This window comes from Streptopelia decaocto (genome assembly GCF_964273445.1).
Source record: "Streptopelia decaocto genome assembly, chromosome: 5".
NCBI classification, from domain to species: Eukaryota; Metazoa; Chordata; class Aves; order Columbiformes; family Columbidae; genus Streptopelia; species Streptopelia decaocto.
In genome coordinates, this window is record NC_138659.1 from 7,272,253 (window position 1) to 7,766,614 (window position 494,362).

General features: G+C 47.4%; 12 protein-coding genes across 28 annotated transcripts; 8 read left to right on the top strand and 4 right to left on the bottom strand.

Moving 5' to 3' along the window:
- Positions 1–13,975: 13,975 nt before the first annotated feature.
- FAM163A (family with sequence similarity 163 member A) lies at positions 13,976–16,771 on the top strand (the record flags this gene model as incomplete). Its single annotated transcript, XM_082053371.1, has 4 exons — positions 13,976–14,074; positions 14,607–14,629; positions 15,113–15,227; positions 16,379–16,771. The coding sequence occupies exons 3-4, from the start codon at positions 15,135–15,137 to the stop codon at positions 16,769–16,771; spliced, it is 486 nt and encodes a 161-aa protein (XP_081909497.1). The 5' UTR covers positions 13,976–14,074; positions 14,607–14,629; positions 15,113–15,134.
- A 2,491-nt stretch (positions 16,772–19,262) lies between these two features.
- LOC309439849 (ADAMTS-like protein 2) lies at positions 19,263–40,860 on the bottom strand. 2 transcript variants are annotated; one of them, XM_082052979.1, is made up of 18 exons: positions 40,605–40,860; positions 34,118–34,255; positions 31,831–31,906; positions 31,235–31,337; positions 29,095–29,240; positions 28,254–28,377; positions 26,969–27,049; positions 26,362–26,537; positions 25,659–26,082; positions 24,628–25,048; positions 23,695–23,801; positions 23,383–23,509; positions 22,598–22,811; positions 21,826–21,981; positions 21,401–21,571; positions 20,728–20,904; positions 19,919–20,063; positions 19,263–19,797 (listed from the first exon to the last, which is right to left on the bottom strand). In XM_082052979.1, exons 1-18 carry the CDS (start codon positions 40,769–40,771, stop codon positions 19,679–19,681), a joined length of 3,072 nt encoding a protein of 1,023 aa, XP_081909105.1. In that variant the 5' UTR covers positions 40,772–40,860; the 3' UTR covers positions 19,263–19,678. The 2 variants fall into 2 exon arrangements, with proteins under 2 accessions (XP_081909105.1, XP_081909106.1); XM_082052980.1 differs by lacking the exons at positions 19,263–19,797; positions 19,919–20,063; positions 20,728–20,904 and having other exon boundaries at positions 21,407–21,564.
- A 5,729-nt stretch (positions 40,861–46,589) lies between these two features.
- Positions 46,590–54,798, bottom strand: TOR1AIP2 (torsin 1A interacting protein 2). Of its 4 annotated transcripts, none has more exons than XM_082053768.1 (6): positions 54,659–54,798; positions 53,517–53,784; positions 51,494–51,796; positions 51,031–51,351; positions 50,457–50,621; positions 46,590–49,646 (listed from the first exon to the last, which is right to left on the bottom strand). In XM_082053768.1, the coding sequence occupies exons 2-6, from the start codon at positions 53,548–53,550 to the stop codon at positions 48,880–48,882; spliced, it is 1,590 nt and encodes a 529-aa protein (XP_081909894.1). In that variant the 5' UTR covers positions 53,551–53,784; positions 54,659–54,798; the 3' UTR covers positions 46,590–48,879. The 4 variants fall into 4 exon arrangements, with proteins under 4 accessions (XP_081909894.1, XP_081909895.1, XP_081909896.1 ...); XM_082053769.1 differs by having other exon boundaries at positions 53,517–53,714; positions 54,659–54,784; XM_082053770.1 differs by having other exon boundaries at positions 50,523–50,621; positions 53,517–53,787; positions 54,659–54,784.
- Positions 54,799–57,824: 3,026 nt separating this feature from the next.
- Positions 57,825–69,965, top strand: LOC309439850 (uncharacterized protein). The gene is made up of 6 exons (XM_082052981.1): positions 57,825–58,528; positions 58,829–58,897; positions 62,930–63,049; positions 64,295–64,351; positions 66,880–66,939; positions 68,023–69,965. The coding sequence occupies exons 1-6, from the start codon at positions 58,156–58,158 to the stop codon at positions 68,823–68,825; spliced, it is 1,482 nt and encodes a 493-aa protein (XP_081909107.1). The 5' UTR covers positions 57,825–58,155; the 3' UTR covers positions 68,826–69,965.
- Positions 69,966–75,435: 5,470 nt separating this feature from the next.
- Positions 75,436–149,967, top strand: CEP350 (centrosomal protein 350). Of its 12 annotated transcripts, none has more exons than XM_082054079.1 (39): positions 75,436–75,620; positions 85,643–85,728; positions 87,362–87,405; positions 88,267–88,381; positions 89,093–89,225; positions 89,789–90,405; positions 90,906–91,016; positions 94,603–94,716; positions 97,748–97,891; positions 98,691–99,346; positions 100,020–100,141; positions 101,602–102,665; positions 103,980–104,133; positions 105,303–105,466; positions 106,426–106,615; positions 107,742–107,962; positions 108,081–108,244; positions 108,931–109,089; positions 109,289–109,402; positions 111,596–111,732; positions 112,106–112,225; positions 113,968–114,134; positions 114,665–114,861; positions 115,403–115,587; positions 116,498–116,585; positions 117,502–117,648; positions 118,334–118,491; positions 121,937–122,059; positions 125,713–125,912; positions 127,222–127,433; positions 128,671–128,815; positions 131,956–132,116; positions 132,566–132,705; positions 133,463–133,545; positions 134,249–136,308; positions 137,301–137,702; positions 137,790–137,936; positions 139,084–139,206; positions 145,941–149,967. In XM_082054079.1, exons 2-39 carry the CDS (start codon positions 85,656–85,658, stop codon positions 146,103–146,105), a joined length of 9,519 nt encoding a protein of 3,172 aa, XP_081910205.1. In that variant the 5' UTR covers positions 75,436–75,620; positions 85,643–85,655; the 3' UTR covers positions 146,106–149,967. The 12 variants fall into 12 exon arrangements, with proteins under 12 accessions (XP_081910205.1, XP_081910210.1, XP_081910212.1 ...); XM_082054084.1 differs by having other exon boundaries at positions 114,686–114,861; XM_082054086.1 differs by having other exon boundaries at positions 108,931–109,041.
- A 6,564-nt stretch (positions 149,968–156,531) lies between these two features.
- Positions 156,532–167,394, top strand: QSOX1 (quiescin sulfhydryl oxidase 1; the record flags this gene model as incomplete). The annotated part of the gene is made up of 12 exons (XM_082053138.1): positions 156,532–156,793; positions 159,287–159,387; positions 160,634–160,682; positions 160,861–160,963; positions 161,765–161,855; positions 162,016–162,161; positions 162,398–162,532; positions 162,717–162,846; positions 164,651–164,773; positions 164,885–165,029; positions 165,252–165,431; positions 166,121–167,394. The coding sequence occupies 12 exons, from the start codon at positions 156,532–156,534 to the stop codon at positions 166,837–166,839; spliced, it is 2,184 nt and encodes a 727-aa protein (XP_081909264.1). The 3' UTR covers positions 166,840–167,394.
- Positions 167,395–173,336: 5,942 nt separating this feature from the next.
- On the top strand, positions 173,337–184,506 carry LHX4 (LIM homeobox 4; the record flags this gene model as incomplete). Its single annotated transcript, XM_082053042.1, has 6 exons — positions 173,337–173,427; positions 180,020–180,191; positions 183,120–183,322; positions 183,529–183,683; positions 183,857–184,028; positions 184,109–184,506. The coding sequence occupies exons 1-6, from the start codon at positions 173,352–173,354 to the stop codon at positions 184,504–184,506; spliced, it is 1,176 nt and encodes a 391-aa protein (XP_081909168.1). The 5' UTR covers positions 173,337–173,351.
- A 3,291-nt stretch (positions 184,507–187,797) lies between these two features.
- Positions 187,798–271,455, bottom strand: ACBD6 (acyl-CoA binding domain containing 6). Of its 2 annotated transcripts, XR_014184237.1 has the most exons (9): positions 271,192–271,455; positions 264,951–265,015; positions 264,352–264,448; positions 246,676–246,758; positions 236,962–237,067; positions 230,545–230,634; positions 192,308–192,338; positions 187,941–188,395; positions 187,798–187,894 (listed from the first exon to the last, which is right to left on the bottom strand). XR_014184237.1 is itself a non-coding variant. In XM_082054527.1 (8 exons), the coding sequence occupies exons 1-8, from the start codon at positions 271,390–271,392 to the stop codon at positions 188,241–188,243; spliced, it is 828 nt and encodes a 275-aa protein (XP_081910653.1). In that variant the 5' UTR covers positions 271,393–271,455; the 3' UTR covers positions 187,798–188,240. The 2 variants fall into 2 exon arrangements, 1 of the variants encoding a protein (XP_081910653.1); XM_082054527.1 differs by having other exon boundaries at positions 187,798–188,395.
- Positions 271,456–283,699: 12,244 nt separating this feature from the next.
- Positions 283,700–392,353, top strand: XPR1 (xenotropic and polytropic retrovirus receptor 1). Its single transcript, XM_082054710.1, has 15 exons — positions 283,700–284,008; positions 291,102–291,153; positions 351,693–351,794; positions 358,115–358,338; positions 362,387–362,536; positions 362,956–363,039; positions 363,545–363,626; positions 366,827–367,014; positions 367,245–367,424; positions 371,224–371,389; positions 372,634–372,825; positions 384,380–384,546; positions 385,045–385,184; positions 385,991–386,212; positions 387,621–392,353. The coding sequence occupies exons 1-15, from the start codon at positions 283,940–283,942 to the stop codon at positions 387,679–387,681; spliced, it is 2,079 nt and encodes a 692-aa protein (XP_081910836.1). The 5' UTR covers positions 283,700–283,939; the 3' UTR covers positions 387,682–392,353.
- A 2,029-nt stretch (positions 392,354–394,382) lies between these two features.
- On the top strand, positions 394,383–404,077 carry KIAA1614. The gene is made up of 10 exons (XM_082053044.1): positions 394,383–394,403; positions 395,158–395,769; positions 396,380–396,443; positions 397,552–397,704; positions 399,450–400,699; positions 400,777–400,912; positions 401,617–401,824; positions 402,328–402,440; positions 402,554–402,738; positions 403,089–404,077. Exons 2-10 carry the CDS (start codon positions 395,163–395,165, stop codon positions 403,280–403,282), a joined length of 2,910 nt encoding a protein of 969 aa, XP_081909170.1. The 5' UTR covers positions 394,383–394,403; positions 395,158–395,162; the 3' UTR covers positions 403,283–404,077.
- Positions 404,078–405,251: 1,174 nt separating this feature from the next.
- STX6 (syntaxin 6) lies at positions 405,252–417,184 on the bottom strand. The gene is made up of 8 exons (XM_082053045.1): positions 417,094–417,184; positions 414,815–414,984; positions 414,124–414,218; positions 412,424–412,486; positions 410,379–410,501; positions 409,035–409,141; positions 407,381–407,475; positions 405,252–406,155 (listed from the first exon to the last, which is right to left on the bottom strand). Exons 1-8 carry the CDS (start codon positions 417,126–417,128, stop codon positions 406,079–406,081), a joined length of 765 nt encoding a protein of 254 aa, XP_081909171.1. The 5' UTR covers positions 417,129–417,184; the 3' UTR covers positions 405,252–406,078.
- Positions 417,185–426,402: 9,218 nt separating this feature from the next.
- IER5 (immediate early response 5) lies at positions 426,403–428,226 on the top strand. Its single transcript, XM_082054519.1, has one exon. The coding sequence runs from the start codon at positions 426,805–426,807 to the stop codon at positions 427,546–427,548; it is 744 nt and encodes a 247-aa protein (XP_081910645.1). The 5' UTR covers positions 426,403–426,804; the 3' UTR covers positions 427,549–428,226.
- Positions 428,227–494,362: the final 66,136 nt, after the last annotated feature.

A 494,362-nucleotide genomic window follows, 5' to 3' on the forward strand; every position in this document is an offset into this window, starting at 1 on the left:
CCCCAGGGACTGCAGGTATTTCCCTTCTGTAACTTCAAGTGCTGTGTCTGGGTACCCCCAGGCTCTCCTGCTGCCTCCCAGGGTGGGGGTACTGGGCCAGCTGAAGGAGAGGACTCAAGGTGACAAAAGGCTGATGCTTGGGGAGTGCCATGGGTTAATACTACGCTGCTGCCTGGAAAGCTGGAAACCCCCACCTGGGGAGGGGGAACATTCATTCTGTCTCTGGATGTAAAATACACAAGGGCTGAGCTTTAATGACATTTATCTTTGTTTGGGAAGGAGACAGCGTAACTCTCTCTAACCACATTACCCTGGGCTCCTTTTTTCCTCTCCTCCAGGCAGAGACGGATGCCACCCCGGCGGGTGACCCTGCATGTCCCCGTGTGTTTCCTGGGCAGCCCTGGCCTTCGTCACCCAGGCTCAAGCTCCCAGGTGATCACATGTGATGGAGAGGGATCTTTTTTGGAAACGGAACCTCCCTTGTCCAGCTCCCAGAGAAAAACAACCACCCACCCCATTAAATGGGTGTGCAGGTGCTGTGGCAGGTCTCTCTTCCAGCCCACCAGGACCGGAGGGTCCCTGCACTCCCATAAGCACACTGGATTTGGGGATTGGATGACCACAGAGACCTCCTGGTGCTGGCAGGAGATGTGACACTGATGAACGGGTGTGTGCGATCCCTGCGTTGCAGGATGGGTGCATCACTTGGATAACGGGGAGAGGTTGGGGCTGCTGGGGCAGCTCCCGCTGAATGTTTCTTGTGCCATTGGTTGGGTTTGTTTTCCAGTGCTTGTGCAGGCAAAAACGAACCCAACGAGGTGTATAATGACTAATCCACATCTGTCAGTGGGAAAGTGCTGCGGAGGGGAAAGCTGTGCGTTAACTCTGCGCTCCCCAGGGAGGAGCACGACTGCGGGGGTTGTGAGGAAGGGCTGGGAGGGAAGAAGGTGCTATGAGGGCATCACAGCATCATGCCGAGATGCTGTAACCAGCTCTGTGTACGCTCCTACCCCCCCACCAGAAACACAGGAGGGCTGAAGGTTGCTCTGTCTGCCTCCCGAGGTCCTTTCCATGCGCTAATGCCATCGTTTACAGCCCAGCATCCCTGTTGTCTGGAGAGCACAGGGCAGGGAGACAGCTCCAAACCTGCGAGGAGCAGGCTGGATGCTGGCAGGGATGTCATTTTGCACTGTCAGGCTTTTTTCTGATTGATACAGCTGCCCCAGGCTCACTAAAAATGAAAATAAAAGCAAGATACGGCACTGAACAAAATAAATTCTCGTGCCAACCTCTGCGGGTTCAGCTCCTGAGCATCCTCCAACATCAGCGTTTTGGGCCAGTGGAAACGCTTGCTCGAACAGGAAGGAAATTATCGATGTGCTGAAGTGCAGGGGTTTAAGGTGTAAGAACACAAGGGCACTGGCAAGCACCGGGCAGCGTGGTCGTGTGTGCACGCAGATGTGGATGTCTTGCAGGGTTTGCGTAAGCAGATGTTGCTGGAGAAGGACCTAAGCAAGGATTCGCTGTGTTATTTAGCTGAACGTTCCTTCTAACAAATAAGGGAATGTAGTATCAGCGTGCAGTAAGGAGGTCTGTGGGCTTAGATTTTTTTTTACAATAGAGGAAAACCAGAAGGTGAATAAAAGTATTTTATAGTTTTGGTTTAAAACTAGTCAGTAAAATTCTTTTCCATGCTGGGGAGAAGGAATCTCATAAAACTCACACAAGCTTGCTGAGCTGAGTTTAGCTGCAATACTTAGAAGCTTTAAAGTCAATTGTACACATGGGTACCGTGATGTCTGAGGGCTGCAGAGGGGGAAATTTGGCAGGTTCATGATCCCTGTGTTCCCAGGGTGCATGTGCAGGCTGAGCTGTGTGCGATACCCTGGAGGTGGTGGGTACCGAGATGCTGGTGAGGCAGGGATGCCGTGCAGGTGCTTCGTGTTTCCTTTCCCACCACCAAAGAAACTGAGATAAGAACTTGAGAAGTACTCTGAATCAAACTGCTGCTCGTTTTACCAGCAGTGCTAACCCCAAGCACTCCAAACACACCAGCTGGGCTTCCCAAACCATGTGTTTTATTTAAAACCACATCGATTGAAAAGAACTGTTTTGGGTTTAATTTTCTTCCCTGCTGTGGAGCATCTGGCGCTCTCACTTCCAAGCTTTTCCCAGCCACCACTGAGGTGGGAATCTCAGTTTTCCTGTTCTGTTGGGTCATCCCTGTGCTGCTTTAAAAAATAATGAACTGATGATAGGGAACAAGGCTTGGGGGAAAAAAAATGAGATAGGCAGTGAAGTCATGCATGCTGATACTCATGTTGTTTCAAGTTTGCTTTGTCGTGATCTTCTGCAGCACTTGTCTGCTTTGTGCAGAAGCCACGGGGGTGATGGACGAGCATGATCTGTATCTGGGCAATCTCAGCTCGGCGTTGGCTAACTGACTCCTTCACCCCAAAGAGACTCTTTTCCACGTCCATCCACAGGGACGGTGAAATGTAAGTTCCTGAATTAGCTGTGATAATGCCTTCCGTAGCCCTGGCAGCACTTTCCGAGAAGTGGCTCTCCCTGCACCCTGAGCTGTCACCACCTCCTCGCTGCCCAGAGCAGCCCAGGAAATGACTTTCTTACTTCTGCTGACCTTCTCCTCCTCTATGCTCACCTGGATGTCCCTAATTCACATCCCTCCAGCAGCTCTGAAGCCCAGCTAAGTGAACATACCCCTCTACTACCCTCTGTGGAAGTACTCTGCGGTGCCCGTTTTTCTCACTTGATGCTTCTCCATGTTTACCACTGGTCTAATGCACCGTGGTTGGTAATGGCGATTTCTTTATTGGGGGGGAATAGGGAAGCTTCCCTCTCAGCCCAGGCTGTATGCAGGTGTACTTGTGTGCTGCACAGCCCTTCGCCGGCAGACGCTCAGATCCTGCGGCACGGAGAGTAAGTGCTGTGACAGGATCCACTTATCTCGCCTTTGCATTTCATAATTCATCCTGCCCTTTTGCTAAAGGCGCAAAGCCATTTGCATCCAAACGAGCGTACCCAGAGCTCAGCTCTGCTGCTGGATCCTGGGGAGGAACCACCATGTTGGGCTCCTGGCACTGGTAGCAAGAAGCAGCGAGGGCCAGACTGGGACAACGGGGAGAGCAGTCGGTGGCCGATGCGATACCCTGACTCATGGCAAGGGTGATGAAGGAGAAGGTGAGTCGTGCTTTCTGCCCAACTTTAGAGCTTGCTCTACAGGGAGGAAAAGTATTGGCAGTGTCCCTTACTTAAAATGGGGAAACTGAGGCACAGGAGGATTTGACAGGCTCGCTGTAGCATAGGTCTTCCATTAATTCCACCAAGCTGCGTTGCCTTGTAGTGGCTCTCATGCCCTACAGGGACTGAAATCAGAGAGAAACAGGCAAACACATGTTCTCACATGGCAATCCTCACCCTCGCAGCAGCCAGCTCACAGCGCAAGGCATGAGATTTGATTATCTGTATCGCAGCTTGCAGAGGTGAGCAGCTCTCCATTTCCAAAGGCAGTGCCAGCTGCAAGCTGTACTTTCTCCAGTTTAAACTCTTGGTTTGGAGCTTCAAAGCTTCCCAACAGCTGGAAGCACTTATAGGGGGCAACACCTTTCTGTGTGCACATGTGTTTGTGGCTCCCCAGTGCTGGCATGTGCTTGGGGCACTGCAGCAATGGGCCAAGCTCTGGCAGAGCAGGAAACACTGTAGTGCAGCTGACCTCACACTGGGAAAATGATGTATCCTGAAGGTTGTCTCTGTTTTACTGAGAGTCATGGGGTGAGGGGTAATCTTGTTTGAAAAATAGGGGGTAGGCCCGACACCCTCCCCCTGCCCCAGCTCATCCTTCTCCCAGCAGTGTGATGGGTTTTTCTCCCAGCTGTTTGCAGCACCACGTCCCTGCCCATGCTGTCATTATCTGGGATGTGCCAGGATGGATCAAGCTGGAGCCGGAGCCTCCAGGCCCTTGGCATTGTGCTGGTGATGGTGGCATCACCGGGGACACTAATGGGGCCGGGGTGCTCAGGGGTGCATTTGGGGTGCTCAGGGGTGCTGTGAGACCCGGGCTTGAGGATGCTGCAAGTTTGATAGTGCCTGGGGTGCTGCAGGGCTCAGGCTTGGGGGTGCCCTGGGGGTACCCGGGAGTTTGGGGGTGTTCAGGGGATGCTGCCCGTGTGTGCCCGCCCGGGAGAGGTGTAGGCGGGGGGGGGCTGACTGGGTGCACCCCTCTTGTTTCGGGGGCGGTGCAGGGGGCGGTGCTGGGGGCGAACTCCTCCCCCGCTCGCCTCCACCCCCACCGGCCGGACCCGCCTCGGCTCTCCCGCTCCTCCGCTCCGGTGATTATTCTTTTTTCGTTTTATTTCTTATTATTATCGCTGTTGTTATTATTACTATTATTACTGTGATCCTCTTCCTCCTCCCCTTCCTCCCGCCACCCCGCCAGCCGCCGCGGTGCTGCCGGACCCGGCTCCGCTGCTGCCTGCGCCGCTGCCCGCTCCTGCCCGGCCCGGGCGCACAGGTACGGCTCGGGCATCCCCCTCTCAACACCCCTTTCCCCGGGCACCGGGGCTTTGCAGACGGGTCGGGGCAAGGGGAAGGCTCTCGCTTGATAGTGGGGCTGTGGTGGGAAGAGGAGCCCGGGCGGTGGGGGTGCTGCGTACAGGGCGGGCTGGGGTGTCCGGGTGGGATGCTCCCCGCATCCCGGGGCTGCGCTGAGCCCCAGCGCCACAGCCTCGTCCAGGTGAAGCTCCAGGGTTGTGGTTCCCTGCAAGGTCCTGACTTATTTTCTCAGGGTTACGTGGTCCGACTTTGTGTTGAGCTGGGTTTTTTAAGTAGCCGTTAACTCTTCTGGCTGCTCAGGTGGGTAGGACTGAGTTTACCCGTCTCTAAACCCTACTTCTTCGCAGCTGGGTGAAGTTTTGAAAGTCCCAAGCCTGGGGCTGAGCCTCTTGCTCCCTCGGTGGGAGCCCAAAGCCTTGCTGTTCAGCAAGGACACGATGGCCCGACAAATCCCCAGCCTCACTACCAAACCCCTCGGTGGAAATGGTGACTGCCTTCCCTGAAGTGGAGGAAATCAAATCCTTTTGTTTATTCCAAAGGATCTCTGTTTTATCTCTCACCGTGCTGCGGTAATTAAAGGAGACCTGCGCTCAAGTTATTTGCTTGGCTTTTGTTTTCTCCTAAGGTTATCCTGGAGGATTTTATTCCCTGCAAAAGGGCATGTGGAAACATTTAGTGTTTTCAGCTAGATTTTGTTTGTGTGCTATTGATTGTCTCTCCGGCAGAGAGATTTTCTAAGGTGTGGTGGAATATTCCACCCCGATGGAGGCTTGTATTACTGGGGCTATTTTTTTCCCTCCCCCAGCCTTGCCCCTCGCTTGTCTGAGTCGTTGTTTTGGGGCACTGGGTGTAGTGGGGCTGCTGGTTGGCATTCAGTGTTGTCCCCATGGAATCTGATGGGCTCTACCCTGGTCTTTGCCAGGGAAGGGGACAAAAGGTTTTTTCTAGGAAGGGTTTTTTCACCTGTTGAAAAGCCAAGAGGGAAAGGTGGCAATAGGCTGCTGTTCCTGACCTTGTGGTGAACATCGAATCGGTGAGTCCAATTCCATTCTGGCACTGTCTCTACTGGGATGTGCGGTCTTCTCCTGCCTCCTTCCAAAGCGCTGGATTTTAGCCTAACCACAGGCCTTAGGACAGAGCCCTGCTTAGGCAAGGCTGCCCAGCCCCACTCCTCTCCAGCCCAAAAGACCCCAAACAGAGTGGAAATCAGGTGCAGAGGATTTTCCACTCAGCAAACCCTCCTCTCCGGAGGGACACCGAACACCCTCCAGCCATTTTGCATGGGAACGTTTTGGGTGCGTGGACCAATGGTGACCCAGGCAGCCGCCTGTCTGCTGGGAAGTGTTAGGATGGGGTTTTCGGAGGAGCTCCGCTCCTGGCTGGGGCAGGACCTTAGCCATGGGCACAATGGGAACACAAGAGCTGCTTCCCTTTCTGGGGCCTGCTTTTTGTGGTCATGCCTCAAACCCAGTAGCCCGCAGGGCAAGCAGAAATAAGGTCAGGCTATGGCATCCCCATTGTTCCCAGCCCCATCTGCCTCCATCCCTGCCGTCCCCCATCCCTCCCGGCATCTCTGCCTGCCCGACCTTCCCCATTGCTGCTTTCCCACCAGGATGAAATATTTATTGAGGCTCCGTTACCCTTGTTTTCTTGAAAGCACATTTCACACTTCATTTGCAGGAGACATTAAGAGACTTCATGGTGGGTTTTTCTTCTCGCTGGGCGCGTGTGATGATGTGTGTGACCATGCCGGCCAGCCCTGCTGCTCCCTGACCGGGCAGTGCGGGCTGGGTGAGGTGGAGCGTCTTGAGCAATGGATGAGTTTGTATCCTCACAGTGTGCTAAATCAACTAGAAAAAAAAAATAAAAATAGCTGGTCTGAAACCCAGCAAAGGGGTTTGCTCTGCAGAGCTGACCTGTCTGTGCTGGGTTGCATTGTGCCTCCTCATCCCGGCTGGAATGCAGTGAGTAAGAGGAGTGTGAGTGGTCCTGTAAAGCAACCGTGGGTGCAGTTTTCCCACAGCTTTGTGGAAAAGTCACTCTTGGACCTGAGCTTGGGGTGACTCCACTTGAATTTACCCTAAACAGCAGACTTGGGATTGGGCGCTGTGCCCCTGTGTTGGCCCAGAACAACGAGCAGCTCCATCTTTCCCTGGGTCTGCGCAGCCCATGGGCTGTGGTCCAGGATCAGTCCCAGAGGGATGAATTCTTGTTGGTGTAAAAAGTGAAGCTGTGTTTGGGGACCGCTGCATGTCCCATGGGGTTCCCGTCCCTGAGCGGGCTGTCCTCCCATGGCACAGTGTCAAGATCTTTGTGCGTACTGTGGGCATCTGAACTGTGGAGTGGGAAGGGGAGCGTGCGGCTCTGCCGCGCCTGCGTGGGACAGCTTTCTGGAGGGAGAAAGCTGCAAGTTGACGAAGATTGATCCACCCTGGCTGTGTGGGTGGGAAGGGCAGGATGGGCTTCCCAGTGTGTGTCCCAGTGACGGGGATCCCTGGGGGTCAGGGTGGCTGTAAGCTCCCATCCCTGTGGGTGACGTGGCTGTCACTGGGTCTGTGTCCTGCCAGGAAGGGCAGAACCAGCAGGGGCACCCAAAAAAGCAGAGGAGGCAGAGTGCAGAGTTCCTTGTGTGTAGTATCAGTGACAAGGAGGTACCCGGACTGCAGGCAGTGCAGTTTTGGCTGGTTCCCCTCCAAACTGGCTGTTTTTTAGTGTGACTGTTCAGTTGTCCCCAACCCAGGGTGCTCTTGAGATGAGAGAAGCTGCTTGTCCCTGTGCCGTGTCCAGCTCCCTGCCAGGGTAATCTGCGGTGGTTCCTGCACAAACCCCACCCTACCGAGCTCCCCATTCTTGCTACAAGGTCCTTAAAAGCACAGGGGAGTTAAAAGCATGTGTGGCCACCCCCAAAATAGCTCCCGGCCTGAGGGTCTGGAGATGGGCATCCAAGCTGCAGGGCAGCTCGGGGATGAGCAGCCAGCGGCAGCCGTCGCATTGGGCAGACAGAGGTGAATGAAGAGAAGAACACAGGCTTTCCCGGGCTGTTTTTTTGGCTCCTGACCATGATGCCGCACTGCTCCAGAGCCAGCACCTGTCCCTGCTGTCTGGTCCCGCCGAAAAGAGACAGTCTGTCTGTCTGCCTTGCGCTTTCGGGGAGGCTTTGAGAGCCCTCCTGACTGTAGTACTGCCGCACGTGGGAGGCTCCTCTCTCTGTATTGCTGCCTGAATGCAATTAGGCTTTAATGAGTCATTAAAATAAATCTCTGTTTCTACTCCAAGCGAACATGTCGGGGGGATGCTGACAGTCGGAGCAGCAGGTCTTGCATCATGTGGAGAAAGAGGCTGCGCTTCCCCATGCCCTCCTCCCTGGGACTGGACCACAGCGCTGTCCATCTCCCTTTTCCATGAAAAAAAGAACCTTTTTCCAAGATCTCTACGTTTGCAGATGCTACAGGAGTGGGATTAAATTATAACCGGTCCTCACGTTAAGTTCTTTGAGAGGAGCGGTGGTCTGAGGATTATCTGCTCCCTGATGCTGAAGAGCGCTTGCATGGCTAGAAGTGGGCAGAGATGTAAGTTGAACTGGTTTTTGGCCCCTGGTTTGTTAAAGATGCTGATGGCTGTGTCCTTTTCAACCTGTATCTGGTCTGGTGGGCAGCTGGGGGAGACCTCAGCTCTGCAGCTGGAGGGAGATGGATGTCAAGCAAGCACCAAAATACAAAAGGGAAAGTGTGGTGCATCAGTGACAGACATCCATCCAGTTTTCCTAGCTGTAAATGGGATTTGAAGAGCTCATAAGCTGACAGGGATGCTGGTGGCCCTTCTCCTCCTGGTCAGACGCAAGGCTCATCTTCTCTTACTCCACCCAACTGCTAAACAGCTCAGTTACCCATAATGGTGTCTTTGCTGATTTAATCCCCCCACAGTGGCTGTCTTTCTGGCACACTTGCAGGCGGCAGGGAGGGCAGATGCTGGCAGGGCATGGAGGGACGTCCCCTGGGGAGCAACATCCCTCAAATGTGCAGTCGCTATCTCAGCCACTGGCTCCTATAGTGTTATCCAGGCTGTGGGAGGGTACGAATTAAAACCAGGGTTTGAGCAGGATAATTTATTTTATGTTTTATGTTAGCAAAACAAATAAATTGTGTGACGTCGAGGCATGGCAGATCCGCCCCAGCGTGACTCGGACAGCGTTGCCTGAGCGTGCTGTGCCGGGGGGGCTGAAGCCGATGGGATTACAGAGGCTCCAGCCTTGGCCAGAGCTTTTCCCCTGGGCTTTCCTTTCAGGAGCAGAGCTTGTGCAAAACCTTTCCGTGTAGTAGCAAGTCGTGTTTCTTATGTCAGGCTGAGAAGAACAGAGACAGGACAGCGAGGACAGATCTGGGTGGAAATTAAGCAGAAGATTTTCACAAGAGTGAGTGAAACCAGGTAGAAAGGGTGAGACAGCATCCATGTCCAGGGTAAGAAGGGAGACAACAAGGTGATGCCTGGAGGAGATGATGTCTGGGTCCTGTTTCAAACAAAGCTTGTGAGAAAATGGCTTAATGAAAAAAAATCTTTAGTGAGGAACTTGCTGTTGTGCTCAGTTGGCTCTTGTTGGGGATGCTCTGCAGGGACACTCCAGACTGTGTTGCACAATGCCTCTGCTGGGACTGATCGTCCCCTTCCCATTCATGCCTGGGATGAAGAAGCATGTGGTGTCCCTGCGTTCCCTGGTGGGATTAGCCCTGCTGGAGAGCAGAGCATGCACCTTCCTGGGGCAGAGCAGCGAGAAAATCAAACTGGGGAGAAGATTGTAGCTCCACAGGGTGTGTTTGCAGCCCCTGGGGAATGAGAGACCCAGCCAAGGTCTCCATCCCCTTGCCCTGATGGGAAGAACCTCCTGGTGTGAAAATAAATGGGTGCTGAGGAGGTGAAGGTTTCATCTAGGAGCAAGGAGGGTCTGCAGAAATGCTCTCGTGGGACTGGGAATGAGCAGCAGAGCATCCTTGAAGGGAGGGTGGTCCTGTCATGCTGCTGGGGAGGGTCTGCAGGATCTGCAGGATCCTGATCCATCATCTGGATCTTCCTCCTCCCTGAGGCCTTGGTGTGGAACAGCTGGAGGCTGAGAGCTTTTAAAGAGAACCCAGCTGCCCCAGTTTGCTTTGCTGGTGCTTTCTCAGCTTTTCCTGGGCAATGCTGGCTGATGAGGGGAAATACCTGTGTTGTGTTGGTGCTCTACCACAGGGTTAAATCAGCCATGGGATACCTACATTGGTGCAATGAGTTTGTGCAAACACTAAGGGTGATGTTGGGGTGGAAACAAATAGCCTCTCCTGCTCCTTTCTGTGCTCATGAGGATCCATTTCTTGTGCTGTATGCTGGAAATACCCGGGTACTGCTGCGGCAGGGGATTTCGGGGCTCCAGTTATTCCACGCAGGCAGGCGAGACAGGATCTGAATAGTTGCTTAAGGAAATAAAGGGCAGATGAGATGCCCAGGTAACAAGATACGGGTTTAATCCGCGCCTGAGGCGTCCCAGCCTGCAAAGCCGCCCTTCCTTCAAAAATCTGTGAAGTGCTGGGAGGTCTCCCTGGGACAGGGCTGTGGATGTGCCGGCCGGTCCCAGGACGTGCTGAGGCTTCGTGCACCTGGTGCAGTCACGGCCAGAGATCGGAGGGAGATGTTCAGTCCTGCATGGCTGGAAAGGTGGTTGTCGCCGCTGGGGAAGGTCTCTTGGGCTCCCACAGGGTAGGATGAGGCCCAGCATGGAATGGAGCAAACCTGGGTTGGCAAAAAGGTGTTTTTTGGCAGAGTTTGGTGGTGAGGAAAGCGGATCTGCTGGGCTCGGTGTTTCAGGAGCACGGTGTTAGCAGCAGGAGCGCAGCCCTTTGCACCCACCCAGGAGCCAGGGTCTGGCTGGCCACTTCCACCCTTGAAGTGGTCTGATTTTTTGTTAATTGCAATTAATATCTTGCTTTTTCCACAAGGCTTTTGCAAGAAAAGAGCAGGTTCCAAAACCCTGTCGGTATTCCTTCTTTCCCATCCCTTACCTTGGAAGGAGGTGGTGGGGAGCCCTTGGGAACTGGTGCAGGTACTGGGGTACCCTTGAGCCATGGTGGAGGAAAACCAAGGGCAGGCTTGTGGCAGGGCACAGGATTTTTTGGTTTTGATGACTGACTGCAAATCTCTGGAGCCTCAGCTGGGGGACAGTGTCACCTCTGTGACCCGGGTGTCCTTGCGGTGGCCGGGAGCAAGGAGCACGGTGGTGGCTGAGGTTTCCCTGGCAAAACTGCTGGGACGAACCCCGTGCGGCTCGAGGCACCAAAAGAGCCAAGCACGAAAAAGGCACGAAAAAGCCTCGTGTAGGGAACGGGAAAAAGCCTTTTTGGTGTTCTCTGCAGCAGGCTGCAAACAAAGTTTTCCCAACTGCTGCTGTGATTTCTGTCCACAGGCTGGTCCAAACTTGAATATAACCTGGGCAGAACCAGCCACGGAGCCCAGTGCTGCTCCTGGGGGGTGTTATTGCTGCAGGAGGGAGCAGGGCACTTTTTTATACCTTAAAGATGCTTTTTCCTCAGTGTATTTAGTAACAGAATATCAAAAGTCAGAAGGGGCTGGCCCCTCCTGAAATGATGGGGCTTAAGCACACTCATGCGCAAAGGCAAAGGAAAACAGCAGTTTTTGACTCCTCCAAAAATCAGTGTTTGCAGTGCCTGGGGCAGGCAGCAGGTTTGGCTCTCTGGGGCTCATGTGGATCCCTTAATTAAGAGTTTAAAGCCTCTGAAGTGACCCAGTGGTTTGGGACCTGGGCAAGAAGCACAGTGGGGAGCGCTGGGGGCTGTTGGCTCGTGCAGCCCCCCGCATCCTCTTGCATCCCACGTTGCCATCGCTCTTTGGGTGAAATTTCATTTGGGTTTGGCTTATTTTGGGGGCAGATCTCCTTGTTTCTGTTCCCCCATGGCTTGGCTTGTCCCCTTATGTGTTGCAGCACAGAATATCTGATATGTAATAAATTTGCAGGGTCTCAGCCCTCCCTGTGCATCCATTCTGCCCCATGGCTGGGGGGACAGTCCTACTCACGTCCTCCCCCTCTTGCTACGGTTTGCAATTGTGGGTTAATCCAGCCAAATTCCACCGGGCTGAGGTGCAGGGCAGGACGATGCAGGGCAGGACGCAGCCACCCTGTTGTTTGCTGCCATAATCTGTTTTGAAAAGGCAGCCCCTGATGCTGGTTTTTTCCAATTAGGCCCTGGGAGATGATTCTGGTAAAACAGCGGCCGGGGCTAATTTCCCAGGCAGACATTTCATTGAATTAGCCCATGAGCTGCAGAGCAAAACGGGGAAAGCAGAGCCCGGGCTGGGGCAGGACTTGCTGGCGAGGTTTGGCATGATGCTCCCAGCAAAGAGCCTAAAACCCACTACTGTGTCTTGTGTTAGTGTTGGACCCTTGCTGGATGGGGGGTGAGCTTGGGGCTGGTGGGGCAGGAGAGGAAGGACGGGAATTTCTCAGCTGGGCTTAGAGTGCTGGCGGCTGGCAAAAACCTCCCATCGACCTGCAAACCCTGCAAATCTGCTGTGGACGTCATTGAAGGAGAATAAATATAGAAGCCTGCGATGCCGCTCGTTTCCCAGAGTCACTTTTCAGGCCGTAACTTTGTGCTGCGAGGCGACATCAATTAAAGAAAATGTATCTCTGCAGCAAGCGGTTTTGCGCGCCAGCCCGGAGGAGTTCGATACGGCCGGGGGACCCTCCCACCACCCGCTCCCGTCCCCATCGGGGACAGCGTGACACCTCTGCCTAGCATCTCAAATCGCTTGCCTGAAAGCCAGAGGGGGCCAGGGAGGGTAATGCAGCCCCGCTCAGGTAAATCGTGATTTCATTCAGCAATGGTTTCTGTGCCAGACGGTCCCCACAGCTGCCCGTGGGTTGTAGCCCCCTCTCCTGAGCTGCCCAGGAGTAGTGAGCCCCAAGGCATTTGCTCAGTGTGGGATATTTAAATATTTAAACAACTTGCAACCCCCTTTCTCTGAAAGCATCACCTCCGAAGAGATGAGGAAAGGCAGCGCATCTCTTCTGGTTCGTTTTAATTTTTGCCTTTTTTTTTTTTTTTAACATTCTCTATTTTCAAAAGCAGGAGTCTGGCTCCTGAGCGTGGCTGGTGAAACATTGATCCCAGCGTCCCCAGAAATGGGGATACTGGAGATGGGGCACGTGGAAGCCCAGCCATCCTCAAGGCAGTGCCAATTGGACTTGGACGTGACCAAAGGGTCCCCAGGGCTGGTCCCTCCCTGCCTGGGGTCATTCTCCAAGGCTGCCTGCTCGCTCCAAACCTCAGGCTAATTGGATGCTGCTCTCTGAGCTCTAAATCAAATCACAGCTCCCATGAAATGAAGTTTTCTGGATGCGAACAGCTGCCTGCATCATCCATCACTGCCTGGCTCATGGTGCATCTTTCTCGGGGGGCATCAAAGGTCGACGTTTGCTTTTTCCAGCCACCCACCGGCAGCTTTTCCCTGTTAAGGATGGCACCTGGGGAGGTGATAACTCCATCGAAGGCTCCCACGTGTGTCTCCCCTACCATCCCTGGTGCCCCTCGCTCTTAGCAATGTTTCAGGGTGCAGTTTGGGAATAAGGTGCAGGAGCTGGATGTGTTGGTCTCTATTATTAGCTCTGCGTCGGGTCCCATGATGGATGGAGATATTAGCTAGGTTATGGACCTATTGATTTCTCAGTTGTTTTTTTTTTTTTTTTCCTTTGTTTCATGTGTGAGAGCGGCTTGGGGAGGAAATCCAATGCATGCCCACCTTTTGGCTTCGTACAGGAACTTTCCAAGAGCTGAAAATCAATTTGTGGCAGGCAGGATCCTGCAAATCACTGCAGCAGAGTGAGGAGGGCAGGGGGTTTGAGGGGGGCTGGAAGGGCTCCCTACGGTGCTCACCAGCATGTGGGGCAGTGAGAGGCCAGGGCAGCGTTGGGCAGGTCTTGTCTGGAAGCTGCCACCTCCCTCCGTCAATTAGGGCCACGTGGCGAGGGGTAATTAGATCTCCTTGGCTGCAACCAGCTGGCACTTGGGCCCTATCAATTAGCCTTGCGCTGGACGAGGCGCAGAGGGATGCGGCAGCCGGTAATGAAATGTGGTTGTGCCAGATATTGCCAGAGGGTGGGGGCGATGGGTGCACCCACTTCTTGGGTGCAAGTCTCTTGCTTTTGCTGAAATGGCAGGTTTCAGGTGTGGGATCCTGGCGGTTTGGGTTTATCTACCTGTGTAGAGCACACCTTTTCTGCCAGTCTCCCGTAAAAAAGCAGTTTATTTAGCCCTGATGTGGGGACACAGGAGGTATCAGCAAGGATGGGGACACTGGGAAGCCCCCTTGGGCAGAGGGGGCAGAGCTGATGGTGGGTTTTCTCCTTGTCCTCCTTCCCAGGGCTTCCAGTCCCTCCCCATGGCCATGCAGCGCTGCTTGTCCTGGCCGCCCACCCTGGGGCCAGCGTGACCGCAACATCCTTATTGTCCTTTTCCAGGTAGGTGCCCATGAGATGGTGAGGGGACACTGGGATGTGGCCCGGGGACACTGGGACCTGCCAGCCCCGGAGGGGATGGAGGGGAGAGCCCCTTTCCCAGCAGCACATAAAGCATTGTCTACTTGTGAGACGATGCATCCGCCTCCTCCATAATTAATTTTAAAGAGGAAAAGGCCAAGTGCTGACTAAGCCAGGCCTTTGCCCTGCGAAGCTGCCTGATTCACAGGCTGCTGATGGCACAACCTTGTCCTGCGGAGTATTTATCCAGGCTTGGGAAATACCTCTTTTCCCAATTCCAAATTAAAGAAAATAATAAGATTAATAATAATATCATCATCATCATCTGCATGACCCAAAATGCTTTTTGCACCACAGAGGCTCCTGGATGAGCTGAGCCCCATCCCTGTGGGATGCAGAACATGAAGCAGGGCTTCCCACAGGTCCCAAATTAAGGCAAATTCTCAGGAAGTGGGGAAACATGTGGGAGGGGTGCTGACGGGCCATGGCTAACCTCTCCTTCTGCTCCTTCCAGGTCCAACGCCTCCGTCACTGAACGTGAGTAGCCCCCAGGTCCTGTGGCCAGTGCCAAGCCCATGTTAGACCTATTGGTGGGCAGCTGGGCTGTGTTTTTTGGGCTCAGACTACCAGATTTGCAGAGTTCAAAGGCTCCCCTTGGACTTTTCCTGGTGGAAACCCAAGTTTGCTTCTGTGTTTTGAAGCAGAAGCTGTATTTTCTGCCAGGAGGGTGGAAATGGGCCCTTTTGGCTCAGTGAGGGGAGAGGATCTGCGGGTGGACCAGAGGGTGTTTCCCAAAGACCCCGAGCCAGAGGCAGCGAGGGAACGTGATGCTGCATTTCAGGTGTCCTCTCGCTAGGAGAAGGACAGGGATATTGGGTGATAGTTTTCCAGTTGGGGAGGGAGGAACGGGAATGCGATATTTTGGGACGCAGGCATCATGTCTGTGATGTGATGACAAAGCCGTGGTAGGTGACTTTCATGTCCCGGGGTGACGCGCATCCCTGTGGCTTTGCCTTTCAGAGTTTGATGGAGAATTGGTCGGATGACAGCGGGAACTGTTGTTATCACTGGGGGAATCCTAGCGACAGTGATCCTACTGTGCATCATTGCCGTGCTCTGCTACTGTAGGCTACAGGTGAGCACCGGGGCCGTCCCCTATCTTGTCATGGACCTTGGCAGGATCGATGCTTCTCGGGCCAAACTGCTGCAGGAAGGGTTTCAGAGGGGGTTTCTTACCCGTGACAGACAGGGAGTCAAACCTCTTTATCCCCCCACTTGCTGCAGAGTTATGTCCTTTCCTCCTCCTGGCGCAGGGGGACTCCCCTAAGGCTTTTTTGAGGCTCTGCAGTACTTGTGAATTTCGATGTAGGCTTGGCTGGGTTTGCAATACCAGATGGAGACTGTTACATTTATTTTTTTCCCCCTGTAAATTAAACGAGGAGGCTTTCAACAACAGCTAGCTACAGCCTCCTGCTCTTTAAAAGTTAATGTGAAGTCTGGGCCATGCAGCAGTGCACATGTGATGAAAAGCACAGCCGTTACTTAGAGAAGTTTCCAACTGGCGCAGTAAAATACCTTCTTCCCCTTGCAAACCTTGCTGGGAGGGGAGATGACAAGTTCCCCAGCAGCTGCCTTCTGCATCATGCTCAGGTCTGGGTTTTGTCTGGCTTCTGCTGCTTTGCAGGACCCAGGTACTGATGGAGCGGAGCAGCCAGAGGCTGAAGGAGGGTCTGTCTGGCAGGGGGATGAGGGGAGCAGGGACACACTGAGGTGCTGGAGCAAGTTGAGAGAAGGGAACAGAGCTGTTAAAAGGTCTGGAGCACAAGTGTGATGGGAGCGGCAGAGGGACCTGGGGGGTTCAGCCTGGAGAACAGGAGCTGAGGGGAGACCTTCTGATCTCTGAACTGCCTGGAAGGAGCCTGGAACATGGAGGGGGTTGGTCTCTCCTCCCAAGTACCAAGTGATAGGATGAGAAGAAATGGCCTCAAGTTGTGCCAGGGGAGGTTTAGATTGGGTATTAGGAAAAATTGTTTCCCGGAAAGGGTTGTTGGGCATTGGAACAGGCTGCCAGCGTGGTGGTGGAGTTGCCGTCCCTGAAGGGGTTGAACAGACACATAGGTGAGGTTCTCAGGGACATGGGTTAGTGCTAGGGTTGGGTTCACGGTTGGACTTGAAGATCTTGAGGGTCTCTTCCAACCAAGATGATTCAGTGATGTGGCAGTGCTTGCTGTGAAGCAGAATCTGCTGCTCCGCTTCCCCTAATCCAACCCCTTTGCTTCCACACAGTACTACTGCTGCAAGAAAGATGACTCTGATGAGGAAGAGGAGGAGGAGGAGGAGGAAGAGGAAGAGCCTGACCTTCCCACGCACTCGCACCTCGGCCCATGCAATGCCTGCAACTCCCGGGTGGTGGATGGCCAGGGCAGCCCCCGCAGTGAGCTCAACCACCACGGGGCCCACACCTACTGCCCGACCTGCTCCCCTTACGCCTCCCCCTTTTACATCCGAACTGCCGACATGGTGCGCAATGGCGGGGAGAGGGTCACCTACACCCCCGCGTGCTACAAGGAGATGGGGCCACCCCTCAACATGGCCACCCTGCAAGGCTACCCGGTGAGCCGGCACGGCCTCCTCCGCGAGGGCTTCCCCAACCCGCGGGCTGTCAGCACGGAGGTGTAGCCACCATGGCCACTCACACGGGGTGTCCGCCAGCCAGCGCCTGCTCCAAGGAAGGGGCTTTTCACTTGTCTTTGGCGGGGGGAGACCTGCAGAGAGGACCCCCTAAGCCCACCCTAAGACCAGCATGGTCCTCCTGCCGGACCGCCCGGCATGGGCGAGAAGACAAGAGAGATCTCCAAGGGCAATGACATCAAACCGGCCACCTCTGAACCCATCATAAGTGTCATTATTATTCTACTCTATCTCCTGACGGGACTTGTCTAACGAGGGCTATGTACAGTACAACCTAATTTAATTACTCCTGACTCCCCGAGCCCAGAGCGAGGTCTTGGGTGTCCCCATGCAGCCACCTGAGAAGATGCCTGTCCCACCACCTCTGGCGTGACCAGTTGCCACCGCTGAGCGGGGAATGGTAGCGCTTCTCAGCGATGGGAAAGCCACGGAGGGAAGATCGGGATCATCCTTCTCCCCTCGCACTGCGTTAGTTGCTGCTAGCAGTTAGCTTTTGTGTTCGAGTGTAAGATAAGACACTGGCTCCCACCCGCTTCAGTCTTTGCACGCGCTGGAGAAGTTTGAGACGTGAATTTGGATCACGGGCGAGGGGAGGAGAAGTTGCTCGTGAAACTGCTCACCCACGCAAATGGGCACAGGCTGATGGTTCTGCGGCCAGAGCCCCCACCTCTCCTACTCTTCACAAGCTTTCTAAGGAGCTATTTTAACTTCAACCCATTAAAAAATGGCAGGATTTTACTTATGGGAAGAATTACATCCCTAAATAACTGCAGTTTTGGTCACCTTTGGTGTTGGAAGCTTGATGCAGCCCACCCTGACAGCTCCGCACAGCCAGAGGAAGGCTGGCTTTGGGGTGGCTTTTGCTTTCAACGGCAGCACCAGAGGCCACCAGGTCACATCTCCTCCTTCACAGGGCCCACAACCTCCCACAAGAGTGATGTTTGGGTGGTCAACATTCCCCTTTTTTTAGCTTTCAGAAGAAGAGGGTGCAAGGCCCGAACCTGGGTTCACCAGTTCTGTGGCTGGTGACGACAGCCAGTGACTCTGCCTTTCTGCAAAATGAATGTGGGAAAGTTCTTCCTTCCTCCATAAATCAAATTAAGTGAAAAATTACTACAAGGACATCTTCGTCATTCGCAGGCACTTCCATAGCAACCGGTGCAGGACCGCTGGGCTGAGCGCTTCCCATCCGTGGCAGGGAGGAGGGACCCGGACGGTGACGATGCCCACAGCCATGTGTTGGAGGCGATGGCGGGAAACGCTTGCCGTGCCTTTGCAATATAGGGTGCGACTGCTCAGAAATGTGAGTGGTGGGTTTATTTGTTTTTATTTTTACCGCCACAATTTAGAAATCATCCTGCTGCCCGCAGAAGGATTTGGACTTCACCTCCCCCGTTCATGCACAGAAAAAGTAGGTCTTGGCATAGAGGCGCATGCTACATGAGCCCAGAGTGTCTACATTATCAGGCAAAAGGCTAATTTACACTTTGGACCTGCTCCTGCCTTGGCACCTCTGCTCAAACTGCGCAAAGAAAAGGAGCCGGACAAATGCTAAACGTGGTGATGGTCCTTGTAAGCAAACACCTTGCCCCAGCCTGCATTTTACACAGCCTTTTGAGCAAATGTTATGCACCATCTCCCCCACCCATATTGCCATTATCGGAGACTCAGACTAGCTGCAGCTCTTTCGGAGAGTCTCCTTCTGTTCTCCAAATAGCGATAGCAGGTTTTAAACGTCCTCTCATGTTAAAGGCAGGCAGGAGAGAAGACAAATTAGCAGCAGCAAAGCTCTCTGGATCCCACTGGCTGAATGCTCCTACTGCTTCCTATCTAGCCAGTACTCCTCCCTGAAAATTTAAGTCTGTAACTTGAAAAAAATCTTGGCTAACTCAGTAAATCCCATCCTTTCTGGTGAAAGGAAGGCATCCACTTTGTCATCTTCATCCTATAGCAAATTAAGCGTGACCTGTTGCCAACTAACGAGGTGCCAAGGCTGGCGAGGCAGTTCCTGAGTAGCTGAATGGCCAAGACGAGGGTTGGCCTCAGAGCCAACACAGTGCCTTGTCTGGCACAGCTACAGTGAAACGGGTCTGCAAAGGCTGGAAACATGGGAGATGCAGCTGTGGGTCGGAAGGTCTTGGGGATGGTGGAGGAAGAGGACAGGGTAGGGGCAGGGATCCCAGATTTGTTCTACTTCAGATTCCTTCTGTTACTATTCTCTGCCTTTGCTCAGCTATGGGTCCAAATTCAATGTCAGAAATAAATGAGGACTTTGAAATACAAAACAGGAGTGGTTTCTCTTCTTTGGCAGGCAACATAAAATGAGGTTTATCTGGTGCTGCCTGGAAGCTGTACTGGTGCAAGGATTTTTCCTTCCCACCCTTCCTGCTCCTGCTTTTGTTCCTCTTGTGTCCCTCCCTCCCTTGCCTCTGGCCTAGGTACCTGCCTCCCAAAAACACAGGTTTAAAGTTTAGCTCTTTATTATGACACAGAATTTTTCAGTGTGTTTTGGAAATTGCCCTTGTAGTAGAAAAATCTGTAGGGCAGACCAGAAAGACGGCTGCTTGTCGTCTGTGTCCTGCTGCGGGCTGGCCTCTGCGCCCCACCACCTCCAACTGGAGCTCTGCAGAGATGATGACAGCAGGGACAGGCTTTCCCAACTCGCTTCTCAGTAGCTTTCTAGGAACTGATTGATGGCTTTTCTCGTGTAAAAATCCTCTTGGTGGAGAGGGAACGGTGATGACTAAGTCCTAGGTATCCTTCCTCACTGAGTAGACTGGTCTACAGGGACTGGCTCCGCAGCCAAGCCAAGTGGAGTGGCTTCAAGTGGTATAAAGTCTGGTTCAAGGAGGCTCTTGCCCCTGAACTTGGATGGAAAGTTGGGCCTGACAGCAGTCAGGGTGACCTGAGGCGACAGGACCGGCAGCAAGCCTTCCTGTAGTACCAGTGAGAGCACAGCTTCACCTTCAGCACCAGCACGCAGTTGGCCGTCGCTTTGTCTTCACAGTCTTCTTCTGGAGAGCAGAAGCAACCACAGCAGGGGTTAAAAAAAGGAGATGTGCTTCCCCAGCAGAGAAATGGAGAGAGCAAAGGGCTCCCCACAGCTCCTCACCCTCCCTGCCCTCCCAGACTTACCCGGTGCCTCTGTGGGGCACGGCTGGAGCTGGCACGTCTGCCTGGCCTCAGGTTTGGAAGTGGGGTCGCAGCCCTGAGCCAGCACGTCCCCCTGGTAACACTTCACCTCCCGCAGGCGCACACCAGCTCCACATGTCTTGCTGCACTGTTGGGATGGAGAGAGAGGGAAGGGATCATGAGAGGCTTTCATTTTATTATTTTATTTTTCTATAGTTCCTAAGTTCTTTCTACCAGTGACATCTCCTGGTCCCTACTTCGGAGACTGTTCTTGAGGAGGTTTGGCACAAATCCCACACTGATCTCAAAATTATGTTTCCCTTTTGTTGCTGAAGGCGAGCGTCCCTGAGCCCAGGTTGGGCCAGAGCAAGGAAGGAGTTCGTGTTCATCTCATTAATGCAACTGGCAATTGTTTTTGCTTTGAGTGTTGATGCTGGGACAGAAGGTGGAGAAAATGGCTGCAGCAAGCCTGGCCCAGCTTGCCCTGTCCTCCCATTCCCAGTTAAAGCAAGCAGGGGAGGACAGAACATTGACCTCTGGCAGAGGAGACACAGCTGTACCCTGTACACCTGCATTGTGGTGCATGCTCTTGCTCAAGGCAATAATCCATCTGCTCTAAGGTTTTCTCCAGCTTAGTGTGCTGGTCTCTCCACCTGGTGCCTGGTCTGCAGAAGAGCAGAGCTCATGGTCCCACTCAGACCTAACAGAGCTCTCAGCAGAACGGGCTGCTAGAAACCTTCAGTGCAGGTCATGCTTCACCAACCAGGGTGACGAGGCCTTGTCTCCCCCTTCCCCACCGTCCCGAACCCTACCTGAGACCAGGAGGTGGTGAACCACGTTGAACATGGCCTCCTGAAACAAGCAGCTTGTTCCTCGGGTTTCTGAGAGGCTTCACAGCGCTTCTCGGGGTACTCCCTGTACACGCCGTTCTCCAAGCCCGCGCACAAGACGACGCGGGTCTTCATCCCTCGCCCACAGCTGGCATCACACTGGGGAAGAGAACAGAACAGCCAGGTAACAAATGATGCTTGTCAGCTGTGGCTCACTTTTACCTCTGGCTATTATTTATCAGAAATGAAGCTGGTTTTGTTGCAGCTTTCTCTCTAGTGCTGGGACCAAAATCTTGGGGAGATGCATGCACATTCTGGACAAAGAGCTCTGCTGGGATCTCTGCAGCTGCCAGCTGGGAGCCAGAGGTGGGAGAGGACGTTTTCCTTAGGACATTGCTGCCCTCCAACGGAGGTCCCTGGGAAGGCAGCAAATGCTGCAAACTTTGGGGTGGCCTTTAGGGTATTGGGGGACAGAAGCTAGCATATTTACTGCTCCTTCCCTCTCTCTGGAAGGCCCTAGGATGAGGGTACGGCTCCACGGTTAGAGGTCACATCATACAGCCTTGCTCTGCCAAGGGAACCGGGCTCCCACCAGCTCCTGTGGGACATGGGGTGGGAAGGAGTGCTGAGGGCACGGGGCTGGGCTTGGTTTTACCTGGTCCCACTCCTGCTCCACCCAGTGCGCAGGGCAGTTCTTGTCTCCACATGGGTGGACAGCCAGGGGCTTGGTGGCCGGGTCACACTGCGAGTCGGAAATCACTTTGCCCTCCTGGTTGCGACACGTGATGAAGCGGCTCATGCGTCCCTCACCACACGAACCTGAGCACTTGGAGGAATAAAGGCCATTTAGACACATCAGAGAGCAGGAAGGTGGAGGGGTTGGGGTTGGTGGTGCTGCGACATCTGAGCCCAGAGCCTTGCTCTGCCACTGGGACTGTGACAGGGGATTTTTAGCAGAACGTTTGGTCAGAGGCTTCCCTTCCCCAGGTGTCGTGAGCTTCCCAGATCCCTGAACGGAGCTCACCTCACAGCTCATCAAAACTTACAGCACAGAGAAGCAAAAATACAGACTATTCTCACCGGGCCCCAGGCGGAGGCAGTCCAGCGGCGGTCGCAGGGTGGGCCCATGCATGTCTTCTCACTGCTGGGCTTCTGGGCCTCGTCGCAGAGGGGTGTCTCCACCGAGCAGCGCACCTCCCGCTTCATCGTCCCCTCCATGCCGCACCGCGCCGAGCACTGCAAGGGCCAGACAGAGTCAGTCCTGGCACTCAGAAGCAGAGAACAAGAGGAATGAGCAAAGGGAGGCACCTCTGCCGCCCCCCTTTCTCATCCAGCTGCACTTGGGAAGAGGGGAAGGGCCCCAGCAGGGACAGAAAAAGGTGGGTCTGCCTCTTATCTCTGCTGCTTAATTAATTTTGGTCCTAGAGCACCCATGCTACAAGATGCCAAGGTCTGGGCTGCTGTTCAAAGTCACTGGGCAGCTTCACTGTCCCAGTCCTAAGCAGGCTGTGGGAAGTCAATCAAAGGAATTTTGATTGGGTTTTATCTCCTCTGTGTCTCCACGTTGTTTTCTCATCTGTCCTTAGTTAAATCCTTGTGAAGGCAGAGACAAAGCTGACAGGGCTTTCGTTTGGTCAATGTCCTGCTTGAGAAGTGACCTTAGGAAAAACACGTTTTGCGATGGCCTTTGTTGTCTGGGCAGTGCGAGAACAGGGGAGCTGTGGGTGAAGGCAGACCTTGACTCCCCAGGATGGAGTCAGCCAGGGGCTTCCTCAGCACCCAACATTTCCCAGCCACCTTCCCCCAGCCCTGGCTGCTTACCTCTGGGAGCAAAGCTCCCCAGACTGCCTACCTCAGACCACTCGGAGAGCTCCCACTGGGGCCCACAGGCCTTGTTCTTGCAGGCTTTCCTCTCCATGGGCCTGGCTAGCCCCGCCGATTCGCAGAGGTCATCATAAACGGAGCTGTCAAAGCCTGGAGCCAGCATCTTCCAGCATCGGACAGTGCGGTACTGATAGCCCTCACCACAGGTCCTGGAGCACTCGCTCCACCGGCTGGTCTCCCACCTCCACGAGCAGTCCCCAGGAGAGAAAGGACAAAGGAGAACCCAGGTAAGGGGGGACAAGGGCTGGCTGGGAAGTGTCTGCATGCTGGGGACTCCCCCACCCAGCGGGTGCTGCTATGAATCTGCTTATCACGTATATGTCTGTGTTAAGGGGATGCTGGTCTTGAAATGGCCTCAAGTTGTGCCACAAAAGGTTAAGACTGGACATTAGGAAACATTTCTTCTCAGAAATGGCTGTTGGGCATTGGTACAGGCTGCCCATGGCAGTGGTGGAGACACTGTCCCTGGAGGGATTTGAAAGACATACAGATGAGGTTCTTAGGGACATGGTTTAGTGCCAGAGTTCAGTTATGGTTAGACCTGATGATCTTAAGGGTCTCTTCCAACCAAAGTGATTCTATGAAATCCAACTTTGTCCTTAGCAGGCAATTTAGACAGCAAATTCCTTCCCTCTTTTGGCTTAGCTGTTTAAGCATATCCTCCAGCCCAGATATGGCTGTATACTTTGAGCAGAAAATGGTCCTTACCAAGATATGTTGTCCCCATTGACAGCTGATGTCACTTCTACTCACCTAGGTTGGCAATCTCTCCCTGTGCAAAATTCATGAGTAGGTTCTGGTCTGGTTAGGGCATCACAGTACGTTTCATCCACTTCCACTCCATCATACCGGACACACATGGCATAGGAGGTGCTGATACCTGCTGGGCAATCAAGACCCTCTCTTGATCTGGCTCCACTAGATCCAAAAGACTCCTCCCACCATGATTAAATTACTGGAGTGCTCACTAGAACTGAAACTCTACCTGCCATTTTAGAGAATACCAGTGTTCTTTCCATCAACAGCAAAGAAGGTCCTCACATGGTCACCTGAAGCCAAACTTACCTGACGTGCATGTGGAGCTGCAGGGCGCATAAGCTGAGACTTTCCACCGATACATGTCAGCCAAGCTGATGTCGTCATGGCCCACGGGGCTCACATCAAAGTCATTGCTGTGGAAAAAGGAGGCAGCGTGAGCTAAAAATGAAAAATTGCTGCAAACATAAAATCTAGTGAATTTCCTTTTCAGTGTCTTTGAAGATGGGAAGAAACTCAGTGCTTCTGCTCTCCATCTCCCTCACCTTGGGCAAGATGGACCACTGATGAATAGAGATTGTAAAGCTTTGATCCACCTCCTGAATTCAACTAGGAAGGCTGTGAATAGCCATGGATCAACATCCTTCTGAGAGAAGGCATCATTCATAGTGAGTCTTGTCTATATAACGGTTTTTCAACCACACAGGTGCCCTCAGCCTCATACATCACCTTAAGTGGTATGACATCAAGTTGGAAAGGAGAGCTCAAGCAAGGTCCCTCTTAGTATCATATAAAGTGGTGGGGAGAGTTCACATGTGGCTTGCCAGAAATGTTTCAAAGTTGGCCCTCAGTCTCCTGCCAAATGTTTATTGAAGTTACAGAAGCTTCTGTGCCCAGAGGAATAGGACAGAAGGGGCATGATGTGGCAGTAAACGTGTGTGGCATGCTATAGACTCTTTGCCTTCTTTACAATCATATCAGTGTTGGCCTCGCAGGTCCTTCAACACCCCTTTAAATGTATCCCTTAGAGGCAGGAGGACCTGAAATACATTTAGGGACCTCCGCCTCAGGCCAGTTGTGACAATAGGTCTTTGGAGGACACACTATTGGTTAAGTAGCTGCCATGGACAGGCACTGGTGAATGGGGACATCAAGGACAGCAGTGAGACTACCAGCAGACTGGTCTGGCCCTCCCTCCCCAGCTAACCACGCTCCTGTTTTGCCCAGGAAACCAAGTGCCACCTTTCAGTGCCAGGGGCTCGCAGGGGCTCTGCCTGGCTGATGTTCGCGGTTGGGCTGGCACCTAGCAGAGGGCTCTCCGCAGACACCATCATGCTGTAGTTGGCTGCTTCCCCCTGACTCCCAGCAAATGCCTCCTCCACCTTCAAGTCCTCCAGTGAGTTCTTACGGGCCGGCGCTTTGTAGAGACCCTGTGGCCACCGGGCAGCTGTCTCGGTCCACAGTCCCGCTGCGGTGGAGTTCCTCAGCCTGGCTGCCAAGTGCTGCAGCTCCCTACAGAAGGCAGTGTTGTGTGGGTCTCGGTGACACAGTCGCCTGAAGAGACGAAGCCTGGAGGACGCTATGCGGCTGTTCTCCGAGAGCTCAGATCCCCTCATGCTGTAGGGTACAGCCGTGCTGATGGAAATCCGATTGAACCTGAGAGCTGGAGGAAAAACACAGGGATGTTTTAACTACATTGGATAGCTCATACTTCAGCATGTAGTACCTAACAAGGTGGAAAAACACTGAGTTTTCAGCCTCAAAGTCATGAATTGCCACCAGGGTGCACCAACAGGCTCTAATTGCCCTGACCAACCACACACACTCTGCCCGTGACTCAGGAGCCCTATTTAAGCTCTAGGCCTGGGCTTTCAGTCCTTGCCTGAGCAATGCTGCAGGTGTACTTTGCCCCTGAATTGTTGCTTGGCTTTCCCCTATTGACCTCAGACTAGACTTGTCACCCTGCTGTCACCTGACCATCAATGACTGGTTGCTAGGACCTGTTGCTGTCACTGCCCTGCTTGCCAAGCTCAGGTCCCATGGGACTGCCCGAGAGGACTCTGCCTGATCCGTACCATGGCTGCCCTCTCCCAGCTCCCTGTCCCTCACAGAGCTACTGGCACTTGATGCTCTGGGAGTCTCCATCCCACTACTAATCGTCATTCTCTCCTGCCTGCCCTGAGGTGAAGCCACCTTAGAATTCAAGAAGACCAGTGTGGGATGCCTGCTTTCAGCAAATAAAATGGGACAGAAGGAAAAGCAAAGCAACCAACCCAACTCTGTTTCTCTGCCAACTGCTGCTGCTTCCTCCTCCTCTTCCTCTCCTGCTGTGTTTGTATGGTAGACTTGTCTTATCTGGAAGTCATACTTCTTCTCTTCACTTTGCTCCCAGCCCCAGTCCCGAGTCTGACTGGTGGAGTTGATCTGGAAGAGGTGTGGGTGACCAAAGCCTAAATCTTCCTGCCCTTCTCTTAGAGGAAGCTGTTCGCTTGTGTCATCTGGGGACAGGAAGAGCCATGTGGCATTGTGGTCCTGGGCAGCTCTGGAGTCGGCTGGAATGGGATGGCTCTGGCTGGTCTCTGGTAGGTGACGATAGAGAGGTCTGTCTACAGGAGGGGCTGCAGTTCGGAGAGGTGGTGTCCGTGGTACAGTGTAGTCATAAGTTATGTGTGGCATTTTCCCATTAAAGTTATAGTACTGGAAGAAACAGGTCAAGAGAACAAAACCCTTATCTTAAGGACATGTATTTCCCAGAGACCTCTTTTAGCCACATCCATTTTGTAATGGATATTAAAAGAAGACAGCAACCTCATAAATCCAAGAGGAACCCCCCCAACAAGACAATTTCTGGCTTCCTCAGCCACCTACACACTCAGGTTTGGCTTGGGAACCAGATTAATATTCCCTTTGTCTGAGGGAGGCTCACAATTTTGGGACAGGCAAGACAGAAAAGCCTAAAATGAGCTCCTCTCATACCATGGCATTCAGAGACTGGTTGGTGGGCCCGTGAGCTATGATATACTCCAGCCCATCTGAGTTCAGGCTTGGGGGCCGCCGGTACTTGAAGACTGTGCCAGCTACCCTGAAGTTTTGGGGGTTGTCAATGGCGGAGTTGCCGTTGAAGAAGAAATGTCCGGATTCATCTGCGAGCGCTTCAAAGAGAGAGAGAAAAGGGACAAATGTGATACTCTGTGCAGAACGTGAGGGGTGCACTGGCACTGAGGAGAGCAAACAGCTCACGACTGAGAAAAGCCCAACAGAAAAAGAACTGCCGGGTCTCCAGTGTTCATCTTCCCCATCAGGACAGATCAGAGGTATTCACTGCCTGCTGCTTTCATTGTCCTCTCCAACAAGAGCACAAATGTCTTCACAACAGGGACTGCCCATAGTGAGCTTGGTTTCCAAATGTCCCTCCTGCTGCTGGTAGCCTTGGTTTGTGGAGAGATGAAGTGTCCCTGTGCTACCCTGGAGGAAAAGCTCACAGACAGCTCTCACAGCACAGGTGGGAGTGCACAGAGCCCTCCTCCCAGGCAGCTAAACCACAACCTCCATGTCTGCCCAGTTTTTCTGCTTTTCTGCTTACCTAGGATGTTTTCTGTTTTCCTGCGCTCGATGATGAGGATGTCCGTGGCACCGGCGGGGATGTTCGTGATGAACACGTAACCTGAGGAACGGGAATAGAACAGAGTGAGGAGACCCCGAGGACAGAATAAAACGTTCTAGGTAGGAAAAGCAGCCCGTGGGGTGTGTATATAGGAGGGTGGACACTAAGGACATAAATGCACGTTGTGCCAACCTGTAAACTCTAATCCCAGCTCCCCTCTGAAGTCCCACTACAGATCACCATTGCGGGTCTCTGAGCACTGCTGGCTTTGGAGTCAGGAAAAAACTGCACAATGGTCTGGCTTGAGGTGTGTGAATGAACATGCTCCCAGGCTCTTTCTGGCAAGAGCACAGAAAAAGCTTATTGTGACCAGGGCTGATGCTGAACATGTCCCCTCAGCTCCTGACTCAATAGAATTTGTCTCAGGAGTAGCATAAAAATTGACCTTTGAAGAGAGAGAACATAAGAAGGCTCTTAAATTATGTGATCTGGCAGCTTGTCTTTCCTGCTAGAAACACAGATCTTATCAGCCATGTAAGATTTTGTAAGGACTGGAATGGGAGGCCAAAACTGTATCTGTACTGCCAGAGAGGTTAGCACCATTAACCCTGCTCTGGAGAGGGGCCCGAGTGTTCTTCTAGCCTGGTGTCTGTACAGAACGAGGCAGACTAGTGAAACAATGTGAAATGATGTTCCAAAGCATCCTCAAACCACAGTTAATTAAATACTAATGAGCATACCACAGTCTATTCCTTCTGTGGGTGGAGGAATAGGCCATGAGGTGCCAAGGGATGAATCTCAGCCCAGTTTCAGAGGGACTGTCCTTCGGCTGTGCCAGCCACAGGAGTGGGGGAAGCAGGAGATTATGTGTAGGCGGAAACAAACGCTGTGACCCCCATCATAGGAGCTTAAGTTTCAAACGAATATGTAGAACAAATAAAAGAAGATTCATTGATCTCTTCACATTATCTGAGGTGGGCAAGACGCCAAAATCAATAGGAACAAATAGATCCCCAGCTGCTTCCTATTGTAAAGAGGTGAAGGGAAACCTTACCAGCCTAATATACAGCACATCAAACCAATCTGCTGTGATGATTAAGTGAAAAGGACAAAATACAGGCATTTAAGCAAGGGTGGCACTATTCAGTTCTTTCCACCAAGCAGCTGGGAAACTCCTACCCACGTTCAAGCCAGTCACCCTTCATGTCAGCTGGTGGTTAAGAAGTAGCAGGTCAAGTCTCCGGACCGTGGTAGCAGGGAGTACCTATCTGTGAGATTGCCTTTCGGAAGCTGCCCGAGACACGGTGGCAAGTGCTGCCGTCCCCTCCACACACCCTGCATCTGTCCATCGTCCGGGGTGAGTACAGGCTCCCATCGCACCCAACTGGCTGCAAAGAATAAAACAAGAGAGGGTTTGCTGGGGCCAGCTTGTCTCCACAGGGCAGGGTCTTCTCAAGGAAATGCTACCATGCTCTTTTGCTGAGGTTCTGAGTTCTCGGGGGGATGTAGGGTAGCATGGAGTGGAGTAATGAATGAATCCAACAGCAGCAGAAATTCACTTGTGACCATCTACATTGTGCCTCTGAACGTGAGGTGGGGGCTTGTGCGTGTAGGTGAATGGATTAAGGCCTGGGTAAGCTATTTTGGTTCCTTTTGTCTATTTAGGTCAGTCCTCCTTTCTCACTGACACAGCGACATACAACATCACCCTCCAGGACAAGCTGCAGCAAAGGCAGGCCTGCCTGAGGTTGTAAGGTATCTCTCTGTAACGTTATATACAACCACCCTTCATTCTTGCTCTATGAGAAAAAAAATCAAATGGAAGATTTTTCTTTCATAAATTGGATTACTATGTAAACAAACTTGCAATTCTAGTCTCTGTGCTGGGAGGAAAGTGCTGTCGCTCACTGGGAATACGTGGATGTATATAATTCTCTTTATGTGAGTCTCTTTGCTCTCCTCTTGCCCACAGGCATTCAAGACTGAATGTAATCACTCCACACCAGGCCTCAGTTACAATTCCCTGCTGGGACCCCTGGCCCTGCGATGACACAGCCACACACTTACACTCCCAGTTTCTGTTCTCGTTCCCCCCAGAGCCTCACCTCACACTTCCCATTGATGCAGACCCCTTGATAGGTCCTGTCCTTGCAGGAGGTACCATCCTGTGCTCGGGCCATCAGCTGCCTCTCTCCGCTCCGGGTGGTGCATTGGAGGTCACACGGCTTGTTGGAGATACTGGTGTAGTCATCTGAAGGGACAGAGGCAGAAAGTCACCAGGGAGACCGAGGTGCTCAGAGGTGGACAGCAAGGAAGGGAACATTCCTCTTATCCATACTGATGGTTTCACACAGTATCACAGTATCACAGTATGTTTGGGATTGGAAGGGACCTCAAAAGATCATCTAGTCCAATCCCCCTGCTGGAGCAGGAACACCTAGGTGAGGTCGCACAGGAACATGTCCAGGCGGGTTTTGAATGTCTCCAGAGAAGGAGACTCCACAACTTCCCTGGGCAGCCTGTTCCAGTGCTCTGTCACCCTCACTGAGAAGAAGTTTCTTCTCAAATTTAAGTGGAACCTCTTGTGTTCCAGCTTGATCCCATTACCCCTTGTCCTATCATTGTTTGCCACTGAGAAGAGTCTGGCTCCATCCTCATGGCACTCACCCTTTATATATTTATAAACATTAATAAGGTCCCCCCTTAGTCTCCTCTTCTCCAAACTAAAGAGACCCAGCTCCCTCAGCCTTTCTTCATAAGGGAGGTGCTCCACTCCCTTAATCATCTTCGTTGCCCTACGCTGGACCCTCTCCAGCAGTTCCCTGTCCTTCTTGAACTGAGGGGCCCAGAACTGGACACAATATTCCAGATGTGGTCTCACCAGGGCAGAGTAGAGGGGAAGGAGGACCTCTCTCGATCTACTAACCACCCCCCTTCTAATACACCCCAGGATGCCATTGGCCTTCCTGGCCACAAGGGCACAGTGCTGGCTCATGGTCATCCTGTTGTCCACCAGGACCCCCAGGTCCCTTTCCCCTACACTGCTCTCTAATATGTAATCTCCCAACCTATACTGGAACCTGGGGTTGTTCCTGCCCAGATGCAGGACTCTACACTTGTCCTTGTTAAATTTCATCAGGTTATTCCCTGCCCAGCTCTCCAGCCTGTCCAGGTCCCGCTGGATGGCAGCACAGCCCTCCGGCGTGTCAGCCACTCCTCCTAGCTTGGTGTCATCAGCAAACTTGCTGATAGTACACTCAATTCCCTCGTCCAAGTCGTTAATGAATATATTGAATAATATTGGCCCCAGCACTGACCCTTGGGGCACTCCACTAGATACTGGCCTCCAACTAGACTCCGCACCATTGACTACCACTCTCTGGCTTCTCTCCCTAAGCCAGTTTGCAACCCATATCACCTTGGATGTTCTTATTGCTTGAGACAAGACCCCAAGGCTACAGATTTTATAGTAGTAAAGGGGTCATGGTACGAAGCTGCAGCTGGGGACCATGGCTAGCAGAAATGCTTCTTGCTGGCAAAACCCCTGCCATACCCTCTCCCCTTTGCAGTGCAATCCCATCTGCCAGAATGGGAATCTGTATCAGCTAGCAAGACTTGTAAGAGGGTTTCTGACTGTGTGTGGCCGTTGCTAGCTATGCTCCTTCTAGCCGAGCAACCGAAGGTAGAGGTGTGGATGTTCTAGGTCCCCTTGGCAGCTAACAGAGAAACATGTGTGCCCAGAAAGAGGGATAATATCTGAGGTGAGCTCAATCTGGGTGTCAATGGCCAAGGGGCAACTCATGTGACACAATCTGTCTTGCCTGGGCAGGAAATGGGTGGGCATCCTGCTGAGAACCCACCACCAAGCCAGCAGGAAGCATGCTGGGTGACAGCAGCAGTCAAAATAGTAGAAGGCACAAAGAGCATCAACACCCGCTCTGCCAAGATGACTGCTGGTTAGCCAAGACAACTCAGAGAAGCCTGTGTCCTGTCTGCCCACTACGGCTTGCTGATGTAGGAGCCAAACCAGGAGCCATGTGGTGAGAGGAGGCCTGGCTGGGTGGAGCGGTTCTCTGAAGAGACAGGGAATGATTTCTCCAAAGCAGGGAGCACAGGGAAGCACTGCCAGAGCAGCCAGGAGCATCCATCCCTTGTCCCCTGAGACCTTTCCCTTCTCCCATGTCTGAGAAGATACTGTGGGTGTTTTCTCACCCTGATCCTTTGTGTAAAGCTGTGAAAACCCACCTGGATAAAGAGGCATCCAGTGGTAGTAGCGCTTCCCAAAGGCTTTGGCATTGAAACTGGAGCACTGCTGCTGTTTGAAGCTTGCTGTGTTGGCTGGGCAGGGCTAGGGAGGGAATAAACGTGATCAAAAGCCTCCTATGTCACAGCCACAGTTGTGACAGCTGCTTGTCCCTGCTGCATCCTTGGAGGATGAAAACGCCCTGTCCACCCTGGAAGGAATCAGTGATGGACTCTGAGGTGCTGTAATACAGTCAGAAAAGCCAAGGGCCCCTCAGACAGCTGTATTTAACAGTCCTGCAAAAATTACTTCCAGCGAAGGGCAAAGCACACAGGAAAATCTTTGTCCCTCCTCCCACCCCATAATCAATATGGTTTTATATCCCTTTCCCCTACCTCTGAGTCCCAGAGGGTAGAGGTCACCTTCCACATCTTCAAAGTCACAGTCAGCCACTCCAAGAGTGGATCATACCCCTTGTCTGCACTCCCTTGGGGACCAGTCGCACCCTGAGTGCTTGGTGCTCTTGCAGCTCCAAACACGATCCCCTGAGTCCCACATTCCCCAGTAAGGACCAGTGAGTACTGGAAGTGGTTCTCACCTGCTGCTGGCACAGTTGGTAGTGCTTGGCTTGGCCAACACACATGGTGCTGTTCATTCCTTGGGGCATCTGAAGCCTGCAAAGCAGAAAGAAAATGAGCTGGAGATCTGTGAAGTACTGAGGTATTGGGGATGACAGAGAAGTCAGGCCTGACTTAATGGGGAGAAGCAAGGCAGGCATTTTATCAGAGCAAAGCTTTCTGGATCTAGACTAGCCAAAAATCTTCTCCAAAACACATTTTTCAGTGTTTTTAGGTGGACTGTGAATTTAGATTACTCTTGGGGTATTTTTAGGTGGACTGTGATTTTAACCTACTCTTGTTTTGGGGTAGGTTGAGCAGATGGGGAACAACTGCAGTATCACCAACACTGTGTCCCTTCACCTCTGAGCTCCAAAATGTGACAAAAGAGCAGTAGATCCTGATGATCCATCACTCTCATGGAAGCACCTGTGATTTGCAATGACCAGGGGAGCTAATTTCAGGATTTGCTGAGCAGCAGGCAGAGAGATGGAACCTCTCATGGGGACCAGCCACTTTAAAATATCAGCGGGAAAGGTTCAGTGCAGATGATGGACCAAAACCATGGGAATTTCTCAACACTTGATGCTTTAGCTCTGGCCAGCAGGAATTATCCAGGGGATACTAGAGTCCTTGACTGATGCAGAGGTGAAAAAATTCTTGAAAGCTGTATCTTGAAGATGTATGGAGAATGGCTGACACCACAGATCAGGGCAACGTGGTCTGCGTAAACATGAGCAGACAATGCATTACAGTATTGGGAACTTAGGATGCGTCATGTAATTTAGAACCCTGCAGGCATATTTGAGCTGGACTGGCTAGAGGTACTGCAGTTATTCCTCCAGAGCAATGCTTTACACAATGTAGGCAAAGCCTAAATTTGCACCAAAAGACTTGAAAACTGCCATTCCTTTCAGCTGAAGCAGAGCCTGCCTGCAGACTGGGGCAGAAATTGGTTTGTGAGCATAACTGGCTCACACTGAAGCCACTCTCCTTGAAGCTGCAGAAATCTTTTGGCTGGGTTTTATGTTGGGTTTTTTATTTTTTAAATTCAGACTTGAACCCAAGGAGTAAAACACCACAGCAAAACCTCCCCCTCCCCAGATATGGAGTCAAAGATAGAGCAGATGCCAAATGGAGAGGAAAAAAAATCTCTTTTCTGGCAGCAGGCAAAGGGCAGAAGGGCGGTGTGGGACAGCCCCAGGCTGCCTCCCACAATGGCCACAGCGTGCTGGGGGGCAAGAGCATCAGCACAGACACCAGCAAGCCCAGATAGCAGGGAGGTCACATCCAGATGGAAGGTACCACAGCACATCTGGTCCCTCACTTTGCCAACCAGCCCACAGAAGCCAAGTTTTTTGCTGCAGGAAGGAAAGCAGGTTGGGGGCCCAGGTTTGAGGTTCCTCCGGTCAAGAGTGCATTCATGTGGAAGGGGAAAGGGCTGAGCGTGGGGCAGGCAGCCCCCACGGGCTCACTGTGCTGCAGGATGCCAGCTCACATTAACATCCCGGGAGCCTGGAGGAGGTCAGTGAGGTGAACAAGGAGGAGGAGGGCTTGGTGGCAACGTGACCCAACGGGGACAGCGGGAATTCAGGCATCTGAAGTTCCCCAGCTCTTCCCACTCCCAAAAACCCTGTCCAACTGATAGCGGGACTGTAGCAGCTTTGTAGGGGACAAACGTAGCCGTAGGGGACAAATGGAGATGCTGTCAGGTGACAGCCAGATAAATGACAGAGTGGAAAAAAACTTGCAAGCTCGGCAGGGAATGAAGAGGGGAAATTGCTGAGACGCAGCTGAGCTGGCTGCTGCCAGGAGTAAATCAAGTCCCCAGAAGGTGTCTGGGAACATGCACCCACATCCTCAGTGCAGGAACCGGCTGCAAATCAGGGTGAGGTTGGTCAGAGCAGCCACAGAAAGTGAGGGTTTGCAAAAGAGAGGGGAAGAGGAATGGAGATAGCCTTCTCCAGCCCACAGCCCTGTCTTCTTCAAGTGTCCCACAGACCCCAAGAGAGGACCAAGGGGTTGGTTCCCATCGGACAAGCCAGGCTGAGTGGGTGACATGTTCAGGGGGCCTGTCACCTGCCCCACTGCAGCATGTTTCTCCCTCGTCAGCCCTCCCACCCCATGGGCACCAGCCGCCTTCCTTTTGGAGAGGCTGCAGAAGAGAGCACACTGACCCTGCAAACCCAAAACGCAGGTTGGGGGGCACCCTGTTTCCCTTCTGCCACTGGAGACCTGGCCAAAGGCGCGGGCTGGGACAGGACTCACCTCTGCCGCAAGCAGTGCCTCTCCCGGGACATCACGCCTCCCCCGCAGGACCGGGAGCAGGTAGACCAGGAGCTCCACTCTCCCCACCACTTGGTGACTTCTTCATCCCAGGGGCCAGCTCCATCTTCTGCCTCACTACTGTCCTGACAGAAACAGAGGATGGTTAGCTGGAGAACCTGGCTCCTCACCAGGAGGCCTGTGAGGCCACGCCAGGCTCACACATCTCAAAATTCAACTTTCCTTCCAAGATGGAGTTATGCCCCTGGAATTTTGTGACATGATGTGGAAAAGGGCTGTTGGGCTGGACATGTGTGACAGTAACACCAGCATCGCTCCCAGGCCAGGTCAGACAGAGCAGAAGAAAATCTGGGGTGCTTGGCCATGCGGAGTCCTGCCCGCAGAGGATAACGCATCTGTTGCTCACTGGAGCTGCATTTCAACAAGTAAACTCATCTTTTTTTAAAGAAGTAAGCTCAGATCTAAGTTCTTCACACTCCAACTCTCACAAAAGTAATTTTCAAGAGTGCTTCAGAACCAGAGCCTCCTGCAGTTGCTGTTGTCCCCTCACCCCATCCACCCCACTATGCTCAGAGGTGGATCATTCTCACTCCCAACATCCCTCGCTGGGGCTGAGCCTTTAAATTGGGCAAACCTGTGCTCTCCTGGTCCCAACATGTTCATTGTAGCAGGCTGCTGCTGGCTGTGCCTCCACAATTCCTAGCAGGTAAGGCATTCTATGTTTTAGCTGGGTTTTTTACCTTACAATATTTTCCTATTTAGCGTCTGATGGCCTAAAAGCTCCCAGGGACTTTGGCAAACTAGCTTGTGCAGGAACTAATTTGCTGTTTACTGAAATACATCTGTGAGCAGTGTTAAATGCAGCAAGGAGTTTAAGACAGGACAATGACTGGAAGCTGAAAATGCTGACAGTGTTTCAGTATTAGTAGAAGAAAATGAATAATTTGTGTGCGTGTGAAGCATGCTGTATTAAAATAAGAGCTTGTGGAAGTTGTATCAGTGCTGCTATTGGCAAAACCTGGTTTATGGCAGTAGGTGATAGTCCTGTTGTGAAGAACCAGTCTGCAAAATATAATTGAGGGATGTGAAAGAAAACTCAGCAGTGTTTGCTCATCACTAAATGTGCTCTGTTTGTTACTTTGGTTGACACGTCTCTTGGCTTTATGCTCTTTCATGGTGTAATAAAGCCAAAGTGTTCTTTATCTTGTAGTGTAATTCCTGCCTGAGAATTTGTTGTTTCTATAGCGTCTGCCAACAGAATGTCCTCCGGGCAGAGGAGATGCAGCTGGTTTGAGGCAAATGGTTTTAAGTTGTAACTTAGACTGGTTGAAATGTGCGTACTGCCTCTTCTCTTCCTGGTGATGATACCACAGTCAGATCATGTTGAAAATAACATCCTCTGCTGCAAAAAAGCACCATGTTACCCGATGCTCTGCTCTCTCGTGATTATAACGGTTGATTGTGAAAACAATACAACGCTTTTTGCTGTACTTGGATGTTCTGGCTGGAGTTGACTTGCCTGGCAGGGACCAAATGCTGTGGCCAGCAGTTGCGTTGCACAAGAGAAAAATGAAATTTAAGTGAAATAGACATGTTTTCAAACATACCTTTTTCCCTTGTTCCAAATGATCATCTCGACCTATTTCCCATGAGAATTTTTGTCTGACTGTGTCAACTACATAGATTCCACACTCACAAAGAAAAAAGACCACAAAGGTCTCTTATTGTAAGGTATTTTCAGCTAAACTCTTTCCCTGACCCCTTCTTTGCTTCTCTGTGATAAGCATCTCAAGGTCTGTGGAGGAAGAGCTCTTCACAGCTGTCGGGAAGGAGAGTGCCAATGATTTATCTGGTGTCTGTGTGGAGTGCTCAGTGCAATACAGATTCTCCTATAGCTGGGGTAATAATCCAAGCTGGTGTCTTACCACTTCTCTGAGTAGTTACATGAGGCGTGTGGACTGCCTGGGAGGAAGGCATGCGGACCAAAAGCTGCAATGTTTACAAAGCTTTTCCCCAGGTGGCAATAAAAATCTGTGCAGCTGTAAACTGCAAGATAGTCCTGCTCCTGAGATCTTAAAATCCAAAGAGGTGAGACAGGGCAGAAGGGAAATGGCAGAATGGAAGTGAAATAGCCTGTTCTACTGACCTGCCCCTGGATATGAAATCTGCTTTGTGTATTTGGAGCAGTGAAAAGCTGAAGGCCCCTTTTCAGGGTTAATGCGCTTGGGTGTTGTGCCTGGATACAATGGGGCTTGGCAAGAGGTGGCAGAGCTGAGGTTTGGGGAAGATCAGCACCTCCGCCTTTGTGTGCCTCTCTCTTCCAGTTAGGATACAATATGTTCCTCTCTGCGCTATGACTTTCAGGAATGACAGGAGCCCAAATGAAGATTTATTGAAGGATGCTAGTCAAAGAGACCTTTTTTTTTATTTTTTGTTAATCAAATGTGTTCCCCTATAACCATAAGCCCTGTTCCTGCCTCCTCTCTGCACTGGAGGAATCAACCACTTTTTAAGCAGACAGATTTGGCTCTCGGGTTTTCCGTGACCAAGCTCCCTTGCTGGTCCTTGCCGAGGAGTGTTTATTTACTTGCGTAAGCGAGGACAATGCTGAGCTGTCCCTTTGGCCAGCAAGACTTATGGTGTGACTGCATCCCAGTCCCAGGCCTGGTGACGTGGAGGGGGAACTTCAGGTACTTAGAGCTGTGGCAGCTGGTTCTAATCTGTGCGAATTTATTATAATGTCAGAAATAAATCTGCATTACGCATGACACACAAATGGTTCTTGTTTTTAATTAGAGATACTTGCATTTTCCAACTTTCCAGATAATAAATTAAGGAGTGTGGGACATACTCCAGATTAGATTAGATCCTAGCTTTAGTTTCCCAAACACATCGACAAATCCCAGCAGTTACCTTCCAGCTGAGTGAATGCCCTGAAATCAAAGGGGTTTTACAACAACGCTTTTGCACTCTCCTGGTTACGGGAGCTGCTGCAGCCGCTCTATCTCGCGCTTTGCTGCAGAACTGCGGAAACAGAGCAGGCTAGAAACACCAGAGCAGAAGACAGGCACAGGTCCAGTCTCTATAAGGCTGACTTTGCCTGGGCTTGGGTGAGGGCTTTGCCTAAAGGAGGTAAGAGGGTCTGTTATAATTCCTTAGGTGATGAGAAATAACAGTCCTAGAATTGACATCTGCAGAAACAGACAGACCATATTCCAGTTCGGGCAGGTGCTCTCCACAAGAATTTCCCCAGAGGTGCTTGTGGCTTGGCACGTGGTGACTGTACAGCTGCAGTTCTTCCTCCCTGAGGCTAACAGAGTTATTCTGCACCTACGCTGGAGGCCACACGACCGAGGAGGTGAGGGCTGCCCTCCTCCCCCCTTGTTTGGGGAGACCAGAGCTTTGAACCCCAACCTGTAGGGAGTATTTCCAGGATTAAAAATATCTGCCTCCAGATTTGCCAGTATCAAAGACAGAAGCACCAGCCTCTAAGACAGCTTTTTCTGTCTAACCAAAGGCTCGGCAGCTGCTTCCCCTCTCCCAAACAAAGGCTGCCACAAATGAAATGCAAAGACGGGTGGGCCTGGGCTGACATCCTATCGGATTTCCAGGCGGTCTTTCTGAAGAGCCAAAGGGATAAAATAAATTCTCCGCTGGCTCAGCTCTGAGCTGCGCCGGGTTTCCCAGAAACCTGGGAATAACTGCAATTACCGTGTCGGTGGCCCAGCCTCCCGTGTTGCCTATTGTTGTGCCTAATCTTGAGATTCATTAGAGCCTGGGTTCTGGAAAAAAGAAGAAAAGCTGTCTGGGAAGAGAGAGACCACAAGCATGTCTGTCTGGTTCCCTTCACAGAGGAGCTGGGTGGGGGAGGCTCTCAGTCGCAGCCTTAAGGGCTGGCCCATCACCCAAGGGCACAGGAGCTGCCATAAACTGCCCTGCTAAACCCCGTCAGAGCTTACAACACTACTAGAAACAACAGCTGAAAACAAAATAAATTCTTCACAGACCTTTTCTGAGGCCATTAACTGCTTGTCCTCTACCAAAAACTGCCCGGATCCCTTTACTTAAAGGCTTCTCTCTGCAGCAAACCACAGTAATTGCTGAAATGTTAAGTAGCTTCAGATGCCTCAATGCCCGGAATGGATGTCAGATTATTATCTGGAAATGAATGACCATGTTCAGCCCCCCTGGTTTGGGTTCCCCATGTCATGCTCTGGGTAAAGCTGTGGTGACAGACTCTTGCCACAGCCCTGAAAAAAACAATAGCATTTGCAATTGCACCCTGATGTTTTACAGAAGAATTGGGTTTTGTGTAAAGCTATTTCTCATCCTGTCATTGTTTTATCCTATTTGGGTAGACTAGATAGTTTGTATGAGAGACTCAATGTTGGATGTAGACATAAAACCAAATTTTCCTTAGAAAAGCTGAAACAAGATATTTGAGGAGGAGTTTCCCATGAGGGGAAGGTACCCTGAGGTAAAATGAGCCATGCAGAATATTTTCTATGGGATCAGGAAGAACAGATATCTGGGGAAAAATGGTAAGCTTGCTAAAGATGTGATACCATAGCAGATAAGTAACAGAAATCCAGACATATAATGAGGAGCAGATGAGCAGCAAATTAAAAAGCCAGTGAACAGAAGCCAGTGGAGAACTATCAAGTACTGTTCACAGTCCTGCCATGACAGAAAGTTCAAAGGTACATGCTGCACATCATTACAAAACATTTGATCCAAGTCAGTTACGCCATTCCATTCAAGCGGGTAACACGCTTATTCTGGGGCAAACCGGTAGAAAGGGTGGAAATGTGTGAAGGGAAAGAAGGGAGCAACGCACGGTGTGCATGAGAGGTATCTCAGCAGGTTTTTCAGAGGTGTTGAATGCAGTTAGCTCCACGTAGGAAGGAGTTGCTTACCCTACCTATGTACTGAGGCTTTCTGTGATGCTTTCTGTATAATGTTGCGTGCAGAAAACTGGGCAGCAAGAGGAATTGCAGGGTAATCGCCTAACGCAGATTTTGTGCGCAGCCTTGCACCAGAGATACCTATCAACGCTATCAACTACATCTGCCAGGCCAGCTCACACCATGCCGTCCTTGCTCACTCTGTGGGATCTCCTGCAGTATGGGAGTCCTCAGGGCAGGCCGAGCACAAGTACGGGTGTGTGTTTGTCCTGGGGTGGGCTGAGCAGCCCTCTCCCAGCCTCGGATGCCCTCATCTTCTGTGCTGCACAAACACAGCTGCTGGGGGCAGGGAGAACCGTGAGCAGCCAAGGCTTGTGTACACACGTTATGGAGGAGTCCATCCAGGTCAGTCCTAAGTGAAGGATTTATGTTTGGCTTGACCTGGCTTGCTCTGCCTGAAGCTTTTCTCTGGCTTAGCCCTGCAGTTAAGGGGTAAACAGAAAAAACAGCGGATGCGAGTGAAGGTAAAAGTGCAGTGGAAACGAGCCACTTGATCTTTAAAATGAATACAACGCCAGAACAGGAGATGCTGCTGCTCCTCAAACCTGGGTTATCTGCAGTAAAGCTGCGGTGTCTGGTCTTCTCTGCATGTAAGATAGCTCACCATGCCATGGAGTTGGGGTGTGGGGGTGAGAAACACAACCCCAAAACCCTCTTCCTTTAGCAGAGCAGGATCCCTTTAGCAGCAGAGAAATGCAGCCGGGTTCCCCTTGGGGAAACGCAAGCCGCAATGCACACGGTGACCCGCGACGGCAGAGGTGCAGCCGGCGCCCTGTGGAGCTGGGGTTTCTGCCTCCCGCTGTAATGGGGGCGATTCTCCCAGGTCCAGAGGGGTTCTGGCGCTGCCGTGAAACAAGTGTCATGAGGACCAGGATGAGATGATCCTTTGTGGAGGAGAGCAGAGATGAGGGCAGCGTGGGGCTGCCACGCACCTCATCGTTAGCACAGAAAGCAGCTGCCTAAAGCTGGCGGGAGACAGAGGGAAGCGGAAAAAACTTTCCAGCCCTGAAGTGGAGTCAACCCTCTCCTAGGGATGAATGTGGGGGGCACCCTCGGGCGAACCCCCAACCAGGGAAAGGCCCTGCTCCCCTATGGTCCTTCTGGTGACGCTGGGAAGCCACCTCGGGCATCCTCACCCCCCCGCATCGGCCTTTTGTTAGTGCCAGGCGGCTGGGGTGCGGGCAAAGCGCCCGGTCCTCGGGGTGAACTTGGGGGAGACAAGACCAAACCCCACTCTCAAGCAGCTCAACACTGAGGGCGGGCGGCGGGGGGGACACCCCCAAGTGCAGGCTGTGCCCTGCAGGGACCAGAAACCTCCGGGGAAGGGCGAGGGGCCGCCGCTCCCCGGAGGCGACCGCCCGCTCCCCGGGGCGGCCCGGGCCACCCTGCCCCGCTCAGGCCCGGAGCGCCCCTCCTGGCCCCGGCCCCGCCGCGGCTCCCCGACGGGAGGGAGGGAAGGAAGGAGGGGAGGCTCCGCCGCCGCCGACCCACCCGCCGCCGCTTACCTTAGCGCCGAGGGGGGCGGCGGCGGCGCTGAGGAGGAGGAGGAGCAGGCGGAGGGGAGCGGCGGCCATGCCGCGCTGCTGCTGCTGCTGCAGCCGCGGAGGAGGCGGCGGGGCGGCCCACCAGCGGCGGTCGCAGGAGCAGCCGCCGCCGGAGCGCGGCCCGGCATGGCTGAGGGAGTTAATGACTTTACAACCTGCCGGGTGGCGGGCGGCGACCCGCGGCGCGGCCGCTCGGCGGGGGTTGGGGGGTAGGGGGGCCGGGCGGTTCCGCAGGCTCCGCCGCCCCGGGGCTCGGCCCCGCGTCCCGCCTGCGAGCTATGGGGCAGGCACTGGGGAGCCGGGCAGCCTGAGCCTGCCCCTCGCACCGCCCTGCCCGCCGCCGGTCCCAGGGCCCGGCCCTTCGGCAATGGCGCTCGCCGCTTTTTGGAGCTTGTTCGCAGCGTCCCGGGACCGACGATCGGTCCCTGCGGAGCCACCCGCGGGCTCGGACACCTGGGCTGCCAAGCCGAGCCCTCCGTTCCTTTCCTCCTGCGCAAAACCCCGTTTGTTACCCGATTCATCTTTCAGGGCAAGTTCTGTTTTCTGGCGCATCCCTTTTGGTGGCCCCGGAGGGCAGCGCTCCGTTCTGGGCAGGGTGGGAGGGAAACATCCCCCGCCATGGAGAGCTGCCCTTGCTGGGGGGCAGATTAAACGTTCCCACGTGGTGAGCCAGCCTGATGAGCTGGTCCCTACTAAGAGAATACATAGTTGTCCGGAGGGCCCAGCTCTCAGCCATGGCTTGTTAAGTCACATACCAAAGCCCAGCCTAAGTCTCACGTGAAAGTTATTCACCGCCTCAGTTGGTGCATCTTGTCTTCATGCAGGAGCTGCAAAAAAGCACACTGCCAAATCAGACCTCTTGAGGCTACTCAGTGTCCCTAGAAGGGTCTAAAAGACACGTAGATGAGGTTCTTAGGGACATGGTTTAGTGCCAGTGTTGGGTTAATGTTTGGACTCAGTGATATTGAGGGTCTCTTCCAAACAAAATGATTCTACTTTTCTACCTACATCTGTCTGCTTGAGGCATTACTCAGAGGGTGCAGTGGCACCTCAGAAGCCCCCATAAGCTGTCTGAGACCTTCCATGCTAAAGAAATCTGCTGATGCCTGTCTTTGGGTACAGCTTTTAGGCTGGCACACTGAGATAGTCAACTTCATCACTTAAAAGGGATGAATTTACTTGCTGATACCATCCCCTGCTCCCATCTGGATCCCACCCCTGCTGTGCTTGCGATCAGAAGGCAGCTCTTGGCAAGATGCTGCGAATCTCTGTGGTGCTCTCACACCTCGCCCCCCCCGGGAGCCAGGCTGCTGTGAGCTGTGGACAGAGGCTGTGCAAAAACAGCTTCAGATGTCCCCAGCCTGGGGTGGGCATCTGGGGAGCAGCAGTTTCTGCCTGCCAGATGTGCTGTCATTAGTGTGGGAAGGTGATCAGAGTCCTCCACGCTTCTCCCCCGCCAAGGGTTTCAGCCTCAAGGTGGAGGGAGGGGAGAGGAACGGTGGAAGGCTGTCAGCAGGGGGGAGCGACTGGGGATTCCTGATCAAAGCCGTTTGCTAGCAAGGAGGGGACAAGGGGAGGACGGGGTGATCTGCTTCTGACCCACCCAGAGAAAGCAAGGCTGAGGAGGGCGGAAAAATAATGTGGCTGCTCTGTGAGCTGCCTTCTACGAAGGTGGGGCGGGAAAGCTTCAGAGGTAACTCTTGGCTTTCCTGCCCTGCCACAGCCCTGTGTAATGTTCCTCTGGAGCCAGCTCTTGCCCTGCAGATCAGGGTGAGCGAAGCTGTGGAGAGGCACAGAGGAGAGGGAGAAGCTGTGCCTAAGAATAAAACTGGGGCTGGCTCCAGCTGAGCAAGGGAGTCAGTAGCAGGGCGTCTCACACAAGTTTTAATGCATCTCATTGTCTTCAGCCCCTCTCAAATCCAGGGCCTGAGCAGCAGCTCTAGGAGGCAGGAGCAGCTGCTGAGTGCAGAGGTTTGGGGAGAGGCATCTGCGTATGAGGCGCTAAGGGAGCGTGACAGGGTAAATCCAGGTGGGCCGCAAAGGCTTTTTCCCTCCAGGGCCCCTCTGTGCCCCCTCATTCCTGACCTTTATTGTTAGTCCTCCTCTCATCCCACAAGCACAGCTCCTGAGCCTCTTCTGCTCTCAGGCGTGATGCACATGTGGTGTGGAAGGCAACAAGACAATGTTAAAATGCTGCTTGCCATTCTACATCCTAATTTTAAGCAGTGCGGTTGTTTTCTTGCCGTTTGGAGGAGATTTTGACTCCTCCTCTCAGTTGATATGGGAGCAAGGGTATGAGAGATAAAGGTTCCCTTGTAGTCTTGAGACCCCTCCGGGAAGCCATTGCATGGAAAGGTTTGATAGTGCTACTGAACCAATTAATGCATTTAAAACCTTGCTAATAAAACCATCAACAGCCACCATAAAGAGCATCTAGTCTTGCAATTGTTTGTAATTCTCAATTTGTACTTTTTTTTTTCCTACTGTCACTAAACCATAAAGTTGCCACTTTCTAACTGGGCCAACTGGCTTTGCCGTGGTCTGTATTCCCTGTGTGAGCAGGCTGAGCTCTGCGGGTGCAGCAGCCCTTTGTGGTTTTGCATTCAGCCCTGCCATTACAAGGAGCTTTTCCCCAGTTGCTTCCCAGTTTCACGTGCCCTGTTAACAGGAAGTAAGTCTGTAATACCAACAAGGAATGTTTAAAAGATTCTCAAAGGTTGAGGATCTCTTCTCTACTAGTATCCAAGCACCAGAGCCATGTGGTTTCATCCTGATAGTCTTTCCATAATCAGAATAGAGCTGGAGCCAGCTAGTGTGTTTCATTGCAGGTACCAGCCACGTTTGGATGCTTGCACTGCTCACGGGGACTGATTCTCACTCACCCCCTGCCCTCTGGGTGTTGCCTAGGATTTCAGCCTCTTGTTTCATTGAATTAGGATTCAATCAGCCAACTGTTTCTCTGAAACGCTTCCACAGTCTGGAGAGCAATCAAAGGGCATTGTCTTTGGAGAGGAGGACTGATGTTTGTGGCTGCTATGGCAGCAGGTCCTGCAGGACTGGAGTTAGACCATCCTCTAACATGACCTGAAGGGATTTGTTCTGCTCACAGCTCCCTTGCAGATGTTACAGATGGCAGCCGTCTTCCTGTGGGGAAAGTCCCGGGATCATAATTATAGAGGTTAAGAGTTTAGAAAAATGTATGTGAGAGAGTGGCCTGGAGTGTGAAGGTCCTTGGACACCTCTTTATTTCTGTGTGTGTTTTTCTCCCGTCAACCAAGCTGCTGGAGGGAACCTGTCATTGATAGCAGTCTTGCAGGATATTGCACCAGGTTTTCAGTCAATCCATCTGGCTGAACAGTCCCCATAACTCAGTTGGCTTTACCTGGTGCTTGCCCCATCACAGATGCCCCTTCCTGCCCCTGGGAGCAGAAACAACAACTGGACTCTCCCTGTGAGGAGGAACCTGTGTGGTCCAAGGCTCCCCCCCTGCAGAAACAAGCTCTGACCAGAGAAACGGCTGGTCCTTCTTTCTGCTGCTCTGAGCAGCTCTAAGAGTTCAGCTCTGTGAATGCAGAGAAAAGTGTCTTCATTCAACTCAAGCTGTACCTGTGGCAAGAGGCCAGGTCTGATCCTCTGTGGAGATCACCATGACCTGAAGCTGCTTCCTGAGATGTCAGAGTGGTCCCTGGGCTGCTGGGGCAGAGGATGGAGCAGACCTCAAAGGATGCATAGTATGAGGAGGCTGTTTCCATTCCTTGTGTTGAACCATGCTGCTGCCTCTGCTCAGGCTCTGACAGCATCCTCAGCTCTTGAGTGCCCTTACGAGGGATCTACATAGCCCCCTTGGCCTGAGCATAACTGCACAGTCCAGCCAAAGCAGGGAGAGGCCAGCAGAAGGTCTGCTTATGGTTTTGTCTCCTCCCTGTGCCGGGAGCATGCTTGCAAGCTGTGTTCTTTGAGCCTTTTCCTTGCAGGCTCTTGGATCTGCATCCCACAGGCTGAGGCCAAGCTCCTTTGTGCAGCTCATTGTGTGGCTGCTTCCCCTGGAGAGACAAAGAAGGGAAATAAAAAGTCTTAAGCTCCTGATATCTGCAAATCTCTCTCACAATGGAGGTTTTGCAGGCCTAAAAGTGACCCCCAAGGGACCAGCCCTGTGGCAGGGAAGTCTGCCCGTGCATGGAGCTCCCAGAGGTTAAAGCTCAGCAGGAGAGATGCAGCTCAGCTGGGTTCGTATCCCTCTCTCTGCATCCTGCCTTCTTCCAGCTTTATTCTGTGCTGGTGCAAAGGGGTAAAAAGAGATGTGGCACGATGTGCCTGCTGCAGGGACAGGGATGCTGCAGGGCAGTGTGCTGAGCCTGTCCAGGACCAGTTGGGCCACTCGCCTTTAAATGCTGGGGATGATGAGTTTATGTCACCTCATAAGACAGTGGCACGCTCACGTGTATAATCAGCACTCATTTTGCGGCTGAGCAGTCCAGGCTGGCCGTGCAGAACTGGTTTTCCACCTCGGTTGAGCTTGCTGTGTAATTTTCAAAGTAGTTTTTAGGGTTGTTGAATGCCCTGTGGCAGCACATCCTTCCCTGCAGAACTACTGCTGCAGAGAGCAGGACTGAAAAACAAAAGGGAAAGACGGTTGAGGAGGGCAAGTAGAACAAGAAGTTTTTTTTAGTAGATGATAAGTTGAAAAATAATTTAGTGTTGGCATTAACATAACAGCAGGCAACTGATAAGCTCCAGCCAAACTCGTGTCCTTGCTGTGCTTGGGCAATGTGTGTATGTGCAGGAGGAGATGCTCCTGCATGAACTGATGCACGGGGAAGAGTAGAAGGATGTCAGGGAGGAAAACATGCGAGGAAAGTGCTGCTCAGCCACTGCAGGGACTCGCGGGAGGCTCTCGCCTGGTGTTATACATATTAAAGATCCTTCCTTTGAACAGGCTGCAGATTTAGCCCTAAAATTTACAGAGAGGTGCAGTCGCTGCTGAGCAGCCTCTGGACTTACCCGCTCTGTTTCACTGCCTCTCTTCAACAGCAGGAACCGTTCCCACTCCTGGTTCAAACTGGTTTTTGGAGCAGGTATGAGAATCATGATGTTATTTACCAACACACATCACAGTGGGCACATCACCTAGGGGAAAACCACCGCTTCATCCTCCTGCCTGGAGATGCTCTTGGAGCTCATTCAGCTGCTGCCTTTGGACTTGCTTTCAAATTCATGTGCAAGAACTAAAAAAGCAGCCTGGCTTTGGCATCCAAGCAATCACTGCACCTGTTGACACTGGATTTTCATCTGAATCTTTGGGTTAGGACCAAATCTTGTCCTCTCACACCAGAAAATAGGAGATGAGTGATGTTTACTTCTGAAAATTGATCACATGAATGTGGATTTGAAAATAGATGCCAATGTTATGAGTGTTTAAGTTGCCAGAGCCTGGACAGGGACTGAAGAAAATCCAGAATAACATGTAAATCTTCTTTTTTAATCAACTCTCTCTCTGTTTAGGCCACAAACTTAAAAATTCATGTGTGCTGAGGTGGTGTGACATTGGGTGGAACTGGTCTGATCAAGGGTGTTGAAATGAGAAACATTTGCTCTCTGCATTTCCAAAATATTTCAGTTGTCTGTGGATTTCAGTTTAATTGTTATCATTAAGTATTAGGCAAACCTCAGTATGTTTCAGTCTGGCTTGAATTCAGCAGCTGTTTGTAAGTTTTAGTTTCATGCTTAGTTGAAAAAGCTGTGAATGTTGTCCCAAACAACTGAGAAGAAGTTTGTTTGGTATTTTTCCAGCAAAAGCAAATATTCACCTTGTTTGCACAACTACAGCCCTGACATAAATAAAACTTTGTCCGGTAGGATGAACTCTGTTGCTTAGTGAACTGAAAATAGCTAGAGGAAAAAACAGAATATTGTAGGACTCCAGTATCACTTCAAAGACTTTGCTGGTTTCTTTCACAATCTCATTATTTATTTTTAAATAGAAGTCTTGTTTCAGAAGCTAGCAGAAATTCTGTCTTTATAAGGTCATAGAATTATCTGTGTATTGGAAGAGCTGGGGTGGGTGACACTTACAGTGATGTGCCCAAGCAGCATGAAGTCGCCTGTGCAAACCTTGGCTATGTGTTACAAACACAGTACATAAACCAGAGAGCAATATAATGTTAAAATACAGATTTCCTTCAAGATATTGACATAACATGATTAATGCTTTGCCGGTTCTGACATCAACGCCCGTACTGAACCGTGAAGAGAAGAAACAGTGTTTTCTGTTACCAAGGTAGTGTATAGCAATAAAAAGGAGGGAGAGGAGGAAGCAACTCGTGTCTCATACAAAACCATGCCCTGGGTTGCCCTGCTGATACTGGGCTCCAGCAGGTAACTCTCACACCTAGCCCAGCATCCATCATGGTTAAAATCCCTGTAGTCTTGTCTTCATGTCCCCAACCAACCAAAAAGTCTGTTCTTTGGTTCTAGCTTGAACAAATACCCCCCTCCTCTTCCTTTGTGTTGTCCTCTCCTCCAAGTTGATGGCTACGAATCTCCTGAGACAGGTCAAGGCACGTGGCAGGAGGAGACAAGCTGTGGTTTTGGGGTGCATGGCTGCGCCTCAGCAGAGCCATCGGTGGGGCAAATCGACAAGGCACCATTGGCAGGAGATCTGGCCGACACCGGGGTCCCACTGGCATAAGGAGCACTTGGGTGTGATGCTTGCAAAAACATCACAGTGTTCTTGATTTGCATCTTGTTCAGACACAAAGCCCAGCTCTGCAAGGCCCCAGTCTGTGCTGCTCACATGGAAATAAGCTGTGCTCTCATACAGATGCTCCTTCTCAGGCACGTTAGGCACAAGGGTTGACACCTGGGGCTGATTTGGGGGTTATTTATTATAAATGCTGTAACCATCACCTGTCCCCCAGGTGTTCCCTGAGTTGGCTGGTCTACCCCAGAACTTCTGCAGAGACACAGTGTGCAGGGGCCCCACAGTGTTGCCAGGATTCAAATTCATCTTCCTGGGATGTGGAAGAGGAGGCACGGTAGGAAACCAACCTGCTTCATTGGGGATTTTTAGTGTTAACGCTAGAGATTGTCTTTCCCAGCTAATCCCAGCTCTGCTCCTAGTTTTTTTTATAGCAGATGCCTGGCAGGGAAGCAAATGTGCTTTTGGAGGGCAAGGACCTGGTGTGCCGCTCCACATGGTTTGAAATAAATATCAACATCTACATTCATCAAAAAAAGCCAGCTCCCTGCCCTACGCATGGATCAGAGATCCAGGTGAAGAGCAATCTGCTGTGTGAGACCAAATCTACAGCTTCAGACATAAGAGATGATCATAGCCTTTTGGTGGCAAAGGGATCAGGAGTGGACTGTTTTTTTAAGAGGTAGCATTAAGTTAAACTGTATTACTCATTCTTTTATGTGTGCAATCCCTTGAGGCTTCACACTGTCAGAGTGCCAGTGAAGTGGTTTCTGTTTCACTGCTATCTAGTTTTGGAGCTTGTTCTCTGGCATATGGGATGCCCTGGTGGGATCCCCCCTTTTGGATTTAAGTGCTGACAAGCTGAAATAACTTGTGATTCATGTTTAGGGGATTTCTGAATTGCAGGTTTGAACATCCTATTACATATTTAGGATCTGGGTTTTGCTGGGTGTCAGTCAGTCTGTGCAAGCAGGACTCTACCAGGACTGACTGCTCAAACCGTGGACTAGCAAACTGGTTTTCTTTCTGAAGTGTGCCTTCAAAATGTTGGGCTTTGGGGAATTTGACCTTTCTGTGTTCCAGCAGTTCTCTGCAAAGAGAGAGAAACCTTCTAGTTACACATTGAAACTGATGTACATGATGCTAGCAAACTGAGGGGCAGCAAGAAATGTAAGAGCTACTGAACTGAGCTGTCTTTCTGGTGTAATAGTTGTGTATGCTATTTGTGTGTTTCCTGATAGAAACACTACCTGCAAAGTCCTGTTTTCCCTCCTGCCTCCCCACACAGTGATGCTCTCCTGTGCAATTAGCAGACTAAAATATCCACTCCCATCTGCCAGCAGGAAGCGTGTGATTTATCACCTCCAGAATCAGCTGGCCAAATGGCCTGGATCACCGTGTACCTGTCAAACTCTTCCCAGGAAGGTTTGGTAAAACAAATTAAAGAGAAATATTAATAACACTGGTTGTGCCTTCACCTGCACTGCAGTAAGCCAGGACTCTTTCCAACCCTTCCTGTGGTCCTGTCAGCCTTTGTCCCTAGGGTTTGGTGTGGATGTGGCAGCCCTCCTCCTCGATGGTCTGCACTGGGTGAATGGGTAGGACCAGGTGGGAGATGCGGCTCCACAGCCCACTCAGCTTGTCAGAATCCATGTGGTCGTAGGAGCTGGGGGTCCTGGTGTTGGTGAACTTGGCCCAGAGGAAGTCGCGGACCTTCTCTTCCACCTGCGGGAGGCTGATGTGGGTCTCCAGGGTCTCCTCCTCCAGCAGCACGGTCAGCAGCAGAGCTACATCCTTGAAAGCAGCACTTTCGTGGTCACAGTATTTGTAGAAGATGAGGGTGGCCCCCGCCGGCAGCAATTCGAAGCGGTGTATCACCGCAGCACGGCCCCCCGCCTCGAAAGCTGAGCTCAGCTCTGAGTCCACCTCCAGTTTGGCGTGGTCACTCTGGAGCCTGGATTTATCTGTGCCATCAATCTGGACGGTGCTGCCATGCAGGGCGGCCGAGTAAGTGTTGGCCACGTGGGTGCTAAGGCATTGCAAAGTCCGCTTGCCCTTGTGGGCAGCTGTGAAGATGATGATGGCTGGCTGCGTGTGGTGGGATGTGTTGAGGTGCTTCTGCAGGAACTTGCGCCCCCGGAGCCACAGCTGGGGACTCTGCCCTGGAAACCTGTCCTGCAGCTGGTTGAACTGGGACAGGAAGGCTTCCACCGCGGGGTTCCTGGGGGCTGGCTGGGACTCGGCGGACGGGCTGATGAAGCAGACTATGCAGTAGCCAAGAAACATGAGGCTGATGACAACAAGCCCTGTTCAACAGAGGAGAGACCCGAGAAGGGGAACAGAAGTCAGTCCCAAATGACCTGCAGTGGTATGCTAGAAAGTAGCTACAAGGGCTCTTTTTCCCCTCTCAGACCTTCAAATCCCAGCATTAGGAAAGTGGTTAAGGTTGGGATGTTCTCTGGGGCCCCAGGAATGGAGAAGAGGCTTTTTTGCCCAATGTTGTGGGACCTATGCTCCTATACACCAGCTGGAGGGGCTACAGCTCCAGAGATGGAGACAAGGCTATAACTGTGTTGTCACAGTGCAGAATTTCCGGAGGAGATTGCAGCTGGCCACAAGCTTTCTTCTCTTTCCCTTTCCTCTGTTCTCTTCAATGTTTGTGGCCATTTGGAGCAGCTACCTCCACACAGGGAGGTGTCTGACCCAGCCGTTGTGTTCACTGCCCAGCTGTGCTGGGTGAACAAAGGCTACCATGCTCCTGCCCAGAAAAGGAGGATGGCGAGGTCCACAAGCAACTTGCATCCCTCTCCAAAAGCAAAGCAGGGTCTCTTTCTACCGGGAGAAACATGTGGTGCAGATCAGCTTGGGACAACCTGACACACAGGGAGACTGGGATGGGGGACATCAGCAGAGGAGCCCCAACCTCCCAGGGCATGCCAGGGAGTTCCTGTCACACTGAACACGCTGTGCCTGCTTTTGAGGCTGGGCAGCTGGAGGGAAAGCTGCTACTACAGGCTGAAACTCAGCTTATTTTTAGGAGGATGTTTTTTTGCCCTTAAACCCTCAGAAAGACTGTGAAAGGTTCTGAGAGAGAAGAATTAAATGTGCTTCATTACTTGTTCCCAGAGGATCAGTGCCTTCTGGTCGATGAGTACCAGGCAGGGGAAGCTTCTTTTCCTCACCTGTCCAGAACAGGGGCTTTTTGGCCTTCTCCTGGTCTGTGTTCTGGGTGGTGACGTTCTGCAAGCAGGACTGAGCCTCTGGCTTTGGGGCTGTGTACCCTACAGTAAGAGAAAGAAATGTGTCACTCCCTTTTCAGGGAACAGGGAAATGGGGCTGTAATAAGAAAAGCAACAGAGCTGCCAGGAGCTCCCAGCTGAGCAAAAGAGTTAGAAGTGAATATGGCTTTGGGTTAATACTGTTTTGAGTCTGGGCGCTCTCTGCTGTTTGGGCAGGGGAAGGAGAAAGGTGATGCAGAGTGTGGTGTGGTTTCATGCTTCTCAAAGCAGGGCAACAGCCAAAGGAGAGAGAAAGAGGGAAGCCAGTTAATTCCTTCTGCCTTCTCTCCTAGTCAGGTCCAGAACGGTGACAACAGGCACTAGAGACCTCACCAGACCATGTTTCTAATGGCTATGGAGACTGTAGGGATGTGCACGGTGGAGGAGCAGCGTTGTGCAGCCACCAGCTCACCTCTGGTCCCATATCTGTTCCTTAAGGTGCCTCGAGATCCACTCTCCTGTGTTTCTTGCTCTGTGTGCTCTTCTGGCTCCTGAGCCAGGAGAGGGTCACTGCTGCTCTGCTCTGCCATGAGGTCCTTGGTGGCATCTTCTGTGGCAGTTACATCTGAATGTGTCACTTTACTGTCAGAGCTCAGTGACTCGCTTCTTGATGAAGCATCTTCCTCTGCTGTGTAGGAGCTTTCACGTTGCCTGCTTGTGTCCTGGTCCTCCCATGTTTCCTGGTGGACAGGATTATCTCCTTCACTGTCCATTTTATCATGGGCCAGCCTGGCTGTGGGGAACAAAATTTGCAGACCTACACTTAGTCTCAGCACAACAACCAGCAACCCTTCCTCCTGCTCTGCCTCCTCTAGGCAGAGGCCAAGTTATCATCATTTTGGAAATGCTGTACACAGGGATGGGGAGAGACTCACCTTCATCCAAGCCATCTTCTTCCTGGGATCTTTCCGAGATGCCATCTCTTGTCTTCCCAGATTCTGCCAGTGATACTTTGGTTTCCTGGTTAACCTGCTCCTCTACTGTGGGGCTGGTTAAATCTGACGGTGTTGTCTCTCCCCCATCAGCAGTTGGTGATTTACTCACCAAGGAGTCCTCCTCTGGTTTGCAGGAGGTCTCAGGACACCTGCTTGTCACTTGATGCTCAGGTGTTTGTTGGGGTGTCTCTTGGTGCTCAGGATGTGCTTCTGTGCTCTCCACCTTATCTTGGGCTGGCCTGGCTGTTGGGATTGGAGTTCATGAGCTCAGCTGGCCATTCAGGACTTAAGAACACCCAGTGGTTTCCCCCCAACCTGTAAAACTCCCAGTATTTGCATTTCAGAAACATGTGTCCCCAGTGAGATGGGGGAGAGAATAGGGTGACTGAAAGTGAGAAAATTCATGGGTCGAGATCAAGACAGCTGAATATTTGGAGGAAAGAGGGGGAGATCACAAGCGATGCCAAGGCCATCGCTCACCACCTCCCACAAGCAGACTGCTGCCAGGCCAGTCTCTGAGTGATGGCCACCTTGGAAGCCAAACCCCTCTCCCTTTCTTGCTGTACCCCAGGTTTTGTTGCTAAGCTTGATGTTTTACTGTATGGAATCTCCCTTTGCCCACCTTGGGTCCCTACCCAATCTTCTTAGCTTCTTGGCAGGGGGAGAGGCGGGAAGAAGAGAAAGCCTCGATGCTGTGCCAACACTGCTCAGCAATAGCCAAAACACTGCTGTGTTATCAACAGTTTTTTGGGGTTTGTTTTTGTTTTTCTTTTAACCCACAAATCATAACAGCACCGTACAGGCTGCTATGAGGAAAGTTAACTCTGTGCCAGCGGATGTCCCACGCTGTCCCATGTGGGGTGGGCAGGCAAATTCTTCATTAAGTGGCAGGATATGTTACCGCATCCTTCACAGACAGTGAGTTTTCCTAGGCTGGTAAATTAAGGTGATGATTTGAAGCATTTCTAAGGCTGTTGTTCAGTACTGGCCAGAATAGTTATGCCAATGCATTTCAGGCATCTGTCTGAATGTAAAGGTTAGCTCTGCTTGTGCTCCTTCTCTGCTCCTGGGCTGGAGCTGCTCTCCCAAAGAGCTATGGCAACATGTAATTAAAAACAAACACTGGAGCATAATTCAATAGAGAAATTCTGAGGTTGAGCATAAGCGTTTGCAACATGTTCTGAATCTTACAAGACCAAACAGTGTTGTTTCAGGCGCTATTTGTGAACACTTGCTTATGAATAATCAAGCACTACAGTTAGAGGAAGCAATATGCTAACATTAGAATAAAGACTGATAAAAATGGCAGGAAACTCCCTGCTAATTTGAAAACAGAGAAGAAGCTGTTCTTATCACGTGCCAGAGCATGCTTGTCCTTTGGAGCACGATTTTTACATTCCTTGTTGATGATTATTATGGGAATGCTTCTGAGTGCCTAGGAGAGATCTGAGCTGGTTACAGCAGCGCGGTATCACTGAAATACTCACTGTAGCAGTCATAACAAGGCACCTGGAGAATTTAAGTACCTGGTAGAAATCAAACTATGAGGAACCTGGAGGTATCCTGCTATTCAGGCTGGGCACAAACAGTACTCCTTGCCCTACCTCCTCCAGAGGTTTTCTATCCATAGGTGGTGGGAAACTGGGCTATTATTTAAGCATCTGTAGACAGAAAGCACTGGGAATGCGAGGAACAAAGCTCTCCCAGTCTGGGGCTCCATCTTTAGCTTGTGCTGCCATCCTGGACACAGAGTGTAAACCTTGCTACAGGTGGGACTCCAAAACTGAAAGTAACTTGTTAATCTTTCACCCCTCAAAAAAAGGTAGCAACTTGCTTTTCTTGGCCTGTAGAAGAGGGAATTTTAAAATTATTATTATTTTTCTTTTGCTTAGGTTTCCCATGTCACTGTTGAAATCTCTTGCAAAGGGTTTTTCTTAGTAGATAAAGTGTAGGATTCTCTTACCTTCAGACAGATCCACACCTGGATTCTTTTCCATCCTCTTTCTCCCCTGAAGCTCTGGCTTCTGCACGGTTTTGTTTCACTTTCTGATTCGGTCATAAGGAGATGCACCTCCCTGCTGCTGCTCAAGCGGCTGACCAATCCCCCTCACAGACGCCATTCCGTCTTGGCCTCGCAAATTGTGATTAAATGCCCATAAACCTGATAAGCAGAAACATAGGAGGAGTGATTCATGGCAGAGAAGGAGGCTCCTCCTTCCTTGCTTACCAAGCTGCTGTGAAAATGGAAGGATGTCACCGATAATCGTGAACTTTCAGCCCAAGGGCTATTAGATATTTTGCTTCCCCAAACCACAGGTGTCTCAGGACAAGCTGATGGGGGGGTGAGGCACTGGTTTCTCATCCAGATGACCTTGGCCGTGGTCCCAGATGTCCGGACAGGAGTCTGGGGCTCAGCGGGCTGCCCCCCATGCTTTGGGGCACCCAGTATCTCACAGGTCGACACAGAGCGATGAGCCTGCTCCACCTTACCGTCCTGTCTCTGGCATGTCAGAGCAGGTGATGGAAGGTGAAGCCGCGGGCAGAAGCGTCACCCAGCCCCGCTATAGCAGTGTCACCACCACTCCACCTTACGCTCATCTGAGGACACCCAGCAGAGTCCTGGCCAGGTGGTGTGAACCTGCAGCCGCAGCCTGACTCCCCCAGACCCCCAGAGCGATAATTTCCCCCTCATCCCCCCATAAAGCATTTTGGGACCAGATGGAGCCACGCTCACTGGTGTGACCTGAGGAAGCTGATGGTTTTCTCAAGCTCAACGCCTGCTCCTGGAAAACTGGCAGCACAGAAAACTCCCGAGAAACTTTCCCTGCTGGAGATCGGTTTGTGCAGTTTTCCGTACAAAAACCTCAAGCCCGGTCTTCTCAGCAGCTCTTTGAACATCAAGGGGGCACCTTTTCCCCCTTGCACTGTCTCTACAGCTGAGCTTTTTGCTAAATACAAGATTTGGAGTTGTTTGGGGTATAATTGCTGCTCACTGCCGCCCGGCTCTCGTCCCTCCCCTCCCTGTGCCGTTCCCGCTGGTGACGCTCGGGCAGGAGAAGGAAGTCAGAGGAACAAAAGTGGCTTTTTGTGGAGTCGGATGCTTACCCAGACTTGAAGGTTTGGAGCCGGTCGAGGTGGCGAAGCGAAGCAAGAGGAGGGCAGTGCTGACCCCTCCGCTTGCGCTTCCCAGAGGCCCTTTGGCCGGTGTCAGGACGGCCCGTGGCCCCAACGAGCACCAAAATCCTGCGCTGTCAACGTGACAGTGAACTCTGCCCTTCCACGGGCTCCGGCAGGCTGCTGGGAGGTGTAGTTTTCCTTCCCTCCTTCTCGCCAAAGGCGGACGGCTGCTCCCCGGTAAACAACAGCCATTCTCGAGGGCGCTCAGGAAATGATAACTTCTTTTTTGGCTGTATTTCTGAAACTCTGTGGTCAATGCAGGCTTTGCTTCAGGCAGACAGGGTGACTGGCTTCTTTCTGTGTTAAGTAACGCAGTGGTGGATTTAAACAACTAAATGGCAGTGAGGAGGGAACTATTTTGAGAGTTGATTTTTATGCAGATCAGAAGTGCCACAAGAAAAACAACCCACACATGTAGCTGGCAAACTCCAGACTCTGGAAATGTCTGGGAGCTGCAGGCTGGAAAATGGGGTGTGTTTAGCACCAGCCTGGAGGGCAAAGGATGAGGATTCCCCCCCCACCCCGCAGTGGTCCAGAGACTGCAATGGGGGGTGTGTAGCTGTTCCTGGCCTCATTTGGGCAATGCTTTTCTAAAAAATGATGCTATGCCTTGCCGCACCCATGAAGGGGACAGATGTGGTTGAATCCCCTGCTGCTGCAGACATGTTTAATGGGAAGCAGCAGCGTGGAGCAGGGCATGCCAGGGGAAACACGTCAGTAGTGCAGAGACTGCAACCCCCCTCAAAGTCAGCTTGCAGCCTTCTCACAAACATACCGGAGGAGCCCGGCGGCAAACAGCTGAGATGAAGCACAGGGACAGGCAACTGGAACTGTGCTTGGAGGGAATAGAGACTAAACGGCTGGGACTCCTCGATTGGAGAGCAGAAGGCTGAAGTGGGGATTGGACTGGTGGGCAGCTATTGTTGACCAGATCCCTCAATACCAGGGCTTGAGACACTTGTAAAACAAGTAAGAGGTTGGGTTCAAGTGGGATGCTAAAGCTGGGAGGTGCAGTGTGTGGCTCCCTGGGCAGGACGGGCCTCTGTCTCTCCCCCGGCCTCCATGAGCTGTCCCCTGCCCTACGGCCATCTGTGTGTCCATCCCTTGGCCGTATTGTAACCGCTCAGTTACTAGACACATGTGTACGTTGGTGAGTATCATGTGCGAAAGATTTACTGCTGCTGGTCATAACAGGAAGGTGAGGAGGTGTGAGGGGTGTGCAGGTGCAGTGCAGGGAGCGACAGCAGGATCCCAGCTGCTCTCCAGCAGCACAGAGAGCCAGCGGGTTCCTCCATGACCCACAGAGCCACCCAGCTGGTGACCAGGAGGGGACAAGGTCCACCTCCCTCCCTGGCTGATTCAGCACATTCTTTCATCCTGGCCAAGCTCCCACTGGGTGCAGCGGAGGCTGTAAAACCGGGGGAACGGCAAAGCAGGAAGGAAAAGGCAGAGCAGCTGATCTATGGAGAAGAAGATGCCTCTGAGGACCCTGCTCGTGGCCAAGAGAACGTGCGACCTGGTCTGCTTCTAGACATAAGGGACAGCTGAGGTGGCCAACGTGAGCAGCAGCTGAGGGTATCAAGGGCTTCCTGAAAATTATAGTATTTTACGTCCTTCTGTCCCTACAACCAGGCACGCAGTCACTTCAGCATGGGAGGCAATGGGGAGTGTCTGCAGAACCACGGATGTTGTGAAACTGGCGGTGGAACCCCAGCTCGGCAAACATGTGACAAAATCAGGGGGTAGCTTCAGTCTGTGCTGGCTGAGAACACCCAACAGCAGCCAGACAGGAGAATTAACTCCTCGGTCTATGACATGAAGTCACCCACCATCACAAAACTGTCACAAAAAAGCCTGTTAGCATTGTCTAATGTTGCTTTTCTGCTGTCAGCATTCACAAAGTCATGGGATATGAGCTGGGATGTATTAATAGAATTGTAACTTAACAAATCAGGTCTTTTTTTAACTCGTGTTTGAGGGAGGGGTTTATTTAAATAGGCATCACATTTTCTCTCAATCTGCAGAGGGATCAGGAGTGAGCAGGTGAATTACAAAGGACATGCTATGTTAATATTTACATAAAGTAACCATTTAGTAGCTTTCTTTGGAAACTTGTGAATAAAGTGATACTGCTTGTAGCTGGGGTCAGCAAACATGAGCCAGTCACCAGCAGGTCTCTTTCACTTGAACTGCACAAACAAACAGTTCAGCTGTACTTTGCAACGCCCTTATTACATCCTCTTTTATTTTTGCTTTAGAAATGTTGCTCAATGTCTGTGTTCTGCTTTTACATCTGAAAAGAATGGCAGGATTTACTCTGTTCCTGGTACAGGAGTTATGTGTAAGTTATCTCACAAATACACACTTGCTTCTGGATGAAACTGGAACATTTATGGTGTGCTAGTAGGGCAGTACAATGTTTATTTTGAAAAATATGTACAGACAAGAGAGTTGCAGAAGGGAGGACTGAATGGCACCTTCCTCGCCCACCCTTCTTGTTTGAGTCCAGGGACAGTACACACCTACCTTGTTTACAACCCCACAAAACAAATAACATCACAAACATGAGCATGCGTGTTTGGGAGTGTTGTAGGGTAAGATAATGTTCTTCAGGTTTATTACAGGTGTCAGCACCACCTTCCTGAATCCTATATTTTTTTTGTATGTAGAAATCTTCAAGGGCACCTGCTTGCTCACCCACTTGTCTCCAAACTGGTCCTGAACTGTTCACTCCCCTGGTGAGCACCTGTGCAGTGGTTACAGAGCATGTTACAGAGGTGGTGGATGCACCCTGGAGGCATCCCAGGCCAGGCTGGACGGGGCTCTGAGCAACCTGAGCTGGTGAAGATGTCCCTGCTCATGGCAGGAGGGACACTGGCTGAGCTTTGAACGTCCCTTCCAACCCAAACTATTCCACGCCTGTCGCCTGTCAGAACAGGGGGACGCCAGACACACACACAGTGTAAGTTTCACCCCGCCCGGGCCCCAGCCCATCCCGCTGTGTCACGGAGGCCGCGCCCGGGACCTCCCCGAGGGGCGCCCGGGACCTCCCCGAGGGGCGCCCGCGCCCCGGCGGCCCCGTCCGCGCTTCGGCCCCTCAGCTGGGGGCAGCGCAACCGGCCGCTCCGGCCGGCGCTCCCGCCCTGCCCCGGGCCCAGGCCCGCCCGGAGCGCTCGGCCTCCCGTCAGGGGCCGCCCCCGCGGGGCCCCGCCGGGCTGGGGGAGGCCCCAGGGGTGGCTCGGCGCGCCGGGCGCTCCCGCATTTTTGTCACTGGAGGGCAGCCCCGGCGCAGCTGGGCCGCGGGACGGCCGCGCTCCGCCGTTCCCCGGCCTTTTCCCGGCGGGAGGCGGCTCGGCGGCGGCGGCGCCTGCGAGCGGGCGGCCCCGCTCCCTCAGCGACGGCGCCCGGGGAGCGGCGGCCGGGCCATGGCGAGCCGCCCGCTGTGCTACGTGACGCCGCGGCGGCCCATCCGCGCGCAGGCGGCGGGCGAAGACGCGGCGGAAGCGGCGGGCGATGACGCGGCGGAAGCGGCGGGCGCTGGGTCCGCCCCGCGGCTCGGGCGGCGGGAAGTGAGGTTCGCGGAGACGCCCCCGCCGCGGGAACGCGGCAGCTTCGGCCCCGCGCAGAGCGGAGCGGCAGCGGACGGGATGGTGGGGGGGAGCGACGGGCAGGCTCCGCCGGGCGGCACCGAGCTGAAGTGCAGGCGGAAGAGCCCCCGGTTGGCGGCGGCGGCGGCGCAGGCGGAGGAGACGGAGGCCGAGGCGGAGGCCGACCCCGGGCCCGGAGAGGCGCTGGAGGGTGAGCGGCGCGGGCGGGCGCGCACAGCGCCGCGCGGTGGATCCCGTGGTTGAGGGCGCGGTGGAGCGGCGCGAAGTGCGGCGGGCGGACGGGCTCGGTCGCTCCTTCCCCGCGGGGCGGGAGGCGGGGGCGGCCTGGGGGGCGCTGAGATGGGGCTGGAGGGCGGGTGCCCTCCCGCACAGCCCCGCTGGAAACACGGGGTGTGAAAAGGGTGTTCGGTGCTCCCGGATGGCTGTCGGTACGTGTGCTTGAGGGGAGCTGGCCGGTCTCACCGCAACATCCCCCGGTTTCTCATTTTAGGTGACGAGCATCACTTCGGGAATCCAGACTCCTTGACTCGACCCCCTATCAAAGCGCACAGATCGCCAGGTAGGTTTTGTCTTGGAGAGAGGTTACTGTGCACGCTGCTTGCAAAGGTGCTGAAATGTGCAAAACCTGAGGAAATGGAGTTTATTTGGGTTTAGCTCTTTTTTCAGGTTTTACCATGGTTCTGATGTGCAGGTGAGGAAATCCTGCCAGGGTTTCTATTCCATATGTGAGAGACAGGGAGTGTGTCGCTGCCCTCCAAAAGGATTGGTGCATATAGAGCACACTGAATCCCTTAGTGACTGTTTTACTTCGTGCATCAATTGGAATAGTATTTTGTTAGGGCATTAAAGTGGGGAATAACAGATTTTACTAACACTGCTTGGTTTTTAAAGGGCTGAATTTAAATCAAGTATTTTGAGCTACAAAAATAGATCACTGTAAGACTCTCTACAGAGAGCAGCATTGCTTGCGATAGAGTGCATGATTGGGGCTCGCTTGTCCTTTCTCTGAAGCACCAGGGATGTCATGAGGCTTTAGCCTGTCATTCCACCAGAAAACTGCTAGCAAATTGTCTCTATTTCCTTCCCTTTTAGTCCGTTGGTCTATTTTGAGTTGGACTGTATACATTATCGGTATGTGGCAATCTTGGATGAGCTGGACTAGCCTAAGACTATTCTCCGTTCCCATCCGCTCTTGCGAGAGGGCTGTCACCAAGTTCTCATTACAGCTACAGTGCATGGCCCTAATTATGTGGCACTGCTCATAAAGAAGGCTGCCAATATTGTGCTTCAGAAGCAGAATTTCCAAGAGGTGTGGGGAAAACAATAAGATCTGGAAGGAGGAATAGAGAGGTCATGAATATTTCCTTGGGAAAGTACAAAGGTCTACCCGTGAGAAAAGCTGTGGGAAGGTGTTACTCCCAAATGATGGCTAACAGGGTACTAACATACTTAGAATTTTAAATGTGGTTAGGCTGCTTTAGGAGGCAGAGCTGAGCGGTTTTTTTGTTACTGCAGAAGTCTCTAAAAATGAGGTTGGGGGAAGAGATGTCCTCCTGCCACCTCCCTGAGCTCTTAACAGTGGTATTTGATTATAGTCACAACCGGCATAAAAATATGATGTTAAGAGACCCTAGTGCTTTATACAGGAGTGGAGTATTTTCCCCCCTCGCAGACCTCCTACCTGTAGCTATGTTGGATTTTTTTTTCTGCAGAGTTTAGGGCAGACCAGGGCTAACACTGTGTCTGTGAGGCAGCGGGACAAGCAGAGCAGTTTTTTACAAGGACATAATTGTCCTGCTTCCCTGAGCAAAATGGAAGCAAAACCACAACTTGAGAAACTGGTTTCTGGCTTCTGCTTAGAGGTTTTAAATATAGATTAGGGAACTGGCTTCTAGAGCTAAAAAGCCTTTACGAGCCTACAAACCCTGCCTCAAATCAAACATCTTCTAGATGAACGAACTAAAGCAGTCTCTGTTGAAGTTGTTTTAAAATATGCAAGTACAGTGTACAACTGTACAAGTTAAAGGCAGGTACAAGGTAGTTTTGGCACTCGAGTTTGCGCTGTGTGTAGTTGCTGTGGAACGTTGCAGCAAACATGTCGCAGCCTCATCTCTGTCGTTAAAAAAGATTGAACCCAGAGGGATAGATAGGTACCAGACAAAAGAAAATGTTCTGCTATGTAAAAGCAGGGAGTGGCTTTATATTCTGGTTTATAACTCTGTAGCTTATGAACTCGCAGGTTTCCAGTCTCTTTGATTAAACTGCCATATGACATGGGGACAGGAAGATCACTCTCTCTTGCCAGGTGACTGTGCCGCAGGTGGCAGATTTGAGGTGAATTGGGAAATCCTTACTAGCTGCCTGGGAGGTAGGAATGATCCTTTGGATAAGAGGCTTAAGACCTTGAAAGGGAAGGACAGGCATGTCTGGGCTGGACTTAGATACTAAAAGGAGAGTTTACCTTATTCTGCCAGGGGTACCACACGTGGTGTCTGCTTGCACTAATGCTCTTCTTGTTGGCAATACCCGCTGTTACAGAAGGCGCCGATTCACATGTGAGAAATGAAGTGGTGTGTTTTTACATCTTTCCCTTTTACAACAACTTTTAAGAATACTTTGAGAGACATAGAGTACTGATTGATGCAAAGAAGGAGAGAGGAATTAAAAAGTATGGACTGCATGAGTCCATAGATTGATAGTCTATAGACTGCATGAGTCTCTAGATTCATAGATGTTTCTGATCTTGTGATTCCGAGCCACCGCTGCTAGTGAGGTTTTCCTTGCAAAACCTCGGTACATAGTGAGATGTTGTGGATATGTTGTTTGCCATTCCTGAAGATCTAGTACTGTGGTGAGCATCTTCAGTCTTAGCTTGGTGGGAAGTCAGTCATTTAACAGCTTTTTAAGATGGTTTTGAAAATACAGTATCCTGCCCATTATGTGCAAATACTTCACTGTTGTATCTGTGACTTAATATTTTAGTTTTAAAAATACAGTTTTCTCTCTTTTGTGTTTTGGGTTGTGTTGGTTTGTTTCCTCCTTTGTATGCTTCACATAGACTGGCATGCTAAAGCTACCAGAACATATTAGAAAAAGGCTGTTTCCTTTTCTTGAAGTAAAGTTAAATAAACACTAGGTGGCAAGCTGTGTGTTGCCCTCACACATATACTAAAAGAACTATAGAAACGCACTAAACCCTGGGAGAACCCAGTGCTGTTAAAATAATAAAAGGACCCAGTGTGAATGTTACAGAGAAAAAGTTTTACTAATTGTGTTCTTCCCTTTGCTGTTTCCTCTGCTTGTCCCCTTCAGCTTGATCGCTGTGCCGTGGTCTGTGTTCCACAGCTGTACTACTGCTTTAATTTCATACCTGAACCTTTTTATTTCCCCTCCTTGAATCCAGGCAACCATGTGGTTGCACTTTATCCTTTCAAGCCTCTTCTCCTGATGTTCTGCTTGTGATTGGCTTTCCAGCCCTGACCTTTGCTCTGTGACTCCTGTCATCTTGCAGGGCTTTATCCTTTCTAGTTAGTTACACTAATGGAGTTGGCTTTGGGCATCTGAATGGCTGTGTAATTAGGGAAACAATCTACAGGTGTTGGTTTAGATTCTTCTTGACTACCTGAGGGCATTAAGTGAGGAGCATGGGTGCCCTTGGTTGCCTCTGTGGTTAATGAGCCAAAAAGACCCAACTAATGGATGGTTTGGGTTACATAAAGAGGGGACTTATGTTCTATATTTGCTTCTCTCTCTTTTCCTTTCTGCCTAACGCTGTGGAAGACGGCAAAATTATTGTTTGTAAGTTTGGCCCAAAGCTGTGGGAAAAATTCTCTTGTGTATTTACTAGTTTACATTGAATCCCTTTAGTGTAAGGCATATCTTGGCTTTTAGCATTTGGTGTCTTGATATCTGCTTTTTTTTCAAGTCTTTTTAAGCCAAGGACTCCTAAAAATTGGGGGGAAAAAAAAGCATGTGGTGGTGTGGACAGATTTGCAGTGAACTCAAATTTACCATAAGCTTTTCAAATCTTAGTTGCTTTTGGTTACATTTTAAGGAAGTAACTTGCGAGATCACAACTTGAAAGTCACTGTTTTAGGTCACAGTATCACAGTATCACAGTATGTTTGGGATTGGAAGGGACCTCAAAAGATCATCTAGTCCAATCCCCCTGCTGGAGCAGGAACACCTAGGTGAGGTCGCACAGGAACATGTCCAGGCGGGTTTTGAATGTCTCCAGGGAAGGAGACTCCACCACTTCCCTGGGCAGCCTGTTCCAGTGTCTGTCACCCTCACTGAGAAGAAGTTTCTTCTCAAATTTAAGTGGAACCTCTTGTGTTCCAGCTTGATCCCATTACCCCTTGTCCTATCATTGTTTGCCACCGAGAAGAGCCTGGCTTCATCCCCATGACACTCACCCTTTCTATATTTATAAACATTAATAAGGTCCCCCCTTAGTCTCCTCTTCTCCAAACTAAAGGTCATGTATGTTCTGAAACTGTCTTGGATCCTTCAGGTTTGTGATGTTATGGGAACAGCTGATACTTCACTTTTAACAACTTTTGGGGTTTTTTCCTTCTTTGGCTCCTGACAGGCAGTTCTTCAATTTCCTTTCTTCAAGAGAACCCAATAAAGGAAAAAGCAAAGGCTTATGACAGTAACGAACCCGAGGAACCAGCAAGGCATCAACCAAACCTTTATACGCCATTAAAAGGTAACAACACTAATTTTATCAGTACCTTTTCCATGATGTAGCAAATGATTGTTTAAATGTGCTAAAATGACTTTTTTTCAGTTCTGTTACAAAAGGGGGAGTCCTTGAGTTGACATCTGAATGGATGAATAAGTTTAAGGAAAGAATTACTAATTTTTCAGTGTGTGCTCCTGCACTTGAGTCAGATTAAACCTGATTGTAGTCATCTGCTTGGACGTAAAACCATAAAGTTCAAAAAGCACAGTTTTAAATTTTGATAAATACATAGCTGTTTTTTGAAAAGCAAAACAAAAAGATGAGTAATATACCTGCTTCAGAAACTGATTATAAGATGGATCTTTAATTGCTTCAGGCAAATCAAACCTATTCTTTTTCTAAAAAGCTGAGTTACTTTTGACTTTAGCAGGGGGAAGCTGGCTATACCAAGTGACTTTAAAGTGAGGGAGCATTTTTTCCGTTCACTGCTGAGATTGTTCTCTACGTGGGTTCCAGAAGGGAAATAGGGTGAGGAGGAAAATAGGGGATACTTTTTAGCCCAGCGGAAGGTAGTTACGTTACTACAGGTGGTTTGAATACATCCAAATAGATACACTATATGAGGGAGGTTTTTAGGAGAGCTGGTAACTAGTCAGAGAGTGAGGCAGGGGCTTGCATTCATTTGGTTAGTAACAATTCTAATCACAGTGTTAATGGGAGAGCACTGACAGCAGTTGTGAGCACAGACCAAGAAAACAGGGGCACAAAGGAGGTAGCTGGGATGTGCACAAGAAGACACCTGTGTCAGCTGGCTGTTCCCCACCAGCACAGGCAGGATTCTGCTCAGGCAGCCAAGAACATGCCCATGTGTGCTGGAGTCCCCTCAGTCCAATAGCTGTATTGTTATGGTGGTAGCTTTACACTGGTTGTTTTTATTTTTCCTTCCTGCTGAATAGTTTTGGTTTCACAAATGAAGAGTCTGGTACCATCCCTTACCAATCAATTAATGCTGCTGATTCCCCACCCTTTCCATTTTATCATTGTGTTGTTACTTTTTAAAAGAAAAAACAGGAAGGATAATTTTGTGTCACATCGGGGGGCTGAGAGGCTGTGGTATGGCCCAGGCGTGGCTTGGCACTACAGCACATACTCCTTCCCTAAAAACCTTTGAAGATTTCGTAGGAAGAGCTAAAAGCATGTATGGCTTGTCTGTCTTATTCTGACCTCTGATGTGATAACTAAGTTCGTTCATTTGTGCTTCGGTTTCAGAAAGAAAGGCTGACTTCCTTGAGAAGAATCAAGAGCATCACTCAACTACATTACAGAGTAGGTTGAACAATAGATACCTAGTCCTTCCCTGGAATTAAGTAAAAAGTACAGCATTCTTTTGCTTTGCTTATGATTTTTTTTTTCTGCTGTGGGACACTTTGTCTGGGAAAGTGGAAAGGGACCCCGGAGGGACATCCAAATGGCAGCTGGAGAAGGCAGCACGTTCCATTCTATGAGGTTATTCAACTTGCTGACCACAGAAAATTACCCACTTTTAAAAAGTTTTGTCTGGGTTAGGAAATAGAATTGACTCATGGGACAATCAATAAGTGCAGAGCATGTACTGGTGGTGTTGTGTTGGTGAGCTGAGGAACGGAACAAAACCTTCACCTTTTGGTAGTAGTGAATGTTAGATTAGTGTGTACACATCACCTTCCCTTCTAGCTTTTCCCTGGGTAATGGTGGTCTGCAATGACTGAATTAGTTGTCTTATATTCCTGGAGAGAAGCAGAATTTTCTTTGCTGGAAAACTCCAGTCTGTTAATCTACTGACCAATTTCTTGTGTTTCAGATTTTCATCATTGGTTGCTTTTGTGGATTTGTTTTTATTTTTTTCTAGGAAGAGTACTTGAAAGGAGAGGGGGGGAAAAGTTCTTAATTCTTAGCAGCTTTCTGTTCTTAATGTCTTGGTGCTTGTTTCTATTCTGAACACATACAAATTAGCAAAGTCTTGTAAGTCAGAATTTGGTCTGGAGAACATGGGGTGTTGTTGGAGGTTTGGTGGCACCACAGTGCCTTCCAGAAGAGAAGCTCGTCTTGTGGTAGTTGCACATCTGCAAAATGTTTTTGAAAAATGAATTGATGCAGGGAATTCTGGTTTGTCTTGTATTTCTTCTTTCCAGTGCCAGAGGTAATAGGTGCTGCAGGAGTGACCAGTTGTGTGTTGGGCAAAGAACTTTGGAAAATCACTTGAAACTCTGAAAGCTTGAAGGTGTCTGTGGAAGTTATGCCTTTTGAATTAGGAAAGACAAATCATTTGCTTGGCCTTCATGCAAATTGTGTTGCAAATAAGACAAGATTCATAGGTAGGATAGGATCTGGTTTCAGACTGTGTGTTTTGTTGTATTTTTCCTTTAGGGTGTGAATCACAGCTGTCTCATAAGTATGAAACCTAAGCTCTGCAAACAGGGCTACATTGTAAAATATGATAGAATTTAGGTGATTTTGGTCTGTTGACTATTAGAAGACTTACATAAGCTTAGGCAGTTAGAAGCTCTGTGTCTGTGCCCTATGGAGGCGGGGGCTTGAAATTACAGAATGGAGTAGTCCATTAAGCCAGTTAAGCTCTGGCTTAAACCAGAGCTGCTTTTAGCACCTTCTGTGATTACATTCATACAGAAACAAGGTTATAGAATTTATTTTAGTGTTCTTGAAATAACTACTGCAGGGTGTGCTTGTTCAATTTGTTCTCAATAGCGGCATTGACAGTATCCTGATTTGGTTATGTATTATTAAAGTCCCTTCAGCTTTGAACCAGTTGCTGTAGTTCACAAGGAGCCAGAAATTCTTGTGTCTTTTTAATTAACTGACTAAATACAGAAAATATGCTGACCAGTAATTGCACTGTATATATTCACACTGGTCTCTTGGGAAAGTTGTTCATAATGCTCTTTTATGGATAATGTATCTTGTAATTGCTGTCTGAGTCCATTTAAATAAATAGACCAAAAGTATATTTTGAAGTAGAAAGCTTGCATTTTGCTTTAAAAGCACAATTCATCTCAAGAAACTGACTGGTGATGAAGCAAGCTTCTGACCCAAGTTAGATGGAGAGGGGACATGAAACTATGGCTTTAACATATTGCTTTGCTTTTGATACTTATATCTTGCATTGTGTTATTTTTCTAATATGTGTGTTAATTTAGCCTCCATTTTTCTATCCCTTAAATTCATGAGCAAAATCAGGAAACTTAATTGGGACACGGGATCCTTCTGCACAAAATAACGGGTTGTTAGATCTCTGCCGTTTTGTCATCTTGTACTTGAAATGCCTCCATTTCTATTTGCGTAACTTTTCAAGAGTTAAAAATCTTTGCGGATGATTTGTGATAGGTTGGGGACCTGTGATTTTTATGCAAGATTGTCAAGATGGCTGAAGAACTGACATTTGGCAAAAAGTGTAGATGGAAAGTTGATCTGAAAGCCGAATGGGACTTTTCAGGCTAATGTGTCATTTTCCTTGTTCAAGATGGTCTTTGCCTGAGCACAGGAAGGCGAATGATGCAGAAAAGAACAGAAAGCCCCAAACTTGGTAGAGCCCTACCCAGGATGAGGTCACTGCATCCCCTTTCTTCCTGCTTAGCAAGACTGTGTTCACTTCAAGAAGGTGTTACGCAAGGGTGCTTTGTTAACCTTCCTGTAAGCCTCGTAGAATTTTGTATGTCAAAGCAAAACTAAGAACAGCTTTTCAATGAAAATACTGCAGTTTCGTGATTTTAAACTCCCTGGTAAATTCCTTGCTGGAAGATTGGTTATAATTGTTGTCTTAGTGTTTTACTCATGTTCCTTTCTTAATCTCTTAACAGGCAGAAGGAAATTTCGAGACCAGCCCAGCACGGTGAAGAAGTCACAGCCTTTGGCCAAAAGTAAGACTTCTGCTTTCACTTCTGTTTCATGCTTGTGGTACATTTAACCATTTTCATGGCTGTCCAAGTATTAGATTTCCTGGTAGCTGGTGTTAAACTGAGGGTCCTTGTCAGAACAGCTGACTTGCTTGCTAGGGCATGTGTTTTCAGCACTAAGGAAGGAAGAGTATTGTATAATAGGTAACATTTCCATCTGAATTTAAGGTCTTCCATCTTTTATGTTTACAAAGATTTGTTGCAAGATTAAAATTGAGGCAGGCCTAGCGGTGTTCTTATTTAACAGTTTTTGTGTTGCTGTCCTGATAAAAGGGTATAAAAAGGTAGCATGAGGTATATAGTTCTCTCCTGTTTCCAGGGAGGTTCGTATATTTTTGCCACTGATTTTACTGGGAACAGAATTGAGCCTTATGCTTGCAATTGGTCAAATAAGTGCTAATTTGACAGTTCAAATACAAAACCAAATCAGAGTATCTGATACTCTATATGCTTCCTGTGCAGTGTTTGCTGTGTGTACTTTTTGGGAAGCTGACTGATCCAAAGACCACAAATGTTTTCTGATAATGTTTGAGATGCAGCTATAATGCTGCAGAAACTATTTTTACCGTTATGGGGATAAGGAGGAGAAATAACACCACAGAAACCGTCCTGGTGATGCCAGGTTTTGTATAGGGCTTTTTCTGCAGAGCCTAAACGTAGGAATAAGCTTAACCTTTTCTAGAACCATTTTAAGCTCTTAGTTTGGATTTGATTCAATAGAGTGGAGTATTGCTAAACTTTCAGAAGAATGTCCAAATTCTTAGTCAATCTGGAAATGCCTAAAAAGTCCCTTTTTAATGCTGTCACTTCACTAAATTGCTGAAGAAGTTAAAAGTTTGTGTTTTGTGTATTGGTTCTTTGTGTGTGTGTGTGTGTAATCTTTTTGTTTAACTAGAACATTTTCTTTATGCTCTCCAACTATGTACCAGTAGCTTGAGATTGGGATGAGTTCATTGAATTCTACTGTTTCCTCTTATTTTCTTCTCACTTGTTGACTTCTGATTCCTTTTAAAACATTTTCTTCTTGTTTACTCCTCCTTTCTACAGATGATGGTGAATCACAGAGTGGATTTCACAAGAGCTGGACTTTGTTACTGGTTCTGTTGATTAGTGTCCCGTTGCTTTATGTCCTGTGGAGTGGAATACCAAGTCTTCTGGATGTAACTTTGTCAAGTAGAGATACTCAAATTCTACAGGCATTTCGGGCCCAGATGAAGAAACTAAAAAATACTTACCAAAGTCAGGACCCTAACCTGTGGAGAAGAACCCACGTGTTCCTTGAGAAACACCTTAATTCTTCCCATCTGCATTTGGAGCCAGCCATCTTACTGTTCACTGCTGGCCAAGAAGCTGAGAAAGCACTGAGGTGCCTAAGTTATGAGATTGCTGATGCTTTTGCCTTTTCCCAGAATGCTACTACAATCAAAATCAATGGGGCAGACAAAGCCATATTAGACAGTGACATTGTCAAGCTGGAGGTAGATAATGAGCTCAGCTCTGGGTTCAGAGAAGGCAAGAAGGTAGCAGTGGTGCATCGGTTCGAGTTACTGCCCGCAGGCTCCACCTTAATCTTTTACAAGTACTGTGACCATGAAAATGCAGCATTTAAGGATGTGGCTCTGCTGTTGACAGTTCTCCTGGATGAGCAGTCGCTGAGAAAGAGCCTCACCTTGCAAGAAGTTGAGGAGAAAGTCCGAGATTTCCTCTGGGAGAAGTTCACCAGTTCAGATGTTCCTAGTTCTTACAATAGTATGGACACAGATAAGCTGAGTGGACTGTGGAGCCGTATTTCTCATCTTGTGTTGCCTGTTTGGCCTGAAAAAGGCCTCCCTGTGGAGGGATGCAGATAAAAATAATTGGAGAGGACTGGGGAAAGGAACAAGACAGCAAATGTATGTAGTGATGGCTGAACAGGGGAGATGTCCTGTGGCAGCTGAGCTCAGGCAGCAAGCAGTCCTTTCTGTGCAAAAAAAATCTACCAGCTGGCAGGGTTGTTTCTGCTAAAGTAACCAGGACTTCTCTAAATCAGCTGCAGAATGTAAGCAAGGAACTTGCTAGTTGTTGGTAAGTTGTGTTCAGTGACTTATTCAGGCTTGTCATCCTGGAGCTGGAAGTAAGTGCAGAACCACTCATCTGCTCCTAGAGCTGCCTTGGTGCATTATTGGCTTTTCTATGAGGATCCTTTTCTGGTGGTGCATAAAGCTGGTATTGCGTTTGACAAGGTAACAGAGTGCAAAACCATCACCTACATCTGTCACAATTACTTACTTTTCTTCTAACATGAGAAAGAACATAAACTGCAAATGATGGTAAGGTGATGTGTGAGTCTTAAGCACAAACTTTTTCTTGACCTGTCTGATCACAACATAGGTGTCAGCTCTCTCTGACTTCTAGAAATAGCAAAATTGCTCAAAAGATTTGTAATTTGCAGAGAACCTTTCAGCAGTTGTTTCTTCCTTAAATGAGCCTGCCCCAAACAGTTTTGCAGAGTGGCAAAAGCTGAGGTTTCATACATTGCTTGATTGCTTGACGTTGGTAGTACTGATGTCAGGTAAGTAATCCCTCAGCGCCTCTTTGCCTCGCTGCTTCCAGGAACTCTCCGCTCTTTGTCAAAGTTCTGCAAGTCTTAAAATTTTGGGGGAAATGATAAAATGTCAGCAGTGTGTGTGTACTAAAGACCTCTTACATCTCCTTTCCAAACAAAAGTTTAGGAAGATGTAGGTTCTTTCTCATTTTAATAAGATAACTATTTTTGCATCAAGAGAATTTATTTATTTGTGGAACTTGCTATCCTAGAAAAATAACCTTTCCTTGCGTATCTGCGTATAACCTGCTGCTTGCTGTATATTCTAGTGAAGAACAGGTTTACAATGCATGCTTTTAAAATACTTTTTTTTTTTTTAGCATGCGTCATGCCAAGAATCCCTCGCATCAGACTAAACCTGTACCTGTTTCTATTTTGTGTAAAAAATAAAGAAAATTGAAGCACTTCCATGTCATTGCTGTTAGTGTATGCTCTTGAACTACTGGTCCGTGTGCATTTGGTTTTATTGAATACAAAGGAACGTGTGAAGACTGCTCTCAAATTAATAGGATGTTTTCTTGTAACAGCTGAGAGATTAGCGGCTCTTGGACCCATCCTTTATTCACAAGCGTCTTGAGCTGTCCTGTTGCAAAAAGTCCTTCTTAACCAGGAAAACCTTTTCAGGTGCTGGACCTTTTTTGCTTCTTTGTGCAAGCAAAGGTTTGGGGTGTTGCATGGAATAGACCAAAATAACCCTAAGTATATAAAAGAACACAGTTGGAGGGACACAGAGCTGTGGTCTCTTAAATCAGAGGTGGATTTGTTTTAACCACTGAGAGCCAGCAATGGATAGTGCTTTTACTGTTTATATTGCTTTCCATTAAAATAAAAGACATAGAAGTGCTGCTGTTCTGGATGTTTAAGAATAGCTCAGGAAGGAAAAGATGGCATTTACATTTTAGACATTTCACTGGACAAATTTTTTTCTTTACAAAAACAACTGTGATTTATTTCTGAGTGTGTCCTGATAGCATATCTGTTTGTATATTACGTAAACTATTTTAGTAATCATTAAATTTGTTTGTTTTATAAGCTGTTTTATTATTTGCTGATTGAATTTTAAGGGGTTAGATTTTTTTTTTATACATATGATTGCTTCTTTTACCTTTGACCAAATAAAGACACTTAAAATACAACCTTTTGCAAAATCAAGAACTTTGAAGAAACTTGAGGTACATGATAGATAATGGGATCTAGATGCATGTATTTGATAATATCAGGGTTTTTCTCTAATGGGGCACAATTCAGGAAATTGTAATAGCTGTGAATTGTCTTTTACTCGGTGTTCTTGTACTGTTCCTCAGCTGGAACTAATTATAAGATACGGTTCACTTGTTTCATTAGTCCGATACAAGAGTCAGCAGCTGACCAAAGGGATGACTTCATTCTTGTTCCACTCCTAGATGCATGTTCCTGTACCTTTGCTGTTGCAAACTGGTGCACCACGAACTGACTGGAGGGACAATCTTACCAAAATATAGCTTAGGAAAAAAAGTATATACTTAGGAGAACTGGTAGCCACAAAAAAAAAAAAGAGACTAATTTATGACATGAAGGCAAGCTCTTCTAAAACTGCTTCCCCCAAGATTATGGGGTATTAAAGAGCTATGTTCCCCTGTTTCAAAACAAAATAGGAAGGTGCCCGAACATAAAGACTTAATGTTCTACTTAATTTTCTGGCAGACAAAAGAGGATGACTTGAGGGTTTTTTGTTAAACTGTAGGGAAAAATAGGTGTATTTTCATATCCATGGTGTGCTGCTTAGTCTGGAAAAATAAATCAAAAGCAAGATGCTGTACACACAAAGTAGCTCCTTCTGGAGGAGTGGGAAGGCTCAGGATTAAAAGGCCGTTCTGCTCTTGAAGTTGTAGGTCCTTTTTGTAGCTGTTTGTGGCTTGGTCCTTAAAAGGCTCTCATTAAATATTCACAGGTAATTAATGCAGATCTCATTAAGTAACTCCTCCTCAGCCAGAGGTGAAGAGTAATGTCTGTCTGTGTTGCTCACAGGCAGCTGATTACTATCCTCCTTGTATAATTACTTCATTGCCGGCAGCAAGCATAGCCATTTGATGTTTCTTCCAAATTGTAAAATACTTTGGCTTCTTCTAGGGAAATCTCCCTTCTGAGGTTGACCTGTCCCTAACTGTCAGCAGCTCAGCAAATTAAATAGTCTGTGACAGCAAAAATGTGCTTATATAGAGCAAGCACACCAGGTCTGGCCTTGAGACTGAAGAGGGGACATTTCTTGTTCTGTGGGCTTACAATAAAAAAGCTTTGTGCAGAACAGCATCTCTGGGGAGCAGAACAAGCTCCAAACCAACGCACAGCCAAAACTTCCAGCGCTCTGCAAGTTGGACTGGAAAACAGAGTTAAACCGCTCTTTGGGCTGCGAGCAGACACCTGCAGCTGGAGAGAGTCCCTGTGCAGGCAACCAGCCCAGGGTGGAGTGTGGCCCCTCTTCTGCTGCTCCTGCTGTCACCTGTGAGCACCTAGAGGGTGACAATACCCGTATTGCCCTCAGCCCTGTGTGCTGGATAAGGGACCTAAAACAACGCGCAGCCCCAGCTGTTGTTACCTTGTCTCTCACACCCTGCTCTGTGTCATGTTACGCTGAGCGGTGGAGTTTTGAGCGTGCTAAGCGTGTTTGTTAAAAGGACTAATTTCCACTCCTCCCCCATTTTTCACTCCAACAAAAGCATTTGCTCATTTTCCACAAAGTAAAAACAAAAAAAATGGTTTTCATACACTTTATAATTGATTCAGCTCAAATTGAGTGCAAAAGGCAAGGTGAGCTCCATGTTAAGGTAGGCATAAAAGTATTTTGTGTACAGCATGCAGCTATGTGCACCTTGTGCAGTGCAATCCCAGGCATGCTGTATTTAAGAAAAAAAAATTTTTGGAGGCGTGTAATGATATGCGAACAACTTGCCAGATTGTGTGCAAAGATCCGGTACCACAGCTGGAAAATTATGAGAACAAATCAGAAGTGATCCCTTCTATTTCGTAAGCCCAAATCATGTGGCCAACAATTTTTCATGCATTGTTTCTGCTGTAAAACAAACTGCAAAATTGTAGGAGCGCGGAAAAGGTGGCAGAGGGGTTGTTCCTGTAGTTCTCAGAGCTGTCCTGTGTCCTGTTTTATTGTCAGCTCCTGACAGTTGGATTTATAACTGAATGCCTGGACAACCTCATTCCATGTCCAACAGGTGGACGCACCCTTCCCCAAATTCCTCTGGGCTCTTGGGAGACACATCGGTCAAGGAAAGGAGGGAGGGAGTCTGGGGGAGCTCGAGCTGATCTTTCGGCTGCAATAGCCAGCTGCCCCTGTCTAATTTTAGAAGGGGTGTGCAAGAGTAGTACGGAGTGGAAAACTTCCCAAACCTCTCTCTTAAAGCTGCAATAACCAAGTTAGCGTAAGATGAGATTGTGGCTCTTTGCTTTTAACTGATGATCTGCCTCCATCCACCCCTTTCAGTGCTGGGAACGTGCTTGCTGCACTTCTCTCTGTTGCTCTGCGGTTCAGTGAGCAGTTCATCAAACTGGAGTGTGTTCAGTTCCTTCTCTCAGCTGTGGCTGTCTGCAGGTAAACGGTTTATTTATTTCTAGTCTTAGAGTATTTCATGACATGATTGCATTTTCCTTAAGAATGTCTTTCTCTTTTTGTGTGTTTGCCTGTCAGAGCTTTGCACTCTTTCGTAGGAAATATTTGAAAAAGTAATCTAAAGTTTTACAATTAGGTTCCACTGCAGATACAGAGAATAAATATAAGCTATATAGAAGCAGAAACAGTATTTGCCCTTTAATTTTATTTGACTGACTGAAATGATTTTCATGTTTGAGAAAATCCTAATATGATGCCTTGTTTGCCTGAAGATGAAAAGGAGGAGCATGAAACTAGATTAACTGCTTCCAACCAGAAAAGAGAAACTATGTTTAAAAGCATAATTAAAGAGGTAGTGTATTACAAAAGTGCTGAATAATTTAAATAGCCTGCCAATCCAGCAATATTAAGCAGTGGATTTAAGAAAACAGTAGGTGATGACAGGGAATGTAATAATTTAATTTGCCCTAGTCTGCAATCAGGGCTCCCATACACTGTAGTAATACTGTTTTCATTGACTGAATTTGTCATTATTGTTATTATTACTTACAGTCTTCCTCCTGCACTTGGGAGGAGCAGGTTTGCTCTTTGAGGGCTCAGGAGGGAATTAGGCACTATTTACCACTTTTTCTCACTGGAGCTGTGCTCGTCTTTTGGTGTTCATGTATTTTTTTCCCCTCATCTGGCAAAACAAAACCATTTTCAAAGGTTTAACCACTGACATCTCAAGCTCCTCTCTGGTTTCAAAGCAGGTATGCTTACACTGGAAAATACACTCTGTAATTAGTTTGTGTATGTAAAAGAGACAAATTAAGGTTAAATGGGTATCCTGTAATTGTGATATGATTAAGTTCTGCATTGCTTAAGCTTTGCAGCTGTAATGGTCTCAGTGTTTAGGGTGTTTCCGTATGGTGTTCCTGTACAAGAATATCTATGTACAAAACGCTGACCATTCACAGGAGGAGAGGATATGTAAAAATAGTTTAATCCTTTTTAGTTAAGAAAAAAGAAGGGGAAACATAAAAGCTCCAATAGTTTTAGTGATTTTTAGTGGTTGGGGTAGATAACTCTCCGCCCCCACGCTCCCCCAAGAAATCTGGCATCTGTAGTCAAACAATCATACTAATGACTGAAAACCAGACTCTGATGAAATTGTAGACAAGCCCTGAAGGAGACATTCCCAAAATAACCATAGAAAGAATTTCTTTTTTCCTATTCTAATGACTTTCCTTCTGCAGTGGAAATAATTTTGTTATAGTTGGATAACATCTTAAACCTATTTTTGAAACATGGGTGGTTTTAATGCATCTTTGGGGTGGAATCTATGCAATAGGAGACAGTATACTAATGAACTCTTCTGGGTTTATAATGACTGCTAAAAGTGAAATTAAGCTGGTGGCACTCAGTCATCTCTATGAAGTTTTGCAAATGTCTATTTAAATTTGGCAACTGGGAGGCTGTAATCAGAGCTGCTTTCATTTTGAAAAAAAAAAAAAAAATCTTTTTTCTAAAGATGACTTAGCTATGAATACAAATGACTGAAAAATGGTGCCCTAGTTTCGGCTGGAGCCGGTTCAGGAATGCCAGCATCAGCGTTGGCACTGCAGCTTAATTAACATTGCCAAGGTCTGTTCTTGCATCAAAACCAAGCGCTCTGCTGCAGTCCTTTTTTATTTTTACACCATTTGCATGTGGACTGAACCGGCAAGTCAAGCCTGCACCACCGTGGGGAGAGAAGAAAAACGAACCAAACACAACTTTGATGGAAATACTGGAAAACGACGTTTAGTTTTGAGTGATGGTCTGGGGTGCAGAGGGACCCGAGGGCTAGAACCTCCCCGGCCCGGGGGCTGACAGGAGGCCCGGCCGCCCGAGCCCCGAGCCCGGGAGCTGCCGGCGGCCGCCTCGCCCGGGGCCTGCGTGGGCTCCCCGGGCACCATGAAAGCTGCGCTGGGCCGGCGCCGCCCTCAGCCCTTCCCGCCGCCCGGGGTGCACCTGCAGCGCGGCGCCGGCCTCCGCTCCTCACCTCAGCCCGGCCTGGAGTGCAGCCTCTGCTCCTGCAAGGTAGGGCGGGCTGACCCGCTCGGCTGCGGCCCGGTGAGGCGGTGGGGCAGGGAGGGGCGGGGAGGCCGCGCCGCACCCAACATGGCCGCCGGCGGGGTGAGGCGCGGGCAACGGCGGGATGCCGCCATGTTGGGAAGGTCGGCGGCGTCCCGCTTCTCGCGAGACTTGGCCCCTCGCTCCCGCCCTGCCCCGCGCCGCCGCTGTCGCGGCCGCCGCCGCTCCGTGTCAGTCGTTGGCCGGTAATGGCGGCGGGCTGGCGCCGCTGAGGGCACTGCGCGGGCAGCGGAGCCGAGCTCGGGGCGCCGCCGGCTCCCGCCGCCTTTCTCTCCGCTCCTGCGGGATGTGCCGGAACCCGCCTCTGGGGCGGCGGGTGTCGATCGCCGCTGCCGCGACCAGGTGAGGAGGCGCCGGGAGCGGCCCGTGCCGCCGCCCCAGGCCGCGCTCGGCTCGGCGCCGCTAGCGGCTGCCGTCCCGCCGGGGGCCGCACGAAGTGGGGCCGGGGCGGGGGCCGCGTTCGGCCGTTGCCGGGGACTCGGCGGTCGCGGGTTCCGTTGTCCGGGCAGTGCTGCCGGCTGTCACTCGACTCGGCCTCTGCTGCCGCCGCCGGACTCCGACCTCCTCTGCTTTACGTGTGCTTTACCCGTTAAGTCTCCGTCTCTTTCTTCTTCTAGTTTTAATTTGTTTTCTGCTCCTTATTGTATCGGGAGTAGCGGAAGAAGGGAGAGGGCAGGGGAGCTCTGGTTCCACTGTTGCTTATCGCCTTGTATGGGAAAACAGCCGAAACCGGGTGTTTTCCGTGAGGCTGCGGTGTCCGCGGCCCGTGCTGCCGGCTCAGCCTGCGACGGGGCTTTGTAAAGGTACGTGGTGCCGGTGTCGGTGCCGTTCTGGCCCGGGCTGGGGGAGCTGCACCGGGGTTGCCGGGTGTCTCACTGCTGAAAGCGCTTCTTACATCCCCGGGTAACATCAGCCCCGAGCGTTTTCTGCCTTCATTGGTGCCATTCATTGACATAAAGGTTTTTATAGCAGTGTGACTGTGGCTGTTTTTTTCTGTGGATGCAGTTGTATGTGATATAATGCCTGCTGTTGATGTAGGTTTTCTGGAATAGTTTCTCGTTCTGTCTTTGGGTATAAGCTGTATCTCAGCAACCAAGTGTCTCCTGGCACATCGTATGCATACGTGCATGTAGAGGTCTATATGGCAAACAGCTTAAATGTGCGGATGAGCGCTCCAGTATCTTCTGCTTTAAAATTTACAGCTTGATCCATCAGTTCTATGTTTTGGTTACCTTAAACTAATTCACAGGGATCCAGAGTGTGCAGGCTTGAAAACTCATTCAAGAGTCTACTAAGACCGAAAGCATGGGATAAATGTGTGTGGAGCTGCAGACGCTCAGACGCTTGTTGTGTCACATGTGAGCTCAAAATGTTCTGTCAGACTGTGGGTACGGACAGGCTGTGAACTGCTCACTCTTCCGTATAGTTCTGGTTGCTACAACAGTTTCATTAGGTAATGCTTTAGGTAATTAAATGCGACTGAGGGTGTGACCACACAAACACTGTAAACTGTTGAAGGCTTCGGTTTCTGTGAGTGACGCTACCTTGAACAAAGGTATGCTGCGTCCACTAAATACAGCAACTTAATTTATGTAGTAATGACACATTTCTACAAGGGGCCAGGGTACTGTGGAAATGATATTGCTGATTGGTGTAGATCTTCTGGTAGGCTCCCTCGGCTAGGTGTGGTGATAACCGGACGAACATGATTTTAAAACTACAAAACATTTTGTTGGCATGGATTTTTTGTTTTACTAGGCTTTGGTGCATGGCTGAAGTTTGCCACTGTAACACTGGGAAGACTTTACAGATCTTACAGTCCCAATCTGGATGGTGTCTTTCATGTTTTGAAATAACTTGATCAGCAATTTGTGCCACCATAGTAAAAGCATCCATTAAATGGATAAGAGTCCAATCTTGGAACTGCCAGTTCTTCTACTCTAAAGGTTTTGTTGCCTCAGGTATGATGAACTTTCTGCATCTCCCTGTATCCCTTTACCAGCAGATGTTTTCTGCTGAGAAAGTCTGTTGTATCAAACACAACTGTGGATAAAAGTCATTAATGTGATTAGTCTCATTTACTTTAGTGTGCCCAGATGGGGCTGTAGTCTTATTAACATCTTTAAAGTTAGATATGTGCTTGAAATTAAGAGCATTGGTGCACACAGCAATAAATCTATTTTATGTTGCTGTATCTCTGGCAGTTGGGCGAAGCTGCACAGTGTAAGATGAGCAAGCATGATGCTCTGCTGCTGCTTCTCTTTCCCCGCTTTGACCAGTCTGGCACTAACCGTGCGGCGACCTAATTCAGTTTGATAAACTGGTAGAAAAGTAACTCCTCCCCCCAAAAAACAATAAAAAGTGAATAATTTTCTGCTGGGTTAGGGGGTTGAACTGGTTTGTGACACAGTCAGATGAGCACTGCATCTATCACAGAGGAGTGGCAAGATTGCTAGGGAAGGCAGGGAGGAATATGTACATTCCTTCATCGCTGCTGAGTTGCTGAATCAGTTGAACTCTACCTTAGGAATTTGCATTGGGATTGTGACTTTTTTATCAGTACGGCAGCACTGTTTGAACTGTGCTACTGATGTACTTAAACTAATATAAGTCATGCTATTCAAACCAATATAAGCTGTGTTAATACGAGAATAGGTATAGTGGTATAATAATGATAACAGAACGGTTTTGATAGTTGAGTGCAGAGAGAAAACTTTCCCAGTACAGTTAATGTATTAGGCATGTGGCTGGATCAGAATGTCTGAGTGTAAAATTTATCCATAGAGGTAAGTGCTTGGAAGATAAATGTGTATAATTGTGCTAATAATATAATAGACTTTAATGGACTACTCGATTGAGAATGAAATTACTTGTATGCCTAAGTCTGAAACCTTTGTCAATATACTAGAATAAGAATAGAGCAAATAAATTAACTAATCAATTATACTGGGTCAATTGAAACTTACCCAATGCTAACAGAAATTCTGGCTGTGTTTTATCTTCGTAAGAACATTCCTCACTGAGGGCAGAATTTCACACTGAGTCAGATCCACGGCAAAAGATTGTAAAATTCTAGAAAACAGTTGGTGTTTTTCTCTGACGTTTTCCAGGCATATTAATGTGATGTGTTATGTTTGCTTGTCCTGGGGTGTTGGGGTGGGTTTTTTTGACACTTCGTGTTGAGACATTTTTCAGACAATACTTTTGAATGCAGTATCAGAGCAAAGACATCAAACTTGATAAAGGGGCATTCAGAACATTTTCCCTTAAGTTTTCCTGTACTTTTTTCTGCTTTGGAGGCAAATAGTGATCAGTCTGTAGTTGACACAACTACAGTTGAAGTTGCTGCTCTGCTCTGGTGTCCTTGGTATTGCTGAGCAGTTGCAAGCTTCTGTCTTAGACTCTCAAAATGAGCAGATCTGGTTCTTGGACTTGACCAAGAGGATTGTCTGTAAGTTCTAAGAAGACCCTCACAGCTGAGTGTTCCTTGTGAGATGAAAGGTAGCGGATGCTGGCCTTTCAAAGACTTGTTGAAGGATTTGAGTGTATTCTGCTGGATGGATTTATTATGGGCTGCAAGAATTGAAATCTTTTAATGTACAATTTCTAGTAACTGGAGATGGAGCAGTTGAATTTTTGTTATGAAGGCCAAGGAAACAAATGCAGGAGTATCGTATTTGTTCTTGAAACTAGGGTGTGTCACTTATTTTCTTCTCTGTCATAAATGCAAAGAACTCAAAGAAAATACAGAACTTATGAATGAATGGATAGGCAAACCCTCGCGTGCATCTCCTTAACAAATGGCTGCATTCTCTGAGCCTTTGTACTCTGATTTCTTCGCAAACAATGAATCAAGTTACGCTAGCTGTCACAACATTCATTTCAATAGATTTCCTCAGAGTACCTCCTAGCTTGTGGTGCAGCAGAGTAAGACATTCAATGCGTTTTACTGTCAGTAAAACTGCTAATTAATTTTTTAGTGCCAGGTGGGTTTTTTTCCATCACTTTTGATTAAGCAGGAACACTTTTACAAGTTGCCATGTCTTCTGATAGCAGAAATGCATTGTAAATGTCCATCCCCAGCGTATAGTTGGAGTGAAATCAGATTCAGTAATGTTTCATTTATAGAAAAATCTTCACTGTAGTTTGGATGCAAATTTAGTAGCTGACCAATGCCAGTGGTTTAATCTTAGAGCTCATGAAACATGTTTGTATTTTTCTACTATGTTTCCTGATGTTTGATGGACGTCTGACTGTTGATGTCATTTATCTTCCTGATTAACAGTTAGAAGTAGTGACATGTGCTTTGAAATTCTTTACTGCTTTTCTGCAAGTGTGTGGTGTATCTTCATGGCTCATTCTTTTTTTACTACCTTAATATCCCTAAAAGCTTTTTTATGTTTTTCTAGCTTAAAGTAGATCAAGTTTTATTGGTATATTTGTTTTACTTTAGAAGCTTTTTTGGTTTTAATTATTATTTTCCAAAGTCATAATGATTGGAATGTGAGTTCCTCTGGTATATTTACTGTTTACACTACAAGAAAAATACTGATGGTCTAAAATTTTACTAATTCAGAGCAGCCAACATTCACAAGCTCCTTGAGCATAGTTTGTGTTTGTTACTTCCAGCTTTTTCTTGCATAAGCTTTATGTAATTGTGTCCATCATCATTACATACAGCTTCGGTCTTGGGGTGCAGCACAATCTGGATCAGTAAAATATTTCCAAGTCAAATAGTATTAGCAGCCAGTCAGATTAAATACCAACAAAACTACCTACAAAGGCACTCTGAATAATTTGAACCCATTGACTCTTTGCCTCAGCACCACTTGAAAATAATGAGAAGAAAAATACTCAGCTTTGTAGCAGAAACTATTTTGGTGGAGCAAAACGGATATTACGGACTCGAGATGTTATGGTAGAGAAATGTTAAGATGAGGTTTGAGTGTGTGGAGCATTAAGCAGTTGGAATTGTACTTGGATTTTTAATATTAACTTCCTTTCAGAACCTTTGCTACTGAAATATGTTTAACTGGAAGGTTTATTATATAAGTGAGCATTGAAAGAAGGTGGGAGGAGGACCCATCTGATTCTGCAGAGTTGGCTATGGATTCTGGAGATGTGGCACTTTTTTGACAAATATGTCATGCATTTGTTTGTTGTGCTGGAACTTGTCCTCAGTCCTGAGGAAGGTCAGTAAATCACGTGCATATAATATCTAATTGCTTTGAGAGACAAAGATTTTCAGACTGTGTTGAGGCCAGGAAAAAAAAAAGTGTTACGCTTGTATAAAAAAAAAATAGAAAAAGCCCATAAATGTAACCAAAAAAATGTCTTAGAACAATGTATTATGGATATTTTTAGCTCTCATTTAAATGGGATAATGCAGTATGGTAAACACTCAGATACCAGAAAAATGACTAGGTAAAGGTATTTGTATTCCAGACTCAAGCATATTATAATAAATTGTATTCTGTGGTATTTGAGGAGATGTGGAAAGTGTTTCTGACAACTTTAAATAGAAATTCCATCACTTTCAGTGGGCTGGCTCAGAAAAATAGTTTGCTTGACAAGGTCTGATTGTGTCTGTCCACCTGTGTGTGTCTGTTAGCGCCAGGAATGCAGAACTGTCGCTGCGCAGACAGGAGCTCCAGAGGGTTTTCAGGCTTCAGAAGCTGACTTTCAATCATTTATACTTGGAAATTTAAAATGTTATTGTAAACAAGAAAAAACATCCCTAAAACCTTTTATTTGTGCCTGTTTCCTCCATGGAGAAGTTGTCTGTTGCTACGGGGCTGGGGCAGATCCAGCTGTTCCCCAGTTTTTCCATCCCTTCTCATTCTGCTTGCATGGACATTGTAGCTTATGGTACGACATAGCTGAAACTAATAAAGCAGAAAGAACACAAAAATTTACTTTCAGACTTTACCAGTTTCCCAGTCCACTTTGTTTTACCACATAATCTCCTTGACTCTCTTGCCTGAATAAGGGATAAAGAAAAGATGGCATTTTTTATTCGCACTGCTGCCTTATTGTAGCTTAAACTGTGTGAAGTGCTTGCCTTGTGTGCCGTATACCCAGTTTGTAGCAAAACCTGCCACTTTGGGGATTAAATATTTAAGAATAACCCATAGAAGTCAATATTAGTAATTAGTTTCTTTCCCTACTCTTAGGAAAACTTCATCTTTTGTGGTGTCCCTTTCATTTGGTATCCCTTGTGTTTTTGTAAGAAACCAAGTCTTGAGGAATACTGTTCCCTATGCTGACTGGGATTTTTTTGTGTAACCACTAAGTGTTAGTGAAAATAACAGTCGGCGATCTCTTGCTCACGTTCTCTGCCTTCTCTGAATCTCAGTAATTCCGTTTCCTCCCTTGTTTCAGTACCATGATTTCTGAGTTTCCTCTTGCCTTCTCTTATCAAGGGTGTGCTGCTAAGAAAAATCCATACTGAGGGTGCTTGAAAAACTTAACAATTGGACCAGTATACCTGTTTCTTTTTTCTGTTCCCTGCTCTCTTGCTGATTTTTTTAAAAGCTCTTTCTATTTCTCTTTCCTTCCTGTTTTTCTCCATTCTCTTCCTTTTCATATCCTGCTTCTCTCACCACTTTTCGTTCTGTTTTCACAGCCCTGTTTTTCAACTCTTGACATTTTTGTGTACCTTTGCTAAGCATATTCTACTCTCATATCTCCCATTCCTTTTGAAATGCTGTCCTCTTACTATGTTGACTTGTTATTTCGTTATCTGTTGTACCTTGCAATGTCATCCTTGGTATGTTTGGTAGTGAATGTAGTGCTGGTTTCTCAGCTTACGTTTTTATTTGGCAGTGTTTTTGTTTCTATTTCCTCATTTCTGGCTTCTTCTCTTGCGCTTTCTGATCTGTCAGTTCTCTTCAGTGTCTTCCCATAGGAACAGTGTTTGTGGAAGAGAACTGTGTGTGTCCCAGTTTCTTCCACGAGTTTGGAGTATATCCTTTTCTTGCTAGATTCCATGTAGGTCCTCATCTGCAGCAGTTTTGCTGTGCCTTCTCTTGTGTATGTTTTTTTTTATCTCAGACAAATGAATAAAGAATGAGATGGGCACTTGATGTGGGATAGAAATGTGAGAACACAATGGTGTTTGTGTTTTAACTATTCACCCAAGATGAGGCTTGGCACACCAGCCTTGAATGAACCTATGTAGTATGGCTGTGTCCAGCAGTGAACAGTCAAACAACCAGGAGATCAGTTCTGCTGATTCTGCATCTTCCACCAACAGACTTCTAAGATCCACATAGCCTTACCCAACTTGCAGATAACCTTTTGCCATCACTGCTGTCTCCTCAGAAGTTCTTTGACATTTCATCTGTTGAGCTGCTTTATGTCCCCCTGCTTCCTTTAAGCTGTTTACTAAATAGTAGTGGATCATTCAGTTTAACAGAAAAAATCTTTTTGAAGCAGTCATTTCAGAATGTAATTCCTACAATGTGTTTCTTCTTAAAGTTGTTCATGGGACATTGAGACAACTTCTGTTGTATTTTAAAAATAACATAAACTTCCTTTGCATAATTTTTTAGTTTAGTACTATTCTCTGATCAATATTAATTTCCGTGTATTTTAGTGTATAACCAATCCATTACATGGAAATCCTTTAAATAGACAAGGCAGCTGTGTCTGGATTTATTTCTTTTTTCTCCTCACCCAATAGCTGTACTCTTGATAGCATTGAAGTGTCTTCTCTGTCTGGTTTAACATCTTGCAGAGACAGAATATTGAATTGTAAAAGTACTTGTTTTTTGTAGAGTGCTGCTTATTCATCTGAGCTGTACCAGCAGAAAGAAGTTATTCTGTTAATTTGTAGAATTCAACAGCTGGTGGCAATCACCATGATTTGTAGGCAGGTTTTGAAAAGCTGCTAAATTTCACCCACCCTTCCAAAGGAGAGGGACATCTGAAAAACAGACCCTTACAGTTACGAATGTTACATTGCAACTGAAAACTGCTGCACTGATGCCTTCCTGAAACTGTAGACAGCTCCAGAGTTGTCCCTTGTTACGGTTCTCTTATTTTTTCCCCAAACAGCGGCAACCTGAGTTAAGCAAAACTGCTGGGTGGATCTCAGCTGGCAGTGCTGAAGCCAGCGAGAGTTTATTGGATACTTGGGGTTGGCACTGTGGGTATTTGTTAGGAGAAATACAGCAGGATGCTTTGTGATTGCTTCCTGGCTTCTGTTCAGCTCGGATAAAAGACTGACGGCTTTTACTTGAGCATCAGGATGAAATGTATAACAAGCGATTTCAAACTTTAAAAATAAATCTGGTACTTTTTGTAGCGAGTTAAGGAGTATATTACAATACTACTTTCACAGGGACATCATAAAGTAAACTATGTACATTTTTGTGTATACAATAACAGGAACAATTCTAGTCCCTAAGTTCTTCTATCTATACTAGTAATTCTAACAAAAAGAGTAAATCCCAAGCAACTACACAAGGAGGGATACTTAATCCCTTAAGCAATGCTTGCTTGTCCAGAAGTTCTCTTATGCTGAATTTACATATTCGGTAAGTTTTGTTATGTTTATGTTTGGACAAGAAACCTAATAATGTTATGGTATGTTATCTCAAGCAGCTCTCAAAATTGGTTCTTTGTGGAAAATTCCCCCATTTCTATTATTATTTGTTTTCTGCTTTGCTAGCACGACAGTTCCATGCTCCCGTGATGGAAAAGATCAATTAGATGATTTCCAGGGCAGGGCAGTGTTATGATTTACAGCATGAATGATGTGAGGCACAAAGCTGCGGTTCTGCATGAATGAGCTGTGCAGTACCTGTCCTAGAAACAGAATTTTCTATCTTCACTTGCCTTTCTGTCCATAAATTAGATGATTAGAAACACACCACACCCCACTTTTTCTAGAATTTTTGCATTGCCACAGACTTCACTAATGTGTGTGTGTGTTTCTGTACCTACATATGGTTGGAATTGATCTTAAGGGTATTTTCCAGCCTCAATGATTCTATGATATATAGGCTTGCATACATTTTCCACGCTCATTCAAACATTTATTTGTATTCTTTAAAGAAAGGAAGAACTAAATGTCTTTTGAAGGCCTGTGTTCTTATTGATAGTCTTTCTTGAGGCATAAGAAGAGTTTTGTGGGATAACTTACTGCCATAAATACAAGTTCTGTGATTGAATGTGAGGACCCAACTTCACTCATCCCTGTGAATATCCTTAAAAGCATATATGATAAAATTCCATGTCATAAAACATACAGGCAATGATCTGTTCCAAGAATTAGTACAAACTGTTAATTTTGTGGGCTGTTCAATTACTTTTTATTGGAAGAGTGGACATTATATTTGAATGCCCTTTTATGTGACACATTATGTAGGGAAGTAAAAACAGAATAAATCTTCAGAAAATAAGGAAAAATATATCTGGGAGTGCATGAGAGAAGGGAAAGGAAAATGTACTGTTTTAGAGGTTCAGATCTTCCTTTGTGAGTTCTGTGGTCACCTCAGTTTTTCTTTCCATAACAGAACACAACTCACCGGAGTTGCCTGTATGAGCTCCTCTTAGATCTCTTAAACTTAGGTGTTTTCCTTATGTATTACTTCTTTAAAAGCTTGGTACAATTTTACCTATGTCAGCCCATCTTTTGCAATGAAAGTAATGAGACATATCTGACTTTTCTTTTAAAATTTTTCTTTCCTGATTGAGTAGTTGTTCGGGGTTTTGTTTGTTTGTTGTGGGTTTTTTTGTTGCTTGTTTTTCCTTATTAAAAACTCTTTGGGTGATCATAGCTACCTGGTTTGTTACTCAGAGCTTTTAGATTCACTGTGAGTCTTGCCTTTGAAGCTGACAGAAAAACAAGTCTTGTCTTTTTTCCTGGCTGTAGATTCCTTCCACACAGTTCTGTTCTGCCTTTTCTTTTAACAGAGATAAGTGACACTCGTCTGTCGCTGGCAGAACTGGGTATTTTCGCCAGACTTTTATAGATTCAAGCTGTGTGGTGCTGCCTCTGTTACCCCTTCTTGTACAGCATTGCAGTGTGGTCATCTTCAGACTTGCTGGGATATTTATTACTGTGATTTAAATTGCGTGACCTCTGCTTTTCCTCTTACCAAATTCACTCTTCTTTGTAACAGGAACAAAGCAAAGTTCTCTTTATCCGCAGAATTATGCAATTTCTGAAAAACTGCAGGCTGTAAACGTATTTGTGATTTGGTGCTGATTTTCTGATCTCATTCATGATGTGAGTTTGAAATCATCCTAACGAGGTGAATGTTCATCATAGCGATCAAGGGGATGTTCTCTTTAGCATAAGATACATTTGTTTGTATTTTATTCCTCTTTGATTCTTACATGACTGTTTTTTGTAGATAAATCAACACGATGTGGAGCAAGAAGTCAAATGAGGTGCTTCTACAAAATCCGAGGCATAACCAAAGCAAGGATTCTACTAGAGGTATGGATTTTCTCTGTTTTATTGCATTGTTTTGGAAGATATTTTATCACGAGTTTGAAACTAGGGAGTTTTTATAGAAGGCGTTCTTCTGCTTCAATGTAGACCTAAGGTGGTGTGTTCCAGCTTCCTTTTTGCGGAGACAGCAATTTCATACTCTGATCTGCAGAGTATTTGCTGATCTGCATTAGGAATTGCCAGCCTAGGATATGGTTGCCAAGACGGCACAGAGGCAGATTTTTGTTTTTGAATGCTGAAGAGGAGGAGCAGTGCAGGAGCAGAAATTGGGAGATGGAGGCTCTTGAATGACATGAAGAAGATCCTGAGAGACAGTTGCTCCCGACTCTTACTCAGTTCCAAAGTGGAGAGGAGCTAATGACACTTGAAGAGCAGAATTACATCGCCAATAAGATGACTTGCAGCACTTTTTTCTCCCCAAGTTGAAGAAATCCTCTTAGCTTTTTGCTCTCATGATTACTCTATAATTTAGGAAAGGAGGGGGCAATAAGGAAAAAAATATACAGTGAATCCCTGAGAGGAAGAAAGCTCTAGTTTGTAGAGCAGCCAAGTTGCATGTTAAGTCTGTGTTTCAAAATCAGTGTTATGATCCCACTATGACAAAACTGACTCCAGAAGTTATTTTAAAGGTAGGGACAGTTTATTATTTTATTTGCAAGAGGGCATTATTGCTGATTGTTTCTTGTGATATGTTCAGTTTCTTTTAAAATTACGTACCTCGTGAAACTGTGTTGTTCTGTAGATGTGGAGCACCATCTCTTGAAGCCAAAATAAACTTGTTTCTGTTACTTCCTTAACCCTCTTCCTTTGTGTTGTTGCATCGTGCCTGTCATGAAATTGGCAGCTTTTTTACTGTAAGGAAAATATTTGGTTTTTTAAACTCTCTAATACTACCACTCTCCCTGGTTCTGACATATATTGTGGTTTTGGATGTTGTGTTGTATAAACCATTCGATTAGCAGAATACCATTAGAAACCAGAAGAGGGGAACTAAGGAAGTAAATATTTTTGGAGGAAAATACTACTGCATACTACTGAATTGGATTGCACAGAGCTTGTGATATCTGCTTAGGTTAAAAAGCTGAAGTTGACTGGCGTCTCCTGCTTGTTCTTTGCAAATGCTGCTTCTATTTTATTTGTAGGGTATGCAGTTCAAAAATATTAGTATTCAAAGTGCGTGTGTTCAAAGCTTGTTTTTTGAGTAGAGTCTTTCAGTGACCGTGTACTAGTGCTTAGTTTACTGAAGAGGAAAGGGAAGGAAAAGTAAAAGTAAACTGTAGTGTAATGGAAAAATATAAGATATTTGTGTCGGGATAGATAACCAGCTTTATTTTATCTTCTAAACGTCTTCTATGTTGTGGTAGATTTGATTTCAAGTGTAATAATGCATTCAGCATAACTTAGTGAACTCATTAAATTTTACATTAAGTATTTTATTGCTCTGTTAAAATGAGTCTTGACTGATAACAGCTTCTCATATAGGACATTTACAGGCTGGAACTGAGTCATTAAAATGACTTGATTAGTGAGCCCACGAAAATTGTTTTGAAACAATGTTTTATTTCATTGTTTTCCATGTACTAATGAGAAATTTATTTCTTTGTTTCTGCCCTGTCAGATCTAACTGCAGCATGGGCTACTTTTTCTCAGACTAAGGCTGCTGTAAGTACTGTTTTTTCTTTTTTCCTTACTCCTTTTCAAATCCGTTATTGGCCACAAGAGCTTTAACCAAAGTAAGCAGTTGGAATACATACATGTGGAACATTGTTTTATCATGGAAAATGTTTTCCACACATGGTAGAAGAAATTTTTGCCACAGCAAGCTTAGTTTTGAGTGTATAATTCTTGACTGTAATATTACCTTTCTATTTAAGAAAGTGGTGACTTCTCCTTCTTCTGAAAACGTGAATAGGTAGCTCTTCCCTGCTTACCCAAGCCTGTTAGAAACTGGAACAACACCAGAGTATTTCATGATTTTCCATCTTTGAGCATTGGAATTGCTGTGTTTCAGTGCAAACTTAACTTAGGTGCTTAAGATGTCACACTAGCTTCTAAAACCTGGCTTCAAGCGAAACCAAACAGCTTGGGTTTTTGGGGAATTCAGCTCTTTGCTACAGCCTTGTCCCTCTTTCTTTGAATAGCTGAGCATCAGTGTGGGATTTTACATGTGTAATCTTGTATCGTGCTCCATTGTGAAAAGAGTATCATAGAACTTATTCCTAGTGGAATTAATATTTAGTTCAGGCCAAGCATTAAGGCTCTGGATGACACAACAGCCTACTTATAGAAACAAAACTATGAAACGAAACCTAATTTAGATAATATTTTTAAACAAATCTTGATAATTTCATGTAGTTTCTGGCCCTAAGGCTCTACAGTTTGCAGCATGAGCCTTGTGAGGTTGCTTTTACCTGCATTTTTATCCTTTGTGAAGACGAGGAAAAACTTACCACATTAAGAGAAAAAACATGAAGATTAAAAAATGAAATGAATATTCTAATTTGCATTGTCTTCAAATTCTAGCTACGTCACATAGAAAACAAATTGGAAGTAGCTCCCACCAGCACAGCTGTATTCGATTCTGTGATGGATGCCAAGAAGCCCTCTGCTAGTGCTGGCAGAAAAATAAGCAGAAAAGGTATGTTATTGAGGACACAGTGTGTAAGGCAGGATAAAGCCACTGCATTCCGGGAAACCTTGATTTCTCCTCCTTGCCCCCTGGTTGTCTCCTGCCGATGATCTTTATTCTTGAAACTCTAATTGCCCAGGAGAAACCAATGTTTCCTTCCCTTAGCTTAGGAAATAAAGTGTGCTATCAGTCACCTGGCTAGAGGGAGTGACAGGACTTGCCCAATGCTGTGAGTGAGCAGTGCTCATCCCATTCTGATGCCGTTTTTGTGGGGGCTGGACTAGCCGTTCATATTTTGTAATGTTTGTCAACTCTTATACCCTGACAGAATGCTAAATCTGATGATGCTTTATTTCATTTAAGGAGAGCATTTTCTTATAAGAAATGAGCCCTCATCTTAAATGCTGTTCAGAGCATTCTGGTAGTTTGTCACTGGAGAAGAACAAACAGATCGACCTCTAGTGGCAGTACAGTCAACTTTGCATATAATTAATGTTTAAGCATTATTATCTCTCTTTAAGTATGATCATTGTTTCAAGCACTTACCATCTTGCTCTTAGTTGTTGAAATTGACTTGTTGAAAAAGAGAGGGAGTACTTTAAATGCTATTTGGAGTGCTGTTCGAACCCAAGAAAAAAACTGTTCTTAGTTGTTCAGCTCCTCGAGCTTTCTCTTTCTGGAGAGGTAGGTACATAAAGGATTCTTTGGTTTCTGCTTTAGCTTCCCGGTCCTCCAGCCAAAATAAATCAAGCAAGGAGAAGTCCTCACGCAGCCCCCTTCGCGCCACCACTCTTGAAAGCAATGTGAAAAAAAGCAGTCATGTGGAATTTCGTGAACCATTGGCCTCACACAGGTTAGTGCTGCGACAGTTTACTATTAAAGAAAAATATGCCAAGATCAGAATTAAGCTAATAGTGATAGCTTGCCTTTTTAATGCTCAAATACAGGGCAGGGGGCTTTGGTGCAATTTATTTGTTTTCTCAGCTAATGACTCTGTTCTCCAGGAACTGTGCATGTGGGCATTGCTTTGTTTTAGAGAACATTTATTAATGAAGCTTCTCATCTAAGTTTTAGACTTGTTTTTTATTTAAAGCTTTTTTTTTTTTTTTTTAATTGAAGGGTCACATTTACAGTTTGCTGTTTTTTCTACAAGTGCAAATTTCAGCTCCTCAACTTTATCATAGTCCTGTTCAGCTAGAGAGTGCAGAAAATCAAATTTTTAACAGAAACCTCATTCAGTTTTGTCAGACTTGCACTGTTAAATGTATGGTGATTAAACTTTTAAAGAACTTGCCTTTAAAGTGGACGCAAGGTATAGGAAGTAATTTTAGTCAATGAATATGCTGATTGCTGGGTTGGAAGGTCCTACGATTGTATTTCTGATGGTGACTTTTTTTTTTCCTTCTGTTACATCAGGGATACATATAGTTCTCTGTCTTACCACAGTTCTAGGCAACTTGAGGCCAAGCAGTTGCTCTCCAGTTTGGACTTAAGCGAAGCAGAAGGGAAGGCTGAAATAACAGGCCGTGTGATACATGACCGAGACGAGCAGGATCTGCACAGCAGAGACTTCGAAAGCCCATGTTCGTCTGCTGCAGGCGAAACTGTTGTTAGGTACTTGAATGACCGACCAGCAATTGATGCCTTGCAGAATAATGAGGCATTTCTTAAGGTTGCAACATCTGCAAGACTAGAAGAGGAAAAAACTAGTGGGTCAAGAGGAGATGAGAGTAGCACTAAAACTCTTCAGAGTAACCCATCCCAGGACAGTGAACCAAAAGTGTCTTTCCCTTCTGCCACGAGTATTTCTAACGCTCATAGACTGGAAATCTTGAAACAGCGGCAGCATAACGCGAAGCTGGAGAAGCTGAAGGAGCGGATTCGGAAGCAATGGGAGCATTCGGAAGAACTGGGTGGCAGAGGGCAGCATTTGGGGTATGCCGAGCAACCTATTGTGGTCACAAACGTGGAGAATGCCATGACTCCCAAAGTCAGGAAAGTGGCAGCAGCACCTGCTGCACCATCATACAAAGGTACGGAGGTGCAGAATCCCTCCCTGTTGGTTCTGTGTGGTGAAGGAAATGAGTTCCATTCATTGAGCAACACGTCAAAGCGTGGCCATGACTCTCCTAGTTCTGTTTCGGTAGTACAGGGGTAGATAGCATGGCTTGATCACAGATATGAACAAGGAAGAAAATAAATTCTTGCCAATTTACAGAGCTGTGGATTCTTTTAAAATTCTTCCTGTCTCTTCTTGCAAATAACTGTAAAAAAGAAACTCACCGTATTGGTGTTTGGGTTTGTTTGATATTTTCTTATGGTCCCAGAGGTTAGTAAGATTGATTGAGAAAGCATTTTACATTTTTAATAATCTTCATCCAGTCTGCTGTTTTTCAACTATGAGCAAATGGCAGACTGATATATTGCTTTCTTCTAATTTAGCATTAGAAATTCAAGTAGTTCCTTTCTTACTTGAAAAGCTTTATTTACATTTAATGCAGTTACTTTAAACCCTGACGTTGTTTATTTCCAGGTTTCAATCCTGCTGAAACAAAAATTCGCGCTCCAGATGGAAAGATCTGGCATGAGGAAGAATTCCACGTTAGACAGGAGCTGTATAGAGATCTAGCATTCCCCTTAACAGGTGAGACACAAACTGAATGGATTAAGCCACACAACCTTTTCTGAGAAGCAGAGAAATTTATTTTGTACAAGTCTACAAAGTCATGGAAACAAAAAAGTTGAAGCAATGAGTGTTAAGTAAATTGGACTTTTCCCCATGGGAGGAGTAGCTTATTGAACACTGAAAAGGGGGGAAAAAAATCCTGCTCCCCATCCTCTCATTAAAATACTTGTAATAGAAAATCAGTACTGAAAAGAATCAAATGATGGCTTTTCTTCAGAACAGGAATTAAAAAGTCCTTATTAAAACTATTTTTGTTTAGTTTTGTAGGTTTTTTTATACACATTTGCATGTATTAAACTTCGTGTTTCAAAGGACAAAACTAAGCCACTTTTTGGGTTTGATGAAACCTATATTATCTCATGGGAACTTTTTCCCACCCCCATCTCCCCCCCCGTCTTTAACACCATTATAGTGATTTGTGCACTGTATGTTGAAGCCTGAATTCTGCTTCCTTCAATGTGGTGTTAACAAATCGTCAGTCCTGAAGCTGCTTTGGGAGTTGTTAGTGGTTTAGTTGGAACATGTAAATGGGTGAATGAGGGATGGGGGCATCTGTTGTGGAAAATCTCTGGGAATGCCTATTTGAAATGCACTAGGTAGCCTGCAGTACAAGGGGTGGGCCACAGGTTTGTACACCAGGACATAAAAGGCCTTCCCTGGGTTCCCTGAGGAGCAGGAGAACAGGTACACCAGAAGAAGGCATAAGAAACCTTTTAGATAATCTCAATTTTATTTCCACTACAACACTTTTACTTTCATTATCATAAGCTTGGGTAAGATACAAGAGAGAAGACTATGTAACTTTACAGTGATAAATGAACAGAACGCTGCCTTTGGGGTTTATTCCACATAAGGTTGTAGGAAAGAATGCTGAATGGTAAAACTTAGAAAACTGCTACTCATTGCTCTTTGCTTAGTTGTCTTTTGAAAAACATTAAATATTGTTGCAAAATGTCAGCACAGGAAAAAAGATCTATTTTAGGTGATGGACTCACTTAGCAACATAGTATTCTCATGCTTAAAAATATGAGTAAAGATGATAAAAAAAGCTACATGTTCGCTTGGCAGTTACTCTGCTAAAAGACCAAAGATCTAATACATGCTTTATGTTTTCACATTCACTGCTCCAAGACCCAATCTTTATTAATCTTTCGCCCTGGAAAACTGCAGTAATGTTAGCAGCTCTTTTTCCTGCGTGATCTGGGTTAGAATGCCCACATGTGCTTTTTTGATTTGCTAGGCTGGTGACAGTGCAGCGCTGTAAGGTTGAATTGCTTTTGACTGACTGAGCTACGGGAGGGGAAAGAGATCAAATGAGTAAAAAGGAAGGGAATGGAGAATAAAATCCCCTGAGAGCCCTTGCTGTTGCAGCTTAAGGATTTGCTTATTACATATTAAAAATAACTTTTCTCATTGGTCAAAAAATATTTAAGACTCGAGAAAAGGGGATGTGATCATAAACCTGTAGGTGTCTTCATATGTTGATAGTATAGTGGCTGGTATGGACATTTTTAGATTCTTGTACAGCTTGACATGGCACTGAGGAATTTTTCTGGAATCACTCAAAAAAAGAGTTCAGAAAGGACAGCAACTTCTTTCCAATAACATTGTTTTGCAAATACTGTATTCAGCATCAGTCCATGCATTTAATGGCAAATTCCTGAAGACTTTTAATCTACACTGGCTGTCTTTTTAAAGTTTTGACAAGCATATTATGAATGATTCATTAGGTCTTTATAGAAATCCAAGTTTTTGAAAAGTTGTTAAAGAGGTCCAGTTAAAAAGGTGTTTGGATCATGTGTTCAGTGGACTTTTCTGTCTACAAGAAGGAGCTGTGTGTGTGTGTTCAACCATACACCTGTCCCAATGCCCTGCGTAGAGCAGCTGTCATGGAACGTGTCTTCTTTCTGACCCGAAAAGATTATATTGAATAGCCGATTCCAAGTAATCAAGTGCTGCTGCTGCACGTAATACATACTGTAAATGTATTTTTAGGTTGTCAGACTATCTATCCATGTGTTAATTCTGTATTAAAGCTACAGCATGTAGAGTTTTGGGTGTGTAGAGTCAGTTGTATCAAAACCATTCCACACTCTCTAGTGCTAAAATAAGCTGTAAGATCTCTAATATCTACAAAAGCATTGTTCTTTACTGCAACGAGGTTTTTACATGTAAGTGTAGACCATACTGAATGTCTTTATCTTCATTTAGCAATTAGGTTGGAAGATATTGTATAGACCCAAAGCTTCTGGTAATTCTGTCTTAAAGATGTTCAGGATTGGCCTTACTAGAACAAAATTGCTGTAATATGACTGGAGTGGGAAGCAGCCTGCAGTGTGCTGGTGTCAGGAAGGAATGAATTGATTCTGTCTTCTCTGTTCTTGCTGTCAGCCTCAAAGACAACTGGAAAATTTATAAGGAAAGGATATTAAAGGGAGAAAGACTCTTAAAACTCCATTGCCACATCCTTTAATATGACCTGTTGTTCTGTCTCTGATACTTCTTGTGGGCACCCATCAGAGAGTGGATTCAGCTGAAGCTGGGGGCTGTAAAATTTAGTATTGGCATCTAGAGAAAGCTTCAGATCTATTTGTGGAGGGGGTTGCATCCTGGTTGTTTTAAGTTGTCTGATCACATTCTTTATAGAAGAAGAACAAGACAACAGTGGTAATAGTGGCCTTGGAGTTACCTACCTACAGTTCACTTTACGATTAAGAAAAGAGCATCCTCAAGGCATGTAAACTCAAGTGCTTTAACAAACCTCTGAAAACATCAGTGTAGACTACTGGGGCTGAATATACAGCTTGCCTGTCCTCCTTGAGCGATGTTTGTCTCTGTTTGTACCTCAGGCAGCTGGGAAGCCCCTCACCGGGGTGGCGATTCCTGAGTTTCCTTTTGTTCTTTGCCCTAATGTGAAAACGTGGTAAAATATGACTTTATCTTTAGTAAGTGTGCCTGGCATCTCTAAAGCCTAAATCCGATTGTCTTGTAAATGAGGGATTAAGTGACACAGAGTAGTTCTGAATGACTGGGTGAATTCTGTGACAAATTTTGCAGAAAGTAGAGCACACGGTATCCCGTTGTTCATGCTCCAGCATGGAGGCAGTGAGTGAATGTGCTGTCATGCGTTAATGTGGGAGCAGCAGTCTGCGTGTTTCAGGAGTGAAGGAACTACATGTTCTTGTGGAACGTCAATACCGTAAAATGTAATACCTGTAGTAGAAGAGAACCAACAATTGTTCCTGTCAAACTGTCAACGTTTCTTTTAAAAATTGAAAATGAACTTTCTAAAGATCTCTTATGGCATTGCTGTGGCTTCGCTGGGTTCCAGTGCATAGGCAAACAGCACTTAATTCAAAATTTCAATGCTCTGAGGATTTTTAAATGCTGGACTGAGAGTAATTGATCTCAGTGTATAATCTGGGAGAGTCAGTGAGTTTTCTTGTGTTTCTCTGTGTTTTCGTTTCTCAAGGTAAATGTTGAAGCTTGTTATTCTATGTTCTTTTCTGTGGGATATCACTTAACAGCTTTTGTTTGTTTTTAGAGGATTCAGCAGTGAAAGGAAAACCTAGTGAGAGAAACAAAGAGAAAAAAGCAACCAGACCAGTGCGGAAAGTGCAAAAACTGACACAGTTGTCAAGTCCAGAGGCCAAACAAGGTGATTACCTCTACTGTAGAGGGAAGACTGTCGCGTGCCCTTCAGAGATGAGTTTTGTCTCAAGAAATGAAGAAAAATTACAGCATATTGCTTTCCAAGTCTTTTCAGATGTGCAACAATGCTGCTATAGTGTGTTTGTAGACTGTATGCTGCATTAGGGCCGTGTATGTTTTTGCCAGTGGTTGGTTAGCTGTGGGTGCTTTATTTGGTTTATTTTAATTTTCTGCCTTTCCATTTGCTGTGTGCACCTTATGGAAAGCGCTGAGGAGGCCAGCGCAAACAAAAAGCAGCAATAGCTGTAGCTCTGTTCTGGATCCAGCTTCTCTTCTGCTTGTGTTGAAGCTGGTTAGTGCCTGCCCTCCAGCTCAGTGAATTAACTCTGAGAGGAGGAATGAAGATGGATGGCATTAAAATCGGTGCCAGCAGGGCCTGCCGAGTCGCCCTCCTGTGAGAAGGGGCTGCAGCGACAGCCGTTCTCTGGTGCGGTTTCTCAGTGGGGAGGCAGGGAACAGGATGTCCCTCTGGCTTCTCTGTGGCTCTTGGTCTTCTACATCCTGTGTCAAGTTGCTGCTGTCCTGCACCTTCAGTTCCGGCTTGACCCATTCCTGGCTTTTTCAGTTAGTGAAAGAATGTAAAAGCACGTTCCCTGGCAAGACTTAGAAATCTTGATACTTATAAAGGAAGGTTTCTTTCTTTTACCAATTAAGATCGTTTTGAATTTTCACTCTTGTTTGACATTTCCACTGTATATTGAATAAAATTAAAAATATGCCAAGAAGATGAACAGGTTACTGTAGAGCCTTATAGTAGAAAACAAAATTAACTGCACATGGAATCCTATCAGTGCTTCTTAGTTTTCCAGTAATGTTAATCTTTGATATTCTGTGTAGCAAAAGAATTAGGAAAACTTCCACATCTGCTTCCTAGTTGTTTTCATTTTCATACAAAGGAAGTTGTGACTGCATTCACACTACAGAGCAATTATTTTCTTTAAATACATGCAAGATTAGGCCTCTCTTGCACCCTTCAAGGTTTTATATTTGTCTCTCCGTACAGTGACCCGTAATCAGTAAACACTTTGAAGGAAAAAAGCTGCTTTAGAAATTATTACAAAAGGTTTTTTAGAGAGTCTGCACTTCTGCATGCTGTAAATCAGGAAGCTGCACGTGAATATTTTGTGGTAATGAATGCTAATACTTAAAAGTAAGCGATACGTATGGATTTGCTCCTTCCTGTGCTGGTGTATTTACACTTAAGGAACTGCACTAAACGACCTTACATATTTGTGACAGTTCCAAGCGAGGGAGGAGCACAGAGATTGCTGCAAGTTTTAATAGCAATGCTTGTTCTCCATAATGGATTAAACGTGAGTGGAATGATGGCCTGAAATCTTGTGAAGAGCCAGATCGAAGTGGCATGTCCACGATGGCCCGTCCTCCTCCACTCACAGCAATAAGAAACTGCTTAACAGAGCCAAGGCTATAAATAGCCACAGCTCATGTTCTGCTCCGTTAGCGGGTTTTAGTTCCAACAGCTGACTTGAAATGGAAGATGAGATGTTACGCTCCTTTTAAAACGCAGACAAAAGTCAGGGAGAACAGTGAGCTCCGCAAGAGAGCCCCTTTGACTGATAGTTCTTTTTAGAAGAGGCTTGTAGTGACATGTTTCAAGTGACATTTATAAAATACTTGGATAATTTACAAAGCAAGCAAGGACTACTGTTTGTAAATGAATGAGTAGTGGGCTACAGACTTCTGACTGAACAGGTTTCTTCCTTCTGGTTTAAAATCACAAAAAGAAAATACAGAGGGTTGGGAACAGAGGATTGGCATTGCCAAAACACTGTCAGTTTGCTGCCCTGGATTTCACATGCAGTTGCTTTGGTACCAGGTTTTCCGAGTCCTGCAGGGCCCGGGGTGCCTTCCCTTTTTGTCCTTGTTATGTTCCTGCTGCAGTGTCTGGGTTTGTTTAGGCAGCGCTGTCAGAGGTTGAACCTGAGGTTGAATGGGTGGAAATCAACTGCTAGTTAGATATTGAAGTCAGGTGCTTTTGTAGCAATAAAGTACTGCTAAATAGTCTGATTTAGGTTATTAATACTTTTATATGCTGCTTTTCTCCAAAGCTCTTAAAGGTCATTATTAAAAAAAAAGAAATTAATAATATTGGAAGTTAGTGGGATGAAAAGTGAGTTGAATAAACCTGGCACTTAATCTAACCAATATTGGGTGAAGATGCCACTGTAGCCGGTTTTTGTCATTTGTTTATACGTAGGATGATAGAACAATACTAACATTTTTATTTGGTTTCTGTCACATGCAAGGTAATCTGTTCTTGGATTAAGTATCAGCTAATAGGGCTATATCATAATTATTTTCAGTCATGGTACAGAAATCCTAGCTGGAGGACAGTGAGTTAGTATTGTGATAGAATAACTGCTGCTTGGTATTTTTTAACCTCTCAGAAGACACCCGACTTGACATTGAATTATCTGTAAAAATCTCACAAATTTTTAGGTGTTGTTTTGGTTTTTTTTTCCCTAGAATACCAGGTAATGTTCTTCTAATATGAAGATGAATATTTTTTTGTCTCCCACCTTTATTTTTGTTCTTATTATAACAACATTTTAGATACTTTTATAGGTTTTTCTTATTTTCCTTATTTAAGTGGACATGAACAGCTTCTTCTCAGACCTCTACAAATATTTCCCCTCTCCTCCAGTAGCGTTTGCTTATACGTTTTAGGCCTCTATAATCCTTTTTTCTTTTTTTTAATAATTTTTCTAAGGCTTTAATATGTTACAGTATGTTTTGGGTTTTACGTTGTGTTATGTGTAGGCATGAAACACTGGTAGTTGTGCAAGTCAGCTGTTGAGTGTCTTCATGGTACATCGGCTGTTTTGTGTAAGTGCAGCCGTACCACTTACACAGAACTAAATGGTGTAGAAATTATTAACCCTTGCAATAAATACTGGTTTTTTATATGTTGGAAAATGCACCTAGTGCTTGATTTCTGTTTATTACTTATTGTACAGGTGGGAACTATGTAATAAGCACATCCTCCTGGCGAGAGGGACAAAAGCTAGCAAAAAAGATCCTGGGTCCAGGTCCCAGAATAGAACAGGACAGAAGAGCTGTGTCTAGTGACAGAACAGGACGAGAGCGAGCCGCCAAGTCTGGTAAGTTTTAGTTTTATCACTGGACTTTTAAAATTGTATTCAATTTACTATACAACGCTGCATGTGTGCATGTCAGCAGTTTCTTCTTAAAATAACTCATATTTTCAACCTGGGATTCAAGGGGGAAGAATTTTGCTCATGGCCATGGTTGGGATGCACAACCTTTCTTCCTTGGGTGGATTATGAACATTTCTTGGTGTCACGGGAAGTCTGCCCTGCGCATGTGACTTGATGGGTAGCACATGCTGCAGAGGTTCTCAGGAGCTCTGGAAAAGATGGGAAATAGGTTGCAATGAAAGAAATTAATAACCTGCAGTCTGTCTTTGCCTCTTGAAGCTAGTGGGGAGAGGAATGAATGGCTGGCAGTGGTCCACAGGCCAGATTAATTTTCCAGATGTGTGGCATATAATACATGAGCTATGGTTGGGCAACCCTGTTTTGCAGGAATTGTGGTTCTTCCAGATAGTATATAATGTCATCCATGTGCATCATATATCTTCATTGATTTGTCCACCAGCCCTTTTCAGAGCTTATTGAAAATCTCAGACAGGACAAGTAAGTGAAGCTGCTGTGCTTCTTATGCCTATGAGGTGGTGAGGCTGGTAAGAGTATAAAGGGTGCGAGCTCAGTCTAAGCAAAGGCTGCTATGTTCTGACTGTGACACTGAATGAAGCAAAAATACGTTTACAGTGAGATTTACACTCTTCCTTCATCCTTACTTTCGCAGCTGTTTCAGTGGTAGCACGTAATTTCCCAGTTTGATTTTTACCTGAAATGTTTGACAAGTCTTATTCTTTAGCAGGCTGTATCGGAAGGACAGGTTCAGATTCTAGACTGGATGTTACCCATAAGACCTCTTCAAGAAGTTTTGAAAGGTCAAGAAGTAAAGTACGGTCTGAGAATAATCTGAAGAGACTGGAAGCTGCTCTTCCAAGTGGTAACCAAGAAGATCATGCCTCTGTAAATAAGGACTTCCTGCCCGTGGAGATCCGTGGAATTCTCGATGACTTGCAGTTGGATTCCATGAGTACAAAGCAAGAGAAAGACGTGGAAAAGCAGAATCAGAAATCTGTTTTACCTGCTCAAAATGCCAGGAGCCACAGCCCAACCAAAAGGAAACCAGACAAGATAGCTGCCAGTGAGGAGCCTCAGGTGATCTCTAAGAAACGTCACTACGATACAGATGAGGTTCGTCAGTACATCATCAGGCAGCAAGAGAAGCGGAAGAAGCAGCAGAATGAAGAGAAGAAAGCGCAAAAGGAGGCAACAGAACAGAAGAACAAAAGGCTTCAAGAGCTCTACAGAAAGCAGAAGGAGGTTTTTACTAAAGTGAAGAATGTGCCTCCTCCTGAGCCTTCAGCAGCCAAAAGGTTACAGGAAACCTACTCTAAATTATTGCTGGAACGTACGTTTTTAGAAGAGCCACCTCAGCTGCCCAGTGTGCAGGAATCACAGGTATAGCTGATTCACTAACTTAACGTGTTGCAGTTGTTTGCAGGAATAGGAGGTCGTATGTTTAGGAAGGTCATGAGTTGTCCTGGTCTCGTCATCAGTTAAGAAAAAGGATACAAACAAAACTGCATAGCTTTTGCTTAAACATAGAGGGTTTGATCTGGAGCTTCCTTGCTAGAGGAGCTGCTTTTTAGCACAGCAAGGCCTACTAGAAAGATGAACGGAAATCATCTTTCTATTATAAATAGAAGAATAATTCTGAATATTAGCTAACAGCAGCTATAAAGGCTTTTCTTAAGAAATCTTTAAACATCAGTCAAAACGGGAATCTAAGAGCTTTGTCTGAAGTTGCTTTCAGTCAGTGGACAAACTTCATCTTCAGTGAGTTAAATGCGTTTTCTAATAAAAAATTGAATATGAAAGAAATCAAGATATGTTAAGAGACTAATATAAATTTGTTGTGTTCGTCCAACCTAATTTAGTGTGTGAGCAAAGCTTTGCTACCAGTTCATTCTGCTGAGGCAAAACCATAAATGTCTTGTGGCTTTAAGTCTGTGCAGTAGGAAAGATGTGATACACACTGAGAAATGTAAGCCTTTTCAATTTTAACGAGACAAGGCCTCTAAACTCCTGCAGACTTTTGAAAATGCATTTTTCTGGTTGTCTTCACTTCTAGCCCAGACCTGGTTATCAACCATCTGGGGAATCCGACAAGGAAAACAAGGCTCAAGAGCGTCCTCCTAGTGCGTCTTCAAGCAGTGACATGTCGCTGTCGGAACCGCAGCAGCCACTACTGAGGTGAGCCATTGTGGGTCTTTTGAGAGAGAGAAGAAAACCCCGGTTTTCATCTCTGAGAGCTGAAAATAGATTAGGCTCTTAAGTTCATGTTCTAGGAAGGGTAATTCTCTTTATGGCATTTTTAATGTTTCCTCACAGTGAAGAGGAAGCTGATGCAGGAAAAGCATATGAAAATTTTGGCTATGGGTATGTAGTGAGTCTGTAGATAAATAAAGTCAGTGGTGGTTGCTGTTAATCTTTTACTGACATCAAGGGGTTGTGCGTTTCATATTGGGAGACTCTTCGCCATTGCCATTGAGCAACAGAAGCTGATCGTGTGAATGCATCTGTTGATTTTTTTTGTATTTGATTTGTTCAGTGTTTCTATTTAATCTATTGTCTTGGATTCAGGCCTTTAATTACTGTCTCAAAAGTAGCAAAATCACTTCTGTTTGGAACTAGCCTATCCATGTTTCCTTTCATGCTGCTTTGCCCATTTTTAATTATTCAGTGTGTTATCAAAGCTTTTCTTACTGTAAGAAGAGGTGCCTAATCAAACGCTCAGATATAAGCATCATGAAGTTTCTTGCATATCCTTAATATCCCTGTTGTGCTAGTGTGTCTTCATTTTTAATTACATAAATAATATCTACTTCTTAAATACATACTTGTACCTTGACTTGGTCAAATCCACGCTGACTTCGTAAATTCAATGAGACCTGTTTCCTTTCTGGAAAAGTTCAGGGAAGCACTAGGCATGTTATGTAGTACTGTGTGTAGAATGGGCTGCCAAGCCATATGGTAGTAAATATTTCAAGTGTAATATTGTAAGGAAAAAATCTAAGTGCTAATGGTAGGAGAGATGAGTTTTAAAGGGCTGCATAAGTTATTTGAAGAACCTCACAGTAAGTGGAGAAGCAGTTTTTTTGTGAGGGACTCTCCAGGTTTCCTGGTATTCAGAATATGCACAAGTGATATTAGTCTCTACAGAGCTCCTGTCATGCAAACGGGAGCTATCTGGAAATAAAAAAGATTTCTTACAGAACTTTAAACATGCTTGTATTTCCAGTGCTCCTTTTCTCTAAGTGTTCTTTGTGCTTACCCTGAGTGATGGCTCCAGGGAAACATGGGCTGGGTTCAACTGGAGAGGGAAGGCTGGGGCTAAGAAATTTCAAGGAAAAAGAAAGATGTTTCCTCCCTTGTGAAGTCAGGAAACTTTTGGGAAAGGCTTGCTGCTGCTCCCAGCTTGTTACAGCTCTAAAACACTCAGTACACCATAAACAGCATTTCACATTTGGAAGGTGCTGTGTTGTTTTTTTTTTAAATAACATCCTGTAACTCTTTGCTATCCCATTCCCTGCCCCTCCGACTCCAGCAAAAAGTATTTTTTCCTGAAAAATACATCTGTGGCGACCACACTCTCATGTAAAATATCAGTACTTGTATGAATCGTCAACTTAAATGTTGAGTTTTCATTTCAGGAGCGATTTGATGGAGCCTCCATGGGTACAACCAGACAGGTTGAGCCCAAGAGTCCAGCTCTCTCACCCACAAGCTCTCATGGGCCCAAGTGGAGGCCCCTGCTCCCAACACTGGAGTCTGGAGCAGATGGACCTTTTGTCAAAGGAGTGTGACGCAATGTTGGCAGGCAGGAGGAGCCACGCTGCACCCATGGGATCGCTGACCTTGATGCCTCAGCCGTACCTGAATTCAGCCACTGCACAGCAAAATCTCTTAGTGAAACCTACTGCTAACCAATATAAGAGTAAACTGGATCGGATTGAAGCTCTGAAAGCTACAGCTGCTTCCCTTTCTAGCAGGATTGAAAGCGAAGCCAAAAAGTTGGCTGGGGCTGGAATCAATTATGGTACCAAATGGAACTCAGACCATGAATTTATGCAGGAAAAACAGGATGATGGACGGTGGGCAAAGGCTGTGAGTCCTCCTGTGAGAGAAGAAAATGAAGATGCTTTTTCAACCAGAATTCAGAAAATGTTGGGTACCTGTGTGTCTCATGCAGCCTTTGATGACAACCTTCCTGGGATAGGCAACCTTAGTGAATTTAAAAAGCTTCCTGAGACCATCAGGCCTCACACTGCTGCGGTCAGCCTTGGAATGAGGTCCCCTGCGGCTAACAAGCATGAGGGGATACTGGGACATTTATCTAAGAGACAGACTGACTCCCCAGGGCGTGAAAACCAGGCTTACGCTCCGAACAAAGCTGTGATTCCTCAAGAATCCAGCATCGACTCCATCAGCGAAGGGCCTCTCCTGAGTGACGGGAGCTTCTCTGAAGAGGAGGGAGGGCAGCACAAACAGCTGCCACTGAAGATGCTGGAGACATTAAAAGAGAAGGATTTCTGCAGTCGGGAGAGAAATGCTTTTGAGCCCATAAAAGAGTTTCAGAAAGAAGCTGAGAAGTATTTGCCACTCTTCCCTCAGACAAGTGACGCACACAGCAAGGGGCCATGGGAGGAACTGGCGAAGGGAAGTCCCCACAGTGTCATCAACATCTTTGCAAAAAGTTATCAGCTTCATGGAAAAGGTAAAAATGGAAAAATTCTCAAAGCTCTTGTGAGTTACTATTTTTCCAGTCTAACTACTCCTTATACTTTATACATCACAGATAAAGAAGGTGCTTTTAGGTGTCTCAAAGGTGAATCTGTGTAAACTTTCTCACTTTACTTTTGGATGATGAATTATTCTCAACTCCCCTTCTTCTGCTTTCTTGTGTAAGAGAAGAAAAAAAAAAAAGACAAACCCACTGCACTTCTGTGCTGGAAGAAGATCATTTTTATATTTGATGGCTCTGTATTTCTAGATAAGTAACTAATTCATATGCTGGGTTACATGTATTAAGGACCCCCATAGTTATGGAATTGTGAATGTTAAGTTTACATTTATTGTATCCAAAATTGCATACGAAACCTAAATTGCCCAGAATGCGTTTGGAAATGGTTCTCTACGCCATGGAGAATGGACCCTTTGGAGTGGAATGTGCATCTTCCTACTATATATGCACTCCAGATCATCTGTAATAACACATCGTTCTTGTTTCAGCAAAGGCAGAAAAGTGAAATACAAGCTTTATGCAGCACTTCATGGCATAAACAGGAGTGCTTGCGTGTATCTTGAGTGCTTGCTACACAAGAATAATATACCCTTACTATTAATGTATTATTAGAAACATGTAACTTCAGTAGATGAATGATCTGGACTTTCCTTTTGCATCTCTACTCATATGAGTTATTTAATAATGTCTCAAAGTAGTGTGACAATTAGAACTCCAATAACAATATTGGATTTTAAGAAAGTGAGGTTCTTGGTATTTCAGTAGGGAAAGTCTCTTGCTTAAACAAGCCCGTTTCAAGTGCTAGTGTCCCATGCAGAGTGCTTCATTTAATTTTCTTCTGTACAAATTTATTCTTCATTTTATAAGTACTCTTTCTCTTGTCTTGAGTTCCTCGTTTTGAGGAGGGATGTTTTCTGACAAGTTTATTTTTGTCTTGTGGTTTTTCTTGGTTCTTTTTTCCTTCATTCTATTTCCCTTAAAGATGGCTGCATTTAAATTTTCTGCAGATGGCTCTACTCTCAAGCACTCTGCTCTTCAAGAATGCTTTAGCTGGAGTGTATTAATGAAGTATTCAATAATTTACAAAAAGAGGCATATGTGCTTATTATGTTGTGTTAAAACTGCCGTGGGATGGCTATACTGCTGTTCTCCTGACATTTTTGTGTTTGAAAGGGTGTCTTTGTAACTCCTGGCTTGGAATGTTTTAATTCCTGCAGCATTATTACCTGTTTGATACACAGTTGCACTTACCATTTTTGTCTTTTCCCTTCTTTGTCCACTTTTTAGTGTTTGATGAAAGGCTGAATGGAGGTTCTGGCCTCCTGCGCCCTTTGCTCCCTGCCACGAGCCCCGCGGAGAGCATGGTTTCTTATGAAGATGACTTTACCTCATCGCAGGGAAGTGGCACTTTAACAGACAAAAAGATTTCACGTGACCTCAGGTAACTATTTGTTAGACTTCTTGTAAAAATCAAAATGTAGAATTCATCAGAAAACAGTTAACCAGTGTACTATGGAACAAATTTTGAGTTATCTTTTCTGTTATGCTGTATTGTTATGCTAGTCCACGTGATGAGGTGTTTCCTTAGGGCCTCGCAGTTAAGGTAGCAACCGGCATGGTTAAGACATGAAGATTAAAGTGTTCCTCTTCCCTGTCTAATCTTTGTTCTTCCCTAGTTTGACAGGTGGCTTTAGGCAAGGTTCTTACCCTTTGTAGTCAGTTCCCCAACTTATGTGGCTGCTATAACACTCAGTTGGTTAGTCTTTATAATTTAGAGAAAATAAAATATATTTTAAAGTGTTAAAATTCCTTCAGTCCTTAAACATTTTGTAAAAAGCCTATAATTGCTTTCAGTGATGCTTAGTAAAGGATACATAAATTGTCTGTAAGAATTTTAAAAACCTTTTGATCAGTCTAAAATTTGAAGACTATAAATCATAGGTGCTCCATGTTACTACTGAATTTATGTGGCATCCTGAATTTCCTAGGACCCTTTTTTGTAATGAGATAGATTTACATCTTTTGGCCACCTTGGGGAAGGCTGCAAGTACAGTGTTTATACTGGTGGTACTTTACCTTGGAAGAACAGAAGGTAAAAGGCACTTTGCACACTGAAAATGTTGGCTGCAAAAATGCTTTTCTGCTGATTAAACTTCTTGATAGGTCTTCTGTTAGTATTATTTAGTATATAATGCATTACCCCCTTATTTACAAATACTTTATTAAAAATCACTCATATTTTTGTCAGTTTATTGATTAAACCTGTATGCCCAGAGCTTATCTGAAATCCAGTTGTATTTGGAGTGATTCTTATGTTGTTCAAGTCTGTAGTCAAATAGCTCTTAACAGTTAGATTGGGAAGGTTGTTACCCATCTTTTACTGTTTCATATTATCAGAAGTATGTTTCAGTATGTTCAATATCATGTCCAACTTCCTAGTGGTTTAGCTGTCGTAGTTTTTAATCTCAAAATCAATGCTTTTCAATAGGGGCTAATTAGCGCTATTTTAGCCATCTGTCCCTAATTTAAAGTGCGGTGGATTTTGTGTGCACAGTGTACTGTGGGAGCTGGAAGTCCTTAGTCGATCGCTGTCCTTGTGTTCCATTTTAGCGTTGCTGGCAGCAGTAATTCAAGCATTCAGGAAGAAGTTCCTAGTAGGAAGTCTCCCCATGAATCTCGTTCTGTGGAACTTGCTTCTCAGCATTCATCTGGACCACGTTCTGCAGCATCTTCTCGCTCATCTGCTTCCTCTAAAAAGAGAGGGAAAAAGCAACGTAAGTGCAGTACTTGACTGCAAGGTATTTATTTTTTTTTTAAACAAGGTTTTAGGGTTTTCTGTCATGAAAACATCACACTTTCTACATATCTGGAAACTGTAATCTAATACTGATAGGATGACTTATTTATTACTCTGGGGATTCCTTCTTAAATTCTTTTTTACTCTGATTATTCTCTGACCTTAAAATACAGTCATCTAAAATTAAATAAGGAAGAGGTTGTTAATAACATTGAAAATTTTTCCCCTCCTAAATCAATCTTCTAACAAAATAGTTAATTTTAATATCCTGGGGGAGCTATCCTCAGATTCTGTACTGAGGAAGTTCCAAGAGGCTGCTGAGAAATTGGAGTTGTGACCACATTTATGAAGGTGACAACAAGTTTGCCCGTATGCTTCATCACTGGATCACAGACAATTTTCATACATGCACAGATTAATAAATATATGTCTTCTACGGTAACTTGTACATTACAAAAACATGAAGAAACTTGAGATTTGGTGAACTCTTACTATATAAGCAATGGATAACATCAGAAAACTCTAGGTTTAAAGCCAATAAAAGAATGAGAAAAGTAAGATTCGGCATTCCAGATTATCTTTCTTCATATTTTTCAAAAGTCTCTTACTTACCCCAAGAAAGCTAGACCTTATTCTGATTATCAGTATTTGAAAAGTCAAATGCTTATTTTCTTTATTTAAACCAATAGTATGCTGAAATGAAAGCCGAGTGACAGTTTTGTTGACAGTAGATACAATATACAGAAGAGAACTTAATCTCCTGTAGGAAGCCGCCAAATTTACATTTCTTACTTGTTGGATGTATAGACTTCTAACTCAAAGGCATCTTTAATTGGTGAAAAAAAGTTGTCAATTATTTGTTTTGGGGTTCTTGATGGTAAAATATTCATATGTAGAATACCAAACATAAACCTTGGCAATCTTACTGCTTCTTAGGGTTGGACTCCTACAATGGAAGTTCTCACCACTTTCCTGTGGAAGAAGATAAAATGCTCTCTGAATTAGAGCGAGGATCCCAACAGGCAAAGAAATCCTTGCGGAACAACAGAATTTCTAATAAAGATCATGAGCAGAGCCCAGATACAGACAGCACACTGGAAAACTTGTCTGGACATTCCCTCATGAGGTAACATGAACCTGTTAAGAGACTACGCAAATATAACTAAGCTTGGTAGTGTTATGGTATAAAAATGACTATATCTTTGGGTATACAAAAGGAAAGTTACAGAAATTATCAAATGTTAATATGGTGGGCATACAGAAAATATTTTTCCCTGTATTTTAAATAGGAAAGCCTAATGTAGATTGCTGTAGAAATGTGCAGTTATCTTGTGCTTTTCAGTTGCATCCGCAGACATTTCTCGCTAGACTTGTGTGCAGCTAATACTCATAAGCCTGGCCAGCTCTGTGAGCTGATGCTTTTTCAGAGATGAACTGTACCTCAGAGAAGGGTGTAGAGGAAGAGAATAATTATTTTTCCTATTGAATCCTCTGCATGTCTACCTATGAATGCAGTTTGTTTTCTTCCAATTGTGCAACGAAGATAGCTATGAAATACACTCAGCTTAGGTTTCACTGTACTTTTTTCTAGAAGGCAACAATTGATACGAACAGTCTGTGACGCGTTCTGTGTGGGTATAGAACGGCTCTGAGGGTACTGACTTATTTAACTCTATTCCAGCCAAAAGCAGGACAGTGACTTTCACTGATACCCAGTGTTGGGTCTGAAAGGCCCTAAGATGTGCCAAGTAAAGCAGAACATTTTCCTGAGGGATTTAAACAGCCACTGTTTATTCTCTTTTGGCTTACTGAAATGGGAATAGTAAATTTAAGAAGTGGCTGCATCATTTTCTGTATGTTTGGAAGGTGATGTCTTCAACCATCTCTTAAGAAGAAATGTTTCTGTAGTATTTTACTAACTGTTTAAATCAAGTTTTGACCTTCAAGCATTTTATTTGTATTTTGATGAATAAGGTCAAGAATCAGGGCAGTGGCTTACCACATTCAGTTGCATCCATGTGCTGATAGTAACCTGTTTACTTTTTGAAAATACTGTTTGTTGTATTCTGATATAGGTACAAAACCCATCTCATGAGGCCATTTCCTAAAGGCAGACTGGATGTGTGCAGACCATAGAAGACTGTGCCTTTTGCGTGGTGTATATCAATGGAAGAACTAAGTTTTTGCTTTATTGTCTTATCAAATGCCTTAGGAGGATATTGACTCCTTTTTTTTTTTCATTTCACTGTCAGTTTCTCAGATAAGGGAAGATCCCAGAAGACGCCAACTTCTTCCCCATCTCCCGGCTCCCAAAAAATCGTGCAGTTTGATTCTATAGGCAACACAGCAGAAAGAGTCAAGTCGCCCGCTGGCTTTTCTGGAAGTGCAGCATCAGGGCTGAAGCCTCACGTACCCCTCACTGACTTGAGTCTGGGAACTAGTAGGTCTGTAGCAGGAGCAGCCTCGGCGGGCGGTGAGTTCTTTTGTTAAAACCGTACTAATTGCAGAGCAGTTATACTTTTTTTTTCTTTATTTTTTTGGTGTGAGGCACTAAAGCATATGGAAGTTGACCAGTAAGTCTTATCCTGCAGGTTGTATGCGCTTCTCGCCTGCGGGGCTTCAGCATCGTTTATCAGCGGAGCTGAACTACCTTAGTGCTATTGAGGAGTCTGTGCGACAGCTTACAGATATAGAACGACTACGAGGCATTTCGCTTGCCCAGCAGGAGAGCGTTTCTTTGGCTCAGATTCTAAAGGTAATGGAAAAATATGTCGGTCTTAACCTTCCTTTTTTTTTTAAAAAATTTTTGAATTTTACAGGAAAATTAAACAAATTAGGTGAGTTATGCTTTTGTTAGCAATGCAGAGAAATTGTAATGGATGTGATGGAGCATCCCCAACAGGGTCCATTTTTTAGGATTTATGTCTGTTATCTTTCTTACTGTAAGTTGACACCAAGGAACTGTTGACTCTAGAATATATGTTGTTAATATACCATTAGCTGGAATCACTGCTTTGCTTGTGTACTTCAGTAAAATAGAAACTTAATTATTTACTGGGTTTGACGTTGGCTCCCAGTGCCATGAAGTGTAGTTGTGCAGGCTGGATCATTTGTGTAATTCCATGAAAAGGATATTTTTGGTTGATATTTCCTTATGTTAACAAGATTGCTTGTTCTAGTTTGTTGAATTAATTGGTCTCCTAAATCCTCTTTCTTTGTGCACTGTGGTGGAAGAGTATGGGGAATGTGCATTGTCTGCTGTCTACCTACTTAAAAAGGGAGAGAGGGTCAGTCGGTAGACTGAAAATTTTACTGTAGCAGAAGAGGCACCACCACTAGAGTAGATCTAGATCTTTCAAAGGTAGTTGCAGCCACTGGCTAAGGAAAAAACAGCCCTTACATTTAACTTGCCTGATTCAAACTTGTTTTCCTAATCTGTAGGCACAGCAGCAGCGCCATGAGCGGGACTTAGCTCTTCTGAAAATCAAGGCTGAACAAGAAGCTTTAGAAAGTCAGAGACAACTGGAAGAGGCAAGGCAGAAGGCAGCTCAGGTAATGCTGCCCTTCAAAAAATGTGGAGTGTGTAAGAGGCAACATGCTGTAAGTAAATCCGTGCCTATGAGTATTCTTAATTTGAGGCTGTGAACTTATGGAAATGGTGAAGGGGTTTAATATAGCTAAAAAAAAAAAGCTCTTAGGGGCCTATGTCAAACTTTTTTCTGACCAGATTTTGAGAAATAAAACTGTACCTATAACCAGAAAATTGTGAAGAGCTGAACTGGCTGTGTTTTCTGCGTAGGTCCATGCAGAATCACGGCAGCATCTGGTCCAGTCGCAGCAGGAGGCTGCACAGGAGACCCTGTGCAAGGCTGCGGCCAAGCAGGCAGAAACTGCAGCTCACCAGCTCCGTGAGGTGAGGTCCCAAGTGAAAGGAAAAGCTATTCTTATTTCAGTGTTATTTTGAATTTTGTTTTTGCCTCTAGGTTATTCTCAGTTCAGTGTCATTCTCAGTGTAACTTCTTCACCTTCATAACATGACAAATGATAGGACTTTAAAGGAGCTTTTCTGACATTGTTACTTAAAAGTCAGTTGGCAGCCTTAAATCCCTGTTGAGTGTTCTTACGATCTTCCAGTTAACATACTGTTGAGAAGTTTTTGTTCTTCTAGGATAGATTGATAATAGTGAACACAACATCTTTAATTCCATAGATCTACACTCCATCAGGGATTAATCCTGTATCTGTTTCATATGCAAACTAAATTAGAAAAACAGTTTTGCGTACTTTTGAAGGTAGGAGATCAACAAATAAATATTTTTTTTTAAAAAAAGGAGAGGGGAGTATCCTCAGCAGAGCTTTTAACTTGGTGCATAATTTGAAGTTTTCTTTTTCTGAGTGTTTTTTCATTCTTGTGGCATACAGAGCTTTTATCAGTGTTATATTTCTTGTTCCCAACATGTCGCAGCTGTTTCACACGTAAAACATGGTAACCAAGAAATGCTATTGTGTCTTCATAGTTTAGGAATCAGAGCGACTGTGGATTAGGGTTATGGGATGGAGTGCAGAAGGCTGATAACTGTGAACATAACTGTTTCTTTACAGCTTATGCACATGTTGGTGCTCAACAAGGCTGTTTTTATGATGGGTAATGGGATTGTAGAATAATACCAATGTGCTTTTTCTGGACTTTGCTAAATATGTGAAATTTAAATCATTTTTGAACAGACAAGAATAGCTTAATTTAAAGGAGCAGAAAAGCTCAGGCATCTCAGATACGTGCAGTGGTTGTTGATAAGTAGTGACATCTTGGATAAAGACAACGAAACATCTGTAGTTTATGGAGCCAAAGTGGGTGGAATCCGATTAAGAAACAAAGTAGAAGAAACAAAAACAGCTTTTGTTTGGCATGGGGTTTTAATGTTTGAAGTCTGAGAGTAAGAGGTGCTATTGGAGAGGCTGGGGATGGCGTGGTCAGTGGTGGTGGGCTACCAGCACAGCTTTTATATCTGTGGTCACAAGTGACTCCTGATATTCACTTGGACAACATTTATTTTAACTGGAATGCAGCAATGGAAATGCTGGTCATCAGTGTACTGGGAATATTTTTGGATGTACGCTGTAATTATGTATAAAGGAATGGAGTTAGTTTTCTGTGTTGCTTTCAATTAGAAGTTTATCCTATGTAGAAGAGATAACATAGCTTGATGCTATGCAAGCTTGCTTAGAGGTGGCTGTCACACCAATGAAGTATAAAATAGGGGATGATGTATACAGACAATCCAATTTTAAGAAGTCATTCACTTGTTTTTATAAAAGTTTATGCATTACAGTTAATGTGTATGTTCGTTGAAGAATTAATGGAGAAACTCAGTATGTGTATTGGAAGTTATTGAAATACAGCGTATTCCTACCTTCAAAACCAACCAGAGTTCCGTGCTCTGCAAGAAGCAGACCTTTGAGCAAGAAGAAAAACATTACATTCTAAAGCTTCTAAAAACCAGTGTTCTCTGCTATGATTTCTGAAGTTTGATTTCTGGTCAGGTACACAGTGACTGCCACACATTAAAAAGGATAATTTATAGCTATGTGTTGATTTAATACTGCCGAATTCAGACTTGGCTGTTTGCATGACATTGGAGCTTAAACCTCTTGCTTCCTCTAGAATGGAAAGAATAATCCTTGCTCTTTGGGCAATATGCACTTTCAAATGAAAAATAAAACATAGTTCCTGGAGTGTTGAGGGTTTGTTTGTTTTTTTTTTTTCAATTAAGTGTAATGGTAAGTCTGGAATGTTTTATTCCATGGGGATCATTCTGCTGATCAGAGTTTGGTCAAATTGGTCAGAACGATATGTTAAGTAGTATCTTGCATGTCTGTAAGTTTCACATCAATAATTCCACTCTGTATAAATTAAAGAGTGTGTGTTTATGCACCTCCTACAACCAAAATTGATATGTATGTGATAGATAACAAACCATCTCAAAACCATGTCTCACGCATTTGTTCAATAAATCAGTAGATTGCCTGCAGGAATGACCGTTTTCTCATTCCAAAACATTTTGATACTGATAAGCACATTGTATTCCTTTGTTTTTGGTGTACTCAGATGACGGAGTTGGCACGAACCCCGATCTCGGATACTGTCAGCGCTCCAGCCGCTCCCGTCACCACCTTGTTTGACCACCAGCGGCAGCATCACTCAGAATTCATGAAACAACTGAGAGCCCGAACTGACACAAACAGGTTTTGTCTAACGTTTCACATCTTGGGAAGGGGGGTGTAAGATTTGTTAGGTTTTGCTTCACCCGTTCTTGAAGAAAATTTTAAGATGTCATGATGAGGGAACATTTAAGAAGAAGAATTTAGATTCCATCTTTATGCCCTTAATAGTGTACACCAAAGATTATATTAACTGGTTCTGTGAAGCTCTATACAAAAGAGTCGAAAAAGATGCTCTAAATGTTTTGTGGGATGATTTACTAGTCTGAGCTTTAAGTGATCTTTTCAGAAATCTTAATTGTTACTACTTCTTTCAAACTGATGAGAGCTTGTGAAAACTGTGCTACTCTTTGGTTTAAGACAATGCAGATTCACCCAAAACGCTTTCCTTTCTCAGGAAATGTGAGTCTGGTTCCATACCACAAGGTAAAGAGGAGACAAGTGATTCAAAACAGACATACTCACCCATGTTTGATAGTTATTCAGAGTCCTCAAGATCAAAGGTTCATGATCAGAGGTGAGAAGAGTTTAGATTACACAGGAGTTTTTTTGCTATCAATAAGAACTAAAGTACAAAGGAATATCAACATATTTCCTTCAATTTATTTTTTGTAAAGAGGGAAAGTCAGTATTAAATTATCAATAGGTAAACCTGTCTTATATCCCAGAGCTTGAAGGTTTACATGCCTACCAGAATTTGCTTTGTCTTTATTTAAAAATCCTACTACACTGTGGTCTGCAGTGTAAAAGTATGTTGTGTGTTAATATCTTCAGTTTTGAATGTGCCGTATTTTTTAACTGGATGCTTTCCTCTTTCTTAACTTCACAATAATTGACTTCCACATCTGCTTTCTCATTCAGTTGAATTAGCAAGAGTCTAGCAAGCAGGTGGAGGGAAATGGTTGTTCCCCTCTGTTTAGCTCTTGTGAGACTATATCTGGAATACAGTGTCCAGTTTTGGGCTCCTCAGTGAGAAGAAGGAATTAACATCCTGACACAATTCTAGTGGTGAACCACCAAGATGGATAAGAGGCTGGAATACGTGATGTAAAAGAGTGGCTGAAGGAACTGAGCTGACTCAGCCTAGAAAGGAGAAGGCAAAGGGGGCAGGGTTCTAGTTGTGGTATCTTAAAGGTGGGTTGTTTGGGAACATGAGGCCTGACTCTTCTTGGAGGTGCACACTGAGATGACAAAGGGCAATGGTGACACATTGCAGAAAGGGGAAAATCATTGGGGAAAAAAAAATGCTCCTTGCGAGTTGTCAAGCACTGGAGTGGGGCTGTAGGGAGGCTGAGGGATCCTCTGTCCTTGCAGGCATTCAGAACTTGGATGTGGCCTTGTCTTTGGATGAAATACTTCAGAAATTCTTGTGCTGAGATTATACAGATTTCTGTGCTGTGGCCTACTTGAGTCCTTCTGTTGTGTCACCTTTGTAACCTAAAACTCGCTTTAAGTCTCTGTTTATCTGAGTCTTTTTCCCTGTCCTAAATGTTTACATTTTTTGCCCTCTTATTTTGCTCTGTGTCTGTTTGAAATGGACTAGAACGTAGGTTGGAGCGCATGTTCTGAAAACCTGTACAACTGCTTGCTCTGCGACGTGCATTACTCTCTATTCTGTTCTCTGTGTATCTGGCCATTGCGTTAGGTTGGTTTTTGTTTGGCTGTTTTTTTTTTTCACTGTTGCTTTGTACTGACTTGAGGTTTTACATGGAGTGGCTGGAGTGTTGCTTGCTGGAGGCTTAGATTTGGTTCATTTCTGGTGTTACTTTTTAGTATCTAGCCTATGTTTAATACTGGATTTTAGTTTTTTGTTTCCTATTCACTAACCTGATCTAGTTAGGTCCCATGAAGTTTTTCACAGCCTTTCTCTGATTTTGACCGACTAGAATGATTTTGTCCTCTGTAGTTCTTCTTCTAATTTAAGACAGTATCGTTATCCCGCTCATGTGTTTAAAAACTGTGAGGAGAGATGTTTGCAATGGTTTATCATCAGTACTCATTGCCAAGTAGAATGTGTGCACACCTACAAATCACTTGCATTCTAAGGCAGAATAAAAATAACAAGTTCTGCCGCTAGTCAGGAACTCAATGAGGCTTGAAATTTTAAAGTAGCCAAGCTGCATTTTAAAAACAAAACTAAATCCTCTTCATGTCGATTATTGCTGGGAGCTTAGTCATGGTATGTACAGCAGTAACGTAAAATAAATATTTTGAAATGTGTAAACTAATTTTTTAAAAAATTATCTCTTGATAACACAGTAGTACCAGCAGCCGCCAGGAGAGTCCTTCAGTTCCATCTTCTAAGGAGAACGAGAAAAAGCTTTCCCGGCGTGAAAAGATAACCAGCAGTATTGAAGAGCAGGCTCCTACTGCTGCAGATGATTCCTTGCCGAGCGATAGTATTTTATCACTGCCAGATGAAAAAGGTTAGCTGTACTGTTTGTGTGTGATGAATCTGAAGGTGGTAAAGAGGGAGGAAGGTGCTGTTGCAGTATTAGTGTCTGAAATAAATGAGGGAATATGTGTGAAGAAAGCTGAGCCCCAGGCAAATTTGTGGCTTCTTCAAAGGTAATGAACGATGGCACAGTGAGATGGGAACCTTTGACACTCTGCCCATCAGAGCGATGGAGTCTGTGGGCCACTCTACTTTTTGCTGTGCTAGCTGGAGCCAGATGTTCACTTGCTGAATATGCACGCTGAACACGAAACATTTCAGCAGCCCCAGAAGTGTGTTTGTAGTTGTGTGCAAAGTCTGTTAGGTCTTTTGAAGCTAGATAACAGTATTTCATTATGTCCTCCAATTCAACGTCACTCTTTTTTAAACACCTATTGTCTGCATTAGAGTAGTTATCTCCTTGTCTATCCTGACCCCCAACTTTCCTGAGATGAGACAGAATAAAACTGCATTCCTGATACATACTTGACTGTAAACACACTTCCCTGGTTTCTCCCTCAGATTCTGCTTCTGTTGCAACAGAGTATTCCCTGAAATTCGATGAGTCCATGACAGAAGATGAGATTGAGGAAAAATCTTTTCGGTCTTTGCTGCCCTCTGAGAGCCATCGCAGAAATAATTTGGAGAAGAAACGGGTTAATCGTGATGATTCTGATGAGGAAGTCTCCCCAGAAAAAACAGCTCTGTCATCTATCAAGGTAGGTGAAACAGCCACAGTTAAGATAAATTAACTGAACCAAAGCTGATGAGCTTACAGTGAACCATTCTTAGTCGGTTTTGCAAACTTGAGAGTTCTTTTTCCCCCTGTGGTTCTTTGAGTGTCTCAAAACATAGAGTTGTATGAGTCGTACTGTATGTCACTTGAGCAAGTGTGATGACTTGACTTATGGAACAGTCCGTCCAGATCTCTACCTATTCTCTGGTGGCTTTGGAGAAGAGGAGTGATTTTTTGACGCAGGTTACAAAATCCCAGTGGAATAAGTCTTCCTACTATGCCTACACAGAGCTAGAAAATACAAGAGGATGCTTCATCTCTCTGGTCCTAGAGGGGATGTCCCAAAACTGTCACACAGCCTAGGGCAGAAAAAGCTGGTCTGCACAAAGCTCAGAGAAAAAACAGCTCCCCTTCTTACATCTGTTTTTATGTGTATCTGTGTATACACAGGGACACTTCATAATTGAAAAAAGCCTTGGGATTTCCATATTATCAAATCATGCCCAATTTGTCTTGCCTTCCAGGAGCTAAGCATGCCATTCTCAGGGGGGCAAGATAGTTTCTCTAAATTTACCATGGAGATGGTAAGACAGTATATGAAAGAGGAGGAAATGCGAGCAGCTCATCAGTCCTCGCTGCTTCGGCTCCGGGAGAAGGCTCTGAAAGAGAAAACAAAGGCTGAATTAGCGTGGCTGGAACACCAGAAAAAGTAAGCTCTAAAAAGCTCTGAATATATACTGTTGCTGATTGACCATTTTCTTGTATTTCTACCTGAGATTTTTTTGGAAGATTTTGCGTCTATCCTACCCTTCCCTTATTTTCAGTGGTTGAACTCATCTTCTGATATCAGTAATCCATACAAATGTTATTGTCACTTGGAAAGAACAGAACCCTGTTTGTAGGTGTGCTTTGATGTTTGCATTGAATGCAGTTTGATAGAGGAGAATTTCATTGAAACAGTAGAGCATCAAATGTTTGTCAGTCAGAGGAGGTAGTTCCCAACCCTTACTCTTAATTCCAAAATGCGTAAAACTGTCAGACAATGAAAACTTTATTTGCTTCATATCTATGTAAGGTCATTTTAGTTGACTCAAGCCAAATTTTGTGAATCTGGATACATGCCCTTAGTGATTTGTTTCTAACCTAACATATATTTTCTCTTGGAATGCCACTTGAAGTATTTAGTGACACTACTGAACAGAGGTGGCCAGACTTGATCAATGATACTTGTCCATGGTCACTCTCTGTGTGAGAGTACCGCTGTTCACCAGGCTTTTTTTCTCGGCTGCTTTTCATTTTGGGTTTGACAAGGGACTGTGAGGTAATGACCCAAGTGTCTCTTCTTTAGTGTTTCTCAAATGGTGAGCACGCGACCTCTGCAGAACTTCTGCTCATTCATGTGAAATCTTGTATTACTGCACTGGTCTTTTAACTGTGCGTGCCTTTGCATAAACACTGCAGAATATTCCACTATGGAGCATGCCAATGATTAAGTACAGGCATATATTCTTCTGCAGGTTAGGAAAAGCAAACTTTGAAAAAATGTTCTTGAAATTGTAGAGAGGCTTCTTGTTTTGCAGTTCTTTCTTACTTAATCCTTTCTTCCACTCTATTTGCAGGCACTTGCGAGACAAGGGAGAGGATGATAAGATGCCTCCTATTCGAAAGAGGCAGCGTGGTCTGCTGCTGAGATTACAGCAGGAAAAGGTAACTGGTGCCCTCTAGGAAAATTCTGTTGGAAACTAAGTGTTTCAGACACTGTAAAAATCCCCATACTAGACTTTTGGATAGGAAGCTAGCAGTATTTCTTACCAAGAAGTTTTATTTGCATTTCAGTAGTATTTAACAGATTGTTTAAAAGAGTCCTTCTGTATCAGTGATCTCACTGGTTGAGATGTAGATGCATTAATTGATCGTCTGTTCTTTGCTGCTGAAGTCCAAGCTAGTGACTTCATCATGCAATTTAGGTCATTTTAAACCCGTACTATGAACAATGTGGCAGCTTTAAAGTGTGTTCTTGAGAGCTGTCTGTCACAGTTCTTATGTCTTATCTTTTATACTACTACTCTACTCTGCCCTGGTGAGACCACATCTGGAATATTGTGTCCAGTTCTGGGCCCCTCAGTTCAAGAAGGACAGGGAACTGCTGGAGAGAGTCCAGCGTAGGGCAACGAAGATGATTAAGGGAGTGGAGCACCTCCCTTATGAAGAAAGGCTGAGGGAGCTGGGTCTCTTTAGTTTGGAGAAGAGGAGACTAAGGGGGGACCTTATTAATGTTTATAAATATATAAAGGGTGAGTGCCATGAGGATGGAGCCAGACTCTTCTCAGTGGCAAACAATGATAAGACAAGGGGTAATGGGATCAAGCTGGAACACAAGAGGTTCCACTTAAATTTGAGAAGAAACTTCTTCTCAGTGAGGGTGACAGAGCACTGGAACAGGCTGCCCAGGGAGGTTGTGGAGTCTCCTTCTCTGGAGACGTTCAAAACCCGCCTGGACATGTTCCTGTGCGACCTCACCTAGGTGTTCCTGCTCCAGCAGGGGGATTGGACTAGATGATCTTTTGAGGTCCCTTCCAATCCCAAACATACTGTGATACTGTGATACTGTGATACCCAAAAGGCAGAAATTAAACGTCTTCAAGAGGCTAACAAGGCTGCTCGGAAGGAGAGACAGCTGATCCTTAAACAGCAGGTGGAAATCGAGCGAATCCGTCAGACTACTATGAAACTACAGGAAAAACTGAAGTCTGCAGGAGAAAACAAGCTGGTAAGTGTTCAGTTCAGAAGCTGGAGTGCAGCTGGGATTTGACTTCAGTGCTTATAGGAATGGAAAGCCACTAGATTGGGTCTATTACTTGAAGGTTTTGTTTGCCTCAGTCTTATCCTCTTTATCTCAGCAATTTTATGTTTACTTTCTTTAAAGCATTGTTTAAGGAAATGCATTTGGAGAAGTTACAAATAGATCTCTCAGCCTCTGACTTTAGTATTTTGTGATCTGATAAATAATCAAACATAAGCACTAAACCCAAACTTGCTGCCTTGTGTTTTAGTGACATTACACTAAATTTCTTGCATCTGCTTTACAAGATAGCAAGATGGAGTTTTGATAATTGTCTGCCTCCTTACAAAATTCTGAGGAGACACAAGTTTAATAATAGTGTAGAAAGGATTGGGTTTGTGTTTGGGTAACTGAATTCTAATGTGTTTTTTTGTTCTAGGTACAGTTAGGGGAGAATTAAATTATGGGAAAAAAAAGGTGTACTAAAAAAACTTTGTGTCAAAAATGAAATTGGAAAATGAAATTAAATCTGCAGGTAGACAGACTTATCTGTAGTAGTATTTGTTTTATTCTGGGGAGGAGTAAGCTAAATTAACACAATTTTTTAAAACACGGTAGAGTAACTTTTTGTACTTTCAATGTTGATTTTTTTTTTTTAAACACTTTGTTGCAGGAACTTCACAGTGAAGATGACATCAAGCAGAGCAATGGCTCTAGCCCGCTTCCAACTGATGCAGAAACACGCAGCCCTTCCCCAATCTCAATCTCCAGCAGTGAGACTAGTAGCATTATGCAGAAACTTAAAAAAATGCGCAGCAGAATGGATGAAAAGTAACTAATTTTCTTTTTTGTTACACAAAAATTTACTATTTTAGTAGAACGAATAGGTTTAGCCAGTATCTGCACTAACAATGGTTGTCAGAAAAATTAGAGGTGCTGATATCACATGCACTTGGATCTGAGTTGCCTGAAAAGTAGCTGAGTAGAAGCATTAATGGAACTATATTAATCTTCGAATATAATATTTTAAAGGCTACAGTTCTTGCACAAATACTGAGATTCAAACAATGTTAGCTGCCAGATGGTGCAGCCAAGGTTTTATTGTAGGAGATTGGGTTTTACGTTTCTTGTACTTGATAGAGTCAGTAAAGGCACATCAATTTAAGATATCTTGATGTTTGTACATACAAGGAATATGAATGGGCTCCAGCTTGATGGTACATCTTGTCAGAGCTCCTCGTGCAATGAGAGACCTGAAGGCAAATGGTCCAAGTGGTGCCTGTATTTTGTAGGGAAAAAATACAGGGAGTGAGACTCTGGAATTACAGTACAATTTTTCCTCTTACATTGAAGCAGAAGTTATAAATTACAGTAGTCTAGGCAAAACCTGGTAGCTGAGTTTGAATTCTGGCTCACAGAAAGTCATTGAGCTTTTGGGGCATGTAATTTCTACCTTGTTATCCAGCTGCTGAATTTCAATTCTAATTGCATTAAAATCAGCTAGGATGAATTCTGAAGTATATTCTTAATTAATGGAGGTGGTGTGTGTGTGACTGAGCAGACAGGTAGTTATTGTAAGAAGACCTTTCTTTTTCTCCGGTGTGGTCCACAGGTTGGAAAAATGTGGAAAGCCATTGTTAGTCTTCAGAGGAAATGAAGTATACATGCAGTTCCTGGCTCTGAAAACTGAGCCTGAATCTGTTGATTTCCCCTGTTAAATTCTTTTGAATCAAAAATCATTTCTGTATCTTTTCAGTATAGGAATTACTTTGTCTGTACTAAATATCCCAAATGCTTTACAAGCATGTGCTTGTTAGTTTGAAGCCTTAAATTCTTATTTGAGACTGATCCATTACAAGCCTGGCCTCTGCCAGTCATTGCAAGGGGTAGTCTTTGCCTAAACATTTTTTTTTAAATTAAAACCAAAGTAGGTTGCTATAGTTTAGTCTATATGGGTGATCTTGGTAATATTTTTTCTCTTGAGACTCCTAACACAGCTGGATAAAACATCAAAAATCAAGCACTGCCATTTATAAGGACAAGCTGGCCGGGACTCCTTAGCACCCAGTTTTCTTGCAATCATTTGGGAAGCGCATTTCCCACACTCGCATGTATTTGTATGTGATGAAGATAAAAGACGGTAGGAGTAAGTGAGGATTTGGTGTAAGTAGGAAAAAAACAAAACCATGTTCTAGTTACGTGGTCTTTATGTTCTAGCCTGAATTGATTGCTATTTTATTCAGACTCTTCTGGTAGGATCCAGTAAACTGAAAAGCCAAAATCACAAATTATTTCTGAAGTGTCATATTACCAAAACTACACTCTTGGCATTCCAAGTCACATGAAAACCACCCCATTGTTACAAACAGCAAACTCTTTCTCGAAGCATGTTTTGAGGTTGGAAGTTAAAGCTTACGAATTTTGAGATTTTAGTAATACTAAAAGAAATGATAAGTACACTTTTATATTCAAGACTTCCTATGCTTTTTTACCAAGTAGTGTTTTTGGTTTTGAAATCCTATTTTTTCAAAATGCCTTCATTTTTAAGCAACACTTATGATTACAGAAAGAATTACACCTTAATAATGAATTGTTCTTAGTATTACAAGGGACAGTAGCGATAGTGTGTTCTACGCTTAAAGATATATTAATTGTCAGTCCAAAAAATGGCTCAACTGGAGAATATTTTTCAAAAGATGGAGAGCAGGATTTGAGCTGAAACAATTGCTTTTAGGAGAAATGAGTGGAAATTGTGCAAAATAATGCATGTGGCTGTGTATTTTTGTTTTTATGGATTTGTCTTGGATTGCTATATTATGTTCAAAGGAAGGAGGATTTTGTGTAAACAGAAATGATTCTCTAGAACTCGATCTCCCTAGCTGTACAGCTTTTACACACCTTTTGCAGACATATTGATAGTGGTACCATTGCTTAATGATTGAAAAACAGTGCTGACTTGGTGTCTGGGTTTTTTTAATGTCCTTATCTGTAAAACACATAAGAATATTATTAACATAATAGAGTAAGATGTTTGGTTAGGAGTGAAATGATAGGAAGCTTCTGTCAGAAGGGAATCAATCAGGTTGTGAAATGGCAAAAGGAAAGAAGCTGAATGATAAGTACAAAAGGAACGAGAGGAAGGAGCTGGGAAAGCTGTGCTGGATTTGCTGTACTCCAGAGCAAGGTGGAAATCCTTTGGCTTCCTGACTTACGAGGCAGCTTTAATATTTCTCTTCTGCTAAAAGGAGAATAAAAGAGTACTTCTGTTTTATATTTAATTGATGAGTCTGCGTAGGCTGCATGTGAACAGGAGCATGCTCTGTCAAAGAGAATTAACCACTTTCCCCTTGCTTTCCTTGCATATGCAACTTTAATGATAATCTGTGCAATAGAAAAACTGATTAAATGCTCTCTTTCTTTTGCTTTTCCTTAGTGTACTTCTTAGCTTGCATTGTAGTTGATAGAGCTATAGGGAGCATGGTATTTCTCTATAAATATGATAATTCCTTAGGAATTAGCTTAAAATGGTAATTCATTAGGAAATACCATTTTAAGCACACAGCTCTAAGTTTATCTAGACTTTTTTAACAATAGGCATTATCTTTCTGCAGTTAATACTTCAAATGAAAGAGACAATATGTGAGTATTCTGAGACCAAGTCTGCACTTTATTGCAAAAAAACCCACCCAAACCAAAGTAGCAGCTAGAACTTGAATTACAGGTATATCTCAGACTTCTCCTGGAATTGCTGATGTTTTAAAAATACATTATTCAATCTCATTTTTATTGCCCTTTCACTGGTGCTTACCTTTGGAGAAGTACTTTTACTGAGGGTTCTCCAGGTGAATGAAAATGTGTTCAAAGTTTCAGACTAGGGGAGTTGTACATATTGCAAACCCAGCATGCTATGTAATGCTAATAATATACTGTATTGATGGTTAGAATAACAGGAGTTGCAAAAAGATCGGGTTGAGAATTGTTAACTGGTGCATGTGGAAGTCTGCATCAAAGTAGTAAAACGCCTTTCAAAATTTAAAGAAAAATATAGCAGTGTGAAAGCAGCTTGCCTTTAATTAACAGAAATTGGAATGTTATAATTCTAATGCATAATTCTTCTGCATAACAGTGTATAGTTTTTCTGCTTCATATGTTGGGTAATAACTATACAATGTTAAATGCAAATAATTTTAAAGTTCTTTGCTAGATGCTATCCTTTTCTCATTCTTTCTGCCTTTTTTGCTCTCTTAGTTTTAAACTCTTCCTCCTTATTTTGTAGACACTGCTCTCCTGTTCACTACTTCTTCTCTGTCTTTACGTCTCACCACTGGGCTTCTCTCAGTGTCTGTTTTCCCAACCTCCACCCCAAATTCCAGCTGTATATCTACAACCAATTGGTCAGGTAACTGTATCTTTCTCAAGTGATGGACTCTTTGATAGACCATGCTCTGTTCAATCCTAGAAAGTCAAGAGGTTCTTCATCAGTGAACTTTTTTGACAGTTTCCTCACCATTTCCGGATCTTTGTTAATGACATAGTGGGATGGGGTGCATCCTCAGCAAGTTTGCGGATGACACCAAGCTGAGAGGTGCAGTTGGTTTGCTAGAGGGAAGGGAGGCCATACAGAGGGACCTGGACAGGCTGGAGGAGTTGGGCCAGTGTGAACCTCTTGAAGGTCAACAAGGCCAAGTGCAAGATCCTGCACCTGGGTCAGGGCAACTCCAGGTATCCATATAGACTGAGAGATGAATGGATTGAGAGCAGCCCTGCAGAGAAGGACTTCACGATGCCGTTGGACCAAAAATCATACATGGGCTGGCAATGTCGCAGCATGGGAAGCCAACTGTACCCTGGGCTGCATCAAAAGAAGCGTGGCCAGCAGACTGAGGAAGATGATTCTGCCCCTCTGCTCTGGTGAGACCCCACCTGCAGTGCTGCATCCAGCTCTGGGGTCCCCAGTACAAGAAGGACATGGACCTGTTGGAGTGGGTCCAGAGGAGGACCACAAACATTATCAGAGGGCTGGAACAGCTCTGCTGTGAAGGAAAGCTGAAAGAGTGAGGCTGTTCTGCCTGGAGAAGATAACAGGGAGGCCTTATAGCAGCTTTTTGATATATAAAGTGGGCTTATAAGAAAAATGGAAAGAGACATTTTACCAGGGCCTGTACTAATAGGATGGGGGTAACAGTTTTAGACTAAGAGAGGGTAGATCTAGATTAAATATAAGGAGGAAATTGTTTACAATGGGGGTGGTGAGGCACTAGAACACTAGGCCTAGAGAAGCTGTAGATGCCCCATCCCTGGAAGTGTTTGAGGCCAGGCTGGATGGGGTTTTGAGCAGCCTGGTCTAGTGGAAGGTGTCCCTGCCCATGGCAGGGGGGTTGGACTACATGATCTTTAAGGTCCCTTCCAACCCAAACCATTCTGTGATTCTAATCTCTTATTCCCACTGTGTGCTGAGTGGCAGACAGCCGGTTCACTTTGTTCCCGCTGTCTGGTCACTACTTCAGAATAGCTGCTGAAACTGTCTTATTTTGGGCTTAAAATCAGTATACCTTGATGTACAAGTACAGGTTAGAGCACCAGGTTAACGCTCCCGTGTTAATATTTAGAATGGATGGATAAAATGCATGGTGTTAGCACCAGAGAAATAGCTGAAATTTGAAATCACTCTAGTGGAATCTGAGTGCTGCTGTTTCCTCTTTCCCATATTTCCAGCTTCATAGATGCTAGATGTGGTTTTGCATTTTTATTTTCTGTGAAGTTGCCCCTGCTTTTGAGGATAAATCTGTACCCTTGGTGTTGCAACTGGAACCCTTTAGACTGTAGTAAAAATGAAGGCAGCATGTGTGCTACTTTGCGGCTCTGACCTTTTAAACCCCAGGGTTATAAAAGGGTCTGCATCTTTAGCCATGCTGCTTTAATCCTCCTCTCCCTAGAGGCAGAATATTGGAACCCTCTTCCTCTTTCATCACTTCTTTTGAGTTATCTTTCTTATTAAGTAGTCTTGGTACAGCGATTAGTTTCATGGTCACTTACTTAATTCTCCTCCTGTTTGTGGTCTTCTGGGTTAATTCATTTGACGTCTGCTTTTGAGGAGTCCTGCTTTTTTGAATTATTTAGTACAGTCTTTCTCCTGCATTTTGCCTCCCTCAAGATCCAGTAAACTGTGAAGATCCAGACATTCCGATGAAATCAAACAGCAGGTGAAGGAAGAAGAAAAAGTCGCCTTTTGCATTGAGATCATTGTAATAATGACCTCCATAACGAGTTCCAAATACATGATCTGCCAGACTAATGGGAACTGATGCATATCTGAACGTAAGAGTTGATAAACCTCATAGTGCCGGCCAAAGACACGACCTAAGTGTGACTGTCCATGTCTTGTTTGTAATGCAATTACTATTGATAGTCCAGTTTCCTAATGACATTCATCTGTCACTTTTGCCCAAGAGTAGATGATATTTGATGTTTGTCTATAGGAAGTGATAAAGTAATGCACAAAATCATGGAATCTATCAGCTTGAAGGTGGCAGATGTTCCAGAGACTCTGAGGTCCTTCTGTTTTTCACCTGCTTTTGTTTTGACCATAGGGAAGAAGTTTGTGGGCATGTCTTACGGGCTTCTGAAACTTTTATCTTCACACCATAACTTGTCCACCTTATCTGAATCTGTCTTAGAGAAGGACTTATCTGAATCTTAACCTTTCTGATCAACTGCCAGCTCACTTTTCCAGGGAACAGAATGAACACTAAGTGAGCAAACAAGAAATGCACCTCAGCAGGCGAGACCTGCAGATTAGCCAGCTGGTCATTCCAGTCTCTGTAAATAAGTTTGTGAAACCTGAGAGATTAAAACGCACAAATGAAATCATTGTCTGCTTTGCAGCTTAAAAAAATGGATGTTAAGTGTTCGGAATGGCTTGAAAATTACAGATTACAAAGGCATTTGCAAAGCAAAATATCACAAGTCTTTGAAGAGTGCCTTTCTAGGCACCACACCTTCCGTACCAATGATGAACTCTTGCTGGAAAATGATGTATTTTCTGCAGAGTGATTCTGTGACATCTTAAAAATTTCAGTGTAGGAGATGAATGGATTGATGTACACTCTTCTCTAGACTTGACATGTCAGAGGAAGTGTGTGCAACTGATGCTGAACTGGCTTCCATTTACTGTAGTAAGGGTTAAATGCTTGGGTCTTAGTTACTTCAATATTTAGAAATAAGACCAGAGATACTGTGTTCAAGAGCTGGCAAAGAGAACTAGTATATGCAGACAGATCTATTCATACCTATGAAGTTCTGTAAGATTTTCCCCATTTCTGAGGTTTTGTGGATCACCTAAGAAATCTTTGTCAGAAAGAAAATATCTGCTAAGTTTCAGAATGAGCTTTACTTTTATACTTTCTTAAGCAGCAACCAGATGTGTTAGTATCTGGGAGAAAACAGTCCTGCATCTTTATTTTCTTGATGCTGTCAGCTCACAATTAACAGTCCAAGTGTGCCAATCCGTAGAGATGATACTTAAAGGAAGAAGGATAAAAGCTCCAGTAATTCGGGAGAGTTATCAATAAAGAATCACCTTCTCTTATAATTATGTATTAGGAAGGAACTGTGGGGCAACTGGAGCTACAATTTTTCTGTCATTTGGATTAGCAAAAAGAAACGTTCATTTTTCAGTCACTGCTTTCTTGAGGGTTCCAGTTTAATACCACAGGTACTTTTAATGTCCTGAAATTGGGAACTTATCCTGTTTGTTTTAGTGAATAGTTAGTAGCACTTGAATTACTTTGAAGATCTTTAACATGTAAGCAGGGTTTTTACAGTATGTTATAGACTTTACTCACTGCAAAGAAAAAAACTCGTGTCTACTTGCAATTTTTTTTTTCAGCAGCACATCAGAATAGTCTAGGAGATAGTACTTAGTGTGGATATTATCCCAGAAAACAATGTGAACATCTAAAATCCTGGGAATTGTGGCAATAGAACACCTGGGTATCGGGACCTTTTGGTGTGGTTGGCTGTTTTCCCATTGTCTTCTGCTCTGTCCGTCAGGTTCCTAACTAAGCGAGAGCAGAAGCTGATGCAGCGTCGACAACATGCTGAAGAGTTGTTGGAGTGGAAGCGCCGCCTGGATGCAGAGGAAGCAGAAGTGCGGCGGATAGAAAAGCAGGCTCTGGCTGCCTGGGACAAAGAGCTGCTCAAAACCAAAATAGCCAAGAAGGACGTTGGGGATCAGAGAACAGAGCCCAAAGGTAATAGGACGTGGGGGGAAGTCTTTCAAAACAGAAATATGGCATGATCTTTGCTGATCATCCTCCAGACTTACTCCATGAAAACCATTTAGTCTGTTAAACCCACTGTAGTGCTGTCTGAGTGTCTATGCTGTTGGCCTTACCACTGTTTGTTAAGGTGGCTCTTAGCAGGGACCATTTTCCCCTTGACTGTTTTCAAAAAATTGGAAGCATTTTTTTCTTCCCTCTGTTATTAATGCAGTATAACTGTTTGAAATCTGCAACTGTGCTTGTGGGCCAGGATGTAATTAGTATATGAGATGCTATTGGGAAGAAAAATAAGTTCACAGATTTTGGGAGCGACAGCTTTGCTATGCTGTCTTAGGTTGACCATACTTTCAGCGTGAAGCACAGAGAACTGGATTGCAGTGGAAGAAAATAATGAAACTTCAGGGATTGTTCTAGAAATAATCAGTTTTCCTTTTTTTCCCCACTTAGCTGTAAGCAGGCAAGAATGTCCTTTGAACGTGCAAAGGGAATTCAGAATTACGCACTATTATGCTTGTTACTGAAAACAGTCATGTGGACTTTACGCATTGTAGGACATTCTAAAGATGATATGTGTATGAGTCAGTAAGTTCTAATGAACAAAATTCAGCATGAATGCTGAACTCTCATCTACAGATCAGAAAATATACTTGTTTTCTATAGATTGTATCCACCAGTAAGCATTGGAGTGTGGCTTTGCTTCAGGAGTGCCTCTCCCCAGCCTTTGCTCAAATGTTGAGCAGTTCTCCATGGCTGCTTCAGTAGTGCTGTGACTCCTGCGGAATTTAGTAAACAGGAATACTGAAAAGCCAACTTATTATTTTACTTGTTGCCAGTGGAGAGACTCATGATGAAATCATAACATTAAAATGTTTTCTGCAGCTACTGTAAAGGAAGCAATCAATTCTAAATTTGAGATGGGGCTTGCAGATTATATGCTCCTCCGTGACTTCTTCAGACTAATGGTGACTCTTGCTGGGGTATGGTCAACTGGAAGGACAGGTTTCCCTAATAATCTTTTCTGGAGCGTGTTGTCTGGAAAATGTTAGAATATACTGAAAACCTCTTTATTTTAGACATTCAACAATCACTAAAAATGTTTGACAGTATTAAATCACAATTCTCTGGTAAATGTACTAGGTGAGTGCAACAGCACTTATCAATTTGACATGTATTTGTAGCAGTTGCTACTTTATGTGCAGGCAGCAGTATTTCTGAAGGCATAGAAGTCAGTGCAAGTTCTTAGGCACCTTGTTTTTTTTCTCTCATTATTCGATCTCAGAAACAGCTAGTGAAGGAGAGTCTCCAGTGCCTTCTTGCTCTCATCTGAACAGTGAAAGCTCTATCCAAGAAGATCTTGGCAGTCTGCCTGCTGAGTCGGTACCATCAGAGACTATGGGCCATGAACGGCCAGAAAGCCCAGATCAGAGTACAATTAATGAAGAAATGGTTTATTCTGAAGACTTCAAGTCCTCTACCCCCCCCGGCAAACTTGTGAGTGAGATTTTTATTCTGTATATATTCTTATGCTTGTGAAAGGCTACCAGACAAGTAGTAAATATAGCCACCCCAGCTGTCCAAGCAGAGATTATAAACTGTTCTCTGTGTTTGCAACACCATTTTACATTACTGTGAATAAACGTTGCGATCAGATATGTTCATTGAAGTCTTGAGGAAATATTCCTTCAGTACAGAGTTTAGGTATTTTTGAACTTGTGGGTAATCTTGCAAAATGTTTTGCGTATTCACGTAGGTATGCAGTATGAAGTGGTGGAACACTGACCCAGTTTACCAGTGTGAATTAGCTGTAGGCTGGCTCGTTACTTGTATAAATTCTTTGAGGCCATGGAAACTATGCTCTGTTTTTCCGCGTTGCTTTACTTGCAAGTAATGTATCCCAAAGTATAGCTATAGGATGAAGAAGCAGAGCTGTAACGTCATGCACAATCCTTTTGGTTTCAGATATGTCTGCTTCCAAGCTAATTCTGCTTATTGTTCTGTTCCAACTGTTATTTCTACTTGGTAATTTTTATGAGTTTCATCCTGATAACTTTGCCCTGTGCTCAGTGAGACAGAAAACACAGTGTCTGTGGGGTGAAAGAGCTGCTCATCTAGGCTTGTTACAAATACTTTATTGGAAAGTTTGCTGAGAAGGTAGTGAGGTAAAATGTCTAATACATGCTAGAGGTTGTGTTCATGGTCTATGAAATGTTGCAACAGTAAGAGCATTTTGGAAGAATATTTGCTTTTAAAAATCTTTTGCAAGGCTACAGAGAAATAGTGCTCTGTTGTTTTACTGGTTTAGAATTACACCTTGCACCCCTGACATGAAATGCTTGTTTTGGTGTCCCAGATATATTTAGTATGTGTTGGTATAGCTGTGTTTGTTACCAAATAGGATTACATAAACTGTATTGAACACCTATGAGTCAGAACCATGTCAGTTCACTTAGGTGAATACTCTTGGTTACATAGTGTAGTCTAAGCAGGTTTGCCGAAATCAAAACTCGAAGTAAACAGTCAGTTATTACTGCTCTTGGTATTTTTCTTTTATCGTCTGGCAGACTAAGATGAAATTCTTCTTAAAATAGCTGGACAGGGACCACTGCTTATGAGGAGTTCTCTAGTTGTGCTCTTCTTTCCATGTTACCAGTTCCTGATGACAATGATCTCCTACTTTCAAACTGAGCTTTACAAGGAATTACTTATTTGACCTTTTCTTCTCCCAAAGTCTCCTCCCAAAAGCAGCATATCTGTATCAAAGCAAGATTCCAGCAAAGGCAGCCACCGAACTGGAGGACAGCTTCGTTCACCTGTGAAGTCTCATCAGATATCTTACAACTGGTCTGATGAATCTTTATCTGTGACACAGTCAGGTAAGTGTAATATCTGCTTGGGTTTAAATTGCTTTTCTCAAAGCTTTTGCTTTTAACAAGTAAATTCAAAATGCAGACATAGATGTGAGGAGGCAGACAGAAATTCCTGGAAATTGCCAAGGATTTTGTGGGAGTATTTTCCCATGATGTAGTTTCAGACTTTCTTAAGCTGAAGTGTTCAATGTAAGAAGGTCTGTATATTCTCTGTATTATCTCTTCTTTTAGAAAGAAACAGCTTCCTGCAAACAGCTATGCAGAAGATAAGAGCCAATAGTTACGGTGGTCCTAGCATTTAGAAATACTAAGGTTAGCTGTGCTTTTAAGAGGTGGCACTGCTCCACCCACCCCTCCTGTTGTAAGAAAGCGGAATATGGTTCAGCAGCACACAAACATGATCATCCTTCTGAACACATCCTGGCTCTGGGAGCAGGACAGCTCTGGTATCAGGGCAGGACGAGCGAGCCCGTTGGACCTGCGCTGGCGTGTGCAGAATAAACAGATGATTCAGGACATAAGTTCTTATTTTTGGAGGAGGGTTGGAACTGTGTGCAGTAGAATAGGGGCTAAGATTGCATTTTGAGTGATAAAACACAAGATCTACTATATGGACTTTTTATAATTTTGTATTCAATATCCAAGCTGGCCACCAGTAAATGCTGAATGAGAGAATATGAAAAGTGAACGGGTACTGAGGGTTCCTTTCCCTGCTTTGCTCTTGCAGCCTGTTAGTCATGTGGATTGCAGGGCTTCCTGAGCCACCATGCAGTGGGTCACCAGCATCAGCTCTGTTAAGCTGTGAAGTCTGTTTTGTCTGTCTCTAAAATGTCTCGTATTCCACAGTGCCGTTGTTATAGCATTGTAAAATATCTGTTAGCATTTTCCTGCTTGTTTGTGTGTGTGTTTTGTTTGTTTGTTCTTAATACCCTAAACGATTAATGAGTCTTTAGTGGAAAAAGAACTTGGTGGTTCTATTGTATGTACGGGTTGTTGGTGGTGATAGATGGATAATTTGCTGGCACGTGTACATATTTAGTCTTCATGGCACTTGACACAGAGAGCTTAATAATCTGTTACATTGGGGTTTTTTTGGTTAATATGTAAGCAAGTCCAATAGAAACACAGTAATTTTGAGGCAGCTGTTCTCCTGCTGGGTAGAGAAATGAATATGTAACACCTGCATATTTGCACTGAGTAATTTGTATTTGGATTCTGTCTAGAGAGAAGTTTGCAACACAGTGAAGCATTCAGCAACTTGATAAAGTTATTTTCAAGTTCTGACTGAGCAACCACATAAGAAAGCCATTATGAAAAGTAGATCAGGCAACAGTGGTCATGAAAATAAATTTTATAAGAGGTGGGAGGCCAGTCAGGATGGTGCTGGTTTCACAATAAATCATTCCATTGTCAAGAGACAGATCTTCCAAGCTGCTGAGTAGTAACGAAGTCATCGCTATGTCATACGTAGACAAGATCATCAAAGATGAAAGCATGTGCGGATCTTTCCCTTATGAGTTGATCAAGAAAAGCCATAATTACGTAGTGGTCACTTACTATTTGGGAGGAGTCATTAATTATAGTGGCATCATAAAGTACTGATTAGCAAGTGAGATTCCATTCTTTTAGTGCTGTCGTCGTTGTCCTTTTTTTTATTTTGATTCTCTAAATGGTTAACAGCAGTTGTTAATGGAAGAAGAATACAGTACCTTGATTGTATTTACTGGCTGTTGCTGATGATGAAATCTTTCATTAATGGTGGTTTGTCGTCTTGAGAAATGCGATTGATTAGCAAAATGTGCAACTGTTCCTACTAGCTGGCCAAATAATACTAGGGACTTACTCTCGAGAATGTTCACTAAAGCAATTGGTGTTTATGAGCATCCAAGCCTTTTGGTCGAGAAAGCGTTATAGGGAATATTAAGCATTAGAAAATCAAACTGGCCAAGATCCTTCTTGTAGGAGCTGCAGCTCCTGCTGTAGAAGAGGGAGGGGAACATCAACCCCAGGGCGAAGCTCCAGTAAGACTATGTCAGTTAAATATTTTGAAGAGTTTTTGATACTTAATTGTAGTAGCACCAATCTGGGACAAGGATCTTGTTTTGCACTATGTTGGCATACATTTAAAACAAGAAACAAGTGGACATACTTGGGCGGGCAGAAAAGAATAAGTAATGAGAAACTGAGGTAGACTCGATATGAAGTCTGAGAGACACAGAGATTATTACAGTGTCCCAAGGGAAAAGAGGGCAAAATATCCTCAGAAGGACTGAAGACCGGGTTGCAGGGAGTTCTGGGGATGCATAGAGAGAAATTGAGGAGATCTTATTAAAATTACTAAGGATAATGATTAAGAAAAAAAATGTTCAGGTGGAAAACAGTTACAGTCAATAATGGCATTATAGGAGGATTTGTAAAATTGAACCTGGAACAAAGATATACCAAGTATCTTTGTATAAGCTATTATGGAGTAGCCCAGCACATGTCTAAGCTCAACAGTACCCCCATTCACCCTGAATAAATTGACATCCTGAGGCCTGACAACTGTGAAGGTCTCTGCATTGTTCAAAGTGACTTTCCTCCCAGCTGTTGACCAGTCAGTTCTCTATTCCATAGATCGATTTAGTCAAGGTGGCAGGAAATCTAAATGGGCCAGAAACCTAAACTTTTTTTTGGAGTCCAAATCCAAGTGAAATTCTCATCAATGAAATGTACCCTGTAACATGAAACCATGTATTATGATTGTAAACAAATATTTCATATATATTGTTGGTATGCATCTTTGAGTTGTCATATTTTTAAACATGTCAAAACCAATTAATTTCTGCAACAGCTAACATGATAAGCAGTTAATGAGGTAGCAGCATAAACATGGTGTTTGATGTGAACAAGTTTGGTAACGAGTTATGTATCAGAGCCTCTCTTCTAAATTAAATAAGATGCAACACTTTTTCATATGTTATATAGTAGTGTTATGAATCTGAAATCCCACTTTAAGAGTCTTGTTATGTTAAGATTAACATGTTGGATTAAATAGATATTTTGCTTGAACCATGTTTTGTATTTACTAAATGACTGTTCAGTGCTTTACATAGAACTGTTTTGTGAGGCGCAAGCTTACAGAGACTAAAACTAAACTTTTTCAGAAACCACATCTGATCAAAGTGACATTGAAGGACGGATCAGGGCCCTGAAGGATGAACTACGGAAAAGGAAGTCTGTGGTTTACCAACTGAAAAAGGAACAGAAGAAGAGACAAAAGGAGAGACTGAAGGCCCAGGAAGCCAGTTTGATCAAACAGCTGGAGGTTAGGAACACAGTGCAGTAAAATATTGCTAGCCTTGGATAAATCATTATAGTATGGATGTTGTTGGCAGAATATTGTATCAACAGCTGTGAAAGACACGTTATTGTGATAGAAGTGTGACTGTGCTCTGGCTATTTAACTGTTTTCAATAATGAACAGAGCTTTGAGGCAAAAATTCCATTGCCTTTTAAAATTTATATCTTTAATGGGTTACTAGCAGCATTCAGGGGGCTTATGTATGTATACACATTAGTATCTTAGCTTGGATTAAAGAGTGATGCTCATGTCACTTGTTTTAGAAAGTAAAGTATTAAAATTTCTGGCATTCACAGCTGTAGACCCTTAGGAAGTTAAATAGATTGCTTTGCAGAGAAACCAAGTGTATTCTTTATTCATGTAATAGGTTTTGTCATGGTTTAGTAGACTAACAGCCTGTTTCCCATGTGCAGTCGTATGATGAGTTTATCAAGAAGACGGAAGAAGAACTGAGCCAAGATCTGGAGACATCACCAACAGCCAAACCTCAGATTAAAACTCCATCCTCAGCTGCTGCTGAAAAACCGAAGATCAAGGCACCACCGCTCCATAGGTAACTGGGATTTCTTTTTGGGATTATTCGGAAACTGGTGAAACTGCTGTTTTGGCAGAGTGCAAGGAAAGCTGGTGACTGCTCTTTAAAGCACTGGACAGGGGCAGTATTCTGTTGACCTATTTGCTGGTCTCATCAGACCCAAAATAGATAAGATGTACTGTCCCTGTAATCATATGCATCTCCCTTTTGTCTTGTCCAGCCATGTAGGTCCTATTTTCTAATTCTTTCTGAACAATAATTTTCAACTGTGCAAGAATTGAGGCAAACGGTTGTGTGGATTACAGACCTGAAAGAATTTTTTCCCCTTTTGCTCACTCATGCCTGCCACAATGTGTGAGGCAAACTGTTCCTCTCTGCAATTTAAATCTGGTTTACATCTTAGGTTTTAGAAGGCAGAGAGTTCAACTTCTGCACTTCCTAGTGTATTTTTAAGTGTTTCATTGTCTCCAGCAGATGGTGCAATTTTAGTGTATTCAAGGAAAAAAAAAGTTTTTCATTTATTTTTTTGGCTCCAAAAAAGGCTAAAGTTAGATTAGTCTTGAAAAAAAAAGAAATTCCAGGCCTCACCAAATCCTCTGTCCCCATTCCTGTTTTCTAAGGTCACAGTATGTTGACAAAGCAAACTGTTGATGTTACCATCAGTGTAGTATTATAATTATAGATGCTTGTATTTCCATTTTTATCTGTTTTAAAAGAAAAAAAACCCACACTCTAGTGTAACCATGATTCATGCAATTTGATTTTTCAAATTTAGGCCTGAGACAGCTAAAAACTGGAAATCACTGTCTGAGTCAGAGCGATCCAGAGCATCTTTGGAATCTATTTCAGAGCATGCAGGTATGTAACTGGAATAATCTGTAGTAGATGTGAAGATCTTGAACACTGACTGTCCTAAACTTCTTTAATCTTTTCATTCTTGATACAAGAAGAAAGAGCAAGATTAAGAGAGCATGCAGACTTCATAAAACCATAACCATCAAGCTATATTTTTTTTTAATTTAATAGGCTTCTGCTTTTGCTGTTTCCTATGTATTCAGTATTTAGTTTTATTCTTGCTGAGGTTTGTGTGAAGCCATAATTAGGTGACAACCTTTTTCCTTTCTTTTGTTCTCTATTCCTTTATCACTTGAGGAAAGTAAGAAAACCAAAAATAATGAAGAATTTAAGAACAGGGGATTTTTTTGAGATATTTCTTGATGTTTTGCTGTTGATCATTATCTAATCATTATCTGCCATTCTAATCTTGGTTTTATTTGCGGCTTGCAAACAAAAGCACTGAGCCCTTACGTTGGGCTCAGCATGTATGGCATTATGAAATATCGGTACAAGGAAAAGATTCGGAAAGAAAGTGTTGGAATCCTGGAACGGAAAGAACCTTGTTCCTGTTCACAGGACAGCTAGAAACATGTTTCCAAGGCACCAGTTTGTGTCTTCTTCTAGCATAGAAACCTTGACATTAATTTTGTTGCCTATTCTGCAGTTTTCAATAAAACAAGGCAGGCTGTGATCTGCTGTAATTCACTTCTTATTTTCCTTCAAGATGCTGTGTCATCAGGAGCTGAGAGATCTGCGTCTGTGCACAGCAAGAAGGTGGCTGTGACGGATGTTCATGCAGAAGAACCTTCTAGAGCATCTCCCTCGGTTTTAATGTCACCAAGAAGTTCCAGAGTAGGATCTGGTGATTTCATAGATAATGTACCCTCATCACCTCTTCTCAAAGATGTGAAAGACATCAGCAGGATATCCCATGAGTCAACAAACAATGTGGTAAAAGCATCCAATGATGAGGATACCCTCAGTCATGAATCTGAGATAGAGGAATCCATAAAGTCAGAGGAGTATGAGGCTGAAGGTTCTCATGTTAAGCCTTTGGAGAGTTCTGATGTCTTGTTGACATTAGATAAAGAACAGGAGAGCTCACTGGATATCCTTCCAAAGAAAGCCCTTCCTTCTGAAAATGAACACTCTCATAAGGAACTCTTTGGTTTGGCTTCAGAAAGTCTTCACAGTACAGATGAAATCTTAGAGCAGAAACTGACAGATAAAGATGCTGTAACTGGCCCAAGTGTAGACGAGTCTTCTCACAAACTGAGCAGATCAGCAGAGGAAAAAGGTTATCTGCTTTCAGAAAAACTCCTTAGTCAAAAGGAGCCATCATACCTTGAAGACTTTGAAGGATCCTCTTCCAGGAAACAAGCATCAGTTGAAGAAACGCTTCCTGAGGAATGTTACGAAGACGACTTTGAACCTTCTCCTGGTGAGGATGCTCAGTCAGTGGTAGAGCAGTCAGAGAACACGCAGGCCAGCAGAAGTGGATCCCCCAGCCTCAGCAGCGATTGCGACATCAGTGAATGCCTCAGTGACAGGTCCCTCTCTCTCTCTGGCAGCTTGCAGTCAGAGGAGTTATTAGAACTTAAATCCCCAACAGAACTTATAAAAAATACTGAACGCAGGGATGTGGAGCAAGAACAGGCTCCTACCGAGTCGCTATTGTGGGCCTCTGTCTCGATCGCAGAAGAAACGGATAGTTTGCCAAATTTCAACATTGGTGATAGAGTACTTGTGAGTAAAGTCCAACCTGGAACACTGAGATTCAAAGGTCTGACTAGGTTTGCCAAAGGGTTTTGGGCTGGCGTGGAGTTGGATGAACCTGAAGGGAACAATAATGGAACTTACGATGGTACTAAATATTTTGATTGCAAAGAAAAGCATGGTATTTTTGCTCCTCCTCAAAAAATCTCTCACATTACAGAAAGTATTGATAGCTATTTAGACACAAACAAAGATGAAGACTCATTCTTCAGTGATAGACTGGAGAAGCAACATAAAGCTGAGCAGCAAGACAGAATTTCCAAACCTGGCAAAGAGGATGAAAGCCAGAGCAGAGGTGCAACAGAGGACTATTTCCAGCGTAAAGCTCCTGCAGATACAGCTGTTTCAGAAGACTCAGCTGAGGAAAGGTTTGAAGAGTCATCTTGTAAAGCAAAGAGCATAAAGGAGATTTCTGTAGCTACTGAGTCACTTGCCCAAGAACAGTCAGTGGTGGATTATCTGAAGCGTGCTGTAAAAGAGGAGGACAGTCTTGCTCCTCTCACTTCTAGTGTCGTGGATGAGATTTCTGCTGTTCAGTTGGATGACATCTCAGATTTCCTTTCTGAAAAACTGGAGAGGCAGAAGACACTGGGGGAGGAATGTGCTGAGAAGTTAGATGATCTCTCTCCTGGAGTTGTGGAGAAGCCTGCAACTCCACTTCTGGATTTACTGACAAAAGAAAAGAACCAGTTAGAAGCCCAGCTTAGACTACCACTTAGAGAGGAAGAAAAGTCAAAAGACCAACTGGAAAAGGTCAGTTTGCTGACAGACAGTCTACTTAGAGATTTTTTGAAAGACACAGTCAATCAGTTACAGCAAATAAAGAAGGAAAGGAATGAGAAAATCCAGCTCAGCAACCAGGAGCTCTGTGATGTGAAGGAGGAGTCCGGAACCTCATCCCAGCAGGTAGAAAAGGAGATTCCCGACGGACTGAATAACTTTTTCCTAAGTTCTGATTTGGAAGATGAAAGAGAAGAACTTTCCTCTCCAGACATGTGTCCCAGACCAGTGAGTAACAGACATTTTGCACTGATTTTTTTAAGAATTGATTGTTCCTTTAACTGATGGGTTGAATCTGAGGAATGCGGTGTGGCACTAGTTTGTTTTCTCCCAAATTCTCTTTGATGATGTGGAGATTTCCTGTATGTATCTATCTTTCATGTGTGTTCTTGTGTATCCAAGTTCATGGTTCATTTTGGTAGCCCTACAGGTTGGAAAACGTGTTTTGGCACATGAAAGTAAAAAATACTTAATTTAGGTTGCATTATACTTACACGTTCAATTTGTATTTAAAAGTTACCCTCAGTTTTTATTCTAAAAATGGCAAAATATGATAGACTGTAAACTTACCTTTGTCTGTTCTTGATGTTAAGTAATCATCCTCAAACATAATTAGTTGCTGTGGAGGTCATTAAGGTGTTAGAGTGAACTAAACCCACTGAACTGTGAGTGGTGGCAGTTCATGCTTCCTCAGAACAACCATTAATGATACAGTTAGAGGACTTGGCCTTTCTGCTGAGGATCCCAGTAAACCTGTCTGCTTTGCCATTGAGCTCAATATATTATCCTCACAGAAAGTTTCGGCCCATTTTGCCAGTGTGAGCAATGCTCAGTCACTAAAACAGCCATCACCTACTAAAAGCTTTTAGGCTATTGCTTTAGGTCTGAGACTGCTGGTAAGTGAAAAGTTGGTGTGTCACATTATCAGTTTTTAAACCACTCAGCCCTTCGTAAACAGTTAAACATTAGGACGGACAGTGCGCAGGACACAGAGTCTTTTAAGCTCTATAGGAACCCTCTGAAAGCATTCATCAGGAGTGGTAGAAACCCCAGGTACTTCAGTCAAACCATTTCTAATGTTACTGTGGACTATTTATTATTTTTCTGAGTATTTGTGCATATATTGCCAATTACATCAGTTGAGTGTTTAAAAATGTGAGCTGAGTTAAACAACAGTGTGACACCGCTTTTATGTTTACTCTGTGGCTCCTTATTCACAGGAGAGCCCAGTGTTTGGTGCCAGCGGTCAGGAAGAGCTTGCCAAGAGACTAGCAGAGCTGGAGCTCAATCGGGAGTTCCTGAGTGTGCTGGGAGATGATCAAGACTGGTTTGATGAGGACTATGGCCTGAGTTCCAGCAAGGTCCAGCAGAAGCAAGCGGAGGAACCAGCTGTGCTGCCCAAGGTAGAACCGCAGAAAGTGCCAGCAAAGCCATGCGAGGAGCCTCTGGCCGTCCCTCACACCGCGGTGGAGGTGGAAAGCATGGTGCATGCAGCAGCTGAGCAGCTCTGGAAACTGAGACAGCTGGGGCATGATCTTCAAAGTTTCAGCCATCACACAGATCTTAGCAGTAACCTCAAAGAGCAGGACACAGACACAATAAACAAGCAGATTTATGAAAAGGTACAGTCTTCAGGCAATTTGTTCTTGTGCTTTGAATATTTACCATGAGCAACAGCAGCCTTAACTTTTACTTCTTTCTTTGTTAAGGTGGTATTTGATTTAACAAGAGAGATCTTCGGGGCAATCTTTGCTGAGGATCCTAATCTAAATCAGCCGGTTTGGATGAAACCGTGTAGGATCACGTCTGCTTACTTTCGCCGAGTAAAAGATCCAAATAATCTGAATGAAGTCAAGGTAGGAAGAAATCTTTGCCATGCAGGAAATGTGAGGTGAAAAGTATTGTACTGGCACTTGCCTAAGTGTTAAAAGATCTTAACAGGTGTATCCATCAAGAGATGAGTTGGGAAATCAGACAAATGTGAAAGGGAGTTTGTCAAAGTGGTCTTTTTTTACTCAACAGATTTTTCTCCCTGTCCTTTTGGCTGGTACTGGTTGCTTTTAAATGTTAGTCTTCCATGCAGAACTGCCAGGGTGACCTTGGTCTTATAAAATTGGGATGCTAACAGACTGCTGCTTTAGCAGATTTCAGTGGAACTGTGTGTGGGTATGTTGACGTGGATCCAACAGTAGGGTTGGGCCAAATGGCATAAGCTGGATTTTTTTTACTCGGACACACCTGTGCCAGACTCACCAAGGACAGTGGGAGTTGCCTGGAGAGACCTAAAATTTGACTGGTGAGGGTGTTGTTGAATTTGGCAAGCCAGAGGGAAGTATTCTGTTAGTTGGTGGTAGTGCTCAAGAAAGGTCAGAATCCCAAAAAGCTAGAGCCTGACTGGACCCAGGTTAAATTTGCAGGACATTTGGAAGAAAAATGGTCTCCCTGAAAGCGTTCAACGAAAGAACCTTCCATACAGCTCATCAGGACACAAATGAAGACTTCCACATGTACTGTTTCTTCTGAAATTGGGGGATTTTGACTGTATTTTGATTAACCTGCTAAAGATACGCCATGTTAACTGTCTGGAAAAGACAGAAAGAGTATCTAGATCGCTCTGTTAATTGAGAAGACTTTGAAAAGCATGTGATGGTGAAGAGCAGGGGCACAGGACACCAAACTCCCACCCTGCTTTTTGTTCATATTCTCCCATAGAATGAATTGTCATAATCTCCTGTTTGCTGTACTGTTTGACTGAAAGTTTCTGTTCTCAAGACTTTTACAGCAGTGGGTGTCATTTTTTCCCCCATTTCTGTATTTAATAATTGTTCTGCTGGTCTAATGCCACCTCTGAGATGTCCACTGTAACTTTCTTGCATATCTCATGTGTCTCTTAGCTAAACAGAAAGCTGTTATGCATTCTATAATGTGACTTTCAGGGTAGGTACTTTGTGCATACATTGCATTTCTTAGCTGAAATGTGATTTCACCTTTGCTGTTCCGTAGAGCTTCATTGCAGCTGAAGTACTGAAGTTGTTCAGCCTCAGGAAGGAGCCTAATCACAAAACAGACTGGCAGAAGATGATAAAATTTGGGCGGAAGAAACGAGACCGAGTGGATCATATACTGGTCAGTGGATGAAAATAAGCAATCATGTCAGATACTGTCCACTAGACTGAAGCGTGACATATTATTGTGTGTTTTTTCACTATTCTATCATGCTGTTTAAAGAGTACAAAGTGTGCATGAGGTCTTGATAGAACGTGTTTAACTTTAGAGAGCACCCTCTTGACATCTCGACAAAAACGAAAGTCCAATGCCAGCAAAGTAAGGTGACTTGAGTGAATTTTCTATTTGTGCCTGCTGATTTGACTGGAGGATAAATTTGGAGGATAAATTTGCCCACTCCCAAAAGTTTAAAGCATAAATTTACAGAAGGAAATACTAAAATACTTGACTGAGAGTAAACTTTTTATTTGGGAAGGGAATACATTTTTCTTGTCGCATTAATTTAAAATGTTTTTATTTTGAAGTAGCGTATTTTAACTGGAGACGGTGATACTGAGAACTTAATAGACCAGGTTGCTAACTAGATTCAACTGAAAGGTTTCAAAAGTCATTGGGTTAGAACAGCAAAGACTTTGAAGAGACGCTGTGGGACATGATAATCCCCAGTACAAGGTAACCAGACGGTAACACAGCTCCATGTTTCCTCGAGTTCGTGTCATGAACTAGTGAATGCAGCTGCCACTGGGGCAGGGACAGTTCAGTGCCAAAACTGTGTAAAATAGAGCATGTCTGGCTGTGTACTAGTTTTTGAAAGTTACTTGTATTGCAGGATGATTAACATCATTATTGGCTATAATGATAGTGAAGGTTCTGCTTGGGAATATGAGTTGTCATTAACGCTGTGCTTCACTTAATTATACCTGAAATTGATTCCACACACGTGCACCTTATAAGTACCTTCGAGTCATGGGTCGTGTGGTCTTTTAATTGCCTATTGGTGGAAGGTTTCCAATACAGGCTTTTTCCCAGGGGTTTCATTTTAATTGTATGTAAACAGAATATCTGTGTATAGGACCTGCATATCCTAGGACACTTCATTCTGGGATTTGGAGGCTGTTAAAGCATGCACAAAAAAGTCTTATGTTTAGATCCCTGAGAGAACTAGTAGTACAATTAGTGTGCTTGTGTACCAATTTCCTAATTTATTTGAACCATACCTGGAAAGAGATTCATGACTGGAAAAATTGTTCCAGTTGAAGGTATCCACAGTGCTTCAGGTGGAATAAGTTTGAAGTTCAGACGATCTGGTCTGTGATTTACATGCAAACCTAAACATCAAAGATTAATGGAGCTGTGACAAGTTTGGCTTAACAAATAATGTGTGTAATTTTATTTCGTTCTCACAAGAATACAATAGTAAAATTTTAGCTGAAAACTGGGAATAACAGTGAAGATTACAGCATGCCATGCTTTAGGAACAAGGAGGCCTCAGTGGCATTCTAACAAATTTATACTGTGATGTGAGACACTATCAGAGAAGTTTCTAACTGAAAACCTAAGGAGATAGTCTTCAATTTCTCTTTGTTTTACTAAAATCTCTATAAAACATGGAAGTATCTGGATAGCTTTCTCTGTCTCCTAGTCAGCCTCCAACCTGTGCTTAAGGTCATGAGCTCTGTGATAACACAAATCCAAGGTCCTAAGTGGATATACAGGTCTGTGCAGGATCTGCTGCCTGTCTGCTAGTGACTCATGGTGTAGCCCTAAAATGAGAGGGTAGTTTGGGAGTTTTACAGATTTTGTTTAAAGACTATTCAAGTAGTACAATGCAGCAAGTTCCTGAGAGAGAAATCAAGACTTTTTTGGTTCTTTAGAAATCACAGTTGAAAACTCTTTGTTCAAGTTTTTGTGAAGATTTAGCCAATATGCACCTCTTACAACGTGCAGGGGATGTCACGTAAGTACATATATGAGCTGATTGTTTCTCCACATTTCTTTTCCTGCTTATAAAGACAAATACTGTTAAAATAAAACGTGGTTTTTTAAAGCAGCGGTAAACATTATTAGGCTTCTATTATTTGCATTTAAACATTGAGCACAGGTCCTTCCCAGTTTCTTCATTTCCCCTTCAAGTAAAACCAACCTTGAAATTAGATTTCTTTTGAGGCAAGTATTTATTTTTAGTGACTTTGAGAGGAGTGAACACATCTGACCCAGAAGCCAGGTATGACCAGGGTAGGGGGTTCAATACAGAGGAAGGGGAGTCTGTTGTATACCTTCTCCAGTATAGTAATGATTTTCAAATAGTGGCATCGCCTGCCTGGACAGTCGAGCAGCTCTAAATCCAGGAGCCATGGCTGTTTGCTGAATTTCTTTCTGTTTATTCTGAAGGAACAGGGCAAGTGTCATGCTGTTGTGCTCAGCTTTATCTCTCCCTGGTTACCCCTGGATGTGTCTTTCTGGGTTTATCATACTAAACCCACTTCCTGGCAGTCCTTGTCTCCACCAAAGCTGATGCTCTCGGGGATGCTGAGTCCTGTGGTGACTGCAATCAGCCAGCACACCTGCTGGAAAATAAGGGGAGAAGAGGATGGATTAGACCTTCATGTCCTTGCTCTGCCTTGATCTTTGCTACTTTCACCAGTCACTGCGTCTTTAGTTGATTTTCACTCTCGTCTGCTTGTTTCCAGCATTGACAGAAACATAATTAGCCATGTTTTTTTGCCAGTGATAAAAACTCCGCCTTCCTCTCCTCTTTTTTTGCAGCGTTGTTAACTTGGATCAGTCACCTCTCTCCTCAGACAGCATTTATAATGGGATTTCTTCTGAGAGTTCTCTGGTCTGCTGGGTAGTTGCTCCAGTTGTTTTTCAGCAAATCTTGGCTTTCAGTAAACAGGCACAGCTTTTCATTTATGAAGAGCTACTTTGTTTAAAATCAAGTTAAAGGAACGTGCAGGTGTTTGCTTCCTTCTCATGCCCCTTCGTGTTTCCACCTTTATCGCATGTATGCTGTCTGTGCTTTAGGGGAGATTCTCAAAAGTACACGTAGGCTGACATGCTGCATTTCATTACATCAGGGCTGCCTGCACCTTTCAAAACCTCTGTGAAGTACAGCAAGAACCCTCATATCTCCTTATTTAAGTTCAGGTGCTAACAACAGATTGTTTCCACTACCTTAGCTCTTAATCCAAAACTCGCTGTGCTGATCTGTTTGCACAAACTCTACCACTGCTTTGCCCTGCCACCCCCCCTTCTCTTTTATCTGGAGCTTTAGAAGAAAAAGCTCACACAATGCTGCCAAACCTCAGTGTTTAGCTTTCACACCCGAGAAGCTCACCAACAGAGCGCTGAAATTCAGGACTTGATCTTCTGACCTGTTGACTTAAGGACTAGAATGTTTCTTTCCATGCAGTCTGAGCTCTGCGACAAAGCAAAGCTGGCTTGATTGAGAAGCCTGAGATCTAACCCAAGGGGAATGCGGCAGTAAGAGAAGAATCAAAGCCTGCTCGTATGCACAGTTGTGCGTTTTAAGATTTTCAGGCACTCTGAGCGTGCAGGCTGGTGAGAATGCACCTGCTTGCCTTTCTCCTGCTGGCGTTATTCCAAGGAGTAGTGTATTCCTGGGGGTTTTCTTGTACTTTTCAGTCTCCAAGTGATCTATTTACTTCTTAAATGTAGTTTATTTTGCAAGCATTCGTAGTTCTGAATGGGAACCTTCAGAAATGAAACTTACTAATTCACTTTCTAAAGTTTCCTTCAGATGATATTCTTTGAAGTGTTGTTTTTTGGGTATTGTGGTATTTATCAGGCAGCCAGTGGAATCATGCTACCTCGTTACCTCCTGATTTTTCTTTTGTGCACATGCCCACTTCTTTCTCAGTGTTTAAAAAGAAGTCAAAGCACACAAAACCCATACTATGCAGCCTTCTGCATTGCATCACTATTTCTCTTTTCCTGTAGGATGGAATTCAGTTTCATTAAAACTGGTGTTTTCCTGACTTTTCCCACGTGCAGTTTCTCTCTGGTAACAAATATGTGAAGTTTGACTTTTGTCATGAGTACAAGGACTTAACCACTGTGCACGTACTGAAAACAGTGCAAAGCCCACTTCCGCGAAAGCCACAAGAGTTGTTTAATATAAGCCAAATATCAGCAAACTGTCTCCATTGCTTAGAAGCAGTTTGTAGTAATACAGCAGATGGATCACACGTTTCCCAGACAAAGCAGTCGCAACTGCCTTGGCTCAGCCGTCTGCAGTGCAGGCTGCAAAGCAGCACAGCAGTTTCCACACGTGTTCTGAATACACTATAAACAGAACTTGCCTGCAGCTGCAAATTGTGTATTCTCATAGTTTTGCAGAAGTATGCTGGAGGAAGTCCTCCTGATGCCAAAGGAAATTGTGTGCTCTGCGTCTGAGAAAGAGGGGAATGGTAGAGGCAAGAGAAGATTAATCACTGATACTTTTTTCCTTCTTGATTGTTTTGCTGCTGTTTAACATCCAGCCTTTCTCTACCTGGATCAAGTTACCTTGTCCTCTCCTGTTTACTTGTGTTTCTTTATCCCACGAATCTCTTTTTTTCCCCTCCTGGAGCACAGTAAAGGAACTGTCACAGCACGTTGTCACAGGTGAGACGGAATAAAGAGCAGCTTGGTGTGGATCTGGATGTTGGGGTTTGTTTAAGGGCCAGTGAAATCGGAGCTTTTAACCTGCTTGATTATTTCACTCCCTTGTTTCCCCCCAGCTCCAGTGTTAGGTTCACTGGGTCCTGACTTCCCCTCCCAGCAGGGCGGTCACTGCTGGCCTGGGGGGCCGGACAGAAGATCGTATCAGTCGCTATTGTGCAACGGCTCCTGGTTACCAGTGTTTTCCCCATTTTCAGGATCTTTCCTCCAGCCAGGATCTCCACCTTCTCTCTTTGGGACCCCTATTTTCTTTTCCAGACCACTTCTGCTTTTTGGCACCACCTCTTTTTTCTGTGATCCCTTTCTCTTGCTTTTCCTCATCTAAATACTCTGTGACACAGGCACACAATACGTGATCAACCTCCAAACTTGTGCTTCTACCTTCTGCCTCTTCACTGATGGGAGGACTGGTAATATTTGGGACACGCTGCTGTTGTTTAGTCCAGGGTTTATCAAAACTTACAACCAGCACACACAGGTTGCAGGCAGCAAGCTTCCTCTTGAGAGAGTTCAGAACTCTGTTTCAGACATTCACCCCCATGTAAACTTACAATTTATCTGACATTTTAAGTTGCTTTTCAACAATAGCACTCATTCAAAGCTCGACTGCCCATATTGTCGCTCCTTCCTTATTAGTAAGAAGCATAATGAAGCCATTACACCTCGTCTTGGACAGCACTGTGGGAAATGAGGGCTGTGCCAAAGCAGAGTGCTTGCTGTGATGGTGCAGAGATTCGTAAGCACGTAGCACGACTCCTCCAAGGCTGTTTGCCGGGTGAGATCTCTGCCTCTCTCCCCAGGCTCTCCTCAGAGCGGGAGAAAAGAGCTGTCAGACTGAAACCCCGCGTATAACTGAAGCTTTATGAATGGCTACGAACCCTGCGGCTGTGCCGGTTCCCTGGGGTTCCCCTGGCAGCCTGTTCTTGGGCTTCACGCCGTGTTTGGGTTATTGAATCATCATTATGCCACAGCAGCTGTCACCCTCAGAGGAGTTTCTGGGTGGTTTAGCTTCAGGCGAAAGAGGGAGGGAGGGTGTTGGGGCTGAAGCTCTTGTACTCTCTATAGATAACAACACCATTACCTATAGATAGTGGATTAGTGGATTTTCAGTATGTTTTAACCTTGGTTTGGCAGAATCTAGGTGCCTGGCCTGCTTGTCTGTGTGGACAGTGTTTGTATTTGAGTATTGAGTATGTATTTGAGTTCAGAGTGTAGGATCAGAGGAGCTTTCTGCTGAAGCTGAGCAGAGAAATAGCTTTCTGCAGGTTTTCTTTGTTATTTTAAATATAAGGGATGTTTGCACCCACTCTTTCCTTTCTCAAAAGTTTGAGCTTTGTTAGGATGTATCTGTAATACTAAAATGGTTACTTAGACACATTTTTAATAACTTTAATTAGGGATGTCCAGTTTGGAGAGACTGTCTATAAAACTTGATTTGCTGAATGACATTATATATTTCCATCTGTTACTAAAACACATTTTTGCCAGTGACCAGTAAAACAGGATTTTACTTGTCAACGCTTTAGGAATAGAAGGAAATAAATGCTCTTTGAGTTACTCTTCTAGATGTAGTGGTACAAAATTCCATTTGTAATAATGCCGTCAAATCCAACAAAGTATGGAGAGTATTTGTGCAAATGAGTTGTAAGACAACACATGCCAGCATTTTGTCTTCCTATGCAGAAGAATTGGAGAAGTTAGTTATTTGCTTTAGATTTTCTAATGGTTATTCAAATAAATGGGACTGCAGTAAAGTTTTTTTCTTTTTTCTCCTTCCCCTGCCTTTGCATGATTTCTTACCAGTTTAATCTGCGTGGAATCAGCTGCTTGCAAATACACAGTTAGGGACTTCTATTAGAGCTTCTGCTGTTGGGCAAGAATACCCCATTAACTGAGTTCTTTCAAGTGAAAAACTTGAGCAGGAATGTGAAATCTTTTTAAATGGATACAACAGTGAAAGGTAGAAAACGTTCATACGGTGAAACAGCCTGGTTCAAACAGATCTGTGTTCATTTTGCTATTCCAAGCGCTTCCTGTAATCTCCCGCAAAGACAGATACGTTGTTGGCAGTCGCACGCTGGTTTGGACTTTTTCTGGAACTTTGCAGGGGATATTATCCTAGAGCAACTGAATTGTAACGTTTCTTTTGCCTTTTCCTTTCAACCTCCCAGGTGCAGGAACTTCATGAGGAAGAAGCACAGTGGGTGAACTACGATGAGGATGAACTGTGTGTGAAGATGCAGCTGGCAGACGGGATCTTCGAGGCCTTAATCAGAGACACAATCGACGTGCTGAACCAGATAACTGAGAAACAGCGGAGGTTGCTGCTTGTCTGACAGCGCTGAAAATAAACTTAGAGCTTCATAACCGCTGCGTCACGGGCCTTTCTGACTCCTGACGCACTCTTCACCCTGCGAGCGCTGCTGCTGGACTTCCACGCGTGGGGTTTAAAGGCAGTTCAGACGTCATTAAAGGAATCTGGATTTGCGTCCGCTGCCCCTAGAGACCTCACACCGGATTTATTGTTTGGAACGAGCTGATCCTTCACTCGAGGCCATGTTGTGGAGAACCCAAGACTGTTCGTGTGCCAACACAGTTATGCCACATAACTGTCAGCGGCTGTCTGCGGCCCTGGCCTGGGGCTTTGACACGTTCGGCTCGTGCTCTGAGAGGGTGGGATTTAGTTGGGATATTGGCTGTTTTGCCGGAAAGACTGTCAGCCATCAGTACTCAACTTGTCTTTAGAAATGTGAGTGATTTGGAGAAGAAACGGTTTGGTCAGGTTTTAGTCATAAATGGAGACTTAGCGTACTGAACAGTGTTATAATCTTAACACCTCTTCTCTGGCAACCCTAACAATGTGCATCAAGTTTCTTCTGCTCCAGAGCCCATTTAATTGTCTTCTCCGTGAAGCTGGTTTTTATCTTTCTTCTGTGATGTGGTACCACGTATGGTGCCATCCAGTCCAGGGAAATTAGATTACGTTGCTTCCTGCATTCAAGTAAGGAATTACTGCTGCTTTTCCTATGTAACTTGCTTCAAGTCCTGAGGTGGAGCAACATAAAGGCCGCCTAATGTCAAGCGTGACAAATGAGCCCGTGGACAACTTTCCTCCTACCGTGTAGCACTTCTTCTCCTCCTGGAGCACCACTTGCTCCCAGATAATGGATACTCAGGATTTTCTCAGGCATGAGACATGCAGGAGTGGAAAGCATCTCCTCACAAAAATTTGGCCTTCGATCCCTCAGCTTCCTCCCTTACTGTCACCTAATGAATCAGAGAAGCTGTTACTTGAACAATTAAGGGAACAGAGTGTATTCACCAAAGAAAGTGGTGTCCAGTGCTTGACTTGTCTGCATGTTTTGCGCTTGTGGGTTTTTTTATTTATTGTCAGATAATTTATTAAGTGGGTTATAGGAGAGTGTCCTGTGCAGTTGGCTGCACTGTCTTGTATTTTAAGACAGCTAAACTTGAAAAAGCATCTCTTCTGGAAGCTTCCAGAGCCCCATATTCTTCGCACAAAACCTCCAGCTTCTTGGGGCAGATACAGGGGGATAAAGATTGGAAGAACCAAACCTCAGTGACCGGGGGTGGGAAGCAAAGGCAGGACTAGGAGTGGAGCTTCACCATGCCTGGTTTGGAGACAATGGGAGAGCTGAGGGGACTGAGCTGAAAAATTATGTGAAACTTCCCTGCTCCGTCTGTTCCCTTCCTTTCCCAGAACTTCTAGGCCATGAGCAGCTCTTACATGGTTGATTCGGTGCCGTGTTCAACCACAGTGTCCTTCTTCTGAGTGTTCATCCGTAACCTGTCCCTCCCATCCTTGTGTTGGTCTTGGAGGAACACAGACAACCTGGGGTCTAATGTTGATGCCTTAATAGTGAATGTCCCTGTTTGCTAACCCTGGGACAAGACCCAGAGAAGACTCAGATTCTCCAGACACGCTGGGCTGCAGAAAGGCACTTGGAAGCCCTCAGAGGTGCACCAAAGATGCTGCAGCCCACAACAGGCAGGGCAGGGAGATCTCTACCATTTTGTTCATCTGCTTGGTTCTTGAGCTTCCTGCTCTGCATACTGCTGCTACTGCAACATTTTATTTTCCACCTTTTTGATTTCTTTTTGAAAGCTATCATTGGAATATTTGCATTTTGCACGACACACAGCTGGTAGTTCTTCAGGGACAGCACTGGGAAATGCTGGATTTGTTAGAGGTCCATGGAGTTTCTCAGATGTGGTATTGCCAGTGCCTCACTAGCGAGTTAATGGTGAGCCATATTCATGGGAGCTTAATGAGTGGAAGAACAAGAAGGAGGTCATGGTTTATAGGAACACCTCCAACGGGCACTCGTGTGTCTGTCCTGCAGTAGTGGCCCGTCTGGCTGGCTGGAAGTCAAATGGTCTTGGTGGAGCATTGTTCAGCTTTTTTTTCCGAAGTGATTCATTTGTCCATGTAAAACGTGATGCTGAACGAAGAAGCTCTTGAATGCTTAAGACAGAAGCAAACTGAAGCTGCTGCATTTAACCAGCATGGTGTCACCGATTGGGTCACCACCTCAGATTCCCTTTCCTGGGTGTATCTCCTTCAATAGCTAGGATTATTTTTATAGGTAGCAATTACGGAAATAAGGCAGAAACCTGCAGTGTAGGTTTGTGGCTGGAGTATCAGAGAAACCAAGTTCGTTTCCATTCTGTAGATAATGTGAGCAGTGTTGGGGAGATTGCCCCGCGTCCCCAAGGCTTTTTGGCTGTTCTGTGGGGCTGGCGTGGCTTCTCTGGTCTGTCCGCCAGCGGGGGAAGGTTGTACAGTTGTCCAGCCAAGGCACTGAGGATCATCGGAGGTCATATGCCTGTTAGTACCCTCACGAGAAGCTGTAACTGTTTTGACAGCTGTTTGGGCAGAATGAAGCTTTGTCCGAGTAGTGGCTTTATTCCTTTGCCAACATCCCTGTTTATTTTTGGTAGCAATCCTTACTAGGAGCAACCCTAAAAAGACTTGAACATACATGAATTATCTTCTCAATACCTCAAGTGTGTTGAGTTGCTTTGCGATGTGTGTCTACTCAAAACCTCGAGTGTGTTGAGTACTTGTGGACTGATGATGATCTGTCTGTGGCTGGTAACAAGGAGGTGTGGGGAAGCCTGGAGCCTCACAGACAGAGGCTGAATCCTCTATTTCTATCTCCCCAGCCTTCCCATTACAAGAACAAGATGATATTTCTGGGTCCTGGTTATCGTGGTGCAGCCAGGTGAGAAGATTCAGGGCTGAGACATTTTTCTGAGAGCCGTGAGCTGTTTGGGGCAGCGGCTGTTGTCATGGGGAGAAGCGCTTCCCTCTTTGGAAGGATCTCAGTGCTGGGTGGCAAAGCCCAGGCTGGTGAGGACAGGGAGGATCACAGCAGGATGGTCCCTGAGCCGAGCTGGGGAATTATCAGTGCTTCTGCCTTGTTGCTCACAAGGTGGAATGAGAGATTGAAAAATCCCGTCTTGTTCACTTTCCTTTCTTGAAAAAGTGGCCTTAGCTTTTTGCAATACTTGAATAAGTGTGTACCTGCAGAAGATCTTCAGTAGCACAGTGACAGAGACCTTTTAAGTGACTATTCTGTGAGGAACTGCGTGCGGTTCCGACTTTCGTATCCCTTTGCTACCTTAAGAATATTAGAAAAATAAAATACTTTTCAGCAGAGCAACAGTTGAATCTTATAAGGTATTTAGTGCATCTGAAGTGTTTACAAATCAACTAAAATGGAGATAAGCAAACTATTGAACTTATTTGTAATTTAAACATTAAATGCAAAAATGTATACAGATGAAAGAGGAATACTGTAATTAACTTGCATTTACTAGTTTTTTTCCTTGACTTTGCAGAGCCTTTTGATACACATTTGCAAAGCCGCCTTTTGGGAGGCTCCGTCTCCTTGCGTACTGTGTTGTGGAGATGCTGAAAAGAATCCCGTTTACTGTGTATGTGTAAATAACCTGGTAACTTGGGGTTTGGGGCCAGTTTCAGCTGACGTTCACATCCAGAGCAGCTTTGCACAGTAGGCAGACCCAAGGATGTGGAGGTTTGGGGGTTTTTTTTGTAATTAAGAACTGTAAAATAACCAGGGTGGTCCCTGTGTAAACCAGTGTAAATATCTTTGGTAACTAAAATGTACTTTAAGAGGACAAAATCTGTAAATAAACTGATTTATAAATTAATCTTGTTTCCTGGTTTGTTATAAAATGGACTTTTATAATTACCCAAATGGTTGCTAATTCTGAAGGTGTCCTGGAGATTTGTCCCTTGTATGTTCCCCTTTCTGTCTGATGCTGTACTTGGGATGCCAATCACAGCCCACAAAATCCCATTAGAGTTGCCTTAATTATAATAATAAGGTTATTAGAATTTCCTTATTGTTAAAGCCGAGTATTGATAAAAGCAAAAACAGAAAACAGCATTGTGTAATCACTGCGGGAGTGCACTGCATGATCGGTGGGAGAATAATTACTCCTTGCACACGTTTATTTTAAATAGGTTTTAAGAAGTCAGGGTTTGAAACATTTTGGGGAGTAAAAAAGCTATTTTTGCGCTAAACAACAGTATTGCGATTAAGTTATTCAGATTCTTTGGATCCTTCAATAGGCTTGTGAATTGTTACAGCTGCTGTGACTGATCTCTTCTTTGCCAAGGGAGCAAATGTTGCTCCCTGGAAACTTAATGTGTTGGTGGAGCTTTCCTAAATCTTTTCTGTTTGCTTTCCAGATAAAAAAATAAATAAAACAATTCCCTATTTAAGGCGTGAAAGGCCCTGGAGCCCTGCAAGAGGACGGCCGAACGCTCGCGGTGCCAAACCACAGGCGTGCGGGCACGTGGCGAACGAGTGGCAGCGTGAAACGTGTGAGACCAGGACCTGGCGTGTCGGCGCTGTGGCTCCTGCACCTCTGCTGCGCTTTGCTGCCGGTTTGTGCCGCGCAGCCCTGCACAAAAGGTTTCGCTTTCTGTTTGTTACGGACATCTACAAACCCCAGCGTTGGTCTTTCCAGCTCGGAGGATGCTGTGTGGCAGTCTGCTCTGTGAGAGGCATATAGATCAAATAGGGTGATTTGTGTGAACAAAACGGGCGGTACTCCGTGCTGAGCATTTTTTGCTCTTTTCCTTAGTGGAGGTGCCTCATCCTGGAGGACTTTGCTGCACTTGGACTGTCATTGTGGAAGCAGCTTTGCTGCGGGGCCAGCATGCGGTAGGAATAGTCCTCAGCGTGCCGGGAACCCCGTCTGCAGCCTTCGCACAGGCAGAGAAGCTCGTTGGGGGTTGAGCCGGCCAAAGCACGGCGGTGGGTCCTTTGATGTCCAAAGGGCTGAGACAAAGCGGTGCCGCAGCCTCTCTGCTCTCATTACCGAGCAGCAGGAGAGCATCCGTGCTGCAGCTTTCCTCACCCTGCAGCGATTTTTTGCTCTGCGAGTCATATGTTTTTGGACAGCGGTCGACTTGCAGCTGTCAGCATCCGTCCCTGGATGTGGCTTAGAGTGCATTTCACATTAAAAAAAATAGAAAAGAAGAAAGTCTATGCTTCTCTGGCTGAAGAACTGCCTTCCCTTTCAGAACGGCTGGAGAGATGGGAACGCTGCCACAGCACTCTGGCAAGTGACACAGCAAATTGCTGCATTGCTACTGCTGTCCTTGCCCTGGATGCCCGGTAATCAGCTTGATGAAGGCTCTAATTTCCTCATTTGCAAGCCTACATTGCTTCACTTTGGCACTGACTTTCTAAGTCGGTGTTTGTGCAACTCTTCCCAGAACCCTGGGAGTGCAGTTGCCTTCCACAGCCCGTTTCACCCACGGAGCTGGTGACACGCTCGGGTTGGGCAATGACAGGCAGCTGCCTTCCCCACGCCACGCTGGATTGAGCTGGGTCTGTTTTGGTGCCTCCTTTCCCGGGTGCCACCCGCTCCCAGATGCCTCCCCGGGGAGGTGGTGCCCGCTCCAGCCATCTCATGTCCTAAAATGCCTGGCAGAGCGCTGGAACGCTTCAAATGTCGACTCTGCTCTGGCCGTCGCTGCGCCCTGCCCGGCACAAGGGCTTCTGAGATGTCCGGGCTCTTGTTAACACAGCGCTGAGAAGAAAAGGAGCCAGTGGGGAGCTGCTGGATGCTGGCAGCTTGCTGCAGAGCACGGAAAGGAGAGGATGGGGGCTGCCCGGTCCCTGGCAGCCAGCCCGCAGCACGGGCTGTTGGCGGGCAGGAATGCAGGGGAGATGTGATGGAGTTTGAAAGCAGAGGGTGCCCTCCGGGATGCGGGTCCTGTGGGGGAGAGAAAAGCACCCTGCAAGGTCTGGAAAGTGGAGCAAACAAAACCCAGAGCCCCAGCCCTGGGCCTTCCTGCCGCCTCTTAATTAAAATCCTGCAGGAATTTGGGGAAAAGGAGGAGAATAGGGTGAGGGCTGAGCAGGAGCAGGGCATAGTGGGGGACATTTGGGGTGAGGATGCCACCCTTCGCTTGCCTAGTGTGCTGTGTGAGGGTGGCCTGGAGCGGGTCTGGTTGGTTCCTGCAAAAGTGTTTCTCTTGGCCCCGGTTTCCCAGCCCTTTGCCCCAGCCGTGCAGGACCTGCCATGTCCCTTGCACTGCATTCGCTCCATGATGCTGGTTTCAGGTGGCTTCCTCTTGCAGGCTGACCTGTCACCACCCTGTGAAATCCAGGGTAATTCGAAATGGACTTTTGTCCCTGAGTTTGCTGGAGGTGGAGTTAATGCTGGTTCTGAGGATTCTCCCAGAGACTTTATTTTCTTTTATTCCAGCACAATAAAGGAGGCTGCAGGGGATCCTATCCCTGGTGTTGCTTGGCTTGAGGAGCTCAGCAAGGAGCCTGGTCCAGCATCCTGTGGAGGTGATGGAGCCAGTGCTGCTCAGCAAACCTGAGGCCGGGAGGTAAGACCTTGCTTATATTTCAGGACTCCTGCTGCAGCAAGAGAGGAGTGCTCCGTTGTCATCCGTGTGGTATTCTCAGTCTCATGCGCTGCAATTAAACCAGCTGTCAAATTATGATGTGGCAGATCTGGGCAGCGTGGCCTCCTCCGATCTGCTCCTGGAAGCTAGGCAGATGAGCTGGAGTGGAAAACATCTGCTCGGTGCATCCTGGGTCATGGTGATGATTTATGACTTTACGTAAATCTTCAATTTGCAGGTAAGACGTTTCCTACCCAAACATACCAAAGACGGCACCAGTTCCTCCCAGCCCCCACCAAGGTCCCTCCGAAAAGAGCAAGGGGAGCGTCATTGCCGTCCTTTCGAGCAGGGATGAATCAGCAGAGGGTGTATAGCAGAAAGGGGCTGGTACTGCTGGAGTCTCTCTGCAGGCACCAACTACATGAATGCATTCATCACATCCTGAGAACGCACCCCAGATTTTTGTTTTTCTTTTTCATCTACTGTTATTACAGGCTGATTGGGCTTGAAAGGTAGAAATCAGCCATCTCTGATCGAGCTTGTCTCACGTTGTCGACAATTCCCGGCTACCAGTGGGGGCTACAAGGGGCTTTGCTGGTCCCCAGAGGTGCGAGCCCGGCAGAGCGCATGTGGGAAGCAGTCAGGATTCACGTCTGCTCCTTGCGTTATTTCCCATCTCAGCAAAGCTGTGGAACTGGCACGTTTATCACACAGGTGTTGCCAAAGGTCTTGTCTGAAACCGCATCTCAGCATAGGTGTGACTGGTGCCACTGGTGGAAAAGTGCCAGCTGGGTTGGAGTGTCCCAGGTGACTTCAGCTGTCTGGAAGGTGACAGATGGCACAATTTTCACTCACTCTTTGAGGCTGTTTGGAGACGCTAATCATGGAAATGGGGCTTTTCGTGTTTATTTAGAGAAGGACCATGCTTTAAGCAGTGCTGTGCTCCAGATCGAGGAGGCCTTCACTGAGTTCATCAGTCCATCTCGCGAAGGCTGGTGAGAGACAGGAGAACTACGGCGCATCCTCTGTGGCTGGTACTGCCGAGGTGCTGGCAGGGGAGCTGGATGGGAACCTCTCTGCACGGCCTCCGGAATGCCAGGGCCGGGTGACGGGGTTGCCGTGATTGTGCCATGAGTCTTGCGTTGGTTGCGTGTTTTTCTTGGAGTCAGTTCCTGAAATCACACAATTAGGTAGGAATGTGTTATTTAATTTTCAAAGAAGAAAGTCTGTTTCAGGATCTCCCTGTCCCTGGACCTTCACAACTGAAGAGAAGTGAGAAGGTTGGCTTACTCAGCTATTTTGAGCGGTTGGTGTTTTGCAGCCAGAATCATGCTTTTAAAAATGGACAATAGAAACCTTTCCCCAATTTCTGAAGCATGTTCCGTAGTCCTTTCCAGCACTTCAAGGGCCAAATGCATGAAAATCCAACTGTTCTTTCCTCGTTTCCTCTCTAACCCAGCACAGAGATGACCAGAGTAGCTCTTTGCATCTGTGAAAATAATCCATTTTAGGTGTACGAAACAAGTTCTGCAGGGCTCAAATCGTTTTGCTGAGATCTTAGTGGCCTTTGAGTTGCTCAGCGTGTTGTTGATGTTGCTCACACCTCATTGACTTCAAGGAGATTCCCGCTGGCTGCTAGTCTGGGAAAGGAGGTTTGAAAGCTGGTGAGCTTAATGAACTAAAGCCACCGCTCAGCTGCCGCACGGGGACTTGTGCAGCGCAGGAACCTCTGTGGTGGTCCTTAGCACATGGGCTTGCTACGGGGGATTGAAACACATCTCTTCCCAAAGTGAAGGATGCTGAACTGGGAGATGAGGGCTTTCTGAAAAACAACGAGGTTTCTAAATGTGCCATGAGAGCTTAAAGCTGGGCTTAAGGGCTGGCTGGGGGCTTGGCAGCCGGGGTCACCCACCATCCATTCCCTGGGCTTTGCTGCCCACAGGCTCCACTAGCAGTGAGGGGATGGAAAGCCAGAGAGGTCGAAAGGCAGGCAGTGCTAGCAGAGCATTTCCAAAACCTCCCCAGACTTCTACCACTTCCTGATATTTTTTTTTAATTCACCTTAGTTATTCTCAAATCCATCTTAAAAAGAGGTTGTTTCAAAATCGCTGTTTCATCTTTGGTTTTCCATCCCCTGTCTTGGGGCGCTCTGCAATGAAAATCCCAGCTCGAGGCAGAAGAAAAGCCTCACCTCTTGCTTTGCTGCAGGGTTAGAAGGGAAAAAGGCTGTTTGGGCAAGTCCGTGCCTGGAAGCCCCACAGCCTGTCACTGGAGGAGGCTGTTCTGGGTCAGCAGTGGGGACGGGACGTGCCAGCCCGGCAGCAGGGTCCCCAGCTGGTCCCGGGCAGCCGGAAGCAGGAGCATCCCCACCCCAGCCTTGGGCTGATGAGCAATGGTGTGGCTCACCTCAAAAGGAGCCGGAGCCTGGGGCTGTGAGCTCTTGCCCGTCTGCCTTCGGGTTAGATGCTACTTTTGCACCTAAAAAAAGATTCAAGGAATTCAGGCTCCCTGGGAGGGAGGGGTGAGTTGGACTGGGAGGATGCGGGAAATCACGCTGGTGCTGGGCACCTCTCCTTTGCTGTGATAACCTAATCAAGCTGATGAGCCCTTAGAACAAGGACTTTAGCCCCGGGGTAAAATAACAGTGATGGCATCCCTAGGCACAGGGATTTTTGTCTTTTGGATGAAGACGAGTGGTGGCAATACCAAGGGAGCACCTTTCAGCGCAGCCCTGCACAGGCTGGGCTGCACCTCTCCCAGCAAGGTGCGATAATCCCTTAAGCATTTAATTACAGCTGCCAGGGCTGGAGCAAACCATCTTCTGACTTTATTTGCATCAGCCTGGACCCTTGGAGGATAGAGGCAGCAATCCCCCCAGGGTCACATCTGCTGGGCTCTGTCCCCCAAGAGCTGGGCCATCTCGGGCAGCCCCATAGCTCCCCCAGAGCTGTGCCCGATGTGGAGGCCCCTGCGTTCCTCTGCCATGGTTAAGGGTTGGCTCTGGTAGGCTTGTTTTTCTAGCATGGCAAGTCCGCCTAAACTACCTAGGTGGGGCCCAGCACGGCTAATGGCCTTCCTGGGGACAGAGCCAACAACCAGCCCTCAACAGCTATGGGCACCCCCAGTGCTGGGGCCCCCTGGCCTCAGGGGATGGGGAGGGAGCAAAGGGCTGGATTTCGGGGCTGTGGCCACCCCGGCAGCTCTTGGTTCTACCCCGGGGCGCTGGGCAACGGGCACCTTCCGGCCCCGAGGCGGGTGTGTGCGTGAGCGATGGCACGGCCGGGCTGCCGGGGAGGCTGCGGCCGAATGCAGGGCTGTCTGGGATGGAGGGGTGCTTGTTTTGGGGTGGAGGAGCTGGATTTGGGGGCTTCATTGGGTATCCTTGTTGCACATCCTGGGTAGGGTTGGGGCGAGGGGCTCCAGGGTGTCCATCCTGTGGGGTGTCCCGGCAGCCGCTGCCTGGTGACGCTGGTGTCAAACCTGTGCGTTGCCCTCAAGCTGGTGTCTCCCCTTGGGGATGCCCGTAATGAGGGCACTGCGAGTTTTGGCTCTGAATCAGCCGCCTTTGCCTTTCCTGGCTTGATCAGAATCTGATCCCTCGCGGGAGCACAGCGCTGGGCGGGCGCTGCCTGATGCCGGGCAGGGGCTGGGGGGGCAGGATTTGGGGCACCCCCCATGATGTGGGGGTGTCGGGTGTGGAGGGGCGTCCCGCTGCACGCTCGACGGGGGGCGCTGCGGCGCGGGCCGGCTCGGCCCCGCCCCTCACCCCGCCCCCTGCTGGGCGGGGCCTGCGTGCGGCCCTAAAGGCGGCGGGCGGCGGCGGGCGGCCTGGGCGGGCGATGTGGCGGCGGCGGCGGGCGCGGGGCGGCGGGGGCGGGCGGTGGTGGCCGGTGTCGCTGCTGGTGCTCGTGGCGTCGCTGCCGGCGGCGCGGCCCGGCGGGCTGTACTCGCCTGCGGACCCTTTGGAGCTGCTGGGGAGCGGGGCGGAGGGGCAGCTGCTGGGCTCCTCCAGCGCTTGGGCTGTCGAGTTCTTCGCCTCCTGGTGCGGGCACTGCGTCCACTTCGCGCCCACATGGCGAGCGCTGGCCCACGACATCCGCGGTGAGTTCCTTGCCGGCTGGCCCTCTTTTCCCCTTTCCCCGTGTCTCCGCTTCCCTACCTCTCTGCGCTCCCCAACAGCGCCCCCAAACCCCCCCGTGCCCTTGTTTTTCCACCCTTGTATCCTGTCTCTGTCTTCTCCCATCAGCACCCCCTAAATCTGCTGTGTCTCTGCCTCTCTGTCCCCATCAGCACCCTTAAATTCCCTATGCATCGCTGTCTGTCCTCCTGTCAGCATCCAGAACTCCTCCTTGTGCCCCAACCCCCACCCCGATCCGTGCTCCTAAGTCCCTCCTGCGTCCTTGTCCCATCCTCCTCCTCTCCATCAGCACTCCAAAATCCTCCCTGCATCCCTGGCCCTGCATCCTTAGTCCCATCAGCACCCCTGCATCCCCTGTGCACCCTGCTCATCACCACCCCTCAACCCCCCTGCCTTACCCTCCATCAGCACCCCGAAATCCCCCTGCATCCATGCACAAGTCTCCCTGGAGCATCATCTCTTTGGAAAGGCCTAGGCCCCCTATGATACCCAGGGTTACCCCCCATAATGGCCAGGCCTGGCTTAAGAGCATCCCTGGAGCCCCTTTGGCTGGGAGAAGCTCAGGCTGAGCCGGCCCCAGTCATGGGGGTCCTACTGCCCCCCCAGGCCCCCCTTAGCCCCACTTCTCTCCAGTGCCTGCAGGGAGAGGCTGGCAGCGCACTGGGGATGGATGCTGATCCCAGCTGGTTTATTCCTGGCTTTGACCTTGATGCCTGGCCTGGCTGGTGCCCAGCCCTGCTCGGGGACACACACACCCCACCGCTGGACCCCTCACCCTGCTGGGGCTCCTCCTGCCTCCCCTGGCATCCCGGGACACGCATGGCTTCCCCCTGTTATTGCAGTAATTGATGTAGTGTGGTCAGTGGTGGGTGAGTCAGGGTGCTGGCCGGGGCAGGCGTCCCGTCCCTCCAAGGGGATGCCGTTCCTCCCTGGGGATGCCGTCAGCGCTCCCCAACGTGGCAGGATGTGAGGAATGGGGCGCGCACCTGGGCCCTGCGGCGTAACACTGGCTCGCCTGGTCCCTTTCCAAAATCGGGTTCCCCCAGGGCTCTCTGCTCCAGAGGCTGGACCACAGATGGGATGCCCGTGGAGGCAGGGTGGGGGAGCCACTGCTGTGCCTCTCGGCATCCTCGCTGCCGTTCCCACGGGTGGATTTTCACAGGAGTGGGCTGGGCAGGGAGGATGCTGGAGTGACCCACAGGCACCACGTGCCGATGAGTCCTGGAGCGCGCCCGCCTCCTGGCAGCAGGGCTGGGCACCGGCCCTCCTGTGCCGCTGCTGCTGGGGCAGTGGGAAACGGCTCATCTGCCTCGTCACCTGTGACACAGGACAGTGCCAGCAGTCCCAAGGCTCCTGCCCAGGGCAGCACGAGCTCCATCCTGTGCCAGTGCCACGTGCCTCCCCGTCTTGCTCAAAGGGGAGGCTGAGAGTTCTCCGCTTTGTGTTCTTATTAAGGAGCCATTTCAGAACTTTTCTCTCTATTTTGCTGTTGGCTTTCAGAGTCCGCTGCTTGAAATGCCTCACAGAATCACAGAATGTCAGGGATTAGAAAGGACCTCGAAAGGTCATCTAGTCCAATCCCCCCGCTGGAGCAGGAACACCCAGATGAGGTTGCACAGGATGGTGCCCAGGCGGGTTTGAATGTCCCCAGAGTAGGAGACTCCACAACCTCCCTGTTCCAGTGCTCCGTCCCCTTTTCTTCATCTCTGTTTTACCGCAGGGACCTGCTGGTCCTCCCCGGGGAGGCAGCAGGGGAACGGATGCTTGGCACCTGGACGAGCTCCGCCATGGTGCCGCAGCCACTGGTTATCAACCATGCCCTCAGCCTGCGGTGAGGCGAGCTGGAGCTGTGTTCCCTGCTGTCCACAGCCGTGGTTAGCCGTCCCTCCCCTGCTCCTGGCACCTCTTCACGCCGGGGCAGCGGCTCGGCAGGCAGAACCAGCCGGGCAGGCAGCCGCGGGCAGAGCTGCCTGCGCCCGGGTGCCGGCGAGGGCAGGGCGTGCAGAGCCCGTCCCGCCTCGCACGGCTTTCCCCACGCACGGAAAGTAGGGTGCCAAACACAGACCACGGCTTTGGCTATTTGGGGCTGGGAAACCATCAGTTGGTCTCCTGCGAAGGGTGAGGTTTTTTGGGGCTGGGAGGAGCCAGTGCAGCGGGAGGTCCCCACTGTGGTTTTGGGGAGCCAGGACGGTTTTTGGGGCTGCAGAGGGGCTGAGCTGTGCTGACTGCAGGTTTAGATTGGATATCAGGAAAAGTTTCTTCAGGGAAAGGGTTGTCAGGCATTGGAACAGGCTGCCCAGGGCAGTGGTGGAGTCACCATCCCTGGAGGGGTTGAACAGACACATAGGTGAGGTTCTCAGGGACATGGGTTAGTGCCAGTGTTGGGTTAACGGTTGGACTCGATGACCTTGAGGGTCCCTTGCAACCAAAATGATTCTGTGATTCTGTCCCCGCAGAGTGGCGGCCTGCGGTGATGCTGGCAGCCCTTGACTGTGCCGACGAGGCCAACCAGCAAGTGTGCTCCAATTTTGGGATAACCGGCTTCCCCACGCTAAAGGTAAAGGCTATGCATGCCAGTGCCCCATTTTCACCATGCTGTGCCTTTTGGCCTGTCCCTCTCTTGCACAATTTGATCAACAGCGCTGTTGCACTAAACTATTCCCTTTGAGGCTTTGCAGGCTGGAGCTGTTCCACCCTTCCCCAAAACATCAGTGTGGCCGGGCTGCAGCCAGTGCAACTGCTGTGCCATGTAGCAACAAGGAGGGGGAAAAACAAAATGTGGCTTCGTTGTGAAATGTAGAGGCCAGATCTTTCCTAGGACAGGGGAGACCTGAACTAGAAGCTCCTGGGAAAGGCTGCTGCAGGGCAGCGGGCGACTGCCCGCACAGGTTTTGGAGGAGGGCGCAGGGATGCTGTGGGAGGTTGCCCAGGGCTCTCCTGGGAGCCTCCTGCGGTGGCTGGCGAGGCGCCATCCCTCCTGCTGGGCCCGTGCCCGGCCCCTTAGCTGTGTCAATACTGCCGTTTCGCAGCGTTTCCTACTGCAAACAAAGCCTCACTCCAACATAAGCAATAGAGCTGAAATGCTCCAGGTGTGAAAGCTGGGATCACCTTGAGAGAGACCGGGGAGGATAACATGCCCTCAGTCCTGGCTTACAGGCTTAGCCCAGGGTTGGGTCAGATTTAGGGGTTTGCCAGGAAGGTTGGCTTGTGTCCCAGCCCTGCACCGGGGTCTCTCTGAGCACCCACTGCCCGTGGGACATCGACCAAAACATCATCTAGGGCAGGGAGGCTTGTGCTCATGTGGTGGTGCCAAGAAGTCACTCGCTTCACATCCCCTGTCCCAGCCAAACACCTTGTGCAAACAGCCCGCGTCCCCAGCCCAGCCTGGAAAGCAAACACCTGCCTGACGCAACCCGGCTGCACCATGGGCACTGCAACCAGCGCGCGAGGCCAGGAATGGGGAAAAAAAACCTTTTCATACTTTGTGAGAGCAGAGAGACAGCGGTTTGCAGGAGTGGGGAGTTCCCAGCTGCCTCTCTGGGAGCCCTGGAAACACCTGTCCTGCTGCCTGCTGGTGCTCAGCCCTTGGCTGGACATCCCCTCACTCCAGGGACACCCCGTGAGATGGGTCCGTAGCCAGGAGCTCCCCCTGCAGTAGGTCAGCGTGCTGTAATGTCATGGGGAAACTGAGGCAGAGCCAGTCTAGGGGAGCCTCTGCCTGCAGGGCCATGCTGCGTGCCTGTCCCATCCAAATGCTCTCATTCCAGCTTCTTCCCCACAAGTGAATTTTTTTTCCCTTTCAGTTCTTCAAAGCTTTTAGCAAGAAGACAGCGGATGGCATAAGGATTACCAGTGAGTATCGGAGCCACAGGGGCTTTTTACCCTGGATGTGAATGTCCCTGCTGCCCACACCCCCCACATGTGGGACCTTGGAGGGCCCAGGGCAGGCAGCTCAGAGCAGCTCCCCTTGGCTCAGCCCATGGCACCGGTGTCCCCAGGGCTGACCCGTTGTCATCCTGTCCCCCCGCAGATCCCAGTGCCACCGTTGAGGACCTGCGCCACGCCATCATCACCAACCTGGAGCAGAGCCGGGAGGCCTGGCCGCCTGCCTGTCCTCCGCTGGAGCCGGCCAGGTGGGAGTGGCGTGGTGGGGGGTGGTGTGATGGGGGGGCAGCTGTGGCAGCCCCCATCCCACAGAGAGCAAGTTTCTGGGGAAAATCTGAGCCAGAAAGGAGCACAGAGCAGCTGCCGCATCACCCATCTCCCAGGAGATGCAGATCAGCTGCTAAGGCTGGAGCCATTTATGTGGCCTGGTTGAGATGGGCCATGTTGTTACATCTCCTAATGAACCTGCTCATCAGCCTTAATTAGAGTGAGTGGTGCCAGGGACGTGGCACTGCCATGCTGTGCTGAGTGAGGCCGCTGCCTTTAGCAGCTTTTTCCTGCCCTGAGAAAGGGTTTTCTTGATTCGGTACCAACTTGTTGGGGTCTGAGTTGTCTTTTCCGGACACGGGTGATTACTGCCCTGTCCCGAGGGGGAACATTTGGCTTTCCCAAAGTGGTGGTCAAGCTGTACACATACTTCAGGTCTCCAGCGCCTTCATGTCCTAGCCAAGAATCCAATGGTCCCGGTTCAAGTCCATTACTGTTTGTACCCCTGGGCAAGTATGCAGCTCCCTCTGGCCCTGCCCTGCCCAGGCTTTGTTTTCTGCCTCCTTGGCTGACCCCGGTGGGTTTTCTCAGAAGCCTGTGAAGTGGAGCAGAAAATCGGGCTGGAAACTTCAGCGGGGAGGAGTTGCCCACCCAACGGGGCTGAACCCGCCCCGGCATTTCCTGCCGAATCCCTGGGGATGAGGGCTGAGCAACTTTCAGGTGGGAAGGCAGAGCATCAGCCAATTCTGAGGCACCCGCTGCCATCCCCTTCTCTCTTGCAGCGCGGAGGAGGTTCACAGCTTCTTCCAGAGGAACAAGGACAAGTACCTGGCGCTGATCTTTGAGAAGAGCAATTCCTTTGTGGGCAGAGAGGTGGGTACAGCTGCATTTATCCCCTGTTTATCTTGGAGCCCCATGTCCCTGGTGCCAGATAACTCCTGGGCACCTTTGGCAGGGGAGTCCTGCTGCATCCCAGTGGGGCTGGGGGTTCTGCCACCCCCCACCCACTGACCCTGGACCACTGTGCTTGCAGGTGGCACTGGACATGCTGCAGTACGAGAATGTGGCAGTGAGGAGGGTGCTGAGCAGCGAGGAGGAGCTCGTGAAGAAGTTCGGCGTAACCACCTTCCCCTCTGGCTACCTGCTCTTCCGCAACGGCTCCTTCTCCCGCCTGCCCGTGTGAGTGGGGGACACAGTGGGATGAAATTTGTTACACTGAGGATGGTGAGAGCCTGGCCCAGGTTGCCCAGAGAGGTGGTGGATGCCCCATCCCTGGAGACATCCCAGGCCAGGCTGGACGGGGCTCTGAGCAACCTGAGCTGGTGAAGATGTCCCTGCTCATGGCAGGGGTGGCACTGGGGGAGCTTCGAAGGTCCCTTCAACCCAAACCGTTCTGTGATTCTCCTTCTGTGCAGGCACGTGGAGGCACGTTCCTTCTACACCTACTACCTGCGCACGCTCTTGGGAGTCACCCGCGGCTCCTACAAGCTGAACACAACCATCATCGCTTCCAACGAGACCGACATGTTCCAACCAAAGCACGCTGACCGGTTAGACCTCTCCTTCCATCATTCTGGGGCTGCGGGGGGCCGGGGCTGGTGCAGGGAGGGGCTGCCGTGGCTATGGGGAAGACTGGCTGGGATCGTGCCTTTTCACCTGGGAAAAACCCCAAATGGTGGCTGGGGGTGCCGACTGAGGGGCTGATGGAGCATCGTGTTGTGCTGCCCTCCCCAGCTCCAAGGTGTACATGGCTGACCTGGAGTCCACACTGCACTACTCGCTGCGGGTGGAGGCTGCCCGCCCTGCCAAGCTATCAGGAGCCCAGCTGGCCGCCTTCAAGTGCTACGTGGCCCTCCTGGTGAAGGTGAGGAGCTTTCGGTGTCAGGAGAGGAACCTCCTGCACCTCCTCTGTTGCTATTCATAAGGTGGAATGCAAACGCAGGGCGAAGACTGTGTCCCAGCGCTCACAGGTAGCAGAGCGTGGCGGTCTCCGATGCGAGCCCTGTGTCCGGGGGCTCAGCGTAGGGTTGTCCCTGTCCCCACGCAGCTCCAAATCCAGCCCAGGGTCCTGACAGGAGCTGGTGGCTGAAAGCAGTTGCCGGAGAGTTTCAGACCGTGTCTGGGATGCAAGCAGGGGTGGGCAGAGCAGCTCAGTGCTGGCAGGAGGTGTCGTGTCAAGGCAGTAGGTCTTTTCAAAAGAGATGCTGTCGCCCGCTGGGGTGGCAGAGACGATCAGAGGGGTTTGTAGCTCTGATCGCCTGACGCGGATGCTCAGCTTGGGGACTTGATCTCCTTTGATAGCTCGGCAAAGGGAGTCCCACTCTGAGTCAGGCTCTGGAAGAGCCTAATTTAAGGTCTCCTTTTTTTCTCCTCTGTTGGGCTTGGTGAAACTGAAGTGTGTAGGAGCTTTGTGCCAGCAGAAGCAGAGCAGTTTAATTTCCTGGTGCAATGGAGCGTGGTGTATGGCTGAGGTTTCCAGCACTGGGGTTGCAGGAGCCCTGTCCCAGCCTGGGCTCCTTGGCAAACATTCACCCAGCCATGGCCACTTTCTTTGCTCCCGCCCATGTTAATTGGAGCGTGGGTTGGACTAGATGATCTCCAGAGGTCCCTTCCAACCTCAACCATTCTGTGATTCTGTAAGTCATCCATTGCACCAGCTCCCTGACCAAGAGTGTGAGCTTGCCAGGGTGATGGGGAACACCAGCGGTTTTATTTGATCAGATTTTAATTCTCCCTGTGAACCTTCCCCTCGCTGGCCAAGCACCAAATTTGGCAAAGAGGCAAAGCTGTGTCCCCGCTGCAGGCAGGAGGCACAAGCGGGTGCCGATGCTTCCCCAAAGATGCCGATGCTTCCCCAAAGATGCCGAGCCAGTGCTGCTGTTGCTGTGCTCATCCACGGGATGGAGCAATGTCCCCAGGATTGTCCCCGGGATTGCTGCCAGCCCAGCAGGGCTCGGGCTGGGGGAGCTCAGCCTTAACTGTTGCCTTCCCAAGAGGTATTTAAGGCAAGGAAATGGGGAGAAAAATCCTAATGTGGCAAGAAGTGGTACCTGGAAAGAAGGATATTGTGTGGCAAAGCCTCCTGCTGAAGGAGGGCTGTGTTTTACAGCAGAAACTTAAGGTTGCAGATGAATCCCCCTGTGAATTTGGGACTTTTGGTGTGATTCCCCACAGCCTGGGGAGAACAGCTCAGGCTTAATAAAACACTCCTTCCTTTTGCTTTGCCATTGCTTTTCCTCTGTACTGCTGTTCTCATCCTCCTCATGGGTTGTTGGTTAGTCCCTCTGTCTGTCTGTCTGTCCGGTGGCAGGTACGGGTGGGCTTCCCCCTCTTCCCGGAGGGCCTGTGCTTTTAAAGTGCTGCTGCTAATCGGCTTTGCGCTGACTTATGGTCAGTGTGGCTTTTTGCCTCCCTCAGACAAGGGATGAGGTTCGGAGCCTGAACATGCACATGGGGGCCTCGCGGTGATGGGGGGGACACACTGTGATCCCCAGCCTCTCCATGCTGGGCACTGAAACCTTGGTGGGACCGTGCTGCCCTCCAGTACCCGCTGCCATCGAGGATACTGGTTCTGCCCAGTGCCCGTCCTGGCGAGCTGGGAGTGCCGATGGGCTGCCCTGCTGCTCGGGGGGGGTCTGGGTTTCCTCACCCCTCTCCCCTCTCTGCAGTACTTCCCCGGGCGCCCCTACGTGCAGACCTACCTGCAGACCCTGGATGGATGGCTGAGGAACTGGACAGAGCCCGAGCTGCCCCGCAATGCCTTGAAGGAGGCCGTGAAGAATAACAGAGACGTAAGGCACCCGCGGGGACTCCTGCTCTCCAATCCTCACCCCTGCCCTTTTCCCCCTACCCCATGTTATCCAGCAGTTTCATCATACCATGTCCGTGTGTCTATCCTCCAGGCCTCCCACCCTGCCGTGCTCCCCACCAATGTGACCTGGGTAGGCTGCCAGGGCAGTGAACCCCAGTTTCGTGGTTACCCCTGCGGGCTCTGGACTCTCTTCCACCTCCTGACTGTCCAGGCTGCCCAGAGTGGCCCCGACAAAGGTATCGGTGTCCCTGGGGGGGCTTGGGGCTCGGGGAGGGGCTGTCTGAACAGATCGTGGCATGGGCAGAGCTGCTGTGTGCAAGCAAAGGCTTGTCTCTGGAGAGGGTGAGAGATGCAGAGTCGGGATGTGAGGCTGTCACCTTGGCTGTGGGACCATGGTGGTGGCACTGCAGGGTCCAGACTCACCCTTCTGTCTCCCCCAATCCTCTGCCTTCCCCCAGAGCTGCCACTGGAGGTGCTGAACACCTTGCGCTGCTACGTCCGGCACTTCTTCGGCTGCCGGGACTGTGCCCAGCACTTCGAGGCCATGGCAGCCAAGTCCATGGACCAGGTGGCAGGGCGGGAGGAGTCCGTCCTCTGGCTCTGGTCCCACCACAACGAGGTCAACGCTCGGCTGGCAGGTGAGGTGGCTGCAGGGAGTGGAGCAGGGGTGGCTTCCTGAGGGAAAAGGGGAGGTGAGGTGGAGGAGAATCCCTGCTCCTGGGTGGAGCTGGCAAATGGCTGCATTAGGGTGTGGCAGTGGGGACATCCCTTGGTCATCGTCGCCCCCAACCCCCGTCACAGGGAGCAGCAGCTGGTCACGCAGCATCAAACCACCTCAGAGATGCAGCTGGGTCTTGTGTGCTCCCTGCGGGGGGCTTCCCAAAGCCGCCGTGTGCCCTCAGGGGACCCTTCCTCCCAGACAGCCCCTCCAAATCATGGAATCATTTTGCTTGGAAGAGACCCTCAAGGTCATCAAGTCCAGCCATTAACCCAGCCCTGCACTAACCCGTGTCCCTAAGAACCTCATCTATGTGTCTGTTAAACACCTTCAGGGATGGTGACTCCACCACTGCCCTGGGCAGCCTGTTCCAATTCCCAACCGCCCTTTCCACAAAGAAATTTTTCCTAATATCCAATCCAAACTTCCCCTCGTGCAACTTGAGGCCATTTCCTCTCACTTTATCACTTGCTACTTGGGAGAAGAGACCAGAAATGTCCCTGTCACCATCCCCAGCTGCTGTGATGCTCCGGGGTGCTTACACTGGTACAGCAGGAGGGCTGTGTCCCCTATTCCCTTTAATGCCCTCACTGACTCTGGTCCCTGCAGGAGGTGACACGGAGGATCCCAACTTCCCCAAGCTGCAGTGGCCACCACCGGACCTGTGTTCCCAGTGCCACAAGGAGGAACGGGGGGTACATGTGTGGGACGAGCCAGCCGTGCTCACCTTCCTCAAGGGGCACTTCTCCCCGGCCAACATCCACCTGGACTACGTTGAGGCTGACCCTGTCCCCGGGGAGGGGATAGACACCAGGCTGGGCACCGAGGGCCCACGAGAGGAGCGAGAGAAGGAAGAGGAGGAAAAGGAGACGGAGAGCGAAATGAGGGCTCCAGCGCGACCGGGCTCCCCCGAGCCGCGCCGCCCCAGCATCGTGCGGCTGAACCCCAAGCTGCGGGAGGTGGGCGAGGACATCGTGGACCTGGACTCCTTCAGCGAGCAGCACTTCAAGAGCCAAGCGCTACGAGCGGCAGCTGGCCGGCGCCGCCGGATCAGCAAACGGGACACCATCGCCCTGCCCCGGGATGCCAGGGTGGGCCGGGAGCGCCGGCGGGCCAGTGTCCTGGTCCAGGAGGATGAGGAGGAGGTCGGGGATGGCATGCGGAGGAGCCCCTGGTTGAAGGTGCTGGGCTTGGGCTTCTCCCGCTTGGACATCAGCCTCTGTGTCGCCCTCTACTTCCTCTCCTCCATGTGCCTCCTGGGCATGTACACCTTCTTCCGTCTGCGCACCCGCGCCCGGAAAGGCCGCCCCGGCTTCCCTGTGGCCTGAGAGCAGTTGTGGGGTGCTGGGGGCTGCCCCCCGGGATGGGTGGGCTGCTGAGCCGGGACACCCCCGGGGCAATGTTTTGTCCCCCGGGGGGGAGAGGTTGGGTGCATCCCCTGGGAGCTGCCCTGCTCGCCTCACCCAGGGTGGGGGGCAGAGGGCTCTTTTTTGGGGGGAAGGGGGGTGCTGGAGCATCCTTCTCTTGGGGCACAACACCATGCTTTCGGGAGCTAGGATGCTGGCAGGGGTTCGGATCTCAGCACCCAGCTGCCCTCGGGACCTCCCAGCACTGGGCTGCTCTCAAACTGGGAAGCCCAGTCCCATGCTGGGGAGCAGCCCTTTGGGGTCAAACCACTACTGGGGCCAGGAGGGTGGGGGTTTAGCCCCCACAAAAACCAGGCACTACTGAGCAGGGGGTGGCAGTCATGGGTTCAGCTGCATTTTGTGTGTCCCCCTCTTCAAGACGTGGACTGGCCCCTCCCCACCTTTCCTTGCCCCCTCCCCACTCTGTTGCTTGCTCTCTGCTTGTCTTAGTGGAATAAATTATTTTTGCTGATGCCAGCCCCGCTGTGTCGGCTGCTCCCTGCCATCCCCCCACCCCTGGCTGTCCCCACTCCAGCCTTCTCCATCACCCTGGGAAGAGCACTGTTTTGGTTTAAATCCTTGAAATATTTTTAACTGTTATTATTGTACATTTTCTCCTGCTTTTTTGCTTCTGGATGCACCCACGGGCGGGATGTCTCTGTGGTGGTGGTGGCTCTTGGTTTGTCCTCAAGTGGGGTGATGGGGAGGGAGCCTGGGGAAGCTGCTGGAAAATAGTTGGCAGGAGCCGTGGAGCTGCCCTTTTCTGCTGCTGTGCCTGTGGTCCAGAGCAGCGAGACACGTGTGAGCATCCCTGCATTCTCTGGGACTGGGACCTCCATCAGGCACAGGCCCCCTGTGCCTGTCCCCGATTTTCTCTGCCCTTTTATCCTTGTTAGGAATCATTAAGGAAAATGGTTGTTTTCCGGGGCTGGGGCCATCTGCTCTCCCAGCGCTGCCTAAATCCCTCTGTAACAAATTCATTGGGATTATGCTGACCCTCCCCTAATCCCGGCCCTTCCCCCCATGCGGGGGATTTAAAAGGATTAGAACCCGGCCGATAATAAACTTTATTAAGGGGGAGGGGGGGGGTGTCAATCCGATTTGGAGCCTTTTTCTTGATATCTTCACTTTGCCCAGGTGGGAGGCAGGATGGAGAAGGAGGGTGGGCGGCTCCACTGCTGCCAGGGCACTGGCAGCTCTGGATGCTCCAGCCCTTCTTCCATCATCCACACTTGAAATAAATTTTCTTCCTCTGTTTTTCTTCCTCCTTTGGTGTCTGTGCATGCTCACACCTTCATGGGATGTGGGGTTGGCACCCCTGCCCTGCCACCACTGGCCCACTTGCCCTTGGCCATGTCCCTTAGCTGGGTTTTGGTGGTCTCATCCCAGCACAGAGCCAGGGGCTGTGTCCCCCCAGCCCAGTGCCAGTCCTGCCCACCACCGGGTGATGGATGGGGAAGGTCTCATCGCTGCAGCCCTGCTGCCTCCTTCTCCTTGATTTCCCCAGGGGGTTTATCCCCAACATCAATAACTCCCATGTGCACCCCCTCCCCACCAGCTGCTCCACTGCCTGAGACCAAGGTCTTGTGGTGAGGGGCTGCCTGCGTGTACCCCTGGCCCCAAAATAGTGCCAGGGGGGCTGGTGAAGCCAGGGACAGGCTGGTGGATGTGTAGGTGGGTGCTTTAGGGGGTGCAGGGAATTAGGGCTGGGGAGGGTGGGGGCTGGGGAGGGGGGAGCTGCTGGCAGGGGGTTCGCAGGCAGCCGTGGGCAGGGCTGCCCAGATTAGCATCCCCACCAGCCCCACCGGGGAGATTTACAGGGCTGGGGAGCTAAAGCTGCCGTGCACGCAGGAAAAAAGAGAGTCCAGTAAATAGACTTTCCGTAATCCTGTTTGGTGCAGTCCCAATCCTCCTGGCCCTGGCTCTGGTGGGCTGTGGCACTAGGGTGTCCCCCCCAGCAGCTGGGGGACCCCACGCAGGGCTCAAATGGGCCATCGCAGGCAGCCGTGCAGGCAGGAGGCTGCTGCAGGGCTCAGGGCTGCCCAGGGTGGGGGAGTCCCCACACTGTCCCCCACCAGAATGGTGACTTTGGTCCAGGCCCCTACCTGAGCACATGAGAAGCATCACCTTGTGCCATGGCCATGCTCACAGGTGGGATAGGCTGTCTTTGTAGGGGGAACCCACTCCAAACCCTCCAAGATGCTCTCCCCAATGGGGGTTACCCCCTCCCAGTGCTGTCACAAGCTGGGGCATCCCCAGGGCTAATTACCCAAATGGCCTGAGGCTGGTGTGAGACAGCCGCTATTCCCTAATACAATTTGCCCTCAACTGCAATTTAATTTTCCGCGAGGCCGGTGGCCGGCCCCTAACACACACACAGCCACCTTCCCACCCCTTTGGTGCTCACTCCCTCCTGCCTCGCCCCTCTTCCCTTTCCCTCCTCGGTGCAGGCAAGAACCTTTCTCCACCAGCATCTGCCCCCCGCACACGCTCCAGTCAAAAAATCACTGGGGGTTCGCTCAATGTCGGTTAATTTTCAATTACAATTAGCAACACCCAGTTTGGCAGCACCTGCAAGAGAAAAGGCTTTCTCCAGCTGCTGGTGAGTACCCGTCTCTCTCTGTGTTTGTCACCGCTCCAGACCACCCCTGGCAATAGGGGTGTATGGGATGGGGTCACGGGTAATTATTGGAATAATTAAGAATCGGGGAGCGGTGGGTGCTGCTGGTGGGTTGTGCACATGGGGGCCTGCAGTGCTGCTAAGAGGGGAGGTGACCCCATCCTGAAGGGTGGCTCTGGGCAGCTTCGCCCCCGAAGGATGTTCCCCTTTGGGTTGAGGGGGCTGGTCACATGAGGGGACTCTGTGAACTGGGCTGAGACCCCGCAAACTCACTGCACAGGTGTTTGGAAGCCTTGCTGTCTGCTGAGTTCTCTGGTACCTTCAAGCCCACTCAGGTTTTGCTGATGGGTGACATGGCTGTGGTCATGCCCCGCTCCCCAGGCATGGGCCAGGGGTGGGTTTTTCTTGCAAAACCCCAATTCTGCCTTGAAACACCCCTGTTGCACCTGGGAACGGTGCACTGACGTCCCCATGGGTGACAGGCTGCCTTCAGCATGGGACATCGTCCTGGGTGTCCCCAGTTACCACCTGCCCAGGGCTGGGACACACAAAGGGAGGCTCGGTCTGGGGTTTGGTGAAGGTTCTGGGATTTGCCTGCTTTATTATTATTACTATTATTATTATTAATCATAATTCATCGCCACTTGTCTGCGCGTTTTGCGTCATCACGTCATGCTGCTGGTGTCTTCACCTGGCCGCAGGGCCAGGAGGAGTTCAGGTGATGCAGAGGAGGGAGTGGGGCATCTGTGCAGGTCCCGAGCCCCCCAAAAACTGCCCTGGAAATGCAACCCTCTGAAAATTGTGACAGTCACCTTTCTGCAGGCGCAACACCACTCATCCTTAGCCGTGTTTTAGCTTTGGGAGGAGGAGGATGTCTGGGGTGGGAATTTCACACCCATCACGTATAAAGCCCTGTCTCCTTGGGTACCACGAGGACCTGGCAGCATCTTGGGTGGCACAAAGCGGGTTTTCTGGGCCAGCAGCTCATGCCCATCCCCACCACTGTCTCCTCCCAACGTTCGGGCATAACAGGGTGTGCTGGGGAAAGCAAACCCAAAAGAGACCAAAAAAACCCACTGACACGATGAACAGATGGACAGCAGGAAGACTGAGCGGGGGACAAAGCCACACTGCAAGGCACAGAAGGGATGAAGGCTCAGCTGGGAAGATGTGGTGAGCTGAGAGCAAGCAGAAAGGAAGATGCTGGTGGGTTTTTTTTAATGGACACTTGTGGTGGCAGTCCCCCAGCAGCACAGTGCTCCCCTGAGGTGAAGGCTCGGTGCTGTGTGACTCCCTTTGCCCGCTGGCCGCTGCCGTGAGTGATGCGGAGCGGGGCAGAAGGGGCTGGATCAATCTGGCAAAGCAGAAAAATGAATGAAAATTGAATTCCCCAAGAAGAAGGGGGTGGGGGGAGCTGTTAGGATGGCTGAGAGATAAATCAGAGCGTGCTGGAGCAGCGGGGGGTTGGAACTGAGATGACTCCCAGCAGAGGTGCAATAATTAGGTAAATAGGTTAGAAATGCAAAGTGGTGGGACAGGGAGGCTATTGGATGCTGTCTGTCTGCCTGTCCACGTGTCCGGCTAAACTTCTTCTGTAAAACTGCCTTAGGGACCTGCCTCTCTGTGTCCCTGGGCTGGGAGCTCTGGTGCTGTGGGCCGTTCGGGGACCCCTCAGGGGGACAGTGGCCCCTGTCCCAAGGGGCTGAGGAGCGCAGGTGGCTGGGGCTGGTGGGGGTCTGGTTGGGCTTAATGCACTTAAGAGTCAGTGCTTGATTTAGGGGAGAAGGGGAGGAGATGGGAGTGGTTGGGATTTACCTCCCTCGCGGTGGGGAGCTGATTTTGGGGCTCACTCCTGCAATGAGTGCACACAGGTCTCTGCCTGGTGGTGTGAGATGAGCTGGCTGGGGTTTTGCTGATAAAATGAAGCTTTTGGGGTTAAAAACCAGCAGGTCATTGAAAAGCTAACATTTTTTTCCTAAGGAACGATCAGGTTTAATACATTTCTTAGGTTTTATGACTTTTATTTTTACTTTTTTTTTTTTTTTTCCAATTTGCTGATGTGTCCCACCTGCACATTTCCTGAGGGGATAGTTCATTATTTTTTCAGGTAGGAAAAACCTCTTCCTAGTTTGTATTTCAGCTTGGAAATGAAAGCATGGAAAGGGCACATGTGAGCTGAGGGTGGCTGTGCTCTGGGCTGAGCATCCTTCCCTTCCCTCTCAGCACTGCCACATGTCCCACCTCAGAGGTTTCACCCCACTTGGGCAGGCTCCGCGCTCTAAGTGCCCTCTAGCCGGGCAGAGTGGGACTTCACAGCACATTGGTGCCATTTGGCATCATTGTCCCCTAGCCGGTGATGTGGTGAGCATGGGGAAGCATGAGGCTCAAGACACCTACTCCAGATGCATTTCGGTGAGCTTCCTCACTCAGCCCCTTGCCCCTCGGGTACCATTGGGTACTGCTGCCTCCCAACTCATCAGTTTTGCTCTGGTGCTTTAGGCTGGATTGTCACAGGGTTTGCCCTTGCCCTTGGAAGCCACAGTCATATCAAGCCCTTTGCCCTGTCCCTTTGGCATGATCATGGGTTAGTGCCAGGGTTGGGTTAATGGTTGGACTCAATGATCTTGAGGGTCTTTTCCAATCAAAATGATTCTATGATTCTATGATTCTACCATCCTTGTGCCATAGCAGCCAGTGGGCTGTCAGGTGGGTTTGCTGCAGCGCTGAGGAGTTGGGTTGGCGCTTTCCATGCACAGGTGTGTCCCTGTGGGAGGTGCTATTGGGACTGGCCCTGGGCCATGAGTGTGTTCCAGTGCCCTGCCAAATCAGAGCTGGCCATACCCAGTGCTGGTGTTGCCCATGGGAGTTACAAACCACTGGGAAATAGGATCTTAAAATCATAGAATCATTTTGCTTGGAAGAGATTGTCAAGATCATTGAGTCCAACCATTAGCCTGGCGCTAACCCATGTTCCCAAGAACATCATCTCCCTGTCTGTTCCACCCCTCCAGGGATGGTGACTCCACCACTGCCCTGGGCAGCCTGTTCCAATGCCCGACAGCCCTTTTGGGAAGAAATTGTTCCCAATATCCAATCTAAACCTCCCTGGCGCAACTTGATGCCATTTCCTCTTGTCCTATCACATGTTACTTGCGAGAAAAGACCAACACCCTCCATGCTCCAATCTCATTTAATGTAGTTGTAAAGAGCAAGGTCTCCCCTCTAACTCATTGTGGCATTAAGGAGGTGGTGATGTGCTGGTGCCCACTGCAGCCGGGGAAGGTGCCCGCCTGGCTGAGCGCCTGTCCTCAGCGGCAGGAAGGACAGGGCTGGGGCTGTGTGCTACCCCCCCTTTCCACCTATGGCACCCTCCCTGGCACCCAGCAGCGCCTCTGGTCGTGACAGCACTATGTCGCGACAGCGACAGCCGCCCGAGGCCGGGCCTGGCCCCGGTGCGCTCCGCGGGGCGCCCCCAGCCCCGCCCCTTCCCCTCAGGCCCCGCCCCCGCCCCGCAGGCCCCGCCTTGCCTCCCGTCAGGCCCCGCCCCTGCCGGCGCGGAGCGGGCAGCGATTGGCCCCGGGCGGCCCGGCCCGCCCCCGCCCCCCTGCGGGCGGTGACGTCAGGCGCGCTCCCCTCCGGGTGAATGAATGGGAGGCGGGCGGCGCTGGCGGGTACAGCTGCGGCGCCGCGCCCGGGCCGGCACCGGCACCGCCCGCGGGACCCGGCGCTGCCTCCCGCCGTGGGGCTCCGCCGGCCCGGGCCGCGTCTCTCCCTCCCCTCTTCTCTCCCCTCCGCCGCCCTCCGGGCCAATAAAATGATGCAAAGCTCCGCGCTCGCTGCCGAAGGGGCTGTCAAGGGGCTTCCCGAGATCCTCGGTGTGCCGGTGCAACGTAAGGACGCTTTTCTCTTCTCCCTCCTTCGCTCCTTGCCGCAAAGGCGGCCCCGGGCCGGCGGGGCAGGGCGGGCAGGGGCTGGAGGGGCAGCGCCCTGCGGGATGGGCAGGTGCCTCCCGCTCCCGCCCGGGCGTGTTTTTTTTACTCTTCTTTATTTTTTTCACCTGTGTGTAGCAGCGTTAATAATGTGTAAATTAAATTAGGAGGGTGAGGAAGGGAGAGCGGTGCCCCGGGCCGTGCGGGCAGCGGGAGCCGTGCTGGCCCGGTCCCGACGGGCAGGTTTCGTGACCGCGGCTCTGGTTGTGCGTGTGGAGGCGCGTGTGCAAGTGTACGTGTGTGTGGTTTCCCGGCCCGCAGCGCACGATCCCCCGCTTATATCGTTTATCGCGACAGGAAGAGCCTCACGGGCGAACGGCGGGGTGGGAAGGGACCCCACGGGCGTGCGTGCATGTTAGCGGGACGGCGAGCGCGGTTTGGCTTGGAACGATGCCGCCGTGTTTGCGTCTATCCCAAAATCACCTGCGTATGTGCACATATATGCTCTATAGCTACAGGTAGCATGTTCGTATGAAAGCACATATTCGCGCCTGCTGTGAGGGTGAATGTCAGCGTATCTGGGGGTACATGCGCCCACGCAGGTATGGATGTGTATGGACCCCACGGGTGTAGGTACCCAAGCGTGTCTCAGCGGGACGCGTACGCCGGCAGCCGGCTGTGAGCCATAAGGGCCGGCAGCCTCCCCATTTCTATAGGGTTTAGCCCTACACGGGGGAAGCCCCTCTGCACGCACACCGCTATGGATGAGCGGAGCCGGTGCGGGGGCGGCCGTGCCCCCCTGCGCCCCCGGCCCATCCCCGGAGCTGCTCGGGCGGGCGGCGGGGACGCTCGGCAAGTGGTGCGGGCTGGAGCTACGCGGGCATTATCATCATCATCATTATTAATTATACTTCTCAGTTTGCAAACGGTTACCGAGAACCGGGGCGTTCTTGCAGGCCGGGAGTGGGGGGAAGCCCGCCGGGAGGAGCCGGGCGATGTTCTGCCCCAACCCGAGGCACCCGGAAAGTTGAGGGGAGGGAGCCCCGGTGGAGGCGGGGAGACGAGACGGGCCCGAGCCCCGAGAGAGCCCAGCGGGGGATGGGCAGCTGTGCCGCGGGGCCCGGCCGCATTTCGTGAGACAAGCAGGGGTGGTGGCGGGTGCGCACCCCGACCGCTGCCCGTTCAGGGCCAGGCTTTATTCCCCGTTCGCCGCTGCTCCCCGGAGCCTCCCGCGCCGTTCCGTGCCTTTCACCGCCCCCCGGCCACCCCGGGCGGCTGGAATTCGTTTTCCGAGGGGAGTGAAGCCGGTGCCCCTGCCCGCAGTTCCCGGTGACCAGTCCCCATCCTGCTTTGGGGGGACTGTCCCCGTTATCCCCCGTTTCGGTCCTGTCGCAGGAACCCGGGGGAGGTGCAGACGGGTACGTTTAACCATATTTCACGGTAGCAGAGGGGAAGAATAATCCCTTTGGATTGGAGCGTGCAGGGGTGGGGAGGGTCTGTCCCACCGCCAAATTCCGACCATCCCCCTGCGACCGAATAACGCCACCGGTTCCCAGCGGCAGGGTCACTTTTATGGCCCCGAAGGCCCACTGGTTTGAGGAGAAATTCGGTGTCCGGGAGCAGCAATCGCCGCAGCAAAGCTCCCTGGTTTGGCTCTTCTGGATGCTACCAAACTCTCCCACCCGTGACACTGCCATTTCGGTACTAACTGACGCGTATCAGGAATTATCAGGAAATAAATAATAATACAACGAGCTATTATTATTATTGTTAATATTTATTTAAGCGCAAAAATTAGCGGCTGGAGCAAAATACATGCAGATGGGCTGCTATAAAAGTTTCCGTGGCTCTGCCGTTTCCCGGCCGCTCCGCTGCCGGTTCCCGGCCATCGTGTTTCGTGGTGTGACAGATTTGGGGCCTGATCCTGCACCGGTCACTCGTGTGAACGGCTTCCCGGGGCGAAAGGGGCTGCCCCTGCACAGGGAACACCTTCCCAAGGGGAATTCGGCCCCGCTGCCTTCACCAGGGTCACCCACCCCAGCAGCACCTCGATATTTCATCATGCCTGTGATGAAAATATTTGATATTTTCATTTCTAATCCCTATTAAATCGCAGATTTTTCTTTCTGTTTAACCGCCGCACAGCCTCCTTATTTTAGCTTATTTCTCTTATTTAGGGGCTGTGTCTTACTGCATCTACACCAGCAAGATTTTGGGGAGCCGAGCCTCGGGGAATCTCCCCCTGACAGCTCCAGCTTTGCAGACGGGATTTTTACAACTGTGATTCCGAATATTATTTATGAATATTATTTTGCAAATCTCACCAAAGTAAAAACTTCTGCCAAAGCCTGTGGGAATCGTGCCCGAGTGCCGCCAGCCCCTGGCCAAGGGGCTGCGGGGGGGTTGATTAATCGCCACTGGGAAAGTCGTTTGCGCGCTGCAGAGAAATGAATTGGAGGATTTTTTTTTTCATGTGAAGGAATGAGATTTCCTCTCCGCAGAAAGTCTTTTTAAACAGACCCCGACCTGGTGCTTTCTTTGGGGAGGGTGTTGGGTGCAGGCTCCGGTACCGGGGGACCGGACCGCCTTTGTGCTCTGGCTCTCCACCGCATTGCTGAGACACCCATTCTGCAGCACCGTCCCCTCCACGCGTGACGTTTCCTTCCCTCTAAAAGCAAATAAAGCCCCCCAAGAAGCGGGTGGTTTGCCACCTGGGTGCCTGGCGTGGTGTGGGGTCGGGCTGCGGGGTGCATATGGGGGTGTGCATCCTCCCCAAACCCTGCCGCGGCATCGCCTCCACCGTCGCATTTGAAGATTTTTGGGGTCCGAGGGATTTCTGAGGCCACACGCCGGTTTGTTTCGTTTCCATCGTTATTATTATTATTATTTTCTTTTCCGTCGGGGCAAGGGAGCGGGATGGAAAGATGGACCCGCGGCTAATAAATCACGGTCACGGCGAGGGGACAGACCTCAGCCCATCTTGTCAGGCCAGCACTCGGGTGTCCCGCCGCGGAGGGGTGTCCGGGAGGGGGGGATTGCAGAGCTGGCTACGGGTTTGAATAGGATACGGCCAAATCCTGTCCGGGCGGGAGGCAGGATGCGCACTGGCTGTGGGCTCCCCATCCCTGGCACATCACCCCGTGCGTGGGGGGGGTGACCCCCAGCCTTTCCCCCGCCTCGAGAAACGGTTTTTATTGAGGCTGCTGCATCCCTGGAGCGGTCCCATGTCCCCGAGGTGGAGAGGAGGGGGCTGTGGGGCTGCGTGCCCCCCCGCTCTGTCTGCGGGAGCATCCAGCCACACACAGAGCCAGCCCGGAGATGCTGGTGGGCAACGACAGCAAGGGAGCACATCAATGTCATTAACATTATACCCGTTATATCAAATAATTTAGTTAAAACAAGTGAAACAAATACGAGGCTTTCCTCAGGCAGCGCAGACCCGACCCTGGCGCAGCCGCCGCCGTGTCAAAGCACAAAGCAAAATGCAGGGGTTGTAGTTAAGATATTATTCTCTCTGCGTGCATCAGGCAAACCAGTGTGTTGACCTGGACAACTTCTGGTACCCCCACAGGTCCCACTTTTTAAATTTTTATTTTATTATTATTGTTATTATTATTATGCACAGGGAAGAGGAGACAAGTTGATAGGACTTCTGCACATCTGCATGTGCACACGCAGACCTGTGTGCATTTGCTTGTTGCTGTAAATTTACAGACAGATCAAAAGAAAAAAGAAATAGGTCTCTTTTTAAAAAATAAATCGCTTGAAATTTGGAGGATGACATTGTAGCATCTGCTGCAGTTGTTTGTTTATTTGTTGAAATTAAGCTGTGTTGCTGCCTTTAAGGAGAAAGCTGTGTTTGTTAGCTTGTGAGTACACATATATACATGTATGTATATATATATATATGTATACACGTTTATATAAATAATCACTTATATAAAAACCTGTTTCTTAAACGAGCATACATGTTTCTGAAATAAATGGCGATGATTTACTTGGCAATACCAGCAAACGCACCTCCTCTTCGGGCTGGAGCTGTCGTTTGTGCCAAAGGTTTTCACGTTGCTCTGAAACGGGTTTAACAAATGAAATGTGGAAAAGGTGGTTGGTGCCGACCAGAGGAGCAAATCATCCAGGTGTTTCCAGGGCAGGAAGGAGGAGGGGGACCTATGGAAGCTGTAGATACTTTAATATATATATATATATATTTTTATATATATATATATAATATATATATATTTTTTAATTGTATTTTTGTATTTTTTTTTCTGGTGTTGTTAATGCAACAGAGGCTTAAATGCCAGCAATAAATACAGGCTGAAGGACACTGGGATTGTAACTATCCAACCTCATGACTGATAAAATAAACCACCTTCAGTTGGGATATGTATCAGTACCTCAAAGTATTTAAAAATAATGTTGTTTAAGGCTGTACAATTTCCTACTGTGCTCTCTTCCTCCTCCCATCTCTTCTCTTTTTCCGCCTTTCCTCTTTCCCATTCTTTCCTCCTCTTATCTCTCCTTTTTTCCTTTTTTCTGTTTTTTTTCCTTTTTTTCAGTTTTTTTCCTTTTTTCCGTTTTTTTCCTTTTTTCCTTTTTTTTTTAATTTCCTCCTTTTTTCCTTTTCCACATTTTCCTTTCCTCCTTTTTTCCTTTTTCCCTTTTTTCTTTTTTCATTTATTTTTTCATTTTTTAACCTTTTTTCTTTTCCCCTCCTTTTTCATTCCCCCCCTTTCCCCCACATTATCTTTTTTCTTCTTTATACTTTTTTCTTTCTTCCATTTCCCCTTCTTCCCTTTCCCTTCTTCCCTTCCCCCCTTTTTCTTCCCCCCTTTTTCTTCCCCCCTTTTTCTTCCCCCCCTTTTTCTTCCCCCCCTTTTTCTTCCCCCCCCTTTTTCTTCCCCCCTTTTTCTTCCCCCCCTTTTTCTTCCCCCCCTTTTTCTTCCCCCCCTTTTTCTTCCCCCCCTTTTTCTTTCCCCCCTTTTTCTTTCCCCCCTTTTTCTTCCCCCCTTTTTCTTCCTCCCTTTTTCTTCCCCCCCTTTTTCATTTTCCCCCCTTTTTAATTTTCCCTTTTTTCTTCCCCCCCTTTTTCTTTTTCCCCCTTTTTTCTCCTTTCCCCCCCCTTTTCCCATTTTTATTCTCTTCCCACTTTTTCCTTTATTTCCTTCTTTTTTTATTTTTTCGCCTTCCCCTTTTTATTCCCCCCCCCCCCCTTTTTTTTTCCTTCTTTCCCTTTTTTCCTTCCTGTTTCCCTCCTTTGTTTTTCCCCGCTCCCGGCAGGCTGCAGGAGCTCCCTCTCCCCCTGCATTGCCGAGCCCCGCCATGCTCGGACAGGGTGGCTCCGGCCCCAGGTGCGGGGGGGATGCGGGGACTGGTTCCGGGCAGGGTGGCTCCGGCTCCAAGTGCAGGGGGGATGCGGGGACTTGTTCCTCTGGCTGGTGCCACCGCCGGTAGGTGAAGGAGCCACCTCTGCTGGGGACAGCGCGTCCCCTCTCAGCCTCCCCAGCACTTGGAGCGGCAAAAAGGAAATAATCTGAGGCACCCCCCCTCGATATTTACTGTCAGCGCTCTCTGGCATCCTTTATGCATAAACATCACTCCTGCTCTTACGCTCCAGCTATGGGCATGTGTTGTTTTTTTTTTTTTTCTTCCCCCCAAAATCAATCTTCTTTCATGCGTGCGTGTCAGCATTATGTGCCTGGCTTTTACCTGGCAATCTTCTCCTGCAGACTTTTACAGCACCTCCCGTTTATTCTGAACTGTGGGCAGATAGAGAGAGAGATAAATATCCAGCTCTCCAGATCTATAGAAGCTGTCTGTCTATAGGCAGACATTGCACAGGAGGCTGGGTGGCTGGCTGTACATCTTCCCTTAGGAAAATGCTCCTACTCCCTGCACCCTCCCGTAGCATGGGTGCTGCGGGAGGGACTGCATGGGGCTGGACTCTCCACCGCAGCTGCGCTCCAGCCTGGCCTTACTTATGCACACATTTTCCAGCTATTTCCAGTGGGATGGGTCTGTAACACCCCAGTTGGATGGGAAAAAATGGGTGGAAATGTGCTGTTCCCATCATCATGTGAAAAACAGGGTCCTGGGGACCAAATGGGTTTTGGACCATGGAGGGATGCAAAGTGGCTCGTGGTCCTCAGGATGCAGTGGCAGTGGAGGAGAAGAGACATTTGCCCATCTTGAAAAATCCTCTGCAGGTGGCGTGGAGGTGGTTGGTGTCCTGAACCCCTGGGTCACAGCTGGGACCCTGTGGGTCCCCCTGGCAGCCTGGCCCTTGGGGGACAGGGTGGCCGCAGGGAGCAACGAGCCGTATTCCTGCTTGGGGACTGCAGGATGCCATCCTGGAGGGAGGAGGGAGCGCAGCCTGAAAAATGGGTTGCAGAAGGGAAGAGCATCACCTGTGTGTGCCCATGCATGGCAGAGCCATGGGCTTTGCTACCCAGAGGATTTTGGCGAAGGTTGGCAAAGGAAGATGTGCCGGGAGGGGGCTGCGGTGGCTGACGCTGCTTTTTCTCTCCATCTCTCTCCCTGCCCTGCCCAGAGATCCCCCAGTGCGCCGGCTGCAACCAGCACATCCTGGACAAGTTCATCCTCAAGGTCCTGGACCGGCACTGGCACAGCTCCTGCCTCAAGTGCGCCGACTGCCAGATGCAGCTGGCCGACCGCTGCTTCTCCCGGGCCGGCAGCGTCTACTGCAAGGAGGACTTCTTCAAGTGAGTACTTCTTGGGGGCACAGCCCCCCGAATGCAGCGTCTCTCCGTGTGTGAGGCAAACACACAGCCTGTTTTTAGACGTTATTTCTCCAAAATCTTTATTTTCCTTTATTGTCACAACAAAAAATATGTTGCTACTCTACTGTTGCCGCAAGTTGGATGCTGCTTCTTGGGATTTAACCTTCTTAAAGATCCAAATCCCCGCCATGCTCCTGTCCCTCTTCCGTGCTGGTTTCAGCCCCCCATGGGATGTCGAGCTGCTGTGGTTCGGCGGCGGCCCCGGCTCTGTTCAGAGCTAGAGGGCAGGAGAAAACCGCGCAAGGCAGCGGCATTGCTGCCTGCTCCTGCCCGAGCCCCTCGCTCGCCTCACCGGGGTTTGCTGATGCCATTTTTCTCCCTTCTGCTTTTTATCCTTTTACATTTTTAGTGGTTCGGTTTGGTTTGGTTCGGTTTGGTTTGGTTTTTTTCCTTCCAGTAGTGTGAAAACTTCATTTGATTTGTTGGCAGCTGCCTCTGAGCTGTGCGATGCTGCAGCCTCAGCCTTTCCCTGCTCCCCCAGGACAGGACAACCTGTTTCCCATTAAAAATGGACTTTTCATCAGGGATGCTCTGGCTGCTGGCGATACTCGGGAGCTTTCCCAAGGGATGGCAAGAGGGTGTTGCACCGGGGCTGGGCACAGCTCTGCGGGGAGGAGGATCCTGGCCATCATCTCCTGCGCATCCCTGGTGCTCCAGCTCTTCCTATCACCGGCTAAACCAACCCATGGTGCTTACACCCCATGCTAATCCCTGGCCAGGACTTTCCCTGCCTGCCCATCCCCAGGCTCTCAGGCCTCCTATGTGTCACCCCCACAAGCCACCAGGGCCAAAGATATATCTTGAATTTCTCCTTCCCAGCTGGCGAGCGTGTGACGGTTAAAGCAGCCGCTCCAGCCTGGGTAATAACACTTTTGCTTCTGATATTTTCCAGCCTATTAATCTCCAAGTCATTTAAATAGTCGCCCAAAAGGTGTGGGTAATCAATGTTAATTAGAGCCGAGAGATCAGTGACTTTCTTAGATGAGGTCCTGCCTGGATTATTTGGTGCCAATCAATAGCATCTCGGCACTTGCCTCACCTTTATTTCAACTGCTCATTGATTTTGGGGTAGGTAACCTGTGGAGGACACGAGGATTTCAGGCCAACCTCAGCAGCAGGTTTGCAACACAGGAGCTACTTACAAAAACACCAGATTTTTCTGGTTTTTACCTTTTTTTTTCCTCCTCCAAATTGCAGTGCTTGGTCCCCCGCTGTGGGCAGCTCTGCCCTTGGTCTGGCCATCCCCAGGTTGTGTGGAAACACCCTAGGATGCTGGAGCATGGCTTAAAATGGCTTTAATAGGGTTATGTGGGGGTGATGGATGGGCAGAGGGAGGGTGGGAGCTGCACAGTGTGCACTGGCTCAGTCTTGGGCACAGAAAAGCATCGTCTGTCTGTCTGTCCTATCCCTTCCTTCATCCCTTCATCCCTCACTCCATCTCTTCATCCCTCCCGCCCTCTCTCCACCACCTCCCACCCTCCCTCTCAGCTGACTCTGGGAGAGTCCAGCAGATGTCCAGGGACTCTCCCTTTAGGATACAAGCCCAGAAAATGAGACAAAATAGGTTTTTCCCTCCTCACCTTTCTGCTTCTAACACCCCTTTGGGCAGCTGTTGAAATAGCACCAGTGCCACTCATGTTTGGTGCCCACCACCCATCTCTGGGTGACACTTGCATGACTCGGGGACAGTCTCAGGGGCCCAGCTTTGGTGGCTGTGCCCCAGCTTCATGGGCAGTGTGAGGACACGGGCAGCTGTGGGTCTCACAGGGTGATTTTTGCATGGTTGGGGGATGTTCAGCCCTTGGAGGGGCAGTGAGAGGTGCCTGGGGTGGCTGTACCCTCTGGGGAACCCCAAATGTCACCGCCTGCCCCTGCAGCCTTGGGACTGGGCGCTGAAGGGCTTGTGTTTTCCCCAGAGGGGTCTGTTTAAGGTGAAGGGGACAGATTTGTTTTGCTCGCTGCTGCTGCAACGCCAGGATGGCTCCATGGGGTCCTTGCACACTCTTTGCACAATTCTTGCACCATTCTTACATGGCCCTTGCATGTTTCTTCCACACTTCTTGCATGTTCTTTGCACAACTGCTTGCACGTTCCTTCCGTGGTTTTCGTTCTATTCTTGCATGCTGCTTCCACACTTCTTGCACCATTCTTGCACGTTCCTTGCATACTGCTTCCGCGCTTCTTGTATGCACATTCCAAACTTCTTGCCCCGTTCTTACATGGTCCTTGAATGCTTTTTCCACCTTCATTGCATGCTTCTTGTCCCATTCTTGCATGCTTCTTGCATGTTGCTTCCACACTTCTAGCATCTGCTTGCACACTTTTTGCATTCATCTTCCACACTCCTTGCACCATTCTTCCATGGTACTTACATGCTGCTTCCACACTTCTCACATGCTGGTTGCACACCTCTTGCTCGCTCCTCGCAGCCGTGCTGGTGGGCTTGCTTAGGCTCACGCCTACCCCAAGCCAGCACACCCGATGCACCCGTTGGGCTGTCATTACACTGTAAGAGCCCCATCATTCTGCATTAATCTGGGATTCATCATGCTAGTGGGGCGGCGTAATTAATTTATTTGGTATTAACGTGGATGAAATATGTACTGTCCTTGTGGGGGAAAATCAGGCAGCCTATAAGCATTAGTTAAAAGAACCATTAAAATCAAACCTTCCTCAGCTCCATTAGGCCGGTCTTTCACACTGAAGAAGATAAACCCCTGCCGTGTGAAGTGTCATGCATAATTAGGTTGATTGCTGGTTTAAACTCTGCCCTGTCTTCCTGGTTCCCACCCCATCTCTGGTGAAGCCCACCTCGCCAGGGGGCTCAGGGTCGCCCTCTTCTCCTTACAGACGTTTTGGGACCAAATGCACGGCGTGCCAGCAGGGCATCCCCCCCACCCAGGTGGTCCGCAAAGCCCAGGACTTTGTGTACCACCTCCACTGCTTCGCCTGCATCATCTGCAGCCGGCAGCTGGCCACCGGCGACGAGTTCTACCTGATGGAGGACGGGCGGCTGGTCTGCAAGGAGGACTATGAGACTGCCAAGCAGAACGGTAGGCACCCCGAAAGGACTATGAGGTGGGACATCACACCGAGGAGTGGCTGTGGGTCATGTCACTGCATTGTAGCTGTGGGAAGGGGTTGCTGTGGGGTCTGAGGCAGCTGTTATTTGGGAGCTTTTCCCCAGTGGTGTGGGCTGGTGGTTTGGGGTTGCTCACGCTGCTGCAGTTGGGGCTGGTACCAGTTTCTTTGCCTGCAGATGACTCCGAGGCGGGCGCTAAGCGGCCCCGGACCACCATCACGGCCAAGCAGCTGGAGACACTGAAGAACGCCTACAAAAACTCCCCCAAGCCTGCCCGACACGTGCGGGAGCAGCTCTCCTCTGAGACGGGGCTCGACATGAGGGTGGTGCAGGTGAGGCCGTGGGGATGCCCTTTCCCACGCAGGGGTCCCACTGGGGTGCCGGGGTGGCATGGATGCCTGGGAGATGGGTTGCAGGGGTGCTGGGTTGCATGGATGCATGGGAGCCAGGTTGCAAGGGTGCCAGTGTGCTGTGATGCCATCGATGTCCCCATTTCCCGTCCCAGGTGTGGTTCCAGAACCGCCGTGCCAAGGAGAAGCGGCTGAAGAAGGACGCAGGGCGGCACCGCTGGGGACAGTTTTACAAGAGTGTCAAGCGGAGCCGGGGGGGTGGCAAGCTGGAGAAGGAGAGCTCGGCCGAGGACTGCGGAGTCAGCGACAGCGAGCTCAGCTTCCGCGGTGAGCGGGGTGCTGCCGTGGGGTGGGGGGGCTCTGGGGGTCCCCCTGTGCTGACCCCCCCTCTCTGCTCTCCCCAGCAGAAGACCAGATCCTCTCCGAGCTCGGCCACACCAACAGGGTTTATGGCACCGTGGGGGACGTGGCGGGCGGACAGTTGCTGAACGGCAGCTTCTCCATGGAGGGGACGGGACAGTCGTACCAGGACTTGCGGGACGGGAGTCCCTATGGCCTCCCCCAGTCGCCATCCTCTATCTCCTCCCTGCCGGCCCACCCCCCCTTACTCAACGGGCTGGACTACGCCATGGACGGCAACCTGGGGCTGGTGGCCCACGGGGCGCAGGGGGTGAGTCAGACGCTGCGGGCCATGGCCGGGGGGGGCCCCACCTCCGACATCTCCACGGGGAGCAGCGTCGGGTACCCAGACTTTCCCACCAGCCCGGCCTCTTGGCTGGACGACATGGATCACCCCCCTTTCTAAGCGCCGCTCACCCCCCACCCCGGTCCCCTCTCGCTGCCCCCCCCAGCCCACAAGCCATCTCGCTGGCGATTGACATTTCCAGGATTTCCCATGGGAACCAGCCCCGGAGGGCTGGAGGGGGGGAATGGCATCGGCGGTGGTGGGGGCGGCTGTGCCCGGGCTGGGGGGCACAGATGCTTTTGGGTGTAAGCACAAGACAGGTGTTGGCACATGGGCCACATGGCGAAGATGCCGGCACAGGGCTGGGGCTTGGCGGGGTGCGCGATGGAGCAATGGTGCGAGCCGGCAGGAGGGAGGACAATCAGGGGTGGCAGAGATCATCCCGGTGCCCGCAACAGCCCCGCGCCCCTCCCGCTGCTATTTTCAAGAATTATTTTTCGGTATGGACTTGATACGCGATGTGACGTTGCCCGGACCCTTGGTGGAAAGAAAATTCTATATTGTAGAACGGTTTATTTTAGTGAGGCCTGGACCATCGCCCCACTGCCCGGGGGTGATGCTGTTCTGCGTGCGGGCGGCTCTGGGGCTGTGATTGATCCCCAGGAGTGCTTACAGTGCATCACTGCGGGTTTGACCTTGGTTACGTGGTGGGGAGGAATTAAAAGAGAAGAAAAAATAGAAGCCCGCAGCCTGAGCTGCCCAAGGGCCAAGCAGGGCTGACACAGGGAGAGGAACTGGGGAAGGGTCAGGGGAAGGTGGGGAATGTTTGCTCTGAGGATATTGCAAAAAATTCCCCCCAAGAAGAGGGGGAAAAGGGCATTTCATCAGCTGCAGAAGCACCCACATGGTGGGAACTGGAGGGGACAGGGTGGATGAGACCCCAGGCAGCTGCTTGCTCACCCCCCCACCCTCACCACGTGTTTGACCCGATGATAAAATCCAGCTCTGCGTTCTCTGTCTGGGGTGCCCAACTCCACCCCAGCCCTGTGGGCACTCCCTGGCCGTGGGGTCCCCACCATCACCCCCCAGCTCTGGGGTGGTGCTGATGGTCCCAGGCTGCCCTTTGTGGGGGCTGGTGGCAGATCCAGTTACCTGGCTGCAACCAGAGGCTGCAGGTGGGGGGGTGCTCCAAAATCAAAGGAGAGAAAAAAACCCCAAAACGTTGCCACACAAGAAAGCACATCACTGGTATGTCCCTGTCCCTCCTGTCCCCCCTGCGTGGGTGTGTTGGTGCTGCAGGAGCTGCACCCATGTGCCTCCCCCCCTCCCCAGCGTTGGGTGCTGCTGTGTGCCAAGCCCCCAGCCTCACCGGGCACGGCTGGCGGGGAGGGGGCCGGGGGAGCCGTGCCCACTGCTCTCCATTGACAAGGCCAAATGTGTCCCCCCTTGCTCCCTTTGCTGTGTAAATTTTGTACAGTTCCAGAAAGTGAGTCTTGTTTCCGGGGGGGGGGAGGGAAAAAATAAGAAAAGGAAAAATAAAACCCAACAAAAAATAATAATTAAAAAAAAAATCAAAGATTAAAACCTTATTTATTGCCAAGTCTTTGGGGAGAAAGGACCTCCCCCAGTCCTCCCAAACTCGGGCCTGGGGTGTTGCTTTTGTACCCTGCCCTCCTGCGCGTTGGCATGAGATGTGTACGGTCACCCCCTCGCCTGGAGGGAAAGCGACGTCAAATAAAACTCGGGATGCTCTTTAGCAGCTGCTGGTTTTGGGATTTATTGGTTTTCTCCTTCCACCGTCGGCATCCCCTGCTCCGGCACTGTTGCATCTTTGGGCTCGGGATCCAGGACGAGTGACACGGGTCACAGTGCCCTGGCTTTTTGCGGGGCCGAAGAGGTGGGTGGGTTTGGGGGGAGCATCTCCATCCCTGCCACACGGCACCCCAAGGTGCTCACAACTTTTCTGCCAGCACGCAGGGATGGCGGGGGAACCGTGGGGACCCCCCCGCCGTCCAAAATCCGTACTGTGGGCACAGGTGAGAAGCAAAAAACATGCCTGGGGGTGTCCAGACCCCTCCATGGGCACCGGTGTGTTGGCTTTTCTCTATTTTAATTATTTTAACATTTAATGCTTCTCAATTAAAGTGATTTCCTGGAGTAGATGCCAAGCTTAGGCCGAATGCACATTAACCACTTTCTGTATCGGTAGTTAAAGGCACCGAGGGATTTAAACAGCAATCCGCAAGGCTGCTGGGGAAAGGTTTGGCTGAATAAAGCAGATTATAAACAATAATGTATGTCTTTCTCATTTTTTTCCCCCCCCTCTCCCCACTTTTTTTTTTTTGGAAACGCTCCAACCTCGCAAACAGCCCTAAAGTGCTATAAACATCTCCAGGGCTGAGCGCTCAGCCCCCAAATGTGCTCGCTGAAAGCACAGGCATCGCTGCTACTGCTTTTCCTCCTGCTTTAAGAGAGAGTTGTTGTTTTATTACCCAACGTGTCCATCAAGGCAGGCAGTGCCTGTGCGTTATGGCGCTGCACAAGGGTGGCCTCGCCTGTCCCCAACCTCCGTGTCACCGCGTCCCAGGGGGCTGTTGTATCGCTTCCGTCGAGCCGCCACTGCCCCGCGGGGACCGTAAATGTTGAAACCCGGCGTGTGCTGCGCGGCGTGAATGTTTAGCAGCAGTTGGCTTCATGCATCGCTGCATCCGAGCGCCTTTCACCAGCCCCTTGTCACACCCCGGCAGCAGAATCATCCCCCAGCAAAGAGGCTGCAAACAAACGCACATGATGTATTTTATTTCTTGCCACCCGTGCTCCAGCCTCCTTGTTTGGGAGGCTCAGCGGGAAAAGGCTTCAGGGTCAGTTTTCCTACTGACTTCCAAAAAAGCCCTGCATGTTGTGGGTATTTTTAATTATTTTTTTATTATTTTTTTCCCAAAACATGGAGCCCACCACAGCAGCTGCCCAGCCCGACAACCCCCTCCAATATTAACGCAAAATAAATTGACATGGTCAGTATAAGGGCAGGCACACCCCATTAACTTGCCCAAGCCCTTTCATCCCCCCGACCCAGCCTGCCCCTTGCCGTGTGTGTTTGCCGTGCCATCGGGCGCTTTGGCCGCTGGCAGCGTCCGAACAGGTGACAGGCCCTGCAACTGCTGATGGAGGTGAGGGTTTTAATGCCGTTTAATTCAGCAAAGTGTTTTTGTGACGTGGTAAAAGTCCTCTCAAATTCGAGAGGTTGGTTAGCCATTGTCTTACGTATATTAGGTGAGAACTAGAGGGATGGACAGGTCGAGAGCTTGAGCAGAGCTTTCCAGGGGCTCCACCAGTGCTCAGCTGCCTCCCATCCTTATTGCTGACAAGGAATCAAACCACTCCCTGCAAGAAAACCACACAGAGGCTCCATCCCAATGCTGTGCTTTTATTTTTAATATTTTGCTTGGACCCAGGGAAGAATAAAAAAAATAAACCAAAACTCAACCTGAAGGCGAGGGGTGAGCATCTCAGCTGGCCCAGCAGCCCTCTCCTCCCCATGGAGCAGTCAGCACAGGCTGCTCTGGAGAGACATCCAATGCAGTACTTGCATTTAATACATTAAAAATAATACTTGGGGCCTCCTCCAGGCTCTCTCTCCTCCCTCCCTCCCCCCCTAAAATACTGATAAATGTCAGAGCATGCAACACCCTGATCCCATCCTGCCCTGGATACGTGCTTGGCCAGCCAGCCCTCGTGCTGGAGACCCTGTGCTCTAAAATCTCGCCTTCCAGCCCCACGGCGTTTCGGAGGGCAGCGGGGAAAAGAAGGGTGGGTTATTGCGGACTGTCCCTGTCCTCCGTGTGGCCGCGGGGTTAGGTCCCGCCAGCGGTGTGCTGCTGCAGAGCTGAAGTGATGGCTTTACAGTCTGTCACCTCCTCCGGCAGGCAGCCCTCCTGGTCCCGGAGCGTGGGGTTGGCTCCCGACTTCAGCAGCAGCTCCACAATATCCAAAAACTCGCAGGCGGCAGCTGAGGGGAGAAAGGGAAGGGTTAGTCTGGGGATCCTGACCCGAGGTGGCGGTGACGGGCGTTTCTGGAGCTGCTGCTGTGGCTGGTGACATCCCATGCGTGTGCCAGCAGCAGGAAGCGCTGTCTCAGCACCTGGCCAGGCAGAGAAGATAATTTTTTGGGGCAGTGCTCGGTACTCAATAAATTATTTGCCTTTGGATTTAACAGTGCAAAGGAAAAAGACAGAGTGAAAGCAATGAAAAGACAGAAGTCTGGGGGGGGTGGTTACTGGTGCAACCAGAGCCCCAGGGGTTTGCAGCGCATCACCTGGGATGATGCACAGGGTGCAGTTTGGCTGATGCTCTTTCATGTCCAGGACTGGAGACAGAGCTGAGAAGCCTGGGAAAGCCTTCCCTGTCTGCTTTTGTACCCAGAATTTAGAATGTATTTATAATTTATAACACATTTATAACGGCCTGCCCCTCACCTGCCTCCTGAACCTCCCCGGGCAGCACATCCCAGCCAGCGCTGCCTCACTCCCCACTTCCATCCATCATCGCTCCTTGTGGAAAATTCCGATGTTTTTTAGCTCCTATCTGGACTTTCCCTGAACACCAGCTCCAGGGCACAGCCCTGTGCCCACAGAGAGCCATCACCATTATTTCTAACCCATATCTCCATGAGCAACTCTATTTTTCAACCCTGATTTACTCTGTCAAGAGACAACGAAGTTTGAGCTGAGCTCTGCCCTGGCCCAAGGCTCTAACAGCCCCGGCAGCTTTTGGTTCCAACCTTGCCTAAGGATGTTAAAAAGGAAGAATCAGAAAAACCATGAAAGCTTAACATTGAAGAGCCAGGCTTGGCTGATACCAGCAGCAATCCTAGTCCCTGGATCTTCCCTTAAGCCCATGCAATGCAGATCCTGGTGAAGCCAAAAACTGCCTCAGGCCCAAACTGCCTTAAGAGATGGCAAAGCCGGCAGCTTCCTCTCGCATTGGTGGTGATTGGTTTTAATGATATTTTAGGTGCTTTTACAACATCACTGACTAACTCTTCTTTGCTGTTAAATGTAGTAATTACAGTGTCTTTTGCATTACTCTGCAGTTTTCTACTGACCCAAAGGGACAAGCAGAAATGTTTAATTAAAAAAATTTGACGTGTGATTGGAGCTTATCCTGAAAAAGATTTAAAAAAGGAGGAAAAAAAGGGGAGAGGGTTGATGAGGAAGCAGGTGGGGGTGAGGCTGAGCTGAAGGGCTGGGGCATGTCCTGGGGGGACAGTGCAGCACCCTTTTAGAATGCTGAATTCCAGGGGTACCAAGGATGCTGTGGCGCAGCTCCTGGGGATGGGGAGATGGTACCTGCACAGGGAAAGGCGGTTGTGTCATCCAGTGCCACCGGCAGGAACAGCCCATGTCCCCGAGCGGGCCGGGGACGTCCCCCGGGATGAGCAGAGCTGCTGGATTTATCGCACCCTGGGACCCTCGATTTGTCAATGGCCGGAACGGCAGCCCTGACACTGGCACGAGTGAAGATGAATTTCCATTCAGCGCAGTTCGCCTTCCGACTCCATTAATCCTCAGGGTTCAGATGATGAATTCCTTTCTTTTTTTTTATTATTTATTTTCCCTCCAGCATCCCCTCCCACTGCCCTGCCACAGCACAGAAAGAGCCGAACAGATGGTGCTTTGCAGGGAAGCCGGAGTGCCCATGAGGATACAGAACCTGCCCACCCCGCGGCCACGTGGCCACCAGCGCTCCGAGAAGCCTTGATTTCCTCTGGGAGAGGCGGCGGCAATGATTTTAGTATTCCCAGCGGGTGGGTGGATGGATGGATGGATGGAGATGAAGACGAACGGGCCGTTTAGCAGGGAGACTGTGCTTGTACCAATCGACACAGCACCGACCGCGGCCTCCGGGTCTGGTGGTGGTTCCAGCGATGAGCCGGTGCCTTCGGACTGTGCTGCCGGCTGGGCCCCGCTTAACCTCCGATTAAACCCCAGGTCGGGGCCGATCGGAAGGAGGAAGGATTTACAACCCGCCGCAGGATGCGGTTTGACACGGGCTGTAATCAGGAGAGCTGTCACTGCAAGGACAGCTGTCAGGCCACGCCGGCTCATAAAAAGGGATGGAGACACCCTAAAAGCAGTGGCTTGTCTGGCTGGCCTTGCTCCTGGGATTTAACCCTTCCCTGAACGGCCTCTAAGAAAATGAAAAACCTTGTAGTGGCACTGCCAGAGACAGTTTTCATTCTGCTCTTGTGCCTCTCTGTTGCAATTAGCAGTTTGATTACGAAGCGCTTACCGAGAAGGCACCAGAACATTTTCAGTGAGTTCCAGTTTCAAGCCAACAGCCACTTGACTCAAAACCATTCACTCATTTAACAGGCAGTTTTCAAGATTGGGGTGATTTATGACCAGATCAGCTAAATGAGGGAGTCTGGACATCCTGGGCAATTAGATGGTCAGCCAGGGACAGTGGGCACCCGTGGACACACTGGACCCGTGTGCCAGCAACCCGGGGGGCTTCCCCAAAGGTGACATTTGGGGACAGGAGCTGGGATAATACTCAAGAAGAAGAAAAAATTCTAACACTTAAAATATTCAGGAAAAAAAAAATCCCTGGTAAACTCTCACTATTGAAACATCTGAGCTGAGTGGATCAGAGAAACCATTTCTGAAATGTTGTTAATTAGAACAGTTATATTTGTTTGCTTGTGTTAATGAACCAGCATCAACCTCCTGCACAGAATTTATGGTCAGGTGGTGCATCCCGCTCTGCTTTCATATATTTAACTTGCTTGAAGCAGGATAACTTACACACACTATTCTTTTGCACAACCTGCTATAATCCACCGTGCACCCCTTGGTAGATGGCTATCAGTGTCAGAGCAGGGGAGAGCCCAAAATGTGGAATGGGCTGGGAAAGAGGCAACGTGGCACTAAGTGCTCTTCATTCTGCAGAGGCTGCTGCACTAAGCAACGGATTTGCTGCTTCAGAGTGATAAGAATGTGAAAAATAAAGTATCCTACAGGAAAGATGACATGAGGAGAAATGATACATTATTATAATTACAGTCTCGGTTCAGCGGCCCTGGAATCTGGTAGTTTAGATCCAGATCCAACTGCGGTGCCTTGGAGTGATGGTCTGCAAAGCAATTTTGCCATCCTGCTAATGTCCTTGCGGAGCGCTCAGAGAGAAAAGACACAAACGCTTCAGAATGACAAGGATTCCCTTAATTACACAGTGACAGGCATCAAGAGAGAGTAAAAAATAATAACTGAGTATGTCTTAATTTTGGAAAAAATTATGATACAGATTAAATCGATACTTTTTTTCTATTCTCCACACATCAGCACCGCATGTGTCACTTTACTCTCCACTTTTCTCATTTGGAGACAGAACAATCTTTCAATTAAAAAGATGGCTATAAAATCATGTATCTCATCAGCATGTAATTGTAGGAGGGAAACAAACTGTAACTTCACTCTGCTGGTTTTGGTGGTGGAGAAGCTGCTGCTCTCTCAGCTGTGCCCAAGCGGGTTTGTCACCAGGACGTGCGGAGGTGAAGGACACGTTTGTCCCCCTCCCTCACCTCTATAACCTGTTAAAGCCAGCACGACTGCGCCCTGGAATCACACAGGCGCAAAGGAAAAACTCTGCAGAAAGTGCATCATTAATCGGGGGAAAAGGAAGGCTCTGAGGTGAAATTTGCAGAGGAGAAGGAAGGGAGGACAGCAGTGTTCTTTGCCACTTCTCTTATCATTCTTACTCCTACCATGCAGGGATTTGCTGGTGAAGTAGCCGCCAGTTAATCAAATCCAGCTTCCCTGCTCACATTTCTGCTGAAATTTGCTTTTCGTATGTAACTATTTAGTCCAGCAGCGCAGCCATCCTTGTTAAGAGGGAACAACCACGCTGAAAGGCAGCTTACCGTAATGGAGTGCAGTCTGGCCTTCCCCGTCCTGAAAAAGAGAGAGAGACTTGATTTTGGAGGTATCGGTAATGTCGTGGGGATACAAGTAAATCCCGCTTTTAAATAAATATGCTGAATCACAGCAATATTTTATTTGACTAGATAAACAGCCCAGGACACGCAGCTACCGGGCAGCCAGGCTTTGAATCATCACACACCATCCATCCATATTGATGGATAATCAATACTTATCCACGCACAAGAGAGCGTGGATCACTTCATGACAGGAGGATAATTCAGTTCATAGCGTTATCTCTTCTAGCCCATAAAAATGAAGGATTCCAATCCCACGGCCTTACTTTGGGACCCTCACTAATCCTGAGGCTTTAGAGCAAGATGCTTCTGTGCAAGCACAGCCTTGTCCAGATACTCCAGAGAAGGGTAAAGCACTGGGACAGAGGCACAACTCAGTGCCAAGGAAAACGCAGGGGAAAAAAAGCCGCTTTTCTTCCAGCTGAATAAATTTTAGGTCCTTGCTCTTCAGGTGGACACAAAGCCCAAGTAATTTCTGTGGGGCTGCTGGCATCCCTGCAGAACGAGGGCGAGGAAAGCGCTGGGGAACGAGAGCTGGTTGCTGAACTCATCCGTGCGAAACACCTGCAGCGCAAGGGCAAAGCAAACTGCATGATTTGAAGACGTTGGCACGCAGCTCCCTCTTCAAGCCGACACGTACGCGAAAGCATCAGCTGCAGTGGTTGGGAAGCACGTCCCAAGCGCGGACAAACCCAGGGATCGTGCCGCAGGAACAGGTGAAATAACAGAAGGACAGAATTACCACCCCCTTTGCTTTCACTGCCCCACCAGGATTAGCCTCTAATTCAGTTCTTTGCCTCTTTAATTTATTTGCATCTGTTTATGGAGACTTAAGTTTTTAATTACCATCATCTCTGGGATTAAGGTGCAAATTCTACAGCCTGTCGTGGATTCCGGAGCAGGCGAAAGGGAAAAGAAGAACAAGAAAACAGGTAGAAATCCCACACGTAGCTGTCTGGAGAATTCTGTTTTCCCAGCTTGTTATTCTGTTTGATACTAAAACTGTTCCTAGGAAGGACTTGTGTTTTAGGGTGGAAGATTCTTTGCTCTGAGACACTGCATCAGCACAACAACCACAGCCTCAACAGGGACAAAAGAGAAAAGCCGGATGTAACAGGCATTTGCTGCCTGAACATCCATCTCACCTCTTTGCTGGGGAAAATGTGTGGGTTGAGGTTTTTCCTTCCACGTGCCACTATGCCCCATTCATGGCACTCATGCCAACGTTTGGAGCTGCTTCTTTTTAGCATCCTATTTCTGCCCAGGTTGCGGGGAGCATAATGCAAACGGGTGTCACTAGAAGATACCGCAAAGCAAAGAACCGAAGGAATCAAGGACGGCATCCATTGGTTATTCCACACTAATAAGGTAACTGATGTGAGCCAGAGCCCCTAAGCCCGTGCCAGCTCGGAGGAGTGACGGGGCCGGCACTGACTTCAGCAAAACAGGGAGCAGGGCTGGGGAAGAGGAGGCGCCAGTGCTGTAAATGAGTTATTGCAAAAGACTTCAAATATCGCTTTGTGCTGGCGGATGCAAAGCCAGCTCCCCTCCACAACACCGCCTTCAAAATTGTAGCTGGCAAAACCTGCAGGTGAATGGGATCTGAGATGAGCAGCAGAAATAGCTTTCTATGGGAACGCTTTGCTGCAAAACTCCTTATAAAATAGAAGGGGCTGCTCCAGGAATACCACAGCCATTTGTTCCTGTTCCACAGGCCCGCAGAAAGCACCGTGGCTTCAGCAGCCACCTTTGGGCTAACGAGGCTTTTTATTTCTCTTAGATGTACTTACTGGCATTTATTGGGCCAAGAAGGGCACGCAAGTCCCGGCATACAAAATGTGTCTCTTTAATCCCAGTGCGGTTTTTAAGAAGAACTATTAATCCAATGGTATGCAAACATTGTTTACGCTTTAGTTACACTGGATTTCTTTTTCCCCTCTGAGCCAGACGGCTGGCCAAGTGCTATTTGTTCTACCTCTCAGATGCTAGGCTATTTGCTTGTATTTTTCTCTGTGACAAATTTTAATCCAGGTAAATGGAAAAAGCTCTAGTGTGGTCACTCACTAAGGGCCTTGAAATGCCCTTGGGAGGCTGCTGATCTCAATCCTTCTTTGATTTGGCTTTTTGGAGCACCACCGTGGCTAATCGGCACAGCGCTTGGCTCCAGGTATGGCAGTGCTGAGCCGTCAGCGCTAAACGGTCACACCTGGAAACGAATCAAAAAATAGGCCGTGACAGTGAGGATTACAGATCCCACTGCAGAAGTTACGTGAGACGAATATCACCTACCAGGTGCTGGAAATGTTTGTTTTTACAACACGCAGAAGTGGTCTTAAGATGAATTGTAGCTGGCACTGATGGAAGGGATATTTCCTGACTGAAAGTGGTGTTTTCTGGAGCATCCTAAGTAAGGCGTGGTGTGTCTTGCTCCCAGGACGTGCCTCTGCTGGGCTCAATGACCTCAAACGGCAAGGGGACAGGGACAGAGCGCCACAGCCTCTGTCCTCACCCCGCTGCACCCTCCCAGGGCACCGGCCAATGGCACCGGCATCACCGGCACCAGATTTCCCCGTCGCAGCCACGAGCACATCCCTGCGGCAGAAGGAAGGCAGAGATGCCGGCGGTGATCAGACGGACCGTGTCGCTCATCAGGCTTGCAAGCACAGCCAGCTAATTATTCTCCGTCAAAACCCACCGAGATACTTGTTGGAGGGAGATGTTTGTCAGGACGGTTTAATTCTTCTCTCTCCAATTTAGCTTTCAGATTACAGAAATGCAAATCGAACAGAGCTGCAAGTACAAGACGTCGCAGAGTCTATCGATACACACCAAAACCAATAGTTCGATAAATCAGTACCCTAAAAACCTCAATACTGTAACCAGTTATTTCTAAACTGCCCATGGAAAGTTAGGTAATCATGGTGCATTATAACTTCTGTGCTTAGGCATGTTAAAAGAAATTAGAGACTTTTCCCCCCGTCCCAATATGAGCTTCTGTAGCATGACAGGAGCACAAAGAGAAGGTGCTGAGTAGGGGAGCTGATGACAGGGAGTGCAGAAGAAGAGACTGGCAGCTCCAGGGCCATCCTTGAGCTCTGCTCTATGCCAGGATGGAGGCTGGAATAATGTCAATGCAACAGGTTAAAAAGGAGAAAATCAGAGCTCTGATTCAGGGAACTTCAACACAAAAGGGGGAAAAGGCCAGGCTCAAAGCAGTAATACACAGTGTTTCTCTACAGCTTTGCTTTTGGCTTGAAAGCCACTGGCAGGTCCCTGTCCCAGAGCCCTTTTAGCAACACCCTGTCTATAAAAAGGAGCTCATGGAAATGGCAGAACCCCTGCAGACAAACAGAAGATGACCACAAAGGAAGGAAAGACCATTACACACTTGGATGTAGGAGCGCTTAGTCCCACACAAGCAAGTTACCGACCAACAACAGATCGAGTCCAAGCTTTCCTCCTGCCTCCTCATGCCACATGCCACCCCTGGTGCCTTTTACAGCCTCCTGGCACATCTGGCAACACAAGGATGACAGCACGGCCTTCAAGGGAGACAAGTCCAGAGACTTTAAAAATAAAGCCAAATGCCCACGTCTACAAAATGCTACAAAATCACCAGTATCTCCTACATCCACGGTCTGCGGCAGATGTCACTCAATGAAAATCCAACTACCAGTGGGTAACTTATTGGATAACAGGATTTTGTTCTGCTCCTGAGAAATTTAAGCAAGAGAAATGAGAGAAGATGGACTGAGCGCAGATGGACCAACTGTCTTATCCGTTAAGTGGTACTATGGCTACTGCACGTCAATTTTGTCTTATAAGTGATAGGATTATATCGGTGTTGCCATCCCGTGTTCATTTCTTGGGAATTTCTGTACCCTGCTTAACCTAACACAAGGTTTCTGGGCTGAGGGGCTTGGCTGAGATGCTGCACATGCTATAAGACACGATTCCCACTGCCCCGCCATGGCAAGCACACCTTGACGTGCCAGCGATTGACCGTGCTGGTTTCACAGGACAGTTTTTAAAACAATGTTATATAAAGACTGATCTCCCAGACCTCACCCATTTGCCCTCCAAGCTGCGTGCGGAAACCTCTGCAAGTGGGATGGTGGCCCTATGGGAGACACTGTCTCTTGTTCCATTTCACGTGTTTTATTTAGCACAAGTACAGAAAGAGGAATTTGAAAAAAAACCTGTTGGTTATCTTGGTGAACTGTGGTTCACTTAGACCATGTACTGGTGATGAAGCCGGGGCCGGACAGCCCTCCACACCAGCTGCCCCACTTCTCCTCCTGCGCTGGTCCACAGAGACCTTCAATCACATCTTCATGCACAGACACCATGAGCACAAAGAGCACAGCAGAAAACAGACGCACCAACCTCTCCCTTTTGAGCGACAGCACATGCACTGCTTATTTTAAGGTATTATTACTCCTGCATCACCTCTTCTTTCTGTTCCTTCGTGGTGCCTTCGAAGGTGTTCCCATTGACAGACTCCAAATGTTGGCAGGGATTGCAGGAGATAAGAGCGATGAGGTGATAAGAGTGTTTAACAGCGCTGGGTCCTGGGCAGCGTGGATAGGCCGGAGGGAAGATAAATATTTACACTACATCTTTAGAAGGTGAGTGAATAAAAAGGGCTAGAATAATACAGCTTCTGAACAAGCACCGGTGCTTAGGAGCTGTGAATATAAATCTCTGCAGCCTCACGACACACACTCACTCAAGCCAGGGAGATGAAAAATAGCAAGAAAATACTTCCCTCCACTTTTAAAAAGGGTTTTACTTCTCATTTATTTCCACTTTAGACTTCAACTTCGCAACAATTTACTTTAACCTCATCATCTTCTTTTTCTCTCGCTGAAATTTTATCCCCAAGATGACTGAGGGTGAGACTATAGCTAAGAGCATAGCAAAATTTATATGCTAATACCCACCAACATGTAAAACCAGGCAACGCAGGCTAATAAAACCAGTCTGAACTCCACCAGACAATTCAGTGGATGGCCCCTACACAGCTTTTATTTCCATTTACATGCTGCTTTTGCACACAGCAGCCTGGGTTTGGACATGTACATTAATACATATAAAATGAATGCTTGTCCTGTCGAAGCAGACAGACAAGTGGATTGCTGTGTGTGCAAATGCTGGCAGAGAAAAGCAATGTTTTAGTTTAAAACTTGACCCTGTTCTTTTAAAATCCCTGCCTTAGACCAGTGTCCACCCACATACAGATAGACTTTTGATTTTAGGTGCCTCCTGAGTCTTAATGCCAGCGACAGTGCAAAAAAGAAACACCACCATCTAACAGTCTTGTGCCATAACATCCAGAGTCCCAAATAGCTCCGACGCCAGAAAAATAAAGCAGATCTTTATGTTTTCTCACAATTTTTCAGCTTTTGGTTTTGCTAAAGCAAAATATACTTTGTGACCTGCTGTTTTAGACTGGGTGACCCACATTAGGATAATTATTTAGCTGGTGTTTGTAAAATGCTTGTAAGGGTATGGTTGCTAAGGCTGAGCGCAGGCTGCTGAGAGATATCACTGTGTCCACCCTCGTTGCCAGCTCGAAGGCAGCTCAGATGCTCCTCAAGGACCAACACCGTGGGACAAAGGATGCAGAGCAGCCTCCAGCATCAGCAAAACCAAAATCCATGCACTGGTCACAAAGAGCTGTTATTTGGGGATTGCAAATAGGTTGACAAGTGCATGACTTGACTATCCTGTAACTTTGGTTCCTCAACGGACTCTTCCACCTCCATTCCACGTGGATAGGCTTGTCAGGGTCCCCTCTCTTACTGAGCTGTCCCTCTCCAAGAGCTCTCTCCTCTGCCCCCTTCCTCCCATCCAGATCTTCTCCTGCACTGTGCTGGACAGATATCTGTAAGGATGGAAGGTGCTAGATAGATCTTTATCATCACCTCTTGGGCCTTTCTCCAAAGCCTACCGCCAGGCTATCATTTGGCCTATCTTCTAAGTGCCTCACAGATAAATTAGATCTGCATAGAGAAGCAATTATTACATTTCTAATGGCATGAACCCTTACAGCACAATCTGCTACTGAAAGGCCAAGGAAATTGCATTAGCTTTTGTTTGATTCAAAGTTATGATCAAGGGAAGAGGGACGCTGAAGCCCTTCAAAGCCAAGCCTCTGTGCTGGGGATCATTCTGCCTGGGATCATTCATATTCATATTCATATTCCTGGTTCATTTAGGTGCACTAATTTGGAGAAGCCCTCCACTTGCAAAGCCGCTGTTAAAACCAGATCTAAGAAAGCTCGGAGAGAATATGATGCCCAGGAACTGCATCTGCTAATGCACCCAAACGCCACCGGCCAGAGGAGTTCAGCGTGCCGGGGCTACGCTAATCCCTCATCGCCCCAGTTTCTAACTGGTGGTGCACCTAAATTTCCAAGTGCAATTTCAATGGGATTTATCGCGTCTACTATGATCAGCATGTAGTGCTGCTGGCACAGATACAGGCTCTCAGCATCCCACCGCAGACACAGCCGGCTTTAATTGCAGGACAAACTGATTTCTGAATCCATGCAGCGGCTCATGCAGCAACCTTGAAACTCTCAGGGCTGTTTTCTTACTGTGCATTTTCACCCCAATTTACAGCCAGCACTCTGAGCATGGCTGTGTATTTGTATATGTATTTAAAGGTTGCTCCAAAGAATATGTGCTACTGCCTGTTACTTCCAGCATCAGGCATCATTCTGGTCATCAAACAAGCTTGTCGGTGCAATATAAAAGCTGCTGGGAAGCTCCGGGAAGCTTCCTCAGCCTCAAAAATGTGTTTGGGAAGAGCCAGTGCCTAGAGCTGTAACAAGTGTCACAGCGCTGCAGCTGAGCCAGCCTCCAACAAAACTGTGCAGGGCAATATTCCGAAGGGCAAGATGTTAAAATCTCTCTTCTCAGGGTGCTTCCCTGCCCCCTCCTCCCCATGCAAAAGTTAGTAGCTCTCGTGCTGCTTTATCACTTTAGCATGGCTGAGGCAGATACCTGGTTATTTAAGGGGCAGGATAAATGGGCTGAGACAGCTTTCCCATCCCCAATTCACTAGGGAACGCTTGGAAATTCCACCTGACACTGGGACCGCGCTGTGCTCTTAAACAATCTCCCGTCTGATCCGATTGTTCCCCAGTGGGGAGGCAGGCTGCAGCTCGCTCAAGAGTCATTGATTGGATTAACAGCCTAATTCCCAACAGATGAATAGAATACTGATGTCTTGTCAGCCCACATCATAGAAGGAAAACACAATCTGCTTCTACAGCCCTGAAATTTAACCCTTTGCTTTCCCCCTTCTCTAGGGCACGGGGTTGAACGCAAGTCCGGCACTTTCAGCTCGAGATCCTGCCCATTTGAATGAGAAAAGACATATTAACCTTTGGGATGGTTTGCCTAATCATCTATGTGCCGTGGGATCATAGGTTATTTTCCGTGAGGTTGGTTTTGTAAGAAGCCCTCTTTTCATCCTTCCTAGACAGAAGAGATTTATACCAGGGATCTCAGGGGTTTTTTTCTTCTCTATTTTACCACCTGCCGTTAAAGGAAACACTGTATGCTTCACGGCAAGAGGCTGAAAATTCATTAGCTTAACGGTATTTATTCTGAAATACGGAGTTATTGAACGTTTTCCCAGTCTATCATTTGATCTGCCTGCAGAGGAGCATCCAGTCGCGTTGCCGGAGAGAAGCCGGGCTCATCGTCTGCTCCCTGAGAGCTCCTGCTCTCCACCTCCTAATGGAGACACTAATGTCTTCTTACCTCATAGAAAGACCGTGATAAGAAATTAATTGCTACTGGTCAAATGTTCACTGCTACAAATGCAGGACTGTGTGCATATTAAAGAGATGCTCCAAGAACAAAATCTATTTATGGACTCCTTGGCACTGCCTGCATTTATTTCCTTGCTCAAGAGACAAGAATAAATAAAAATCATCTGATTTAAAGAAATGTATTCAAAATGACTTTTTTCTCAGATCATTGGGCTTCATAATGCTGTGGGTTTTGTTTCTTTGTAACAGCCACCTTTTATGCTTGCACTTACAAAACAGGCAGATATACATTTAAATATTGTTATTTTTCAGCAGCAGTCCTAGAATACAGAGAAATAGAGCTCCAGCACTCATGCCAGAACTTCAATCCATATTGAGAGGTGGCCTCCGGAGTAATTCTGATCCAACTCTTACCAACTCTTGAGCTGCTTTTCCCACCTCTGCAAAGTCTGCATCACCTGAGATTCACCAGGTTGCTCTGGGAAACAGAAATACGATATTTCCAGTTTCATTTGGATTTTACAGCTCGCATGCAGAGTGGAAAAATTCCCTCCATCACTCCTTAATTCTAAAAAAACTAATTAGCCCAGCACTAACCAACAAATAGGAGAGAAAGCAATAAAGGATCGAGGTGCATATCCTTTAAAAAAAAAAAAACAACAGTACCTGCTAGCTACGACAGTTTGCCAAAATTCATCATTTCACAGCATTAATATACATATTAAAAACTTACTAGGAGAGAGAATGAAAGAAACAGGCCTTCCCTCTCCTGGGTGCCAACACATGAACCCTACAGAGCTGCCTTAATCAAAACAATTAGTGAGAGATGCTGCATTGACTCAAACAATTCAATTAATGCAGTGTTAGCGCTAGTATTTTAAAGTAATTTGAATTATTAGCTCCTTTTACAATTTGAAACCATAATGTTCCAGAATGGTGATAAATAAATAAGTCAAATGACCCCTCTCCAGTCCTGCCCCTGCCCTGTAATATGGCTGCACTGTGTATTCACAAATCCAGGTTAAGGATGGGGACTGGGGCAGTTGTGCCCTGGAACTAGCAGACTGCAGGTTTTATAAATACATACAGAAATAATTAAAATCTAAGGGGTTTAGAAGGGTTAATCTCCTTTAAATAATCTCTGCCACAAAGCCTGTAAAGTCACTGCTGGCACCGGGCCCGCGCGGGACCGGCTGTCGGATATCAGGCCAGCACGTGTGGACGGGAGCAGAGGGATTAAGGGGATGCGGTGCCCGAGCAGACACGCTGCTCCCCCGCATCTGGCTCTGCAGGTCGCTGCCCCGGGGCTGGAAATGATGTGAGCAGGATGGGGGATCCAGTGCTGACCAGCAAGACAACTGGCCACTTGCTCCACCTGATTAAAGGGAGGGAAGGAAGCTCGATTAAGCTGCTAAATTTAGCGGGGTGGACAGAAGACAGTGGGAGCCGAGGGCACTGCTGCCACCTGAGCCCCTTCTGACTTCAAGGCAAACGCTGGATTATATTTATTTAAAGAGATTCAGGACTTTGGAAATAACCTCTTGCCCTATGCAGGCTTGAACCCATAGCCAAAGGGATGCTGCACTTTTAATTGTCGACTATAATGGACTCAAAGCTGCCACTCTCCATTTCCCCTTTGTATAAAGTGTCATTTTAAAGGCAACAACCATCACAGAGAACGAAATGCAAAAGAAAAGCAAAGAAACCACCCCTGTGTGGGCTAAAGCAGTTGCCCTGCCTGAGCCCATGAGTTTGATTTCATAGGATCATAGAATCCCAGGTCAGAAGGGTCCTCAAGGATCATCTGGTCCAACTTTTCTTGGCAAAAGAATGTTCTAGACAAGATGGCCCAGCAATTTTGCTGATTTGGGCAAAGGCAGAGTCAGGAGCTGTCATCGGCCTCGGGACCTTATCTTTTTAAGTCAGCGAGGATGAAGATTCTGGAAAAACCCAACACCAGGGACCTCGCTCAGACATCTCAGAGCATCTTAGGACCGTGCGGTGCCCTGCAGGCAGCCCTTCCTTCCCAAGCATGCCTGCTTCTTAAGCACGATGACTCCTCTCTGTGGCTAATCTGGAATTAGAGAGGACATTCGCAGGCTCACAGCCGTCTGCCGGAGGGGGAAGGCACTGGAGCCTGGATCCTGCCCCAAAATGGACCATCGCCAGGGAAAAGCTGACCGCACGTGTTAAGAAGCTCCCGCCTCATCACCTCGAAGGGTTGCTGTTTTATTTTGACATCCAACAGCCTTTTAGCAGCCTCTGTGAATTATATTAGTAGCTGATTTACTATTTTTTATACGGCATGAAGTTGCTCTTTCATTTGATCATCCACCACCAAGTACAACCACACGTCAGACTCTGAAAACTCACCCCTCAGCCTGCGATCGTTGGGACTGTTTCCTGATGGAAGAAAGGAGAAATAAATAGAGAGGGAAAAGGTTTATTGGTACTGCTTATTCACAGACTGCCAGGTTTCCAAACAGCTATTAATAAAGTGCCAATGCTAAAGAAAAAAAGGAAAAATGTCTGGAGAAAACTACCTCAGGACATGAAACTATATCAGTAACTGGGATTTCTTGATGGAGCCACAGTGCTATTAAAATAAAGCTGAACTAAGTACTTGCAGTTTGGTCTGTCATTACTTATTTAGTGAGACGCAAAATTGATCTTCGCTTTAAAGGGCTCTTTCAAAGTCTAGAGGCAGCATTTGCTCCCTCCTTGTGCTGTATAATAGAAGTGTTCCTAATGAAATTCAGCAGGAGCGGGAGGCAACCAGGGAAAACCGCAGCCAACTTTATAACAGACAGATTTATGTTCAGGGATGTCCTGCTTTTTGAATGAGTTATTCTGCACGGGGGCAGGAATAACAGGTTCGCCATTCACGGGTCGGACCAGCGCGGCAGAAGGTCAAGTTCCCCGGCGGTGTTGAGTCTGAGCCCAAGGCTGGGGCTGTATCACATCTGGGGCTGAGCTCAGCGGGTCCGTCCCATTTCCCACTAGAGAAGCCCGGGGAGCCCGCTGGGACATCTGTCCCCAGCACCCAGAACTGGGACCAGCCCATTTCGCACTGGGGAGGAGCAGATGGCAGGTACTGGTGCTGGCTGGAGCTGAACCAGTGACCTCGAGGTGAAAGGCTCCGTATCTCCCATTATCAATCCCCAGGGCCCCCTTCGAAGTAAGTGTTGATACATTAATCTTTCTGACTGATGGAAACAAACTGCAAATATAACGTTCCACGGGGGAATCTTTATTTATCTTGAGCCAAAGCTACGCTTAAAAACATAAAGTTAAGGGCACGCTCAGGTTTTGGTCTTTCATCAGAAATGTTACTAGTTAATGCCATCCTTTTTCTCTAAGTACCAAATTTAAAGAGCACGTCATCATGCATTAGTCTCTGAGTGCGGCCCCAGTGTGGATTGCTGCAGTAAATAATAAACTGGTGTTTGTGTTTCCTCCTGTGCATGTTGTCCTCCTAAACAGTTTAATAACAAAGGAGTATATTTAGGAGTGCTGCTGGAGTGCCTCGATGAAGCAGGTTGTGTAGGATAAATACCTCCACATCAGGACACTTTTCAAAGCCATCAGGCAGAGGGGTCAGTCTGTTGTGGGTTTTTTTAAAACTGCACAAGCTAATGCTTTAAGAGTGCCTTGATGGAATCAGGGAAATTGGATTGTCCCCCCATTTGCTGGCCTAAAACAAGCCTTTTTTTATTTATCCCATTAGAGGAACACAAGAGAAACCTTTTAAATGTCACTAAAATTTTCCCTGCATTGCAAAACCCAGTCAAAAGGGGTTTAATTTTCCCCGAGACCTCTTAAGTAATGCAGTATGTCAAGGTTTAATACATTGCATGTAGGGGATTGTCTATATTCTGCGCTGTTTCACCAGGGTGACTCTGTAGGGTCGGTCCCGTTTGCTGGATTCAGTCCCTGCCAGCCCTGAGCTGCCCAACTGGCCCACACCGCTCTAAATCAGTTCTAGTGGAACAAATAAGCAAGATAACGAGATGAGATGCGCCTTCCCCTGGATCAGTTTGGGATTCCCAAAAATTCAGCAGTGCTGGTTACTCTCCAGTAATTTTGCTCTGTGAGTTGGGGCTCTCTTTTTGTAAGCGGCTGTAATTTATAGGCTTTATTTACTTATTTATAGGAGGACAAGAGAGACTTGGCAAGAGGCACTTATGCACAAAAGGCTCCAAATCCCCCTGGAGTATTTAATATGACAAAGATAAGCTGTGTACCAGAGGCAGAGCCCAGGATTGAAAGCTGGCAGCACACAAAGCACTAAAGCACACTGGCTACACAGACTTCTTAAAGGCTGGGCTGGTGCCCACTCAACCCTCGCTGTCCCGATGGCCGGGGACATTAATGCCAAAACAGTTTCTCCTCATCCCTCCAAACCCATCCCATTCGTGAGCTGGAAACTAGGGGTGATTTGCTCTCCCAGAATAATCCTGACTAGTAACGTCTGCTACTAAAAATAGACCATCATTTTGCTCCTACAGGATAAGGGAGCTCTCTATCCATGCTGTCCCTGTTTCTTTTTGCGAATCAGATCACAGCAGGAGAGAACCTGGGTGCTAAGTCATTTTGGACTGACCGTATAATCCCTTCCCAGCACCGGTTTTGCAGGGAGAGGAGGAATTGGAGAGCAATAAGCATTCAAAGTGGGGTATGTGAGTTCTCAGCATCTTGTCCCTTAATTCACACACACCCCGAGAGCTGGGGAGAGTGAGGAAGAGGAGGCAAATCTCAACTAGCCACAATACAACACAGCGCCGAGACTAAAACACTGCCTCCTGATCTTCCCTGTCGGTCTGCATAATCTGTTTTATCAAATGTCAAAATTCAGCAAGAAAATTGGAAAAAGGGAGGGAAAAAAAAATATAAATCAGACTGGTTGGTTATTGGACCAAGGGCTGTGTTAAAAGGATCAGGAGGTGGTGGGCCGAGTGGTGGGGGAGGGAATGGGATAAAGTAGCGGGTCTAATCAAATCAGTTTAAAAAGCTGCAGCCTCTCCGAGTTAACCTTGCCAATCAGAGAGGCAGCGGGAGCATGTCTGCGCACATTAAAGCGGGAGCGTGTCCTTGAACCCGCGGCGTTCTCCATCCTCCCCCCGGCAGCCCAGGCGGGCTGTGTACCCAACACCCTCGGCAGGCAGCGGGAGAAAAGCCCAGGATTAGGCACCCTCCTTAGCCTTGCTCAAGTGGAAGTCAAGACGGCCGAGGCAGCTCGGATGCTTCCCTGCGATTAGAGATGAGCTCGTGGGATTAGGCCGGCAAGTGCTGGAGAAATGTTAAAAAACAAACAAGCGAAAAAAAGGAAACAAAAGGAGAAACCCTCCCATTGACAAATGCTGTTGAATTGGGTCTGGCAGCTGTGTGATGCATCACTAACCTTTGCTAATGACTAAGGGCACTGAAGTCACTTTAAAATAAATATTCACTAGGAATTACACGGGTAATCTACAGGGATTATCCTGCTGCCTTAACAGGTCCATAAACTAAAAGTTAAATGGTCTACACAAGTGTTTGCATTAATTTTGACCTGAATCAACCCTTCTGCTAAAAGCCGTGGAAAGCCAGATTCAATTTTGGAAACCACGTGTCTGCTTTGAGTTAGTGTTCTTACAAATTCCCCCAGATCCCCTGTTTTCTGAAGGAAAAACAGGACTGAGCCCTTGGAAGCCAGGAGCCCGCCAGCAGCCAGGGAAGGGTTTTAGCAGGAATGCACGTTCAGAACATGGAGCAGCAGGCACAAATCCCATCTGCTTCATAATCCAGTCCTTGTGGCAAAAGTATCCATGTTCGGAGCCTCAACTCCAGCACTTCTTCCCTACAGAGGCGGGGAAAGCACAGTGTGGGGAATAGGAGCTCTACCACAAACAGTGGCCAAACACCAACCATTCTGTGCCTCAGTTTCCCCACCTGTAAAATGGGGAATGTGCCTTCCAGATGGGGCACTCGTCCCCGTGCCTCAGACTCCAGGAGGGGAATTAAGCTGAAGCGGGTCTGCGTGTCTGTCCCAGGCTCAACAGCTGGTACTCAGGCAGGTCAGGAGAGCAGGAATTAAGGCATATGCTTCAACAACAGGCACCGAATTACGAGATGAGAGCAGCTCCTGGTGACAACTTCATTTTCTGTACATGAAAAAGTAGTGTAAAACCACATGGGTGCCTTAACGCCACCATATACAACGTGTGAATTGCGTCTTAATTCCAAAAATCACACCAGACATGAATGGGGAATAAGTATGATGCGGGGGTAATGAAAAGTACATCAATGCTTCCTGCCAGCCGGTACTTCAGACCCAGCCTTGGAAAAAGGACTTGGGGGTTATCCTCATTTCCACCAGCATGTTTGGGTCCCCTCAGTCCAACAGAAAAGTTGCATCTCCAGCCTGTGATCTGACACACTGGGCATACGCCTTGCAAACCTGATTAATAGTTTTTAACCTGGACTCCTTAGCCTGTATTCCCGAGTTGTCCGGCAGGCACATCTCTGAAGACGGCTATTTGTCTAAGGCACGCTGAATTCGCTTTTAAGGACACAACAGCACCAAGAGAATTAAAGAGATGTAAAGTCTTTTTAGATTCCACCACTCCTGCACGATCACCAGCAATAAGGTTGAGGCCTCTGGCAGCAAAGTAGGAAAGTGAGGGACACGATCAGGCTGCTTGAAGCACAAAAATACATGATAGAGATGGATCCGAACAAACCCAGGCCCTGGAGCCCTTCAGGGTCCACTCTGCGGCTTGGGGAAAAAGAAGAATCAGGCACAATGTGAAGCTGGCAGAGAAAATGCAATCCAGAGGAAGATCAATATTTAAAAAGCTTGTTTTCACTGGGAAGAAAAACACTTGCAACCTTTATGTTTTTTAAAGACTTCTTCATGATGGTCAGAATTTCCTGCCCGCCTCCCCCTTTTTCTTTGAGATTAGAAAAAGCCAGGGAAGTCTAACCTGGTAAAACCTAATTTCACAGATCTTCCAAAGCCTTGGAAGTGCTGCCTGTCGCCCACTGAGGGCAGTGTGGGAGGAGAGCTCTAACCAGAGCACTATAAACTCAAATGCCAGGCAAACATTAACAGCGAGTAAAGCTACAATTTTACACACTCTCAAATGAAAAATCATTCCATTAAAAGAGATACCTTCCCTCTGAAATACATATTTTTATGAAGTCCTAAATATATGCCAGAAGAAAATTATCAGATAAAAACTAGGACTTCTGCCTTTAAAGAAGATGATTTTTCGCTCTTCCCTTTTAAACAAACAGTTTCAAAGTTTTCTTCAGACACTACAAAAGAATGACAAAGGGGAACAGATCAACCTCCTCCTCACTGACTTCCATCTGCTAACAGTGACCTACAACAATCTCTTGCAGCTGGAAAAGCCTTGAACACACCTGAGAACACCACTTCAGCCTTAACTAACGCAGCTCTATACTGAAATACTAATTGCTGTAAAAAAGACACAGTTGCTACCTTCCCTCCTTATCCCAGCTGACAAGGGTTGGGATAAATCCAAGTGCTTTTAAAGAGAAGCCACAGAGCCTGGTAGGGCAAACCCTTATCCCCAGGAGTAGGACAAGTCAAGCCCTCTGGAAAGCGACATGAAACCTGCTAGTGGTATTAAACATGGATATTCAAATATCAGCTGCTTCCAGAAAACCATCAATCCATCCAGGATAACTCACCCTACTGCACCTCCTGGCCATGCCACAAAGCCTCCCAGCACCTAATGCAGGATGGAAATGATGGCTCAAGGGCTTCAGTTTGTGCTGAACCCAGCAGCCCTGCACACCTATATGGATCTACCAAGAGCAAGTGAAGTTTATGCAAGTAAAGCTTTTCTGCAGGCTGCATTCATGGCTGATGCCTAATGAAGACTGAATCTGGATGAGAAAATGCACTGATTATGGTATTTCTGTGGGCTAATACAGGGAACAAGGTAAGGAAAAGCTGTGTAGTATTTGGGGTCAAAGTGCTGGTGTTTGTTGAGGTGTTGTTTTTTGTTTTATTTTTACCCAGTTATGGGAGATGCTTCCTAAGGGTGAAGATAGACTTTGACCATCCTTTCCCCTTCAGGAAACCTTTTCTGCTGTGAGTGGGACTTCTATTTGCTATTCTATTGCTTGTTCTGCAAAACTTACCCCACATCTCTGTGACCCTGGGAAGGGAGAAGTTCCCAGGTCCCTGTGATATTGTGCAGTTGTAGCTGCCATCAGAGCAACTGTGCAACAGCATAAAATTCAAAGATAGACAGCTTCGCTTGGTGGCTTTTCACACCTTGAGTGCTCAGGAGACAATACCCTTCTTGGAGAAGAGGCACAGTACTATAGAGCGACGGTACATATTAATTTCTAAAAGAGGATTTTAATCATGCCACGTCCTCTGCAGTCGCACAGAATTTAATCTCATTGCTGACAGTGGGTGATGGGGGAGCATGTTAAGTGGAAAAGTTGTATTCAAGACCTTCTAGCAGATGTGTGCTACCGGTGGTCCCTAGGGAGGAAGAACATGACCCAAACTGGTCTCTCTCATTGCTGCCCACCCCGTCCCAGGGTCCCAACGTACCTCAGCCACTCGCACAGCAGAAACACCGGCGTGTTCCCAAAGTTCTGCACAAGGTTCAAGTACGTGTATTAATACAGTTAGCATTTATCACGGCTTACTTTACAAATATTGATTTATTAATCCAGGCAAGACCCAGGGATATATGCACATAGTATTCCCATGTTACTGAGACAGACACACACGAAAAAAGCTAGTGTCTGACTTACTCAAAGTCAAATGAGGAACAGAGCCAGGATTAGTTTCGGGATCCTGAGCTCCCAGCGCTATAGCCCTCAGGACTATCAGGACATGCTGTCCTTTTCCACACTAGGTCTTCCCTCTTCTCATAAGATCTGTCTTCACCTTAGCCTATGTTTAGTCTTGCTTGCATTTATTAATCTGGGAAGAAAAAACAATGAAGAGCCCAAAGGTGAAAAACACTGAACTATGAGCTGAAGGGACCCGCTGCAGCTGCGCTGGCACGTTCCTTTGGGCTGGTCACCTTCAGTCGTCTTCATTTTTACCAAGGACTGGTTGCAGGCAGATTTACCAGTTTTAGTCAATTAAATAATTAAGTATTAAAGAGAAAAATCTCAAAGGAATTAATATCATTTGTTTTAACAGGACCTTAAAGCTCATATGAAAAGTTGTGCTTGGAATAATGAATAAATACTTTTTTTAGATGCTCCTATGGAATAAAAGCAATCACTTCTCAGGAGGGATAAAATTATTCTTATTTTTTTTCTTCCCTGTTAAAATAAAGACGACTCCCCTGATATATCTGAAGTCTGGGAAACATAAATGATGGCCCAAAAGAATACAATTCCATAGAATAACTACAGTTGAAAAGAGAAACGATGCATGCTTTCAAGCAGCACACATGTGATGCTTTCTCTCTAAAGAAACACTACTGAGCAGTAAGTAACTAAATTCTTGTAACCTTTCTTTTGAGGTATTAGACCAGCTTTGGACTACTAGTGGATAAAAATGAAGTATGACACAACAGATTTACTAGCTTTAAAATCCTGAGGAACTGTAAATAACAACCATACGCTTTTGTATACGACAGCCATGTCTGCAGCACAGGAGCACTGCAAAAAGTTAAAGTACCTGAGTGGTAACCACACACTGTCTGAAGGAATAGCTTTTAAAAGACATGAAATTCCAAAAATACTGCAGAACCCCACAAGAAAATCATGGCAATGTATTACGCGTAATTCTTTATAATTCCTGTCACTGAACATGCTGTATGTTCTTTCCAGTCTCGGTTTGCTCGGACCATGGGAGTTGTGCTGCTTGGGCTGCCAGAGTCAAGCCCAAAGTCTCAGCGTAGATGACAGACAAGATGATAAAAGGGGATAAAACTTCATCAAACATCAAATGCTTAACAGCAGAACTGAAGCCTATATTTGGTCCTCATCTTCCTCCAGCTGCTCCTTTACTTTGCTGCTAAAATCCTTGATTTTGTTAACAAAACCTGGGCAGGAAAGTTGACTACCTGAATGTGTCAGACATCATCTCCTTTGCGTAGTGTGTTATTCATAAAAACAATATTTATTTGTATTTATTGTATTTTATACAATATTTGTCCCCTTCCAAACCTAAACCCATCATATTTGAGATTTTAATTTATTTTTTTAAGAAGTCTTTGATAATTTGCTTGTAAGAATTTCATTTTAAAAAAATTAATTTCCATTCAGATGGACTGAGACACAAGTGAGAACAGAATGATTAGTAGTCCAGCAGAGATGTTTCATTTGCTGATTCAAATGTGAAAATTCAGAATGAATAAAGTAGGTTAAAGTCCATAATTAAGTAAACATGGACAGGCATTGTGTATCTGATTAGCAAGAAGAACTAAATTTACTATAAAGGGTAGATTTAGCTGCAAATGAACATATTGTAATGGCCACTAACAAATGAAAATCAACCATTCCTTAGAAAAATAACCAAGAACTAGATTTAAATTGATTATTAAATCAATTAAATCAATCCAACCTGTTGGAGTCTCTCCCATTAGTCGCTGTTAGATGCAGAGCTGCTGCCTGTACGCTATGCCCACAAAACGATGCGGTGCCAAAGGTTAGTGACAGCAACAGCACCTGCACAGAACATCCACCCAAAACTACGCCAGACGCTGCCGAGTCCTAATGCGCGCACAGACCTCTCCCAAACTGAGTGCATCCATTAATACGCGGAGCCCGTTAATGTGTCCTATTTTCCTGTATTAACCAACCAAATATTTAAAAATAAAAAGTGGGTCCCTGTAACAGCCTGACCCATTTTGAGAGTGCAGTGAAGCCAAACTGACTTTTATTTCTTAGAGAAAAGAAAAATAAAATTTTAAAAAAACTGCTTAAATATAAAGCAGCCGGTTGCAGCATTGTGGGATTAGTTGGATGAATCCTGCAGCGGATATAATCAGCTTAATGGCAACAAAGATCACTGCAGGGTTAGTGCAGCTGTGACACTCGGAAGCATTTCACCGAAGGGGAAGGTTTGCATGAGGCTGGAATGGTCCCTTTTATTTCCAGCCTTTTTCTCCTCTCTCTGTGCAGTCGACTTCCCCATCAGCTCCATTAGCATGAAAGAATTAAGCAGGGAAATGGGTAGGGTGGAGCAACTTACGTCTGGGGGTCAGTGTACTCACACAGCGTCATATAATTCAATTAAATGGACAAATAAAGTGGTGCTAGTTGTTTTCCAAACTCAGGTTAATTTTAAGTTAATTCCCGTGCTGCTGGGGGCTAAAGGGCTGTCTGAGGCTGCCTGGTACACAGCGCCTGTTACAGAAAGGGATGCTGTAGGAGTCCTCCTCCTCTTACTCTTAGGAGTATCTTAAGAGTATCCTTACTCTGAGGGTATTCTTAGTATCCTCACCTTCCCAGAAAAGAGAGAGACTGAAAGTAAAGGCTTGATTTCCGTAATTACAGCTCTATTCGCATTGCTTTGTATTATACCTTTTCTCACTGTCAAATTGAAAAATACTGAAATACAGTAGAACATAACAGATGTAAAGAGATTTTTAGCCTGCCCTGTAAGAAATTAAGAAACACTGTTTTCTAGGCTTCTTAAATTAAGACTTTCATCAGTAAATCCAGTGATCTACCTCCCACATATAGTACTAACACACACAAAAATAAGCAAGTAAACCCTAACCTATTTACCACTATTCTGTTTCTGGGTTTTGCTTCCTCCAGGAATAAAGCCCCAGAGATACAGGTGAACGTACTAATGACTGAAAACAGCTGAGGACAAATACCAAAGACCCACAAATCTGCTACCTGGAGGAAACTGGTGGATAAATATGGCAAAAGTACAAACACCTTGGAAAGGAGCCATTTGCTGTAGAGCTTTGCTAAGGTCTCCTGCTCTCCGAGCTGGTAAAACTCAAGCCTGCGTAGTTGCGCTTTGGAAGAAGAGCTTTGAATGAGAATTATTTTCTATTTGCAGAATAACGATTTTTTTTTAGTACCACAATGTTTTGAAGCCTTTAAAATAAATCAGTACTTGAAGATGCACGGTACTTTCTGTAAATAATGCAAGTGTGCCTCCATTTCCTTGGCTAAAACTTCCTCTGATTTCTCCAAAACATTGGTTCAACACCCCACTGTCACTCTCCCCATCAGAAATACTTGCACTTCAGCAGTTCTGCTTGGATATAATTTGTAAAGTGCTAGGCAAATAAGCAGACTCTGAAATGGGAAACGTTATTGACAGACTACCTGGCACTGAGCTTTCAAGCCCACGCGGAACGTCGGGAGGCCAGATTTGCACATGTCAAGTCCATCACCTCAGGAGGCTTTCAAAGTTTTGCTTTTTGCGACTCTACAAAATGCTTCTCTGGAGCCATTATATGAATTAGTTGGGAAGGGGCGGGGGGGAAAGAGGAGTAGCTAAGAACAGCAATACACCCCTATGAGGACATTTAGAAGCATCTGGCTCAGAGATATTAAGAAAGGAAAGAAAAATTAATCATGCCAGCTGGGAAAAAAAACACAACCAAACCTGGCATCAGCACAGCCACCTTGTCATAAGGGAGATATCAATAATGTGAACCTCCAGGGAACACGCAGACATCTGAAAGATCCACTTGTTGGCTATCACAGAGCAGGCAGGTTTAACTGATGCCTCTTTGAAACCTTCTGAATCTTACACTAAAACACCTCTTAGGATTTTTTTTTTCAGCAAAATGAAACCCTCAGCGCTAAAGATGAGGCATTTACTGCATTTCTCTCCTTTTCCTCGGTGGTATCCAGGGAGGGCAACGCACCTTGCTGATTATAATCTGCAATTGTCCGCAGCAGAATGAATCAATGCCCAGTAATTGGGTGCAAAAATATCCAATGCTGAAGCTGTGGATACTGGATAATTAGGATGTTAGGAAAAGGAAAACAAAAGGATTCATTCCTGGGGATACCTGGGCACTTCACTGCAACAGACTTTGACAGCAGGAGGTCTCATCAGGCGTTTTCCATGTAATGTTCCGTAGACCTGTAGCTCAGCTGCCCAGTAGTCAGGAGGGACACGCAAGAGAGAAACGAGGTGAAAACCGGCTGAGTATTTTGAAAAGAGAAGCAGCAAAAAGGATCTTGCCAAAATGAAAAATAACAATGGGAAAACACACTCCTGGCCAAGACACCGCAGCAATAGGGGTCCAGCCTGATGCTGCACCTCCTCAGGGTAGGACGTAAAGTCGGTGGCCGCAACAATAACCAGAACTGATATTTTCAAGACAATTTATTTAGCCAACGAAACACGGCAAAACGCTCCTTTTTTTCTACCTTATTACTTCTCCAGAGCCACAACAATGTTTCCTTCCTAACTCACTGAAGGCAAACACAATAAAGGAACCACTAATATGCTCGTATTTAGGAAATGAGGAGTGTTGCTAAAAGCACGCCAAGGCACCCCCAGCATAACCTTACACGGATTTTCTGATCTCTTGGACCATCTGTGATTAGCTACAACTTCACAGGACACCCAGCTGACTTACTGAAGTGTACCCAGATACAAATTAAGCATCTCAAAGACAAAATGATTGAAAAGCACTGAGCTGGATGTTTATATGTTACCCAACGATGCAGGAGGTGCCGCTATAGGAGCTAAGCAGTATCCACATCAAACCAGATGGGTTGTGGTTGGCAAATCTGGACAGACAATTCCCCACTTAGGGAATATTGCTCAGATATTCTCAGTTTAGAAACAGTTTGTAAACTCCTACCTTTAGGAGGAAGATGACATCTTGGAGACCAGCGTTGTACCAGGTGGCACAAGGGTGAAAGCATCATGCATCCAGAAATGCAGTGCTACTATCTGCCTAAATCAGAAGCAATTTTGCAGCTGGATGACTGTGTTTTTAAACCCTATCCCAAGAGGAAACATTTTCTGTAGTGGGTACAGCTGTGATACATTCCTATGCAAATGAAGCCATTTTCTCTTTTTCTCTATGAAAAGTCTCCAATTTCTTCCCCATCGCTGAACTTATCTCCCAATAAACTTGATAAAAAGCAACACTTGCAGTTGTTTTTTTTTCAACCGATCCCAGAAAGGGACACATTCATCCCTAAGATAAATGTCAGTAAAAGTCCCACTGATTTCAGCAGGGAATTCACGTGTTTATCCTTCATCAGGAGTCCTCAGTAATGCCACCTTCCCATCCTTTAAATCCTCAGTAACACAGCTTCTGCCACGACCCTGTGTCACCGCTGTCTGGCATTGCTTGGGGACGCAATGAGCCAAGAATACAATTTTTCTGCTGATCTCTGTTTTGTTCTCTTCCATTTGCTCAACCTTTCCATTTGCACTACCCGCTGCAGCTGATGCCAAAACGATCTCTCTGGGATGGGGGCAGTCCTCCTTCTTGCTCGGTGCCTCGACTGGCATTTCTACTAGTTAAAACAGACAAAATGAGGTAGAAGAGCTGAGGGCACAATTAAACCTGCCACTGTCTATGTGCCAGCAGACAGCTCTGCCTGGCTGGGTCTGCAGAAAGGCACTGCGGTCACATTCACTGCTCACATACATCTGAGAAAAGAACTGGGCAAAACAGTGAAAACATGCATTTTTAGTCAGTTTTTTAAAAGCTTGAAGAGATTTTCTTTTGTGCTTAAGTTGGCCCTTCCTTTCCCTCAGGCAAAACAAAACATAACACTTTCTCTATGATTTTGTAGTTATTCTTAGGTAAATTCAGAAAGCTATTTCATATTATAATTCATATGTAGACAAGAGGAACATTTGAGCTGATATGCAAAACAAAACCACCTATGCCTTAACACAGATCTATATGAATACATTATATCATCTTTGATTTTAGACTCGATATACATTTATAAACTGTCTTTACGTTGCGGTTCATCCCAAGCGACCAGGCTCTTGTGGCTTAGCAAGTTGTTTTTCACCAGCTGATGCGTGCAAACTGACCACATCCGCGCTTAAGTTTTCCATCTGAGAAGTAAAATTAATGACTTAAAGTCACCATAGTGTTTCTGCTGCTGTGAAACATCCAGATCGAAACTGCCTTCATGGTTTAAATTAACCTCTTTTACTTTGCAATTAGGACTGGAGGTAAGGGTGTACATGATCGCTTCCCGTCATTCAAAAAACAGCACTCGGTTATTAAGCTATGAAAAATTGATCATTTGTAATTGCTGAGCCATAACTTTACATATCTCTTCTGAGTTTGGCCGCTGGAATTTAAAGTGCAATGCTCAATTTCACACCACTTCAGAAGCCAAACTGCCGTGTAATCGGCGAGCACTGCTTGAAAATATCCTGACAACAGCATCAGGAACGGAGCATCACAGAGGCAGCTTTAGCAGACCTGGCTTATGACTCAGATTTCACCTGCACTGTCTGCATGTGACTAAAACTCCAGCATAAGAAAAAATAAAAGGAAAAAAAAGAAAAAAGAGTAAATTGAAATTTCCTGCAGACAGGTAAGCCTGCCTCTGGCTGAGTCCAAGCACATCTGAATGGTCGCACCCAAAGAGTTGTGGTCAACGGCTCAATGTCCAAGTGGTGACCAGTGACAAGTGGCCTTCCTCAGGGAGCAGTACTGGGACCAGCAACATGGACAGTGGGACTGATGCGCCCTTAGCAAGTTTGCTGACAACACCAAGCTGTGTGGTGCGGTCAGGTGGGTGGGAGGAGATGGCAACCAGAGCAACCTTGACAGGTCTGTGCAAACCTCATGAAGTTCAACAAGGTCAAATGCAAGGTCCTGCACATGGGTCAGGGCAATCCTGAGCACAAATACCACGTGAGCAGAGAATGGATTGAGAGCAGCCTTGAAGAAGAAAGACTTGGGGGTGTTGGTGGATGAGAAGCTCAACACAAGCCAGCAATATGCGCTGGCAGCCCAGAAAGCCAACCACGTCCTAGGCTGCAGCAAAAGTGTGACCAGCAGGTCAAGGGAGGTGATTCTACCATTCTACTCTACTCTGGTGAGACCCCACCTGGAGTCCTGTGTCCAACTCTGGAGCCCTCAGCACAGGACAGACATGGACCTGTTGGAGAGGGGCCAGAGGAGCCACAGAAATGATCTGAGGCTGGAACAGCTCTGCTGGGAGGACGGGCTGAGAGAGTTGGGGTGTTCAGCTGGAGAAGAGAAGGCTCTGGGAAGGTATCACTGCCCATGGCATGGGGGTTGGAACTATAAGAGATAATCTTTAAGGTCCCTTCCAACCAAACCATTCTGTGATTGTATGAACAGTCCTGGATAAGAATAACCTTTAATGCTATTCCCATTCTTCTCCCCTGCCTCACAAAAATACTGCTGGTTGTACAGTAAAGGAAGGAAATATCACAGAAAAAAAAAAATCAATTAAAAGAAATTTGCAAACCATTATGTTCGAGTATCTCATTTAGAGGAGCCATTTTTTATCTGTAGGGCAACTAATTGCAGTACTATCGCAGCAGTAACATCATGCATCAGAGAAGGTGACAACGTTTTTAGGGGTATTTATTGTAAGCACACTAAATTCAAGACTGTACCCCACAAATTCATTTTAAAGGGTGACAGAAGTCAGCTGGCTAGAGCTGTTATTGCTAATAGCTAGAAAAGACCCACTTAATCACTTTGCATTTTTATTTGTAGAAGATAAAGAAACATTTCTTTCCCTAATAGTTTCATGCTTGTTTCATCTCATTTTATCTGGACTGCAAGATCTGTTTAATTTCATTTGATCAGTTTTCTAAGGGTCTTAGAACTACCATATTTTTATAATCTTGTTATATCCATGAGATAAAAAACGATTATTTGCCCCACCATTTCCCAAATGGGAAACCAAGACACAAAGAAATCAAGTGACTTGTTCAAGGTCACGCCAGGATTCTGTAGCAAAACTGGAGAATTAGAAACCTGAACTAGACTCTGAAAAGAGCCACAAAGGGAATTTCCTCACTGAGTCAACAGAGATTCTACAGACCTAGACATCTACTGCTATGTTATTTTATAATATATATAACGGTTGATAACCCAGTTCTGAATGGACAGATGGTGTTATTTTTGTCAGCTGAAAAAAAGAATGAATTCTCTCTAATAAGTAAAACTAGCCTACCGCCACCACCTGAAGTTCAGCAAAAGCACTTGAAAGTATATCTGGAATTTTCAAATAGCAGGTCTACATCACATGTGTGCCTCTATGAAGAGCAAAAAAAATGGTTCCATTCATATTTTAATTTCTTTCTCCTAAACCTTAGCAGAGCCATAACGCAACTTAAAGGGAAATATTCATTTCAAAGCTCAGTGCATTCAAGACACGTGTTGCCCACGACATTTTGCTGTTAAGTGGCGAATTCTTCAGCGCTGTGGTACATCTGCATTTTTCTGTTAGCTTTTGTATGAACTCAAAATAAGTTACTCAGACCCCCTCTCCTCCCGATTATGGGGAAAACAACAGCCACCAATGCAATTTTATTTGCAACTGTAAGTATTTAACAGCCTCAAGAACTCTGTTTTGCTCCTGACCAGGCAGGAACACAGAGACAATGCAACAGAAACCCAGAGAGTGAAGCCACCAGCTTAAGAGGAGGAGGTTGAGGTTGTGCCATGAATGAGCCAAGTAGCATGTAGTATAATAACAACTAGTATGTAGCAACAGTGGGATATAGTAATAGCAATTAATATACGTATTGAACAGCTGCCTTGTTCTGTCCACATGAAGCAAATGTCCTGCAGTGGAAAACAACATGTGTCTTCCAGAGACAGTTTCAAAAGGGTGTGAGGATTCAGCAACCATTTATATACACAGAAATAGCAACAGTTAAAACCCAAAAGCTGACCAGAGAAGGCATCTGATCTAGAGCTCTTTAAGCCTGAACAGCAGAGCTGGAGAAATCTTCTGGGCATTTCTAGCAAGTTGGACATTAACAGATGCTTTAGACTTATGCAGTGTTAATGGGAGGAGCAGGTATGTCAAACTAAGTCACTGGCTGCGTCCAAGCTGCGGTTTCCATCTCTCTTCCAAGCTGTGTTGAAGTACATTGGCAGAACAACATCCATCAGGGACAGATCGAATGCTGACCACAGCAGTATTTGTCCTCTGCAAAGAGGATACGAGCAGAACAGTCAAATCTGCATAAACATCACATTAATAACAGACAGGGTGAAGATTGCATTTTGATATTGCACTCCAGTTGAAGGACCTACTTATTTAAGAGTTCAGAGAAGCTTCTTCAGCTGCTGGTGTTGACCAATATTTCAATACCACTCCTAGGGTAGGGCTGTGTGTACGGTACAAAGCCGCAGCTCTCGGGATGGGACCTCACACTCCTTCCCCAGACTTAGGGGATCAGTGCTGGAGTCAAACCCAAAGTCAGGCCGTGCTTGGGAAGCCAGTCATCATAGCACATACAAACCCCTACAAATACACATTTTTGGAGGTCAGAGCAGAGACACTGACTGATTTTCTGAAGAACAAGCAAGACCACATCTGCCTCTGCTCGTTTCTCCAGCACTACAAATCTACCTTAATGATTATTTACACTTTCCTCTTCCAACCTTCCTCTCTCCTCTTATGTAAACAAACTAAAAATACAGACTTGGCATTAAGCCCATCTACTGCTCAGCTTCCCCTGCTCCTAAAGGTCTTTCTCTGGACAAGCTGTGATTTAGCTCCAAGTTCCTGTAAGCCTGAGCAACTTCTTCCACCCTCCATCAGCACTAATGTGACACATGCCCTTGTGCTACCACTGAGACCTGCACCTTGAGAAACCAAATCCAAATTTCAGCATGACTCAGTGGACTTCTTCATGGGTATCCTTCTCCTCTGGCTCCCAGGAGCCTTTTCTGGGTTCTTCAGGGCTTTGGAGGGACCACTCGCAAAAGTCACCCTACACTGTACGTGCCATGGGACTTTGCCCCCAACAAGACCAAGACCTCTGGCCAGTGTCAGATAATCCGTCACTATAAGCTACTTGTATCCAAGCCAGATATTTATTGCTATTGATCTGCCTGGTCCCAGCGAAAGACTTTTGTTCTCCCAACCCGGGACTTTGACCTCAATTAAGTTATGAATTTCAATCCGATAGACTGCTCCACTTACCCTGCTGCTCTCCCTGACTGGATTAATTAGAATTAGCTAGGCTGGGAGTCACCCCGAGCGCCTCATGGATCATGTTATTTTAATAATAAATAAAGAGACGGCAGCAGCATACAAGGAAGGATTTTGAAAGATTGTGCATCCAAGAGCATCATTCAGAACCTGCCAATACTAATTTCTCAGAGTTTGATTACCTCATTTACTTCTTTTTATTTCTATTCATTAATTGAGTTTTATCCCTCATTACTTCAGCTCCCCTAATGTGCCCTTCCTATAAAGGAACCAGACATACACTTTGCTGTTGCAAAGTTTTATTACTGCAGCTCATCAAAAGTACAGTTAGCAGGAATGGAATAGTCATTAAGCATTTAATAATCTAATAGTGCTGAGAAAATATATGTATATAATAGGGGAGGGGCAAAGGGAAGGAGAGGGACAAGACAACCCTGTGTACTGCCACAAAGCGTGCACAGAGAGATCTTTATACAGGTAGTTAATTGGCTTCTTCAAGAAAGTAACATCTAACACTGGAGAAAATGCATATTCCCATCAGGATATTTTCTGACATCACAGTAAGGCCTTTGGTACAATCCTAAAACGGGCTGAATACCAAAGAAATTTGATTGGCAATGGGAAGTTTCTGAACTAGTGAATCGGGGCCTGATTGCTACATTATCCTCATTACTTCTCTTTCCCTAGAAAAGCAATTACGTACTTGAAGATGTCGGGTTGCCCAGCACTATACTGAAGTGGATTGTCTCGGTCAGCCATGTCACAGACATACTATGGAGTTATTGACCCATAAACGAACATTTATTTGTCACGCTCATTTTAATGTTTAATTGGCTGGAACTGGAGAAAGGGATTTAGATGATGTAAGTTTATCAATTCTTGCACCTCTGGCATCCAGCTCGCAGACAGCCAAGTCCTAACCTGAGAACAAACACGGCAGACAACTTCAACGCACATTCCACCTTCATCTAAGTTCAGGCCTTCATTTTACAAGGAACTCTTCTCAGGATAAGGTGATTTATTCCAGCCAAGCTAAGCCTTGTCGTGAGAGGATAGAAGACCCATTTCAACATGGGATGTCTAAGGCGGGACAGCCAACTGGTCTGTTAGATAAACTAGGAGGTTACTCCAGGATTGGATTTACTTGTTTGGTTGCTAAAGGGAGCAACTGGGGGGTCTCTGAGGCAGAGGGAGGATGGCACCAGCATTTGTTTTCTTATGCAGGCACCATCGAGACCTCTGCTGTCCCTCACACCAGCAGGCATGCTCATTCACACAGATTTCCAAGAGGCTTTTGATACATCCCTCACCAAAGGCTGTTCAATGATACTGTCACAGAGTCTTCGCACTGATTAATAACTGATTACAAAAATAAAGATTGAAGAGGAATAAATGCCCAGTTTGCACAGCTGCTGGGGATCACTGGTGTCTCTGAGGGATCTCTGCAAGGGCTTGGGTTGTTCAAGCCACACAAGTGAACAGGGGAAGCAGGCTGAGAGTGAAGCATCCAATTCGAGCCAAAAGCTGACTCAAATGCTACAAAAGGATCTTAAAAGCAAAAGGGTGAAAAAGCTGCGTTCAGCGTGAACAGACACCGAGTAATGCACATGCGGAGAAACCATCTTTGGTCTAAATCCACAGCAACGGGCTCCGAACTACCTACTACCTCTGTGGAAACAGATCAGGAGTCACAGTAGACAGTTCTATCATAACATTAGCTCAGTATTAAATAGTAGTTAATCAAAGCCAAACAACAATGCATTTGAAGCAAAAAAACGCCAGAGGAAATAAGAAAACATCAATATATTGCTTCATTAAACCTCATATCGCACTTACAGGTGGGGCACTGAGAAGCGCTGCTCCCCTCAGCTGAACTGAAATAATGGAGAACTAGAATTGATTCAAAGGGTGACAAGGAGGAGCAAAGTTACTGAGCAGCTTCCAAGTGGGGTACGATTAAATAGATTAAACTTCTCAGTTTGAAAAAGAAGTGATCAAGGGGAATCAAGGAGGCCAATAAAGTCAAAAGCAGGACAGAGAAGGTAACTTGGGGAACAATTACTGTTTCTCATTACACAAGAATGATGGGATCTTGCATGAAATGATCATGGCAAGTGCAAAGCAAATGCACAGTTAAACTACAGAACTCCCACTGGCATAACAGGTTGGGAATCCAAAGGGGGATGAGAGAAATTTATCAAAGAAAACACCAGGAGCATAAAGATAATACCAATGGTTCAGGAAGCCTCCAAACCACAGACTCCAGGAAAATATATGGAACTATCTCTGCATGCTTACCCTACTCTGTCTCCTAAGCATTCACTCGTTCCTGCTGCTGGCGACACGATACTGAGCTAGAAAGACTCCTGCACTGACAGCTCTTCACATGGATGCAGAAATGAGATGTACAAGCTGAGAGATGGAAACCTTCTAAATTAACTTTCCCATTTTGATTGCTGTTTTGCCACTTAAAATCCATGGAGCTGAAAACCAGCTATGATCAGCAAAAATCTTATTTAAAATCTAAACAAAATAAGCATAGTTATTTCCCCAGCACCTGAAGTGCTAGAACAATCTCACTTGGGAAAACTAACAAAAGTCCTTTGCGCTAAGGACTGCAAATTCAAGATGTCCCAATGATGCAGTCAGAACTGCCTTGTTGTTAGTTTTTGTTATGTAGGTTTGTTTTGCTTTGCTTTTTAAAGCAAACTGGAAGAGACAACTGCCGACAACAGATGAATACAAAATTTCATTTGGAAAGTAAAACCAGACTTTCTCATATTGAAAAGTCCTCAGGGAGGAGGCGAGTGGCACAATTTAACTCCTTCAAAACAGGGAAAGCTTTTTCAGGTGGCTGAACGAAAGAGAAAAAAGCAAGATGTTCTAGGAACCACCTCTCCTGAGCAAAGAGGAGCTGACTGCTTGGCCAAGGTTGCCGCTCTGGCAGGGAGAGGTGACACCAAGGCGATAGGAAATGAAGCAAGGCCGGAGGACCATTCCTGCTGTGATTAGAGACCATTCCTATGGTGACATTCACCTGAAAAACCAGCTTGGCTGCCAGTAGTATCCTGTTGCGCAGTTAACCAAACACCTTAATGAGGGGCTAAAGCATTTCCAACAATGACTTCACAAATTACAGGTGTCCTAACACATGCTCATTTCAAAGATGACCCTGGGACCAAGACACAAAGGGGCACGGGACCATCCCATGTCCTTGCAGGGAGGCATTCTACGTAACGTCGTTTTCTGCATCTGCAGAGACAAAGACATTTTGGGAGTACGATACCTGTTTCTCCTCTGCACCAGGACACACGACAGCACCCTTGTGTCACCTGCACTGACCTCAAAGCCAAACGCTGCTGGGCTCTGCCTACTGTGCAGCTTTCGTACCACAAAAACAGATGTGCTGGTGGTCAGGCCTGGAAACAGGCACAGGGCTTCCTGATGCGGAGGGTGGTCAGGCTCCCCGAGCTAAAGCTACGTGTGTAGTGCCAGATCGCATTCCTCCTGCACCAGCACAGGCCACCAAAGTGCCTTCCTTTGAGTGCCCTCAAAACACAGCGATGCCCAGAAGCCAGGCAATCCCACAGCAACCCACTAAAACGTGCTGCTGTCCTTCATCCCTGCCTTTAAACACGGCATTTTGGTTACCCTGAAAACAGCTTTAGATTCTAAGGGTAAAGCAGAGACCACTGCTAGTTTTTTCAGGACCAGCTCTTGGATTTTACTTTTCAAACACCAGTTTTGCACGTAGAGGTTGAAAAGGACTGTGTGGACCCTGAAACCACTGCTGGAAAAGCACAGAAGCCTGTGGGCTGGCGATGCTGCTTTGCCCGAGCAAGGGTGCCAGCTGCTTTGCTGCGCCAGCGATGGAGCAATGATTCATATGTCTACAGGGAGCAGAAGAAACAGGCTGTACATGTCAAGATGGAAGATGGGAGGAAACAATGCAAAAAAGCCCAGTCTGCACAAGCAGAAGGAAACACCCATCCATACAAGCTACAGTTTGTGTTGGTGAGGCTGGAAGTGTCTTCAGAAGCTGAAGAGTAAACCAGGGATAAATCTCTGCATCTCCCCAGCATCCACTCAGAGCTGCAAATATTTTGCAAATGTTTCTGCTGAAAGGGACTTTTCTCCCAGTAGGTAAAATCAGCATCTGCTGAGTGGTGACCATTTAACATTCAACCTGCTGCCAATCTACATTCCACAGAGAGACCTGCAGGAGAGACATGGAGCTGTGCCACCTCTAATAACTGTGTGACTGGCACCATGTCAATGCTTTAATGTAGAAAGCTACCCTCTGTCACTAAGCAGATCTCTCTTTTCTTTTGGCTAATGGCTTTCACACCCGTTGGCAACAATGTCAAGACTCTGAAGGGGTTTGAGCCTGCAGAGTCTTCTGAGATCTGCTTGGCAAAGCTGGCTACAGAAATATCGAGACAGGGATTGGGGGGGTATAAGGAAAGAAGGAAACTATTCCACTTAATAATTCTGCTCTCATTTCTTTGTTTTCCAACCTTGTTTAGTGTTTTCACCCCTTTACCGCTGTATTTTCCTGCTGCAGCAATGGTCAGTTCAGCAGCACCTGCAATGCCCTTTGCTGTGAGCATAACTACATCAAACCCTCTGCAGCAATCATCAGGATAGGGCCCCTCCTGGCTGTATGAGCCAGGCTTTCGGTACATTTAGGGGAAAATTTATACTGGGGACATTAACTGCAATGGCACAAGGCTCAGACATTCTCCTTTTTAATCTCGGACAGGTTTAGAGAAGGGTTGTAACAGCAGAGTGCTCTGGCCGCTGGCATCCTACCTACACGTGTCTGCACCCATCCGCCTGCAGCAAAGCTGTGCGGACGCATGGGGAAGGGGAAAGCTGTGTAGATACATCCTGTGGCCTTTGGTCCTCGGTTGGAACAATCAAGATGTCCACATTGATCTCAACACCCCCCTACAGACACAGAAAAACGAGGGTATGAGCTATATTCAGCGCAGGAGGCAGGGAAGGGATGTGTGTTTGCTGAGAGCAGCTTCATTTTTTAACGTCTATGCAATGCCTCCAACACAAGTCCCATGCAGAGACTGAGGCAGTTTGTATTCTTGCTGTGAAACCCAAATTAACAAGACTGAAAAGAAAAAAAACAGGCTGTGAGAAGCAGGCAAGCAGGCCTGACTTTCCCTTGCTTCTTTTATCCTATACAAACACAATCTTTTTAGAGTCAGGCAGGAAAACAGAAAAAAACCCCACACAAATAAAACAAAACCAACAGACCAGCAATCTTAGTAATCTTCCAACATATCCATAATTTCTACTTTCATTTATAGCTAATGGTAGAAATTAGTCTTTGCATAGTTGATAAAAATCAACCTGTCTCTGCTGGGTTAGTACCATGATCTGTAGCCCCGCAACTACTTCTAGTACAATTGATTTTCCTTTTTGGCAACCAATAGGCCAGTCAATAATAATGTTGTTTGAGGAGGATTGAGTCATGAGGGAGATGAGCCCTCTCTGCCATTTATTATGTTTGTATTGTCTCCATTTGAAAAGATTTTCTCTTTTTTTTCCTTCCAATGAGTGGAGATATTATATTCCAAGGGGATGGCTACTCCAGAAGCCCACTGACTCACAAGTGTGTTCGAGTGCAAAGAGAGCAGAGGGATGGAGATGTCACCTAGACGTATGTGGCAGTGGACCGGGAAGAAAACACGAGCCGGAGAGGTGAGCGCTATTCTGCTACACAGGATATATTTTAGAAAAAACCAAACAAACCCCAAACCAACCAGACAAGAACCCCAACCATGCCACCTCATGTGAATTAGTACAAGATACAGATACAACATCAGCACCAAAGAGCAACCAGCTCTCTTTGCAGACAGCACAGACACGAGACGCTTGGCACAGAACTTACTGGTGTCTACGCATGAATAAAATAAAATCCACATATACTAGCCACGGATTTCCTAACCTAATGATTTTCAGCTTTGGTTTTCAAGTTTCCTTCTCAAACCCCTGAAGGTCCATGGGTGACCAGTGAGAACTTGCTAACAAGCGGTTTAATGTCTCAGTACAGTGATCTGCACCTTTACTAGGAAAGTGAAAGATCAGTAAATAAGAACTGACGGCCAGTTATAGCTTTTTTCATCCTTGTAGTCATAATCATAGTACAATTCTAGCATACACAAATGAATACCATAACACTGACAAACTGATTAATAGAACTGCACAATGATTTAGTTTAAAAATCATAAAATATTTAGATACATTTTTAATTCAGCTGCTCTACCACACAGATATGTAGACAGCCCTAAATTACCCTGTGTGTCAAGAGATACAGTTCCACCAACTAAAAATGCTTATTTTAAGAATTGTTTGCATGGCTACATAGGCTTGTAAAGCTTTTTCACAGTACATTGACCTGTGGCGACCACTCCAGGGTAGTTTCCCACACACACCCAAGGGCACACCCTGGACGCACATATTATTATTATTATAAAGAGTAGCCACAAATGGAATAAAGTGCAGCCACAGCAAGTCCAGGAGGAGAGTGTACTGTCTGTTGCCATCACAAAGGAGAGATACTATTTGTCCTCTCTCTCATTGGACAACTGCTACACCACAGTGCCTTTCATCTTTTTTAAAACAGCCCTAGCAATTTGTACACCTGCAATGCTCCCTGCACAGGAAGAGCAATTACAAGGGGCCTTTGCACCAGAGCACAGAATCCTCCTTTTCAAGCTGCTTTACTTGCCTTTCTCTTGCAGGAAGATGTGACCAGACTTAGACCCAGCCTCAAGAGTGCTCTTCCACCTAATAGCAGCACGAAAGCATTAACCTGTGCCTAAACTTCCTCCTAAATACCGCGGAGGAGCTCCTCTGAGAGCTGGTTGAGCAGCACCTCACATCCAGGAGTGGAGCAGAGTTCTGCTGTCTCCACGGCACCAGATACAGCTGAGGACAAACAAAATCTGTGATCAGTCCAGCTCGCTGCTCCTGGCCTGGTGGACATCGAGGATGCCACAGCCCAGCCACAGGGGAGGATGAAGCTGGGGGGCAATTCTGCACGGCTGGTGTTCAGTGCCTCCTCTGGCCCCAGGAAATCCTCCTTTACAAGGAAAAAAATCTCCCCATAGGGGAACAAGCTTGTCTTTGTTGCCCATCCTCTGCAAGGAAAACTTAATTCATGTCTTCATATATTTTAAAGCTAGAAATGGATATTATAATCGTGTTGCTGAGCTCCGTCAGAACTGTTACATTATGAATATACTCCCCTTCATCACTCAATTAAAAACGTGCATTTTAGGCAAACAGCTCCAGTGGAAAGAGGCTGTTTTCAGACTAAGCCCCAAGCTCCAGGTATTTCCAGCAGAGGTCCAAATTACCATACCACCACCCACTTCGAAATGGCCTGTGGCTCTGAAGATTTAGGTAATTCAATTACACAAATGCCTCTTTTCAACAAAGCAGAGAAGCCTGTTGCCTTTCTGTGTCCCCTTGCCCATGGCAATCCCTTAGAGCCTCTTTTCACACGTGCTATTAGAGCTAATTATGAATCATCAGAGAACTCAGTGGCTGCAGCTTTTCAGTGACATTAGTGAACCACCTTTTTTGAAACTGCAGTACCACTGTTGGAAACAAAAAGCGCTGGACCACTGCAGTGCAGGAGTGTGTGGTTATTTCCAGAATTAAAGCGGTTTGGAGCACGCTACAGCAATGAGCAGAGCCAGGCGATGTCTCCTGCTGCTCCCAAGCTGTTTAACAACAAAGAGCAATAGCTCGACATCTGCAGAGCCTCTCCATCCAGAGACTGCAAGTGCTTCAAGAATAGATAGTACAAACACAAGTAAAATAAGGCAGCAAAAAGTGACTAAGGCAAATCTACAGGCACAGTAAACTGGTATGACTTGCTCTGGAGAGCATCACCATCACCATCTGCTTAGGGCAGCTAAATCCTGTCGCACACTCCAAGAGAGCCAAGATGGAAGAGAGCATAAATCTGTCATGCTGTTTGACTAACTTTTTAGAAGCATGCTAAACCACAGGCAATTAAAAAAGAAAAAAGGTCTATAACATTCCTCTCCTTCACTACCTGCTCATAACCCGATTTAGTCTTTATCTCTTATGCTGCCTGCTGCAGGTGCTGCTGCAAAACTGAAGGAGACAGAAACACCTGGAGACTTGAGTGGCATGGAGCCTGCGATGGGACAGAAATAACAGCGGCATCAACTGAAGTCACTAGAGATTCTCTTACACTTAACCCACTGCTCTTTGTAGCCTACACATTAAGTGCTGGGGCCTCAGGGGTCAGTACTGGGGCCGGTATTATTCAGTATATTCATCAATGATCTGGATGAGGGAATAGAGTGTACTATCAGCAAGTTTGCTGATGACACCAAGCTGGGAGGAGTGGCTGACATGCCAGAGGCTGTGCTGCCGTCCAGAGACCTGGACAGGCTGGAGAGTTGGGCGGGGAAAAATTTAATGAAATATAACAAGGGCAAGTGTAGAGTCTTGCATCTGGGCAGGAACAGCCCCAGGTTCCAGTATCAGTTGGGCAATGACCTATTAGAGAACAGCGCAGGGGAAAGGGACCTCGGGGTCCTGGTGGACAGCAGGATGAGCATGAGCCAGCACTGGGCCCTTGTGGCCAGGAAGCCAATGGTACCTGGGGTGTATTAGAAGGGGGGTGGTTAGGAGGTCAGAGAGGTTCTCCTTCCCCTCTACTCTGCCCTGGGGAGACCACACCTGGAATATTGTGTCCAGTTCTGGGCCCCTCAGTTCCAGAAGGACAGGGAACTGCTGGAGAGAGTCCAGCGCAGGGCAACAAAGCTGCTGAAGGGAGTGGAGCATCTCCCGTGTGAGGAAAGACTGAGGGAGCTGGGGCTCTTTAGCTTGGAGGAGAGGAGCCTAAGGGGTGACCTCATTAATGTTTACAGATATATAAAGGGTGAGTGTCAGGAGGATGGAGCCAGGCTCTTCTCAGTGACAACCAATGATAGGACAAGGGGCAATGGGTTCAAACTGGAAGACAAGAGGTTCCACTTAAATTTGAGAAGAAACTTCTCAGTGAGGGTGACAGACACTGGACCAGGCTGCCCAGGGAGGTTGTGGAGTCTCCTACTCTGCAGACATTCCAACCCGCCTGGACACCTTCCTGTGTAACCTCATCTGGGTGTTCCTGCTCCATGGGGGGATTGCACTGGATGAGCTTTTGAGGTCCCTTCCAATCCCTGACATTCTGTGATTCTGTGATTTTGTAACGTATAACAGCAGGTGTGCGGTGTTCATAGCCTGTTACAGAGTTTTTCCCCCCTCTCCCTTTTTCTTCTGGTTGCTCTTAAAATTCCTCCTGCTCTTGCTGTGGATGTGAATTCTTAGAGGGTAAAGGTAAAAAAAAAAAAAAGTAGTAAACATTAGGTCACAAAGTCTTGAAGTGTTATTGCAATTTATATATGGCTGAGAATAAAAATGTGTCTGCCTTCCCTGGGAACACACCTACGAGCAAACAGAGACCTTTATAAAAAATTCTCCTTTATTACCTTGGTGGGGAAAAAATAATTAAAAAAAATATCAAAGATTGATTTTCTTTTTATAGCTATTATTAACCTTTTGTTACTGGCCAAAAATAATCTGGTTCGAAAATGTGCAATACATCAAAAAGAAAAAAAAAAAAGAGAAGAACAATTTAACAGAAAATTAATGTTTGGGAAGATGACTGTCCCTTCAGCCTTTTCTTCTAAGAGTGAGACTTTACCTCCAAAGAAATGAGACAAGCAAGGAAGTGACTTTTCAGACTGCTCCCTGATTTCAAGGCAAAGCTGTTCCCATGTGTATCCGACACGTCACTCACCAGTTCTGACTGAAAGGCAACAGCCTCGTCTGACAGTGGGGCTGGAGAGCCCCCCTACTTGTAGTGGCCTCACCGCCCTCTTCTACATAAGGAAAAACTCCTACAAAACTCATTACAACCAAAATCCCTGAGGTCTATCATGAAGATACATGTCTCACCATCTACCGCATAGCCACACTTCCTAACACCCATCCCACCTGCGATTCTTCCCTGGGAAGTGCAAGAAATACTTTTTTTTTTTAATTCTTACAACTATTTTGTGTGTGTAAAAACCAACACAGCTATTTGTAGCCTGTGAACACTCTGGGTCTACTGAGAAGCCTGCAGGTTGCAACTGCGCTGAAGGTCCATCTCTCGCAAATCCCTGAAGCATCTATCACGAGGATTCTTAAGATCTCACAGGTGAGAGCGAGTAAATTTGTCAGCAGAAGTGGATCTATGTCCAAACGGAGCAGGAGAACAAAGCCAATAAGTGCCATGCTTGGTCAATCATAATTCAACAGAAATACGTTAGACAATTATTTCCGAACACGACTGCATTTATGCGTGTCAGCCCTTACTTACAACAAGCTGACAAAAGCGGGAGAGTTGACTCATGAGCACAGGCAGACTCGAGCTGGCTGGAATGAAACACTTGCAAAGCGGTTGCAGAACCAGCACTGCTCACAGCCTGGTCTATTAAGGCACTCCAACACTGCTGCTGGTTAAGCTCAGACACCCCAAAACTGCTGCTCGTTAAGATCTCAGATGTGCAGGCTGCAAACTGTGGTGGCTAAAAAGCCCCTTTATGTTGCGTTAAATCAAATTATGCTAAAAATAGCGACTCCCATTGAGTAAGGTGTGTATGTAGGGATGGAAATGATACAAACCATTCAATTTTACCCTCAAGTCAGCACCAAAATTGTGCCAGAGCTGTCATGTGCCTACCACGCCGTGACCTGAAGCATCACGTACCCCTGCAGGGTGCTCTGTCAAAACCAGACATTTATCAGATGCTCTTCTGATAGGCAAAGCAGGATTCTCTTTCCATTAGTCCACACAGCTCTGCTGAGAGCGTAGCGTTACAAATAGCACATTGGAGAATGCACTTTGTGTAGGAAGCTACCAAGCACTGCGTACATGCAAAATCCCTCGCCATCGGTACCAGGAGTCACATTGGAAGCAACAGCCAGGTAATCAAAAAACAACTGCGGGGAGAAGTTTCAGCAGGAACTGAAAAAGGCCCCTCACAACTATGTATTTCATGCAACCAAATTCTGTTGTTTTTCCCAGGTTACCTTTTTGGATGTTCTTCTCTATGGTAAACGCTCTGAACGAACTTGCCGGGTGCTCTTGGAAGAATCCAGTTTTGTGCAACACGTTTGATCAGGAGGGTATGTAACACACCAAATTCAGCTTTGGTATTCCTTTCTTACCTGGCTGTTAACGTCGGCGGCGTGCTGTAGCAGTACTGAAACCAGCTCCTTGTGTCCTCTGTCGCAGGCCCAGTGGAGCAGAGCCCGACCCTGCAACAAGCAGGAGAAAATTAACAAAGCCAGCCAGAAAAACAGCACAGTCACAGTCTTGCTATGAAGTATGGAATACTGCTAACAAAACTAACATGGATGTATTTAAAAAAAAGTACTGATATTAGTGTGTAACATACTATTACACCTGATTTGCACTTGCAGAATAGCGCTAGAAATGTTAAAAGTGGCACATAGTTCATTTTTTCATTAATTTAGCATCAAAACCATAAGCCAGTAAAAATTTAGAGGGGGAAAAAGCAGCAAGGCGCAAAAAGCAGGAGCCATAACATGATTTGTTTTCCTATATAGGCTTGAGATTTTTGATACTTCTGACCGTTCTGGGAGCAAGACTTAACAGAGTAAGATTTTCAATGCTGCCCAAGTCACCTGGACACCAAGTCCCCAAAAGCTCATTCCTGTGGCAGGTCCAAAACACTCAACCCACGGGCTCTGCCTCTGCTGCTACAGATTAAAACTGGGCAGGTCCAAGACATTTTCTATGATCTATAGAAGATTTTATATATCAGCAACTCCAAAGATCTACAATATATAGAAGATTTTATATATCAGCAACTATAAAGAGAAAGGTAGCTTAAAGTAGTTTGAGATGGGAGGTTTTCTTCTTTGTTTCTTATGTATTCTTAGTAAATTAGACTTAGTGTCAGTCTCTCCTGATTTAGGACAGCGTGTGGCATGCTTGAGGGGGGGATTCCTTGGAAATCCCCCTGCAGATAACCAAGAAATCATCCTCCAAGCTGCGACACTGTCAGACCAACCTGTGTTTTCCAATCTGCTACGCAACACAGTCGCAGACCTTTGCGGATGAAATCAGTTGAATTAGCCCACGCCTGATTATAAATCTCTCCGCAGAGCAGTGGGGAACAAGGTGAGCAACTCATTTATCTGCTAATGGGAACCGTGAGCCAAATTTCCTGACCATGGTGCCAGAACAGCAGGAGAGGCAGAAGACACCTGTGACTGTGGCTCTCGCTGCTTCTGCTGGACGCTCTTGGGCAGGACAGCAGAGGTAGAACATGATTTTGAGTAAGGAAACGTGATCTCGGACACAAAGCATTAAGCTTTTTAACATGCTTTTTGACCCAGCAAGTAATTAATTTTTGTAACACATAATTTTAACGTTACACTAATTAACCTTGAATTAGAATGAATTTTCTGACAATGACTTTCTATGGAAGCACTGATGACATCCATGGGCCATTTCATGATTAATGTTCTTGCACTCAACACCACTATCGAAGTCTAAAAGGGGGAAAGAGCACAATTTGAAACCATTGGTAAACATGAAAAGATCTTTAATTTGCGTTTAGCATCCTTAACTCAACTCTGGACTGGTAATTACTTAAGACTTAGGATTTCAGCTGGACAAATACCAACTTTTTTGTTGGTGCCACAGATGTTTATTTCAAAAGAAATAAACACTACCTGCAATATGCACAATAGCAATAAATCAACAGAAGATTTCAATTTATTTATATATGTGTAGAGGTATAATATTGTAGTTACATAAGTGTAACTATTGTGCAATTACACCACAAAGTAAAGGCATTTCTATCCTTTCTATGAAAATTCATGTTACAGATTAGTGGCTCTAATACATTGGTTTGCATTTGTCTCTGGACAAGCAGAATCTCATTTTATTGGTGCTGAGCTTGGCTAAGACCAGTAAAGGAAAAAACAACAGTTTGGGCAAATTCTGCCAGCTTGGGGTGCTGCAGCACCCTGCAGCCGGTCCCTTCCCATGACACTGGAAGGCAGGTTTGCTGCAAACGTTGCCTTTCGAACAAGACAAGGAGCTGAAGCCTGGTCATCTAGAGTCATTAAAAATCTCCTTGTGCTATTTGCAGGAGTATGGATTTCAAGTCTTGGGCCAATTCCACTTTGGGTAATTACACTCTGCTTACCTATATATTTTCTCTGCAACTCTAAATGGATACAATATTTTCCAATTAGTGCCTTAAATGGCTCTGCATTGTAATTGCGTGCTATTTAAAAGCTGACACGTCCCACCCAAGAAAACTGAATCCTTGCAGCACCCTTTGCCCTAAGCAAAGAGTGTGAGGGACTTTGGAGACCTCCTGTGCAAGAGCCCACTGCTTGATGTCAAAATAAAAGCACCTGCAGAAGTATCTTAACCTACGTACTGTATAACAAAAAAGCATTACTAAGAAACTTCTATTTAAAACAAAATAATATTCACTACTGTTTGCATGGTATCAGGCAAATTAAAATGCTGAGGAGTTCTGGCTAATGTACGTAGGCATCTATACAGCTACAGAGTCCACTTGTTTCCCGTGTCTTCCTTAAAACAAACCTTAGCAATAAGACAAACTTACACTGAATGTACAATCCAAATCTTTGTTTAGCAAAGATATCACCTACGCATATTGAAAAGTTCTTTAGTCTGCACAGCTGCTGCTTTATATCAGCATATAAGGTGGATTCATGTGTTTAAATAACATGGCAGAAATCTTACGAGCCACAGATTGAGCTTTCCCCAAACGCTTCACACATGACTATTTCATTAAGCAGTGAGAGACCCAAAGCAACACGAATGATTTCCTAGAGGAAAGCACCATGGTACTGAGGTCTTGACTAAATAAAACCAAACATCAAGGTGCTGCCTCCATGCAATTCAAGCACACAACAGTTGTTGCAGAAGTTACTTGAGAGGATGCATTTTCCCCTGCCTTTGAAGTATTTAATAAAAAAGCAGCATAAAAATAGCCTCAGTGCTCTAACCCTGCCTCTTAAATCTTCCGTGCTCTGCTTGGGTAACCGCTGCCAGCTTGGCCAGCTCCTGCAGCAGTTGCTCAAGCCAACAGCACATCAATTTTGCTCAGCTCCAAGTCACAGGGTGTTCACAAACAAAGCACAGGACAGGGATTTGTCTCAGATACACTGAGTCTCAGCAGACAAACGGATGGGAATGATTTTCACATCAATTAGCCAGTGCAGAGAAAGAGGAGAACAAAGCCAAAGTGAATGGATGGGCTGCAATATCAAGCTCTACTTCTAGGTACGGTGTTTGCAGCTGGCACGGCGTTTGCAGCTGGCACGGCTGTACACCAGTGAGAGCCACGCTAACTCGTGGCGAGTGTTTTATTACCAGTAATTAAGAAGAGATACATACAGAGCTGCTGCATCCCTCCCAGTGATAACAGACATAGTGAATCAAGCAGCAGTTAACAATTTGTACAGGTAGACTTCAGACCTGATTTGGAAGTCAATTCTAAAACTGAAACATTTGGGTCATTTTTCTGATGGGAATAAGCCTGCACATCCATAAGCATGAGATCTTTCTTGATTCCCACCCCCCCGCCCTTTCGTTGGCAAGCTGGCACCAATTTGGCACTTGCTGTCTCAAAAGCAGGAGGATTGGTGACTAAGCGAGCATCATTTCAGATGCCTTTCATTAAAGTTTTGGCACAGGCTTAAATACTGCACACAGGTAACATTTGTTTACTGGGATTTCTCCAACAACTTAAAAAAAAACCCCAAACAAACCCAAACCTCTATCTATATCCTCCACAGCCCTTGTCACAAATGACAAAAGCAACTAATCTATGCCTTTGAACAGTTTGTGGTTTGTTAAAAGTTGAAAAAATATTATTCTCAAAAAAGGCTGCAAGCAATTCATGCAACCAGAATGTGCCCATGGCGACTTCACAGCCACAGACCATTTCTTATTTCATTAGTCCTGCTGACATACATAAGAGAAACGGGTTTAGTCTGTGCTGCTTCTAAGTGAATGCAAGCGACTCTGTTGAACTCCGGGCAATTTAGATACAGTAAATGGAAGCCTGTACATGATTACTGTCATTAGATTCTTTGTTTAATTCTAAATTGAAGTTCATTATATCCAAACTGTTAGCAGGTACACTGGCTTGCATGCTGTACATGAAGATCTTTATTTTTTTAAATCTAGAGGAGGAGACCACTTATGCTTCAAAAGTTGCCAAGTACATCTATCTAAAACCAGGGACTTCTATTGCCCTTTCTGAAATCCTTTTGCTTTGAGTAATTTGGCTTGTCCCCATTTTACATTTTTATTCCTGATTTCTTTTCTCCTTTCGCTAACTCATTTCAGGTTTGCACAAAATGGGGGGATACAATTAGATACAGTACTAATGCATCACATGGAAATAAAATCTAAACACCTTACAACCTCAGTCAAGTCTTTATTGTAGAAGGCTGAGCAGTTTAACACAAGACTATTTGGTGCTTCAGGAGATTTTGTTCCATAACAAGTTAACTCTTTGTATATATCCCTGCTGTCATGTTAAATTTATGTGCATTTAAATCAAAGGATTGACAGTGTGAGTTATATTCAGAGGGCTAAGGAAGGCATCTTTTGGATATGGTAGGATGTATTTCTACAGTAACACTAAAATAGTTAATAAAAATGACAAGATTATGCCTGCATACACTTCACTCTACCAAAGACTCGGTCTGGGTTATCTCTGGTTCTAAAACTTCAATCAACCTGCATGATATTGGAAAATAAGCTACACTCCAGACTATGAAGAACACATTTGGATATCGAACAACATTACTAATGGTTTCAGCTCCTCAACACGAAATAAGTATTTTTCAGATTTTTCTGAAATTATATATTTTTTTTCCTTGGTCCAATTGGAGTCAAGCCTACGGAAGCCAAAAAAAAAGGGTTCTTCCCTGTTTGAGCATTTGCTGGGATAATATAAAATAAACAAACAAACACCGAGACTGTGAGAATTTAATCTATGGTGGAATTTTGCAGCAGTGGGATCCTTCCACGAGCACAGGCAGGCAGGGTTTTCACATCCTAACCGTGCTGAAGCAATTCCATACTCCGCAACAGTCACATGTTAATACCTATTAGTTCTGACACGGGTCTTCTCTTACATCAGAGGCTCGTGGATAATTCTCAAAGAGGATGGCACCTGGCTCTAAGTATTTATATTGTTAAAGCACAAAAATATTTCAACCTGTCTTTCACCATTTCTTTAAAAAAAACATTTATTTGGCTGAAAACAAGCACAGTTGTTGCTTGAACACAAAGGAAGGTACGAGCTTCTGAACGCCACTAACTATGAAAGAGCAGCTTGCCAGTGGAAACGAAGCAAGGTTAACATGATGTTACTACACACTTATTGCAAGCATGTGATCCCCAAAATGAGATTTTATTAACAAAAGGACTCCAGCTGTGTTCTAGGGGACTGCCCTGGACATTTACTTCTGCAACCTGTGACCAGCAGCAGGAGGGATGGAGCTCAGCAATGGCACTGTTGCAGCAACTGTGTGGCACACGACAAGTTTCAGTTCATTGAATTTATGATGTGAAATTCCAGTCCTGATCGTGAACACCTTCCCCTCCTCTCCTCTGAAAATTAATTCACATGAATTCCTGATTAATAATAAAAGGCTCTGCCATCAGCATTCAGAGCCCCAGCCGGGGCTGTCATGGCTCAGAGGGCAGAAATCTGCTTAGAGCTACTGGAGAACCCAACTGAATTTGTGGCGTCTCAGTCTATGAATGTGTAAGCACTTCATCTGTTCACCAAAAACACAATGTGCTGGAAATCAGCGGGCAGAAGTAGCTGTACATCCAACAGGTCACAGCAGGGCTAGGGGGCAGCACACAGGCATTGAAACTATGGCCATAAAGCTGGGACTGCAACGGTTCTTGATGGATGGACAGGAAATTGTCTGCTCCAAAAGTTTACTTTTATCAAGAAAATGATCAGGCCAATCCACAATTTTAGACACTTATCTTTTTTCTGGAGGTTTCTGGCAATGCCTGTGTTATCTCCCCATGGGGAAATGCCATTTTGAGTCTGATGAGCAGAGACAGAGTGGACAATGTCACTGTTTTTGTGAAGCTAGAAAGCCGGTGTCGCTCATTTGCCTGCCACCTGGGAATGATGAAAAGTTGATGGCACAGCAGAAATCCTACTTCACCAGAGTTAATTGGTCAAAAAAGCCATTTCCCTCACTTCCTACTTCTATCTGACCACATTTCATGCACAAGGTAAGGAAAGGGGGGTATTTAGAAGATCTTATTCTGCAAGTGGTCGCTGGCATTGCTGAAAATAACATAGAAAGTAAGTTTCCAATATACTACAGCATCACAGTCAGTACATCTACACTACTAGGAATTCAGTGGAAAGCCATTTTCAAATAGATTTTCCCTGTCTCAATGACCAAATGTTTGTCCAGCTGTTCTAGCACCTTGTCATAAAAATCCTAACCAGTGAATTTTGAGAAGTTGTTGCCCTGAATTAATACACAAAGCAGTTAAAAGATTGATGGTCTTCTCCATACCTCCTCATCTGTGACATTCACATCCACTTTTTTTGATCGAATGGCTTTGGTTACATAGTCAATGTTGTTTTCTCTGCAGTAATCAAAAATGTTCTTGTCCTCTTCCCTATTCAAGAAACAAAAACAGAAGAAGTACCACGTTATTGAACAACACAAAGTATATGCACACCATATACTCTAACTTTGCTACAGACATTTCAGTAGTATCACTGGACTGAAACAGACATTTGGTATTGCACGTGCAGAATAACATGTTTTATTTTTCCAAGGTACGAGACAGAAGATCCCACCTCCTAGAAAACAAAGGGTTTTTTAAACTATATTATGCCAGGGCAAAAGTCAGCTTATTCCCATGAACTGGCACAGGAAGCTTGTACAGTTCTCCAGCAAAATCCAAGTTCAAATCCTGGTATTTGCAATCCCACAGAAGATAAAGGCTAAAGCTGCTCTTCTCCCTACTATACAAACTCCTAACAGCCACGCGGGGTCAGAGCGAAGGCCCTTTCAATGCCATCCATCTCCCACAGAGGCCACTAATGGTGGCTTGCAGGAAAAACCAGAAGAAATAGGACACACACAAATCAATCTGTCCCCAGTTAGATCCTCCCAGCTGTAGAAACTCGGTGGCTTCAGGATTTGTGCAGGTAGAGGCTGCATCCCAATGAGCACATTTATCAGTGTTTTCCAGGTCCTTTTTCCACACTGTTCTGCTCGTCAACACATTCATACTCTCGGCCTCTCTAAAGGACAAACTCTACAGCTCAGTGTTCTGTGTGTGAAGGGCTGAACAGTGGGCAAGTACATTCTTTGGTGGCTTTAAAATAGGTGCCTGACATTACAGGGCACTCTTTGGTAGGTAATTGCTGAGGGATTTGTGAAAGGGAGGTTGTTTTGCTCTCAGCCTTTTGGACATGAGAGAAGAGTCTCTGCAACGCAATGGGGCAGTTTGAAGAGAATTGATCCCCCAGTGCTAAAGGGCAACAGTTGTCCTCCCATTCATCTGCACTGCTCTTGAACCTCACAGGCTGAAGAACATCAGAGCAAGAAAAAGTAGAATATAAACATTTATATTCCTGAGCAATGGGCTACAAAGAAAAAAAAAAAATATATGCTTTTTGACCTGCAGTCCCAACAAAGATGAAGATACCAATGCCACCAAGACCATGTCCCCTGCTCCTGTCAGGACAGGCAGATGACACAACATCAACTTAGTCTTTTATTGTGACATACTCGGCTTACTACATGACACTGTTCTTCAGATCTCAAGCACCTGTTTTTTCTTCCTCAGTGCCAGCAAAAGGTGGGAAGAAAGTGTTGATACTCAGCTTTCTCTGAAGTCTTTCCTCTGACCTTGCTTTATCGGTGGCAGCGTCTCACACATCATCCCTGCTCTTTGTTCACAAGCAGTCCCTTTTTGCACACCTGAGTTGTACCTCTCTAGTGAAGAGCCAGGTGCCACACAAGATTTCACACTCCACGTATAGGCCTAGGGACATGACACAAGTCTTGGAGTTTCTTAAGCAGCCTCCTGCAAACTCATTTATTGGAGATTTTGACTGTACACTACATACAAGTTCCTGGAAAACAGATCGCTGCATACCTTGGAGGCAATTACATTGAATTCTAGGGGAAAAAAAAAAATCTCATGGTAGGATTAGACAAGGAAAAAGCTTATATGGTGTGAGATGGAGCTTGACAGACTCGTGATGGAGGTTATAGGACATGCCTGCCCCTACTAACAAGGCTGATCTGATAACACTGGGCAGCCCCTCCAGTCCTGCCTTGTTAGTCCAGCCACTCAAACATCCTTGGCTGCCAAAACCAGCCTTTTGGGTCAAGCTGCTACTCAGACAGTAATCACCAGTCTTCCTACCACAGCCTCCTGACAAGCCTCCTACAGTCCTTTCCCGAGGATATTACTGTCTGTAAGGGGGAAATGACCTGACACAGCTATTCGGATATGATTTAGCTTTTCTGGAATAACCACCTCTGCAAATGGTCTATACATTCCCCTTTCCAAAAAAACACTTTTCTTCCAGAAGTCTCCACAATGGAATTAATCCAGAATAGCAATTTCCCCACCTGAACATAAGGTTTTGGGAAATTTCATCCCTCTACTCTGCATTTATTTTTCAATAAGGTGTTCCTCTGCCCCTCATGCCCCCTTTAAAAAAAATTAGCATATATTATCTCCAACTTTTCTATAAATATTAACAAGAAGAAACAAGCCTTTTCCTAAATAGTTTCAAGGGAAAAGTCCATACTGTCATAATGAAACATTTTACCTGCAAACAAAATAGCCACATGAAGCTCTAGACATTTAAACCATTCTGATCCAGTCATGTGCCAAAATCAGGAAGGGAAATTAAGAGAAGAGCTCAGAGGAGTTAAAACCAGATTTCTAGAGGGACCAATACAAAGCAAAAAGCTCCACTTGAATGGTCTGAATGGAATAAAGACAAGTTACTGTTATTTGCTGACTTTGCATTCAAAACCACACATGACAAATAAGAAACATAGCTTAAAAACCTTGCAAGATAGATGGTTTTTCCCCCCTTTATTTCATGTGTGTATGTGTACATGCTGAATAACTCCTCCACTGTAGTAGCTACAAGAACAAGGATGCAGTGTTTTCATCAGACCAGTTCCTAGCAGGAATTTGCACTCCACATAAAACCCTTAAGAGTCAACAACAAGGCCCAGAACTTGGTAGAAACAGTCTGAAACTAGATAGAAGTACATCGGAAGCACAAAAGTGACACTGCAAATACATCACTTAGATGTTATAGGGGTGGGGAGCCCATAGCATTTCTATCAGTATTTTTAGATAAAAGTGTCAAACAAACAAACCTCAATTTAAGTAAAAACACAGCATTCAAGACATTTTCAGATGGGAAAGACTGAAATTCAGTCTAAGGGAGATGTGTAAAAATGTTTAAAACCTGTAGCTAACAGGAAGACACTGATGTAATTCTGCATTTCACACAATCTGACATTGAGCTAAAAAGGAGTCTCCAAGTCAGTGACAACTTGACTGTCAGGAAAGGCAGGGAACGTGTTTATATCTATTTCCTGAGGAAGGCCAGAATCTTATCTTCTCCCTCGCTGACATGTGTTCAACGCCCAAAGCTGTTCTCTTCTGCTATCCCCATCCCCAGTAAGAGATGCTAACCCTGATTCAGCCTCCAGCTGCAGCATCCCTGTTGCCTGCAGGTAATCCATGGGCAGCTTTTTCCACCCTCAGATAAAAGGCTGTTGAAGGAGTTAAACCGAGCCACCCTGCCCAGGCTTGGAAGGCTCCACAAGCCTTCAGAAGTCTGAAACACGTGTTGACGCAACAGTTTTAAACAGCTCACGGGAGAGATCCGCTGCCAGTTAATCAGGCTTCACTTCCTTCTTACCTGGAGCGCTGCAAATCTCCTTGCTTTCCAAATTGCCATGAAAAAGAGGCACAGAAGATATCTGAAATTCAAATATTCTACCTTGGCACATAGAGCATCCTCCAGATTTGCCCTGTCCCCTTTTCCCTACCTTGCAGGTTACCTCCAGCACAAAGCTCTACCCATAGGGCTGCCAGTGGCTGCTGCTTTGGGTGTCCTCTCCCCTTTTTCCCAGGGCTGATCCAAGCAACATCCCTGCGGCCCCAGGTGCCACAAACAGGTGGCTTTGCCCTCCTGCTTGGCACAGTGCTGCCGAGCAAGGGGGAGCGCAGTGGAGCGAAGCCAGAGGCGTGCGGGGAGCCCGGAGACACTCGCAACACTTACCGCTTATGTCAAGGCCCTCGGCCCCCAAGGGACCCATTTTCACATAATCTATAATTATCTCTTCGCTTTAATCGCCTCGTCACTTCTGAGGCTCTCCTGGGCACAGGAAGAGGAAAAGCTCATTAACTGAACCTTTTCTCCTCTCTCCAGCCACCCATAGCTTTTAATTGCTTGGTGTTGTTATTATCTATCAGTGCAACTGGGATCATTTTCATAAGAAAGGGTGGTGGGAGGGAGGGAGGCAGGAGCGGGTCCCTGAGGTATGCACCACAGACAAACCTTTGCTTTCTCAATTATTTATGCCAGCTGAGGTTTTACAAGCTGAATAAATCCATAACTCAAGTTTATTTTGAGCCGGCAGGCTGTCCCGGGGGAAGTGTTGCCCACTTGCCGGCACACTCGCGTGCCGTCCTCTGAGAGCAGCCGGGACATAGCGAGACATGTGTCATCCAATTCCCCACCCTCTGCCGCACGCACTTTGGTAGATTAGCGGTAGCACCCGAGTGGAGTCGGCCGTGCAAATCCCAAATAGGAGCTGCCACTGAAGGATGGGCTCTCCCAAAGGGAAGGCAGGCCCGAGCCAAGCCGCCCCTTTGCACAACAAAGCAAAGCCCCAAGGGTCACCACTCTGGGGACAATAAAAAGGGGGAAAGCAATAAACTTGGCAATCATCCTGAAGTCAGGGACTTGTTGGCTAAAGATCATCAGAAGAGCATCCATTTCTAAATAACGCTGACCTGCAAAAAACCCAAACACCAGCTGCCCAGACCTGCAGGTGTTTTGTTTGCGATGTGCCTCAGCTGAGCACGCTGCAGCACAACCGGGAAAACTCTTCCACAGGGACTGCACAGCATTTGTGCGAGCAGACGACGCCTGTGGCACAGCCACCCAAATGCACGCACGATGCCAGCACGAGCACCCAATTCCCAACGTGACCAGGATGCTGGCTCCTGCATCTCTGCAGCATCTCTCATCTCCAGTGTTCCCGAAAACAGGCTGGAGAGAACAAAACCGCAACTACGCTCCGGAGCGCCAGGCTCATCTCAAAAGCCATCACCACTCCAAAGCGGCATCCTTGCAATGGATACTGGAAGCAGCTCTTTAAAATTCAGCAGCCTTTGTGCCTGACCACACGCAGTGACCTCTGGTATTTTCTGCCAAAACAGTTCATTTGTCTCGCACAACAACTAATCAATTCTCGAGGCCATCCATCACGGGGGCTCGTGCGAGCTGGCCCAGCAGCAGGGCCAGATGGCGGCTGCGTTAGCGGGATTAATACAATTCTGATAGATTACGCAGCATCAGGAGGGCTCCCGAATACAAGGGGTGCCCTCTCCACACCCCCATCCTCAATGGAGCCCCACTCGTGACTGGGGTTGCTCCCAAGAGTTACAGGAAGAGGTGGAAATTTCTACCAGAAAAGGGCTTCTTCAGCATCCCTGGGATGGCAGAAGCGTGAAGTTCAGCTCACGGAGGCTGCTGTGCCGACCGGTGGATGTGGTTCCTGTCCCAGCACGCAGCCCATGGCAGAGCGCGGGAGGGCTCCTCCCGTGGAAGTGGGAAGGGACACAAACATTTAGCAACGTTATTAATAATATTTCACATTCTCCATCTGCCAAGTCAATGCTTTTGTTTGCTGGAAGCACTTATAAAATGCCTCCCCCGCACTTCTGCTTTTAAAAAATTATTAAAAAATAACTTTAAAGTTGAATTTCCAATGCTATGGTATTTTTGGCATCTCCCTCAGTTTGTGTCTTAGATTAGATTTATATTGGTGACACATCAGTCAACCTCATCTCACTGCTCATTTCCCAGGGTTTGTGAAACTGTAATTATAGCTATTTGATCATGAAAGAGCTCAACTACTGCTGCTTTTGTTCTGGTAATAAGACAAGAAAAGAGACATAAAGCTTTATATAGCAGTAAAACACCCCACCACTATACCCAGCCTGCAATCACAGATGATTTCCAAATCCTTCCTTCCAGGGGAACCTCCAACTCCCATCACCAGTCACCAGCATACATTATTTTTCTGTAACGCCTGAAGAAAGGTAAGTGATTTGCAGACAAACACACAGGCAGAGCACTATGTTAATACATTCTGCAACTGCTCCCCATTAGTCACTGAGGGTACTTGAGCTCTTTATTGCCAGGGTTTATTAATGACTCCTAATTGACGACCAGTGCCCAGCACCCCAAAGTAAATAACTGCTACGCCTCATTAGCTCAAGAGACCTTCTCCTGATTTGAGGATTGATCTACGAACACACAAATTGCACTGATTTAACTGAATCTCTTTCTAAATTGATTTAATTAGGTCGGTATAACCTGTTTCTATGGATGTTCTTGAATTTATTTGGAAACAGTGCAGGGTACTTCTGTGAGCCAGACTGACCATTTTTCTATCTAGTTCTCAAAGCAGAAACATTTGAGATAATTAGTGATAAGGCAAAAATCAGCCCTGGCACCATCCCAGTTCCTCCTACTTCTGATCCATCTGACTTTAGGGCAGGGTATGGTAACTCCACTTAGTCCAACATTTACAGATTTGCACCCTAAAACCCAAGCATTTCATTCCACAAAAAGAATGTAAGCACTATTTATGCATAATTTTAGACAGTTTGAAAGCAATGGTTTTGCTGCTTTGTTTGGTATTTTGCTGCTGATGGTAAACTGGTGGTTTACTCTATTTAAAACAAGATCTCTTATCCTCCTGTTACATAGCAGTAGCTTGGAGGAGGTTAATAATTTGATAAACTGTTCAAAAGCTTCAAGAATAAAATTAGTAAATCTGCATAGGTGAACCCTCAAAGGCCTGCACTTGCATTCCTGTCTATCTCCTGGCGCAAGGTGAGGCTGTGCCGATGTTGGGCTTCAGATAAATTAGACAGCCCTTTCCTGCCTTCGCATCAGTGAAATCCTAAAGGGCACCTGGTAGGCTGGGTTTGGCAGAGTAATGCCTGCCAAGAAATCACTTTCAGCCGTCTGGCAGAACCCAGGGCTGATGAGACTTTGAGTTTTGGATTTCAGTACACAAAATAAGAAAAACAAAACAAAAACAAATCACCTTTTTCTGGGCTTCCTTAATGTGATCCTATAACTAGGAAATGTTTATCCTATCAACAGCCCTAAGAAGCAGAGACTGAAGTGGTTTAATTTGTACACCAATTTTTGCAAACTTGTTGTAAAGCTTCAGTAGGGCCATAACAAGTCAAAATAGTTTGCATCAAACTTTCTTTTCTGGGATCTTAGGTTCTGAGGTAGCTTGCATTTGAGAAAATAAGGCAAGATTGGCAAGGAGGACTGTAAACATGCTCAAGTGACTTGCAGCTGGGGTGCAGAAAAGCACATATATTGTACTAATTGTTGTTTAGCCCTGTGTGTTGGACTAGCAGAACATCTGTGTTTAGGTAACACAGGCCTATGAGAGGCTTACAGGCATCCTACCGAACATGCTTGAGATTCCGGCCCTGCTGCGGGAAGGATCAACACACAGTGGTAAACTACACCTGTGTGAATCCTTGAAATCCAGGGAAAACAGGAGGTTTGGTGATCCCGCGGCATGGACCGAGCTCCGTGGTGCCTGTGTCCCTCTGCCTGGGTGCTGCTTCAGGGATCCCCCAGTTGGCGAGGTCAGTAAAATAAATGTACTCTCTGCATTTCATTCGTGGTTTTGTGGTTGTTCCTGCGTCCTGCCTCTGCTGGCTCACACAATACACATATGCACTGAACTTGCCCATAACTACCAATGTGTTTATGCTGGCTCAAGCTATTAAATTTTCTTTCCCTTAAAACATTTTCACTTTGTTTCGCTACAGAAAATGCTTTAAGACTACATTCTATTGACAAACGTGCTTAAGTATTGCTGAATGCTAACCTTATGTTCTTTTAAGTAACCATGCACAGCCTCAGAACAGTCACCCTTCCCAGGCGAGTGGTCTGACTATCAAACCAATTCACTCCGTGCTTGAGATAAACTTGGATGCCAAATGGAAAGTCTAGAGCCATCCTCCTTTGGCTCATCTCCTTGCAGATTTGGTACCAGGGCAATTTTGCTTTTTAGGGCCGTGCTTTCACTATTATAATTAACACCATTAGAGATGTGCCTGTACTTGCACACGTTTATTCCCTGTTCCAGTAAGAGAATGAACGGCAGACAAAAGCCATAATAGATGGGCAACTACACAGAGAAAGCTGAAGCTGTACAGTCTGCACACAGGTGAGATTACAATGACACTTGCTCACTGAAGATACTGATGCCTGTGAGTCAAGCTGTGCTAAAGGATCACATGAGTTTCCATCCTGCCAGCAGTCAGGAGACTTCATTTAACTCACTTTCAACAGAATCGTCCAATTCCAGCTGTGTCAGAGACTATGTCTTCCCAAGGCCTCATTTTGTGAGGACTAAAGCTACACTACACTAAATAGACAGCACATATGTACCTCATGGTGTATTTGGAGCTGTACTTCAAGTCCTGTTCTCCTGAAAACAAAACCAAAATATGACAAGAAGATGTGGACTAGTCAAGCCAACCAGAGCAAACTCTGTTCTCCTGTACGTTGTGCTGTGTTTCATACCCAAGGAGGGGCAGAGGCAGGATTTGGGATGGCCAGGGCTCTGAAAGCACCGTAGGACTAAGCACAGCTTGTTCTCAGCACCCAGCACTGGGCAGCACTGACATGTTCCACTCCTAAAAGAAGAGCTCAAACAGGATTTAAAGCACAAAGTCAAACTGTGAGAGCAATGATGTTGCCTGAGACTGGCACTGACAGAGCAGGGAAGAAAAAGGAACTTGTGGCAAGCAGAAATGCTGTTCCTCAGTGTGTTAAACCAAGGTCCCTGAGCACCTCTGGTCAAGGTCCAGAGGCAAGTGACAAATGTGAAGGCCACCCCAGCCAACCCTTCCACCTCGCTATAAAGCAGATTGCAATGCCAAGGGACATGCCCGCGCTACTGCCGAGCACAAAATTGCCACTCTTTGCTTACACGGAGCGGCCACATTAATTTCTACCTTGCAAAGGGTTCGGAGCCACCTCCTCAAGACTTATTTTTTCATTAGTTTGCAACAAGAAATCAAAGAAATGCTGTGTTAGAGTTTTAACACTTTGGGAAGTTCTCAGCAAGCTTGGGAGGCTGTATGTAGAGAAATCAGTGTTTATCTTCTAATTTCCTGGGACTAAAATGATGCAAGACATTCAATAAAACAAATACGATCACACACACATAACTGGGTGACTGCACCATGACAGCAAACATCGCTCAAATTTAGCCTTTCCTGACTGTTCATTTTAACTAAAAATACGGTGCTGTACTCTGAAAGATTCTCCAGGTAATCATTTAGGTATTGGAGTTAATGTTATACACATGATTAGTAGTCCAGAACAGCAAAAAAACCAACCAAACAAAAAAACCCAGCTTTCCTTATTCAGTAGCTAACGTCAATTACTACTTGCACCTTGACAGTTTCTAAATAGCAGCCATTCTAGTTCAGAAAATGTGTTTCTGCTATGCTGGCTGCAGATGCTCGAAAAAATTAATTTGATATAAGGTACAAACTCTCCCTGAAGGCAAACATTGTCCAACATTAAAACCTTCACTGAACGATCCTTACGAATGTATTGGGAAAGAAATAACTATTTGAAAAAGGTAGTGTCTGAATAGCTTTCTATTAAAAATATCCAATATTACCTTTTTGAGCCATATAACTGAAAAATGGGAAGCCTTGCCCTTCCCCCACATCTTGTGCTAGGGAAAGGTTACTACCTGGCAATGATACAGGCAGTTATTGATTTAAATGATTATGGACCTGAAAAGTTCTTTCCTGTCATTTATTATCCTGTTGTAGTTGCCACCACACTTGTGCAATATTAAAAAAAAAAAAAAAGAAAGCTTAAAGAAAGGGCATTAGAAAAATACTGGTTTTAACTGAAATCCTGCACAGATAATCACCTGATTGTTTCTTCTTGATATAATGAGCTGACAACTGGGCCTCCAAAGGCAGTTTTGCTTTCCTTTCCCATCTTCTCTGTTGTCTGAAAGAATAAAAGAAATATTGGTTCAGCATCCTGGCTCCCATCCTGTTCCAGTCGTCTCCCACCCCTTCCCCTGCCCCAGGGACAGCATCAGCCCCCTGGAAGCCCCAAATTCACAGCAGAGGGTATCCCACGACCCTACTCGCTCCAGAACAGCTGGATGGATCCCTCAGCAGACGGGATCAACATTCCTCTGAGGGTGGCCCAGGAGGCCACCCAAAAAGCCAGCTTGGCAACCTCACTGTCCCGCTCACAAGCCCAAGCGCGCTGCCTCTGCTCGCTCCCAGTTGTGGCCCCTTAGGACCCAAAAGCCGAGCCTCTGTGAGGCAGCATAATGTTCTGTTACTAGATTGCAAAGCTTGCCTTTATAAATCTATTTAATATAGATTTAAAATGAAATTTTATAATGGGCAGCATTTCCAAATGATTTACTCCCAGGAACTCCAGGATTCTGAATGATTCCCACCATAATAGAAATGAACAATTAGAATAATGATTGATCGATACGGAGCTTCAAGCCTACCTTTAAAAAAAATTTAAAAAGGAATAATCCTGCAGCTTGGGATCTTCAATTGGCTGATTTTACACGGATGCCAGAGCTCCAGAAGTGGCTGAGTGCTGCTGCCTGCCAGCCTGGCCCTACCAGGGGTGCAGGGCACCAGAAACCCCAACCCTTCCAAGGGCATCTACTATTCTCAGTCTTCAGGTGAGCAGTCAAAACTGCTCTGCAATTCACAGCAGTAATTCTTTGTAAAACCAACCCATTAATTGCAATATGTTGCTGTTGATTGATAGTTCTGTGGCAAAAGATCGTCACACCCAGGGTGAATAAAATCAGAAGCAAAGGGAAAGCCATCCCAACCTCTTGCAGTCTCTCAGTAGCTGCAATATGTTGCTTATTACACCAAAAAGTTACTGCCTTTGTCAGAATTCTACATAGAAAGATGTTGATTTTTTTGTTAATAAAACATGATTACATTTGTTTTTCTTCCTGCTCCTTGAGCTGCTTTTGTTTTAAAACAATCTACAGTTTCCTCATAATACGTTTAATTTAACATTCTGCACAGTTTGAACCAATGAGTTCCACCTTTCAGCTCTCCTGTTTCAGCCCAAAGCTGTAATATTTAGGTTTGTAGATATCACAGACATACTTCTTTAAGAGAAAAAATGGAAATTGGCTTTGAAAACTATTCTGTGGCAAGTAGGCTTTCTTTAATTTAGAGCAAAAGATGACACAAAGTTCTCTTTTCCTGAAGGGAAAGGGCTTTGGAGTCTTTACAGTGCAATGCCCCTCTTAAAACAATTGTTTAGCAGAGAACCTTACTGTCCATCAATTATTTCCACACCAGTTACAAAGAAAATTAATTTCAAATCATCTGCTAGCACATGCAAGATTTATTTCTACCACATGAAGCTATACTCACAACTTGCCTCTCTCTTTGATATTGAGGACAGTGGTCAGAAATTACAAAAAGTTTTAATCTATATTCTTTCATCTCTTCCCACTACAGTTTTTGGTTATTGCTTTTTTTCAAAGTCAGAAACAACACTAGAGAAAATACATTTCATCTTTCTAGAGGCAGAAATCGTAAGAAAGGTTTCTTGGATTAAGTTCACCTTCTTTGTACAACCAATGCATTTCTACCAAAGATTAATCACATTGATTGAGTACACATAAGGTCATCGGGAAACGCAGCGATAAAGGCTTTCCCAAAAAATGCTCAGGCAAAAACTTCTCTGGCTCTTAATCCATATACGAGTTCTTTGTCCAAGTAGCTTTTCTTTCACCTCTTTCACATAGAAACAGGTAACTCTATATTCAACTTATGAATGTTGCACCAAGTTTATTTCACCCCAGCCCTCAATATGTAGAATGAGTTTATGAAAAATGTGCAGGGAAAGTCTCTGCTCTCCTAGAATTTAATGTGCACCTCTGCTCTGCAAAGCCATGACAGACAGCACTGGGCTCCCACTGCTCATCACCCCGGGGCTTCCCAAGGGGAATCTGCCCAGGCTATGAGGAACGCTTGCTGCTCCCCAAAACATTAACTCTGCCCCAACACAGACACAAATTAGTTTCTTACCAGCCGCCTTTGATAACTTGCCTATGCCATGAGCTCATCCGCCTGCTCCCAATACCTCTATGGCCCAGTGTGCCAGGGACCCACAATATCTGAGCATAACGGGCTAAACTGAGTAATGAAAGAGACAGGACAAAGCAGTTGCTCCTTCCCAACCAGGTCACAGCTACTGCTCTATCAGAATCCAGCTTTTATTTGTCACTCGTACCAAAGAGATCAGTAACGTGCAGACACACTTTTCCTTCTTAAGTCTCAAGACGTTTCTACAGCAGAAAAGGGCTGGAAAGATAAAGGAAATGGTACATATTTACAGATAATGACCAGTGAGTTTAAAGTCACATTAGCCTGCAAACCACAATGAAATTAAAAACTACATTGTGAATTTTCTCTCTCCTCCTCTTAAAAAAAAAAGAAAAAGCACTAATAATTAACTATGTGGATCTCAATTAAGCCAGCTCAATTTCTTTCACTGCTGGCAGTGCTGCCTAAGAGCACTGCAGATATACATGTAACTAATGATAGTTAGGAAACAACATGATCCCAGGCTCCCATAATTTGCAACCTGAATCCGAGAGAGATGACAGCAGTGCTATCCACAATCAAGACCACGTAAGAGAGATGCTGTAGAAAAGACAAAGTTACTGAGGGGTTCACCCTCAAACTGCCAGCTAAAAACTGGGGGGATAAAGGAGAATTTGTGACAGCATGGGAAGAAAACTTTGAGGATTGTACTCGAGGGCCAAAGCACAGGCAGTGGCGTGTAAGAGATATGTGAAGAGATTATAGAGAAATGTAAGAGATGCCTTAAGAGGCGCTGGAAATTGCTGTGTTTTCCCCTAATTCTTGCCCATTGATTCTCCGTTGCTCGTGTACAATTAAAGCCGATATCAAAGTCACTATTACTCTTGACAGTTAACTTTAGCAGGTGGATCTGGTTGACCAAAGCCAGCATCAATCACGGGCAAATTTGTGCTTCAGTATGCAGCATCCGTACTCATTAAGAGACATTTTCAACTCCCCTGACTCCCAATCTGCCCATGGACTGGCGCAGGGAACTCCACTAAGCCCAGAATGATCCTTCTCAAATGTCACCAGGAATGCCAGGAGAAAAGCCACACTCCTCCCGGAACAGACAGCAGAGCATCCTCATCCCTGCCTCAGCACACTGTATTTGTCAATAAAAGAGCAGCTTGATTCAAGGTACAATCGCATTTCGACTGGCTGTCACTGACAATGCTGCTCCAGACGGCCCCAAAGCCTGACAACCACTTTCTGAACAAAATGGAAATACAGGGACTAATATTTGCTAACATCATTAATTCATTTTTTTTCTCCACTCCCCCTTCTTCCTTTATCCACGATGTCAAGATATATACCTTTAAATTGTTGTCAGCCATAAAACAGACGTCGTGTCCCAGTTCAGAGGTTAACATATAATGACAGACACATTAAAAAACCCTGTCCAGTGCCACACTGACAATTTCAGCTCCATCTTCTCTTCAATGAGACAGTAGCTCAAACTCACTTATAAGCTTTAACAACATTAAAGTCTAATCATGATTGAAAAATAAAGGAGAAAGAGAAGATAGTTTTATCAGAGTAAGCATTATGGAAACTGAAAACAATTAGAGACAAACATTTTCTTTGTGAGGGTTTTGAGTTCACCTTCTATTTTGGTCTTAAAAGCCTCCCATGATCACAGCATGATCCATTTCTGTTCCCTAAGAGGAAGATTGGTAGTTTTCTGTCAGGGCTTGGTTTGGTGGGCCAACCTCTTGCTGTATCCCTGAAGATGGGACAGAGATTAATTATTTTTCATCTCTGAGCCCAAGATTCATTCCAGTCCACACAAAACAGGCTACCGCAGATTTAACACAATGGCCCTTCCCAGGGCCCTTGAGATGACTCACTTCAAACTCAGGTGCCAGAACTTATAGAGATGCAAGTGAACTTACTATTGGTGATGAGCTGGGACTGAACTGGACCAAACAATACCCAGCTATTTTATATGTAAGGTGAGGGATGCACAACTCACAGAAGGAAAGGTACAGGGAAGTCCTGCAAGATGCCGCAGAACAGGAAGAAGAGCACAAGTTTCAGCTAAAGCTTTTTTTACAAAAAATAGCATAACTTGGAGTTAACAGAATAGCTAGACCCTAAGCATAGGTTAAATGTAGAGCATCCCAATTTTATCCAGAGCGAAATGAGAACTCTGCCTGGCCAGCTCTGCATGTCTAAACACCCAGCAGCAATAGCTGTTTGGCAAGGTGTTGCCCAGCACTTCTGTCACGCCCCCAGTTTCCTCATATCTCACCCTGGCTTTTCCCCACACCCAAAACCTTAGTTTCATATGCATAGATATCCAAGAAAAAGAGAAACCTGCGAGCAAAAAGGTTCATCTCCTCAAAATATTACACTTATCTTTGAAGTTACACTAACTAATGCCTTAAAAACAGTCAAGACTTAAGTTCTTTATCATCACACACCTTGGAAACAGAAAAGTGAGACGACTTAAATGAGAGCTATGCATCAGGATCTCACATCCGAGCCACCGCACTGCACAGAAGTTCTCTCACCTGCTCAGAGGCTATTAATTGTTTTATTTTTCCTTTCCTGGCCCACGTCCCAACTCCCCAAACTACACCTGGGAGGTGATCAGCAGCTCCAGTCTCGGCTGCCGTGGCAGGAGACATCCTGTAACCCCATCAGGCTCACGTCAAGGCACAAGTAAATCCCTGAAGTGTGCTGATTGAATTGTAATTAAGCTGGTATAGTCTCAGGTGACAAATTTTATGGAAGACACTTCAGAGTTAAGCCAACATTAGATCTCAAGGCCTGCTCAGCTGGCCACCACATCCCTGTAATGCTCTGGATTAACATTTCTGGACACAATTTGAGGAGTGAGGATTATTACAGAGGCAACAAGAAAACAAAGTCTCCTAAAGTTTCAGGCACTCGCCTCCCTCTGTGCCCTGGCCTGGCCATCCCCTGGGAAGGGACCGTGGGCAGACACTAATGGTATTTGACAGCAGCAATTACACGCAAGGCTGGAGATTAGAAGCTCGTTAATTGTGTGTGCCATAATTGCTGCCGTCTTTTCCTTTGCTAGTTCAGGCCAGTGCCAGGAGAGCCAAGGGGAGGAGGGTGCGCACCACCCCAAATGCAGGTGGTCTGAAGATGAGAGCCCTTGGACAGGGAGGAGACGTCCCCAACACGGCGGGAGGCTCCTGACCCCGGAATAATGCGGCATGGCAGCTAATGAAGCATGAAATGAGGACAATGTCCTCTTCCAGAGGTATTTTCCACCTCTATCTTTACAGCTGGGCTGAACTTCATCCTACCTGCAACAGGTGCGGAGGGAAATATTAACCCTTCAGAGGTGATGCTACTAAAGGATTTTTTTTTGGCCATCTATAAAATTAAGCAGTATATTAAACACTTGAGCAGGACTAATAAAATCCTCCCTTCTCCACCAAAACGCATGAGCTCAGCATTTCCCCCCACTCTTTACAGACTAGCAGAGGCCAGTTATATCTAAACAAGATAAAAACCCAGCCCAGCAGAGGACAGCCTCCTTGGGATACTCTGCTGCAAAGCCACCTTTCACGAGAGGCTGCTGTCCCCTCCGCACCAGCCGTATTAACAGCAGTCATAAACAGACTATTTTAATATTCCTCTCTCAACAATCCTTCTTGGCTCCCGGCAGCAGCTGGGGGAGAGTGTGCACATGACTCAGCACCTGGAGCCTTTTCAAGAGACCAGGACCTGTACAATTTGAGCACACTGTCCTATAAAAACCAGCAGTGTGCTCCGCAGGATAATATGGGGAGGGTGGGTTGTTTGTTTTAAATATTGCAGAGAGTTTAGTTCACATTCCATTAATGGCTACATTAAAAAAAATTCTGGTTCTTTTAAATCTCATTGTAGAATTTCCTTTTACAAATGTGATCTAAGGGTAAATATTTTCCAGATTAGATTAAAAAAATAAAAACAAACATACTATAATATGATTGTGCTGCATAGCTCAACAGCACTGATCTAAAACAAGGCTTGTAGATTACTCATTGAGCCTATAACCAGTTAATAACTTCACCATAATCACAGTTGGAAATTAGTAGTAAAGACAGCCAGGGGAGGGGAAATTAATGTAAAATGCTTAATGTAATTTTGAGCAAATTTTATGCTGGCTAGTAGCTGTGATTTCATGACTCACTATAAATTAACATATGCATGGAATGAAATAATATGCACAATCAAAAAACATAATGCAGTGGCTTTTGGAGTTGTTTTTTTTTTTTTTTAATGGAAAGACATAGTAGGTGGCAAACACAAGACTGACAGCAGACTCCTTCCCTCATCGCCTTTTCGCAGACTCCGCAGTAAATAGCAGACTCCCAATGCCTGCAGACCAAAGGCTGAAGCAGGTGGGATGTTTGCAGCCTTCCAGCCAGAGGCAGCTTGCAGAAATATGGAGCTTTCACAAGGGGAACGCAGAGCATTGCATTGGCCACCCTGGAAGCTGGCAATCAACTCTGCCACAGCGCCCATACCAAAATCCACCAACACCCAGGCAGAGGGGATCAAGCACACATACAAACACAGCCCATACTGTAATAGCTGTGGGTTTTTGTCAACAGAAGATACTAATTTATATAGATCTACATAGATGTTCATATAGGCAAGAAATATAGAATATATTTGGTTGGAATTCAGTCCAACCGTTAACCTCACACCACCAAGTCAACCACTAAACCATTTTGTCAAGAACCATATCCATATGTCTTTTAAATCCCACGAGGGATGGTGACTCCACCACCACCCTGGGCATCCTGTTCCAATGCCTGAGAGCAATATTTCCCAACATTGAATCTAAACCTCCTCTGGTGCAACTTGAGGCCATTTCCTCTCATTCTATCAGTTCTTACTTTGGAGAAGAGACCAACATCCTCCATGCTCCAGCCTCCTTCCAGGCAGTTCAGAGATCAGAAGGTCTAATCTCAGTTCCTGTTCTCCAGGCTGAACCCCCAGGTCTCTCAGCTGCTCCTATCACACTTGTGCTCCAGACCCTTCCCCAGCTCCACTGCCCTTCTCTGAATATACTCTATTCAGAATATATTCTGAGGCAAACTGGAAATACTGGAAGGCTGAACTTGGGCTAAAACATGCGTTCTGAAGCTGAAGGCAGCCCTGACTCTTGAGATCCAAAGCAGTGATAGGACATCAGTCCCCAGCCTGTGTCTTGACACATTGATCCTCTCCTCGCTGGGGTGACACCGGGCCAGACAGCATCACAGCAGCAGCAGAGACCAATCTCCCCATTCACAAAAGGAACGGCTCCAAGGCTGCTTGACCAGCGTCGCTGAAACCTGCTTCCTCCAACAGATCTGGATGGTAAAGGCAAAAGGTGGATTTATGAGCTCTGCAGACAGAGGAACCGCAGAATGAAGAGATCTGCACCGGTCCCTGTCCCCACAGACCTGTGTGAAGGGAGGAGCAGGAGGTTTCTGGAGGCACAGACAGTGTCAGCACCTGCAGGCTCAGCCAGGAGGATTCAGCAGGATCGGGATGCGGTTGCCGGCTGAACAGCCCTCAGTGCTGTGCACTGACCCTGTGTCTGAGCCTCCACACACCCCTGCCTGGGTTAGTTCAGCTAAAAAATACTTATAAGGATGCTCTAGAGACATGTAAGGAGTGCCATCTTTCCCTACAATAGGAATAATTCACTACAACAGTATCTAAGTACTAGAATGTACATGCTCTTTTAAAGGATAATTCCTTTTCCACTCTGAGACAAACAGCACTTACAAAACATTAATCAATGTGTTAGCTAACATCCACACAAAATCTTAATCTCTAGTAATTACACTCAATACCTTCTTGATACTTCAGGAAAAAAGTAAGCTAAACATAACCACTTACAGCTTTTCAGTTTGAAAAAGGTTATTTTCGCTAAAGAAACAGCTTAATTATGCTATAGCTTATGTTATACACAAGGTAATTACAGTTCTTTTCTCCTAACCAGAAGCATACACTATTTTTACTCAACACATTCTCTCTTTTAAACCAGCCTTTACACAGCCATGTGAAGCAGCAGGGTACACGGACCCTTCCTGTATCTAAATCCCATCAAGTAAATGCCTACAACTCCACACCTAAAGAAATCAAGGCATTACATATTCCACAGTAAGGTAAACCCAGAATTTCTACCTAAGTTCCTGAATTTTTTTTAACAGCCTCTAACACAGCAACTTGAAAGTTCTGCAACAGCAACACCTGCCTCTGTCAGGCCCATACTGCAACCTCCCCAAACTGGTTTTATCCAGCAGAGTTTCGGTACAGAAATGCACCTAACGGGAAAGTTTTGATTGCTGGTAGAGTCACTTATGCCACAATATTGCTCTTTTTTGCTTACAGCCTCACACAGCAGCTTCATAAAAACAAGCTTTCCAATGCTTTTTGTTATCCACATTTTTGTTGCTGGAGAGAAGCAGCATTGCCGCTAAAATCTGCAGCAAAAGCAAGCTGCACGTAGCATTTAAAAGGCTCCTTGCCTTGCCAGAAACTGCCACCTCAAGACAGAAATGGCAGAGGGCAACACCTGGTTGCATCTCAGCCACTTCAGCTTGTGCTCTGACATCTTAAATTCAGTCTTGCCCTCTCAATCCCAGACAGAACAACCAGGTGCTGTGGGATCACACAGCAGCCATGCAAAGCCTGTTACTTCCTGACACCTATTCAGGGGGAAAGAAAAAAGCAACTACGTCCCTCCTGCGCAGAAAGTTAGACAATAAAGTACCTTTTCTAATTTTATTACATATTGTCATCATTAAAAAACAATAGTTTTCATATATATGTATATTATATATAAATTTGATTTTTTTTTCTCCAGTTGCCTCTGGGATATCTGGCTAACACGCCGTGTCTTAATCCACCAGTAAGCCAGGAATCAGGACACTGGGATGTCGCCCACATCACTATGCTGCAGCAGCACACTCAGCGTCAGCAAGGCAGAGCTACACCTCTAATTATTCTTTTTCCTGAATACATTCCAGATAGTACAAGATATTTTCTTGAGTTAGTGCAAGATGATGAAAATTAATTCATTGACGTATTCAAAAGGAACAAATATTTCATCTTCGCCTAAATGTTCAACCACAATGATGAACCCCCCAATTTCTTGCCTGCAATTCCAGAAAAGAACTACTGTGACATTCAAGTAGCTGCAAGAGAATATATTATGCTGCTCACAGTACACTAACAACATAATGCATCAGCGCTGCTGGATCTGAGCTGGAAAAATAGGGGCTAACATCATTACAATCAAAAGTTAATCCTTACAGAGGTAGCAAGATTGCGTATTTAACATATAGTATGTTTTTAGCAAGACCAGGCAGCTTAAGAGGAGGGAAAGAGAAGAGATATAAACTCTTGTAATGATCATTCTTTCCTTTGAAGAAGATTAGGAACATAGAAACATGGGCATCCTCTGTATAGGATTCCATTGCAGTTTTCAATACACAACTGTCTGCATTGCTGGTTTGCTTTCTAAAGTTCAATCTTTCTAAAATACAGGCTTGCAGCCTGGCACTGTTGTATTTCAATCAATCGCTTGAACAAGGATTGCAATGTCATAAATAAAAGGAGCTGAGGCCATAAATTTCTGCGGAGATGTAAAATCAAAGAGAACAATCCAACAGACTCCCAGGGGGTGGGAGCCTGACACATATTCCAGCTGTTTATATTTCTACTATGAGACACTTGTTCATTTTAACTTTTTCACTTCTGCACCGCTTCCCAGAGCCACAATTTCAAAAAAATGAAAAAAATCTCACTCTGGACCTGGCATTTTGGTTTGTGCACTGCAATAAAATGCAGCCACAGAAGACAAAAAGCCCCGTAATTTATCTAGCTTATCCACGGGTAAAATCCCAGATCACCGCAGCTGACAGCCCCACCAGCACAGCACCCCGGCTGCCAGTTACTTGCTAGAAGAAAACATCCTCAGGACATCTCTGACAACTCCATCCTCAGGCCACGGGCTCAGGGCAAACCACCGCCAGCTCCTGTCACCGCTGTCATCATTAAAAACACAAGTTACATGTGCTGTTTTATTAATCCCCTCCCTCGCTTAAATAGCCCACAGGACAGCAGTGTTATCTTCACAGTACTGCCCATGAGCCTGTGCTGCTTTTAAAAGCAGTTAAATGTAAATAGGAAACAGAATTTGATTTGCTGCTCAGAGCATAACAGTCTGTATCACAAAGCAGGTGGGCAACACACTACCTGCTACTTGGTGCGCCAGAGCTATCTCACATGGAATAAAACTGATAAACAGTTAGATGTGCAAAGACAGGGACAGAAAGGTAGCAAATAACCTATGGACAGCTTTGTTTATGAGTAGGACCTATATCAAGTACTTAAAGCATCAGCATACTTCCCTCATGAGAAGGTACAGAGAAGGAAAGGATGCAACACTATCTGCCTTTATTGCAGAAGAACGGGGAAATCTAGTTCATGTTTGTCATGGGATATTTTACAGTCTTGCACAGCAGGACCAAGAAAACATCCCCTTCCTAGTAAGGAAACAACCTGGCTCTGAAAGCACACTCCAAAATCAAAACACTCAAGGCCCAATTCGTGCAGCTAACAACCTGTCGTTTTTCCCAACATGGATAAAATAATGTGGGGGTCACTCCGCCTGCAGTCTTGCACATATGAGTAAGGCGCACACAACCTGCGAGCTCTTGTCAGACCCGCATGGCACCGATTACTCCATCCCACAGGAAGGCTGCATCTACTGTTAGTTCTGCTTGGACACTACAGACTGTCCCTTGCACAGTTCACAAAAAACACAACTCTGTGGTTTGCCCAAACCCAGAGGACAGTGCAGTCTTACTTGCCCCATAGCCAGAAGCCTGGGGTGGATCGTTTTGTTTTGTTCTTAACTTCAAGTACTTCCTTTTCTGTTAAAAGAATTAAAGGGGGAAGAGCCTGATTAGAGCTTATGAATAACCTCAGCAATCTGTTTCTTCCAATGTGGTCACATCCGTTGAAAGAAGAGCTTTCAAAAAAAAAAAAAAATATATATATATAGAGCAAACAGTGCAGTTTGTTTTCTGCATTTTGGAACAATTTTTCTTCTTAAGTACAACTACTGACACTTGGGTAAAGACAGAACAAACATGGAACATGAAATTCACCAAAGGTGAGATGACACAGAAGAATCTGTACAAACCAAAGAAGAAACAGGAGCAGTGATGAGCAAAACCAGCTCACAGAACACAGGATGCTCCTCTCCCCAGTGTTCTGCATTAGCACAGCACAGGAACACAAGCTTTAAGGAGCACAGCCATAATTTCATTAGTCCCCACTTTACACAACGCTATTAAATTGCTTTTATACCACAAAAGAAATAAAAGTCCCTATTTTCCAAGTTTTTGACCTCTCAGTCTAGCAAGCTGTACATTGAGAATTTACCCAAAGTAACCACACAGCGGGTACATGAACACACTGCGGATCCTCAGAGGCAGGGACCCAAACAGGTCTGTTCCCTTCCCCCTTGTAATCCTGCCCACACCACTCTGCTGCTCTTCCCCAACCACAAACCGTGGCTGCTCGGGCAGATTATCAAGGGAGACATCTGTTTGGGTGGGAGACAAAACAGAAAAACACAATGGGTGCGCTCATTTTGTTTACAGGCCACATTTCTTTTTCCTAATGCATTTCTTAATTTCCTGAAGAAATTCCATCAACCTGAAGTGCTAACCAAGAAATCCACCAATTTCAGTCTGAAACTACAGTGTGATGTACCATTCATTAATATAATGCTTAGAAGCTGACCAAACATAAAACCTGTAAACTGCGAAAGAGCAAAGCTTCTTGCTCCAGACCCGAACAGGCCAGATTTGAGCAATGAGGCCAAATTTAAGAAAAAATTAGGTTTGGATTTCTAAATGCTTGTTTTAACAATGTTGGATACACAGTTTGTATTTGAGTCACTACAGAAATTTTAAGTTGCCTTGGAGACACTACTTGAATACAAGAGGCTCATCAATTTAAATCTGTCATTAAAATATTTCAGTGACACCTGCTGCAGCCTACAGAAAGCATATATACAAGCTCAACTCTTCTGCCAATCTGGAAATTGTCTCTCTTGCTTTGCCCTGTATCCTCAAATTGCAAATTCTCTTTTCCACCTTCTAGTTTCAACTTGCTTGTAGCATTTAAACCGTGACAGAGAAAGGTTATTTCAACAGAAAGAAGGGGGGATGGAGCCCAGCCCCGTGCAAAGGGTAACTGGCCACCCACCTTATCAAATATTGCCCCCTGCCGTACTTCTGCAAAAACACCCACTGGCCACCGGGCAAATCAGTCTGCTTTATTCCTGCAAGTTTTCCAGTTTAGCAGACTGCTCTGAGCCTGCAGCAATAGCACATTTGCCAATTTATTCACTCTGAATTTTGTTTTCTTTCCCATGAGACTCACTGTCCCCACAGGATCCTCTCCAGGCTGCTCCAAATACCATGACCCAATGCTCCTGCACCAACACAGCAATAGAGGTATTTAATTGCTTAGTCCAGTGTACAGAGAAGTAAAATCCTCCTCTATTCACACAAGGCACAGAACAGTAGCGGAAAAACACAGGCAGCTTTCTCCCCTGCAAACATCAGCACTGGAATTTCAAACCTTTGAGAGCTTAAAAAGATGTTTGGTGATTGCCTGTTTTCTTTGAACATGAGCTCTCTTCCCACTTTGCCTTGGAGACATCTCTCTGCTCTTCAGAATTCCCAATATACAACTTTCCTCATTACACAGCAGAAATCTAAGTGCATTCTTGGTGAAGCCAAATCAAACAAGTTAAAATGCCTTTTTTAAATATAGAAATAGAAAAATCATTAAGTCCTTCTGCAAGTTTCAGCAAATCAAATAGCAAGAAGGCCTCTAGTGTTTGGGGAAGGATGCCCACTGAAGTTAGTAGTGTGACAAGCTGTTGAGATTGCAACTGGTAAAAGTGCAATATAAGAAATAGGAAAAGGAAATATTTAGAATCAAGAGATGCCAAAACTGCAATCAGCAAATGGAAAGCTAAAACTGATGAGCAAATCTGGATGCTTTTTTTTATTTTTATTGTTTAAGCTGTGCCATATAACCATCTTGTTACGAGAAACGATCAATAAGAGCTCCGAACCGCCTCGCTGCAGTGTCGTGTACACACCTCCAGCCACATCCCTTGTGCCACAAACTCGAAGAGATGTGTACGACACTGCCGAGCAAAAGAGCTGCTGTCCCGCTCCTGCCTCCAGACCGGCAATGCCTGCGGACAAAAAGCTCCCACGGCAACCTGAGGTTTGAAAAACTGGATGCTTAAAGCCAACAGGGATTTGTGCCAGAGGTTAGAATTTTAGAGTGTGTGAGGGAAGGGCAATACAGCCAGTAAGAACATCTCAAAAACTGCAAGTACTAGAAGTGCTCAGTTATAGAGTTTCCAAAAACATAATTTGCTGCCAGTAAAGCAGGAAGACAACAGGTAAAGGTACGAGAAGTGAAGCCGCTGGGACACAAATACCTCTCTACAGGACCCAAAGCAGTGGGAGGTGTTGATGGCATGAAATGCTTCTGTTTAAGGATAGAGCATGCAAAAGAATTGCTTCATAAATTATTCCCTGTTCTGGAGGAAGAGTGAATAGACTTGGACAGGTGATGTCTCTGAAATATGTAAATAGAGTGAGCTAGTCCAAGCAACTCCTTCTGCACTGCCTGGAACTTCAGACTGAAAGGAATGACTCACAAGAAAGAACAAGAAACAAAAGATGCACTAAACAGTAGAAGATGACGAAGGAAGACTGCATCGAGAGGAGAATGGAAACAAGCGTGGAAAAGTCTAGTCCTGGCCTCCTCCTAACAGCTGCTCTTGGGAAAAGGAACAAAACAACCCATGACACAAAAATACAGCCAGACTGTGCCAATGCAGGAAGATGTAACAGCAAAGCACTCAAAGACAATTGTGGTTATTGGTTCTAGACGTAAGGTTTCAAGACAAAAGCAGCAAGGAGATTCCTGCACAAATGTAAAGACGATGCATCTCACCTCACTATCCTTTAGGTTCTTTGCTATTTTGAAGATTTCCTAGCAAACAAAATTGCTGAGAAGAAATACAGCTTGATAATTTCTTTCAAGGTTTCAGACAAAGCTCTGAAAAAAAATATTAGGCATGACTACCAGACAACCTGTTGGCAGAAAGGGTGAAGAGGCACCTAACCCGCATTGGAAATAGCCATGGAGACAAACCAACAAATGTGCTGCTGCTGTCAAAAGTGACATTCCAGCTTCACAGAGCAGAAAGCACCTGTGCTGCTGCCTCTCCACGTCCAGTCGTCTCCTAGTAGAGCGCAGGTTCTCCAAAGTCCATGCAGGACTAAGAGGGAAGCAGGTCAGATTTTGGCTGCTACTGGTGTTCTCAGTGCTTCCAAACACATTTGGGGTGCTCGTACTGCATCAGAATGCTTTCACTCTTTTTCCATCCAAAACAAAGATTACTAAATCACAGCAGTTACAGTCTGACGCTAAAAATATACCAATACAGACACTGCAAGGTCAATATGAATCAATGAAGAATCAAGAAAAAGGAACGAAGAAGTGAATCTATTTGGACTGCATAAGAAATATCACATTTAGTTCTATTCTATTTATTAAGAAAAATACTGACAGCCTGAAAGCTGCAGAACAGTAGCAAATCTGCTGGAAAAAGAATCTATGAAAAAGATAAGGTGTTCCTAAGTTTTAAATTCTGCACATCTAGTACTAAAAGATCAAGAGACTAAAAACCCTTTGCAAATATATGAAACAGGAGACTGAAGAGGATTGGAGCTGACACACAAGAACTACTTCAAGGGATCAGATGGACTCTTGAAGAGAAAGTATGTAGGCAATACTGAGGAAGCTTTACAATAGCAAAACTCGTGAAGTTGCACGATGAGAAATGAAACACCCTTGTAATTGCTATTTACAATTCATAATGATCTGAAAGTGAAACTTTCAAATTTGTTCCAAGCACTTTATACTGCTTTTAACCAAACATAGGAGTGTTTCATTCATGACCTACTGAACATAAGAAAAACACAAAGGACCCCAGCAGATAAGCATGTAAAGGAGACACAATGACATTGATGAAGCACCTTGTAATGTGCTCACGGATCTTTCCTATAAATACAACTTGAAATTTGAAGACTAAAGTCGCTATTATTTTATCTCCATCCCCTGACACACGCAACTCCATCATTTTAAAGAACAGAGCTCCCTCTCGTGGCTCCAGAAGGAGGATTTGGTAGGGGGAACAGAAAAAAAAGCGAGTACAGAGCAGCATGAGACAAAGAGTGAGAAAACTGGCAGCATTTTGGTCATACAGAAGTGGAATTAAAAGGAAGATGTGGTAGAAAGGACAGGTGACTTCTTTCAAAGAAACCAATGTTACCTATACTTTAATGTTAACATTAAAATTACACTCTGCTAATGAAACTTTTCTGCTAAGACTTTCCGCACCTGTGCATATTCCTTCAATGTAAAGTGCTCAGATCTCTCCAACATGTTTCTAGCTCAGTCATAAGCAAGGCAGAGGAAAATGAAAGAATCAGAACAAGAAACGTGGCACCTGTGCAGCAGTGCAGGGATAGTAAATCAGATACTGCTCTATGGATTTTCCTCAGCATTATAGCTCTGGGACCACATGGGAAAGAAAATCATTGGCTTTAAAAAGCCAATATATGCATGGTTACATGAGTGAGAGAAGCACAGCTATCTAACCACTGCAACAAAAGCATCTAAAGGAAGAAAATCACATTTATTTAAACCACCCTGACAGCTCAGCCCTGCCACCTTCACAGAAACTTCTGTTCATGCTCAGGCATTGCTCTCTTCCAGCAAGCCCACACTTCTTGGATCCGCTATTCTAAAAGGGAGGACAAAGCAATTAACGAAAAAGCAAACACGTGGGTACAATGGCATTACCCAGCAGGGTCTGGTTTCTGCTGATACCTGTGGACATGACTGCACAAGGACAGCAACCAGAAAAACGTGCTCATGTGCAATCAGCCCTCACATAAGGGGAAGAGGGAAGGAGCAGCGCTGCAAACCATTCTCTGTTTGCTGTATGGCTTCCTTAAAATATCTATTAAAACAAAAACCCTAACAGATCATTCCACTTTCCAAGCTCTGTAACCCCAGGGTCACATCTGTGACAATAAGTCTTTCTCTGAGGTAAGAAAGTGAAGGGCCTACCCGCAGCTAAGCCTGTCACTATGCATGAGAAGTCTTTTTATGAACAGAACCTCTACCCATAAAAATTCAGTAAAGTGTTAAGCATATTTTTTTAAATTATTTTAATTATTTTTATTTTTTATTGCTTAATATTCATACATTTCACTTTACACTGCTGGACACTTTCTTCATTCACGATCATACAGTGATTCTTTGTAAGTTATTTTATTTCTGTATAGCAGATTGGACAAGAATTTACACAGCGTGCAGCTGACTTCTGCTAACTGCACTTCACAGCATATAAAACTATTTTCCCCAGGGGCACTAAAAAGAGTTTCCTCTAAACAGCAATATTTCTTTGCTGCAAAACCAGGATCGACGCCATGAAACATCAACTAGTGAAAAAACAACAATCACTCTTAAGTCTCCAGAACAGCATCAGAAGACAACTGAGAACCAAGTTCTTGATTCACAGGCTTGTGCTCATGCAAGATTTTGCTTCCAAAGCACAGGACCAAAAAAGAATCAATTTCCTACCATGAAAAGAAATCACCATGCCTGCAGCTTTTTGCTATTAGTGAAATATCTCTATTCTATCCACAGTCAAAGGTAATACTTTTTCTAAAGAGCAATCCTATTTAAAAATTGTATTAAAATCAGTCTATAAACAGGGACATATCCTTAAATATTCAATCAAGTAATAAACCTGGAAGATGAAAGACAGATTAATTAAAATGACAGTACAGTCTCTCTATAACACACACATACAGTACTTACAAATACACTTGTTATGTTGGAGTACCTAATCATAATCAGATTTGGTAATTTGCTGCATCGAAACAAAAAGGAAACATTTTTAGAATTGATCATTCAGTTCATGTTACTTTCATGGAGATTACTTTGTATTGATCAACATTTAAATAGTAGTTGAAAAGAGAAAGATGAGAAAAGGATAAAAGTATCTTTACATGCTAAATACAGCATGAACCAATAAAAGCAAAATAAATTAGATCACTATAGTCAAACCAACCCTGTGCATGCGCTCCCTGTAATGAAGATAATTATGAATGAAAGAGATGGTTCTTCATGTCTCAGTCATAACAAAAGGAGAGTTTTAAAAATTAATTTAGACTATAATGTGCTCAAAAAATGAAGCTTGCCATGTGGCAATTAAAATCTGTGCGAAGCTGAACCATCGTTAGGCTTACAAAGAGACAAACGCCAGTTTGTTCTCTGAACAGTATTTTCACATTTCCTACCTGTGGATTCCAACTGGGGTCCAGTTTTTTCACTGTAGCAACATACTCCTGCATGGCTTGATGAGGGCTGGTGTCTCCCAGGGCTTTCCAAGCCTCCCTAGGAGAGAGAACAAAACATCAGCAAGCCGCTCGGAGACAGCGCAATGCTTTTTCATAGTGTCATTGGTGGAACCCAGTGAGCAACTCATTCTAAGCACTTTCAGGGTGTGCAAACCCACCTTTCATTCAGTTTGAAACTGTCAACTTTTCTCTGAAGCCACAAGCGGCCACTATCAGTGCAGCACTCGGCTGCAGAAGGATCTTTTGGGGGATCCTGATCCAGGCTGGAACACAGTTTGTGTTCTAAGTAAAGCTGTAGCTAAGTTCTGTTGCACGCAGGCTAATTCTGGATGAACAAGTTAAATGCAAGAGCCTGGTATTTCATGTCTGCATCAGGCAGAGCAACAAACATTTCCCTATTCAAGAAAGGATTTTAAAGTCAGTTCAGTGGCAGGCTCTGAGTTGACATTCTCTAGGTCCAGAGTCTGCAAACAGATGAGACAAAACACAGCAAAAAGTAGAACCAGAAATTGCTAGGAATTGCAAAGATATCCTCTTACCATTTCTGCTTTCCCTCAAAATCAAAGAAGCCTGGCTTGGGAGTGTTACAGGTTCCACATTTCACCTAAAGAAAAAAAATTCCTTCTGTTAGAATAAACCAGAGGGAAGGGGACTTGCTAAGGAAATACCGAGTTCTGACAGTTTCAGGGTAATTTTGTTCTTGTGCCAGAGAAAAGCCTTTTGAGGTGAAAGAACTGACAACCCCATTTTACCCTCACTTTGGATCTCTCAGTTATTAGCACCTCTGCATCCTTGTGTTTTCTTTGCGTGATGCAAGGGAAGCAGTTTTTTTTATGCAGCTCATTTCTTTTGCATGCATTACCAGAGACAACCAGCAAGTGATTTCTCACTTAATGTTATGTTTATTACCCAGCCAAATACCTCATCCTCCACCAGTATCAAGAAAAATCCTGTTGATTAGGGTTCCTATAGAACTAATGATTCATTAAGGCTGAGATTTGCCTGCTTCTGCACAAAGCTCAAGTAAACCAACTTTGCTTAATTATTTTCAAGGTCCTCTGGAAGGCAAGGGGACAAACTGCGAGCCAAGGAGTGCCAAGCAACTTCTGGATTTGCTCTGAGGTACCTGGCTGCATAGGTACTGTGAGTGCTGGAGATGAACCAGGCTGTCAGAAGCAAGCCAGAAATTAAGAGGTGAGGGATAAAATCAGAAATAAAAGGAAACGAGACAGAATTGCTGGATGGATGTATGGAAAAAAAAATAATCTTATAGCCAGTGTAAAATGGAGTTGGTGCCAACAGGATTCAGGTATTTTTCCATAGGGTGGGGAAGGGATGGGACCAAGTCCTTCCTATCACTGCAGGGAAGTCTCTGACAGAGGCTCCCAAAGCACAACCACAATCCTGCGGTAACACCAGCACTGACAAATGCCTCAAGAACAGAGCAATCAGCAGGTTGAGATGTGGGCAAAAGAGATATTTTGTTCAAATCAGCTCAGGGGAACATGTAAGTGAATGGGCCTCTGTCCCTGCCTGGGAGGGCAAAGGAATACAGGCCAGGACTCACCAGATCTGGCTGGTATCTGTGCCTTTTCTCATTGAAAATAAAGCCTTTTGCACACAGGTGTCAGAGGTAAAATGAATCTAACTGAAATAAAAATATCATTGTGATAGGGAATGAATTTGCACAAAACATGGGATTTTATTTTTTTTTTTTTTTAAATGAAAGTGCTATCTATGCCCCAGGGCTGATGGATGAAAGACTGTAGTAGCCAGAAGAGAACCACAGCTCCAAATGCAACAGCCCCTGGGAAGCAGTTATCGAAGCACGTCCCCGTAACGCACGGTATTTAAACAGACCCTGGAGATGAACACCGGTGTGTTCTGGAGGTGGGCAAAGGCTGTGGGCTGAGCATTTTGTTGGCCAAGCAAAACTAGACCGCAGTCATCAATTGTTTTATGAAATATGCTCCAGTGTTCAGGCAGGTGAAACGCTTAAATCAACTAACAATTCTTCACCTTAACAGGGTGGGGATTTTATGCTGAGGATGGAATTGTTAATCAGGCTTTAAAGAGAGCATGCCCATGCTGAGAGATATTTATTAGTTACACTATATTTTCATTTAAAGTGTTAAGGGATATGAGTGACTATAACTGAAATTAATTTTCTGTACATCTGACTGTCTCCCAGTGAGCAATTCATTCAAATTAGAACATCTTAGCTGGTCTTTAAAACAACATATCGCATCTCATGGAGAAATAGGAGTTAACTGTTGCTAGCCCTTTCTCCTATTAGTCAGTCACAATTCATGTTGTAATGTAAATGTCTCCTGTGCTCAGACATGGACTGGACTACTTGTTTTAAAAAATAAAAACATGGAAATAAAATGCAAATTCATTATCTGTACAGAAAATGCCTGCTTGGCATTTCTTTAGTTCACCATCTAATGTCCAAGAAATGGCAAAGTTGGATTAAAAAAACCTCATCTGTTTTAATATAAATTTTCCACTACCATCATCAAAATACAACAGCAGTTTCCTTTCTTTAGATCTGGCATTCAAAGGCTGTTCCAGCAAAGACTGTTAGTAGCATCAATAGTAATATAAATCAAGGGACAGTAGTTAAATTTCATTCATCAAGAGGGGAAAAAACTGCACTTGTGCCCTGTTTGCTATTTTAAGGTATATTAAAAAGGCTTGCAGTGGCTTTGCTGGAAAGAAGAAATGTTTTGGCTTCCCTCTTTTTGCTGCAAGACTCCATAACGCATCAGAAACCAACCATGAATCTGTCATTAAAAGAGCCTGACAGCTGAGGAAGGGGAGTTTTACCTAAATACACCACTGCTGACAAATAACTGGGGGCAAAATTCTGTAAAAGACTCTGTGTTCATGCTACTTCCCTGGAGGACCTCAAAAGCTGTTTTTCTCCATAACCAGCAAAAAGACAAAAAGCCCATATTAGTATTTCAAGTCAAGAGTTTCTCATTCTGTGTCCACAAAGTAATTACTGATGGTCTCCAGAGGGCTGACTGGTCACTTGATGCTTAGCTCTCCTCATTTACAGTTCATCAGCTGCATTAAAAAAAAAAAAGAAGACAGCCAGAATGCATTAAATACTTTCCCAGTATTGCTTCTGTGTGCAGAGTCACCCGCAGGCATTATAGTCATGAATCGTACAAAGATGACCCAGGCAGCTCCAAATGGAAAGTGTCTGCAGACGTCTCCATTTGCGGCCAAATTAGAAATTTGGATGGAACCTTCACCTGAGAGCTGAAGGTCACAACATTCAGAAGAAGAGTGCTCAGACAGACAGATGCTCACATCCCCATACAACTTCACCTGCTGGTCCAGACTGTGAGGATCCTACTCCACAACCACATCCTGGTGAGGGGGATTTTCCCCCCTCCTGGGAAAACTGCTCTTTGCTAATTTTTTAACCAATATATTTGTACAGCAGGGAGCTCCGTCCAAATAGTCTTACCTGTTTGTAAGTCTTGTGAAGTTAATAATACTTGCAGCGTCTCTATGGAGTAGAAACAAGAACAGAACTCACCTCCAAAGACAGCAGGACTCAGTTTTAACTGTACACAGGCCAAGCAAGCTGAATTTCTTTGGCAAGACAGGAATCCTTACCCGTTCCTGCCCAAAGCTCTGCCCCATACCATGGAAAAGCCCTGTACTCAACTGACTGAAAGTGTAAGAACAAGCAGACATCAACCACAGAAGTCAAGCGGCTGTTACATCCCAGAGAGAGTGACACTGGTGACACCAGCTCAGCACCATTATGCTGTTCTGTGCAAAAGGAACCTGCACGCAGAAACTCCCACATTCAGGGAAGATTTGTGGCACCACATTCTACAATATCTGAAAGACATCATGCAAAAAGGGGATTATATACTTGAGCCTACACCCAGAGAGAACACAAGCCCTGTTTTGCCAGGGGCACTGTGTTTCCAGCTTGCTTGCACCCCACAGCATTTACTTCAGCACTGGCACATCCTCCTGGCAGGGTAGGTTTTATTTTTTCAGTCCAATAATTTCCAGCAAGTTCTGGATTCGCTCCCCTCTCTGAATGACAACCACTGCATTGGTCTCCATTACTACAATTCCTGAACCTCTGTTTGTTGTGTCCTCAACACAACAAGCAAGCACTGTCTTCCTTTCACCACTACAGACTCAAGGCAAAGACAAGCAATTTGCCCAAAGCCACAGAGAAAGCAGGGGGAGAAACAGAAAAATCAATCCCAGTCCAGAGCCCTACCAACTAGTCTGCTCTTCCTCCTGTTCTGGGGCAGAGTCGTAAACTCAGCAACATCTTCTAAAAACCTCACTGGAGATGACAACTAAGCAATTCTCTTATTTTCAAGTCTCTGACACATAAACAAAATCAGAGAGAAAAGTAATAAAATCCTGAAATGGCCTTCAATAAAAGGTAATAAAACTCCAGGAAAATGCCTATATACCCAAACAGTTTGAAATAAATAACATACAGTATTTTAACAGAGAGTTCAGCTGTTACTGTCAACTCTTTTATGATAGCACTGTATCTTAAATCAAAGCCCTTAGTGACATAAAACACTAAACTGAGGAAAGACAAGGATGCCAAATCAAGGACGGTGGACAGATCTGAGTCAGCACCTTTTGCATGTTAGCAAAACTAGTGCCCACCGGAGCAATATATTAGCAGCCCATTATGCATACTGATAGGGCTGCAATAATTAAATAGGAAAAACTTGCATTAAGCGCCCTCGTTTTGATTTAAAGCATAGAACGCTGCAAAACTCGAAGTTAGCAGAGCGTAATCCAGTAGTAGCTGTGCTGCCAAACTTCTACCTCTGCAGCCAGCGCTGCCCTTCCAAGCACTCGGTAACAGGGATGGCACCTTTCTGGGCAGCCAAAGGCACCGAAGCACAGGAGCCCGGCACAGCCCAAAACCAAGCATCACACAGGCACCTGCTCAGACACAGACAAGGACGGAGGAGAGGAGGACAGAAATGCTCTGCTCCCCTCAGCTGAGGGCAACTGGAAATCTGCGCTGACACAGCGTTAGTTATCAGCTTTTTCTGACTTGTGCCAAAACTGTTGTGAACTAGCTTCTGATTTAAGTGATTTTTAACATTAAGTGCCTTATTGGTCTTGCAGAGCTAACACCAGAAAACCCTCTGGAGTCTGCTGACAATCATGAGCGGATGTTCAGGTAATGCCTTCACATTTCCACCGAGGACAGTCACTAAGTATTTGCTACAGAGTGAAAATTAAGAGGTTATTTGCAACAAGTCTCCTGGGAATACAGACAAAACATTACAGAAGAGAAAAAAACACCTTTTCTTTTCACCTCATCCTAGGCATGGTCTTGTTACCATTTGTTATTCTTAAAAGTTCTCCTAGTATTTTTTTTATATCTTTTTTTTTTTTCTATAAAGGGAAAGAGAAACCTGGAGACCTGTTTAAACACTAGAAAAATCTGAAAACAAAACCTCACATGACCAGTCTGCTTTTAATACAAATAATGGTCCATAAACCACAGCCTAGGAGCTACTAGCTTGGATGACAATTAAATATTGCATTACAAAATGAAAGCACTCACAAGTGGCAGCAGTAGGACAAGGGTGTTCCACATGTGAAGAAAATCATGGGGAAGACATGCACACCCAACTTCTACTACTAATCCCAACAGGTGGGATTCAGTTTTCAAGTCACAGAATCACAGAATGTTAGGGATTGGAAGGGACCTCAAAAGATCACCTAGTTCAGTCCCCCTGTCGGAGCAGGAACACATCCAGGCAGCATCTTGCCACACACCTGAATTGTATTTGTACTTTTACTCTTCAGTCTTCCAAGTGTAACAATACTTACAATTTTTCTGTTTCTCCAGGTTAAGTGATTATTACAGTCTTTTGTATCTGCATTGGTGCTCTTTGGTTTGTTTTACATAATGTTGCTCACAGGAGCTGCAAAAAGCTACACTGTGCATTCCCATGGGATGCATCCTAGAGCTTGCTCAATTCACAGGGACTGAACGGGAAAAGGAATCACGTTCAACATTACAGAGAACCAATCAGTTTAGTTTCCTGGTCTGCTCTAAAGCCCGCCACAGACAGATCTGCACAGGGACGTTCCTGTGCTCACATCAACCCCCAAAAATTTATTGCTGGGTTATTAGTGATGTTCCCTGCTGTTCCTAACAGGGAGGTGGACCCCACCTGTGCGCTACAAAACTGTTCAACCACCTTCTCTAACCCACCCCAGTTGTCTCGTGATACAAGCACAAGCCAGGGAGCTGTATTACTAGTCAAATTACTCCACAAAGACTCAGTGGCTGCTGGGAGAGGCCACCAACCCACTGGTGACCTGTCACAGCCAAGGACAGGAGCCAAACCCACCACAGCAACACCAGACTGTGGCTGTCCCGCTGAAACCAAACCAATGTCTTCGTGAAAGAGGCAAACAGCATTCAGGCCATCCACGCTAACGGGAAAACACGAGGAATGCCAGCAAGGGATTACTTTAGCAGGACCCTGTCCCACCAGACTTCATCCACCTTCAACACAGGTGAAGCACCGAACACTGTGCCAGGCAGAACGCTCCCACAGCCCTCACACAACTTTTCTCACTTGCACAGCCACATTTTGTGCAGTGTCCACAGGCCCCTGGCGAGCCCCAGGCCCGGGCACTCGGGTAGACCAGGCCGCCCCCGCCCCGCTCCTTCCTCCGGGCCCCAGGTCTTTCCCACAGCCGCGGAGTTGCCGGTGTCAGGCCGCGGCCCCACTCTCGCCTCACCTGCTTGTAACGCGCATACAGGTAGAGCAGCTGCTCCTTGCTGGCGGCGCCCAGCAGCGCCGGCAGCCGCTCGGCCGCCTGCTCGAACAGCACGGCCAGGTCGCGGCCCGGCGGCGCCGTCCCCGTCTCCTCGGAGCCCGAGCTCACTTCACCGCCGCTCCCGGCCGCCGCCGCCGCCACCACCAGCGGGGGCGACGCCATAGCTGCCCGCCGCCCGCCCGGTCCGCGGCCGCGCCGCTCCCCCGCACGCCTCGGTACGCGCGGGGGGGGCCGCCCGGCGGGAAACGCGAGCCGTGCCCGAGAGTTCCGGGGCGGCCGTGGGGCCACGGGCAGCGTGTCGGCGAGCAGGGGACATATTCCCCTAAGCCCGGCTTTATAAAGCCCCGCCCGCGACTCTGCTGATGGTGATTAAACAGAAACACCTGTCGAGGGGGCTGCCCTTGTTCTCTCACGTTTAATCACCTTTGCCAAACGTGAGCATCCCCGAGCACCCCGTGCTCCCAAACCTCCCTTTATTCTTGGCTGGGACCCGCGTCCCCCGCGGTCCTGTCCCGGCGGCCGGTGTCACCGCTCCCGCGGCCGCTGGGCCGGGGGGGAACTCTCCGCTCCCGCAGCCGCTGGAGGGCACTCGCAGGCCGCCGCGGCTCCGGGCGACACGGGGCGGGGGGAGCCGGGGAGGGGCGGCGGAGCGGGACCGCAGCCAGCAGCTCCCGGGGTGCGGGGTGCCGGCGGCGGGCCCTGCCTGCCTTACCCGGCGCTCCGGGGGTCCCGGCCAAGCGCCAGCCCAAAGGCGGTTTATATTTAGGCTGGTATCTACTTCGGACGGAAAGTTTTCCCCCCTCCCTGGCACAGCTGTCGAGTCCATCTCCCTCCTCCACCCCCGTCCTCAGCAAATGGCAGCTCTGGGTCCCCTGGGGAGACCTTGGCCACACTGGCAGCACCCCGACCTGCTCTTCCTCCTCCGGCCACCTCAGCCAGGTCACGCTGCTTCCCCCAGCCCGCTGCATCGCATTTGGGGCTGACCCATAGCGTGACCCCATCTTATGGGTCGCCACGTTGAGGCAAAAAGGGGCAAGCAGCTAGCTGGGGTTTTGCACCATGGTTTTACAGGTCCCCGTCTCACCCCAAAGCACTGGCTGTTGGATGCCCTCCTCCTGTTCCTCTTGGAACAAGGACAAGGATGTAGGTGCATCCCACGCATGACGGGGTCCATCTGCACACCTGCTTGAGGTCTCCCAGCCACATGCCAGACACTACAGACTCATTTACACAGTGTGTGAGCAATGCATGCACCCGCTTTTCCATCCTGGGGCTTGCAGGGGGAAATGCAGGAGCTGTGGAAAAAAGACCTTTTATCAGAGCCAGAAATAAGCTGGCTTTTATTCTCTTATTCCCTTCAGAGCCTCTTCCCTGCCCCACTGGGTGCAGGAAATTTTACTTAGGGCTAAAAAGCCCCAAGACAGCCAGGGCAGCAAGCTGAAGCATCACTGGAGCCCCTGGATATGACGCTGCAGGGCCACCACCACTCTCCTGCTGGGCCACCCAAGCCATGGCAATGTCCCTGTCCCTGGGCCGTGTGTACAAGAAGGGGGTCAGAGTCCAATCGCAGCAGCATAGCCATGCCAGATCAGCCCTGCATGGAGCAGGAGGGGACCTCTGTGTCCCAGCCTGCATGAGAAGGGCTATGGGGCCCCAGTTTCTGGTCAGTACTGGAGGAGAGGTGGGCTTGGCATCTGGCCTGCGTGGGGCTGCCTGCCGAGATGAAGGGTGCCTTGTGAGCTGGTCTGCAGCCCCCACAGCCTCCCTGCCTGCACAGGAGAGATTAATTGGAAGCTGGGGAGCAAGATTGAAACACTTTGGCTCTACTGCTTGTAAATAAAAAAGAATAGCCCCTCCCCAGTGTGTGATTAACACCCAACCTCATAAACAGACTGTGAAATCATCATCCCCACTGCTCTCCACCAGAAGCCCATCAGCTCCATCAAGCTGTCTGTGTCACCCTAACCAGCCCTGCTCGCCGTGGGGAAGCATCGCCTGATCTGAGCCCACCGGCATTCAGCAAGGGACAGGGGCAGGCTGGCAGGATGAAACCCTCCCTGAATAGCTTGGAAAAAGTACTTGCAGCAAATTAACTTGAGCGCACAGCCTCCACACGCTCTCCGGCTCGTCTCCATGGTGAGAAAGGCCTCGCTACCTTGCTGGGTTTCTTCGCTAGAGCACTTACAGCTCCTACGAGATCTCTCTCACTTTTTCCTTGCCTTTTTTTCAAGAGCGACTGCACTGAGGGCCTGATCCTTCTTTCCGCCCCCTCACTTTGGCAGGCGTGGGAGCAGGTTTGAGACAAGGTACCTCTGGAGGCTTTGGGAGCCGGGCATGGGAACACTGCGGATGAGGATGCTGGGCTCAGACACTGTGCCTGCTCTGTGGGATGATGTTTATTTGGTTGCTGGTCCCTGGCAGCCTGGGAGAGAGCAGGACGAGTGCTCCGGGGACGCCGGTGCCGATGCCCTTGTGCTGGATGCACCAACCACCCCTGTGAACACAAGCAGCTCAGGACTGGGGGAGCCCTGGTCATCCCAGTATGAGCTGGGCCAAATTCAGCCCATTCTCCCAGACCCAGGCTTGGGAGCGCACGAAACCAGAAACATTATGGGCACCGAGTAGCACAGAAAATCACATAGGGTCCTTGTATGAGCTGTGCATGTGGGTCAGCCCCACGTCCCATGCTGGTGTTGCAGAGACACAATAACAGGCTGTGACCAGCAGTGCTGAGCAGGGAAAAAAATATCCCTGTATAACTATCATATCCATCCTGCCGGTCAGCCTGGAGACCTGTCATTGTCCCTCTGCAGAGGGTAAAGGCCACTGCGCACACCAAACCCCAGCCAGCCTGAAAGGCACATCTGAAGGGATCCCTACAAGCTAAGCTATGATTATATGTATTTATATTTTTCCACAACAAAAGGAGAAGGAGGGAATTAAGGGCTGGTTTGTTTGTGTCTGTGCATTTTATTGCGGGAGACACCTGCCTATGCAGAAGGAGCAGGATGGGGACACGTGTGCCCTCCCAAGGACAAGGAGCATGGGGAGCAGGGGAAGCCTTAGCCATGCATTCCCTGGGGAACCACCAAGCCCCCCCAAAGCCAGGGACCCCCAGGCTAGGCCAGGCTTTGCCCACTGACGAAGCCTGCAGCTGCACGAATGGGAGCTGCCTGCCAAAGCATCCTCTTGGTGGAAAAATAATGACTGAGATGAAAAATAAACCTGCTCATTTTTCACCCTGTGAATGTGCCCCGTGTTAGCAAGGCAGAGCAAATGCACACCCTGCTCAATATTTTTGGGGGCTGATAGATGCCATAGAAGCCAGGAGCCTGCAGCATGGCTGTGAGAGCCATGTCCACCCTGTCCCTGACAAGGGAGGTGATTTCCATGGAATGGAAATGGGGCCACAGGCAACAGGAAACCCAAATTCATCACTGGCCAGGGAAGATGCTAAACAAAGGGCTGAGGTCTCTGCCCTGGCATAAGCAAGGTCTCTCTCCCATGCATCACCTCGACGGCATTCGGTTCCGTTGCACATTTTACCTGCATCCATTATAACACCAGGGCCATCTGTTTGTGCACAATAAAGGGGTTCTGGGAGAAAAGCATGCAGTTAGCACATCCATCATACAGGTTTTTTAAATATCAGTAAAACATCGATTCCCTCCTTCCATAAATTCTAGCGTTGTGGTGAATACAAATCAGTAGCCACGATGGAAAAAGAATGCATCACCCCTCTCAAAAGTGCATAAATCTCCCCTCTCCCCAGCATATCATTAAACCTTTTAAATACTGGTGGAAAAACTCCTCTGCCAGGTGCCAAGCGCTGCTCCCCTAGCGTGCATGAAGCGTTGCAGCGCTGATATCAGCACTAGTGCAGTTGCAACACCGTGGCTGGCCGGCGGTTCAAAGGTTGCAGCTGGAGCTATGCAAATAGTGGGTCTTTCTGTGGTATCTCACTGCTAAACCCTTTTGGTTTAGGGCAGTCAGCTGAAATTTTGTAAGGTATTTTATTTTCTAAATTCAAATGGAAAACATAAGAAATTTCAGTTTTGTTTGAGCTAGAGTGTTTTGCTTGGTGTGAAACAAGCACAAAACCTTAATTTCTGTTTCATTTTATTCAGCCTCCAGCTCCATTATTCCTGTTTCCCATTTTCTTTTCGTGCATGTGCAAAAACAACAGCAGAGCCCTTAGTTTTGACATGAAACCCTAGGTGTTATTCATTGAAACCAGCAAAATAAAAAGTCACTTCTTACGTTTTGGTTTTGTTTGTTTGTTTGTTTGTTTTCACCTAAGCTAATAATGACATTTAGCTCACTTTCGGACGTTCAGCTCCCCTGAAACTGTGTAGAGAAGACAGAGCTGAGGTGTTCAGAGGGAAAGCCCCGCTGAGGTTCGGCTGCTGCAGGGCTGCTGCCTCCATGCCCCCTGCCCCTTGCCAGCCCCCCCTTGTCTCACATCTCCGCACAGCAGCAGACAGCAAGTAATGGCTCCGTTTGTCACTGCCCTGTCATTGCAAGGCCATAAACATCTCTCATTTTGCTCTCCACCTCCCCCAGGCTAGGCCTGCTGCCCACCCATTCCCTGGCTCTGCATCCCTCTGGGCACAGGTACCTGGTTCTCAGATCCCCCAGCAGCTCCCCAGGTGCTGTGACATCTCACAGGCAGGAGGTCTAGACCGTGGTGTTGGCAAGATGTGCCTGGCAGTGACCCGCCGGTGATGCTGCCCTCACCTGCAGCCCACCTGGGGGTGATCTGGGGCCACCAGCAGCATTTCTCCCCAGCGAGCACTTGGACACACAGTCTGTCCCTTCACAGCCCTGGGGCAATCCCCCATCCTGCCCATGGAGGTGAGCACCAACTGGTGTCATGTCCACGGAGGTGAGCACCAGCTGATGTGTTCAATGAGCTCACTTTACTGCAGAGCATCCTGCATCCTTCCCCCAAACCCTCCTTGAGCACTGCCCATGGGTGACAAGGTCCATCAGAGAGGGGACACAGCTCCAGAAAAGCCTCTCCTGACCCATTCCCAGCTCTGGTACTGGCTCCGCTCCCCCGCAGCGAGGAGCGATCGAAGGGAGTGCCTGTAATTGCAGCTGTCAGCAGTAACAATCATGGTTTTGCCGTTATAAATGGCTCCAGCCTGACTTTTACTTACAGATTTCCCTCACGTGATGCTACAAGGCGTGCAAGGAAAAACCTGCACCGCAGAAAAGCAATTGCACCTTCCAGCTCTGAGGAAGGAGATTTATAGCTTGTTTTGGCCATAAAATAGAGCAGGCAAGGCTTGGGCTGCAGGTCAGTGTGTCCTGACTGAGCAGGCTGGGGTGGTTCAGAGAAAGGGGACACCCGGTGTCCCCTCCATGTCATCCCACTGGGGATGAGCCTGGGTGTCAGAGCTCCTACCCCTGCCTGTTTGGTAGACCCTCTGTGCAAGGGAAGGGGTTTAGCCTAATTCCTGCCTGACATATCATAAAATCACAATGACATCTGGAGCCAGAGAGCAACGGCAGAAGGTGGGGTTCTCAGGCTGCAGGGGTGACCCTTGCCAAATCTGCTGGCATTGATCAAGGGCACTGAGAAATGCTGGGGGGTTTTCCATGTACGTGCAATTTGCAGCACCGGGACTAATTTCTACAGCGAGGACAAAGCCAGGCTGTGTCCTGTCCACAGCTCCTGTCAGAGACCAGAGCTGTTGTTTTCCAAGCAGCTGGCTGAGAACAGATGTGGAGCCCCCCGCATGAACCCAGCCCAGCCACTTCCCAGCCCACAGCTGGGGTGAGGCCCCAGCTGCCATGCAGCCTGTCGCTCTCTGCCCTGGTGGCACAAGCAGCTTTGAGACATGTCCCCACTTGTTTTAAATTACTCTTCCCAATTTGACATCTGCCCTGAGGCTGCATGACCTGGAGCTGTGTGTTACAGCACATACAGACAGTTCACACTCATTCCTGAAGCATCAGGGAATGACCTGCAGACACGCTATTTCTTCCAGGCAAGGAAAGACCCTCCACGGAGAGACAGCTTAAGCACCATGCCATCTCAGAAGACCACCAAATGGACTTTCTGTGGACAAGGCACCAGGTGCATCAGCAGGAGCTGAGCACCCTCAGGGTGCTGGTGATGCAGGGCTCAGTGGTGAGGTTTGGAGCCCAAGAGGGCGCATCAAAGCAGGTTTGGCAGGAGAGAGTATTATTTTCCTAAAGTGACCCTTGCAAATAGGAAACCTGTAGCCTTTTGGGCACTTTGATAAGGTTCAGAGGTTGTTAAAAACCAACAAAGCTATGTCAGGATTTCAAAAAATTCCCAGGAAGTCTAGCCAGCTAGGGAGATTTCTGCCATAGCTGCTACCACACACCTCAGCCTTGCCTGCACTCAGCATTTGGTTGCCATTATAGACATGCTGGTTAAGGGACACAGATTTAGCTCAGAGAATCGCAGTGACACGTCCTCCAGCATGTGGTTACACCGATGCACACTGTCACACAGGGGTACGGACTGCTCTTCTGTCCCATCAGGGACCACTCGCCAAACATAAAGCATCTTTGTACCAGTTCCCAAGGTCACTTGGCGCTTTACCAGCCCCATGTCCCCTGGAAAATATCCCAAAGGGATAAGGGTCCATCCTGCCCCAGGGCACAGCAGGGCAATGCCACAGCCTGGAGATGTGCTGGGGGGACAGATGCTGCACACCCTGCAGCAGGCGAGGAGGGGATTTAGCAGCGGAGCAGTCCCAGGGAGGGAGCAGGGAGGGCAGAGGCTCTTCCCAGGGCTCTCCTGGAAGCAACCCAGGCAGCTCCAGGGCTCGGAGGAAGCAGCTCTTGTTTCTTCTCTAATTTTAGACCTTTTCAGGGTGTTCAGTTTTCTTAACCACCGGTCAGCTGCTGTCTTCTCGCACAAAGCAAGTGTGCATAAATTAAACCAGACACATATATATGTACTGGAAATGATCCAGGAGCAATCACTTACACGCCAGCGAAGGGCGTGAAATCCCCCATCTGCTCCTGGTTGCAAGACAGCACAGCAAGTCCCCAGCCCAGCCACCACCAGCACAGTTCTCCAGGGCTTGTCCCTCCACGGTGGTGGGGAACACCGCACCTCTCAAAGCGCAGGAGTGGGGCTGGAAGCAACCTGGCAGGGACATCTTGACATAAACTGTCTTGGCAGATGTTTTCATTTCTTATTCCCTGGCTGGGTTTGCAGGCAGGACACCCCTGTGATTTCAGATAAAGAGGAGGGGACGCACGAAGGTGGCGAGGAGCCATGCATACATCCGTCGTGAGTCATCTGGGAAAGGTCAGCCTGCTTGGGGGTGTTGGGTGTGAGCAGAGGCAGCCCCGCTCCCCTATACCCCCCCACAGGGCAGGCTCCCAGCAAAGAGAAACTGCTACCGGTTTTGCTTTTTGCTGCATGTTTCTGCATCCCTATGTGTTTCGGTACCAATCATGCCTCTACCCACAGGCTTGCAGCCAGGGGTACGTTGTTGCCCGACCTTGGAATTTTTAAGATCAGGCGTGCTGACACTGGCTCAACAATGTACGGGCCAAATCCTGCCCTGGAGAGTGCTGGGGAGGTGATAAATAAGCCAGGCAGGGCATGGTTACTGCCCACAGACCCACATACCCATGAACCGGTGGCTGGGGACAGGGCTGTCCCATCCCTGTCCCCCTGACAGCACAGGGCTGGATGTTTGAGATCTCAAGTCCTAAATTCACCTCCATGATGGGCTCGAATCCCGATGGATCAAATTCAGTTAGTGGGTAAAATGACCCACCTGCAGCCAAGGCAGAGGGAGGCACGGCCTCTCCTGGCAGGTCTCATCCTGGCTTCTGCCGAAACGGGGACGAAAGCATCATCTTACCCCATTTGGAGGGGCCATGGGAGGTCCTGGCTGCTGGAACAGCGCTTGGAAGCCTGGATCGGTACCGACATTCATGCCGCTTGCATCAGGCCCATCCAATGCCTTATTATTGCCTGGAAATCACTGCTCCTCTTGGCTTAAAAATCCTGCTGCAGGCAATATATGAACATCTTCACAATTCCCAGTGGATCGGTCTGACCCTGTGTGCTGCCTCTGCCCTGGGGACTGAGACCCCCCTCTGCTTCCTGATGCTCATAATCACACCCTCGTTCTCCAACAGTTCCCGGTAGGGAGGGAGAATGTATGAAAAATCAATAGCTTCAGCCTGAGCTGTCAGAGTATTTGTGCATTTTGCACCATTGTGTCTAGGAAATCCGATATATCGATCGCATTTCTCAAGACCGGTATCGATGAAGCAGATAATGGCAGTGTTTGGGGCTGGCTGGCGAATGCTGAGGATGTCTGAAGCCCAGGGCTGCTGCTCTATTGATCCTGGAAGGCGAAGCAGCATCTCCTGGCATGATTTACTAAATCCCCTCATCATTCCACGCCAAGCTTGCCCCTGACCTGCTTTTACTTCCCTATTTATTTATCCCCCCCGCCTTTCTTCCCAAGTGGAAGCAGTGAAGCCCCTGCTCATGCCTCATTATTTCTTCTAGTTTCAATGGAGAGGAGATGAATTTGTCTTCTCAGCTCCCCCTGACGTTGACCTATGCAGTCGACCAGACTCAACATGTCCTGCTCTGCTTGTGGGCCACTAAAGTGTCGCCTTTCTCTGACAAACTGAGACCCTAAATATCCAGGGGTCTTAAAAGTCAGCTGCCTGGGGAGGAGGTGGGAAGAGCGGTGTGGGAGTGGTTGTCTGTGGGTGTCCTGCATTGTCTCCTACTACAGAAAACCCTCCTCTTTGTGATTTTATGCCATTAAAGAAAATTTTCCTTCTGCAAGACTCTTTTTCTAAAGCCTCTTTAGAAGACTCTCCCCAGCAATGCAGGATCTTTAAAAGTATAATTATATTTAAAAAAAAAAACAAACCACAACACCATGCTATTTATAAATTATTCTATATGCTCTCAACAAAGCAAGTGCCAGACTGCACTGGCGGAAAGCCCACTCCCGGCTTCTCCTTGCTTGGTTGAAAAATGCAAATAGCACTACTTTCTTTAATTTTTTTTCCTAGATGCAACAGCATGGGGGAAGATCACAATATGAAGCCTTTCCTGGAAAAGAGCAAGAGATTAAGGGAATGCAGCAGTTTGGTGCAAGCGAGGCATGGGGGCCGGGATCCAGAGCTGACACATGGGGACTGGGATGGGCTGTGATCAGCATCCCTCCTGGGCCGAGATGTGTTGCCTGCAGCCCCTCTGCCCTCCAGCCCATCCATGGGCAGAAGGCAGCAGCGGCCCTTTCTCTCTCATCTAAGGCTTCTCCTGCCCCCTCTTCCCTCCTGCCTTCCTCCCCCAGCCCCTGGATGTGCAGGGCTGAGAGTTTTGAAACAAACATTTCAAGGAGTTGGAAAGCCCCAAGTCCCAGCAGAGCAGCAAAACACTGTCATGATGCCAAACACGGTCCCAAAGCGCGCCTGATAATGAAAGGCAGGCGTTTGCCCATCAGATATTTAAACAGAGTCATTGCTACAGAACGTGGCAATGGTGAGTGAGAAGTAGTACAGTTTCTGCTCTGCTCTGCCTGCTATTGCCTGTCATTTTTTGATACTAACAAATGGCATTTATTGGTATTAAAAAAATAATTAGTGTTTATTAGCATTAAATAAATAGCATTTATTGGTGGGTAAAAACCATGTGAGGTACAAAGGGGAGCAGGGATCACTAGTTATTTTCTGTCGCTGAATTTGCACGCTGTCATATCAGAAGACATTAACTTATTATTTATCATGGTACACATTTCAAGCAATGCATGCAGCAAACAATAAAGAGAATATTTATTTCTTAATCCGTTCTCCTCCCCCATGCTGGATATTATCTCGGAAGCCTGATGGTATTCAAAGGGTTGAAGCTGCAAAAACCCACCCCTTGTCTGCTCCTGCTGAAGTCGGTGCCACTGATCGTGGTGGGAGCAGGCTCAGACCCTGAGTGATTTTATCTGGTACAAGCTTGCAAAAGCACTGCATTAAAAAGCTGGTGACCTGCTAAATGTAAGTCAAGCTGCGAAACCGTGGTTAGCTGGCGCTGGGGTCAGCGCCAGGCAGGTTGCTGAGTGTGAAGTTTCAGATGAAGGGCACTAAGGCTCTATTCATTAAACGGTTTTCTGCAAACATAATTAAGAGATGGTATCAGCGAGCATCGCTGCTGCATGCGCTGCTGCTGCTGGGTAAATCTGAACGTGGGTAAGAGCCCTCGCAAATCAGAGGTCCCCGGGCCTGTGACAGGACCCTGATAAATCACGTCAGCAAATGAGCTCTGCTCTGGCAGATGTTGGTAGGAGCGATGCTGCAGGCAGGGACGCTGCCGTGCCGGGGGGCTGGCAGCTGGGATGGGATGGGATGGTCCCCGGTGTGGGTACGGGAAAAATCTCCAGAGGTTGGGAGGTTTGAAGAAAAACCCAAACCAATCCCAAACGCAGTGAACTCCCAAAATCTGGGAACTGGGAAGCAGCAGGATTAGGGCCACTGGGATACCCTGGGATAACTGAAGGATGCGGCCCCGCTCCCAGCAGCTCCAATCTGGCCTCTCAGGCTATAATGCAGTGGTTACCGAACCCTCCAGCCCCTGGGAGCATCTTTGTTTTGGGGCAGATGTGCCCCTGCATGGGTGGGCTTGCTCTTATACCTGCCTGGGGTTTCCCTGGTCCCCCTCACCCCTTTGTGATCATGCCACTTTCAGAGAATCTTTCTTTCTTTCTTTCTTTCTTTCTTTCTTTCTTTCTTTCTTTCTTTCTTTCTTTCTTTCTTTCTTTCTTTCTTTCTTTCTTTCTTTCTTTCTTTCTTTCTTTCTTTCTTTCTTTCTTTCTTTCTTTCTTTCTTTCTTTCTTTCTTTCTTTCTTTCTTTCTTTCTTTTCTTTTCTCTTCTTTTCTCTTTTCTTTTCTTTTCTTTTCTTTTCTTTTCTTTTCTTTTCTTTTCTTTTCTTTTCTTTTCTTTTCTTTTCTTTTCTTTTCTTTTCTTTTCTTTTCTTTTCTTTTCTTTTCTTTTCTTTTCTTTTCTTTTCTTTTCTTTTCTTTTCTTTTCTTTTCTTTCTTTTCTTTCTTTTCTTCTTCTTTCTTCTCTTCCCCTTTGCACTGTCTTCTCTTTCTTTTCCTTCCCCCTGGCTTTTTGTGGCCTGTCAGCCTAATTTCCCTCCTTCCTCAATTCTTACTCATTTTTCTTATGTCTCTTCCTACTCTTCCCCTCCATCTCCATCCTCACTCCTTCTTTTTCACCTGGCTGGTACAACCCTCACCTCTTGCCTCCCATGCACACCACTCTCCCTGCTGCACATCTCCCCATCCCATGCCATCCCATGCCATCCCATGCCATCCCATCCCATCTCATCCCATCCCATTCCTTGCCCCTATCCCATCCCTTGCCCCTATCCCATCCCATTCCCATCCTATTCCTATTCCTATTCCTATTCCTATTCCTATTCCTATTCCTATTCCTATTCCTATCTTATCCCATCCCAACCCCATTCCCATCCCATCCTATCCCATTCCTATTCTTACTCCCATCCCATTCCTTGTCCCTATCCCATCCTTATTCCCATTCCTAATCCTATTCCTATGCCTATTCCTATTCCCATTTTATCTCATTCCTATTCCCATTCCCTTCCTTTCTCATCCCATGCCCATTCCCATCCCATTCTTTGCCATTCCTATTCTTATTCCCATCCCATTCCTTGTCCCTATCCCATCCTTATTCCTATCCCATTCCTATCCTATCCTATCCTATCCCTATTCCTATTATTATTCCTATCCTATCCTATCCTATCCTATCCTATCCTATCCTATCCTATCCTATCCTATCCTATCCTATTCCCATTCTTATTCCCATTCCCATTCCCATCTCATTCCCATTCCCATTCCTATTCCCATTCCTATGCCCATTCCTATCTATCCTATCCTATCCTATCCTATCCTATCCTATCCTATCCTATCCTATCCTATCCCATCCTATCCTATCCCATCCCATCCCATTCCATCCCATTCTTATTGCCATCCCCATGTAATTCCCATTCCTATTCCCATTTCCATCCCATCTGATTCCATTCCTATTCTCATTCCCGTTCCCATTCCTATCGCCATTCCCACCCCAGTCCATCCCACCCCAGAGCGTTCAGGATTCACACTGCGGCTGTCCCAGATCTGCCATCGCCCACGGTGGGGCTCAGCTGGACATCCCGAGGGACGAAGGTGACACGCTGGGATCCAAACCCACTCCCAAAAGGAGCAGAAAGGGTTAACAGCAGAGGGGCGGGGGAGCCCCGGCGCCACCGCCCCCTCCCCCGGCCCGGCGGGCAGGGGCGGGGCTGAGCGCGATGGGCCCCGCCCCTCCGACGGGCCCCGCCCCGCCCCGCGCGGCGGTGGGCGGCGGCGGCGGTTGCCGTGGCGATGGCTCCTTGCCGGCGGCCGGTTGGTTGTCGGGCCGGCTGACGGGCGGGGAGGCGGCGGCGGCGCGGCGGGACGGGGAAGATGGCGGCGGCGGCGGAGGAGGCGGCGGCGGTGGCGGCGGGGCGGCGCTGAGGAGGCCCGAGGCGGGCTGAGGAGTGGCGGGGCGGGCGGGCGGGGGCCCATGTGCGGCGGCGGCGGCCCCCCCCCGCCCCCCACTACCGGCGGCGGCGGCCCCTTCGCAACCAGGCGCCGCTGAGGCGGCTCCGCCGGCGCAGAGCGAGCGCGGCCCCGGCCCGGCGGCAGGATGAAGTTCGCCGAGCACCTCGCGGCGCACATCACGCCGGAGTGGCGGAAGCAGTACATCCAGTATGAGGTACGGCCCCGCTTTCCCGCGCCTCCCCGGGGCAGGGCGGCCGGAGCCCGGGAGGCGCCGCAGGGCTGTCCGTGCGGAGCGGGCGGGAGGCGGCTCCCCTGCCCCGCGGCGGGTCCGGCGGGCGGCAGCTCCCGCTGCTCGGCTCGGCGTTGCAGAAGCAACGCGGCGAGTGGTCTAAAGCTCTTCCCGTCCCCCTTATTATTTTTTTAATAATAAATAAAAAAGCTTGAGACCGCTCGGAGAAAAAGCGCTGGGTGGGCAGGCAATATATTAATTGTTGCCTTTAACCTTTTGGTGCGGGACAAAGGTCAGAGCCTTGGGGGACAATCAAGATATTTAAAAATAAATTGTTCTGCTGGATTTCTGGAGGAGTCCGGTGTCGGTGCGTGACCTGCTATAGGTGGCATGTGCAGGGCTGGGAGCACTCGCCGCCCTCGGGGGTTTGCTCGCCATGGAAGCCGGCGGGCCCGGCCGTGCCCGCTCCCGGGCATCCCCCGCCCGCAGCCGGCCCGGAGCCCTCGGTGCAGCCCGGCTGTCCGTAACGAGGGTTGTTTTTTTCAGCACCACCGCCAGTTCTCCGCACAGGCGGGCAGAAGAGGGGTGACTTTGAGAGCCGGCTCTCAGCCGCCGGCTGCGGCTCCCAAGGGCGAGCCCGGGGGGCGAGCGGGTTGGGCAGCACCCACCGCCCTCTGCCGAGACCAAAACCATTCCCCTCCTGCCCGCCTTGCCCCGAGAAGAGCCACAAGCTGCTTTGGTAATGCCGACAGCTTCCCCGAGCGACTCAGGCTGTAAACCTGGCATCGATTGCCTTTTTTTTTTGGTAAATAAAGCTAGCGAGGCTTTGCATCTTGCTATTTCCTACTTGATTGCAGGCGAACCGCTTGAATTGGGACATTTATAAAACACTGTTTACACAAAGTTCTGCTGCATTAATCACGAATTATTTGCAGAATACAGCTTTTCGGTTTTTATTATGCCGGCTTTCTAAAGGTCACGCTTATTGCTTTAGTTTCAGATTTATCATAGTGGTGCTTGACTTGAGTTTAACTAGATGAAGCTCAAGGTGGTTATTTGTAGTAGAACCGTTTTCTATTTCAGCATTAGCAGTAGCAGTGGCTGCTGCCTGTTATGTTGGTCTTTTCCACAAGTAATAATTAAATCTAGACAACGGAAAGCTGGTTATGGGAGAGCCCTGATCAGCAAAACTTCTTGAATGATTGAGGCAGTCAAAACCATATAACATTTGTTATCATTTGAAGGCCTGTGTTTTCTCTCTAGGGCTATAATAGGAATTTCTTTTTAATATCCCTACTAATCTGTCTGTCTGCATTTGCAAGGAAAATTATGTTTGTCTTAGCTTGCTTTGTTATAATGTTGAATTTGAAAAGTTTATATCTGCTTTTTTTACTGTTCCTTTGTTTTCCTGCAAAGGGATGGATGTTGAAATAAAAAATGTAGTCAGATTTGACTTCAGAAAAAAATTATCTCCTTGCATTATGTGGAGAACAGGATGACCAAATAATAGATTGGTCTTGGAAAAGGAGGAAAACCATTGTCTTGATAGAATAAAATACCAGGATAATTCTGCATCTGTACAAGAGCTGTTTTTTTGTTCCTGGAAACAGAAAACTTGTATATCTCCCTAAGAGAAGGTTTGGAGGTAGATTGGAGGGGCAGGTGAAGAGGAAATAGAAGGGCAAAAGGTTTGGCTGCAGGCTGGCCAGACAGATGTAGAGGGAGGGTGAAGGAGACCCAGTGAACTATGACACCTTGATTAATGTGTGAAAAACTCTGCTGCTTCTCGGCCACTGTTTTCATTAGGGGAGGTTAATTTTCAGCTGTTTTAACTAGGGCAGTATTATTATTTCGTTCTCCCTTCCCCCATCCCAGTTTAAAATAAAGGTAGCTTTCAGTAAAAGCTTCCTTCAAGATGTTACTTTTTCGAGATTCCAAGTGATCTCCTCGGGTAGATCACTTAACACAGAGTGAATGAAAACAAGAACCCCACCCTTCTTTTTACTAATAAGTTTCAAAACTCTTTGTTTCCCTTGTTGCAGCTGGCTGAATGTGAGTCAGCCTCCCTCTCATGCATATTACAGTAATGGAATAGTCTGGCATTTATTATTCAGGAACTGGTGGTCGTGTGGGTGTGGCGCATAAAAGGCCAGGCTACCTGGGTTTACTTGTTGATTATACTTGAGGGAAAAAGCCTACAGCCCTCCTTTGTCAAGAAAAACTCCGAGTTGTTGATTAGCCAACATAAGGCCAAGCGTTGCTTTCGTTACTTGCCTGCAATGTTGCTTGCAGCACACATCATAATAAATTTTTAAAAAATTATTTGTATATTTAATCATGTTGTAATGTTTCTTCATCTGACAGTTTGTCTTTTCATTCTTAATTAAAACAGTAATCAAGCGCTGTTTCGGAGTGAGAGATCTTGTTGTGTAGGTTCTTAACTCTGAAAAGATTATTCCTGTTTCCAGGGACTTCCCGTGTCACGTTAATGACACTGATGAAAAGACTAGGAGATATTACAGAAATTGCTTTATTTTGGTTATCCTGTGTCAGAAAGCTTACACGTAGTCATCTTATTTTTCTACTCTGATATTTGTAGTTATTTCCATTGGAGAGCAGGTTGACTCTTGCTGTCAGACAGCCCTGAAGCGTGGCAAGACCCAGGTAACCTGTGAGATCCTCACCGGGTGATGTGTTTCTGGTTTGATCGGATGCTCAGTGAGTGTGGCTGCGAGGAGCTTTGCCTCCCATAAACTGCCAGTCAAACTGGGAGGAGGCTGTAATCTGTTGGCGATAACGTCAGGAAGAAGAACGAGACTGTTGTGTTTTGAATACCTAAAAATGTAGTTTCACTTTCAGATGGTCTTTAACGATTTGCAGGCCTCAAAGTTCTTACCATTAATGTGATCTTTCCCTCCAACAAAAGTCAGTGTTGTAACTGTGCTTGTAGGAAGTATGGAAGTTGCCCAGACTTAGGGCAGATACTTGATCAGTGTAAGAGCTTTAGAGAGAAAAATTCACTCTCTTTAAACAGCCAAAAGGAATATATACTTTGATAGCTATGGCTTAGATTCTTATTTTCTTTCATCAAAAACTCTGCAGTGACCACTACTCCGTGTTTACTTTCTGAGAAAGAGCTCTAGGCTTGTAGAAAGGAGGAAAAATGATGGCACATGCTATTCTCTCTCATTCAGCTTTTTGCAAAGACGTTTGCCATGACAGAGTCCACAACATGGAGCCTTACACAAACCTTGATTGACTTCATTTGACTTTCCATTCCAAATTTCCATTCTAAAGATTGCAGGAAAGCATGCAAATTTTATGTCACATTTACTACATAAACTCAACCCAGCTGATGGTTCTTGGAAGCTCAGTCAGTGCAAATGATCAGGAGCGCTTTATGTAAGGACCAGTGCAGTAATGTAATACTTAATGCCAATGTAAAGGGGCATTTTTAGCATTGGAGCATTGAGTGTCATTATCAGGCTGCTCCCTGGTTGCAATTCAGTTTGAAACAATGTATAGACAAATGTTTAATTTGTGGAAATGCTTGTTATTTATGTTAAACACTAAACATGCTGAAGTTTCAAATGGCTTTGGTCCTGACTTCCACATCTGTCATCTGAAGACTTCCTATTTGTGAAAAGTAATGCTTCAAGCTTCTGTACCCGTTGCATTCTCTGTGCAAAGACGGGGGGAGCAGCGGTTTTAGGGGTGTGTGCCAGTCTGTGGGCTGCTGGTTGCCTCACACACTTACCTGGGCAGTGCCCTGTACACTTAGTAGCCTTCACCTGGACTTCTTGTCTTAAAACCTTAAGTTTTGGACCATTCACTTACTCTTCAGTTCCTTTGGTGTAAAGAGAAAACCACGAAAACAAATAAAATCCTGTCTTTCTGTGTCAGACAACAGAATTATCTTTTTCACGTGGTACCAAACAAAGGTAACACCCAGATTAATTTCAGGTGATGCTTTTTTGCAAGCTTCACTGCATGTAATGCCAATTTTTAGATGCAGTGAGATTGCTGGGCTGCTGGTCCTCTGTTTAGCTGTAAATCATGCTGCAGGTTGCTTTGCTCTCGTGTCCATCTCTGGAGTGCTTGTAGGAGAAAGAGGAGAGTGTTGCTCCGTCTGCTCAGACTTCTAAGTGTAAGTGTATGTCCGGCTGATGGAAATTCAGTGCAGTTTTACAGTTGCCAGATTGCAGTTTTGTTTCAGTTAATCTGGCCTGAATTTGTTTATCTGGATGCAGAAGTCTGATGGTATTTTGAAAGAAAGTGCGTAATACCTTTGGAAGTGCAGCATCTAGGGAAGAAGGAGAATCAGAAGAGTTATGATGGCTGCAAAGTCCATGAGAGAGATGGGTAAAAGGTAGAAGCAGGTGATTTCCCTTCCCTTTTAAGGACTCTCAAGCTTTTTAAGTACTGTTGCCTTTGGAGAAGAGAAACAGGTTGCTAAGCTTTGGAAATCATGTCTTTGAGACACAATCTACATCAGGAAGTAGGTGGGGAAATCAATCCGGGTAGCTGACATACCCTGCTTGCCTTTGGAGTCTCTCTTCCAGAAACAGGCTTTTGGTTTTTGGGAGGTGGCCAATTTTCTGCTCGTCAAACCCTGCTTCATGATAGGCACTTCACACCCTGGCATGCCACCTCCTGACACAAATCTGGTGTGCTATTTCCCTGGTTGTCCTTCTGGGTGTTACTGGATGAGCTTAGAAGAGTGTAAGCAGTTTGAAAGCTACTTGTTTAAAACAACGGTTTTGTTCCAGCATTTTAAGGTTTTTGTCCTGGAATTTGCTTGCTGTTGAGGTTTGACATCTGCATTTTAGGTGTGTTTTCTTGCTGCTGTTTTTGTTTGTGGTCTGATGTGCATTTTCCGCAGGTGCAAGGTGTATCACCAGCACAGTGTCAAGCAAGGAAAGAACCCTTTTTGTTTAGTTTGAGGGCAGAAAGGGTAATTCTTAAACATTTGAAGTTGACAGTGATGGATAACTTGTGAAAACAATGATTTCTAAAATTCTGTAACCTAGAGGACTAAATACTTTAGGTGTGAAGGAGCACTGAGTCTTTCACTTTCGGGTTATTCACTTATATAGGTCAGGGAAGCAATAACAAAATGTGCTGCCCCGCAGCTGCCAGATTGTTGTATGTCAGTCTGCATGGGGAGAGGTTTGCGGGAAGACTGACACCTTCAACTTTCAAGATTTATTGCAAGACCATCAGTGTTGTGGTCCTTTTTATTCTTTTTTTTTTAAAAAAAAAAGATTGCTAAAAGCAGAGTTTACCTCTGGGTGGCTTAAGGGTTGGAGTTCATACTACATGGACTTTCAATTTGCTGTGTCTTCAGGTTTGTTTATCCTGTGCCATGTGGTTGTGGTTCATGGAAAAAGTTACAGGTAGGCGAAGATGACAAGTGGGGTGAAAAAGGGGGAAGGCTTTTTTGGTCACTCCATGCATGTAGACAGATCATGTGCTGCTGGCCAGTGAGTCACGGGGGAAAAGGACTGAGGTGGCCAGTGTTTGGGAGGGGTTCAAAGGAAGCACTGAGGGGAGAGCTGTGCTGCTGGAATCATCCAGCGGTCGCTCGGTTTGGAAAACAATTCTGCAAGTGACCTTTGTTGAGACCTCTGCGGACTCAGGAATTAGACCTTTGAGAGAAGTCTGAGCTGCCGGTGCAGCCTGCCACCTGGGATATCTTGTGATAAACAGACGTGTCCTTTAGACCTTATATTTACTTAACAGGATCATAACCACCGTGTTACAACCGTGCTGAGTTTCTAGCTGCTGAGCTTGTGGTTTTTGCCTTGAGGGTACTGGGGAATTTGTTGTTTAGGTTGTGAATGTTTTGACCTTGGAGGATATAAGGATAGACACACAAGATGGTCAAGGCAGAGGTGTAGGATTATAGAAGTATGTAATATGTTGGGAAACAGGCAGAAGAGACAGGAACTCGAAAGACCTGAATGACTTCTGTGTGTTAGATTTCTGTTGGTTCAAAAGTAAGGGAGTAAAACAACTGTGTGTGAAACACATTCACGTTTGGTCTGTGCATTAAGATGCGTGTCTTTATTCAGTGATGTGGGGGGTGTGTAAACAAATCCCCTCAGCACCAGGAACAGGCCATTCCTGGTGGCTTCTAGTTCCAAAATGATGGTTCAACCTACCCCTTCAGCTATTGATCCAAATTCAGTTTATTTGCTTCTTGCACTTGTGATGTGAGAGAGCACAAGTCTTTAGTCTGTGGCTGGAAAAATACCAGCAACTTAATAGCTGTCTGAAAAGAGCTCTTCTGAAAAGGAGCTGCAAGTGATGAGGTTTCTGATGTGGTGCCTCCCTCCTGGCCCCCTCACAGAAGGGGTTACTGCTGGGGGTGCTCTGTTTGGAGCTGTAGGATCACCTTGCCCCCTGGTCCTGCTGCTGGCACTGCTCACCTCTTGGACCAGCACCTGAACATGGGTGAGCGGCTGGTCCTGTGGTCTGTGGGAGGCAGCTCACGGTGCCTCTAGGACATGGAGACCGAGTTAATAATTCTGTCCAGTGTTTAAGTTGGCCTTCAGTTTTCACCTCAAGAGAAGGCCGTCACCCCTGGTTCCCTAATCTCCTTCGTCATGTTGTCTTCAGCTTTTAGAATGTATGTGTAGTTCTGTACTCCTATATAACAGTGATAAGAAATCCCTGAGGCTGCTTTTCCTCCATTTGCCTTGACAAACTCCTTTCTGTCACGCGATGTTGTGTAGTTTGTTTTGTTTGTGTGTTTTGGTTTTTTTTTTTTATTAACATAAAACCTTTAACTCCCTACCATCTGGGAAACATTTTTCCAAAGGAAGATGTTGAAGGACACAGTTGGAATAAATTTTATAGATTAGTAGGGTAACAGCCTTTAGACAAAGCAGTCAATAAATGTGAACTTGTGTTTCTTTCGTGTGTGATAGCCTTGACATCATGTTCCATAGCTTTCTCTGTCATTCTGGAGGATAAAAGGGCTTTAATTGCTTTTGTTTTTAAACAGGCATATCAAAACAATGTGTCTATATGTATTATTTAATAGTAACTGTGTTCCTTGTTCTCTTTTTCACAGGCTTTGAAAGAGATGCTATACGCAGCTGTGGACCAGGCCCCTTCTATAGAAGGTAAGCAAATTGTAACCAAGAGTCATGTTTTTCTTGGCATTGGGTGCTGGACATGTAGTCCTGCTACTTTTCTGTCCTCAGTCCTCCTAAATTGGTAAACTTCATACACTGATGGGCAAATGCCTGGCCTTTCATAGCCTGCGTGCTATTTTTGATTGTTAGAACTCTTTGTCCTTTGTCATTAGGACAACAAATGTCTTTGTATAGTTGGGGACTTCAACAGCTGGATTCCTCTTGCTTATAAGGACATTCACTGGTAGAAGTACTCTCTTCATCGCTTGAGAATAGACCTTTGTTTTCCTGTGACTGGGAGCCGCTTCGGGAGATAAGTGTGCTAGAGAGATACTGGTTCCTGTTCGTTACTGGTGACTTGGCCTGGAAGAGTCTTGTCCTTTCGTTCTGTGCCTTCCCCGAATGCCGTGTTACCTCTCGTATGTCAACATGAGTATATTTTCTTGTTTGCATGTGTTTACAGCCACGGAGTTCTCAAACTAGATTATTATAGTACAGTATTTGTTTTTAAGCTCAGTGCATTTTGAATAGTTGGTTTAATTAAGTGATGATCTGCGCCAAATTTCTCAATAGAGCCCTTTCTTTATTCTTTTCATTGTCTTTGAAATACTGAATAGTTTTTGCCTTTATGTTGCTTCACTCCCTACTTTCTTGCCCTTTCTGTGCATTTCAAGCTGTTTTTTAACCTCCTTACTGTTGTTATTTTCACTTTCATTGCAGTGCAACATTCATTTCACGAACCTCTTTGAATGTGGCTCTGGGCTGCTTTCTTGCATATTTATAGAGCAGAAGAACAACCACTGCATCAGTTGGCTGAAATAAATAATGCTAGTCACTACTAATGTTAGCTTATTAACGACTTTCTTGGTGCCGATTAGAGATGGGCAATGAGGTATGACATAGTTAAAATAATAAGGAATATCATTTTTTCAGATTTAACTCTGCCTGCTCTTTGATTAGAATTTGAAAACAAAAACTGCAAAAGTTGATAGATCAAGTGTGTGTGTGTGTGTGATGGGGCAATCTTTGGTTGTATTCTTCAGAGGCTCAGTCTAAGCTGAAAACTTCACTTCAGACAGGTATGATTTTTAGGGTTTAACCTGATGCTTGGTTGCTCACTTGACAGCCTGTTAATTTTGTTAAATCAATAATCCTTTCCTCTAAAATGCGGGTCCTAGAGCTAGGTTTGTAAAGGTTATGGTCCTAGCATCATCTAAAATATATGGGTTGTTTTTGGAAAACTGAATCAAACTTGCCAGCAATATACTGGCAAAAGAGTGAAGTCTCACTTTATTTCTTTGAGTGGCAAAATTGCTTAAAAATCCCATAAACCTAGAGAACCTCTTTCCCCCACAGCACAAAGTCAATTTTCTAGCTAAAAGGAACTGAAGTGTTTTGTGTAAGCCGAACTGACTATCTTTATTAACTTTTAAAGACAACTTGCCAGTTTTCTTGAAAATCCATCATTAGTTTTATGGAAGACTGGAGCATTTACAAGAGGTTTGGTGTTTTTTTTGTTTTCTTTTTTCTTCATCAGTTTATTATTGACAATGGCAGCAAATGGTGTCTGTGCTAATAAAATTTGATGGATTTTCCTTCTGGTACATAGAATTTCAAGGTGGGCTTTGAGTTCCTAGCCCATAAAACTCCAAAGTGTTACAATGCACTATTTTGGTTTATTTTTTTCAATGCTGCTTGTGATATCTTGATATTTTGTAATGTGCGGTAATGTTTGCGTGTAAACATATTTGGCAAAGGGAGAGAAGGTGAAGAATAAAATAGTATAGAAGTCTATGTATGTTCTTTTAAATGTTAAAATAATTTTAACTTGTGCTTCTACTTTTTTCATACTTTAGAAACCTCAACAAAAGGAAAGTAGTGACTTAACATTGTTCTACTTGGGAAAAGTGTCTTCTGTTTGGGATTTTTGGATGGGGATTTGGTCTCTTCTTCTGTACTGTACTTTGAGATTGAGATGAAATGATCCAAATGGTGTTGAACCCCTGACATTTAACTCAGCATGTTTTCAGTTTAATATGGATTTTGTGACGGATCCTTCTGTGTTATTTTGAGCTTAGCACAGAAACTACAGGAGTGTGGTACTGAAACCCAGCTTCCCAGCATGAGCCTAATGTTAATCTTATTTTAGACAGGTCCAACTAAAATCCGTTTTCTAATTGATCTAGTTGATCACACACATGCTGCAGATGTGCATGGTTGGGTTTTATTTCCCTTACATGTATTGTAAAGCTAATCTCCAGTTAATACATTGGACTGTGAAGCGAAGGGAGTTTGGTACGCCAAAGCTGAGGCTGCTCCTGGTTCTTATTCTGCTCATCTGGATGTGTAATTCAGGACTTGTGAATGAGTTCCTTAGATTTCTGGATTTCTGCTGCAGGCTGCCTATTTCATAAGTTGGTAAAATCTGTACTCGTACAGAAATGCTTTGTGTTGCTTAGTAGAATGCTGGAAGGATTTTGGAAACACTTTAAAACCAAAAAAAAAGTGCTACCCAACCAAGGCAAGTTGTAATAGGCAAGGCAGGCAATAGGTGAACCATCCATCGGTAAAAGCTTTTATTTGGTTTGTATTTCAGACTCTTGTTCATGGTTGGGTTGTAGGAGAGCAGAGCCAACTTTAGAATGACTCTTAAGCTCTTGATGGATGGTCCTAGTGCTATTTTAGTGGACAAAGTGTTTCAGGGAACAGAATCTTGGTTCTAAATTGTGCAATTTTTGCTCTGCTGGTACCTAGTTATATGGTGACCCTTCTCATTGTGCTATATTGAATCATACCTGATCCCATTTTCCAGTAACAAACCCAGGCTGCGATGTTAAGTAAAAACCATGTAGATGTGAATAAGCAAAGCGTGCCAAGGCTGTATGGTAGGAGGAGATGGTTTATATACATCCCCTGACGCTACTGCGAGGTGCTGCAGCTCCTTGTATTTCATGAGAGTTACACCAGCCCCTGTGCATGTCTCTTTTGGCAGTTGCTGGCTGTACATATAGATTCCTTTAATCTGTTCAAAGATACAAAGTAGACAGGCAGGGGAAAAAAATGTAACAACAGTTTTCTGTGTGCCAGGGTTATTCCTCCAGATGCTCATCATCTTTTCACAAGGCTTTCCCCTGATGAAACTTGCACCGTCCTTCCACCTGAGCAACATCTGTACAAAATTAGTGCTTAGTCTGTTAATTCAATCTCATTACACATCACTGGAAAAAGTATCAAATGATGCTTGATTTCCAGCGGTATGATGGGACTTGGAGGATTCTTTGATGCGTGTTTGCTTTTGTTCGCTGTTTGCTGTGTGATGGTTGCTGTTGTTGGAGCAATATGGATGAATTGGTGCTCGGCTGATGTTATTCTCAGCTTCTGAGCCCTTGTTGCAGGCAGGAATGCCTGTGTGCACGTGTGCCAGGTCCGTGGGAGCAGGCACCCTTCCTCCTCGCTGGGCTACCTCTAGGAAGAAGCTGTGACAATTGAGAGGTGAAAATCTAGTGTAGGACTTGTTTTCTCTGTATCATAAAAGCATCAAATACTGACCTCACCATGAGCATGTTGATTTTTTTTTAATTTATCTTTTTTTTTTTTTTTTTACATTCCTTGTTCCTCCCACTTCTTGCTGTCCCCTTTGTCACCTAAGTAAAACAGGTTACTGGACCACTGTTGCTTGGAGTCCTCCCGATTATTCCACTTGGTGAACAGATGTGTCGGCATCTCCCCAAGCTCCTTACGATGCAGCTCTTCTCAGCTGCGGTGGAGATGAAAGTGTGGCTGTAAATTATTCATTCTGATTATCTGCTTGAATGGACAGGGTCCACTCCAAATATTATTTCCTAGAATATTTGTCTTTCAGATATTGAAATTTAACCTCCCTTTAATACTTGTGTAAACAAACGTTGTTGTTGTAATATCAGATGGTACAAGAGCGTTCTGTTGTATCGTCTTATTATGGAGGTGACTTATTCCACTTAACCTTAACCTCGAATTCCAGCGGCACCTTTTGAACAAGGATCCCACTTTGGTGAAGGGCTGTGTGGGGCTGGAATGGTGCGAGAGCGCAGGAGTGGGGAGCAGGGATGCTTTGAGATAGAACTCAAGTGCAAAATTAATAGGTGACATTAAGATAATGTTTGATTGGTAGGGGAAAAGCATTGGGGGTCATGGAGATCCTCCACTGGTACTTGTAATCTGTATGTTCACTTATTACTAGATTAGAAAAGCAAGAGGTGCAAATATGGAACATCCCGAGAGCAGCAGCGTGTCCTGCGTGGTTACTCTCTTGCTTCTGCTTTCCTTTGTAATGTACTTAGCATGTTAACTGACAGCTACAAATCTTCAGTTTGAACTTATTTCTGTTACTAAATAAATAAAGTAGTATTCTTTAGGGTGATAAGTAACCTTAGTGAATAAGCAGGGTGTGGGAAATCACATTCTTCTTTTCCAGAGGAAGTTATGAGGCTGACAGTATTTGTATGTTATATGCAGACATGCCTTGCAGAGTTGATCAAAGGCTTATGATTTGTATGCATGCAGATGTCGTCTTTTTATTTCAAAATAAACATTTATTTCCAATTGTGTAAACTTGCTTTGTAGCAGGTTAACATTTTGTTTACGTGGGAGTGTTTAAGCTTAAGGGAGTCTTCAACAGAACTGCTTCACATCAGCTCCCATGCAGCAGCCACAAGCAGATGAATGCTTTGTCTTTATTTCACTATGTTGTTGCACACCCATCAAGGACATGGGGATCCGTGTCCATCTGAAGGACATGTGTGACAGAAGGTTGGTGTGCTACACCACAGATGCTGCTCCTCGATTCTGTGCAGGTTGTAATTCAGTCTGGAGGCCTTCATATTTACAACTAGTGTGTAAAAATGTATATATATATATATATATATATATATATAAAATCCCATGCCTGTCCTCATTTGGAGACCTGATGTCAGGTATTGGAGTAGCTCTAGAAAAACAGGTTATTTGGCTTGTTGAACACATTAGCTTCCAGAGCATACAACCAGTGAACAGGAGGAGAATCTGGCTGGATACCAGTGTTTAGAGAAGGAGGTGAAGTCTGGTTTCTCTTACCCTAGGGCAGTAAAATTTCAAAGGTAAACAGTGCATGTGGTTGGAACAGGGTGTGGAGTAGTGTGAGAGAACAGCTGGATGATCACCAAAATATTTGGAGAACTGATGCCTCTATGAAAATATAGTGCACCGTGTTCTCATGTAAAAGTGATTTTGCTGTCGAAAGCAGCACAGTGTCCACAGCGAGACTGACCACGGTGCTTGTGTTGTACCGACATGCGCCAATTGCTGTTCAGATATAGTGATATAGTGACTTCCCCAGGGCTATGGAGGACCAAGTGATTGAATTCTGCCTAACCATTAATTAGTATAATGTGGCTCTGGAATAAAGGGCAGGTAAGGTATAGAGCTGGAATGATGGAGAATAACTGGCCTTCCTCGCACTTCCCACCTGCCCCAAGCCAGCTCCTGGGGCTGCTTCACCTGTGTGCACAAGCTGGGGAGCTTGTATTATGGCTGAGCAAGTCTTTTATTCCTTTTCCCCTGTCTTCTGGTGTATTGACAGAGCTCTGAGGCTTTCACACCATGTGAAGAACTTGAGTCCTAAGTGTACCAAAGAGTTCAAGGCTTAGGGATGGGCAGTTAATAACGAAGGAGCTGTATGTAGCTCAGGAGGCAGCAGTGAAAGCTGGACCTGGTAGCCAAGGCTGGCCCATATGAAAGGGCTGGATCTAGAGGCAGGTTTCTTTTGTGAGTCTGCAAAGTGCTTATCAGTTCAGCTTCAGAAGGGCTGTAGGTGATTCCTTGATGATGTATGTAGGGTAACAGCAACATTAGAAATGCTCAACTGTGCATTTTCCTCCCTGCATTTGCTTTCCAGTAATTTAAAAATCCCTGTCTGCTACCTTTTTAGTGGTTAGAGGAATTAACGGTGCTTGTAATTTAAGCGGCGTGTGCCAGGCTTCGTGTTAGCGGTCAAAACTCAAGGCTTAGAAAGCAGAAAAAGATTTGCAGAGCTGGAAGACTGACAGACAGCGGTGCCTTCTATGGAGCACTCCTGAGACAACAGTGAAACATCAAACAGCATTTTGGCTGTAGACATGAGGAAGCACTGCACATGTATATACAAAAGGCCAGTATTTATTGCTTTGGTTCAAGAAAAGACTGCAATAGACATCTTAACAGCAAGATTTAGCGTGTGTGTAGGAAGAAGCCGGTGGGTTTCTGGTCATTCCTTTGGAGCTGTAGTTGAAATAGGTGACTTGAATTATTAGGCAATTAAGATTTTTGGATGAGACTGTGGCTACTTGGTGAATAATGCAATATGAATTAAATTCAATTGGTTTCTCTCTCTTTAAAAATGCATGCTATGGGCAAGGGAATGAGCAGAATGGCTCTGGAAGGAAATCTCATTCTTTTACATCGTAACTGCTTGTAAGATGCCTTTGAGAAATGGCCAACCCGCCAATACCCTGTGGAGTCCTGATGTACCTGCGTGATGGGGCAGAGGAGCAAAGACTGTCCCTGGCACCCTCCTGCAGTCGTGTCACCTAAACCTGCTGTAAGGCCACACTGTGCAGCAGCTCTTGCAGTAATGGTCTCTGGTCATGAGAACATGTGTCTCTTTAAGTACTTTTAAAATTAGCAAGGATGTGGTGAAAAGCAAACCCATTCCTGGTCGTGTTTCTTTTTCCTGATTCCTGAAGTAAAAATTAGGGCTAGCTGTGTATTTCACCTGTTTTTTTTTTTTTTTTTTACGTGTCTGTAGCTTTGCAGCTTGACCCCTTTTTAGTAAAAGTAGATAATGAATTAATTTTAAAATGTAATTGTGCTTTTTGTAAATACATAATCTTTAACTTTAATTACAGCGAAGAAGTGCAAAATTTCAGCATCTTAGTTTTATAAAGCTAGAGTTCAAAAAAAAAAAACCCAAAAAACCCAACAGAAAATCCCCAACCAAGCAAAACGAAAACCTCAGCCAAACAAAGCCAAAAAGAGTTAAGAAGTATTTATTTTATTCCACTTATGCCCATTCAGTTAATATATTTAGATTGTTTTATGCTACTTTTGTTGAGTGTGGTAAGCGTTTTCTCCTGATTTAGTACAGCCTAAATGTAAAAGTCTGATCCTATGGTTCTGTTCCCCTGTGAACTGAGAAGGGGAGTAGCTTCAAGAAAACCACAGAGGTATAAAGGATATTTTACTAATGCGTGGTATGATGAGAATACCTAAAGCTCCTTAGTTGTAAGGCAGCAGCACTGTGCATCAGAGTTGTGTACGTTCAGCTAAAAATCTCAGGGAAAACAGCATGAAAATAGAAGAATATGCTTTTTGAAGTGGTTATTGCAGCGGGCACGGTGCCCCTGGGATGGTGCAAAGCCCAGGACGAGCCCAGCCCCTGCCTGTTTGTGGGCACTGGCTCTTGCCTTGTGTGCTCAGCAGCTCCACAACTTCCCCTCTGCAGAGAGGGAGGCCGTGTTTGTCTCCTAGGAGATGGAAAACCCATTTCTACTTCCTGATGAGAAGCTGACAGGCAATTTGACTTAACAAGAGAGGCAGGCGGTGTGATTGAGAAAAGGGAAATTGCATGCCATAACATGGTAATATAAATGCAATTTATTTTGCATGTGCTATATGGCTCCAGGCACACATTTTGGGGTGCGTGAGAATTTTTTTGCGTGCTAAAATGTGAGCTCTAAATAGCAAGAAGAGGCGAATTTGGCATCCTAGACTGCGTTTATAACCTTGGTTTTATTTTTACTGTAATTGCTTAGCATGCTTTTATAAATGTTCCTAATGTATTTGTGGGGGGAAGCACCAGAAGATCAGCATGAGAGAGCTGTTAACTCGGGATCTGTCTTGTCCCACAGTTGTAGACTTGTTCTGACGTGTGGCCAAGGCTGCTATTCTGGTACCACCTTTGCTGGTGTCCTGTCCCCCCCAGCTCCCAGGACAGCTCTGCTGAGCTCCTTGCTCCGAAATGAATCTATGATGCTATGACCAACTACCCTGTCTGGTTGTCAGTCCCATAATGTGTCGGATATAGGGAAAAATGGGCATCATTGCTCTAAACCTTCATTCTTTGCCTGCACTGTTTCCTATTCTAGTTGATTGATCATTTAAATCAGTTCATTCAGAATATTTTTTTATTTTTTAATGCTGTGCATCGGGGCATCAGCAGCATTTACAGTGTGGTTGCTAATCTGTGAATCCAGGTGCTTTTTAAAGGCAGCTCCATTATGAGCACAGCTGTAGGAGTGAGTCACAGGCAATGCAGTAAAATGGGGTAATAATGGGCAAGATTGGTCCATGTACCTCTAAGGTAAAGTCTATAAATAGTTTAATAGAATTCGGCTTGTACTTCAGTGTTTTAGTGTGACTTTGTCTTCCCTAAACAGAAGTAGCAATTAAAAGCAAGAAAATAAACGGAGAGCCATGTTACTGCATAGTCTTTTGTATAGGCCAAATGGTCCTTGTGCTCTGCAGCAACCCAAGGCAAAGGTTCAGTTTGTGTCTGCCCAGCCACAGAAGACACTTCTCCATTAGAAGCCTGGGTCAAGCCTTGGTTCTGCTCGGACCTCAGTGAACACAGGTGCAGGAAATAATTTCTTGGAAGTTTTTTGTCCTTTTGAAACCTTTAAGGGGTTACAGTTCACTGTAATCTAGAGACAAAAAGGCTTCCCAGAGAGGGCAAAGAGAAAAATCAAAACACCTTTTGCTCATCTGTGATTGAACTGGATTAACATCAGTGCTCACAAGTAATAATTGTGTGTGTAGAGGCTGTGTTTGTGGGTTTCAAATGCTGTAGGTGATGATCTGAACACATGACATTCATTTATCTTGTGGTTTTAATTAGTAGGATGTCAAAAAGACTTGTTTATTGAAGCTTCATGTTTCACAGGGTAAGTTGGTAAAATATGGATTGTGAATGAAATCATGAGCAGTTGGAAGCAGAGAGGTTAGAGACAGGGTGGTGAGCCTGTAGGGTTTCCCACACCTGATCAGCCCCATCTGCTGTAGTTTTCCTGGCTGTAAGGTGACCGCTGGTTTTGGTGAGTGCCTCAGATCCTGCAAAAATACCCCATATCAGGTGTGAATTTTAGCAATGCATCAGCAATGGGAAGCCTGCCACAGTTTTGATACTCTTGAGCAGATGTTGTCTTTGTGGCGAAGCCTCAGAAAGTGAAGGACCAAGAAGGACAGTGAAGGAAGGACCAAGGAGAATAGCGAAGGAAGGACCGAGGAGGATAGTGAAAGCAAAAGGTGAACAGGTTCGTCTGTGTGCATCCAGCCTGCCTGGGGCTGGGTTGGGGCTGCACTGTGGAGTGGAGCTTGCCAGGCTGATTTTGGTTCCTGGCTCATGTTTCTGTGTGCACATGGACACTGTTCTTCCCTGGCTGGTGTCTTTGGCTCTGGTGTTAGCTGCACCCATGTCTTCTTGCAGTGGAAGATTAATTTGCTACTGAGTCTCAAAGGCTCCAAAGGTACTGCTAAAGAGCTTCCAATAGGTCTTTCAAATTTTCCACTCCAGTTTTAGAAATCCAAATGCAGCTGAGCTAGAATTGATCTGTACCAGTTTCCCTTTCAGTTTCTTCTGCTTTCAGCCAGCTCCGACAGATTCAATTCCAGCTTTTGTTCTCAGCTGATGGAGCTGGGTTGATGTGGCCGCATGCTAATGCCGCGTTCTAGATGGAGCAGATGTGCACCCGCTCGCCCGCTGGCTGAGGAGCAATTCAGCGTTGGAAGGTGCGTGATCTGAGCTTGGACTTGCCTAAGCACAAATCCCAGTAATGAATTAGTCATCAGACGCGGAATTTACTTCCCTGGGGACACGGAGAGGGAGCGGGTACAGCCCAGCTGTCAGTCAGGAACTGCTGATGCGGAACTCTCACCAGCTGAGAAGGTTCCCCCACCCCTGGTAATGTAGTCAGGCTGGGTTGCCAAATCCTTTAGTTTGTTTTTTCAGTAGTCACACGAGTGCTTTATAGCCTGTGCTTAAAGGCTTTGGTCTCTTTACCTGACTTGCGTGAAAATGTTAACTGGCTATTTTGAAACCAAAGGCAGCAGACCTCAGTCATGGCAATTGCACAGGAGGCAATTTTACTGAATCCTGTTTGTGTGGTAAGCATAAACAGGGTTTGCCATTCTCTGTTGGTTTCAGGAGTGATTTCATGGTTACCGAGGTATATGGGTGATAATAGGGTGAGTTTGGGAAGATGTTTCTCCTCCATCACCTGCTTATCCTTGGCTGCCGTTCTCATTTTGTTTAGCTCTCTTGGGAAGTGTTCAGCTGTGGCATGTGGCTTATGGTGGCTGGTCTCATGTACAATAATTGTTTTTGAAGATGTGTGGAAACTTTACCTGTCAAGTACGGAAGAGAAATTATGGCATTGTGTGCTCTTTCGTACCTAACTAGGTCAATGTCTGTTGGAGATTTTCATTTATGTGCACTGTTTTACTCCTTAGAGTGGGTAGAAAAGGCTGGGATCTGTATTTTCATACTGCTTTATGAATTTCCCCATCATAACTTCCACCTCTGCTGGTCTTGTGGAGAGATGCTGTTATGGCTCCCAGCCACTGTGGCAATTCTGTTACCTTTGCTGGGCGAACACCATGCGCAATAGCAGATAAAGGGGTGATTCTCTGCTGTAGCGAAGGGAAGAGGCACAAGAACCTCAAGATTATTGTTGATACTGTGGGCTTCTGAATTTTTTTTGAATACTGAATAACAATGAGAAAACCTTACAAATATTAGCTTTCAGTTTGCCTTAACTTTCTGGTACCCAAACACTTGATTTTTTATTAACTCCTATACTGAATTGTGCTGAAAGTGCAAAACTGAAATATTGCAGGGAGGTTTGTTCTGAATATTGCAAGAAGCTGGGATTTACATGCAACTGCACTCTATACTTACCCTCTTTTCTCTGAATGTTTTGCAATTACTTCAGTTTGAGTTTGAAAATAGTCTTTTTGTTAAAGTGTAGTCTGCAGAATGGAAGTGTTCAATTTCTGGTGCTATAATGTTGCTGTAAAATCTCTTTATACCAATTACGGGAGAAACCACTTGAAATATTCTAATTAAAAAAAAAAAATAGAGGGGAAGAAGCTTAGACATAGTATCAAATACCACAGCTTCCTGGAGTTCTCTTGCACATATTCATCAGACTTTACAGTCTTCATGCGGTTCTGCTGCTGTGAGAGTTTTGAACAGAGGAAGTGAACCCCAAGCCTCTCAGAATATTGCCCGGTGTTAATACAGGTTTTAATCTTTTAGGAGCAGCTTGTAACTGTAACCCAGAGAGATGGTATTATTTCAGTTAATTTTTTTTCAGACAACACCATTTGGCTCTAATGGAACAGAGAAAATGCTGCTGTGAGTTCTCTTCCCATTCTTACGTTTACTTTTTCCTGCCCTTTGGCTGTGCTAAGCCAATACATCTTGGACTGCTTGAGAACTGGCGCTTTGTCCTCTGTTTTTCAGTTATATTCACACAAATTAGCAAAAACGAGGAAGCGCTCCAAGTTTTATGCTTAGTTGTCTGAGTGTTGTGCATGGTCAGAGTTGGCTTCTTCTCTGTTTAAAGTGTTTTGAGTCTCATTTGCGGATTCAAATTTGGTTTGGGTTGTCGTTTGGCCATGTTGTTTCTTTTTTATTCTTTCAAGGTTTTAGTTGGTAAGAGTTTTTAAATACTAAGTCTCACTTTGGATTTTTAGTTAGGCTTCAGTTCTGCAGTGTCGGAAGTGAGTACAGCTGCTTTGCCCTTGCAGCTTCTGGATTACACCGCACTAATTCTTTCTGATTTGCATAACGTTGCACTGATCTTCATTGGAAAGTTTATCTAGATTTTTCAGATTTCCAAGTTGGAGCCTGATGAGAGGGTGTTTGTACTGAAAACAAAGGCTCAAATAGGTATTTGAAACCTAAACAAAGCAGGGATCGTGCTGTCTGCGAGCAAGGTGACTGGTTTTTATCCGCTGCCTCTCTCGTACGCCACGCTGGGTGGAATTATTTGTTGATGGAGAGGAAAGTTCACAGCTGGGTTGCAAAGACCGTGGCTGTTTCTGAGAAGAGGCGGAAGAGCCGAGGCTGCACCCGCCAACCTTCAGTTAATCTTCCGTGCTTTCCTTCAGTGTGTGGGAGACAAATTATCTCTCCAGATCCTAATAAAAAGCGGCCTGTTTAAGAAGCATTCTGTACAAATACTTATTTACAAATATTCTTGATCTTTAATTAAGGGATCTGTTACTTGCTGCTCGGTGCTCGCTCCCGGGATGGTGACTCTGCGAGAAGATCGCTGACTGCAGGATGTGACTGTTCCCCACGTCTGTCTGGTTCCAACAAGCAGTTTTGCAGCTGATCAAAGCGGGAGGATTATGCTGCTGCCGTGGAACTAAACTGGCGAGGGGGGAGAAATGGCAGCTCTGAAGCAGACCTACCTGAACTGACGGGCTTTTTGTTGTCGACAGGATAATATGAAGAATATGCTGTTCGCTCTGTTGGAATACTTAATCTTGTATTTCAAAGCCCAAACAACGGGTTGACTTTTATCAGAAAGCTGTATTGCATAGAGTTCTATACCCAGTGCAAAGCTGATCTTCACCTGGCTGTAAGGAATACAGGGCATCCTCTGTGGATGTGGGTTTTCAGAACGCTTTTCTTATAAAGAAAAGAGGGATTTTGTTTTACACATACGTATTAACAGGCTTTACATTCAGATTATTATGTCTGTCTTATTAAGCAGTGTATTTATCACCAAAATAGAGAAGTATGTGAAGCTAGAAATATGTATTACAGTAGCCTTTTGTGCTGTAGGTAGGCAGTCAGGTTGTGTCTTTTCCCACCATATATTTCCATTTTCCAGATATTCTCACCTAAATGGCATTCATTTAGGTAGCTATGCTCAAAGGCACTCTTTTTGCTTTTATTCATGCAAACTGCACCTGTATGTATAGTAAATATTTGTTATCAGTCAATATAATCTTAATGTAAAAAGAAACAGCTTTTAGAGCAAATACTTTTTCCCCCCATGTTCTGCACATAAGCATTTTCATTTGTAGTTTGTTTGCAATAAATCTGTGCATGTAAAACTGATTTTCCGTGGTTGAATTGAAACTCCTGCAAGTCTTGAAGTTTCTGTGACCTGTTGAAATAAATAAATAGCACGAACTTCGATCTAGTGGTTTAGGAATTCAATCTGCTGAAATGTTGGCTGTCCCTGTCCAGAAAGAGCCAGCTGAAGAACTAAACCAGCTGCTAGAAGTTGTGGCCTCTTCTTTGTGGGCAGTGAGGTCCTCGTCTCTTCTCTTTCATTGTTAATTTATTTCAAGTTAGAAAACCAGTAAAAAGTTGAAAAATTCCCTGTTAAATCAAGAGTGGAAATACGTCAACGTGCCAACTACAATCTGTTTCCAGTTACTGCTCCTGTCAAATTGGTTACATTCGCAAAGAACAAGTAGCATTTGTGATACCGGATCATATTTAAAGGCAGATTTTGTTTAATAGCTTTCTCTTGTGATTTTATTTTTATTATAGCTTTCTCCTTACAGCGTAGTGAGGAATTTTATGCCTGAAATAGGAGATGGTGTTTGAATCTTTGACAAGCTGATTTTGAGTCTGGTTCTATCTTGTTGTACAAAATAGCATAGTCTGTAACATGTTTTTTTGGTAGCTAATTTAACGTCCAGTGACTGAAGACGCTTGTATGTTCTGTAAACTTTAGTGCAAGAGTTTAAACTCAAAGTATGTGCAACTGCTGGGGAGTGGAGGAGGAAGAGGAAGAAGCAGAAAAGGTTGGTTTGGGTTCTGGGCAAGGGGTGAGTTCCTGCAGGAGGTTTGGCACTTGGCAAGGGGAAAAACCTGAGATTGATGGTGTTGAGCTCGTTCACTCCTCACACTCATTAAATCTTGTAAACCTGTTGGCACCGTGACTGCCTTTCTTATAGAGGAAAGTAAGATAACATCAGTAAGCTCAGAGGTTTTACTGCTTTCTGGTACATTGTTTATACATGACATCGTTTCCTTCGATTTGTTAAAGTGCGTCTGCCAGATTAACTTAAAGGTATCTCAACTTGCTTGTATCCTAAGCAAAAGTCTCTCATCTGGGAAAAAGGTCTGTCCTGCCTTGCCTCCAAGGTTAAGTTGGGTAATTTAGTGGATGGGCTGTTTCTTGTGTCTTTTTTTAGCAGAATTCTATTAAGTGTTGTTGAAAGTCTGGATATGGCTCTATAGTATTGAAAAATACAAGCTTTGACATGTGTCTAATTAGGCAGTTGTCATTCTTAGCCCGTTGCCTGTGAAAGCTATTGAAAAAGGCACATGCATGCCTGTCTATATTCTCTTAGAAACCATGAACAGTGTAGGCTGAGGCTGTAGGAAACTGATCGTGATTCTTGTCATGATTGACAAGTATGAAAATATTTGCTTGTGGGTTCTGAGTGACCTGGAGGTTGTTCTCTTCTTTATTTTTTTCTGCTTTGGGATCTTCTGTGGCGCTTGATCAGGTAAGCCACTGGTGTTTTCTGGTTTCCATGAGCTGCTCTCTGTAAACTTCCCTCTTTATTTTTCCCTTCTCTTAAAATTCCCTTTCAGTGTAGCAACTGGACTAATTTTGTTCTGGAAGCATCTTATACGAGTCATCGGAAGGACTGTTCCAGTTGTGGAGATGAGCTTGTAACAGCCAGATTGCACCTTATTCCACTGTTCACTGCTGTAGCTCGTTTTGGGGTCAAAATTTACTTATAATGAACTTCATTTTAAGCTTCCCTAGCAGTTGGTGCTGGCAGAGAGCAAGGACATGATGCTCTGCCTATTACAGATGGCACGAGGGAGTGTTGTCCTCCTGCCCCTTCGCTGTCTGCGTCACCTGTTGCCAGTGCTGCAAGCCCTCGAAGTTTTGCATCTCTTGCTCTGCCGTGAGTCCAATGGAATTTCAGGCATTTCACTGTGTGTTAATATTTAATTTTTTTATATTTAACCTGAGGTTCCATTTTACATATTTAAAGCATTTCCTTTTAGGCGATGGGTGTTGTTTGTTTGATTTGGACTCAGTGGTTAGCTTTAATCAGCAGCATTAAGAACTTTATCTGAATCGAAGCTTGAGGATGGAAAAAAAAAGTCTTACTGGCTTCTCTCTGTTCTTGCTGTTTGTGTATAAAAGTGTGTTGGAGCTTTCCCTGGTGGTGCTGTGACTTCATTTGAGTATCTTGGAAGTGATTTATTATAAGTAAATTTATCCTGTGGAAGAAACTTTAATAATCTGGATTTTTTTTTTCATTACTCCCCTATACCCAGTTGGAAATTCATGAAATCTGGTAGAGGTTCCAAGACCCTTAAGGACTTGCAATGTTAAAATGATTCATTAACTGTTCTAATTACGTGACTTCTAGGACATGCCTGTGTGCTTCAGGGCAAATAGGTATAATGACAAATACATGATACCTGGCCTAAGCGAAGGCTTCTCCTGAAATGCATCTGGACAGCTGGTGTGACTGTTAAGAATTTTAGCCCCCACAATGCAAAATATAGATTGGTCAAATGTTAACACATGGCCACTATACATGGGTGTCTTTATTCGGCAGCTGCTTATTTGAAGGGCTGAAAAACTTGCCACAGGACTTTCTCACAAGGGTTAATGGAGGATTTGTTTGTTGATCTGAGTGCTTCTTGCTCTTGTTAAAATCAATATAGTTTTTAAGAAACTTTTTCTCTTTTTTACAGCTACAAAGGCAAAAATCTTTTCTCAGAAGCAAACAGAAGTAAACAGATCTATATGTTCCTGTGATTGATGTGGGCTGATCGGAGTTGCTTTTGAAATTCAAACTACAGGCAGCTTCTGACATCTGTGTTGCAGGTAGCTTCTCTGAGGTGGACTTGGAGATAAGGCTGTTGTGTAGACCTCGTTCAGTGTTTAATGTTAGAAAGATGAGTGAAGATGTGTTAATTTTATTAACATATGTAAATTGAAGCAGTGAGAAAAGAAGGTGGTAATTTGTAAAAGTGTATTTTAAAGAGCAGTAGACCCGAGTCTTTCCATTTCAGCTTCTGTTCAGGAGGAGTAGGATGGTATTAGCTGAAACTGGTAACAACAGATGTTTAATTTCCTCATAGGAGAAGCTCAGCTCTAAATCTAACCAAAGCCATAACGTCAGGAGCAGAGAAACCAGGTTCTTGGGAGAAGTTATAGCTGATGGTTTGTCTTTTTGGTAATCATGCCAGAGTTAGGCTGCTCATTGCCGTCTGGAGTAAACCTCTGTTAGACTTGGGTGGTAAATGGCTTTCACCTGTGCTTTGTCACTGAGTGCTGAAAGAAAGGCACACTGGCACTTTAGAGTTTGTTTAGATTTGCCAAAATGGAGTTGTAGTGTATGTTATTAATTTGTTGTAGCATCAAGCATGTCTTTTGAAAATGCTTGTTGGAAGGTTTCCATCTGAGTGAAGAGGGAGAAGTTAAGCTGTTGATACGTCTGCAAACTGAAAATAAACCTAAAATTGAACCTAAAAATAACTTTGTTACTCTGTCTGGAAGTGCTAATTTGGAGTCTTGAATGGTACCTAGAGGGAGTAGCAGAACTGGTCCCATTGGAATTATGAAATTGGAGCTTTACATGTAAATAAGATCTGAGAACTAAACACTGTACTACCACCTCCCAATGCTGGTGGGTTATTTTTTGTTGTTGCTTTTTTTCCTCTTGCCACTGTGAAAGAGAGAAGCCCCAGTGATGTTTCTCACAAAGGCAGAGTGCTCTTAGGTAAAACGCTGGTGCGGGAGGCTGCGGGACTCTGGGGCGAGCTGTGTTTGTGCAGTGTAGTAACCAAGGGATGCAGAGCGGCACGTGGAACGCGGGGCACATTCTCCAGTTGCAGGCAAGAACTGTTCTTCTTGCATTTCCTTTAGAGAACCAATCAAGCTCATTAAGATGATTAATTAATGCAGTTTTCTGCCATTAATCTTTCTGAACACCGATATAATACAGCGTGCAGTAAAATCCATTAATGTGCCATGACCCTGCGCTAATTGTTAAACTCTGCTCTTTGAACAGCTTAGTGAGGTAGATGCACATAGATCAGAGAGGAGTTAGAATGGCTCCCTCACAAATATTTAATTTGATAAAACAGATAATGCTAGCTCTCTCATTCTTCGGTTGTTGAATGACTTGAGTACGTCATTCGTGGTATTAAATGTTATTAAATAGGAGTGAGGAAGACATGATAAGACAAGGGAGAAAATTGGTGCATCACCGTGTACAACCTTGGCCCTGTGTCAGGTTGATCCATAAGCAAACTCATTTGAAACTTGTTTATTTAAACTACTTATCATACAGTTCACTTGCTTTGGAAAATGAAGCTGAGGGAAAAATGAGCACAGTCAAGATTTCAGATTAAGGACAGGCTTCATGTGACTGTGATTTGAATGACTCCAGTGCAATGCAAATAAGTGCCCAACTAGATTTGCTAATTTTAGGCAGACTTTCAAAACCTGGTCAAATTGCGAGAGCTGCACACACAGGATTTTATTTTTTTTTATAGTTTTACAGTAGCAGTATGAGTATCTACTCGAAGTAAAAATATGGTATACCTAAAATGAGACAGCACCTGAACTTCAGGAATAAGATGATTGCAGAGACTAAAACATTGATGGAAGGCTGTGCTTGACTCCAGAATGATGCAGCTATGCTTAGAGAATTATGAGATTATAGTCATGTTCCAAATTGTATCAAAAGTGATTATTTACATCTTGTAAATTGATGTTTCTTGTTTAAATCTGCAGGGTATTCTTGATACTGTTCTTCAGTTGATTGTAGAAACTAACTGGAGGAGAAAGATTTATGGCTACAATTTACTCGTAATCTCAATGTGTTTTCATTTGAGTCGAGAGAAAGAGGTTGACCTCCTCTTACAAGAAATCCATGTCAGCACATAATTCAGGTAAAACAAAACCACCACCACCAAAACCCCCCAAAACCAAACCAAATATGCACCAAATCCAAACCCACACTATTTTAACGTGTCTGTTTTAGACAAAAGGATAGGAATTGTAGATTAACCTCTTCAAGTCCTTTACTAAGGGAAGCCTTTCTGATTTTAAGCAGATGCTATTTAGAGTGTGTAGTAGTGGTGAATTCTTAAGGTAATGGCCAAGCTCTGAGTTACTTCAAGACTCGATAAATCTCTCCTTGAAGTATGGCTGGTGTTGTATGTGCCGTAACTACCTGGGTGGTGTTGCTGGACATCCATGAGGACAGAGATCTGCTCTTGCTGCGGCAGGAAGCCTGTTGCTGCAATACAATGCTCTGTTTGAATCTGCCTGATGTTCCTTTGGATGCTTTTGGTCTAACTTTCAGAAAACTTTTTTTGAAACTTCTTCACACAGCTCCAGCTTCAATGGATATTGAATATCATTCGTCCAATGCAAGCCATCTGTTATCTGTTTTGGCAGCCTTCGGTTAGTAACATTCAAAGAAAAGAAAATGCTTCCCTCAGTGCTGCATGTTTTTGCTTTAACGTCTTCAAACAAGTTAATTTTGTGGTGTTCATCCGTTTGCCCAAGTTTCTTATCTCTGCAATCCAGGCTTGAGGATTCACTTGCAGACCTGGTATTGGGGGATTTGGAAGGGAAAAGTTTGGGGGTAGAAAGTAGTGTTATCTCAGTTATTGGTTACTTTTGCATTTCTTCCATTAATTTTCATTTGTACAATAAAAGAGCTTAAAACTATATTCATTTCAACTGGCAGAATTGTGGAACTTGATTTTTGTGCTGTCACAAATGATGGCATTCTTATGCCACTTAAATCTGGTCAGAAGAGCTGGTACTTGTGATGGTGACGTAGGCTGTAAGCAGACCTAATGGTTCTGTTCTTTGGACCCTTGGGCTTATTTGGTCAAAATTTCACCCTGTGCTGGTATTTCTTGACTCCTGGTGTGCATACATGTAGTACAGAATACTCTTAAGAGAATAAATTCCTGGTGAGACCCCCCAGAACATGCTACTCAGTTGCATGAGGGTACTGCATGTTCATACTATCTGCTGCAGTTGTATTTTTGCTTAGTTTTTTTTTTTACCAGAATTTAGCCACTCGCAACTGTGACGATAGCATGAAAGTCTCACACTGTATTAACACATGAGTAATTTTCTATACGACTTGCAAATGGGTGCTGTCTGTAGTGATGGATGGCATTGCTTCAACCAGGTCTTGGCTGCATTAAACTGCTTTAATCTTGTACATGGAGTTGTTCTTCACTAGACCCATCACAGGTGTTTGTTCAGAACTTGTCGACTGTTTAATCACAGAATCACAGAATGTCAGGGATTGGAAGGGACCACAAAAGCTCATCCAGTCCAATCCCCCCGCCGGAGCAGGAACACCCAGATGAGGTTACACAGGAAGGTGTCCAGGTGGGTTGGAATGTCTGCAGAGAAGGAGACTCCACAACCTCCCTGGGCAGCCTGTTCCAGTGTCTGTCACCCTCACTGAGAAGAAGTTCCTTCTCAAATTTAAGTGGAACCTCTTGTCTTCCAGTTTGAACTCATTACCCCTTGTCCTATCATTGGTTGTCACCGAGAAGAGCCTGGCTCCATCCTCCTGACACTCACCCTTTATATATCTGTAAACATTAATGAGGTCACCCCTCAGTCTCCTCTCCTCCAAGCTCAAGAGCCCCAGCTCCCTCAGCCTTTCCTCACACGGGAGATGCTCCACTCCCTTCAGCATCTTTGTTGCCCTGCGCTGGACTCTCTCCAGCAGTTCCCTGTCCTTCTGGAACTGAGGGCCCAGAACTGGACACAATATTCCAGGTGTGGTCTCCCCAGGGCAGAGTAGAGGGGAAGGAGAACCTCCCTAACCTACTAACCCCAGGCTTCCCTCTCTTCAAATCACCGATTTCTGTCACCCTTGGCTTTTAGGCAGTCTGATTTAAAATACAATCTGGCATTTTCAGATCGGTATGAAACAATTGAGTTTCCTATGAGTGTTGTGGGCAGTTTTTGGCAAAGGCCCTCTGAAGTACTTGGGCGGTGCAAAGCTTCTGTTGTGTATTTGCAAACAACTCGAGTTGCTTCCTTGTCTTGTAACTCCAGCGGACGGAGTTGAGTAGACGGCAGCCTGAAAGATTGTGTGTGAAGTTACAAAAAATCATTTGGCTTCTGTAAAAGTGTTATTTGAGGAATGCATAGGCTCATTCCCAGTCTAGAAAACAGTGGGATTTTTCTCCGCTCTGCACAATTACAACTGAAGGGACTTTGTGCCTTGAAATCATGGCTTATATTGGCAACAGAGCAGAGGAATCTCTGTAACTTTCACAAAGGTTGGAGAATTTTCTGTGATAAAACAGTAAAACCGTTAATTTTCTACTAGCCATTGGACCATGTTTCACTGAAAGATGAGTTAAACAAGCAAAGAAAAAATAAACAAACAAAACCAAACCTAAAATGAGCAACACTTCCAGTGGGCTGCCTGAAGTTTTAGTAACCTATTCTTATTGCTATTTTATTTTTTATAGGCTGCAGGGGAAAAAATAAATCAAGAATAAATTTAAGAGCGCTCCGCATGCTTTTTTGGTGTCTTGGTTCCAGCATTTAAACTTAGAATTGAAGTTAAAGGAAGAGCCCAGTTTGTTTTTAGATGTGGACCGTATGTGCTACTGTCTCTATAAAATGAGTGAAACTAACTACAAGTGAAGCACAACACTGCTTTGGGAAGGGGTTTATTCCCTCATTTCTTGACAGCGTGAGGCTTTAATTGCCGTCTCTCTTCTGCAGTTTTTGAGCACGTGATCTGGTTTCCATAGAAGGGTGGAAGGGCCTTAGTGTTGCTAATTTGCTATTTATTTACTTTATGTTTTCTGCAGAAAGAAGCGGTCGAGGGTGGTTTGTTTGCTGGTAGCTGGGCTCACACAAGAAAGCAGAATTAACCTATGGTAGCTCTGTAAGATGAGTTTGGTTTGTTGCATTGTGATGCTGGAGGGGGTAACAGTTATCCATGAAGAACTTGCTTCCATTTTTTTTGTCTTATGTAACAGCTTATTTATTACTGAATAATGGCATAAATATAGGGCTAAGGTATATTATGAAAATGTCACTGGAGTTTCCAATTCCTTTGTGATTTTCCTGGGGTTGTTCCCGTATCCAGTGAGCTTGCTGCTACTGGAGATTAGTTACCTCTGTGAAGCGCCGTGTAGTCAGAGAATGAAGTTGTTTCTGAGGTATTTGGGCTGTTCAGAGTTGCCAGACATGTGCACAAAGAGGAGTATCTGGTCACGGGTCTGGTGCAGGCAGATCCACGGCTGTGTGTAGCCTGGGAGTTTGGGACTGAGTGTTTAGTGTAGTTTCAAACACAAGGAGCTTTAAATCTAAATTTGATTCCTACATAGAAATTAGAAGTCTTTAGAAGCTGGAATGCATTCTTATAACAACTTTCATCTTATTTTAGCTGAACATCTTATGAGGTCGCTCCTCTTTCTGTTTTGAAGCTCATACTGCCACAACATCATAATTAAATGGGATGCATTTTCTAACTTTAACATATATTGTTTGATGGTTTGTTTTGAGACATCATGAACTAGAGTAGCTTAACATAGAATGGTAAAAGAAAAACAGATTGTTCTTCATTTAAAAATAGAAGGAATCGAACCAATATTTATTCCATTTTCATAGCTGGTAATTTCTTTCAGGTCCGTGTTGGTGAGCATCAGCTGTATCTGTCTTCTAGTTAAGGAAAGCTGCTGACATGATCTCCAGTAAATCACTGTGATCGTTTGAGACTTGATAGCTGCTGAAATAATGAGAATGTATCCTCTTTGTTATAACATTTGTAGTGATGGGGTTTTAGCATATATGGAATATTGCACATGATACTTAAAATCTCATAACTCTTTAAAGGAAACCTCTCTCGTTGATCACTTGGATTGAATGGATAATGCAAGATAATTTGAAATATATCTCTCTTTTTCATCAGAAAGCATTATTTGAAAACTGGTCTTTTCTAGCCCACAGTGTCTGAACAGTTCTGATGCTTGAGGCATCTTCTTCGGTGATCAGAAAGGCACCTTCTTCAATAAGTGCTAGAAAACCAAGAAACACATGTGGCAAATACTGTTAAAACCCTAGAGGGATCTTTCCTGTAGTTATCCTGCTTGGAGATAAAAATGCTACTCTAGGTGGGATGTATTAGTGTTAATTGTGGAGTGAAAGGAAGGAGGAGAGAGGAGAATGTGTGCTATGATCTGAAAATCTCCTGAGTCTTGCCTCCTTTCCCATTTTTGCGATTCTTTGATAGTAGTTAGACCCTGTGTACCTGAAAAGGAGTAGACTAGAATTTCTCTAACTCTTGGCACTCCGTGGCTCAGACTTTGAAGAAAACTTTGGATTCTTTTGCTGGGGAGTTCAGCACTCCACATTTCTCAGGTACATAAGAGGTAAGGAGCCAAAAGCTGTTTTGGAGCCTTGGTGTCTTATTTTAGTATGAGTTTGGTCACCACCCCTGCTATCCGATAGCATGATTCCATCATGGAAACCTACCTGCCTCGTGGCTTTCAGCTCTGCTGTCTTGTCATGAAGGATTATTTATACTTGCCTGTGTCTTTGGATGTAGTGGCTTATGCTATTTTTTCTGAACTCAAGCCACCCTCAGTCTTTTTTTAGTTAAAACTGCTACCTGGTTTGGCTGGTGGTACTGAATTGTGTGATACGCTTGTGCTCCAACTGTTATCTTGGTAGGGTAAGGATGGTCTTTTGTGCCATATCTGTCAGCAAATGGGTTGTGTGTATTTAAATCTGACTGTATAGCCATTATTCTTCAGTTTCTAAATATTGATAGCTTATCACACAAGTCTTAAAAATACCTATTTCAGGAGTGAGCTGTTTCCTGAGCTCTGGAACTGACACTTTTTTCCATGTTTCTCAAGCTGCGATTTTGGTGTCTGAGACTGGTACAAGCTCAGACCAAAAGGTTTTCTTTAGAAGTAACTTCAGGACAGACACTCATCTAAACAGGCTTCCAGTGAGTTTCATTCTCTCCGCTTTACCTACTGCTTTCTCTTATTTGGAGAAGGTGCTGATGGGTTTAGAGACTTTGGGTTGAGAGAGGCTACATGGGAAGGCACAGCTGCAGAAACCAGGCTCAAACAGTCGTGTTCTCTAGGAAAAAATCATTTAAACTCTTGGACAGTCGTTCGTTCCATATCTGCATACTAACTTACCTTCAGATCTGTCTGCCTGCACGCTGCGGTACACCCAGCTTACTAATTGCTGCATTGATTGATTTCTAACTGCCGAGATAGCCGAAGCAGCTTGATTAGCAATGAAACGGGTTGTTGAATTTGAGACTTGCTGAAGCAGCAAGCATTGATACATCATCACCTGTAGATGCCAACGATTCTCTAAGGAGATATCACTAGTGACATGAGGTGTGTTATCTGTCAGTGACAGCCGCCCAGTTAGGTTTGGCTTTGTCAAAAGGGCACCTCGTTTGGAGAAACTGGCACAGTTAGGATTTTTTCTGAAAGATCCTGTTTTATTTTTTATTCTTACAAGCCTTTCTCTTTCAGGTCCAACGCAAATAACATTTTAAGCAGTTTTAAACTTCGTGAAGTTGAGTTTGGGCTATTCTGCAAAGTGTGGATTTTCCTGCGGTAGTCAAGAAGTCTCTGAACTAAAGAATAAAGGTGTTTTGTGGGAGGCCTGTTGGCATCCTCTGAAGTTCTGTCATCCCCATTTATTTCCTCCTCTGGGTTTTCTTTATTCTTGATTTTTTTTTTTCTTGCTCTAACCATACAAACGCTCTCAGAGAATAAAAAGTACCTGTGTTTTACAAGGGGAATTCTTTCTTTAAAGAACCGCCACAGATGAGTGAGCATCACCCAGATTTGTCTCCTGCTTTCATGTACTTTCCTGATGGGTCAGTGGAGCCTGACCTCGCTTTTGCTGGCCACTTGTGCTTTTATGGAAACTAAACGGAGGAATTGGAGGCAGCAGCACAGTCTCCAGGGAGCTGGCACGACTTGGTGGATGATGGGGATGAGGTTGTGGCTTTCTTTAAACAGCACATCTAGACATCAACCAGTTCTAGCAGTCAGGATTTCAGAATAATTCACTTAGGAGAAATGTAAAGAATAAAAAAAATTGAGAGGCCTCAGATTATGGTAAGGAAACATTCCCACTTATTCAGACTTAAGTATTCAAGGTAACGGTCTAGAATGTTGTGTTTGATAGACCAAGCAGTGCAACTTGACAAAAGAAATGAAATGCGAGGTTCACTAACGTGAGATCCATGATGCAAGCTAGAATTTTTTAATTAAATTGTGGTGTTGTGCATAGTACAACACAACGTAAAATGATTAATGTGACAATGCAGCATAATAAGAAAATGTATAGCTTTTCCCCCCGTAATGGTGCAGAGGTTTCTACAGGACTGGAACACAGCATTTCTGAGCTGATGTCGTGAGATCAGATGCAGGCAGAAAGCTGCTGATGAGGAGCAGTCTCTCCTGCCTTAGTGAAGTTGTTGTTCGTGCTGCCTGAGGATGTCCGACCGATGCCGAAAAACTCTGCAGAATTTTATAATTGTTACCACTTAGAAGTTGCCGACCTTCTATACTCGTGTCAAGATACACGCGTGCTGCTGTTTTTTTCTTATGAGCCTCTAGATTGTGGGTTATAATGAATAATAATAAATGTACTATTTCAACCAAGGACTGCCTGTTGGTCAGTATTTAACTATCGCTTCTTGATATTCTCCTTACAATATTACTTTAGAGGATTTTTCTAAGTAGTTGTGGAAAAGGAGAAGGTAATTTTCCTGCAACTTGTGATGTTGAGCAAGCTGCGCTACTTCAGAAAAATCCTTGTGCTTATTTCTGAGAAGCAGCTGGTAAAATTCCAGGCTGAGCGAGCGAATAGAGAACAGACATCACTGCCGGTGTATTTATTGCAAAGTTGTTCCTCTGGCTGGCATGGTCTGTAACTTCTGAGCAGCTCTGGCCCTGTAATGCTGTCGTCTCTTGGTGCAGCTTCAAAACTGTAGCTGCCCAGTTTGTCCACCTAAGTCTCCCACCTAGTAATTTTACTTCATTTAATTGGTAGAGCAGAGTAAAAGTTCTCTATATTTGACTCCTGTTTATTTACTTTGATTATAGTAAATTTTGTCAGAAATAAAATACTGCCGTGCTTCGTATGTGGTGCAGCTCATCACTGTGAGCTTCACGTTCTCCTATGGATATGTTGTCGTTCTCCATATCAGCTGTGAAGTTGAAGGAAATCTGATGTCTGCACCTGGGCTAGTGTTGGAATTAGGGACCAGGATGTTGCCTTGAACTGGCAGTGCAATGTGGTTTTCATTGTCAAGATGTGGCTGTTCATAGCACCTGTGAAAGCCATTAGCGAGATCTGATTCTGAGCTACGGTCTTTTTGAGCCCAGATCTATATACTTCAACTAAGAGGTGCTGTTCTTGAAGTTTATCTTCTCTGTGTTTATCTTAAGCCCTTAGTGTTTTATGGGTTGATTCAGTAACGAATGCCATTTGCATCGTTGTTTGGGGTATTTTGGTATCGTCTCCATGCCTTTGGCTGGTGTGCCAGCTCATCTTCAGAAGTTCTAGCATAGCATAGCTTCTCCAGAATGCCATTACCCTGACCTACTCCTTCATGTAGTAACTGGAGGGATAATATTCCCAAGTTCCACCTGCAAAATGTGAGCACGTAGCAGGTATAAGCACGCCTCTTCTGATCCAGTAAATGTGAAGAGCTCCAAGCGGGCTGTTTGTGTTGTAGCCCTCCGCTTTGACACCGCTATTACTGCTGCTGGCTTTGGCTAGTCCTGTAATTTTGTAATGCTATTGTGGCTGGCTGGCTTACCTCCATAGCCAAAATGAAGGTAAATTATAGCATTCAGCACAGAAATGGATCAGAAGTTAACAATGCTTGTGTTTATAATGCAGTTTGAAATTTATATTTGAGAGGTCATGTAAACAGTGTGTCTTATTGTTCTAGCTTGTTTGTGCTTATCCTGTGATCTGGGGATTCAATAACAGCGGGGTTTGGTACTGTATGGGAAGAAAAGTGAGGCAGGAGGCTTTTAAAATGGAAAATATTTAATCATTAACTATTGGAGTGGAGGTGGGTTGTGGCTCTAGTGGGAACTTGGTTGGTTCTTTTACACATCATTACAGTGGTCATGGGTACAGCTCCTTGGGGAGACAGCAACTTTATTTTATTTTCTCCATAGTAAGCTAGGAAAACCTGTGTCCTTGAAGCACATTTTGACTCTTATGTCCGTAGATAAGATTTCCCTAAAGCTTTTAGATCTTTGATTCAGGAACAAGAAAATACAGCTGCAGAAGAAGAGCCCCTAAAGTTTGTGATTATTAAATCTGTGAGACTGGAGGGGTGGAGAAGCAGACCAAAAGAACATGCAAGGAATTTGGCTATAACGTGGCCCTGGCAGCAATGCTCAGCTTTCTTGCTGTCTTTCAGCTGTCCTTTGTGGACAGATGAGAGGGGCATGACTTTTAGGTACGGATGGAAAAGCAATGTCTCACTTCTTGTTTTAAACGGTTTCCCCATGACTATTGCATCAAGTGCGGTTTAGCCTTGAGTCATTGAGCCTTATTCACGGTGGAATTTACTGAGGCAGATTGCTACGACGCGCTGCTGCTATTTATAACGTTATCTCATTGTCTGTGGGTTACGTGAAGCTGTGTGGTATGAGGATTTGAAGGACATGGGTGCAGGGAGACCCTTTAGAGTGTGCAGAATTTCAAAACTTTGTGTTTATTACTCCAGCAATAATAGCGGGCACAGTTCCCCTTGCAGATTGCTGCCTGATGTCCAGGACTGATGGGCTGGCAGTGAAGTAGAGACTTTGAAGATCTTTAAGTAATTTTGGCAAGGCTGAGATACTAATATCTCAAGGTAAAAAGACTGTTTCCCTCCACTCTCTGTAAACCTGATAATTGGGGAAGGAAGTTAAGAGGGTATCCAGAACTGATGTTAAATTGTGACCTTTGGAAGCAGACCTTCACCACACATTCATAAATATTTTTACATTAAATTGTAAGGTAAAGGGGCTTATATACTCATGTAGCTCATGGCTCCTGAAGGGTTCCACAGGGCATGGAAGATGGTCCTCAAAATATGGTAGACTTTTTGTCTTTGAAACCAGCTTTGGGAGCATTATGATGGACTTCCATCATCCAAGTAAGTTCTCAGAAACTGAAAATGGAGTGGTGATGGAGATGGAATCTAATGCAGGTAAGTATCCGACTTACCTTGAGAAAAAAGTGTGTGGAGCTTTCCCTTTTCTTTTAAGACTTTTTCTTTAATTTAGATAAGAGCTCCTTCCTGTCTTCTCCTACCTCTGCTCTGGCTGACATAAGTTAAGCCAGAAATGTATAGCCACACTTGTGTCCAGACCTTCAGGCTTCTCTGTTCAGGATGCATCAGATTTGCTGTGTATCATCTGAGCACGTGGGTAGTAAAACTGGTGAGTCCGGTGTTTTGGGGAAGCATCCTACATACTGGCTGCAACTTCTCTGAGACTCCTGAAGATCCTGGACAAATGCATTTTCTTTCTACCTGGACACATTTTCTGGAGTGGGGGGAGAATGCTCTGAGAAACGTGGCATGTATCCCTGGTGCTGTTTAAGCATCAAAAGTCTGTCTTGGGAACCTTCTAGAAACATCCTACTGGTGATCCTGGGAGCTGCTGCTTTCCAAATAGCCTGAACTTGACACGGGGAGCCATTAATTAAAACTGTCACATCAGCTCTCCTTTTGGCCTGGAAAAGTCAAGTTATCAAAAAAATGTATTTTATGTAATTGTAAATATGCCCATGGCCAGGATATCCCATCACTGTTGATACAGCTGGCACTGAAGCATCTTGCAAAAGCAGATGTGAAATCAATATCTGCAAGATGCCTTCAAGTCAGAAGCCAAGAAAGCCTATTTCTGGATCTCAGTATTTTGAATTGGCTCCAAAATACTGGAAAGGGCTGGGAATGGGGATTTCCTGACTAAGTTAGTTTCACTGGAAAAAGAAACAGAAGAAATATCTTAATATGCTAGTCTGTCTCGTGCTACCAAGCATGACTATTAATTACTTCAGTGTGATGTTGTTTGCCAAATATTGGCCAAAAAAAGGTCAGAATTTGAGAGGTCTGATGGAAACCAGCTTCAATACTTGGGAAGTGCCCTTCAAAGAACTCTTCTGTTGGAAAACAATGGAAGAATATACGCTTTTGGTTACGTTCCTAGAAAACACAGGCTTTGCTGGTGAAGATGTAGCAGGGATGAACTTAGCAATGCTATGAAGATTTAACCCATTGCATTCCTCGGAAGAAAGCAGGTACACATGGATGCGCACACGCAACCGTGTGTATAAGGCCTCTGGTACTGTCAGAGGGCAGAAGTGTAGTTTGAGGATAAACCTGAAGAACAGGAAATCTTGGATTTGTCCAAAAAGTGTTCTCTTTCCTTCAGGGTGGCTGCAAATGTGAGGTATCTGTGAGAAGACAAGGGCCAGGAGAGGCACTGGACTTGTGTTCTTTCACGCTTTGTGGGTGTGCTCTCTGTAAAGTGAAGAGACTTCAGTGCTGACTTCAGGTGTAAAATTTGACAGCTGATAATTTGGGAGGGGAGAAGAGAGAAATACCTTGTTTTGATGAACCCTGCGTAAATGGCGGGACAGACATCTAATGCAAGTGTATGGTACCTGAGATAATTTTGTGAAGGGGATTGGGCAGAGGTGTGAGTAGCTAATTGTGTTGTCCTTTGCAGCCACAAATGACAAATATCTTCCAGGGAGGTTGTCTTTTCACCCGAACACTTGCAGGAACACGAACTGTTGGGACAGCAATCTTGGAGTAGACATTGGAGCAAAAATCTTTTTATCCCCCCTAGAAGCGTTCTAAGTGGTTTGATTTCTTCTTTTGTAGTAAACAATCAAGTTAATGCCTTGACTTTCTCACTTTTTTTTTTCCAAGTGAAATGTGAAAGCATTCACTATTCTCTTGTTATCAATCCTTAAGGAAGAGGGGGTAGAAATCTTTTAATAGCAGCTGGATTCCAGGCACAGGGTAGACCGTGAGGATGACGTTTGCGTGGGTTGAAGCTGCAGTTTGCAGTTTATAATTTTCTTTTTTTTTAAATATATCTTTTGTTATAGATCTGCTCTCATCTCCCTGGAAACTGAGGAATTAGAACAGCAGTCATAGAAGCAGAGAAGGAAAAGCTTATTGAGGGCTAGGAGAGTTATGTGACTATATAGCTAGCTTGCATCTGAAAAGGAATATACTTTATTTACACTAGCCACACATTAAATACAGTGCTTGCTGCTGCTGCTGCATTTTTTTCAGCTCTGAGATCACCAGGGCAAAACTTTTTACCTTGAGCTTTACTGCAGGCTGATTGCAGAGTTCCAACTTGCTCCCACCCTGCGACAGCCTCTCTGCCCTGTCCTTGAGTTCTCCTTGCCGTCTGAATACACCAGCTGCACTTGGAAAGATCCAGGCATATTGCACTTGAGACACGAAAATGTGTCTTCAGTGGAGACGTTTAATGTTGTGCTGTATTGGTTATCTGAATACATTTATTTTTAATAACTCTGGATGTTATTCTTTTTATACGCCAGACGAAGCTGTTTCAGAAAAGACAAGAATTCCACTTGGATGTATAATGGTAGACTTGGGAGGATGCTACGGCTTCGTAATGCATAAGAACTTTGTATTGATGTGCTAAATGTTCAAGGTGTGTGTGTATGGGGAGTCTGTGAATAATTAACAAAATCTGTGTTTCATTTTCTTTTGATTGACTAAGCATGAGGATTCAAAGTGAGTTCAGCGTTCTGTCTGCTTGCTTTCTGTTGATTTATCGCTTTGATTATTAATCTCACTAAGCTGAATTTTATGCAAGTTGTCTCTCGCATCCCCATGAAAGAACAAAGTGTTGCTATAATAGCTACCCAACCGTGGAAATTAAGATCAAGAAACGATATCATCCTTCTTGCATATTATTTTCACAGTTTTGGCTGGTGCTTCATCGAGGACAGCACACTCAAATGATTGAACGAGACCCCTAGAAACTGACAGTGCATGAGGAGGATGGATACTAAATAAGTCTCTCCTGGTTTATCTATAGCTGGTCTTTTTCTTTTGCCTGGCAGTGTTTTGCATTGAATTGGTGTGTGTTTCCTCTGGACCGTCGTGTTGCACGTAGGGTTGCAGTGAAGCGCGGAAACACACAGCTGTGGATGCACTGGGCTCTGGTCAGGACCTGCTCTCCGTGCACAGGATTTGATTTTGTATCAGGAGCAAACACAGCTGGTGGAAGGCTTGGAAAAGCGAAATCATGTGAAAGCAAAACTGCTAGGGAAAGCTGGTATTTTGTATCAGACCAGTTGTGTGCAGCTCTGGTGTTGCTCCTCTTCCTCACAGCTTCAAAAGTCTTAAGGCAAAGCTGGAGAAAGATGCAAACAAGGGTGGTGAGGATCAGTGAAGGTGTAGAATGGCGTCTGTGTGATTGCGTTTATTAGCACTATTCAGCCTCAAATGAGAGATCTGATAGAGGTCTATGTGATTGAAAAGATGAAAGGTTTACTCTTTCTTCCAAAATGAGAACCAGGGGACATCAAATGGAAGTAGTTGATGCCAGATGCAAAGCAAAAGGAGGAGTGATTAACTTGTTACAGGTCTGGAGAATGCTAGGAGTTCGTGAACCCACAAAAATCAACAAATTCCATAGGAGACCAATTTATTTCAGTTCCATACATAAAGTCAGGAAGCCCCTTAACCACAAATAGCTACTTCTGGAGAGGTTATTTAGAGGAAGCTTCATTACATAGGTGCCTTGTGTTTGCATTCTTTCCTGGGTGGTGTTGGGGATGAGCTACTGGGCTAATGCACTTTTTTCCCTAAGTTGGAATGGCAGTTCTTGTCATACAGCTGGCAAAATGGGCATAACTTTTATGAGGAAAAAGTGCTCCATTGAAGTTGTTCTTTTCTTAGGATGTTACAATAGATCTTTAAATATATCCACTCTGAATTTTTCAGTTAGATTCACAGAATTGCCTTATAGCAGTGGAAAAACAGGATTTGATTATCCTTTGTTTTTCCCCAGTCAAAGCATAAGAATTGCAAAAATTTTTTATTAATTATTGTAAAATAATTTGTAGCAATATTTGTGGAGGATTTAGTCCATTGTTTTGGCTTCCTTAGTAGTGTGCATATCGCTGTACGAGGGTAGGTATGACCTGTAAAATTTGCTTGTTAATACAATGTCCTGGCAGTACAAATCTCTGAAATGTCCCTTTTTGCACATCTTAATTTATGTGCAGTCTTCCTTTTATGCCTCAAAAAGAGGTTTAACTGCAGTGTTTGTTCAAAGCAACAACAACAAAGTACGGTCTCTTCTAGAGTCACTGGGAGTTATTAATGGAAAGTGTGGGATTGTTAACACCCCCTATGCTTGTTTTAATTTAAAGAAGAGTATGGAGGGGCAGATGTCAGTCCCTGCTTCTGTGAATGTGCATTAGTCGTACCCTGTGTTTTGGCAAAGCAGTCAGGTAGCAAAAAGGCACAGGGTCTGTGTGCAGGCACAGTGAGGCTTACTCTGGGCTCGTTTGTGGTCTGTGTTCAGTGCGCCTTCTGAAATCAGAACCTAGAAATTGCATCTTTAAAAAGGTATGTTAAATACTGTAGGAACTCTCTGACAAAGGTCACTTCCCATGGCAAGTTTTACTACCTTATGTGAAACTTGTCAGTCATTGTGGGGTGGGTTAGTGGTGTTTTGTTTTACCAGGTAAGCTTTGCCCTGGCAGCTAACACAGGCAAACAGAATGCCCCTGTGGTCACAACAATCCATTTGTGTTTCATCGCTGAAGATGCACTTTGAAATCCAGTTTTGAATTAGCAGGTGAATGCGACTGCAGGGCTGGTCTGGAAATGGGATGGTGGGACAAGGATGCTGGTCAGCTGTGACAAGTGGCAGTGAGCAGTGCATATGTGGCACCTGGGTTTTGGATTGACCCAGATTGTGCATGAAGAGAAGAACAAGGACACCGTAATGAACCCTTATCCATGCTTTACGACAGCTCTTTTTTAAGAGGATTATTAGTCTTTGTGTCATCTCTACTGAAAATAATATGTCCAAGTGTTTTGATCTTTGTAAATACTGTGTAGCAATCAAATGTACCTATTTCCTCAAATAAATCCCAGTATTTTAGGAGTTTAATGAATGCTATCGGAACTTCTTTGCTTCTGGAGAACGGTGAATAATTTTATTACAACATCTGATGAGTGAGACATCATCTGTCATTGGAAGTTGCCTGGCTGTCCCGCTGGCTCTACAGCTCCTTTCCATCCCCTAGTGATCTGGGGGGCAGATCTCACTCCCCAGCCACACTGCACGTCATCTTAGGGAGATGTTAAACAGCAAACGGCTGCTGCTGATCTCTGTCTGGTCTCATTACCTATACCTGATGATACAAAAGCGCTCTCTTAATGCTTTGGGCAAAATGTAGGTGAGATGGCATGTCCGGCTTTAAACACTCAAAATCTGCCTAAGTTTGTGCCCACCAGCTGTTAGGGCTGTTCTAACAGCGATGTAAGCCCAGGTGCTTCTGGCTTGTTTCATCTGCCACATGTGAAACGGCCGAGCGCAATGATGTACCAGCGCTGGCTTTGTGGTGCGTCTGGATGCTGACTTATATGAATTAGGTAGTTGTAATTCAGCGGCTTTTGCCCAAAAGGAGATGAATGCGCCCTCACGGCTCTGCCCAGCCCTTGGCAGATGTGTGGCGGGTGGGAAGCTGCTGTGCTGGGTAGGATGCTCTCCAGGGCTGCCCTGCACCTGCGTGTCCCTCGGGGTGGTGTCTGAACTGGTTGAAAGCCCATTAAAGTTGCATCTCCCCTTCTCAGTTCTTTCCTTACCCCCATTTGACTAGCTGTCCAGGCCTTTGTGAACAAACCAGAATTGATCATACCAATTAGCTAATCCCCAGGGAGGTTTTGAAATGTTAACGTATATATTTTTTTTTCTTTGCTCTTACATAGCTCTTTGCTGCTGCTAATGATTTGTGCTGCCTTGCTTTGATGCGTTTGTTCTTCTTTGCTTTAACAGTCCTTAGTAGACTGTTATTTAGGTAACACAGTGGTCTTCAGTATTTGTTTAGCTTGAAATTTCTAACTTGGTATCAACCTGGTGATGTTTCCAGCTGCTGTTAAATTCTGCTTGGCTTTTTCTCCCAGAACCGTATGCATCTATACAAAACATAAATTAAATGTCACTTGCTATGCCTGTAAAAATTGAACAGAACAAATAAAGACTATATATTCAAAGAAATAAGTCATTCAATCAAGTAAAACATCAAAAACACTTGAGGCTGGTGTTTGGTGGCTGCACGAGCTGTGAAGGGAAAGTAAAGGTCTATATACTGAAAAGAAATCTGAACTCCAAGCTGTTACAGGCTTTTAAAGGAGTCAGGTCATTTGAGCTGTTTCTCGGTTATAAGTTTCTTACCTTGAAACAAATCCAATAAAAAAGAAAATCGTGCAAAGATTTGGTTAACAGGCAGTGGGAAACTGTTCTGAACCTTAAAGCTGTGACTGTTATGTGCGTTTTACCAAACACAGCACATGGTGCAGCACATATGTTACCTCTTCTAGAAAAATATTTGTCTCTTTCTTACAGAAGACACAGTTGGTGTCCTTCGCAGTGTTGTGTTTTGACCAATTTCCTTTCTCAACCAAAGTGCAGCAGTAACCTTGGTTCTGGAGAAATGAAAGCTCAACGGAAAGTTATGGCTTGAAAACAGAATCTCAGTGGATGTGGTGGGTTTTTAGGATTGACTCAATGTGGCAGTTCTAATAAAAATAAACACGCCTTTCCCTGTGGACTGGATGCTTGCCTTGGAAGGATGGTAGAAGAAGTCAAAGCTTTGGTATTTTAATGTTTAGGATGCAATTGTACAGCACCTAAACAGCAATGTCATGACATATTCAGTTTCCTCTCTGGAGTGTCACAGGTAAGCACATCCTTCTCTTAGACTGATCTGAAATTTTCCTCAAAGTATTAAAGCTCTTACCCATTTCTGCTGTTGGTAGAAGTCCCTACATGCTGCATATTCAAGCATGTAGTGACATCTCACACCAGTACCCTTCTTCAATTATTTTTGTTTGTGTTAGAAAAAACACCAAAGCAGCTTGGTATATTCCCAGTTCAGACATCATGGTGCTCGATTAGCTACTTTACTGAACTATTATAAGCGTTTGCAATGTGAGTTTATGGATATCCAGGGTTTAATCCGTTCTACCTTGATAACTAGATTCTGGTTTACATTCTTGTTCTTTCTCAGTATAGAACTCATTCTGGAATAGCTTCTCTACCTTGGTATTCTTTTTTTGGGTTGCATCTTTTTGGTGCGAGAGCAGATATTTTAACTGGTGAACTTTTATTTTATCACTTAGGTGATGGCTTAGATGGTTGGCTTGTCTAACTTAAATTTTCAAGACACCTCCAGTCTTGTGTTCTTTCCTTGATCCTCACAAGTATTTTGTGTGCCGCAGCGACAATGTTGGCCAGGAAAAGCCCCTGCCCAGGTTGCCCCATGATTCATTCCGGGGTGACCCTGGATTCCAGAGGAAAGGTCTTGCCATGCAGACACACTCATACATCTTGCTCTCTTCTCAGTGTTAGGCAGACTACCCGCGTGCCAGCCCTTCTTTGGAGGTTAAAAGAGCAGCAGTGCCTAGTAAAACTGTCACAAGTTTGAGTGAATGTGTTCAAGGCCACACCAACGGCCAGGGATGAGGTGGTGGTGACCTTCACCTTCCGAGGAGGACCTTGCTATGTGCATTTAAGTGTGGTGTTTGTTTTTAATCTTTCCTGCTTCCCATTCTCTTCACTCCAGTTGAATTCTAATTATTCTGTTTTGACTCTTAACCTGAGTCATCCTACTGTTCAGACGCACAAATCCCAAATTCTTTGTGTCTGGGGCGCAGTCTTTGATGGGAATAGAACTTCCTGTGTTGCTACAGTATTAGGACCATAAAAAGTACTCTGAAAGCGTCAAAAGCATTCTCCATAATATATTTAATTAAACCCATCGTTTCCAGTATGCCTCAAACACACACATTGTTCCAACTCATGACATTGTGATAATAAGACGACAGCTTTAAAATGTACGGCTTTGGCTAAGCCTTCTCCTTCCCATCTTCCTTTTTGGTTTTAGGGGCTCGTGATGTTACAGGCTTCATATGGCACATGAATTCTTGGCAGAGTTTCCTCTGCTTGCAGCCCAGACCTTTACTGCAGCTCCTCTCACACATTAAAATGTTGGAGGGGTTATATTCAGTTTCTCTAGCCTTGTTGTCCCTTGTTAACCACAAGGGATAAATAGTTCTCGTTTTACAAATTTGCAGAATTCTTGCTTTAGTACTGCTTGGTTGGGTATCCTTCAATGATCTCTGGAGATGTTTTCCTCACCGTGAGGCCCTCAAACTCAACTCTGCATCTCCCCTTCCACCTCACCTTCATGTAAATGGGATGCCAATTTTTTTCCCAAAAAGTAAAGATGTCCTTCTCATTGCTTGAAGATGCCAAGATTAACTCTAGAAGATCCGTAGCTTTGCTAGTAGAAATGTGGAGCGTTTTCTGTGCTGTACGGTGTAGCTGGAGGTCACAAGGTGGCCATGAGATAAAAGTGCCTGCCTGCCTGCCTTCCGTGTTAACCTTCAGCTTAGATTTCTAGGCTGCAAGTTTTGATCCTAAACAAACCAATTTTTCTTCCTCTGTGGTATTTGCATGTTTGGGTAAGACACTTTGAAGTCAAGAAAATGCAATTTAGCTTCGAAAACAACAGTGATGTACTGTTCATGACTACGGCAGTACTCCACGTTCTTTTTTGTTAAACAGAATGACTTTTTTAAAGGTGATTTGCTGCTTTTCTTTCTGCAGGTACTATGGTATGTAGAGAAGCTACCATGGAGGGGAGGTTGGGGAAAAAAAAGAAGTATAAAGTTTGCCTTTCTGCCTGAAGTATCTTTGAAACCTCCCAAATGATACTTTTCCCTTTTTTCTTCTGTTTAATCACATTTGGAGAAGTCATAGAGCATGAGGTGTATCCCTTTTTTAAAACAACCTTGACATAAAGCCAGTTTGTCCTCAGCAGACTAAAACTAGAGTATCAAGTCTGTATGTGCAGACCATTGCACATATTAGGTTTATTTGACATAATTAAATGCTGATGAGCCATCTGTCTGGCCTCCAGAATGTTGTTTTTGTTTTTTTGGTGGTTGGTTGTTTGTGGTGTGGGGTTTTTTTTAGTTTCATTTTGAGATTTTTGCATGTGACATTTCCCATGATGAAAGATACTCCTTGCAGCTTCATAGAATAATGCGGGTGAAGAACCCTCTGGAAGCTTTTGGTCCAAGGTCATGTTCAAAGCAGGTCCAGCTAGATGTCAGATTGGTGAGGGCTTCTTCCAACAGGGTTTTGAATATTATCAAGCATGGAGATGCCACCACCCCCTGGACTCACACTTAGTGCTTGACTATTGATTGGTGTGATGAAACATTTTCTCCAGTTGTGTTTTCCCGTGTTGCAGCTGTCGGTTACCTCTTGTCCTTCTACTGTGCACCTTCAAGAAGAGTCCAGCTTGGTCTTCTCTGCACCCTCTACATAGCTGCAGACAGTAGTTAAGACTTCGCCATTCACCTTCTTAATACCGAACAAATCCAATCTTCTTAGTGTCTCTCTCAGCTTTTTTTTTTTTTGATATTTTTGTAAGAGAGACGCAGATGATCTAGAAGACTTCTGGCCTTTCTTGCTTTTGGAGGTGAAAGGAAATATTCACTGGAACATCACCAGTTGGTGAAAGACTGCTGAGACTTTCTTGCGTGTTCCAGGCTACAAGTCTGAACAGCGTTCCCTTGCAGGCATTGTACGCCTTGTGTCACACTTGTGTTGTTTGTAAACAAGTCCAGCCCAAGGGGAACTCACTGGCCTGCCAGGTAGGTGGTTTTTATCCTGGTTGAGTATTGCCCCTTGGTTCAGGCTGTACAGATGGAAACAGAGTTCTGCTCTAAGAAAAGCGTGTTGCTTGTAAGTTCAGGCAGATTTTAAAGACTCATTTTTTTTAGACTCATATGGTTTTGACTGCATATTAATACATCTTTCACAAGTAAGGGGGGGACATTGAACAGCCAAAAATCTTCCCTCTGTATCTCCTCTATCCCTCTGTGTCTTCTCCTGACAGGTGAGGAATGTTCATTTATTTGTTAGGGAACTGCTGCACAGCTGCTGAAGTGACTCCCATTGCCAGTGTGTGGGTCACTGTCCCCCTGAGCTTCAGAAAACCCAACTGCTTAAGGATACATTGCCCAGTCTGGTACGTTTTCCACCAGAGAGCCCTTTTATTTCTTTTTTTATTCTTTTTGCCAGCACTGCAAGCTGGAGCCACAGTTTCATGGTACAAAGCAACAGCAACACTGACTTCAGGAAAGCTTTTCACCCCCTCTACTCTGCTGGAGTACGGTTGTTCCCGCCGCTGCATTTTGGCACAGCAGCCTGTGCACCAAAGCAAGGGATCTGGCTTAAAACCTTTAAAAAAAGGGGAAAATAAAAAAAAAAAGGTGGTAGTTCTGGTTTAGAATCTTCCTCTGCAGGAGCGGGGGAAGAGGGAAAGGAGGATGGCAAGGGCGGTACCTGCTGGCTTTCTTAAATTTGGGGCAGTTCCCTGATTCAAAGCTCAGCCTGCAGATGTTGAGGGTGCAAGGGGGGAGCACCAGGGCAAAGATCTGGGGTGCAGGGGTGAGAAGGTCAAACTGGTGGTTATACCAGCTTCTTTGTAATAATGGTTGTGTTTTCAGAGAGAACCAGTTCAGACATCTGCCGACCTAGAGCTCCTTGCCAGTTGTGGTGTTAATTATCTTTGCTTAAATACAAGTTTATTTGCAAACAAGGTGTGGGAGTTTTAGTATTTGCTCACGGTATGTTTTCCAGCTCGACGCACTGTGCCTTTGTGTTGTTGACCTTAAATAATACTGCTTTAAGAAAACAAAAACAAAACGCCAAGGCCAATCTTGTTAAATTTTGTACTTGAATCAATTGGATGCCAGTTTTCCATGTTTTATACACTGAGGTACAACACTGCCATGGAAAAGACCTGCTCTAGCATAAATTCTTTCCCAAATAAACATTTCTGTCCATTTTCCTCCTTTGCTTAATATTCAGGAAACTGGTGTCATTTCCTAGGGGGTCCTGGTTTTGCTCCAGATTTCTTGCAGCATGCTTTGTTCTTCTTGTTGCAAAAGCATAATAATTGGCTAATCTTACCATTACACTCCTCTAGTCTAATGTTCTGTTTTTCCACTGTGCTTAGTAACATCAACTTGGGTTTGAACTTGTTAAAACATTGTACTGCTTTTTCTACCCTTTTTTTTCCCCTCGCTGTGATGTTAGTATATGCTCAGTATCCACAATACTGTCTTATAGTTCTGGTATCTCTCATCTATTCCTTTCCTTTGAGGATCGGTCTAAACAATTCTCAGAGTTTTTAGTTAAAAGAAAGAAGTGTTATGTGTCTGTATGTGTATCTTCCTATATTTAGGACTTAGACTAAAAAAGTGGTCTTTTACTCCTTATACTGAAAGGATATTGAATCGTATTGAAAAGATTATTTGGCTCATTTCAAAATAAAGCCTATTTAACTGAAAAAAAGCCTGTTTCCTATGGGACACTCACTCTTGCATCTATAATTTGAGAGAACAGGTGACAAAGAGATGACTTGGATTAAGTAGTTATCTTGAAACATGGATAACAAGACTGTTAGAGGTTTTGTCCCTTGGTTTTTTGGCATAAAAAAAAATTTGCACATAGTTACTGTAGATGAACCAGGTTTTTTTAGTCATATCTGTAGATTTGGTTAGTCAGTGTGGATGGCTGAACTGAACTGCAGTATCATCGATCTGCTTCCTTCCCAGGTTTGAGAATGCGTCAGATAAATGCTCCTGATAGCAGAGGAGGCTGTCGCTTCCATTCTGAGATGGCCTAGTATCCTGTGATATGCAGCAAAACATGACTGGGATGTCACAGGGGATTTTCACCTTTCCAGCCCTTTCCTGATCCCTGTTTTCTTTTTCTCCTCCGTCGGTGCTATGTTTCCAACTCACGGTAGAAGCCGACAGCTTCTTTTCGGCTTTCTTGCAGGCGGCTTGAAACGTGAAATTCAAAATCAAATGAGGTCTCTGTAGTTAGTACTGGATGTTGGTTCTTTTCTCATCCCTGTAGGTTTAAATTTCTGCCATTAAGTGTTTTACAGAATAAAGAAATGGTACTGGCCTCATCTGATGTCTTTGGTTTTGTAAAGCTTTGTAAGAAATGACTCTCTGAAGAAAGAACAATTCTGCAATTAGCAGCATTTTGCGCAGTGTTAAAGGTTGAAAATCTTGCTGGCAAGGAAACTGGGTCTGTGCCAGAACATACTTTTATATATCCTATTCTGATCCCATTTCCAAAGGCAATATTAAGAAAGCTCAACCTTTTTGCTTGGCTGCTGGGAAGAAAGCCCATGCTGGAAGGCATCCATCTTATCAGCTTGTGCCATTTTCCTTTGCAGAGGAGCTCTTTGTCCTTTGAGAGCCTCCTGCCTCTCCTCCCATTGATGTTTCTTGCCTGTCGTGTCCCTCCTTGAGCTGCCCTGTTGGTGCGGGGCTGAGCCCCGTCCGCAGCTCCCTCCTCTCTCTGCTGCACGAGAGCTCCTGACACCATGTCCCTGCTTTTCCTTCATCAACACTGATTCTCACCAATGACCTGTGTGATCACCAATACCTGCATGAATCTGATGGGGACAGACTTTGTAGCAGGGCCTGTTGTGATAATACAAGGGGTGATGGTTTTAAACTAAAGGAGGGGAGATTCAGGCTGGACGTGAAGAAGAAATTTTTGACACTGAGGGTGGTGAGAGCCTGGCCCAGGTTGTCCAGAGAGGTGGTGGATGAACCATCCCTGGAGACATCCCAGGCCAGGCTGGACGGGGCTCTGAGCAACCTGAGCTGGTGAAGATGTCCCTGCTCATGGCAGGGGTGGCACTGGATAAGCTTTGAAGGTCCCTGCCAACCCAAACTGTTCTCTGATTCTATGTTCATGGTACATGTAACAACATGGAGCCATTGATAGCTTCTCAGAAACAGATGGACATAAAATGGTACCATGGGGCTAGAATTTTATTAGTTGTTGTCGTTCTTGTCAAGCTTTGGAAAATGCATTAGATTTGAGATAACTAAGGAGAAAGTGACAGGGGAGCCTTTCCAGTGGCAGCTTTGCTGCCCAACTCCTGGCCGTGGCTGTGCCTCTGCAATTTGCTGGTTGTGTTGGCCTTAATACATCCATTAATGTGATCTCCTCCTGTCTGCTCTGTCTACTGCTGTCACTTTGAGGAGCACGAACCTGTGAGCCATTATGTCACTAATAGCCACAGTCCTCTTTTTGAATGCTCTTTCCTGGTGAGCAGCCAGTTTTTCTGCAGATTTGGGAGACAGAAACAACATGGAGGGATTAGCTGGGTTGCTTGCACTTGCAAGAGGTATTTTTTCTGCTCTGTAGGACAAATGCAAGAATGTGTAGTCTGTGCATGTTTATTTTCAGCCATACAGCAGCAATCCTTGCCATGTTTTAAAAGCTGAGTCTGAGTTACTATATATTACAATGTTGATGTCTTTTGAAGAAAGCTGCCAACTTGATCGGAATAGAGCAAAGAGAAAACACAAGCTTGGAGCATCCGAGTTTACTGACCTCATTACCTTCACTCCAGCACTTAAAATTAAGCTGTTCAGACAATAAACTTCTATCTTACTGAGACTGAGAACCAATTTTAATAGCACACTGAATTTGTAGTGTCTGCTGCCTTTGGCCCTCACTGCATAAATCATTATGGCATCTTTACCTACGCCTTAATTAAACCTCCAGATAAGCTGAGTTTTAACGCTATTTACACATTCTGACCAGAAGAGCCTCACTTTCTTGCCTGTGTCACTGTTTCCCATGGATTTCTGAGCAGGGAGCAAATGGATCAGCTCGTGTCCTTCCGTATCTCTATTTGCCATATTATTTTTTTCACTGTTACCAAGGCAACCCCTCCTACCCACCTCCCCCCCACAGGCGAGGTCTCAATACAATGTAAGTTATTGTCTGGAGCAATTATTAGGCTATTATTAAAGCACCATTGAAATATGTCGGTATCCCGTAGGAATTTTAAGCGAGTGGGAGCAGAGACAATAGCAAGCGTTAGAGGATTGCGAATGCATCCTTTGCTGGTAGCTTGTTGAGGAAGCCTGTAGCCCTCCTAAAAACACCTCATAAAAAGCAGGAAGGGTCTGCACAAACCTGCAGAAGTCAGGAATTGCCAATGCAGATTATTATTGGAAAGTAAAAGAGGGGAAATTGTTATATTGGTGCTCTTTAGCCATGTCCTGCTCCTTCTCACGTGGCTGCTGTGCATACAAAACATCTTTGCGTGAGTTAAGTACAGGCCGCTGGGAGATACTGTAGCCTTGAGATTATTGTTTTGGTGGAAATGATAGTAAAACATCCTCATCCGATGTGGATGGGAGAGTGTTCTTTGTTAGAAGGACTTGTGTGTTCACAATCCCCATTCGTGCGTCCTGACTTTAAAAGGGAATTACCCATCAGCAGTGACAGAGTGTGGCAGGACTGTGCAGCAGGCAGGTAAAATGAGGGAAGAAAGTGACTCTTAAAATGATATATTGATTTATTTATAGATTACAGCGTTGTGTTTCTTTTCCAAAAGAAAGCTTTGTCCCATTTCCTACCTGTGGGAATTCAGGAGACGTAGGAGCAGGGCTCGCCGTGCCGTCTCCTCTCACTGCATGTGTTTCCTGCAGGTTGTATTCCTGCAGCCGGAACAGTCCACCCTTTTCCATACCTTCCCATATTCTGGGACTGAGTTTTCTGTCTCTTTTGTCTTCTGATCCAGTCCTTCTGTTGAGTGATAGCAAAGCTGACAGGGTTTTATAGCCCTGTATTGATTGCATCCAGGAATTTCCTTCCAAGAACCTGCCATATTGTCACAGGTCAAAGATGTCACCAGGCTCATTTGGCGTTTCATTTCTGCAAGTTGCCAGAAGAGGAGTGCAGCTCACCGAGAACATCTTTGTTTCAGGCTCCGCAGATGTTAAGAGCAATTGCGAGTGCAGATGGAGAATCCATTAATGATTCTACATATGGAAGAAAGAAATAAAAAAAGACGAGAGAGTTTGCAAGAACCTTATTTCTTGCCGTTGCAAAGCAAGGGTGTTTCTGGTTCTTTAGAAACTAATTTATCTGGAAAGATTGCTTTAAACTCATGTAAAGATCCACCTCTGTGATTTTGCCCTCCCACCTCCTGGGAAAGGTCTGTTCCTCCATCCCAGACTTATTGCAGAAGTAGAGTTTTATCTCCCTGTCACGTGTCACCATCGATATTTGGGAATGTGTGCGTGTCTTCATCATTTGTTGTTTCTCAAGCACAATATCATAATGGTATAGCTCTTAGCCTGATGTAGAACATATTTCCCAGTTTGTGTTTATGGCTTTTCTGCCTCTTTTCACATAGATTCCATGTCCGTGGGTAGCAGCAGTGAAGGATTCCGGGCTAGCAGACCCGAGCGCATCTGAATTCATCTACTGACAGCATCTGGGCTTTAGTTTTACTGTGCTGGAGTGGCTCCAGCGCTCGCCTCTGCTCCGCTGGCTGTTTTCCTGACCTCTGGTGAAATAAATGATGTGATTTTTGTGGTTACCCGTCAGTAAAACAGATGCAAACTCTTCCACTGCAGCTGCTCGGGGGTTTTCTGTATCTCCGCTCATCGCTGGCTCCCTAATGAACACCGTGGTGATGTAGAGGTTGTTTCATTGAGACTTTGTCAAAGTCTTGTTGAAGGCAGTCAGGCTTAATAGTCGATGGCACTGGGTTATCTGTCAGCATGTCTTTTGATAGCATTACAGTTTCAGGCTCTGAAAATGATGTCACTATTTCATTATAATAAAATAATTACAATTTTCAGAGAGGATTCTGGGTCAGGAGGCTATGGTTCACAAGAAACACTTGTTTTGCCAAATAGTTTACCACTCAAAATAAGAAGCACTTGTTTGAAATCATAAAATCTCTTTTTTACAACATTACAAGCCTTTTCTCAGTATCGGTAGCATTTCTAGAAGTGTAAATGTCACCTGAATACACCATCACCTTTTATGGAACATCGTTTAGTTCTTGCCAAACGTGCCTACTTGAAACCTTATGTTGTGAATGTTTGAAATACGTTCACATGGGCTGTCACTGTTAAATCTTTGTTACTAGTGGTTGCAGAGGCGGTATGTATTTATATTACATTTGCAGGGAATTAGTTTATTTTTTGTCTTTCAGTGCTAATGGAGCTGCTCATGAGGAGAGATACATAGTATGTGGGTACCAAAGAACAATTTCAGGATCATTTCTTAAGTAGTGTTAAACAACGTGCTAATGAGGCATGCGAGGTCATGTGTTAGTGAACCCTTGTGTTTGCTTTTGCATTTTGAAATTAAAATGATAAAATTCATTAAAGTTAGCTGCAAATACACTTCCTCATAAAATGTTACTTGCCATAAATTCCCTACATTTGCTCTTGAACAATAAACACAAAAGCAAACACATCCATTATTTCAGCAGCAGCCGCTCCAATTGGTCTTTTCAAGCTCGTTCTTAAAAAGCAAGATTGATTTAATCATCAGCGACTTTTTTGTATAGAGGCTGCCCGTGTGTAGTTGTGTTTTGTGCCTTGTGGGTGTTCTCCTGTCCCTGAAAACAATCCGGTGTCACTGATACTGTCAGCTGAGCTCTGTGCTCTGTGGCTGCGGCTCCAGGGCTGCTCAAACGCTGCCAAAGGAGGACTCGGCTTGTGGGTTAGGCACGGCTTATCTCAATTTAAAGCCAGGAACCCATGCAGCCCTTAGAAAAGGAAGGCTGTGTTTTTTTTCCCAATAAATTATTACAATTCCCCTTAAACATATTTGCATTTTATTGTCTACCTTTTGTCTCTGCTGCCTTTGCTACGTGTTCTCTTGTAGTTGTATGATACAAAGCCCATAGGTCTCATGAGTATCTTTGTTTTATAGCTGTTGAGTATATTAGCACAAAACCATCTCTCAGATGATGGGGTGATTGTAGCAAATGCTCAGCTTGGTCCTGGCTGCAAATTTTAGACCCTTTAATTGTATGAAGACTTGTGTTCCATCCCACAGGGTTTTCTCAGACTCACTTCTGCTGTATCCAGTGTTGGGTGTATGTGACAGCCTGTAAGTGCTTCTTAGGTGAGCTCCAAAGTCACACTTTTTCCCCAAAATGAGCTGTATGTGCTGAGTCTATTCCTTACAGAAGCTTTCTCCTTTGTGTCGGCAGTTCCTTCTCTAATAGTCTCAAAAATGGTGGTGGCTTCTTGCTGCATCTGAGGTGTTAAGACAGACACATCAGATTGGTTAAGTTTGCATCCAATACCTGGGACACACCTTTGGTCCTTTTGGTCCATTTGCCCTTTATCCAACTGAATTTGAGATTACAAAAGTAGTAGCAATTGTGGAAATTATCACCTCTGGAGAGCAGAGATATGCCAAAGTTTTTGTAGCAGCAGGTATCAGTGTATTTCTTGACACAGACTTGTTGGCATCCTGGCAGTCCCATCTTGTATTTCTGCTGAATTCTGACTGTTTTGTCATCTGCGTGCTACCTGCCATGTGGCACATTTCATGTACTTGTTTGGCAAAAGAGGGGAAAATACGTCCATGTTCCGCTTTAAAAATAGTGCAGCCGTCTGTAAGACCAGTTGTGTCGTGTGGTGGGATTGCAGTGATAACACCGGCTCTTGGGGCAGATTCAGAGCTCCAGAATTGCGGTTTCAGGGCGTGCGTGTGAATCAAGTGCTAAAACGGCAAAGAAACCTGAAAATTAATTCATGTGGTGTATGTGAGTTTGCAGGGGGCTTTAATATTTTGGGTTACTTTTTGGTTTAAAGCCACCATTATTTCAGGGATACGGCAAGAAGATTCACTGAAAGCGGAGTTGACTCCAGTGGGTCAAAAGAGGTGGCTGAGACCTGGCGCCCTTGGGCAGGTTTAGCAGGAATAGAGGCCGCGTTTCTAATTCGGGGTGATGGAAACCAAACCAGAAGCAGACAGCTCTTGTCAGGGGTCAGCGGTTTCCCTCTGTATCACTGCAGAGTGCGGGCGTACAAGTGGCATTGCTATCATGTGTATGTTTTGCTGTATATTCAAAGCCATGGTGTTTTAGTGTTGGCAAACTTTGAAGGTTTTGCCATTTGAGAAATTTCTTGGAGGTTAGTTGTGTATCTGTCCCTTTCAGAAAGCTCTACATACATACATATGGATATTTTACTTGTGTCTCTGGTTTGAATTTTCGCTTCATTCATTCCATCCTCTCCATCCTAACCCATCCCTCTTCTCTTTCATGACTGTAATGAATTAATGATTTTATGTAAATCTGGTATTTGATGGACTTAGGAGGTGTGCCTTGGGACTTGTTTAAGCTATCACATAGGAAATGCATCATCTGCTTCATGTTTTCTGCAATTGGACTCAGTTTTATTTTTCCTTTATTCCTTCTCCCTATTTTCTAATCACTTTTTTTTTTCCCTTAAAGCAGTTCTTTAAGCATGTTTAGACCATTTGCCAGGGTTTAAGGATTTAATTATTTTTTCCATGCTATCTCCTCGCCTCGCTTCCCTTATTTTCTATCTTAAATAGGAAGAAAAAAAAGAAGCCATCCCTGCATTACATACCTGATTGCTATTCAGTTCCCAAGGGAGAGCTAAATGCAGGGGCTGGAGGTCTAGCCTCTGTTGTTAGATTCACTGAATGTCACTAATTAGAGTAGAGTAGCCTCTTACATATTTATTCATGTTTCAGAACAGTTGGTGAATCAATTGAGTGAATGAACTGGGGCAGCTTCAATGCTTCTTGTGTGCAATATGCTTAAAAGAAACCCCCAAACCTATTGAAGCTGGTTCTTTGTGGCTTGCTGGAATAGACCAGCACGGCTGTAGCAAAATGTTATTTTCATGTGACTTTTGGGTGATGCTTTTTCCATTTTTCTTGTCTTTTGCTGTTGAAGAGGGGCTGATTCCATCCTCTGAAATATTTGCCAGAAAAAACACCTTATTGTGAGAAGAAAAGCCTGTTACCTTTCAGGCTGTCCTCTCTGTATTTGTAGTTACTGGATTAATTTGCCTAGAGCTTAAATTAAAATCCTTGCAGGAAATATAAAATGGGACAACAACAGCTTGCGCTGATGCTTTGCTGACAGAAATGACAGCGCAGAATAGCCTTACGATACATGGCAGGTTTCTTTAAATGGAGCAGATTGAGTTCCCCGTAAACACCTTGAAGTGTTGCCTTTCACCAAAATTCTGCCTGAATTTAGCTCCTAATTGATAATAGCTCATTTACGTTGTCGGAGCGGGATGGTGACAGCCTCCTGGTCTCCCCTCGCTGGGAGATTTGCATTCCATCTGCTCCGGCTCTTGATTAGCAGCGTGCCGGCTACATGAGCAGTGTTTCTGGACGCTATGGTCATCTGTTGTGTTAACATTTCTTCTGTGAGGACATGACCACAAAGCTAAAAGCAGGATTTGGGGAGGGAGAATAACGTTTTTGGGCCTGGCTGTTAGAAGGAGAGTGCCTCATGGGTGGCATGGCTGGAACGAGCATCGCTGTGTCCAGGTTCATCGGAGCGTGGCAAAAGCTTTTCAAACGCTTGGCGGACAAAGCTGCGAGCTCCATTTGTCCCACCCGTACTTGAAATGAGGAGCAGTCTTCATTGGACGGGTTTTGTAAGGAGCAAGGTTTCAAACCAACCGTAGCTTCAAAGCGGGCAGTGTCTTGTTAGCTGTTGCAGGGGCAGGCGACGTTTTTTTGACAGCAAAACATGCTTAATTTCATTTACCTTTAACAGAGAAAGTGCCGGTGTGTAAGGTAATGTAGTTATGTTTAGAGGTCAGCGAATGTAAAGGCAGGATGGAGAGGGAAATGGGTCCCTGATATCTGAAGTGTCTTGTATATTTCTCCCCAGCGAGTCCAGCCTTTTCTCTAGACCAGTGACACACTCAAACTTCCTCATTGAATTTTTTTTGTTGTATGGGATACTACAGAGTAAGGCTGAGGTTGGTCATCCTAATCCCGAGTTTATGTGCTGTAACTTGTCTACTTTAGCTGGTTTCTAACCTCTGTTGCAGGGTGTTTTAGTGTGTCTCCATGGATCTCTGGTGACTGCCAACTTGAAGGTAAAGCAGGTTCCTTTGGGAAGATACCCACAGATGATTTATTCAAGTTCATTACAAATATTGTTGTTCTGTCCATTTGCACAGCCGATACTGCAACTGGGACTTAAAATTCAGGCTCTTTGCCACTGTCACAAATAGGTGTAGAATAGAATTAATTGTGGTGGCTCTGTAATGCATTCTTTGAAATCTAAATAAGAGGTGACTTAGGAAGTTGGGCCATTCTGTTTTTTTACCCTCAGCATACTTAGAATTTGTGTTTGGATGCAAAACCTTTCTGTTGGCAGTCACTTCTGCAGTTTGTGTATTCCCTTCCCACCAGGTTTTGTTCAGTAAGCAATAGAAATTACTGAATGGTTCCTTTTGCCTTTTTATTTACCAAGTGCCAGCGGCAATGCGCATTGAGCCTGAGGGAAGTGGGGTAGGAATCACATGCCTTTTAAATCTTTCTTCTCATTTGGGGTGTAAAACTCCTTTTGAAAAGATTTCCAGTTCCAGTCTGGCAGGGATGCTCCAAGAGGAGATACCCAGCCCTTGGGGTTTCTGGCCAGGGGCTTGTGCTGTGCAAAAAGAAAGAGATCAGCTTGGAAGACAGACAGACAAACAAGTGCAGTCCTTGTCTCTGTTGCATTTTAATCTTAAACTAAAATTACCCCTTGAACACAGTAGCTCTGTTGAAGGGTTGAAGTGGGCACAGGCTTTCAAATCAATCCCTTTCAAAGAGCATCTTCCCTTGAAGGGAGGGAGGACATTTGAGCTGTGGCTTATTCCTTGCATGTACCTAAATCACAGCAAAACTTCCAATTGAGAAGTGCTGTCTGAGGAATGCTACTTTTACTTGAATTGGGTTTAAACAAGCCATTTAAGCCCAGGATTGGGAATAAGGGAAGGCAAAGGATGCTACTTGAACGTGGTTTTGAAAGAAACCAACCCCAAACTTGTGGAGACCTGCGCTGGGGAACTCCTGCTTGTCTTGAATTTACCGCAGTGTCTCCGGGCACGCTCTAATTGCTTTAATACATATTTTTTAATGAGTAGCCGGGTGGGGCTCAGCTGGGTGTCCGTGCACATGTGTGAGGAGGAGGAATATAACCTGGGGCAGGCTTTGTAATGCCGTGAGGATCTTACAACATCTGTCACTGTAATAAAGCAAGAATTAAAACAGAAGAATTACTGCCTTGAGTAGATAAGCAGCTAGCTTAATGCTCTTTTAGTGGTGTTTGAACTAGGCATGTATCATTTAAAAAGAAAAATGTTGTTTTAAATTGTGCAAAGCATTTAGTAAGACACTGATGTAAACACTGATGAGAATTTAAAAGCTGTTATGTTTCCTCCTTCCAAGGAAGTCACAAAGAGCTGAACATGGTCTGGCTGTAAAGGTCCCCTGGTAAAATCTTGCACAGAGCAGCTCTCAAGTATTGTGTCATTTCTCCGAGATACCCTGGAAACATGTTTTTTCTTCATCTGATAATTGCTTGCTTATTATATTTTTGCTAACTGTTTGCTCTTAATAGCTGGTAAAATAAAAAAGGAAAAATGAATTTGAGTCGTGTTCACTCCCTGGGGGGAAATTAAGCCATTGATAGCATGTTTAAAGTAGACTTGTTTTCGTACCGTGCGTTTGCTGCCCTCCATATGGAGAGCCTGTAGTTGGTTCTGCATCATTTGTTTTGTCATTCTGATTGCTTTTAATATTAATTGAAGTCTTCCCCAAGACACAGTTTTGTTAATCTGCCCTTTGTCATTCCCCCTCCCACCCCCTTCTGATATCGCCAACAAAAAATACTCTCAGATGTCTGAAAATAGGTTTAAAAGTAGCGTGATTTTTTTTCCTTTAATGTTGGTGGTTCACTTATTCACCTGTTTCGTACCGCCAGCATTAGTGTTTCTATTTCTTTGCTTAGTGTCTGAATTTTATATGTGCTATAATTGTTAGAAAGATGCAAATGGCTTCCTGGAGTGATGGGTGTAGGTCTCTTATCAGCTCCAATTATGCAAAATGATTTCAATTAGCTGTAATTCCCATTCCCTCCTCCCCCCAGACAAACACAACGCAGCTGGGCTCTCCCGGGACCCCGTGTGGTGCGCAGGGCTGGGCTGCCCCATCTACACCCCGTCCTGTCCCTGCTGCAGTAGGATCAGAAGGGATGCTCTGCTCCTCCCTGTATGTTTAAGAAGTGATAATGCTCTTAATTACAACGTTTCCCCAAAGATTTTTCAGTGTCACTGCTGGGAACCTATGGGAGGAGGTAGTATCTCCATCTCGAGATTCTCACAGTTTTGTCAGCAGCAATGGAAATAAATGACTGTCCCGGACCGCAAAGCGTTTTTTCTTGAGCTCGGTCCTTTGCTGTGCGGAGTCACAGCAGGTGGTTCAGTGCCCTGCCAAGCCCAGTGAGTACCCACATGGGATGCTTTGTGAGGGGGACTGCCGGCTAAGTGTGAAATGGCAGTTTCTGGGGTGCTGTGCGAGGCAGAGAACAGATGCCAGCGACTGAGCAAAATGTTCTTGAGAGCTCTGAGGTGGTGCTGGCTCTGAGGTTACCACCTCCATGTGCGGCAGCAGAGGAGAACAAGGAGAAAGCAGAGGAGTTCCCTGACAGAAATTCTTGTCATGTGAAGGCTTTATTGAAACAGTTTGAAGCCCTTTGGGTGATTTTTGCTTCGGTAACACATAGGTACGTGCCTTCTGCCTAGTATGGAGAAGAGAACAGGCTGCCCAGAGAAGCTGTGGATGCCCCATCCCTGGGAGCGTTCAAGGCCAGGTTGGATGTGGCTTTGAGCAACCTGGTCTAGTGGAAGGTGTCCCAGCCCATGATAGGGGCATTGGAACAAGATGGTCTTCAAGGGTCCCTTCCAACCCAAACCATTCTGTGACGACTCTGCTGTTCTAAACAGTCCTGATTTTAATTTGCTAATGGAAATACTCAATTATCTGCAGCAGGATGACATAACTGGGTTTAAAAAGCTGAAAAAAATATTTTGAGGCACTCTTCACACTACCTCTGTAGTCAGAGCTGGCCTTTTCCCCGTTCTGCCTTAAACTGACCTTGCTGCTTGTTTTAGCTCTTATCTTGGCCCCTCATTCATGTTTTCACAGCTGCCTGACACTGTCCATTGGGGAACCCAGGCGGGTTGTGAATAACCTTTCCAGCCTATCGCCGTTTCATGGCACACTTGTACCAGAGCAGCTGAGATTGCTGGGCACAAGGACTGGCTCTCAAAGAAGTGCTTGAGTCCAAAGTGAGGTTTTGTGAAAACTGATTTGATGCCTCTACTCCCGTGTTAGTTATGAATCCAGAAGAATTGATGTGTGTCTGGTTTCTGCAGCTGTTTGAGCACTCAGTGGGCAGCCAGATGTTTGTGGAGAGCTCTTAGAGCACCCACGCAAGGAGCCTGAATGGTTTTAATGCTGAAAGATGGTATTTCCTAAAGCTCCTGGAGTGTGTATCCTGCTGGTGACCACCTGCAGATCCCGCTGAAGAGCAGAACTGCTGAGGTTACACGAGTCTCAGTTTGGGCAAACGTGGGTGCCCTGGCTGGCGGTGAAGCACAGATCTGCTGGTCAGGCTGCGTGTGCACTGGTGGCTGTTGATAGTTTCTGGGCATCTTATTTTCAGCATAAATTAGCACTTTTCTTGTAGGACTTGCTCGCACACAACATGATTTTTTGCCAGCAATTTAAAAAGAAAAATAGCGTATATATACATACTGTAGAAACTGATGTTTGGTGGAGGGAGGGAGAAATAAAGTAAGTGCGGGGGAAAGCACTGAAAGAACAAGGCTTGAATTACGTTTCCAGATGATTCTGCCCTGCGTTTATCTTGTTCTTCAGATGAGTGGGTGACAGGTTGCCTGTCGCAGCACACACGTATGAACCCTGTTCAGCCTTTTCAGTTCTTTTCTGGGGAGAAGATTTTCTTCCTAGTTTTTATATGTGGCTTTCATGCGGAATGTCACCTGTGCTGTGGGGGCTGCAGATAAGGAAAGTGTCTGCAAGGCAATAAATGGAAATGTGGACCAGTCATGTGCAGAGCATCCCCGGTACAGATAATACCTGTCAGCACATGTGTTTTGAGAAGACATCCCTGTAAGGACACCCACGGAGGGGACAGTGACCAACCATCGTGCCCATGAGTACTTTGACAAAGGATTGCCTGTTTCGGAGGTCGCGGTACAGCTGGCACAGCAAGATGTTGCTGCAGTCACTGTGTAACACCACATCGCTATTAATTCTTATGTTACTTTGTTTTCCAACTTATCTTTTTTAAGCATTTTACACTAAAAAAAACTTATAATTTCTAGTTAAAATACACTAAAATACCTCAAAAATGTTTTATCATCATTTGCACTGGAGTACATTGAACTGGGTATTTTGCATCCAAGGTGGGCAGGCTCTTCCCCATGAACACATCATTCCGGAGTCTGAGAAGAAGACGAGAGGCAGACGTGCTGCTGGAGCGTTGGCAGGAGCGTAAGGTGCTGCCGAGGAAAAGACCAAAGCCTGAACATGTTCAATCTGTTTAACTAATAATCGAGACGTTTGCTGTGTTCGTATCAAGGGTACCGGCATGTGATTGCAACTCCAGTGAGTTGTGTTGGCTTCACCAACGTCTTCTTGTCAGCTGAGCTGTGGGGTAACGCTCTTCATCATCTCCCATCACAAGACAGGCGTGAGTTGAAGGGGGGATGATTTGATATTCCAGTTAAATCAGTCTAACAGGTGGCTGCTGCCAGAGGGGCAATCTCCTTCACACTGCTCCCTACCTGTGATGAGCTGTTTCAGGGGACTAAACCACAGAATTGTAGAATAGGAACTTGTTTATTGATCAGTTAGGGGTTTAATGCTTGTTTTGGTTCACAGTTGGCTCAAATGAGCAGCAGTTCCAGGACAAGGGAAGAGGCATCAGGTGTGTGAGAGAGGACACAAAGGGCAGTCGCAACTGCCGCCAGAATTCCCCATCGTTCCATCTTCATGTGATTTTCATGGGAAGGAAAAGCTTTATTTAATAATACAAGACTTTAAAAGTGCACTTTATCACCCTTCCTTTAGCTGTAATTGCTCTGTTTTGTTTTAATCCCCATCTTGTGTTTTTGGTTATGTCGGTGTTCTGAACGTTTTAGTGCAGTTTTAATGGGAAGGTAATTGTTATTGCTTAGTAAAATTCTGGAAATAAAACTATAATACTGGAGGCTCAATAAAAGGAGCATAAACAGTCATTTTTATAATAAAGCTTTATGTCCTGACGGAAACCTTTGTTGCTTGATTAAAACATTCATTAAGCTTATGTCTTTCTTGATATATATGAATGCACATTAAAAAATGATTGGAAAGTTTCCTCTTATTTCTCCTTGTGTGCCATGAAGTATGGCCTTTGTTCAGGAAATGGGGCAGGGAAAGAGTATTTGTGTGTTCTAAGGCAAGGGATCTCTACTGTATTCAGTATTTGAGTTTCCTTCAATTGCCCCTTGCTGCTGTGCTTCTAGTCCCTGTGGTAATTTCTTCCATCCCTGATCTGGGGGCTGACCCAAAACCCCAAATCTATGGGAAAATCTTCCCTTCCCTTTCCTCGAGCCTACATATGTATTTGTTTAAATGTCACTTGGCTGAAAGGTCAGGAGCTGAAGCACTTGTACCAGTATCAGCAGAGGGTTTGCTGAACTCACTGAATTTCACCAGGCTGAAGGAAAACGTGGGGTAGGAAAATACAAGGAAAAAGTTCAATTTAAACCCTGAGTGCCTGACTCAATCAACAGCTCTGCTCTCAGTTGTCAGTGCTGCTGTGACTTCTGGTTTGCATTTCTGTGCTTGGGTTGAGGACCAAGTTGGGCAACTTACGGAAGTATCCTTATTTCCATCTGTGTGAACTAGCAGAAGGAAGGTTTTTTCCAGACTGTTTTGTAGCTGTGTCAAACGCAGCTGTGCTTATTTACCTGAGGTCCATTCAGTGGATTTTAAAAACATGAACATATACTGCTAATCTCCTAGTTTGATGGCCTAGTTTGGACTTCTTGTCTGTAAGAGGCCAGAGTATCTCTGCATTACTTAAGCTCAAATGTGTAAACTGTGATACAGTCTTTTGTGCAACCGTAATTGCTGCTGTCTTGTCTTGTTTAAATGAAAACCAAAACCTGAGCCAGCAGATCAGCAGCTTGAGGAATGTGCAGGTGAGTTGTGTAACTGGGGATTGTCCTGGTGTGATTCTGGTAGTTCCACAACCATGGTATCTCCATTTGCATCACTGGTTACTTGTCTAAACTGAGCATAGGTGACCATTTTGTCTGGACAGGCTCTAGTATGCGCTGACTAACTCAGCCCCGGTATTCTCCATCTTTTGTCTTGGAGTCTGGATGTGTAATTGTCAATGTGAAATTTCATGTAGAGTCAGAGCTCTTGTTGACCATCTTTTCTTAACCCTTGACTGTGTGACAGTATTTCTCATCCAGCATATTGGCAAACTTTTGGAAAAACACGTAGAGAATCTTTACTTTCCTTCTTGAAAAGAGTAAGAATTTCAAGGTTTTTCTTAACCCAGGCAAGGCAGGTTTTGAGAGTCCTGTCACTGTATGATGTCTCCTGACATCCAGGTCTGTCATACCATATTAACAATATTTTTATTGTAGGTTTTAAAATATTATTAGACATTTGTGCTGCTTTTCTTAATCTACTTTTTTTCTGTCACAAGTTTCTGCCTAGCTGTCCTTCAAATCTGGGTACCACATAGCCTCGCTTTTGTTATCCTGCTGGGAGTATTGATTTTGCTAATGGTGCAGATGCGAAACATCATAAAAGTGTTGAAGCATCGTGGTCACAAATAAGGACTGAGGACATAATAGAGTCCCAAAGCTGAGATGATGCTGGCAGCTTACAAATTCAGACAACAGCCTAATAATGGTCAATTATAACAGCAAAACTGGGGACAGCTGGGATGTAAGCTTTACAGAGCCTTGGGGTCATCTCTGCTCCAAAGCTGTGCCAACCCACTTGTGGCTTTTTGCACCCCCCACCCCAGCTATGTGGAAAGCAGTTATTTAGCTCCACTTTCAGATACTCGGGATTAACCCAGCCATGCTTCTTACTTCTCTGCTGAAGGGTTAGAATGTTCGTCCTCTGAAATAATAGAATTTTTAAAAAGGTCAGCCTTGAAGCACCATTGCACAGGTGGCCTTGAGGGGCCGTTGTCGCGGTGATGCGCTTGCGCCGGCAGAACCCGGTGACGGCACCGCCGTGCTCTTGCCTTGGTGACTTCCCTCTGAGAGCTGACAAAAGCTTCTCCTGAGTGCTGGAGACTTGATTAAAGAAGAGAACAGTGGAACAGCTGTGCAGCTGCCCTGTAGACTGCAAAACCTGATGCTCTTTGACCTACAAAGCTCACAGACAGACAGCTGGGCAACAGCTGGATTGTCACATCTGGCTACTGCATGGCCGGTGTCTTCTCCACCTGAAGTTCATACCAGGATGCTGTCACTGCTTTAGAATCTATGCTTACAGAATCACCAATATAAATAATTTATAGTAGATACTTGGTTGGATATCTAGCTTGTAGGCGTGTTGTGGAGGTTGCTGCTTCTTTCCAGCTAAATAAACCATGTACAAGAATCTGGCTGGTTTCCGTATGAGGTTTTAGTGATACAATCTAAAAATAAGGACGCAGAATTTTTTCCAAGCTGAAAGTCATAATTTCTAAGGGCGTTTTGAAACCGATTCCATTAATTCTGGGTTAATTGGTAAAAACAACAAAATGGTGAGCCAAAGCCTGAGAGAACTTGTGTTGGTGACCTGCAGCAGTTCTCGCCTCCTCCTTCCTCTACCCACACACAAATGCTGCGTGTCCAGGCACTACCAACCTCATTTGCTACCTGAGTGGTCATTTTTTATTACTAGATTTAGGGAAATAATTTAATAACTGAATCTAATTTGGGCTAAGGCATTCATTAAGTGGAGCGCTGAGCAGCTCATCTGTGATGGTTTAGAAAAGTAGATATGGCGTGCTATGAATTTCCTTAGTGTTTTTTAATATTAGCTAGTGCATGAAGCTGCTTTCTTGCTGATTTTATAGTGTTTTAATTCAGGGCCCACTTTTGGGTTGATGGAATAAATTCCAAGAGAGATGCACACCATTACACATGTATGTACAAACTGCAACTGAGAAGTTAATGTGGAATAACATGAATGCAAAATGGTCCTTACTTGCAAGGAGAGTTGACTTCCTTCCTCTTCCCATAGCAAGAATATGTCCTAGGAAGAAACTTCTATATCTGTACTTTAAACTCCTAAAAGTTTTCTCATACAGAATTTTATTTGCCACAAGATTAGACATGAAAATCCCTGGTGAGTAATTGATTTATTGGAAGCTCTGTCAGTACTTGGGCCAATTTGCAGCTGACCCAAGCGTAGTTGCCTTGTGGAAGAACATTTTATTCGGAAAAATACCTCAATAAACATGACAAACAGAAGAATGCCGCATTAGAGGTGTAAAGGTAATCTTTGTCCTTGCATTTATGAACTACACAGTTTGATACAAGCCGTTATTGTCTTCATAGACCTGGGAAGAGGAGAACTGTCTTATAAATCTTGTTAGTTTTTCAGAGCCCTGTTCTGTTGTTACAGACATTATTGAGCTTTTAGTCAGCAAGAGGGCATGGAAAATGTTAAAAATGTAGTGTATTCAAAATGGTGCTGATGTTAAACTTGTGATCACCTGTCATAGTATGATTTGATATGTTTCATGCCAATGTTGAGTTTGACACATTTGTTTTTTGTTTTTGTTTTACTGAATAGATGGCAGAGCCCTACTAATAAATAAAATTACCTCCTTTCTAGCTGAAGCGTTGAAATAACCTTACTCAGATAAAACTGTTTCGTGGCAAACAGGTGGTGATTCAGAGAACTACACCTGTGCCGATCTCATAACAGAGCTAATTAATCTTTTTAAATTAAATGCGCCTTGAAGGTCAGCATGATAAAGACTGAAGATTTTTTTGTTTGTTTGATGGTTACTTTTAGAGGGCAGTGTTCTAATGACGAAAACTTTTACTGTCTGCTTGCATGGAAGTGAGTAAGCAGAGTGGCCTGGGATACCGATCATATATACTGCAGTTGCAGAAAATGAGAAATTTTGAACAGTTGACAGATACCCTGAGAAATGATTGCTTGGGACAGCCCAGGAATGTAGTTTACATGTTAATTTTTCAGCTTCGGGTTCTATTTTAGGTGTGCCAACATCTGAACTCTCTGCAAACTACCAAGTGTGCCGAGAGGGGAGCACATCCAGATTGCTGCTGGTTCACCACTTGGCTTTGCAAGGAAAAGCAAGAACCTTTCAGGCTTACTGTGTTGGTTTTGGGGGTTGTTTTTGTTGTTGCTTTTTTCCACAGCAGGCAATTGCATGGGAGGATGAGGTCGGGAAGCTGCAATATTGATCAGACCGTCTTCTTGGCAACCTTGTTCATGGCAACTTCGTGGAGCTTGGGGTAAATGGAGCATTAGCGCTATAGAAAAGGAACAAAAGGAAGGTTACCGCCGGCGCTTCTTGGCAGCAAGAGCTGGATGCCTTTTAAAAACAGCTTCTGTTGTCATGGAGCTCCTGAATCCAAGGCCGGTTTCTGGCACCGTGATTTTTCTCATGGCAAAAAAACGTTGTCCTGCCCTAGCCTTGGGGGAAATAAATAACTAAAGGCAATAGCCTTGGCAGCACTTCTCTCTTACTGCAGCTAAATGGCTGAACTGCAATGGGAACAGGACCACGGGGAAGCCTTTTCTTCACAGAGAATCCTGATTTATTTTTATTTATTTATATTTTTTTAAGCTGGCGTCTACCGTGGTCTGCAAAATCTCTTTTGTAAGAAGGCGTTTGACATTTGGAGGAGGATTTTGCATAGTTTATATAGAACTTGCTTTCCTCTGAGTCAGCGATGTTTTGAGGTTGAAACAGAGACCTGCATTCGTAATTTCAAGGTTTTCACAAGGTCTTCCAGTAGTTGTTTGTTTGTGTTTTAAAGCCCCTTTTCCTCTTCTAAACTTCAGAAGTAGTCAGACAGTTTAACACACTTATCCTTTCCTGAACTGGTTAGTAATGTATAAAACAAGATATTTATTAATTTATTTGGCATTATGTCTGTTTAACACTACATTGTTTTGCTGAGCTTTTTGCTATCTTAAAAGGTGATATTTTGATTGTGTAGAAATATTCATGCTTGACTTCATGGACAAAATGTATACTCCACTTTCTCATGAGTGGGTTTTTTGGTTTGTGTGTTTTGGGGTTTTTATTTGTTTGTCATTGTTGTTTTGTTGTTGGTTTTGTCTGTTGGGGGGGGAATGTTCCTTAGATAGTTCTAGTGACTGAAGTTTAAAAACTTGCTTGGTTTTACTTTTGCTTTTTGAACTTACTGAAACCTAGAAACAAGGGATAATAGAAGTGGCTCAGTGTTTCTGAAGCAGCAAAGCATTGAGCCTCTGTGCTTTTATTTCTACATGATTTATTTTTGAAGGCAGGGAAGGATGACTACCCCATGTCAGAAAGCATCCATGGGTAAGCTCTTCTGCTAGAGACGTCTCAACTCTTTGCGCTGAAGAATTTGCCCTTTGGATCCTTCCTTAAGAGTCAGCTCAGTTTTGATACGCCCCGATTACTGTTATTTGAAAAGTTTCATGTAGCTAAGTGAATAAAATCTCTGTGTATTAAGTATCTTGCGGTAACTTCTGTTGCTTCACCTGCCTGTTTGTGTTTTGCGTTTAGCGGCTGCTGGGTCAAGAATTATGGCTCTGGCAGGCAAGTTCCGATAGGTCTTGCTGGTAGAGCCCCGGGGTAGGATGTTGCAACTGCTGTGACTCTGCTGTTAGAAATTCCCATCCCCAAAGCAGAGTTATTTTCCATCCTTCTGGTGTTTTAGGCTGGTTGAGGCACTAAGCTGAGCCTGAGCGACTGAGGCTCTGCAAAGCCTGCGTCTAAGGACACCTGGGGGCTGCCAAGAGGAGTCACAGCCCCATCATTTTGGGGGTGGTTTGCACAAGGGAGGGAGCCCCCGGCCTTGGGTGTCATGTGAATCTGCAAGTATAATTGTTGGACAATAAAGGGACCTTGGGAGTCAAAACTTAGAGTTTGGAACAGACTTTGGATCCCTTGTGAATTCTTTTCTGCAAGCCCTCGGATGGTGGAGCTGTAAACACCAGTCATCTGTGCGGAACTGTTTGGTTGTTGTTGTTTTATTCTTCCCCTCTCTGTTCTACTCTGTAAAGCATCATCAAACTCCAAATGAAGACGGACTTCTTCCAACATTGCCCCTGCAGGCTTGCGTTGTGTTATTTGCCCTTTCTGTACAAACCCCCTAAAATATTTAATATAATGTCTGTAGATTCATGATGTTTAAAATCAATGCCACAAACATAAAAATCAGGAAATTCTAAATATTTAAAGTTTACATTTAATATATGTTAATACTACTTTGAGGGTTGGTTTTACCTAGAAATTAATGCTAAAAGAAAAAGGTTTTTTTTTTGTTATGAGAGGTTCTCCTGCCCCTCTACTCTGCCCTGGTGAGACCACATCTGGAATAATGTGTCCGGTTCTGGCCCCTCAGTTCCAGAAGGACAGGGAACTGCTGGAGAGAGTCCAGCGCAGGGCAACAAAGATGCTGAAGGGAGTGGAGCATCTCCCGTGTGAGGAAAGGATGAGGGAGCTGGGGCTCTTTAGCTTGGAGAAGAAGAGACTGAGGGGTGACCTCCTTAATGTTTACAGATATATAAGGGGTGAGTGTCAGGAGGATGGAGCCAGGCTCTTCTCAGTGACAACCAATGATAGGACAAGGGGTAATGGGTACAAACTGGAAGACAAGAGGTTCCACTTAAATTTGAGAAGAAACTTCTTCTCAGTGAGGGTGACAGACACTGGAACAGGCTGCCCAGGGGGGTTGTGGAGTCTCCTTCTCTGGAGACATTCAAACCCACCTGGACACCTTCCTGTGTAACCTCATCTGGGTGTTCCTGCTCCATGGGGGGATTGCACTGGATGAGCTTTTGAGGTCCTTTCCAGTCCCTGACATTCTGTGATTCTGTGACAGTCCACAGTGTTTATCTGCTGGTGAGTGAAACTTTCCTGCAAACGCTCATCATCTCAATACAGTAATGTGTATTTCAAAAATCTATTTCCTGACCTTATTAAGACCGTAATAAAACTTTAATTTTTTCCTCTTTGTAATAACACTGACCTTTTTTAGTCTGCATGACTGCGCGAGAATTCAGGAACTGTAGCTGATAGATATGAAGAGTCTGCCTTGTTTCAGCATTAGGAGCTTTTGCGACAGGTGTTTGACAGTGCTAACATTTGTAATTATAGTGTGGATTCTTCTATTTTTACTGGTTAAACACATTTAAAAAAAATTATTAGAAAATTTACTTTGTCTTTGAGGTGCTGCACTATATTCCTTATAATATCAAACTGACTGAATTGCTGCTTTAATTGCAGAATTTGAGTTGAATCAGAATTGTACTTAGTGCTTCCAAAGTTAAAAGAGTCCCAGAGCAGTGGGGAAAACTGTGGATCTGCCATCATTTAGGACTCTTCCTTTAAACTTTGCTTATGAGAGGGATATTTTATTTCCCAGGAAGGAAGCAGGTGGTTTCCACACAGTTTCCCATTCACTCGCTGGGCAGATTTTAGTTTGCTGTGGTGCCACATTTGTTATTTGGAGGATTATAATGATAAGAAGGTGGGAATGATGGCTGGAGCCACTGAGTCCTCCTGGAAGGTCAAATGAAGCCTTCACTTAAAAGCTTGGCACATTCTTTGTAAATACAATTGTTTGCTACGCTGGGATTAATACTTTTCATGGCCAGTTTTGTTCTTCAAGAGCAAGACCAGTGCTTGTGGTAGGTTCCAAACCTGTATCCCAGTCCCAGCACAGAATATGCTGCAATGGTGGGAGCTCTGGGGTTTTTTTAGGATGGTGACTTTGTGATGTGAGATGTCTTTTTTAAAAGATCCTGTAGGTGTGGGTTTTTCCCTCTCTGTCCCAGTGAAATTCATTTTACAGCTGAATATGTGTTCCCTTTGGACTTGATTACTCTTCTTTCTCTGTATGGCAAAGAAGGTGGATTTACTCTGAAGAAATATTTCCATGGCAGCCACTTAGAGAATTGTTCATATGTTCTTCTGCTACAGCTTCTTTTTTTCTATTTTGTTTTATAGACACAGATGAGGACACAGTGAAAAGGTGTTTTGCCACGTTTGAAGAGAAGTTCTTCCAAACCTGTGAGAAAGAACTTGCCAAAATCAACATTTTCTATTCAGGTAAGGTACTTATTTGTGTATATTTCTGGAAAATATAGCAACACAAAAAGAGTCTGAAGCTCCCGTACTTTCAGAATAACCACAGTGGTCATGCAGGTCTACCATCAGGTATTTATAGGGCAAAATGATGGGAAACTGCTCTGGTTTGAAGATGCTCTTAAACTTAAGGGCACAGTTTGTAACCTTACCCATGGGGACAATCTCCTATGTGTGTTTTAGGCGTGTTAGGCTCCCTAGCTGGTGTTTCCTGAATTTTTGCAGGAATAGTGATTATGGACTTGCCTGTGTGTGGTATCTTGACCATCCTGATGTGTCTGACAAGTTTTTAAGCACTTAACTCTTACTCAATCCCTTGCAACTTTTTGGAGTAAATCAGCCAGCAGCATTTTGTCATTGGCTGTGTAATAAATTGGCTAAAAATGTAATAGTGGTAAGAGGAGGGATTCCCAGGGATCGTATTTCAAAGTGCTATTGTTTGTTTGTTTTCCCTGAGAAAGTTTGCCTTCCTACCCTGTGCTTTGGAAATAAAGTTTAGAATGGGATAATCAGAAATTGACCCTGCTGCAAAAGGCTTAGTTATAGTGTGCTCCCATTCTACCCAGCATTGTACTTCAGCTGCTTTTCAGCCTCTTTTAGTGGTTTAAAACGGGTTTTCAGCTAGAAAAGCGTTTAAATATTAATACAATGGTGTATTGACTTCTGCTATACTTTCTCTTAACATGGTGATTTATTACCTTAGTGCTATAAGCAGTTTTTTGCAGCACAACGTGGTAGCCTGTTGTATTTCTGATTTTAATCTGGCTACAAAGTAGAATTGTGCAAAATATTTTAATAACCATCAGGTGATGACCTTACTGCCAGCAGAACATGGATGGTCAACATGAGAGTGGCTGAAGGCTTCATAGATGCAATAGCTGCCCTCAGCTCGGCTCTGCTCAGCTCCCATCCAGGGAACTAAACCTCTCTGTGCCGGCTGTGCCGCTGCCCTGGCTCCCTGCGTCAGGCTGGGTGTTAGGGCAAGGGGCAGTCTGTAGGTAGAAGCGATATGTTTTATTAGGTTAGCTGGCTTTTACACTTTATAGGCATTTTTCTACATGCAACTCATATGTACCTATCTCAGAACAATTGTTCTCAGTTTTGTTTGCCTGTGAGATCTTCTGTTGCTGTCCCAGATCCGAGGTAAGGCTTTCATGCTCGGAAATTTGTCTTGCTTTTCTAGTTACATCAGCTGATCTGATAAGAGGTCTCTGTGCTATGAGCTAGACCCTGTGGAGGAAGTTCTGTCAATGCACGTGCAGATTATAATTTTCCCTAATGAGGACCTGCTAGCACATATGCACCCCTTCCAGCATTGTTTAAAATGGCATTAATAATACAGGATAGGGTTTTTCTCAGCTTGCTGTCATTTCAAAAAGTTATGAGAGAGAACACATGTAATTTGAAAATCTCTTGTGATAAGATTAAAATAACTCTTCTGCAGAAGAGCAACGTGACTTTAATAGTATGGAAACCCTTTTATTGGGGTTATTAACATCAAGCTACATGAAGAAACGTTCCATCAGTGGTTCCTCTTGTTGATCGTGTCAGAAATTTGTCACTTCAGGCCTTATTGTAACTCCAGGCATGTGTTGGCTTGGGTTATGACCTGGTACATCCTATTCATTATAGGCTAATTATATGGCTTATTACACGCCTGTCTTTACGACAATAAATACCGCCTGTTTGTAAGAAAGCAAAGCTTTCTGTTGATCTACGCTTCATTTCCTCATCGTCTTTCCCTGTGCCGAGGGATCCCGGGGGAGCATCGTCAGGGATTCCGCAGCACGGAGCGCTGGGGTCTGCGCTGCCTTTGCCTTTCTCTGCGTGCTCAGATTGTCAGCTCTCATCAAACAGCCTTAATTCCCCAGACCATCGTCCCAGCTTGGTAGGAGGGAAAACTGCCATTAACCGAGTCTGATTTGATAAACAGTTTGTGATTATTTGGACTACGCTCAAGGAAATGTGTGCTCAATTGAAAGAAAAAAAGAAGAGCAGTAAAATTTTCACGTAGTTCCAGTAGACTAATGCTTGCTCAATGCTAACATTTTATTTATGGCCAGTTTTGGTTTGTGTTTGGGATTTCCTAGAGAGGAGGTTTGTTATAAATTAGCATCATCAGGTTCTGCTGGGGCTACTGTTTAGCTAGTAATATTTTTGTGGTTAATTTAGGAGAGGACTTTATTATTTGCAGGGAGCCGTGGCTTGAACTTGGTAAGCAAAATATGGAACATAGTATGTAGGAAAAGGAATGGGCACTAAAAGAGCCTGCCTAAAATATGCAGAGCCCCCAACCGGGTGTCTGGGAGTGGGCAGGGGCTGTTCCATTACCTCCTGTCTGGTGAAACAGGTTTTGATCACAACCATGATTTGGGGGGAAATTTTATTAGCTCCTTGGCATGAGGGGTTTTTTTCATGATCCTTATGTGTGTATTTTTCTCTAAACTTGGAAAACTGAGTCAAAACCAAGTTGGAATTGCATAGTTGAGGTGATAACTTTAGATGGTGTTTATTTTTAGTCAGGAGCTGGAATAGTTTGGGGCAAAGCTTCTTTATCACAAGCACTTTTGTTGGAGTTTGTTGGTTTGGGACTTCTCCTTAGTCTTTGCTGTGAGATTATACCTGAGCTGAGGGCTTGGTGAGCATCAGGTCACACAAAATGCTGCAACACAAGACTGGTTCCAGTTTCTAAGTTTATGCTGCTTTTTTCTAACTCTCTTGAGTGCCATATGTTTTGGGGTTTTTCCCCTCAATATTTTGGAGTACGTTGCAAACCAAGAAATTGATTTCTATGCTCCTTTACCAATTTCCTGGGAAGTTTTAAGAACAGCAGTACACATTTTGTTTTATTGTACTTCTGCAATGAATCTGGGTGATAAAAATCATACATTAGCGAGATGAAATAATCTGTGGACTGGATGACCAGAGTCAGTGCAAGAGAGGGCAGGAGGGAGAAGGTGGCAGAGCTGCCGTTCCCCAGGAGCTGCAGTTTGTTATAGGACCAGGTCGGTTGTATTTAAAGCCTCGTACTCCCCTATGGATGGACCAGGCTGTATAGAAGACAGCACATGAGTCTTTTCAGCAGCACATAATTAAAAATAATATTTGTATTTGGAGACGATGCTTTTTTGTGGATGTTGGTTTGCAAACAGGTAGGAAAATTGCAACAGCAGTTTTGTAACTATTTCAAAGTATTATCTTTAAATACTGTGCTATTAGGCTGATGGATTTTAAGATTTTTCTGGACATAGGGAAAATGGAACAGTGCTTTTAATAGGAAGATGCAAATGTACGCTCTTCCATATTTAATAATTTGATCTGAAAGAAATGTCAGTGTGTCACCAGATGGTTTAATACAACGTTTTGAATCTAGAGAGTGAACTTGTGAGTTTTATTTATATGAAAGCTTTTGATTCTAACAGCCACTCTAACAGATATCTGTTACTTCTTCCCGCGAGGGTTCCCAAAGCGGGGAGAGATGATTGGTTTTGCAGTCTGACCTTGTGCGTGTTAAATATTATGTGGTTGCAGGCTGTGGGCAGAGGCTTCTCACTGTGGGCTTCATTGCTTCTGTTCCATGGAGTCCTTGCAGCTGTAGAAGTTCTCAGAGAGGAGTTGTCCTTTCCTCTTAATTGAATAAAGTTTATAATCAAGAAAGCTATAGAGAGTTTCAGGCTCTTCCATACATGTTTTTTTTTCCTGTATTGATCCCCAATTTCTGTTTGGAATTCCCTTCTGGAAAACATCTGACGCAGAGCGCTGTAAAATTATTTATAGAGTTTTGCTCTTAAAATGAACCAGAATTGAATGAGCCTGAGGAAAAGGTCAGAACTGCACCCGTAAGAGTAAATCTTACTTCTGGGGAGGGACGAGGGAGCGATTGAGAATTACCACTGAGTTGTTATGCAATATACTAATGAAGAGAATTAAATGAACAGCCGGGAGGATGCGTTGGGTGGTGTAGGGACCCTGTGGTGTGTGGTGCGGTGCGTTGTGTCCTCCAGCTGCCAGCCCTGTGCTCCACCACCATCAGCCTGCTCGGAGTCTTCCTCCCCAGAGCCCGTGCCCTGCGATGCTGCTCATGGGCACAGGTGCCAAAGCTCTGACTGAAGCCGTAGGGGGAGGAAAAAAATCCTGGAAGGAACTAGTTGTACAGAACAAAAAGATAAGGCTGTCAGTTGTGCTGTTTTCAGCGTAAAAAGGTTTTATTTAGCCAAAAAAGATTATTTTCTGAAAGTACACAAAGCAGCGTGTTTAAAGGAACGCCTTTCTCATGCTTGAGATGTGAAGAAGAGAGACTGACTTGTTCTGAAAACACATCAAAATGAAATTTAAATTCAGGTTGACTGTCCCTTTAATCAGTAAGTAATGAGGCAGTGCTTCCAACCTGCGGGAGCCTAAACTGAGGAAAAGAGGGATAAATTATTACAGCGGATCATGTACAGCAGCTACTAGTGTTGTAACTCCTGATCAAAGCAGGAGCTGTGTTTGTCTGTCACCAGAGCTTGGCAGAGGGCTTGCGTTGCTCTCTGAGCTCCAAAATTCAGTGTCACATTTGAAGTATGTTGTTTGTTTTGTTTTTTTCTTTGATTTCCTTACTGTCACATAAAAAGATAGTAAACACACGCTAGTGCGTGCGCAGATATGAAAAGTACTTTGCTTACTAACTGTCGACTTTCAGAATTATTATTTTTTAATGCTTTTTTGCTTGATTTGAGGAAGGTGAGCAGCTCTCCTTTGCGCGCAGAGCAGACGTGCGGTCACTGCGTTGGTATTTGGATGAGACCCTATCTACCCGGCCGTCTCCAGCCCATGGGGGGAGGCCGGACCCCGCGTCCCCCCGAGGTGCAGGGTGTCAGCTGCACAGCTTGGGCTGCTTCCATCCCTAATGGGTATTTATGGAACGAGCATCCCCTAGAAATGAGATCTGGGGTGGAAGTCGAGAGGTCCGAGTCTACTTTTAATGCCGCCTGTCCCCTGAAGGGACAGCCCCTTGATTTTGATGAGGCCACACCTGGAGTATTGTGTTCAGTTCTGGGCCCCTCCGTTCAGGAAAGATATTGAAGCGCTGGAGTGGGTCCAGAGAAGAGCAACAAGACTGGGGAAGGGACTTGAACACAAGACCTATGGGGAGAGGCTGAGGGAGCTGGGGTTGTTTAGTCTGGAGAAGAGGAGGCTTAGAGGTGAGCTCAGCACTCTCTAGAACTACCTGAAGGGAAGTTATAGCCAGGTGGGGATTGGTCTCTTCTCCCAGGCAGTCAGCAATAGGACAAAGGGGCATGGGCTTAAACTCTGCCAGGGGAAATTTAGGCTGGGTATTAGAAAGCAATTCTTTGCAGAGAGAGTGGTCAGGCATTGGAATGGCTGCCCAGGGAGGTGGTGGACTCGCCGTCCCTGGAGGTTTTTAAACTGAGACTGGACATGGCACTTAGTGCCATGATCTAGTAAATGGACTGGAGTTGGACCAAGGGTTGGACTCGATGATCTCTGAGGTCTTTTCCAACCCAGTCGATTCTGTGATTCTGTGATATTAGTTAATTTATTTTTACCTTTTTTTTTTTACTATATTAACATAATGTATGACATGACAGCATTTTGACTATATTAATTAACATAATGTCTGACATGACGGCTCTGTTTTGGAGAGCGCAGGGACAAGAAAAGACCAGGCGTCCTGAATGGTTATAATTGATTTACTTTTCATTTTTTGTACATTTCCTGTAGGACTTAGGGATTACAGAAAAATCAGCATTTGTCCTATTTGATTAATAGTTCCTTGAACAGCCATTTTTTTCATCAGTTCTTTTCATATCGCTTTTAATTACTGACACATTTACGCATGACCAGAAGCTGTCTAATTCAATGTCAACATACTGAAAGGTGCTTCAGAAAGATTTCATGAATACTTTGTTTGCTTCTGACCAATGACAATTTACCATTTTTCCTGTTTCGGATATGAACTCAAAAGATGAAACAGAACCCGAAACTATTGCATTTCCCCTCTTGTCAGCCTGAAACTATGTAGGACAGTAACTTCCACTCACTTTTATGCAAATATATTATATGTATTATACATAGAAGTGCATTAAACACCTAATGAGAAGGAGCTTCGTAAAAGAGAAATACACAGAGCTGTTGAATTTAACCCTTAGTGGAGGAAGGCCATGCGGTAAGTTATTCAACGCTTTTTACCTGCTATTTGAGGCAGAGGTGTAGCGCTTTTTGCGGGTTCAGCAGGCAAGTTGCTCCCTGTTCGTCTGACTTCTCCCTTTCCTCGCTAACAGAAAAGCTCGCCGAAGCCCAGCGCAGGTTTACGACTCTTCGGACGGAGTTACAATCGACTTTGGATGCCCAGAAAGAAGCCAGTGGGGCTTCCACCCTGCCGCGGCGCAGAAAGCCCGTCTTCCACCTGTCCCACGAGGAGCGTGTCCAGCACAGGAACATCAAGGACCTGAAATTGGCCTTCAGCGAGCTCTACCTCAGCCTCATCCTCCTGCAGAACTACCAGGTACCCGCCCGAGGAGGTGGTTTTACAAAGCCCTGCGTGCAAGTGTCTCTGTGTATCCTCAAAACGCCAAGCCAACGTTCAAGCCAATCCTTTATTCATTCATTTTTTATTCTGGGGTTCCTGAATGTTTTTAAAGGAAAGGCAGATGCCTAGCAGCGTGTGTCTTGTTGGTTTTTGAGCTAGAAATGCAGAAGGACCTTATTTATTTTTCCTTTTCCCCAGCATCCTTGGCCCAGGCATGGCCAGGCCACAAAGTCACTTTGGGGCCTCTTTCTTCTGTAGGGTGTTGTTCTGTGCATGGCAACTTGGGGAAGAAGCTCTTTTAATCTAGTATTTGTAATGAAACTTGGAATGCTAATGTTTTGTTTCCTCTTGGTGTTACCATGGTAGTGACTGTGACCTTGTTAAATCTGAACTTCATCTTAAAACATCCATTTTAAAAAAAATGTTTTTAATTCTGTAGGATACACACTCGTTTGCCTTGAAGCACAAAAAACCCAAATCTTTAGTCGTACTTGGATTTCTGGCATGAAAGGGCATGGTAAATATTGCAGATGCTGATTTTTGTTCCAAAAATCTTGAAGCAAAGATCTGGAATTGTTAAAATATTTTTTTTCTGGGCTAGCTTTTTTGGAGTTAAACACTCCGAAATGCTTTCAAATTCTTTATGTTGCAAGATTTTTAGCGTGTTAAATAAGAATGTTTGAAGTTAAATTCACTGCATCTATATTTAGATCTTTACCAGCACTGTACTGGAGAATTTTACTAAACAAAATTCACCATAAGAATTATTTTAGTACCAGTCTGTGGTATGGACAAAACTTAATTCTTCCAAAGTTCTTAATGCTTGTACCTCTCCTAAATCGATGTTATGCCCTTGAGCACATGCACATACATTGCCAACACTCACTCTAGATGCCTCAACTGGAATTTTTTTAATACTGAGTTTCCAGGTCGGAAAATCTGGGTCCAACTTGTGTCAGAACAAGCTTCATGCTGCCCCCAAGGGAAGCTCTTGGGGATGTGTTCAATCACTCCTTACAAACATTTTAACTACTTATTGCCGTTGGTCGAACAGACACCTCTCTGTGAGTGCTGAACACAGGTTTTGTAGTTGCAGAAACTATTTATGGGTATCTCCATAAAGCCCTTTAACTACTAGAGAGAGTTCCTCGTTCAAAATCCTGGGAAAGGTGGAGTATCCTTCACTTTTCAGGTATGGAGCAAAGCACTATTACCTGCTGTGATTTCTTCAGGCTTTTAAGAAAAGAAAGCTTTTACTCTCGGTTACAAATACCACTTCTGAGGCTTGATGAAGAACTTAAATAGAGGATGACACAGATAATTCCTTTGGAAAAATCTTTTCCTACTCTGTATCAGTGAAGAAAGGCATCTTGCACGCTTATACTTCTGCTTTTTGCTACCACGAGTCCAGGCCTGTTGTATGTGTATTAAATATTGATGTAAAGCCCATCTGGATTTGATAGTTTTCACAGTTTCCAAAAGGAGCAGATCTTCTTTCTACAACCTAACTTCAAAGAGAGAATGAGAAAAACTAGTTCAAATTGGTTTTGAGGTTTAGGACAAGGAACACAAGTACTAAACGAAACATAAACCCAGAGTACTACTCTCAATCACTTCTGAGCTTAGAATGTAAGAACTAGGAGTATTCAAGAACTTGCAGTTTCAGAGAGAGAAAATAGTAACGTGGTGGGAAGATAACACAGCTGAGGCCTTCGTGTGGGACATAAAGGGAAATTACCAGCAAATTCCTCAGTCTGGTAGGACTGAAGGAAGAGCACAAGTTGCGTGTGTTTGTTCCTAAGGGTCACAAACCAAACATCAGGTGAAACTATAACTTACACTGCAGGGCAGCTGTTACTTACCAATGATTAAGGTTCCGATAAAATTAACTTATTGTTGACAGTAACATATGATTCTAGAGTATGTATAGAAATAAATCTATTAATTTGAAATGTGTTTTACAACAAATACATCTTGAGAAATTAAGTATATAGACATATATTATATATAATATAGGACACCGGTGGGGCAAATAATGGAGGCTGAATCAGTCTTATTAAACTGCTGTGCATTTGCCTTGCTGGTGCATTTCCTAACAGGCTTGTAATGAGCAAAGATTTTGAGTCCACTGTTTGATTCAACGTGATCTTGCATAATATTATTGCATAAGTTGCACTGATTGGTTTTTTGGTTTGATTTGGAGCTTTTTTGTGTGTGTGTTGTTTGTTTTGTTTTGTTTTTCCCTTTAATGACAAAATATACCATTATTTGATTCACTTCAATGGATTTGATTAGTATCCAGCAGAAATGGAAGTCAGGTGCAGAGAAAGCCCCTTGCTCAATGAAAGCATCATGAACAGCGAGAACAACAAAACAACAAAACCCCGACAAAAGGGTGTTTGCCGGTTCTGTTTCACAGTTCATCGCTGCGTGTTCCTCATCAGAAGCATCACTGTGACCAGCGGTGTTTTTATCAAGCATTTTGGAGTTGCAGAATTTTTGCAGCTGGAGGATGAGATGCTGCTGGGGAGGTTCTGGTGTGTCTGATGGGACCATGACCGCCCTGCCACGGCACACCAGAGCCCAGCTGTGATTGCATGCGTGGTGGATAAAGTGATGTTAGTTCAGGCTGCAGAAAAATCTCTGACCAAAACCATCGTTTTGTCACATCTTTTTCAAATGTATGGAATAGCGGTCTTCTCTCCCTGGGGTTGGAAGGCTGGCTTTTCTAATAGAAAGTAATTAAAGTCTCTTGTCTGCAATAATGCAGATCGTTATTGCGTTGGCTTCCTGCTCCTGTCTCCCTAGCCTCATTTCCCAACCTATACGGTTGGGTTCTGGTATTAAATCACTCTAAGCATAATTAGATTGAGAATAATTTCAGTGAGTAGTCGGCGCCTCTCCCCAGGGCACTGGATTTTGCTGTTTCCTCTGTTTTTCTTTCCAGGTTAGTTTCTAAGCTTTTCTAGAAGTGAATCTTGCTGTGGTCTGTCTGCATTCCTGCTATTGCTCAAATGAAATGTTGAGTATTTTGAGTGGCGTTTTCTGTATAATTAAATGTAGGATTTGAAATGCATGTTGTCGCAGCAGTTGTATTCAGCGTGAGGATCTTTGCCTTTCTTTAATCACTGTCCATTAGAAAAGTGTTGGGTCAGGGCTCATATGCGACTTGGAAATCAACCTTTAGTTCTTGTTTTAGTGCAGCATCATGTGCTTATATCAACAGACTAGAGAGTTACTTCTCCCACACCTGCAAACCTAAACTAGTTTGCAGTCATCGTGCAGTGCACTCTGTGGAAAAGGATGCTGTTGTGGGGACGCACTTGTCTGGGTTTGATCTGCAGCTTTTAAAACTTCCACAAGTTTTCTGTTGTACAAGGATTTCCCTTCTATAATGCCTCTTGTCTGGAGATGTTGATTTGAAACCAGCGTAAAGTTTAAAGAAACCAGAAGTCCTGGCCTTTTCAGAAGGGAAAACACCTTGAAGGGTTCGTAATGACTGCGGGAGTTCTTCCTGCAGCTTTCTGTTGTTGTTAAGAGCTCGTTACAGCTACTTCTAATCCAGAGACTAATTGTTGAGTTGCAGTACCTAGGATGTATGCAGTAAGGCGTACCCTGGCAGAGGGAGCGTGCCTTGAAATAACCTAAATCATACAAGTTTTGAGTATGTCCACAGGTTATTTGTCTTCAGTAAGTTTTTCATCAGGTGTGTTGTCGCTTCTTGCATTAAGGAGGAAGGTGGCAGTGATTTGGCTTTTCAGGGAATATGAGGTTTAGGTAGTTCCCTGCAAACAAGTTACCTCTTTTTATGCCCCCAAGCCCCACATATTTTCTGTTCTTTGCAAGAGATATGTATTGCTTCTAATAAACTAATAACTCAAAAACTTCCTGACAATAGATACAATTACTTTGATTCTTCTTATTAACTATTCCAGGGTTTTTTTGCTAGCACTTGGGAGTATAACCATTTAACTTTCTTGGGACCTGAGGTTAAAAGCCAATAACTGTTTTCCTTTGTCTGCAGAACCTGAACTTCACCGGCTTCCGCAAGATCCTGAAGAAGCATGACAAGAACCTGGAGACGACACGGGGAGCAGAATGGCGGGTGGCCGAGGTGGAGGTGGCGCCTTTCTACACCTGCAAGAAGATCAACCAGCTTATCTCTGAAACAGAGGTAACGACGCCAGTCTGGGCACTGCCCCTCATTCAACTAGAAAAGAATATTTCCTTGTTCACTGCTGATTCCTATAATGTTTTGCCCCCTCTGTACCTTGTGTTCACCACCAAGACAACTATTAATTGATTTTGAAATGCCACTAATTTCTGGCACCACTTACATTAGTTTGGGCATGTTCTTTTCATCTGGGAACTTTTCATTCTGAAAAGCTCATGCAGGATTAGCTTGTATTGTGTAATATTAAGCATGATGCAGCGCAGTGAGCTTTTCATGTCTCTGTTACCACGCGTTAGAAGAGTATTGGGCCAGGGCTCAAATGTAACTTGGAAATCAACCGCTGTTTTTTTTGTTTTAATGCAGTACCTTGTGCTTATCATTAGAATGAACTTCTGCAATATGTATCTTTATCTCCTTAGGAAGTGGTGACCAACGAGTTAGAAGATGGAGACAGACAAAAAGCTATGAAACGTTTGCGTGTTCCACCCTTAGGAGCAGCTCAGGTGAGGGATGGATTTATATAGCGAAGCAGCTTCTCCAGCTTGTCAAGTTGCCAAATTAGATTCAACATTTGAACAAAGTAGTGAAAATAATTGATGTGAGCGTGCTCCACAAATTGTGCGGGGAGCACAGTCACATAATCTGCTTTAGTTCCGGAAGATTTGGAAATAGCTTACTTACTATTCCTAATGCATGCAGACAAGGTAATGAAAGCATGAGATAAATAGTAAAAGGAAATTTGTGCTAATAATGGCATATGCTTAGTGTTTGCGTGCTCTGGAATATTTTTTCAAGGGGTGTTGAGGTGCCCAAGCTCTGTTTCAACACAGCAACAAGCAAGAATATTATGCAGCATTTTCAGTTTTAAAAAAACCTCGCTTCAAGAGCAAAAGTGTGATCAGCGATCAGGGCACTGTATCCCCGATTTTAAATCTACTCTGCAAATTAATCTAACTTTGCTGATAAGCTATTTACTCTGCCTGAATTCCACTATTGCTTTGTTCACAGCCTGTCCCAGCCTGGACAACATTCAGGGTTGGATTGTTCTGTGGGTTGTTCATTGCACTCAACGTCACTGTCATACTTTCAGGTGGGTATCCTCGGGGGGACCGGCTGGCTGCTGTACCGTGGTTTGGGGGTGTTCTCATCACTTAGCAAGGGCCTGGGTCTGAACTGGGTTGGTCAGGATGTCTTAGGTTAAATCAGCCTGAGACAGACCACACTTGTGAATTATTAGTTCTGCTCAGTAATAGGTTGTGTTTTTGCTTGTGTTATATACATGAATTTTGGACTTCGAACATATTATGGTTGGTTCTTCTGGTTTCTTTCTTATTCTTGGAGGGATATTCTGGAGGTGCAACATGCATGTGTAAAGGCAGATTTCTGTTATCCTTCTGTGAACACACAGCTCTCACCCACCTTGAGAGAGGGGCTCATAGAACTTAAGTTTTGCATGGTACTGACTCCCAGACACAGAGCCATGCAAGCATGATGCCACTCAAGACATTTTCCTGTAGAAATATCTAGGATTTCTGTGCCTGCTGCCTATTCATGGAATGAATAGAATTTTTCTTGTTGGCAGGTTTTGGCAAGGTTGTTTAAAAGCTACAATAAATTGTTGCGTATCTCAGGCCTTGGTTTTATTCTGCTTTGCACGTTCTGAGTTAGACTCTGATTAGAGTAAAAGCCATGTTAGTCCTGTAGATCCAGATGCGGCGCTTAATCACAAGCGGCTTTACTAATTGTGTGTGTGATTTCAGTAGCGTTAAAACTTGCTTAAGCAGTACAAAGGAAAAAGCTTAATAAGTCAACATACGAGCTCTTGCATTAGGGGAAGCCCATGTCTGTGTTTTTGACTTAAGAGAATTTTTAATCAGATGTTTCTGTAATTGGATCCAGCCATCTCTTGGGATAAGGTTTCTCTGTTTGAGAAGCTGTTTGCAGCGCTTTCCTTTTGGTCTTGCTGTGGTAGAGGCAGAAAGTTGACCCATCTGTGTGAAAGGTCCGTTTAATGTGTATAAGCTGTTCTTTATTCATCGTAGCTTCTTTTTTTCTGTAACTTACATGTTTGATCTTTGTGTGAGATGCAAATACGATTAAAGCCAGTTGTGTTTGCTTTGTCTATCAGTATTAAGAATGAAGAAGTGACACAGTTGTGAGAATGAATTCATAAAAATTATTATATCTCTAAAGCAGATGTTACTAACCTAGTGTGAATAATAGGTATGTGTGCATCAGTAGACATGACCTGATATCTGTATGTTATTTCAGATACTGGGCAAAAACTATATTCTAACTGCAAAGTGTTTGTTTTTAATTGGATATTACTTTGCTAACCTCTATGCTGCTTTTGCCAAATCATTTTTATTATTTGACTGAGGTAGGATTTTAGTGTTGTATGTGTAGAGTGTGTGAGACAGCATTAGAACATGATTTCTAGTAGTAAACCTCTTCTGTATTGCATAATTTTAAAAGTAGAACAGCAACATTTTATAATTTGGGGTCTATTAAAGGTTTCAAATGCTATGGGTGGGTCCCAGGAGGGTGTCACCCTAAAGAGGACAAATTTTGAGGCTGTAGCAGCTTTTGTAGGTGCCAAACTTGTAGTGTTGGATTTAAGTGGAATGAGTATGTGAATGGAAAATCTCTTTGCCTCAGGGCTGTAGTACAGAGCTGGGTCATGCCAGCTTGAGACCTCGGACGCCTTTGGTGGCCACTTCCCTGGGGACCTTGGGGGTCTCTGGTCAAACTGCTTGGCTGTAGTGAAGGAAACAGTTCAGTTAAGAACCGGTGAAAGGGAATTGAATCTGGCTTTTACACTGCAAAGCTAAACTAGATAGGGTCTTGGTATCAGAGGAGAGAATACACAGAATTAGTCTTAGCTTCTGTGTGTTAGCATCTCAGCGCTGTGCTCTATCTGCTTTTTCTCCAGAACTGACTACTGTTCCGCATTGCAATGACAGTCCTCGACCACACCGAGTCCAGAAATAAGATTAGCGGGCATTAGCTATGGCAGTCATATGCTATATTGTCATATCGAACTGTGTCCATCTCAGGATAAACCTTTGTCTGGGTGTTCTGTCTCGACCAGCACATGGCACATCTGTACTGGTTCTCCCTGTTCATTTCTTATTCAGTATTTTTGGGGCTACTCTGTCCTGTTTGGAAGCACCTCCCTTGGTTTTGTCTGCAGGCATTTCAGATTAAAATTTGAAATTCATGCTTTTACTGTTCCATATTTAGGACTCATTTCTTTCTCCTTCTTCATGGTGTCTGTCATTTCCATCCAAAATTTGATTCTGTTTTGCCTGAATCCAATATCCTCTTTAAGTTTTAAATTCAAAGCAACAGTTTTGGAGTAATTGTCCCTTGTGCAATTTTCCTCCATAATTTCATGTGGTATAAAGTACAGACACTTCTTACAAATATGCTTTCTCTGAGGAAAAGTTTGAAAAACTTGGGGCTGTAATTTAGACAGGAGGGTTTGTGAGAATAAATCCTCAGCATCAACTCTTTAAAACTGCATATTCTTTTTTTCCCCATCTTAAAAAGCATGTAAGAAACACTCTGTGAAACTGAAAGTGAGGATTCAAACAACCGAATTTTATTTGTGCTTTTCTCATTTTGGGCAATTGGGGGATAGTTATTTTGCAAAGCGTCTTGTTCTAGAGAAAACTGATGCTGTATAAGGCTGCTCATTGTTTGAAATCAAGCAAATTTGTTTCCAGACCCTTGAAGACTGAACAAAAGAAGCAACAGGCTTTCCAGTATTGCTGCCTTATGTTGGCTTTTCTGTTTGGGTGCGGCTGGAAATTACATTGTTAGTTATGAATATGCATTACATTACGGCTGCATTGAGTTCAGTGATTAGGCGCAGTTTAGCATTGTTTTAAATGCTGTAAATGGTGCCTCTTGGTTTTGTGTGGAGCTGAAGTATTCGTGTATCTGTCTGTTGGGATTTCGTCTCCATTAAACCCAAATGTTTGAGTGTATATAGTCACTATTTGTGCTGGTGCTGTCCCTTGTGCCTGTAGCGTGAGACAGGGGACTTAAGATGCTGCTAATGACCCGACTACGCCAACCGGAGAGTGAATTTTCCCCAGAATACTCCTAAATCCACTGGCAGGTTAGGCAAAACATCCTCCACATGCTGCAATATGTGGGTGTGTACAAGTGTACCCTGTTTTCCTGGGGTGCAGCCAAGAGTCTGAGAGCCACCATAAAGCAGCTTTGTGACACAATTTGGACCATCGCTAAGGTCGATTCATTTTTTTTTTTTGTCTTTGCCAGGTGTGGCTTTTATAGATGGACCAAATGTGTGGCCACTGGTGAGAATCTATCGAGGTGGCTTTCTCCTGATAGAATTCCTCTTTCTCCTGGGTATCAACACGTACGGCTGGAGACAGGCTGGAGTGAATCACGTCCTCATCTTCGAACTCAATCCCCGCAGCAACTTGTCCCATCAACATCTCTTTGAGGTAAACAGAATAGATTGGAGGAGTGGTGGAGCCGTGCGGTGTATCGGGAGGATAAATCCTGCACCATTTCCTGGCAAGGAATTCTAACACAATTAGGAGAGGAAGTCGCTCAAGTCTGATTAGATTACAGGATTGAGCACTGCTCTCCCTTTCCTTATAATGAGAATTCATTGTAGGTTTCAGAGCTGTATTTTCATAAAGTATCTATGTGGTTTTCTTTTTTTCTGTAGATTGCTGGTTTCCTGGGGGTTTTGTGGTGCCTGAGCCTGCTGGCATGTATATATGGTAAATTCACCTACATCCCTATGCAGGTGAACCCACTCATCTTGTACGGCTTCATGTTGCTTTTTCTCATCAACCCTACCAAAACCTTTTATTACAAGTCTCGGTTTTGGCTGCTCAAACTATTGGTAAGTCTCAAACCTGATTTAAATAGATAAATAAAGTTTTAAAAAATGCTGTAGCTGAGCAGCAGCAGTTAAGTATACAAAAGCAGCACTAATCTTGAGGGAAAAGGGGTGCTTATGTCACTGTGTATCACAGAGCTTGTCTGTACCAGCCTATCGTTATCTTCACATTGCAGGTAGCTACTTTTTAATCTTGCTATAGGCAGCTGTATACATACATACATACATACATACATACTATTGTACATACAGAAACACTGGGATATCTTTGCTTGTTTGTTCCTGAATGTAGTGAAATAGTTTGATGGGGTTACAGGGCTGTAAGGCAAGGCTGCGTGGATGCTGCTCAGCCCAAACTGGGCGAGTGCCAGCACTGGGAGGGCTCATGATGGAGAGGGAACCTTTGCAAAGGTTACTGCTTATAAAATTATGTTCATGGGTGGGTTTTTTTTCAGCAAATCTGTTTGGGATTTTAAGGAATTTATTTTGGAGCCAACTTCTACTTTCGTCGTAAGATAGATTTGGTAAATTGGATGTAAATTTTCATGCTACTTCAGTGTTCCAGTTATAGGTGGGAGCTCCAAAAGAACAGTTTTTAAACTTGTTGGATGGTTCATCAGTTTCTTCCCCAATGGCTCTTTCACACATTCATCCCCACCCTGTATGCACTTTTAAATTGACTTTAATCAAGTTGGTTCCCTCGATACCTTATTCTTGCTGGAACTGCTCCGAGAGCATCGGGCAGAAGAGGGTTTGGCCAACTGATGTTTTTTGCAGAATCATTTTAGTGCCATTTAAAACATTTAACTTTCTTTGGAACATGACAAAAATGAAACGTAGAATCGTGCTTCAGGCATGTGTGTGCAGGTATACACACAGCTAGTTAACCTCGGTATTTTATGTGCTCGCTTACTACTATTTCAGTTCCTTCCTATTTTTGCCTTCCAGCCTTCAGCCATCTCTCACAGAGGTACCTTTAGTCCCAAGCCTCATTAGTCTTACTGCTGTCCCTTGGTGCAGGGGGAAGCTCTGGAAGTGCTCTAACCACATGAGCAATATCTGTTCTAATTTATCTTAATGTCTTAACAGGGTAAGATTCTCAGTCTTCACAGAGCTCTTAGTTTCCAGGACCTGCTCTATCCCAGCTCTCTCTAGACATTGCTGCAATCTTTGGTACAGATACACATTTGAGCATGCACAGGCCAATTCATCCCCAGGCTTCCTGGGGAAAAAAGCTTCATCAAATGCAAGATCACCTTAATGGTGGAAAATGACACAGTACCTCTGGCTGTGTGTTATGTGGAAGGAGGAAGGGGAATAAATAGGCCAGACAAACCGCATAAAGAGTAGCTGTTAGGCTTTTCTAATTTCTATTGTATGTAATTGGCCAGCTGGGTGTATTTCATTTCTCCTTGCAGTTGCCAGCAACTGTCTGGGTGAAAGGACAGTTTAAATAGCACGATTTTTAGAACCGTGCTGTTCACACAAATTTTGGTTTGGTGATTGTTTTTCTTCACATGCTTGATAGATTTCATTTCCAGCCGCAATTGATGTCTGACGTATCAGGTGTAGCACAGCATCACTGGCATCTTCAATTTTTCTAAAACCAAATCGGGACCATACTTTAGCGTGTTGTAGCATTTTGCGATGGATCTGGGAGGCTTACTGCATCCACCCCTGACCATCAACAGCCGCTTGTTGGTACTCATGAGTGGGATCTGCTTTGATCGCACCTGAGGAACTGCAGGTTGGACCTGAATTGATCTTCCTCAGAGTGAAAGAAGTTATTTAGCCCGTAGTAAGTTTAATTCCCATGCCAGGCTCTTCTTTCTCGCCCGTGTGCTTAGGGGAGCATTCTTTGCCCCTTTGCAGCCGGATGAGAAGCCCACGAGCGTGCTCGTGTGGGCTGAGGAGAGCGGTTCGCCGGGAGGAATCGGATCCCGGCGCAGGGGATGGCGAGGTGTCTGCGAGCCCACGCTCTCCGCCAGACAACTGCAGGGAGCCTGTCTGGGAGAGGTGAAAATCTAGCAAGTCTTTAGCTCCAGCTCAAATATCTCCAGTCTCAGCGCTTATTGAAACTGCAGAGGTCAGCACCAGGAAGTCTTGTGCTTGGATTGTGCCACCGTTGATATATGATTGCAACCGATGACTTGAAACTGAGGGTCAGCTCCAGCTTTTGGTATTTTATGACTTTACTCTTGCAATCCATCTTCACTGGAGGATGTTACAGACATTTCTGAATAGGGAATTGCAGACTTGCCACTGGTACCTGCCCACGGGCAGTGCCTTCTGCTGCCAGCACCCTTTTGTAGTTTAGAGGGTTCAAACAGCAGCTCAGCTCCTTGAGAAGAGTTGACTGAGTTCCCCCAGAAGGTTGCGTACAGATCTGCTGATCCCTCCTCTGCTGTAACCTTTAGGTGGAAAGCTTCTACTCTCTTAAAAATTCTATGCTCTCATTTGGCAGTGCTAAAGTGTCTCTCCCTAGGTTAAATAACAACATGGATTTTATTTCATTTTATTTTTTTTTCCAAGGATATGTATCTGGTAAAGCTGTTTTTACATTTCATTTGTTTTTGTTTATGGAAAAAAAAAAAATAGTCTATGATGAAACCGGTAGAGATGGCATCTGGGAGTGCTGGTAAAACAGAGGAAGGACCTTTTGCAAAGAAAGGCTGGTGTGGCTTCTCTGACCTCTGCAGCAGCTGTTGTGCAGCTGGACAGCTGTGAGGACAGACTTCCCTGGCGCCTGGCCCTCTTTCAGCATTTGTAAGGTGCCGTCCTACGTGAGCACAGTGCTTTCTGGGTCAAGATCCATATCTGCTTTATGCCGCTAAGTCTTAATCCCCTATTTGGCTTTGAAATTTAGGACCAGAGCCTTAAATAGGCATTACAGGCTGATGGGAACCTGTCAGTCCTTTCCCAGGTTTCTGTAACCGTGTACCCTTTAGGTTAATAAGGAGAGCAATATAAAAGATCAGTGTTAGCTGGTGCTTTCATTAATTTAAAGGTTCATAAATCTCTGAAGTACCGGATGGTGCTAGTGCCGTCTCTTTGAGAAATTGGCCGTTAGTAACTATAACTAACCGGGTAGAGAGAGTTGTAATCAAAGGTAATGGGCCATGAAAACTGTCTGATTTGAAAGCAGCAAAACTGCTGTTCAGGCTTAGAGAGAAAGTGGACTGGGATTGAGGGGGAATCTAATTGACAGTCAAGAGGATTTCCTCCGCCCTTTCTTTAACTCTTTCTCTGCTAGAGACTTTGGCAGATCTAGCAGTAACAGTCATTCTTGCAACTTCTAACATCAAAGAACAACTAAAGTGTTAAGTAAACTGAGCCGTGGTCAGGCTAATGGCCATGCTGAGGGCATGTAATCTCAGTGATATTAAGTGTGAGGGTGAAGGTAAGTGAGGAAGATGTCAACAGACATAAATGGTAGAAAGAAAGCACTGGGCAAAATAAGGAGCCATGGGAGAAGCAGAGCTGTGCAGAGCTCCTCCATGGAGACTGGGAATTTCTGGGAAAGAGCTTGGTTGGAGGAGACTGGGCTCTTCTGCCAGTAGAAAACCAACAAGGTGGGAGAGGACATGGGTAGTTGCATGCAGAAGGGAAAAAGCAGGAATGTTATTTGTAATAAAAGTGAGGAGACGGTTATCTTCTTTTATCATCAGGAGCGAGAGGTCACCAATAAATCTTGAAGCATTTCTTCCATATTTGTTCAATGCTGTGATGCACTGCCACTGCATTTAGATGTCTTTGACACTCTGTCATGAATTATTCCTTTCTCTCTTTTTTTCCCCGACAGTTTCGAGTGTTCACTGCTCCCTTCCACAAGGTAGGCTTCGCAGATTTCTGGCTGGCTGATCAGCTCAACAGCCTGGTCGTGATACTCATGGATCTGGAATACATGATCTGCTTCTACAGCTTTGAGGTTCAGTGGGAGGACAATGCTGGACTTCTGGCAAATACAGGTAGTCTAAAGCTGACGACCCATGCGAATGTGGGCAAAATGATCTGAAAAACACTGAGCAAGACAGTTCCGTAATCATCATCTGTCTGTTTTGAAGAGGGTTACCAGGGACGTAGGAAACTAAAATAATTGGCATTCCTTGTAAACACGGCATGACAGAGATTCTCCCTTTTCTTACTTCCATCCAGAGAAATGGAATTTCACATCAGTGTTCATTTCTTAATCCAGCCATGTGGCCTGATTTATATGTTCATCAAGGAATTTAGACATGACACTTCTTGACTGGAGAGAGAAATCCATTTTCCTGGCATTGTTTTATTTCATAGTGGTTTAACCATGTATTTGCTTTTAGCCTGTTCTGTTGCTCAGCATGAAAATGAATCGCATGAGCTTGTTAACCACGATTTTCTGTGCTGCAGCCTGAATCTTACAGGCTTCATCGCAGTGCCCTGGAGCAAGAGACGGTTTAGGAACTTCCTCAGAGCTCGTTAATGCCACCCCTTATTCAATTAGAGTTGACGCTGTGACGCCGGGCTGTGCGTGCTCTGCCTCTCTTCTTCCCAGCCAGAAAAGCCGCACGGTTGGCATATGAATTTTCGACTTTGGCCTTCCCAGGGGCAAACTCGTACCTGTCTCCCCCAGGATCGGGCTGTTGTCTTTCCATTTTAAGCGGTGGCTGCTGACAAATCGTGGTGGCTGATGGTTTTGACACCTGCTGAAAGAATTTGCAGTATGCTTCAATAAGCATCAGTGTTCACTTCGTTCTTCCAATCCGTCTGATCTTTCTCTTTCAGATGGTGTTGCAAGTAACTAGATATTTATTTATTTCAAATAATAATAAAAATAAGATAAAGCAACTGAGCAGATAATAACTTGTGCTCTTCCAGTCCAGTGTAATGATAACACAGTGCTTTGGGATAAATATCAACTAATAAGATGTCTCCAGTAGTCTGAATAAGAAACAAATGTTTGTTAGTGGGGTGTTTGGTTTAGATGCGCTGAGCAAGACAACGTAAGAATACGGCCTGCTTGGGGCTTCCAGGCAAAGCTGGGGTTTTCCTGGTGTTTTTCTCAACAAAAAGAAGGGTTTCAGACATCGGTGTCATGTTGGTGTCGTTGCCTCTCGCCCCAGTTGTTGAAGCCATGAGTTGCTGTCGTGTCAAGTGATATTATGCTTACAGAAAGGAACATGACAGGAGTTGGCAAACTTACTGACTCTGTGTCCCTGAAACTTTTTTCTTGCAGATAATCAGATTTGTTACAGCTACTCCTACGGAGTGAGAGCCGTTGTCCAGTGCATCCCTGCTTGGTTGCGATTCATCCAGTGCCTGCGCCGTTACCGTGATAACAAACGGGCCTTTCATCTGGTTAACGCTGGAAAATATTCCACCACCTTCTTTGTGGTGACATTTGCAGCCCTCTACAGCACTCATAAAGGTATTGGTTATTTTGGAAAATCCTTTGCAAGTTGTGGGATTTGATTTTTACATGGGAGAAGCTTGGGATGTGGCCTCCCATTGAAGCATGAACTTTTGTCTTTTGGCATCTGTGAAACATCTCAGTGGAAAGGCAAAGGCCTGCCTAGCTTGCAAAGAGTATGTTAAGATCTCCCTTTAGGTCTTTTTCACATACCTGGTCTGCTTAGAATGATGTTTCTAAAGCACAATAAAGTATTTTCAGGTTTCTCTCTCTAAAGGAGAAAACTGAAATACCTGTCCATTTTTTCTGTGAAGGGAGGTAGAATGGGAGATGTATAAGGTGGGGGATAACCTAGGAAATACTTCTCCCTTGGCACTTGTGAACTGCTAACCTGGATCATCTGAATAAAGTCAGTCCATCATTCCTGAACACAGGGAGATGCGCACAGTGCCGGGAAAATGCCCTCCCTGGATTTTCCTGTGTGTGTCTATCCATGTATTTTCTACGGCTGGTAGGAAGTTGTTTCCAATCCATTTAACTGCAGATTGAGCTCTGATCCCTCAAGTTCCCCATCTCCCTGGAAACGACAATTACTCGATTCTGTTCTTGTTCTGAAGGGAAAAAGCTTTTAGTTTCTGCACTTCAGGCAGCCGCCCTGCCTTTCATTGTTCTTAAGTCCTGAAAGCGGCGTTCTTTCATTTGAAAACATGTGCCTCCTATTTCTCCAGGAATTAGTGACTGCACACACTCCCGAGCAATTATTTATCCTGAAATATTATTGTGGTGGAGCAGGGAGAAGCATTCAAGGCATACTTCTAGTTTTTTTAGAGGGCTGGCAGGGTTATTAGAAACCTTCTAGCGGCCAAGAAATTGCTGTTTTGACATAGCTGGGCCTGAAGTCACACCAATAATGTTGGTCAAGCCTTGAGTTTTATCGGCAGAGACATGCACTGATGTGGGCTGGCTGAAGGCTGGAAGTTGGATGCTCCGTATCCAGAGGGACGGCGGATGCAGCGCCTGACCCCTCTGAGCATCTCTGCCTGCTGCCGTGTCCCCCAAGCTTGTTCCCGTTTTAACTAATTTGCTTGGTGACATCCTGCAGCTCTTCATTTCCAGCCCTGCAGTCCAGTTAGTCACCACCGCCAAACCCCGAGATGAGATACGTACGCATTGCCTGGCTGTAGTCACTGCTTATATGCTTTTATTATAGCAAATATAATCATGTATATAATTAATACATACTTTGCCTGTTCTGGGGAGGCTCAGTAATGCTTCTCCTTCCTGCGGGAAGGTTGGGATAAGTTTGGAACCTAGAGGAAAACTAGCATCTGTCAAAATGTCCCGTCGAAGAATTTGACCCCTTCCTACTCCCCTCGGAGCCTGTATCTGTGCCGGTACCGCTGGCCCCTGTTGTCATTGCTGCCAAATGTCACTGGCGGGCAGAGAGTGGGTTGCAATGAGGTGTTTATAACCCAGGTAAATTGTTCCAATTGCTGAGAGATGTTCCTGACTCTCAGCTGTTGTCCGTTCAGTTTTATTATTGGGAATCAATAGCAGAGAGTTGTTGGTGTCATAGAAAAAAAAATTTGGAAGCTTCAGGGCCTTTGGAAATTGTGTTAGCACAGATTTTGTAAGTGTCTGGGCTTGTAGTGATTTTTCAGAGGGCTGCCTAAAGACCTTGCTGTGTCTCGTCAGCCCTGTAGGCCTGTTCCCATCCTGCCATAACTGTACCTGTTAAAACTCCGATTTTATCTGTGTGCTTTACCTAGATTCCCAGTTCTTTTTGAACTTAATCAGACGGTCTTTTGTCAAGTTGTTATGATATTACTGTTGAAAATAGATGCACAGCTTGCCCACACTTTCTCCGTGTCTGCCTGAGGATCACAAGCACCCATCTCTTACCTACAAAACATCTGTTGGGGGATAGCTGCTTGCTCTTAAGAAAGCAGACAGTGCCCAAAATAAGTGTCAAATTGGTAAAGCTCATTGCTCCTTAGACTTGCTCTAAATTGCAGTAAGTGATGAGCCTGTTAATTGCTGTGGTAACAAGAGTTTTATTTAAATAGTCTTTCAAACCTGTGTTTGCAAGCCTATGACATGCAAGCCTGTGGAATAACAGCTTTTGGCTGCCAGGACGAGGGTAACTGGTGGCCTTTTTTGGGAAGGTCAGCTAACGCACACCAGCGCCTGTTCTCCAACTGGGAGCCCTGGGGACATCGCAGCCCTCCGGAAAGCCTGGTGTTCCTCCTGTGGTTTGAACACGGAATCATTTGTAGCTGCTCTGTAGGCTTTTAGCTCGTGTCTGCTGGCTGGGGAAGATGGACTGTGTGGCTGGGGGTGTTTGCTGGTGTTGTAAATCAGCTAATTCACATAGAATGCACTTGTGACAGTGTTGTGCTGTGGTTTTGTATGCTTGTTGGAAAACAACTCGAACTAAAGAAATGTTTAAATGCTACCTTATTGTGTTTAAGTGATGTGTGCTGCTCCTAGTCATACTTGATAGTCCTTTCTCCAAACCTGCTGTAGTGAAGGATCTTCCCAGTTATACAGTGTATTCTGGACTCATGACTAGTATCTCAGTTTCCCTAAAATACCACTGTTTAATAATTCATATTGCTTGGGCAGTGCGTAATTCCGATTCTTCCTTCCCTTAGAGAAGCTGTTGCTTTATTTTTCTTCCTTTTGATTTAGATGCAGAATGCAATTTTCTCTGCTAAGTGCAGCTGGGATGTTGGACTGGTAGTATCTATTAGATTTTCTCTCCCAAACAGTCAATCCTGTTGTCCTGGGACTAGACCAGTTTTACAGAGTTAACACCGAGCTATCAGTTCCTGAATTAGTGAAGCTGAAGTGAGAGTAGCTACCCCTTAAGATGATTTGGGAGCGGGCAGCGGTGGTGTGGACGAGCACTGATGCAAGCTGCCCGCTCAGCAGCAGCCCCAGGGCAACTGTTGCTGAGCTCTCAAAGGAAGAATTCTCAGTATTTTGGGGTTTTTTTATATCACTCAAAGGAATGGGAAGCAAAGGCTGCGTTCTGTAAATATACTCCTGTGGGGTATGTTTGCACAGGCAAATGAGGCAGATCTGTAACTCTAAGCTACCTGGCAACTGGAGTGTGTGTCGCCAGCTCCTGCCTGCTCCCAGCACGACTGAGCAGAAACCTGCCCTTGCTTTAACTTTCCTGCCCTTGCTTTAACTTTCCTGCCCTTGCTTTAACTTTCCTGCCCTTGCTTTAACTTTCCTGCCCTTGCTTTAACTTTCCTGCCCTTGCTTTAACTTTCCTGCCCTTGCTTTAACTTTCCTGCCCTTGCTTTAACTTTCCTGCCCTTGCTTTAACTTTCCTGCCCTTGCTTTAACTTTCCTGCCCTTGCTTTAACTTCCCCGGCAGTGCCGAGCAGGCTTCCCCTAGTGCCAGCCAACTGAATACTATATATGTATATAATATATATATTATTTAATCCCTATGGAAACCTGCACGGTGCCGGGGAAACAAATTATTAAGCTCATGTCTACAGCAGAATATTTACCCAAAGTGCAGTGTTGTTTTGATGCACATCTGCTTTTTGATGTGTTTTTGCTCTGCCAAAAGCAGATGTGCTTTCCTTAACAAATGCACCGGTGTAGCTGCTTCCACTTCAGTCCAGCTTGTAGTTGTGTTCCACAGGGATCCCCTCACATATAAAGTGCATTTACATTTAATCGAGTGTCCTGACATACCTAGAATAGCCAGCCCTGATTTAATTCCTCACTCAGACATGGTTTGGTCTTTGTAAGATAGGATTGTTATATTAAGGTATTTGTCTTTTATGAGGAACAGTGCAACTAGAGTTGCCTTGTACTGTTCTGAGTGCTGGTCACTTCTTAAGCTTTATGCATGATTTATGCTCCAACTTTGTTCTTTGTAAAATGAGATGCTTCTTCATTTTGCTACTGTCTGTCAATTTTCTCTTACCTTGATGCCTTTTGCTCCCACGGCATCATTGGAAGTTTCCCAGGGAATATAGATTTGGCGTCTGTGCATGAAGAACTGAGCTTCTCCAGTGCTTTGTACTCTTACATCATTTTGTTTTGTGGGATTTGCTGTTTCAGCGTGAGCATTTGTGTGTTTACCTTGTTTTTTTCAGGAAAGTGTTAACTGCACTTAAGCACAAATAATGGATTAAAATTGGCTGTGTGGGATTTTATCCTTTAACTGAAAGACAGTTTATGCAAGTTTTCATTGTCTCTTTGATTTACACACCTTATTCAATGAAATCATTGTGGTCTGGGGACTATCCAGCTGTTTATTAACCTCTGAATTATTCCAAAATTAATCCACATGGCCTGGAAACTTGGAAACATCTGGAAACATCTCTTCTTTCGCACTGCTCCCACGCACCTTCCAGGTACTCCAAATAAGAGTGCTGAGCGCTGGCTGTCAGCGGTTTGGAAGTGCCGTGGAGAGCCTTAGGTGGGTCTAAGATAATGTCACTGCCATGTACTTCCTCATTAAACAGCCCAGGAAACTGACAGTAATTAAAAATACAGGAATTAACTAAATAGGGCTGTCTCTAAAGAGCAGCACTTCTGTCCATGTTCTCACCATCAATTCAGAAACAGGCTTCTCCTGATGAAGTGATGTGGAATTTGTGATTTGTTTAAAGCCTGGGAAAGGTGTGAAACTCCTTGGTTTGCCAAGGAATAGAGACATGAAGTGTCGAGGCAGGAGTCATTCTTTGATTAATGGGCTTGTGCAGGAAGCTGTTGGACCATCCCTTACTAATAGAGAAGTTTGAGCAGGTCTGACCAGATGAAGATGAGTGGGAAATGTGCTGCTTTTTGAAAACAGAGTGGAAAATTCCCAGGTCTTGTAGCTGAGGCCCATTCCTCATTAATCACGATGGCTTCAGCTGCTACCAGCGGTGACACTGGCTGGTGTAGCCACTTCATGCTGGAATGGATCGCTGGTTCTCCCTCTCTGTGTCTCACCACAGCTGCCCTGGGAGGAGTAGGACTTGCAGGTGGAGGATGATGATGGAGGGGAGGATGGTGATAACATCAAATTGCACTGGGAGCTATGGGGGGATACCTGGCTGCACCTCAGCTCTGTATTTAGTGGGTTGTGTCACCTCGTCCTGGTTACTGCCGTGTTAGAAGCTGCAGGGTGCAACCCCTGTGGGGTGAGTTTACTGGTAGGTGGAACAGTAATTAACTGTGATCCTGAAAGGTTGCAGCAGGAGAGGAGAGCAAGGTGAGGTGAGAACCGGGACTAAAATGACTTTCACAGAGATCAGGCATTGGTGCAGCAGCTTATAACACCTCAGTTGAGAAACGTCGTTTCTAGGGAGTGAGGTAAAGCAAAATAAATGGACGTATAGAATTCAAGTACAAATCTCATGAACGACTGAAACAAGCAGCTATTGTGAGATCCTGTTCCCTAGTGTTTGTGTTGATACGAGATCTCCTGTGTCTCCTGCTCTTTCTCAGCACTGCGGCAAGCCAGATCATTTGATTTAGATGTCACAAGAGCCCTGTAGAGCGTTTGGATTGACCTCTTGAAGTAAAACAAACTTTGTAATGGGATTAACTGGCTTCTTTCCTGGCTGCTTTCTTAATACTGGCAGTTTTTTTGCGGCTTGCCTTAGCACAGCATCCTGGCAGCTCCATCAGGATGATTACTTGGAGCCGAAACGTGCAACGTCTGTCACATTGCTGTGAGCTAGGATGAATTTTTGTCTGAAACCCTGTCAACCCATGCCCAGGAGACCTTCAGTAATGAGTTGTATTCATTAGCCAGTCTTTCTGATCCTTCCCATCAGAGCAGCGGCAGTGTCATTAGTGAAGAATTGGAGGCATTGCCATGGGCAAACATCTCCATCCCGGCCTTTGACCTCCTCCCAGCTTTGACGTGGGTCTCGGCAGCACCGTGGGCAAGCCCGGCTCCTTCACGCCGGCTCGTCAGCTGCTCTAATTGCTTAGGCACAAGTCCCGGTGATGGTTCTTTGGGGTTGAGCTGGGGAAGGGTGAGGAGCACCCCGGCAGGACCACCCTAGTCGGGTAAGTGAGCGGGACATGAGACGGGAGCCTGGGAGGGGATTTTGGGAATTGCCACCGCACCCGAGTGTCAGCACAAATGAGGCATGTAAATCCCAGAGGGAAATCTTCCTGGGCTTTGTAGGTCTGCAAATGTCAAGCAGGACATTCCTGGTGCCGGCAGCCTCAGCACCTGGTGCTGGGTGATTCGTGCTGTCTCTTCTTCAGCTTGCAGCTGGGAGAGAGATGGATTTTAATAGCTGGGATTTGGAAAGCGGACTAATAGTAACTGTTTGTGTGGCTTAATACACTGCAGTGTTAAAGGTGGCTGGAGAAGCGGGAACACTAATGAATAGGGTGTGAGTAAAAAGGATGGCCTGGTGACACCTCATTTCATGGGTACTCAGGAGGGGAAAACCTGACCTTTTTTTAATGGAACAATTTAAGAAAAGCAACTGACAGCATCAAGTGATTTTTCCTTTCAAATGTATGCAGGTCTGGAACTCTCTGCTGCAGAAATCTAAGAGATGCAATCATCCAACAATATTTTCTTTAATTTTGATTTTTGTGGTTGCTATTATATCTTGAAGGAATCTGCTTTTGGATCTCAAAGCTGTATAGAGGTAGCAGATGACATTGGGTCCCAATCCCTAAATTATCCAGTGAAGGCCCCGATTGCCACGTTATTGATTTCTGATTGTGAACCCAGATGTTCTTGTTAGTGAGACTGCTGGCAAATGGTTAGATTGGAAACCCCATCCTCCTCAAGGTAGCAGTTACACTTCTCAAATGCTAGAGAAGCCACCAGAAGAAGACTCAGATCAAATCTCAGCCATGGCTGATGTGCTTTTTCCTGTTTGCAATTAAATCACGTTCTTCTGTTTGAGAGATATAAGCAATGAGATTGCTGCTGTGTCTTGAAATTAGACACAGTCATATCGTCCTACAAACCCTATGCAAACCTGCAGAGTGTTTTTAGTCAAAACACAGTTTGGGGATTTCCCTACTCCACAAATGTAGAATCTAACTAGAAGAAGAAATGAGATGTTGCCTCTTGACAGTTCTTTGCTGCACTGTATCTTGCTGCTTTGCTTTAAATTGTGCCCGGAGGCTATGGCAGAAGTTTGCAGAGTCTAACGAGAAGGTTGTTCATGCAAAATGGTTGGTATTTGACTAAGCCCGTTGGTGCACGATGGCGATTTCTCCTTGTGCTCCTCCAGGTTATTTGCCTTTTCCCTGCGTTAAGTCCACCGTGTGCCACGGCTCTGCCATGGATCAGCGTTAAGTTGCAATACGTGCTGGCTGGGCAGAAAGGCACCGCTGCTGCTGCTCCCTCGTTAAGCCGTGTAATTACTGAGGGATCGGTAGTGCTGCACTTCAAGCAGTAAGGTGTTAGACAAATGCTTTGGGATGTCATGGCGGTGGCAGTTTTTGTGGAGATAAGTCACTTCTGGCTGTCACCCCCCTCCCGTTGTGTGCCGGGATGGAGTTAATGGGCACACGTCATCCCCAGGCAGAAAGTGTGTGCCCTGTGCTCTAGTGTCTGTGCTTGGTTAGCACACTGTAAATATCTATATTTTTGCCTTGGTTCTGCTTGCATCTGTGATTGAAAGGCTGGTCATCAAAGAAGACTGAATTTGGCATGCCTTGGCCAGGAGGTTTTTAATTGGCACTGGAGGCAGAACTGCTCCGGCGGGGTCAGTTTCGCCTAATGTCGCAGGGTTTACTTGCCCATGTTTCCTGATAACCTCACTCTTCTCCCAGCTTTTATCGCGGCTTTTATCATGGATCTCACCATCAGCAGAAAGCCCAGCCAGCTGTGGCGGCTGACACACCAGGAGTGCTTATCGAGGGCCATTGTGCTCTTATCCGGAGCTTCAATATTACATGGCATTGATTTTTGCTGTGTTGAATACTATATAGTGTTTACATTCCCCAGAATAATTCAGCAGGGTAAACAGATAGTATTCTTTGGAAGTAAAGTCAATATTAACAGCGTTCGGGATAGTATTTGCTGTCTAGCTTTGATGGAAAGCAACCTTTCTCTTGCCTGTGTTTAGAACAGGCTGTAATTTCTGCAGAGCATTATTCTCTCAGAATGCTGGTCAGATATTTTGTCCCCTGGGGCTGCGTTTGGGATCCAAGATATTGTCTATCAGCAATTTTTGCAGGCAGTAAATTCTGCTGCTGCAAGTGCCTTTGGCTGTTTTCTAGGACTGTGGCCATTCACAGCTTCAGCTCGAAGGTAGGAACCATCCATTATTTATCTAGTTGACCTTCTGGAGCAATTTGTTAGGTGTATTTGTGTAGAGCATCTACTGGAATTGACTTTTATAGGGTAAACTTGAGGATGCTAATGGATATTCAGTGGTGAAGGTTGCAAACAGCCCCCGTGGTAACATTGCTTCCCATTGACGTTGCAGCAAATGAAGATGATGGGGCACTGCAGACTTGAAGAGCCTCTGAGGTAGCTGAACACCTTCACGTTGCAGACACCCTCACGTGAACATATATTAAAATCTGCCCATTGACAGGGAGGGTAAAGCTGCACCTGCAACTTTACACACCGAGTTTTGTGCTTCTGCACGTGCTGTTTTGAGTAACGGTTGCTTAGGAAGTTGCTATGTGGTGGTGGCGGTGCCCTTTGGAGCGTGGAGTAGAAAGGTCCTTCACCCACCTCGTGCTGCAGTCCACAGAACATTGAAAACTTGGTCTTTTTTTTTCTCTAAGAGAGGCTGAGATCTCCCAGGTGTCCGGGCTGCTATGCTCATCCTGACACTATGACTCTCTAATGGTTTTTGGTGCTTTCTAGCACATCATTAAACAAAGAAAAAACACCAGGATGAAACAGTTCCTGCTCAAATAGACCCTGACATCATCATACATATGCACAGCTCCTGAAAAACTGGCAGCCCTCTGGGCAGAATATGAATGCCTTGATTTTCTAGCCCCCTGAGCAGCGGCGAAGAGGGGCCACTAGGACCAGCCAGTGGAGATTGAGATATAATTGCTTGCCTAGAGCAGAAACATATTTCTGTACACCAGCAGAATACCAATGAGGAGAGAAGGAAGGAAGGTATCAAACAGAATCACATGCAGAAGGAAAAGGAGGATAAGTGGTTAAAGGAAGGGATTCAAAGGCCAAGACAATAGGCTAGTTCTGGTTAGAGCATTTTATCGAGGAGAAATTGGGGGGTTTTTAATGGATTTTTTCAGGAGCTGAATGCATTACAGAGCTGGTCGGTGAGAAAGCGAGCAGGAGCAAGGGGCAAGCAGCGTGACCCCAGATGCCACTGAAAGAACTGCTGCAGAGATAGGGGCAGGGAGACGGACCTGACACCATGACAGTAACCTAACTAGAGCAAGCATATCCTTTGGAGGTTGATGGGGTTAATGCCACCAGATTTCTTATTTGGGCCTTTTTCTTCCCAGCGTTCATTCTTTCTGTAATTGCACACAGCATCCTTCAAGACAATTTAGGTTTAAGCAGCACGAACCTTTGAAATCTCCTTCCTATGTAATTGCCAACCTAGGATGTAGTTTTGTTAGTCGTTTACAAATGCTCCTCAGCCCTGCAGCTGCAGGACGTGGCTCACGCCGGGATGTGGCTGAAGGCACAGAGCTGCCTTCTCTGCGTCTGGTCCATGGAGATGTGGAGTAAGAATCTGTAAATTCTTGTGTTCTGTCCTTAAGTGGGGGGATGGAAGGCATAATGACCTAACCTTCAGACCTAAGCTTGATAGGAACACACAGCTTCACAAGGTAGTTTGGAGCATTTTAGATGCTTTGAAAGCACTTGACTACCTCTCTGAATTATTGTTTAGGGTCTGGTAGTGGAAACTAAAAATGGAGATCTAATGAACTAAAAATAATGTTGGACAGAACAGGCTTAGTATGTCTGAGTCACTGAATGTCAGCATCTGCCCTTTCTTCCTGAAATAATGTTGTGGAGGCTTTGGAGGAGCTGGTGGGGGTGAGGAATTAAATCTTGCAGTAGAGCCCTAATTGCTGAGCTCCAAAAACCTCACCTGTGTCCTGTTTGGTGGGCAGCTGTGCTTAAAAAATGAATAGGAGAGGCGGTTTCAAAGCGGCAGGGTTGATGTGCCGGGACACCGAGCCCTGCAGGGTCTCTGCCGGCTGACGTCAGGGCTCTGCGGCGGCCGATGACGCGATGCAGGACCTGTCCCAGGTAAAGCCGAGCCTACGGAGGACGCCAGTTTGCTGCTCAAAGGCTTCCAGCCTTGCGCAGAAAGCAGGGAAGCGAGCCCAGCCTGCGAGCTGCCGCAGACCCCACATCCTTCCTTTCCCTCCGCCGATGTGAAGCGTCGCCGCAGATGGGCTTTGCTGCATAAGTGGCTTTAATAGATTTGCTTTTAGAGGGGAGTGTTTTGAACGGAGAATGAGCGCATGTGTTTGACCTATATCCTACGCATCATGTCCAGGAAGCCTGAAGGGTGTAATGGGAGGAATGTATTCTTACACGATGCCTCTCATTTTCAACTCCATTAATTATTATTGGATTGCTGCCTTTATGTTGTAACTGTTAGAAATGAGAAGGAGAGAGAAAATTGCCCTGTCGCTCCCTCTGTGATCAGCTTCGGGGGTTCTGTTGTTTTAAAGCCACGTATATGGAAAACAGCACTGTCATTTAGCGTGGCAGCATCGGATTTGGACTGGAAACATTCTGTTTTTTTTGTACTGGAAGCGTTATTGGCTTTGTTAGAAAGAATCGGTGAGTGAGCAATTACAGTGGCTGCACAGAAAGGAGGCAAGACTCCCAGCACCAGCGAGATGCAAAGCAACTCAGCTTTGCAAAGCGTTACAATATATTGTATTTTTATGAACTTTATGACCCAGATTTGCTAATTAAAAGCAAACAGAATGATCAGATCCATGTGTTTTTGGGGGGGAATGGGAAACAGCTTAGTTGCAAAAACGAATCCACAGGAGAGCAGACTTTGGGTCCACAGTCCTGTGTTTCATAAAGAGAAGCTCTGCCTGGGCATTTAAATACTGAGTCTTCTTTGGCATTTATACGTACATGTTAACATTTTGCCTTCTTTTTGCTTAATTTGCCACCACAACCTCTGAAATGGCTACTGGAAATTCCCGTGCTGCCCATCCCCTTTCAGGCTTTTAGCACGTTAATCCACAGTTGCTTATATTCAGGCAAACTAAAATATTCTCTGACAAAACCCTCCCAACCGAGCACTGCCTGATTGTGTTTTGTTTTGTACAAGCCAGTGTCCCTTGTGAAATAATGGCCCTCAGCTTCCACCTGCCGTTCAGAGTTAGAATGACAGGTCTACCACAAGTTTCAAGAAAAAATTAGCACAAATTATAGTCCCAAGTGCAAAACATTGCATGAAATTAAAGCGGAATTAATATACAGCTGGTCCTGATAAGGCTTTTGGTTTGTTTCAGATTAGCTAGACAGATTTTCCCGGAACTTGAATAAAAGGGGTGTTATTTCCACTGATCAAATCAGCCGAATTGTAGCTATTTTAGGAAGGAATCTGCTTTAAGTTGTACAGAAGTATGTTGTTCTTCTCTTTTCCAGCTAAAAACCACAGTGACACCCAAGTGTTCTTCTACCTGTGGATTATCTTCTATTTCATCAGCTCATGCTATACCCTAATTTGGGACCTGAAGATGGACTGGGGTCTCTTCGACAAAAATGCTGGTGAAAATACCTTTCTTCGAGAAGGAATTGTATACCCACAGAAAGTGAGTATACAGCCTGCTCTTACATTAGAGAAGGCTTTTAATATTTTAATGAAATGTGTGGAGCATGTTGCAGGTGACTGCTGGTGCTTCCTGAGTGCTATGGGCTGGGATTTTCTAGTTGTATAGTTCATTTTGCTAGCTGTATGGTTCAATTTTTTGACACTGAGGGTGGTGAAACACTGGCCAAGGTTGCCCAGGGAGGTGGTGGATGCCCCATCCCTGGGGACATCCCACGCCAGGCTGGACAGGGCTCTGAGCAACCTGAGCTGGTGAAGATCCCTGCTCATGACAGGGGTGGCACTGGATGAGCTTTAAATGACCCTTCCAACCCAAATTATTCTGTGATTCTATTATTTATTTGAAAGAAATCATGTCATGTTTTTCACTTCTCTGGTGGTTGAACAGCAAATTCTATATCTTCCTGAAGGCCTGAAGACGTCTGTCTTCTGTGCAGCACGTGTACGATGACCTGTCCTGATTGCCTCTCTTGTTCTTCAGGCATACTACTATTGTGCCATTGTAGAAGATGTCATCCTGCGTTTTGCGTGGACCATCCAGATCTCCCTCACTTCCATGCAAATCTTTCCGTACGCTGGGGACATCATTTCGACTGTATTTGCCCCACTTGAAGTATTCCGGTAAGGCTGCTGGATCTAACAGTTTGTTTCACTTTTATGTTTTTATTACTTGTTTTAACATCAGCACGATGGGAAATGCCTTGCTCCTTGGACATGGAAGATACTAGTCCTTGAAAATGGAAGACTAGGTCTGACAGGAACATTTAATCCAAGCAGGGTGCTGAGTGAAGAAAGCTGTGGAGGGCTCCGCAGCAATGTGGGGCTGTGTTTGCAGTTTCCTCTGAACATAGACCTAATCTGGAGGGTTTTGTTATTACTAAATTTCTCCTTAAAATTACCTTGTTGCAATTTCCAGATGAAACTTCCCTTGATTCTCAGATTTACAGTTATTCTCGAATCTCTGCTGCTTTTCCAAACATTAATTTGGGTTCTACGTCATCGGTTTGGATCCTGTAAGCTTGTAAGACTCTTTATATACTGGTACTCTAGTTAGAGACCGATCTCCACAGCTTTCTGAAATGAGTAAAAGCGCTTGAAGCTGAACCTCCCCCAGGTACATGGTGGAGGTTGCATTTTGCTTGTCATGCCTTCTGCCTGCATGCTGTCCAGACGAGGGCTGTCATCATTAGGACAAGGAATGAGCCTGACAGATCTGTTTTTCTCCAGAGGGCTGGGAAGATGTTGTAGCAGATGCTGCTGTTAGTCATTTGCTGTTTCTTCATAGTCCCAGGGTGTTCCCAGAGGCACTTTGATCACTGAGAACAGTCCGTGGTATCTAGGCGCAGGTATCAGTGCTTCACCCAACACAGGTGGTGCCCATAAAAGTGGAACCAAATTGGTAATTTTCACTTTTTTCCTCCACCCAGGCGGTTTGTGTGGAACTTCTTCCGTCTGGAGAACGAGCACCTGAACAACTGTGGTGAGTTCCGTGCCGTGAGGGACATCTCCGTGGCACCGCTCAACGCCGATGACCTGACGCTCTTGGATCAGATGATGGACCAGGAGGATGGTGTACGAAACCGCCGCAAGAACAAGCAGTGGAAGCGCAGCCAGAGCGTGTCCTTGCGCAGACCTCGCCTTGCTTCACAGTATGTTTTGCCTCTCCTCTAGCACAACAAACCAAATCACGTGTTGGAACTGTTGTTAACGCGTGGTGGCCTTTTATGAACTGGTTAATCATGCAAAGATCACAGTCTAATAGTTACTCAAAGGGAGGACAGGTCCAATTAGTAAGTGACTGTTTCTCTGATGGAGGGTTGATCCATCCTTTGCATCATCTTGGGGTTCTGGTAAACCACTGGAAAAGAGAGTTCCCTTTACAAAACTCCCCTTCTGCAAAAAGTAGCCTGTAGCCATTGCCAGAGGTTATAAATCCAAACCTGGAAGAGAGGTTCTCTTGAACTGGCCATTTCCAGGTCTCAAACCACCCCAACGTTTCAGTTATGGTTTGGTTGACGTTTCCTATGTGACATCTCAGACTCCTTCCTCTCCTAAATGGCCATGCCATTTTTCTCCCAACCCCACCTCCTTACAGCCTAGACATTTCCCCACCTTTGGCCAAGAGGCAAGCTTGGGCTCCCTGGGGGTGCTGAAGCACAGCATGTCAGGGGTGTTGTGCAATTCCTGCAGCACGTTTCCCTCTTCCATCACTGGATGGGAGGACGAGGAGCCGGTGTCTGTCACACAAAGGGTGTGCTCTGGCCTGAGCCGCAGCACTTGGGCTCAGAGTACACAGATATGACTGATACCAACAGTCATGTGGCTGCTAGACACTGAAAAACTTGATGCAGAGGGGATGTGGGCCAAAGCCTGTTTGAATTCCCTACCACCATGTCTGTTTACCCTTTGGACATAGAATCATTTTGTTTGGAAAAGGCCTTTAAGATCATCATGTCCAACCATTAACCTAACGCTGCCAAGTTCACCACTAAATTATGTCCCCGAGAACCTCATCTACACATCTTTTGAAGCCCTCCAGGGATGGTGACTCCACCACTTCCCTGGCAGCCTGTTCCAATGCCCGATAACCCTTTCCATGAAGAAATTTTTCCTGATATTCAATCTAAACCTCCCGTGATGTAACTTGGGGCCATTTCCTCTCATCCTATCGTTTGTTACTTGGGAGAAGAGACCAACACCATCCATGTTCCAACCTCCTTTCAGGCAGTTGTAGAGAGTGAGAAGCAAACTGGGACGTGTCCAGCATCTTCCAAAAGAAGCTGCTGTAGCTCTGAGCAGCCCGGGACAGGTGGAACAGGCGCAGTGTGGCAGGGGCAGAGCCACGGGAGGAGGATGCTCAGGGACAGCTGGGACGTATTTATACCGCTCTGCTATTCCCAGCGAGAGTGGGAGAGTGCGAAACAATTCCAGCAGAGGGAAACAATTCGTCTCTGTGGAAGAAACATTTCCAAGCACACTGCAGTGTTATTGTCTGCATGTAGCAATGGAAATTTCTTCTCCCCAGTGAGCGTTTCCTGTGTGTTTTCTTTTTCGCAGGTCCAAGGCTTCTGACACCAAGGTATTGATAGACGACCTAGCGAATGAAGTGAACACATGAGATGGCCGTGGTCTCCGATGCCGCCTCCTTTGTTTTCTCGTTCTGTTCCCCTCTTCCCCAAGTAACCCGATCTCTGGTACAGTTCCAGCTGAAAACAGGAGAAAACACTGAACACATTTTCCGAGCTCTTCCAGACCAGATCCTATGGACCCCAACAAGCTCACTGTGTTTCGTTTCTTTTCTTCTGGGTTAATTTTAATGTTCTATTTAAAAAAAAAAAAAAAAAAAAAAAAGAAAGAAAAAAAAAAGAAATAAAATATTTTACTTTGTTTTGCCAATAAAGAGGACAGTTCAGGAAAGAAGGATTGTTTACAGTCTCAACAAGGACATACAAACCTATCTGGATAACGAAGCATCGTAGGGACTCCCTCATGGGACAGTGCCGAGAGCACCTTCGGTTTCTGCTTGGCCCGGTTTTGACTGGTTGAAACCGGACTTAAGTTTTTAAACCTGATGTTTTTGGTTTTGTTTTGGGTTTTTTTTTTCTTCATATCCAGCGCTGAGGCACTGGCTGCACTTGCAGGGAAAGTGCACTTAGAGCAGTATCTTCATTCATGAAGCTACTTTTTAATTTGATGTAACTTTTCTTATATTTTTTTGGAAAATATGATGTATCTGTTGCATATAGTTTTCACATTATTTATGAAACTTAACAACCATATGAGAGTGATTTTGAGTCCTGTGCAATCACGGTTGTAAACGGTAAAACAAAGCCAGGAATGTACATCTGGATCTCCAGGGTTGTGGGGTGATGCCCTGCGAATACCCCTCGCGTGAGACATCTTGCACCTCTGTTTACCTTTTCTCTCTTTCTTTTCTGTTTTATTTTAAACCAAAGTTTCTCTTTCTGTTCGATGCCAACTTTCCGTGCAGATGATCCTAAAGGCCCTTTGGAAAGGAGAAGTTGGGTCCTACCAACAGTGCAAAAACCAGGCGAACTAAGGCTTCAGAACTGCGTTCTCCAGATCAAAAAACAACATTTTTCAAAGCCTTAATAGATGGCGTGAGGGCATCCTTGTAGCGAGCAGGGGACATTTCATGGTGTTCTCCTGCAGAAGTGGAGCGGGACAGGGCGAGGAGGTGATGGATTCCATGAGCAGTTGCGCAGGGATGGGATTTTGGGAGCGGTTGTGCGTTGGAGAGCTGTCGGGGAGCATGGAAAAGATGGTGTTGTGCCCACAAGAAGCCGGGAGGAGACCTGTTTTTGAATTTCACCTTCGGTGAAATTCAAAAACAGGTCTCCTCCCGGCTTCTTGTTTGGCAAAAATGTCGGGCGCAATCCCAGCACCCTAGTTCGCATGATGGAATTGCAGCAATCCCTGCTCAGCTGCTGTCGGGTGGTTCTTTTTGTTTTAATTAGCTAATAGCATGGTTTCTTACACAACCGGTACGTTGCATTTTTCTCCGTTTGCCTGCTGTGCCTCTTGCCCAGAGGAGCTGAAGAAGGAAACCTAGTTCTCTACGTTTAATTTGGATTTGATTAGGCGGCGGCGGACCCGTGCCAGGCTGAGGGCAGCGCTGCAAACCTGTAACCACCTGCATTTCTGTGACGTGCTCTTGGCTTATAAAGGGACCTGCAGGGAGATGCCTCCGCGTGTGGGTGGTGGAGGAGCTGGTGTGTGATGTGGTGCTTCTCACAGCTCCTGTGTCCACCCGCTCCGGCGGGGAGGGCTCTGGACTAGCAGGGGTTGTGGTGCGTCACCCCTTTGGAGCCTGTTTTCCCATCTTTAACCCCTTTAGGTCTTTTGTTCTTGCTTAAACAGAAGGTTCCCGTTTATATGGAAGCGGAGCCTGAGATATAAAGCCCATTAAAATATTTCCGTTTCCGAACTTGCGTTGCAGCGGTTGTTGACATTTCCAGACCTCGCGTAGGTGTTTCCAGCAAGAGCGGTGGGAGAGGAGAGAAGCCAGACCTTCTGGAGGGCAATCCAAAATAAACCAGTGCTGTTCCTTGAACAGGTGGTTCTTTACAAAAAGAAGCAGAGTTTACTGGTAATTCAGCCTTTTAGAGGGAAGGGAAAAATACAGAGAGACATTTGGAAGTGATGGGGAGAGCAGGGCATGGTTTGGGTGGGCTGTGTCCCACCTGCGCCATCCAACCGTCTGCTTCCCAACCTGGTGGGGAGGGTCAAGTCGCAAGTAATTAAATGCCTATTCTGTAGTTTATCAAAGCCCATGGGGAAACAAGAATTCAGTCTGTCTGTCTGCTCTGCTCCTTGCTCTGCTTTTTCCCTTCCCTTTTTCTGTCTTTGCTGGCAGGAGAAATAAGAACAAGGGTGGTGACATGCTACAGCTAGCAAATGTTATCTCCTAAAATAAAACACCATCCCTTTTGGCAGTGAAGATGCTCTCTAGGAGGAAAGGAGCCTGAATTCCTGGAGGCTTTTGGAGGCTCCCAGCTCCCCAGTCCTGTGTCTGCATGTTCCCTCCCTCCCTCCCTGAGATTTCTGAGAAATCAGACATGCAGATTCCTCCTGAGAGCGAGCACTAAAGCCAGGATGGCTCCGCATCTCTGAGAACATCTGGCCAATAAAGGGGAGACCTAACGAAGCCGAGCAGATGGTGAGAGAAAATGATGAGAGAAAATGACCCCATCCCTCCTTACCAGTGGCCTGGGGTGGCTTCCTTCTGTGAGCAGGTTTTGCTAAGGGGTGTTTGAAACACTCCTGGAGGGAGGAGAGCAAAGTTAAAAAGAGTTTTTATTTTTTTTTAATCCAGCGTTTTAGTTGCTGGGATGTAGCTGGATGGAAAGTGGAAGCTCAGACTGGTCTGTGCCCGCTGTGAAGCTTTCGGGTGCTGAGCTCTCCCCTCTTCTTGCGAGTCAGTGCAGAGGCTGTGGCTGCGTTTGGCTCAGGATGGCATGGAAGCCGCTTTTGGCTGCCAGGAACCCTTGCAGATGGAGATGGAGATGGAGAGGAGATGCCACAGTGTGGCCAGTGACTTCTGGAGATTCCCTTTGAACTTGCTTCATGCTGATGTCCCTCCTGCTTTCCATCCTTCCTGCTCTTCCAGGGTTTTTTGGGGTTGCAGGGGGTTTGGAGTTGCAGCATCCAGGGTTTATTTGCTAGTTGGCATTCGCTGGGTGGCTTTGGGACCTTGTCACCAGCAATGCCGGGTCCCCCAGCCTGGGGAGGGCTGTGCTGTATACTGGAGGTGCCCACTCCTGTTCCTCCTCCTTCAGTCGGTGTCTTTGCCGTTTGTCCTGAGCTGATGGTCTGCAGGGCAAGAGGGAATGGCTGGCAGCAGCCTTCAGTGTGAAAATCTTTGACGGGGAGGAAGAGAGTGTTTTGTGAGCGCGATCCGGGTTGGGGAGATGACAATCCCTGGGGGTTTTACTGCAGATCTCCATGGCAAAAAGCCTTCGAGCTTTGCCTGCGGTTTGAACAGCCGAGTGATTTTGGCCTTACCCTGCAAGGATGCTGCCGCATGCTGCTTGCCTGACGCTGGCATGTGCCCCAGGTTTTTGGGGGGTTTGTGGACCTGACGTCAGGGCTTCGCGCTGGGATGTGCCCCGGGACTGGGACACGACCCGGGTCCCCCTGGGAGCACAAAAGCCACTTTGGTCACATGCTGCATCCTGGCCCTGTGTCCTCCCTCCTCTTCTCCACCGTTCTGCTTCGCACTCGCAGTGGGGAAGATGATCTTCTGCCTTAATTTTTTTTTTTTAATTTACATTTTTATTTCAGAAGGCGATTGGATTGCTTTGTCTCCTTGGGAAAGAGGGGCCGGGGCTCCTGAGGGGAATACTGGAAAATCCCTGTGGTAACTATAGCAGTCACGGTTGGGCTCGGTGGCTGTCACCTCATCAAACCTTGCCTCCCTTCGGTGATGCTGTCCCGTGGGGTGAGCTGTCAACCCTCCAGCGCCGTGGGGTTACACTGGGGTGTCCGCATCCCTCGGAGGCTTCGCTCTCTGCTGCAGCAGCCTGGCTGCAAGAGAAATGCGGGGTTTGCAGGGGGAGGAGAGGAGAGGACTGGTGATATTTGGTGTACCCAGATGCTGATGCCCCAGCCCCAGCACAGCCTTGGAGCCATGAGCGAGAAGCACCGACCCTGCTTGGGATGATGCCCCATGGCCTGACAGTCCCTCAAGCTCTAGAAACCAAAATTGCAAGCTCTTTGCTCCAGAGGAGAAAATTGGGCAGCCTGGTAGAACTTGTGATGACCTCCCCATCCCGTAGGTCCTGGCACAGGATCGGCGACTGGAAGGGACCTGGGGTAGAAATGCCAAAGTTCCCCCCTGGTCCTGCTGCCGCCTTCCTCTCCCCTCCCTGCTGTGTTGGTCTAAATGATCTTTCTATGAAGCCCTGTAGATGTCAAAAGTAATTATGGAGTGTGATTAGTCCTCTGTGGGTGCTTTCTTTCTTTCTTTCCTCCTTCTTTCTCTTTTGCTATCCCCTTCTCCACTCTTCTTTTTTGGCTAAGTGGAAAAGGTGAGGACAAAGAATTGCCGCTTGCTTGGACTCATGATGTATCTGTGACTGCGCTATTAGCTGTCTCCTCTTTCCTCCCCAAATGGATATAATTTTTAAAGTGTGGAATACCCTTCTTGATAAGTAGGTTTAAAAAAAAATAATGCACAATGTGATACTGTTTCATAGTTTCTAGGTGGTTGTATAAAGCAAAGTTACTGTGATTGTGTTTTTCAAAGGAAAAAGTGATTGGTTACGAAATCTGTCCTTTTTTCATTATTACAAGCTCTTTGTTTTCCAATGATCTGATGGCTCTTTTGTCCCCGGTCTGTGTGTCTTTCTTCCCACATCCCACCTCTGGTGCTGCATCCATCCAGGAAGGATTTGCTTCCACTGGTCCGTACGGATGCTGCTCCTGCGCCCTCGGGAGCTGTGCGCTGTCACCGGTGGCCGGAGGTGGGGGACACCTGTGTCCTGAGAAGAAGTGGAGGTGTTCGGAGGAAGGACGTGGGCAGGAGGGTTTCACAGCCTGCCTGGGGTTCACAGGAAGGTGTTGAGGGCTCAAACCCAACGCACAGCAAGTGATGCTGGAGGAACCCTCCTGCACAGACTGTGCTGGACCACCAAAAGGCTCTTGGTCCTTCTTTGGGAGCCTTTGGTCGCCTCTCTCCAACTTGTCTCTGGTTCAGGGTGTCATCTTGCCTGCACAGGGGGTGACCTGAGGCTGAGCAGCCCCAACCCTGACTTGTCTGGGGTCTGTGCTTTCATTTTACTCTCTTAAATCTCTTAATCATCATCTCTTGCAATCAATCTTCCTCCAGAAGAGAGAGCCCGGTGCCTTGAAATCACTCTAAGCCTGGTGCTGCTCACGCCAGCTGCATCCCAGAGGTTTAATCCTGCCCGCGGCTCCCTGCCTGGTGGCAGGAGCCCGCCTGCCCTGACTTTGGCACCTCAGCGGGCAGTTTGTCCCCAGCTTGATGGGGACAACATCTCCCAGGCGAATTTCACCTCCCCAGCCCCGGCAGAGGAGCCGGGATCCCTCTCCAGGACGACATGGAGGTAAGGATGGGTCCCAGCGTCTTCCACCCAAACCTTCCTGGGAGCAGCCAGGGGACAATGTGGGGCCACTGGGGTGGTAGGGGACATTTTAAGAAGATAAAACTGATTTCTTGCTGCTCGTGCTGGCAGGGGTCAGTGTGGCCGGAGCCCGGGAGGATTAAAACAATTTCATAATCCCGGTGATTTCCTTTTGATCGGGATTATGAAACCAATCACAAAAATCAAAAGCCGCGGCTTAAAGCAGCAGCCGGTGTGGGGCCGGGACGCCCATGGCCCCCGCAGCTCCCGTCCTGCCCCCCGGGGACGGCGGCCCCCGTGGCTCCAGGTAAGTGCTGCCCACCCAGGACCCCGCTCCGGCCTTATGAGTTTAGTGGGGTCTCGAGGGGGAGGAGGACAGGGGATGGGGTTTCGATGTGGGTAGCTCTGTGGGGTGCGTGTTGCACACTGGTTTTAGGGATGATAATGATGATGATGGATACACCAAGCTCAGCTCCCACCACCCTCCCCCCGAAGATGCTCGGTCTGGAGCCCTTGGCCTTGCCTTGCCGGGGGGTCCGCGCAGGATTTGGCCTCTGAAAAACAGCAACATTTTGCACGTCTGCAAACACGTGATGGTCGCAGGAGGGTGCCCAAAGCTGGGAGGCTTTGCTGCCGGTCTGAAGGCTGTTAGAGAAAACACCCTGACCACGGCAGGACCACCTTCCTCACCCTTTTTGCCCTCCTGGAGCCCCAGCCCCTGGTGCAGCACAGACCTCCCAGCGGTGCCCCCCCGGCAGGCCTGGGGAGGGACGCTGCCCTCACCCGCTCGCTCCCAAACCCACAGCCCAGACAAAGGACATTCCAGAGAGCCGGCCAAGGCAGCCGGGCGTCCCCGTGTCCCAGCGCGGGGTGCTGCGTTCCGCCCTCCGCATGGTCCCCTCTGTCATGGTGGCATCGCCCTTTGGGGCCACCCCTCGGCCATGGGGGGGCAGGCGGTTCGGCGTCGGGGCTGGGGCAGGATTTGGCTGGGTGCCCCAGCGTGGGGTGCGTGCGGAGGAGGAGGAGGAGGAGGAAGAGGAGGCCTGGGCGGGAGGCAGGGCTGCCGCAGCCCCATGGCCCAGCCAAGCGGCTGAGCTCAGGCTCGGCTGAAGGGGCTGGGATTTGCTGGTTCGTCTTTTTTTTTTTTAATTTTTTTTTTTTGCCTTCCCTGCTTCCTTCCCTTCTTCCGCCTTCTTCTCCCTCTTCCCAGCCCTCTCCCGATGCTGCTCCAGGGGTAAGGACACCCTCGCCTCCCACTCGTGCCCCGTCCTGCCGCTGCTCTGCCCCGGGGCAGCGAGGGGCTGCGGTGACCAGGGGGGTGTGGGGGTACCCCGGGGATGCTCCCGCAGCCCCAACCATGGCGGAGGCTCCTCGGGGGGTACCAGCAGGGACAGGGGATGCTCCCGGGGGGGTGCAGGGGGCAGCGGCACCCAGCTGACGCCGGGACCATAATGCTGGTACAGTACGGGTGACACGTGTGACCCTGGCCGGGGCGGAGCGGGGGCTGGTGTCTGTCTGAAAGCAACTTTGGTGAGTTGTATCCATGTGGGATGATGGCTCTTGGGGTTTTGAGGCCCTGATTTGGCTCTGAGAGTGACAGTTCCCTGAAGGGCATCTTTGCTGGGTGCCCCAGGGCACCTGAAATGGCACGGGCAGGCACCCACGCTCCTGCTCAGCCCCCGGCCACCCGCTTTGGGGAACCACTGCTGCCCTGTGTCCCCTGTCCCAGAGCAATGCTGCTATGGTGTCAGTGCTGCAGGTGACCTTGTGCTGTGCCACGTCCCTGTCCCCTTCCCCACGGGCTGTGCACTGCAGTGCCACCACATACCTTGTCCCCTGGGCATGGGCATCAATGACTCTGCTCCCTGCAGAGCCCCAGGGTGGGCAGGAGAGATGCTGGTTTTGCAGGAGGCGCCAAGGCGGGTGCTGAGGAGGAGGAGGCTGAAGGCAGCATGGGGGGGTCACCCATGCTGGCTTTCTCCCCACAGGGCACATGGAGGGGGGCTCATCAACTGAGACACGGCGGGTGCTGCGGCCCCCCAAGCAGCATGGCCAAGCCCCCGTCCCCCCGGAGTGCCCCGAGGCCACCCACAGCCCCCATGCTGTGCTGGAGAGCAAGGTGAAGGCGCTGAAGGAGAAGCGTGGGGCTGGCCGGCTGGGGACCCCCGCAGCTGCCCCCGAACGCCCCTCGCCCAAGAAGTCGCGGCCCCGGCGGGGGAAGCCGGGGGGGGATGTGGATGCAGCGGAACCGCGGGCTCAGCTCCGCACGTACCTGACGGACGGGATGCTGGACGGCGGGGAACCCGCGACCCCCCCGGCCCCCCGCGCTGGCACCCCGGGGCTCTGGCGGGTGCCCGCACCCAAGGGTGATGTGCCAGAAGGCACTGAGCTACCCCATGACAAGAGCGGTGGGACCCAGCGCTCTGCCTCCCCCCATGAGGCACCTCCCCTGGAAGAAGAGGCACGGACCCCATTGCGGGACAGGAGGGGTCCTTCTGGGTCCCCCCCTGCAGCAGAAGGCTGGGAGAGTCTCTCGCTGGCCGAGCGGGTGGAGAAGAACCGGCGGCTGCTGCAGGAGGTGCTGGGCATCACCACCTCTGGTGCGTATTTTGGGCAGGTGGTGGCTGTTTCAGTAGATCCAGGGGAAGCGGGATGGAAAAGCTTTAGGGTGAAGGGGGGTCCTTGGTTCTGTCCTCCAGCCCCCCCCCATGCTGCAGGCACAGCTCTGCGCTGGTTCACACCTCAGGGTTGCCCTGCCCCCCATAGATGCTGCACCCCTTTCCCCAGCAGCTGTTGGAGATGCTTGTGAACAAAACGGGGTGCTGCTTGACTGGGACACTTCACGGTCCCAGCTGCCGGTCCCCTCATCCTGGTGAGGAATTTCGCTGCTAAAAGCAACAAACCGACTTACTGGGGCATTTGCAGTCCATGGGCATCATCTTCCCTTTGCAAGTTGCCACCGGAAAAGGGAATTAATTTCTTCTTCAAAAGCATCTGCCCTGATGACCCCGTGGTCCCCATCCTTGTGAGTGCACCCCGCACCAGGTGGTGTCACCCTACGTCCCGCTCCTCTGGGGTCTCTCCCAGAGCTGGGATAGCACTGAAATGGGCGTTAGGACAGGCTGAGCCATGGGGCTGGGGCTTGGGGGGTTCTACGGGGGCAGGCTGTGGTCTGGCCAGGCTGATGCTTCTCTCCATCCCGCATTTCAGAGGTGCCGGCGAGTGATGGGGACTGGGACTCGGGGGTCTCGCTGCAGGATGCTGAGGGCTCCAGGTAGGTGGGTCCTTGTGTGGAGGTGGTGGGGGGGACATTTCCCTCTTTTCCCCTCCCTGGGTTTATATTTTAAATGTACCCCACAGATTACTACAGGGGCTTGGCCGGGCTGTGGGGCAGCCCCCCAGCGCTGCAGACAGCAGAGGGAAGAGTAGATGGGCTCCAGCGATGCTTTGGTTTGAGATGGGTGGGAGGGTTGAGTCAAGCTGGGTTGTCCACAGGGTGCTTGGGCATGGGGGTCCCTGCTGGAACCCCACATGTGAAGGGAGCTGGGGAAGAGGATGGCACAGAAACTTACCCCAGGTGCTTAAGAGGATCCAGATGGCAGGTGTGTGTAATCTTGTTGGTCTAATGATAAAACTTAGAGGTAGGGGCTAAAAATACGGAGGTGGGCTGGGGAGCAGAGCCGGGGACTGTGTGGGGGATACAAACGAGCAGGGAAACCACCCCCCCCCCCGTATTGTGGTTACTGGTTGTGCTGTGGATGCTGGGGCTGATCGGTGAGAGGCTGAGCCGGGGATGCTGCACTCCCCAGGAGCAGGGGCAGCTGAACCCTGGGGGGAGAGGGGGACTGGCCCCCATGGTGCTGCACAGGGGGCTTGCTGGGGGTTGCTGTGTGCCCACCCTCCTGCTGCGAAGCGGTTAAGGCCATGGTCCCTGAAGTGACTGCCTGAGCTGATTATTTTAATCAGGGGGATTAGGGCCACGGCGGCTGGGGAAGGCAGCGCCAGAGTGGGGCTGTGCCCTACCACAGTCCATGGGTCCCCCCACCCTGCAGCTGCTGGGACTGGGGTGCAGGTGAGGACCCCCTGCAAGGAAGAGAAGGCAGCCAGGTTTGAGTTGAGGGGTCATCCCAAACCTACCTGCGTTTGCATCACTGCGGGTTTACACCGGCAGGGATCAGAGGCAGCGCCTGCCTCGGTTTCCCCATCCACCTCTGGGATGCCTGTGGTGCAAAGCGCTGCCTCGGCTGCCCCGGTGCCCGAGCTGTGCGGTGATGGAGGCCGGGCCCTGCTTTCTCTGGGCAGACCAGCCTCGTCGTCACCGTTAAACCACGTCTAATCCCTGTTATTTTTTCCTAATCCCCCTCCCCGCTGCGGGGCCGCAGGGCCTTTGTCCCCGGGCAGGAGCTGGAGCTGAGCCCGCGGCACGAGCAGGCCAAGCAGCTGCTGCAGCGCGCCCGCATGAAGGCTCGGACGAACCCCCTGCGCGCCAGCCACGACATCCTCCTCCTCCCCAGCGCCGCTGCCCCCCCGAGCAGGTCAGTGCAGCCCCGCGGGCGCGTCCTGCCACCCACCCCACCGCCACGGGGCTCTAGGGGGGGGCGTGTGGATTTGGCGTGTGTGCAGAGCGTGCAGGTGTGCGTACAGAGCGTGCACACGCGTGTAGAGCACGCGTACATGTGTGCAGAGTGTGCGTGTGTGTGCAAAGCGTGCAGGTGTGTGTGCAGAGTGTGCACAGGCTTGTAGAGCAAGCGTACATATGTGCAGAGCGTGCACACGTGTGTAGAGCACGCGTACGTGTGTGCAGAGCACGAATGCGTGTGCAAAGTGTGCAGATGTGTGTGCAGAGCATGCAGGTGTGTGTGCAGAGCGTGCACACGCGTGTAGGGCATGCGTACATGTGTGCAGAGTGTGCATGTGTGTGCGAAATGTGCAGGTGTGTGTGCAGAGTGTGCACACACGTGTAGAGCACGCGTACATGTGTACAGAGTGTGCATGTGTGTGCAAAGCGTGCAGGTGTGTGTGCAGAGTGTGCACAGGCTTGTAGAGCACATGTACATGAGTGCAGAGTGCGAATGTGTGTGCAAAGCGTGCAGGTGTGTGTGCAGAGCATGCACACACGTGTAGAGCACATGTACATGTGTGCTGAGTGTGAATGTGTGTGCAAAGTGTGCGTGTGTGTGCAGAGTATGCATACATGTGTAGAGCACACGTACATGTATGCAGAGTGCAAATGTGTGTGCAGAGCAGGCAGGTGTGTATGCAGAGCATGCACACACGTGTAGAGCACATGTACCTGTGTGCAGAGTGTGAATGTGTGTGCAAAGTGTGCATGTGTGTGTGCAGAGTATGCACACATGTGTAGAGCACATGTACATGAGTGCAGAGTGCAAATGTGTGTGCAAAGCGTGCAGGTGTGTGTGCAGAGCGTGCACACACGTGCAGAGCGCACGTACATGTGTGCAGAGTGTGCATGTGTGTGCAGGGCCGCAGGGTCTGCCGCTCGTGCCCTGCGTGAGCAGCCCCTCTGTGCGGGCACATGTCAAGTCTTTCCACAACAACATTTGGGGGGGTGTTTAATTGTGTTTTATGGCAATGTCACAAGTGATGCACGCTATAGGAGGGAAGAAAGATGACCTAGGCAGGAAGTTTTGTGCTTGTTTTTTTGGGGAGGGGGTTCCTTTGTTTCGTGGTGTGTTTTTGTTTTGTTTTTTAAACGGCAAAAAAAGCAGGGCACAAAAGCAAGCAAAGAGGGAGAAATGGACAAGTTGGTTCAGAAGCACTGCTTTTATTTCCTGAATAACAGGAATAAGAAGAGAAGAAGGACATATAGTGGTAGGACAAGGGGTGATGGCTTTAAACTAAAAGAGGGGGGATTTAGATTAGATATGAGGAAGAAATTCTTCCCCATGAGGGTGGTGAGACACTGACCAGGCTGCCCAGAGCAGCTGTGGATGCCCCATCCCTGGGAATGTTCAAGGACAAGTTAGACAGGGCTCTGAGCAACCTGGTCTAGTGGGAGGTGTCCCTGCCCGTGGCGGGGGGGTGGAACTAGATGATCTTTAAGGTCCTTTCCAACCCAAACCATTCTGTGAATTCTATGCTAATGTCAGGCTGTGGCAGCAGGACATTGCCACAGCTTCAGGGGGCTGCTGGGGAGTGGGTCTGGACACCACGGTGCGGCATTGGGTGGACTTTCCTCCTGCTCCATCTCCTGCTTTTCCCGAGGGAGCCGGGCAGCCCTTGCAGCTCACCCGTGTCCGTCTGTCTGTCCTCACGTCAGGGAGCCCAGCGGGAGGCCGAGCGTCGCCCCCCGGGACGGCGGGAGCCTGAGCGACTCGTCGAGCGGGGAGTCGAGCTGCGGGCGGCCGCGGCGGCCCCGGGGTCCCTCCCCGTCCCGCGTCCGCTTTGAGGACGAGTCGGCCCGCGACGCCGAGGTGCGGTACCTGGAGCGGCTGCAGCTGCGGCACCGGCGGGCGCTGGGCTCCGGGCTCTCCTCCACGGAACCGGTTGCCGGTGGGCAAGTGAAGGACGGGGCCGGCCAGCCCAAAGCCCCAAGCGGTGACTTGGTGGCCGGGGGCAAGTGCAGCGCCTGCGGCTCCCTCCTTGGTGCCACCGCTGGACGGGGTGTGGAGACATCAGCAGCCACCGATGTGGTTGAAAGCAGCCCTGCAGCACAAGGGAGCATCCCAGGGGACAGCGGGGAGCTGAGCGCTGCCCATCCGGAGCCCAAAACCAGGGCTCTGGGGCCACGGGGGTCCCCGCTGTGGATCCTCCCCTCCCGACAGCGCATCCACACTGAGAAGATCAAGGAGACGTACATCGGGGACGTCACCTACATTGATGAGGTGGACTCTGCCCTGGAGAGCACCGACACCTCCGACGGCTGCCGGACAGACAGCGAGGAGGCAGGACCCCGCAGCACCCACCTGCGGGGGCAGCGGGACCCCCGGGCTCGCGGGCACAGGACCTCCCGTGCCACCACACAGGCAGAGGCGAGAGCTGGGAAGGGGACGTGTGTGGCTGATGGTGGCCCTCACGCAGGGGATGGCGGCTCAAATGGCACCGCAAGCCAGCCAGTGGCTGTTTGTCCTCCACCACTGGGGAGAGCCAGCAGTCGGGAGGATGGGGACCCCCACCAGCATCCGAGGGGTGGCGAGGGGCTGGGAAACACCACTCATCCCCCACAGCCGCCCAGCAAGCCCCCAAACTCCTCCTCACAGCCGGGGGCTGGCACCGCAATGCCAGGCACCCACCTACCCGCTCCCCCCACTACCAAAAAGGCCTGCGCCCAGGTGCCTTGCAGAAAAGCCCTCTTCTCTGGCAGCAGCCGCCGGGCGTCAAGCCAGGGAGCTCGGGGCCCGGAGCCTGATGGTGGGAGTGCTGGGCCCCCCCAGCCCGGGGGCACGACGGGGCCAGGGGAGCGGAGGGGTCCCTGCAGCCCCAGGTGGCTCCCAGGGAGCCCACTCCGTGCCTTGTCCACCAACAACTGCAACAACACCCATGGGCAGGACCCCCCAGGGACGGGCAGAGGTAAGAGACGCACGCATGGGGGTGCTGGGGGGGGTCTCCAATGAGGCGGGGATGTGATTGTCTCATTGTGGTTACAGGGGCACCGTCACAGCCTGTCGCTGGCCCTGTTATCCTCGCACCCCAGGAGGCTGCTCATCCCCCTGGGGAAGCTGCTGGGACACCCCGAGCGCAGCAGCAGCAGCAGCGGCCCCCGGCTGGGAGAACAGATTCTGGGTGAGTGTGAGCGAGGGGCTGCTGGTACCCTGCACCCTTTGGTGGGTGCTGCATCCTCCGCATCCCTCCTCAGTACAGCGGGCTGCTGCTGGGCTGAGCCCCCCAAGGCTTCCCAGTAGGAATCTGCCTTTTGGCACCCAAAACCTCCCGGAAAATGCAATACAGAAGTAATGAATTGGTACATGTGTTCAAAGGGAGCTGCATTTCCTCCCACATCTGGTTTTGCCTGCGTTGTTCCAACAAATGTGGCTGTGGAGGTGTTTAGCATGGTGCCAGGTTCTTCCCTTTTGGGGAAAATCAGCTGCTAAATGCTGCCAGCCCTGAGGCTGCCTTGGGGCTCGCCAAACACAATGCTGCTGGACCTGCGCCCAGGCGCAGCAAGTCCCAACCCGGCAGGAGGGATTGGAGGCAGCACTGGGGCTTTGAAGCCCCTAAGCAGGATGTAGTCCCTTCTGTCAGAAAGTGATGGAGGTCTGAAAGCTTGTTAAACCTCTGAAATTATGGGGAAAAAATGGGTAGGGAGCCCTTCAGGTCACTTTGGCGGTCAAGCCACCCCTTGTGCGGCCCGGGTTACTGCTGCGGGGACGTGGCTGCACCCCATTGCACCCTGCACTGCGATCTCACCCAGCTGCAAAGGTGGTTGGTGACCATGACTGTGGTGGACAACCATGGCTGATGGTCACCATCTCTCCCTCTCCATCCAGGGAGCTGGGGCGGCCAGCGAGCCGCAAGGGCAGCAGCGCGTCGGCGTCGGGGCTGAAGAAGCTCCTGAGCAGCCTTAGCCAGAGCACCAAGCAGCGCCTGGGCCGCTTCCGCTGCTACAGCATGGAGCAGCTCCCGGCCCCACCCGGTGCGGCCCCCCTGGACGGCCCCGGTATGAAGAAGTCGCCGTCTCTGCAGTCCCTGACACTGGTGAGCCAAAATGTACCTCCCCATGAGGAGTGTCAGTGTGGGGATGGGGGCAATCCTGCGATAAGAGGGGTGCTGGGGGGTGAAGTGTTTCTGAGCATCGCTCTGTGGCCCCAGGAGATCCCACGGGGGTGTGGGGGCATGTGCCATCCCAAACCTGCTGGGTTTGAACAGCCCAGAGCCAAATGGGGAGTGGGAGGGTGAAGGAGGGGTGGGTGAAAGAACACATTTGGGGTAATTTGGTTCTGGGTTGTGGCTCCTGCCGAGCTGCAAGGTGCCTCCTCAAAAAGCACTGCTCTTTGCACAGGTGTCCTGGCCCGGAGTGGGGGACACCAGCTCATCCCCCTCAGCGGTGTTTTGGGGAGGGATCCAGTGGGGGGACAAGGGGGGCGGGGAGACGAGGGGTGTGGGGTGCCCCCATTCCCTGGGCATGTTGGTGGGTGAAGGGCTGCACTGCCATAAACTATTCACCATCACCCCCATCTCAGCCAGGTGCTTTTCCATAGGTGTCACCCTTCTGCCAGCCCCAAAAAGCCACCTCCACCCAGAGCCTGCACCCTGCCCTGGGCAAGGGACCCCGCGCCAGCGCCTACCTCCTGCCCCAGCCTGCGCCCGACAGGTAGGACAGGGCCTGGCATGTCCCCCCTAGTGCCCAGGAAGGCTGTTTTGGGATGTTGGGCACCCAGAAGCTTCATGGGGTCCCCGCTCAGCCCATCTCCCTTCTCCTCTCAGGATGGGGGGCTCGGCGCCACGGCGCTCGCTGAGTGTGGAGGACATCGGGGCGCCGGGGCGGCTGCGGGCGGTGGGGCGCGTGGTGGAGGTCTTTCCCGACGGCACCAGCCAGCTGGAGCTGCAGCGACCCCCCCATGGCGCCTTTGGGTTCCGTGTCACCTCTGGGCATGGACGGCCTGACACAGGTATGCTGGGGTTGTCCCGAAGTGTCACACTAACCTTAGGGGAAGCACAGCCCCTCTGTGGTGGCTCTTGTCTCTCCCCAGGAGCTTGGGGGTGAGGGGGCGGTTGCCCCAAAGGGATGATGGTGGACGTGGCGGGGGACACTGTCATGTGTGGCTTTGGCCACGCACAGTCCCTTGTGTCCACTAGCACTTGGCTTGGGACACTCACCCACGTCTCAAAGGCCACATATGGTGAATTTGTTGCTCTGCACAAGTGTGCAGCCCAAGGTGGTGGTGGTGGGGGGGGGCACAGCCCAAGCCATGGGGTGCAGAGCTGGGGGCGTGTCACCCATCGCTGTCCCTCTCTGTAGGTGTCTACGTGCAGGAGATGGCAGACGCCGGCACAGCCAAGCTGTACGCGGGGCTCCTGGGCGTGGGGGACGAGATCCTGCAGGTCAACGGGGTGGCCGTCTCGGGGCTGGGGTTGGCCCGAATCCGCGACCTGCTGCTCCGGGCTGACACCCTGTCCCTCCGCGTGCTCCGGCACCGCCCACCACCCCGGTAGTCCCGGCATGGATCCCAGGAACCCTGAGGGGAGGAGGATGATGTCCCGCCAACGTCCCGGGATGCTGCAGGATGGCGCCGCACGGACCCCATGGTACCAGGACTTGCCCTGCTCCGGTGCAATACGTGGCTCCTTGCTGTGGTGGGGACAAAGTGGGACCAAGGACCCCCCCTCTCAGTGTCCAGCATCTCCAGGAGTTGCCCCAGGTGTGAGGGCAGGGGACAGTTCAGCCCTGCCATCGAGCCTGGGTGGGTCTGTCCTGCTGGGCTGCAGAGGCCAGTGTGGGGACAACCCTGTCCCTGCATCCCCCAGGGGACACGGGGCTCCCTGCCAGTGCTGGAAACCTGCACCTGTGCGCTGGTGCATTTCTTTTAAATTATTTCAAACTGCAAAAAAACAAATATATATATATATACGTAGGTAATCACAAAATGCAGTGCCCTTGGCCTGTGGGTGGCACGGAGTGGCTGGGTGGTGACACTTGGCCAGGGGGATGGAACGTGCCCAGCCCCAGGGTCAGGGGGCAGCTGGTGCGTGCAGGAGCCGGGGTGGCTCTGGGTGCTGGGGTGGGTGTGGGTGCCTTCAGGTTGGGCTGAGCCCCACCCAGGCCGGTGTAAACGTGGTGGATGGCTTGTCTGTGGTGCTGAAGGCATGTGGTGGCAGGGGGTGGCATGGCACAAGGTCCCTGGACGGCCCGAGCTGGGATGCTGAGGGCAGGAGGAGCTCTTTGGGGCCCGAAGACCTGCTTGGTCTGTGGGGTGGAGAAACAGGGACAGGACAGGGGGACATCCCCAGAGACCGCTTATGCCTTAAAAGCCAGGAGGGCAATGCCCCGCAGATGCTGGCAGGAGCTTTTCTCAGGAGGCCCCCTGCTTGTCCCCGAGCACGGGTCACTGCAAGAACAGCAGCCGGTGGTCTCTGCCGCACAACACCGGGCAGCAGCAACACATTTATTTAGTGTTAAATGAGGGGCACCACCAACAACAGAAAAAGCAAATGTAGAAGGGAAAAGGGATCAAAGACGGTCTGGTGGCTTGCGGTGATGCCAGCAGCTGGGCCACCATCCCAATGAAGGAGCAGTCCTGCACAGAGCTATTCCCCGAGGATGCACAACCATGCCGAAAATAACGCGGGGATTGGAGGTGTCCAAATACCGGCCAACAACGAGCCCTGGTTGGACTCAGACTCCTGGGAACCTGCTCTTGGAGAGGTATGAAGCCCAAGGAGCCGCACAGATGCTGCCACAGCCTTGGAAAGGGCACGCCACGTATTTCTTGCAGCGTGACCAAAAGAAAGGAGGTGCTCTGCAAGGAGAAGGAGCAACTGCCAGAATAATTAGTGCGGGTTGGGGATGCAGCAGGGGGTTGGTCTTGCTCCCCATCCGGCTGCAGAAGGCACGGTGCGGCACCGGTGGGGTGGACGGGGGGTCATGCAGCTGCTTCAAGGGAACCGCAAACCCGGCGGGGAGGAGTGTTCAATCTGGGCTGAGCATCCCGGAGGTGAAGCTGTTGGGGGGTGGGCTTCTTGCTCCGGGATGATTATTTTTTGGGGGGGCGAAATTGCAATTTCAGCAGAAGTCCTAGCGTCAGCACCAATTAATTTCCTCCCCCAGCCCCATCTGAGACCCAGATGGGAAGGCAAAAGGCAGCCTGTCCTGAGTCTCGTGGTGTTTGCAACTTTAAATATGGGAGCAGATTTTGGTAAGAAACCATGTTTTTCTTTTTTCCTTTCCTGAACGGTCACCCCAATATTCCTGCAACCATTTTTTGCAGCACAAAACCCCCATCCACATTTCTCCCCAGGGTGAACATCTTTTCACCACATTTTGGTATTGACTACCTGGCTAACTCCAAATTTGCTGTATGTGGGGAGACAACTTAGGCTTTGCAACACTGCTGAGACAATTCGAGCGACGAACAACTCAAAGGTAACAAAAGGACTGGAAAATAACACAGAAACAAGACCTAGCTTTGAATCTCCAGCCTTTTGGTTGCTTACAATGGAAGTATCCAAAAAAATAGCAGTTGGGAAAAATTAAGACATCCTATTTACAAGTTCATATGCACTTATAATACATAATTGAGCCCCATTCCTCTGCTAATGTGTGTTGTGCACCCAGAGAGAGAATGTGCCTTGAATGGTCATCAAAAAAATCTTTAAAGTTTTTTTTTCCTTAAAAAAAATAAGTTATTTTAGACCTGACAAATCACTTGCCAAGGGGAAGCAGCTGTTAAACAGAAGCAGTTTCTCAGTTATACAAGGGCAAAGGAAGCATCAAGTCAATGAGCTTGAAAGGCTTGTATAACGAAGGAGGCGATTTTAAAAGCTTTAAATAACTCACCGCTCCTCCCGGTGATGCTTTTGGCTGGTTAAGCACCCACAGGCTGGCGATGTGGTTTGTAATGCTCAGGGAATTCATTAATCCCTCACGCACCCCCAGGCCTGTCCTCCCCAGGGCTCGCTGCTGGGTGTCCGCAGGCAGCTCAGGGTCGCTGCCACCAGCTCCTACCTGCACCGGGGGGGACAAGTTCCCCTCCAGCTGCCTCGCTCCAGACCTGGAGCCCAGGTCTAGATGGCATGGCACCAGGGAAGGATGCAGCTCCAGTCCTCTACCTCCTCTCCCCGGGGCCAGGTAAGATGCCGGTGGAGCCGAGCCATGGTCCTCAGAGGAGAACAGTGAGAGCTGGGTGGGGGTTTTCTCGCTGGGGAGCTCTGTAGGCGGACGGAAACGGTGAGAGTTTCATTTCCCGGGGGGGCGAGGGGGCGGGGAGGGGGTGTCCGAGGAAGTTCAGTCCGTCACAGGACAAAAAACAGGATGAGCACCACCAGCAAGATGACAAAGAGGATGATAATTGCACACCACTGCCGTCGATCTGGAAGAAAAAAAGGGAGCATCAGCCTTCCTGCTTTAACTCGGAAGGAAAATCCGGGGAGAGCTTTTCTTGGCTGTGCTGCCAGGAGCCCAATTTAAGCTCAAAGCAGCCATAAAAAGCCAAAGTGGCAGCTCCTTTGGCAGCACACCCCACAGGGCGACAGTTTTTCTCCTCTAGGATACATGCATTTCTGGGGACAGCTGTGGGAATTTTGAGGCTTTTCCCCAACCAAGTTCAAATGCAACTGTAAGGAACAAGCAGAGCTGCTGTGCTGCTGATTTGTAGGTGACCTGTTTGCCTGAGGAGCAAGAAGGGGTCTGGGATAGCAGAAATGCTCTTTCACAGCTCTCAGAAGCACACAGCAATGATCGAAGTGTTTTTTTACCCAGAGGAAAGGAGAGATACACAAGGTTAGCCAGTGGTCGTGCTGTCACTGGCAGCCCCAAATGGTCTCTCTAGGGCTGTATTTCCACAATCCCATCAATACCCCAACCAGCCCGATCCTGCAGAGCAGCAACACTTCTCCTCCTGCCTCACTGCTGTCTCCACAAGCTGCCCAAGCACCCACGAGAGAGGGGTAAGGGAAGAGACTGTCAGGCACACTGCCAGCGCTCAGTGAGGCGGCGGGGACTTCCCGGCAAGCACACCAGGCTTCCTGCTTGCTCCAGCCCACTGGCTTCGGGCACAGCCTTATAAGGACTTTTCTCCTAGTTTCGGCACAGAAATCGCCTCGTTCCTCTGCCAGCTGAGAGATATATCTGACCGTCAAGAAGCCTGCAGGCCAGCAGGCGCCAGCAGCCCGAGGGCAGGTGGGATTTGGGACGGGGCTTGCCGTTTGGTGCAGGGTGGTGAGTATTTTATGACACCTTGAAAGCTTTTGTTCCTCAGGCAGCCCAGGAAACCGCAGCAGAGGAGGAGGGTGCAGAGCTTCCCCTTCTACCATATAGAAGGGGATTTTCCCACCGCGGCAGTAGCAGCATAAATAGAAAGGCATCCGTAAATAAAACAAAGGCAGAGGCCAAGTTGCAGAGCAGTGTCTGGGCAGGAGCAGCTGCAGGGCTTGGAACTTTTTTTCCCCCTTTTTCAAGTGCCAAAAGCTGTTGCCTCCCCCCTGCTAGGGTCTGGGTTGGCTGTGGGTGGGTGGGAGCACATAATGTCCCAGCCCGAAGATCCGTGGGCTTTGTCTCTCTCTTTCCAGGACCGGATCCCACTTCCCAGGACCTACCACTCGTCATGTGAGACACTTTGGCGAGCTTCTTCATGACGTTATCAAGCCGTGACTGGGTGCTGTCTAACTCGTGGGAGAAGTCGTCCAGCATCCTGGGGACAGAGAAGCACAGCACCCGTCAGCAAGTGGCACATCCCTTTGGGATTTCTCAGCGCACTCTCACACACTGATCAAAGCACTGATGTGATTAGTGCGGAGAAAATGAGCGCAGCCCAGTCTCCTAAAAGTACCCAAGGGGGAAAAAAAACCTTTTGAAGCTGCAGGTCTGCTTTGGTGGGAAGTAATTTGGGACTCCTGTCAAACTGGTCTCTGAACTGAACCCTACACACCCCTGCGAGGTGAGGAGCAGGAGTTTTCCTCCTTTTAAGAGCAAAGTCTCATTTATAATCTGTGATTAGCAGAGACTGGTTAGATAGACCTAAGTGCCAGCTTGGATTTTAAATCTCTTTTCTTGTTCAGGGCTTGCAGGTGAAGTTACAATATTGTTCCAGTCATATTATCAAGCAGGAATGAGATCTGCAATTGCTTTTAAGGTGCTTTTTAAACTCTGTATGGAAGTTACCCCTCCGCTTCCTCCACATGGCGACTGTGGTGAATCTGAAAGCCTTCCTGAGGCCATGTTTATCAATGCCAAGAACCCATCTGAAGAGAAACAAGCACATCCAGAATCAAAGTACCAATCCAATCACCTCCAGCCAGCGGGACTTTAAAGCTTAACACATTTAAAGGGACAGCTTCCCTCATTTGGAGTTCACGGGCATTTGTTAAATCTGCATTCAGTGGGGAGTTGTAAAAAAACCTAATTGCAGGAGTTATTTGCTACTGTGTAGCACGCACTGATGGCTTATGTGATATCTGGTAACAGTCACACCACACTGATCTGCTTCTGTCAGAGCAGAAGACTCTCACGCTGCAAGACTTCACTTCGTACAGGAGATTGGTTTAAAGTTTTTCCTCTCCATCAAAGGAGACGTCTCTTCACAAGGGACATGGCCCTCCGGGCTCCTGTCAGCCAAGGGGAGTTTTTAGGCATGAACCCTTCAAGTCTCTCTGGAAACGGTAGCTGTTAATCTGTATAACTGGAAACTTTATGCACTTGTTTGCAAAGGACATGCACTGGGGAAGAAATCTAATTTATATGTAAATGGTGGATGCAAATGGCTTTGTGAGCTACCCTTTAACCCTTTGCGTGGGTGGGGGTTATTTTTAGCTTTAACTATCAATAGCAGCTCTGTGCTGAGGGTTTCAGAGTGGCAAGGCAGAGCTGAGAGCTCCCGAGACAAGCAGTGAGCCAGGCACAGCACAAAACTCGGTGGAAGGCTACCAGTATTCCCATTAAACAGCACCTCATCCTCATCTGTTCACTACTGCTGGAAGCCAAGGAGCTGTGTACCTCAGGGGGAGCATGTAAAAAGAAGAGAGAAGGAAAGGTGAAGTGGCAGCTAAGCCCGCCCTAGGCACAGGCTTTCAAACGAACGAGACTGTGGTTGGATCTAAGAAATGCTTTCCACTGCCTAAAATTAAAGGCCAGCTAGAAGAGCCTGCATGACTGGTAAATTCAAGGCTTTACCAGGAGCAGAGATATGTGTGCAAGGAGTCCCAGCTGTGTTTCAGCCAGGCCCATACCGGGTTTTCTGCGTCTGACACTTACACTGCTTGCTCCTCCAGCTCCCCGCCGATGCGCTGGGACATGTTCTTCAACACCCCGATGCTGCCAGAGACCAGCTCCAACTGCTCATCCTGCTGCTCCACAATCAACTGAGGCCAAAAAGAAGGGAAACGGGTAATTACAGGTCTGTCACCTCCTGCAGCGGGGTCAGAGCTAATCCACCAGAAATGAGGACCACGTTGCAAAGAAATGCTGGAGAAGTGACAGCCGCAGGAAAGCCTCCTTGTCATGGCAGCCCTGCGGCACAGCCAGCTGCAGTCTCCTGACATTCCTGCAAATGCACCCTCAGCTCAGCCATGTCCCCCTCCCTTCCCTGCTGCACCCACAGCTAAAGTGACTCTTGAAAGCCACAGGTACTGGCCACCAAAACCATGGAGCAGGTAGGGCAGTGGGCCCCAGGGAGCCATGCTGATGCTGTGCCTGAGAAATGCAACATGGAACACACTGCAGCTAACAAGGGGTTAATGCCAGTAAAAGGCTGTGGCAGCTTCTACAGCTAAAAATAGCAAGCCTGGCTCAGAATGTGCAAAAGGAATAGGTCTGCTGATGTTTTAAGTCATTTTCAGGGCACAGTCACACTAAGGATTAGATTTACCCTAGTTACCTACTTCTGAATCTATTTATCTTCCTAGAGTCAGTAGGTAAAACTCGCACAAAAGCCAGGGTCGTGTCACGGATCAGGAGCTTTAGCCACCTCCGAGACGCCGCCTATTTAAAGGCTGGTGTTTGGGTGGGCTGCAGCACGGTGGTCTGCACGCTGCCTGGGCACAGCTCCAGGCAAACCCCCCTGGCAGTGGGGAAAGCACCTCGCTGGGGTTCTCACAAACCCCTCGCACAGGCTTTCTCACGAATCTCGTGTTGACAAAGGCAGGAAAAGGAAGCAGGCACGTGCTCCTACTCCCAGCCTGTTCTGATGAAGATGCACACAAACAACAGCAAACATCAGCTCTTTTTCTTTTTAAACCAGGGGAAGTTGCATAAAAGAAACAGGGTCTTTTCTGCTTGCAGTGTTTCTACTCTTCCAAGGATTTCAGCAATCCTTGTAGTATTAAAGCTTAGTGTGCTACATCTTCCAGATCATCTTGTTTGTCTTCTGTACAGAAGACTTGAGGGTTAAAAATCTCTGCATCAAGATGTATCCAAAGCTGTGCTGTATGAAGAACTCACGCACAGGTATACCCGCAAGCAAAGAGCAGGGCTTGCAGGCTCCTGGATTCAAACCAACCAAGGAATGGATTTTTTTTTGGCTCTTACAGCCCTTACCTCATCCCCCCATCCCTCTTGGCAAGTAAAACTATTTAGTCAGTGTGGTGCCAGCTCCCTTACCTGTTGTTGAGCTTGCTGCTCCTCGATGAAGTGTGAATTCGCTAATTGGAACTCCCGGTCCAGACGGCTGTATTTGTCAGGTCCAGAGCTCCAACTCTGACTCCCGCTTTCTCCCAGGAGTGCCTAAAAAGATGCAGAGAGCCCTTAGCAACACCCTCATGTCTGCTGACAGTCTATCTGCAGGGTGTAGTGAGGAGGGAGACGAGGTGATACTCCTGCACACGGGCACACAGCATCCTTTTCCTGCTGCTCTGTTGCTGTCACAAACTAAAACAACACAATGCCAGAATGCCAGCCTGGGGAAGTCTCTGCAGCCTAATATTGCAGATACACGCCTGGAATACAACAACAGACGGTGGAAGCAGGTCTGCATGGCACAGAGGTCTGCTGAGGGGCAGCACTGCGTGCGGGGGCATGTAAGCTAGAAAGTATCTGGATATATTATGTTACCAGATGTATAGCTTGAACGGAACACCAAGCTACTACCAACAGGGGCTTAACAGGGTCAGGGTAAAGAACTTAACCAGTTGAGCTGACAGTAAAATAGTGTAATATATAACCACAGTGGTGTTGTATGCTCATGTGCTTTGATTCAGGCTACCTGTTCCTCCGGCACGATGTTCAGCTGCCAGCGTACAAGATTACCCTCACTACCCACTCTACAACCCGAGTGGAGAAGCTTGTGCAAAGCCAGCAGAGACACAGCTTTCCAGCTGAGTAAGTCTGCTGCCTGGAAGGGAAATAACAGGAGCAACAGATGCTGGGGAACTGAAGCTGGCCCGCAGGTGACAAGCTGTGCCATGAACAGGTTAGGGAGCTCTGTCCAGCAGCGCGGAGGCAAAGCTGAATGCAGTTTTGCTGTAGTTTTAACGGAAAGGTCTCTGTTTGCCAGCTTTTGCCTGTGAGGGTCAGGGTGGGCACCAGCCAGCCTCCCAGACACAGAGGCATGCTGGAAAAGCTGCTGCAGCCCAGCACAGGCTTTGTGGTCTAGAGGGAAGGCGAGGGGTTGGGGAAGGGAGAGGAAGGCGGTGAGGGGAAGTCAGTTTTTCCTGGCCAGATGTTGCCACGCGAGCTGGGCCATCTGGTCTCCTGCAGCTAGCAGGAACTTCACGCAAAGGAAAGCAGCAAAACACAGAGACAGCTACAGACTTATTCGACCAAGGGTGCAAAGAACTTTGCTTCAAATGTTTACTAATTGTGTTAAATAACCCTGTAACAAGCTCCACAATCAGCTTTGTGCTTCTCAGTAGCTGCTTGCAGTTTGTAATTTTTGCTCCAAGTGCCTAGACTGATGCAGTCAGTAAGCTCCTTGTACGAAGCGTGCATCAACTTTTACTGAGGCAGCTCTGAGATCTCCTTACAGCCTCCCTGTCAGTCAGGGAGGAGCACAAGCCTCTATTTCTATTCCTCAGATTACAAGTGCAGACAACCTGAGACTCCTTGAGCTTCTTCCATCTTCTTACATGGCTAACTATTACGAGAGGCAGCTGTGTGAAAGGATATTGCAGCATCTTGGCTCCTAAATACAGCAGAGTGCAGGATTACATTCACTGACATAGATTCTGAGCCTGTTTTCCCCGAGGAGGAGGGAGATTCCCCCTTCCACGGGGTGATGCAACACTGACAGTTGTACACAAGCAGATCTGAAGAGGGAGACAGATGGCGAGTGCTGACTTACTGCTTTGAGAAACAGGCTTGGAAGAGGGTGGCAGCAATGTGCCTGCAAGAACCAGCTCTCTCAGGCCAGGAAAACAGACACAGCTCAAACATGCAGCTTTGCTGCAGCATGCAAGCCCCTTCCCAGAACAAAGGTTTAAGGGGATGAACTGCAGATGGGATATATATAGTAATTACAGCTCTTACGCATTTTTCATCAGCACTGTACACTCTACCTTATGATGTGAGGCCTTGGAGTGAGTGAAATTGGAAGTTTCACCTAACACCTACCCTAAAAGAACAGCCGCTAGAGCTAATAAAACCTCTTCCCTCCTCACAGTACCAAGCAGCCACTGCATTCACTTAACTTGCCTGTTTCTGGTTCTCACCTGCCTGTTTTTTCTTTCAGCCAGCGCTTGCACAGAGGAGTTTGACATCTGATCCTTCATGTCCTGTGTGTTCAATGAAAGAAGAAGCACATGAGCATTGGATTTGAGGTGACAGACAGTCTCAGGGTGCTACAGGGCTGTCTATACGAAGCAAGACTTCCTCAGGGGGAGTGAGGGGAGGGAGATTTTCTGTGAAAACATATGGTTTTGAAGACTCTGGAAGGATACTGTAGAAAGCTTCAGCACAGATCATTGTTTTACTAATACTAGAATCAACGACGATGGGATATTTTAAAAACATTCCTTATTTACTACTCATTTGGCTCCACTACAAACTGATGTTCCCATTGATAGACTGTAAGGAAGAGTCGTGTTCTTCAAGGTCTTGAAAGCCTGTAACCACATTATTCCCACTTGCATCTGGTTTTGTATCTCGGAGGACGAGACAGATGTCCTTTCCTGTGGCCATACTCCCCGACTGTGCCTACATTTTCTCTTTTATCAATTAAGTTTTGCTGTTGAGTTCCTGTAGAAGGTCGCTAGCCACAGAAAGCTCCCCATCACAACAGTCTAGTTTTTATAGTGTAGATTAGCAAGTATTAAATATAATCTAGCAGGGCTTGGCCCAGCAGCACAGTTCTGATGTCACCAGAAGATTTAGGTACATTTTACTGTTTACAGATGCATAATACATCACCAAAGAACACCAGATCCCACTCAGTTACTTCTCACTGGCTAATGCACATGCTGCCGTGCATCACAAATCCCCCCACGGAAACTGGAAGTCAGCTGCATAATGCCATTAACAAATTTCACTTAACAGTAAGAGACGCTGCTCCAAAACCCATTAGCCAGCAGTTTTCAGCCAGGAAAAGACCACAGAGCAGGCTTGCCTGATCCTGCTTGTTTGAGGAGAGACTCCACTGAGAGCAAGGCAGTGAGCATGCTGCTGCTACCCGGGGCAAGCACAGTTTTGGGATCACTTCCCAGACAGCAAGACTTAGGAGCTGCATCCAGACCACAGGACTGCAGGTCGAGTAACAAGCCACAGCAATTGTGAAGTAGGAATGTCAGTCATGAGGGGCAGCAGAAACTAAGCTATGCTCATTGTAGCTATTAACAGGGAGAAAACTTCCTAACTAACAGCTTGTTACCAAGCAGTGAAGCTTTTGGGAAGATGTTCCTTCTCTATTTATTACCCCCAAGTTGTTATAATGCTCCTTTTGCTTCTGAAGTGTGAGCTTAAACTAAAAACAAAAAAGCTTCCCCGAGTTAAAAATATATCTTTGGACTGTTTTGTAGCGGTAGGAAGTTGAAGTCACTACGTCAATACCGTGAGGCTTTAACCATCTGTCATCATTCAAAGTGGACTCTGTTTTTGAAAACTAGCGCTACGAAAACACAGGACAGTTGCGATTTCCCTCAGCTCTGAGGGGAGGTTCCAGCCTCCCCTGCATCGCAGCGGGGTCTTTACTCTTCCTTCCCAGTTTCTACAGGTTCCCTGGCTCACTGTTGCAAGAGAGGCGTGATGACTTAGAGGGGCAGCAGCAGAGAAGAGGTCTGCACCTCCAAACCCATTCGGGCAGGTTTATTCTACACTCTCTGCTTCATCACGGAAATGACCGCAAGCTTTCTGCTTTTTAACCACGTAATCACTCCCCTGCCTTCCCCACGCTCCCACCCGAGCCCATGTTCCTTACCCTGACCACCTGCCGTGTGCTCGTGATGAAGGATTTCCTGACACCCAGCTCCGTCGCATCCAGGTTGAATTTCCGCGGGTTTGCCTCCACAATGCGTGGGCAGTGAGTCAAGGAGTCCCCATTAGTGGCGTGGGGTACACACACATACACAAACCCCGAGTGCAGAGGGGGTCTACCAAGTGGTCACTGCGATGTGCCTTCTCCCAAAATTTGAATAGCAAAGTACAAAACACTGGAGGAAAAAGCAGGTACAGCAGGAACATACTGTGCAGTACACGCACCAGTGTGAGGCTTCTCTCTTGCAGTTTTTTTGTTTTTCCGATGCCGTGCAGCACTTTCAGGAGAGCTCAGATGAACACAAGGGAAAAGGAGTATTTCTGGAAGGCTGCCTGGAGAATTACTGACTACACAGAAATCCAAATTCATACAACACAATAGGCTTTCTAGAACAAAGCATCTTAGAATACACCTTGTCGAAAAGAAAAAGGCAAGAGGAAAATCCTTTTGCTTAACACATTTGGCTTCATTTTGCATTTGCAGCTTGAGAAAAAAAAAAGGTCAATGCAAAATTCAATCCCAAGCAGTCATAATTTCTGCAAAAAATAACTACTGGCAAGCACTGGTACTCGGCTTACTTAGTACAACTTGGGAACTGCATGCCCCAACCTCCAAAGGACCACAGAAAGGATATTAATAGTTTCATCCAAGTCTTCCAGGTCCCACTCGATGCTCCGCAGGTTATTCCTGAGCTCATTAGTGGTCCAGTCGATTTCTTCTCTTGTGGCGATGGAGGGATCTTGCAGGAGCTCCGTCCACCTCTGGAAGAGCCCCTGGGCGGTGTTCACAGCTTTCTGCACCTCCCTGCAGCCGGGGAGATGGAAGAGAAGCAAAGGGATTATCAGCAGTAGCCACGATGGGACAGCCCCGCATCCAGCTGAGCAGGGAAGCATAGTTTTCTCCCAAATATCTTTCCTTTCAAACAAATTCCTGTTTAGTTTGTAAAACAAGGATTTGCCCTATGTGCTGGACAATCCCATCTGTTGTTGCAGCACAAATTGCTGAGCAGCAACAACTTACAGGTTAGCTATGACTGAAAGGACCTGCTTCTTTAGGGGAGGTTTGTGTCGAGTGTCACACAGGCAAGCCAGGGCAGAGTATCTGAACAAGGCAGCTCTTCGGCAATTAATGTTTTGCATTCCTCTCAACAACTTTCCTCTGAAGACTCTCGACTACCTCTGTAAGATGCCTCAAGGGCACACAGAATTACAGGAACTGTCCCCACAACACAGCCAGGCAGACTGTTGAGTGCAGTGCTGTTTATTTTAATTCAGTGTTTAAAAAACACACTGTTCTACTACGCTGGCTTACGAACAGAAATCCTTCCTGCTGCTCTAAGCTTTTTTGGAGATGAGTGCATTCACAGCACGGGAAGGCAGGGTTTGCTGACAGCACTGAACGCTGCTTGGATGGTTTGGGGTGAGTGGGTCTGTAAGTTTGGGTCACGGTCCATCAGCATGGTTATTTATCTGTATTAACCAACAATCATGAGCTGTGAACTGCTCATGGGGAGCTGAGATGATGGATGAAGAAAAGACAAGACTTTGCTGGTGTGAAAGGGGCCACCATGAGCCCAAGAGCTTGCACACAGCATCCACATAAAGACAAAAGTGTGAAGAAACACAGGTTATCAGCGGGGGAAGCCCAGGATGGATGAACTGAGCCTGCAGCTCTCTTTACGTTACACCACAGCTTGAAGTACTCAGCTTTGCTGCCCGATGCCTGTCCCTCCTACTCTCACACACCCACAGCTCTGAGTCTGTCACATCTAGTGCCCTAAAGTCAGCAGCCTGCACTGAGGATCAGGCCGGTTTTGTTCCCTCTACTACTTGCTAGCAGAAGTTTTGTTTTGTTTTTCCAAGCAGGAATTTAAAGCAGAGCTAGATGTCCTCTGAAGGGAGGAGTTATGAACTCCAGGAAAGCAAACCAAACACAATGCTGCTGGCTCCACCACCACCAGCCCTTTCCACCCCAACGCGCTGGGGTAATAATTAACACGGGGAGCGGCAGCACATCCCCTCTCCCCTCCCAGCCTTTCCCCGCATGGCGCGGGAACCGCACTGATAACTTTGACAGGACGTTTGCTCCCCACCCGCAGCGACTGGTGTTTTTTCCCCCCTCAGCAGCAGTTCAACCCGGCAGGGTGATTTGCTTTCCCTGGCAGTGCCAGCATCCCTTTTCCCCCAGCATCCCCTCCCACACGTTTACCCCACCGCTCCCCTACGCTCCGCAGCAGAAGCTGAAGCTGACCCCAGGGTGGTTTTTAGAGCCTTAAGGCGCTTTCACTGCATTAATGACAGTTTTTTCCTTTCCTCCTGCCTCCACCACCTCTGGTCCGCGTTTGCCTTTGTTCAGGCTCTTCGCTCACTCCTCCCATGGCCGCCGGCCACGCCGCAGTTTCTCCCCCAGCCCGGTCCCCGCTCCCCTCCATCCTCCCGGACACCACGGCCGGGGCCTCTCGGGGCCGCCACCCCCGCCGGGTGACACTTCCCAAGCCACCGCCACATCGCCCGGCGGCGGGGACATGCGGCCAAGTTGTCCCCAAGCTGTCCCAGGAGCCAGGACGGTGCTGCGGGGCGTTCTCCGGGCTGAGGGAACCCCAGCTCTGCAGGGGCACCCCCGGGTACCGGAGCGCTCCGTGCACGGAGGCCCGGCCCGGCCCGACACCGCCCGGGCCTCCCCGCCGGGCCCCGGGCAGACCCAGACCCCGCAGCCGCACAACGGGGGGACGGGGCCGCCATTTTCTCTCACCCCAGTCACCTCAGAGACCCCCGATCGCCGCGCACCCCCCGCCCCCACGGGCCTCCCTCGCTGCGGGGCGGCCGTGCCCAGGCTTCCTCCGCCCGCGGACACCCCCAGCCCTCTCCCCAGCCCCCCGCGGGCCGCGGTGTCCCCCCGCGGGCGGGCGCTCACCCCTTCACCACGAAGAAGGGGTCCTCCATCGACATGGCGCTGCCGCCCGCGCCCCGGCCGCCGCGCCCCCCGCGCCGCCGCGGCCACGCCCCCTCCACCACGCCACGCCCCCCGGCGCCGTCACGCGCTGCGCGCCTGCGCAAACGCCGCCGGCGTTGTGCTGGCGTGACGTCGGTTACGCCGCCATAGCGGCTGCCGGAGGGAGCAGGCGGCGCCTCGGCGGGACCGCCGGTACTCAGGGACTGCCAAGGGGGGCGGCGGCGGCGGGTGCCCCCAGCTGCTGGCGGGAATGACCCTCCAGGAGGGGTGTGCGGCAGGCGCATGGGGTCGTCCCGGCTCTTCGTGAGGGTTTTGCTAGGCCCTGGGAGCCTGCGGCCCACTAGGCCCCGGGCGGCCTCTCAGTGCTCTGAGGCAAAATGTCCCTCTCTCCTCTGTGTCTCCTGCGTGTCGGCCTCTTGTACTGAGTAGCAAGTCATGGTCCCAGGCAGGGTGTTGGGTGTGAGTGGCCTGGCCAGGCTGCGTTCCTGCCCACTGGGGGAGGAAGAAGGGGAGAGCGGCTCCCTTTCACCCTTCCTGCCCCGCAGTGAACAGGCACCGCTTCCTTCCTCCTCCCACCTCCAGGCGAGAACAGGCCTTTGCCTCCTGGCTGTTGTCCACCCCATGGCGAGGATCCCCTGTTCCCTTACTCTCTCCTCTCTTAAATCTCTGGGTTTCTTAACAGGCTCAACTTTGAGCACAGATAGCCCTGAGCTTAGAAAAGCTGGCAGGAGAAGAAGGGTGCCCATGCAGTGCTGGGGGGTGTCCCTGTGTTAGTCCTGTGGGGCAAACAGGCATGATGGTCGAGCTTGCAGAGGCTCGGTCAGGAGTAATCCCCCAAATCTTTGCTCTCATGACAAAAGTTTTCCTGTGCTTTTGGAACATGGCTGCAGTCCAGCATCCCAGGCAAAGGCAGTGCTGGTTCACTGAGGTAACAGCCACAAAACCCATTTGCAGAGGTGCTTCCTCAGCATGTGAACTGGATACCTGGATTTTGCAATCGCAGCAGGTTTGCTCACAAGTGCAGGGTGGGAAGGCTGTGGCACATGTAAAACCAGTTTCTGCAGTTTGTGGGGTGAGAGCCGACTCCTGCTCCGGCCAGCCCCACGCCTGGGAAACCCCAGCTTGCCAGGTGTGGTGCAACAGGCAACAGCTTTAGGGTCTGTGTTTGCTGGCCCTTCCTTGCTGCACCTTCAATGGCTTGTTTCCCACATCAGTGGGTTTTGGGGAGGGCGGTCCCTGTGGTGAGTACAGGGGGTTCCCTCCTGGAAAAAATGGTGCCAAGGGGTCACTGGGCCAGTTTGTCCCTGTCCCCCCAAAGACCTTGTACCCCCTAGAATCCTCCTGTGACTTCCACTCGTGCTTCACGCTCTTCAGAGCTCCTGCCTTCCCCATTGCTGCCATTCACCACACTGTGTCACAGCCCTCACCTCCTCTAGCAGCTTTGGGCTCCTTGCTGGGATGGAGAAAGAAGACCAGTGTGTTTCCAGGCAGGGGAAGGAGAGCTTGGTTTGGGCTGGAGCTACTCGGCAGTTCTGGTTTCTTCCTGCCAAGACTGTCACAGCAGAGGCCTGGTATTCACCGAGTACCCACGCTGGCTCTCCTTTGGGTGCTGCTGCACTCTGCAAGGACAGCATTTCCCAATGTTCTGTGCCTTAACAATTAGTGTATCACAAACAAGCTTGGAGCATGGTACATGACACTATAACGTGCCTCTTCAAATGCATACTCACAGTGGGGACACCCCTCTGAAGCCGCTCGCTGAATGTCGTAGCCTTGTTGCTCAGTGTTTGGAGCATCCAAGGGGTTTGTTTGTAGTAGCTGGGTGTTTGAAAACGTGGTGTATTCTGAGCAGTGAAGATTATCTGCGTTAGGTTTGTTCAAACACTCATGACAGTTAGACTTGCTCTCGCCAAGCATCCTTTGAAACCTTCACTGCACTGGGAATGAAAAGGGAAAAGCTCCTGTAGCCTCTTGCGAGTTACTGGCTAGGAATTTCAGAAACCCTATAATAAATTACATCAACACTTTATTCACTTAATTGAAAATGTTTCTTTTACACATTTGCAAAAAAGTGTAAAGCTTCACAGAGCTGTTGAGGGCTGAAAATACGGAGGTGCTAGCAAAATGTAGGGAAGTTGCAGACCTTCCAGGAATAAAAAAGGCAGCCTTTTCTTTGATGCTGAAAATTCATTTATGCCATGTAGTAAACAATTTAGATTTTCACGTGAAAGCCACACCAACTGCACTGCTATGTATTTTTCAGAATGGGGGCGTTTTTGCTGTTTCTTGTGGTGAGCTCTGAGTTTTCCATTTGGAAGCAGCAAGGAGTGTTTCGGTAGCTTTTCGATGTGCTCGTCTAACCAATTCCTTCCTAGGAGAGGAGTGCTCAGTGCATGTCACACAGCTGCAGAACTGGTCAGGAAAGATCTGATTAAACACTTCTGCATGAAAAACTGCCAGCTCGTCAAAATCCCAATTGTCTGCAGGGAAGAACTGGGCTCACTGAAACTTTTTTTGGGAAAATTTTTGTGGCATGTGTGTACACGCACAGGGTTGCTAGTGTGATCCCATACTAGCCTGGTGCAAAGAATACGCATTTGATGGGGAAGGGATGGCTTTTCCTCTCGGGGGAAAAGCTGGATTGGTTTGAACTTGAATTTGTAGGAGCATAGGGGATTTTTTTTTTCCCCACAGACAAGGCTTTACAGTTAAAGGAAGAAGTGATAAAGCAAATGGTTTTCAGATGCTTTGGGGTTTTTCTTTCTCATTTGCATTTTTGGTGAAAGTTGTTGAAGCTTTTCGATGGTGGTTGTGAGAGAAGAATTAAGGCAGTAACAATTTGATACAAAACACTAGGCTGTAGCTAAATATACAGTGTTGCGGGCAGCGAGGGCTTACATCAAATCTCAAAGGTTTCCATCAAATCCTACCCACTTGTGGCCCCTCTGTGTTTGTAACTGGGTTTCCTCACCCTCATTTTTACAAATCTGTGGTGACTTCCCTGTGAAGCACAAAGGGAACAGACAACATGAGGCCTCAACTGTGCGATGGAGTGGTCCCCTGAATTTGGTGACACTGAGGTGGTAAAATAAGAAGGTGCCAAGAGGCGACTGGTCCTTGCCCAGAAGACTTGGATGCTCCTGGTCGCACGTGCTGGAGCCAACAGAGCGGGTTTCCTTGGGCTTGCAGTTGTCTGGGAAGGAGTGAAACCTGACTGAAATTCTTCCTGTGGTCGTGGCTATCCTCCTGTTGCTGTCTCTTGTGTGCTCTCATTGTCTAATGAGAGCTGGTTTCATGCTGTTGCCGTACCCTTGGGTGAGTTCGTAACAGTGCAAGGCTTGTGTGCAGCAGAGACAGCAATCCCAGACTGGGCAACCGGACAAAAATGGTAAAAATGCAATCAAGTATGGAATAAATTAGCAAATGCTAGGTGATAATTCACAGAAGGATGCAAGATGACTATTCAGAATTAGGGTTGTTTTGGAGAAAGTTAATTTTCCTTTTTGTAGTGCATGAGTAATCATTTATTTAATGAAGATGAAAATGGGAAATGAAATTGGGCAAAGGTGGCATTACTTTCTGCAGGGTGAACCTCTGGGACTGCCTGCCACAAGATGCCAGGGATACTCAGAGCTTACCTGGACCCCCGAAGAGGTTAAATTATGTGAGTAGTGAGGTGCTGGACTACCAGAGTCCTCTTTACTTTTTTAAGTGGGTGAAATTAGAAGGGGCTTTTCCCCAGCAGCCCTTCCCCACAACCTTCCTCGTTATCCCTGTGTCCATGGATGACCTTTCCAGGGCTCTGGGCTGCACCACGTAGTCAGCTCCGCAAACCAGGTGAAGGATGGCCCGAGGAAGGTTCCTAGAAGAGGGAAGGGGCAGAGATCAGAAGGAGTAGGAGCAGTTAACACCTGCTGAGAGGCACAGATGTTTTCTTTTGCAGTTTCCCTTGCTGGTGGGAGGAGGGATTCGGGACAGGGAAGATCTACTCTACCCTTGCTGTTCTCATTGGTGGTTGCTTCTCTGAGGACTTGGAAGGTTCCCTCCTGGCATGCCTTTGGACTTTTGATGAGCGCTATGTGTGGTGTGCTGTGCTGGCAAGTGACAAGACCATGGTCTCCCCTTTTGTTAGCAGGGAGCAGAGCAGGCAGGCTCTCCACAGATAACAGCCCTGTGAATCAGGAGCATCATTGTACCACCTCCCCATCATGCTTAAGCGGGAAGCAGTTGCACAGAGGATGCATCCTGCGATTTGGGATGTGCAGAGGGCTTCAGTCGTCATGCCTGCCAGCTAAAAGGAAGGTGACATTGAGATACGGGGAGAGAAAAAAAAAATTAGGCTGAGGGTCCTTTGGGCAGGTGATCTCCCCCATGGTTTGCTGAACTGTGATTTCGCCTGGCTCCGTGCGGAGTTCACATGATTAATTTGAGATGTTTAACCCTGTGCTGGGCCACAGGTGAAGGCCACCGATGCTGTCTTCTTCTGTAGCAAAGAGTTTGCTGGGGGGCAAATCACTGGGCTCTGCTGGGCTGCATCCCAGGGCTGTCCTGCTGCTTTTCTCCCTGGACACAAGGCAGCCCGCATCTTTGAAAATGGCACGGGACCTGTTGTAGGCATATCAGACAGAGAAAAAAAGTACAGGAAGGTGGACTACAATAGAAGGGTTGTCTGATAGGAAACCTCAGACAAATAAATGCTCTTTTTTTCCCCAGGAAACACAAACCAGTTCCATAAAACACTGAAAGATATGGGGCCACATTTTTCCAAGGGAAATGGCTGCCTGAAGAAGCTGATAGCTGGGAGTAGGATTTTTTTTTTCCCCCTTTTGTGTATGGAGAGACTATTGGAGGAGTAGCAGGATTTCTGCCAGGCAAGGGTTCAGGGCCATGAGTCTCCAGGACAGAGGAGGGAAATCCCAAGCTGGTGGCTCAGAGTAAGAGAAAGGAAATTTAAAATGATTTGTGCAGGGGCAAAAGGAGGAATCCCAGGTTACTGGTGGAAAAGAGAGAAAAAAAAAAAAAAAGAGACATGTAGGAGAGAGTCCTGGCTGCCTGGGGTATCTGCACTATCATCTCTGCCGACAAGAATGGGCTTTTTAACCCTGGAAAACCCCTGTGCTTTCGAGTAGGTGGCTGTACTGGAGGCTCACATGCTGTTGTGGTTTGCAGGGCGGGTATTTAGGAGCTCTCAGAAGCTGAGGGAGCTGCTTCCTCTCCTTTGGGTTTAGGTTTGTATTGATTTGTTTGTATTTGTTTCACTTGCAAGTTGTGTTTGTTTTTCATTCGGCAGGGATTAGTGGTTAGTGCTCTCGGCTGTCTTTTGGGATGTTTTCCAGCTCTTCTGACCTTATCTCCAAGCACAGATAAACCAGAGCAGTTGGGAACTCTGGGGAATTAGTTACTGATACCCGATTGCAGCAGGTCCAGACTGCATCCCTGTGAATCATCGATTTTTCTGAAGGAAAAAAAAACAACAACCCCAAACAAACCGCCTCCTGCTCCTGAGCTCTGCAGGGGTCCCTCACAATTCAGATGCTTGTTATTCCCATCTAGAAATGAACTTGGGCTGCAGATGGATCCATGTTCATGTTTGGAAATGTACCTCCGTGTCCTGTTTAGCTTCCATCAGCAACTCCCCAGGGGATGCACCTGGATCTCTCCAGGGCTTTGGCTGTCCCCAAGCTCCGTTTTTGCTGCAGGCAGCTGGTGGCGCAAAGGCTTTTGCCCCAGCCCCACTGGTGGTGAGGGAGGTGTGGCTGTTTTCATAGAATCATAGAATAGTTTGGGTTGGAAGGGAACTTTAAAGGCCATCTAGTCCAACCCTTCATCATTTTTTTGTTCGCATCTTCTTCCCGGGCAGGGTCTAACTCATGAATCCTGGTCCGAATTGAAGCGTAAGGGGACAGTGTGCTGCAGTGGTGCTGGGACAGCCAAAAAAAGCGATGGACGGCTTCAGCCTGTGCTTGAGTGGACCTTAATTTCACCATCTGTCCTACCCAGAGGGTTTTCCATCTCTTTGCTGCAGCTGGCTTCCCCCTGGGGCCTGGGACGCACATTTGGTGACAGTGAGGGGCTGGCGGGGGGGTGGGGATGGGGACAGGCGCCACTGTCGAAACAGGATCTTGCTAACCACATCCTCAGCACCGTGGGCTGCGGCTGGGGGGGACGGGAGGACCCCAGACGGGGTTTTGCTGCCGTAGGTAGCAAAGATGCAACAGCACGAATCCCCGATGAGCTCTCCGGCGCCGACCTCCTCTGCTTGCAGTTGAAGGCGGATTTCAACGCCTCCAAAAAACCCGGTGGTGTGCGCAGCCCTTTGCAATTATGATTTTGTACCACAAGCTGTTTCCTGCCCCGAGCTGCTTTTATCTCGCATTGTTTTCCTTTCCAGGTGGGGCCGCGGGCTCCCCGCTGCTCGGCCTCCGGGGCTGCCTCCTCTGCCGGCTTGCCGGCCGCGCTGCCGGCTGCAGCTTGCTGGCGGAGAGGCCACCTTTGTCTGCCAGCCCGTCCTCCCTCCTCCTCCTCCTGCCAGAGCTATTTCGGGAAAAGGCAGCTGAGCCGGAGGATTGTTAATTGTTCGTCAAACCCCTTCCAACCCGGTTAGATCACATGCAGAGATTAGAGCACCCTGTCACACCCTTTCCTCCGTCTCCCGTATCCCCCTGTGACCCCCTAGAGATGGGGGGCAATGTTCTTTCTGTGGGCAGACAGACAGACAGATGGACATGAGGCGTGTCCGAGTGTCTGGGATGCCGGCCCCACTGAGGAGCTGTGTGTATCCTGGAGATGCTGAGCTGTGGGTATCCTGGAGATGCTCTGCTCAGAGGGGATCCCCAGCAGGGTCATCCACCAGCAGGGATGGGCTCTGGGTGCAGGCAGGAGCCCAGGGCAGGCAGGCAGACAAAGCCACCCCAGGCGCTGACCTCAGAAGCTGCCATGTGACTATGTGACTTTGCCTCCAACTTACTAAAGCATGACATCAGCCTGGGAGGGAGAGGCAGGGCTGCCACCAAAATACTGCCTGGCTTAAACGGGCTGCCTGAGTGCTGCTAGATGGGCTCTGCTTGCACTGCTGTCGGTCTCCTCCTGCCTTCATTTTGCACAGGTGGGCCCCACCCCAGGAGAGCGGCCCCCACCCCAGGAGAGCAACCCCTTCCCATCTCTTTGCAAAGGGCATGACATGCAGGCAGGGCAGTGTCAGGGCAGGGCTTTGGTGCCCTGAGATTAACATGCACCCACGGTTGTGCCTGACACCAGGTGCAGTGTTGGTGGGTGAAACTGGTGCTACTGGGCAGCATCTCTGCTCCTTGCTGCTGGCTCCCAAAGTCCCCTCTCTGAGCGCTAATAGGGGTGAGAGACCGCTCTGTACCTGTCGCCATCATCCTTATCCTTGGCCAGGGCAGGGAGAGGCTGCTGATCCACCTGCTTCTAGGTAAGTAGCCAAAACCTGGTGACCAGAGAGAAATGGTGGTGCACACCATGGGGGTGAGGCGGTGAGCAGCAGAACAGGTCGGTCTGCTCGTATCCAGGCATCTTTCCTCAGCAGAGCTCTTATGCCGTGTCTCCTCCACCTGTGTTCCCCTTTTTCAGCCGGTAGGGTGGCTTTGCACCACTGCTCTTCATCCAAGTTGGGAGTGTACCCAGCTGAGATTTATCAAACCTGGCTTTATCCTTCTAACCAGGGTCTTCTCTGCTGAGGATGAAGGTGCCTGGATCCTGCAAACCAGTCCCAGAACAACAAGCCTGGTGACGGACAAGCCATTTTGCGGTGGCACAACCGAAAGCCGTGCCATGGAGGGGACACCAGTGACGGGCAGACGTGCCAGCTGCGGGTGAGGAGGCATGACTGCAGTCCCAAACATCCCAGCCCAGACCTGCCCTGGCTGGTTAGACTGACCTGAGGGCTTAGGCCAGGGTGTTACCTGCTCTCTGAGGCACAAGGAGCAGGTTTGGCGGGTCTGGAAACCCTTGGTTCCCACCACTGGGGCTCGCGTCCCTCCGGCCTCCCACGCCGGGCGTGGGGGTGACAGCCCCGTGCTCTGCAGCCGGGAGAGGCTCAGCCAGGTGTGGGCAAAGGTAAAGCTGGGACCGGCTGCTTTGGCTGGTGTTTTGACTGAGGCTGAGCGTGCTCCAGTCTCATTGTTCAAGATGGAGCGTGACAGGTTTGTGCAAGAGGAGGTGGACATTTTGAGATGTCACCCACCAGCTTGACGTGCTGTTGTGTTCAATATCCAGAAAGTGGCATTTGAGGTTTTCCAGCTATGCTCAAGCAGGAGAAAAACATGCGTTTGGTCCGAGTGTGGGGGTTTGGGGAGGAAAGCTCCTACTGTGTCAACTAGATGTGGCTGAATCTTCACCTGTTTTTTGTTACTGCTGAGACCAGCCACCCCCTTGTTCTTCCAGTGAGCCAGGACATGGTGGCAGATCATGCCAATAAAGCATCACAGCAGGCCATGGCTCTCCTTTTGGGGCGTCTGCAGATGAATCCCTTGGAAAATAAAAGAGATAGAAGCAAGTTGCTGTGTGTCAGCTGGAATGGAAACCGATACTCCAGGGCAGCACATCGAACTTCCTTAATTTTGGGCCCTTTCACTTCTCGCCTTTTTGCAGGCGGTGATTGCTCCTGGGTGGGAGAAGGAGGGTCCCTGCTCCAAGCCCCAAAACATCCCCCAGCTTGCCCAGTGCAAGAGCTGTGTGGAGCTTTCTCACAGGCTTCCCCGGTGCCCGGAGCTGTGTCTGCGGGCGGTGGTGTCCCCTGTGGTCCCCAGCCACCAGGCTGGCTCCACCACCAGTTTTCACAGCTCCAGCAGAGCAAGGTTTCAGTTCCCAAACAAAGTCCTCCAGGCTGCCATGGCCCTCATCACCCCTGGAGATGCTGGTGGCCTGTTGTCCTCCCCCAGCCACCCTTAGAGCCCTCCCCATCCCCTTTGTGGATGTCCCTCATTTACCCTGGGCTTTCTGCAGCCTTCACCACCAGAGCCCCGGAGCGGATCTCAGCCTGGCAGCTGGGCAGGGATGCCTTTCTGCTCAACATCACGGCAGATTTTCCTTGAAGTACTCAAAGGTGCACTACCCCGTGCAGCCAACACCAACACCAGTTGCTTCTCTAACGCGACATGTCAGAGACGGGCGCTGAAATTGGGGGAAACGTTTTTAAAATGCAGAAAACCAGGCTTACTTTTCATTTGTGGTGGTGGTGTGTTTTTTGTTTTTTTTTTTTCCTCAGAAATGTTTTAGTTGTTTTGGCCAAAATTCCTGCTGCTGCCTGCTGACCAGATCAGGCAAATTTGGAGTGCGGTGGAGCCGGGGTGCTGCAGAACTGGGGTGCTGCCGCAGCGCTGCCGGCAGGAGGGCCCCACCAGCAGCCGTGCGCTGGCGTTGCCGCTTTAAGAGCCCTCTCCGCGGGGCGAGTGTTCGAACCCGCTCCCCTGCCTCGCCATTGGCCGGCGCGGGCGCGCGGGGGCCAGCCGGCGGTTGGAGCGGCCGGCGGGGCGCCCTGATTGGCCGGGGCGGGGGCGGTATAAAAGGTGGCCGGGCGCGTGGGCTCGCCTCAGTCGGCGGCGCGAAGGAGCAGCGCGCGGAGCACCGTTGCGGGCGGAGGCGGCAGGCGCGGCGCGGCTTCCCCTCGGTCCCGGTCCCCACGGCCCGGCGCCCACCCCCGCCTCGTCCCCCATGGAGTTCAAGCTGGAGGCGCACCGCATCGTCAGCATCTCGCTGGGCAAGATCTACAGCGCCCGGGGCCAGCGCGGCGGCCTCAAACTGCACAAGAACCTCCTGGTGTCGCTGGTGCTGCGCAGCGCCCGGCAAGTCTACCTGAGCGAGCCGGGCTGCCCGCCCGAGCCTCCCCCCGCCGCCTGCGGGCCCCCCGAGGAGCAGCCGCCGCCCTGCACCACTGCTTGGGCGGCCGGAGAGCCGCCGCCGCCTCCGCAGGACGAGGCGGCCAGGGCCGGCCCGCGGCTGCCCGGTGCGGACTGCGAAGGCCCCCGGCCGCGGCGCTGTTGCTGCGGCTGCAGCTGCTGCTGCTGCGCGGCGGGCGGCGAAGCGACCCGCGGGGACTGCGCCACTGCCACCGCTGTGACCTCGCTGCCACACTGCCCTCGGAAGCGGAGCGCCGGTGAGCGGGGCCAGGCGGGCTCCCCGGTGAAGAAGCCACGCCGCGAGGTGGAGGAGTCGCCGTCGCCGGGCGAGCAAGAGGACATGGAGACGGGCAACGTGGCCAGCCTCATCAGCATCTTCGGCTCCAGCTTCTCGGGACTGCTCAGCAAGGAGCCCAAGGGCCGGCGGCGGGCGCCTCTTGAAGGCGGCGAGGCGACGACGACACCCGCCGAGGCGGCGGCCGAGCCGGGACAGATTTGCTGCGACGAGCCGGTGCTGCGGACCCTCAACCCCTGGAGCACGGCCATCGTGGCCTTCTGATGCGCGGCTCGCAGAGACTCGTCCCCGCTCCGCCGCGGGGAGGGGGGGGCCTGGCGGACAGACGGGCAGCCGGACCCAGAGGTGACACCCCCGCGCTCCTCCCACACCTCCGGCCCGCCGGAGGGGGGCGGGCAGCGCCGCGGGGCTCCGGCGGGTCCCGGTGCCGTGCCGCTGCCCCGCCGCACGGGAAGAGCACCGGCAGCACTTCCCTTCCCCGCCCGCCGCCGGCACCGCGGGCCCCGTCTGCCGGCACCGGCCCTGGGAGCGCCCCCGGCCCTGCCCTCCCGGAATTCCCCTTCCCGGCAGGGCCGCCGCCCTCCCCGGCGCCCGGGGGGAGACTCCTCGGCTGGTGCCGGCAGCGGGGGCACTCCCACCGGGTAATATTTTAAGCTTGGAAAGTATTAAGTTTATTAAATAAAGTCTCTATTTTGGAAAGGTTTAGGTCAGAAATATTACATGGTGCTTTTAAAAAGTGTTTATTGAGAGAAACGAAGTTTACAGATGCTCTGACGGAAAGTCCTTGAGCCTGTTCGTTAGGCTTGGTAACTCCCGGTCTTTGTTGTATAAAGGCTTGGGGCTCCCGTAGGGATTTTTGTACAGTGTTCTCCTTCAGTGATGTATGTTGTTTTGTATAAAATGTAATTCTACGTGTACAACACGTATTAAATATTTTCAACTGTATAAGTCTAGTCCCTGTTTGTGCCCCCGCTTGGCTCGGGGTGGGAGGAGGAGGAGGGCCGGGGAGCAGGGCAGGCAGCAGCCAGGGTGTGGTTGCTGCATGTCTGTGGCTGGATCCACCCTGCCTCGCCGGAGGCTCGGGGTGGGTCGGAGTCCGGCTCCTCTGGGAGCTGGGAAGAAGGGGAACTTGTGTCAGGGCAACTGGAGCCCTTCCCAGGAACTGCTGCTTACAGCCTCTTCCCAGGGCTAGAGCTGCTGTGGCATTTGAGGTCTTGCTCAGATAGTCCCTCCCGTGCGGAGTCACTCTGGGGGAGGAAAGCGATTGCTAAATCCCAGAAGAGCAGCTGCACAGTCTTGGCCTTGTGGCACAACCAGACGAGGGTTGGCCTCTGGCTTCTTGCTCAAAGCTTTGGGCTGGGGGCTGCCAGTGGATCCTGCCCGGGTGGAGGTTGTGCTCACAGCCAGCTGCTGCTCTGCCAGAGGGATTTCTCAGTGCCTCCTGTTTGCTGTTACTTGCAGAATAGTTACAATGATGACTATCACAGCACCTTTTTTTTTTTTTTTTTTTTTTCCATTATCAGTGTAACTGGGTTAAAGTTCCTGCTCTAAGGAGTGAGGAGGAAAGTTTGGCCTCAGCTTCACAGTGACTGTGGAGAGCCCCAAGGCGTTGTAATTAGACTGAATTGTGGGGGAAACTTTTTTTTTTCCTCTGCTTCTTGCTGGAAGATTCACTAAAGGCTTCTCTGCTCCTAATTAATGAACTTTTCAACTGTGGTTTGCATCTCTTGTGAGTCAGGGAAGATGTTTGTGTGCTGGGATATCTGGCCAAACCTTGGGGGTCCGGCTAAGGTGGGAGGGCTGGGGGGTGGTGTGGGAGACGAGTGATGGCCAACGTGAAGCTTTCTGCTCTTTGCTTTCCATGGTGTGGCTGGAATAGGCCCCACATTGGGACGCAGTGCTGTCCCTTACTGGGAGCACTGGGCTGGGGTTTCTGTGAGAGATGGCTGGTCTGAGACAGCTTAGAGGCAGCTGTACAAGTTCGTAGCTCCCTGTTCTTCTGTAAAAATGAAAGTCCTACCGTCTCAATTTTCTTGATAATTGCACTTAATGGTGACATACAATTTTAGTCTGGTAGACAACACCAAGGAAGTTGCATGTGATGAGACATTTCTTTCCACTTGATGACCTTTGGGAGGTGACAGTCCCTGCTTCACTTGTACAAGTGCTTTCCAGGAGAACCTACAGTCCAACAGTTGGGCTGTCAGATGGGAGGTGAGGTCACCTTGGGACCTCTCCAGGAAGAGGAGAGCAGAGGGAGGAGGAAGGTGGCTACAGAGGACTGTCCCCAGCTCTCCTCCTGCTCCCTTGCAGAAGAAGGTCCTGCTCTGAAGACATGAGTTGCTGATGTGGGTCTGAAGCTGGGCTGGGGGATGGAAATGACCTCCTGCTCCTGTACAAGCACGGCTTTCTTCTCAAGGTGAGGCACCACTGCAGTCGTGCTCCAAGTTCACAAACAGCATCTCCATGGAAGCAGATTGTTTTGCCCAGGGCTTGCTGTCAGCTCCCAAGCACTGAAATGTGATGGAGGCACTCCTGGGGAGTTGAGGGGGAGCAGCTTGCTCTATCTAATGATTTTCTGGGCATCCAACTGCTGGAAGAACATCTGGTCCAGTGGGTTTGTGTGGCTGTGGTGTCCTTGTGCACACAAGACCCAACCTCCCTTTGGCACAGATACCCAGCAGCGCTCATATCTATTTTATCGTCCAGAGAGGAGTTGTGCAATGCCTTAATTGCTGTTGGCTTCTGAAAATACAACAAAGACAGCTCAGAGGTGCCAGCGCAACTCCCTCTGGCTGGCATGACCTTTCCGTGGAGCTGAGGCAGAGCAAGTTCTGTCTTACTGGCTGGTAACCACAGTGCCATGTTCCCAAAAAACTCAGTCCATCTCCCTCGGCTGCCGGAGCCGTCTCTGCTGCGCCAGCATGTATCTGTAGCTGTGTTTTTGTAATGTGTGGGGTTTGCTCCCCAGGATGCTCATGTCCCCAGGGAGTCAAAGTGGCTGCTGCTGAGGGGGCTGGGAAAAATAACTGAGATGAGGGAGCTGCCAGTGAGCTTTGGCTTGATATAGAGGGGACTGCACCGCTGCTGGGAAATGAGTATCAAAAAACACCAGTAATCATGATGCTGATACTTTTGGAATCAACTTTTCTTCTCTGTTTTGTTTATTTCCTTCCCTTTTAAAAAAAAAAAAAATCCTATAATCACTTTTACCTAAACAGGGTCTGTTTGCCTTAATTAATCTGTTCCATCGTGCTGCTTCAACCCCTGGACTTTTCCTTCTGCTCGCAGCGCTGCCTTTCAGTTGCCGCAGAGGTGAGGGTGACGGGGTGGGACAGCAGAGCAAGGAAGGAGGAACAAGCTCGAGGAGCAGCTGATGACCCAAACCTGCTTCCCAGGCTGATGCCGATGCAGGGGAAAAGTACATAAATAAGCCAGATAAAAATAAAAACTTCCATCGCTTGGAAGAGAGGATGACTCCTATGGAAACTACCTCATGGGGTCGAGGAGGATATGACTTCATAGCAAAATGGCAGGATCCTCACCTTCCTATAATAGCAATGAGCTGTCGGCAGTGTTTGCCTGGGCTGCTGCGATCCCCACAGATCAGATTAGGTCCCCTGAGAGAAGAGAGGTGCTGGGAAAATCCCTCGGCACAGCCAGAGGGTGGGATAGATGCTGGAATCGTGGCTTCCCAGGTGATGTTTGAGCAGGATGGCGAACGGCAGGCTTTTACTTTTCCCCTGCTCTAATCAACCAGGAGTGATCACTGGTTGTATATGAGCCGTGGCTCGCATCGGGGATACCTTCTGAAGAGTGGGAATGATTTAAAACCGGCTCTTGCCAATAAGGGAGTGTTAATGGTGTGAATCATCTCAGCCTTTAAAAGGATGGATGGACGTCTGGCCCGGGACAGGCGCCAGGCAGGGGCTGGAGGCAGCCGCAGAGCTGGGAGCCGAGGGGCCGGGGCTCGCAGGAGGCTCCGGATTTCTCTCCCGATGCTTTTGCTCCCTCCTGGCCTGATGCGACCTGGCGTTACCCCCACCCGTCCCTCCTCTCCTGGGGCAGGGGAGGAAGGCTCTGCACACTCATCGCTGCAGAATCCTGTGTCAGCGCTCAGGAATCCGGCGAGCTGCGGGGAGGGAGGGAGGCCAGCGCCGCGGGGCTGCGCGCCTGCGGGGGCCTCTCCCCGCCTGGGGAGCTGGGAGAGGCACAGGAGCAGCCCTGGGGTGGGGAGAGGATGATTTGCCGAGTGCTAAACCCCAGAGCAAGGGGTTTTGGGTGAGAGGGAGGGGTGCAGAAGTCCTGTGGCGCAGTACTTCTTGCTTAAATGATGGCTCCGAAGGCTGGTGAGAGAGAGGCACGTCTGGATCCTCGCGCCGCTGTGGGGCTCGCATCTGTCTCCAATGTACTGTGCTTGCCGGCGATGCTCTGCCAATACATATTTAGGGTGGGTGGAGGGAGCCCCCCCAAAGGTTCCCAGCGGGCCGGGCAAGGCGAGGGCTGTGTGGGGTGTTTGCAGAGGAGCGGGGGCTCGTCCTCGCTGCTCCCCCTGGGCAGGGACAGGCTCGGTGTTTGCCTGGGCAGGGTGCTCCCGGCCCGGGGGGGTTGCGCAGCGGGAGGGGGAGGGCGGTGAAGTTTGCTGGCAGGGCTGAGCCCGCTGGCGAGGCTCACAGAGAACCCCAGGGCTTCTTCCAAGGAGCGTCTAAGCGCCTTTGCGAGGCAGAGAGAGGGGGTCGGCACTGCGAGGGGGTGGCTGGTGGGGGGAGAAAGCGCTTGGAAGATGCCCTGAGCTGCCTTGGCACGGAGGGATCCCAAGAGAGGAGAGCTTTTCCAGGCCAGCACAGGTCCTGGAGGCAGGGTCAGCGCCAGGCGAGCGCCGAGATGCGGTAACAAACACAAACAACTCCGTTCTCCTGGTCTTCTGGTTGTGATTTCTGCTCCCGATGTGCAAACCCTGCAGGGCCCCCCCGTCCCCTCCTTCTCCCCAGCTGGACGAGGGCTGGCCTGGCCGCCGTAATGAAATGCAGAACTGCTTGGGAGAGCAGGCAGGGGGGAAGGCTCTGTTTGAGGTTTTGTGCCTCTGGTTGCCTCTGGCCCTCTCTCCCAGCGGGGTGATTTATTGGTGATGGAGCCTGGGGAGAGGGGGAGGGAAGGGCTTGGAGCGCAGATGAATAGTCAGTTGTCATGTATTTCCCAAGCACTCATGCGAGGTAGAGGGGAAGGAGAGGAGGCAAATTGCCTGGGCAGGGGCTGTAGAGCATCGTTTACTAGAGCTGAGCTTGTCCTGTTTGCTCTGAGTGCTTTGCACACTAAAGGACTGTCTTTGTGGTGGATGCGCTCTCCCTCCATCCCAATTTCCCCACCAGCTGCATGGCTGGAGGCACTGGCAGGCTGCGACCTGCCTGGCTGCAGATGCATTTGCTGCCTGCAGCTACCCCAGCTCAGCCCAGCCTTTCCTTTAAGCCAGGCTTTAGGCTCTGCTGTGTTGCTGTGGCACCTTGGGCAGCGAGCTCTGCCTCCAGTGCAGGATGCTCCAGTGTGCCACTGCGTTGCAGGGTGACATCCTGCTCAGGAGAAGCAGGCTGGGCTGCCTGTTTTTCACGCTCACTGCTCTGGTTGGGAACATGTGTGGTTTCGTAGGGGGAAGGTCTCCTCCTCCTCCTCGCCTCTGCTGACAGCGTCTGACCTCAGCTGTCGTCCCTGGTGGTGCAGGGGATTAATCTGAGCCTCGGGACAGGTTGAGGCATGTCCAAGGCGGAGGAGAGCTTCATGCGTACAGACACAGAGGAAGGAACAAAAACAGTTCCCAGGGAAATATTTTCCTGCTGCTTTTCCTGGCAGCGAGCAGAGCGGGAGGAAAAGACCTTGCTATAAATTGCTTGCAGGAGAGGCATCAGCCGAGGCGTCGCCTCTGACACCCACTGCCCGCCAAGCTCCGGGGTGCACGGAGCCAGCTCAGAGCGTTTAGAAAGCAAAGGGAACCTCCCCACCCCAGAGCAGCAAGGCAAGGTCTGCCGCTGGACTCTGCCCTTTGCCTGCTCCGGCCTCAGCTGCCCTCCTCCCACTCCTGCTGCTGTTTGCTTTGGCAAACCCTGGGCTCTGTCTGTGGCCCTGGGTCAAGCAAAGCGGGGAAAGGAGAAGAGGGAGGGAAATGGAGAAGTCAATGGGTGGATGAGACACGCTGGCCCTGCTGAGAAGGGCAGGAAGGACGTGGCTGGCTCGGAAATCTGGGAAAGGCAGGAAAGGGGAGCGAAGGCAGGAAGGAGGGAGCATGTCCGGAGTGGGATGCAGAGGTGGGAGCCCCAATACCAAACCAGGTTTGGTCCGTGGGAGTCCCAAGGGTACTCTGTTCTCCCCCATGAGTAAACAGAGGGATGCGGGCACCATGGCACAGGCAGCAGTGACATCCCCCACACATCCCTCATGGATTAGGGGATCCCAGCCAGACCGTGGCCGGAGCATCACTAGAAAAGAGGGGGATGAAGTGGCTATTTCACCAGCAGGAGGCAAAGAAATCTCTGCTGGCCACGTCCCCCTCAGCTCCCCAGGTTTATTCCTGCAAACCTGCTCACCGAGCAGCTCAGGTGGGTTCACCATCCCAGCTCCCTCCATCCCATGGTGTGCTGGGGGTGTTGAGACCATGGGGCGATGGAAGCGCTGAGCCAGGAGCTGGGGTGGGAGGCAGGTTTGCCCCTGTGGCGCGGTGCTGGGGGTACCGAGCATCCCTGCCTCGCACGGCCGGGCAGAGGGGAGCCATGGCAGCAGCACAGTGTTATGTCTCCATGGCAATGCGGCTGGTAATATTAAGACAAGAGGGATTTATGTATTGTTTTCACCTAGTACCAGCCCAGGGCAGCACTTTACAGGAGCCAGAGCGCAACATCAACAAGCAGCAATAGTCCTGTGGGGATGGGGGGACGTGACCCTCGGCAATGGGTCACCCTCACCTCTCTGGAACAAGTGTGAAACAAGGGGACCCCAATCTCACCCCTGCCCCAGGCCTGAACATGTTGGCAGCTCCCAGGGCAAGGGTGCAGGCTGGACAGGGGGTGGCCAAACTCATGTTTGCAGCCCTGCTTGCTCTGGGGGGAATATTTGAGTCTGTGGTCCCTTGGCACAGTGGAGAGGCTGGGAGAAGCAACATATGGAGGAAGGCACAGCTCCCGTGGGAAGGCAGGACAGATGGAAAGATGGACAGGGGAAGGAACTGGGTCTTTTTTCTTTTTTTTTTTTCTCTCCCCACCTTGTCCTTACTGAGGTTCCCCAGGGAGAATTGATGCATTTTGTGCTAAAAAGCCAATTTGTACACAAATGGCTGGGGCTGCACGCACCGCCTGCTCGACCTTGTCCCGGGCAGTGCCCCATGTGTGCTGGGCTCACTGAAATTCCCTCCCTGGAAAGGGCAATGGAGAGGGTGTTTGCCGTCAGCTCAGGAGAGTGTGACGTGATGTCCCTGGTCGGTGGCCAGGCGGGGAGGGACCGGCCGCCCTGGGTTAGAGTGGTGGCACGGGGCTGATTGGTGCTGGTAGAGCACCAGGAGACATTTTACAGGGGGTGTGTGTGGGGGTTCATATCTAAGCAGGAGGGAGGGCTGTTAAAAATAAACAAGTTGACAAGTGGCAGGAGGAAGGAGCCACCTCTTGTGTCCCCATGTCCCTCCCTGGGGACAGGAGGTGCCGCCCGATGAGCCCAGCACCGAGCCAGGCTCTGATCCCAGCCCTGCCGTGGTGGCATAGTCAGTTCTGTCCCAGGTCACCTCAGCTCCTTGCACCCCTGGTCACAGCCTGCTCCTTCCCTCCCAGCTCACAGTGGAAGCCCTGGTGACCCTGGCCATGGATGTGCACTGGAAAAATGTCACCTTCACAGGCTGGCAAAAAAAAAAAAAAAAGGAGAAAAACTATCACTGTTTTCAAGGCGCCTCCTGGCTTTTCCTGGCACAGACGGGTGCTTGGAGAGCACTGGTGATGCTGTTCTCTACCCGTGGCAGTGTGACCCCCCAACCTAAGGAGCTGCCCTACCCCAAACCCTGCTGCTTTGGGGATGTGGTCAATGTTCAGGGACCTGTTCCTGGGAGGTCTCCAGCTAAGGTGGTTCTGCCTAAAACCGGCAGCTTCAATGCAGCTGCTCAGATCAGGGGGTTTTGTGTCTGTAAGGGCTGATGAGAACACATGCTCAGGGCTGGCCAGGTGAGGTACAACATGCTGCTATCGTTTACCAGGGCTGGTGGCCTCCAGCTTGTCCCCACAAGTTCCTACACCATGATTCATGTCTCCTCCTAAAGACCAGCATGAGTGTGCATGGAAATCAGGGTGAATTCCTTTGGTTGTCCCAGGAGCGGGAGATTCATCTTCCTCTCTCCTCCTCCTGCTCCTCTGCCCTGCGAGTTCCCACGGTGGCAGCCCAAGAGGCGCTTATCTCCGGGGGTGGGTGCGTGGGAACAAGGGCACTGCCCCGTCCGTCATCAGATGTGCTTCAAAGCTCTTGATCTGGTGGGAGGAATTGCGGGTGACAGCCTGGTGCCTCCTGAAATGTGGTGGCCAGCTCATTTTGTAAGTGGATTTGTTAATGCTGAAGGGTATGTCTGTGCTTTGGGGGCAGGTTCGGTCCCCTAGGAAAGTTGGGCTCAGCCCCCCCAGCCATGGCCAGCATGGGATGCAGCTCACCCAGGAAAGAGAGGTTTCAGGAAGAAACAAAGAAAAAGATTACTATTTCCAGTGCTGTTGCAAGCACACAGATATCATCAGAGCCTTTGGGTGTCATCCTTGGTCCCTCTGCTGCCTGCCAAGCCCTCGCTGAGAAGATGTGGGGAAAAGACACCACCTAACTGGAAGCAGGCTGTAAATAAGCTTCGCTTGTTCCCTTTCCTTGTACAGCAAAGCCCTCTCGTGGAGGCCGGCAGCAGCTTGCCAGGGAAAGCTGGCTGCTGTGACATGCTGCTTCTTCCCAGGGACACCCAGTCCAGTCCTCTCCTGGGGACACCGTCCCCTGGGGTGCCATGGGCAGTTATCACCAGGGCTGTGCCATGGCCACAGCCTGAGAGCACAAGGGACAGACTCAAATGTGCTGTTACACCCCTGAACTGCCCATCAGCTTTATATGTCTGTGTTTCAGCTTGTGGGGAGTCTCAGTTTTTTTCCAGGGAGATGCTGAACCTGCTCTCTTGGCTCTCTTGAGAGATGCTCAGCACCTGGTGGGCTGACCCGGTCCATTAATGTGTGCCTTAGAAAATGGGAATTGTTGTGACTTTGGCTTTTAAGGACACTCCAAGACCCACCCCCCACTTTGTAGCATCTGTCACTGGGGTCTGTGGCACCGGGTGGGACAATGTGAACTTGCTCTGGGGCTGGTGCTACCTGGTTCTGCTCCAGCCCCCCTGTGCATTGCCGTGTCCTTGGCACGGATAAGTCCCTGGGGTGGATGGTGTCAACCTACGTTCCTTCTGGAGGTGTGAGGCTCTGTGAGAGAGCTGCCACAGCAGCGGGTGGCTCTGCATTACCCTGCCTGCCCTGGCAGAGCCCCTGTCCTGTCCCCTAAGCCATCGCTATCCCAAGGTGACACCTGAGCCTTAATTTACTGCAGCATATCTTGGTTCACCTGGGAGCGTCACGGTTAACAGTGCCATGTGTCCCCTGGGCTGCCCATGCCAGGGGTGAGCAATGTCCCATTGCTCAGGAACTCTGCTCCTGCACTCAGCCCGGGTCACCCGCCTGCAGGGAAACCATCTCCCTCAATTCATCCTGGAGACATCCCAGGCCAGGCTGCACAGGGTCTAAGCAACCTGATCTGGGTGAAGATGTCCCTGCCCGTGGCAATGGGTTGTACTGGATAAACTTTAAAGGTCCCTTCCAACCCAAATCATCCTGTGATTCTATACAGCCTTTTTGTCTCTTTAAATTTGCTTCAGCTGCAGAGCTGGCTAGATGATGGCAATAGTCCTAAATGTCCTCACCTGGGTTTTCCACCCACACGCTATATTTAAGCTCAACGCAGGGCTCTCAGTTCCCAGCTGGAGTGCCTGTGGGGTGCTGGGCTGTCCTGCTCGTCTCATTTTGGGGTTCTCTCTTGGCCCTGCTTGATGCTTGAAGGCAGGGAGCATGGTCAGATTGAAACAGCATCTCCTGCCCTGCTTACAGGTGAGGATGTGGAATTCAGGTGTTTGATCCTGCAAAGTGCAGGGTGTGGGGCTGGTGGGTTCTGTGCTGAGTTCGGGGGGTCTTTCCCACATGCCATGCTGTTGAAGCTGGCGTCCTGTGACTGCTGTAGCGTGTGGTGCTGATTGTAGAGCAGGGTCCTTTGCCTGGCTGTATACAGCATTTAAGTGTCTGGAGCAGCAAACAAGTAGCTCTAAAGGATTTTTTGCGTTTTATTTGGAGGCACCACTTAATGGTTACCTTGCACATATCACCCCTTTGTAACCCCTGCACCAAGTCCTGATTTAATTCCAGTGCAAGTAATTGCCTCTTGCTGCCATCAAATGCCTCCCCTTTCCTCTCCTGTACTCCCTGTGAGGGGTGTATTTTCTACCCAGAACCCCCTTTGTTTGTGACCTCCCACCCCAGTCCTGGCTCTGTTATGGTGGTGACTGAAGGGTGCCCTTTTTCTTGGGGGGCACCGATATCTTGTGTCTATGAAAACCCATTGAATCCCCAGGAACTGATTTTTTTTCTTTGCACTGCCCAAGCACTTGATTCCCTTTGTCCTGACTGACAATAATTCCCCACACTGGGTATGTTTAAGTAATTTTCTTGTACTTCTAGTTACACAAAAATTGTTATGCCGGTTGCATTTAAGTGGTACAGTCGCCACCTCCTCGCCTGGGGGCTGATGGCAGGCTGTGTAAATATTTGGTGTTTTTGCTCAACTGACAGCAGCCTTTTGGTTTCTGCAGCCCACCTTGGCTGCTGGTGCGCTGCGTGCCGTGGTCTCGAGCGCGGTGCCAGCAGGGGCTTGTTCCCTGGTCTCCACGGGTGGCTCTGGGGGCTGACTTGCACCCCATCATAAATATCACTGGTGAAGATGGGGTGTGTTTGTGTGTGAGAGAAGCGAAGTGATGCATGGTCTGGCTGCGACAGTGACCAAGAGCAGGTGATTTTTGCCAGGTGGGTAGGACTTTGGGGGACCGGCGAGGCTGGTTTCTGGTGGGCTGTGGAGGGGAAGCAGGGTTGTCTGTGAGCTCTGTCTCCAGTGGAGCATCCCCTTTACCCACCACAGGTGTTTTTGCTCAGAGCTGGGGGTCCTGCAGCCCCCGGGTGCCATGTGCCTGGCCATTTCCCCACATCCTGTGAACCTGCGATGTGTTTCCTCCGTGGCCAAGCCGGCAGATGGGGCTCCTGCCCAGGGTGAGCTGCTCTGGAGGAGGCTGGAGAGCTGGGCATCCGTGGGCAGGCAGCGCTGGCGGTGACCCAGGGACGCTTCCTGGCCCCCGTCCCTCATAAAAGGAATTTTTCGATCTGTTGCAAAGGCTTTCTTTTTGTTTTTTTTGTTTTTTTTTTTCTTCCTCTTAATTATGTCACAACAGCTGAACTCATCATTTCCTCGAGGGTTTTCTTGCAGTGCTGAGCCTTGTCACACACACTGTCACTTGGGATGAAGGAGTCCCAACCTCTGCTCAACTTCACCTCCCATGACCTGGCCCAAACCCCACTGCTGAGCCGCTCCTGGCCATGCAGGGGGAGGACCTGGGGTGAGGGGATGTTTGGGAGACCATTTTCCCCTTGGAAAGGGGATCCTCATGGTGGGGTTGCACCAGGTATGCAGTGAGTTGCAAGGTCTCAGTGCCATGGGGTTGGTGTCTCCAACCTTGGAAGTGTCATTAGAGGCTGAGCTCTAGGTGGGACGAGGTCAGAGGACAGGCACATGGCCCCATTATCTCCTGGGCAGGCTCTGCCAGCACTGGAGCATGGGGTTGCTGTCTGTTTGGCATCTACTCCTCAACTTTTTTTTACACTCAGAGTGGCCTCCAGCCAGGCACTTGTGATGGACTTGAGGTCAGGAGGATCCTGTGGCTGGATGCTCACACTCCACAGTGTCCACCCTGTGCCTGAGCACCCTCGTGCTGCTCTCCCTGCTCTGGCCATCTGGGATGTCCTGCCAGCAGCCACCACCCAGTACCCAAAGCTGTCTCCTGGCACTGTGCTCTCAGACCTTTCCCTTTGCAATCCAGGACTCCAGTTGCTCTAGGGTCTCCCTGCTCCTCTCTCTGCCAGACCCTGTCACCCTCCCACCCCTTGGCACCTGTCCCTCTGCGAGCACCCAGACACAGCATTTATTTTAATTGTTCAGCAACATCTCCTCCTCTGAGTGATAAATTACCCTCTGCCATCTCCAAAGTAATAAAATAAAAACCTCACGGGCATGGAATGAGTTGACTGAAATTAATGATTTTCTTGTTGTCTTGCTCGAGCTGTAAAACAGCCTCTTCCAGCCACTGTCATTCCTGGCTCCTCAGTGTTCTTGTCCTGCTCTGCAGCTCCCTGGGGAGGTTTCTGTTTGCCAGGGACTTGGTGTCTTGAGGAACAGCTGGTTGCATCTGTGTCAGGGGCACCTGGGGCCACCAGACAGCTGGGAGATGGTCATTAGTGTCATTAGCTGCTCTGCTGTCTAGAAGAAGAAAATCACTTGTGGCCCGGAGAGGGTGTGTGGGAATTACTTGGTTTTGGGCTCTGTGGGATCTGTGGTACTTCAGCTGGAAGCAGCAGGGGCCAGGTAGACAATCAGGGGGACTCCTTGTGGCAGGGTGCTGTGAATGCTTTAATAAAACCCCTATAAGCTTGAGGTGTGGTCAAAAAGACCACAGAGGGCTATTCAATAGAAACACCTGCCCTGCTGAACCTGGGAGAGCATTTTGGGGCAGCACCTCTGTGTGCTTATCCCATTCTCATCCACTTCTCCAAGCCTGCTGGCTGTGGCAGGAGGTGGGGTGGTGAGTTAGGCTTGATCTGCACAGTCCAGCTGCCCTTCTGGGTCTGAGGATGTTGGGTCCACTATTCTGGTCACACTGCTAGCATTGATTTGGGGCTTGACAGGGGCTTGTCTTCGTGCTCTGAGAGCTGGGGGGTCATCAGAGGTGAGGGCATTGCCCCACATTGGGCTGAGGCGGCTGGGGACTATCTTGCTGATTCTGCAAATAAGAAACAACTCATCATTTTCATTAGCTAAATGCAGATTAAAGGCTCCTGGCGATGACATTAGGACGTGATTAGGTGTATTAGAGGAGGTTTATGCCTTTCTGAAGCATATAGAGGATGGGATGCAGGGCAAGGTGGGCTCTCAGAGGCAGTGAGTCACTAGCCCATCCCCACTATGTGTCACATCTTGGTGCCAGGCCGTAGGAGAGCCAAATCCTTCTCTCGACTAGTTTTGCAGACAGAAGGCTATTTTTCTTGCTGAGGGTTTCTCCTGGCTGGCAGTGGTTGCAGTGAATTTGAGCAGTCATTTTTCACATCTGCTGGGGATGACAGACGCTGCCTTGCATGGCAAACTTGGGGACTCCCTCCAAAAAATATCTGGGCAGGTCTGCCTTCCTCCTCCGCTGGGTCCGAGATGGGACAGGCCGCTCGTGGAGATCCTCAGGACTGCGGAGCACTGGCAGCTTTGTGATTTGTTTGAAGATTCCCCCTAGAAATAATGGGTGGCTGAGAGGGGCTGAGCAGCTCTGCCAGACATGGGTCTGAGGGAAGGAATCCTGTGCAATATGTCTTCCTGCTCTCAAGATACTGTTATTTGCTCTCCATGATGGGTACAGAAGCCATGGAAAGGCAACCCCCCTCTCCCTTATCCCAGCCCTGCAAATAAAAGCTTGATTTAGCAATTTTCCTCCCTCCATCTGCACTCCCCAGCTGTGATCAGAAAACAGCTGGAGCAGAAACCAGATTGCTCCATGGGGGCAATTTTAGGTACTTTTTTTCCTGATTTTTGTTTTGGCATGTGAATATTCAGAGATTCTGTCCAAGTACTTGTTGGGGCTGCATCCCAGCCCCACCAGTTCTCTGGAGAGCAGCCCTGTGCTGGGCGCGATGTCTCAGGGTGAGGGAAGTCACACACCCATGCACTGGGAACACTGGTGTTGGACTGGGAACACTGGTGTTGAGCTGGGAATGCAATGCACTGAGAGTAGGCTGCTTACCTGGGATGTTTTGGCCATTTTAGGCTGCAGACCTCCTGCCCACAGGTACAATAAGGTCCACTTGCACTGCAAGGTAGTGGAAGTGGCCTCAAAATAAATGTAGGTATAAAGAAAGGTGGAAATAAAGAGCAGGACTGCAGAATGGCCCATGTGCTGGAGGTGGACATCATGACCTTCTGTGTGTGGGAGGGACCCTGCTCTGAAGTTTGTCCCTGTGTGACTTCTGGGCCCACAGCCCAGCTCTTGGGGTGACCTGTGACCCCAGGTATGGCTATTGGAACACAAAAGAGTTGCTACTTCTCCTTGGTTCCCCTCTGTTTTGACAATAGCACCCAGGACCTGAGCCCCTGGGCAGCAGCCCCCTGGTGGACACCCCTGTGGAAAGCCAGCAGAGCAGACCACCCTGGGGGATGTCTCTTCCAACCTCGGACAGCGTGGATGCTCTTCACTCTACATGTGGCTGTTGCTTTGTTTGCAGCTCCATTGCGTCTCTGCTCTCAATTAGCCGTGCGCTGATGAGTCCCACAGGTTAATTGCATATTGTATCTAAAAAACAAAAGAGAAGATCTGTCTATTGTTCCGAACTCATTGTGCTTTGGTATGAATTCAGGGCTGTTGTTTTCATCGGCTTTTGTTACAATGGAGACAGCAGAACCACTCTGAGCTCCCTACCTCTCATCCCACTATTGCTGGCTTCTGTGTCCCTGCTCTTCTGTCTCACCATGGCTGGGAGCTCTGTGGTCACCTGTTGGTCTGATGCCATGGTCCTCTCCTTGCATGTCCCCCATGGAGCTGGGACGAGTGGTGTGCCAATCCTACCTAAAGCTGGGGCTTCCCCCAGCACCAGTTGGGCCATGCTGGAGCTGATCCCACCACAGCATCTCTGGGCTCTTAATGCCACCAGATGCTTGGGCTGGTCCCAAGTTCTGAATTTTGGGTGTGCTGAATATCTGTCACTTATTTCTCTTTTGTACTGGAGGTCCTCATTGGTTTCTGATGGACGAATTCACTTTATGGCTTAGGAGGCTGCTGATTTGGCTTTCTTAACCTCTCGTTAAAGGAATTTTGGGCTGAAGCATTTGACAAATTAAGATAAACTGCAATATTCTGTTTTTCTTGGGATTCTTGCTGTAAACTATCTGCAGCTTGAAGAAACAGTTCCAATGGAGAAGGCTTTCTGGTGTATGTCTGTTGTGGGTTCTCCTAAGGGCTTGTAAAATCCTGCTTTCATGATTAAATTTGCCTTTGTTGCTGTAACGAAACTGTTCTACAGTTACTTGGATACCTCTTAAAGGTGGAGGTGACGCCTGCTATGACATGATCTTCTAATGCCGTGGTGTGAACCCCCTTTGTAACTGAGAAACTGGACTTTTTTGGGGACATAGCTGTCTATGGAGCAGGGCAGAAATTATTTTGCTTGGTGCCTGCAGCACGGGAAGGCTGCAGACTGCCTCATGATGGGTATGGGAGGAGCTAGGGGGAGCACATATTTAGGGGAGGTGGATGAAAATTCAGGTTGCAAACGTTTTGCTGCCTTTGAGCTGACAAAACAGTTTTTCTCCATTAGAAAATCTCAGCACTTCAGCACTCGGCTGTCTCAGATGGCAGATGAAAGGTGATTATTCAGTATGGAAACCTTGAGTTGCACTTTGGAGTGCTCCTAGCATTGGGATCCTTGTGTTCCCAGATGCATCGAAGTGATCTGAAATGCTGGACTTCAGCAAACTGCAGCTCAGAGCTGTATCTCCCTCAGCAGCACTGTTGATGGGAGGGAGCTTTGTCTGCTGGCTCGTCCCTGGGTGATGCTGGGGCAGAGAAATGCAGCTTCATTTGCCATCACAAACCTTCACTTCCCTCCTAGGTTTGCACTAAAGACCCCCAGACAGATCAGAAATGTGGCCCTGGGGGTACCTGAGGCGGTATCTGCTGTTGAGATGAGAAGGGGTTTGTCTTTCCTGGGCTCCTACAACCTTGGAGTGGTCTTGGTCCCCAAAAGGGCTTTGTAACCTTAATGCTACATTTGCAAACAGAGCTTAGAGCTTTTGCAAGCTCTGTCTTGCTCTGTGCTCTTTCCATTTGCAGGGGAGCGAGGAGGGACAGCCCGGGAGTCCCAAAAGAGCTGATGCCAAAGCCTTCCCCCACTGTGCTGCATCCCCAGTCTGTGGGCAGAGGTTTTTAATGGAATTTCGGATGGTGATGGCTGCATCCATCTGCCTTTCAGCGGTAGCACAATGTCCTTTCACTGTCTGTGCTTGCCAGGCTTTCTGCTGCTTTGGGGTGTCCCGCTTGGCTCGTTGCTCTGGCAGCATCTCCTCACAGGGAGTAATTAGCTCTATGCTGGAACAGTCAATATTGTAGCTGCAGTAAGTGGAGGGGAGCATGATGCTGCCATGTGCCATTGCAGGGGGATGAGACCCCTCCAGGGGAGCTGGCCAGGCTACTCCTCTCTGCTGGTCATAATTACAGGCTGGCTTGGCAGGAGATCCTGTGGGGAGGATCACTCCCAGGGAGGAGGAGATAGCAGGAGAGTCATGGCTTTCCCTGCAAATGAGGCACCTCAGGGCTCAGAAGAAGCTGTTCTTCACTCTGGTGATGCCCTGGTCCCAGCCTGGGGGTGAGCTGGGGTTGGGAAATCACCTTTCGGGCTTGGAAGATATTTTTCCCAAAGCAATGGGCTGTCTGGTGGCCCTAAGGGCTTGTGGCAGCCTCATCCAGGGAGGGCTGTGATATGCTAAAATGACTTGGGGTGCCCATGCACCCACCCTCCAGGAACATATGGGACTGAAAGGCTGTGTTTAGAGCCATAGGGGCTATAAGAGATGAGCAGGAGAGGTCTGGCTTGGGGCTATAGCTGCCTTGTGGAAACTAAGTGGGCTCTGGACCCTGCTAAAGCCACCCAAGGGGTTCGTTTCTCCATCACATGGTCTCGGGAACATCGGCACAGCACTGTTGCTGTCAGCTGAAAATACAGAGAGAAAAAGTACCCCCCTTGGTGTTCATTGCAGACCGGGGAAGAAAAAGGAAATGAATGTTCTCCTTGGGTTTTTTCTGAGGGGATAAGAGAAATAACAGGAGCAGGAAAAGCCAGGAGAGGAAGTGATTCATATGTTTAATTCACCCTCCAGTTCCTATTATCACTTTTTATTTGTGCTACTCGGCGGTGTTCGGAGACCCCAGCTGAGATCAGTGCCCCACATGTGCAGCTGCTGCTTTGCCTGCAGTGAGGAGGATGATGAGCATCCTTCATCTGCAGGGAAACCAGGCCATGGGGTGGGGAAATGGCTCTGCTGGCTGAGTAGGAGCTGCACTGAGCTTTCCTCCTTATTTCTTTAAAGAAATGAGCAGTGGAGAGGGAAAGTGATTCCCTGGGGGGACATGGTGTAAGTTGCTTTGGTATAAATTGCTCTCCATCCCTGGATGCTTCTGTTACATTTGGGGCCATCCTTGGCTTTTTCCATCATATCTATTGGGCTCATGAAAAACGTCTCGGTCTTCTGCTGGCCTAAATCTCAAAGGTTTGTGTTTGGGAGCTCTAGTAGCTGTATCTCAGGTCTCGCCAGGCTGAGTAGCTGGGAAGTTGCCTGGCAGCAGGAGGGCAGCTGCACCCCAGGTATGTGAGCGCAGGCTTCAGAGCAAGAGAAGTGCATGTTGTGCTCTTCATAACTGGTATCAGGCACTGGGGGAAAGGGATGGAGCTCAAAAAAAAAACCCCACAAGGCAATGCCTTGTGGGGCAAACATTTGTTTAACCCTCTGCTGCTGGCGCTGAAGTAGTTTGCCACTGAACAGAGATGGCAAGAAATGAAGGGCATTTGTATCCTGCAGACAGCAAGGTAGGTCCTTCTGTGGCAGCAGGCTGGAGATGGGTTTTGCTGGGGTTTGGGGACAGAAACCCCTCAAGTGGGGCTGAAGCCCTGGGGATGTCCTTACCAGGGGTGGCTCTAACACCTTGGAGCTGGTGGGGCTCAGCAATTTCACAGTAGGTGGTTGCTTGCTTACAATGAAATGGAAAGTTTGAGCAGTCTTGTGCAAAACAAGTCTAGTATAGTGTATTCATCAAGATAGTGCAAGAAGGGATTTTTTTTATTATGTAGGAAACAGTATTTCCTTTAAAGGACCCTGTATCTGCCCCCAAGACACCCTTTTGTGCTTAGCCTGGGTTGCTGCATGTTCCTCTGCAAGGCTGGGGCTTTGCAAAGCAAAATCCCGAAGAGCTGCAGTGCAGGCAGGTAATGCACAGTCACCTGGAAGAGCAAAACTTGTTACAGGCTCTAACGTGTTCCTGGGGCAGGTAGGAGAAGCGCGGGAACTTACAAGGTAACAGTTTTGTCTGTTATATAGCATGAGTGATGGTACTGAGGCTGCTGGTGGCAATGAGCCATGCTGTCCCCAAGGGCAGGGCTCATTGCTGAGCCCTGCATCCAGCACATCCTTCCACTCTGGAGAACAGCTGGGAAGAAGAAGCTGGTCCAAGCTCTTACAGCTCAGGGGGAGGCAAACACAACCCAGTTTGCAGGGAAGCCACCTCCATGTGAGCACAGCGAAACCTTTAATGGGATCCAGTGAGCCATGATATCAATTCTTGTTTGCTAAGCAGACATGCCGTTCTGCTTAGCATCAGCATCGTATGGCCTATCCTAAATAAGGATTTATTTTGCGATTATCTGGGTTGGGATTAAGTGGATGATCTTTCCGAATACAGGGAGCGATGGGCTCATGAGCGGCTGTTGCTGGTGCCAGCCTGCGCTGCTCGGGTACCGGCAGCCCCGTGTTCGGAGGTGCCTGGTCTCGCCAGGGTGTTTGAGCAGTTTCCCAGCAACAGTTTCCTCAGCTCCTTGCTGCCTTCAGCTGCAACTGCCCAAATGTGAGCTGCAAGGGAACGTGTGTGGGGAGAAACAGGCAGCGGAGCAAACTGGCTCAATCTTCTGAAATCCTGGGATTAAAAGCTGAAGCTTCTCACTGCGTTCCTCTGAGCAAAGCCATCAGCTCTTTCCTTTTTATTATTTTCTTTTTTGTGTGTGTGACAGCTGAGTCTGATGTGTGTTTTCTACTGTTTCTTTGGCTCTCAGCTTTTCCTTCTCCATACCCTCTTTACCCATGGGAGTGCTGTTTCCATATGAAGTGGTGCCTGCAGTCCTGGGTATCTCCTCTATGGGGAGACCCCAGGGAAATATGGAGCAGCTTTCTGCTGGGGTGAGTCCAGCCTGGGTGACGTGGGGAAGGCAGGAGAGGGAGGTGAGTGCAGAGGGACCCATCTGGGCTGAGCTCTTGAGAGCAAGTTAATTTTCCCCTTGTTCCATTGCTCAGTCCAGATCTGTATATCTACATTTTAAAAACAATACAGTAACTCCTAGTGCCCATCAGCTGGGTAACAGCCTGTGCTCAAAGCTGATACCTGTAGGCACCCATCATTTCTGTATCTCCCTCGCCCTCTTAAAATCTTAATTCTACATGTAGTTTTGGGACTGCAGATGCCCCCTAAGCATAATAATCTTTAAATGTGGACTTTGTCACACCAGCCTTGTCCTAGAGTAGCATGTATATGTTAGTTCTGCCTGGGTGGTGTTCAGTGCCCATGAACAAACTTGGCTATTGCCCATCTGCCTGTCCATGGCTGGAAGCAGCATGCTCTTGCACTTTTCCATATCATTTAGCCAGGTGAAAGCAGATAATGTATCAGTTACCTTGTGCCCTGCTGATACCCTGGCTGGGGCAGCAGGCTTTCCACCCCTCCTAGGAAGTCCCAGTTGGCCCTGGGCTGCCCCAATAGCACAGCCTGGTATCCTGCTGGCCACTGGAAAATGCTTGGGACCTGGTCTGGCATACTGGCTGCTAGCTGGGGAAAACTATGGTGCCTATGTGCCATAGCAGCTGCAGGCTAATGCTTTTTCCCAGGGGTTACCAGCTTCCTCTGGATTTAGCAGAATGGTCTGGATATAAAGTTCCTCAAAGTCCCCTCATTTCTACTGACAGGCATACTGGGAGAGCTGTATTAAACCTGATAAGAGCTGACTTGGAGATCCCAGCTTTCATAAATACAGCTGCTTCTGTAATGCTTTAACATTACAGATTACAATGCTGCTTCAGCAAGCAGAAGGATGAGAGGGATGTATAATAGCTGTGGTTTGGTATATGTGCCGGTTTAATGTGAGCAGCCTGGGGCTTAGATGGGAGCACTGGGAATGACGGCTATGGCTGTGCATCTCCTTGCCCATCGGTCCCCTCCTGCTCCTGTCTGGGTGACCAAACCCACCCCCTGCTCCAGCACCCTGCTTAGCACAGAGGTGGCACACAGGATTTGCATTCATGGAGACTGCATATGATTTGCCTGAAGTTGAGGTCTTTGGGGCTAAAATACTAATTTCCTTCTGACAGGAGTAGGGATATAGCAGAGACTTTGTAAGATACCTTTCTAAGAGGTAATATGGGAACGTACATCCCCAGAAGCCTTGACTGTCCCACCAGGAGTGCGAGGCAGAGAGAAAAGGTCTGTTTGGTGTAGAGAAGAGACCTGCTCAGTGACTGAGATTAGAGATGAGCTGCATCAGGAGGAGAGATATGCCAAAAAAACCTAGTCAGCGTTATAAGCTCTTTCCCCGTTGCTTGTATGTGTCTCTGGGTGCCTCCTGCAGTGATATGTCCTTCCTGCCTGCTGGCAGGAGGATCTTGTTTGGCTCTGTTTGGATGTTATTTCACTAATATTGTTGTTTGTTGAGTGTTGGAGCTGTGCCTCACAGCCTGAGCAACCCTGGGGAGTGCTGGCTGCCAGCATGGGCAGCATCAGCCCCCAGGACATCCCCAATGAGTAGGCTGGGCATATTAAGTGCTTGGCTGGGTGTGTTTGGGACAGGGATATCGTGTGGCTTTTGAGTTTCATGTAGTTCCCTGGTCTGGAAGTTGGGGTGAAGATCAGCCTGTGCCTGACTGCTGCTTCTGCACAGGCTTGGGACAGAAAAAAAAATGGGAGGGATAAAGGCAGATTGGGCAACTTGCAGCATCCTCCATCCTGCTCTTTCTATGGGCTGGATGTTACCATGAGCCCCAGAAGATCCTGCTCATCCTCTGCTACCGTGCAAACTTAGATCAGAAAAGGCAGAACTGTTAAACATTGACTTTTTTTTATTTTTTTGAGCTAAACCCAGGTTTAATTCGTAGCAGATTATGCCAAACTTGCTGCTTACTGCAACTGAAGAAGATACTGAATCCCCCTTCGTCTGCTGTTTTATGAGTACAAGTACATACAATGTTGAGTCAAGAATTTCAGCAGGACTGGCTGAGGGCTTCTGGTAGTGGTGGTTGACACTACGCCAGTTTTGGGGACAGTGAGGATTGCAATGCTTGCCTTGTGCACCAGGTGACTGGAGCATGTCAGCCTCTCAACATCTAAACTTGGTTGAAGAAACATTGAATGGCTGAGCCTTGTCTTGCCCATGGACTTGAAGGTGTCAGTCAACAGGTGGTCAGAGAAAATGGGCCATAATGAGCTAACTTGGTGTTGCTCATTACATTACAAAGATAATACTTGAAAGTAATGATTTACGAGTTATGCTTGGCTTGAATAGGAATTATATTAGCAGACCTCAAAGTGGGTAACCAGTCCAGATGCTGAAGTTGAGAGCAGTGCCACTGGACTGCCCACCCTGGGGATTCTGTCCTCTCTCCAAACCCACTGGATCCAGCTGCAGCTTTTGGAATACAGAGCAGGGATGGGTCTGGGGAGTTACCTTGCTGTAGGTATGAGCTGTGGGAGTAGGTGAAGAGGTAACTGGGCAGCATCTTTGGTCTGGTGCAGCACTGACACCCCAGAGCACTTGTTTGGGTTGTTTTTCCTGCCATGTGTGGACACCAAAGGGCTTTGCAGAACAACAGGCTATTGCAAGGAGCTAATTGATTTTTCCGTCGGATCCTCGGGTCTTTTTTTGCGAGTGAAATGACTAAAACGCAGCCACAGGCTTCCCAGTAAACAATGAGCAGTTGGTTTCGCATGGCTCCCTGTCAAAAATCCCAAACTGGAAAGGCAGGAAAACAAACAATCAGATCAGAAAGAAATGGGTTTTTGGCACAGATTCCCTCCGTGTTGACTGGGCTGTGAGACAGACCCTGAGAAATAGCTCAGACTTTAGTCAAATAGCTCAGATGTGAGTAAAGTGGGGGGTGAAATGGATAAAATGTTCATGTGCTTAAATCCAGGCTCCTGCAGTTGGAGAAGAGCAAACCAAGGGTTGGGGTCTCTGTGTGCTTTCCAGATGGCAGATATATTTTAAACACAAGAGGCATAGTTATACCCTGGGTACTGAAGCAGAACAAGTGCCAGGAACATGTTTCAGTTAAAAGACAGGAGTTTGGAAATTGAGAGTGGCACTTGGTTTGTAACCAGAATATAAACTCGAGGTCTGAGGTGGAGCAGCAGCAGGGCAAAGGCATCTCCTCTGAGGGCTCAGCTTTCCCAGTGACAGGTTGGTACCACTGCCTTTCTGCTCATTAACCTAACTGACAAAAATTGTCCACAGCATCTGGTGTGGGGGGGAATTTCCTGCTATTTTTTCTTGCAGTTTGCAATAGCTGATGGGTGAATGAGTTGCGTGCTGTTTTTGAGTATCCTATTCAGAGCGCAGCTTCCTTGCGATTCAGCTGGCCAAAAGTGTGGTCCCAAAAATGAAGAGGTCCATGCTTTTGCCTGCCTCCCACTGCACTCTGTTATTTATCTTTTTGAGGTTTCTTTACTGAAAAGCATTTTCCAGGGAGGATTGTTTCGTTTTGGAGAAGTTCCTGCTTTGGGCAAGTTCAGTCTCACTTTACATAAACACGCTAAGACTTAATCCATTTCTTCCTCTTTCAGGCCTTGTTACAGTGCTCATATTGTTGAGAGAGTGTAAATACCATTAAAGATGTTTCAAGTTTTATGGGCTTTCCTGTTAAACAGAACTGTGTATTTTGGCATATGCAGGTGCTGGGGAGCAAACCTTAATGAAGGCATCAGGGATAGCATTTGGCATTTACTAGAAGGTGCATTTATTTTACTTTTTTTTTTTTTTTCCCCCCCCCTCTCTGGGGCAGTTTCACAGGTTTCTGTGAGTTTACCAACCATAGAAGTCATGCAGCGACCCTCACCCAACTCCTCTTCCCTATGGCAATTGTAACGTCCTCTCTCCAGGAGAGCAGAACTTCCTCACCATGGAGGTCTGGTGGGTCTCTCCAGTTCTCAGTACTTGATAGGACCAGCAGACAGCTGCCCTTGTTTAAAATACATACGTGTATTTAGCAAAGTCTCCATCCCAGCAGAGGACAGCCACTGGAAGGGCTAAATACACACTGCTCCTTTGTTTTTAAAGATGCCTTCAGCTGACCTGTGCTTCGTGTCCTCTTGTCTCTTTAGCTGTGTTTAAAATACATGTGTTCATATTTGGTAGAAAAATACGCAGGTCAACTTGAAAGCGATAAGCATGAAACTCAATAAATGAGGTGTGTGTCTAGGAAAACAAGGAGCTGGACTTTTGGACCCAAATTAGATGAGTCAGCTCTACAGGTAGGGATGGCCCAGGAGAGTGCAGGGTGGTACATCATTAATGTCCCCTGGGATGCAGGGGGTGGGTGATGTCCTCCTGTCAGGAGATCTGCCTGCTGCAGCTTCCATGGGAGGGGAGCTGGTATCTGCATGGTGGTTCCTGATGTGCTGTGGGTCCTAAGCACAGGACAGATGGATAAATGTGGGACAGAAGCTGGGCTCTCTCTTGCAGGCACCGTGGGCATTGCAGTAGGTGGAGGAAGAAATCCTGGGTGGTCTGTACCACCCCCAAAAAGCCACTGGTCCCCTCATGCTAGGTAGGAATCAGTGTAAATCTACCTTGAACCAGCCACTGAGTACTTGGAAAAAAAAAGGGGGGGGAAGGAGCATATCTTGCAAGGGGCTTCAAACCCTTCCCCTATCTTAGAATGGGAGCTGTCTTACTCAGCCCATTCCTTGTTGGGGTTTGTCTGATCTGCTCTCAAATCCTAGCAGCTCCCCAGATGTCTATCCTGAAGCTTAAATAACCTTTGGTACCAAGTTTTCTTTTTCTTGATGTCTACTTTATAATTTACAGCCCATTTCTTCTTGTCCTGTTCCCTGTGGGTTTGCAGCACAATTTATTTCCCACAACCTTTTACATATTTGAAGACTCTCATGTCTCTTCTGCCTTCTGATTTCCAGTCTAGACAAAGCCAGTTCTTTTGGGCTTTGTTGTTGTTGTTTTTCAACAGGTTGTGTTTTGCTGCCCCTTGTGCTCTCTCTTTGCTGCCCTCTGAACTGTCTCCAATTAGTTCACATCTGAAGTGGTTTTGGTTGTACCTGTGGGGAAGAGGAGGAGAAAAACTAGTTAGGCTTTTGTTCTGTGGGGAAGGAAAGCAATATTAAATAGCCAGAGGTCCTCAGGGTTACTCTACACAGTGCTGCTATATGGGAATAAGAAGGTAGGATGAGAACAGTGAAAATAGATCAAGTCTGGGTAATGTCTGCAAATGCTGCTGGGTTTGGGTGATGGGCTTGGGTGTCTCTGGGTGCTGCCATGAAGCTCAGGATTGAGCAAAGTTGGATGTTCTGGGGTATAAAAGATGCTCATTTCTGCTTAGCTGGACTCTGCAACTCTTTTTTTGGTTCTTTCCAGCCAGCACCTGGGGCTGCAAACCTGCACCCTGCGTGCTTGCCTTGCCTTTGCACAACCGAGGGAAGCTCCTGTGAGCGAGCAAAGCTCATGGGGAGACCCACCTGTGGGTGGGTGCTGCTGCCTCTGCCGCTCGCTCCCCCCGGATGACAGCAGCTCGGTGCTGGGATGTCGGCACTGCTCCTGACGCCGTCGCTCCATCTTTCATTCCTGTCTAGCTGGGTGGTGGGAGGAGAAGCTCTGCTTTGTCTCGGTACCGCTCAGGATTTGTCTTTTCTTTCGGGATGGGGAAGCTGATCTGCGTTTGTGTCTAAGCATCTGTGGGGCTGGCAGAATTATGCACGAAATGAGTTCTCAGGGAGAGCCTTGCTTCTCCTCCCCCTCGCTGCACTAACTGGGAGCTGCCGTGCCTTGGCGCTTACCAGGGAATGCAGAAGGGCTGTGCGGAGCTGTGGGGATGGGCAGATGATGGAGACAGGCGATGAATGAACCCTCAGAGTTCAATTACCCCCAGCTCCCACCATGAGCAGGTAACCATGGAGACATCTGAATCCAAGGCATCACCAGTCCCCGAGTAACTGTGTGTGTGTATATATGTATATATATGTGTGTATATATATATATATATATAAATAAAATTTAAATAAAGGCCCTGGGCTTGTCACTGAGAAAGCTGTCTCAGTGTGTTCGTGCTAGCTGCTGTGCTGGGGTCATCTGAGTTGCAGGGAGGCTGTGCAAGGCAGGATTTGGGGGCATGGTGCATGCAGGGCTGTGTGTCAGATGGTGTTAAAACTGCTTCTTGTGGGGGGCAGAAAGGTATAGTGTTAAAGGGAGCATTTGCATCCCTACCAGTGCCAGCTTGTAGCAATAATATAGGAGACATGGTGAAGAATGGGGTTTCTGATGTGTGTGGGCTCTCTGGCAGCGTCTTTTCCCTTCAGTACATGCCAGAATGCCCTTGGTTGGGCTGGATTTGGGATTTTGGTGTGCAGCGTCCTGGCAGTTAGTTGAGGGATTTCTATGCATCCCAAAGAAGATGAGTACTTGCAGGTTTTCCCTGTGCCTCTTCCTAGAGGCGCTGGGGCAGGATCACACTCAGTGTGTGAATGAACTTGAGTGCTGAAAGAGATGTTTAAATGAAGCACTTGTCTCCAGGATTTTCTTCCTTTAGCTTCATTCAGACTTAGGGATGAAGGTTTTAAAGAGACAGCACCCAGGCTGGGTGGCATAAGTGGAGGAGGTGGCTGGGAGCCTGGTTCTGCTGCTTCCCCAGCCCTGGAGATGCCAGTAAAGCATCGCAGAGCAGTGTAGTGTATTGCCAGGCAAAAGTAACACAACCTTCTCCCAAAGAGTCTGCTGCGCTGGCTCTCTGGGGTGATGTGTGCCCACAGTGTTATTTGTAGCTGCCCCACAGGGCTGAGTATGTGCTGAGGCAGGGGCTGTGTGCCATGGGGCAGCATGTGCTGGGACTCAGGGCAAACATGAGGACAGGGACAGATTTGGGACAGCATTAGCAACCCTGCTGGTGTATAGTCCTGGAAGCTTCTGAAGTTCAGGATGCTTCTGGGTACTGCCAAGTGGCACAGATTTGCTGGGATCCTTTCCAGTGTGGTGGAAGGAAAGGGAAGACCTGGAGGGGCACTGGGTTGTCAGGGCATCTTGCCCACCCAAACAACCCCCTGCTTGAGGCTGCGGTGGGCTGTGTCTCAGAAAAGCCAGATTTTGGGGACTTTTGTGCAAACCAGCTTGGCTTGTACTGAGCTGTGTCATGCTAAGGTAGAATATAAAAATAGCTGTGTGCTGCTGTAGTCCAGCAGCCCCTTGGCAGCATTGCTGGGCAGCTGTGGCAGTGCTGTGGGTCTCCTTGACCGAAATGCGGAGAGCCTGTGTCACCTCCAGCTCTTCTATCCTGCACCTTCAGGTCCAGTTGTCCATGGGTGCTGCCCAGGAAGGCAAAATGGAGCCCAGGTAGGAGAAGTGGGGATGCACTTCTGCAAACATGATTTAAGAAGAGGCCTTGCATGCTGTGGGGTAAATCTCTGGCTGATATGGAGGATCATGTCCCTCCATGTCTCTCCTCCCCACAGCTGCCCATGCTTTGGGTGCTGGTAAGGGGAGGTCTTGTACTGGAGAAGGGTAGGGAGCACAGAGTTATATTTTTGTGTGGCTATGTGGTGGTTGGAAGTCTTGTGCTTGCTTTCATTTGGGAAGAGCTGTGGAGCTGTGGCCCAGGAGCAAGGTGTGTGCAAAAAGGGGGAGACCTGGGCTGCTAAACAGGTCTTGGGGAACACCAACACTGGCTAGCAGGGCAATGTGGGGGTCCTTCTCCAGCAGTCCCCAGCGTGGGACCAAGATAGTCAAATCAAACGAAGGAGCTGGGGTGTAGGTTTCTGGGTGCTGCTGCTGGGCAGGTGGCTGATCCCGGGGTGGGAAGAAACGCGGCTGTTTGCTCGGTTGTGCAACCTGTTCTTATTGCCAGTGGTGTATGCGTGTGCAAGCGGGGAGGGTGTATGTGTGTGCAAGGGGGGTTGCCTGGACAGTTCCTGCTCTGTTTTGGCGGAGCTCAGCTCTTTCCCTCCTTTGTTATCCCCCGTCTGCCCCCTCTGGTATATGTGCGAGTTCCCTTTTCTCCGATTGTCAGAAATTTCTTTTCCACTGTGTAGGCAGGAGACAGATTTTAACTGTCTCTATTTTCTCCTTTTTTTTTTTTTTTTTTTTCGTATTTCGTTTTATCCCCCCTCCCCCTTTCCTCTCGCGTTCCTCCCTTCCCTGCTCCTCCTGTCTCTCCCTTCCTCCCTCCTTCCCCTCCCTCCCCCCGGCTCTTTTTCTCCCTTTCTATTCGAAATAATGTCTGTGGAATAATATCCCGACCTCGCCCAGCTCTCCTGCCGGAGCCATGCCTTTATTGCCAGGTAAGCGGTGGCCGGCGGCGGTGGTGGCCCTGGGGACCTGCCACCCCTTCTCCCAAAGTAGACAAACCCTGTCGCCGTGGGGACATCGTGTGTGTGTTCCCCCCCCCCCCTCGCTGCTACCTGTTGGAGACGGCAGTCCCCGCCAGTTGGGGCTGTCTCCATCCTCCTCCTCCTCTCTTTGAGCCATTCGGTCTCTCCTCCCTTCTCCGACGGCTTTTGTCTCCTCCTGCCCGCCGGGGATGCGCCGAGCCCCGGGTGCACGTTGCGCCCTTGCTTCGGGGAAGGAAAGCGGGGGAAGGAGCCGGTGGCAAGCGGCGGAGAGAGGTGGGCTGGGGGTGCCGGGGAGCTCCCCTCCTTCTATGGGAGGATGGGGCTGCGCTTTGGGAGGAGACCCCAAGTTTGAAGCTCGACTCCCCGTTTCGCTCCTTCCCGAGGGTTTCTCGGCGCTGGGGCTCGGCCGTGGCGGGGAAAGCATCTCTGCCCTGACAAAGTTTTTATTAAGGTAGCCTAGGAGCGGTGGGAGTACCGGCGCTTCGCTTAAGGTGGTTCTCCGGCCGGGGGAAGGGGGGCCGGGGGCAGCCGGTGGGACCCCGGGCGGTGCGGCCGGGCTGCGGCTCCGGGGCCGAGCTCAGCTGGTGGGGCTGAGGGTCCCGCTGCCCTCGGGGGAGAGTGAAGAGGGACAGTCTGTGTCGGGGGGCTGCCCTGCATGAGGTGGGGTGAACAAAAGGTGGGTTGGGGGTGCAAGCCCACTTTTCTCGCCCTGCTTTGGGCATCCGAGAGTTCTGAGTGCCCTGGAGAGCCCTTGCTGGGGTGCAGGTGATGGGCTGGTGAAGCTCCAGTCCCCCTCTGCCAGCCCACAGCCTCCCAAATTCGCAGGGTCTCTGCTCTTCCTCGGGAGTGTGCAGACAGCGTGACTGCCCCCAGCAGCCTCCCCTGCCTGCCCCGGGCACCCCATGTTTTGTGTTGTCTCCACTTTCTGTGGGTCTGGGTGCTGCTCTTAAGTTTGGTCACTGCCTGGGTGTTGGTGATGGCAGTGATGAATGAGTGGTCTCCAAAATTGGGGTTTGTTTGCCTTATTCTTGCAGCTCTCCCAGCTGCTCTTGCGTTGCACAGTGTGTGTTTTGGTGCTTGGGCTCCTGCTGTCTCTCTGCACGGCTGGAGGGATTCCAGGGGTAACTCTGCCCTATGATCCTGAACACACAAGTACTACTTGTACCCTGGACCACCCTGCTTTCCCCCATGGGCTGCATCCCCTTGAGTGGGTGATCTTATCCTGCTTTCAATGCTGATGCCAGGCCAGGCTGGGTCCGTGCTGCAGATGGAGAGGTCTGGACTCAGGATGCCGTGGGATGTGGTGACACCCTCGGCTGGTCCGGATCCACGGCCAGGGCTGTTCGGCAGATGAGGCATAGCGTTACGGAAGGTGCTGTCAGAGAGATGAGACACATGTTTGCAGCCTTGGCTGCTGGTGCTGGCATCTTTGGCAAGGCTGCGGCATCATTGTCACCTGTTGAATAATTGGAAACCGAGTGCCATCCAAGTGGGAGTGTCTTTTGGGGGGCTTGGGGGTTCCCTTCAGCTCCCTCTCCCCAAAATATTTGTGCAGTGTTGCTGGCACATGGCAACAGTGGGATGCCAGGGAATTGAGGTGTGGAGGTCTCTCTGCAGTGTGGCTCTCCAGTGGCACAGGCAGGCATGGCAGAGCCACAGGGCAGGTGTGGCAGGAGGGCTGCGCTCTCCTGGATGTGCATCTACAGGTTTGGGAGGTGGAGGAGATGGTTATGGCAACAGGCTGTCCCATGGCATCAAGATCCCTTCTGGTCTCTGCTTCTGCCTGGCTGAGTTTCCTCACTCTTCGGCAGTCTTGGAGTGCCTGCAAAATGTATACTGTAGTTTGAGATGCATTTGCATCTCTTGAAACCCTGGGAGTTTCCTCTTCCTCTGTCATCACATGGGGCAGTCTAAATCTTTCCCCAGTGAAAGGCTGAGTGAGAGCATGGCCCATCCCTGTTGCACCTGGGCACCTATTTTGGGCAGGCTGATACTGAGGTGCAGAGTCTCCCTTGGGTTTCCCTGTGCTGCTGAGGGCACTGGTGATCTGAGCATGTTGGGGGGAATCTCCTAGCTGGTGGGGACTGTGACTCCCTGTGAACAGGACTGTCCCTGTGGCCGTGTGAGGCTGCAGCCCCCTGCGCCCCTTCCCTGGTGTGGTTGAGTCAATGCACCCACCCACTGCATCCCCTGCGTGAGTCACAGGCTTTTCATACACTGGTGTGAATCACTCACAGCCACACTGATGACTTTAGTGACAGCTGAAAAGAAAACGATCCCCTCATCTCTACCCCATCACTGCTACTGCTACCACTGGGCTCCTTCCTCACAGTGACCCAAAAAAACTTGACATTTGCACCCTGGTGATGGAAGTTGGAGTTTCTGCTAACTTTCTGCATCCCGTGGTTGGGCTGATCCATGGATGCCACTGAGGATGCTCATGGCTGAAACGAACGGGTGGACACCGAGGTGACATTGCCTTGGTGCTAAGGTAGCTCCACTTGCTAGATTGGGGTGAGTCTGGCCGTGTGCTGAGCCATCCCTCTGCACTTCCCTGCACTTTGGGCCAGTTTTCCCCAAGGCTGTTCTGCTTTCTACCTCTGTCTCTCTGGGGACCACATATAGAGATCTGGAGGGCCACCCAGGTGATCTGCTCTTCCTTCTCCCCCAGCCCGCTGGGGTGCAGCAGGACCGTCTGGACCCCAGTGTGAGCAGCTGGTGATGAGCAAGAGTTGTCAGGAAAAAAGCCAGATCCCTCCTATGGCTTTGGCTGCTCCTCTCCCCAGTGCTGCTGGCTGGCAGATGGTCACGGCCAGCAGCTCGGCTGGTGGCTGGGATGCTCTTTGCTCCCCAGCCAGAGGCTGGGGCTGTGTCTCTGCTGGCCCCCCTGGGGCCGGAGGTGACTGTTTTAACACAGGGAAGATGCTTGTTAATTAATCTCCCCAGGGTTTTCTGCCTGTCACCTTCCTGGCTCTGCTGGAGGGAGCCCTAAGTGGGGGGTTGGAGAAGGCTGGGGGGGTACTGCCTTCTCCCGTCTGCTTGGGCAGGGGATCGAGGCAATCCTGCATCCCTCACCACCAGATACAGGCTCACTAGGAATTAGCGGAGCATCCCTGTGTCCCCACTCAAGCAGTGCAATTGGGGATGGGGGGATATTAAATAAATCTGGTGCATGGCACCTCTGCAGAGCTCCAGGGGAAGGCACAGGTGAGAAGCGGATCAGACAGGCTTCCCGGGTGTCTTCCGGGTTCCAACCCACCCCTTGGCCATCTCCCGCATCCCTTCTCTACTGCTTTGATTTATCACTGCCTGTTGCTTTTGCAAAAGCTCTTCCTGCCCTTCCCTCCTGGTGCCGGCTCCCCACCAGCATGTCCCCTCCTTCCTTCCTGCTCCCTGCGGCTGAAATGAAGTGCTGGAGTGTTTCAGGGATGTCAAAACATACCATTAGTCACAGCCGTGAGGCCTCACGCCCGGGGAGAGGCTGCCGAGCTCTCTGTCAGGCTGAGAAATGAGCAGGGCCAGTGGGAGCCGGAGGTGAAGGCTTGGGCTGGGGTTTTTCCCTTTCCAATATCTCTGGCATCATCCTGACTTTGCTCTGAGCAGTGGGTTGGATCAGAGGTTCCCTGGCATCAGTTATTCCGTAATTCACCTGTGATGTTGAGAAGTGGTATCTGCTAAATTAGGGGCTAGGTACCCCTTTGCTTTGCTGGGAGTTTCTTCCCAAAAAATACCATGCCAAGGCGACCCTCCAACTATGCCCAGCTCCTGTGTCAGTTATCAGCTCAGAAGGGATGTTTTCTTCCTCTTCAGCGTGGGGAGGTGGTATCTTTAGAGCTTTCCATGCTGAGTTACATGATGTCTGTCTCCAAGGCCACCTCTTGTGTATTTAAATAAAATATTGGGTTTCCCAGGCAGTTGTTTAAATGAGGTGGCATGGGCACCAAAACAACCTCTCCCTTTGTGGGCACAGAGCCCTGCTTGCCATCCACAAGCATCCATGCATCCCTGGCCTGGCTTGAGTTCCTTGTTCTTCTGTTTCTTTGGTACCAAAATACTCTTTCCTTTCATTGAACAAGCAGGGAATGAGGGATCCTGTTAAAAACACACCAGGCTCCTGGTGTAAAGCACCTGTTTGATGGCACGGGCAAGATGGCAGAGATGCCTGAGCCTGATTTTGGCTTCCTCTGGTGCTTCTCCCCTGACTTAGTCAAGTGGCAGAAAGCTCAAACTTGCCAGGCTCCCTGTGGAAAAAGGGTTGAGCTTCATCTTTCCCTGTGATTCTCCAAGAGCTCCTGCCTAAAAATAAACACCAAACCAGTCAGAAAAGGTGCCTTAAAGCACGGAGGTGTAGCCAGGCTTGTGTGATGATGAGCCTTGCCCCTGCGAGCTGATCCCTGGAGAGGGCCAATTAAGCTGTGGCTAATATTTTTTTATGAAGCTTTCTGGTTCAGCGAAGCATTTGCATTTCCCCTGCCTTGTTTTTCCAAGCTGCAGGCGGAAGGTGGGCTTTAACCCCTTGTTGCCCTGGGTGCGGTGAGGAGTCCATCTGCTTCGTGCCGTCCAACTGGGACCAGTGTGAGTGCTTTTAGGAAACCGGTCCATGCTCGGCAGCTTGTTTGATGTTGACCTGTCCTTGAGGGTGACTTTTGGGGATGGGTGCTGGATGGTGAAGGGATCTGCGCAGCCTGGCAGAGCCCTGGGGAGCAAAATTCTTCCTGCAGGCAGAGCGAGCCCACTCCCCAAAACCAGGGCAGGGTGCAGGCAGCTGCCTGCACTGCTCTGCCTGCCGCAGGGTGCGAGTCTTGCTGGGTTTGCGGTGGTGGGAGCACACAAGCGCAGCTCCAGAGAGGAGCCCCGGCTCTATTCTGCACTCCAGACTTGGATCTGAGCCTTGTGGTGGGGGGGAGGGAAAAGCAAACCTCTACCCCCCAGCCTGATGGCATCTGCTATGCAAAGCTGGTGTGTGTTTGCTGAGGCTTCCTGAGCAGGGCTGGGAAATAAGACCCAGCTTAAAATTAATTAAGCCGGGTTCTGCAAGGAAAGGAGCACCTTTGTTGCACGTTTTGTGCCCTGTACGAGCCCCGCGGTGGGCCAGGTTGGTGACTTCTACGTTGGCTGCATAGTGAGTTTTGATTGAAATCTTGCGTGCTGACTGTGCCTGAGAAAATCAGGCTATAACTAATGGGAGTCGCTCAAGACGGTGGCTAATTACCATGATTAACTGAGCAACAGTTTGGGTGACTCTTCCTCCTGCTCTGCGCTCTGTCAATCATCCCAGCCTCCGGGGACCGGCTGCCACCCCCATGGGTAGGATGGTACTCCACTTGTACAGAGGGGTGGGGAGAGGAGTGGGAGATGCTGTGCAGCCCCCTGGCAGTGGGGTGGTCTGTCTGGCCATCACAACTGCTCTGCTCTCCAGATAAATAGGGTTTTTGCTCTCTGAAGGCAGCTGGTGAGGGGGCAGTGGTGCTGTGGGCATGGCTGGAGCTGGGACACCTCCTGGGAGGTGATATGGGGTGAGAAATTCTGACTTAAAAGCTTGGGATGGGGCATGAGGGACATATTGGGAAACAGGGTCCATCTGTCAAGTTTTCCCCATCCATTCCTCCTCTGTGTGATTTTTTTTTTTCTCCCACCCCTAGTTGGGTCTCCTTTTAATTTCTGCCACATCAGACAATGACTTTAGCAGTTTGATCAGCAGCTTTACTAAGAAACCTTATAAAAACCTGTTTACAAAACACAGCTCCGCTGATGCTAAGTGAGTCTGGTTCTGTGGGCTGCCGCTCGCCGACTCCACTCAAAATGTGTCACTTGCACCGATGGTTATTTTTAGAGAGACGAGGTTTGCAAAATGCAAAGGCTGGGCAGGTTTTTCCAGGGTGCCAGATTCCTGGGAGGAGGAAGGGGGGTTTGGGGTGATCTTTTGCTCTGTGCTGGTGTGTGTGGCCACTGCTTTCAGTGGCATCATCCCTCAAGATGATGTTCACGTGGCTTTTCTTGTCTACACAGGGATTTATAAACCCTTTACATGCCTTTCTTTTTTTCCTTTCTCCTGGTCCTCCTTGCTTTGTCTTCAGCAATATTCCTGTATCCTGATTCCATCTTCAGTGGCTGGTGCTTCTCTGGAGGTCTCTGGTCTCTCTGTGCATCCCTGCCTGTCCTGCCTGTTCCTCTTCTTGCCTACAGCTCCTCTGTCACGGGGATCTGAAGGATGCCCTTGAACTCCTCCTTCTCATGTGTTGGGGCAATGCTGGGCAAGGAAAGGAGGAAAACAGCTCCTTGCAGTGCAGCTTGGTGGCCCGGGGAGTCAATGGGCATCCTGCACGTTGGACCAGTACATTGTGACAGGGTCTGGTGGCCACTCATAGAGGTTTCCCTGGTCGCGAAGGCAACAGTTCGGCTGATGTTGAAATGCTTCCATGGTGTGAAGCTGGTTTGCACCAGGCAAAATCAAGTGAGAGAGAGGTGAGGAGAGGGTAGAAGCTTTAAAACCACTCAAATTCAATGTCGTATGTTGGAATAAAGATCTGAAGGCTTTAGGCTCAAAAGCCATTTTTTAAATCTGGTAGTGTTTTTCTTCTGATGGATGTGATATAAAAAGCAAAATTGAAATGAAGCGTGTCTGCTGTGTTGGAGTAGACAGTTTCCACCAGCTACAAATGACTTCCCCCTCCTCCCCGGTTTCTCCTGGCACTCCTTTCTACCAGCAGCTTCCAGAGCTGACACCTTCTTTGCTCAGCAGGTCTCTCCTGCCCCTGCATGCTCCCTCTGTGCACCCTGGGCTGGCAGCACTCTTATGTGTTATTAAAAGTCTGGGAGGGACAATTTCTCTCTCTGCTGCAGGATTTTACTGTTATCCCAGTGAGTAGTACCCTCAGTCCTTGCTCCTGTGTAGGACCTTTGGAGACGTGTTGCTTTTCTTCCCGCAGAGCTGGGCACGGCGCTGGGCAGCGGGGGTGCTGTAGCTGGCTCTGCTCTGCCTCCTTCTTTTCCAGTGCCTGTTTCCAGCCAAGTGCCAAAACTTACTCAGCTGTTCGCATGTCTCACTCGACTCACTTGTGACTGTCGTGACTTTTGTTTTAGTCACTTTATCTGTTTTTGCTCATGCAGAAAGCTGTTAGTGTTGCTGGGAGGGTTTATTAGCCTCAAAGCTGTCACCTGTTTCCTACTTGTTATTCCAGGTAGTTAATTTTCTTTCTGCTTCTTGAGAGCAGGAGCTTGTTTTCCCTGTATTTCCCTCTGGAGGAAGGCCAAATTTCTATCCTCTGCCCTGGACAGGGCTGCTGGGGTGGTGGAGAGGGCTTTGATGTGCTCAAGGATGGGGCTGTGGCTCGGATCCACCGCTATCCATCCTTGGGATTTCTGGGTGACTCAAGCTTCCTCGGAGCAAAAGCTGCAATCTGAATTAATGTTTTAATTATCTCGGTCTCTTCCCCAAGGGCTGTTCTCTTTGTTTTTAATTTTGGAAAGCTCTCATATGCGATCTCTCTCTCTTCCTGCTCCCATCAGCTGTGCCATGCGGGAAGCCAGCCGAAGGCGTGGATGCTTTCTCTGGTGTAAAACATGGGTGGCTATCGGAAGCAGGCAGGCAGCTCAGGTACTGACCCCACTGGGGCTCCTGCCACAACCCCTGCGCCCCAAAACAGGCGAGTTTCTTGGCCCAGGCTTTCGGAAGAGGTGTTAGGTGATGAGATAGGGAGCTCCTGTGGATCAAACACCTTCTCCTGGGGATGCAGGTAATGGAGGATACCGTGATGCTTTAACCCCAGCATCTTGAAGGTGTCACCAGCTGTTTTTGTGGACGTGGAACTTTGTATGTGCTGGACCTGTAACTGTGAGGGGTGGGGGTGTTCTGTGCCCCGGGGATGGCATCTGAGGTGCAGAGGATGGAGATGATTCCTGGGGCTGATGAACACCATCACTTCTGTGCTGAAGTGAGGTTAGTTCTCAGCAGCACTGTGTTCCTCCTGCCTGGGGAGGTGGCTCTGAGGCACTGCTGCTTGTTTCTCTGTCCCTGGAAAAGGGGGAGAAAGCAAAGCATGTGTGCACACATGTATGTGATGCTGTAGCCCTGTTCTCTTCAGAAGAGTATCTCACCGGCAGTGCCAATGCAGGAGACCTGGGGTGAGGCGATGAGAAGAAAAACTGAAGCTGCTCTATTGGATCAAATATGTATTTTATTAATAAAAAGGCTTATGCTGTGATTGGAGTACCCTACAGCAGGAGCAGTGTTGTGTCAAAGTGACGATTTAGATGCTTTAAAAAAAAAAAAAAATCAAGTTGGACAGACATGAGAGAGCAACTTATGTTTTAATCTTGCTCTGTTATTCATCAGCGCCCTTAATAATTCAGGGTTGCTTTTATGTTAGAGGAGATCAGACTTGGCAAATAAGTGAAATGTGGCTCCTGGAGCTACAGAATAAGTACTGAGGCTTGACATTTCTGAATTTCAGGTGGTATTGGATTCTTGCTATTAGAAAGCACGAGTACCTTGTACCAGTAACCGATCACCCCGTCTCGGGCTCTTGTAGCACATCAATAATAATGTTGCTTTATGGGACTGTGTTGAGACATGCTTATCCCTGCCCAGGTGGAGCTGTTTTGCTGTGGTGCTCTAAATGGTACTGGAATCCTGGGGTGGGAAGGACCCTTGCACAAATGGAGGTCTCATCTGTATTTTTTTGTGTGTAGAATGAGGATTGAGGGAGATCTTTGAGTGCTGACCTTCCCAACACCTGCTTCAACATGGGGCTTCTCTGGGGTTGGACCAGGTGAATGTAGTCAACAGAAAGAGGTGATGCTGCCATGGCTCTTGCTGTGCATCACTGGGAGGAGAAGACAAACAACCTCCCTCAGGCTGTGCACAGTTGTCAGCACAATATAAAAAAGTTGTCTGGAGGAGTGTTTAATGTGTTTCCAAAGGGCTGGGGGGAAGGGGGTATTGGTGACTGGAAAAGGTCTCCTTATGTGCTGGTTGCACTAAATATCTTTGCTTGGATTTTAGCCCCTTTTCTTCTCCCCTTTCTTTTTTTTTGGGGGGGTCTCTCATTTTGTGGCTTTAGGGGTTGGATGCTGCAGGCTCTGGGCTGCTCTATCCTGCTGTTTCCTCCAGCCAAGGACATGCAGACATTGCATCAGGATATAGAAATATGTAAAAGTTTTAATTTACGTTCTAAAAAATGCGCTGAAAAACATTGGTGCTTCTTGTATTCATATCTTTAGGTCTGTTTCTGCTTTCTGAAACTTTAGGACCAAAGAGGGAGAGGAGGAAGGGCTAGAAGGGACTTCTGGTCTGGTCCTGTTTTGGCTGTGGAGCGGTTTATTCTGGTGCCCTCTCAGTGATGCTTGGTGTGGTTGAGGATGCTTTTGCCCCCATTTCACCTTGATGCCAAACAACTGCGTTTCTTCCAATGTTTTCTCCAAACTCATGGTTTTCCATATTGTGGGATTTTTTTTTTTTTCTGGAGCCTTTTCAGTAAATCAGCATCTTCCTTGGTGTGGTGTTCGTGTGTGTGTGGTGGGTTTTGTTGTTGTTGTTGCTTTGTTTTTCTTCCCCTGAGGCCTCAGTGGCTGGGGTTGCTTTGGGGATTGTCAGGCACTGCTGCTCATCTAGTGCTGAGAGGCAGGATTGCATCCCTGTATCAGGGTGTGTGGGGCTGGTTCAGCCTTTCCTCCTCTGTGAGCTCAGTTTTCCCTGATTCCTTGCCTCCAGGCCCCAGGGTTTTCAGAACAAACCAAAACATCATTAGACTTGCAGGATTCCTCAAGCACACAGCAGTGGGTTGGGATGGCAGCCTGTCCCTGGCTCCGGGGGGGGAGCCTGGGGCTGAGATTCGGTCAGAGCATCCCTGCGGGGATGCGCCCTGCACTGGGGCTGGACAAGCTTGGATGCTGCAGGTGGATGGTACCACCACAACCCTCTCTCGCACTGGTAGGGTGGGAGAAACACGTGGAGAAACCCTGCAAGGAAGAGGAGGGAGAGCTCGCCCCAGCCACAAAGTGAGGGCTTGGCCACCTACTTGTGCCTGCCTGTGCTGCTGGGGACCATCTCCCTCTCCGGTGCAGGATGGGTTGTTAGTCACACGCTGCTGGCGTTAGTCATGTTGGGAAGCACTTCAGGACCAAGGTGGTGATGCCTGCGTGAACTGGGAGAGTCATAGGTAGAGCCTATTTTTAACAAGGATCACTTTGGATGCAGAGGGGATTAACTGGTCCCAGTGCAGCAGCTGGTCTCAGGATGCTGGGAGGGTGGGGAAAGCTGTGATGGGAGCTGCAGGAGATGTGGGTGATGCAGCCCCAGGTGGGCACCCATGGGCTTCCCCCTCCTGCACCCTGGGGCTGTGCCACTGCAGTGAGGGGCTCGCTGCCCAAGGCTTTTCTGGATGGAAAACATACGGCTGGGTTGGAGCTGGCCCTGGGGATGCTGAGGAGCATCAGGAGCTCCATGCAGGCTTGGCAGGCGCCGAGTCCCTGTCCCTTGTCCCCTGCCATGTGCTGCTGTGACTGGGCACTTGGCACAGGAGCGAGTCTGAGCCCTGCGCATCACCGTGGGGGATGCGGTGGTCCCCAGGGTGGAACACAACAACGAGGATGGGTGAAGTTGGGCCAGGTCATATCAGCACTTGTCTCTTCTGGCAGCCCTGAATAAGTCCCTTTAGGTGACAGTGTGGTGAATTTTCTCTCCATTGGGCAGAGTGAGGCCAGCCTGTGGTCCCATGGCCCCGCCACAGGTTTTACTACTTAAATAACAAGCTGCTGAGTGGAGGCTGCACATGAAAGCAGCAGCGAGGGACCACAGTTAGTGTTGTGCTTTTGAAACGAAACATGACATTAATCTGTTAGGGAAGGTGTTTTTCTTTTCTGCTTCTTCCTTTTGACTTAATAATTTGGCATTCACAGCACAGGGAATTTCTGAGGGATGACATGAGGCTGTTTCTACTATGGGATGTGTGGTGGTTTTTTTTTTTTTCCCCTCACTACAGTAGCATTAGAAATTTATCATCACTGCTCCGGTTTTGGGGCCATTTTTTTTTTCCCTGGTATATGGAATTAGCAAATTTGGAATAAATGTGATCTGTTAGTTGTTTTAAGCAGACTGCATGTACACGGTGCTCCACATCTTGTGGCAAACTGGTACTTCTAGAAATGTTCTGTACTGGCCTCATGTTAAAGCTCCTTTGGGCTGCAGAGAGCACCTGAGCCTCTTTAGAGGATGCATTGCTTGGTATGTAGCATCCTTGGGCAAAACCTTAAGGATTAGGCTGTACAGTGGGGTCTGTGCCTGTAGCACTGCTTCCTGGGCTCCAGATGTGCTGGACCACATCTGGACCAAGCAGTGCACCATAGCTATGCACTTAGTGCTGTGGTCTTCATGTGAACTGCTCACTTTGATTTTTTTTTTCAGATGGGATTGCAGAGTCTGCAGGCAAAAGGAGCTTGAACCAGAGGCATTGGCTCAGCTCCCGGCTGGAGACCCGAGCTGTCTGGAAAGAGCATAAAAACACTACAGACTATTCTTGCCTTTGAAGAAGTTTCTCTGCGGGGGTAACTTGGGTGCTGAGGCCGTGTTGAGTCTTGTGTCTAGAAGTTCCTTGGTGGCTCTGTGTGATCCGCAGCCAACCTGCCCTCCCCAACACCGTGGGGGTGCTGACTGCTTGGGAGCTGCTTTGCAGATGACTTGACAATTGCTTTGTGCACTTACTGTGTTAACAAGCTTCACCTGCTGAATTCCTGGGGCCAGGTTTCCAGTGCAAAATAAAAATGAGTGTGGCTGAAATGAGCCACAAGCATGAGTGGGGAGAGAAGTAGGTTGGGAAGGGGTGTCAGTGTTCCAGCAGCCTGACCTGTGGTCAACATTGGGTGACACAGGGTGTCTCAGGAGGTGCAGGAAGGACGAATACTGGGAGCACTGCAGATGCATATTACCATTGAGTGGCTCATCTTTCATGGAGTGAGATGCTATCTGCATGTGCAAGGTCCGCAATGGATGGGGAGATGTCCTGAGGGTGCGTGGGATGTACCTGGGAGGTGGCTGGTACTTGGGGTGTCTGCTCTGGTCTGTACTTGGCTGATGAAGGGAGGGATCCATGTGTAGGAGCAGCTTTGGCTTTGAAGGTGTTCAGTACTTTGGCTCAAGGGTGGTTTTGGATGAGAGATGAGAGAGGTTTATGTTTTGGTGTCCAGCTTGTGCTTCCTCAAAGAGGGATTGTGTCCAAGACAGGGAAGGGCTGGACAAAAAGCCTTCTTCCTCCCCGGTGGGATGCTAGAGTTGTTTCACTTGGAGGCTTTGGGCAAGAAAAAAGGACCAGGATAGACCAGTTGCCTTCACCTGTTTTCCTGGACCTCAGTCTAGGTTATAAGCTGAGTATCACTTACGGAGGGGGTGATGAGCTGAGCATCGCTTGCAGAAGGTGATGGTGCTGGGTGCTTGCAGGCTTTAAGCAGCTTCTGTTTTCAGCTGGGGACAGCAACAACTTGCTGGCCTCTTTGTAAGGGCTGTCTGGCCCATCACAGTCAGAAAAAAGCGTGTAAAACCCAAGGAAACAGGAGTGTTCATTCCTGGGTGGTGGTTCTGTGCTAGTGTGTAGCATGATGGTGTTTTAATACAGCCCCAGACAGACCAACAGGTGCTGGAGGAAAGCTGGAGCCCTCGCAAGCAGTTCTGCTGGCCGCTAACATACCAACAAGGTTTAACCCCCCCAGATGACCTGGTTTAAACCCTAAATGTTGTATAGAATTCGTGTATCAACTCCAGCCTGGAAAGGGTGGATGTGTTGACATGGTACCCTCCTGGGAGGGATGAAGTTTGGTTGCTGCCACTTGGAGGGATGGAGGTGGGGAGCTGGAGATAGCAAAGGATAATTTCTTGGATCATCCCGGCTTGCCCGAACATCTTGCTGGTGCTCTGAACTCTGCCAGCAGACAGTGGATGGCTGGCATGGGAAAATCAATGGCATTAAACTATTTAGGAAGGAGCGAGTGGGCAAGAGAAGAGAGGGGGAGTGATGCTGCCAAAAATAGCATTGCCTGTTTCTGAGTCGCCAAGGCTCTGAAAGCGAATGGTCTGTGCTCTTGTCCAGAATGAGCATGCAGGAGGGGATGGTGGTGAGGGGGGGCAGTGCCGAATTGCGTGGCAGCGCCGAGGAGAAACCCCCGGGCGGCCGCAGGCTGAGCGACATACGCCGGCAGTCTCGCGCTACCGGTCCTCAGCCATCCTCGAGATGTCTAAAAATTACAGATGGCAGTTTCCTAGTGTAAAAAAGAGCTGCGTGCCGCCCGCGGAAGAGCCGCGTCTGCCTTCCTGGAGCCGGAGAGGGATGGGTGGGGGGCCACTGATTAGCAGCCGCTTCCATGCCGTCGCAATGTAATTGCTGATGTTTGCAAATACGGTAAAGTCCAAGCTCCAAGCACACGTGCTGCTGTAAAAGGGCCAATTTTGTGATAGTTATGAGCTAATTCAGCTGTCGGGCATCATTTCAGTAGAGAGATGAGGCTGATGAGTGAAGCTTGGGGCAGAGAAATGCTCCTTCCAGCTCTGTGCCTGGTCTGGCTGCTCAACCAGGACTGTGGAGGATGCTGGACTGGTGTGCATCTTAAGAAATACAAGGAGTGGTGTGAGAAATAGGATATATGTTGCTCTTTCCCTGCCGGGTCTTCCCAGACTCTTGCTATCGGCAGCGCAGAGCTTGGTGGTTGCATCTGGGTTGTTATTACCAGCTGTGCCTGCCCTCCTCTCCTCCACAAATTAGTCTCATCCTTATTTTGAGCTCGTTTGCGCCGTGCATAAGTGTCCCACCAAGCAGTTATCTGTGCTTCAGAGGGATGAAATAGCAGCGATTAAAGAATGCCACAAATAAAGAGGAGAAGGGGGAGGCAGTCATGGTGTTAGCAGCTCGGTGCCAGAAATTGTAGCAAACTGACAAAAGAAGGGAAAGTGGAGCTGAATAAGCTCTGGTGGAAAGAAGAAACACTTTGAGGAGGAGAGGGAGCCTGACGACGATAAGGTGGTGGCTTTGATCCCAAAGGGAGGTGCTGGAATTGCTGGCACTAAGAGGGGCAGGTGGTGGGTGATAAAGCACTGTTGTTGCTGGGGTTTGGAGGGGGAATTGTCACAAGGGTTGAGGGCAAAGCTGAGTTGTTGGAGGGAGAGGAGCCCAGTGGCAGCAGATGGGGTCCAGCTGGATGTATCTGAAAGAGCAGCACCTAAAAATGCTGTGTATTTTGCTTGCCTGGGTGGCTTCCAGGAGCTCTAACCTTTCCCTTGGCACCTTGGTGAAGTGGCTGGGCTCGTGCCAAGGCTGGCTTAGCCCATGGGGTCTGGGAGCACTGATGCCTTTAGGAGCCATGAGGAATCAGCCAGGCTTTCCCAAGGGATTTGGTGGCCTCTCCTGAGGATGAGAGAGGCCCCTGGGAGTTCCCGGGGGTGTGTGTTGGGTGGGAGGTGAGGACTGGGTGTTTGAGCCAGGTCATTTGTCCCAGCGGTAAAAGCAGGATTGCTGAAATATTCTTTTTAGCTCCCCATAAGTACTAGTTTTCCTCCATACTGTAGGAGATCAGGGAGAAACTGGGCTCTGGGGGTGTGTAGCAGCTGGGGGTGGCAGGGACAGGTGAGGATGAGGAGGGATGGGGCTGGCCCACGAGCAGCTGAGTGTCCTGGGACACGCTCTCCTTACCCAACAGGGAAGCTGGTTGCTTGCTGAAGGCTCCTCAAAGCCTGATTTGTGCATCTGTTGTGTTGACAGGCAAGAAATACCTTTTTGTTGTCTAATTATCCCAAAGCAGCTCAAGCCAGGGTATAAGGTAAAATGCAAATCTGCTTAGTTCTCTGCAGTGTGTGAGGTAAAGAGGGAAGGGTTGTAAAAAACCTGGGTGAAGGAGCAAAAGGAAAACCTGCCTTTCCTCCTTGGAGGTTGAACTGGGAAGGTCTCACTCTGTTCATGCGGTGATTTGGGACTCTGCCAGGTCCTTGTGGTTGTGTCTGGAGCTGCTGGTGAGGACCTCACAGCGGAGGATGCACAGCACACTTTCTTCCCCAACTCGTCAGCATGGCAGGACAGATGATCTTCCATCCTTTTCTTCACCGTTCATTTGTGCAAGAGACATTTTCTTTTTTCCTGAACAAACAATAAGACCTTTTCAGCAAGTCTTTGTACATAATGAGAACAAAAGTCAAAGAAGAATAAAGCCTGCCGTTGCTCACCTTTAAAGCATCCTTTTGTTTTAACCTCTCAGGGGTGCTGTGACTCCTTGTGCCAGGAATCTGATGTTTGCATGATCGTATAATTACCTTTGCAGGTCTATTAAGTAATGACACACATTGTGGTTCGTGAGTCACCTCGGCAAAGGCACCATTGGAAACGAGAACTTTTTCCTCCCTGGCTTTGCCAGGTTAAACAGGAATTTTGTTGTTATTTTTTGCTGTGAAGTTTCCAGGCTGGAGGGAAGAAGAGCAGTCCCAAAGCGGTGGGGAAAGCAAGGAGGGAGTGCAGACAGCTGGCCTGGGAGACGGCCACGGGATGCTGTCCTCCTGCTGTGCTGTAGTCCCAGCTGTCCGTGTGTCCTACCTGTCACATCCCAGCATGCAGTTCCTGGCTAAGCCAGATATTTTTGGAGAAGCTGTAAGCTGTAGTGTGAAACCAGAACTGGAGCAATTCCTGGGATGTACAAAGTGCCTTCCAGACCCACAACCAACCCATGGAGCATCTCCCTGGTCTCATAGTCCATCTTGGGATCATGTGTGTTCAGCCTGCCTTGGCACAGGGGAACAAACTGTTCCCAGGGTAGTGCTTAGGAGGCCTGGATGCTTCATATCTCCCTGTTCTTTTCCTTCTGTATTTACTTGAAATCTCCTTTGCATCTGTGGTTTCCAGTTGGCCTGGGTTCCCGATCTCCTCCTCAAAAGCAATGGCCCATTCTCAGCACGTTCCCATGTGCTGCCTCATTTCGGGTGCCCCAGAGTGAGGACTGGGCTGCCTTCTGCCAGCAGTGTTTCCCAGAGACCTGTCTATTTATTTTTTTAAAGACTTTCCTTTCTGTGTTGCACAGCAACTTCTAACACACCCTGGCTCCTGCTTGCAGTTCCTGCTCCTCCCTGTACCTTGGTGATTCTTGCAGCTGCTTTTGGGCTGAGCGTGGTGGGAGATGGATGCTGAACCATGATGTCACTTGGGGTCACTTGTCCCCTTTGAAATGAGGTAACTCAGGCTGAGTTCCTGGGCTTGGCAGCATTGTGTACGACGTCCCTGGGTGCAGGAGCAGCTGAAGTGCAATGTGCAGAGCTAGCTCTGCTGCTGCCTGCTAATTAAAGCACAAATTCAGGCAGTCCTGAGGAATGGTGGTGCTCTGTCCATGACTACCTGCATGCATCAGCTCTTAGCTCACCAAATATCCAGGGAATGGAGCGCTGGGACATGGAGATGCTGCTCTCTTTGTGCTCATGGCTGGGTGAGGGGACAGATTTGAGGCCCGTGAGCTTGGGGTTTTTTCCATACATGCACTTTATGCTGGCATTGGCTGTCTGCCATGCGTTACAGGAACGACAGACAGCCCGGGAGGATCATTGCGCCTTTCCCAGGAAATCCTCCTTGAGGTGGGAGCTGGAGCGGCGACAGCCTCAGCTCTTCTGCAGGAGCAGAGTTATATTCCTGGAGGGTGGCCCGGTGATTACAGCTGGAAATTATCTTAAGAAGTCCTGGCTCTGCCCTTCTTTGGAAAGCAAACTCCGAAGGGCAGGCTCTCTGGCTCTGTGTACATATAGCTCTGAGCACCGCTGGTTTCTAGATGCTGCTGTTGCACAGATCATGGTTTGCTTTCCTGTCCCTGATTATTTCTGTTGCTCAGATGGGTGCTGTTTGCAGAGCAGTGGGGCCCTGCCCGCCGGAGCAATACCTCTCCCCTTGGCCCTGCTGGTGGGAAGAGCTTGGACAAGGAAGGGAAATGCTGAGCTCTGCTGGGCATCGTCCCGTGTTCCCCATCTCTGCCCATGGCCGATGGCACATGCGCTCTCAGGTCTGCCCCTGTGTGATTTCTCTGCATTCCCGCGGAAGAACTGGGATGCTGGTGTGGGGGTGGTATTGGGGGTGGTGGGTTGCAGGTCTGATGAGGGGCCACCTTGCTGTGAGATGCAGAAACATCTGCCTGTCTGGCACCGAGGGGTACAGGAAGAGGTGAAGAGATGAGACTGTCTCAAAGGTGGTGCTGGAAAAAAATTCGGGTATCACTGGGTGGTTTGTCAGGATGGGCATTCCCAAGCATCAGGACACCTGGCTGTCCATGCCTGGTGCTACCCCATCACTGAAATCCCTGTGTCAGGCCAGTCAGAGCCCCTGAAAGCATCTTTATGGTCAGGGATCCTGCTCCACTGACAGACCTTGGCTCTCCCACGTCTTAGTGCTGGAGATGGAGGGCTGATTTCTTTGACGTACATTTATATAAATAATAGTGGGGTTGCTTAATGGTTGCTTTTAAAGGAGAGATGAGATAATTTCATGTTTTGATATTCTTAAAGCCGATTCCCCTGGGAGCGGTGCTCTGCAGGAGGACTCTCGTATCTGGGACTGCGTTATCCCACCACTGGCATGGGCAGAGCCCTTGGATCCACCAGGGGCTCACAGCCTTTTGAGATGTCTTCTAGCTGGGACGGGGTCCGAGCAGCAGCCTGGCCTCATCCAGATTCGGTGCGGCTTTTCCTGGGAAGCAGAGTTGTGCTCTGCCTCTGGAGCATCATGACAGCATGAAAACCCCAACACAGCAGGAAAAAAAGCCATTTCCTAGGCAAAAGATTGTCTGATGTTGTAGCATCTTCTGGCCTGAAGAAGCCCCTGGGTATTCAAAGCTGTGCTCTTTCCTCCATCTGACCTTTGCAGTCATGCCAGTGGTCTTTGTAGTGTCTTGGCATTGTGAAGGCCCCAAAAATAGTTTATTATATATGAATGGATGATGAGAAACAAGTCAAGCAGCCCTGCTTTGATTGCATGGTGTCTCTCTGCCCCAAACATATTGGCATGTGCGGTGCTGCCTTCCCCTGACTCTCCTATACCAGTACATTTGTCCCAGGCCTTCTCACCTGTGCCTTTTGCTGAGCATAACAATACGTCTGTGCAAGGACCCTTTGCCTGTAGAAGTATCTTCTTTTTTTTCTTTCCCACCCTGCTGAAGTCTCTCTGTGACTGGTGTAATATATACAAAACTCTCCCATCCACAGGATGCAGCATGGGCTCCTGCTGGATACCAGGGATGCTGGGAGCTGCTCTTCCCAACAGAGCTGCTGCAAACCTGCCCTTTGGGGTGGGGGCTATGGGAGGGGAGGGTTAATCCAACTAACTTTTCCCCAGTAACAAATAACTCGACTAGAATTAGCTCACCCTCGCCAGCTGGCTCCCGCAGCCGCCATGCTGCACAGACCCAGACGATGCATTTGGTGCAAGACTGAGGAGCTGGAGGATTTTGGGGGGTCTGGAGCTGGCCCAAGTGGGGTTCACCCATCACTGCATCTGTGCTGCTGCAAGGGGAAGTGCATGTGGTGGGAGAAGAAAAGGGCATAAGGATGAATCAGTTGCTTTTGCAGCCCATCTGTTGCTGTTTGGAGGGGCCTCATGCTGATTTTCTTCCTAGCGCTCTGAAGTTTAGTGCTCAGCTTAGTCCTGCTGCTTGAGCTCTCCTTCTCTTCTTGAGCTGGGACTAATGATTAGTGGCTCTGGGTAATTACAGATGTCACTTGATTGTCCTGACAACCCAAGTGGCCTGGGAGAGGCAGGTTAGTGAGCTGGAGGGAAGGGGCCACAGGGGAAGGATTTGGAGCATCTGTGTGCCCCAGGAAGGATGAAGTAGGACTGAGATGTCTGGGCACAAGTTCCCATGAAGACCAGCCAAGTTTGGGGAAGAGACATCCCCTGTGAGCTGGTGGAGAAACCCCACCTGGCTTGGGGTGTCCCCAGGATGCTGGACCCTTGTGCTGCCTGGGGAGGATCAGCCCCCATGGGCCAGCACAGCGTTAAAACTTTCTGCTTCAACTCTGGGAGTTTTGGTGAAGGTTATTCAGATAATGGAAGCAAAAAGCTCACCCAGCGCCTTAAGTGCTGAGTATAGTTATTATGGTAATACATAGTTACTTGGCTAAAGGCTTGATCCCTGCCATTGTAACACAAACACATGCATGGAGAAAAACCCCTAAAAGGAATTTCCTCTCTTGTAGGTCAGCAGTGCTGTTGGGAACCTGCTTCTCACTGCAGCTCTTTATTAGCAGTTCATCAGCTGCTAGGAGGGAAAAATTAAGGAGGGTGTGAGAGCCCAGGCTCTCCTGCCTGCAGAGACTGTGTGCCTTGGCTGTGGCGTGTGGTTTGGGTTGAAATAATGGGATTGAGTCACCTGGCAGTGCGTTATCTTCCAATGATGCTGCAGAGGACCTGTGCTCTTCTTCTATCACTTGTCCTCTGGTGCCGAGGTCTGGAAAAGGTTGTTCTTGGTGTTTTGTTGGGCTTGATGGTGCCTTGGGTTGTGTCCCATCTCAGCCCATACTGGTGCACAGACTGAGGGGTCCCTGCCCTGTCCCTGTTTGGTAATTCCAGTGCTGGAGGGGAGGGATGGATGCTTGGGGCAATCTCTCTAATGAGATCCCCATTAGATGGGGTTTGCTCCAGCTGTGCATCGTCACAGTGGGGTGGTCTGTGTCCTTAGGTGTCCCCTGGGTTGTGCTGACAGAATCGTGCTGCTCCCAGCCACCGTGCAGGAGAAGGAATAAGTGCCTGTGCTTTCCCAGCTGTATATCCCCTCTCTGATTCAGTTTGGCTGCTCCCAGTGCCCTGTGGCCATGGTTTTATCAAGACGACTTCTCTGCTGCTGGAACAAACAGTAAATTTCCTGACTCTTATTACATTTAGACTGAACTTTGGGAGATAAGAGCCTCTAGAAACTTAATTTTCTGGGATTGAAAGCCTGCTATGTGTCACAACAGCTGCTGTTCCTTGGCTCTCCTGTACCAAATGCATCCAAATTCTCTGTTTCTGTGCAGCGATGTCCCCTGCTTTTGGGGCACTGGGGTGATTGGGGGGCAGTGGGAGCTGCCTGGAGCTGTATGTGACACTGTGCTGTGATTCTGCCACATCCCAGCTGTGCAACTGGGGTTATGGACAGTGAGCACCAGCCCAGGTCACCCGTGGGAAACCACCGTGAGGGAGGTGAATAGGTGGATATGCTGTTTTCTATTGTTTTTTTTAAATTATTAATTGTTATTAACAGAGCTGCAGAGCCATCTTCTGCCCAGCTGTTGGTAGGGAGCTGTGCAGGCTAAACCAAGTTTATTCCCACGTAAAGGCTGATTTGCAGCTGGATGGGTTCGGAGGCAGAGTTCTGTGCCCAGGTTGTATGTTATTAAGCAAAGCCTGTGCGGAGGTTGGGCTGCTGGTCCTGGCCCCAACCACCACCTGTTCCCAGCACAGCCTGAGCTGCGGGTTCAGAAGAAAATTCTCTTTTCAAAACAAGCCACGTTTTGGCTTCCCATAGATTTCCCTTTTTTTTTGCAGGAGGCAAGTCTGGCATTTAAACAACAGAAGCAAAATTACATCAACAGATGTGATGTTTTTCCTATTGATTCAGGTTTTGTATAAAACTTGGGTTTGTTTTTGGTGTAAGGGGGGGACAAAGCCTAGGAAACAGGCAGATACCCCAATGTCGGATGCTCCGTACGTGGCCCGTGGCATCCCGTGAGCATCCTCGTTAGCACGTAGCCTCATCAGCTTCTCCTTAACAAAATGTTCTGGCATCCTGCTTTTCTCTGCTTGTCACTTCTCCGGAGGGAACGTGGCTTGTTCTGCTGGCAGCATGAGCCCTGTTTGCTTAGGCGGAGCTAATTATTTCTATTTTATTTGCTTAAACTTTCTCAAGTGTTTTGTTTGAGGGCTCTGCTGGAGTTTTTTTCACTTGTCTCCAAGCCTGGGAGTCTCCAGTGTCCCTGGAGCAAGGCTGGTGGGAGATGCGTTGATAGGCAGCAGGAGAAGGGTGTCCATGGGGATGCTGGACATGCCTTCAGGATGTCCTCGTTTGCTCTTGGCTAATTGTCCCCAACACCGTAGCTGAAACCTGGAGTGCTCATGCTGGGTGTGCAAGAAAGGCTCCTGTCCCCACTAGGGAAGAAACAGGGCTGCAGGATGGCTGTTTAAAAACAACCAACTAACCCAACAACCAAACAAAATCCAACCAAACAAAACCCAAACCAAACAGCAAACAAAAACAAAACACCCCCTAAACCCCAAACAAAAAAACCCCAAGCAATAACAACAAAAACCAAACCCAAACAAACAAAATAACCCAAACCAAGCAAACAAAAAGCCCCAAACCAGACAAACCTCCACAAACAAAATAAACCAAACAAATCCCAACAACCAAAAAAACAAACAAAAAACCCCTCAACAAACAAAACCAAACCAAAATACAAACCAAATAGAAAACACCAAAGCCAACAACCAAAACCCAAACAAACCTAAAAAAACCCCCACCAAACCAGCCACAAACAAACAAAATCCCCCAAACCAAACAAAAAATAAAACCCCACCCAAACAAACCCAAACACTAAAACCCAAACCAAATGGTAACAAAAACCCCCGCAAAAATAAGCAAAACCACTCCCCTCAAACAAAGCAAAAAAACCAACCCAACCAACAAGCAAAACCAAAAGAAAAAAACTCTGAAGTGTAACAAACAACAACAAAAAAACCCCAAATAAAGCAAAACAAAACACACCCACCCCAAAATACAAAAGAACAGAAAAAGCACCCCAAATTCCCAAAGAAAACCTGGTGTGGCTGGATGTGAAGTTAAACTTTAGCAGAGAAGGGTTGAAAAGGAACAAAACAATGTGAGAAGGAAAGGCATTCTCTAGGAAAATGGGGAATTGTGAAGGACTGGATTGAAAAAGTCAGTAATTAATGCCTTTAAAAAAATAAGTTGTATGGGTAAGCAAAGTAGTGAAGTGGAGAATCTGTTTATAGCTTTCAGCAGGAGCAGCCAAACTCTTCTTGTCTTTGTGCCAATTAATTTGCCGAGGTTCTTAATGACAGCTGCCTTCTTCTGCAGAGCTTGCCAGGGATGAGTATTCCTTGGGACAGGCAGGTTGAAATTTGGGGGTAACTTCAGATGCTTTGTATTTGCAGCGCAGCACCGGAGACCCAAAGGACATGGGATGTTGCCCAGCTGTGCCCTGCATCCTTGCTTTGCTGTGCAGGGAAATCAGGCTAATTTTGGCTAGCATGAGGGCCCGTGCTCCCTTTGATCCCCTTGGTTAATCTTGTTGTTTGTTTTTTTTTTTTTTTTCCTAGATTTAATTTCTTTTTGCCCTTGGTGTGGTGATTTCCCAGCCTTCTTCCCAACAGCCATTCTCACCTCCCTATTTGCTCTGGAGGGCTTCAGAGTTCAGTGATTTCCAAACAACGCCCTGGGAAGGGGTTAAGATGACTGTGCTCAATTTGCCCTATTTCAGGGGGTTCAAACCCTCCTTTCCCTTGCTGGGTTGTCCCCCTGTGCTAGGGATGTGTTTAGGAAGGGGGTGACAGCTCTGGTGTGAGGCACCTGCTGCCATTCTCTTTCATCTCATCTCCTCTTTCACCTCCATTGTGGGCAAGTGTTGGGGGATGAATTTTGGGGACTTGCTGGAGCAAAGCCCTTCCCACAGCAATAATGTGCTGAGTGGAGCCTTTCACAGAATGTTAGGGATTGGAAAGGACCTCGAAAGGTTATATTTTCCAACATGAGAATAAAACATTCTACCACGACAAAGCTTCGGGTGTATTCTCAGACAGAAGCATCATCAATTAAGGAGTGTTGCTGGGTAAGGTGTTCCTGACAGTGTTCCTGCACCTTTTGCAAATGAAACAAACAAAAAAACCAAACCAAAACAACAACAAAAACCAAAACCTAACTAAAACCCAAATAAACAAACAACCCACAACAACCAAAACCAACCAACAGAGCAGAAAAAAACCTCCAAAAGCAGCACAGGGGTGATTTGATCCAGGTCTCCTGTGTCTCCCCTTTTCCCATCTGTGAGATATGAGGGATCATCACTTTGGGATCCGGCTGCAGGGATCTGTGCTGCTCTGGGGACTCCAGGGAGGGTTGGCTGTGGGGTCAGAGAGCTGCAGGTTCAAGCTGCAGGGGTGCTCAGTTTGGGAAGGAGGAGGAAAGCAGTAAGGCAAGAGGTGCTACCTCTTCCCATAGGCTTGGGGGCAGTGTTCTGTGCCCTGTGCCTGGTTTGAGACGGTGTAACCCAACAAACGACTGGGCATTTTCAGTTGGCATAGCAGGAAGGGAGGGAATTGTGGGGCAAATGGAGCAAAGCCCTGAGCCTCCTCTCTCTCTTGTGCCCCTCTAGAGTGATGAGCTACCACAGCACCAAAGATGCTGGGATTCGGCACGTGCTCCGTCAGTGTCCCAGCACCGGCCAGGGGGGCTGAGCTGGATCCTGCCTCCCCGCACTACGTCCTGGCCCTGCCCGAGGAGGAGACATGGCGCAAACACAGGCTTGGCTTGATGCAAACCACCCAGTCCTGCAACCTGCTGGAACCCGAGAGCCTGGCCGAAGCCCTGGTCTCCCGAGCCGCCAGCTTCGACGCCCTCTACGAGCCGCGCTCCCGGGACGCTGATATGGAAACAGGCAGCACCTTGGACCTGGGGATGGGCCAGTATGGCCCCATAAGCCCCGATGTGATCAAGCGCCGGCGGGGAGGGCTGATCGAGCAGAGGGACATCATCAAGGCGCACGAGGCGCATAAGATGCAGAGCACGCCGCAGGCACGGAGGAAGGAGTGGGAGTAAGTACTGGCCAGCCCCCGGCCCAGGTGGGCAGCAGGAGGAAAAGGGAGGGTTCCCCATCTTCTGTGGGGTTGGTTGGGGGTTTGGGGGTGTGTCACGCGGGCATCACCCCCATGGAGCAGCCAACAGCAGCTGTGTTCAATCTCCTGACACTCCCAAGCTGGGCTGCTTTTCCCTATTGCCTTTGTTTCCTAGGGAGGATTTTTAGAAGCAGAGAGCATCTTGAAACAGAGGAGCTGATATTTATTTATGTATGTGCATATTTATTTAATTTCACTCACCCTGCCTAACCTCTTCTGGGTCCTTTTTTCTCTATGAGCTCTTAAAACTGGTGGGATGTGTGGTCCTGCCTCCAGCAGCTGGGAACACCTGCAGCATCCATCCTGCCCTGGGCTCAGCACATCCCGCAGGTCCTGGGCTGGTCTGAGCTGGCCGGACCAGGGTATTTTTCTGATGGGGCATGTCTGTGGGGCACGTGCGAGAGATGGAGAGAGATACGGGTGTGTCATGTGCTGGAGGTGAATGTGTGTCAGCTCAAACTGTCAGAGCCATTTGATGAGGGTGGTGCAAAGGGGTCTCTGCAGATGGGGGGGTTCCCCAAATTGTGGAAGGGCTAGTGGGGTGGAAAGCCTGATGAAAGCAAACTCAAAAGTCCTCAAGACCTTTTCCCTTGGCTATAGCAGGGCTTTTGGATATATTTGGGGTCATCACTGCTTTCTACTGTGGTTTTAGCCCTGCTGCAAGGCATTTGTATTTAATTCTAAGTGGCCAAGTCCCCCTGAATCAGAGCAAGTTGGAGATGTTATGAGCCTGGGAGAATGGAACAGAAGTGCTCGACCGAGCTAGAGCTTACTAATTTTGCTTTTCATTTTCCTTTAATGTCTTTCTACAGTTTGCCTTGGTACTGCAAAAAAGCCCAGCTCCAGGTCCTGGGCTATACTGCCTCACCCAGCATTCACTGCATAAACTGCATTTAAATTATAAGGTTTCCCCCCCCTTGTGTCTACTCAGCAAAATTGTCTGGAATAAGCTCCTGCAGAACATCCAGCTCCGATATCACTGGTCTGGAGCAGCTGCCTGACTGGGGCGCTTTATTTGGGGAATAATCAATGAATTATTACATGAAACACAGGGGCAGTGAAGGAGGTGGCAACCTCTCTATTAATTAGACGTGGCAGGTTGTTTTGGTGAGATTCAGGTCAGCATTCTGCTTGTTTGAAGCGGGTGGGGCTTCTTTGGGATCCTTTGCACGATAAAACCGCTTGTGATAACGCTGAGGCTGCTCCTGGCTGTTTTTTGGAGGGCAGCCCATCAGCGAGGCGGGCTCTCCCCCGTCCTTTCGGCTCTGTGCTCGTCCCTTTGTGCCCAGGGAACCTCCTGGCCAGTGACTTGGGAAGATTTGCACAGGGGAAATAAATTGACATATGGGCTCGGCATGTGCTCAGTGCCTTGTTATCTTTCGCAAACTCACCGGGGATGCCAGATGAATAAATCATGGCCGGGCAGGAAGCAGAGGGATGGCCTCGTTAATTGTGGGCTGGCGGAGCGAGTTCCTAGAACGGCTGCTCGCTAATTAACTGCCTGGATGAGTACAGCTCTATTTTGTAGCATGGAGATGAATCCAGAGCCATTCCCTGCTCGTACCATGTGGGATGTGCTCCTTTCACCGCTCTCAGCTTCTCCAGCGAGCAGTAACTCAAACACAAACCTAATATTTCTGGTTTTTAATGCAATGGGAATACGCAGGTGGCTGCCATTTCAACCTCTCTCTGTTTAATCAAGCATTTCTCCGGGCTATTAGGGTCCAATCTTTGCATTTCCCAGCTCCTGGATGCTCGGTTTGGGTGTTTCAGCCCAATTTACACAGGTTTTGTGTGTGTGCGTGGGAAGTCAAGTCTAAGGCAGGTGTCTCTGAGATTTTGGGCTGGGATTTTTCCTCCTCCACTGGGCTCAACGCTCTCAGGGTCTGGCCATGGGGCTCTCTCCTTGTGGTTGCCCAAGCCCGCAGCACGGTAGCCACATCACAGGAGGTGGAGATGCTGGTGCTTTGCAGAAGCCCCTGGTGTTGGAGGGATGCCGGGCTCTGGCATTGGTGACAGACCTTGTGTCTTGGTCTGGATCCGTACCTCTTCCAGAGTTAGGTGCCCTGATACCCCTTCAGTCTGCAAAAAACATGTGCCAGGGGCTCTTGCTTTAATATCAAACTCATAAAACAGTTATATTTCTCCAAAAGCTTTGCCAAAGTCTGGGCTGGTGTGCAGAGCCACTAACCCCAGTGCAGTAGATGTTCTCTGGATAGCACATGGGGGAGGAAAAGTAAATTAATTTCCTTATCTATAATTTTATTAGTAATAAAGCAATTTCCCTGTGATTTAGTTTTCTGGAAGGGTCCGTCTGGCAGGCAGGCATGGGTTGACTCGCCCTTGGAGCCTGGAAGGTCTGGTGCTAACTTGGTGGGGTAGGTGTTCTCCCATGGCCCCACCGTGGTGGTGTGCATTAGATGGGACATGGGGGAGCAGGAAAAATGGCTTTTCTGCTCAGCTTTAAGCTGTGGCAGACCCAGGGGGATGGCTGGCTTGCTCACAGGGTCAAAGCATGCCCAGAACAACTGCCTTTTGTTTGGTTTGTTTTCTTCTCCTTGTTGCTAAAACTTGAGGAGTTAGGGCAGGGCGGTTCAGAGAGGTCTGCATCTCCTTCACAAGGCATCTGGCGAGCTTTTGGTTAAAGCCAGGTGTTGTGCAGCTGTTCTTGTGCTGGGTTGTGAGGGTCTGGAAGACTTTTTCTTACTCGCCAGTATCAGTAGGTCGGACACCTTCCAAGCTTCTGTCTGTTTTGAAATGTGCTTCCCTTTAAGATGGAATAAAAATAGGAGGGAGAAAATTATCTTTTCACTATTTTTTATGGGGAAACTGAGGCAGGGAGCAGAAAACAATCTGCCATATGCTGCTCAAGCATGTGCAGGGCAGTGGCTCTGTGGGAGGCTTAACTTTATGGTGAAGGGTTCATGTACCAGCCCACCTTGTTTTTGTGTAGGGGACTTAAGCCCAAGGTAGCCACTAAAACCTTTTTTCCAGTGTTCCAGCCTCACGCCCTACCCTCCTTGCCATGGTTCACGCGTTAGGGTCCGGGATGGAGATATCTGCTGTGCTTCATTAAGGCTTGGCCTGCTGCAGCATGGAGTGGGCACAGTTAAATCACTGATGTCTTTGCTGTGTATGTGTGGCAGCATTGTTTGGACTATGTCTGTCTGAGAGGGAGCTCAAAAGAAAAGCTTGTTGTTGAAAACAAGCAAACGGGGGAAACCTCCTGTCGCTTCTCCAGGCTGAGCAGCCGCTTCCTTAGCTGGTGGTAAGGACAGGCAGAGCCACCTGGGGAACATGCCAGAAAAGCCTCAAGCTGGGTTTGCAGCAGACAGGACTCAAACCTGCCTTGCATGGCTTCAAACCACGTGTGCACAGGTATTTGTTGAGTGTAGCTTGTGTAATTTGGGGAATGCAAGCTGTGCCCTCATTTTGGAATGATACCTACGGTGAGGATGTATGGAAAATCTCAATTCCCAGATGCTGGGCAGGAGGAGCAGGAGCAGAGGAGACTGGAGGGAAAGCAGCTGGGTCTTGGTACAGTTTGGAGGTGATGGCGTGGAGGTGGGCTGCTGTAATTCAGCGTACCTGGGTGATGGGTGGCAGGTTTTGGTGTCTGGGATGCGATGCACTCTGCCCATGGTACAGGATAGTGCTCCTAAAGGACTGGGTCACTAAAAGCCATCTCCTGTCTGGTATCATCTTGGAGTTGATGGTTTTGACGCTAGGAGCTCGCTAGGTCTCCCTCGCTGCGGTGTGATCCACAGTGAGATCCCAGTAGCTTGTCTGGGAGCCTGTGGTCCATGGAGCAGCTCAGGAGAGCTTTCTGCAGCTCGCCCAGATCCGTACCTGCAACACAAACTGTCTGGAGCAGAACGTTTCTTCAGCTCTGCCTCCGAGCGGTTTTATTGGAAGAAGTTAAGGGAACATAAGAAACTGTGAAAACATGCAGGGTGTTGCTAACAGATCTCGGGCTCTTTACAACTTGGCAGTCTCTGTCTGGTTATGTGCACACTCTGTATCCCAGATTGCAAGTGAAGCTGACTACTTTATTTATTTATTTATTTTTAAGCTTTTTTTTCTTTTTTTTTTTTCCTTGGTGCTGAATGAGACAAAGGGCCCCCTTGGTGTGTGCTGGGCTGCCATCGCTGCTTCCCAGCATATTCCTGCATGCATTGCACCATCTGGGTTTAATTCACTGCAGTGATGGAGAGGACAGGAGCACACACGGGACAGCACTGCTGCTTGCTCCTCATGCCGGTAAAATATCCTTGTGCTTGGGGAAAAAACACAGGTTGGGGCTGATTTGGTATCAGTGTGGCCCTGGCTGGACCAGTGCCCATCACCCTGACTCTCCTTGGATCTGCAGAGTGTCTCCAGGTTGCCATCGCTAATATTGGTATCTCTGTGGCACAGTTTTGGGAGAGGTGTTGGGTGTGCTGGGTATTCCTGCCACCAGGCTTGGGTACCTGGGAGCATCCTTCATGGAGATGTGTGCATGTCTCCTATGCAAGTCCTCTGTAACTTAGGGCAAAGCAATTAACCTCTCCGAGAGCCTAGCAAGTGTCTCTCAGTTAAGATGAGAGACTGCTTCTGTTTTGCCCTGCAATAGATGGTGGAAAGGGCTGTGGATGCACTAAGCCTGTGGGCAGTGAAATATGGCTTTTATTGTGGTAACTTGGCCTCGAGCAGCAGAGGAGCATCTCTCCTGGATGTATCTACCCCAGACCTCCCTGTGCTCACCTCCCTTCATTGCAGACCAAGGTTTTGATGCATGGGGAAGAGATTGTTTTCTGACCTGGAATGAACTCAAGTTCTGCTGAGTGTCCCAGCAACAGCATGGAAATAGCAGCATCTTTCCCTGAACTGCTTCAAAGTCTGGGTTTCTGGCACACCCTGGAGGAAGAAGAATTCCCTTTCTGAGTTAATTCAGGTGACTTTGCAAAGGGCTGCCAGGATAGTGGGCAATTATTGTTGGTCCCAGCTTTCCTGCACAGCTGAGGCCACTTTTCCAGGGAGTTGGGCTCTTTGGGAGCTGGTTGCTGAGCGAGGAGGATGAGGCAGTTCCTGGTTGATGCATTAGTTTGGGAGCTGCTGCCTCGTGTTTTGCCACCGCATCCTGGGAGGTCTCATTCCTGCTTCCCTCGCTGGAGTCTCAGCTGCAGCTGGGGGTGTTGGAAAACTTTGTTAGCACACCTTGGGGCCGTGTTGAAGCCATGGTTGTGTTCCCTAGAAACTAGCCTTCTGAGAGAGCTTCCTCCTTGGCCTGGAGCAGGGCAGGGCTCAGAAGTAAAGAATTGCTGGGAGGTGGTGAGGTGGGAAGGGATGTCTGGAGATCACCTGGCCCATCACTCTGCTCACACAGGGTCACCTAGAGCAGGCTGACCAGGATGATGTCCAGGCAGGTTTTGAATATCTCTGAGGGTAGAGACTCCACAACCTCTCTGGGCAGCCTGTCCCAAATACTCAGTCCCTCTCACAGTTAAAATGCGTATAAATGGAGTTTCTTTTATGGCAGTTCGTACCCATTTGCATCTTGTCCTGTCTGTGGGTGCTGCAGAGAAGAACCTGGCTCTGCCTTTACTCCCCATCATCAGGTATTTGTATGCATTGATAAGATCTCTCCTGAGCCTTTTCCAACCAGGCTGAGTGTCCTCAGCTCTCCCATCATTTCTTTGCGGGGCAGATGGTCCAGTCCTTTGGTCACTTTTGCAGGAGTTGCTCCAGTAAGTCCATGTCTCCCCTGTCCTGGGGAGCCCAGCACTCTGGATGTGTCTCACTGGGGCTGAGCAGAAGGGAAGGCTCATCTCCTCAACCTGATGGGAATTCTTTGCCCAATGCAGCCCAGGAGGCTGTTGGCTGCTTTGCTGCAAGAGCATGCTGCTGGCTCACAGTCAGCTTGGTGTCCACCAGGTCCCTCAGGGCTTTCTCTGCCAAGCTGTTTCCCAGCCAGCATAGAATCACAGAGTGGTTTGGGTTGGAAGGGTCCTTCAAAGCTCCCCCAGTGCCACCGCTGCCATAAGCAGGGACATCTTCACCAGCTCAGGTTGCTCAGAGTGCTGTCCAGCCTGGCCTGGGATGCCTCCAGGGATAGGGCATCCACCACCTCTCTGGGCAACCTGGGCCAGTGTTTCACCAGTGTAAAAAAAATTCTGTGTTGTTCCTCCTAAGTGCGGGACTTGGCATTTCCCTCTGCTGAACTGCTGTTCCTCTGCCTGTTTTTCCAGGCTGTCAAAGTCCCTCTGGATGGCAGCACAACCCTCTGCTTTATCAGTCCTGGTTTTAAACTGTCTCCCTGCATTGAGCTCTGCAGGCGTGATTCAGTGCAGCACGCAGGCACTGCGACTGCTGCCGATTGAGACCCTCATCCTGTCCCTCTCCTGGAACAATTCAGCTTGTTGCCCCCTCCCAGGATCCCCCTCACCCAATGTAGTTCTGATGGGAGGCTGTCTGCAGGCCAGGAGACGTTTGTGGGATACACACTTTCCAGCGTCTCAAGTGTACGTGGTTGATATTATTTTCTATTCACAGTTTCTAAGTTGTATTGCACACCGCATCATATTATTTAAGAGATGACAGGGTAATAAGATAATTCAGGGTGGAAGGGACCTCGGGGGGCATCTAGTCTAATCAGACTATAACTTATTTTTCATTTAAATCAATGTTTTATGTTTTAAAACATAGATGATTTCTTGTTTTGCACTCCCCAAATGGCATTTTCTTAATTTTAGACTGCATAGTTTTCAAACTTGAGAAATGTTTTTGGCAGTTTGGTGAAAACCCAGCTGTGAGGATTAGTGCATGACCTGTCCCCAGAGAGGCTTGCTCTTTGCAGACTTATCTGTGCCATGGGAATGGCACTCCCACCTAACTGTGCATGAAGGAATGCCATTGATGGGGAAGGTTCTAGTCTGCGTATGTGTGGGGCACGATCTAATTCAGCTGCCTCTGAAGGGTTACGGCCTTTTCTTCTGCACTGGCTGGTGGGTTCTCTCTAGGTCAGAAGGTGTTCGCTGCAATTGTGCATGACAAACATTAATCCCTGGCTTGAACCACTCACACTATGAGAGCACTGAAAAAATCAGTGTGAAAAGTTAGAGGTCCCTGAAGTTGTATTAAAGTTGCTTTCAAATGTGGCTCTTGATTTCCCAGGGTAGCCATCAAGAGATATTTCTTAGAAAAGCAGAGAAAGGTGTTTCCTGTCCCCACTTACCTGTTGCATGCTCAATGGGAAAGACCTCTGTGATCCTTCAGTGCAGGGTTATGGGTGCGTGGGTCACCCAAAACACATTAATGTTCTGTTGGATGGCTGGTTTTGGGCTGGTGCTATGCACACCAGCAAGGCTCTCACTCTTTAACTGGGAAAGACATGCTGGCAAGTATCCCCAGCCATGGGGCACCATGGTGGCACATTGTCCTTCCCAAAACACATCTGAAATAGCTAGTGTTGTGGCTCATCTTCCCTCGATGATGCTGACCAGCTGCATGCGGGTTGCTTGGTGGGAAGCTGTTTTCCTGCAAGCTTGGAGCACATCACCATGGTGGATGATGCTGTAACAAAATGTACGTTGTCTTCGTGAGCTCTGATACAAACCACAAGTCCTTTTTCTTTTTTTTGTCCTCAGAGGAGCTTCCTGGGGTCATTTTCCCCCCGTTGCAGCTCATGAGATGGTAAAACAGCAGCTAACATGCTGTAACTGTCCCCTCTGTGTATTTGCTTGGGTGAAAATAAGCCTAAACAATTCTTCAATGAACGTTTTTCCATTGAGGAATCATGCTCAACCTTGCTTTCCCAGGGATGGGCGAGGGTGTTTGCTGTTGCAGAGGCTGTCGAGCTGATGCCTGCCTGTCACCCCGACAAGGGTGACGGTTGTTTCACACCTCCCAGCACTGAGTAGCTTTTGGAGAGAGGGTTTTGCTCTTTGGCCTTTTCTCTTTCACAGGTTTAGGAGATGGAAGCGGCATCTCCTTCCTGGCTGCAGGCCAGGGATGGGGCTTCTCTGGCTGTCTTGAGTATCAGCTGCTCTGTGTAAGTTCAGACTTGCAGGAAATTTTTTTCCAACACCTCCGTCTTCTTCTGGCTCTTGTCCTGACAATGTAATTTTATTGAAGGCACCCTGTTTGCTGGCAGGTTGTTTCTGGGAAAGCTGAGCCTGTGAATTTGGCTTTATGAGACTGGAGGTGGTGAGTTTCTGGTTGAGATTTCTTTTTATCACTAGGGATGTTTGCAGCCCAAAGGCAGGAGGCTCCTCCGTCACCCTGCTTGCCAGTACTGTGTTTGCTGTGTTTGTCTGACTTGAGCTTTGCAGGGCAGGCAGAGGAGCAGAGGAAGCAGAAGATGGTCCTCGGGCATGGACTTGCCTTGTGTGGGGGAGAAGAGAAGATCTAAGGAAGTGAAAATCTCCTGCTGGCTTTGTCAGGAGCTAACGCTGCTGTGCCAGAGAGGTCACAAGGATGCTGATGGAGAAAGTGAGTGATTTCTTCTGCTTCAGGTAGCAGAGAGGTTAAAAAGATGCTTTTAAGAAATCTCTCTCCAACCTTTTGGCAGGCTAAAAATAAGCTTGCTCGTGTTGACTGTCGATGGCTGGCTCCTGGGATGTCTTTTAAGAGCTTGATCTCCTCATTCCCATGCACACATAAAGCTTGGGAGCTCGGTGTTTTGGCTGTGGCAGGATCTGTCCCGTCAAGTTCTGCGCTTGTGGGGCTTTGGTGGCAAGAAGGGAAATATCCGCCCAGGTTTGTGCTCCCTCCCTCCCTCCCTCCCTCCCCTCCTCAGCCTTCTCTTATCCATGCTGCCCAGCCCTGGATCCTTTTGGCCACATCATTCTCAAATATCCCTATTTTTTTCTATTGGATCCCCTCAAGTCAGCCTCTCTAGAGGTGCAATGCCCCACACTGACCCATCAGGGATGGAGGAAAATGGAGAGGTTGTATCTCACCTGCTGCTGGCTTGGCTGGTGCAGGGCTGGGATGCTCTGTGGCTTGGCCAAGGGGAGAGGTTGTGCAGAGGGATTTGGGGGTTGGAAGAGGGGAAGGAAATTCACTTTAATCTGATGGAAAAGCAGTAGCAGGCAGATAGCTGTTTTCTGGGAAGTGGCATTGCTGCATGTCTGCCCAGAGCAGCCGGGATGCGGCTGCAAATGCTAATTAGAGCCCGACTCGCGAGGCTAAATAAAGCAGTAAGGCACTCCAGGCAATTTATTAATGGGTGATTATTTCGGGCCTCTTCAGCGGAGCTGTGAAGCCTCCCAGCCTGGGATGCTTCCCTCCTGCATAGCATTACCGTGGCCAGCACTGTGACAGAGCCACGCTGTCCCTTGGCTGCGATGCTTTATGGAGGATGGGGTCTCGCCTGCCTCTGCCTGACCTGTCAGCAAACCCCTTGTGCTTGTTTGTTGTTGCACGCAGATGCAAAGTTGGCTCTTGGTTTTGGTTTGGGCTTTTTTGGAGAGTACAAAGCTCTGTGCAGCCTGTGGGGAGGTGGGTGAGTGCAGGTACTGAGCTGCATGGTGGCAGAGCGCGACCAAACACCAAAACCAATTCCTGTGAGTTTTGCAGGGCTGGATGCACAGCCCTGATGTGCCCCCATAAATGTACAGAGCCAGAGGTACCTTGGCTGTCATTTAAACCTCTTCCAGCTCTTTCAGCCTGTGACCATTTGGTTGCTGAATCCCCCTTTGATTCAAGACACAGCATCCTTCTACTTCATCAGTAGCTCTGGTGTATGAGCTGTTCTGGTTCCACGGAGATGTGGTGTGGGGGAACATCCAATTTCAAGGCTCTGTGGTGCATTTGGTCACTTTTAGTGGCTTTAGGAGGTATGTGAGGAGTTTAGCTTGGGCTGCTTGTGATCCCAGAGCACTTTGGGGCACTGGTGAGCCCTGGAGCTTGGGCCATCTGACCTCGTCCTGGTGCTGGGCTGCAGCTCGGGCATCTAGACACAAGATTACATTAATATACACAGCACCTGATCTGTTTTCTGACATCCCGCCTGACTTGCAGAGGCACCTTTAGCGTGTCTCTCCTTTGCTCTCACACAACAGATCAGCCACTGGGAAGCATCTGCATGAATGCCGCATGAGGGGAGGAGGAAAAGGGAAAGATGCTCATGGGTTTTCCTCCAGGCTCTGCCTAGGGCTCCCTGATAAAATGAAGCTAATGCATGCAATCAGCCCTGGCATCTCCCCCTAGAAAAGCTGGACCTGTGGGCCCTGCTGGGGTGTGATGGGACATTATGGGTTTGGGAACCTTGAGCAGGACCTGCTGGGAACTACACCCACGTTTGTGTGGCATTTTGCTTCAGGTTTGTGTTGCGCTTTTACTTGGCAGCTGAGAGCTGGCAGGCGTTGTGAAAAATGGGGCCAGAGTTGCTTTGGGCTGGATTATCTTACGCAAACACTTGCAGAGAGGTTAGGAAAAGGGATCTCTGGGATGGGAACGCAAAGCGTGCTGTGTCCTGTGTCTTGGGAAGGCTGGGTGAGAGCTGCTGTGGCACTGCTCCTTCTGCACCTCCATCACCTGCGCTCCTGCTTGTGACAGCTTGTTGGGGGGCAGATATAGCAACCAAAATCCCTGTTTCCAGAGGGTTATTCCTCTCCATCCCAGGAAAGAGAGGTTTGTAAGATTGTTTTTCCCTTAAAGATATCAAGGATGGATGCTGGACTCACAGGTCTTGGTAATTAAAACCAGCAGTGTATGTGAATAGGCGTGTGCTTTATGGCAGTGTGCAGCAAATTACACTTTAAGCTTAAATCAGTTTCAAGTTTTTCTGCCACCTCTGCTGTGTGACACCTGGTGTGGCTACTTCAGCCAAATGACCAGGAGGAGTGTGGTGAAGTAGTGGCAGTTGCTTAAATCTGGATGCATAGTTTATAGCTTGGTGTGAAATTTGCTAGCTTTCGCTAGTCTTCCAGCCTTCTGATTTCTCAGTGCATAAATTACAGTGCTGACCCTGAAGAATCAGTCCTCCAGGTCTATTTTTGCAAGAAGTTGATGCTTCTCTCTGCTCTTAGTGCTGAGGAAGGCATGTCCCGGTGAGGGACACAGCTTGGGTGGAGCACTGACTTGGGCAAGGCCGCTGCCAAAAAAAGTGAGCAGAATACAGAGAGAGGAACCACTTGCCCTGGCTTGGATGAGAGTTGCCCTTGCTGCAAGGTGGTGCAGCATCTCTGCGGTGTAGCCGAGGCCATTGTGCCTGGCTGGGGGCTTGGTTGTCAGGAGAGATGGCAGTGGGGCTGTTATGACCCTTAGCACAGCTGCTAACATCTGTGCAGATCAGTATCAGGCAGAGACTGGTGTGGCACCGTCCTCTGGAGGTGCCATCCTGGAGCTGCTTGGACCTTCTCTACCTGGATCCTGATGTCCATGGGTGAGCTGCTTTCCCCGCTGCCGAGGTGCTTGACTTGGCAGGGCTTCCTCTTTGCAAATGGGGAAAACATCTCTCCTTCATCCAGCAAGTAATGAATTTGTTCCTGGAAAAAACAAAAAAACCCCAGACTTCCATTCCTGCATGGTTATAAACATGCTTCTGAGTCACAGCTACCCAGTCCCAATTTGAAATTTGGCCAGAGCACTGTAGATGATTCTCTTTTGATCCTATTTTTTTTTTCCTCTCAGCATAGCTAAAGCCTTATTAAAAAAAAAAAAAAAAAATCAAATCAGGATGCCAAAAGACACTTTCTAAGATAAGTGCAGCCCATCGGAGCTCCTGGGAATATCAGGAGAACCTGTCGCCCCTCCAGACCCTTCCTGGACTGCGTTAGGGACCTGTCCCCTGCATGATGCTGTCCCTGAGATATGGAGCAGCCTCTGGCTTTCTGAGCAACAGCTGGCTGGGCAGAGGATGCTTTTAATGATTATGCCTGTATCTAGGTGGGAGATTTTGGGTTCCCTGGGCCGAGCTGGTGGCAGCTCCGGTGGCAGCAGAACCATGTGAAGGGATGCGATAGCTGCATGGGGGGCTTTGCATCTGCTTGCCGGCCCCCTGCGGGAAGGGCAGGCAAAAACGGGGGGTTAGGCTCGGCTGCCCACGGCTGCAGCCGGTGGAAGCAAAGCCAGAGAGCGAGACGGAGGGGCTGTAGGGAGGGGACAGCCGCCGCTAGATGGCAATGGTGGAGCAGCGGCCGCACGGACCCACCGGTCGCCGTGGTGGAGGTGATGGGTGGGCTTGGTCCTGCCCTGGGAAGGGGTATTCCAGTGCATGCGGTGATGTCCTGCCATGCGGGGTTGTGGCATGGCTGGGAGAGGGGAGGAAAACAACAACAAAAAAAGGCAAAGAGGAGGCCTGGATGACAATATGGGTGTGAGGAGAGGAATTAGCCTGTCTTGGTAAAACCCAGTGCATCCCAAGCACCTTCCTGTCCTGGTACCTGCTGTTGCCCTGTCTTCTTGGATTTCCTTCATTCACACACACACACACAAAAAAAAAGAAAAAAGAAAACAACCCCGCATAGCTGGCTCTGAATCTCTGTGCCATTGTGCCATGTTGAATCATGCGGGCATCAGCCACGCTTCTCCCTGACTCACCGATCCCAGCGTGCTGGGGTGAGGGTCAAGACGAGAACGGCAATAAACATCCTGGGAAACCGAGCCTGCATCTCTTGGCATAGCCAGGGCCTTTTTTTATTATTATTATTTTTTTTTTCTGCGTGTGTGCTTTCAATCTTCTCCTAAAGAGCTGCTTTCTCATAAATATCCCATCCTTTAGCACTGTCTGAGCAGGAGAGAGGCTCCCAGCAGGGTCATCCTGCATGTTCTGCTCTGCAGCAGCGAATATAGAGTCGAGAGCGAAGCCCCGGGCCCGCTGCCCTGGCAGAGGTGTCCACGTAAGGTGTGCACCTCTGCTTCCAGGGGACAGGAGGAGTGCCGCTGCCTTCCTCCTCCTCATCCCCATGCACTGAGGCAGGTGTGATGCCTCAGAGCTGCTCAGGGGATGCACGGAGAGTGCTGGGTGCAGCCTTCCTCATCCTCTGGGTACCAGCTGGAACATTTAGGCTGTGTGCAGGCATATCTCTGTGGGATGGAAGAGGGCTGGGGGTGTCAGGGGAGAGCTGAGGCAGGAGCTCTGCAGGGCTAGGGTTCTACTTCAGGTAGTCAGCCCAGCCTTGGGCTTAATTAACAGCAGCTTAAAGGGTTGAAAGGTGGGAAGAATGGCATCACTCCTGATGCCATGGTGGGTGTGAGGAGGCAAAGGGAATGAACCAGAAGTCATAACCGATTTGTTTTGGGCAGTGTCTTGCCTGGAGTGAATTGAAGGGTCTGTAATTAGTTGGTAGCTGGTGTGGCCTCCTCTCTGCCATCATTAGTGGAATAAAAGCCCAGGGTCACTCTGGCTCGCACCAGGTCTGGCTGGTGGCCTTGGAAGCGTTTTGGGAGGGATCTGCCCATTTCTACTCTGCTCCTTGATGCAGTGTGGTGGTGGCGGAGCTAGGGAGACTTGCTGAAACCCCCCAGTTACACCCCCCTCTGTTATAAGGTTAATCAGAGAGGCAAAGTCTATTAGGGATGCAGCAGATGGGCATCATGGTGAGCTCTCAGAGTCTGGCTGAGGTTGGGGGGATGATTCCACAACCTTTTTTGGAAACACTCCTCTCTTATTTTGCTGCAGAGGGCCTGATCTTCCTTGCTGAGCTGGTCTGAGGGCTTCTGGCAATGCAGGTGTGAGAGCCTGAGCCAAAAAGCGAGCCCCATGGCCCTTTGGTCATGGTAGTGCCTGCGGGGTGGAGAAGTCCATGGTGAGATGCTGCCTGACTGCACTGAAGGAGCAGACCTTGCCCAAATGCGTTAGTGATTTATGTGATTAAGGGCTTATATGTGTGATTAAGAGCTTGGTATTTTTTAGGGTTCTTTATTTTTGGGGCTCTTTCAAGTGTTCCTGGCTGCCCCACAGCAAATGTGGGGGACAGATGGTGTGTGCAGAGCAGGTTGTGGTGTTGGGGTGGACAAAGGAAGAGCATCATGGGGACACGAGGTGTCTTATGATTCTGGCTGGAGCTATGGGTGTTCTTTCCATGGGAAGGGCTAGTATTGAGTACCAAAGGCCCTGGGGAGCCCTTTGGGTGTGGAGTTCTATGGGAACAGCTCACAGGGTGTGTGCTGAGCAGTGAGGCTGGTGCCCTGGCTGTTGGGTAGGGAGAATATTGGGGACATCCCTGGGGAGCTGTGAGTCTCCTGTACATGCCAGAAGGGCAGGGTGTGTTCCCCAAAGGTGGCTGGGCAGGCAGCCCCCACACCAGGGGACCCTGAGCATCCCTGGGTGACCCTGACACCTGCATTGCTGCAAAGGTGAGGGTACAGCACCTGTAATGTCCCCTGTCCTCTGGCCATGGTGGGCAGTGGGAGGGCTGGAAGAGCCAGGTCAGAGCCTGGAGTGGTGCTGGGGACAGCCCCCCCTCCCATGGCAGCTGCTGCAGGGACACATCCAGACCGGGCTGTTTACACCTCTCCGATGAGCTGCTACTTCTGACCAACATCAAGTGTCAAAAAGCAAATACCGAGGTGGGGTGGGGGAGTACTAAGGAGGCTGATCTGTATGCGAGGGAGCAGCGGGGCTCTCCCCAGGGCAACTGCTGTTATCAGGGTGGCTCCGGGGTGGGGGGGAACCGGGAGCCCCGAAGTTTCCCAGGGAGGGGGGAATGGTGCGTGGGGCTGGAGAGATGCTCTGTGCATGCTGAGATGGGGTGAGCCTCTCACCTCCCCTGCAGGCAGAGGGGAGGCAAAGCCCCTGCTTTGTCCCCTCTTTTGTCCCCCAATTTAGCCACTCACCTAGGAGCACCCATGCTGCAGCCGGGGGTGGGTGCTTCTTGCAGGGTGGGGGCTCCCCCGTTGCCTTTGTTCCCTTCAGACCCTCCCCTCGCCTCTGACTTTCCTTTGCGGCAGCTCCCGTGCTTGCCAAAAGAATGCACTGGATGGAGCGAGGGAGCGAGCCGGGCGTGCGTGCGTGTGTGCGCGCTGGTGTGCGCCTGTCTTGCCTCTGACTTCATTAAAGCAAGCTGTCCCCGAGCTGCAGAGCCGCGGCAGCCTTTTAATTCCGTGGTCCGGCTCCTTGCAGGGAAAGCCAGCGTTGCCTTTGTGCTCTCCTGTACTGGCAGCCAAGGGCTGAGCATCCCTACCTGCCTGGGGGCTCTGCCCGTCATCCCTGCCTGCTGCCCCAGGGATGGGTGGCTGGGCTCCTGCAGGCTGCTGAAGATGGAGTCAGGAGGAGGGAGTTGGACACTTGGCTCCAACTAGGCTGGACCACGCTGCAACCTGTTCCCCGCCCCGGGCCTCCCCTCCGCTGCTGTGCTGGGTGCTGTACCAAATTGCATCTTCTTTTGCGATGGGGCAGATGGAAGGATTTGGATCCTAGCCCTTTTTCTGCCTGATCTCTGCTGGCAGGTGGTCCCCGGGCTCACCTTGCTGGGAGGGGTGGGTTAAAAGGGACTGGTTTGGGTTTGCAGGCAGAGCGGTGGGAAGGATGTGTCTGGAT

Excerpts from the sequence above, each read along its gene's own strand:
- LOC309439849 (XM_082052979.1), bottom strand. The coding sequence starts at position 40,771 with ATGCCGGGCCGCGCTCCGGCGGCGGCTGCTCCTGCGACCGCCGCTGGT. Across the intron at positions 34,256-40,604 it reads CCGCCCCCCTCGGCGCTAAG|TAGTGAGGCAGAAGATGGAG; the intron begins GTAAGCGGCGGC and ends CTGTCAGGACAG. Across the intron at positions 29,241-31,234 it reads CTGGATGCCTCTTTATCCAG|ATGACTACACCAGTATCTCC; the intron begins GTGGGTTTTCAC and ends CTGTCCCTTCAG.
- TOR1AIP2 (XM_082053768.1), bottom strand. The coding sequence starts at position 53,550 with ATGGAAAAGAATCCAGGTGTGGATCTGTCTGAAG. Across the intron at positions 51,797-53,516 it reads AGGTGTGGATCTGTCTGAAG|CCAGGCCAGCCCAAGATAAG; the intron begins GTAAGAGAATCC and ends CAATCCCAACAG. Across the intron at positions 50,622-51,030 it reads GAACAGATATGGGACCAGAG|GGTACACAGCCCCAAAGCCA; the intron begins GTGAGCTGGTGG and ends CTCTTACTGTAG.
- LOC309439850 (XM_082052981.1), top strand. The coding sequence starts at position 58,156 with ATGGCGAGCCGCCCGCTGTGCTACGTGACGCCGCGGCGGCCCATCCGC. Across the intron at positions 58,529-58,828 it reads GCCCGGAGAGGCGCTGGAGG|GTGACGAGCATCACTTCGGG; the intron begins GTGAGCGGCGCG and ends TTCTCATTTTAG. Across the intron at positions 63,050-64,294 it reads CCTTTATACGCCATTAAAAG|AAAGAAAGGCTGACTTCCTT; the intron begins GTAACAACACTA and ends CTTCGGTTTCAG.
- CEP350 (XM_082054079.1), top strand. The coding sequence starts at position 85,656 with ATGTGGAGCAAGAAGTCAAATGAGGTGCTTCTACAAAATCCGAGGCAT. Across the intron at positions 111,733-112,105 it reads GCCCGAACTGACACAAACAG|GAAATGTGAGTCTGGTTCCA; the intron begins GTTTTGTCTAAC and ends TTCCTTTCTCAG. Across the intron at positions 133,546-134,248 it reads ATCTATTTCAGAGCATGCAG|ATGCTGTGTCATCAGGAGCT; the intron begins GTATGTAACTGG and ends TTTTCCTTCAAG.
- ACBD6 (XM_082054527.1), bottom strand. The coding sequence starts at position 271,392 with ATGGCGTCGCCCCCGCTGGTGGTGGCGGCGGCGGCGGCCGGGAGCGGC. Across the intron at positions 237,068-246,675 it reads TATCAAGAAGAAACAATCAG|GGAAGAGGACAAGAACATTT; the intron begins GTGATTATCTGT and ends TTTCTTGAATAG. Across the intron at positions 192,339-230,544 it reads CCGCCGACGTTAACAGCCAG|GACGGGGAAGGCCAGACTGC; the intron begins GTAAGAAAGGAA and ends TCTCTTTTTCAG.
- XPR1 (XM_082054710.1), top strand. The coding sequence starts at position 283,940 with ATGAAGTTCGCCGAGCACCTCGCGGCGCACATCACGCCGGAGTGGCGG. Across the intron at positions 372,826-384,379 it reads CCTCTACAGCACTCATAAAG|CTAAAAACCACAGTGACACC; the intron begins GTATTGGTTATT and ends TCTCTTTTCCAG. Across the intron at positions 384,547-385,044 it reads GAATTGTATACCCACAGAAA|GCATACTACTATTGTGCCAT; the intron begins GTGAGTATACAG and ends CTTGTTCTTCAG.
- KIAA1614 (XM_082053044.1), top strand. The coding sequence starts at position 395,163 with ATGGAGGGGGGCTCATCAACTGAGACACGGCGGGTGCTGCGGCCCCCC. Across the intron at positions 400,913-401,616 it reads GCTGGGAGAACAGATTCTGG|GGAGCTGGGGCGGCCAGCGA; the intron begins GTGAGTGTGAGC and ends CTCTCCATCCAG. Across the intron at positions 401,825-402,327 it reads CTCTGCAGTCCCTGACACTG|GTGTCACCCTTCTGCCAGCC; the intron begins GTGAGCCAAAAT and ends GCTTTTCCATAG.
- STX6 (XM_082053045.1), bottom strand. The coding sequence starts at position 417,128 with ATGTCGATGGAGGACCCCTTCTTCGTGGTGAAGGG. Across the intron at positions 410,502-412,423 it reads CTGAAAGAAAAAACAGGCAG|GCACTCCTGGGAGAAAGCGG; the intron begins GTGAGAACCAGA and ends GCATCTTTTTAG. Across the intron at positions 406,156-407,380 it reads AGTGTCTCACATGACGAGTG|ATCGACGGCAGTGGTGTGCA; the intron begins GTAGGTCCTGGG and ends TTTTTCTTCCAG.
- IER5 (XM_082054519.1), top strand. The coding sequence starts at position 426,805 with ATGGAGTTCAAGCTGGAGGCGCACCGCATCGTCAGCATCTCGCTGGGC.